This window comes from Marmota monax, unplaced genomic scaffold, assembly GCF_021218885.2.
Source record: "Marmota monax isolate L192 unplaced genomic scaffold, Marmota_monax_Labrador192_F-V1.1 WCK01_AAM20220418_F8-fsc00077, whole genome shotgun sequence".
Lineage (NCBI taxonomy): Eukaryota > Metazoa > Chordata > Mammalia > Rodentia > Sciuridae > Marmota > Marmota monax.
In genome coordinates this window covers 474,013-1,050,728 of record NW_026694610.1, presented here as the reverse complement: position 1 = coordinate 1,050,728, position 576,716 = coordinate 474,013, and the positions used below count along the sequence as shown (strand labels likewise).

Sequence of the window (576,716 nt, the reverse complement as noted above, 5' to 3'; positions counted from 1 at the left end):
CTAGAAAAGGATGAAAACCTTCTTTGTCTGATGGAATTGATCATGAGTGAGAGGAGAATATAAAACCATTGTTTTTGCTGAAACCAAAAGAAGATGTGGTGAACTTATCTGAAAAATGAGGAGAGATGGGTGGCCTGCCATAAGTGTCCATGGTAACAAGAGTCAACAGGAACATGACTGGGTTCTAGTTGAATTTAAACATGGAAAAGCTCCTATTCTGATTGCTATAGATGTGGTTAGATGTGGAAGACATGAAATTTGTCGTCAATTATGACTACCCTAACTCCTCGAAGGATTATATCCGCCCAATTGGAAGAACTGCTCACAGTAACAAAACAGGCACAGCATACACTTTCTTTATACCTAATAACATAAAGCAAATGAGCAACCTTATCTCTGTGCTTTGTGGAGCTAATCAAGCAATTAATCCCAAGTTTCTTCAGTTGGTGGAAGATAGAGGAGGTTCAGATCATTCCAGGAATAGAGGAGGCAAGAGGAATGATCATCAGGACAGATATTCTGTGAGTAAACATGGGTGGATTTAATATTTTTAGAGACAGGGAAAATGTGACAGAGGTTACTCTAGTATGCTTAAGAGAGATTTGGGGACAAACACTCAGAATGGTATTTGTAGTGTTTCAAATTATCCCAGTGGGAGCTTTGGAAGTAATTTTGTGTCTGTTGGTATACAGAACAGTTTTAGGACTGGTAATCTAACAGGACTTACCAGAATGGTTATGGTGGCCCTCAGCAATTTGGAAGTAATGCTCCAAGTATGTGCAATGGTATGAACCAATAGGCATATGTACATCCTGCTACTGCTGCTGCACATATTATTGGCTATCCAATGCCAACAAGATATTCTCAATAAGACTCTAAAGTATACATAATTGTCTGTTTTTCACAGTTGCTCTTTATATTGTTTTGTTATGGACAAAATAGTTATTTAAGAAACATGGGAAATGCAGAAATGATTGCAGTAATTATGGCACAGCTTTTCACTATTTATGTTTCTGAAACAATTTTTAGGATATATATATATATATACTATTTAGGAGATATATATATATATAATACAAGTAGTGTTTTCTCAAAAGTAACTGTATAATCATTTGAAATACAATAAATGAAGGCAATGCATGTCCTTCCAATAAAAGATATTTGCAGACTGAAAAAATAAAAAAGGAAAACCTGTGTGATGATACTAATAGATGAAGAAAACTAATTTTATGAAATTCAACATTTGTTCCTGATAAAAAGTCTCTGCAAACAAAGAATAGAACTTCCCCAAATCTAATAAAAGCATTTACAAAAAGACCTAGTGCTACTATAATGTATAACTTGATAAGGAGCTATTGAGTGTTTTTCATTTAAAGCAAAAAATATTTCATCTCTTCAACATTGTACTGGTGATGATTGAAATATTTTAAATCTTGCTCAGGGTGATGATTGCACAAGTCAAAATTCATTGAGTTGAACATGAACATTTATGAATACTCATTTATACTAAATCTGAATCAGGTATTCCTCTCATCAAAAATCAAAATAAGAAAAATTTACTAAAAAAACTTCATTGTAATATTTCTGAAAAATTGTATTGAGGTATAATTGACAAATAAAAACTGTATATGTTTAAAGTGTACAACTTGATATTTGTAACAATTTTTTTTTTTATATTTGAAGGTATCTGGCTACTACCCAATGCCTTGCCTGGATCTGATATTCTATTTCTTTTTTAATTTATTCTTTGTAGATGTAGAAGGACACAATACTTTTATTTTATTTATTTATCTTTGTGTGGTGCTGAGGATCAAACCCAGGGCTTCACACTTGCTAGGCAAACGCTCTACCTCTGAGCTACAACCCTGAATCTGGCATTCCTGAGAAAACTTGTTACTCTTAGAATCTTACAGACATTTTCACATTATCTCTGGCACTGATGTTGGTATTGCGAAGACCAAGGTTAATCTGATATTTCCTCTCATGAAATACTGGTTTTGGTTCTGTTTAGATACCTCAGAATTCTATCCTTTATCCTTGAAAATCATTGTCTTAGCAATATAAGTGGTCTCCACTAATTGTTTTTTAAACACAGTGTAATATGATCTGCAGGTTGGATTATTTTCTCATTCCAGTTAAATTTGTATTGTATCATTTACCATTTTTTATTTCATTTGTGGAATTCATTCAAGAACACTAATTATTATATAGTATCAATTTTGTTTTATCTATTAGTCTCTGATTGCCTTCGTCTCTTTATGTTTTACTTTTTTATCTTTTGAATCTGCACTCACTTTCTTATACATTGGTAAGTTTAGACTTAGGTGATTCTAGTCCATTTCTTATAGTCTTTTGAGTTTAATCACTGAATATAATTGTTTTCTTAGTTCATAACTTTCCTATTTATTCTTTTTAATCACCTTGATAATGGGCAATGGGCAATTATTGAGCTTATCCACTTATTAATTTACCTTTATGCTGTATTTTCGAAGAATTTCCATCTGATTTGCAATTGTTTTCCATGTAAATTGGTTTCTTTTTTTTTTTTTTTTGCCTTCTACTAGGTGTGTGTGTGTGTGTGTGTGTGTGTGTGTGGTTGCCAGGGTGCTAATTTTCATCTTGCACAACTGTCTTTGGGTTCGGACTTATTATTTGACCTGAGAAGTGTAGGTGTCTGTTTGTCTTCCCTGTCTTTGGGACACATTGATTTTCCTAATAAGCCATAATTTTAAAGCCTGGTTTTCATGTTCTTTCCAAATTTTTAATACCACCTGAGGGCATGGGAAAGCAGGGCAGAGACAGCCCAGCTGAGGAGGTGTGCAGGCTTTGGTAGAGCAGCAGGACTCAGCCTCCTTTCTGAAGTTTTGTAGGAGGGCTTTCTTCCCTAGTTGGGGTTTGCATTCTGGTCCTATGGGATACCCTCACACTTTGAATCTGCTTTCAGTTTCATGTTTAGTGTGAGGGGCTTCAATGCCACTGGAGGGGATGTAAGCCATTGTTCATTTCCTGAATGTTTCACCATCTTCTAGGGCTTTGTTTTGGAGAGTCAGCTTCCAGTGAGTTTCTCTCTCAGTTTTGGGATATCAGTCTGCTGTTCCTGGATTTAGTTGCTATGGCTCCTGAGGATGGAGGTAGAGTGAGTCACTTGCTATGGTGAACTGTGCCTCTCCACTGCAGAATTTTTCTGTCTTTCTTGAGCTAATGCTTTTTTTGAAGTTAATGGCATAGGCTGTGCCCTTCCCTGCTCTGGTTTCTGCTGCAGAATTTTGCGGGGGGGAGGGGGCTGTTTTTTTAGAAGTATCATTTTGTTATTTGGGGAGTATGTAAGGAAAGGGCTTCATCTTGCTGGGGCCACCTGGAAGTCCCACCTCCTCTTTCCTTTTTTAGGCTTTCGTGAAAAGTTATTTTCCTGTTCCTAATGGCTGTTTCTCACTGTTCTCATCCACTAACTAAGACATTTTCAGAATCATTTGATCCACTCTTATTTTCCCCATCTCTTCATTTCCCTTCTCCTCCCATCTGTTCTCTCAATACACCCTTTTATAACCTCTTAATTCAATCCTATGCCCCATTAGTAGAGTTCAAGCAGATATTTCCCGAAATTTCTACTTTGGGCTCTCATCTGTCTTCTATGAATGGGTCTTACTCCCTACTCTCTGCTGGATGTCCTACTGGGTGACAATCCTACCACAATCTGAAGCTTGAAATGTCAAAAGCTTCCTGTCTCCCCATCCAGGCCCAATGCTTGGAGTCTTCTATGATTCTTTCCTTTCTTCACCCCTCTATCCAATTAGTTAAGTATGGCGCACTTCTTTGTTTCCACACATTACTCTAGAATACATTTGTATTTTTCTCACTCGAACTTAGTAATAGACCCTTTCTTGGTCTCTCCCTTCTTCTTCTCAGTGCTTCACACAACTCCCAGAATATCTTTCTCTAAAACCTTCCATGGGGACTTAACCCCTTTTTCTGGTATTCAGGGGCCTCCATAATCTGAACTTGATTTATAATACAATGCTTTATAATACAGTGTTTTCCACTGAACCCCTTCAAAATGTCCTAAATTTCAACTAAAACCAATTGCCAGACAATTGCAAAGCATGCTGTGTTCTTTCCAATGATGAAAGAATATGGAATGCTGTCACCACCATCTTAATCTCTTAAAAACTTTGCCAGTTTTCCAAATCTAAACCTAATTTTACTTCCTCTATGAACCCTTCCTAATCTACTGAAGTGGTGGTCCCTACTCTGAACTCCCTTTATTCTTTATCTCTCCACATATGATCCTTTGATTATTGAGTCTTAACTTGCCCCAAGCCTGTCAATTCCTTATGGAGATGGAAAAAGGTTATGGGAAGTCATAATACTTACAAAAAGCTGTGATGTAGTAGACTTGGACTTAAGATCAGAATTCATGATCAGTTTGCCACTTTGGGAATTGAGAAGAGTCATTATTCACCCTCTCTGAGATTTACATTTGGGGGGGGGGTACCACAGATTGAACCATGTGGGGGTGTTAACCATTGAGCCACATTGACAGCCCTTTTTATATTTTTGTTTTGATACTGGGTTTTGCTAAGTTGCTTAAGGTCTTGCTAAATTGCTGAGGCTGGCTTTGAACCTGCAATCCTGCTGCCTCAATCTCCTGAGTCACTGGGATTACAGGCATCTATCACCATGCCCAGCTGTTTAAAGAGGTTGTTATAAATGTTAAATGAACATGTATGAAAGTGCTTTATAAGTGTAGATTTCTGTACACAAACACACACACATGCATATGTACATAAATAGATAGGTAAATAAAATGTCCAACAAAGTATAGCTTGTTTCTTCAAATTCCCCACAGTATCAAGCTTGATAGTTTAAACATAGCATGTCAATAAATGTTTATATGTAGCTGCAGTGATGCCTGCAGAGCACAAAGGAGATGCTAATGGGTAAGGATAAATGTGCAGGAAGTTGAGTTTGTGTGGTTATGCCAGCAATTTGCCAAGCTGGAGATGATTGTATACATAGTCTTAAGATTTCATGCATGGTGCAGAGGCCTGCCTAATAGAGGCGAACAGACTCGATGGTTTGTGCCAGTACATCTAGCCCTTGACATCTAGTCTTTCACAGAACAATAAATAATAGATGTCATATGTTAAAGTGTTTATCAGTAGCTATTCTATATACATGCACACACACACATATATACATATGCAACTTCGTATGTAAGTTTATGCTAAATGTACTTCATGTAAATATCGACTTTTATCTCCTTGAATGTTTCCTTATATGGTCTTTGTTGCCATTCATTCAATCACCATTGTTGATGTTTTCCAAACTCCCAATTTTCCAGAAGGGCTCTGTTTATAATCAAAGGTACCAAACTGGTGTATCCTCATCAAAGTTGGATAGGGAGTGACAAAACAAGTACATAAGAATGGCCATTAGTATTTCCCTTAATAGTTGAGATCATCTGGATTGAATCCTGTGTATGTTCAGATTTTCCATGCCAGCTTCTGCTTTTTCTCCTGAGCCACATGGTCAATGTTTTAAAAATATTCCAATTTTGAATTTTTTAAATCAAATTTTTGTAGAAAACTGTCCCTCTGAGAGGGGTCTTAATAAAAGCCAAATATGTATTTTGAGACTCTGCTTGTGATGTGATAGATTTAAGACCATGTTTGCAATGTGTAACTGAATATTCACATTCATTTTGCCTCTGAATTGGGCAAAAAATGCGAGTAACATTTCTTTTCCCGGGCTGAATACCTTGAACGGTGCCTCTCATGGCACTATGTGCATGGGAGATGAGGAACATTATTTCCTGAGAATTTATTCTAAGGAGAGAATGAGGCAGGACAAACGTGGTCATTGAGAAGCCTCCTCCTTTAAGTGGCTCAGTCCCTCTGTGAAATCATGTCTAAGTTCTGGGACAGAAAAGACTGGGAGTCAAAATTCTGGGAGACATGGAGCGAAGCCATATTGTGCTGCAAGGGCAACGTTTGGGAAACCTCACTACAGGGAAGCCCTGCCACCTCCAGACCCTGGCTGGCTGTGGAAGCACCCAGCAGGAGTAGCAGCAGCACCGTGTGGTGGGAGCAGCTCTAGCAGGAGCAGAGCTGTGTGGGGAAATGCTAGACGCAGCCAGCACGCACAGACTCAAGTGTGTGCATTACAGGGACAGGGCTCTGTGCACTGGAGGTGGTGCGTGGTGCTGTAACATAGTGGCCTCAGCAGGGATGGCAACAGCAGTGTCTGAGTGGTAGAAGAGAAAAAAGTGTCCAGAAATGCATATTGCTTTGAAAAGTGTCCACAATGTCTGCCACAGATGTTTGTGAAAGTTTATTTGGGGATAGGAGAGAACACCATTACTAATCTTTAAAGAAGTTCATCGAATGCTTGATGATTTTCATTTCATTTATTCTTTTTTTTTATTGTTGGCTGTTCAAAATATTACATAGTTCTTGATATATCATATTTCACAATTTGATTCAAGTGGGTTATGAGCTCCCATTTTTACCCCATATACAGATTGCAGAATCACATCAGTTACACATCCATTGATTTACATATTGCCATACTAGTGTCTGTTGTATTCTGCTGCCTTTCCTATCCTCTACTATCCCCCCTCCCCTCCCCTCCCCTCCCCTCCCCTCTTCTCTCTCTGCTCCCTCTACTGACATTCGTTTGTCCCCCTTATATTATTTTTCCCCTTCCCCTCACTTCCTCTTGTATGTACTTTTGTATAACTCTGAGGGTCTCCTTCCATTTCCATGCATTTTCCCTTCTCTCTCCCTTTCCCTCCCACCTCTCATCCCTGTTTAATGTTAATCTTCTTCTCATGCTCTTCGACCCTACTCTGTTCTTAATTACTCTCCTTATATCAAAGAAGACATTTGGCATTTGTTTTTTAGGGATTGGCTAGCTTCACTTAGCATAATCTGCTCTAATGCCATCCATTTCCCTGTAAATTCTATGATTTTGTCATTTTTTAATGCAGAGTAATACTCCATTGTGTATAAATGCCACATTTTTTTTATCCATTCATCCATTGAAGGGCATCTAGGTTGGTTCCACAGTCTAGCTATTGTGAATTGTGCTGCTATGAACATCGATGTAGCAGTGTCCCTGTAGCATGCTCTTTTTAGGTCTTTAGGGAATAGACCGAGAAGGGGAATAGCTGGGTCAAATGGTGGCTCCATTCCCAGCTTTCCAAGAAATCTCCATACTGCTTTCCAAATTGGCTGCACCAATTTGCAGTCCCACCAGCAATGTACAAGTGTACCCTTTTCCCCACATCCTCGCCAGCACTTGTTGTTGTTTGACTTCATAATGGCTGCCAATCTAACTGGAGTGAGATGGTATCTTAGGGTGGTTTTGATTTGCATTTCTCTGACTGCTAGAGATGGTGAGCATTTTTTCATGTACTTGTTGATTGATTGTATGTCCTCCTCTGAGAAGTGTCTGTTCAGGTCCTTGGCCCATTTGTTGATTGGGTTGTTTGTTCTCTTATTGTCTAATTTTTTGAGTTCTTTGTATACTCTGGATATTAGGGCTCTATCTGAAGTGTGAGGAGTAAAGATTTGTTCCCAGGATGTAGGCTCTCTATTTACCTCTCTTATTGTATCTTTTGCTGAGAAAAAACTTTTTAGTTTGAGTAAGTCCCATTTGTTGATTCTAGTTATTAACTTTTGTGCTATGGGTGTCCTATTGAGGAATTTGGAGCCCGACCCCACAGTATGTAGATCGTAGCCAACTTTTTCTTCTATCAGACGGCGTGTCTCTGATTTGATATCAAGCTCCTTGATCCATTTTGAATTCACTTTTGTGCATGGCGAGAGAAAGGGATTCAGTTTCATTTTGTTGCATATGGATTTCCAGTTTTCCCAGCACCATTTGTTGAAGATGCTATCCTTCCTCCATTGCATGCTTTTAGCCCCTTTATAAAATATAAGGTAGTTGTAGTTTTGTGGATTGGTTTCTGTGTCCTCTATTCTGTACCATTGGTCCACCCGCCTGTTTTGGTACCAGTACCATGCTGTTTTTGTTACTATTGCTCTGTAGTATAGTTTGAAGTCTGGTATCGCTATACCGCCTGATTCACACTTCCTGCTTAGCATTGTTTTTGCTATTCTGGGTCTTTTATTTTTCCATATGAATTTCATGATTGCTTTCTCTATTTCTACAAGAAATGCCGTTGGGATTTTGATTGGCATTGCATTAAACCTATAGAGAACTTTTGGTAATATCGCCATTTTGATGATGTTAGTTCTGCCTATCCATGAACAGGGTATATTTTTCCATCTTCTAAGATCTTCTTCTATTTCTCTCTTTAGGGTTCTGTAGTTTTCATTGTATAAGTCTTTCACCTCTTTTGTTAGGTTGATTCCCAAGTATTTTATTTTATTTTTTCGACAAAGCCTCTGAAATGGAAATGAGGACAACCACTCCATTCACAATATCTTCAAAAAAATAAAATACTTGGGAATCATTTATTCTTTTAAACAATGCCCTTGTTGAAAGTATGAAGTCTCCCATAAGGGCACGAGTTGCATGGATTTTTTATTCTGATTAAATGCACCACAAACTATTTATTGAATGTTTTCAAGGAATATTAATTGAAATTTAAAAAAAAAATCAAGTTCTTGACTTTGAATTTCCTAAGTAAAAATGGGTTTTTATTCAGAAAGTTACTATTAAAGACATCTTAAATAATTACAAGTTTTAAAGGAAAAAAATTCTTACTGTTGTTATCAAATTATAGGGCTGAATCTGTCCAACCAGGAGTGAGGAGAGATGGCATGGTTTATGGGGAAACAGAAGGGAAAGTGAAAACAGCAGAAAATATTATCAAGATTGAGAAATAATAAAAGAGGAGGGTTACTACTTCGAGTTCTTCAGTACAGCAACTGGACAACCTCAGTCTTCTCCAGGTGATACCACTTATCTGAGTGACCATGACCAGTGGCAGTCCCCATTCTTGGGCTCTAATATTAACCACCAACTCCTTATCACTAAGGACTAGAGGAAATCCTTGGCCAATTGCATTCTCGTTAACTGCACAGAAAACCTGACCAAGTAACATGAACAGGATGTGTGAGGGCTAGGATGATGGGACATACAGGATATTCAGGAAGACAGAGGAAGGGTGCTGTATGAGGTGGGAGTTCAGCGTGAGTCTTACAGGGTGAGTGGTGGTTAGGCAGGCAAATAGAGGTGGCAAAGGCATTCTGACTACAAGAAATAGCAAGAGAAAGGCACAAGTGCCTGGGATCTGATGGTGAATCCCAGGGTCAATAGATGCCACCGAGGCTGAAAATACATGCTGGAAGACTAACGAAGGGGAGAAAAACTATATTTGGGTTGACGGTGTAATGTGCATTAAAGTCTGGAAAGTCACCTACTTCTATTTTTGTCTCATTTTTCGTGTATCTCAAGAAGATGTATATACAATGTGTACATATAGTGATATGAATCTGTATCATGAAATTTTGTGATTATATATATTATATTTTTTTATTTTATATATATATATATATGTATATATATATATATACAATTATAGGTTATATATATATGTGTATATATATATATATACATACAATTATAGGTTTTATATATATATATATATATATATATATATAATCACTAATTTTATGACATACACTATATACCTTTATGCTTATTGCATACTTACATATATAATCACCAAATTTGTCAAATTAACTTATTTTAGGTTTGGAATAGAGCAATGAGCAGCACCCTACTTGCAAGTCAGTACTGTGTTACTTTTTTTTAATGTGTTCTTTTTAGATATACATGACAGCAGAGTGTTTTTTGATGTAAAATATATACATGGAGTATAACTTATTCTAATTAGGATCCTATTCCTCTGGTTGTACATGATGTAGAATTACCCTGGTCATGTATTCAAATATAAGAATAGGAAAGTTATGTTGATTAATGCTAGTCTTTCCTATTTGCTCCCTCCTTACTTCCCTTTGTCTAATCCAATGGACTTCTATTCTTCCCCTCCCCACCCTCCCTGTTGTGGATTAACATCCACATATCAGAGAGAACATTCAGCCTTTGTTTTTTTTGGGGGGGGGGCGGAATTGGCTTATTTTACTTAGCATAATATTCTCCAGTTCCATCCATTTACTGGCAAATCCTATAATTTTATTCTTCTTTATGGCTCAGTAATACTATTTCATTGCATATATATACCACATATTCTTTATCCATTAATCTGTTGAAGGACACCTAGGTTGGTTCCATAGCTTGGCTATTGCGAATTAAGCTGTTATACATACTGATGTGACTGTGTCACTGTAGTATACTGATTTTAAGTTCTTTGGGTATATACTGAGAAGTGGGATAACTGGGTCAAATGGTGGTTCCATTCCAACTTTTCTAAGGAATCTCCATACTGCTTGGTAGAGTAGTTGTACCAATTTGCAGCCTCACCAGCAATATATGAATGTACCTTTTTCCCCACATCCTTGCCAAAATTTATTGTTACTTGTATTCTTGCGGTGGTGTACACCTATAATCCCAGCACTCAGGAGGCTGAGACAGGAAGATCATAAGTTCAAAGCCAGCCTCAGTAACTTAGTGAGACCCTAAGCAATTTAGCAAGGCCCTGTCTAAAAATAAAAAATGAAAAAAGTGCTGGGGATGTAGCTCAGTGGTTAAGTGCCTGTGGTTTCAATTCCTGGTACCAAAAAAAAAAAAAAAAAAAAGGTAGTATTACTTTGTAATGGTTCAAGCAGTGTTTTTGCCTGCATGGGCCTCACTGTTCAAACACATACATGGATTACGTTAAGTCTCTGTTGCTTTTGTTCTTGCATGGTTTTTACTTCCTCGTGTATTCCTTCTTCTGGAGCAGCAACTACTGTTGAGGGGTCAGAAAGCCTGGTCCTCATCTATGCTCTGTCCCAATAAGTCATGGGCCTTGGAACAGTGTGTGCCTGTTTTCTCATTTCCAAAATGCGAACTTTGGAATTAATGGTCCCTGAGAACCCTTCAAAAGTGGCACAATCTGGAGTCTGGATGATGTGACCAGGACCTAGGACTTGTAGTTGTCAGGTGTGACTCTCCCCACTGTGACAATTGACATGTGGGTTGGGGCTCAGTTGATCCTCTGTTGAATGGCAATAATGACATCCAGGCAGGAGGAGCACAGCTTCCCTGCTTGCTTCATCAGGATATCATGAAGATTAAAGAGGTCTTGCATGGAAACGTTTGTTAGTAAGCAAGTACTTTGCAATATGAGGTAAGAATGGTGCTACCCCCTACTAAAATTCTGATACCAGAGGCCATGAGGCTAAGTGGCTTTCCCAAAGCCTTGCTTCTTTAGTTCCTTTGCTTCTTTGAGATGAATGGTGATGTGTTAATACATTAATATGTATGTAATATATATAACAATGTTTATATAGTAACATTCACTCTACAAACTTATTAGTAAAACACAATGTCCAACACCATTTCCAGGAGTTGACAGTGTCCTTCCTATATCAGTTGCAGTGTGGTTTAGCCAAAAAGACAAAGCAAAACTGTACTTGCTCTAGGTAGCAAAGCAGAAGAGCTTTAGTATGGTCTTTTGTGGTAAGAGCCACAGAATAAATAAGTGAATAAATAAATAACATGTCACTTTCAGAATAAGGGTCACCTATGTACCCTTGGACCACATGTGTAGGGAGAGGTGAGACTGAATCAGGAAATTAAATTAAAAAATAAATAATGGCAAACCTTGATCCCATCATCATTTCTCACCAGACCCAATAAGACTTTGAAAGGAGCCATCTGCAGAATTCATTTTGAGTCTTGGAGAAACAATATGGAACTTAAATATCTGCACATAAAAATGCTGAAGTGGACGGGTGGGTCAGGAGATGTCAGACAGCGCCGGGATCACAACCTCACCCCCCAGACCTTTCCCTACTAAATACAATTATATGTGGTCAGCCCTGATGGTGACAGTGCTATGATTGGCAGTTCCTGGAACTACCTATTTGGGGAAGCTTTTTCTTATGGAAGTGGCAAACCAAGCTTGTCAGTATTTTTCAGAATTTATTCACCTAGCAGAAGAAATTATATTATGTTTGAGTTCGACTATTAATACAAAAAACCTTCAAGTTAAAAGCTCTCTCTTTTTTTTTCAAATAAGTGAACAAGTCCCAGAGAGGTGAAGAGTCCTATCAGACCACCCCACTGACTAGGAGCCGAGTGAAAAATTGAAATGCTAGGTGCCGTTGGTCGTCAATCAGTCCTTTCTTTCTTCCTTCCTTTGGTTCTTCCTTTCTCTCTCTCTCTCTTTCATTCCCTCCCTCCCTTCCCTCTTTCCCTACTTTATTCAGCTCTTATATTATGGAAGGCACTTTATAAACCCTACAGGATATGGGCTAACAATAAAACTCCTCAAGAAGCCTCCAGTGGAGACAAGTGAATGAGTAAACCATCCAAGGCAGGTAAGATGGACTCACTCCCAGTCACCCAAATAGTCTACTGTGGAGCCTAAAAGAAAGAAGGAACCCTGGCTGGTGAGGCTTCATGGGAGAGAAGAAAAGCATTTCAGTAGAACCTAGAATGGTGGCAGAATTGTGAAGGTAAACAGGGCTGAGTGGGAACTGATCATAAGTACAGAGGTGTGAAGGCAACTCTTCTTTTCAGTTCAGCCAAAGAGTGAGCGATGAGTCTGGAGGAGTAGGGTGGGACCTTCCTTTCTTCTTGTTTGTTCTTCTTAGTTATACATGACAGTAGAGTATGTTTTCACACATGTATACAAACATGGAGTTTATCTTATTCTAATTAGGACCCCAGTCTTGTGATTGTACCTGATGTGAAGTTTCACTGGTGGTGTATTCATATATGAACATGAATTCTCATCCCCTCTCCCTTCCCTTCATTACCCTTTGTTTAACTTACTGAACTTCTATTCTCCCTACTCCCCTTTGGTGTGTTAGCTTCTGCATATCAGAAAGAACACTGGACCTTTGTTTTGGAGGAATGGGCTTATTTCATTTAGCATGATAGCCTCCAGTTCCATCCATTTACTGGCAAATTCCATAATGTCATTCTTCCTAATGCTTGAGTAATACTCCATTGTGATATGTACCACATTTTCTTTATCCATTCATTCATTGAAGGGTACCTAGTTTCGTTCCATAGCTTAGCTATTGTGAATTGAGCTAATATAAACATTGATGTAGCTGCATCAATGTAGTTTTCTGATTTTAAGTCCTTTGGGTATATATCGAGGAGTGGGATAGCTAAGTCAAATGATAGTTCTATTCCAAGTTTTCTAAGGAATCTCCATAATGCTTTGCAGAGTGGTTGCACCGATTTTCAGTCCCACCAGTAATTTATGAGTATACCTTTCACCCAACAACCTTGCCAACATTTATTGTTACTTGTGGTCTTGTTAATTGCCAATCTGACTGGAGTGAGGCGCCTTCTCAGCGTAGTTTTGATTTGCACTTCTCTAATTGCTAGAGATGTTGAACGTTTTTTCATATATCTGTTGACCATTCATATTTCTTCTTCTGAGAAGTGCCTGTTCCGTTCCTTTGCTCCTTTATTGATTAGGAATTTTCTTTCGGTTGGTGGCCAACTAGAGGTCACTGAAGACTTCTAGGAAGGGTTGACATGATTGCAGGACTAAGTGGAAAGGATGAAGTCGACATGGGAATGATCTGGGACCTTGGCAATGGGAACCTGAAAGGAAGGGAACTACTTAGGATTGTTGTGGAGACCCAATCACCAGGCCACGGCATATTGATTAGATATATTGGTAGATAAAGAACAGGTGTATTTAGGCACAAAATGATAACAAGAGAACAGCCAGACATAAAAGGAATATACTGACAAATTTTGAGTGCATTTCGAAAATGCTGCAATAAGAAACCCCCGAGAACAAGGCAGATGCCAGTATAGTGAATCACAAGCACCAATACGGACTCAGTTTTCTCTGTGAGACTTAGCATCTCTCAAAGAAAAATGGAGAATAAAGAGTCTGGGGATTTCCCAGAATCAGGAATTAGGACAGGACCATGGAAGATTCTAGAGAGCTGAGCAGGGCTCTGTTGAAATAGAGTTCAAGCTGGACAGGGATAGAAATAAAAGCTGAAGGCTGAAGAGTAAGAATGGTGAAGCAGGCAAAGGTGTGGTGGGGGAGGCTGGGCTCAGGGGGATCAGAAAGATGGCAGGTGAAGAGGCGGTGGTCTGCAGGGAGAGCCCCCGGGGTCTGGAAATCCTGGTGGCTGAAATGGTTGGAGGGATGAGAGGAACCAGGGTGGCACTGGGCTGTGTTGGCCTGCGCAAAAGCCAGAATTGTGGGTGTCGAAGAGCTGAGGCTAAGTTTAAAAGAATGACCCACAAAAATTTCATTAGAGTTTGTAAAAGACACATGTGGAGTTTATGTGTGTGTGCACATGCTGGGGAAAGAATTTCTGTATTATATTGTCTGAATTGATTGCTGCCTCCTTAGTTCTTTATGAATTGGACCAGTGTGCAGTTGACTGCTATTGTATAGAACCCAGGTGTTTATTCATGTCTTTGAAATATGCTGGATGTGATGTCTTTTTTTGTTGTTGTTAATTCTGTTCCTGGGGAAACATCTTTTGTGCTGTCTTCTGCCAATTTATATATTTTTTAAATTAATCTTTGCTATGTCTCTGAGCTTAATCTAAATACCTTACGCCTGGCCAGAAATGTCCAATGTGACATTTATTCCACTGGCTGAAACAGTGAAGGACAAGGTAGACAAGAAGGAGAGGCTTCAGGTGGTGGGGGTGAGGACGAAGGCAGGGGAAAAGATTTAAGCCATGGTGGGTGTCTTGCTCATGACTGCAGCATTTTAGAATTATATCAAACCCAGGGTTGCTTGGTTTGTATTTGGTTGTTTTCTTCTTTTCTAAACTCCCTGCCCCCAAATGATCTTATGGGTAAAGGCAGAAAGTAAAGGCAGAATTTTGTCTGGACAAGGATGTAAATTTTTAAGAGGAGAAAAAGAAAAGCAAAGACTTCTTGCTTTGCTTTGGTTCTACGTTGCTGAAGTTGGACTCACCTGCTGTTGGACTAGAAGCTATTCCAACATCCAGGGATGAGCACCTTGTCTAGGTAAACAACATGGGGAATCCTGGCGCCTCCCAATCCCTTTTGAGGTGGTTTCAGACCCTCTGCAGCCACCTCCTTCCCCCACTTCTGTAGTTTTCCTGGTAGCAGTGGTGGGTGAGAGTTCACGAAAGCCCAGGATGATTAATTAAGCCAATAACCATACTTATAATAGCAAGCTGGCCTTACTCTGCTCAATTTCTGAACTCGATCCCATTATAAATCCCCTGGGATGATTTTGTTACCTATCCTTGTGAGAAATAGAAAGTTCAGTGGTCCATTTTCAGAATGTAGAATTTAGCCTTCATTGGGATGTAAGATCCAATTGCAGCCATTTTAACCATAGCCCACCCTACTTTTAAATTTAGCTAATCACAGAGATTGTAACCTAAGCTCCTCCTGTTAGAGCTGGGCTATACTTGTAAGGAGTAAAATCAGGTGCATTTCCCCCACCCAGGTGCGCTTTCTTGCTGGATTTTCTTTGGTATCACGCGCTTATGCGGAAGTCGTTTGTCTTGCTGAGCTACTTCCAAGCACACCTTTGATTCCTTGCACATCAATGTTTATAACACCCTCCCGGGAGGTTCCCTTGTCTGGTGTCACTCAAATCCAACAGAACACAACTTGAGTGGGGCAAAACAGTGCAGAAACTTTATACTGTGGGTACAAAGAAAACAGAGAAGGGAGAACTCATACTCTAAAGACACCTGCTTCTCAATGTGGGTCAAGAGGGGCTTCTCTTATGGGGGAAGAGGCCCATGGCATGAGTCGGGCCAAGCAGGGAAAAGGAGAAGCCTATGCAGATCCTCTTCTTTTGCTCTCAGGGTCTAGTTACACAGGGCCATTTTTGTGCTTGCCTCCCAGCTGCCACCGTGGATTTTTATGGTTTGGGTCGGTTTTGCAGGCCTTCCACCCTGGTTCCTGTGGAGCAGGCGCAGCTAGGAGAGCAGTTAGGCATGGTAGAAGCCAAGGAAGAAATTCACCAGGAGCTGTTTAGGTGACAAGAGGGGAATTAGAATGACCGTAAGGTCCCACTCTCATTTCTCCAGCTTTGCCCTGGTAATGCCTGAAGGGTGAAGCTGTTGATTCTTAGCAAGTGACAGGAAAGGAGTCACTCCAGAGGGTGGTGGAAGCATGATTGCTATAGCTGCTGCCCCAGTACAGCTTTCATCAAGTGGGTGAATCACTGACTGAAAGCAAAGAAGCAAATTGATGAGAGAGAAGTGGTTCCTAATGAAGAGACCTTGGCAGGAGGAAACACTCAAAATCAGGGCCTGGAACTTCCTGTTTTAAACTCATATTCTGGCTTTCACAACTAAAGTCTTAGCTTTGCATGCAAGTAAGGAACAACAATTTTGTTGTTCTGCAATTTTTAACAGGGTGAGGTGCATGGAGGCAGAAGCTAATAAAGAGCTTCTAAAATATGCAATAGGACCGGGACTCAAACCTCATTGTTTAAATTCTTTAAAAACAATTTCCCCTTACTGAATCCAGGATTAGGTGTGTGGCAGGGGGATATTTTGTTTTCTTCTTGTGCTTCACGCTAATGAAATATCTTTCTATTTATCTTTTGTAAGACCATGTTTCATCACTTGTAAATGGGATTTACTTTGGTCAGATGAATTTGTATAAGTTAGCCAACTTTGAAAGGTGGAGAAAAAAAATTTATTTATTTATTTATTTTTTTAAAGAAAACCTGTCCTTCCTGGGCTGTACTTACACATGCACACATGCTACTTTTCTTTTACCTGGAGACCACCAAGATTGTCTAGATGGTGGGGAGCTGGTCTGGTTTTTGTTTGGATTGGGTATTTTTATTTTTAATATTTGTCTTCTGAGTCAGAAGTGGTTATCTCTTAAAAGAAAAATTTGAGGGCTTGAAAGCTGGGTGTTTGTGCTTTCCCCTCTGAAATGTTAACATTTAGGTAGCCTTCCATGTGCTTCAAAGTTAGCACCCCACTAAGATGAATTAGTGACCTGCCCCCCACCTCCTCCTTCCCCCACACTGGCGTGATTACCTCCCTGTGGCAGGCTGCAGCCCCCTCTGGCCTGACATGGGCAATTCTGTAGGAGACCTGTTGGTCAAGCTGGGTGGCATGAATGCCTGGCCAGGACAATGGTGGCTTTTCATGAAGATTTAGTAATGTGAAGAATGCAGCAGCCTGTCCTTGAGAGGAACCTGCTTCTGTTGATATGTTTATGTGGTTTCCGGAGGTGGCGGGAAGCAGAGGGCCTGGGAGGGGAGTGGGGAGTGATATGTGGATTGCCTGGAAATTTACAAGTCAGTTTGAACCTGATTTATTGAGATTTTATGGAAACTTTTTTTTTAAAGTCACTTATCCAGTTTCTTGACACATTAAGTTAAAGATTGATGAAAACGGGCTTTTCTGTTGCAAACACTGACCTTGATTACTGCAAGACCCCACTGCTGTATCCAGTATACAGCAGTTTGAGCAACTTTTTTGTAGAACTAACTTCTCTTTCTCCGTGGTCTGCTGATTTAGAAATCCTCTTGGTGTCTATTCTGTCATTCTGGATGTTTGTGGCTTATGTGGCCTATTTCAGCAATGGTATCAATGAACCAAGGCTAGTGTCTGTTACCTTCTTTATCTACCACCAGGCCCCCCCTAGTCAGGAGTGCTGTAGAGAAGAGAGTGAGTGACTCTATGCACATCTATCCTCTCTGCCTGAAGTGCAATTCAAATCAGATGACTTCTTAGGAATGACTGCAGCACTGTCTCTATACCTGCATGACTACACTTGTCTCTGCTATTCTAATACAGCACAAATGAACATGCGTGCTATTCCAGGCCACCAGCGGGGACATATTTACTGTAGGAAGCTGCAGGCACTGCCGTCTTATGGCCTATGGAGCTGGGGAGAGCTGGGTTCAAATTTCAGTTCAGTCAATCACCTTCTCTGAACCTCAGTTTTCTTACTGAGAAAAAAATGGAGATGTTTGTATCTCATGAAAGAACTGTTCTGAGCTTTAAGTGTAACAGGGGCTTCTTTAAAATTGGGGATTTAAAGGAGGATTTCATTTTTGTCTTAACTCCATTTTGTCTCTCTAACCTTTTCTCTCTTTGAATCACTTCTCTTCCTCAGTCTATCTCAAATTCTAGGAATAGTTAGCTTTCTAGGGACCCCCACCCCTGAGCCGTGACCAGAAGTGAAAAGTGTCCTTCAAGCAGTAAGGCCCCCCTGTCCCCTGCAGGATGCTGTGTAACCAGAGCTGAGATAATGATCAAATACAATACTTTTTGACCAAGAGTGCTTTCAAGGCCTGCACTTCTTGCCCCCTGCCCTAGTTCTTCAGATGTGTCAGTACTTCAAAGACAAGTCTTAGGTTCCTGGAACTTTGTTCTTCCCAGTGTGGCCACACTGAAATAAATGCTTTTTCTGCTTCACCTCCACTCATTTTCTCTGCTGTTTGGATCTTCTGGGGTGAGTGGCTGGACCTGGTCTTTTGGGATACCCATGTGTCCAGGCCTTTGGCCTAGGACTACAGTGACATAAGTAAAATAGCAAAGTGACTCTCCTAGCATAACTCTGGGCAAAAAAGTAGGTGCTAGGTAAATCTGAGACCAGCATGATTTGTAATACATTCAAGGCACAACTTTACTTTCGCTTTCCATGGTGCTTTGAACTTTTGGGGAGGAGATGGAGCTAATGAGTTTCCCTTGGCCCAGATGGAAAATCAGGCAGGCCTATGACTTTGATGTTCATTCCCAGAAAAGTAAGAATGTGAGTCTTTCTAAGTCACATAGTCTTGAATAAGAAGATAAAATACCTACACTGATAACAATAAATATTCTACACGTGATCTAGCAGCAGATCTCCCCTCCACCTTGATGTCCCCTGTGGTCCTGTGGCCATTCTGGCCTTGCTCTCTTGTTCCTCCACTCCCCAATGACTTGTTCTTTTCTCTTGCCAGGTTGGTGGAGATGGTGAGGATGGAGAAAGAGGTAGGAGGCAGCACAGTTCCTAATCAGATTCTTGGGGCCTGGCTTTTCCTCGTGAGCATGTTTTTGGGGGCTGCGTGTGGGGGTCCTCTTTCCCTCAGGTCCCTGGACCCAGATGGCGCCATCTGTGACTGGGTTTTGTGCTGCCTTCATTGGTCCAGGGCAGCAGGCCGCCCACCTTGACCTCCTTCATGTGATGCCACCTTGCTTCCTCACATCCTCCCATGGGCTCCCTTCCCCTGTGGCCCAGAGCCCACCCTCCTTGCAGGGACACATCAGGGTCTAGGAAGGAAGTCCAGGAAAGACTCTCAGAAGAACCCATCCTACCCCTTGGGAAAGTGGAAAGATGTGTCTAAAGCAGATTTCTTCAAATCTCTCCTTACAAAATTCTCTTTTCTCCTGTCTCTGATTCCTGTTTTATGCTTCAGATTCTTAGTCATTCCTCTGTATGTGTGTGTGTGTGTGTGTGTGTGTATGTGTGCATGTGAGATGGTGAGAGAATCTGTCCCATATCTACCTTGATATCCTGATATTTATCATATTGACATCTCAGTCTAAATTGAGGCAGGAAATTGACCCCTTCCCACATAAACACTTTGGTCATCATTTATCACAAGGGAAACTTTAATTGATGGCAGTGATAGAGCAATATGGGACATTAGCAATGATTAAAACTCAGTGCCCCTAGAGGTGACAAAGCACAAGTTTAGGGCAATTGAAAAGAAATTGGTATTTGATATTTCAAAATAACATCAAAGTCACAATGATGAAAAAATAGAATTTGGTTGGATTTCCTTTAATTCATTGTCTAGTTTTCTTTTTATTTTGATTTCCATGAATGCGGAGGGGGAAGCACAGCTTAGAGGATCTCAAATCTGTTCAGATGTTGAGTGCTTGAGAAGGTTCAGGAATATTTCTGGGGGAGGTTCTACTCGGACAGGGGCTTGGTTCAGGTCAACCACACCTGCTCTGCACATCAGTGCTCTGATGGCACTCCTCCCTTGTCTCCAGGCCGCTTACCCTACTGGCAACCCCAGGCCCCTGTGGGATAATTTGGCTTCAAGTCATCATCCAACAGCATGACCTTAGGCATATTACCTAACCTCTCTAAGCCTGTTTCCTCATCTCTAAATGGGAAGAGTGTCAAGTGTACCAACCACATGGTTTGTGTGAGGAAGCAGTGAGGCAGGGACGGTCAAGCTGTCCCCTCAGTGCGTGGCTCATAGGACACTAGAACCTTAGCAGACATTCAAGGGGGGGTTGAGAAGGCAGTGAGTTCTCTGGCCCTCACCGCAGGGGATTCTAACCTGTTTTTCACAACTTGCCCCAGAATGTTTCATCTATGTGAACCAGTTTGGAAGTTCTGTGTTCACCTCTTCCTCTGCTCTGGAATTTTCTTTGTTTTCCACAGTGAGTATCTGCTCTGATTTAGGTAAGGGAGACAGCTGGAGTAAGAATATGTAGGGTCAAAGTCAAGTTCCGCCATGGACTAATGGTGTGTACCTGGGGAAGTCATTCGCCTCCTTGAGCCTGTTTTCCTTGTCTCTAAACTGGGGGATATTAGGGTGCTGTGGCCTCACGGGTGCTGGGAAGATCCAGTGGGTTTATATGTACAAAGAGCATAAAGCAGGCTGGGCTTGCTGAAGTCCCCAAATGTGTTAGCCACTGTCAGGTCTCCTTATTCGGGGAGCATTTATACCCTGAGGATGTCTTACAAACTACTAACAAAAATTTGAATTCTTTTAAAAATGATCTTCATTAACTACTTAATTCTTACGTACAAACCAGAACTATGAGCAATCCAAAACTTCAGAATTGTAATAATTGTTATATTTTAAATAATTGCACGTCAAATACTAACAATTATAAAGCAATTTAAAAATCTAAAACAAGATAGAAATTCCTGTTCCAGGTAGCTCGCCGGTTCTTAGTTTGCTTTCCCCTCATTTAAACTCTTTCACCACTTCAGCATAAGTCTTCTTTCTCTGTCTTTAAATGGTAGCACCTATAGGTTCATCTTTAAAACCTTTCAATGTTACCTTTTAAGTTTAATCTTTACTAGTCCCAATTTAAAACATAATTAATTCGGTTTGTTTTTTTTAAATTTGAGGGTGAAGGAAAGTTTTTTTTTCTTAATTGTTTTGGTTATACTTTCCTACAAAAGCATCATACAGGTTACGGAAGAGATTTTCACTTTAGAGTAGAACTAAACAGGGCTTAAACAATGCAAATGATTTGCTTTGTTAGGTCTTTTTGCTGCACAAATCCATAAAATTCTAACAGGCTGTAGAACTAAGTCAAAGTCAATTTATAATTAAGTTTGATGTCTGTACTTGGAATCCACAGCCTGAATTTAAGATGCTGTTATAATTAAGAATAGTGAGCATGTTGATTTAAAACATCTTTGCATATTCCCTTCATTATTTCTTTAAGACAAATAATTACAAGTAGAATTACCAGAACAAAAGTTATGTCTTCTATGTTTATTGCATATCACCAAATTGCATTCACAAAAATCTGAACCAGTTCATGCCCTTACTAACAGCATGGAAGACACTCCTACACTCTCTATTAACACTTGTTAATATCATTTGCCAGCTTTTATAAGTTAAAATGGCATCATGTTGTCCATGCACGAGGTTGAACGTTTAAATCTATTCCTTTTCCAGTTTTCTTACCTTCTGACTTCTCTCCTCATATCCTTTGACCTTTGACCATTTTTTTGTTTTCCTTTTTTAAACAGTTTTAAAACTCTTTGTATATTTAAGATTAAATAATCTCAAACATCACAAATATTATTCTTATTTTCTTTTCTATCTTTTAATATAATCAATATCTGTTGATATATTGTTTTCTGGATATTTAGAAAGTTAGACACATTTGTAACTTAAAATTTTCCTAGCCAGGCATGGTGGTGCATGCCTGTAATCTCAGCAGCATGGGAGGCTGAGGCAGGAGGATTGTGAGTTCAAAGCCAGCCTCAGCAATTTAGCAAGGCACTAAGCAACTCAGTGAGACTCTGTACAAAAAAAATAAAGTACAAAATAGAGCAGGAAATGTGGCTCAGGGGCTAAATGCCCCTGGTATATTTTTTAAATTATTTTTTCTTTTATGATAGGCTTTATTACTAATCTTCAATTTGCTTAAGTATTTTTTAAATATGTTAAAATATGTTTTTAAAATATCAAACTCTTTGCTTTTGTTTGCTTTGTTTTTTATTTATTTACTTTGATCTTTCAAGTTGCTGAACACTTATCTCAGTATCATGTATGAATCATACATGTGGTACATAGTAGGAGCTAAAAAATGTTTGGAATTAATACATAATTCAGTTACCATTCTTTTTGAGGAATTATTTTATTAAAGTTAAATCTAGCATTTACTTATATTTGACAAATGAAGAATAAACTAAAATATTCCTGTATATGCAAAAGATCACTAACCTTGAGGAAATTGTCATGTATACAGAAGAAACTAGAAGTAGATAAGTGGATTTCATGGAGTCTTTTGTTTATGTGACCAGAGCCACCAGCCATGCAATGCTCTACCCCCTGGAACCAATGCTATGAAAAATGGGACTCTGTTGACCGGGATGGCAGATCCTGTTGTCTGTCCAATGACTATTCCCCACATTTCCCTTATTAATAAAAACTCTGAGTTTATTTAGGGCTGGATCAGCAACATGCTCAGGAAAGGTGGTCCCAGGACAAAAATCGTGAATCATCTAATCATATAATGGAATTCTTCATTAATCTTTTGCAGCAATTGGTTTAGTAGTGGGCATGGAACTCCATTCTGACTAATGGGGAGGGAAAGCCTACTGGTGGCCACGAGGGAATATTTACTGTGTGTGTGTGTGTGTGTGTGTGTCCTTCTCATCCTGCTTTTGGATATTGTCACATGAGAATGGAATACCTGGACCTTTGAGCAACCATCACTGCGATGCAAGGGAGCTCTGTGTCCAGACTAGCGAGTTGAGTTTCTGAAATAGTCCACCATCCAGGCTTATTATGTGAGAAAATTACACTCTATTTTAAAAGTCATTTTTAGTGGTTGTGGTTTTTATTTTTTTAGTTATGTTTTCCAATTCTGTTCTCAGCCTTTTGAGTCTTTGGTTTCCATGAAGTAGTGAGCTAGAGGGTTGCCATGGTGCTCTCCAGGTTGAAAACCCCACAATTCCTGTTAATTTCTAGTTACCCTTTGGAAGTCTTTCTCATCTTTATTCTAAGAGAGAAAGTCTTTAAAATCCTGAAATATAGAGAATGATAAAACCTGTAGAGTACATTTCACACACTAGATCTCTCGTAATCTTTGAAAACAGCTCTGAGAAGCAGGTATACCCATTTTGCAGATGAGGAAGTCAAGGCTCAGAGAGGCTAATGACAAGTCCAGGGTCATCCTGATCGATACGTTGAGCCAATACTTTAACTCCACTTCTCCGATTCCCTTCCTCCTGGCCCTGTGCCTCTCAGCTGCAGACACCATTATCTCTGGTTGGTTTATAGCAGCAGACAAACCTCTAACGTGATTAATTTCTCCCTGCTGTCCAGAAGATCACTGATCACTCCAAGAACAACTCCACAAACAGCCAGAGAGTTGAAAAGGAATGTTACCACCCACTAGTGGATTTTTTTTTTAAATGAACTTACAGGGTCAGGCTCTGATGTTTATATGAAAGGAGATAAAGCACACCTGTTCTTTTGGGAATATACTTTAAGGAAAGGAGAATATATGACTTATTTTGGATAGGATATTTATAACCTACTAATCTATAAACTAAATGATGGATTACTGAAAGTCAGGGGCCTGCAGGTCCTGGCAGAATGCAGTTTACACGGCGATCATGCAGTCCCAGCCCTGAGTGGAAGAGGAGAGAGAGGCTATGACAGGTGGGGACGGGCTCTGGGCTCACGGTGACCTGTTGCTGATGAGTAACTGCTGCAGAGGCTTGAGGACATCCGCCTGCCGTCTATCGCCAGCAGGAAGGTTCACCTCATTTAGGAAATCACCTTTATGGTTTATACCCTCAACATCTAGCTCAGAATCTGGCTCATAACAGGCGCCTAGTAAGTATTTTCTGCATCCTGTTGTTGATTAATGAAATTGAACTCTGAAAAGGTGAAGTTACTTGTTCAGACTAAAGTAACCAATAAATGACAGAGCCCAGACTTCTGGTCTCCTCTCATCTAAAGAACTTAACTTCAGTAAAGCTGAAAGTATGGACTCTGTTGGGAGGTCAAAAATATCGCTATACATGGGAAAATCATTTAAAATTCTGCCTCTGAATATCTGGCTTCCAATATAAATAAATCATTCATTTAAAAGAGAGGCTACATTCTTCTTGAATATGGGCAGAAAGACTGCAGTAGCTCTGGGAGCATTTAGTCATTAAAATACACCTGTCCCCTGGGGCCACCTAGAGGGCCCAAGGTAGTCTCTGGTCCACCTGAGCAATCTTTTTTCTATGGCTGGCATGGCCTTGGCCACCCTTAGAAAGATGCCTGTGGGTGACAGACATGGCTTTCTTATCAGTACTTCAGTCGCTAAACATGTGTCAAAGGCTTAAATGTGGCACTGTAGGCCATCTTAAAGGAGAAGCAGAGGAGCTTACTGGAAGCAGATTCTGAAGAGATTGTGTCAAAAGGGAAGGGAGGGGTTCTGACACTTTGACTTGGTAATGAAGGAGAGGTAGAAAAAAAGGAAAAACTAATAGCTCCTTGACAGCAAAGACTGAATAATGATCATTGTAGCACAGCAGTCAAATATTTGTTAAGTAAATGAAAATTGCAGTCACATACTTTAACTCCATATATATATATTTATATATATATAAATATACATATATATTCATATATCAGATATGCATGTATAAATCATCAATTGATAGAGCATAGTTGATCTTTCCTACTCTTTACTATCTGAGTCGCTCTCCCATTGTACTGGTTTTCATAGTAAATCAGGGCCCCCCAAATATGGATCCTGATGCAACTGGCCGTTGGTCCCCTTATTTGGCACTAATAGAGAAGATAGAATACATAAATGTCACAGATGTTTTCTTAGGACTACTGGTGAAGAAGTTTCTTAACTCTTCTATAGATACCACTTGGAGAGATTCTTTCTGGTGGAAAGAGCCATGGCTTTGTAGAAATTCAGGAGGTGAGATTTGTATCATGTGTCGTTCAATTCAATGACTGGTATACCCTGGAGCTGTGCAATATGGTGGTCCTGTCATATGAGTGAACATGAGTAAGTATGTATTCCCTAGAAACTTCTGGCAGCTATTGTAAAGTCATCAGGGAAGCCAGCTTTAGATCTCAGTATAACATGTGGACAACATGTGGACAACAGGGAGGAAATACAGGCTGGAACTGGACCTATGGTGACATTGTTGAGCAAGTGGAGCAAACCTTGCTGAACCATCCTACTTCATTGCTAGGTGGTACAGCATTTCTTCCATTGTCAAAATCTGTTTCATTCTAATTTTATATTTATTGCAACTAAAGCATTCTGAACGGATACACCCAGAGCAATGGATATCTCAGATCTGTAGCATTAGTGTCATCAGCGTAGACACCCAGGTCAGACCACTTGGATCTCGGGGACTATTTTGTCCTGAGTGTCCAATTTCACACCCTATTTATAGTCCCCAGATAATTACCAAGTGTCTATTTCAGCTTGGAATAGACATGAGAGCATCTGTACACATTTACCAATTCTCTTCAATAAACTTTTGCAAAATTTCCTTCATACAGCAGCATTTTGTCAAGTAGAAGTTCATAACATATAAATTAAAAAAGAAAAAAAACCCTAAAAGAACCTGTCCTTCAGAAACATGTCATTTCCTGACAATCAGGGGTTGTCAGGAAGGTAGGAGAAAAGAGGCCACCGGAGCCTCTTGTAACATAAGGCCCATTGTTCACTGTTGAAAGTGAAGGTCAAATACCTCAGCCAGGAGGGAGAAAGTAATTCCAAGCTGGGGCATCAGTAAAGGGGTCAAGAATAAGTTTGTCCATGAGCTGGACTTAAAGAATTCACAGAATTTCCACAGCCAGAAATGGGGATAAGGGCATCCCAGGCAACAAAGAGTAAGCACAGGTCAGGAGGCAGGACATTACAGATGTATGAACTGGAGCAGCCCATGCCGGGGTGTGGGATGGAGTAGGAGAGGATTAGGCCAGAAGGTGGGAAGGAGCCAGAGTGTGGCTGGAAGAGCTTTCCAAGGAGTTGTGCTTTTCCTAGTAATAGAATATTTTTAACACAAACACAAGTAGTAAACATAGATGCCAGGATCCAGACTGAGAAGTTCCTATGCATTAGCTACTTTAAATCTTTACAAGCACTTGATGAAATTAAGTACCATAATAATCACTCCCATTGACAGGGGAGAAAACCGAAGCACAGGGAGGCTGTCTAACAGGTCCAAGGTTGACTAACACCACTAGAAAGTGGTGGAGGTGGGCGTCAAACCCTGGGCAGACTGATTCCAAGAGATGAGCACACCAAGGTGCTCCAAATAGTTACCATGTGGTTGGTGGTGACTGACATGACTGGAGAACAAATGGAAGGTAGCTGTCTCATAGCTCAGGTGAGAAACAAGGGTCTGGTGAAGTCAGAGGCAAAAAGAATAAAGAGATGGAGCTGAGAGAGACACCAAGGAAGGAGACACCACCATGCAGGGTGATAGACCAGGATACTGGCCTGTGTGGTTTGCTCTTGAGTCTTTTTAAGAATTGAGCTTCTGAATGCATTTTGATGGCAGACACACTCTGTTTCTCCAGGATCACACCCAGACTTCCACCATTCCCCTCTCAAGCCTGACTTTCAACAGCCAATACATGTATGAACCCCATTCCATAGGATTTGGTGTTAGAGATACATGAGTCAGCCATGTCTAGCTTAGATGATGGGACAGTATGGCACAGGAAGAGGCCAAGAGGGACCAGAAAGATTTGTAGATGGCCAGTAGGATCATGGAAGTATGGCCTGAAGCTTGGGATGAAATAACAAGGAATGGTTGTAGTCATTGGGGTAGAGAAACTAGTTAAAGTCACAGGAGGGCTGGATCTGCATGCTTGAAATGGTTGAGTCTTGAGCATAGACAGGAAAGTCTTTTCTTGAATGATCTGTCATTCAGTTAGAGACGATCAGACTCAGCAGGCTTTAATCATACAGATTTAGCCCTTCACAACCCTAGAGCAGTGGTTCAGATCAGCCTGCCCTTTGAAATCACCTAGGGAGCTTTAACAATGCTGATTCCAGGCTCCCCCTCTCCCTGCACAAGAATTAAATTAGAATCACCTGGGCCTAGGTATAATTTTAAAGCTCCCAGGGTCCCAACAGGCAAGCTGACAGGTTAAACAACACCTGGAAAGTTTATCAGTGGGTCAAAAGCTTTGTGTGTGGTACAGAAAACCGAGTGGTGGTGCAGCTGTGCAGCCATTGTCTTGCCTGGGGCAAAAGGAGCCCGACTTCTGGCAAAGCCAATCTCTGGGGCTGAGTGATGTCTGAGAGGGACAACGGGAAGGAGGATGGCTCAGATCCTAAATGCTGCACGGGGCCCAGTTCAATCCTTTCTTCTAAATCCAGGATGGGCCCTAGGACTGAAGTGGGTCGGAGCTGCAGACTCCAGGCAAGGGGTCTGCTGTAAGAGGAGATGGGATGGAGATGCCAAGAAACTGCTGGAACATTCATGGTTTTTAATGAGTACATGGTGAACTTCACTCATCTTCGATATAGAAGTTAAACCAGCATCGAAGTAAAGGCAAATAAAGAGACAAATAAATAAGAATGTTCCTGGTGATGTTAATGTGAAGCCAGGTGATAATTCAGAAGTTGACAAAAATGATATAAAGAAAATAAAAATACTCCAAGTCTTGCTATGTGGATGGTGGTTGTGTTGTACTATTGTTTCGATCTCTCCATGGTTGACCTCCTGCTCTTTATAATTTTATGTAATTGTACTTTTCATTTGACACCATGTAGCCTAAGTACTTTCCCAGTCTTTGGACACTTAATTTCAAATGACTCCATAATTTTCAATTTATATGGCTGCCACATAGCTTACTCAATCACTTCCAGATCTTTGAGCACTTAAACCTTTTTTTTAAAAAAAAATATTATAAGTGGTCTTGATATTATTTGTGCCTAAATTTCATATTAATTCCTCAGGTTCGATTCCTAAGATGGAAACAGCTGGTCAAGGAGTATGAACGTTTTAAAGATATTGTTATTGTTTGGATCTCAAATGTCCCCCAAAGGCTTATGTGTGGAAGACTTGGTCACCAATGCAGCCATGTCCGGAGGCAGGGTTCTTGGGTAGTGAGTGGATCATGAGGACTCTGACCTCATCCATCTCATTCATCCATGGGTTCATAGCTGATGCCTCTTGGCGGGTGCTGGAAACATTGGGAGGTGGGGCCTACTTGGAAGAAGTAAGTAAGTAGAGAAGTGTCTTTGAAGGGTGTATCTTGTTCTTAGTCCCTTGCTCGATCTCTCTCCTTCCCTCTCTGGCTTCCTGGCTGCCATCAGGTGAGCAGCCTTCCCCTGCCTCACCTTTCTGCCATGATGTTCTGTCTCACTTCTGGCCCAGGGTGGTGGAACCAATTGACTACAGACTAAAACCACTGAAACCATGAGCCAAAATAAATCTTTCCTCCTCTAAGTTGATTTTCTTAGGTATTTTGTCACAGCAATGAAAAGCTAACAAAGACATTTTTGCAACTCCGACTAGTTATGTAAAAATGGGGATTATTGGGAGGGACGAGGATGCTGAATCTCTGTAAGTAGAAGAACATGGTACATAACCAAACATTAGGGAGGGGGAGTCCAGGCAGCCCTTCAGGCTGTCTCCCCACTGCCAGGAAGGTCACAGTCTGGGCCAGTCCACACATGAGGTTCATACACAGGGCCATCAGAGAGGCACTGCGAGCAAAGCAACCACCTCAACCTGGGTCCACACAAACATGCCTGGAAAGGGAACCCCTAGATCACAAGAGTGTGGATATTTTAACAGTTCTTGCTAGAAATGTCCAAATTTCTTGCCAGAATGTACCAATTTAGACTCCCACTGGTCTGTGTATTACATCCTTATACCTGACATTGTTTATTTTATATACATACATAAATTATAAAATTAAAAATGCATCTAATTAAATATATATTTAATTCCTCCAAAATTTGATAGGTGAAAAACTTTATCCTTCTTTGTCATTTTTAATTTCCTTATTTTTTTTTTAATACTAGGGTATCTGAACATAGTAGTGACTAGATAGTTGTATTTGCCATTCTGTGAACTGAATTTTCATTTAGATCACTCGTGGAGGCTGGCTATGTTATTATTATTTTTTCAAATATTTATTTTTGAGTTATAGGTGGACACAATATCTTTATTTTATTTTTACATGGGGCTGAGGATCGAACCCAGCACTCCATGCATGCCAGGCAAGCATGCTACCTCTGAGCCACAACCCCAGCCTGTCTTTCTTCACACTCTTAAAATTTCCTTTGGTGTGCAGAAGCTTTTTAATTTGATGGCATCCCATTTATTGATTCTTAATTTTGTATCTTAAGCTTTAACGGTCTTGTTGAGGAAGTTCGTGCCTGTATCAATATGATGGACTGTTGACCCTAGGTTTTCTTCTAACAATTGCAAGGTTTCTTGTCCAAAGTCCTATGTTTTTTATCCTTTCTAATTTATCTTTTGTGCAGGGTAGCTATGTTATTATTAATTGTGAATTATTCCAAAGCACTCTTCTCTATTCCCTCACACCAGAACTCCTTACCAGGTTCTGAAATAGCCCTATCGTTAGGCAAAAGCATTTGTTTCCTTGAATAATGCAAAAAGTTTCAGTTTCTACTCTGTGCCCCATCAGTGGGCCAAAGATTCGAATCTTGTTCCAAATGAATGTTTTTGAAAACTCCAAAGCTCCATGTAAAAACCTTAAAGTTTCCCCACTATTAAATATAATTTAAAGAACTTGGATTTGCAATGTCTTAAAGATCCCTTTGACTTGTTGTGGGAGTTAGGACCTGACTTTCCCTAGCTGCTGGCTGTTTAGTACTTGGAAAAGAAAAACACCTCCTTCATGTAGGCAAAGGAATAAACCTATCAAAAACTAGCCATCAGAGTGCACGGTCTAGGCTATTTATGGTCAGGTCAAGGAAGATATCACGATTATGGGTTTTTTAATGATCACTAAATAACTCTTGCTTTGCCAAGTGGGGTCCTCAGTTTTATGTTTTTAAAGAACAATTATTAGAAGCTAAGCAGCTTTTGGATCCTTAAACTTGAGATCATTACCTTAATCAGGATAAAAATCTGTTTTTTTTTTTAAAGTACATCATTAATGATTATTTCATTTTATCAGCAAAAGCAAAGGGAGGCATTAAGGATCAAATGAAAACAAGACCAAGAGATTCTCCCTGCAGACCCTCTTCGTCGGCTTTTTCCTCCACACTTACTGTGAAGTCACATGGCCAGATGTTTCTAATCCCTAGTGCTTATCACAAATGTCCTTTCTGCAACAGGTTTGATAAGCCCCGAAGAGGACCCAAGTGCATGGAGTCTGAAGTCTCAAAACTTCCCTGGTGATTTAGTCAGTTCTTAGAGTGCTGGTGAGCTGGTAAAAGGGCTGGCCTTGTTGGGAGCAACAGAGACCCAGGCTCGTGTCTGTCAGGTCCCAAGGGTGGATATTCCAGCTTTTCAGACTGGAGCAGGGAAGAGGAGCAGAAGGAGAGAAAGAGCTACACTTGGGACTTGTCTTCATTAGCCTGGTCCACCTGGACTGTCCTAAAGATCTGATGTGGGGTGGGTCAACTCCATGGGCATTTTAATTTGCAATATTAATAAATTTGAATACATATATTTCTTGTATTACATATAAGTAAAAAAATAAATAAATAAAGCCTTCAAGGAAAGCTTCAGTGGCTCAAGGATATCATTGAGTATGCATGTTCCTCTGTTTTTGCTCTTTGCTACCCTGTTTATGAGCTACATTTTTCTCATGGCCACAAGATGGCTGCAGGGCCCCCCAAATCATGTTCTCCACATGCCAGCTTCCCAAATGGAAAAAAGAAAGAGTGAGCAAAAGACTTTCCTTCTATGCCTGGCAACTGTCTATTGGGGGCGGGGGCAGGGGGTGGTAGAAATCTTTCCCAGAAATCCCCAACTGACTTCCTCTTAAATCTTATTCCAGAACTGGATCACCTAACTCTCACTGGACTCACAGGCAAAGTTGAATAGTCCTGCCATCGTCTCACTTATCTTCAGGGCCGAGTACATTGCTACCAGGACAAAACCGAGGCTCAGCCAGCGAGCACGCTGAAGGACTGGCTGCTAAGAGGCAACCTCCTGGGACAGTCCTGGAACTTATTGTCACACCTTCCACTGGTAAATTGCTTTTCAAAGTGACCTCACTGTGGCGTGATTTCCTGTTATACATTCAAGAGCAAACTAGGAGAGAAAACACCCCAGAAAGCCATGTGTGTGGCCTTGTGGGGGTAAGGCTAAGAAAAGGGAAGGTCTTGTGGATCAACTCAAAATAGAAACACAAATTTTCACTAAGTATCTGTTTTGTGCCTGGCAGAGTGCTGGGCCACTGTCAACCCTATGAAGGTGGGATGTGGGCTAATCTGCAAGTAGGGAGGGAATAGACCATCCTGCTATCAGGGAGAGAGCCGAAAGAATGAGAGCATTACTCAGGGCCAAGATGTGAGGTGGAGAAAATAATAACCAGGGGAGGTGGCAGAGGGCAGATGTTATTGCAAATTGAGTTCTGGCTAGGGCTTTGAGGAAAGCTGAATTTGGGGTCTTGAAGGGTTAGAGGAGCAGAGAGGAGAGAAGTAAAGTGGGAGAACACTGCAGGCCTGGGGGCAGGGCTCATGCAAAGGGTGGACCAAGAACAACTGTTGTGGAGACTGAGAGACCTGAGTGGGGTGCAGACGTGGAGAGCGCTGCCTGAATTCGTGGACATCACCATTCATCAGGCTGGATGGGTTCAGCTGGGCACGGTGGCACACGCTTGTAATCCCAGTGGCTCAGAAGGCTGAGGCAGGAGGATCCCGAGTTCAAAGCCAAATTCAGCAACTCAGGGAGACCCTGTCTCTAAATAAAATATGAAAAGGGGCTCGGGATATAGTTAAGCACCCCTGGGTTCAATCCCTGGTACACCTGCCAAAAAAGAAGTGAGCCTCAGAGCAAACTGGTGTCTGACAAAATGAATTTTGCTTTGTGAAATTTCCTGGGGAAACAATGTTGTCGTTTGGGGCAGTCTCTGATGTCCTCGGGTAGGTGCCCTGCGTTTACTGGTAGAAAACAGTTCTGGGGGCAGGGGATGTGACTCAAGTGGTAGCGCGCTCAGCAGGCATGCGCGGGGTTCTGGGTTCATCCTCAGCACCACATAAAGATAAAATAAAGATGTTGTGTCCACCAAAAACTGAAAAATAAATATTAAAAACATTCTCTCTCTCTCTCTCTCTCTCTCTCTCTCTCTCTCTAAAAAAAAAAAAAGAAAAAAAAAGAAAACAGTTCTGGTGGGGGTGGGGCCGGGCTGCCTCCTGCCCAGGACAAATGCCCACCGGTAGGTTGCTCACAACTTGCACAGATTCAGATATCCCTGCAGCTGGTCCTTACACGCGTTGCTTTCAGAGAAATAGACATCCTGCTTCATCCTTCCTGGCAGGGCGATACTCATCTTTATTGCAGATTTTCTTAACCGGTGCCTAAAAACCTTTTAACCGTCCTGCCCTGATCCCAGAGTTTCCTCCCCTAGGAGCTGCAACAACCTCACCCAGATAACATGCTCCTGTCCTGCCGACACCACCCATCGCTCCTACACATCACAACTTTCCCCGGAGCCCACTGCCCCTGTGTGCATATGAAGATCCTCAAGTATAGACCAGACCCCACAAAGTCTTCTCAGGAAAAAAGAGTTGTGACTCTGGACTAATAGGACTGGCTGCAGGGTCTGGGGGTGGGAGGGGTGACCATAGACTCATATCTGTATACACACACACATACATACACACACACACATACATACATATATATAATATTTTGCCATGTTCTTACCTGGTCCATCAACCTACAAATTTATATTTTTAAAATATATGTAAAACATAAAATATTTATGTATACATAAAACATAAAATGTTCCCTTTTGACCATGTCTAGGTGTGTAATTCAGTGACATTGGTTACACTCACACTGTTGTGCAGCCATCACTACCATTTCCAAAACTTTTTCATCACCCCAAACAGAAACACTATACTCACTGAGCAATAGCTCCCTAGTCCTTTCTGCCTCCACTCCCTGGTCCCCTTTAAACCATGTTATGTTCTATCTATCTGAATTTGCTTATTCTAGATATTTCATATAAAGAGACTCATACCTGATTTATCATCTTTTGGGGTGGCTTCTTTCACTTTCATCATGTTTCTAGAGTGCCTCCGAACTACAGCATGTTCCATAGCTTTGTTCCTCCTCATGGCCAAATAATATTCCACTGCATATACATACCACTTATTGTTTATCCATTCATCTATTGGAGGACCCTTGTGCTGCTGCTATTGTAAATAATGCTGCTGTGAACATGGGCATACAAATGTCCCTCTGAGTCCCTGTTGCCAATTATTTGGGGTATGTACATAGGATGGAATTGCTAGATCATATGGTGATTCTGTTTAACTTTTTGAGAAACCACCAGATTCTTTTCCACAGGGACTGCACCAGTTTATGTTCTCACTAGTAACATTCAAGGGTATCAATTTCCTCATATCCTAACTCTTGTTTTTCTGTTTTTGTCTTTTTTTTTTTTAATCATAGCCTTCCCAGAAGATACAAAGTAGTACCTTATGGTGTTTTTGACTTACATTTCCCTAATGACCAATAATGCTAAATATTTATTGTGTGCTTGTTGCTATTTGTACATCTTTGGAAAATATTTATTCAAATTCTTTGTCCATTTTTAAATTGTGCTATTTATCTTTTTGTTGTAGAATTACACTTTTTTTTTTTACATATTATGGATATTAAACCTTTATTAGATATACGACTTACAAACATTTTCTTCCATTCTGTTGTCTCTTATCTCTAGTTAACCCATTAAATCCCAAGTTTTCAATTGTGTGAAACAAAATAACAAATATTCTAATATTATCTCGAAGTCTCCCTGAGTGGTGTATATGTTGTTCTATTTGTATAGGTGTTCCACATCTGGGCTGATGGCACCAAATGGGTTTAATAATGTTCTTTGATGTACAAGAACTTTTACTTAAGTCCAATTTGTCTTTCTTCCTTTGTTGTTTATGTTTGGTGTCTCATTTAAGAAACCATTGCCAAATCCAGTGAAGTTCTGGTTTCTGGTTGAAGTTTTTCCCTCCATGTTTTTATAGTTTTTAGCTCTTAAACTCAGGTCTTGGATCCACTTGGGTGGGGTATGATGTGAGGGTCTGATTTCATTCCTCTGCATGTGGCTATCCAGTTTCCTAGCACCTTTGGCAAAAAGTCCATCCTTTTCCAATGGAATGGCATCAGTACCCTTGACAAAAATTAATTGACTGTGGCTGTGAGGGTTTATTTCTGGGCTGTCAGTTCCATTCCATGGGTTTATATGTCTTTCCCTGAGCCAGTACCACTCTGCTTTGATTACTGTAGCTTTGTAGTAAACTTTTAAACTGAGAATCTACAGACTCAAAATGCAAAGAGCTTCTCCGTTGGGAAGTCAGTGCTCTCTCTGCTTTTTAGGAACTGTTCCCGCAGCAAGTGCAGACCTGCCTGCCAGCCTGTGGTCTCTCTTCCTGTTCCCAGACGGGTTCTGATGGAGGTCACCATCCTAGCAGGAAAAGCCCTTAATTTCTAAGTCTTGGCAGGGCCAGGACTAAGTGAAAGCTCAAAATAAATGCTTTGAGGTCTTTCCAGAGGAGCTAGGTTCATTGGTTTGTATTCCCAGGCAGGGTCAAGGAGTGGGGAACTCAGAGCAATCCCAAGTAAAGAGCGGATGTTAAGGAGACAGCCTGAGAGTCGGCCGGTTCTAAACAGGACTCTAGACACCACTTCCGATGTCAACACAGAAATAATGAATTCAGGGAACAGATACAAAGGGATGGAGAAAAGGAGAAGAATAAAGAGACAAAAAATAGAGACAAGCCAAAGATGGGAAAGAACAGGAAATCCACTGGCACTCCCTAAGGGACACGGGCAGAGGGAAGAAACAATGTGATCAAGACCTTTGGACCAAGATCACCCTGCGGAAGATGTGAACTGTCTTCTAGATGGCAGGAGCTGGGACCCCAGGAGAGAGGGGGCCTATGACGGCACTGCCCCCCCCCGATAGACGGGAAAGGGAGAGTGGCCCTGGCTTCTCCCTCCCTCCCCTTACCCCCTTACCACTGGCTGAATCACTATGAAGTCATCTGTCCTGGGAGCCCCAGGAAATGCAGTCTCCCCATTCATTCTGTCTGCCTTCTCTTCCCACTGGTGATGGACAGTGGAACAGAGGAGATGGATTGGAACTCAGGCCAGCAATTACACACAAGAAAACCAGAACACCACTCACGCGGGAGTGCAGGACCACTGCTTTGAGATGTGCTGTTAAAAATTCAGTAATGAAGCCGGGCAGTGGTGCACACCTATGATCCAAGCAGCTTGGGAGGCTGAGGCAGGAGGGTCAAAGCCAGCCTCACCACGGTGACATGCTAAACAACTCAGTGAGACCCTGTCTTTAAATAAAATGCAAAATAGAGCTGGGGATGTGGCTCAGTGGTTGAGTGTCCCTGAGTTCAATCCCTGGACCTGCCTCCCCCCCCAAAAAAAAAAAAACCACAATAATGACCACAGAAATACACTTGTGAAGACAGGAATGAGTGAGAGGCCAACATGTTATAAAGTTATGCTGAAACTTTCTGAGAAATCGAGGCAGCACAAAGACTTCCTCTTCAAACTCTGATTCTTGCCATCAAGTAGCATCACATGTTGCTCAGAATGATAGGAATGAGTTCACTGAAGGAATAGGAAAGGGAAAAGGAGACACTCTCAAGAATAGAGTGGGTCCTCTCAGAGAAGAGAGGCACGAGGTCCTCTCCTGCACTCCAGTCTTATTGGGGGTCCCAGAGAAGTTTCCAGAGAGTCCCACCCGAGTCCACCTCTTGACTTCTGACCTACAGCAGGGTGACATCAGAGTTTCAAGTCCCCACTGTCATTGTAACTCTAGGTCACCTTGGCCCAGGCTGACTGACTCTAATTGGATTCTTAACCATACATTCTTACAGATTTTAGGGTTAGGAGGAACTATCCTCATCTCCCAGAGTTTCAGGATCTGGTCAGAAAAGTCTCCTGGGTCCCTCCCATTGACATTACTTGGGCCTGCCTTTCTCCTTAAGTGAACAGCAGTTTGCTGAGGAGTGTGGCATATTATGTCTACTTAAGCCAGGTAGGGCTGCAAGTAAATTGCTTCTTGGAAAAGAAAGTATGTGGGGGTCAGCACAGTGCGCCCATTTTATAGAATTGTTCTTTTAACCTCATGTTCCCAATCCTCATCTGTTCCTTAACATTTATGTGTTATCAGATTTGAATTCTTGAAAAGGCCCAGTGAGTCCAGTATGTCAGGTCAGTTTTAATGTCAGAGAGAAGGAGTTCTGTTGGCCTTTCTGATGGCCAGAAAGGGAAATCTGGGTTCATCTTTCTCCCCTTAGTCTGTGCTTCTAACCCCAATGCTTGCTGCTTCTCCAAAGAAAAACCACAGTCTAAAGTTCTGAGAGACAATTGAAAGAAGTCTGCTGGTCACAGCACACTTCCCAGCTGACCCCTGAGGGCCATGGGAACGTGTGAGCTTCCCCTAGCCAAAGTGCTATGGAGAAGATGGGAGGAAAGGGGTCAGGAAGGACAAGAACTGCTCCTAGGAGAACCCCCGGGTATCCCACAGGACCTGGCACCAGGCTGCAGGTGTAGAAGCTCTGGGGGGTCCTGAGGTGCCCTACATGGTGCTTGTCCCATCTGCTTGGCTTCTCCATGCCACCCCTCTGCGGTCAGTCCCCTATATAGAATTTTCCTGGATTCCCTCAAGAATCGTTAAGGGATGAGATGAGCAGATTCATCAGAGATGCTCAGGGCAAAGGGAGAAGTTCTCATCTAGTGAGGATATCAACTAGAGCCCACCGGATCCGCTACCCACGCCCAGCGCTCCACCAATCTAACTTCATTTTCTAGCACCCACTCCTGGTTCACTTGCTCTAGCTACACTGATTTTTTGGCGGTTTCTTCTACACACAAGGCATGATTCTGTCTGGGGGCTTTTGCTTTTGCCATTTCAACCACATAGAAGAATTTTAACTGATTTATCTGCTTCTTTCTCATACTTCTCTCTTTTGGATGCTGCCTCAAAAGTCACCCTATCACTGAGACCTTCCCTAATTATTCTATTTAAAATAACAAAGATCCTTCTCTATGGCAAAGTTCCCACTTCCCTGTCTTCTCCACAACTCTTACCACCTACACCAAATCTTTCAAACTCCCGCAAGTAGCAGTCACCTGGCATGGGGTGGGGAGTGGTGGAATATGTTAAAACCCAGATCCCTGGCCCCATCCCCAGCACCTGATTCCATAGGCCCTAGGAGGGGCCTAGGAATGTGCATTTGCAGAAGTTCCCGGGAAATACTTGTGTTCCAGAATCACATTTTAAGAGCCAGTAATATGTAACCATCCATATACAAATTATTTATATAAGTATACACATAGAGATCAATTTTTGTTAGCATTTAGTGACTTTTTTTTTACATTTTTAATACTTATTAAAACATGGTACTTCTACAATTATATTCTCTTTTCTTTATATATTTGCAATCACTCCCATACCTGGTAATGAGTTATATGAGCTTTTTATAAAAAATACTTTTTCATTATCCACTTTCTCCTTGTATTTACATCCTTTGTCTTATTTTCTTTCCTCTTGATACCTTATGTATGCTGCATCATTTCTTACTTTTGTAAGTTCAAGAGTAACTTCATTTTCTATCTTTCTTGGTTCACTTAACATGTATTTAAAGTTTTCTGTTGTCTTCTTGACTCTTTGGTAGAACTCCAGTGATTTTGAAATGGCACACTTTCCTTGGACAGAGATCTAGATTTTTAATAATGCTTCTGATTTTCTTCTAAAACCAAATATTAACTTATTTAGGGTTTCCAGACAGGGAATTTAAAAAAATACTATCATTTTTTGGGATTCCTAATTTTATGGCACTGTGGTCAGAGAACTTAGTCTGAATGATGTTGGTGTCTTTCAAGGTCTTAAATCTTTTCTGTAATGAAGAGCATGTCCAATCTTTGCAGTTTCATATGAGCATGAAAAAAAGATAAATTTTGTTTGTTGGGAGTGAAAGAAAAAAAATATATATAATAGCACTTATTTATCATGTTGTTCAAATTTTCTAACGTGGCTGTTGGTTGCTGTCTGGCCCACTATTTTTTTCCATTCATTTTGTTCATTTTTCATGGTACAATATTTTTAAAATATGTTTTTGTATGCAATTTGGCAGAATTTTATTGAGAATTTTTGCATCAATGTCCATCATGGATATTGGTCTGAAATTTTCTTTCCTTGATGTGTCTCTGCCTAGTTTTGATATCAGGATGATACTAGCTTCATAGAATGAGTTTGGAAGGGTTCATTCCTTTTCTATTTCATGGAATAATTTGAGGAGTACTGGTATTAATTCTTCTCTGTAGGTCTTGTAGAGCTCAGCTGTGAATCCATCTGATCTCAGGCTTTTCTTAGTTTGTAGGCTTTGATGGTGTCTTCTATTTCCTTGCTTGAAAGTGATCTGATTAAATTGACTCAGTTTGGGTTGATAATATGCATCTAGAAATTTGTCAGTGTCCTTGAGGTTTTCTATTTTACTGGAGAATAAATTTTCAAAATAGTTTCTAATTGTCTTCTGTATTTCAATAGTGGCTGCCATAATATTTCCTTTTTCATCACAAATTTTAGTAATTTGAGTTTTCTCTCTCATTCTATTCATTAGGGTGGCTAAGGTTTTGTCAATTTTATTTATTTTCCAAAGAACCAGCTTTAGGTTTTGTCAATTTTTGAATTGTTTCTTTTGTTTCAATTTCATTGATTTTTAGCCAGATTTTAATTATTTCCTGTCCTCTACTGATTTTGGTGTTGGTTTGTTCTTCTTTTTCTAGGGTTTTGAGATGTAATGTCAAGTCGTTTATTTGTTGACTTTTTATTCTTTTAATGAATGAGCTCCATGCAAAAAAAACCCAAACCTTTCCTATTAGCACTGCCTTCATAGTGTCCAGAGATTTTGATAAGTTGTATGGGAGTTTTCATTTATCTCTAAGAATTTATTTATCTCCTCCCTGATGTCGTCTGTTATCCATGTGCCATTCAATAGCATATTGTTTAGTCACCAGATGTTGCAGTAGCATCTGTTTTTAATTTTATCATTGATTTCTAATTTCATTCCATTATGGTCAGATAGACTTCAGGGTAGTATCTCTATTTGTTTGTATTTGCTAAGACTTGCTTTGTGGCATAACATATGGTCTGTTTTGGAGAAGGATCCATGTGCTGCCGAGAAGTGTATTCGCTTGTAGGTCTTGTAGAGCTCAGCTGTGAAAAATATCTTTTTTTCACATATATCTGTCTCTTAAGTACAAATTATTGGTTGTATTATTGAATTCTATAGTTTCTTTGTTTAGTTTTTGTTTGGAAGATCTATCCAGTGGTGAGAGAGGTGTATTAAAGTCACCAAGTATTATAGTGTTGTAGTCTATTTGGTTCTTGTAGTTGAGAAGGATTTGTTTGATATACATAGATGCCCTATTGTTTGGGGCATAGATATTTATGATTGTTATGTCTTGTTGATGTATGAATCCCTTAAGCAGTATGAAATGTTCTTCTTTATCCCTTTTCTCAGTTTTCCTTCTGGAGTCTTATTAGAAAGATTGACACCTCTATGTCTTTCTTCTATACCTCCTAATTCTCCTCTCCTTCTTTTCCTCTCTTCCTCAGTACTTGGTATCTACTGGGATAATTCTTCAGCCTGAAAACCCAGCTTGCAAATTCATACCTGCTGTCCCTCCACCCACCATTCACACATAGAGACTTTGTTGTTTCCTGGCCCACAGTAAGGATGAGGTAGGAACTGTGTCAAAGAATGTGGGGGAGAGAAAGTGATAAAAATTATAAATTCTCCCCCAGAGGCTGGCCTGGGCTTCAGCTGTGCCCTAGGTTGACCCCAGTGCAAGGTTATTATCTCCCTCCCCTCTTACCCACCCCTTCACCTAACTGGGTTCCAATCAAGACTGTCCCTTGAAAAATATCTGTGTTACTTAGTTGAACACACTTATGATCCATCCATCTCCCCATCTTTTCTATAGAATCTGCAGCTCTGGATTCCATGTGAGAGTCAGCTGTCTATGAATAATCATCCTGGTTTATCTGTGGGTCCCAATTCTCAGTTTTTGTAGCCATTGCTTGTCTTAATTTTGTTCTTTTCAAAACAATGCAAGGAAAAAAATATGAAAATGTTTGGGATCATTTTATTAGCAACAAATGTCTGTCGATATTAATTTATCCCATGTGTGATATATGAGTGAGACAAATGCCAAACTCTTAAATTCAACTTAAATAACAGGAATGGCAAAGAATGAACTGAAATTCTTGGCTAACAGAGTTGCCACATTTTCCCAAAAGACCTGACCTGCTGAAGTTCAGAGGTCAGAAGTAAAAAGCTTTACAGAGCAACATTGAGACCAGTACTGAATCTGGGGGAATAAATTTCTCAGGATAAATTCTCCAGGGTTTTAACAGAATGACTTCTCCATTGGGCTGCTTAGCTTAGCAAATAAAAATGGAGGACACCCAATTAAATTTGAAAAGTAGCTCTAACAGCCACAGGTTTCTAATTTGTTTTTTTAAAAACAATGGAATGCAAGGACATCTGACAAAGTGAATGCATGACATGACAAAAATCACTAAATACAGGGCTGATCCTGTCTGTCCACATCGCCTGGCAACTCCACTTCTCCACTGACTGGTGTTACTAGACTTGCACGGGCCTAAGGCTTGCTCACAGCCATTAGGAGACAGGACTTCCTTCCAGAGTGTGAACCATGACCACCAAGGGAGAGCATATTTGAAATTGTGACTGTTCAGGAAATTCCAGAACAGGTATTTGCATTGACTCTACTTAGTGGAAATACTCAGTCCTAGATGTCTACTAGCATCACTTGGAATTGCTAGGTGAAATACAGTTAGATCTAAACTTTAAGCACAACCATTTCTATGCTACGTATAGAATATGCATAGTGTTTATATGTCCAGTAAAAATTATTCATTGTTTATATGTAATTCAAATGCAACTGAGAATTCATTTCTTGCCAGCTCCTACATGGAGAGTTTTAAAAACATATCTCCACCTAGGCCACACCTAAGATAAATTAAATCAAAATATAACATCAGGATGCACTTATTGGTCCACTTCAGAATTCCTCTAGGTGATTCCAATGTGCCACCAGGGTTGAAAGTCCCTCCTTTGATGTTCAGAGCTTAGCTTCCACATCCATAGGTGTCAACTGGGATTTGTTTGAGCTCAGATTCAACACCCAAGGTGAGCCTGAGAGTTTCTAACAAGCTTACAGGTGATGTGGTCCTACAGGCCATAGCACTGTTTTGTTGTTGAAATATTTATGAGCACCTGTGGATAAGATGGTGCTAGGCAAGGTGGCAGAGAGGCCCTCGATAACTGAAAGAGTATAAGCTCCCCTTTCATCTTTAGACTGTCCACAACAGGTGTTTGGTGAATTTTTCAGACCTTTTCTTTACTATCAGTGTAGTGGAACCTCCTGAAATGAGCAAGCCCTTAGTTCAACTTGTAAGCTCCAAATGGTCCTTTTTCTGTTGTTGTTGTTATTGGGGATTGAAACCAGGGCACTTAACCACTGAGTCACATCCCCAGCATTTTAAAATATTTTATGTAGAGACAGGGTCTCGCTGAGTTGCTCAGAGCTTTGCTAAGCTGCCGAGGCTGTTTTGTTTTGTTTTAGTTGTAGATTGACACAATACCTTTATTTTTATTTGTTTATTTATTTTTTTAATGGTGGTGCTGGGGATCAAACCCAGTGCCTCACACATGCTAGGCAAGCTCTTTACCACTAAGCCACAACTCCAGCCCCACTGAGGCTGGTTTTGTACTCACAGTCCTCCTGCTTCAGCCTCCCAAGCCACCGAGACTATAGGCATCTACTGTGCCCAGTTCCAAATGGTCTCCTTTCTGAGTAAAGGATGTCCCTCAGGTGCAGAGGAAATCTAGTATTTGTGTTGATTTGGGTGTGTGTATAGTCCTTGTCCCTGAAAGCTACACTCTGGGAACAGCATCTCCTAGGAGGCAGAACTGACTGGCATGGAACAGCAGTCCCCTGTGGCAACAGCTGGCATGCATCTTCTCTCTTTGGGCCTGCAGGAGTCTTCTCTTGGCCTGACGGAAGCTGAGGTTTAATCCTAGGAAGAATCTGATCCAGAAAGTGTTTTAGACCCCTTACAGTAGCCACCATACCCCTCCAGAAAATCATGAGCAATCATGGTGCAAATATGGAAACAGATGGTGCAGGGTGGATGTAAATATAGCCATGGCAGCGGAGCCTGTGAAATAAATTAGATGGGATCTATGGCACCAGGGAGTGCACTTGAACTTTATTCAGCTACTGAGTGAAGTTCCAGAGGTCTTTTGTTCTTCTACCAGCCAGCTGCGTCTTCATGTTCATTGTGGAATATCTCTCTCTCTCTCTCTCTCACACACACACACACACTCACACACACACACACTTCCTTAATTCAAATCTTAGGGATAGTCCAAAAGCTATCACTGTTAAGATCACCAGGAGCATGTTGACTTGTTCCTCAGGGACTATTAACCCAGGTGACAATCTTGAAAGGAATTTGTAGGAGTTGGTTGATCACTAAGGCTGTCAAGTGTGGAAACTTTCAAAAATCATCCTGCCAGCTCTCAGGTGTCACCATGCACCAAAGCTACTCTCAAAATACTCTGCAGAAGTAGCACAGAGTGGGCTCCTGCTTCGCTGTGGGCAGATCAGTTGGAACAGTAATGTTGCTTCGGGAACGAGAAGGTCTGGTCCCCGTTTCGGTTTTGCCTCCTAATGACAGAGTGACTTTAGGCAAGATGCTTGAGTAGTTTGATCTCAGTTTCCTACTCTAACGATTGGACCAGTACACTCAAAAGGGCTCCTGGGGACTCACTGAGACAAGATGCATGACAGCCATTGGCACAGGGGACCACTGATCCATGTCAGTCAGTTCTGCCTCCTGGGAGATGCTGTTTCCACTACAAGGCCATGATCTTTGCCTCTCTAGTTTTTATTCCCAGACTTGCTCTGCATCAAGAATCAGCAGAAAGCAGCAAAAACTGCAGTTCAAAGAGAACTGCAAAGCCACGCGCAGCTTATGTTTATAAAGAATGGCATTTATAGCTGAGCATTTTCCAGGGTAGCATATTTCAATAACACAAAACAAATCACACAAAAATACCAGCACACACACAAACCCCTTAAAGAAAGTATTTACTATTAATTTTATGAGAAGTTGACTGAACTGTCGAAAGAATGTTGAAATGAAAAGCCACTTCTAAAACACCCTCTCATGCTTTGAAACATTTTGGTATACTGTTAGTATTATTCTTTCTAATCTGGAGGCTCTTGGCTGCCCCCGCCTGTGTGACTGAAGGAGGAAATGGTCCAGTTTGATGATCAGGAATACTACTTACTGGTTATGTTCACTGTGAACATTTGTTGATTTCAAATGAATCATCACCTGTGAATATCTAGAAATGTCCTTTACCTCTTACACCCAACGGATTGTGTTCAGTGAACTATATTATTACATAAGATGAAACAATTCTGTAGAGATCAAATTGTTTTCAGAGACTGGAATGCCCTGATTTTCATATTAGTTTATGATTGAAAACATTAATTTGACTTCTTTTTTTTTTAAATGCTACAAAGTACACACACCAAGAAGAGAATTTTATTTTCGTTTTGACCAGCATGATCAGATATAGATTATGGTGTTTTTGTAAATAATGACCAAATGCACCTTAAATATATTTTGGTCTGTGTATACACATACATAGGTATACATGACAATATAAATAACATATATGCATGTGTTAAGTACCTCATAATATGTATCGTTTCCCTCTGTGTGGAAATATGTATGTATGTGTGATTACTATTGTACAACACCAAAAACTGAGGCAATTGCAGAATATTTGATAACAAAGGGAAATACTAAGCTGAAAAAAGTTATGAAACAATATTATGGTATGTTCCCATTTTGGAAAATTTATATGAGTACACACATATGTAAAACATATGTACAAAAATTAGTATATGTAACAATGTGTAACCAGTGTCTTACATATGAGTGGCTGGATTACTGGTGATTTTGTTTTTCTGTATTTTTTTCAATAAACACATGTTGTTTTTTATAATAAGAAAGAGATCCCACAACAAATGTTATTTTTAGGAAATGAAATCTAAAGGTCCTGGTATTGGCTGGGGATGACTCAGTGGTAGAGCACTTGCTTAGCATACACAAGGCCCTGGGCTCGATTCCTAGCACCACAAAAAATAAAATAAAAATTTTAAGAATCAAAGCTCTGATTTCCTCTATGGCTGCCTCCTTGCCTGCTTGGTTTTCCCGCTGAGGCTTCATGAATTTCTTGGCTGGGCTGGCAACAGCTAAAGAGAAAACCCTTCAGCCAGATGGCAAAACTTGGAAAGTGACCCTGGCAACCTTGCTGCTTCCTTGGAGGAAAAAAGAGGCCTAACTGCCCCAGGGTTTGTCCCTGAAGCAAAGCCATCCTGAAAGCCAGGGGTTATGCCCACAGAAGGTCCTGCACTTGGCCAATGCTCTCCTGCCACCATATTGAAAGTCTACCTAGATTTTGGACAAGGATCCCTGCTTTTATTATTCACTGGGAATCGGAAATTATATAGCTAGGGTTGCCTGAAACGCCGACCTCTCAAAAGCAGCTTCAAAAAACAAAAACAAAACCAATATTATAAGAGCTTAGCTTTCTTCTGCTTCAAGTATCCCACGTGCAAAAACACCATCTAGGTTGAATTCACCTGGAACATTTTATATCCTCCATGGCGTTTCACACTCTATCTGCTCACAAAAATACCGCAAAGTGACAACCACAACAATGCTGCAGGATGGATGGCATTGACTTGGACTCAGTTTACACATCAACTTTTTATCCTTTTAAAATTATGTCTGATCTCTAGAGTGCAGGGGGAGTTTCCCGGCCAAGAGTTCCCCTAACTGGGGCTGCCATGGCATGTATAGATCCCTTCTCTCTCCAAAATGCAGACATTTCCAAGCTGCTTGGGTTTTGGCAGCCCCTGACAAAGGGTCTGCTGATTTCCAAGCTCTTGGTCCTAGGACTTGGGCCCTGAGACAAAGTTTTCTTTCTTTTTCTAAACACACCTGTAGAAAGTAACGTCAGTAAAATTCACCTGCCTTGTTGAGTTGATGCATACTTTTTTAAAAAACTAAAAATTAAATAAGTTTGCATTTCACTCTGAATGACTTAAGAAAACCAAAAATTTAAAGCAGAAGACAAGCAACAGGAACACTGTTGGCTCTTTCAACCTTTGGAAAATAAGAGACAGAGAGCCATTTGTAAACACCCTCCCTATGTCTGCTGATATTTTTGGTTTGCTAATTATGGAAACCTGTGCTTTAGATATTTTTTTTTATGGAACAAAACAAAAGCCTGCGGCATTCAACATCTTGCACTGGTTGCTTTCTGATGTTGCTCTGTTTAGCTCCAGGTGTTGGGTTCCTCGATGAGCTGAGGTCTCGTCCTCCTCCACCTGGGTTAACCTGCTGGGAGCGCTGGCCGCCCTGATTAGTCTTGGTCTCCCTGGACCCTGTCTCAGGAGCAGTTTCTCCCATTACAGTGTCATCCTACCTCAGCTGTTGAAATCTGGTCATTTCGCACCTGCTTCCATGAATTCTGAGTGCCTGCGTTCTTGATGGGCTGCTCACTTCATAAATTCTCCCCTCTCCAGTCATCAGCACTCGGTCACCACTCAAGTGCTTCTTCACGCAGCCTCCTGGGCAGCACCAGGAGGAGGCTGTTTTGAAAGCCTCCGCTTCCCTTAAGATGACCAACTATGATGTTCTTTCTGTCTGAAAATTTGCAATGACGTAATTGACAGAGGATGAAAATGAGATCCACAGCTTGACCCCTGTGTGCCAGCAGGCCGTCCAGATCCGACAAAGTATAAACTGAACTTTTCCTGCAATTAGCATAAAAATCTCACTCACCCTTTCGACCCTGTTTAGGGGTTTGCTTGGTTGTCCTTCCTTTGTGAACTCACTGCCAGAGGGTTTTTTTTCCCCTCCTTAAGGGTTTGTTTATTTTTTTAAGTTGTTGATGGATTATATATATATATATATATATATATATATATATATATATATATATATATATATATATATATATATATATAACACCCAGGGCCTCCTGTGTGCTAGGAACGCACTCTATGTTGCTCTGTTTAGCTCCAAATGTTGGGTTCCTCTGTTGCCCTGGGCTCCTCTGTTGCCCTGGCAGCATACATTCTCCTTCTGGTTCCCCGCTGAGCTGAGGTCTCTCCTCTGCCTGGGTTAACCTGCTGGGAGCGCTGGCCGCCCTGATTAGTCTTGGTCTCCCTAGAACCTGTCTCAGGAGCAGCTTCTCCCATTAAAGTGTCTCTACCACTGAGCCACAACCCCACTCCTTTAAGGGTTTTTAAATGCCTTGAATTGCTGGAAACACCACAAGGCCAGGAGCTTCTGGGCACTTCTAGCCTTTGGGGACCAGCTCACACCAGGAAATACTTTGAGTTTGATCAGGGAACCTGATCTCTTGAGGGTCCTGGACAGACAGCTTTGGTACCTGAACCCTCACTAGAGTTCAGAGGACAATGCCCCTTTTTTCTTTGTGTCTTGCTGAAAAGTAATCTGCCCTCAGGTCTGATTCAAACAAATTCCTAGCCACTCAGAGAAGCGCTGGCCATCTCTGTGGTCTCTGGTAACTGATGATTGACGTGCATCTATCGGTGGGTGTCTGTTTATCTGTGTGTTCAGGCTGCACTGAGTGTCTGAGAGTCTTGCAAATAATCACTCCCTGGATTTACACCATTACCCTACCCGGGAATTCAGAAGGTAAACAGTAACACACCCTGGACTTCTACTGATTCACAGACCCAACCATCAAGAGCTTGGGGACTCCTTCCGTGCCTCAGAGATCTTTTGTCAGCTTCTTCCACAAAGAACCCACTACCTGTGAGGAGTATGCCCGGCTTGGTAAAAACTCAGTCCAGAGTGCCTCTTCCCCAGGACAGCCCTAAAGCACCATGGAGCAGTCTCCCCAGGCCTGGCTATGCTCACCCCTTGCACTGTGGCCTCACCTGCCAATGCCTAGAGTATCCATACATTCTTGGATTCACAGTCATTGCCAGGGGATCTTCATTTGTTCAATCTAGGCTCCCTCTGGCTTCTGACTCATGTCTCTGTTATTCAAGGTCCTGCATCTGCCCTTTAAGGACTCAACCTTCTGAACTTCAATCCCTATGGTGGGATTTTAAGCTCAGAGTCACCTCACTGGCTCATCTTTTTTTGTTTTTTTTTAGTTGTAGTTGGACAAATACCCTTATTTTATTTATGTATTTTTATGTGGTGCTGAGGATCAAATCCAGTGTTTCACAACTTGCTAGGCGAGTACTCTACTGCTGAGCCACAACCCTACCCCTCACTGGCTCACTTTGGAGGACCACTTTGGGAATTCTGAATCCATCCTTGGCTATTGCTCTTGGGACAGGATTTTGGTCCCTTATGCGGGATTCAGAGAAAGAAGATTAATTCCTTCTCCAGTATGAGAAAGAACTACTCTCTTCTTATTACTGCTGCTGCCAATGGTCACTACTTAGGAGATGATGTCCTCCTGCTAACAGCTGCCCAGTTATCTTCTGCCCCCACTGTGGCCATTCCCATAGGATACTCTATAAGGAAGAGCTACCTAATGACCACGATGGCTCCATTGGTGGGAATGTTGACATGTCCCTACTGGGGAACTGAACATAAATCCCTGAGAGGCACTTGGGTCTATGAGTCTTGGAACTCCAGAGAGGAGACCAAGAAGATATTTAAATGGTTAAAGCCTGACTACATGAATGAAATTAAATATTATCACAGCATGCAAAGATGAGATTAGTTTTTCCAGACTTTTTATGTTTGGGTGGTCTGGCTAGGATATGTACAACAGCCACTTTGGAAGCCCCAAAGAGAGGCCATCAAGGAGGTGGACAGTCATCTTCCAGATACACTGAAATAAGTGGAAGAGTCAACTGGGGGAGAAGTGCCATTTCTATTAACTTACCATGGACAATGTGGCCAATGACAAGTGTTGGTAAAGATGTGGAGAAACTGGAACCCTCACATATCACTGGTGGAAATATGAGATGGTGTTGGTTCTGTCTCCAAAATGATAGTCCCAGAGTTATCATACAACCTAGCAATGTACTCCTAGCTACCCGCCAAGTAAAGTTAAAAAGAAAATACTCACCAAAGTCTTAGATGTGAAGGTTCACAGGGTCATATTCATAATAGCTCCAAAGTAGAAATGACCCAAATGGCCTCCAACAGATGAATGAATTAAAAAAATATGGTACACTCATACCACATTATACCATATTATTTAGAAATGAAAGGAATGAAGTACTGATACCTTCTACTACCTGGATGAACCTTGAGAGCATTATGCTAATTAAAGAAGTCAGTTACAAAAGACCTTAAGTTGTATGATCCATTTATATGAAAAGGAAAATCTATGGACAGGGAAATATTAGGGTTGAGGTCAGTGTAGATGCAGAAGAATTGTTAATGATTGGGAGGTTTCTTTTGGGACTGATGAAAATGTTCTAACCTTAGATAACAGTGACGGCTGCATAATTTTGAATAAACTAAAAACCATTCGATTTTACTTGTGTGTGTGGGGGGGGGAGGGGGGCGATGCCAGAGACTGAACTCAGGGGCACTCCACCACTGAACCACATTCACAGACCTATTTTGTATTTTACTTAAAGACAGAGTCTCACTGAGCTGCTTAGTGCCTTGTTTTTGCTGAGGCTAGCTTTGAACTCACTATCCTCTTGCTTCAGCCTTCTAAGCAACTGGGATTACAGGCATGCGCCACTGTGCCTGGCCAATTTTACATTTAAAATGGGTAAATTTTATGATATGTAAATTGTATCTCAATAAAGCATTTAAAAAAAATCCCAATGTAAATCCATGATTAAACATCCACATAAGGGGGCACCTAAGTTGCAAGTGTGGGTTTGCAAGTGTGGAGCTGGGTCCAAGGTTATAGCTTAATGGGGGTCAGAGATTTGTCCAAGTAATCAAATTCACAGCAGGTCCAAGAGAGTAAGCTGTCTGGTGAGAGTCTTCCTGAACTGAGAGGCTTCATGTCCCTGAGCACTTGGACCCAGTGTTCCTGTGCATAACTGCAGCCTCAGCACACACCCCAGGGCAGATTTCAGCAGTCCCCAGTGGAGCTTGGAGTGTTTTGCCTTTGGCACAGGGAAGGAGCTATGATCCAAAGTGGATCTTTGTGAAAACTACGTTTCTTGTATAAAAACCTTTCCATTTTGAAAAATCGTTCCAGGTCCACCTGCATTTGTATCTTTATTTGGGTCACTTGGGGTCACTTGGCTGGAAAATGGACAGAAATTTTCAACATGACCATTTTACAGCTTGAAAGATAAACTTTTTTTTTTTTGTCTTGCTTCAAATATTCTACTTGTTGCTAAGATTCTGTCAGAGAAGTTTGAACTTCGCCTTTAGGATTGTTTATACTGTCTTCTATAACTCACTCTGGATATTGTCATAACCCTAGACATGGAACTTCTAATTCAGCAACTTCAAACTCAACGGAGGTGTAGCAACTTATTTCCATTCCATATCATGACACTCCCATACTCCTCACCAAAGAATCTGGAATAAGGATCTGAGATCTTAGCCACAACCTTATCACTTACTGAGAAAACAGTCAATTAATTTAGCATAATTAATTTACAACGAAATCTCAGTACTGGATGGGATGTCAGGGAACTCATGATTTAATATCCTCACTCTACAGATCAGACCAGGTTTCTTTGGGAAGTTGTGACCTAGTTACAAAGCTCGTTATTTTAGGCCTCAATTTCTACGTTTGCTCATCTCTAAAATGGGATGGATAATCTATTATTATTATTATTATTATTATTATTATTTCACTTGTAGAATTTTTGTAAGATTGAAGTAACAACATCTTTGTAGATGTGTTTTTTTAAAAAAACTTTACATTTGCTAGATAAATAGTACCTTTAATAAACACATGCAGACTCAAATTAATTTTATTCTGACAAGGTTGTTGTCTCAGAGACCCTAAAGAGGGTCATGTTGCTAGAGAGGGCACATATTGCCCCTGTGTACAAAACATTGTCTGACAAGGACAGAGAGTTAAATTAGTTTCCTTGGAAGGAGAGAGGAAACACATATGATGTGTGGACACATATCTTTTAAATATTAATCAACTCTGTAATTTTTCACTGAGATTAGTTTATAAGAATTGGAGCATCGAGCAAAGGTTTGATGTGATTTCCTAAATAAGAAGAAGGCTTGGAGGGAAACTGCATTGATTTGGTCAGGGTCAGAGCTACCTTGAATCAATCACAGGAAAGGGTTTCAGACAAGGCAGAGAGTTGGTTCCAGAAAATGCTACTAGAAAACTGGAAACAGATGCAAATTGTTGATTTGAATATGGGAAGATGAGGCAATTCAGATGTTGTTGGTTTTGATTCTAATCAAGGATTGTATGAGTTATGGTAGCAATGACAGATTTCCAAGCCAATATTGTTATCTAAATGTGTCAAAGGCACCATAACTGTGTGGGGTGATGTGTCTTAGGAGGGAAATCAGGCTGGAAATCTGTGGAAATAGATAAACTCCAAAGTAGAGTATATGTATTAAATTGATCGTGACTGCAGAGGAATGCACTCCTCTTATTACATCCCTAAAAAGAAAAATCAGGTGCTCTGCCATGATCATCACCAAGACCATTTTGCCTTAGAGGATCAATCAGGTCTCAGAATGAATTGCAACTTTGCCTCCAGCTTTACAGATAAATGCATTTATTCTGGTTTGTTTCTGAAAAACTGAGTAGGTTCAGGACTGGAATATTATCTTTAGAATCACATTTGAAAATGTCATATTTGAAAAGCTCACATGTTAAAGTGCTTTCTGTTTGGTACAAATGAAGAAAAATCTTAGCGTTGTCTGCCCGATCCTTGGTTTCCATCTCTGAGAATGTCTTCTCCCCAACCATAGGAGCAGGCTCTTCTGGCATATCTCGACTCTGTAACTCTCTCTCCCTCATTGTCAAAGCGGATTGGATCACTGGTGGGTACCCAACCCAGAATGAACCAATCAAATCTTTTTCCAGAATTCTCAGATGCTGGCCATATCCTGCTGAAATTTTGAGCCAGACCAAGATGCAAATTAGACCTTTGGCCATCATATGCAAGATAAAGCAGAACAGGCTGGTGTTCAGAAAGGAACAAAAGAGAATGATGTCGATCAGAAGACAAACACAGAAACAAGAAGCCACATGGCCTCAGAAAGATGGAGAAATACTGGATTTAGCTTTATAGCATCTGGTCTAATATGAGGCCCAGATACACTTTCTGTCCTGAGATGCACACATGTGCTTAAGCTAGTTTCAGTGAGTTTGTTATTTTTTTTTTAATTTTTTATTGTTGGTTGTTCAAAACATTACAAATTTCTTGACATATCATATTCCACACTTTGATTCAAGTGGGTTATGAACTCCCACCTTCACCCCATACACAGATTGCAGAATCACATCAGTTACACATCCATTGATTTACATATTGCCATACTAGTGGAGTTTGTTATTTTTTAATGTAACAAATCTTAACCAAAATCTCAGGGACATTTGCAGATGAGAAAAGATTGGATGGTTCTCTTTCATTACCTTCTTGACCTTAAAATAGTTTTTCTTGAGTATTTCATCTTAGGAAACTTGAAGGTAAAACACATTTACTTTTATATCATTTTAAAACCATTCACATTATTATGTGCAAATGCCACTGTAGCCAAGGAAGGCATGATACTTAAATTTCAGCATTGTAGCTGCTCACTAAATAGTTGCTGAGTGAATGAATGTTTCTTTGAGAGTTGTTTACCAAACATTGTTCAAGTATTGAGCTAAGTACATAGTAAGCCTACATTTCCCAAATTAATAATTAATGTTCTTGGAAGATTGTTGTGCCTTTCATCAAAGCATAAATGAAGCATTTTTATGGATTTGCTAAAACACATGGCTTACATACGCCATGTAGTTATATCTGCATTATTTCCATATAAATGATTTATGGCCTCATAATAGCAATTAGGAGAGGAAAAATGGTGTTAGGGCTTTGAAGACATAGTTTATACAAAGAACCAGTGGTTGAATTTTTACATGCACAAAATTTAGTGTAAAATCTACTTATTTCCATGACTGAGATACTAAATGTGAAGTAAAATTTCTGTTCCTTTATTTTTCTAGTCAGACCTAGAGTCAAATCTTCTTCAGTGTCTGGGGCGAGGAATTCACTGCTTCTCTAAATTGCATGACATTGTTTTCAGAATTACCTTGAAATTGTTTTGAACATACTAGTAAGAATGATCTAGTCTGCTCAGGAGGAGAAAATCTCTGTCTACCAAATATTTTACATTAGCAAGGACTCCACCTTAGGTCAATTTATAGGGCTGTGGTTTATGAATCTCTACTGACTGAAGGAAAATCACAAAGACAATTTATTTTGCTTTTTCTCTAACATGCAGTTTCAAATTCTTATTTGGTCCTGCAAATCCCTAAGGAAATAGGTCTGTATTTTAGAGCTAGTCATGGCACCGAAGGTGTGTATGGAAAAATGTGGAGAATCTCTCTGTATCAGGAACTGTTTCAGTTACAAGTAACCTCCCAAACTGTGGCTTATAAATACTAGGGGTAAATGGTACAGGTCCCCTAGTTCTTTCCTCCTTTTAGGGCCACCAAGAAAATTATTTTCACTCCTTCTGGGCCACACTCTGTCTGCAGGGGGTACTGGAAAATGTGTTGGATTTTCTGCTGGTCACACTGCACTTCCCCACCAAGTTAAGGTTGGTGAGAAGGTGGAGCAGGTGCCCAGCAGGTCGGCCCTACTGTCACCCCCAATGGAAAGGAAGGAGCAATGTCCTCATACCTCTTGTGGATGTCTCACCCTGAACATACCTGAAACTTGCTTGCTTAAATTTATTTATACTTCCAGCCAATTTGCCTTTTGAGGGGACAGTCAACAATGTTAGTAATAAACTTGAAAGTAGTTATTTATAATGTAAGATGAGGAAGAACACAGTTCCCTGAGAGCAACAAGGGGATGGGTAATACTTGGAGAGCCTCCCTCCCTACCTGCTCCTCTGTCCTTCACACACAAACCAGTCATGCACAGCAAACGTCCGCCAAGCACTCTCTGTGCACCTGGAATTGTATGTGCACGTGTGTGCATGCACTCATATGATAGTCTCTGTATGTTATGATGTTTTGACATCTTAAAATTTCTTTTGTCTGGGGAGAGACTGCTGGCCTCCAGATTAGTGGATTCTTAGAGACAACACAGGGCTCCAGGGCAGGGAGCATGCCTCTGAGATGTGAACTACTCGATCCAGAGCCAGGTCTTCTCTCTGGCTCCAGCAACCAGGAAGCAATATCCACTTGCTTTAATCATCCCAGAGCCACGCGCCAGACAATGAGGGACCACCCCTATGCCTCACAGCCTGCTGGAATTTTTCAAATTAGCCAAGCCAAAATTGTTCACCCTGCCTTACCCGTCTTCCTTGGGAAGCCCCAGTGAAGGCTCCTGTCCTCTGCCTTCTGACAATCCTCTTGTCTTTGCACATGGCCCTGCGTGGCCTGCTGTCTCTAGGACCTGTGAGGATAGTAGACTTGTTTCCCCAAGCCTCTTCTGAGTCTCCTCCTCTGGCTGTACAGGACTTACCATCACATGAAAGACGCACAACAAGCAGACTCTGTCCTGGGTCCCTTGACACTCCCATTACTCAACTTTCCTAGTTTCAGTTCTTCTCAAATTCTCAGTGTATGATAATTTGTGGTTGAACTGAAGCAGGAATTTAAATCCTACATATGCAGGAATGAATTATTTTGCAGTGTTTCTTAAGGTTTTTTTTCATTGGCCACCTGCATCAAATCACTTGGGGTTTTTGTTAAAAAATGCAAATTCCTAGTTTCAACCACATTTTTGAAGTCAGAATCTCTGAAGGACAGCTGTGAACATCTGCCAGAGTAATGCATGCTCAAGAAGAGCAGTGTTTTCCCTCCCTGCTGTGTCCCTTCTGCATGTCAGAATGCCTGCCATGAAGTTAGCACTCAACAGATAATTGTTGGATATGTCTAAATGTACAGCCATTCCTCTGTTTTGGGCATGGTTCTAATGGCTTTCTATGCATTAACTCTGCTTAGTAATCCTTTGAGCTAGGCACTGTTGTAATTCCCATGCATAGATAAGAAGTCTGAGTCAAAGAAATTTAAAGACTTGCCTGTTGCGTTTTAATCTGTTTTTCATTGGTATAACAAACTACCAGAGATTGGGTAACTTATAAAGTAAACAGGTTTATTCAGCTAACAATTGTAGTAGTGGAAGAGTTCAAACATCATCATTCTAGTATCCTAATGACGGTACCCCTGGCCGCATTCACATGGCAGAGAAGTGGAAAGGGAACCAGCCATGTGCAGAAGGGAGAACGAGAACACATGGTGAGACAGAAAGCAAAAGAGAGGTAGCAGGCTCACTGTTTTTATAACAACCTGCTCCATTAGGAACTAACCCACTCCTACCAGACCTGAGCTACTTCCATGAGACAGCATTCATCCATTCGTGAGGGTGGGGACCTCCTCTTAAAAGGTCTACCATGTCAACACCACCCCCCTGGGGACCAAGTTTCCAGCATAGGCACCTTTCTTTTGTGGAACAAACCATCTCCAAACTACAGCACAAACTCTCACAGTTTGTGAGTGACAGAGTTGCAGATTGAACCTAAGCAGACTGAATAAAACTGGGGATCAACACTGAACCTGGAAATAGAAGTAAAAAGAGAAAAAGGTACTAAAACACCTAGGGATTTGTGACAGCCTTGGGATGCATCTCTCAAGACTATCGGGAGACAATTATGATACGCTGAGTAAAGGAGGAGGCTACACCTACAGGGTAATCACAAAGCCATGTGGCGTGTGCCAGGAGAGGGGTTGGCGCAGTGTGTGCTGAGAGCTTGTGGGAAGCCGGAGGGAGGCTTGGGTAGGAGGCTTGGCAGAAGCCATGGAAGAGTTGAGGCTGTAAGTTGGCAAGAGCCTGATCCTGAGGATGGAGTCATTTGCCTTGAGCATGCACATCGAGTAGCAGGGCCTATCCAGAGCAGAGTTGGGTTTCTCGGAGCTTCTGGAGGGAATGGAACTGAATCAGAAGCTGGATGAGTTCAGCAGCATGTATTCACCTGTCTCCAGCCATCCTCATGAGCATTTGTGACACAGAGCCAACGGTTACTGAGCATCCCCGTAGTATGTGCCTGGGACAGCACTGTCCTAGTCCTCACAATCCTAGGAGGATGTCATTCTCCATTTTACAAACCTGGGAAAAACAAAAGAACAACTGAATCTGCCGTTTGCAGGAAGAAACTAGAGAGTTCACAGTACAGTACAGAACCTTCAAAATAGCAGAAAGGAAATATCTAGAAAAAGCTATTCCTAAAGAAAAAATAAACGGTGTACTAAATTTAATGCAGCTGTCACTTTCAACAGGATCTTTCTCTTTCTCTTTAGTGTGCCCCTTTGTCAGGGCCCATCTTCTGAGTGTCAGTATTACGAGTATTTCATGATTTGGTCACTTCTGAGCACCGTCCAAAGCTCAGTATTTCATATGTGAATGGGATGACTTTCCCTTAAGTGCCTTTTGTCATGGATGAAGTGTCAGATGGGGGAATCGAGTCTGCCTGAGTTCGAGTGTGATGTCACAGGGGCAGATGCTTGTGTGTGCGTGTGGATCTATCTCTCGTCAGCACACAAAGAGGTGCTGGGTATTGGTACATGAAGGAAATGTGGGTAAACTACTCCCTGTTCCGATTTCCCCACCTCTGATGCCAAACTTTTATTTTTCTTGGATTTAGTAAACATTGTGGACAAAATCAAGCACACCTTTTTTTGAAAGTAGAAAATGACTTTATTATTAACAAAATCTCTTGAAATTCATTCAATACAAAAAAAAAGAAAGAAATAACTACATCACAAAATATAGTTAACTTTAAAAGGATTCCAGCAAAACATGAACTGGTCTCAGCTCCATAAGTGATTAGGATAAGAAAATTTTAAGCAAACTGATAACTTAAGACGGCTTTGAACTCACACTCCTCCTGCCTCAGTTTCCTAAGTCCCTAGGATTAAAGGTGTGCACCACCACGCCCAGCCACAAACCAATAATTTAGAAAATTTATTCAACTGATCAATGTTGATGACGTTAATTGATTTCTGGAGAAATGGGCCTAGGATTCGGTTTATGTAAATCATTTAGAATTAGGCTGTATAGCTTAAAACAAAACCCACAAATGACAGTGGCTTAGGGCTTAAGATAGGGGTTTATTCTTCTCTTTTGGAAAAGAAGTAGGAGGTAGGTGATCGGGGGCTATTGTGGATACACATAAGATCCTCAGTCTTCACGGCTCCTTCTGCCCTTCTTCTTGATCCTCTTGGGGCTGCCTTCCACCTGCTAGATTACCCCCATGGGCCAAGATGGCGGCTGGCACTCCAGCTGTGACTTCTGGGTTTTAAACACAATGTAGGAAGAAGAAGAAAGAAGGGGGAAAGACCGAAAAAGGCATGTAATAGCTATCTGTCCTTCTTTGAGAATTTTTCCTTGAAGTGTCATTTGAAAAAATGTCACTGATATCTCACAAGCCACACCTACCTGCAAAAGAGGCTGAGAAATGCCGTCTTTCAGCTGGGCACATTGCTTCCTGGAATGAGTTTGAGTTTGGTAAGAAAGAGATAATGAATGGGTAGACAGACTCAGCTGCATTTCTGATTTGCTTCTGGGCATCAGGGAACACATTTTAAGTGAGAAAACACAATGCTGTTCTTTGGATTCTTACAAAAATGTAGTTTCCAGGTCAGTGGCCTGAGAAGGGCACCTGGACAACCCAGCAGGCAGCCATCCGTCTAAAACCACAGCAACCTTTTCCACGTGGTGCACGTTCGCATCCCAGATATCTGGGATCTACTATGGCTCTGAAAATAGGTAAGCACCCCCCCAGGAGTCCCCAACTCTGTGGCACACACTGACTTCACACAGCTGGGACACACTGAATGATTCTTAGTAATTCATTGGGATTTGCTTGCCTCCTTCCAAAGTCTTTGGGTTGTACCTGCTCCACTCACTCAGTCCCCTCTCTCTTCATTTTCTCTACAGCTAGAAACTTCCATCTAGAATCAGATTCCATTCTGATATTTGCTCCCAAATCACCAAAGGCTCATAGTTCCCTGAACACACTCCAGACCAAGCCCCAGCTTGTTCTCTGAGTCGAAAGAGATTTTTTAGTGTACCCAGAATTATGCTGAATGTACTTACTATTAAAACAGAATGAAAAGGCCGATTCTTGACAAGGTGGCTGGAGAGGAGAAGGCTGCAACGCGGGGAAGAGAAGACGCCCATGGTTCTAGGAGCCCCCGGGGCGGCTGTGGAGAGGGACAGGAGTGAAGACTGGCTGAGGAACCTGGGCGCCCTCTCAGTCAGAAATCCCAAGGCAGGGATAGGGCACTGCCCTTCCTCATGGTCCCTTCATGACCCCTGGGTCCCCGGACCAGAGGCTGCCTCCATGCAGAAACCTCGGCTGAGGCAAGGTGGACCATGACAGCAGGCCTTGACCCTGGGGCTGGGAGGTTGGTGGTGAGTGGCCAACACAGTGGTGGGAACAGAAGGCAATCCCACTATTTCTCGGGGTGACGGAGAGGAGTGCTGTGCATAGAAACAGAAAAAGAACATGAGCCCCACGGGGGAGTTTAATTTTTCCTGTAAAAAGTAAAAAGATACAGGTGGAATGAATTTGAATAACAGTTTATTTAACCCTATGAGGCCAAAATAGTATTGTGTCAACATGTAATCAAATAAAAGTATTAAGGAGTTAACTTTGCAATTTTTTTTTCCAGTACAAAATCTTCAATATCTGCTGGGTAATTTGTACTTACAGCTGATTGTGGTTCAGGCTAGCCACATTCCAAGTGTCCAATGCCATGTGTGGCTAGTGGCTGTACTAATCAGCACAGTTCTAGGAAGACCCTTTGCTTTAATATATCAAAGCTGCTTTCAACTCTCATTCCCAAGCCCCTCTCTGATCTCTCCCTTTCTTTCTACTTTCTCCAGTCTTGCAACTCATGTTTTAATACTCTGCCCTTTCTCTCTCCTTTCTTTGCATATAGCAATGACTTTCTCATTAGAAATGAGAAGAGTCAGGACCAAAAAGAAAGGGAGAAAAAAAGAGTTTAATTTTGTGGTCAACTGGAAGGGATAGAAGGGCTCATGCTATGCAGTCATAGCCCAAACCATATGAAATCAGGCTCCAGAAGGAAAGACGATTTCTAAGTGGATTGTGTAAGCAAAGCAAGTCATTACATTTATTTCATTCATAATAAAAAAATGCGAATTTTTCTGATTTAATTACTCCCTGCCCATGTGTGTCAGATTTTCTTACAGTAACCATCCTGGATTTCTTTTAGTAGCAAAGAATCTAGTTCAGGCTCAATCTTTATGCATCAGAGCTCAAACAGGGGACACAGGAGGCCTTCTCAGAGGCTCTGCTCCTGTCTGCCACCTGAAGCCACTACAACTCATAGCCCTGCTTCTTATAAAACAGGAATGAGGGAATAGTTTCTCTCCCCTCTTCTTCCTCCCTCCTCTTTGATGTTTAATAACCCCTGGGAATCAGGTAAGGAGGCAGTTGACTCAAAACTCTGAGCTGTGGGTTTTGGGAACTGAGTGCTGCTCTTCAGTCTTGAACATTTGAGAATCCCAGCTTGGGCTCTGAGAGATGTTGTGTTTTCTCTGAATTTCCTTATTTCTCTCTGGTTTGATAATGCTATTATACTGTTAATTCCATCAAAGGTCATTTTTGGTCCATGCTGGGCTCTCTTCTTGATGATCCCAACTTCTTCCTCTTATTAGAATGTATGATGTGTATAAAGAGCATTTTTACACTCTGGATAGGGGGCTTTAGGGACAGGCTGCTAATCCATTAGGCTAGAATGAGTCAAGTCCATTGTCCAGCTTCTGAAATAGAAATTGTTTGTTTAATGTTTTGCCTGTTCACCTCTGCATTTTGACATGATTTTGGTTAGGCTGTCCTTTCCTACCATGTGCTAGTTCAACACTGAAACACTTCAGTCTTTAGCTTTTGCTCACTGGCTAGGCTAAGCCAAAGCTTTTGTTGTTTTCTGTCTAGCTTATCTACCACCCACTTTATCTGACCTTATAAACATGTTTAAATAGATTTCCCGGATAATGACCATTTTAGCTAGCAACTTCCCGTTCTGATATTATAGCAGGCACAGTGCAAATTAGAGGGCAGAGCAAAAGCACTAAGAATCATGAGACCCTGGATAAATATAGTAGAACTGCTCAGCCGGGGTAGGACAAGGCTGGGTTCTAGTCCCAGTTTACCCACTGACTCAGGGAGTGACTGGGGAACGCAGAATAAAACAATCATCGGTTTCATCCACTGCTGACTCAGTCATGTTGATCTGGGTAAATGGGGGCCAAAGAATGAGTCTGCTGTCACAGAGACACCTCATTTCCACCCGGGTGTTTCACTGTTCCCTGGGCTTGTGCTGAGTTCACTCGGAGGAGAACAAAGATGCCCTTTATGCACTATTATAGGCAAAGCTGTGCTCATGGGGGCAATGAGAAGAATGTCTTAAGGGTTAGTGGATGGGCAAATAGGAAGTGTTGCTTAATATTAAAGATTGTCTTTGCAAGTGTTGTCTTGTTTCAATATGTTTCACTGCTCTGGACATCACTAATATCTCAGTCCACAAATGATATGAACATGCAGCAAGAGCCCGGGTTCCTGCTCAGCACCTCGTACAGCATTCTGCACAGTTAGGTGTTCAGTGAATGTTGAAAGAGTGAGTGGGCAAACGGAGAGCAGAAGCAGGTGGAGTTACCTTGTAAACATCTCACTTACCTTCTTTGACAGCAGCTGTTTATTTGTGGACTTGATTTTCCAAGTGTCAGAAATGCCAAATCTTCCTCAAGTCTTCTTTCTTTTCCTGACATTTAGAGTAAGGGTTGATTTAAAAATTATGTTCAGTTACTCTGTGGGCATTTGATGAGTCTTTTAATTTAGCTACTTGAAGGAGATTTTTGTGCCCTGGAGGGAAAACATTTTGGATAGGCTTTCACTAATCTTTATTAAATAAGCTGATCCTAACCCTTCCTCATTACACAGAAATGTATCTCCATGTTTTTTCAGAACGCCCAAAGAAATAAAAAAGTAAATTCTGTACTGCCGTTCACCTGCTTGATGAACAGGTAGACTGATTTTTTTTTTCAAAATGCAGAAAATAAACTTGTGTATTAGAAGGATAAAAAACATTTGCAAAACAAATTACAAAAAAGGTAAATAAATCCATATTTTTCCCTTTGAGAGAGAAGCAACAACTTCAAACGGGTGAATGGTATTATTATTGATTAGTTAATAAACCATCACCTTATATTATATAGTTAATGTACTTTTTTGACAAATGCATTTATGTCCTCATAAAAACGATCTGAGGCAAGTGCCACAGGTGCACCATTCTCTTTGGGCAGAGGCAGTAACAGCTTTGCAGATCAGCCTTCTCCTCTAAGGTCACACAGTTTGAAACTGAACTGAAACTGGAAACCAAGAATGCTGGATCAGAGTTCAATGTTCTTCTCCCTGAAAAGGAAGGCAAGTTGAATGCCCAGAATGTACATGGAAGAAAAGCAACCCGTAGTGAGGCATTTGAGGTAGGGTCTGCTTGAAAGCCAAATGGCCTTCACAGTTTTCCCCTTGATTGACTAAGAAGTTGTAAAAATCCACCTATGTTAAAAAGTAAATATTGAAGGACTTTTAAACAAAAAGTAATCTTTCCGCATATTTTCTCTCCCTGGGTGGAGCCTAAGTCAACTTCAAGGTTGGACATGTGGGATAGATAACATGAGTGGGATTCACGTTGACTGAGCACAGTGAGGAATCAAGGGTGGGTGGGAGCAGTGCTTCTGTGTGGCTTCTTGGATTCCAGCCCTCCATAAAGAATGAGAACACAGCTGATAGAGCTTTTGGAGTTGAAGGGACTTTAAAGACCATCTGGTGTAGCTCCTTCAGCTGGAGCACAAAGGTATGAGATGCCTGCTGATGGCCTCATGGAGGCAGGAGCAGTCCTGATAAGAACATTAGACTTTTGTTCCAGTGTTCTTCCCTCGGCACCACCTCCTGCCTGCCTGGTGAATGTATATGTGTGTGAACACACATATACACATTTATATCTATATCCGTTTCTGTGTCTATATCTATATCCCTGTCTACCTTCAAATGGGCTGGTCATTTAATAAAATTTAGTAACATGAAAGTCACCAAAATTCAACAAGAAGGGGTACATCTCTTTCAGAGTCTATTGTCAGTGAAACATATTTTGGGTTGGCACCTGGTCAATAATTATCATAAGCAGCTTTGACAAACTCATCCAATGGTTAAGTGTTCATTAACCCCCTATGGTGGGTTGTAAGACAGTTTGCTGAATGTTGGAGGAAGGGCTGGAAGGCGGGAAGATGTGGGAGGCAAAATCCCTGCCTTCAAGGATCTTGCAGTCTATTTGGAAATTGAGATGTATGCAAAAATGAGTAATATGGGGCAGACTTGGGGCCCCTGTTATATAACAGGGGTTCAAGGCACAGTGCTACCACCTCAAAGTATCTTGCAGCAGGAGAGGCGGGCAGAGGTGGGGTGTTGATGTATTCAAAGAACTGTTAAAGCTAAAGCATGTGGAAAAGACTGACTTTGGTGGATCAGAGCTGCAGGGAAAGAAGCAAAATCAAAAGGCAATACTTCTAATGTTTTCAAGATTTCTTAAAATATTTCCATCAGACCCATTTTCCAGCATAGACGGTACATGGCACTCTGCATGAATTGCTGCATAGACCTTGGTGAAAATGAAAGTTTCTGAGACAAGCATTGATAGTTGCAGAACAACCTTTGTCCAGAGGACACAGCATCTGCCCAGGAGTGTAGTGCACACTGCTGTGCTTAGCTCTCCTCTGATGCAAGTTACCATTTTGGTTGCCCTTGCCCTTGCTTCTGTGTGATTTCCCTTCTAGGTTCATACTTGAGACTCTCTCAAAAGAAAGTCAGTGCCCTCTTTACCTGAAAACCTGAAGACCAGAAGCATCTTAGGGTTTATTTCTCTCTGCGCAGTCCTTAACCAATGACTGACAAAGGAGACCGAAAGCCCAGACCCTCTGCCTCAATTTCAGATAAACTGAGAGATGTGATTCTTGCTCCAGAGTTCCCCTGTGGGATCAGGCTTCATTAAATACTCTTTGTGAAATTTCTCTTAAATCACTCTCCTGCTTGAGTCTTCTTCTCTATCCATAATCCATCATCTTTCCTTCCTTTTGAAACAAATCTGCATTTCATAGTCAGCATCTGAATAAACTGCCCTGAGGTAAGCACTGATCTTCCAATATTGATCGGCTAATTTGAGCTAAAGTCTGTAGAAGAAAGACAGAGTGAAAGGGCGACGGTGCAGCTAAGGCAGAAAGGAGTCACTTCCGATTTCACAGCACAGAAGACTCTAGCCGGTGTCCTTTCTTCCTCCAGTTCCCAGGAGAAAACAACAGAAGTCAGGAGGTGGTAAACTCTGATAACTGTCCCCTGAAGAGAAAATAACAAGCCCTCCCCTCCATCCTCAGCATCCCCAATACAATCTGTGTTCCTAATATGCAATTAGGAGCAGATGATGACCAAAAGCACAATCATAATCACAGCCCTGTGTCAGTGCTCTGTACCCACACATCCTCTTGCTCACCCCAGCAATGTACCAGAAGGCGGCTTGCCAGAAAGGACACCAGCTGTGGGGGCCGCACAGTTCCAGGAGCCAGCCCATCAAGAAGGCATTTATGACTTCTTAGGGCGTGGGGGTGAAGTGGAACAAAAGTAGTGTCTGTTTGCTTGCGTCAGGGAAGCAGGATTGGAGAAATTGCAACTGACCAGCCAATGCCAGTTGGTGAAGCCCAGATTTTTGAAGACTAACTGGCTGCTCAACAGGAAGGATATCTGAGGAATGAACCCCATCACCGTGACGCTCTCCCTCTCTAAGCTTGATATTTTTTTCAGGAGTGCACTCATGTGATGATTACTGTATTGTGCATCTGTTGTCACTAACGATGTGCAGACTCTCCAGAGTTCAAGTGCTTTATAATTTTCCAAAATGAATACCAAGAGCATTTCTGGGAAGAGGAAGTGAACGACTGTGACATATGAACCAAATCAGATGATTCATCGGAAACTGATCAGCTGAATCTCTACCTCCATGACAGCCTTCTAATCCCAAGAATTAATCATTGTCACATTGTCTAGTAACTTGCACTATACCTGCATGATAAGGTAAGTGAATTTACATGTCATGCCTTTTGGCTTATTGAGGAGAAATTCAATCTCAGTAATGATTATTCTTGTTAATTAGTGAGGACTGAATGTTTTGTGCAAAAAAAAAAAAATTCTATTGGAAAGAATGTAGCCCTAAAAGATGTATCAAATACTTTGATAACATTAAGAAACATTATGTTTAGCACTGCCCTCCCCCACCATTCCAGGAGAAAGCACATTAAAATAAACAAGGTTATTTTGATATAGTTTGTGATCTTCTTCAATTCCTCAAGGATGACTAAGGAATTATTACAAAATCACAGCTGAAGGAGCCTCGCCAATTCACAGTTAAATGAATGAGTGAAAAAAATGTGATGTCATTGATCCACCCACTTATTCATCATCTTCTCACCTCTCTTTTTAGAAGTGCTTCTAATGTGTTACTTATAAGATTCTTGTAAAGCAAAGATGAAATTCAGTTTAATCTTTTTCTTATCAAAAACACCAAACTAGGAAAGTCTAAATTTATGAGGTTTGACAATTTTATGGTGTTGACATCTACAGGACAGGCAATCGGGACTCCATAGGATCCATGGGACATCTATGGGTTGTCCAAACAAAGAAAAAACTGCCTTTCCTGTGTTTCTTTTAATCTGCAAGAAAACCGTCTCAGAATCCCCTCAGCATGTAAACCGGCTGAGAAAAATGGAATGATAGTAGTTACTTGAGATTAGCTTGGATTTGCTCCCAGAGTCATGTAAAGGATGGGGTGAGGACCCAAACAAAAAGAAAAATGAGCAATGACCAAGGAACCAACAGTGTCTGCTTCCACTACCTCTCCAGGAGTCCAGTGTCTTCTGCAGTGGCAAGATATGTTTGGGGGATGAGCTATTAAAAAAAAAAGAAAGAAAATAAAGATGGCCAGTGCTTATAATCAAAGATACAAAGGGCATTAATATATGATCAATGGATGAACATTCTTACCTTCCTCAAATTTTTCCACTTATGAATCTCTAGAAAAGTTCAACCTTGTTCCTTTGGCTTGTTTTATCCAGAATAAAAGTATCTATCCAAGAGCATGTATAATTTTAGAATGATATAACACAGTAAGTAAACATTTTGGCAACTCTTTTTTTAATTAAGCCCAAGAGCAAAGCGCTGTGCTAGGTGTTGTGGAAGATGCATGAATTCAACAAAAGTGGCCCTTTATATTGACAGTCTATTAATGAGAGGGAGCTATAAGCACCAAATCCATACTAGAAAGTGATGCTATAGATATCTGGTTGGCTACTGGAGTCCAGAGGTAGGAACTATAAATTCTGATTGAGAAAGAAAGGAGAATAGTGGAAACAGTGGTATTAGAGTGGGCCTTTACCTGGAGCAAAATGATGGCACTCTATGGTTGATAAGACAAGGGACAACTCCCAGAGGCACATGATGCCAGGATAAGGAGTTTGTCACATATTACAGATTCAGAGGATCCTTCAAGGGTATTGGAAGGAGGAAGTGACCCTCCTCTAGAGCTGTTATTAAGAAAATTGTTTCAGTTTTGATGGGGAGTGAAACTGCATGGAGGAAGGTGATAAGATACTGTGGCAGTGGCAATGAGAGTCATGTATCTATTATTTAAAAGAACTTAGCAAATCCATCAGCATTTGTACATTTTGCTATTTTTCAATGGTGAAGAAAAGATGAAATATTTCAGAACAAGTAACATAGAGAACTTCAAGCTCACACAAGTCACTTCATGAATTGTCTTGGACATCAAAGAGACACTGTAAAGATATCAGGTCCTCTAGGGAGTTTGTGGTGGGTGCAGAGGTTGGGGTGAAGTCCAACAGCTGTTTTGACCAGGCCCAGCCTTTGGCCCAAGGCTTCTCCCAAGCACTGCCAGGTTTTGTCATCCACGGGGACTGCGTTCCCAACCACTGTTTGTGGTCCCTGGCATTCCCTGAATTGGCAGCAACCTGTGCCCAAAAATGCCCTCTGTTCTTCATTTTCCAAATGACTCAGAATATCATTATTCGTGTTGCCTGAGTTGGTTTATGAAATCCTAATGTAATAGATGAGACCAAGTTTCCTTGGGGAGTTTTATTTTTTCTAGGTAGTTTTCCATTATGGCAGCTACAATTACATGTGCATTTCTGCCAACAATACTTAGTTATTTATTTTGTACTTCAGAGATTCTTGGCAGCAGGTCCAGAGTTCTGGAATTCACTCTCCCAGCTATTTTGACTATGTTTGAGTAGAAGTTCTGGGAGAATATGCCAGACTATGCTATCCATGATGGGTTCTCCTTGAGGAGTGGGAAGTAGAGATATTGCAAAGGCCAAGGGCTGCTGTTGCTGCAGAAATGGTGGTGAGCCAGCTGATTCAACCCGCCTGCTAGGCAGACTCACCTTTATTAGTCTATCAATCTATCATCTATCTATCTATCTATCATCTATCAGCTAGCATTTCATAATTTTAGGGCAAGTTTCCATCACGAAGCTATTAGCAAACATGTTTATTCAGTAATACAAAGAGTCCAAAGAAACACAGTCACTAAAGTATGAAAGTTGAGAAAAGTACAAAATAGAGGGAAAAACAGCTTATTCAGAAAACTTTAACCTTTAACTTAGCCACTCTTGTGTTGATACATCCTGTGTTAGATATTGCACCTACTGGTGATTTTGTGTCTACAGATAAGTGCTAACATAAAGGTCAAGGAGGAACATAATGTAGTTCTGAAAACTTAGGGGTATATTCAGAGGTTCCTTTGGCTTATGGAACTTCCCTCTCAAGAAGAGTTGACAGTGCAGTATATTCAGAAAAGTGTTGGTGGGGGGGACATATTACCATCTAGATGGGTGTATTCATCTCCTATAGTGGCTGTTAAAAATTATCACAAATTTAGTGGCTTAAAACAGAACAAATTTGTTATCCTAAAGTTATAGAGGTCAGAAATCTTGATTTAGTGGTTGCAGATCATGTTGTTGGCAGCTTTGTTCCTTCTCAGGAGTGCTGGTGGAGGATCTGTTTCCTTGCCCTCTTAGTTTTGGTATTCTCCTGTATTTCTGGGCTCATGGTCCCCTTTGACATCTCAAGTCTGCAGTGGCCAGCCAGGTTGTTCTTACACTGCATCACTCCATCACGATCTCTTCTTTCTCTCTTGTACACTAAGAGGACCCTTGTGATCACATCTGGCCAGGATAACTTCCCCTTCTCAAGGTCTTCAGCTTAATGACACCTGTTAAGTCCCCTTCGCCATGAAAGATAACATTCTCAGGTTCTTTTTTGTGCACTTTTTTGTGGGGTGGGGAGGTATTCTGTTTACCATAGTGGGTTTCTAAATGTCCCAATAATCATCTTTTATATTTGATCTCAGACAACGCAGTCTGGCTGTCATCTCCATCCTGTCTTCTCTCTGAAGTTTGCAACTGAAAGACTGGTTTGTTCCATTTGTGGGAATGACTTAGATGGTGAAAATGAGTTAGAAGATGGAAATGAGTATGAAAAATAGAATAGATGGAATAATGAAAAGTTGGAGATAACTATGAAAAATGAAAAAGTTAACTTGGTCCAGAATCAAAAAGTATTTATTTCTTAATTCATCAGTCAAGGGATTTTTTGTTTGTTTTTCTAGTGCTGGGGATTAAACTCAGGGCCTCACACATTAGGTAACACTCTGCCACTGAGCTGCATTCCCCAGCTCGTTAATCAAGAGATATTCATCCAATATAGTCTATGCTAAATTTTGTGGGCAAAAAAAATAGAAGAAAACATGAGCCTTACTCTAAGGAGCTTCAAATCTTGAAGGCAAAGCACATAGACAAATAACTGAAGTTGTATAGTCAACCATCATTTGCTTGATGAAATAGACTTTCTTGTGCCCTGCAGATCGCTGTTTCACTCGCACTCCAGAGCATGTCTTGGCATCTTTTCTGGGCTTTCTTGGTGGGCTTTCTTTGTGGGGTGGGGAGGTATGCTGTTTACCATAGTGAGTTTCTAAATGTTACATTCTTGGTGTGGCCTGGACCCATGGCCATGTCCCAGAAGCAATGAATAAGTTGATTTGGCTAAAGCTGAGGGAGCATATCTCCCAGAAAGTGAGTTGGGGAGGGGCCCAAATGTTTGTTGGAATCAGGAGGAGCTGGCATATTAATGACCCACCCGGGAGTCTCTTCTCCCATCTGTGTTGTCCCTTCCAGGGTGGGTGATCTGGTCAGTACTAACGCTTACAGCTAAGTTTCACGGTGACATTTCATCGCTACCATCTAACAATAACCAGGTTATCTAACAAAAACCCAGCTTTTTTCAGCTTGGGTAAAACAGGGAGAGGCCTTGGCCCCATGGGTCATTTTGATGACAATTCCTTGGACATGTTAACATTTGGGAATGCTTCAGCTTCAGCTTCATCATCTTGGAGAAACATTTCCATTCTCCCAGTGTCATCGATTATGTTCTTATTACCCTTTGATGTCATAAATAGTTGCTTGTCATCAATGCTTCAAGAACGTCCTTCAAGTAGGCCTAAGAAAACAGGATGTGTGTAAACCTCAAAGCAATAAAATAGCCCAAACATGGAAATTTTTCTAAGATACAGATAAAGTGGCCCATGAGCAGCAGATTTTGGGAGTGGGTAGGAGGGTTCTTCTTCCCCTGCTGCCACTCTGTATTCCTAAGCATGCCTCTCTCTCCTCATTCATTGATGATTTAAGATGAAAATGTTGGTATATATCTCATTGTTCCAGTTCAAACGCTAATGCACAACTATGTCTTAAATTTTCCTTCCAGAATTACAAATATGTATGCTAAAATAAAAGGAAATGGATAGAAAAAAATAATAGATGCATTCTAAAAGAAGTTACTTGAGAATATTTACAAAATAGAAAAATTCCTTGCAAGTTAAAATAAAAAGAAACAATTAGAGAAGAAAAGCATAAATGAATTCTAGAACGGGTTCTTTGAAAATGTCTGCAAGATGGAAAAATGAAAAAAAAAAGATAAAGAAAAATAAAATTCTTTGCAAGTCTGGTTGAATTTAAAAGATGATGCCAAAAGATTAGGAATGAGGGGTTGGGCAGCAGCACAGTGGTAGAGTGCTTGCCTCTGACACTGGGTTTGATCTCCAGAACCATAAAAAAAAATAAATTAATAAAAGAGAGTGGGGGAAATGGTTAAGGATGAGAATAGAGGCGTATACAGTGTCAACAAAATTAAAGTCATTATAAGGTAACTGCCCTTGGTAATAAAGTTGAAAACTCAAAGTAAATAAAACACTGGTTTTGTTTATAATAAGGACAAGTGAGATATTATTAGACCAATCATGAATTATAGACAAAAATACAATTCCTTGAAGGCCCTGGAAAGGCAGATTCTGGAGGCAGATTCTGAATTGACCCTTAGAAGAAAGGAACAGCACGGGGCAAGCTCCCTTCCTCCCATCTCAATCCCAGAACAGGATTCATATATCTATATCATAGAGGGTTTCAAAAACTATGAAAGAAACCCTCAAGTATATTGGCTTACTGAACCAGAGAATTCAGAATAGCCATAGCCACAAAAATTAAGGAGATCTTTGGAGAAAGCCAGAAGGGAAGGGCTCCAAATTCTGTATATAAACTCTGCTCAAACCTCTGGCTGAACCCGAAACTATACATACATAGAGCAGATTCTGGGAGTCTCAACTAAGGGAAAGACTGGAACTGAGATTTGAGATCCAACCCAAGAGATAGAGTCTTTCATTGGAATCCAACCAAATTAAAGGCCTGCTAAAATAAAAACACTTGCAGTCATTGGGGGTATATAACAAAATGCAAAATGTCTACAACTTATCATTACAGTGTTCAAGACACACAAAATTACTGAACATAAAAAGAGACAAGAAAATATGACCCATTCTTGAGAGAAAGAGGGATCCTAATATTCTCAGATATTAGAATTAGCAGACAAAGATTTAAAGTGGTGACCATAAATGTGTTCAGTGATGTAAAGGAAAATATATTCAAAATTAATGAAAAGATAGGACATCCCAGAAAAGAATTAAAAACAACTTAAAAATGGAAAATTTAAAAATTTGAAAAAACAACTTAATGAATGAGATTCAGAGTCAAATGGTAATGACAGAGAAGAAAACCAGTAAGTTTAAAAGATACAGCAATAGGATTCATACAATCTGAAGAATTAAAAGAAAAATAATCAAAAAGAAAAATGATTCTCAAGAACTTATTTGGCAATTATCAAATGGTTTGTGTGGATTTGGAGTTTCACAAAGGGAGCAGTGAGAGAATGGGCATCTCAAAAGAAAAAAAAATTAGAAGAAACAGTGTCTGAAGTGTTTCCAAACTTACCAAAAGTGAAAAAGTCTGTCTTAAACTCAATTAACTTCATGTAGGCTAAATACAAAGAAAACTGTGCCTAGGCACACTGAATGTCTGAAAACTAAAGGTGAAGAGAAAATCTCAACACTACTCCCGGTAAAATGACACATTGCATACAAAGGGATAATTTTTCAGATGATTTCTGTCCTTTCTCCAGAGATTATGGAGATAAGAAGACAAAAGAATGGTAACTTATCAAGCCAAAACTCTGTTTGCAGGGAGAGTATACTTTGAGAATGAAGGTAAAACAAGAATGTTTTTTAAATTTTTTTAAAGAGGTTTTTTTAAAAAAATATTTTTTAGTTGTTGGTGGACCTTTATTTTATTTATTTGTATGTGGTGCTGAGAATTGAACCCAGTGCCTCACGCATGCTAGGCAAGTGCTCTACCACTGAGCCACAACCCCAGCCCCCCAAAATGTCTTGAGACTAGAAGTAAACTAAGGTAACTTGTCACAGCAGATCTGTTCTTCAGGAACAAACTAGTTTGTTAGGCTGAAAGGAAATTATACAGGAAGTGAACTTGGGTCTTCAGGAATTAATGAGAAACATAAGAAATTGTAAATATCTTGGAAAATATATTTTTTGGTCCTAATTTCTGTAAAAGACAAAACTATTTAAAGCAAGCATTACAAATTTGTACTGTGTCCTTTAGAACGAACATATAGGTGCAATAGATACAATGACTATAGTATAAAGTACAGAGTGGGGGAAAACTCACTTAGATAGTTGCAACATACAGTATTAACTCCATGACGACTGTGAAATATTTATTATATGTACCTTAAAACATACAGCAGCCACTTAAGCACTATGATAACGCAAAGAGGCATAGCTTAAAAGCCCATAGTTAAATTGGAATACAATTCTAGAAAGATGTAAAGTATCCAAAATAACCCAGGATCAGATCCAACATTTGTAGAGAAGGTTTAGTATGAGGACATTAAGGAAGTGATTAAAATTCTCTACTAAAATGTTTTTAGGACTAAATGGTGTCACAGTGGATTTCTAACAAGCCTATAAAAAAGGAGACAATTCCAATGTTATTTACATTCTTTGAGATCTCAGCAAGAGAAGGAAATCTCCTCATGTGTTTTCTAAGGCCAGCACAACTTCCACTCAGCTGATTTCGGGGTCTGGCCACCCCTCTGGGAGCTGATCTATGGTGGGCCTCTCGTGTAGGCCATTTCTTCCTTGCTACTTTGAGGATTTGCGCACTCACCTCACCTCATTATAGTATTCCCATAAACATTTGCATTCCAAATACAGAAATCACATTTGATACCTCATTGTTGAAAAGGCTTTGACGTCTAGAGGAGCGGATGGCCTTGTTTGACAGGAGGGGAAGGAGGAAAGAAAGGAGAGGGTAGGGGAGAAAATAATAAGCACCGATCACCTACTATGTGCTTGCAGATTCACCCAGTATTCGTTACCTCCCCTGGGAGGGGGATGATAATATTGTTGCTTTTATACATGTGGAAACTGAGATGCCTTAAATGAAATACAGGAAAAGACATTCTGCCTTCTTCCATGACGCCATACAGGTAATTAATGACAGGTGTGAGATGTGAAGCTCGAGCTTCACCCAATCTCACAGCATGTGCTTTCCCTCCCCTCCAACTGCCAGAAAGATTTTTTAAATCATTGAATTGAAACTTTTCTTTGTATTCTGTTTCTTCTAGAAACTTGAAGAAGAATGTTCTCAGTCCTAGTGTAGGCTCTGCCCATCCTTCTGACAGCTCTGTCCTTTCCTGTTAGAAATGGCATTAGAGCCACCAGCAGCTGGATTTTCTAAGAAGTGTGATTTGTTTGTCTGTAATACCCTAGAGCTCCCCCCCCCCTTATACCTTTCAGCCTCTTGTCCCTACCTTATCTCTGGCTCTCATCGAAGAGTTTAAAATCACCAATACCTTTATTTTTTTTCCAACAACAAAAGCAACAACAAATTTGTAGGTTAAATATTTTTGTGTGTGCCAAAAGCAGTGGTCAGCTTGGGGACAGCATGCAGTAGTTCTTGACCTGCTGGGGCTTATGTTTTAGTGGGACACAACAGTTTAATGCCGGCTACACAACAGGAATACTTGAAAAGTTCATCCTTAACAGTAGAATGAATCAGACATAACTTTCCTATGTTCATATATGAATATACGACCAGTGTAACTCCATATCATGTACAACCACAAGAATGGCAAGATATACTCCAGGTATATATGATATGTCAAAATACATTCTACTGTCATGTATCACTATACAGAACAAATAAAATAAATAAAATAAATAAAATCAAGGTGAATAATTGGACCAGGGGGAAAAATAAGAAAAAAAGTTTATCTTTAATGCTTAGGTTCTTCCTCATGATCCTAATTTCGGGGGCATCTGGGGTGAGGCCTGAGCATTAGTGTTGTTTTAACGTGTAACCCCCCATCCCAATAGGCAACCATACCAATTTATTGTGTTACCATCAAAGGAATTAATAAGAGGATGTTTGGAGTGGTTGTCAAAGGAATATATCCCAGGCACAGAATATCAGTAAGGCTTTGGGATAAAGAAGATACTTTGGAGCTGAGAGTTCTTCCCACTATCCATAAGTTCATGCCATGTGGCCACTGAAAGCTCTATCCATGACTATAGTCAACTTGACCCCTTTTGTATCAAATTCCCCACCCTGATGGCAATCACACAGTAGCCTTGTTACCATTCATGGAGTGCTGTTAGTACACTGTCCTATCTTGTTTTTACAGTGATCCCAGGAAGCAGGCATGATGATTTTTACTTCACAGGGGAAGAATCAGGAAGGGTAAGTAGCATGCTGAAGGCCACGTAGCCACAGCTCTGCTGTTACCCACAGCACTGCACTCCAGGGGCCAGGAGCTCAGACCGAGCAGACCTGCTGTGGAAAGGGCGGGAGGAATAACTCAGTCCTAGACTTACTCCTCCCATAGACAATGCACCTGTGCTGCAACCTAACTCAGGCCAGTTGCTCTTGCCTCTAGAATTGTGCTAGGCTAAATTAAAATAATGCCCTTCCTCCCTTCTTCTACATGAGCGCCCTTGGAACAGAGCAGCATTTCCTTTCTTCCCCATCCTTTCAGAATAGAAGTTGAGGAAGACTGTTCTTTACATCTTCCCTTGCCCCTTTTTCTTGCTCTCAGGCTGCTGGAGACACGTAGGGCTGGATGAAATTGGAGAGTGTTTGATGTGGTCTTTGTCATCACCCTCCTCTCTTGCACTCTGTCTTCCCCTTTGTGGAATCTAGAACTTTCGGCTTTGTAGTCAAAACTTTCTTGGAAAGGATAGGACAAATCCATTGCACTACAGTGTGAGCGACTGATAGGATTTCGTGTGCCACCTTTCTCAGGGACAGTCACATTTTAACAGGGGACAAAGAGTTCAATCTGGGATTCCGATAAATGTGGATTTGAATCTTAGGCTGTCTAATGGTTATGTAATGCTTGGCAAGTAACCTAACCTCTCTAAGCTTCAATTTCCTCATCTCTAAAAAGAGAATAATACTTCAGAGGGTTGTGACAAGGATTAAAAAGATTTGAGACTGTGCCTAGCATGGTGTCTGGCACGTAGTAGGCAGCTGTTAAATAAAGTTTGTACCTTTTCCTCTCACTTTGTGGCAAAATACCTGCACCAGGCAGCAGTTAAATTTCTTTGGAAATACGTTGTTTTGGAAATTTCTCAAGAGCACATGGTCTCCCACTTCCTCTACTTCATAGTCTACATAGGAATTGTAAAGGAACACATGGGATTATGTTCATGAGTGTGCACGCATGTGCACACACACACACCACTCTAGGACCTACTGTTGTGGGTGGGATACAGGCATTTCATGCAGGAAGGTCATGACTCTATTTCACATCCAGGCTTCTTGTCAGCCTGTCCTTATAAGACCCAGCCTCCTCTGAAACAGATGCAAAGGTTAATATCTACTCTCCCATGTATGAAACATTTAGATATTGCCAGCATTTGGGCAGAAAGAGCTACCTTTGGTCTTTCTTTATGCAAAGGTTGAAGTGCAGTTCCTCTGAATGAAAAACTGGAGCCTGTGTTCACAAGCTGGGTGGCTGAAATGCAAATATATTTCAGAGTTTGTGCCTTTATTCCGATGCATTAAGAAGGTGGCTGTTATTAAAGAACAATGCAAAGCCGTTAATTACCAAGCTTTCAAGAAAGCTTTGTGCACAAGTTCGACTTTTATTATCTGTCTTTGTCAGCCTTGTAAAACATCCCATTAGACTTTCCACTAAGGCAGAGAAACCAGGCTGACAATGGAAACCAAGTTATTTAATTGCAATTACCTTTGAAAGTTTGAAGTGCATTTTTTTCCCCTTTCATAATGGTTTCAGGGAAAGAAGCTTAAATTTAAGATGGAGGTTAGATAAGCTAGGGATGGAGATTTAGCCCACCGTCACATCAGAACTCTTCACCCTGCCCAGCTACAGTTGGGTGCTGATTAAACCTGGACTGGGTCGACAGGCCCAGGCTTGAAGCCACAGAGATTTGGGTTCAAAGTCCAGCCAGGCCACTTGCTAGATGACAGACCTTGGCCAGCCCTGTAATCTCTCCTTGGCAATGACCTCATTGGTACAATCAGCAGAATGACAGGACCTCAAAGGGACTCTGTGAAAGTGAACAGCAGAATTGATGTAAGCAAAAGTAGTTGGTCCAGCGCAATCAGAGTTGAGAAAAACAAAGTGGGCATCAAGGGCAGCACAAAAAAGAGCAATCACAGCAGGAAAATACCTGTGTGTGTGTGTGTGTGTGTGTGTGTGTGTGTGTGAGCCCATCTTTGAAACTCAGAATATAAAATACAAAAATTCCAATGCATCTGGATAGGCACCTCAGGGCAAGGGGTGCAAACATGGACCCCAACACCAGTATTAATAAGGGGGTCCATTTAGTCTACCTGGTGATGTTAGTTCCCATCAAACGTCAGTCACATTTACAGCAGAGGATTTGATGAGTTAATTCAAATCAAAAGGCATCCTTGCAGAGTATAAGAGGATAGCTCATTTTTAAGACTTGTTTTCTGGGATTTTTTTTTAACTAGTTTTTCCTGGCTCCTGAACACAAGCTGTCCTCATCTATTTCCTAAGATAATCCATTATAAATTATGACAGGCTCTCCAGCCTGGCGGGCGGCGCAGCCTGATGAGCTGCCCTGGTCTCACTTTTCTGTCCTGGTCATCTCCGACAAGTTCCATGCGTGACTGGTCAGGAGACAGCTAATTCGAGTCCGCACATTTTTCAGATGAGCTTTATTTTATTTTTAATTTCCCCACAAACGCACACCAGGCGCAGATTTCGTCAGTTACAGACATAGCTCTCTAATCTGTGCCGCCCTTCCGTAGCTCGAACTACCAAATGAATTAAGGTCCAGTTACATATAAAAGTGATTATGATCAGCGAAATGTCTGCCCAGAGCGTCCTCCCCAAACAGAGAGACGATTTGAGGCTCTGAAATTCCTCTCTGGCCATCTTGAGGCCATGCACTGTCCAGTAAAAATGACCCCAACAACCACCTTCTAAAACCTACACGGCCTTCAGAACTGACAGCTCAGAGCCTCAGGCCATCATCATGCAGCAGAGAAATAAATGACTTTTGATTGAGGTAACATCATTTGTTTTTTGTTTCCATCCAACAAGATTTCCTTCTAAGAGAACTGACTTCATCCTTTTGAAAGCTTCCTATTTCACCTTTGCAGCATCTGACTTTCGCTTAAAGGGTAGAAACTTCTTCCAAATTCTGACAGTGGAGGGGCAGGATTCTGCGTCTTCTTTGGGATTGGTGTTAGGCTCCCCTGGCATTTCTCAGGACGGCTCAAATCTGTGTGGACTCTATTTGCCCCTCAAAGCGGGGCAGAAGCACGAGTAGGCCCTGTGCAGAGACCCGCAAGGTTATATCAGACCAGGCAGCAAAGTGACAGAGGCCATCCCCTCTGCTGCTAAAGAGTTCATAAGCTAACTGGGGTAGTGGTGGTTGGGGGATATTCCCAAGGACACATTTGCTTGGGGCAAATTATTATCTCCATAAATTAACATGATATGAATACGACTGAGAAAATAAGAAATAACACAGCTGGAATAATATTAGGAACCACCAAAAAAAAGTATGTGATTTTGTATATTTCAGTGCCTCTCCTTGGGCTTTTGACCCCAGAAATACAAAATCTAGAATATTCTGGGCTTCTATGAAAAATGGGAAAAAGAACTAGGGAACTCAGGAAGGCGGTCTGCCTTTCCATTTGGTGTTTCTAGAACAATGATCACAAAAGCATAACCAGGCTTACCCCAAGGGGGTCCTCAAAGAAGCGCACCCCCGCCCCGGCCAGTCAGGCCACTTAATGTGGATTTTTCCCAGCTTTCTTTGCAGACCACAAGGTAGACGAGGGAAATACGTTCAAGCCCTTTGATGTGGTTCTTGGTGGGGTGGAAGCTATCTCAGAAAAGGTCCAGCAAATTCTCCTGGACCTGAACTCTCTGCAGAGCCAGCGGGGGTGGGGGGTGGGGGGTAGTAGTGGCCAGGCAATGCTTCCCCAACTGGCAGGAGCCTGCCTTACGCTTGCAACCCCACCGCCCGCCAGGCTGGGGCCCAACTGCCCTCTGGGACAAGCCAACCTTGGTCGTCACCCAACCTGAGAATCTTTTGAGCTCTTCCTGTCGCCATGCCCCACCCCGTCCCATTCCACCCTCTCCTCTTCTTTCTGCTCCCTGGCAGCCGCTCTGTTTTCAGATGTTTACCCAGAGGAGGACAGTCATGGGGAGACCTGGGGGCAGGGAGGTACCCTGAGAGTGAGATTGCTTCTGGAGGCTTCTAGGGCACACAGGATGAATGCCTCCTCGCCCTCTGTGTCCTGATGGGCTCTGTGTTAGTGTGCATCTGTGTGTGTTTTCACTGGTTGACCGTGGTCTGTGTCTCTGGCTTGCAATGTCATTGACCCCAGATCAGCCCAAGTCAAGTGCCTTTTTCAGGAACATGGGTATCATCTGCACTCTGAATGCCCCATCTCAGTGGTCCCAATTTGACTGGGACATCCGGATTTTGTAGCTTCATTTTATAACTGTTCCCCAGACCCTGATTCCATCCTTCAGAGCTCTGAGGACATGTAACTGGAAGCCACTCCAGTTACTCTCCCCCTCTGCGGTGGACCCGTGTCACCTGCCGCTCTGGCATCATCACCCAGGCATGCACTGTCACACTCCCAACCGGAATGTCAGCTTGCTGTTTGAGATTCACACCGACACTGGGTCCCCAGAGGGCTCCTCCTGGAGCCAGGGCGGCCTGCGCTTGGGAACACATAAAAGCACAGGAGTCCCCTCGCTTCTTGGCAGCACTTCAAGCGCCAGCCCAGTGGAGAGATCTTGACAGCATACTTGTAAACTCCACAGGCCCCAAGGGCTCAAACACCACGATATTTATGCTCGTGGGGTGGAGAGCCAAAACAGTTGGGTTGTTATGCACACGCAGGTCTCTGAGTGGGACCAGTTTTTCTGACACCTGTTAATTGGCATTTGAAATAACTGAGCTGGGGGGGGGGGCTTTGGAGCCTCTGCCAACCTGTACCTGAACGTTGGGGAGTCCAGCAAGGTTTTGGCCCCCCAGCTGATCACAGATTCCCTTGGAGGGAGGGATGAGCAAAGGAGTCCAGCAGTTGCCAGAAAGGATAATCAGAGAAGGAAGAAAATAGGAAGGAGGGTGAGAAGAAAAGTAAGTGTCCAGGAGAGGAGGGAAAGTAAAAAAATAGAGAGGGTGAGTATTTTTAGATTTGCTAGCACAGGGCTCTGTGCTATAGTGCCTGGTCCCTGTGTGTGAGGTACAGGAGCTGCCGGTGCAGACTGGGATATGCACTCCCTTCCTCTGGGGGCAAGAGGGCCCTCTCCTCTTTAAAGGTCAGCTGTAGGACCTCGTTCTCCAAAAAACCCTCTTGGAACACTCCAGACTGCTGAGCTAGCTCTTCCTTCTGTAACTCCTATTGCAACTGTTTAGCATTTCACTGACCTCCCTTAAAATTACCTCTCCCTACCCACAAGTTTTAACTCCTTGGAATCATATGAGAGACTTTTTCTAGTTCACAGTGCCCAGTGCAGCCTTAGACTCCAAGTAGAGTCTCCGCATCCACGGTTGATAGTTTGCAACACCAAGTTGAAATTTAGTAAAAATGGCTTCTATATTTCATTATTAACCCTCAAAACATGTCCAGAATTTCCTTAGTTGATCTGACTTATGTTGCAAAAGTCAACTTGTGTGTTAGTTGTTTGCATCTGGAAGTCCACAGAAACATTATAAATGGATGCATTCCCTCATACATTGCATATATCTTAAGCATTAATACAAGGTGGCACTATTTGAGGTGCTGGGGAGTCTGTAGGAAACAAAAATATAAAAACCCTTGTCCTCAAATATCTTATATGCTGGTCAGAGAGGCAGACAACCCATAAATCAGGGAAAATATCTCATATCCTAAATGCCAGAGGAGGGAATAAAATAGAGAGGGGCAGTAGAGTACTGGGATGGGTGGGGATTGGAGACAGGTTGACTCAAGACATTGTTTGAGGGAGCCCTGAAGGAGTGAGAAAGTAGAGGAGTTTCAGGCTCGAGGCAAGACAGGGCTTGGTGTGTTAAAACACTAGGAAGGCAGAGCTACTTGAGCCAAGAGAGCAACCAGGAGAGCAAGATACTGATTGCTCTCCTCCACGAGCACATTGGTGGTCTACTGAGCCCATGGAAGTCTGAACTGGAATCCTAATTCAACAATATCATTTACAGAATGCCTGTTAGTATGACTGTCCTTAGCCATGGTTCTGTAGAAATATCCCCCTGAGTATCATCCGGGCTGTGCTATAGACATACAGTGCCCACTCAGTACAGCACAGGGGTCCAGGCAGATAAGGCATAATGCCTAGTAGATAAAAATCTCCTTCCAAGGGACAACTTGGAACATTGGAACCATCTCCTGATTTGCAGCCTAGGGTGATTTGTTGCTGACTTTTGTTTTTTTGTCCTTGGACAAGTTGTATAACCTCCCTGATCCTTGATTTCGGGAGATAAATGAATCTGTTTTACTTTTGTTGTGAAAATTAAACAAGGTTAGTGGACAAGAAAGAGCCTTGTAAAACCCAAAAACATCTACTGATCTGAGCTGTCATGATTTTAGGTGAGTTATTCTCTTTGTCTTCTATGTCAAGGAGTTAAGGGATGAGGGCTCAGAAATAGGCATCTCCCAGGAAACCTTTCATATGTAGAAGTTGCTGATAAGTTAAGCTGTCTATCCTTTTCAGGAAGAGGTGATGGGGCTGGGCATTTTAGGACCAGTGAATAGCTCAGCTAAAAGATATAGATAGAAAATAAACAATGAAGAATAAAACTGATGACCCTAGTGGAGTGGAATCTGAAGAAAGATATACAATTTGTTTCAAAAACAATAAGCAAGAGGACAGACCCACACACATCACTACACAGGTAAAATCACATTTTCCGTTTGGATATGATTCTTTTCTCTGCCTTCCTGAATTCTTCAGAGCATATTTCCCACAGTGTTTAAGTTGCCCAAATAGCCCAGACCCCAGCCCTCCAGTTCCTCCCCAGACTGCCTATCTTCCTTCCAAAGCCCTTTAGGACAGGGGATTCTGTGCGGGAAGGAAACCTTTTAATGATAGAGAACTCACTTCCTCATTTTAAGGCAGGCTGTTCATGCTGGAGAGCCCTTGTTACTAGAGAGTTCTTCTGTATAGCCAATCTGTTTCCCTGTGATCTCCACTGCTGTCCCGGGTCACTCTCCAAGGTACTCAGAGGAACTCTAACTCAATCTTCTTCCAAGACACAACTCTTCAGGTATCTGAAGATAAGTCCCTATCCTACTCCCTAACCCCAACACATTCGGTTTAAGAATCTCCTTAGCCTTTGTGTTCTTGGTTTCACTATGCAATAACCAGGATTTATGTTGTAGTTATTTTGTGTTTTGTTGCTTTTTATTCTTTCCTGGACACGGTATGTGCAGAAGAAAAGCATCTCAGGATTCATGACCTTCTCCAGTTCTCAAAAATTTCTAGCCATTTCTTCTTTACCTATTAGTTCTCCCCTAGTCACCAAATCTTTTGCTGAAATGACTAGACATTTCAACCTACCTTCTATGCTTCCCACTGGACTTTTATCTCCATCTCTTTGAGCTGTGTTCTGAATGAATTCATCAGAATCATCTTCTAATTCACAAATTCTCTCTTTGACGGTGACCAGTGTAGTGTTCATCCAATACTGTTTCATGCAATTCTGCTTATTCACTTTAATTCCCTATTACTCCACAGGAATGGAATTCCAGTCCACTTTATCTGTAAGGCTGTCAGCCAGTGGTAAACAATGCCTTGACTGAGGTGAAGTCAGGACAAATTCCAAGTAGGAAGAACAGAAGTCATCAAAGGCCAGTGGGGAGGAGCCAGGAGAAACAGGAGGGCCATTTGTGCTTCAGCTTTGGAGGTGATTATGTTCAAAACATTCCAACAGCAGAATCAGCACCTGCCTCCTCCACCAAGTGCGGGGTACACAGGACAAATGAAGTTCCAGGCTGAGAGCAGCCCTCAGAAGGTGGTAGGTGGCTGGCTTCAGTGGATACCTAACCCCTTTCCTACAAGGGCAGGCGTATCTCTACAAATTTTCTATCCACTGCCAAAAAAATTATCTTAAATACTACTTATTTCAGCAATGAGAAAATCTTTTGGCATGTTCTATGCTGATTAACCAACTAAATCTGAGAAACTGAAGTCTTTTCTATTTCCTTCTCTATGGTGTAAAGTCCTGAATAGGTGTCTCCCAATATTCACTAACACAGAGCACAGTTACTAACACAGAGTACAGTTAACTTGCCCACACACTTACACGTACACCTCAGGCTATCCACACTGGAGGAGTTTAAGGGAAGTTACAGGCAGTACAACAAGACAGGCAGAATACCAGAGAAACCTGAATCCTTCAAATATAATCTAAGGACAGGGGTGAATTTCAGTCACTTGTTTAAAGAGAGGAACAAGCAACGCTTTTTCAGAGTTAAGTGATTCCTATTTCATGGTTTGTTTATTATGATTCCATTTTTGGCCCCAAAATGACTCAGTTCCCACTCAAATTTGCTCACTCCACCACCCACCCACTCAGTCTTCAAGAGACATTTCCCCTATTAAAAATTCCTCTTTAGGCTTGAAACTTCAGAGTTAGAATAGAAGAAATGCATAAAACCATGAGATTATATACCTACATCTGTATTTCTTTCAAATTCTAGTTTCTTTAGTGAGGTTGGATCCCTAAACTCGTTCTAACTCTCCCCATTAATTTGACAGAAAGACCCTGAGCTTCATCAGTAGGCATGTTTTGAACAAAGTATAGAGGTAGGGGATTGGGATTGAGGAAGCCAGCACACATGCAGGCCTACCATAATAACCAAGGGTGTCACTAGCATGTGTAGACATTACCCTTTCTTCCTGGTATAGCCAAACACCCTCCATTTTATCAGTTTTATTTGCCTGCTAAATGCATGAAAACCACAGGAGATGAAGGGCTCAATGCCTGGATACAAGCTTCTACTTTCACTTGCCTAGCTAAGTGTGTTTGGTGAGTCACCTGAAATCTCTCAAAACCCATTTACTAATCCATCAAATAGGGCTAGTGAGTCTACTCTGAATCACAGGGTAGTTGTTGGATCAAATGGTAGATGGAACAGATTTTGCTTTGTAAATTATAAGGATTCTAGGGGCATAAAGAGGCATTTGTATTGGCCATGCTCACACACTGGAATATTTCTTGTGAACATACCTTTTATTTCCAAGTGGACTTGAGGATTCTAGGGAGGGAAGGCTACAGGCTACATGTCTTCATGATGCCAAACACCATCCCTCACACCTGCTGGCCCTGAATGTGTGAATGAAAGAATGAGATTTTTTAAAAGGAGAAGGTGGCAAAACTTGGTTTGATGTAGTACAGTGTGCCTTGAAAAGAGACTTCAACCTCACTTATTCTATAAAAGTTATTATAAAACCTGTTATTTTCAATGTTTTGTGTTTGAATGATGAACAAGAAGTAGTCTCTGCCTTTAGGAAATCCAGTGAATAAAAGGACTAGCAGGACAATCTATATTGAATACAAAGAAGAGGTTGCCATTTCTACTCTGTGGAGAGTTGAGGGTAGAAATGAAAAGAAGGAAGAGTTTGTACAGAAGTGGATGCATGAACTGAGTCCTGAAAGCTGAGAGTGCTGTGGTCTGCATCCTCCCCAAACTCAGAGGTTGAAACCTAATCCCCAGTGTGATGGTATTAAGAGGTGGGGCTCAGGATGTGACTAGGTGATGGGGTGGAGCCCTCATGAATGAGGTCAGTGCCCTTTTTATGTAAAAGATTTGATGAGCTTGCTTGCCCGTTCCTTAGTGTGAGGATGCTCCAAGATGGCGCCATCTATGAAGAATTGTGTCCTTACCACGTATTACTGTACCTAAATCTTGGACTAGATGAAACTAGAAAAACTCTTTTCCTACTCTTCTTTTCTAAGAAAGAGGAATTTTCCCCCCAAATGCACAGTTCTGACTTTTCTCTATACTGGTGAAGATGTAGCAGTTGCCCTGAAGAGAATAGTTGGGCAAGTTCTGCTCATCCCTGTCCTCCTTCTTCCTCTTGCATCAAGAATATCTACCTCATGGAAGCTTCTGCTCCTCTGTACCCCAGGCCAAATGCCTGGGACAATGGGTAACCCTGCCTTATTTAGTGGGTCAGTTGGCAGGTACATTAGGCTGTCATACTAGGCTGTGATCTCCAGTTTTTCAACGATGAGGCTGATAGTCTACCCCTGTTTACACCCTTTGTTTTGCACTTGTGCAGAGCCCACATGCATTGGATGCCCCGCCAGGTAGAGGAAAAGCAGAACAGGGAAGGGTTTGCCCAGGATCTTGGAATCACGTGGTACAAAAGGTCTCCACTTCAGTGAGGGTGGGTAGAGAGGCTGCAACAGCACACGATGCCCACAGCCTTTGGAGGCTGAGCGTGGATCTGGTGTGGAGAAAATTAGGAGCCAGTCTCAGCGCTGTCACTTGTCACTAACCATCTGGATGATCACGAGCAAGTCACTTCAACCTTCAGGACTCATCTGCAGAGTGAATTGCATTATGAAAACTTTGAAGGGCCTTCTCAAACTATATAAATTTTTTTTAAAAGGAGGATATCCTCACAGGGGGAAGTTTTGTACTTTGGGGCAGATTAAACACTGGGGCAGATTCTGGGATTTCTTTCCTTCGAGATACGGGAAAAGCAGTTGGTTTAGCATCCAATTTACATGTACAATTTAATTCGTATATGATGGGTACTCTGTTATGACCATACATGCACTATACCTTTCATCCTCATGCCAATCTATGAAATGGACAGGATTGTCATTCCTATTTTGCAAAGAAACCAAGTTTAAATAAATAACCTGCCCAGGAGCCTACACATAAAGTGTCAGTGCCAGGCTTTGAACTTTGGCAATCTGGCACCACAGCTGCAACCTCCAGCACCTCACTGTGTCACCTCCTCTAAGGGGCAGTTCTAGGTCCTTTCTCAAGAGCCCATCACGATCCATGGAGTCTTAGGAGGGACCCAGTTTGCAGCTTCTCAGACACGTGCAAAAGGCAGGTGCTTGGCTAGTGTGAGAAACCAAACTCTTTTGGCTCTCTCTTAGCTCAGTGCCCTAGGTTTTGACATTCAGGGGTGAGAAGCATTTGTTTGGCAATTAATAATGCACTGCCTTGTGACATCTCTTGCATTGATGTCTTTATTGTTGCTCAGTTTCAATGTGCCTATGATTTTTCCCAACCCCTGATATTGATTGCATACTGACCAGGTGTCAGCCACTTTACATGTTTTATTGTTTATTTCTCTTAATACTTACAGCAATCCTTCAAGGCAGGCACTATTATTATTTCCAATTTACAGTTGAGAAAACTGAGATATAGAGTGAAAGATACTATAATAAATTTCTCATAGGACTATGACATTCGACAGCATATACTAGGTCCTCATTACATATTTGCAAATAGATTGATTGAATCAAGTTACTTTGTTTCAAAGATATCCTTGCTCAGGTCCTTCCGTAGTCTTCCATTTATTCTCCACTTTGTTCTATCCTTCCTATATTTCTTTTACAAACTGGGTCTAAAATGCTGGTTGAGGGATATATACAGAACTCCAAAAACTTAACACCAAAAAAAATAATCTAATAGATAAATGGCAAAGGAAGAGAACAGATGCTTCACAGAAAAAGAAATGTGAATGGTCAACACATATATGAAAAAGTGTTCAACATCAGCAGCAATTAGACAAATGCAAATTGAAAGTACACTGAGATTTCATCTCACTCCAGTCAGAGTGGCAATTATCAAGAATACAAGTAACAATAAATCTTGGCAAGGATGTGGGGAAAAGGTACACTCATATGTTACTGGTAGAACTGCAAATTGGCGCAACACTCTGGAAAGCAGTATGAAGATTCCTCAGACAACTTGGAATGGAACCACCATCTGACCCAGTTATTCAATTTTTTGGCTTATAACCAAAGGACTTAAAATCAGCATTCTATAGTGACATGGCCACATCAATGTTCATAGCAGCTCAATTTACAATAGCTAACCTATGGAATCAATCTAGCTGCCCTTCAATAGATGAATGGATAAAAAAAAATGTGGTACATATACACAATGGAATATTACTCAGCCATAAAGCAGAATGAGATTATGATATTTGCTAGTAAATGGATGAAACTGGAGGCTATCATGCTAAGTGAAATAAACCAATCCCCCAAATCCAAAGGCTGAATGTTCTGATATGTGGATGCTGACTCACAACAGTCCTGGGGGAGAGAGGAGTGGAGGTTCACCAGATTAGACAGAGGGGAATGGAGGAAGAAGGCGGAATGGGAAGGAGAAAGATAGTAGAATGAATCGGACATAACTTTTCTATGTTCATATATGAACACACAACCAGTGTAACTCCATATCATGTGCAACCACAAGAATGGGAAGTTATACTCCATGTATATATGTCAAAATACATTCTACTGTCGTGTATGATTAAAAAGAGCAAATAAAGTATTACTTATATTTTTTTTAAAAATGCTGGTTGACAAGCAAATCAGCCACATAAGTGTGGGTTGTTCCTATATGTTTATTTTAGAAGGCCCTGGAGGAGCCATAGGAGCTCCCCAGAATAAACCCAACTTCATGTACTTAATAATTATGCACCAATCAACTAACATATTGACAATGTGTTGGTTGACTAGTGGTCTGCTGATAAACATTTTTGCATTCTTTTATGAGGCCTGATATGCTGATGCTTGCTTTTATTGTTGTTTTTCTAATTACCTAACTTTTGACTTTTCCTGTTAGTAAGAAGCAGAAATAAGAGAGACTAAAATGATTAGAATGAGGGTTGCATGAAGAAGACATACTTTTCTGAACCAATGTATATGTATGTGTGCATGTGTGTATGTACATATACATGTATATTTTTGAGGTGGGTTGGGGAACTTAGGAAAAAAATAACTTTTCCTCTCTGCCTCTTGAAAAAAATAACTTTTCCTCTCTGCCTCTTGAACTATATCACAATTCCAAAGTCACAATTTCCATTTTTGTTTTAGGAACTGAAAAATGGGAATCTTTTTTATTTCTTTCTTTCTTTTTTTTTTTGATGGGGATGCAGCCACTTTGGACATTCCAGTCAATATTAGCATTGCACTTTGCAAACCAACACAACCTGGCTGTAGCTAGGACAACAACCTGTAATGACAACATGCCCACTGTCTCTTGTGGACAGAGTTAAACCTATTGTGTACAAACTTAGTTGTCAGTAAGAAGAGTTAAAGAAGAATTAACACAATAAGCTTCTTCTCTTTTCATGGTTGGCACTTCGTTGGTGAACACTCTGCTTCAAATTGCAGTCAGAGAAATTTCAAATTCAGCCTTGGTCATGTTTCCTTTGGCTTCACTTGTGACATGTCTCTAAATAAATATTAGCATTTTGCAACTTTGGGGAAAACCCAGGAATACAAATTTCTCCATAAATCCTAAGAAATTCTAAGCATTAGAGCATGAACCATAACTCCCTGTCCCTTTATGTGGAGGATTAGTCTGCACAGCCTCTCTTCAACGCATGCTGAGGCCCCTCTAGATTGGGTGGTGCACATGGCCATCAGAGAGAAGTAGCATCAGCTTAGTGACAACTTCTGGGGGGAAACTGAGCTTCAATCCTCTGAGGGGAGACCCACATTGTCGATGGGGCATTGCCCCAGGATGCACAGTCATGTCACCTGCACTGACTGGTATGAAGAAAATATGGATATATATACTGAATGCAAGAAGGAACAGTGACACTCATACAATCTTGTGTCACAATTGGGAGCTATGTGATAAATTCCTCAAGAGTTCTATTCACAATAGTGAGAGCTGGTGAGGCAGTCTATGATTTTCTTGAGATAAAGATCAATACAGGTCACCCAAGTTAAAGATTGAAGGCAGGCACATAATATGAAGAAGCAAATTCTCAGAGAGGGAAACACAAATGGTTACTAAACGTCTAATAAAGGGGGCTACCGTGGTGATTACCAGGGAAATGAAAGTGAAAGTTATGCCAGGTACTATTTCATGCCAACAGGTGATTAGGCATTAAACATCTAATACTAATAAGTGAAGATATGGTTACTGAATGATGGGAAATGCCCTGCTAGTGGAAGAACACATCAATTACTTGGCAGAAAAATTTGGCATCATTTAGTGAAGGTGAAGGAGTACATTCATTCTCTATGTTCCAGGTAGATTTCCACTAGAGCAAGCACACAGGGGATATGCATATAGTTATTTGGAATGAAACAAAACAATGCAAACAATCTAATGTCTATCAGCAATCCATAAATAAGTGATGACACTTAAATAAGTGATTTTATTTATTTATTTATGTTTACATACAGAGGTGAAAATGAGCAAGTGCTACATGCATCAATAAAAGTGAAGCTCATGGGCTGGGGTTGTTGCTCAGTGGTACAGCATTTGCCTAGCATGTGTGAGACCTTGCATTCGATCCTCAGCACCACATAAAAATAAGTAAGTAAATAAATAAAATAAAGGTATTGTGTCCAACTACAACTAAAATATAAAATATTTTTTAAAAAGTGAAGCTCATAAAATGTTAAAGAAAAAAATGGTACTTACAGACTACTAAATGAAAAATGATACCACTCATATACAGTTTAAGACTGGCCCAAACTGTTATACATTCCCTGTATCCAAATATAAAATAAAAAGCATAAAGAAATGTTTGGGAGTGAAACTCACCAAATCCTGGATGGCGTAAGCTGCTGGATTGTGAAACACAGTGAAGAAAGAGAAGGCAAAGGGTTATCTGTTACACCGATAACTTTTATTACTTTGGCTGGGTAAGTATTCACTATAGTCTTCTTTATCATTTCATATGTCTTATATATAACACATTTAAAAATGTACTTTTAACATATTGAAGAGTTTCAGAGATAACAAAGCCCTTAGAAATAACATTGTTCAACAATTATGCACATAATGAAAAATAACCAAAATCAGAAATGAAAGAAGAAATACGAAGGCACAGAAATACAAGGAATTATAAGAGATTACTATGAAAACGATTCACTAACAAATGCTTTACCTAGAAGAAATAGATAAGTTTCTAGTAACACACAGCCTACCAAGACTGAATCATGAAGAAATAGAAAATTTGAATAGACAGGTATTGCATAAGTTGTTTCAGCCATCAAAAACCTTCAGACTAGGAAAGGCCAGGACTAGATGGCCTCACTGGAGAATTCTAACAAATATTTAAAGAAGCACTAATGCCAACCCTTCTCAAATTCTTCAAAAAAATTTGAAGAGAAGGGAACACTTTCAAACACATTTTATGAGGTCAGCATCACTTTAATACCCAAATCAGAGATGTACACTGCAAGAAAAGTATAGAACAAAATATCTGATGAATATTGATGCAAAAATCCTCAATACAATACTAGCAAACAAAATTCACCATCACATTAGGATAGTACACCATTATCGAGTGGGTTGCAAGGATAGTTAACAAAAGAAAATAAATTTAGATTATTGTTATAGTTTGGATGTGAGGTGGCCCCCATGTGTGAGACAAGGCAAGAAGGTTTAGAGTTATGAGAAGGTTTAGGTTTGGGCTATGAGAGCCTTCATCTAATCAGTGAATTAATCCCCTGATGGGATTAACTGGTAGTAACTGAAGGTAGGTGGGTTTTGGATGGGGGAGGTAGGCACTGGGGGCCAGCCTTTGGGGTATATATTTTGTATCTGGTGAGTCTACTTTTTCTGGCTGCTTTCTGATCATCATGTGAGCTGCTTCCCTCCGCCACACTCTCCTACCATGGTGTTCTGCCTCACTTTGAGCCTGAGGACTGGAGCCAGATGCTTATGGACTCAGATCTCTGAAACTGTGAGCCCCCAAATATACTTTTCCTTCCCTGAAATTGTTCTTGTCAGGTTTTTTTAGTCACAGTAGGGAAAAAGCTGACCTAAAACAGTTATACACCACATTAATAAAACAAAGGGAAAAATCACATGATCATCCTGATTGCTGCAGAAAAGACATTCAACAAAATGTGACATCCTTTTATGATAACAACACTCAACACACCAGGAATAGAAAGAAACTGTTTCAACCTACCTAAAAAACCCACAGCTGGTCTGGGGATGTAATTCAGTGGTAAAGTGCGTGGCTAGCATGTGTGAGAGCCTGGGTTCAGTTCCTAGTACTGGGGGGAAAAAACAACTCTTAAGACAAAATCCCACAGCTAATGTCCGACTAAACTTAAAAGCTTTCCTTCCAAGACTAGGAACAAGGCAAGGGTACCCACTCATGCCACTTCTGTTCAACGTAGTTCTGAAAGTCTTAATTAGAGCTATTAGATAAGAAAATGAAATGAAAGTCATTAATTGGAAAGGGAGAAGTAACATTATCTTTGTTCATCTTATATGTAGAAAACCCTAAAGATTGTAATCACACACAATGTTTTGAACTAATAGAAAAAAAAAAAACCCAGCAAAGTTGTAGGGTGCAAAATCAATACTCAAAAACTATCTGCATTTTTATGCACTAACAATGATCAATTAAAAAGGAAAATTAAGAAAATTATCCTCCTTACACTAGCATCAAAAGGAATAAAGTGTTAGGAATAAATCTAACCAAGGAAGCAAAAGACTTGTACACTACAAAACGTTGCTGAAAGAAACTTTTAAAAGACATAAACAAATGACAAGATATCCTATGTTCATAGGTTGGAAGACTTAATATTGTCAAAATTTCCACAGTAACTGAAGCAATCTAAAGATTCAAAGCAATTTCTATCCAAATCTCAATAACATTTTGAAAAAAAAATTTGAGGGGGGGCAATCTTGAGAAAGAACAAAGCTGGAAGCCTCCCACAGTCTGATTTCAAAATATATTGCAAAGTTACCATAATCAAAACAGTATGATATGGACACAAGAATAAACATGGACCAGAATTAAAAACTCATGTATATGGTCAAATGGTCTTTAACAAGAGTTCCAATGCTACACAATAGGGAAAGAAAACCATTTTCAACAAATGGTGTTGGGAAAACTGCACTTACAGAAGAATGAAGATGGATTCATTTACACCATTTGCAAAACTCAACTCAAAATGCATTAAGAACCTAAATATAAGATCCCAAACTACAAAATTTCTAGAGGGAGACATGGGGGGGAGCTCCATAAAATTGGAATAGATAAAGCTTTCTTAGATGATATTAAAAGCAAAAATTGACCAATCACACTAGGTCAAACCTAAGAACTTTGATGCAACAAAGATAACATTTGGCAGAGTGAAAAGGCAAACTGGAATGGAAGAAACATTCACAAACTACATATTTAATAAGAGGTTAATATCCAGAATATATTAGGAACTCCTAGAATTAAATAACAATTACATCATCAATAACAAAACCCAAATAACCAAATTTAAAAATGAGCAAGAACTTGGATAAGTGTTTATCCAAAGAAGATATACAAATGACCAACTAGCATATGAAAAGATGTTCAACATCGCTAATGGTCATGGAAATGCAAGCCAAAACCACATGAGATATCACCTTACATTATTAGGATTACCACTATCAAAGCATCGGAAAATAGCAAATGTTCATAAGGATATGGAGTAGCTAGAACCCCTGTCAATGTTGGTGGGATTGCAAAAATGGTGCAACGTGAGGAGAAACAGTGGAGACTCCTTTGAAAATTAAAAATAGAACAACCATATGATCAAGCAACCCCACTTCCAGACATATAGTCAAAAGACTGAAGACACAGTCTCAAGGAGACATTTGCATACTCATATTCATCGTGGTTTTACATGTAGTACCCAAGGTGTGGAAGCGACCTCATTGTCATTGGCAGATGAAATGGATAGAAACAAATGTGTTCTACCCACACAGTGGAATATTATTCTGCCTTAAAAAAGAAGGAAATCCTTGCATCAGCTTAACATGGATGAATCTTGAGGACATTGTGTTAAGTGAAATAAGCCAATCACAACAAGGCAAATATTGCCTTATTCTAGCTATGTGAGTTATCTAATGCAATTCTAATGTAATTATCAAACTCAAAAATAGAAAGTTGAGTGGTGGTTTCCAGGGGCCAGGTGGAGGGGGGAAAAGCGGGGCTGCTGTTGAATGTGCACAGAGCATCCATTATAGATATAGAAACATGATGATGGCACTCAATTGTTCATCGTGTTAGCAATATTGTACAATTAAAAATCATCGAGAGTCCAATTATGTTATGTGTGTTGTTACTGTTGTTGTTTATAACAACTTAAACAAAAACTATGATAAAAGCAAGGGCCAGAGTGCAGCATTATGTGCTCAAGATCACAGAGCTGGTCGGTGCTGGGACTAGAGCTGGGCTGGCTAACGCTGGCCACTGGTGTTTTCCCTGCACTTTGACTCCTCCCCTTTTCCTGAGTTCTGCTGCATCTGTTACAGCATTTCAGAAATAGGAGATGGCCTGGGGAGACGACTGCTCTGGAAGAGGATTGATTTTGTTGATCAGGGCTGTGTCTACATTAAATGTTCACCTCTATCTTTGTGAAGTCAGCCCATCAAACTTCTACAGCCTTTTACATTGAGTCTGTGAGTTTATTGCCAGCAATTACACAGCAAGACTGTGCTTGGCCTTCGCTACGTTTCAGATGCAGGGCTCAAGGCCCTTCTGAGGCAGTTAAAATTCATGATTTGCTTACTGGATGAAGTGGCAGTTATACTGTAGAGAGAATAATTTGAGTCCTAAAGGTTAAAGGACTTTCCAGCATTACGGGGGAACAAGCTTTGTTGTAAGTTCAAATTATTTAAAACTTCTCCAGCCCCCGAGCCTGCTTCCCAGGACATTTCTTTGCTGCATTCATAACAGTGGAGAGTGATTAAAATGAAGAAATGTGGAAGTTTTAGTTCCAGCAGGTCCACCTTTTGCCCTTGGAAATGACCTTCTCCCTGTATCCTACTCAGCTCTTAGGGGTTTAGTGAGAAAGGTATGGAGCGATTGTCTGATTCTGTGGACATCTTTCTGCACGTTTTCATAACTTCAGGGTGACTAAGACTTTAGAAAGAGGTAGCATGGGAAACAGTTCCCAGAGGGAGTTTCAGTATGCTGAAAACGAGAAGCCCCTTTAAACACCAGTCAAGCCAAAAGGCCCCTGAGTCTAACTCAGGCCTCGCTGTGGCAGTCATATTTCCTGAGCACGTCCTAGGTTCCAGAGGACAATTGTGACTGCCTCCTCAGGCTATTTGCCCAAGACAGGGCACGGGTAGGCAGACCAGCCCCTCAGGGGCTTGGGGCTGGGCATCTGGTTAGCTGGATTCCTGCCACTCAGGTTCTCATTTAGGAATCAGAAGCAGACCAGTCATTCCACCGTCGTTCCTGACGAGTTGCTTCCCCCTCAGTGAACTTGCCTTAGCTGGCTTCCACGGTTTGCAAAGTGCCACTTTGCAAGACACTGAGAGGCAGATGATTTGTACAAGGGGCTGGGGTTGGATGCTTCTCCAGAATCCTGCCCCCTGACTGTGTGTGAGTGGCATGGAGCTCCAGCCCTGGGCCTCTGAGGGGCACTTGCTGGGCTCCCATTTGACCCAAGGGGCCTGACAGTATTTGGGAAGCTGTGCACCCTGATGGCTGTTCATTTCTTGCCCTCAGGTGTTTTGCTTCCCCTCTGGGCCTCCAGCCTGACCTCTAGGTCCTGGGTGTTAGCCCAGATTTATGACCCTGAGCTTCTTTTTATCTCTTGTGGAAGTAAACGTTTTGGTTGGGAAGTTTTTCAATTTCCTCCTGGCCTGGGCTACACCGCTCAGATTTCCAAGGGTGAGATTCGCCTTTCCTTACAGCCCTCCGCACACTGAAGTGTAATCGGGAGCTTCATTCCACCTGCAGACAGGCCTCGGCCAAATGCTCTGTTGGTGGTGGCAGTGCAAAGGCAGAAGAGACAGACTGTTTTGGCAGATGTAGACACAAGGCCAGTCCCTTGTGGGCCCAGTCCTCTGATTCCACAGAGGAAAAGACTTTTCCCAAATGTATTTGGGGTAGGGGTGCAAACTCTGGACATTGAACGGCTACTGATCACCTTTCCCCCTTGTGCCCCACACGCCAATCATGAATCCTCCCAGATCCCAATCTCCCAAGAGAGGTCCAGAAACCAATGCTCTGACCACATACCCCAGGCCATTCCACACCTCCCAAGGTTAGAACCACTGCCCAGAGACTATACCATAGATGGAGGTGGGTGAAGTGAATCTCAGCCCTCTGGTTGGCAAGGCCCCTGGAACTCCGTAGCAGAAAAGAGGAGCAACCCAGATAGTCTAACATGCCACCCCTGGGGCCTCACCCAGAACATTGCTCCCTTTTCTTTTGGGCCAAGCATTTTTCTCCAGTTGCATGTGCTCCCTCCTCCCAGCTCCCATACTCACCCTCCCAAGCAGATTTCCTGCTTAGCCTCGTCCCCAACACGGTGTCATTTGAAAGTCAGGAAAAGTAGTAAAGTCGGGGCATCCCTTTTATACCTTCGAGAATATCTTCCGTTTTGATGGGCCCTTTTATCCTGAAAGGCTTCGCCCACTTTATATCCCAGCATAACTTCACCCACCACTGAAGTACCGCCAGCCGGCTCAGGAGGGTAAGTGGCAGCTGTCGCCCTGTTTCGGGCAGGAAGCGAAGAAGAACATGATATTCAATTAAAACTGCAGGGGGAATTCAGTGAGACAGCAGGGTCTAATGGAGACGGATGGCCTGGGAGAGCAGCCGTCTGAGTTCTATTCCCATCTCTGCCGCTGGCTCGCGGGGGTGACCTTGGGTCTGTCACTAAAACTTTCTGGGCCTCCGTTTCATCTGAAAAATGGTAGTGATGATACCTGCATCCTCACAGGAATAGTTATGAGGATTAGGGAGATTAGAAAAATACACAGAGCCCTTTTGATCCCTTCAAAGTCAGCAGCAGAGGATGGATGGATGCAGAAAGCAGTCTTAGGCTGAGTCGAGGTGGCTGCCAATTACAGGATATGATTGGAGGTGTCATGAGGAGTCAGCTGGTGCTGAGAACTCTCCCCTGCGGCCTGGAGGGAGCCAGGTTAAAATACAAGTGTAGAACTGGGGGTGTAGCTCAGGGGCAGAACGCTCACTTAGCATGGGTGAGGCCCTGGGTTTGATTCCCTGGTATCTCAAACAAAAACAACAAAGTGTGCCTTTCAGGAGCAACAGCACACCACAACCTTTTCATGATTTAGTTAAAGTAGTTCACAAGTTTCCCAGGAGAAAGAGGGCACCCTGAGTGATTGAGGATCTCAACCAGGAAAATCTGGAGGCAAATTTAGATGTAGAGAACTCAAGATGAGAATGGATGTGTTTAAGGACATTGTAGGGAAAGGGTGGTATTAGTAATACTAGAGCCATGAGAAAATTATTTACACAGCCTAACAGATCCTATAACAAGTGTTAGATTGTCATGATATGACTGTCTTCGAAAGAGATAGTGTCTGATATCTGAGGCTGTCTTCTCTGCAAAACCCTGTATACATCGGTTCCTACTGATCTTTGCTCTTCATGAAACCAGTTATGTTCTGCATGTATGTTCACGGCACAAAGACGGAGCATACGCTGCTGCTGATTGCAGCTGTGCTGACCAGCATCATTTGAATTTTAGCATTAACATTATGTCAATATCAATGTTTGTTAGGTGTTAGGCATCATACTGGAGGTGTGATAGAGAGCAGCAATACAGGATTTGGAGTCCTGGAGGTTGAGTTAGAATCCCCATCTGGTATTTTGCTTTTTGACCTTGAAGACTTAAGCTTCTGGGACTCCTGTTTCATCATCTAAAAACTGGAATAATGGAATCACCTGACAGCACTTTCCAGAGGATCAAATGAAGTGGTGAGATGTGAAAAAGGCATGTTGGATATAGACAAAATGCTGTATAGAGGTGAGCTGTTGTTTCAGTCAGGATAAGCTGGGTTATGCTGCAGTAACAGGTAACACAGACATTTAAGTAATGAAGTAAATGGCTTAAAGTAATGAAGGTATGTTTCTTGCCCATGATACATATCTATCACAGGTAAGCTCAGGGAGCTCTTCACTCATGGTAAACACATAGAGATGCAGGCTGATAGAGTAACCATCTACTGCTAGATCAGAAGAAAACAAACAAACAAACAAAAAACCGTGGCAAAGTTTGCATTGGCTCTCGAAGCTTCTGCCTATATTTCGTTAGCCAAGACACACAGCTATATCAACTTCAAGTGGGCAGGGAAGTGCCATGTATCAGAAGGAGAGAGCTGGAATATTTATTCACAGCCCTTAACCAGTCCAGATACCACCTATGAGACTTTGTAAACTGTGGAACTGACCTGCAGCAGCTTGGCAGAGTTTACCCAAATCATTAGCCAGAGGTCTCTGAACCAGCTCCACAAGAGGGTCCCCACTTCCTCTTGTGGACCCCAGACTCCACACGAGCTAGACACCACACTTCTAGCACATTGATACCTTTGCTACAACCTCACAGGCTTCCTTGGCTAGTGCTGCACTGGCTGCCGACAGCTCCCCAAGCCTCTCTTACTGTGTTTTCCCTTCGTCCTTCACCCAGACTCTGAAGAGAGGTGCCCAGGTGGCAGGGTTCTAGACGACCCCCTAGGCTGCAGCTAATTGCACCATGCTTGACTGCAGATGGTTAGAACAGCCCTTCACTTGCCTGGAGCTCTTCTTGTGCCAGACATCTGCTGACCTTCCCCTGGCCCAAGCTCAGGTCTGTCATTCTGCCTTTAGGGAAGACATGGGCAAACTTAGGCCAGTTTCCTCTCCCAGCCTCGGCTGGAACCATTTTCCTGCTTTCTTGCCAGAGCACAGATGTCTCTGAAGCCCACTTCCCCATCATGTGGAGACTCCTGGAAAGACCCAGGACTCACCAAGGACTTTTCCTTCCTTCCTCTTAAGTCACATCCCTTCCTTGGATACTTTAGTTGAAGGCCTGAGAAGGAAAACAAAAGGGTTTGATTCAATACTGTTAGTAATAACTAATAACACATACAATACCATATGCTGGGCTCTGTTCTGAATGTTTTACATATATTGACTCATTTAATGTTTGCAACAAGCCTGTGAACTGGGTATTATTAACACCCCCATTGGAGAAATGTGGAAATAGGCCCAGAGAGATTAAGTAAGCTGTCTCACAGCTTAGTAAGTGGCAGACCTGGGGCTTGAACCCAGTATGTTTGACTGCAAAGGACATGCAGATATATTTTTGTCATGGCATTATCTATACGGTGGTTGGGAGAGACGGTAGAAGTTATAGATTGCAAGGGTATACTGGTTCCTTGGTACTTATTTTACAGGTCTAGCAAGACAGTGTTCCTGGTGTATCAGGAGGTCGTGCCTGCCCTCTGCTGGTGGAGAGGGAGCATCGCCACTCAAGAGTGAGCTGGGAACCCCAGCAAAGCGCTTGGGAGCAAACCAAGGAACTTGTAGCTCACGTGCAGCAAGGGCACATTGACTGTTTCTTCTCCCTGGTTTGGTGTGTTTTACATTTGTTTTTTTGGTTCTTTTTTTTTTCCTCCGGGGAAAAAAAAGAAGGGGAACAAAAAGCACACAGGCAGCTCTCCACCTCTGAGGACAAGCAGAAGAAAACCACAAATATGCAACTATCAAATAACAAGTCTATGTGTTTATTGTCACGGAAATCATTACGCAGAGCTAGATGCCCATGAACTATCATCCTAAACAGACGCCAAAACACATTTTCAGTCATTTATAACTAAGTTGGGGTAAAAATGTTTTTCTAAATTAATCAGGGTATTCTTCCACCATTGAGTGTTGCGTGCAAAAAGATTATAAAAGTTCTGCTGTTTTGCATTATCCATGTTTGAATAGAAATTTTGGTCATTCTTCTGTTTGATCTAGAGGATGAAGGTGGCTGTCTCTGCTCGGCTGTACATGGCTTGGCCTGAGAAACAGTGCTTCAAGGACCCAAGGCTCTTGGGCTTAGAGTAACCTGACAAATTTTCAGGGGACAACTGGGCTTCTTCAGAATCCCTGAGCCAAGAAGACCCTTCAGAAGTTGATCCTGCCCCTCAGATCTTTCTGGGAGGTAGAGAGAAAGGGGAAGGGAGCACTACCACAGAAATCCAAACCTGGAAGCTGTCCCTGGGGTCACCCAGCCAAAGGCCCTGTAGCAGGTGGGTGACCTGGGATTCATGGGGGTGAATTTTCAGCTGCCAGAGAATCAATATTTGCTGTTGTTGACATTGACATAGTAATAATGCTGAAATTGAAATAAGGCTGGCAAAGTCAAAATATTCAAATAATTGGGGGAGGCGGCTTCGAGGACAGAAAATTGAAGAACTTATTTTAAGTGATTAACATGGAAAATATCTGGTTTATGTTTTTCTTCTTGATTTTTTATTTGGGTGTTCAACTGGAACGATCAGTTTTATGACAGAATGAGAATTTAGATTTGTAAACTCTGAAGTGACAGCATTTCCTTTGTATTTACGATTTACTCATTTGGAACATGGTAGTGCTACTTGTAAACAAGGAGGACTTGGACCTGGGCAGATTTCACTTCTTTCAGATTTGATCCCTCAAGTCGCAAGGAGTGATGGTAGCACATCTACAGCACTTAGAGGTCTTTTCACTAAGGATGAAAAGGGAATCCAGAGGCTTTTTACAATTGATGAGCCACCTGTGAGCAGAGCAGTGAATGAAATGCCCTGCTTGGTTCAAGTTTTCCAGTACACAGGCAAATATGGAAAAGTCTGTCACTTTGGTAATGTAGCAGTCAAACAAAAATCCATGACCAAGCTAAAAACAAACAAATAAGTACTTTTGATACTTTTGTTTGTTTTTTATTTCTTTTGGAAGAGGGTACTAGGGATTGAACCCAAGGGTATTTAACCACTGAGCCACATCCTCAACCCTTTTAAAAGTATTTTATTAGAGATAGGGTCTGACTGAGTTGCTTAGTGCCTCACTAAGTTGCTGAGGCTGGCTTTGAACTCTCAATCCTCTTGTTTCAGCCTCCTGATCCACTGGGATTTATAGGTGTGCATCACCATGCCTGGCTTGTTTTTGATATTTTTGAAGCCTAATTTGAAAGTTTTAATAAACTTCATCCAATATGATGTTAAATAAATTAATACATTCCAGATCTTGTGATCATGTGTCTGACTTAAGTCAAGCTGCCATGTCAGAGAGTAACAACAGATAAAGCCACGAGCAGCAAAATGACTAATTTGGACACACTAAAGAAGGCCTCTGTGACAATTCCCCAAGGTCACTCCTACTTTTCTCTAAAGATAACTAAAGACCATGATCAGGGTAACTGGAAACTAGGGAAAGAGATTATTGTGACCCTGATTCTATGCTAACAGATTTTTTAGACATTGAAAATGTAGCTTATAGGGCCCGTGTGATGAGTGATGTTTTGTCCAAATCCACCTCAAATAATGGTTAGTGAGGTAGGTCCCAAGCACATTCTGGTTATTTCATTAGTCCCCAGGTATATAGTTAAAATTAACATTTCTGATAATCAGATCCTATCACCTGTGGAGTAAGGTAGTTCATGGTAGGAACAACCCAAAGAAGAATTTTGAAAAACTCTACCAAAGTGACAAAATACAAATACAACCCAGGATCCCTGGAAGGGGGAAGAGAAAGGCACTCATAGAGTTTAGTTACTTGAAAGATGAAGAGGTGATGATTCTTCAAGATCAAGACAATAATATTATTTATCTCATAAAGATTTTAGCATAATTAAGTGGGTTAATGCATGTGTAAAACAAATATTAATCACTTAATAAATGTTAGGCTATATTTCCATAATTATGAATAATTGTAAATAATCCCATTTAACCCTGCATAGGGGTGCACAGAAGGCAAGTGATCTTGAACAATTATTATGGGTTATTTTATGCTTGCTCAGGTAGTGATAAAACACAGGATCTGTGCAGTAGAGATTAGCAGGTATTCTAGAGTCAGAGAATGAGAAATAAATTCCCTCCAGTTCAAGGGCTCTCCACCTCAAAATTCCCTCAAGGGTTCAACAATTTGGGGCATATCAGCACTAACTCCTCCAAAATGAAAAGCAAATCAGTACTTTCTTTACGTCTCCTACCAGGAGGCAAAATGCCAGGTGGGCCTCTAGATTTGGGAAGTGATATGAGTTGTACTTTCATTGGATTGCTCTGAATTGCTTTTCAGCTAATTTAAATTAGTGAAAAGCCCTCAAGCAAGAGCTAGCTCTCCACTTGGTCCAAACTGGACAGCAAACAGCAATACCACTCAAGCTTCTGATTGAGATCAATGTATATTGAAGTGTTTGTAGCAGTTTGACTGCCTGTGTAGAGCCTGTGGCAAACCCTAACAGGAGATCACAGCCCAGGTCCTTGGACTCTTTGAGCAAAGCTGTAATGTTTCAACAAATAACTGTTATTTTTTTAAGGCTATGAAATACCAGGTGGCCATGCAATGGGCTGCCTATCATTAACTAGCTGTTTTTTTATCTAACCAATGGTAGACAGGTGTGTGCGACATGCAAGTGGAAGGTATGGAGCCTGGTCTGAGCAGGTTCTAGAGAAACAAGGAAGTTGAGGAAGTCAGTGAATCATACCTCTGCCTTGCTGGACCACCCTTAATACACACCTCTGATGTGGTGGGGTGCTCATCAAGACAGGTTACTGAAGGAAAAACAGATCATTTCAGACCTGGTGTTCAGGTTGTGCAGGCCCTGGTCATATGTGGATGGCTGAGGCTATCAATCTCCACTTGGCATGGCCTTGGGAACAACAGAGAAGAAAAATCTTTCTGGAAGAAAAACTTAAAGCTGTACATACCCTTATTGTTCATTTTCCCCTAAAGGGCGATGGCTTGAATTACAATGATGAACCAATTCATGAGCAGCTCCTCAACAAATTCACAAAGTTAGTAATTTGTCCTGGTGATTAAGACTTGAAATGTGCAAGATTGGAAGATTGGTAATGATAAGCTGGAGATGCATCTCCTGGATTGGGTCCAGACCCTGAGAATACTTGACTCTCTCTCACGTTAACACTCACTAAAAATTCTGCCATGACGAATCCTCCTTCAGCCACCTCAGTGCTTGTTTAATGGTCTTGTGAACTTAGTATCCACAGCAGCAGGTTTGGAGTCTATGCATGTAAACCCTGAGGGGCATCTGTGTCCAGGTTGATTACACCAATCCTTAGGATGATGGGCAAGCTAGTGATTTCTCCTCGCTAGAATACATGCTTTTCTGTATTTGCATTTACTCCTCTTGATGGCTTCTAAATCCATCTTGATCCTGCCAGTATCATGATGAATGGACTCAATTAATGACTCATGATATCCCACACTGTAGTGCTTTAGACCAAAAGGAAGCCACTCCACAGTGGAAAGGCAAGCAATAACAGATGTTCCAAGGACTCTCTACTTGTGGTACACTGGAGTTCTCCCATCTGTTTTCATATAGAGGCATATATATATATATATACACACACACATCCTTTTCAGTCCACGCAAGGCTAAAAAAAGAAAAAATAGTGTGAGTGGAAGTATATGTTACTTTCAAAGAGCTTTTTTTAAAAAAATGTTTTTTTGGTTGTAGATGGACACAATACCTTTATTTTATTCATTCATTTTCATGTGGTGCTGAGGATCAGACCCAGTGCCTCACATGTGCTAGGCAAGTGCTCTACCCCTGAGCATCAACCCCAGCCCTCAAGCAGCTTTTGAGCTAGCAAATGGTTTCCATGTTGTGCTTTTCCTGTCAGGAGACCAACAATGTGTCTGAAAGAGGTTGTTCCATCTGCCTGGGTCCTGGAGAGTGAAAATACCACGTAGCAGGGGTGCAACATCCCATGGAGACTGAGTGAGGAAGGACCTTTGTTGCTGGTTACTGCAGAATTACTTAGCCTCAGCCTGTGTGCCTCGTCACCCAGAGGCAGTGTGCTCCGGAAATAATAAGATGGTTACTGTAATAATCAGGTACAACATGAGATGGTGTACTGTCCTTTAGGGAGAGAATATGCTCGAAACCAATGGCCAGTGAGTGCATTTCACCATTTTTCTCACCACGAGAGAACTGAGGAGTGGGAGTGAAGGGGTATAATGCCAGTTTTCTTTCCATCTCTGCAGCTCCAGATTAGGTTTTAGAGATTTGTTTTTTCTTTTTCTTTTTCCCCCAGGGAAGGCAACAATAGTCATATTGGATTGGAAGCCAAACATGCCACCTGGACATTTTGGGTGACACATCCACTAGGTGAATAGGCAAAAGAGGAACCGTAACTGGTTGTGGTGATTGATCTGGCCATCAGACATATAAATTTGCTGCTATACAGTGGAGGCAGATAAAATTGTGGCTGCCATTCCTGGGTCTTCCCCTTCCAGTCTCTTCAGTTTTCCTGGCTTCAGCCCTTGTTCTCCTGTCCAGAAAGACTACAGTGTTCCCATCAGTGCTTCGTGCACTCCACAACACCTAGCTCCGGCCTCCCAGGCACAGGCATGGGAACTCACCTTCACTCAGCTCCCTTCTCTCCTCTTCCCAGAGTGTCCTCCCTGCTAGATTCTACTTCTGTTCACAATCCAAGGTCTTTGGGCAGCTGCTTTTTTTCCCTTTTTAATGCCTAGAATTAACAGTTGTTTTCTATAGGAGAATCATCCAACAGAACCTTACAGGAATCAAGGTGGAATTTTAACACACCTATGCAGATTAGTTAAAAAAAAATAAGCATTAGCCAGGGATCCTGGATGTGGACATGGATAGAGTAATGTGTGAAACCTCTGTCCCTCTGGGGTGCGTTTTATTAACTAGGTGTTATGTAGGAAATTAGAGGGACAAGGAGATTAGCACAATAGTGAGAAGGAGGAAGCATGCCAATTGTGGGAAGCCAAAGAGCAGAACTATGCTCTTTGTCTTCTTTAAGCAGCAGAGGAAATGCCATCTGATTTAGGGAAACTTTTCACTGGGTATGTCTTAGGGGTCCAGGGGTTGGATTCCCACTACAGAAGACAAAGTAAGGGCTCTTTACCAAGAGGACACTGGAGTGTGCCTGTCCCAGGATCAGCTCATAAGAAGCTTCTACTTGGGACTTTGAATCTTTAAGGATGTTAGACACGAAGATGCAGATTACTCAACGTGGCAACTGCTGAGGTTGGAGTCCAGCAGCAGTGGTGACCATGACCTATTGTGTGGCACCAATGGCAGAGTATTAACTACACTGTTTCCATGGTGAGAGCTTTGTTGTATTCTCAGCTGTCTTTTATTCATTCCTGAATATTTTCTGATCCTGGTTGTTATGGTTTGAATGTGAAGTGTCCCCCAAAAACTCATGTGTGAGACAATGAAAGAAGGTTTAGAGGAGAAATGATCGGGTTATGAGAGCCTTAACCCAATCAGTGAATTTGTCCCCTGATGGGATTAACTGATAGCTGAAGGCAGGTAGGGAGTGGCTGGAGGAGGTGGGTCACTGGGGGTGTGGCTATAGAGTATATGTTTTATATCTGAGAGTGGAGTCTCTTTCTCAGCTTTCTGATCATTATGTGAGGGGCTTCCCTCTGCCATACTCTTCCGCCATGATGTACTGCCTCACCTCAAGCCTTGAGGAATGGAGCCAACTGTCTGTGAACTGAGACCTCTGAAACTGTGAGCCCTGAAATAAACTTTTCCTCCTCTAAAATTGTTCTTATCAGGTCTCTTAGTTACAGCAATGAAAAAACTGACTAAAACACTGGGTTTCCAGACCTTTCTTTTATTCTGTGAGCTACTTCATACTCTTTCCCTAAAGTTCTTCTTCAAAAAATATTGATGTAATCAGTAAATTTTCTGACATATCGCACAAAATTACACTTCCACCTCTGTGACTGTTTCTTTAAACTGAAATATTTACACACTCTATTTCCTACATTATACATATTAATTCATCCATTTAAAATAGTGATTCCTAATTTAATAAAGCATTTTCACAAACATTATGTCATTTAAACCTCATTGATGGTACAAAGTAGGAATTAATGCCTTCATTTCACACAGTACTGAAAAGCAGAGATTGAACTCCTAACCCAGACCATTTAACTCAAAATCCCAGCATTCTTCTTTACCTTTTGCTTGATCCTGGGGTTCTGGCCAGCCATAGATTGTAACTTTCTAAGTCTTTTCTCATTGCCAACTAATACATTAAACATGCAAACTTCCATGGTTTATACAAAGGTACAGAATAACACATTATCTGTGATGCCTTTTTTATATGAAATAAAGGGGAAAACAACCATTTTATTCCTCTGGCTTAGAGAATGTGGACGATCATGTTCTCAATTTCACAGTTCATTGCGTGTACATTTATTAGATTAGCACTGGTTTAGAAACGCACCATGGAACCTCCCAATAACTTGGCAGTTACTTTTTGATTGCTTTTCGGAATTGTAGGGTCTTGTTCTCCCAAGATTCTGACCAAGGTTTAGTGGCTTAAAACTGAAATGCTACAGACATAATTGAATCCAACCCAGCCAAGGCTAAAGTCATTACTTTTCTTCACCTGATTATTACTTGGTTTTTCACTGATGCCCCTTCTTGTCTCAGGGGATAATGTCAAAGAAGCAGATTCCCCTTTTCAGCTAGGAGACCAATAGCAATACTTGTGCCCTCATTTAGAGGGGTGACCCATTCTATAACTGTCCTGTGTTGTTCCCCAAACACCTGAAAATACAGCCGCAGTCAGCTCAACTTATACTTGATTAGAAAACAACAAACAAACAAACAAAACAAAAACCAACAATTGCTCCATAGCCAGATATAGAAGAGGCTATTTGAAGGATACTGTAAAGGCCCAGGTTAAGTGTCATTTCCCATATCACTTAGTTTACATTGCAATGGACGCCTAAACTCCACCAAGAGCAAGTCATTTTTTTCTTTTCATCTTGGTTTATAAATCACAGGTTCCCGAGAAATTTAACATGTTGATCTCATCTGCTTACCTGATCTTATTCAAATCACTTCTTTGATCAGTTTTGGTCCCCAAACTTTAGGCACACTTAACCACTACCTGATTTTGCTTCCCTAATGTAGGCAAAGAATTTGAATACTGCCTGGTACATAATAAGTCCTCAGTCAATGGTAGTAGTAGTTGTTTTTGTTAGACTTCTTTTGTGTGATCTGTGATCTGTCACTCTTGAAATAATTTTAAGGCTAAATGACTAACTAATAATGACCAATATTCATTGAACATGTACCGTACTAGGTACTATTCTAGATCTGTAATATGTCATTTATTCCTTGCAACCACTTACAAAGTATCTACTATTATCTGCCTCTCTTTAAAGATAAAGAAATGGAGGCAGGGTGGCCAGGTGGAGTAGCTCGGCCACTCTCCCACTGTTACAGAGCTAGATAGTGAGAAAGGCAACATTCAATGGTCAGTGCCCCAAACAGTGGAAAAATTGAAAGGAGAGGGCAGAAAAAGGGCAGAAAGAGGACTCTAGCCACCTACCTCAATAAATGCTGGACGATGGGACTGGCCTTAGAAACATCTACCTGAATTCACTGGACAAAAGGGAAAAAAGCAAAGGCCCGTGCCATTGAGCAATAGTATGGACTCTCTTTCTTCCAGGAACTTTCAGAGTAGAACACATGATATCTACCAAGTTCTGAGCATAGTACACCTAGAGCAGAAGATGGACTGGAAATAGGGTTTCTGACCTTTATGTTCCCATCAGATTTATATGGTGGATGACTCCCGTGGACATGTGCTTTGTTTGTACACAACTCCCAGCCTTGACCTTCACATCTCTCTTTTACTCCTCCACTCTGGAAAGCATATTAGAAGTTAAAAAAAAAAAAAGAAAGTGACATCTTAGAACCACACAACTTTGGAGAACATTGTTCTGACAGCTTCAATGGGCTTTCTCCAAGGGCTTCAAAGCCGCCTTCCACCCCTGACCTTCCTGTGTTCTCTGCTGGATATCTGTGGGCACAGTCGTGTCTGTGGCTCTGACTTGGGAGTTGGAACACTTCTTGAATAAGGAAAAGAGAAAAAACAGGAATGAGGAAAAAGACAGAGGGATAACTGGGCAAACCAAGGTCTTGCAAACTTGGACCCTACATGGTGGGAATAAAAATGGTCTTGTCATCTAGCCAGCTCTGCACACCAGACTAGCCCTGAAGAAGGGAGTCCAGTTCAGCCAATCGTCTGCACAGGGGCTGAGCTTGGGCTGAGCTTAGGCTGGCAACCAACAACAACGCAGTTTGGGGGCCAACATCAATTTCCATCTCTGGTGACTGGGCTAGCATTTCTCTATCCCAGCTTTTCCTCTTTTTTACTTTCTTATCCTGTCTTTCTTACTTACATCATCTTTCAACTCTATATCTACTTCCAATGCTCTTGGTAGCAGGCACAGAGGGAGCCCATATTCACCACGTTACATAATTTGCCAAGTTCCACTACAATGTAGAAAGTGGGCAGTAATTAAAACTGACTATAATGTGCTACATGAAATATAGAAGTACCTGAACTCAGCTATGTAAACAGTGAATTGTAACCGAGAAGGGCAAGATGGCAGAAAAAAGGCACTTGGCATTTGCTGCCTTCTCCACAGGATCAAACCAAAACAACGGGCATTGTAGCTACTTGTGGTGAGCGGCTGTGGGAGAGTGCTGGAGCTTAGCTGCAGAGAGACAGCAACCTGGTGAGATCCAGAGACTTGAGATAACAGAATGGCAAGAGAAACGAAGTACCTAGTACCTATCATCTGGCACCATGGTGGGATAGTCTCCCCCTGGTGGGGGTAGAGGTGAAAGAGAGCCCCAGCATGCTCTGTTAGTGAAGAAACTGTCACCTAGCAGATGTACAGCCTGCCTAGGTAAGATACCTGGGGTCTGTGTAGCAGGCTAGCTTTAGAGAAGTTCACTGCATATCCCAGTGAATTTTCAGGGTGCTGGTCCTGGGACCATCTTGAGAAGCATGCTGTTGTTTGAGTTTATGCTACTCTGGGTTCAGAAATCCATGCCTATTCTCATCTTCAGGACCTAGTGGACATTCTACTGCACTGCCTCAGCGAGTGGCCACCTCAAAAGACAATCTTGGCTCTGGGGGTGACTTTGACATAAATCTGCTACGAGTTATATATTGTGGAAAATGTAGGCTGTAATCCGGAGGGGAGTGGAGGGTGCTGCCCTCTGGAATGGACAAAGCAGGAATTTGTCCTCTGAGCTCAGGGGCATAACCTGTGGTACATAGTTTCCTACAGGTTCCAGGACTAAAGACACCAGTAGCAAGGGTGACGGATCACAGAGCTCCCACCACCCCTCTCCCAGTGCAGAACACTGTGGTTTGGGAAACCCACTGCAGCATCAGATTCTCCCCTGCCCCAGGGGTGCACAGCTTAAAATCTCAAGAGAGAATCTGTGCCTGGCACTCCCCGCATTCTGGGCTAGCTCATACAAATGTTCAACATTGCTGAGAGGATCTTCAACCAGCTTCAACTGCAAGTCACTCACTCCTGATAGATGCCTGGCCCCAGGTACCACAACTGAAAGAATGGGGGAGGGGGGTGAAAATCCCTGGCCACTGTTCTGCCCAAGAGACATACAGTGTAAAACCCAAAGAGAAGCTTTGTTTGGCATAGGTTGTGATCATCTGCCCTTGCTTTCTCCCCTGAGCACTTAAGTTGGGAGGAAAATTTTGTTTTTTAATTCAAAAATTTTAAATTTATTTTTTTTCTTTTTGATTTTTGATTTTTTTCTTTTGATTTTTAAAAATGTTTTCTTTTCTTTCTTTTTTGTTGTTGTTTTTATTTTTTTCTTTACTTTTTATTTTTCTTGAGATATTGAGGATCAAGCCCAGGTCCTCACACACATGGGGTGGATGTTGTGCCACTGAGTTTTACTCCCCATCCAATTGAGGGGAACTGTACCCAGCTCCAGCCATGATCCAGTCCCACAACTTAAAGAAAAGGGTAGACAAAAGTTCCTGGTTGCCAATCCATCCCCAGGTGGAACTGCTAGAGAGAGTCCAAGGTCCTTTTCCTGGGTAAACTGCCCACAGTAGCAGCAGAAAGAGTTGACTCAACATTAGTGCCACCGCACCTACCCAGCTCCTACATTGGTCCTACCTGTGCTCTGTGCATCAGGCTGACTTATCCCAGTGAATTCTCAGGGTACTGATGCTGGGACCATCTTGAGAAGCATGCTGTTGTTTGAATTTATGCTGCTCTGGGATTCAGAAATCCATGCATATTCTCATCTTCAGGACCTAGTGGACATTCTACTACACTGTACATTGCAGACAAGTCTGGATATGAGTGACAAAGGTGGAAAACTGAACCTACCTCACCTCTCCCTGTGAAGCGATGAACACCAGGATCTTCACAGGTGTCTAATCAGAAAATACAAACTTAAGGCTCTTTACCACAATTGGTCCAACCAATTCAAAATCTCTTTCAAGTAACACAACCAATAGCAACAGTGCCCTTGGGAACCCCCAATACTTGATAGTGGGCCACCATGTTAGAGTAAGAGTAAACCGAGAGCATGCACCCCATGTAGTCTGCTTTCCACACCATGCCTGCCTAAATCACCAGTGTCTGCTCTTGAGAGACCTGAGGAGACAGTGGGTTCTCAGACTCCAATACAGTGAGCATGGATCCAAGCCCACAATCACAACCAAAAAAGCAATGAGGAGCTAATGCTAACGTGGCCAGTTGGAAATAAACTTGATCTTACACAACAACTGATGCCCCAGACACATCACCAAGAGAAACTGCTTACCCAGAAGGTCATCCCATGATAGTTGAAGAGATATTCATCCCCAAAAATGAGCACAAATGGAAACACAAGACATACTAGAAAACAAGGCCAAGCGATACCTCCAAAGGCCCGGAACTCTCCAGTAACAGATTCCAAAGATATTGACCTGGATGAAATGCCTGATAAAAATTTAAAAAAATGACTTTTAAAAAAATATTCTCAATGAAATTCAAGATAAACACTTGAATAAATAAAGAAGACGGTTCAGGATATGAATAAGCAATTCAGCAAAGAGAAAAACATCAAACAGAAATATTGGAAATGAAAAAACTCAGTAAGTCTGAAAATTTTCAGTTGGGCTATCAGGGAATGGGGGAAGGGGGCTGAGAGAGAAGGGAATACAACAGGGGGCAGAAGGGAAGGTGGACATGACCAAGATACAATATGTACATGTACATAAGAGTCAAGGTGAAATCCATGAATTTATACAATGTATTAAAAGTTTAGTTGTTATGCATATTCTTAGTCCAAATGTGTGTGTGTGTGTGTGTGTGTGTGTGTGTGATCTGTGGACACCACATAATAGAGAAAGGCATCTACCCCACATCAGGTTATTCTCTCAATTCCAAATCCCTGGATTTTCTAACAAGAAATCTCTGTTCTTTCCCTTTCTGCCTGGGTTTCCTGTGTGCCCTTCCAGGGTTCACAACCATTCTCACCCACCCACTTCACCTTCTTTCTCTTCCTTCCTCTCCACATTTCTCCCTCTTCATAGTTCACTCTTGCTTTTCCTTATCTCATCCTTTTCTAGCTACCATATGATGGAAAGTGAAAACAACAAACCAAAACTCTAAGTAAAAGTTCATTTCTTCCCCCTCCTAACTTTTTCTCATGAAGTTAGAATATACATGAAATTTTTTCTCCTCTCATACGGTTTGCACATTTTTAGTTGGAAATGGTGACATGCCATAGCAAAGCTTTGATAAGCAGAAGCTATTAACTGAGCTCCTCAATTATCTACAAATTCTGTGGTGCTCTATTTTTAGGGGAAAGTTAAATGACAAGAAAGCAAGAATAATGAATTCTGAAAGGATACCCCTGTATAGTTAGCTGTCACCACAAAAATGCTGTACAGAAAATGACCCCAAACACAGTAGCATAGTCATTTATTTTTGCTCATACAGTTGCAGGTCAGATGAGGGGTGGCTGATCCAGGCTGAGCTCATCTAGGCTCTAAGCTACAAGTCACTTCTGGTTCTGTTTTGAGTCCCCCTCCATCCTCAGATGAGTGGGATTCTTGTAGAATATTCTCAAAGAGAGAATAAATGCACAACCCAAACCTCTAGCTGTAGCACATCTTCTATCACCCCACTGGGCAAAACAAGATACATAGCCACGCCTAAGTCAAGGGGTAGGGAAGTACACTTTTATCTCCAGTCAGAGAAAACGCAAAGGAATATGAAAAAAAGGGTGAATATGGGGAGGGATGAAAAACTGAAGCAGTCAATTTCACCTACCATGCTCCCAGTTCCTGATGATAGACCTGCAACATTTTAAGCCATGTACTACCAGCACACTCAGATAAAACCTTCACTTCCATTAACCAATGGCATAGGGCGCCCTCTGGAGGCTGAGACTGTAAAGTGCGAGGCAAAGCAAGCGTGAAGAATGGCCCATGGTAATGGGACGCCAAAGGAACACTTCTCTTCCCACCAGGGATCTCATTTCAGGGCTGACTCTGGTCTCCTTCATAACTTTGAGGTTGTCCACTTTGAGTCTCCATTCTCCACCAGCAGGATGGGCAGAGAGGAGTGACGAGAATTAACTGCATGACCTCAGGTTCCCTTCAGGTTTTGAAGGGGTTAAGATATTGTCAATAAATAAATAAATAAAAATAAGAACTTGCTTACCTTATATTCATGGTACAAGATCATGGTACCTTTTTACTTAAAAAGCCACATCTAAACCCAAACAGGTTCAGCATTTCTGAGGGGACCTACAACAGACCTACAACAGAAAACTCAGTGGGCTGTGTGTGTGTTTGTGTGTGAGTGAGTGTTTGTGTGTGTGGTGCTGGGTATTGAACCCAGGACCTTGTGCATGCGAGGGAAGCACTCTACCAACTGAGGCTCTTAACTGGCCAAACAGCCCTCTTGTGCTATCCTAATAAGTGCACCGTGAAACTTATCTCCTCTTACATTCACAATGCTTCTTCACCTCACCGTCATCAGATGATCTTAGCTTGTAACTTCATAAACAATAGAGAAATAACCAATATTTTAAAATTCCTCATTTTCCTTCCAATTCCACCAACTGACACACAATTCTATTTACTTGTTTTGTCCACAGGAGCACCCACAGTTCAGAAAATCTGGTAAACACAAGCAAGAAACAAACCTTTGTGTTAGAATCACAACTTTGAGTTAGGTACACATATCCTAGTGAAATTTCACTAGTTTGTGTTATGCACATAGCCTAGTGAAATTTGACTAGTATTCTTTTTCCTTTTAGTTTTATCAAACTAATACATACAACAAAGGCAATTTGGCAATTAAAAGAATTCACAGTCTAGATTTAAAATTAAAAGACATTGACTTCTAGATCTGACACTGGACTTGTTACCTTGGACAAATCACTTGACTTTTTTGGATCTCATTTTTAAAATTGTAATTAATAAAATATACTGTTTTTTGTCTCACTATTTTTTTTAAAAAAATATTATAACCATTAACATTGCTGTCAATTTTAGCTCTTACTATTGAACTCTCACCAGACCCCGGGGTTAAGCATCTTCTCACCACCATTTCTTGAAGTAGGTGAATTAGTCTCATTTTACAGATTTAGACCTCAAGGCCTTAAAAATCAAGATCTTCCCATGGTCACAGAGCTAACAGAAGTGGACACAAGATGTTTGCTGAGCCAGGATGTACAGAATTAAGCAAGTGTATGCAATCAGGAACAAGAGGGGGAAATGGGCTTATATTAAATCTCAAACTACACATCTTAGAAATGTAATATTTTTAAGATGAATTGATCTTAATTGGGATAACACATCAGCATCGTGCATAGTTGAGAGCTATATACTAAGTTTGATGATTTCTGGATTTACAAATATAAAAGTTCTATTGCTCTTAGCCACCAGATGGCGACCAAGGCCAGCAAGAGCCAACACATGTTGGCCAGACAGTCTGCTAAACAAGTCTTACACCTTGCTCAGACTAGGGGGCCCAGACTAGAAGAAACAAAGAAGAGAATCCACTGGGGTTCCAGCCATCTGATCACGGAGATCAAGACCAAGACCACATTTGGACACTTTTCCCATAAATTTGTCAGCATTTTTCCAAATCAAGTAAATTTGTCTTGAAAACTTTGATCAAATCTTTTTAGAAATTCTGGAGGTCCCCACACCTGCTTGTCTCCTGTCGAGATGTATTCTTGCAAATGTTGCCATTTTAATGCAATAAAGGGGATATTTGGTGTCACTATAGTTTTTGAGTTTATTGTTACATTAAAATTCCATTATAATACTCTAGTGTGGCCTACGGAACAGCAAAATCTGATGCTCATTAAGAAATGCAGGATTGCAGGACCTTCTCTTGACCTATTGGACCAGAATCTGCATTTGACATCCCTTAGGTGATTCACAGCACATCCAAATTTGAAAAGTAAAAAAGATCCAGGGTCTCCTAAGTGAACTTCCAGTAAATCAAAATGGTTTTGCAGTTCCACTTACATGAGGGACCTAACAGTCACATTCAGAGATGCAAAGAATGAAAAGGTGGGTTCCAGGGGCTGCAGGACACAGGAGCAGGGAGGCACTAATCAACGGGCATCAGGGTTCAGTCCAGCAAGGTGGAGGTGCTCTGCAGATCTGTTGTGCAACATCCTTCCTACAGTCAACAAGTAACATATGACACACTTTAAAATTTTTTTAAGTGTATACCTGTGTTAAATGTTCTTACTGTAATTATTTTTAATAAGTGTTTCTGTCTGTGTTCAGTGTCTGAGGAATTAATTTAAATCCTCCTGGAAAGCTCTGAACAGGGCGGGGATTCCCGTTTGGTTATTCTCAGGGGCAGTGAGAATGACCTGGGCTTCACCTGTCATGGCCAGAGCCAAGTGTCACCTAAAGGGGACGGGGCTACAAAAGGATGAGTACGGATCTGGAGGATAACAGAGAAAGAGGCACAGATGGGGAGAAGGAGGAGCAAGAAGGAGAAAGATAGAAGAATAAAACAAGTGAGCAAAAGAAAAAAAAGAAAGCTGAGAGGACAGAATAATTATATTATTAATAATAATTATATTACTATAATGATAATAATAATCTCATGCAGAATTAAATCCACAATCCTTACCAGGGCTCACAGCCTGCTCCCTTTGCATTCCTCCACTCCATTGTATCTCCCACCAGCCCTCACACCTGACCTCCCCTTCCACAGCCACGCTCACTCCCACCCTGCCAGCAGGCTCTGGCCACAGGGACCTTGCACTTGCACTTGCTTTGACTTGTGTTGAATGATGACTTCCAGGATATCTGCATAGCTTGCTCCATCCCTTCACAAAGTTTTCTTCTCATTATTTCCAGCCCCCTCAACTGGCTCTGCACAAAATACCTTAAGCACCCCTCCCACCCCACTCCTTAACCTGCTTCATTTTCCTTAACAGCCCTCAACACCTCTGGACATCTTATACGTCTACAATGTTTCTTTGTCTGATTTGCTGGGTCTGAATACCCACTCCAGGAGGGCAGGGACTTGGACAGTGATTGACACCTAATAATGACAATACACACTAGCAGGGTTGGATGGAGGACGCTCCGTGGGCCGGCTCTTTTAAATACATTATCCATGTTGACCTGTTTAATCCTCACTATAATCCTATCAACTGTAGAGAAAACTGAGGCACATGGAGAGGGCTTGTTCAAGGGTTCTTTGTTTTGGTTCTTCCCATATTTTTAATTAACCAGTCTTACTCCAGTAAAGGATTCTGTAGGAGCGAGGGATGTATCTCAGTGGTAGAGCAACTGGCTAGCATGGATGAGGCCCTGAGCTCCATCTCCAGAACCAGAAAATAAATAAGTGGACGTAGTAAAACAGAGATCAGCAAACTACAGCCCACTGGCCAAATCCAGTCTGCTACTGGTTTCTGTAAAGAAAGTTGTAGTGGATTACAGCTGTGCCCAGTTGCTGGTGCATTGGCTGTAGCTGCTTTTGTGTTAGAGTTGAGTAATTGTGACACAAACTACGTGGGCTCCAAAACTTTTTAAATGACTTGCTAACTGTTTTCATAGAAAACATTTCCTAACCAAAGGTAACTCAGTAAGAAAACAAAGCAAAACTCTTTGTGTTCTTCTAGTTGGATCCATGGTCCAATAAGTGGGTATGATTATGTTTTTCCTATGCACTCAGGTAAGTGGGCAGTGAAGAACTCCAATTCTGGAGTTCTTAAATATGTCTTCTTTGGCTATCACATATATGTGATCTTAAGTTATCATATATGTCTTTGCATCTGTTTCCCCTCATGATAATAATAATAGTAGTAATAATAACAATGATCATAACCCTTGCTAAATGCCAGGCTCCATTCTTGACATTCTAATATAAAATTACAAGGTTGGTACTCTGAGTTAATCTTTTAGGATGTTTATAGACACTCTGATTCTGTCCTTACACCACTTATAGGTAAGTGCAACAACAGGATTTGGTGAATGCAGATTGGAGGAAGTGATATATTTAACTTCTCACCAAACTTTAATAGTCTGTGCACAAATTTCCACATTCTCTTTATTCATCTTTTTCTCTACCATGGCAGCCAGAATTATTCCAGAAAGTGATGCTGTGTCAGCCAGGTCTTAGAGTGTAGATAATGCAAAGCAGAAGCTCTGGTTGTAACCTCATGGAGTATAAAGATTAAATATACCATTTTTAAAAAGCCACTAAGATTTAAGGGTGTTACTGAAGCATTGACAAGGCCATCTTGATTAATATGACACCCACTAAGACCCAAATTCTACAGTTTTAAGAATACAAGAAAATTATTTCTCAGGGGTAGGATCTTCTTTGTTTTTGCCATGGGAAGATATTAGTTACCTGTGATGTGGACAGAAGGTAATAGGTGACCTGTTAGGTATACTTAGAGTATAGAAAGGGGGAAGAAGAATAACAGGCTCTTCATTTATTTTTTATTATAATTATTAATACATATTAATTGTATAAATTAATGGGCATCACTGTGACATTTACCTACATGCACGTATCAGGTTGATCATGTCTACTTTCCTCCTGCCCGCTCTTTCCCTCCCCTCTCTCCTGGCTTCCCATTTCCCCACACCCTCATCCTCTTCCTCTCCCTAATACTCCTGCTACTTTCACATCATTATTTATTTATTTATTTTGTTTCCACATGTGAGAGAAAACATGCAATACTTGTCTTTCTGTGTCTGGCTTCTTTCACTTAACATGATGACTTCCAGTTCCATCCATTTTCTGCAAATGATGGCATTTAATTCTCCTTAATGGCTGAATAATACTCTATTGTGTATACACACTCTATTTTACCCATGCATCAGTTGACAGGTACCTAGGCTTATTTCATGCTTTGGATATTGTAGATGGTGTTGCAATAAACATGTCTACCCCTCCCCCCTTGGCATTACTAGGGATTGAACCTAGGGTCTTGAACATGATAGACAAATGCTCTATCACTGATTATATTCCTAGCCCTTTTTATTTTATTTACCAGGGTCCTACCAAGTTGCCTGGGCTGGCCTAGAACTTGCAGTCCTCTGGCCTCAGCTGCCAAGTAGCTGGGGGTAAGTGGCAACATGCCAAACTATTTTTAGTTTTGGATGGAATACCCATATGGTTTTCCATAGTGGCCATGCTACTTCACATTTCCACAATAGTGTATAAGTATTCCTATTTATCTAAATCCTTACCAGCATTTTTAAAAATAATAGTCATTCTCAAAAGAGTGAGATGGAATCAGTGTAGTTTTGATTTGCGTTGCCCTAATGGTTAATGATATTGAGCACTTTTTCATGTATTTAGAGGCCATTTGTATTTCTTCTTTTCAGAAGTGTCTATTCTGGTCATTTGTCCATTTTTTAATTGGCTTACTTGTTTTTTGTTGTTAAGTTTTTTGAATTCTTCATACATTCTGTGTATTAATCCTCTGTCAAATGATCAGCTTGCAAAGATTTTTCTCCCATTCTTTAGGCTGTCTCCTCATTCTACTGATTGTTTCCTTTACTGTGCCAAAGCTTTTTAATTCGATGTGTTCCCATTTGTCAATTCTTGCTTTTGTTTCCTGAGCTACTGGAGTCCTAATCAGAAATTCCTTGCCTATGCCAGCATTTTGGAATGTTTCTTTGTTTTCTTTGAGTGGTTGCAGAATCTCAGATCTTAAATTAAGTTCTTTGATCAGTTTCTTGTTATGGGGTGAGAGATAGGGGTCAAGTTTCTATCTTCTACATGGTAACATGTTTTCCTGGTACCATTTATGGAAGATGCTTTCTTTTTCAAATGTGTGTTTTTGATGTCTTTGTCAAGGATCAGTTGGCTGAAGAAGTGAGGAATTATTTTTGGGTTCTATATCCAATTCCATTGGTCCTCATATCTGTTTTATGTAGTGCCATGCTTTTTTGGCACTATAACTCTGTGGCATATTTTCAGATCAGGTATTGTGATGCCTCAAATATTGCTCTTTTTTTATCAAGACTGCTAGAATATTAGGGGTCTTTTGTGCTTCCATATGAATTTTAGGATTATTTTTTTCTACTTTGTGAAAAATATCCTTGGTAATTTGATGGTGATTTCATTGAATTTGTAGATTGCTTTGGAAAGTATGGCCATTTTAACCATATTAATACTCTCAATCCATGAACATGGTAAGTTTTTTTGTCTTTTGGTATCTTCTTCAATTTTTTTTCTATAGTGTTATGTACTTTTCATTGTACAGATCTTTCACTTATTCATCTAGGTTTATTCTCTTTTATCTTATATTTTGGGGTGCTATTGTAAATAGGATGGCTTTCCTGGTTTGTTTTTCTCAGTGAGTTCACTTTTGGTGTTTAGAAAAGCTACTGATTTTTGCATGTTGATTTTGGATCTTGCCACTTTGCTGACTTTGTTTACCAGTTGTAAGAATCTTTTGATGGAGTCTTTAGGATTTTCTAAGTACAGAATCATATCAGAAAATAAGGATAATTTGACTTTCTCCTCTGATCTCTTTTCTTTCTTTTTCTTGCTTACTTTCTCTGGCTAAAATTTGCCAAACTATATTGAATAAGAGTAGCAAGAATGGATACCCTTGTCCTGTTCTTGATCTTAGAGGAAATGCTTTGGATTTGTCATAGATAGGCTTTATTATGTTGAGGTATAATCCTTCTATACTTAATTTATTCAGGGCTTTTATTTTAAAGCAATGTTGATTTTTATCAAAGTGTTTTTTTTGCATTTATTGAGATGATCATCTGTTTTTAATCCATAATCCTATTTATATGTTATTGATTTGCATATGTTGAACTATCCTTTCATCCCTAGACTGAAACCACCTTGCTCATAGTGTATGATCTTTTTAATTTGCTCTTGAATTCAGTTTTAAATATTGTGTTGAGGATTTTTACATCAGTATTTGTCAGGAATATTGGTCTGTTGTTTTCTTTTCTCTCATCTTTTTTATCTTTTCTTTATGTTTTGTTTTGTTTTATTATTTCCTTGTCAAGTTTTGGAGGCAGGATGATACTAGATTGGTAGAATGAGTTTGGGAGGATTTTATCTCTTGCTATTTTATGGAAGAGTATCAGGAGCATTGATATGAGTTCTTCTTTAAAGTCTGGTAACATTCAGCAGTGAATTCATCTAGACCTGGACTTTTCTTTGTTGGTAGACATTTTATTTCTGCTTCAATTTCTTTGCTTGTTTGTGATTTATTTAGGTTTTTATATCCTCTTGACTCAATTTTAGAAGGTCTATGTGTCCAGAAATATGTCTATTTCTTCTAGACTTCTCAAATTATTGGCATATAGTCAGTTACTCAAAATATTCCCCAATGATCCTTTGAATTTCACTGGTTTCTGTTGTAAATTTCATTTTCCAACTACAATTTTATTTACTTGGGTCTCCTCTCTCTTTCTTTTTGTTAATTTAGCTAAGGCCTTGTAAATTTTATTTATATTTCCTACCTTTAAATATGACTTGAAATTTCTTGGATATAGCTTTTAATATTCTTTCTTTGTCTTGATTTTTGCCAGATTAACTACATGTCATGTAGAGGTTCTTTTCTGGTCATGTCTATTTGGGGTTGTAAAGGTCTCCTGTACCTGGTTGTCCATGTCTGGAAGTTGATTGGAATACCTCTTACTCACTGGGACAAGTTAGGGAAGAAAGTAGAGCTCCTCAGGTAAAGATTCTCTCTAGATCTATTTAGGCTGTGCACTCCCAAAGGAGGATAGATGCTGAGGAGGCAGAATGTCAGTGAGTTAGGGCAGAATGCAGAATTCCCCAGTGACTTTTACAGAAATTTTTGTGCTGTATTCTCCAAGAACAGAGGTAACACTGGTTCTGCAGCATGACCACCCCACCCCACCATCACCCTGTTTGCCTCCAAGGGCAGAGAGAGGGTATGGAGTCTTAAATCAAAGATCCATGGTGGGGGTATGTAGTGAGTTTATGCAATCTGCTGCCCATGATTCTGGTGTTTCCAGCCCTGGCTTCTGTGAAGGGCTTCAAGGGTGCTCTACATATAGAATTCAGCATGAGCATGATCCTGGCCATTTTACCAAGTGGTGGCCTTTTGAGTCCCTAATCTCTTAGGAGCATCTCACTTCTCATGCCCATGAAGTTCTACAGGTTATAGGCCAGATTTCCAAGGCTAATTTTCTGGGGTCCAGGCAGAGAGGTGTGGGGACTCTCAGTGTTATAGTTTAGATATGAGGTGTCCCCCAAAAACTCATGTGTGAGAGAATGAAAGAAATTTCAGAAGTGAAATAACTGAATTATGAAAGGTGAAATCTAATAAATGGATTAATCCACTGATATGAATTAACAGGGTAGTAACAGTAGACAGGTAGAGTATGGTTGGAGGAAATAGGTCCCTGGGGACTTTGTGGTTTCTATGTTGTCCCTGGTGAGCAGAACTATCTCTGCTTCTTTGTTGCCACATCCTGAGCTGCTTTCCTCTGCCACACTCTTCTGCCATGATGTTCTGTCTTGTCTTCGGCCCAGAGCTAGAGTTGGTTGACCATGGGCTGAATCTCTGAAACAGCGAGCCAAAATAAACTATTCCTCTTCTATGTTGTTCTTGTCAGGTGTTTTAACGACAATGAAAAGCTGACTAAAACATACTGGCATCTGAGTGAGTGGGAGGAGATAAGAGAATGACTTTGAATTTTTGTATAGGAGACAAAGAAGTCTCCAGGGCTAGGATGGGAAAAGAGGATTTGAAAGTGTCTGAATTCCTACTTTGTTGGAAGGAACTAAATAAGGAGGAATCCTCCTGGAAAAAATTTCAAGAGTTGGGACAATATATTTCAAAGTACCTTAAAGAATAGGACATCTGGTTAACACATCACAGGAGTTCAGAGGAATGGAAGGTCTTTCTTGTCTAGGTGATGTGATTTCCTTCCAATATGCTTTCCTTTATTTTCTTTTACTTTAAGCTTGTACACTCAGTGTTCAGACTACTGTATCAAATTGCCATATACTGAGTGGCTTAAACAATGGAAATTCATTCTCAAGTTCTGGTAACTAGAATTCCAAGGTCAAGACTAAGTTCTTGATGAAGGGCACCTTGTCTACAGATGCCCATCTTCTTGTTTCCTCACTGAGCAGACAGCAGAGAGAGAGAGGAACCAAGCTTTCTCCAGAATTTTCTCATAAGGACACTAATTCCATCCATAAGAACTCCACCTTCATGGCCTAAATACCTCTCAATGCCTCCACCTCCCAATCCCATCACAACGAAGGTTATAAATTTGAGGACACAATCATTCAGTCTATGATAATTAACAAAGACAAGTGCTATTTTTTGACAAAATTAACTCAAGCATACTGAAAAAAGAGGTGGCAACATAAATATACACTGTACATATATCATTAATTATTTTCATTGTTACAATAATGAAGATAATTACATACACACACATAATTATATTATCATTTAAAGTAAATCACTTATACTAATTATTGATAACCCTAAGAATAATGTGCATCATCCATAGCATGGAATAAAGTCATCTCTCTCCAGATGTGTGTCTAATGATAGAAGATATTTCTGGCATCCAGACCATCACAACATATGAGCTTCTTGTCCAAGAGTTTAGCATATTATCATAACATCTGTGCTTGGTATATTCAATCCCTTAGTAATTATTAACTGAATTGAAAAGCACAGTTTTGCTATCCAGCATACCTCTGGTTTGAGGCAAGGTTTTTAATACAGAAATTCATTTCCCTGACCCACTAGAATTACTTTGATGTGTCCTGGCTTAAGATTTAGAAACCTAAATGCTACCCAGGTTTCTAAGCTTAAAATCTTTGTAATATCCAGTGTATCCATTTGAAAATGTGGACTTTCAAATTAATCAGGTTTTGCCTTAGTTGTTTGAACTTACAGTACATCCAATGTCAAAGAGAAGAAGTTCTATCACATCTGAAGGCTGGTGGGATTTTTAGCCCACACTATTTTCTGTTGGGGGCAGGATTTATTTATGTCAGAAAAAAAGGAAAAAAAATGTGAAAAACATCCATATTCCATGTCTTTTCTTCCTTGTTTACTCAACGTCCTCTTTCCTCTGTTTCTATGATTCCACAACTGTGTTACTTACAGAAGCTCTGTAAAGTACTTAAATATATGGGTTAAAGGAAAGACTTCATATGAAATGAAGCCACCACACATGAAGCTGTAATACCTCAATGGGGCCACTGGAGCCCAAGGAGCATAGACTTTAATATCAAATGAAAACAAAATAAGCAAAACATTTTTCAATTCTTTAGAAAGGGATTTCCCATTGTATCCCTGAGGTAGGAAAACACATTTAGTTTCTTCTACAAGATAAATCAGAAATTCAAAAAGAAATATTATATCTGAAATATTAGTAACTTCTATATTTGGGCCTATAGACTCGACTTACTTACAGATTGGGAAAATTATATCTAGATAAGTCACTTGCGGAAGATCCTCTAGTTAGGGAAAGATCCAAGCTCAGACCCTGGTCTCATTCTCAGCCAAGTATTAGTTTCAGTTGACTGTATTGTCTTGATGTCTCTCTAGCAAGGGAGTGAGCTCATATGACTTTTCTCTTCCATTAAGATGTGCTCCATTGGGACATCAGAATTGAGGTGCCATCTTGACGTAAACCTTAGTAGACTTAAGCTACCTTCTGCTTGCTTTAAGTTGTATAAGGAGAATGGGAAAAATGAAGAACATTCTGCTGGCTGAACCTGCTTGAGGAGCAATTATGAATACATTAGGATGTTTTGAGAAGCACCGATATGAAAGCTTTGATTCATGCTCATGAGCATTTCCAAGCAAGTTTTTCATCTTCTCAGTGCTACCTCTTCAGAAACGGAAACGTTCACCAGTTGGATTCCATTTCAAGGTTAAAATTCCAACGTGATGAAGTTGAGCTGAGGATCTGAATTGATTTTATTTTATGGTGACCTAAGTTTCCTATCCATGCCAACTTTCTCCTTTTTTTTTCTTTCCTGCTGAATTAATGATGCCTTCTTGTTTCCCTAAAGCATCATATTTAACTGTTCTACTGCCACTGTCTAAACATTCTCCAATCAAACAGTCCTGCCTAGCACAATACCTCCTCTCAGAGAGCCAAAAACATAGATATGGAGCAAACAAAGTGCAACTGTGTAAAAGTTGTTTAATAGCCCGCCAATGTGCGGTCCACCAACAAAGGGGCAGCAAGGAGGGGGTGGGGTGGGGAGGAAAGCGTGGACATCCAAATAAGGAGCAACAGTTTTGCCTTTCAAGACAAAGTTAAAGGACATTTTGTTTAAACCATACTTGGGAGAAGAATGTAAAGTGTGACCTAATAATATAGGCTCAGGCATCAACACTCCTCAGGAAGAGAAAACTGTCTCATCTGGAAGAGTTAGGCAGATGGATGGCTTTTGCGATGGAGATCATTAGTTGCCAATGGGACAGCTTTCTGAGAGTCTGACATTTTGAGGTGCCCATTAGGTGGGTGTACCTTACCAATCCAGTAAGATCCAAGGAGTCTCATAGGCATGGCCAGAGAGTCTTAATGTCCTGAATTTGTTTCACATTATCAAGAGGTTAATTCTTCAGTAGTCAGGAGAAAGAAAAGACTCTTGGTTGGGGGCAGGGGAATATAGAGCTGTCTGGCAAAAATGGCCTGAAGCTGAGGAAGAGACTTTTTAACAATAAGCCATTGATGATGAAGAATTTCAGAGATGAGGCAGAGAAGATATTAATGGAAACCATGGCTGGGTTGTGAGGGAAAGCAGAATGGGATCAGATCAAGAGCCTCAATACAAATAATGTTCTGGCTTTTCATCTTTAGGCTTCTATGGAGATGTATGCTTCCGGACTCTTGCATGTGCAAATCAGCAGAATGTCATAGAAAGAAATGTGTTCCCTCTCCTATTGAGTTCTGCGAGGCACTGATGGAAGGGTGTTTTGAAGTGAAGCTGTAACCTCTCATTTGGTAAAATTCACTTATTAAAAATGACAATGACTTTGGACTGTAATATGTTGCTGAATCGTGTTTCAAGGGTGAAAGCTGAAGTCTTTGAGATTTAGCTGGTCACTCAAATTATGCTCCTACTTTGAAGGAAACTTGCATCTATATTTTTCCTTTGTTTAAGTATCTTTCCACATATTTAATGTCAAAGGGACACACACATATTCAGGACCCTTCCACTGGCTTCATATTTCTGATCCAGGACCAATTTTATAAACCAGTGTTAGTTTCATTGTGTCTCTTAGTAATTTTCAAATGTTGGACTACATAAGGACCCACCAAAAGACTATTATATTGTGGATTCTTGGGATCCATTTTCAGAGATTATTATTTAGATGTGGTGGGACCTAGGAACCTGTATTTTGGCAAATACTGTAGATGATTCTGATTCTGATACAGTTGGTCTACAGCAGTACTTTGGAAAACACTGACTTGCCTTGTCCCCTTCCCCGCCCTGTGCTCCTCTGCTCATCCTGCACTTCCTTCAGTTCTCATGGCCAGATAGGACTGTCCAGGGTCCACATTGAAGAGAAATACAGGTGCTTCAGGCTTTTTTCAAAGCCCACCCTGGCTTCAACTCTCCCATCCTTTAGTATCAGTCTTTAATTTTACCTGTTCTAAAATGTCATAGCTCAGGCAAAGTGAGAAAGAAATTTGCTTTGTTTTGTTTTAAAGCAGATCACAATACCTCTGTAATGCTTTGGTCCAACAGTATAAAATGAGACAGGAAGGATTAATGGTTCTTGAAACTGTGTGGGAGACGGAGTATCTAGAAATCTTGAAATCTTAGCGGAATGCTATAGAGTATGGAAAAATTTACTTAATTCCAGCATATGAATCAGAAATAACTTTAGTAAAAGAAGACTTGGCCATGCAATATGAAATCACTGACTACATGAGAGGCAGATTGTCTTTCTCATACTGTCATACTCATCCATGTATCCCACCTCACATATTCTTATGATGTGACTGACACTCCACTTATTAAGAGGTGCATTAACTGTTTCCTCCCCTTGAATCGGAAGAGGAACTTGTGACTTTTCTGATCCATATTCCATGATCCATATCATAGAAATGATATTTTATGATCTCTAAGACTAGGTTGTTAGAGTCTGTAAACAAGTCAGGATGGCGCCTGGCAAATGTTAGAGTCTGTAAACAAGTCTGGATGGCACCTGGCATTTTGCCAGAGGGAGTGGTTAATGTTAAAGTCTGTAAACAAGTCTGGATGGTGCCTGGCAAAATTCCAGAGGGAGTGGTTTGTGAAGTAACACCAGCGAGCCATTAAGTGTGGAGATTCCTTATTGGTTGACTGATGTATCTAGTTTATGCTAATTAGATAAGCTGTGTGGAATGTATAAATACTGCTCCTGTCCTGCAATAAATGGTTCCTACTCCTGCTGTATCAACATACACAAGTTGTTCGTCATCCCCTGGTTATTTTGCTGCAGCCCGACTGCAGCAGATGGTGGCCCGTACGGGGAGCCCCGGGACACTCGGGGGTAAGTGATGAAAAAAAAAGCTGCCCATCCGTAGATAGGACGGGAGCAAATCTGCTCGTCCCTAGGCAGATAGGGCGAGAGGAAAAATGACCATTTAGAGAAAATGGAAAAGATTGATGCAGTATGTTTGTGTCTTGTTTTGTCTTGAAATGTTGTATTGTCTTTGTGACAAAAATATGGAAGGGGTGTTAAGTAAATTACTAAGGGAAGGAGGCACCCCAATGGAACCAAGAGCAGTTAGGGCATGTGTTGATAGAAGCCCAGGAACTCTAGTCAGAAAGAAAAAGAAAGTTCAGAGGAGGAAGGATTATCAGGAAAAAAGTTGCAGCAAAAGGCTATTACTAAATATTTTTCGTTACTGGAGGGTACGTGAATTGGTGCTGCGGCTGCCATGTGCGCGAGCTGGTCATGGCTCAGCAAGGGCTTTCCAAGTGGCGGCAACTGGCTCTTCCCCGCCCCCTGCCCGGGGAGCAGGACGCCACTTCGAGAGCCCAAATCCAAACCTGTGCCCGGAAACAGTTTGAGACCAGGACTCTCCCCAGGGCCATCTGGGGCTGCCCAGGATGCTACAGCCAGCAAAAGATACCGTGTCCCTGATGTTTGGTCATTTCCAAGGCCAGTAACTATAATGGTTCTCCCACACCTGGAAGCTAATGAATAATGAGCACCATTAAGGCTTATTTCAAATGTAAAAAACCTTGAGATAATGTACTAAATTGTTCAGAAGGTTGTTTTCTTAGTGCCTGCTGGAATATACAGGATTTTCTTTAGCCATCTGGAGTTCCTGCCTTCGTCCCAGTGCCAGTGAAGACGAAGGTGGAAGAATTTCCAGTGTTGCTGAGACGAAACTTCGGATCAAGCTAGCTGCCTGCGGAACTTACCCGGACTGTGATTTAAGCTAGCTGCCTACAGGACTTACCTGGACTGTGATTTACCTGGACTGTGAGTTAATCTATTGAGACACTGCTTTACATGGACTAAGACAACAAACTATAATCTACAACAAATTGTAACTTGGTATCTTTGCTAACGGTGTCATTGCTGGTATAATTTTTCCAAGGGCTTCTTGCATGGAGCCATCAATTGGCTTGGTATTGTGACATTTTGTATCTTCCCCTTCTGCTTGTAGCAGATTATTTATGATGTTTGTGTAAAAACCACTATGGTCGTTATTTAAATTAAACAAAAGGGGGAAATGTTAGAGTCTGTAAACAAGTCAGGATGGTGCCTGGCAAATGTTAGAGTCTGTAAACAAGTCTGGATGGCACCTGGCATTTTGCCAGAGGGAGTGGTTAATGTTAAAGTCTGTAAACAAGTCTGGATGGTGCCTGGCAAAATGCCAGAGGGAGTGGTTTGTGAAGTAACGCCAGCGAGCCATTAAGTGTGGAGATTCCTTATTGGTTGACTGATGTATCTAGTTTATGCTAATTAGATAAGCTGTGTGGAATGTATAAATACTGCTCCTGTCCTGCAATAAACGGCTCCTACTCCTGCTGTATCAACGTACACAAGTTGTTCGTCACCCCCCGGTTATTTTGCTGCAGCTGGACTGCAGCACTAGGTCATAAAAAGAATAGATCTTCTACCTGTCCAACCCACCACTCCACCTTTCAGTATGCTTGAACTTGAAACTCAGTCTTCATGTTATAAGGAAGCCCAACAGCCATACCACACCACACAACCTTTCTGCTACACAGAAAACTATGCCACCTAGGTGTAATGGACAGGTTCTGAGATGAGGAATTTCTGCTCTGCCAGCATTGGGGCAATCACTTATTATTTCTACCTGTTCTGCAGAGCTTAGGAGTTTTCCACTCATGTCCATTTAGGGGTTTTCCATAAAAGACCTGGCTACAAACAAAGAATTTTGGATTTTATTATAAATGCAATGAGAAACTGTTTAAGAAGAGAAAAAACTTGCTGCTGTTCGAGTTTTAAGAAGATAGCTTTGACAGGTTCCTGAAGAATGATTCGTATAGACAAACATGGAAGCTGGGGGACCTGCAGGGATTATTTTAGGAAATAAGTCATGATGATCTGGGCACAAATAGTATCATTAGGGATAAAAATAAGTGAATAGATTTGGGATATGCTTTGGAGTGAGAATTGAGAACATTTTCTAGTGGGTTTATTGTGAATTTGCCAATGAAAAAAAGAACTTTCTTATTTTTTGACTTGAGTACCTTCTTGGGAAATAGAGTCATTTTCTGGGATGTTTAAGACAAAGGGAGGAGTAACTTTGGGCCAGGCAGATAGAGGAATCGGTAGTTATCTTCTGAGATCCTGTTAGTCATCTGAACAGATGTCCTCTTAGCCTTTACAAATCAAATCCAAAGAAGGATGCAAAAGGCTGGAGCTGAGGAGAGAAGTCAAGACTAGGCATGTAGATATGAGCATCATCTGAATATTGCTGCTGTTCATTGACAGCACCTGGGTTGCCCTTGGCTCTCGTCTCTGTAATATATTAACTGTGTGGCCTTAGTCAAGTTCCTTAGCCTCTATGATGCTCATTTGCTTATTAGTAAAGTAGGGAAATTTTGGCCCTTTTGTGAGAATTGAATCAGAGAATGTACATGAGAATTCATACTTTATAATTGAAAAAGATACATTGAATTTGCTAGGGTTTAGTATCTCTCTGTTTTGTAAGGCAGCATTTCTGAAAAAGAGAGAGAAAGAGGGAAAGAGAGGGGGGAGGGAAGAGATGGAAAGAGAACTGTTTTGAAGGCTGTAATTGTTTTGTAGTTATGGAAAACATCTGATTACTGGTTATAGTGATGAGTCAATTTCAGTTAAAATAATCACAATAAATAGCTGACAGTTTTTCCTCTCACCTCACGTCCAGTAATTTGCAATATCTGCACCACCAATACTTGTAGAACAAGCTAAGGCTGCAGATTACAATACGTGGGGGGAAAGAAAACAACAAGGATATTTTGGATAATTCAAATGCTGAGCCATCAGCCCCTTAATAACTATGAGTTGGCTTTTTCTACTTCATACAGGTAAGCAGGCTGCCCAGTCAAGTGGAAGCAGCCATCAGGTGGACATAGAGTCCTTGATTGGACACTCAGCCAGCCTCAGGCACTCACCTCTCTCTTGCAGAGCCTGAGCAGAAGCCAGAGTGTTTGATCATGGCTTCTGAAGACCTAAGCTCACCCTGTCCAGGCCTGTCTGCTCTGCCTTAGGTGTGCTGTGTGTGCTCAATGTGGATGCTTCGTCCATGTTTAAAAGCTAAGCCTGTCATGCTCTCTCATGACAGAGGGAGAAATGGGGCCACCTGTCTGCAAACATCACTTACTTGAAGCAGAATTAAGAAAACATTTCCACTGGTGTATCTGAAAAGGTGTCCATGGGATGCTTTTTAGGTTTTGCCTTTAGAAACAAGCAATTGTATAATAATTAAGTGAGATCTATTTAGGTTTGGGGGGTTTGTTCTGCCACGCTGGATTCTGAATAAGCTGATATTTGAACCCCCAAAAGAATCCATTAGAGAATGAAAAAGAAAAGGGCTCTCATCTCTGTCGCATTCTGGATGCTACTGCAACAGAATAAACAACCCTGTCAATCAATGCTTGTGGTGTAAGGCTGTGACTTCTTTTACTTTCCAGCAGAAACCACATGCCAGGGGGCTCATTAGTACAGGGCAGACGCTGATACCTTTGGAGGAGAGCGTGGCAGGGAGAATTAAGTATTTTCTGAGAAAAAAATGGAGTCAGCAGCATCACATCATGTTCAGATCCCCAGCCCTTCTCCGCGGTCTGCTAATGGAGAGAGGTGGTTTTCCCAGCCGTCCCTAGTGTCACGCTCCTCATCACGTAGGAGGTGAGGAATCAGCACTCAGTTGGGGTGAAGCCGGGAGTGGTTTTCTTAAATCGTTCGAAGTATTGGTGTGAGACTGAAGATTAAAAATTTCCCCTAAACCCAGCCCATATCCGTTGGGGGGCGGGAGTTCCTCACTGCTCTGTCCCCAGTGAATTCTTTTAATTTATGATGGATCAGATCACGGGAGAGGTGGCACCTTTAGAAATAGCAAAAATGAATGTTTAGATAGATTTGCTGGTCTGTCCTCAGGCACACATGAGTACAGGGTGGACTGCCAGGGGCTAAGAATAGGGCAGGACACAGGCCCTGGCTATTTGAAATGGAGCAGGTGTGTTTGCTAAGGAACAAAGTCTCTTGCTTTTCTGAAACCTAATGCCCAAGGCAGATGCCTGTTCTTAGGGTCTTGGCTCTGCTGTGACTACAGATGTTCCTGAGATCAGAATCACACAATGTCTATGAATTAGTTTGTGAATTAGCTTGTTAGCTTAGTGCTAAGCATTCAGAATATAAAAGAGTCAATGACCAAAGGCATGGACTTTATTGTGAGTCTTCAAAAGAGCCCATGCTCTGACCCACTCTGTCCTGTGACCCATCATCCGTTATTTCTTATAACACTATCAGGTTCTGCCAAAGTTCAGAACAAGACAGGAGAATAAAGGAAGAAATGCACACACAAGGGGACCAGGACCATCTTGAACAAGTAGTGTAAGTGAACCTTTGTCCCAGAGCCTGGGTTTTAAAAAATGATTTATGATACCAAGAAACCATTTCTTTGGTGTCTAAACGATGTAATTTAAATTCTTTTTTGTAAGCTTCATTTATATAAAACTATTCAGTTAAAATCAAAGTATTTAGAAAAGAAGCTCATTGATTACAGAGGAGTATTTTCTTTCTGAATACAATACAATAAGTACCATCTCAGGGCTGTCTTCCACTCTCTTCAATCACAAAGGCTCCAAGACAAAGACTGTAATCATTTACCAAGCCGTTTCCCTTTTCTTTCTGTACACAGTGCTATGCTGCATTTCCCAAACTCCCCTGCAGGTAGGACAATACTATGACTGAGGTCTGGTCTATGACTTGTCCTAAAACCTCTTTTGCTATTTTCCAAGTTCCCTTTGTTGTTGTTGTTGCTGGCTGGAAGTAGAGGTTCCAGGGGAAGAAGGAGGCTTTAGCCTGATGTCCTCAAACTCCATTAATAGAATTCAGGGGATCTGACACCTCAAATGGGAAAAAATTGCATCTTTAGGTTTTCTAGCAAGCTAAAATTTCCTTCAAGTATGAAAGAAAGCAACAAACCACAGTTGAATTTATGATATCTGTGATTTTGTCACCATTAAAAATAATAGGTATTTTCACGTCATGTTATTGTCATTACTGAGATCACAAAATGCTGTACGGTCATCACCACTGTGACACTGAGCTAGTTGTTATACCACCTATGGATCTTAGATCTTAAAATATTTAGGTGACTATGTTTCAATATTGTTAGCTTTGTAATAACAAGTAATTCATGGTATGCATTTAAATTTATTATTATAAGGACAGTCCTTAAACTTCACCTGACTGCCACTAAATGGATCTATAGCACAAAATGATTTGAGTCTCTGCCTGTCTGGATCCCTGAATAACTAATTGGATCATTCCTCCTGACTTCCCTCTCCTCTGGTTCCAACTCTGCCACCAATCCCCACACTTACGACATGAGTGAGAAATAAACACAGATCCAGAATGAATTGTTTCAGCATTCCCCAACAGCTCCCACAGGAAGGTAACTAGGAAGTTGACATTCATGTTGAGTTGACATTCTGAAACTCAGTCTTTTAACTCTAACTGGCAGGCATTTACCTGCTGAGTTTCCCCTTTGGTTGTCCGTGTCAGCTCTTTAATGGTTCAGCCGAATCAAAGCAACTTACTCCCCAACATCCTCAGACCTAGTACTCCTACAGCTGTATGAAAGTTCAGCCTGTGAAGGGACAGGAACAATCAAGCTGCTGTGGTTCAACAATAACATGTTCAATTGTTCATAAAACTGGCATGGAGTCGAATCTGCCTACATACACCACAGCTGTACAAAAAGACAGCTAACTAGCCCTGCCAGAGAGCACTCAAGCGATCTTTATTGTTTCCTTTCAAAATTAATATGTCCTTCAACACAGAAGCCATAAAATCGACAAAAATATACATGTATTTTAAAAACTGGTTTTAAAATTAGAAAAACATTCCAAGGTAGTCATCAAATTTAGTAATTGAATGAGTTGGGAGAGTATGATTACCAGGGAACACACATACGGTTCTTATTAAACAAGTTTAGCTGGAAATTACTTTCTTATTTCTTTTCTTTTTCTGATTTGTCTAGAAGAACATTCTCCTATGTTTTTCTTTTAATAGATTTTCTTCTAATGATGTTCTAAGCATTCACTTGCACATTATCAGAAAGCAATGAATTTATAAGCTCAATTGGGTTGATGATTATAGAAATTCAGAGCAATATCACATCTATAACATACACTTCTTTTGTATTTTCAACCTATCTTTCAGTACCTAATACAGTAATATTATTTGACTTTTAGCCTTTTACATTTTGTAAAGGCAGACAAAATACAATATTTAGCAGTATAGGTTTTCAATTCTTAAATTTCAAGGAATTTTTTAACAACCTAAAATTAACCTTGTTCTTGATGCTCCAATATCTTAAGGGTAGCTTAACGTCTACATTTTTTAAAATTTAACTTATTGTATGAATAGATAATTTAATGTGTATAATGTTGAAACAAGAGTATCACTGGATATTGTATGCATCTAATTTTCTCTCTTGCCTTCTAGAAACCCAGATTCCTTCTCTCAAAACTACTGCTGTTGCCAATTTCTTAAATATATATTCAAAATATATATTCCTTTCATGTGTATATTAATTTTCCACAAAAATATGACATTATACTATAATTATTCTTTGAAACCTTTCTCTTTTTTTAACTTACTAAACTCTTTCCTAGCAATACATAAAGAACTCCCTCCCTCTTTTTTCCCTCTCCTGTATTGTATTCTGAATTTTATGGCTGCACCATGCTCTGTTTAACCAGTTCTTGTTAATGGATATGTAGATTTTCCCAATCTCTTGCTATCACAGTGTTTCAATGAGTTATCTTTTTTTATCCATTCCTCTAATGAAGGGCATCTAGGTTGGTTCCACAGATTAGCTACTGTGAATTGTTCTGTTATAAACATTGATGTGGCTGTGTCCCTGTAGTATGCTGTTTCTAAGTTCTTTGGGTGTAGATTGAGGAGAGGGATAGCTGGGTCAAATGGTGGTTCTATTCCCAGTTTTGCAAGGATTCTCCATACTGCTTTCCAGATTTGCTGCACCAATTTGCAGTCCCCACCAGTAATGTGTCAGTGTACCTTTCCCCCCACATCCTCGCCAACACTTATAGTTGTTTGTCTTCATAATAGCTGCCATTCTGACTGGAGTGAGATGATATCTCAGAGTAGTTTTGATTTGCATTTCTCTAATTGCTAGAGATGATGAACATTTTTCCATATATTTGTTGATTGATTGTATATCACCTTCTGAGAAGTGTCTGTTCAGGTCCTTGGCCCATTTGTTGATTGGGTTGTTTTTAGCTTTTTGAGTTCTTTATATACCCTAGAATTAGTGCTCTATCTGATTGATGTGTGAGGGGTAAAGATTTGCTCCCAGGATGTAGGCTCTCTATTCACCTCACCGATTGTTTCTTTTGCTGAGAAGAAACTTTTAGTTTGATTGCATCCATTTTATTGATTCTTGGTTTTAATTCTTGTGCTATACACAATGGAATACTACTCAGCAATAAAAGAGAATAAAATCATAAATTTTCAGGTAAATGGATGGAGTTGGAGAAGATAATGCTAAGTGAAGTTAGCCAATTCGAAAAAAAATGCCAAATGTTTTTTCTTATATAAGGTGAGAAAATTTATAGTGGGGTTGGGAGGAGGAGCATGGGAGGAATAGATGAACTCTAGATAGGGCAGAGGGGTAGGAAGGGAAGAGAGGGGGCAGGGGGTTATCAATGATGGTGGGATGTGATGAACTTCATTATCTAAAGTACATGTATGAAGACACGAATTGCTGTGAACATACTTTATATACAGAGATATGAAAAAATTTACTCTATATGTGCAATAAGGATTGTAATGTATTCTGCTGTCATGTATTCAAAAAAACAAAATCAATTTAAAAATGAGTTATTTTTGCCCAATAATGAAATTTTGTACATGTAATAGTGCCTATCTATTAAATAAATACCAAGGAGCAAAAGTTAAGAGCATTTAAATCTGATATGTACCATAAGGTATTATGATTATATAATGATGTGTTTTGCATTGACCCATGTTGAATTTCTCTATTAGAAAGGAATTTCTCCAAAGAACTTGTAGTGATGCAGAGACTCAGTAACTTGCTTGACCTCTCTGATCCTAGTTAAAGGGCTACTAGAGAAAATAGACTTAAAGATGGTGACCAGAAACAAATTTGCAAGATGCAAATTTTTTTGTGAAGGGAATAGGTTTCTCAAGCCTATTTGCAATGGGTATGTGTATTTAGGGTGGGAAATGAGAAAGGAGTGAGAAAGGCTGAGAAGAGATGTATTAGTGACATTAAGAGTGTATTGGTGACATTAGTGAGGCCAACCTGGCTGAAGATGCCAGGAAATGTACAGATTAGAGGAGAGTAATACAATGGAGAAGCTCATTGTGCAATTGTGGTAAAACAGAGACTATATGATACTTAGGTTTGAATTCTGCCTCCAGCACTTTCTAAAACTGTGATCTTGGATACACTAGGATAGCAACTCTCACTTCACAAGGTTGTTTTAAGAGATAAAATGACAATGCACGTGAAAATGCCTGGTAAAGAGTATGAACTTCAAAAATGTGAGTGGAATCCAAGTGAATTTAGATCTCAACAAGTTGAGGCACAAAAGAATACAACTACTGGAAGCTCCCCAGAGCATGAACTCCACAAGATCCCAGGCTAGGTCTGCCTTGTCCTCTCTAAGTCCCCAGTGCTTAGGACTGTAACTAACAAAGAGTACATGCCCAGTGATTATTTATCAAATGCATGAAGTTCAAGTTCAGCTTTATAAAACTGGAAAAGAATAAAGAACTGCAATGAAATAGGCTGGTTAAGCCTGAAGATATGGTTTAGGGAATCATAAAAATAGTCTTAATCGTTATGAGGGAAAACCTAACCATGTAGATAGTCGATGAAAATATGTCAATTGAATAAACGTGAACTTTTCAAAGTGCTTTCAGAAGTTATTTTGTGAAGTGAATAGGCTTCTCAAGCCCTTGTGGAGGAAAAGGAAAAAGTATTTTTATTTGAAATGTATGTATTATGGTGATGTGAACTGTTGACAAATGTATCCCTTATTTTACTTTTCTGTAGTTTTAAACTATTTTTGACCCATGTTTTGATTGGCATAGATTAAAGTGTTCTAGTTCCCTGTGGTTGACCACATGGTTCTTAGGCCTGCTTTACGTGTTAATGTACCTTATGTCTCAATATGGAAATTCCTCAAGCTTTCTTGCTCAGGCATGAAGTTTTCAAAGTTAAATGAGAGAATTTGGCTTAGATGAATGAACTTTTTTGTCCTAAAAAATTGCAGAATATTGTCAGTCAGTGAACACACAAGGCAAAGGGTCAAACAAAACAAAACAAAAAACAACCAAACAGAAAAACAGGATCTCGATGTGATCAAAGCCACATGTCACTTGGAAGTTACAATAAACACCTCACATTTATGGAGTATTTGCTGAGGGCCAGGTTTTGCCTACTTGTTTCACTTAATCTTTACAATCCCTGTAAAAAGCTTGTTGGAAATTCTGCCTGGTGTCCAACAGCTGCAAAGGAGGAGAACTTTCTAAGCTTATACCATGTCCCACAGCAGCAAAGTTGCCAACAATAATGGGCTTTGTAAATGTAACTGCTGCCCCAAATCAAAGGACCATCATCCACTGAGTTGAAAGGGGCATTAATCTGGGAATGATCTTGCAGCAACAAAGACAGGCTGAGATAATGTCGTGTTTGACTCTGAAGGCCAAGGTCTGTATGACCGTAGCCTGAGTGGTTAAGGCTCCATTGAGCAGGGCTTCTTGTTTGACTTTTTCCCCTCTAGAGGATCAGTTCTCACTTCCTTCATTGGTGACACTCTGACTCCTTTCTATTTTCTGCTTCAGTTGTGAACTGGCCCAGGCAATTTGGAAGTATCCAATTTCTAGGTTCTTGTTATCAATATTGGATGTACACTAAGAGTCAGAGGTAGGTGAAAACCATAGCTCTCCAAGCCATGACCACATGATAGGTAATAGAAGCATGACGCAGAAAAATTCTGCTACCTCACATTTACTAACAAGCAGATATAAAAGCATGCAACTTGACTCCAGGTCTTTGCACTTTTATTTTATTTATTTACTTATTGGTACCAGGGATTGAACCCAGGGACACTTAACCACTGAGCCACATACCCAGCCCTATTTATTTATTTATTGGTACTGAGGATTGAACCCAGGGGTGCTTAGTCAATGAGCAATATCCCCAGCGATGGGAAGGCGGCCAGTGCCTGGTTAGAGGGTTCTTCTTCCTGCTCAGGAGGGTGTATGTCACCTAAGAAATCAAAGTCTAGAATAATTAGTGAAGAACAAAAGACAAAGTCAGAATTAGTTTTAAAGGATGGAGCACCAGATAGGTTCAGTCCACATGGGAGATGGAGATAGACAATTAGAAAATGACTCTATGGTGTATTTAAAAGGGTACATCAAAGGCAGGGATAAGGTTTGGGGGGTGGAGTCTTGCTTCCTGATGTCTTGCAGATTGATTGGCATCTTGGAAGGTCACACCCATCTCCGAGGGGCTGTGTGGCTACAGCAGGTCATCCCATTTTGGGTGCTGTGTGGTGGGACTTTTGGCAGAGCTTGAATAGGGCTCACAAAGTGTATGGACAGTCAGCCAGAGGAAGTGTCCACTGGAAGTTCCCAGACACCAGATTATCCTATTTGTTAAGCTGCGATGCCGATGTAGTCCACATACAACCCACCCACAAATGGCTCTCGACACCCAGTGCTTTCTTATGTTTTATTTGGATACAGGGTCTTGCTAAGTTGCTCAGGGCCATGAAGTTGCTTACACTAGCTTGGAACTCACAATCCTCCTGCCTCAGCCTCACAAACCACTGGGATTACACCACCACACCTGGCTCTTTGATCTTTTAGATGTGTCAATCATTCCCTGTTTGAAGGATACTCTGGGGCCAAATGCAACAATATCCTATAGGCAGTGTTCTGGTAACCTCATGGTTGCCATCAGGTTAGAATTTTTCAAAGCAGCAGCAAACTTTTTTGGAACTTTTTTATTTAGGAACCGAACCTTGGGAACCATTTTGATGTGCCAAGGAATTTATATTCTCTAATCCTGTTCATTCAAGGACAGGCTGCATTTCTACGCTATTCTGTAGAGGGGGTTGGCAAATCGTGAAACAGGCCAAACACAGCCTGTGTCTGTTTTTATAAATAAACTTTTATTGGTACCCAGCCATGCCAGTTTATTTACATACTGCCTACAGCTGTCAGTAATTGTGCATTCCCCCCAAACCAAAAAGCCTGGAGAGATTTGGGGGGAAAGTCATTTTACAAAGAAGATACAAAGTTAACTTGATCTCTAAGTTGCATGTAGACTGAAGGTGAAATTACTAGCCTAAAATGAAGAAATTGTATTACCTAAGGCTATTCAGATAAAAATAAATTTTAAAAAGCCGCTTCCCTCAATTCTTCTTGCTGAAAATGAAAAAGTTAAAGGTTTCACAATTTCTGCACCATGTAATCCGATCTTGGTGCTGTCAGTGTCTTAATAGTGTATCGATTGGCTCACACTTCAGCTATCTTTAAAGAAGCGTTATTACTCTGTTGGGCCAAACATGAAAAACTACTTTTAAAGACCTTTTTAAGGGCTTTTTGATTTTTCAAAAGCTTCTTCGGGGCTTATTGAGCTTCTCCGGCTGCTGGAATTAACTCTACAAAGCTCTTTCTCAGACAGTAAATTCATCTGAAGCTGGCAAATTGTCAATGACTCACAGGGGAAAGATAAGGAGCCCTTGAGATAAATTAATGTGGTGATTAGTTACACGTACACCTGTATTTTTAGGCTCTAAGCAAGAGCATTTTTGCTACCATAGCATTGGAAACTCATGATAGTTATCAATAGTCATTAAAAATATGTGAAGTTGACTCCAGTACTAAGGGGCAGGAAGTCAGGAGAAAAGAAGATGGACAGTAAAAGTTAAAACTTTTAGTGCATAAAGTAACATTATACCTCTTTTCAATTGTTGAAATGACTGGAAAGCTGAATAAGACAAAATCTTCATTTATAGTTTCCCGTGATTTATTCATTGTCTATATCTCCTTTATGCAATCATTACAAAAGCATCAGAATAATTTTTATTGAATGCTTAGAAAAAGATCTGTTGTTCATACATGAAAATGTTACCACTTTGGGTGACTGTGCTGTGCTTGTGTCTTTTTTCTTCTTTTCAGAATCTGTTTCATTCATTTTCTCCATTAAGTGTACATTTCTTTGGAATTGCTTTTGCTCCTTACTATGTTCTAGGAAAAGTCACTTCACCGCCCAGACCTGATTCTGCCATCTCAAAACGAAGATAACAATAGGACCTACCTCAAAAGGCTGCGGTAAGCACTATGTCAAACTGCATGGGATGACTAATACTGGACCATTTGTTTTTGGTTTTTTTTTTGCCTGTGAAAATGGCAACAATGAAATGACTCAACATAAATAAATGGATCATGAATTATTCAACATTTACTTAAAACACTAAGTAAATGTTTAGTATTGTGCCTCACAAATACTAGGCACTCAGGAAATACTAGCTATAAAGGAATTCTAAGAAAACACAAAGAGAACAAATTTAGAAATAGAGAAAACATAATGTACAATTTTTAAAAGTCAGGTTTATTGAGGTGTAATTTATGATATTGTGGAGTTCCATAGAGTTTTACAAACCTATGCAATTGGGTGACCACTGTCATGGTATAGAACAGTGCTATCACTCCCCCAGATCCACTGTGTCCCCTTGTAATTGATTCACAGAACCTGGCACCCACTAATCTTTCTTCTGTCTTTGTAATTTTGCCTTTACTATGGATCCCCAAGTATGTTCTTTTGCCTCTTCCTGGTGTGGACAGACGTCGCCCCTTCAGAGGCAGAAAGGAATCCTCATCCCTTTGACCAGCCCTGTTTCAATTACTTCAGGAAAAGCCCCTTTACACTAACTCCCCGTGACAAGTCTTTGGTCCTCCTCATTGTTTACTGAGTGAAATCTGGACTCCTTTGCTTGCCAAATAAACCCTTCTTCACCTGAGCCCATCCACATTTGAACAGTATAATTAATAAAATTCAATAATTTGATGCACATGAAACCCATACTCACCAAGTAGAGAACCTGGATCCCTTGCAAACACAGGTCACTTGTTAGCCTTAGAACACATTCCAACAAGTTCCAAAGCATCGGAGAGAGGCTGCTTCACATAAGTGGAAAGATCCACATGCTTAGAGACTCCCTGCCTTTGTTTGTATACTGACCAGATTCCTCTTACCATGGCCCACTTACTTGACCTCTCTGTGCCTCAGTTTCCTCATGTGAGACTCGAGAGCTTTGGGTGAGGAGCACTGTTGTTCCTCAGTGGCACCATAATCCCCACAGCTGCTGTGCCTTTGTGCTTGCTGTTTCTGCTTTTGGACCCATGTTTGTCTTCTCCATGCTGGTCCACCTGGAAATTCCCATCAACCATGGTGTCTCAGAATCAAACTCTGGATTTCTTTGGTAGCCCTTGGGCTCCCTCTGCCTTTTTGAAAGACAGAAAATCTATCTGGTAACTTTATTGGATGGAAGTTAATGGGATTCCCATCTTCCCACTGTGACTCTCTGAATAGGAACAGCATCTCACTCTTAACAAGTGTTACTGAGCATTAATGCATTTATTTCCATAACAATTCTGTGACCTGGGTACTATTATTTGCCCCATCTTACAGGTAAGGAGGAGATGAAGGCACAGAAGGTTGTGTAATTTGCCCAAATTCACCAAGCTACAGAATAGTTAAGATAAATTTCAAATTTAAGAATTCTAGTTTTAGTGTCCAAATTTTCATCAATATGCTGCAGTAAGAGTAGCTTGACTAAATAAAAGCTATAGACCAATGCTTCTCAATGTAATTGTGTGTATGAATCACCTGGGGACCTTGTGAAGCTGCACACTCTGATTCAATACCTGTGAGGTTCACCAAGATCCCAGTCAATGCTTCTGGTCTTGGGACCACACTTCAAGAAGCAAGGCTCCAGATGAGTGGTTCAAAGCTTTGCGGATATTTGTCTTAAGACCCTTTTACACTATTAAATATTATTGAATATGTTTATGTGATTGTGTTTGCCAAAATTTACTGTAACAAAATTAAACCTAAGAAATTAAAAAAGTATTTTAAATATTTAGCTGGGCACAGTGGTGCATACTATTAATCTCAGAACTTGGGAGGCTGAGGTAGGAGGATTGCAAGTTCAATGCCAGCCTCAGCAACTTAGTGAGCACTTGTCTCAAAATAAAAAAAATAGAAAAGGCTGGGGATGTGGCTCAGTGGTAAAATATTTCCGGATTTAATCCCCATTGCCAAACATATACATGTATATGTGCATATATATGCATATATATATATACACACATGTATATGTATAAACATGAACATATATACATATTATATGTATATAAACATATATACACATATATGTATATACATACATATATATTTATATTTTATATACATATAAACATATACATATATATATAAACATAAAATTATATAAACATACACACATATATATACACATATACACACACATTTAAACATATATACATACACATATATATTTAAAGTATTTAAATATATATATATTTAAAATATTTAACCAAACCCATTATACATTAACATTAATATGTTTTATTAAAAACTACATTTCCAAATAAAAATCAGTGATAAAATCTTCAATGTTTCACAGTTCTAAAAAAAATTAAAATATGTGGTTTAATAGAAGATAACTGCATTTTCAAATCTGCTGCTTTTTTAATAGATTTTTTAAAAAATAAATGACAGCGGAATGCATTACAATTCTTATTACATATATACAGCACAATTTTTCATATCTCTGGTTGTATATAAAGTATCTTGACACCAATTCGTGTCTTCATACATGTACTTTGGATAATGATGTCTCTCACATTCCACCATCCTTGCTAATCCCCTTCCCCCTTCCTTTTCCTCCTACCCCTCTGCCCTATCTAGAATTCATCTATTCCTCCCATGTTCCCCCTCCGTACCCCACTATGAGTCATCCTCCTTATATCAGAGAAAACATTCAGCATTTGTTTTTTTGTGATTGGCTAATTTCACTTAGCATTATCTTCTCCAACACCATCCATTTACCTGCAAATGCAATGATTTTATTCTCTTTTATTGCTGAGTAAAATTCCATTGTATATATATGCCACACTTTTTTATCCATTCATCCACTGAAGGCCATCTTGGTTGCTTCCACAATTTAGCTATTGTGAATTGTGCTGCTATAAACATTGATGTGGCTGTGTCCCTGTAGTATGCTATTTTTAAGTCCTTTGGGTATAGACCGAGGAGAGGGATAACTGTGTCAAATGATGGTTCCATTCCAAGATTTCCAAGGAATCTCCATACTGCTTTCCATATTGACTGTACCAATTTGCAGTCCCACCAGCAATGTATGAGAGTACCTTTTTCTCCACATCCTTGCCAACACTTATTGTTGTTTGTCTTCATAACAGCTGCCATTCTGACTGGAGTGATATGATATCTTAGAGTAGTTTTGATTTGCATTTCTCTAATTGCTAGAGATGATGAGCATTTTTTCATATATTTGTTGATTGATTGTATATCCTCTTCTGAGAAGTGTCTGTTCAGGTCCTTGGCCCATTTGTTGATGGGATTATTTGTTTTTTTTTTTTTTGGTGCTTAGCTTTTTGAGTTCTTTATATACTCTAGAGATTAGTGCTCTACCTGATTGATGTGTGTGGGGTAAAAATTTGCTCCCAGGATGTAGGCTGTCTGTTCACCTCACAGGTTGTTTCTTTTGCTGAGAAAAAAACTTTTTAGATTGAGTTCATCTCATTTATTGATTCTTAGTTTTAATTCTTGTACTACAGGAGTCTTATTAAGGAAGTTGGGGCCTAATCCCACATGATTAGGATTAGGGCCTACTTTTTCTTCTATTAGATGCAGAGTCTCTGGTTTAATTCCTAGGTTCTTGATCCACTTGGAGTTGTCAAATCTGCTTCTTTATTCAATCTCTTTTTGATACAACATGACCTGGAGTGTCCTTAAAACTCCATAACATACCCAAGAGAGAATTCAAGTCCCAAAAGCAGACAGCATCATTGTATTATCATAAGAAGAGTTTTAATCCTAAACACTCCTCTGAAAAGTTCTCAATGCTCCCACCAAGTATTGCCAGACTTCACTTTGAAGACCACTGCTCTAGACCACTCTAAAGAATCAATCCTACCATAACCTGAGAATTGTTACATTCCTTGTAGAATAAGGCCTTGTTGTTTTTTCCTTTTCTGACTTGCAAAATTCTGTGAGAATTCTCTTTCCGAATCCAGAATATGTTCCTTTTTCCAGTTGCAAATTATACCCTCATCTTTATTTTATGATGGTACATGATTATGGTTTCAGCATGGATTAGAATCTCTTCTGAAAACCAGTACTCTGTCTAGAGAGAATATTTGATGTAGAAGAACATCAAAAGAAAAAACATATTTTATTGATTCCCAAGATTCTAAAAATTGCTTTAGAATAAATCATCCCAATCTAATACATCAATTTCAAGTTAGCATGATTTTCCTTTACATGTATTTATTACATTTATCTTTCATGTTTTGCCCATAGTTCCATAATGTTTAAAATACAAAATGTAAAATTTTTGAAATCACTTGATATATTTAGTATCATACATCAATGTCTCTTCTTGTGTTTCTTCTTCTTCTTCTTCTTCTTCTTCTTATTATTATTATTATTATTGTAACCAAAATACCTCATAAGAACAACTTAGAGACTGAAAGATTTATTTTGTCTCATGGTTGCAGAGGATTCAGTCCATGGTCCTCAGGCTCTAAGGCAGAAGCATCATGGCAGAGGTCAAGGGGGAGAAAATGAGCTGAGTTCATGGCAGAGAAAGAGGTGTTGGGGGAAGGGAAGTAAAAGGGACCAGGGACAGATACATACAGTCTTCATGTGTCCCCATTCCCCTACTGACCTACTTCCTGCAAACATGCCCCACCTGCCTACAATTACCATCCAATAGTACAATCAGCCATCAATAGATTATTCCTGCAAATGAATTCATCCACTGATGAGGTCAGAGCCCTAACCTTTGCCTAAAAGCCTTACCTATGAACGTTGCTGTATTGGGCATCATACTTTCCATACATGAGCATTTGTGGGGAACATTCCAGATCCAAATCATAACACCTCTGTCCTTTTTTATACTTACTCTTTTGACTACATTTCCAGCATATGACAAGTAAATATCTACCACTCAGGAAACCTTTCAGTAGGCTCATTGGTTCCTTGACCTAAATTTTCCTTTGAGCTCTGAAATGTTTCTTCATTCCTGTTTGTCATGGTATCAACCTGACTCCTATATTCTATTACAGAGTTATGCCCACTGGCAAATTTTTTTTTAATCATCATGTCAGGGATAGGCAGACATTGCCTTACCAGTTAAGCCTCTAGGTTTCCTCTCTGGAAAGTATATCTCCTCAAGTTGTGATGCTCTCATTTCACAGAATCATAGACTCTCAAGATGTGGTCTTCAGAGTGGTATAGCAGGCACCACCTAGGAGTTTTTTAGAAATGCAGAATCTCAGGAGTCACCAAGACTTAGCACACTAGAAATTTCATTTTAACAAGATTCTAAAAGATGAATGTGCATATGACAGTTTGAGAAGTGGTGCTCCAAAACAGCCTCCTCCCCCGTGCAGAAATCCTGTCTGCAGCACCCTAGACCTGTCACTCCCCTTCCAGCTTTGGGATGTTATACTCACTTCAGAACAATGATTCCCAACTTTGCACATTAAAATCACATGGGGATATTTTTAAAACCCCAGTGCTAACACCTCATCCCTGACCGATTAAATCAGAATCTCTGCCAATGGAGCTCAGGTATCAGGGTTTTATGAAGTCCCCCCCCAAGTGATTCTAGTATGCAGCCAAGCTTTGAACTCCTGATGGAGAGGCATCCATTTGCATCTTAAGCTATCTACTTCTTTCCTTGCTTTGATTTCCTGTGAAAATGCAAATATGCCCTCAGAAAGGCAAAACTGTTATCTCTCATTTACACTTTGCTTGGAAATAGGTTTTTTTTATCAGCATAAATAATTTATTGCAAACTGTCTAATATCATAAACTCGTAGTCTTGACAATTCACACAGGAGTATTCTAGGATGAGGAAGCAGGAGTAGAGGGCCAAGATGAAAGTGGAGGATGGAAAGATGGCTACTAAGGGCCACAGGTCCTTTCTGCCTGGCCTGTCTTTGGTTAACTAAGCTACCTTGAGTAGTAAGGAGCTAGGATAGGACAAGGGCCAAATTCTCCTTTGTCCAGCCTGCTGCAGGTATCTGGCCCTTCCTGCTGCTTCCTCGCCTATGGGACTGTGGGGTGAAGGAGGTGTGGGGAGATAAGAAGTGCTGTCGTTGCCAGGACTGTGGGCTCTATCAGCAGAGAATGGGGTCCCCATCTAATTCTTGGCCTGATAGATGTATGAGAAATTTTCTTATGTCCTGACTTGCTGGCCTCAAAATTTGCCAGTGGTTTTCTTCAACTCTATAATCCTCTTAAAATTATTTTTAACATTACTGTTTAATAAGCTGAGACCTGGATTATTATTATTATTTTGCAAAATTTAGGTAAAAATTATTCTGTTGATACCTTTTTAGTTTTTAAAATTTCTAGTTTTATTTAGATAGTGCTGTAATAGATAGAGGTGTTGTTTGGAAATGTATTACTCATGTCAACAGTAATTCTAAATACATAGTCAAAAATTTGAGACATGAAAGAATGTTATTCTAAAAGAAAAATCAAATTACTACCCATAGTCATATTAATGTACTATTAATAATTATGTGACACAAAACAAACCCTAAGTAATAAATAAAATTGGAGGCTCCAACATTTTAGATTCCAATGAGTATCATCCACATATCACAATTTAGAAAATTTGCAGCTTACAAATTCTCCTTTATGTATATTTGTTTTGCAAACTAAATAATTTTTCAAGATAAATAAGTCTAATTAATTTAGATGCTTGAGGATAAAATCTCATCACATCTTCTCCCTCATATTCCCTGCTAGCCTAGACTTCAAATTTGGATAAACATAATAGAGTGTGGTTGAATAATGAATCTGACACATAAGATAGACTTCTAGATGCTTTAGGGATTTGGAAAGTTGTTTCTCAGTTGTTTAAATGTCTCAGTGGGTACTCTTTAGAGATAACTTGCTAGTAAAGTTTGCTCTTTAGACTAAACAAATATTGAAGGAAGAAGGGGTTGTGTTTTGGGTGCCTGACAAGAAACAACTTCAGAATATTTCTTTTTTTTAAATTTAAATTTTTTTAAGTATAGTGAGAACCTGAGTTTTACCCTCTGAACAGATAAATTTTAAGTGTATAGTACAGTATTTTTATCTATAGGGCAATGTTGTACAGCAGATTTCTAAAACTTGCATAACTAAATCTTTATATTCATTGATTAGTAACTCCCTCTTTACCCTCTCTCCAGTTGCTAGTAACCTCCATTCTATCCTCTGCTTCTCTAACTACCTCATATAAGTAGAGCCATGCAGTTTGCATTCTTATGTGACTGTTTTGTTTTTTTTTTTTTCACTTAGCAGAAGGTCATCAAAGTTCATTGAACATTGTTGCAAATTCCAAATTTTCTTCTCCTTTTCTTTTGTAAGGCTGAATAGCATTAATGAAATAATATTTTCTTTATCCATCCATCTTATCTCCTTACTATTCAAGGTAGCTTAGTTAACCAACTTTAAATACTGCCTACTGCTTACAAGCCAGGTACCTGCAGTGAGCTGACCAAAGGAGAATTCATCCCTTGTCCTATCCCAGATCCTGACTACTCAAGGTAGCTGAGTTAACCAAGGACTGGCCAGCAGCAGCAGGCTGGACTTCTGCCCTCAGTAGCCATCTTCACATCCTCTACATCCTTTATCCCTGTATCTGCTGAGGGACATGTAAACTATTTCTACCTCTTGTCTATTGTGAGATAGGGCTGCAGTAGACATGGATAGAACATGTACTTTGACTTTCCAAGAAAATGTGAGAGAAGATGGAGAACACTTTTTGAAGTATATTTTTTTCCTAAGTATAATTTTTTTCTTCCATTAATCTGATTATTTGTATTTTTATTTTAATATCAATTTTGGTACATACATTCTACTTCTTTCACTGGCTTACATTTTCATTTCATTTTGATAATGCTGATCTTTGTATTTGAATCACATTAATTGAAATTAAGGTAACAGTTTAGCTTGAGTGCTCTTTTCTTAAGAAAAGTTTCTATTTTCAAATTAAACCACTTTCCTAAAATTAAAAAGAAAGATAAAAATTTCAATCATCCACCAAATAAATCTTTCATATGAATTCAGATTTTCTAAAGAAAGGTATACCTGTGACAAGCCACCAGTTGGATGGATGATATTATTTATCTATTTGTCCTGTTGTTAAATGACAAAGTGGTTAAAATTTGAAACCATGCTCTCAAAAGTGTGAGCTAACTCTGTAGACCTTTTGGAATACATGTAACCATGTTCCTGTTCTCTACATCTTCCGTATCTATTCTTTTCTCCATTCTTAATGGGTTTTCTTGATTTTAGGGTCTCTTTGTCCTACTTTCCTTCTATATAATTCTCCGCTGCTTGGCAAAGTCCATCTGCACCCAAGCTCACCCACATGAGTGGGAACACATGGAGTGCCAAGACCTGTACTCATACATGGGGCACACATACATATATGCACACAGTTGTGACACAGTTGTGATATTGCTACGGGCTGCTTTTCACCTCAGTGTAAGTGGGTAGTTTAAGTTGTATGCACATGTGTGTTTTAAATGAAACCCAAAGAGCCTGGGGCCAGAGTGTGATTAAAGCCATTCCTCTCTATTCACCAAAACAAAACAAAACCTTTCAGGAATGCCTACTACATACAAGTCAGAGTTTCCCTCTCGGAGTCTTCTTCACAGGATTTCCCATCATCTGGACTCAGATCACTTTGTTCTATTCCTTCAGACATCAGAGCCCTAAGGCATTTCCCTGGGATAAGTTTTAGGGTCTGGACACAATTGAGGAGAATGTGCCTTGGGCTGCCATGCCCAAACATGGACATGAGAATGGCCACACTAGGAAGGATCTTATGCTCTACCAGTTTAACCCCAGAAACTGATGTCAGAGGCACAATGTGACTCATCCAAGACAGCTAATAAGTAACGAAGAAGAAAAACAGGGGCCATGAAAAGCAAGCATACTGGATAAATTAAGAGGTACTAAAACTTTAGGAAAATATGAATGAGCCAGTTGTTCCCAGCAGCAGCTAAGACGGAATAGTGTCTCACACTAGTTGTGGGTGTTTTCTGTTTTTATTTTATTTTTAATGGCTCATGCATTATTTGTACCCAAAGAAAATCTCTGTCTACCTTTAGAGAGGCATTGTTCTTTGTCCTAAGATACAATCCTTGATTTGCCATTATTTCCAGGTCACATGGAAGATCAGAATCAAAACTTTAACTCAACCTCAAGCTTATTTGCTGTCCTAGTAATAATCCACCAGTGCTTCTGGAGTTCCACTCTGTTGGAAGGGGTGGAGCGTGGAGGGTGGAACTTAGACTGTGTCTGTGATAAATGTGACAGTGCTGGAATGAAATAAAGTGATGATCAGTAGGTGCCAAGCATGTGGTATACAGAGGGCTCTGGGTTGCCCCATCCGATGGGCACAACCTTCCAAGTAGGAGTTCCCATTGTTCAGGGAAGGAAGCTGAAGGTAGTTCTCCTCCTTAATTGTTGATCATTCTTCATGTTATCAATTAATTAAAACACAAATCTAAGCCATCCTCTTGTAACTCAGGAATTTCCTGTAGAACTCCCTCGTTCTTACTTCCTCCCACCAGTACCATCATCCTGATGTGCCCCCAGCTTCTCTGACTTCAACCTTTTCCTCTGACACCTTTTATCCCCTGGACTGGGTGCAAACCACTCCTGCCCCAGTATAGCTATTTTTCACTTCCCTGACACCTTCCACTTGGTGACACTGATCCGACCATATAGTTGTCCCTTTGTATCCATGGGAGACTGGCTCCAAAACTTCCTGCAGATAGATACCAAAGCCCACATGTGTTCAACAGGGGCTTGTACACAATCTATGCACATCCTCCTGCATACTTTAAACTGTCTCTAGATTACTTATAATACCTAAGACAGTGTAAATGCTATGCAAATAGGTGTTATTCTGTATTGTTTAGAGAAGAATGACATGTAAAAGAAGTCTGTAGATGCTTGGCACAGTTGCAATTTTAAAAACTATTTTCAAAGCCAAGGATACAAAAGGCCAGCTGCACTTTCAAGTCCTTTAGTCCTTTCTTCCTTCTTATTTATCCCCTTAAGAAACACACAAATGAAGATAAAAATCAAACTCAGACTGGAAAACTGTCCTTTGATTCTTCTCAGAGTTTTTCCTCTTGGCATCAAAAAGATGCATTTATTTGCATCATTGCTGAACAACACACCAATCCTCCACTTCCTCCTCTCACCTGGTCTTCCCACCCTCCCTCCTCACACCTCCCCCTCCCCGTTTCCGCCATCTGGGTGCGCTGGATATGGCCTGCCTGGAAACTCTGAGTGTCTGCTGCCTACAGCCTTCTCAGAGGCAGGAATTGCTTTTGTCCTGTGTCCTGTGAGGCTGTGTGTGTGTGCTAAATGTTGCTTTTTTTTTTTTTTTTTTTTTTTTTGGTCAAGAGACTACTGCTTTCCAGCTTCAAAGTTTTTCTGAGAACAAACCTTTTATAAGCCTTCTTTTTATTTTTAATGAGTGACATCAGTCTGATCTGGCAAAAGCAAAGGGGTTCTTTTTGTGGAAACTGAGACTGTGAGCCCAGGACAAACTGAGACATCATTTTATCTCATATTTTCACTCTATGGAAGAGAGATCTAAGGTCTCTAGAGGCCAGTGGAATCTCCAAAGTCCCACTGACAATTAATGACAGGGCTGCGACTAGAGTGCAGATTTCTTGACCTCTACTCCATGAAGATTTCCTTGCTGCTGTGTCATTTCACAAAAAAAAAAAAGTCCTGTATTTTGAAATTGCATGCTAGCTCTGTAAACAGATGCTTTTTAGAAAGGCATGGAGTTGCATGTGGCTACTTTGGGCCTCCCTTATTGTGTTGGGTGTGGTTTGCAGTTCTCTAGAGGTCAGATTCCCTTGGAGAGTCTCTAACACCTTCAACACATGCATATTACACTCTCCTTGGGCTTCCAGGAAGATGGTTGCTCCTTGCTCTTTTTCTTGAGTGTTCAATCAGGCAGATCTCCATGGAAACATGTAATCGGTGAGGTCTGCTTTCTGTGACCTCCCCACTGGGAATGCTCACCTCAAGTTTTCTACTGTCTCCTTCTTCCAAGGTGTTTCATCTGTTTCTCTTTTCTTGGTTTCCTAGGCCCCATCGTTCTTTTGGTCCCACCGAGTATTCCACCTAGACGGCCCTCTGCTCTTTTAAAATTCATTCAAAATTTCTTATAACTCAAAGACATTCCAGTGATCAAAATTATATGCAGTGAAAAACAATGCAATACCAATTTCCTCCATTCACCCATTTATCCCAGCCCCCCGGGTCCCCTTCCCATACTCAGTTAACACCTGGATTTTACTCTGAATTTTGCTTTGGTCACTTTGTTCCATTTTAGCACATGATGTTTGAGAGTCATTATTTTAAAATAGTTGCATAGTGCTCCATTTTTTTCCTAGTTTCTCCTCTAGTGATGGATATGTATATTGCTTCCTGGGTTTTGCTATTACAAACAACCCATATCTTATATTCTGAACTTTATCTACCACAATTTCCCCTTCCCAAATCACAATTAAGCTCGTAGTACCTGAATTAGATCCTGGAGCTGCTATTCTAGGTGACAATTAAATTAGCTAATAAACTAGTTCTTGTCATTGTTTAATAGGTACAATATCGAGACCTTCTTTCCTTCCTTGTCATAAAGAATACATTCATTTTAAAAGAGACCACATGGATAAAAATTCTTAAAACATCTCTTCATCTCCTGTGCTTTTTGGGGTAGAAGGGCTATAAGCCACAGACAAGTCAAGCATTTAACCTATGGGTGTGTTTCTAATGGTACAAGTTTCACAAAAGCCAAGAGGAAATAAGTGAGACATTTGGGGACAGTTGGGCTTGTTGGGTCCTCTTAAACATAATACAGGGTATTCCAAGTGAGAAGTGTATCTCAGGTTTAGACTTGAACATCACCTTGTCTGATGCTGTCAGAGAAGAAAATACACAACAAACTCCAAACCTTCTTCCTGTGGAGATGCAGGTGTCCACACCTTCTTCTGAAGGGAGCAGCCAGTTGGAAAAGCTCTGAGCTCTCCCTCACGTCATATGCAAACATCGAGCTTGTGTCCAAATGTGGAAGGTAAACAATAAAGCCTTTAGAAAAAAGCTTGGTATCTTCCCAGTCTTGGGTTAAGTAAATACTTCTTAAACAGAACATAAAAAGTGGTAGCCATAAATGGAAAAAAATGAGTAATTGTAATACATTAAAATTAGGATTTCTGTTCATTAAAAATCATCATTAAGAGAATTAAAATACAAGACAAAGTGGGAAAAATATTTTTGATACAGGTTGAGTATCTCTTATCCAAACTGCTTGCGACCAGAAGGATTTCAAATTTCAGATTTTGAAATATATATATATATATTTTTTCAAAAAAAAATATATATATATACATACATACATACATATATATAATGAGGCATCCAGGGGATGGGACCCAAGTCCAAACACAAAATTCATTTATATTTCATGTATTTCTTATATACATAAATAAAGGTAGTTTTATACAAATAAATAAATCTATGCATTAAACAAAGTTACATGGTATGGAATTTTCCACTTGAGGCATCATGCTGTTGCACAAAAAGTTTTGGATTTTGTAGAATTGGGGATTTGGGATTCTCAGATGAGATTGCTCAACCTGTATTGATGTATAATCATAACACAAATCTTCTCTGACTGTATCCAGAATACATAAGGGGCTTCTAAATCAAAAAGAGATAGATAACCCAACAGAAAAAAAAAATGAGCCAAAGACTTTAATAGGTACTACACAAAATAGGGTACACAATAATAAACAAACAGGTAAGGTGGCACTTGACTTCATTAGTTAACCACAACACTACATTACTCAGATGCACCAGGAAGACTCAAAGGAGAAGGACAAACAACACAAGTGTTGGTGAGAGTTCTGAGTGGCCAGAGCTCTCATGTCCTGTGGTGGGAGTGTATTTTGGTGCAGTCACATTGAAAAACTACTTGACAATATCTTCCAAACCTAAACATATGTGATTCTGCTCACAGGGCATACACAATAGAAACGTATGCATCTGTTTGCCAAAGACACACACAAGAATTATCAGCAACAGACTGAATAATCATGTGTTTATAAAATGGAATATTATACAACAATTGTATATGAACAAACAACTTGCAGGAATTTCTCAAACACAATGTTGAGTAAAGCTGGATAGACATAAACAATTACATTACTTTTTGATTCCACTTATGTGAAGTTCAAAACTAGATCCGACTAATGTAGGTGTCAGAAATCAGGAAAAAGATTACCTATGTCGCTGTGAAGTGGGTTACAAAGAGGAGGACTGGAAAAGGTTTTAGGATCTGGCATTGTTCTATTTCTTGATCTGAGGGCTTATTATATGAGTTTGTTCACTTTGTGAAAATCCAATGATCACACACTTGGAATTTATTCATTTTTACACTTCATTAAAGGGTTTACATTAACTCAGAATATACAAAGAACTCAAAAAACTTAACAACACATAAAGACAAATAATCCAATCAGTAAAGGGGTTCTAAATAGAAACTCCTCCTCAGAAGAAACACAAACGGTCAATAAATATATGAAAAATAGTCAACATCTCTAGCAATCAGGGAAATGTAAATCAAAATTACACTAAGACTTCATCTCACTCCCATCAGAATGGCAACGATTAAGGATATAAACAAAGATAAATGCTGGAAGGTTATGGAGAAAAAGGCACATTTATCCATAGCTGCAGACTAGTGCAACTACTCTGGAAAGCAATATGGAGATTCCTCAAAGAAACTAGGGATGGGACCACCATATGATCCAGCTATCATACTTCTTGGTGTTTTCCCAAAATATCTAAAAAATCAGCATATTACAGCAGTACAGCCACCTCAATGTTTACAGCAGCACAATTCACAATAGCTAAATTATGGATCAACCCAGATGCCTGTCAATAGATGAATGAATTAAGAAATTGGAACACATATGTGTGTGTGTGTGAGTGTGCACACACACACCCCAGTGAAGTGCTACTCAGCCATAAAAAGATTAACATTAAACAGGGATGAGAGGTGAGAGGGAAAGGGAGAGAGAAGGGAAACTGCATGAAAATGGAAGGAGACCCTCATTGTTATACAAAATTACATATAAGAGGATGTGAGGGGAAAGGGGAAAAAAATCAAGGGAGAGAAATGAATTACAGTAGATGGGGTAGAGAGAGAATATGGGAGGGGAGTGGGGATAGTAGAGGATAGGAAAAATAGCAGAATACAACAGTCACTAGTATGGCAATATGTAAAAACGTGGATGTGTAACTGATGTGATTCTGCAATCTGTATACGGGGTAAAAATGGGAGTTCATAACCCACTTGAATCAAATGTATGAAATATGATATGTCAAGAGCTTTGTAATGTTTTGAACAACCAATAAAAAATAATGAAATAATGGCATTTGCTGGTAAATGGATGGAAATGGAGAATAACATGCTAAGTGAAATAAGTCAAACTCAGAAACTTGAAGATCAAATGTATTCTCTGATATGTGAAGCTAGAATAAAATAAAGGAACGGGGGAGGGAAGGACAGAATAACATAACGGTAAACGGAAGATCAGTAATGTAGAAGGAGATCAAGAGACAAAGGGGAGGGATGGGTAAGGGAAGGCAATGCAGAACGAACCCTTTAAAAATCATGTTATGTGTATATATAAATATACCCCAGGGAACTTCACCTTTATCCATAGGTACAAAGAATCAATCAAATATAAATAAATAGATGAGTGAAAGGAAATCTAGTAGAGAAGAGGAAAGAGAATGGGAGGGGAAGGGAGGATGGGATGGGATAGGGGGATCATGAACTGAAACGGAATTCAATGCTTGCATGAGTTTGTTGAGATGAACCCAATTACTATGTGTAACTATAAAGTGCTAATAAAAAAATATCCGTTACCAGGTACAGTGGCACACACCTGTAATGCCAGGGGCTTAGGATGCTGAAGCAGGAGGATCACGAGTTCAAAATCAGCCTCATGCAAAGCGAGGTGCTAAGCGACTCAGTGAGGCCCTGTTTCTAAATAAAATACAAAATAGGACTGGGGATGTGGCTCAGTGGTAGAAAGCCCCTGAGTTCAATCCCTGGTATGCCCCTCAAAAAGTTTACATTAAAACAGAAGGCTGGAGAAACACCTGTTTACCCAACTACACTATAATTCCCCAAGTTATTTGCAGTCAATGCTGCTAGAAATGAATACCAAAGAAAGGAGGCAGATTTTGGAACACCAGGTAATTAAACCTGGTGATTTCCAATATCATTCCTGAAAAATCCTATTATATTTAATAAGCAAGATTTAACATTAGTGAGGTTGACTGTGTACCACAGCTTGGGTGGCTTGAAGAACAGTATGGTTGGGGCTAGGGCTGGGGCTCAGTGGTATAGCACTCGCCTAGCTTATGTGAAGCACTGCGTTTGATCCTCAGCACCACATAAAAATAAATAAATACAAAATAAAGTTTATATATATATATATATATATATATATATATATATATATATATATATACAAGAACAGCATAGTTGAGTTTTGGTGAGGGCTCTCTTCCTGCTTTGCAGATGGCTGCCTTCTCCCTGTGCCCTCACATAGGAGGAGGGTGGGGAGATCCCTTTCTCTTCCTCTCCTTATAATGCCACAATTCTATTGTATTAAGATCCTAACCTCATGACCTTCATTTAACCTTAACTAACTCCTCAAATTCCCACCTCCAGTTACAATCATATTGGTAGTTGGAACTTTAACCTTCAAATTTTGGAGAGACACACAATTCAATCCATAGCAGATGGCTATGTGTTTTATAGTTATTATTGCATGGGTTCAGTGCATGTCTTTGTCTCTCAACAGATCTGCATGTTGCTTGCACACTTACTTAGGTCTGTGACGCTGTTTAAGGAACAGTTGGCTGTGCACCTCTTTTCCTCTCCCAACAAAACTGAGTTATCTCCACACAAAAGTGCATTTCAATTACACTTTTGCTGTGTCTTCTCTAATATGTTATGTCTGTTCTTAGCACAGAGCCTTGCACATGATGAGACTTATTCTCAACTGATGGTTATTTCATACTGAGGGTAGAAGAAATCTTTGCATTTTTTCCTGGCCTACTGATGTTTGTGTATTTTAATTAAAAATGATCAGGAGGTTTAAATTTTCTTAACTTTTCTTCAAAAATGCAGAACAGAGAGGAAGCATGGGGAAGATTTTGTGGTAGAATCTTAAAGGATCCTTCAAAAGCCCATACACTCAAGGTTTGGTCACCAGCCTGTGGAGCTATTGGGAAGTAGTAGAACCTGAGAAGTAGGGCCCAGAGGAAGGACACTAGTACTTGCAAGTGTGACCTTAAAGGGGCTAGGGGCACTTGGTCTCAAAACAAGGGAGCCAGTCAACTCTGAACTGAAACCTCTGAAACTGTAAGTCAAAATAAACACTTCCTCCTTTTAAGTTGTCTTCCTCAGGTATATTGTCACCTCAATGGAAAGCTAACAAACACGGTATAAATTAGTACAACCCCCTTGGGAAGAAATTTGGTCAAATTATCTAAATTGAAAAGGCATTTACCCTTGAACTGAGTAACTTCTAGTCTAGAATTGAACCCTACAGTCTTTTATAACATGTGCAAACTGTTATACACTCAAGGTCATTCACTAATGTATTGTTTATAACAATAACATTGAAAGCAACAGAAAAAATAACAAATAAATTACACATCACACAATTGAATGTTACTCAGCAGCTAGTAAGATGGAGGCAGAGCTGCCGATTTGGAAAGATCTTCAAATTAAGTAATGTGTAGAAGATACTACTGTTTGTCAAAAATATATGTATCCAATAATATATGTATATATATTCATAAATATATGTATCTAATAATTTGCTTGATGTTCACAGAGGATCTCTAGAAGGACACCCAAGAAATGATACAGTGTTTGCTTTTGAGAAAGAAAGCATAAAAGGAAACTTATTTTTCACTGTGCACCCTGCTTGATATACACTGCAAATTTTCTATGTGCATATAATCTATTCAAGAAAGTAAATTAAATCGAGAGATGATTCTTTGCTGTTATCTTTTTCTCACTCTCATTTAGGGTCTTACCAAAAATTCTGAATTAATAAGTTTGCCTTTTCTTTCTTCTAACAGCCTCCAAATCTGTCCCATGGAGCTAAGGTCAGACTCCTCTTCCATGATATTGAGCAAAGTAGTAGGTCACTCTTCTGCTGGTGACCTTATTAATTGGGTTTAGACCACAAGAGAATTTGAACAACTTTTTTTTTTAATGAAACATTCAGAGTCCCTTTGCCCTCTTTAGTTCTTCTCCTCCAAGATGTCAAGAAAAGTGTCTTCAGTCAGATTTACAAATGCCATAAACTGGTTGTCAAACTGAAAGGAGAGGGAAACTTGGGGGATGTTACTTGAATTGTAAATGAGGAGAGTAAGTTCTATCTAATATGTGCCCTAGATTTGTAACAAGCAGATTTCAAGAAGTAAGTACTGGTCTCAGTTGCCTGAGGGCCTAGAGTATTTGGAGATGATCAAAAGTAAAATTTAATAATATAGTCAAAAGTAAGCCATGGAAGAAATAAATAAGAGTATTTCTCAAATTTCCCATGGTCATCTGCCAAAGATGGAAGGGAAACATAGGACATAGAAGGCACAACATGGACACATGTCATTTTGAGGATATCAGTGAAAAAGGCTGAAACCTAAGTTTGCAAAAATTTGCATTGGACTTTTACAAGTGTTTTAAAAGGCACAGTTTAGAATGGAGTGGATTAGATGGTCCTGCTTTATAGATAATAAAGAGAAAACAAAACCAGGAATATTTTTAAACATATTTTTAGTTGTAGATGAACACAATACCTTCATTTTGTTTATTTATTTTTATGTGGTGCTGAGGATGGAACCCAGTGCCTCACATGTGCGAGGCAAGTGCTCTACCTCTGAGCCACAACCCCAGCCCCACAAAACCAGGAATTTGGTGATTTATTCCAGCCCATTCATTTTACTAAGACACACTGTAGGCGGAGCCTAGGATTAAATACCCAAGTCCCTTGCTGGGTCTGCTCACCACCTGGTATTCTTAACAGTCTCTGATTCTGGAAGCAGACCAGCTGGATTCAGTCACAGCTTTGCTGCCTGTGAGCTGGATGACTGTGGGCAAGTTACTTAAACTTTAATGCTCATCTTTCAAATGGGGTTGATACTAACAACCATACCTGGTATGGTTGTTATGGGGATTACAAATCACTTCAAGATCTGGTGCACAGAAAATGTTATACAAATGCCAACCATAATATTAATGATTATTGATACTTCCAACGTCTGCAACAAGGAGAATCATTTTAAGTGGGAAAGAACACAACCAATGTGGGAGGAGTCTGCATTGCAATATGCAAGTGCCACATGAGGTCTGATATAAGAAATTGCTTTCTCATGAAGAGAGCTGTCCGATAACTTTTGTCTGGTGGTAGGTAAGAATTCTTAGGCACAGGTGAATTCAAACAGAGGTGACATGACCTGCCAAGGATGCTGAAAGCTGATTCCTGGGTAGAGTAGAGGCAGGGTTCAGATAACCTCTAGGGGGTCTCTGATAATTCTAATGAATCCAGTGAATTTAGGATGGATTCTATGACCTTCTACACTGGCTGCCCTGGGGTCACTGCATCGTCCAGTTTCCCTGCCTAGTTTCTTCTTGGAACTGAAGAGCACAGTTTAGTCTGGACTCCCCTGCATCAATTCTATGCAAAGAGACAAACTTTGGTGTCACAGCTAAGACTTCCAAATACTCAAGTTGGAGTGGACTTTGAATTTATCTGTGGGCCGTGGCACACTGAAAAGGCTAGCAGAGAAGGAAACAAAACCTAGTGTTGCTAACAAGATTAGGCTCATTGCAAGCCTTCTAGCCATGGGATACTGAGGAGAACCTCAGTTAACAATGTCTCTTTCCTTTGTACCAACTGGCAGGTTAACAAGGGCGAGGACACCAGTAGAGCCTTGGCTATGCTGCCGGGTGGGGCGGGACCGCACCTGATCTTCTCTGCCTACAACCGCAGTCTCCCTCTGCGGGGCACTTCCTGGAGCCTTTGATCTTTCCCCAGGAACTGGCAAGGGCCGCTTTCCCCTTGTAGTTTTTTCCTCTTGGTTTATTTATTCTATCTCTTTTCTCTTCACTGATAGGAGGTCAGAATGCAAGTATGCAATAGAACTTGTGTACCCAGTCTCCCCTCTCGGGTCAGTACTGCGAAACTGCAAAAGGCGCACTTCAGTGAGTCCTGGGGGAGCAAAACTAGAGGAGGGGAAGGGGTCTTTCTCCTTCCCGGGAGCCAAGCCTGGAACCAGGATCCCGGGATCAGTGACCACGACCCCGCTCGGGTACCTAACCTCAGCCGGGCCAGCGAGTGCGCCCTTCCAGGGGCTGAGCATGCGTCTCTGTCCAGGATTACCCTGGAGTTTTATCTCCTCCCTTGGAGGGTCTCAAGTTGCCAACCCTGCTGTGAGGGCACCCTGCTCCCCTGCGCGGGGCCCTAATCTCCACCCGGCGTTTCCGTCTGAGAGGCCGGGCCCCAGCTCTCCATCTGCGCATCTTAAATCCCATTTATCTTCTTAGAGCCGAGACCTTGCTGCCCCGCCTCCTCCCCCTCTTCTCCACTTGCAAATCACCCCGCCACTCTCATTCCCTCAAGTGCCCTGGACCAGCACGATCAATCTTTGAGGTGAGAGAAGTCGCTAAACTGGGTGGAAGCGACCTAGGGGGCGCGGCCGGAGGAGGGTCCAGCCAGGGAAGGGGGAGGCGCCCCGAGTTTGGGGTCAGGACCTCGGGGCAGAGGGTCCTAGACTTGTCATTCTCTAACTCTTGCCCTTGTGGCTCCAGTGGTTGAAGTCGGCCTTCCTGCACCCCCAATCTAAGTGGCCAGAGGGGAAGGGCTGAGCTGGGGGCAGCTAGAGGGGGTGAGGGGCGGGCTGTCTGCACCCGAGGTGGGCGAGGAGCGAATGGTTTCAAGGCCTGCCCCGTCTCACTTCCACTCGATTGTAATTCCATCCCGGGGCGGGTCGACCTTCCCTCCCACTGGCGGCCAGTCTGTCCCTCCCATCGGCCTCCACCGTCCCCCTCTGCTTCCCCAAGCCCTGCTGCTCAAGCCGGCTTCACTCTCGCACGCCGACCTCCCGGCTGCTCTCCGGTTCCTTGGGCTCCCCCGTGGACTCCTCTGTGGTTCCTGGTCTCCCGCCTCCTCACCCCTGCCGAGGGATCCGCGGGTCCGCGAGCCCACGTCCCCCAGGAGACGCCCTTTTCCCTGAGCGTCTGGGACTTGGTGAAACTTTGCAGGCGCCGGCGGAGAAATGGATTCAATCCGAGGCTTCTTGCTCGGGCTCTTGCTCCTGGCTTCCAGCATCCGACCCGGCGCTCTGTCGCTTAGAGCGGCTCTCCGAAAACCAGGTAATTCACACAGTCCGCCCAGGGGCACTCTGCCCCGAGCACCCCAGTCCTGGCCCTTGGCGAGGACGCAAAGCCCGCAACGCACAGCCTTTCTGTCCCCTGTCTAGCGCCAGTTTATCGGGCTTCAGCTCTGCCCGCGGCTAAGCAGACAGGAGCCTCGCCCTCCCCCTAGCCCAGGCGGTTCCAGGGATATTTGTTTGTTTAAAGAAATGATCTATTTTCCAGATCCAGGAGAGGTGGTGGGCTCTGTATTTGACCACAGAGACCTAAGAGTTGGGGTAGCGATCATGCTGTATCAATTAGATGATTGCGACTGTGCAGAGGAGTCAAACAGCTCCTCCTGGGTCTCTAAACATCTTATTGAATTCATATTGCCTAGAGCCCAGCCATTTCCTGTTAAGTGTCTGAAGGTTTGCCTGGAGTGCCCCTGCACATCTCCGGTCCTGCCCACGCACTATGTAGGGATGCGCACTTTGCAGTTTGGATCCTCTATCGCCCTGGGGCTGTTTGTGCAGAAAGGAGCGCTCAGTGGGTTAATTTGATCCTGTTTTGAACTCCTGTCTTTGCTCTGGTGTTTCAACAAAGATGTATGCATTGTAGGCTATCACAAAGGACTGAGGAGAACTAGAAATCACAATAGCTTGCATTTCCTCAAGTTATATTGGTAAAAAGTCTTTATGTATGTTTATCTACTTCAATTTTTGCCTGTGTTGTGAGATTATTCACAGTAGAACATTCTAAACAATAAAGTTTTAAGCATTGTTTCTGAATAACGATTTTCATTCTTCTTTGCTAGGACCATATTTAGAATTCTGAAAAAAAAATCTGTTTTTTCTTAGCTTACTTCGTAAACGAGGTTGTCTTATGGGATTAATTATATCTTATGAACAATGGAAAACAATATAACTTTATTTGAATGCAGTCTGCAAAACTCAAAGAAAGTGCAGTTTATCTTCACAAATGTTTCTGTAAGAAAGAGGCAAACCAGGGAAAATTTAGCAGAGGGCAAAGAAAATAATCCTGGCAGGTTCCCGTTTGGCTGCTTAAATATTTTCACTGCACGAGGATCTATCTGAAACGATGTGACTTGCCTCCCAGCTCTGGGAGAGTCCTGTCTTTAGGGTGTATCTGTGGTGGCTTGTGCTTTGCTACCTGCCTTAGGATCATTATCATATTCTGCACCAGGCTTAAATTATGAGCTATTCCATTTCCACACGGTGCAATTCATTTTGGAGATAACAGCAACAGTCCAATGCAGTATTATATTAAATTGTTTTTCTTCCTGCATGCCCATATACACACTTCATGTATTTCAAAAAAGGCCTTCTTTCTAAATTTCCTCCATAAGAGAACCACATCACCATCAAATCTGCAGGTGTGTACACATGAAACCATCTAGTCACAATTTTTCAACAATACAAAGTTGTATTTCTAACTCTGGTGTTTACAGTGTTCTTTTAAGAATAGATTTCAGTCCATGTAACTAGAATTCTAAAATATTTTACAAAAGACTGGTGTATAAATTGCACATATGGCTCACACTATTTTTCTTCCTTTCTTTCTACCTTGTTCATTAAGGGTCTCCTTCTGATATTCATGCCACAAATATGTTGACCTCTGGTTTTACTTGAAGCATAGATGGGTTTTGCTAGTGGAAACTCTGCCTTTTGAGTATTGTTGGCATATTAAATACATCAAATTCAAGGTAGAAGGTGTGTTTAGACTAAGTTCAGCCCAGAAGAATTTTCTTATTACTTTATAATTTCATCCAGACAGTGACTTTCAGGTTGGAAAGCTGCTGAGATTAAAATGACAGCTACTTCATAAACTTCAGGGGACATTTTCCTCCTGGGCTCATTTACATCCCTTGGAAAGACTAGTTTTTGATCCGGAAAATTGGTCCAGATTAAAAACTGAATGTGCCCTGCTTGGTTGTAATGTGAACAGCAATGAGCTAATTTATAATCTTCCCCAGACACCAGTAAACCCTGCTGATACCCCTATGGGAGCATCTCTGTACCTTGATGCCTCCATAGAAATTGGTCTATGTGTTGTACGTTGGAGGTAGGTGGCCACAGTGCCAGCATTCCAGAGCAGTCCTGTTTTGTTTGGAGAGCCTGCCCTATCTTTCCAGTTTGCTAAATCTACTTTTGATAAGTGTTGCTTTGTTGGAGAAGACTTATATTCACATTAACCTGAAAATTCTCCATCCCCACCCATCTTTGGTGAGAAAAAAAGCAGATAGCAGCTTTGGGTACAAACACCCTTTCCCTCCACCCCAAGACAGTACATCTTCTGGTACTGAACATAAGCAAATAAATCTCTACAGGTGCTATGACTCACAAGAAATGGCAGTTTTGAAAGTAAGTCAAATGAAACAATGATAACTAACACTAATCAAGTGCTTGTTGCATTATTCTGAGAATGTGACATACACTGATTTCTTTAGTCGACCTCATAGCCCTGGGAGATGGGTATTATCATCCCTGCTTTACTGAAGGAAAATTGTGGCTTAGAGAGGTTAAAAACCTCACCCAAGGCCATAAGACTAGTCAGTGGTAGAATAGGAATTTAGGCTTTGGTATTCAGGGTCAGAAATTGAATTTAGAGCAGCTCTGTTCAGAGAGGTTTGTAGATTATTTTGTAGAGTGTCTTCTTCCAGGCTGCAGATGGGCACTCCCAAGGTACAGTGCCCTGGAGCCCAGGTCAAGGACATTATCTCTCTTTGTGCGTGTGTGTGTGTTGGGGGGGGAGTGACTGAGTTGCTCTTAAATAAACATTTGCACATGGAACATTGCCAGGCCTCCAAAGGCATGCAATGTGGTACTGATGTGCGGTTTTAGAAGCCACTGGCTACCAACCTGATCCTTAAGGATCAGAAGGGTAGCCCTACAGGGTGATGATCAGCAGCTTGCTTTTCTTGTTGAACTCCTGTGACTGCACACAGCTTGGTGTCATTAGGCCTACTCAGATCTCCATGCTGTAGGTAGGGTATAGATCTACTGTCTCTCCACAAGTGAGAGATCTAACAGTGCAGATCTTAGAGCTGGTCCTGCTCACAAGGCCTAGAGGGTCCACTAGAGTACCTGGGAGCCCTTGGAAAATTGGGAGGGCAGAAGGCTCTAAGTCTATACCATCACCATGATGTCTTTCCCCCAGGTCTTCATAGTGTAGAAACTCCATTTGTTGAAAAGCCATTCATTCCTTTTCAGACACAAATTCAAATCCAAGACCTGGGAGGAAGTGGATAAACCCTCATTTTGTAAGTGGGCTGAGGGGCATTTAGTGTCTTGCTTGAGTACAATCAGAAGCTGAACAGGGACTAATGCCTAAACCCCACTCTGCTGGTGGTCTCTTGTGCTTCTCCCTTACCCTGAATCCCACCAGTAAGTGCAAGGGTACTGTGGCATTTGTGGGGCAGAAGGAAGGGAAGAAGAAACTCAGACACCTGCTGGAACCAGCACACAATAAGCCATCTATATTCCCACAAGAAGATCAGAAACACTTGTCTTTATTATCATCTTTTTTGGGGGGGAGGGTTAGATTTATAGTGGTATAATTTACATCTGGTAACATTCATCCTTTTCAGGTTTACAGTTTGATGAATTCCTACAAACATACACAGTAATGAAACCACCACCATAATAAAAATATATAGAACATTTCCATCACTTGAAAATATTCCCTTGTGTTCATTTCTAGACAATTAACTCCCTCCCAGACCCTGGAAACCAGAGATCGATTTCTGTCCCTGTGGTTTTGCCTCTTCAGAATGTCATGGGTGGTATTTCCCTTGTTTAACTTGGCATAATGCTTTGAAGATGCATCAGTGTCATTGCCCATAGGTAGTTTGTTCCTTTTCTATTGTTCAGTTTAACTTTTCTCTAGCAAATGAGTCATGAACTGCTCCATGCTATTATTAATAAAGCTGCTACACACATGCAAGTCACATACTAGTCTTTGGGTGAATATTTTTCATTTCTTTTGGAAAAATAAGCAGGAGTAGCATCATACCACCAGGTGTATGTAAAACTTGATAAGAAAACATCAAACTGTTTTCCAGAGTGGCTGTATCATTTTCTATTCCTATTCATTTTCTATTTCTATTCTGAATCTTCAATAGCGCTTAGAGTAGTTGGTTTTTATTTTTTTTCAGTTTTACTTGAGCTATTTCTAATAGATGCATATTGAGATCACAGTTTTAATTTGTATTTCCTTAACAACTAATGATATTGAATACTTTTTTCACGTACGCATTTGCCATCCAAGTGTCCTTTGGTGAAATGACTGTTCCGATCAAGAAAAAATAAATAAATTTAATGTAATAAAATAAATTTAATGTAATTTTTCTTTTTGAGAAGGGATCTCCCTGTGTTACCTCAAACTTGCAATCCTCATGCCTCAGCCTCCCAAGTAGCTGGATTATGGGTGTGGACCACTGCACCTTGTCTGTGTTCAAATCTTTTGCTGACTTTTTAAAAATGTCAGATGTTTGTTTTCTTATTATTGAATTCTGAGTGTTCTTTGTATATTCTGTATGCAGCTCCTTTATCAGATACATGTTTTACAAATATCAGCTTCTAATATGTGGCTTGTCTTTCTATTTTCTTAATGTTACCTTTCAGAAAGTTTGAATTTTGATAAAGTCCAATTTACTACTTTTTAAATGGCTCATACTCTTTTTTGGGAAGCTTAAGTCAGGGTTATAAAGATGTTTCCCTGTGTTTTATTCTAGAAGTTTTTTAGGTTTTTCCATTTAGGTTCATGATTCATTTTGAGTTAATTTTTGCACAAGGTTTGAGAGGTAAGTCAAGCTTAATTTTCTTGTGGATGAATACATCAGCATTATTTGCTAAACCCTGCTTGTCACTGAGCACAGCGTCTCTGGCTTAAAAGGCTTCTGTGACTGCACACAGGTTGGTGTCATTAGGCCTGCTCAGATATCCATGCGGTAGGTAGGGTATAGATCTGCTGTCCTTCCACAAGGTTCTGACAGTGCAGTTCTTAGGGCTGGTCCCGCCCTGGCAAGTTTGAGGCTGGTGCTGGGATAGGGTTGGGATACGGTGCTGGGAGTCAGGGGTTGCAGGGTTAAAGGCCAGTGCCTCCACCTCTGTGGCTTTATTTATTTAAAAAAAACTCAAGGCATTGGTTAATTCGCTGGCACAGGGAGAGAGCTTGGAGAATGCACATGGATCCCACTTTCCTCCTGTCTGTCCAGTTTGCCTGAGGTCCCAGGGTCAGTGGGAGACTTGAAAGTTAGGGTTCAGAGTTCACAATTTCCCCCAGATAATCTGAGGGTCCACACTCATTTTTAGGAAGACACATCATTGCACCAGGTGTATGCAAAACTTGATAAGAAAGCATCAAACTGTTTTCCAGAGTGGCATTTTCTATTCCTATTCATTTTCTATTTCTATTCTGAATCTTCAATCTTTTCCATTCCACGTCCTCAGTGTTTCTCTTCCCACATAACTGTATTAATATAAGGATCTAGGGAAACTTGGAACAGACAAAGCAAGAGGCTAGAGAGGAGAGTTAGCTCATGGGCAGTAGATCTTGTTGGTTGATGAAGGAGAGCACATGCACTCGTGGGGGTTTTCTGCTGCGGCTAGTATGAAGTTGGTTTTCCCAGTGCCACCTCTGTCAACCTGGAATTTATGAGACTCGTTACTGTCTCACATATAGGTCTCATCCAAGACAAGCCCCCTTTCCAAAGAAAATCCACTGACTCTTCACTGCATTAGCCCCGCTTCCTCCAATTAGTTTCTACATCATGTCTAATCCCTATATAAAGCACCTCTCTCCGTCTTTTTTCTCTGTTTTTCTTATGATTCTCTGTGAGATGAAGGGGCAGAGAAGTCAAGATCAATGATAAATGTAGTTTCACGCTAGGCAGTACTTGTTTCTCAAGGAAAAATGATTTGGCCAGAAAGTAACTGAGGTGTTTTTTGTTGTTTGTTTGTTTTCCTTTTGGTTTCTTACACAGAGCTTTAATAACTTTAGAATTCTTCTGGGAGTAGTCATCCATCTGCTCATGGGTTACTGTAGCCCAAAGATGGTCCAGCATTCTGAGCTAGATGGATGAAACTCAGGGTTCCAAGTGTCTGAGGCTGAGATGGACGTCAGCTTTCACGTAGCTATCCTGTGATACCTTGTATTTCCCCACCTCACTCACTGGGCAAGCAGGACTGTGGCTCTTCCCAACTGACGAAATGGCAAGCTGTCTTGATTGCAGTAGAAAACCTTTGGAGCTGGTCAAGAGCCTTGCCTCTTGTCTTGCTCACCGCACGCCAAGCTGTGCCTGTTGGAAGTGCACCTGCTATTTCAGGGATAGAAAAGGGAAAAAGGGAAAGAGACGTGGCAGTTTGTAAACTCATCCCCAAACTCAGCCTTGATTCCATTAATTGTGGACCTCCCTTTTGAAGGAGAACCCAAAGTGTGGCTTCAACCTCTTGAAATGAGCTAGAAGATATTTGCTTCCTTGCAGAAGCCCTGATTTCACAAGGAGAAAAGGGGCTCAGGTGAAAAGAAACCAAATCAAATAAAATATTTGTCAGTAGAGGGCGTGCTTTCCAGAGAGGGCTTCCAACAGGTGTCGGTTCCCTGGCCAAATAATTTCTGATAGGTAAGAATTTTTAGAGTGCACCCTAGGCATCTGGCTTCTTAACAATGAGATTTTGGGTGACTTGCCAGTGGTTCAGTCTACACTTTGAGAATTTGGGCTTCACCTGTGCCTCCCCTCCCTTACACCTCCTCCCCAGGTGCTCTTTGCTGCACCTGCAGTCTCTGTTTGGTTCCTTCTCACCATACTGCAACTGCTATCAACAGCATGTTGCTTCCTGTATCTGTAATTTGATAAGACAACCCTGTGTTTAGACTCTCAGTGGGTTTTTTGGAGGCTGGATTTGGGATGTGTGGTTTTCTCAAGGTACACGAATGACATCTTGTCGGAATCAGGTTCTCCTCGCCCTCATTCCCACACGTTCATTGAGAGATGGCTCCACAAGGGGGGAAACCCACAGGAGCCTTAACAAAAAGCCTTGCCTATTTTATAAAATCAATCCCTGTCCTCCCTTTATCTCTTGCCTTTACAAAGTTTGTTCTTTCTGCCTCCAATGGCTGGTTTTCCTGGCTGAGCAGGAAAGCTCTGGTGGGAACACACGTTTTGATATTCAACAAATTTGGATTCAAGTTCTGACGCTGTTTTACATGAGTTACTTGGTGGCATTGGGCAAATTATATAAGCTCAGTAAGCCTCAGTTTCTTCATCCATAAAAATTGGTTAATGAGAGAACCTACCATATAGGCTTGCTCAGAAGACTAAGAAAGTGCACGAACCAAGGCAAAAGGATTAGAAGACTGAAGTTTGAAGGCACTATTGAAGAAACTCGGATTGTTTAATCTGGGTAAGAAAAAATTAAAAACCTTACAGGATAAATATATTTGCAGGTATCCTAAGTAACAAACACAGTCATTGATGATTACATGTACTTTTATCCTTTTCTATACATGTAATGTGTGATTGCACGTGATTTAATTTGTATTGAGTTGCAAATTTTTTTGTATAAATTAATTTACAAATCAGAAAGACTGCCTGCCTGGGTGTGTTAGTTTGGAAAATGAAGCTGCAAAGTATGTGGATTCCCCTTGAATGGTTTTCCTTTGTGAAATGGTAACCCTCAGGTTGATGGGCGATGTTTTCCTGGTAACTGTTTTGGGCAAAGTTTTACAGGATGGAGGTGGAGGCGGGAAGCTGTTCCAAAAAGAAAGTTATCCAGACTGATCTGTGATTGGGAGTCAGCAAATGTTTACGTGAAGCTAGAGAACTAGGAAGTAGTTCAGATCTTGCTCAGTGACCAGGAGGTCAGAGTAATTCATGAGCCACTACCAGTAACCTAAAAAGATAGACCAGGCTCAATCCACTTCCTGTTAATTATTCTTATATTTTCTCAGCTATAGGGAGTCCCCACTTATCCTAGATAACTCCATTAGCTTATTTTAAGAATCAAAGGAAATAAAGTTTCAAACTAGTGCTTTGAAAGAGCTCAAGTGTTACATAAGATATTACAGGTTGAAAATCTGAAACCCAGAATTGTCCAAAATCCAAAACCTTTTGAGCTTTCACATAATTCCACAAGTAGAAAATTCCATAGCTTACCTTATGTGTGAAAGTAGTTTTGTACGCAAGTTACAAAACAATAGTTCATAAAATTACTTTTAGTTTATAGTATAAAGTGTATATAAATTTCATGTTTAGATTTAGGTTCTGTTTCCAGGATATTTCAGTACATATATGCATATATTCTGAAGTCTGAAAAAATTTAAATTTGGAACTACCTAGGCATTTTGGATAAAGGATACTCAGCCTATATTATCTAACAATAATCACAGTAATTATTATTACCATAACCAACCAGACCAACCAAGGATGTACTTTCTGATGCTTTGATCTCAATTCCAAGTCTCTTCATTCTCTATTCCCCTAAAGACACTTGATGTTTCATTCTTTTTCTGACTCTGCAAATCCTGAGCAATTTAAATTTTAACACTTGTGTTTGCTGACAGGGAACCCAAAAATCCCAAATCAAATTTAATCCAATGTTAATGCTATTTATTTTTCTTGGTGCAATAGGTTTATATTAGCCATTTAACAGTTTATATTGTGCAAAAGGAGTCGTATCAGCAGGCACTTTGGTATAACATCTGGGCAGTTGGGAACATAATACTTAAATATAACCTGCGTTTAAAGCCTTCCTTGGACAGATGGCTAATTTTATTGATCTAATCTTACACTTAAGAATAGTCCCATGATCCTTTGCTTGTGATTCTTAGAGTGAGCAGAGAAATAAATAAAATGGGTGGCGGCTGTGAATTAGTTGCCTGTTATATTGTCTGTGATTTATTTTTTAAATAGTTCAATATAAACAGTAGCAGTATGAATTACTTTAATCTCTATCCTAGGGGAGCTTAGTTAATGCTTGAAGTAATCCAGGTTAGAAGACAGCACTCTACCATGAGAGTTCACATCTATTTTCTTATGTTGGTGACGGTGCCATACCACTGGTTAAATATTTGAAACTTTACCTGTGCCCTAGGTGAAAACCCACACTCCAGAACTGCTTAGTTATTATTTGAAGAACCTTATAATCCATTCTCAAAGGTGGCTACAAAAATACTTTGAATGATGTTATCAAAAACTCACAAACTATCAAAAAATTTATGCTAATTTGTTAATTAGCATAAATTTTGCTAGATATAAGGCCCATGTAAAATTAGAGTCATTTGCCTGGCCCCCTAGATGATTTGCTGATGCTGCTGTTACAATGTTACTGTATCTGCCTTAATAGATATAGGCAGGTGTTTGCATTAATCAAGATAATTAACACTATGTGATGTGATGAGAAACTCCGAAAATTTTGGTGGCTTCACACAAAATTTATTTTTCATTTATTCCAAGTCCAGTGTGTTATTTCTGGTTGACTGGCTCTTCTGGGCTGCCATCCTCTAAAGGGTGATATAAAGACCCGAGTTATTCTGTCTTTAATACCTCCATATTATAAAGACATCATCTTCAAAATGGATCCCCAGGGCTGGAGATGTAGCTCAGTGGCAGAGCACTTGCCTAGCATGTGTGAGGCACTGGATTTGATCCTTAGCACCACATAAAAATAAACAAATAAAATAAAGGCATTCTGTCTATCTACAACTATAAAAAAATGGATCTCCAAGATAAAGAGAAAGGTTTGCATAAGAGATTTTATGTACTGCATCAGACCATGGTCACATGGGCCCCAACCAAACTGTAAGGGTTCTGGAGAAGACTGTGTGCTGTGTACAAAGAAAGGAAATGAACCAGATGTGGTGGGTTGTCTCTGCTGTACTACTGTGGAGTTCCTAAAATGGCAAAGAAGAGATGTTACCAAATTTGCAAGAGAAGCTCCTATGATAGTTTTTGTGTCTTTTGCCTGTGGATGTTGGTATAGGTGGCAGAATTTGGCCTGACATTTGCTTTAATTGTAGTGTACAACCTGGCTGAAAAGCAAACTATTATCTGTATTAGTCTGCTGTTACTACAGCAAAATGCCTGAGTCTGGGTATGATAAAGAGATTGTTTTTGCTCTCAGTTTAGGTCCATGATCATAGGGCTGCACCTGGTGATGACCGTGCTAGCAGAGTCCAAGGGGCGCAGAGCATGTCATGGTCAGAGAGAAGGAGCATGTGCATGTGTGTGTGTGTGTTTCTCTCCCCCGGCCTTTTTTTTTTTTTTTGAACTGGGGATTGAACCAGAGGTCCTTTGCCACCAAGCCATGTTGTATGGCCCTTTTTGTTTTTGAGACAGGGTCTCACTAAACTGCTTACAGCTTTGCAAAGTTGCTGAGGCTGGTCCCAAACTTGCAATTCCTCCTGCCTCAACCTCCCAAGTTACTGAGATTATAGGTATGTACACTGTGCCTGGCTCTCTTCCTCTTTTTGTAAGTCTTCAATCATGGGGGCTGCACCCTGATATCCTTATCTAATCCTAATCACTTCTCTGGGCCTCATTTCTAAACACCATAGTCAGATTTAAGTTTCCACTTTCTTAATACCTCACAATGGGGATTAAATTTCAATATATGAACCCTTACTGGATAATTCAAAGCACACACAGGGCATATCAGTTACCATATATCTATTTGTTGGAGACCAGCTAATTTAATGAAAGAACCTAAAAACTAAGCAGTTAAATTGACTTAGGTTGATTTTTCAATAGGGTCCCAAAAAGGTATACGTGGCTAAGTTAATATATACTAGATGTTGCTACATGTTTTCTACATTTTACAAAAAAGTAGAACTCTTTAAAAAAGTAACACAACTACCTAGCAGATTAAATAGAGTGAATTTCTAAGGCATATCAAGTAATCCAATATTTTAGAAGCTCCTTCAATTTGTGTTCTGTAACAAAAGGACTATACACTATAGAAAATTCTATACATGGTAGAAAAATTCAATCAGTGAGAGATGCTTCTTATAATATAAGAATCATTTTTTAGACACCACAGCCTGATCTGATGAGAAATAAAGATGTTGTGGATGTATCCCAACAAAAATCATTTGGTACATTTGGTTGATCTCATTTGATTTTTGTAATTCTTGCCCCACCAGGAAGTTAGGGCATAAAGCTACCATAAGGAATAGGTTTAGGCAGCACGTGAACCTGGGTTGACAACCCCCTTGCTCTTGTTGCTTCCTGTCCACCCAGAGATGTTGCTACAGCTAATGGATAAACTCATCGCAGAGTGCCTGAGTCCCTCTGCAGTCAGGAAGGACATTGCCAATGAAACATCCTCCTCATCCAGCCTTCAACTGGAGAGGCTCCTTGTATGTCATGGGACACTCTGTGGAATGACCCAGGGCTGCTTTCAGTCGTGCTTCAGGCTGTTTGATGCACAGAGAAAGTGCTGGTTTTGCAAAAGACCTGATAACTACGGGGCTGTTTCCAAACCAGCAGCAGCTGTCGCAGCTGGGGGATATCCCCTGAATCCTCCCAGGTATCTCCTAGAGAAGAACATTTCTGGGGTCTCAGGGACCCCCCAGATGACAGAGCCTGGCTTTGAAGCCTTTCATTCCTTCACTACCCAGTCATCTTCATGGGTAGTAAATGACACTTGCTAGACCTTCAATATTTCAAGGCTTACCATTCCCATCTCAAGGCTTTCTGTTAGTTTCTCACACATTTGTTTGATATTCTGGGAGTTTCTAATTGGTGTAGTTAAATAAATAAACCACTAGGTTTCAGGAAGAAGCATTCATTTAATAGATATTTGAAAGTAATTGACAGGCTTAGTCACATCCGACATGGGGAACATGTATCCCTTCATCTTGGAGGAATCGTAAGGAGACTCCAACAGGCAACCCTAGGTTTGAATTCTAGCGTCAACATTTATTGTTGTCTGATGCCAGATGTAGTAATTCATCTCTATATTCTTGAGATTACTTTTTTGACATTTAAGGTTCATAATATCTACAACAAGGGCTTTGTGTGATTTATTTAAATACACCTACAAATATTCCTAAACATTTGGTATACAATGGGCACTCTAAAGTTAGTGCACCTTAATTAGATTGATTACAGTTTATAATTATATAGTGGTAGAGTTGGTAGTTTTTTCATATTTGATATAACTTCCAATTTTGAAGACATTGGCACAAATGTATAATTGAAATTAGGTATCTGACAAAACATGAACAAAAAAATTTCATTTCCTTAATTTTATAGTACAGATTGTTGAAGTTTATATCCCCAAATAATGACAGCAAAGTTCGTGACATTGTTGAAAGCCCTGGAGTCAGATTCAAGTTTAATAAAAATAGCCAATGTTTGTTTTGGGCTTTGTACAAAATCAAGGAAAAAAATCATCAAGCCATTGTAGTAGTAAAAACTGTACAATTCCCTACCACAAATGAGGTTATTTGTAGTTGGAATATTTTTTAAAAGTCAGCTACCTTCTTTACTACTACATTAAGAGAACAAACGTAAAAGTGGCTATTTCTGTGATGTCTGCTTTCTCCCCCATTTTGCTTTGACCATATCCTCTGCCAGAATAAATCTTTTCCAAATGCAGTTCTGATGTGGTCACTCTTGTGTATAATATCCTGGTCTGACTCCCTATAGCCTTCCAAAGTTTAAAGTCCAGCATCTGAGTCCTGTCACAAGATGGCCCCGACTATCTTTCCTGTCTTCTCCACTGAATACACAGGCTGTTTTCCTGCCAAGCTGGATTATCTGTGATTCCACAGGCCTCCTTTCCACTCTCCCAGTGCTGAATGTTATCCACATGTTGACTTGCCCCTTTGGAATATGCTTCCCTCATCCCTTCCCAAAGAAATTCAATGACCCTTCAAAGCTTGACTCAGTTGCCCTCTGGTCTGTGAGCCTTCATCCTCCTCCTAGGCAGAGGCCATCCCTCTCTTCCCCCATTCTGCTTTATGTCATGTTGTTGGTATACCTGACTTATGTCTTCTATTCTTAACTTTGTCAAGAATTGCACCCCGGCTTCTCTCCACCTGGGCATCTCCTGCAGTGCCTGATGGAGTGCCTGTCTTGCCTGTGATCAGCCCTTCACCCACAGCTGTGGAATGGAAAACAGCAGCCTCATTCTGGGCAAATATGTTTTCATCTCGTGTGATTAATTTGGTTCTGCTCCCAGCTCCCAAATTCATTTCCTTCCTTGAGGGCCATACAGAAAAGGTGTCGCTTCCACCTGCCAACATTTTTGCTCAACCTATGCAGACATTTGAAAACCCGCCTTGCAATGTGATTCAGAGAACAGAATGCCCGAGGTCAGTCAGCAGCAGTGTAGAAGTTAAGTCCCATCTACATGCTGCCAAAGACTGTTGGAATGGCAGGGTTTTAAGGAGACACTGATGGAGTTCACACTGTGAAATACATCGCCAGCCATACCCAGGGAACAGGTGGGGCTTGACATGACATGCCTCAGACCAGCTTTTTATCATGTCTTTGCAGGTTAAGAAGCAAAGGCAGTGCCACTTACTCAGACATCAAAAGACAGTGGGTGAGGAGGGAGTTAAAACAGTCCAATGCTCAATACTCCCTTTTCCCCCATCTGTCTTTAGAACCAAAGGCAAATGAGGCTTGTGTGGGACTGGTATGATTGAGAAGGTCAGGTTGCAGGAGAACTGTCTCCTGTGATGAGGTCTGACTGCAAGGTCATGAGGAAAACAGTGCCCCAGTTCTTCAACATTCTTCTTCAGTCTGATTGTGCTGACCCTGGCTTGCTTATGAAGATCAATTCTGTAATCCCTGAGAAGGAAAGCAACCAAAAGCAAGAGTGTTTGCAAAGGGTTTTTTCATTCTTTCTTTCTTTCTTTCTTTTTTTTTAAGGACCAACAAGCCTATTGAAATGAATGCCCCAGGGCAGTCCAACTGAAAGAAAACAATCAATGGATCCATTCATCAATTGACTTCTTGATCTATAGAGAAGTCCATGATGATGCACATGTGCACAAATATAGAGTTAAAATAAGTTGGGTTATAATAGCAATCAAAATGAACTATAAAAATGATCTGATGCTGAGCATTAGGAAAATGTATACTGATGTCTGAAATTTACTTTAAAATGCATCAAAAAATAAGTTCACCAACATATGGAGAGAAGGGTCGTTGTTAGATCTATGATAAATTGAGTAAAATATTAATGGTTGAACTCAGGTGGTGAATATATACACGAACACTCTAAAATTCTCCCACTTTTCTGTATGTTTCAATATTTTCATGATAAAGTGATGGAAAAGATGCACCAAGTATTAAGGAAATGAAGGATTCCACATGTTCACCCATGGAGAGTGAGGTCCCAGCATGTTGTGCTCTGCCCCACATCCTGGTGGACCTCCTCCTTTGTCCTGCTCCTCACTGTGCACTCACTCAGCCTCTGCTCTGCTGCGTGCTCCAATGTCACCACATCCCCCTTCTCCTTGGGTTCAGTCAGTGGGGAGCACCAGGAGGAGAGCAGGGGAGAGAATCCAGTGTATCTCTTCCCTGATTTCTCCCTGCTTTGCTGGTAGCTGTTTGTTTCTCTCCAACCACAGGCTCCCAACCCTCTGTGGCTCCTGAATCTGGTTGGTCCAGTAACTCCATCTTCTCCACTCTCACTTTTAACCCCAGGTGTAGTTACAGCATCTTTCTGTTGTGGTCTCTGGTCACATCAGTATCCTTAGCTCTTTATTACAGCTGTTCTTACTTCTGTAAGTAGCCTTTCAATTAAAATCTTTTTAAAATTAAGACAATTTTCTTCCTTCTAAGACCCTAATGGATACCTTTGATACTACTACTTTGTAATATATGCCGCATTTCTACTATTTTCCTCCTAGGCGTACCCATAAGGTTTTGATTTGTGTGTAGCTTGCATTCAGAGCTCTCTGAGGATCAGGTCTGATTAAGCTTAGGGAAGGCTGCTGTAAATTCATGGGGTAACTGGAAATGTAATAGAAACCTTGATATTTTGAGGATGAGCTTGTCCTCTGAGCACAGATCTGCTGGCCTATGGATAAGAGAATACTGAGACTAACTTGCTCATGATAGTGTGGTGCTCAGAAATAATTACAGAAGTATCCATAGCTCTTAATATAAATTCTATAAGTAAGTCCTAGAGATCTCTTGTACAAATTTGTGTCTATAGTCAACTAAAATGTATTTTACACTTAAAAATCTGTAAAAAGGGTAGATATTATGCTAAATGTCCTCACCATGGTAAAAAAAAATAAAAAGAATTAAAAATTTTTCCTGTTACATATATTATATTGTTTTGATTAACACATAAAGTAAGTAATAAAATAAGCATCATATCAGATGTTACCAGATAAAATTCAGGATGCCCACTTGAGCTTAAATTCAGATAAACGATAAATACTTTTGCAATGAAACTTACTGAATCAAACAAATACATTTTAGTGTGGGTATATCCAAAATATTGCTTGTGGAAAAAAGTCATTGTTCATCCAAAGTTCAAATTTAATTGGACATTCTGTGTTTCTGTTTGATAAGTCTGGTAACCTAGTAAAAGCATAATCACAGCAATGCATCATACTATTTTCTTAGCCTCGATGTCTTTTGTGCCTGAGGATAGTAGCTGGCTCTTCTGAAAAGTTGTGCAGGAAGGAGACTAAGCATGACTGAGAGAAATTTGAATCTGTATTCCATCATTTACCAGAAGGGTGAAAAGTTAGAAAACTAACCTTTCAGGTGACTGTCCACCTTCCCCCATTGAAATGGGCTTACTACATAAGACTTGCAGATTGATAACTAAAAGTGAACTTACTATGCTTGATACGCTGTAAATGTTAAAGAGAATAAAGTTGATTATTGTTCTCTTAACTTAGATAAAAATAATTTAACCAAAAGAAAAATTCTAAGGATCCAGACATCTCTGGACACATGTGGAATGAAGGGAAGACAATTCTTCATCTTTTGAGAAAGTCATTATGACCCCAAACTAACCTCTCATAACTCCAGTGGATTTGAACTAAAGAGAAAGACCACGGTAGTCTGGGGACTTTCTTCCACTGTGGTTAGGTTTAGCTGATTTTTATGTTCCTGCTATTTTAAAGACCCTGTTCTGATCTCTTGGCTATAAAATCTTGTGCCCTATATTTCATAAGATTAGTAGAGTTGAATATGTTTATTAGTCAAGCTAAAAAGAATTTATTAGGTCATCTCCATTGTCTTAGAGTGAATTCCCCAGAAACAGAACTCAGAGACAAGGATTTGAATGAGAGTAGTTTATTTGGAAGGTGCAAACAAAATGAGCAAGAGGAATGGAGGAGTGAGACAGGGAGTCAGAGAGGTTTTGTAATCAAGCCAGTTGTATGTGAGTGGTTAAGTTCAAACTCACAGGAGAAAATCTAGAACATGACTCAGTTATCCTACCTGAGGGGCAAGGGAGCTGGAGTGCTTAAACCAATCCTGTTGGTCATTGGGGTGGGGGGGGATGCTGGGAGGGTGGATCCTAATTCCCCAGTACTTCCAGCCTGCTGGACTTATTATAAACAGAGCAGGTTTCTTATCTTCAGAGAAAACTCTCAGGCAAAAAGTTGGAGATGCTGGCAGCCAGAAGTGGGCTGTCCATCTCTGATGTGGTGAAGCCTGAAAGGTTATGGCAGGCACTGGCAGTTCTGTATGCCCATGATTGACTAATTTTTATTTGGACATGCAAATTGGAATGCCATTTACCATGTTGGTAGACAAATGTTACCCCATAAGTCTCTCTTATCTGTGGTTTCACTTTCCATCGCTTTAGTTACCCATGATCAACCTCAGTCTGAAATTATTAAATGGAAAATTCTAGAAACAAACAATTCATAAGTTTTAGATTATATGCTATTCCTGTGTGATGAAATCTTGTACTGTACCACTATATCCTACCTAGGACATAAATCATCCCATTATTCAGTGTTTCCATGCTATATGTGCTACCCACCCATTAGTCACTTAGTGGCTATCTCAGGTTGTTCGTTCACCTATCTCATGTCATAGTGCTTATGTTCAAGCAACTCTTATTTCACTTAATGATGGCCACAAGGAGCAAGAGTAGTGATGATGGCAGTTTTATTAAAGCATAAAATTAAAATTATTAAAATTATTCTATCTTATTAGTTATTATTATTAATCTTTTACTATATCTAACTTATAAATTAAACTTTATCATAGATATGTAAAATTATGAAAAATCAGTATATATATATATATATATATATAGAGAGAGAGAGAGAGAGAGAGAGAGAGAGAGAGAAACTATATATATATCTAGTTTAGTATTATCTTCATTTTTAGGCATCCACTGGGAGTCCTAGAATATAATCCCTTCAGGTAAGGGGAGGCTATGTATATTGTAGGAAGAAGGCAAAAGATGTTGGGGAATTCCAAATCCTGGATCCCATTTCTCAGTCCTAAACTGCATTGGGATTTTCAGGGGAAAAATATCTATATCACATTAGAAAATACAGCCTTTTGATTGAACCACCAGTTCCCCAGTTGAACTGCTTGGGTTTTGGATCTGAGACCCACCAACAACTAAAAGCAAAAAAAAAAAAAAAAAAAAAAAAATGCATTGCATTCATTTGTGCTGAAAAGGTCAGTAGAAATTGTAGTCTTCATTGTTCATAGTTATGTCCAATAGTTTATAACTTGTTTGTAGGTCACTGATGGTTGTGATAGGGAAGAATGCATATTTACATTTAAAAGCATGTTTATGCCTTCACAAAACAATATCGATTGCTAACATTCATATAACATCTGCTGTGTGCTAGACACCGGTAGTACAGCAGAGCCCCCTGAGGCTGGCATCATAATGTTAGCACTGGAAGGCACTTTAGGGGTAACACTGTATGGTCTAGGGAAGATGCATCATTTGCCTAAGGTCATGCTGCTAGTTAGGTGGACTTTGCACTAGGACCCAAGTTGTCTGACCTCTTGTCTGACACTCTCTCTGATAGATCTATCACCTCTATGACTCCATAGTAGAGAGATTATGTGCAAATTCTATTTTCATTGATTGGTTTTACCTTCCTCTAGAACTTAGTCTTTGCTTTTACATTTAGAAACTTAAGCCCAGGTTTTCAAGACAGTGTCATGTATGGAGAAACAAATGATTGGTGAAAAGGTTGCCCCTGATCTCCAGTCACATCAGAAACACCTTCACAGTTCCTTCTTCTCAGCTCCAAACTACACGTTTGTGAGAGGCACCAGGCAGGGGGTCAGGTATAGATGGAAAACACATTTCTAAACTATCAAAATTCCCCTCTGGAATTATATTATCCACAGCATACTCTGAAGTGGAGCACCTGTGAAGGGGAAATTTGAATATGACAGTGGATTAGTTAAATACATGGTCTGCCTCTCCTTGTTGGGGATAACCTTGAGGAATTAATCCTCTATGGCAAGATTCCAGAACATTTCTGAAAAACACAGTTATAGCCATACTTCTTAGAGTATCACCTTGCATAGCATTGCTCCTTTAGAGTCAAGATTAGCAAACATGTTTTGTAAAGAACTACAGTAAATATTTTATTTAATTTATTTTTATTTGTTGGATCTCAGTCATAGCTACTCATCTCTGCCATTGTAGAGCAAAAGCAGCCATAGGTAATATGTAAATAAACATGTATGTTATGTTTTAATAAAACTTTATTTACAAAAACAAGGCAAGGGCCAAAGTTAGACCATGAGCTGTAGTTTAATGACTTCTGATTTAAAGTGCTGGAACTCTATTAGTTCTGAGCTGTCAGATAGCTGCTGTTTCCTTTTGTTTGCTCCCTCAGTAGTCTCATTGGTCAATGACATCATTAATATCCTCTTTCCTGTTGAAACCCTTGTGTTTCCTGGCAAACAGCCTGATCCAATTCCTAAACACCAATGAAGACTGGTTGTAATGATTAAATGTGTGATGAACAGTAAACCAAGTCTAGGAGAGTTAGCTTGTTGTTGTAATTGTAAATAATCCTGAGAACATAACATCACCCACTAAGCACTGCAATGACTAATACACAATGACTGACTATATCCACAATACATATAGAAAGTCTTATAGGCTTGATCCATGTCCTAGAACCCCTATTATGCTCATATCTTAAGGTAACAACAATAGCTTAGTTATAAAGAAAAACAGGAATTTATTGTTATCAAGAGTAATTATTTTCATATAATTAAAATAAAAGCTCTCTTATCCAGTCCTAGTTTCATTTGTTAGTTAATTGAGAAAGTAAGTTCCACAGATGATTTCCACGATTCTATTACATTTTATTTTCAGGTAAAAATGACAATGGGAGATGTATTTGGTAATGTTTAGGTGTAGGGCAAATTTCTCCTCCTCCTCCTCCTCCTCCTCCTCATCTTCCTCTTCTCTTCTTCTTCCCACAAGTAGGAGTTTAGGCATAAATTGCAGCCATAGTTCATGATCTAAGTGTCTTGGGCTTCTTTTAGAATTGCAGTAATTGTTTTTAGTAATCACTTTTATGGAGTTATTCTAAAGCAGTCACCTTAGTTTTTTATTGTTGTACTTTTATTGAATCTATTTACAAAAGAGAAGGTCATCTGTTTCCAACAACAATTAGGAATAATAGGGGTGACCCTGAGTTTTTACCCCATGTATCTGCAGGTGGAACTGAGGGTGAGAGCCAATGCATGGGCCATCCAGAGTGTGTACCTCAGCCATCCCAAGCCTTCTGGGCACATTGGCCATCATCAGTGCCAGTATCAGGAAATGAAGGTTATTGGTTCATTCAGAAAGCAACTAAAGGAGACTTTCTTTTGCCCACAGTGATTTCCGAAACTGTTTAGGTTTGATTTGGTTTGTTGAAAATAAATGTCCTGCCTCCTGTTCACACTCATGTTTTGCTCAGGTAATCTCTCCAGAGTAGGATGTACATAAGCTTCTGCCAAGTCCTAATGAAATTGTCAACTAATTTTGTCTGGGTAGAGTTCCAGTCGAGGAAGCCCTCTTCAGAAAGCAAGTCTCCAACCCTCCCTAAAGCCTGCATCTTCTTTAATGGAATACACATGAAAAAATTACAGTGATCAGTAAACTCAGGATTTTTTAAAAGAATTCAACATTTACATAGCTTTATTACATGACAAGTGTATTTAAAACACTTAAATATAATAACACTTTTATTCCTTTTATCATACGTTTGAATCAGATATTTTCCATGACCATCTTGAAGAGACTGAGGCATAAAGAGGTTACGAGTCACAGGGGTGGGCTTTGAACCAAGACAGGACAGGTGGTGCCCTTCCTAGCCACATCTCCTTTCTGCTTCTGCAGACCTGAAGTTGCTCTGAAGAGGGAGGGTTGAAGACATGGTCCAGATGGATACTCTGACACTCACATCTTTCACATTTTACAGTTTTCTCTAATCAGCACAAATGGTAGGTTCTCATCAAATCATTTCAGGAGGTATCAGCCTGGGGGATATAATGTGGGCTCAGCTTTCTTGACAGCCATGGAATATTTTCAGCTGAAAGTGAGGTCCTTCCAGGGCATTGGAAGTCCAGAGTGGGCATTTACCAAGCCTCCATAATCCTCAACATGTTACCCTGAAACATCAGCATACTTATGACTTAAGGATATATTCCCGGAAGAAAACAATACCATTGCCTTGAGTTTCTGAATTGGGAGTACTTTACCACAAGCAACATCTTGCATTTCACACAGATTATAAAAGTGTGAGCAGACATGTCTCCTAAATGGTGACTCTGTACTTATGAAATGATGACAACGTGTGAACCTGCTCAGACAGTCTTGTCTAATCTAAAGGGACCAAGAAGGGGTTTGAATAAGGCAAACCTGGTCAGAGCCCATTATAGAGCTCTGGTCAAGTCAGGGACTCAATGACTAGTTAAATGATATCCATCAGATTCAGACAAGATATGCCTATGAGGACAATGATAGAAATACAAGAGATTGACAGATGATGATGATGATGATGAAGATGATAATGATAGATTGTAGTTTTATAATGCTTAAGACTTTAGAAAACTCTTTCTCTTTGTTGTCACTATTGCTACTAGTATTAATAGTCCTAGGTAACAGATTTGGAGTTAGATAGGCCTATTTTACAACCTTACCTCTTAGACTTGCCATCTTGGTCATGTTCCTTGATCTTTCTGAGTCTTGATTTTCTTTTTCCATATGTAAAATGGGGGATAAATCATATACCTTTTGAAGTTTTATGAGTTAAGTCTTATAATACCTATTATGTGTCTGAATGGAACCTAGTTTGCAATCAGTTCAAAACATAAAAAAAATCAGTTCAAAAAAAAAAAAGTATACATGCAAACAAATTCAGAAATGTTAACAGGGTTGGCAGGAGGACCAGACCCTACATCTCTTGACTCTTACTTAGATCAGTGGTATTTGTGACATTATCTGGAGGCAGGCATGCTTATTCTTAATGACTGATAAGGCAAAGGTACCATTTAGTCAAAATGGACACCAAACCAATCAGAAGGAAATGAATCTGTGCTCTGAGTTGAGACATGGAAGTGGATACCATTCAGGTGCTGAATGGGGGCTATGACAAATTACTGTGATTTTGCTAATCACTTATTCATGTTTACATATTCATTTATTCATTCAACATTTGTTTATTTAGCAAGTACCATATGCTAGGTATTCTGCTAATTTCTGGGAATAAAGTGAATAAGAAATATAATAATTGCTCCAAAGTTATTAATGCTTTGGAAAATTCCAAAGATATAATGGTTCTTCTCAGAAACAGAAATTGCCTATTTTGTAATTTAACTATATTAGATTTAAATCATCTGATTACAGATTATAGAACTAATTATAAAGCTGAAAGGTACATTATGAATTGCTTTTTCAGTATAATTTCTTATTATAGATCTTTATTAATGTAGTTTAATATAAATGAAAATTCACTGAGCAGGTTAGATGGTCTGCAGATTTCACAAAACTGTTAAAGATAAAAGGGCTTAAATATGTGGTAAGGCTGTTTTATTGTATTACCCAATTTTCTTGACATCTTCTAGCACTTTCAATATAATTAGTAAAATAGCTGTAACTTTGGGGTTATAAAAGAAAGATAGTTTCAAAACTTGAAAATGGAAAAAAAAACACATCTATGGAAAAGAAAGGGTCTCTACTTTGATATTATCTATTATACATATTATTATTCTCATCTTCTGGTCAGATAGAAAGCCTTCACTTCACAATTATACTTTACCTAGAAAAACCAAATGATTTAATAACACTTTATAATATCAAATAGTATGATTGAATAGTTCACATTTAAGGTCTGAGAGTGGAGTTTTGAGTTCCTGAGGATTTTGTTCACAAGTTTAGAAAATATAGGGTTCTTACAAATTCTTGAAGATAAGTGGTATTTTTAAATTCCACAATGAAGCTCAGGAGAGCTGAAATGCTAATTTTCTCTGGTAAAACACTCTTGGGCTATAAGAAAAAAAAAATGACGTACATTTGTTTTCTTTTCCCCTTTGAAGTTACATAATTCAGTTGTCTAGACAATATTAAATTAACTAAATTGTTGAGCAACCTTCCTCTGGGTTGTGTAGAGCAGATGTGTGTTATTTCTTCAACTGGAGCAGTTGTGGGTGGGAGGAGGCACTGTTCTATAAGGCAGGGGTCCTGGGGACAGGTCCCCACATTCAAGCCCTGTAGCTGGATTTATGATCCCCACATGTGTTATGAAGGTAGCCCCAGAGAACCCCCTTGTGGCTCATCTCAGTTTCATTCCTCAATTCTTGCCCTGAGTAGGGAGGGGAAATAGGAAGTCTTCTCTTGCTGACAGGAAATAGAAGTTCTTTAAATTTACTTCTTATACCCTCATCTTCCTGACCTTCACCCTTACTGTGATTTGCCCTTTTTTTGGGGGTGGGGGTGGGGGAGGGACCATTTTCCTTCCAGTTTTTCAAGTTTGAGCCCTTGGAGTTGCTTTTACTTCTTTTTCTTTTATCTTCTACTTGTAGTTTCTTCTTCCTTGAAAACTGTTCTTTTATATCTCTCCCTTGCTTTTCAATTTCCAGGTTTACTTCAGACCCTTTGTACTTCAGGATTGCAATCGACTCCTAACTAGCTTGCTTTCCATCTTCCTTATTCTTACCTGTATATTAGTCAGGATGATCTAGCTTATGCTGCAATAACAGATAGCCACAAAATTTGAGTGAGTGGAAATAAAAGTTGCTGATAGTTTATGTTATCTGTACATTAGACTATAAAAGACTGAGCTCTGAAGCATCTTTACTCAGAGACCCAAGTTTCATAACTTAGAATTTTGTCCATTCCCAGTGTAGGGGAAAGAGAAGAACAGGAGAATATCACACCAATAAATGTATGACACAGTAACTTCTACTCACCATTGGCCAGAATTAGTCATATGGCAGAAACATGTAACCCCTCATGTGGGACCAAGTGCAGAAATTGATTTGGGGAACATTAGAGGGTTCCACCATTCCATCCTACAATGAAGGCCAGGAATCTACAAAAAATAGGGTCCCTCCAGCAAAGCTATGGTAATCTCCTCAAAGCATGCCTTTCCTTAAAATTTTTCAGCAATTACTACTCTACAGATAGTTAGATCTTTGAATTCTAGGTATTGAAGAGCCATTATTTGTGAAACACTTAATTACTATGTCAGATACCCTGCTAGGTTCTTTATACCCATTATCTTATCAATTTCTTATGATTATTTAAGATGGCATTATTTTCCCCATTTGAAAGATGAAGAAAGTGAAGATTAATTACTATCTTAGTTTGAATTTCTCCAAAATCAGATGATGCTTTTGTAGCACTCCCACTATTCTTCTTTGCATGGCAGGGCTGCATTTATAGGTCTTTCTCTGGATGAGATTGCATATGCCTTGAGGGTAAGAACCATATTACTCAGTTGCTTCAACTATTTGGTGGAATCAGGCAGAAAAATGTGACTGTAAATGTGCAAACACATAAACAAACACACATTCATTTCATTTTCAGTCATTGGTTGACTTTGTCCAGGGAAACGCTCAAGTCTGGATTTGGGGAGGAGTGGATTTTCTATTTCTCTGCTTACCATGCCACCATCAGCTTCTCTGCTCACTGACCTCTGGCATCTGTGTTGTCACTTGCAGTTTCCAGTCCTGAACAGGGACAGGAGAAGGAGCTGACTGGAGGGTGGGCAGTCTCCAGCAGGTTGTAATGGGTTCCCCTGCACCTGTCATATCTGGAAATGTAGACTATCATTATTCCCATTAGAAACACAAGAAGGAAATCCCACCTGTCTCCCTCTCCTCCAAAGTCTCTTGTTACTAGAGAATGGCTTTCAGATTTCTGCTGTGCATTGGAACTCCACAGCAAAGAACAGCAGCAGAATAGAAGGCTCTGGCTTCATCCCACTGTCTGGGTTTTGTACCTTTTGAGATTTTCTAAGTGGGAATCTCAACCCCTCCTTGTCAATATTGCTGTTCAATTTTGAAAGACTGACCAAATTTTGAAATGCTGAACTTCTGGACACACATGGTAGTTCACTATAAACAAAGATGGCTTGCCCTCCTCATTCCCAACCCCCACAAGGGCAGAAATGGATTGTATTCTTAGTCTAATCCTTTTTTAAAAAAAAAAATTATATCAAATTACTTGCCAAAACAATTTCCTGCACAGCAAACTCATAAGTTAATTATATAGTAGGTAAAAAATGCATTTTCTCTTATCTGTTTTAAATGAGTTGCCCTTTGATATCATTGACTGCCCCTTTGTTCTTATATGGCTGAGTAAGGACTTGTTTGAAGACTGGCTTTGTCACATTTCCTATGTTTGTCACCACTGCTTAAATAGAAAGTCTAGAAGGAAAACATTGAACAAATCGGCTGCCCAGTTATAGGTCTCTTGCAAGTACAGGCAAACTGAGGATTGCTTTCATCTTCCAGGTTCTAAACTCATTCCCATTTATTAACCATATATGTGTTTCCCTACCTTCTGTTGTATGCAAACTGGGCACCCACAGTCCATGAGTTGGTGATTATTTCTATGTTGAAATCACACAAAGGTCCCAGATGTACTAAAGAGATAGTAATCACATGTTCACATATGGGCAATTTAGGTACACTCTGCAAAGAGACAAGTTCATATTAAGAGATTCTTGTGTATACACGTGTAAGCAGAGTGTGATTAATCAAGGAGAACTTTCCAGAAAAATCAAATTCTGTGGCAGTGTTGGAAGAAGAAGACATAAGGTCTGAAGAGGCACATGGACATCTGTAGTTGTCACTCTAGATGAGGCAAGTCAGAGTTTCTATAGAAAACTGCAAAAACTGTTTTTTAAAAAGTCCTGCTGTATCTCTCACTATAAAATATATGACAGAGCACCGCCCTTCTGTAAAAGAGCTCTGTTGAAAATCTCCTTTGCTGTTTTGTGCATTTGTTTGGGGGTTTGGGGGTTGCAGCTTGTATTTTTGCTGTTGAACCTCTGACTCCACATGTTTTTCATTTCCACTTGGAAAAATTTGGGCTGTTCTTGACTGAGAACTTCTGATCTAATAAGCCTTTATTTTTAACCTTTTAATTCATCTGATGTTTCAAACTATGAAGACCCTTTGCCTTCTAATCCGTGCTATATTTAACTTGTCTTCATTTGTGGTGTGATGTGAGCCAGGAGACCCGGGTTTGAGCACCAGTTCCTCTGGGTTGTATGACTTCAGACAAAACCTTCAACCTTGCTGAACTTCTATTTCCATGTTTGTAAAATGAATAAAGACAACAACCATTATTACTCACCAAATTATAGTAAGGATGAAACTCAGTCATATGCATTATATGAATATTAAGTGGTCTTCAAACAACCATCAGTTCAATAATTGTGCTGGCACTGGGTGGAGAGTTCATTGCCAGGAATCCCTCCTTGAAGGTCTGCTTCCATTCCTGAAATACTTTAATCAGAAACAGTTATCCACACAGGAAACAAGTAAAAGCATATTTTTTCCTTTCAGTGGCCTTTTTTTTCTGATTCCCAAAATTGTCTACGTCTGTGATTTTTTAAGTTGTAACTGGGGGAATCATAGGTTCTGCTGGGCTTTTTCCTAGGGTCAGTGATTATAACAAAATTGCACAGAGTCAACATTACTGTTGAAAATCTTTTTTATTTTGATTTTTCATAAAGTGTAGTGTAGATGGTTTGGTGTCTACACCTGTGCCTTTCTTTTAGGGATCCAGTCACAGGAAAGACATTTATCTTAAAAAACTCAAATTACTCCTGGGGATTGATACCTGCATGGGCAATGCCTGTGGGACTTCAAGCGTGTGAAGGAGGATAGGTTCAGGATGCCCATTTCATGCCCACATCAGGGGCTCACTCATTAACTGTCCTTAATATTGGTGTTTCTTTTCCTTTTCTTTTGGAACAATTATCAGCCAACCATCACCACAGAGCAAAGCATGCTGAAACTCCTAGCTTCTAAGAACTGTCATGCGTTGTCAGGCATGTCTCAGCAGGTCCCTGGGGTCAGGCTGATGGAGGTTGGATGTTGCTGGGCAATGCTGCTTCAAGCTGCAGGTTCTCCTGGCCTTGACTCTTGGTAAAAGGCTGAGTTCAGGTCTGCTCTGCATATGTCTCTTCTGGGACCCAGGCTGAAAGGGCAGCAGCTTCTCATGACAATGACAGAGGCACATGAGGCAAGCTCAAGTGTGCTAAAATATTTCAGGCCCCTTAATGCATCACATCTGCTAAAAACTCATTGATCAAAGCAAGTAATATTGCTAAACTTAAAGACGTGAGTGGGAAGTCTATAACATATCCTGTTTACCATGAAACCAAAGCAAACAATATGGTCAAACCCAATGTAAGTGGGGCTGAAAAGTATCCTCCCCTGTTGGGGTGTGGAGATGAAATATTTTTGATCAATAATTAATGTACTTTATTGTCAAGTGCATATGGTTGAAATAACACATATGTAGAAACACGCAAGGTTCCATGTCCCTTTACAGTGGCCATACTGAAGTGACGTAGAAGGTGATGCTCGTGGGGTGAGGCTCCCCTGCAGAATATTTCTATTTTTAATAAGAAAGGCTGTAGCTTTTACAGGTTTGTCTTAGTTCTATCCACTATATTTGCTATTCCTCTCCATTCAAGAAAATATTTAGAATTTTAATGCAAATGATGTTAATGAAGTTTTAACCTAAAACCTATTTGATTTGTCTTCAAAATCAAATCATTCTTAAACTTTGATGCCTTAGGTATGATTACTCATCAACTGCTTGCAACAAAACACTGATGGCAGCTCAGCTAGATCTCCTCACCCACCAGTAACCAGTGTCTAGACAGTGGACAACAAAACAGAGCTTGTGGAATGAAGTGGTCAGGGATTTTTAAAATTCACTTTTTATCAGTTTGGGATTGGAAAGGAAAGTCTATTTATGGTAATAATCAGACAAAGGAAGAGATCTAATGAATAAATCAGTGTTTTGACATATCTGAAAAAATTTAAATGTGCCTAAAGAGTTGCTGAATAGGGGGTGACCGAACAGGACAGCCCTTGACCTATGTTAGAAGAGTCCCATTATTTCATGAATTGGAAAAAAATCAGAAAATAACTGATTAAATAATAGAATTTGACTGAATTTTTAAATTTTAAACTGGCACAGAGAGATTGCATTTTGAATTTTTCCCTTTAATCCCTTCCCCTACCCTCAAAATATATCAAGAAATAAACAAAGTCATGGTGATAATTATCAGGCAGCCCCTTAAACCTGTTTTCCCCATTTCTGGTAGAAAAATGCCTATGTAAAGCAGAATGTATTCCAAAACTAAGCAAGTCTTCTTCTTGAATTGGTGATGAGTGCTACCTACATTGTAAAGACAAGTGTCAAAGTGCACTTGGGCCACCTGGTTACACCCACCTTTCAGGCCATGGCTTTAGAAGCAATGTATAGGAAGGAAGGGAGGGAGGAAGGGAGGGAGGGAGAAGAAGGGAAGGGGAGGGAAGGAACAGTGGCCTTGGCATTGCGGCATATTGATAGAGTAGGATAGAAAGAAGAATGGTCTCCACCCCGACTCTTGGTGGAAGAAGCCTGGGCATAAATATAGAAAAAGTAGCTCTTCACTTTTTTTTTTGTCTTAACAATTTTAAATCAAGCTCAAGAGTTATTCGACAGCAGGCAAGCATTAATTTTTAAAAAATTTTGTATTGGTTCTTTTTATTTATACATGACAGTAGAATCCATTTTGACCTAATTATAAAAGTATGGAAGCCAGCATTAATTTTGATGATGATGCTTATAGAATTGACTTACTAAACATGTAGCCCAGAAAGTTGAATAATTTGGATTCTAGCAGAGACCAGTTTAACTCTGAAGTTATTCATCCAGGTTCATCTGCCTCAAAGAAATGGTCTCTTCTTTACAGAAGAATTCCAATTTAGAAATGTCAAAAGAATGAAGGAAATAGAAAAATCACCATTAACTAAATACTGAAATAAAACTTAGGCAGCAAGATTCATCAATAGTGTTTAAATATGTGGGCAAAACGTTGAGAGAAGCAGGGTAATTCATAGTACCAAAGTAGCCTCCACCCAAGGATATTTATTAATCTCAAAAAGAAATTAATAACTTTGCAGTGTAAAATGTTGGTAGATATGCCTTATCCAAATGACCAAAGTTAATGTCACTTATAATGAGACACATTTACACCATAGACCTGTTGATATGATGGACTGAGAAGAACACATCACTTCTGTGGTATTCCTGCCTGAAATGTAGAACCTCAATCTAATGAGGAAAAAAGTTACAAAGCCAAGTTGAGGTACACTACAAAATAGCACCTATACTCTTCAAAAGTATCAAAGTCATGAAAGACAGATTTAAGAACTGTTTGAGATTGGAGGAGATTAAGAAATTAAGAAACTGAATGTACTATGAGATGCTAAATTGAATCCTGAAATGGAAAAAGGACATTAGCAGCAAACTGGAAAAATTTGAAAAAACTGGAAAAATATGATATCATAAGATTTAACATTAGGAACAGCTGGGTGAAGGATACATAGGAAAGATTATTATTATTATTTAATAATATTGAGCCTGCCCTATACAGGAATTACCAGGTCTTTAAAATCACACTTCTCAGGGAAAAGTCTAGTAAAAGCTGTTCATTAGTAAGAGTGATTAGCAGTACAGGATTACACTTTTTTTTTTGTACAGGATTACACTTTTTTTGAATGAATATAAATTTCCTGAATTTTATCATTGCAGTATGGTAATGTAAGATTTAACATTAGGAACAGCTGGGTGAAGGATACATAGGAAAGATTACTATTATTATTTAATAATATTGTTGCAGCTTCTGTCAGGCAAGTTTGAGGTAGAGCTTACTATACAAATAACAACACCAGAGGTGTTCCAATAATTTCTGGACTCTGAAAGACCTTTACCAAAGATTCAGAGCTATTTCTGGGAATCCCTAGGCCCTGGGCCCTAAGTCATTTGGAGGAGAGAAATAAATAAGGAGGAGATAGTTGGCAGCTGGTGTCTGATACCCATTAATGTCCCAAGGACAATGTCACTCTGTGCACTTCAGGCAGGATCCAGTGTTATTCAACTTAAATCCACACTATATGTAGAGAATACCAGGAAGAGTGGCTTGGAGAAAACCAGGCTTCAAGGGATTATGAAGACTCACATGGAAAATATCTCCAAGCTTGACAACAGATAAGAGAGAAGCTGTTGTCTGCTTAGAGAAGGAGGAAATGATTTTTTCACAAGCTTGGACTCTGAACTTTCCTACCAGTGAGTCTCTCTTTGATGCTTTCTTGTTTTCTATCTGTGAAGCAACCAGCATTATTAAAGGCTTTGATTTTAACTGACTGTGATCCCAGCCATATCTGAGCAGTGTGGCGTAATCTGTGGAGATAACTTCCCACATACTCTTTTCCAGGTCTCTTTACCTGGGACAGATGTAAACATTGCAGCTTCTGGTTCTGTTCTGTTTTTCCTCATTGCTTCTCTGTTCCGTGTCACTCTACAAACTGCTTGCTCACTCAGTCCTAGTGAGCCCACACCTTCACAAGCTCCTAGTTTTGAACCATTCCTGGGCCATAAGTCAGTTTTAGAAGCTGCTATGCTGGGGTTTTGAGATGGTACTAAGTACTCTAATATATATTAAGGATTTTATTATATAATTCTAGTTGTGTACCTATGGATATGAAAGCTGAGATTTCCATTTAATTATCAAAACTAAATACCACAATGATTTTACCATTGACTTGGCTAAAATTATTGAATGTTTATTATATATTAAGCATTTTTGGAAGACTTTTTTCGCATATCAGCTAATCAATCCTGAACTGCCAATTTTCAAGACAATACTGGACATCTGGGCATGATGGTACATGCCTGTAATCCCAGTGGCTCAGGAGGCTGAGGCTGAGCAGGAGGATCATAAGTTCAAGACTAGCCTCCACAACTAAGCAAGACCTTAAGGAACTTATGCCACACGGATCTCTGCCATCTTGCACTTATACTCTAGAGGGAAGAGACTATAAACAACCTGAAAATAAATGCATAAGTGTGTACCTGAGTGCTATAGGAAAGTGAGAGGTATTGCCAAGTAAGGAGGCTGAGGTGTGCTAGGCAGGGACAGACAATGGTTCCCAGTTTGAATAGAGTGGTCAGGATGGTCTCCTAGAGAAAGTCAAAGACTCAAGGGGGTAAAGGAATTACCAATGAAACCAATGTCCCCGTAACAAATGCCAAGGTGGGAGTATGGCTGGCAGATTCCAGCAGCATCAAGATGGCCTGGGGGCTGGAGCTGAGTGATAAGAGGTGGGAAAGCAGAGACTCTAGGCGGCCTGAGCCATGTGAGGAGTCACTGCAGGGTTTTGAAACAGATTAACCTGGTTGGATTTTCTTTCCTAATGAATGCTCTGACTGCTGTGTTGAGAATAGAATTTAGGGGGTTAAAAATAGGAACAGAGAAACCTGTTAGAAGGTAATCACCATAATCCAGGAGAGGGAAGATGATGACTCCGCACAGGGCTGCCTCGGCCAGGTGGTGAGAGGTGCTTGAATTGGTGTTCCATATTGAAAATCAGGCTGACCCATTAGCTGGGGGATGCGAGTTAAAGAGAGGAGGGGACCAACAATGAGGCTAAGATTTTTGGCCTGAGTAACGAGAAGGAAAGACTTGATGTCAGTCCAGCTGAGGGAGGCTTTGTGTGGGTGAAGCAGGTTTGGCAGTGGCGGGGACATCAGGAGTATTTGTTGGATGCTTGGCATTTGAGAGGCTTGCTAGACATCCATGTCTCATGGAGGCAGCTGAATTTATGAGTCTGGAGTCCAGGGGAGAAACCATGGACAAAAGGAGGGCATGGGAAGCTAGGTGTGAACAAGGTGAATGAGAGAGGGAAGGCAGGTACTGAAAACACACAGAAGACACAGAGAGAAGGAGGAACTCATGGGAGATTCTTGGAGCAAGTGAGGTCAACCCAGGAGGAAACCAGGAGAATGTGGTGTCCTAGAAACCAAAGGGAGAGTGTGTATCAGGAGCAAGTGATCAACTCAAAAATACCATCACTTGGTCAAGTGAGATGAGAACAGAGAAGTGGCCATCGGAGCTTGTAGAGGAGAGGACACTCATTGGAATCTTCAAAGAAAGGCATTTCAGTGTCAGGTGACTGAGGGATCTTTCAGGGAAAATGGAAGGGGAGACGGTTTGGTTGACAGTGAGTATGGCAGCTAGGTGACTCTTTGGGGGGTGCTGGAAAGGGGAGAAGAGATGTGGGTGGTGGTCACTAGGACAGATACAGTGAGAAGAACTTTTTTTATGAGGGGAAAAATAACAGTCAGTTTAAATGATTCATGACTCAGGCAGGTCCTTTAAAAATAGCATTGTGATATCTTCCAATGCTAGAGTTAACCCAGAAAACCCAATAAAATGTTAACGCTTGGGTCATGGAGCTTGGAAGTGGGATAGGGTAAAAAAAGATGAATATGTTAGTGGGAAGGAAAAGACAGACATTTGAGAATTGATATTTGCTAAATACTGTGATTTGGGGGAACTTATTACAAGCCATCTCTAAATCCATCCAGTATCTTCTGGTAGGCAAACTCATTGTCCAGTATCTGGTACACAGTTGGTGTCAATCTCCTCTCCTTGTCAGCCCCAGAAATCCAACTCAATCATGTGTTAGAAAGAGCTTGATTTCAACTAGATTTGTGGACCTCATAACACAGACTGCATCAACAGCCAGGATTACTCTGAGATGATAGTGCTGGACCAGGCTTGGATGTAGGAGTCAGGGGACCATTCAGCTTGGCCACTCTCCTGTTGGGTGAATCTGGGTCAGCCTTGGAGTCTCTATTTTTTTTAACTGAACTATGGGAACAATAATAATGACCACTTCACAAGGCCGTTACAGGAATTTAATGAAAGAATAACTATAAACCCCAATGTTGGCATGGGGTGAGGCATCAGTAAATTAGTACCCTGCTCCTTTCTAAAATAGGAATTAACTTTACTTCCACTCCTTGAGTTCATTTTCCCCTAACAGTTCAGAAGCACCTCTTCTCTCAGACTCTTGAAGTTTGTTTCAGAGTCTATTTCTTGGAAAGATTTGTTTTTCAGGTATCTGAGACTAAAAGAAAAAAAAAAACAGGACTCAGAAAACAAGTTATTTTCTCCCTTGTACAAATAACTGTAAAAAGGACTGTATAGTTGCTTCCCCCCCCCCCCCAAGCTTCCCTCACACCTGGTAAGAGATGAAGCCTTGGTGATTTCAGCTCCAGGGTGATCTTGTGAACGGGCTGCAAGTGTCTGAGTGAGAACTGTGTGAATAATCTCTACTGCCACCACTCCAGGGCTGTCTTCATGCCCTGATGGCCCAGATTCAGCAGTGAGCTCATTCTGGATTCTTGGAAATGCATGGTTTAGCAGGTATCACCTCACGCATCTGTACAGCTGCTTGTGGGAAAGATCAAGGAGCCTTGTCATTCCTGTTTCATACAGGATGTAAGAAAGCACTCACTAGATGTGGAAGATCAGAAAATATACCCCTCATCCTTGGGAATACACTCTTTAAAGGACTTCATTAAAAACATTTCCCAACTTTTGTTTTCCCAGGTCTGCTATAGTCGTCTCATTTCTTAATCAGTGAAGAGTGATGAAGAAAAGCAGCTGAGTATTTGCCTAAGGAACACCAAAAGTATCACTGGAAATATAAGATGAAGGCAAATGTGATTCTCAGAAAACCACTCATTATACATTATAATTGGAAGATACATTTTGACAAAGATGCTTTGGGATAGAGTAGATGGGGCCAAACCCTCATGCTGAGAATTCAAGTCTTCTCTGCTCAGTTCTTTTATTTTTAGCAGACAGAATTTATCTTTCAGAGGTGTCCCTGGGATTTGACCAACCTACGAGGAAAGACCTGGTGATAACAACACCGAAAGCTCATGAAGCTGCTACAGTTCACAGCCAAGGGACCCCACTCATACACAGAGAGTTTCCAATGAGTATTTACTCCTGAGCATTTAAACATGAACACAATAGTAAGGATTCCAGGCATCTAAAGAATGCCTCTGGGCTGGGGATATAGCTTATTTGGTAGAGTGCTTGCCTCACACGTACAGGCCCTAGGTTCAATCCCCAGCACCACGAAAAATAAAAAAAAGAAAACAACAACAACAACAAATCCAGAAGTTTCTAACAAGAAAAAGAACCAATACTGTAAGACAGAAACATTCTAAAATGCATGCGTACACACACACACACACACACACACACTCTCACACACACACACACACACACTCTTACTCAGATACCTAGACAGATATTTCTACTATGGAATATGTATGTAAATTTACAGAAATCTTACTTGAATCACCACAATAAGCACTATGACGAGACACCAGTTATTAGTCTAAGTTCAACATTTGATCATTTGATGGTGACTATTCTAAAACAAGGCATTCTTCCCCTACTCCCCAAATGCCTGGATGGTTTAGGCTGAAGTCTTGGTTATTGGTGGCCTGGCCTGGCCCCTGGGTTTGTAGGGAAGCCTCCATCCCTCCCCCATATTAGCTGTTAAAAGTTAAATATCTAACATTTAGGGCCATTTTACTGAATTGCAGTTGTTGCTGTGCTAGAATTGATATTCTTTTCACTTTTATGTAATACTAATTTTATTTTGTTTATCTATATGTATTGCACTTATACTGCTGAGTGTATGATATTGATCAGACTAGTGGAAAGAGGACCTTTGTGGTTGTCTGTTACATTGGTGGTCCCCAATGAATGAGCCATGCCTCCCTCGGCATGGTTCACACATTTCTATACACCTGTCCTAGAACCCAGGAGAGCCCTGACTTGCTTTTGTTAATAGAAGACAGAAGAAGTGATGCTGAGCCAGTTTGGGGAGAAGTCCCAAAAGTTTTTGATTTTGCATTTTGGGGGAACTCCCTGAACTCCCAAATAGCACCAAGTTGTGAGAAAGACTAGTATAACTACTATAAAAGAAGCCACATGCTGGGGAATTGATAAGCCCATAGATAGTAAGAACCAAGGACCAAGACGCTCAGTTGCCACCCCCAAGTGAGCACCCAGCCAACTGCAGCTTTGACTAGTCATGGTGTAAGTGAGCCATCTTAGAAGTGGATCACCCGGCCTCAGTTGGCCAACTCAGTTGTCGCTGTGTGGAGCAGAGACACGTTGTTCTCACCAAGCCCAGCCCCAATCAAGGAATCATGAATATATAATAAGGTTATTTTAGTTTTTAAGTTTTGGGGTTGTTACTATTTTTGTTTATTTATCTGCTGTACCTGGTACCCATGGATCTTTTCTGAACTCCATTTTCTCCTGTAGCCCCCTGGTTGTGGTTGTGGTTCTTTCTGTTGCTCTTTGCAGGCAATCTTCTTGGTGGTGATCTTTTTCTTTGTGTCGTTGTCCACTGGAAAAAAAAAATGTTCTAAACTGCTTAACCTTCAGGGGGCCACATGCCTAAGAGTTGATGAATTTAGCAGGATTTTTCAACAGTATTTATTTTTTTAAAAAATTACGTATTTTTTTATTTTGCATTACTGGGGATGGAACCCAGGAGCATTCTACCTTTAAGCTACATCCCCAGCCCACTGTCCTTCTTAAAATTTTGAGACAATGTCTAGCTAAGTTGCCCAGGCTGGCCTTGAACTTGAATTTGTAATCCTCCTGCCTTAGCCTGCATAGTAGCTGGGATTACAAGCATATGCCACCATGCCTGGCTAGAATTTTCCAGTATTCTTGATCAACAGTTCTACTGACCACTGGCCTTGTTGCCCAGTCTTGTCTGAGGGCTGGGAGTGATCTCCCTTGACCTTGACTGCTGACTTGATGCTTCTCTGGTCTGCTTTGACCCTCAGTTTGCTTTCAACTTCTGAAAAGGCCTGGTTATTCCATCACCATAACTTTGTGTGGGAAGGAATAGTTTCCCAGAAAAAAAAAAAAGTGCTGTTAGAAAGATATTCCCTTAGGAATACATGGGTTTCTTCCTCTGTGTGCTTTTCCAGGAGTCCCTTTCAGAGCTTCCCACAGCTGTTAAATAAAAGACAAAAGGTTAGCCTTTGCTCTATAAAAGTGGCAGAGCCTAAAAGCTCTTGCTACCATCTTGAACTCAGCCTTCCTTACCCCTGGTCTGTTCTCCCCTTCCATCTCAGGAACGGGAGGCCTCGCCCACCAATGGGTTCATGACCCAGAACTTTACCTTCTCTCTTTTCTTTTGGTAAATCTCTGGTGTCTTCTGCTCATGAGACCCTCCACGGCTGAGGACCAGGATGTAGCAAGAGAAAGGAAGCTTGGCACCGTGGTGCAGTGGACAGAGCAACAATTTTAGAAGCAATCATCTGCGTCAGAATCCCAGCTCTGTCATTCTTTGGGTTGTGTGGCCTTGAGCAAGTCACTCACACTCTCTTGGTTTTCTTCCACCCAAACTAGAATATAGTCTTGCTTTTCATGGTTGCCAAGTACGTTGTATTAAGAACTCAGAACATAAAATGGTTGTTAAAAAATCAATAACAGTAAGAAATATGATAATGATGGCTGACTCTAAGGGTCAGAAAGTTCTTAAGTGTGTCCTTCTATCAGCTTGACCTTACGGAGATATACACAAAGAATTGGAGAATGAAGAACCAAGATATGCCCTGATTTGCCTACCACCTGTGAGGTTGCTGTGTTGGGTTGGGCAGGTTGTATACTGCATGACCCAACCGTGCAAGGGTATGCAGTGCCCCTGACTGCCTAGGAATTTGAAATGTGGTGGTAACTAGTGTGACTAATAATAATGTGACTAAGCCTGGATTAGTCACAGTGGTGTGTGAGAGCTAGCTCCTACAATATCACAAGAGCAGATTATTAAATTGTCAGGGACATTTTTTTTGTGAGCCAGATTAACCATAGCCATTATTAAAAATTAAATTATATAAACTTCCAATCAAATGCTCAAAACTTATCACTCATTGATCATTTGAATATATTTTCTGTATCATCTATGTTCTTGAGATTGCTTACCTATAATAGTTATACCATGGGTATACTGTACAATAATGTGCTACTGCACATCTCTTTCTAACTTTGTGTTCAGTGATATTACATGTGTAACTTAAAATTGATCTGACTTGGAGTATTTACACCACGGAAATTGGAAAGCACTACAAATCAGATCTTTTCATGGTAAGATAAACATTTCATTTTTTTCCAGCCCAATACATGTTGATTATATTGAAGCAAATCACTAGCACTAGTAAAGAAGAAGAATTAAGGGAGTTAGGCAGGAGGATTTTGCTCCCAATATTCCACATCTCTCTGTATTTATTCATTGTACCCCTATACTATCAAGTCCATGGCCACCAGCTGTGTGTATTTAGCAGAAATGAAAGAACCACTTAGAGCACGTAACCTAAATCCCTGACTTAAGAGCCCTAACATGAAGTGAAGGCTGCAACCCAGCTAGTGTCTCTGGGCATGAGAATGCTTATATTTCAGCCTTACACTTGGTTCCTTTGTTTACTGGCCCCTTTCACTCCCCTAGTACAACATTAAGAGGGACAGAGAATCTGCCTCAGGACAGCAAATTCAAATTCAAATTCTTTGGGAGAGAAGGTGAAGTCCATCTTGCCTATACCTCTGTATACGATAATAGCCCCACATTACACTGTGACACTAAATGCCCCTCAGGACACAACACAAGGTTGCAGTCGGAGGGACTGGGACCTTCTGTAAGGTTTCAGTCTTGCAGGCATCATTGGCCTTGACAGAGAGGGTCAAATAGACCCTCGTGGGGGATTCCAATTTGCTGATACCTTCAGAGCCTCAGTGTCTGAGCATGCCAAGCATTGGCACCAGATCATGTCGCATCCCTAGAACAGAGTCAGTGCTAATCTTTTAAAGTGATTAAACAGATTCAGATGAACTCTCACACTTGCTTTTCTGGTTTCTGGTCCTCCAAATTTTCAAATTGTGTCATCTCTCCTTCCCTCCGTTTACTTATTGCAAGCCACTGTTTTGTCCCAAGTGGTTAAGAGCCATGGGCTCTGGAGTTGACTAATCAGAGTCGAACTCCCAGCACTGTCACTTGGTCGCTCCCATTTGGTATCTTAGTTTCTTCATCTGCAAAATGAACATGATAACAACACTGCTGCCTGGGATTAGCGCGAGGATTAAATGAGTTACATATATTCACTGAGACCTGGGTGACACGTAAGGGCCAAAAGCATCCGTTCCCATTATTCTCTAGTTATTTTCCTGTGTCCCTGCCTTCTTTGTTCCTTCTCCTTCTTCTCAAGAAAGCTCTCTGTGTATTAAACTATTAAAAAGAGAAAGAAGTGGACCAACTTTTCCCTAACGCCTTAGCATGAGCATCCTGGTGTTATCATCTACTCTTCTGTCCTGAATTTGCAGACAGTTTCCAAACACACACAAGGTTGCAGCCTTAGGGACTGGGACCTTCTGTAGGATTTCAGTCCCCAGGCATTTTGTCTGAACCTGTCACTGTCGAAGGAATTTGGAAAACAAGCTCTTTCTCACAAAGGCTGTTCAAGTGTGAGAGCTTTGGAAGAACGATCATCTAATGACAGCCCCCCACCAATGATGACCGAAAGCCTTGGGATGTGGCCAGCCCTGGGGAGACTCTCCTGTGGTGGCAGAGCAAGGGCCAGCATACCCCTTCCTCAGTCTCTTCCTACCCCCTGGCCCCCTGCTACCCCTGGCGTCTCTCTCTCCCATTTGTAACCATGAGTTGGTCACATTTTGTATGTAGCAGCCATCTCTCTGCATTTTTTTTTTAAATTGAAAAAAAGTATATCTATTTGGGGAGTAAAACATGATGTGTTTGTTGAAAATGTTTATGTTGTAGAATGGCTGAATCAAACCAACTAATATCCACATTACTTCACATATTTATTTTTCAGTGGTGGTGAGAATACTTAAAACTTACTCTTTTAGCAAATTTAAGTAGACATTTTAACTTTGGTCATTCTGTTGTGCAGTAGATCTCTTGAACTTATTCCTCCTGACTGAAATGTTGTATCTTTTGGCCCAAATTTATTTACCCATCTCTCCCAACACCCGGCCCCTGGTAGCCACCCTTCTACTTTCTGCTCCTGTGAGATAAAGCGTTTTTAGATTCCACATGAGTGATATCATGTGGTATTTATTTATCTTGGTGTTCCTGGCGTGCTTTACTTAGCATAATATCCTCTGGGTTCATCTGTGTTGTTTCAAATGGCAGGATCTCCTTTTTGAAGGCTGAAGAGTTTCATATGTATAATCATTATATAAATTACATATCTATGACACTGTATATCACTACATCTGATCATATATTTCATATATATATCATTAAATATATATATATCACATTTTATTTTTTGATTCATCTATTGATGGACAAATCATATTTTGTTTTGTTTTATTTCTGTTTTTTGGCAGGAATAGCAGCAAGAATGGAAATAAAGACAATTCCAAAACATTGAAAAGCCCTTACAATCCCTCTCCTACTGAGAACTTTGTCAAATCACAAACTTAGATTTGCTAATGCTGAGAAAGGAATGCGAAAGAAAGAAAGAAAGAAAGGAAGGAAGAAAGAAAGAAAGAAAGAGAGAGAAAGAAAGAAAGAAAGAAACTGAGAAGCAGAAAGAAAGAATGAGTACAAAAGTGTATGAAAAGTCAACACACTGAACTACAGAATATATGCTCCCACACTCCCTTAACTAAGGAAAGGGGGCAACAGAGGGAGAATGAGAAAAGTACAGGAACTATGTGTACTATATACTTAACGAAGCCATTTAACCCAGTGGTTAGGAAGGGGAGAGGGCCTGAATTCTCTTAAGGCTCCATTCTAGATGGCCCAGTAACTTTGGTCACTTAACATCTCACAGCCTCATCTGCAAAATGGTAATGAGACTGGTAATTTTACTTAGGGGGTTGTTGCAATGATTCAATGCAGTAATCTGTGTAGTGTGGTCACAGTGCTGGCGTTGGGCTCAGTCTTTGTTGGTTCAAATCCTGACTCCATCACATCCTCACCAGCATGTGATTGAAAGTCCCTTGCTCTCTCAGCCTTGGTTCTTATCTGTAAACAGTAATGACAGAACCTGATGACAAGGTTAATTCATGGGATCAAGCAGAATGCATCTGGCATCCAGTACATGTTGGGTCTTATTCTTCTGCCTTTAATTGTAGGTATTTGTGACTTGATCTTGTAAAGTGCCCAGCATGACACTGGACACTCTCAGCATTTAGTTATTATCAGTTATTAAGATACTGATCTTTCCCTCATAAAAATAGCATATGCTAGTTAAAGGAAAATTTAAAAAAAATAGAAAAGAGGAAAGAAAAATTAATCACTTTAAGGCAACCAAAGTGAAATTTTGCTGATTTTCCCCTCAGGATTTTGCTTTGTGTAACTGTATTATATGTACATTCACTTCATAGGTGGCTTTGTTTATGTATGTCATAACAGAATCATTTCCATGTGTTACCTTGAACTCTGAATGAGTATCATTCCAAGTACATGTATGTTACCATGATTCACTTAAACATTCTTGCCTGAATTTATGGTGTTTTAATTTTTCAGTATTATAAATGTGTTGAGGTGAACATGCTTATGCGTAAAACTTTTTTTTTTCATATCTGAAATTATTTCTTCAGCATGTTTCATGAGAATTACAAATACTAGGGCATATGAATGTACACTTAAGAACATCCTAACATTGCACAATTACTTTCTAGGAGAGTCATACCAAGTTAAACCACTAATCAAAATGTATAAAGCACTCCTTCTTCCAGACTGGGTTTTTATCATTGTTAACAACTTGTTTCAATTTATAGGTAGGCAATGAGCCTCGGGGTTGCAATAAATTGCACTTCTTTAATTACTCATGTGTTTTGAATATTTTTATGTGCATGTGTGTTTAAATTTTATTTTCTCTGGTAACTTGTCTGTTTAAGTTCTTTGTCCGTTTTTCTCTGTGGACCATAAAAAGTTGCTGTTGATTTTGTCTGAGATCTTTATATGTGAGATGATATTAATCTTTTGTCTGTCTGTAAATATTTGTCCCCAGACAGTATTTCAACTGGTTGTTGTTTGACAAGAAGAAAAAATTTAAAAAAATGTTCATATAATTTGTTTATTTTGTGTATAATTTCTTCCATCAATGAAAACTGAAGAGTAACTATGCAGGAGGAGAAACTTTTTTGTTTTATAGCTTTACAAATGTTTATTTCTCTAATTCTTTAATCCATCTGGAGTTAAAGTTATGTTGGTGTGAAGTATGAATTAAAGCTGGAAATTGATTTTCTCTTCTAATTTGCTAACCAACTATCCTGGTGTCATCCATTGAATAATTCTTCCATTCCCCATTGATCCAAGGTGCCTTTCTTATCATAAATTAAGTTTTTATACATTCCAAGGCTATCTGTTCTGTTCTATTGATCTGCCTGTCCATTCTTATGCCAATACCATGGCGGTTTAATTATAGTTGAAGGGTATTTTAAGTCCACTATTTCAAGACAGAGCCCAGCAGACCCAGAACATTTATGTGAATGTGAGGATATGGATGATGGATACTTGCAACTGTCTAGTAGTTTTGTTCTTCTTGGGTCCTGAAGAGGTCAAAGAGTGATTGCTGTTTGTTGAAAGGAGATACGTAGGATGTAGAAGTGTGGTTAGAAGGCCTCCCAGTCATTGAGTCCCCTGGACAGGGCCCCGGTGGACATCACCATTGTTTGCCTCTGACTCGAATTTTTCTATACTATATGAATCCTCACTGCCCACCCACAGGACATACTTTTCCTTCAAAAATTGGAAGAATGCTATTGTTAATCCATAATGGTGACCTGTTGAACTCAGGTAGGACCATGTGACTACTTCTACTCTATGAAAGGTGAGTGATAGTGACTTGTGTCACTATTGGGAAGAAGCTTAAAGAATGAGTTCATGGCTTCCTATGAGTTAGGTAGAAGCTACTCCACAGTAGGCACAGGGATATCGTGTGAAAGAGAGTTGCAGCCAACTTTTGGTGATTTTGTAAAATGCACAATACATACATCCTTGTTGAAAGCCACAGTGTTGGAGAGTGGGTATTTGTTATAGTAGCACAACCTTGCCTATCCTGACTGATAGCAGAAGACAAGTCAAAATAAAAATTTAACAGTTGGTATATCATGAGCATTGACTAATCAAAATTGATAACCATCAGGACACTATGGGGGTTCATAACAATGATTTAACCTTATATTTTATTCAATTACATTCAAGTACATCTCTTTAAGTTGACTTGGCCTATCTCAAATCTCATTTAGTGGGTATTGATTTTCTAAATCAGATTTTATAGTGGCTAGTGATTCCAGTCTCTGTGGCTCCCCTCTTCTCTGCTACCTAGACATGATTTACTTGTATTGGAAAATAGAAAACTCTTCATATCTTGTTGTTTCAGTTATGCTGATTCTTTCTCGTCATTGAGAGCATAAGTCCTGATAGGCATGATCCATGTTTCTGTAACGTATTCTTACATAGGTGATAGCACCATTCTTTCCATGAATGTCAAGTGTGTTTTAAAAGTTTATGTGTGAGTTGTTCTTGATATAGTTTCTCAGTTAATCATCTAATTCCCAAAGAGGTAGATCTGACACAGATGATCTGAAACTAGAACATTAGAGGAAGTTGAAGTCTTTCCTAATAAGGACTATGGATCCTAGTGATTGATAGGTTGGTTTTTCTGAGTCCATCCAACCTAGATTTCTAGTTGTCACCCATGGGATGTGTGACTGGGAAAAGTTATTTCATCTCTTTCAGTCTCAATTTTCACATCTGTAAAATATGGTTCTTGTTAAGATAGTTGTAAAAATATGTATAAAATGCCTAAGCAGAATTTGGTCTTTAGAGTGGTTGTTTGCTATTTTTTGTTCATTTTTATTGCTAGAATTGCCTGAGGAGGCACTGTTCTTTGGTTGGTTGGTTGAATACATTTGGTCTGAACTTCACTTTCAGAACTTAGAGCAACATCAAGTTCTAGGATTTCTGACAGATGATATTTGACTTTTTTTTTTTTTGAGCCTGAGTCTTTATGTATCTTGTGTATCTAAGAGTTGTTGAGGATGAGAGTGCCTGGGAAGGGGTAGGATGGAGAGAGAGTGAGGGAGGCGTAAGAGGTTGGGAAGGGTTACATCCTCTCACCACACCATATGCTTTGCCTGGGGGATCTGTGTCCCTGAAAGGCAAGAAGTTTTAAGCTGCTTGTAATGACATATAAGCTTATGTGATTTATTAATGATTAAGCTTCATGTTCTACTAACCTAGTAACTTTGCCAGGAAGGAACTACAGGTGACGGCTTGGTCAGATGTTTCTTGTTGCCATCAGGAAAATTGCAGGGGATGAATTCTGGCCCAGCACAAAGGAAGGGGAGAAGACGCTTCCCAAGGCAAGTGTAGACCAGACACCCCCTCACCAGATGTGCTGCCAGATGCTACCAGAAGTCAGTGGCAGGAGGAAACAGGAGAGAAACCTGATCCTAAGTTGGAGAAAGAAGGAGATCTGCTTTTACTAATGAGTTAACGTGGCTGTTCAGTTACTGCAAGCAGGCACTTGGGGAAGGTATCAGCTTCCTGTTGTCAATTTTCCAGGCATAGAGTATTTCTGCTCTGGGAGGTGAGAGCCTTGCCCAATGAAAAGGACCTTCCCGAGAGAAGAGGGACTCCTGCTGTGATTATGATGACTAAAGGAAGGACCCTCATTTTTTAATTCATTCATTTTATTTTAGAGTAATTTTAGATCCATGCAAGAGTTTTGATAATAGTGTAGCATTCTCATCTATCCATCATTCAGCTTCCTCTAATATGAACTTAATTTGATAAGTGATACAGGTACTGAAACTAAGAAATTAGCATGACTTTAATACTATTAACTAAAACAAAGTTCTCATTCAACTTCTACCAGTTTTCTACTGCAGAATCCAATCCAAAGGCACCATGTTGCCTTTTGTGGCCACATCTTTCTAGTCTCATTCAACTGGTGGCAGATGCTCAGTCATTTTCTTTTCTATGCCCTTGAGTGACACTCTATAAAATAATTGATCCATATGGGTCAATTATTTTATAGAGTGTCACTCAATTTTCTCCTGACTAGTCTGGCACTGTGAATTTTTGACAGGAATAACACAGAAGTGAGAAGTGCTCTTCTCATGTCATCATATTAGAAAACACGTGATGTCAACATGCTTATCTCTGGTGATGGCAACCTTCATCAGTTGGTTAAAGTGACATCTGCCAGATTTCTCCACTATAAAGTTGCTATTTCTCCTTGTTCAAACTTGTTTTTAGAAGAGAATAACTAAATACACCCTACACTCCACTCTATTGTGGACTGTTTATCTCCTCCAAATGTATATGTTGACACCTAAAACCTAAATCCAAATTTGGTGGTATTCTAAGGTGGAGTCTTTGGGAGGTGATTAGCTCATGGGAGTGGATCCCTCATAAATTGTATTAATGTCATCATAAGGGTCTGAAGAGATCAGAGTCTCCTCTTCTACCCTATGAAGATACAGTGAGAAGGTGCCATCATGAACCAGAAATCTGGTATCACCAGATATGAGTTATCAGTGCCTTGATATTGGACATTCTATCCTCCAGAGCGATGGGAAACACAGTATTATATTTAAATTACATAGTTTATGATATTATGTTATGGAAGCCTGAATGGGCTGAAGCAGGCTCCATCTCCCTTAGAGAAGAATATCAAAGAATTTGTGGTCATGTGAAAACCACCATAGTACTTTATCAATGTTTTGGGTGAGATACTCTGAGGTTACACAAGCATCCTGTTTCAAAGCTTCCTCACCACAGGCTGGCATCCATTCATGGATTTGGCCTTCAGCAAGAAGCTCCAGTGTTCTAATGACAAATCTCTCCTCTTCTGCAATGATCTTCATTGTGGTCACAGTAACTCAAAAAGACTCCTCATCTAGTAGGGAGCTGGAATGTTGTAGAGAGGGCTGCCTTCTGTGAGAGTAGGCAGTGTTCCCTGAGGCTGTAGGAGAGAACTTGATAGTAGGTGTTTGTAAGCACATGATCCCTTGTCCTTACTAGGAGCTCCTCCATGGTCCTGGCCTTAGGTCCACGGGATGGTGAGAATCTGTATTAGGGATGCACATCACCTTGGCCCTTTCCCAGGGCCAATTCTAAACTTTCTTTGGAAAGGTGGTCCTATTCCTTTTCACAGATCCTCAACTCCCAGGGTCTCTGTTGCAAGGGATTCTCTAGACCCTCAGATTGGGAATGAACTAAACCTGAGGCCCCATCTAAGGAGGTCTCTGGCCTGGTGCATATGGCCTCCAGTCCTGACCTAGACAGGTCTGGTGGAGGAGGAAGGACCCATATTTGCACCTAATGGCCTATGACAATATGAGCACCTGGAAGAGCAAATTCAAGTTTGTGTTTAATTCAGGGACATCAGGTCAGATTGATAAAGAAGCTGGGTAAGGTCAGGACAGTAGTACAAGAAAGAGGACAGAGTTTTTCAGTCATCCATTTAATCAACCAGGTAGCAAATATTTATGGAATGCCTACTATGTTCCAGAGACTATTGCAAATACTCAGGATAAAGATGTGATGCAAAAGTCCCTCTTCTTATGAATCTTATGTTCTATGGGCTCTTGCAAGTTGCATGGAGAGTCAATCTGGAACACAAAAAGGAGAACTTAATGGTACTTCAGGTGTCTGGATTTCAGGGGATGTGAGAGCAGGATATTTGAAGGGAGAAGATGATGGTTCTAGTCTGGGATATTTGGTGTTTGGGATATTTGTGAACCTTGAGGCTGAGATGACCAATTAGGTATGTGAAACATACTTGAAAAGATTCATTTGGTAGGTGCCTGGGGATGCTATACGAATGGACGAGATCTCCTGGAAGAATGGGACTGACTACTCAGTCTGGAGCAGGCACACATCAGCACCATCTGGGGAGCTTTGTCAAGTTCCATGTAACTGTGTCCTTGACCTAGACACTGAGAAATCTTGCAATACTCTATAGTGGCAATCTCCTTAGTCCGGATCTGCTGCCACTGAGCTGTCCAGTGAGAGGGTTGTGACATATGTGGAAGCAGCACAAAGGACGGGGGGGGGGGGGGGGGTCAGTGCGTCTGGAGAAGAGGGCCAGGGTAGAATGAAAAGCCACTACAGTTTTTCATATCGGATGGTGAAAGCACCTGGCGAGGGTCTCAATAAATCAAGGTCTTGGTTTGAGCTTATCACTAATTACTGTGACCTCACATGAGACATTTAGCTTCTCTGAGTTATAATTTTCCATTATTAAGGCAGAGTTTAGAGCAAACCAGTGGCTCAGGAGCCAGGAGCAGCAGAACCTCCAGAGAATATGTAAGAAATGCAAATTTGGAATTCCATTTCTGACTTCCTCAGAACTCGGAGAGGGACCCAAAGTCTATTATTACAAGTCTTTCTTTACTACAAGTGATTCTGATTCTCCCTAAATTTTGAAAACCACTGGTTTAGATGAATTCCAATCTCCCTCCAGCTTCCACACTGTACTCTTGTTTGGATGACTCTGCGGAGGTTCATAGTCCACAATCCTTCGTCCACCTCCAGTTGTTAACTGAGTGTAAGTAAGCTGATTTTCCCTTGTAGGGTGGAGGGCAAGGCTGTATGTGTTGTCAATATGAATGTATGTATACTTATGTGTATGTGAGTTGGCTTTTTAATGCTGGGATCAAAGTACCTGACATAAATAACTTAAAGGAGAAAAAGGTTATATTGGTTCACAAGTTCGGAGGTTTCAGTCCACACTCAACAAGCTCCACTGCTTTGGGCTCAGGTGAGGCAGAACGTGATGACAGAAGGGCATGGCAGAGGAAAGCTGCCCAGCTCATGGCAGCTGGGATGCAGAGAGAGCTAGAGAGGGGGCCAGGCACAAGAACTGTCCTTCCAGCGCATAATCCCAGTGGCCCACTTCCTTCAACCAGGTTTTAACTTCCACAATTTCTGCTGCTGCCAGTCATCCATTCAACTATCAATGGATTAATTCGTTATGGATTAATCCTCTGACAAGGTCAGAGACTCTATGGTCCAATCACTTCCCTCAAACTCCACCTCTGAACATTGCTGTATTGGAGACCAAACCTTCAACATACACGTCTTAGAGGACACCTCCTATCCAAACCATAACAGTGGGTACATGCACGTGCATGTGTATGTGTGCACGTGTGTGGTAACAGGAGGTTGGTGAGTAGAGATTTCTAGCTTTCCTGCTTGCTTTCTTGGATGATGAGGTGAGAAACCAGTAGGAGTAGATGAAAGCAACAGATCATGCTGTGCAAGCTCTTCCCCGAATAGGCATATGACAGCTGTCATGGCATTAACCTTCTCCAACGTAAGTGGAGCTAGGGCAGAGCTGGGCCTAGAAGTTGGTCTTCTGCTTGTCATCCTAGTAGTTGCCCACTGTATGGTGCTACCACCCTCTCTCCCATCTCTCCACCTCTGACACCTGTGTTCCCTGGGGCTGGCTGGCTGCTGTTTAACAAGCATTGCTGCAGGATGCTCCCAGCCTGGGTTTTCCTCTGCCAGAAGTCACCAGCTGGGTAGCAGGAATCCTCTGCATGAATCCTCACAACCAGCTGAGCTCAATTTATGAAGCACCATCATGCAACACCCAGAGGTAGACTTGCCCCTAGTGCTTGTGTGTGGAGTACAAAAGCCTACATATCATTTGTATAAAAATGTAAATTTTGTAAACAAGCAAGCAAACAAACTATTATATACAACATTTTCTCTCTTTCTACCCTGATAAATATTCAATATCCTTTCATTATGACTTGAAAGACTGGGTTCAAATTTTGATTTCTCACACTCCTTGAATTAGCACTTTAAGAAACAGTATAGAGACCTGCCCCCTGAGTCCTGCACCACCCCATGCCTCACCCTGTGCTGCCTTACAGATGCTCACATGCACCACCATCTCAGCCCACATCCCAGCTCTGTCCACTCCTGCTCTGCAATGGCAGGTTGTATTCTAGAGTTACACCTTGGAATGGTGGAATTCAGAGGGAAGTGTGGTTGTGATGTGAATAGTAACTGTCTCAAAGAGAAGCCAACCAAATAAGACATTACCAACTGCTTCTCAGTGTCTGAGAATTTCTTTAATCCCAGGTTAACTACAACAAACCTTGTTCTGTCTCTGGAACCCACATTTTCACTGCTGCCTGAAAGGCACCACCTTGCAAGTGGCTTCTGTGGGTGCAGTGTTTTGGTTACATATTCACAATACTACTTTAGTAATGGTAATATTAGAGCAAGTTTCAAAAAGAGAGAAATTTTTTTTGTTTTCTTATTTAAGAATTTTCTATTTTTAGTTAGTCTAGGCACTTTCCATTGCATCAGTGAATATAACTTGGTTCATTCCATGAAAATCAAATAACTGAAAAGCTAGCAATGTATTTCTGTCCTAGACAATATTTTTATTTGCATTTTGAAGTGTTTTTATGAATTGGATTTCAAGACTAATTGAATCAGAGATAAATTTTGCTCAGGAAGTTGAAGTATTTTGTGAAATAAAATTACCATAAGAAATTGACCTAATTATTCAGAAATTTCTAATGCAAAAAAGGGCTAATACTGTTTTAAATGTCTCCAAAGAAGAAAGCTCCAGAGTATAGCTCCCTCATGGCAAAGAAACACACTTTTATTTAGTTATCTCTTCAGATGCACAGCTTTTAGCTTATAAGAACTCAGCTTCAGGGTATACTTTGTAAATGCATTATACTAGTTTTAAAGGCTCAGTTCTTCAAAACTTGTTTTCTCTTACATAATATTTTCTTGTCATTTTTAACCATTGTTGGAGAGATATGAATGCTATTTTTGTATATAACTGCTTAAATCTTATTTGTTCTAAACCTAAGTGGCCTACTACTGTTATTATTTTTTTAAATATTGAGGAGGCAGTAGTTTGTTTTAATATAATAGATAAGAGACCAGAAGACTTCAGAGTCTTAACTATTATTAAAACTTTTTTTTTTTTTTGCTTCATTTAAAGTTTTTGGAGAGTGCAGTTTGGTCTTTACTTGCCCTATGCAAAGATTTGACTTTACGCTGATGATTTAGAGATTAAAGAGATGTGCGCAAAGTCTCAGGTAGCTGGAGAAGAGTTAGAGAATTACTGTGATCCACACATCCTGATTGGGACCACACCCCACGGTCTCTATGCTGATACCAGGACATGTGTCTTAACTTGGTCTGACTATTCCTGTGGACTTTCTGTGTCCACCACCATTCCCTGTCTTGAATTTGCCTCAAACCTAGGGGTTTCACTGGCTGACTTACTCCTGCCTGTAGCCTTCCCCCTGTGTAATACCCTGGTAATCCTACAGTCTACATATAAGCAATGTGCTTGCTCAGCAAATACTGCTTCAGAGAGGCCCAGCTGGAGATCTGCCCCACTCTCAAGGACATGCCAAATAAACACACAAAGAGAACATTTCTGGACTAAAAATGCAAATGTTGCTTGGAAAGTCTTGGTTTTTTCCTTCTACAACTACACATCAATTCAGAATTCCTTAATCCCATGGCCCCAGCCTCGGCCCTGTATTCAACTGCTTTACAAGATGGGGATGGGGGAATCTCATTTACTAAAACACATTCTCCAAAAAGAAGAGAACTAAATCCCTTAGGATCTGGGGATGTGAAAGAGGTGACCCTGCATGCACAACTCTGGACAGTGCTACTCCAGGCACAGGGTTGGATGCTGAGGCTTCCAAGAAGAGGAGAGGATGGATATAGTTCGACCACTTTGACACTAAGGGTGGCTTCCAGGTTTCTGAAAGTTGTGGTGGATGATGATATCATTTACCAGGATTCCTAGAAGAGCGTGGGTTGAAAAGGAAGATGATGAAGTCAGGTCTGATAAGTTGGATTTGAAGGCTCATCTGACATCTGGGTCCACTTGGCAGTTTGGGTTTAGAGGCCTGCCCCTCAGAAGCAGGTGCTGGCTGGAAAAAGAGATTGGGGAGCCACAGCAAGGATGTAGCAGTGACTGCAAGGAAAGAGGGTGAATGGGAGTTCAGAAGGAGAGACCAGGCAGAATCGCCAAGAACACCAGCGTGAACAGGTGGGAAGAGAAAGAATGTCTCTACCTTGTTCCTTACTGTCCCTGCCTCCTTCTGTCTCCTTGATATAAGATCTTAGATCCATAAACCCAGTTTCTGCATCTGTAAGAGAGGACGTCGCTGTCCTCTATTTCATACGGCTATTAGAATCGACTGACTTGGGGCAAACATGGTAGATTGAGCAGACATGTTTGCTACTGGTCTCTTCAGTCCCCACCAAGATGCCTGTAGGCTGGGGAAGAGCTGTCAACCAGCAGAGCAAAGGGAACAGGCAGAAGGTGGCAGCAATGAACTTTTGAAAACCAAAATGCACAGGGGTCCACCACATGCAGAAACAGATTTAAAAACCAAAGAAGATTTCTAGGTCAGCAGGGAGGGAGAAACTGGAACTGGCTAATGTTTGAGAAGTGCATTAAAATTCACAAAGGCAACTCTCTTCAAAGAGTAAATGCTCAGGTGGTAAAAATACTGGTTCATTGTATGGACAAGTCACAGGATATCCATTCCTTCACTAATGGATAGTTGGATTGTTTTCAGTAAAATAAAAGTGTGAACTTACATGAGGAGAAGACCTAGAATCATCAGAATGGTTGATACCTCTGGAGAAGAGGAAGAAATGGGGTAGAGATGGAGCACGGAGTTTTAACTGTATTTAATTTAACTTTATGTCTTTTTAAAAAGATCTGAACATTTTCTTGATTTCTTTCATTACCAGACTATAGGAGAGCTATCAGTTTTGTATTCTGCTACTTTGCTGAATTTGTATATCAGCTCCAGAGCCTTTGGTGGAGTTTTTTTGGTCTTCTACATACAGGATCATGTCATTAGCAGAGATACTTTAAATGTTTTCTTCTAGCGGTTGCAAAATTTGTGGTCTAATTCCTAGGTTTTTGATCATGCTGAGTGACTTTTGTGCAGGGTGAGAGGTAGGGGTCTAGTTTCATTCTTCTACGTATGGATATCCAGTTTTCCCAGCAGCATTTGTTGAAAAGTCTATGTTTTTGGCATCTTTGTCTATCAGATGACCGTAACTGTGTGGGTTTGTCTCTGTGTCTTGTATTCTACTCCATTGGTCTTTACACCTGTTTTTGATGGCAACACCATGCCATTTTGTCACTACATCTCTGTAGTATAATTTGGGATCTGGTGCTATAATGCCCCCAGAATCCCTCTTCTTGCTCAATATTGCTTAGCTATTGTGCCATGTGAGTTTTAGGACTGTTTTTTTTTTTTTTCTAGTTCTATGTCATTGGTATTGTGATGGGAATTGTATTGAATATATTACTTTTGGCCATTTTGACAATATTAATTCTGCCTATTCAAGAACATGGGAGGCTTTCCATTTTCTAAGGTCTTCTTTAATTTTCTTCCTCAGCGTTCTGTAGTTTTTGCTGTGGAGGTCTTTCACCCCCTTATTACCTTATTACCTATTAATATCATATTATTATTATTATTAGGTTATTGCTCACTAACATTCTTTTTCCTGGGTATCCTCAGTTTGCTGAGATAGTTTATTTGTAATATCATACATCATTTTATGCAGGTACATTACTTTTGTAGTTGAGAACTAGTAGATCTGCTTCATTAATTGCAAACTGTTTTATCTTTGGAGGAAAAACACTGCAAACACAAAATAGCATGGTTTGCGCTAATCTGAGTGGTGCAAACTTCATGAAGTGTTATTTTGTGGATTTCCTATAGAAAGCACAGATGCAGTTAACCTGCTCCTGTGCAACTTTTGGTCTTTTGGATGTAAAAATATTTCTGAAAAGAAAATTTTTAAATTGTGAAAAACAATATAATAACATTCTGGAAAGCTTGTCAAGTAGAGGGACATAGGGGGGAAATCATACTTAATCTTAGTTGTCTTAATGTGGCAATTAGCCTTTTTCTCTGGTCTTCAAATGATTTTTTTCAAATGAATACATTATGTAACTGTAATAGCTGCATCATTGGCAATTGGGTATTTTTTTGTTTGTTTGTTTACCACTACACCATAATTTTGTTACAGTGTGATTTAGGCCTTATTTTCTAAGTATGCTTTTTATTTTGAAATAAATTTAGATTTATAGAAGAATTGCAAAGATTGTGGAGAGAATTCCTAAACTGCTTTCACCCAGTTTCTCCTCTAGTTAGCTTCTCACATAACCCCAGTACATTTGTCAAATCCAGACTGTTAGTGAGGGGGCTGAGCAGTAAGAGTACAACACTATCGACTAAATCAGACTACTTGGATTTTACTGGTTTCCCTGCCAATGTCCTATTTTAGCTCCAGGACCCAAGACACCATATGTGTTTAGTTAAATCACATTTTGAATGTTTGCACACCAGTCCATGCAGGTGACGTACCACCTGCATGACCTGGCTGTTGTCCTGTTTCTAAATATTTAGACTGTTCATGGTTTCCGTGTGTCATAAGTGATACTCTGAAGGACAACTTCACGGTGCAGCCTTCTCTTAAGATACTTTCTTCAGGCAAAGTAATCACGCTTCTGGGAGCCAACGGATAGAACAGATTTATGGCTCTCGATATCATTGCACATTGCCAAATTATCTTTCAAAATGCCTGAATACTCATTTGCACTGCCATAAGTGATTTTTTTTGAGAGCAGCACATTTATGTACACTTGTCAGCATTAGTTAGTTACTCTCACTTAAATATTTTGGCTTAATTTAATAGGTGAAAACAACATTTCAATTTTTAAAAATTATGTTTCTTTGATAGCTCACACATTTGAATATTTCCCCATGTGTGTTGACTTGCTATCTCTCTTCTTTTGTGAGTTGTCCTTCATATTTTATTTATTAGGGTCTGCATATGTTTTTATCAATATGTATGAGTTTTATAATCAAGATATCCCTTGGCCTGTCATTTTGCTACAATTATTTACCCCTCAATCTATTGTTTTGAATTTTCCTTCTGTAATTTTTGAAAGTGGGTAATGAAAGTTTTATGATTTAGAATCCATTACTTTTATTTTTTAACCTCTTTTAAGCTTATAAAGTTTCCTCCATAAAAAAAATAGTCCAGTTTTAAAATTCAGTTATAATTTGGTTTCCCATATTTAACAGATTCCTCTAGAATACTTTGGTATTTGCTCCAAACATCTGACCTGTCCAGCTCTCACTCACCAGCTGTGGTTAGGTCCACTTCCCCCACAGGCAGGAGGAAGCCCCCTTTTGTGTGTTCCCAGCTGATTAGGTGGCACACTCCTTCTCTGTGTTGCCCCAACTAGAAGGGCAACTTCTGGCTTTCCCCCCAGCTTGTTGGGGAAAAGTAGAGGCTGCTTTCTCTGCATGGGGCACTTTCCCATCTCCACGATGTCTGCCTCATGCCTAGTTCTGTGTCAGGTAGAGCCGGGATTGTAACAAGGACTAAGACTTTTCATTTTCCCTTGCCAATGGCTGAGAGCTGGCTAAAAACAAGACTAAAGACTTGACATCTCAAAATGCATTCTACCGTAGTGTATAACTAATTAGAACAAATAATATATATAACGTAAAATAAAATTTTTTTAAAAAGATTTGACATCTCTGCCTACATTTTGCATCCATCTCCTTTACTCCAGGTCACATTGGAGTCCAGGAACAAGGTCTGATCTGATAATCATCTTGTGATGAGTCAAACCTACCTCCCAACCCCCAGGAAACAGCAACTTTCTTATCAGGGATAAGGTCCTACCTGACCAAACCTAAGATGAGAGACCACAGATGACCTTGGTTAGTTGTGGTAGCAGCTGTGAAAAGCCTCCAGCTGTAGAAACCCTCAACCCTTGCCTTCATTCCCCAATCTGTGAAACCTCGAAGCCATTGTTAGGGTTAAAGACACAGGTCCCCTTGTCTTTCCAGTGGCTACACTGATTAAAATTCCTTTCATGCTTTTTACCTTTACCTTTCGTGTTTGGTTTTTGGGTTAAGTGGCTGGACGTGATTTGTTGGATCCCCAGAGTCAGGCCTCTGACCTAGGACTCCAGTAACAGTATGTCCTGTGTGTGTCACAAAAGTGCTCTGTATCTATCTTCCAGCTGTAGTGTTTCTCATACCCAGTTGTAATGTCCTGCTAACTTGTTTTAGCCCTACATCTCTCTTCATCTTCAGTGTGACCTCACTGACTGACCCAGTGCCTGGTACCTACCTACAGGGAGCTCAACTCGTATTTTAGGTGTATAAAGAAGAAAATAAACTAGTGAAAATACCAATGAAATGGAGTCAGATTTAACCATGTTCCAGCAGGGTTTGATTTAAATAATTTCTGGAGAACATGAAAGTAAAAGGGACAGCATTTTGGAGTTCATGTTTCATGGGACCAAGATATTGTGGATACTACGGATTGACTTGTTCGACAACCATTTAACCCTTTTTTTCTAGGTGCTATTACCGTTCTGCAAAGGCAGAAGAAATACATTTCTCAGACTTCCCTATGGTCAATATTCTGAATGTAAATTAGGTCCCACCCAGAGTCCTTCACTGGCCTGGGTGTCTAGAGACAGCTGTGGCAGCTGTGATGGCAACGGGGAGGGTGAAGTTGGGGGCTTCCTGGTTCTCGATTGCTCCTGTAGAGCAAATCCCCTCTCCCCTTAAAATAGACTCAATGGAGGCTCCTTGCTTCCTTTCCTCTAGCTTTGATGCCAACTTCCACAACTACCCTTTTGCTTACAATACTTGGAGTGTTTTTTCTGTAGAGAACTGTTGCAGGTACACAGAGCTGAAGATAACTGGTTTCCCCACCCTTGAATTGACTTAAAAAGCCTGCCTTCAGGGGCACCCAACCATCTGGTGAAACTGTTCCCAGAGCAAGGGGAGCAAGTGCTGTTCCTAGGACTATGGATATGGCTGGGCTTGCTAGTTATTTTATGCTTCTGTGAGGGACTGATAATTTATTTCCACTGTCTTTCTTCCCACTTTTCAGCCATCTTTATGGTTACATTAGCACAGAGTTCTTAACTCAATAACAAAGCTGACCAGCATTGGGTAGTTATGCAGTCAGATCGAAGCATAAAGCTACCTGGAAAAAAACCGAAGAGAAAGTTTCAGACCTTCAATGTGGAAAGGGTTCCTATAAACCAACGAGAAAAAATTAACAACCCAATTGAAAAAGTGCAAAACACATAAATAGAGGAAGAAAAGTAGGCAAATTCATATGAAAATATTCAACTTTCAAAATCAGATTTTCCAAGTTTTGTAAGACTTCCTATTTTAGAGCACTTTTAGTTTCATAGCAAAATTAAGAGGAAGGCACAGAGATTTTCCATATACTCCTACCTCCACACATGCACAGATGTCCCCATTATGAACGTCCCCCACCAGAGTGGCACTTTTGTTATAATTTAATGATGAACTTCGCTTAAAGTCAGTAGTTAGAGATTTCATATTTGGTGTTGTATACACTATGGGTGTAACAAATGAACAGGACTTGTATCCATCATTAGAGTAAAATAGTTTTATTGCCATAAAATTCCTCTGAGCTTCACTTTTTATCCTTCCTTCTCTGCAATCCCTAATCTGTTGAAACCTCTGATCTTACTGTCTTTATTGTTTTGCCTTTTCCAGAACGTCATATAGTTAGAATCACACAATATGTGGCCTTTTTCAGATTGATTTCTTTCAGTTAGTAATATGCATTTAAGTCTCCTCCATGTCTTTTCATGGCTTAATTTCTTTTAAGTGCTGAATAATAGTCCATCGTCTTCATGTACCATAGTTTATTTATCCACTCACCTATTAAAGGTGAATTTTGGTTACTAAAGGATATCTTGGTTACTTCCAAGTGTTAACATATATGAATAGAACCACAATAAATGTCCATTTTGCAGAGTTTTGTGTAAATATAAGTTTTTGACTTCTTTATGTACCAAGGAATGCCAATGCTGGATAATACAAGAATATGATTAGTTTTATAAAAAAAAAAACACACCAAATTGTCTTGCAAACTGATGGAACCATTCAACATTCCCACCAGCAGTGTTCCTGTAACTTCACCTACTTGCCAGTATTTGATGTTGTCAGTGTTCTGGATTTTGACCATTTGAATAAATACTCAGTGATATCTCATTGTTTTTATTTACATTTCCCGGATGACATTTGATTATTTGATATGCTTATTTGCCATCTGCAGATCTTCTTTGATAAGGTTTTATGGTCCAGTTTTTAATTGGGTTGTTTTCTTATTGTTGAGTTGTAAGAGTTCTTTACTGTCTTAGTTTGTTCAGTTGTTATAACAAAATACCATGAACTGGGTGGCTTACGAACAGCAGAAATTTGTCTCTTATAGTTCTGGAGTATGCAAAGTACAAGAACAAGGGACTGACAGAGTCACTATCTGGTAAAGACCTACTCCTTGGTCCATTTGCTGTGTTTTCATAGGAAAAGAGGAAGGGACACAGTGTGAGGACTCTTTTATAAGCACATTAATCCCATTCACAAGGGTTTCTCCTTATGACCTAATCCCCCTGAAGAGGCCCATCTCCCAATGATATCACAATGGGGATTGTATTCAACATAAGAATTTTGGGAGGACACAAATATGCAGCCTACAGCATTTGTGTATTTTACTAACAATTCTTTATTAGATAAGTCTTTTGTGAATATTCTTTCCAATATGTGGCTTGTCATTTTATTCTCTTGACAGTGTGTTTTGCAGAGCTGAAAATTTTAAGGGGGTTACTCACTTTATTACCTGTATTATTTATATGAGGTTTCCCCATACAATAACATAAGCTTCCAAATTAGTTCATTTTCTAGATATAAGTTTGATTATATTTTTTAAAATTCTCTAATGTATTCATTCTCTTAAATCATCAGTTGTCAATAGGTGGGGGAGGTCAGTTTTGTGCCCCAACCCAGGGTCATTTGACAATGTTGGGATATCATGGTTTTCACAGCTGTGTTGGGGAGAGACCAGGGATGCTGTCAAACACCCTTTGATGCAATCATACATACCCTACATAAACCATCCAACTGTCAATAGTGGGGCTGGGGTTGTGGCTTAGTGGTAGAGCACTTGCCTAGCACGTGTGAGGAACTGGGTTCAATCCTCAGCACCACATAAAAATAGATAAATAATAAAGTTATTTTGTCCATCTATAACTAAAAATATTTTAATTGATTTTTAAAAAATAAATGACAGTAAAATGCATTACAATTCTTATTACACATATACAGCACAATTTTTCATATCTCTGGTTGTATATAAAGTATATTCACACCAATTTGTGTCTTCATACCTGTACTTTGGATAATGATGTCCATCACATTCCACCATCATTTCTAACTCCCTGCCCTCTCCCTTCCCCTTCCACCCCTCTGTCCTATCTAGAGTTTGTCTATTCTTCCCATGCTCCCCCTCCCTACCCCACTATGAATCAGCCTCCTTATATCAGAGAAAACATTTGGCATTTTTTCGGGGGTGGGGGGAATTGGCTTACTTCACTTAGCATTTTCTTCTTCAACGCCATCCATTTACGTGCAAATGCCATGATTTTATACTCTTTTATTTCTGAGTAATATTCCATTGTGTATATATGCCACAACTTTTTTTTATCCATTCATCTACTGAAGGGCATCTAGGTTGGTTCCACAGTTTAGCTAGTTGTGAATTGTGCTGCTATAAACATTAAACTGTGTCCCTGTAGTATGCTGTTTTTAAGTCCTTTGAGTATACTTAAAAAATGTCAGTAGTGCCAAGGTTAAGAAACTGTCTTAGACACAGAAATTTTGCTTTAAGAATTTACCCCAATTGAATGACAGAACATACTTAAAAATTTATTCAATCTTTTTTTGGGACAGCAATATCAGTGGTTAGTAAAAATTGAGATATATGTATCTCATTATGTTTTCATAGGTATTTATCTTAGAAATATTTGAACATGTGTGCAAAAAGGAATATGCCAATATTCTAAATGTACATGCATGCTCTATATAAGAGAATTTGGGGACATAAGACCTTCCATGACTCTTTTCCTATGATCTTATCTTCCTTTTGGATGTCGTCTTTTCTGTGGATAGGGTAGTATAAGAACATCGCCCAGGATTCCCCCAGGAAGTCATTTCCTAGTTAGGAAACCAGAAAGGACTGATCCTTCCTCTCCAGACCCTTGGTTGAGCCAAGAGGAAGCACATGGTCTGAGTTTAGCCAATCTTATGGGACTTTAAATCTTGAACTAATGCAGAACCAGAAAGCTCACTGAAGTAGTGAAAGTTGTAGGTGTGGGGAGCAGAAGAGAGCTGTCTCTTGGTCTCACAGTTTCTAATAAGTGACAGAATTGAGCCTCTATTACTTGGTCTACCAGAGGACTTTGGGTTTGATTTATTAAAAACGTTGGTGAGACAACTGATTACTTACTCAGTAAATAATCAGAAAAATCTGAGGTATATCTGGAGACTTTTATAAAATGCATGCAATATCAAGTTAATACCACATAATATGTGGGGTTAATTGAGAAATTTCCTCTGCTTTTTTGAATCATTAAAATAAATTTGAGTAATAAAAACACTCCAGTGTAATAAAGAAAAAAACATTGGTGAGCATCCCTGGTAACAAATTTGCCCTAGTGCAATAAATAGATATATTGGATCTCTGTGAATTGCAAAGTATCCTAATTGATATGCAGGAGAATTGTTTGTTGTCATTAAAAAAAAAAAAGCACAACAACACATTAGTAAGTGGAAAATCGCAGTGCAGAACATTCGCTCATTTAAGGAATGTTCATTGAGCCCTATTGCTTACTAGTCTCTGTATACTGATTAAGGCTGACCTGGTTCCTGCCCTCATGGACATTATTTTAAATGGAAAAACATGAGAGATATATTGTTTGACAACAGCAGAATGCCAAGTTCTCTTAATTATGGCACATGCATTTCAGGGAAGCATTTATGGCCATTAAACATAATGATTTTAATGACTGTAAATTAAGTGAAATAAAATTTAAAACTATGAGCATATATGTATAAGTACATAATTACTACATTATAGTTACAACAATTCAAAGCAATAAAAAACACACAGAGAATCAAACAACTTTTTAAAATGTGGTATGTAATCCAAAGGAGACATACCAAAATGCCAATAGGACTCATCTCAGAATGATATGATCTTTTTGCATTTTCTAAATTATGACAATTTGCATGTTGCTTTAGAGTTTATAATTATAAAATGGTTTAAGACAAGTAGACAGTAAAATGTTTAAAAAAATGTAAATCTTATTTTATACTTAACCATATTTTTAAAATGTTTCATTATAATAAAATTCTAGCTATATAAGCAGACTAATGCAGAACCAGAGACAGCTCTCTCCTGCCCCCAACACCTACAACTTTCACTACTCAGGAATTTAATCTTCAGTGATTTTTTTGGTTCTTCATTAGTTCAATTATAATTATATATTATAATTATTATATATATTATATATTATAATATATAATGGGTAAATAAAAATTCATTGTCTTTCTTGAATCCATTTCAAATGCCTAGAGTCAAGTCATGTATGTCTGGTCTACAACAAACAAAATCTTGCTTTCTGGCCCTTTACTATTAGAACTTATGGAATGGACCAAGGTCAATAGTGGGGCTGATTTCTCTACCAGTGACAGGTTGGGAGGGGATAGCAAAAATTTTGTGAGGTCAACTGAGAAAGGGGTGGCACATCAGAGGGATGACTGCATTTCTGGCCTGTGGAGCCGTCTTTAAGCATGTTTTTTTTTTTTTTTTTTGTGAGTACACACTCTTAAATCTTGTGTAAATATACTGATGGTAAGATGCATTGATCTTTTAACATAATTTCTTTGTTTGGGGGCAGGCAAGGTGGGGCCTCCTCTTGACATCAAGCTGGGTGCCCTGAACTGCACAGCTTTCAGCATCCAGTGGAAAATGCCACAGCATCCTGGAAGCCCAGTCACTGGATACACTGTGAGTACATGTGGGGATTTCTGCAGTGGGCATGTTGGGGTGACTGTACATGCTCCCTATCTTTGTACCTCCTGAACAGGTTGAGTGTGCCTTATTCAAAATGCTTGGGATCAGAATTGTTTTGGATTTCTGACTTTTTCATATTTTGGAGTATTTACATATACATAATAAGATGTTATGGGGATGGGACCCAAGTCTGAATACACAATTCATTTGTTTTACATACACCTTATGCACATAGTCTGAAGGTAATATTTTTAGTGGACTTGCATTTTGACTGTGATCCATCACATGAAGTAAGATGTGAAATTATCTACTTTTGATGTCACATCAGGCACAAAAAGTTTCAGATTTTGAAGCATTTCAGATTTCAGATTTGTGGATTAAGGGTGCTCAACCTGTCTATGGCCTCCTTACTACCAGCCCTCTCATATTAATAACCGCCTCATTCTCTTCTGGTGAAACTATAAGAAATATTTCAAGGGCATTTCTAAGACCCCTGAGAATGACCTCTGCATTAATCAGGATCTATCCAGTTCTTTCTCTGTGCAGCAATGGAAAAATATAAAGCAAGTAGAAGATATGGTTTCTGCTATCCAATTGCCTAATATCATTGGGAGAATAATACAGAAACCTGAGAAATCATAGGGAGTCACTGTGGAATGTTATCAATAAGTACAAACAAATGTATGAACTGAATTAAAGATATGGTCAGGCAAAGTGGAGGAGGGAGCATAGAAGGTACCCTACAATTAGAGGCTGAAAATTGGGCAGATTTCGGTTCTCCAAAATGTTTTTGTTAAGTAGTATTATTAAAAATAAACCAAGTTTTAGAAGTCAGGGTATTTCAGATAAATATTTGGAGTTCTGAAATCTCTGAGACATCCAGACAGTTGGACACACTGATCCCATATTCCTATGGGACACCAAGCCCACTGGAGATGAAGGACCCATCTGAGATGGGATGAAAGCCCTCAAGTCTGACCAGTCCCTACAGACTCCAGTTCACCATCAGCAAGTATTCATCATGACCTTGTCCTCTGGTCTTCTTAGAGAAACATATTTCTGAACTCATGGCATATCAAATATGGGAAGATGCAAGATTACCTGATAGGGTCATGGTTTGGGGAAATAGGAGAGGAGCGGGGTCCAGCCCTCACTCCCTCTTCACAGATACGTTGTCTTCCTCCTGGCCTCTGCAGGCTTCTGAATTTGCAACCCCACCAGGTATGTCTGATGTTCATTCCCACAGAACTAGTAACTAGTGGGGTAGCCTGATGCACCTCAGAACCTGCTTCCTTTGTGAGCAATTCAAACCTTTGATCTTGGAGAAGTAGGGACTCTGTTCTTACCAGGTGTCTGTGTCTTTTCAAGGTCTTTTACTCTGAAGTCGATGCAGATAAGTCCCTGCAGGAGCGGTCACACAGTGTGCCTCTCAGCCAGGATACCCCAGTTGCTGTGAGTATGTCCATGCTGGTAGCCCCTCAGAACACCTGGGCCTTGTCATTGGGGGGAGAGTCAGAAAGATTTCTAAGTTACTACGTGAGCTGCCATCCATGTAATAATCATAATGAATGTCTGCACAGTCCTTTAGAATTTCCAAACGTCTTTGTGTACCTTGCTTCTGAGATCTGCCATCTATCTTTCTAGAAAGGCAGGCATTTGATAAAAGAATCCTGGTGCAAATGCAGGACTCAACCCCATTTTGTCATGAGAGGAAACAGTGACCTTATGGCTATTTTCCCCCCTGTTTTCTTCATAAAGTTCAATTTTGATTTTGATTTTGTTGCAATTTCAATAAAGCTTTAGAAATAAATATAACACATTTGTATCTTCCCAACTGCCTGGAGACACAATGCAGAAGAAAATGATGTAATTTGAAATGTATATTCAAATGGTCTAAGTTGTTTATTTTCCTTGTCAAGCTCAGCATCAATTGTCAGCTCTTCCTCTGTTTCTTTTGTTTCCCTTTAAGGTCCCTCTGGGTAACGTCTTGCCTTAGGCATCTTCTGGTTTCTTTTCTTTCACTCTCTTCCTTCCTTATTCTGCTACTATAACCTCTCAGCTGGAGTCTTTGAGGGGCTGTACAAGGAGTTACAGCAGTGCCCGTAACACCATTCTAATGGTGGTGGAGGCAGCAGAGGCAGTGTTTGTCTGTCCTATTTAATAAGTGCCAGCTAGGTGCAGCCCAGTTTGAAAACTATTTGTCATCTTTGATAAGTGGCTATTACTTATTTAGTGTCTGTCATCCACCAGGCTCTATCCTCTCATGCTTTACATTTGTTTTTCCATTTAATCTTCATGACTATCCTATGATCTCATCTTACTAACAGGAATGCTGAGACTCAGAGAGGTGAAACAATGTCCTCAAGTCATATATTAGTAAGAAATAGCATCTACTGTAAACCCAAGGCTGATATGTCTGAACTCCAGAACTAGCTAGTGACCCATAAAGAATGGATGCACACTTCCAGCTTGCTTGTATTTTTATGGCATGCTTTTAATCTTGATCTAGACTTTTGTTAAGCAGTCCTTGTTAGCCTCAGAAGCTGACAGCCCCAGCCTTTGTGGTCCACACTACCATAACAGGGGAGATTGGGTTGTCTAGGAAACCACAAACTTGAGGTTCCCTGTCCTCTTGACAGCTCTGGAACTTTCCACAGATCCACTGACCTCAACCAAAGGGTCAGCATTTTCCCTGGAAGTGCCCATAGCCAGCCCAGCCTTATGTCCTGTGGAGTCACAGTATCTCAGTGGAGGTATTGAGAGTGCAGGGCTAGGGATGCCATGAAGTTGGGACAGTACTTCTGAAATTGAAAGCCTGTCTATCGTATGGGATCTGGGCTGAAAATTGACATCTCTGTGAAAGAGACTGCAGGGAAGTGAGAAAATAGGGCCAGGAAGGAGACCAATACAGTGGGTTTCCAGATCTGCTTTTTCTACTTAACATGTTGCAAGTTTGGCCAAAGCCACTTAACCTGCCTAAGCTTCCACTTTCTCCCATGAAAGGAGATAATACAGACTGTTGCAAAAAACAAATAAAATCATATATGCGAAAAGTCTTTCCTAAAGTGTAAAAAGGCCTTACAGATGTTAGTTACCATTCCTGATGACATTTATGTTAAATATATTCTCTGTTATTTACATCCAGTCATTAGCATATGCTGTGAAATTCTAGCATTTATCATCTTGCTGATTTCAACAAACTGGCACAGTGGTTTCTACATGTCTAGCATGAGATAATTCATCATCCCTATTTTGGGGCAAACATTTAGTCTTATTGGAAAAACCACATTCATACCAATAATGCAATTAGAGAACAATGTAAGACATATCAATTGTCACTAACATGGCACTTACAGTCTTTTCCTTCCTAAAGAAGAAAAGATGAGTGTAGGACCAAGCAGTCCAGAGTTAACTTAGGGCTGGAAATAGAAGCAAGGAACTTTCTAGGAAAGCAGGTGCGAGGGAGGGGCATCCCAATGGGAGGGAATGGTTTGAAGCCCAGGAATGAGTGTGCGTGTGTGCATATGCCTGTGTGCATGTGTGTTTGGTTGGGGTGGGGGGAGTTGCATGTATACAGCATGGAGAGAGGAGGTGGTAACTGGATGTAGTACAGTAAGTCAGGGAGAGAGGACAGCCTGACAGCAGAGTGGCTCTGGGTTTCTGTGTGCTTTCAGATTCCCATATTACATCCAACCAGCTGGGTAACCTTTCTGGGCCCATTTCCCATCAACAAAATAGGGACTCTGATAGTATCTGTGCCACAGGTGGTAGATCTGTGGTTCCCAAGCTGTGCTTCAAGGAGCCCTGGGGCTCTGTAGCAAGCTCACAAGGTCATTGCAATATTTAAAATTTTCAAGGAAAACAGCAATGTCTGTGTGAACTACTGTACTAACAAGTTGTTTGGCTAAAACTACTTAACAAGTGGAATTGTTAGGGGCATTTCTTTTGGTCTAGAGATGCTATAAAAGTGTTATGTTAGAAACTAAGTGTGCCATGAACACAGAAGGTTCGGGAACCTCTGTACTATATCCTACCATCCTTAGAATACAGATGTTGTGTTAAAAGAGGTGATGGATGTAAATCCCTCAGCATAGTACCAGGCATAGAATAAGACTAGGTAAGTGCTTGATAAAATTCACATTGCATAGATGCGTGTTTGCTACCCTGGCTATAGCTAAAGAGAAGGGGCAGGTGCTGTGGGTTCATTTCAGTCCTGATAGTGTTTTCTCACTCTTTCCCCCACCCCCTCTCTCTCTTTGTTGTTGTTCTCCAGGTACAACCTGATCAACAGGCAATTTTTGTAAGTGTGTTTTAGGAAATCCTGCCCCAGTGCAGAATTTGGTGGGAATTTCATTAAAATGTTGAATTTTGCTGCAACCCCTCACACTGATTAAGGCAGTGGAGAGTGCGTCTCTTGGGCTAGCAGGAACTTCTGAGTGCACTAGGTATATTTTTAATCTTTTAGAGAGGAACTGCTTTTATCCTTGTGTGTGCTGCTTCACCTCACATGGCAGACTAAGGTTAAGAGAAGCATCTTTAAAGGTTGAAGTAATTTAAGCTCTGTTTCAAGCCTAGGTGAAACTGATTGAAAAAGAGAGAAAATGTTAAAACTAGTGATCCGCACCCTGGAGGCACTCTTCCTTCCCTTAACCTCTCCTTTCTTTACTCCAACAAATCCAGATTGTCTTTTCCATAAGGCAGGACCCAGCATCTAAAAATGGTTGATTTGATTTTTCCAGATTAAATGCCAAACAGGGGATTGGATTGACAAATGGTTGATCTGATTAAAATGATAAATTGAGCAAAATAACTTGGTTTTTAATGTGGAATTCTGATGCATTGTTGGATAATCTGCCTTCTAGAGGCTTCCAATTTGGTTAGTATTTCACACCCTCTGTATCTTTTGTCTTAGAAGAATAGCTTATAGATGTCATCCTGGAAAACAAAATAGTAAAACAAATCAGATCATTTCATAATATTTTAGAGTTAGAAACAGAAAAGGATGTTGAGACTGGTGGTTTCCACACTTTTTGATCATGCATACCATCAGTTAAAAAATATTTGAACATGCATCAATGTATGTATATTTATGTATTTATAAATTATACATATACCACTGTACTAATATATTATGTACATTTTTAAAACCCACAGAATTTTTTAAAGGAGGAGATAGAATAGAAATAGAAAGTTCTTCTGTTTTCTCCTGGCATCTAAGTAGATTGTCTCATTCACCCAAGGTAGAGGCACCATCCCTCTGCTCTGTTACCTGTTGGTCTTGTTGACCCAGAACAGTGATTCTGTTTGGGTCTATCCAAGGTTAGAGAGAAAAAACTTATCCAGGAATCAGAAGACATTGCATCTAGTCCCTGCTTTGTCGTTAGAGCAAGAGTGACCTTGTCCAAGGTCACTGAGCTCCTCTGAATCTCTTTTTGAGACTATAAAATGGCAGGATGGATTAGCAATGGTTCCTGACTGGAGATATTTTACAAATGTGTGTGGGGGGTGGTATGGAATATGTGTGGGCATTTTAGTGGACAAGCACCAGGGATGCTAACTTCCTGCAATTCTCAGGACAGAGGGAAATTTTTCCAGCCCTCAAATCTAACACTTCTCCTGCAGCAAAGCCCTGGAAAATGCTCTCTGATTTCCTGTAGGTACTTGAGAAAACAGAAATCCCTACAAGTCCTTCCCTCTCTGCTCTGCATAGGCTTCCTCAGAGCTGCTGGAGAAAGGACTCCAGGAAGATGTCACTTTTCTATTTCTCTGGTGTCTTCCATTGAGTGGATTCTCAACAGCCTCTAAGAAAACCTTGACTTGTAGAGTTACTGTGAAGTTGAATTCATGTTTACTATTTATCAATGAAGCTTACATAAGAAGAATTGAACAATTTTGATGTTGAACCATTTCCCCAGAGAGGATAAATGGCATTCCCATTGCCGCCCAGCAGAACCTGGATCTCCTGGCTTCTAGTTCAGTTTCTATTCACTTCCTGACTCCTCTCAGCTGTGCTCACTGGACTAGTGGGTAGGACAACCTTTGCTTCATTTATGAAGCCAAATGATCTAGGTTTTCAGCTATAGGAGAAAATAGTAGCATGTAAGTACATAACATTGAGGTCCAAACTCAGGGTAAGAGACAAGTTCAGAACCTTTCAATGTGGTTTCATCAATGTAGAGTGAAAGGTATTTGGTAAGGAATATTCACATGTTTTGGGGGATTTCTATGTGACTACCCAGATTGGGTAGTGAGGATACAAGTCTTGCAGTCCTCAAACTCATCGTAATAGTAATTTTAACAGGATATGCCTTGTGTTTCACTCCTGGGACCCTTTGGATATTATTAGGGCTCCCCTGGTGGCTTCCCTGTGCCTAAGGCTCTTTCCATCCCATTGTTTTGCCAACTCCTTGTGACCTTGTCCCCAAGGTCCCAAATGGATCACATCTACATTCTAGCCAATAAGTGATGAAAAGAGGAAAACGAACACGTGCCTCTTCCTTTTAAGGGATAATTCAGAAATTGACCTCAGCATTTGCACTTTCAAAATATTGGTCAGAATCTAGTCACATGGCAACACCTGGAAGAAAGGAACACAGGGAGTCTCCAAGTGGCCACATCCAAACCAAATATAAGAATTTCAAGTCAAGAGTAATGAATACTAGAGGATGACAAGTCATCCAGGTCAGACTGTGACTAGAGGGAAAAGACAGTTGAACTTGAACTTTGGAAAAACAGGCTAGCCTGAGAGTTAAATATACTATATCTTGACGTCGGGCTTAGGAAACAGATGAAGTTGTGGTATGTCTTAGGATGTAAAGTAGACTCACTGTTGCCCCTAAGGACAGTTTTATAAACTGTTTGGAACTGGTTTCTTCATTTGTGAATTGGGGAGTACAGGACTGACCTCTTAGGGCTCTCATTAGGATTAAAAGAGGCAATGATGTGCCAAAATCTTATGAATTTCAAAAGGCTACATAAATTTGAGCTATTACAATTATACCAATTATGAGATGAAAACTTGTTGTTATGGCAACCTGTGACAAAGGCAAGAATCCCGGGGAATTGCTCACCTGCTTCAAAGTTGCTCGAACTTCCTCCTTGGGCTCAGTGAAATGACTTGCCTCAATTGTCTTCCCCAGAAGCAAATCCACTGATTAAACAATACCTACAAGGGGTGTTGGAAAGACAAAAGAGGCAAGTTTGGTTCTGAATTTCAGAAATGTGTAGATAAACACAAAGCACGGTTATTTTGCAGCAAAGTACCCAATTTTCAAAAAAAAAAAAAAAGAAGAAGTGGGGGAATGTGCCAGGAGAAACAGTTGAATTCATCTGGTCTCTGGTCCAAGGCAATTTCTCTCACTCTATTTCTCACCATCTTGTGTAGAAATAAAGTACAAAAGACATAAACATCAGGAGTTGTTCTCAAACTTCTACAAGGCAATAAAACACTGTTTTTTTTTACTTGGAAAAAGAGCACATTCCACATCTTCTACAGTTTGATGCAAGTCTGAAGCTATAGTTGCAAGACATTCAAGGACAGAAATGTGAAGTTTTGTGGAATTGTGTGGTATTCGTCTAAAAATTCCAAAGGTTATCTTAAGTTGCAATATAACAAGGGGCTCCCCTTGGGAGGAGAGATCTTAAAGTGATGACAGTTAAATCATTTGGACCCAACTCATGGCCCCAACTCCTCTATACTCTTCACCCTTGAACCCTCATACCAATTTGCTGGCATATAAACAGGAAAAGACAGGCTGGGAACCGTTGGCTCCCGGGAGGCTCACCCAATACCTCTCACCTGGCTAAGAGCAGCATTGACTTTCCACATGATATGAACAGTTCAGGTGTTTTAAATCTATATGTGGAACAACTAAAAATATAATTTTCCTTTTTTCAGTGGTAAGATTTACATTTATTGTACATTAACTCCACATTTATAAAGTAATCATAATCTAGTCTTCAGTGTTTATGATAAGTAACATTACTTAGTGTTTCTCATCTGGTATTATCCAGTTAGACCTTGTGCCATGGAGTCAAACTGAGCAGGGTGAGAATCCCCATTCTGTAAGTTATTACACCAGTATCCTTCAGTTAATTGTGAATTTTTCAGAGCTTTATTTTTCCACTTCTGTAAATAAAAATAAGAGTGCCACCAACTTCAAAGGACTGAGGAAGATTTAAATAAGGCCATGTGTGTGAAAACACCAAGGGCAGAAAAATCACCCCTCAAAGGGTAGTTAAGGATAGCTAACAAGCTATGTTAAATTTTTGAGTTCTTTGTATGTCCTGGAGATCAATGCTCCATCTGAGGTGCAGGTGGCAAAGATTTTCTCCCGTTTTGTAGGCCCTCTCTTCATGTTCTTGATTGTTTCCTTGGCTGTGAAGAAGCTTTTTAGTTTGATCCCATTTATTGATTCTTGGTTTTATTTCTTGCACTTTAGGAAGAAGGAAATCAGTTTCTAGGCCAACGCAATGGAGATTTGGGCCTACTTTTTCTTCTAGTAGCCACAGGGGCGCTGGTCTAATGTGTAGGTCCTTGATCCACTTTGAGTTGAGTTTTGTGCAGAGTGAGAGATAGGGGTCTAATTTCATTTTATTACATAAGGGTCCAGTTTCCCCAGCACCATTTGTTGAAGAGGCTATTTTTTCTCCAATGTATGTTTATGGAGCCTTTTTCTAGTGTGAGATAACTGCATTTATGTGGATTTGTCTCGGTGTCTTCTATTCTATACCATTGGTCTTCATGTCTGCTTTAGTGGCAGTACCATGCTGTTTTTGGTACTATAGTTCTGTAGTATAATTTAATGTCTGATATTGTGATGCCTCCTGCTTCACTTTTCTCACTAAGGGTTGCTTTGGCTATTCTAGACCTCTTGTTTTTCCAAATGAATTTCATGACTGCTTTTTCTCTTTCTATGAAGAATGTAATTGGAATTTTATTGGGAATTGCATTAAATCTGTATAGCGCTTTTGGTACTATGGCTATTTTGACAATATTAATTCTGCCTATCCAAAAACATGGGATATCTTCCTATCTTCTAACATCTTCTTCAATTTCTTTCTGTAGTATTCTGAGGTTTTCAGTGTAGAGGTCTTTCACCTCTTTTGTTAGATTGATTCCCAAATGTTTTATTTTCTCGGAGGCCATTGTGAATGGGACAGTTTTTCTAATTTCTCTTTCAATTGATTCATCATGGATGTATAGGAATATGATTGATTCATGGGTGTTAATTTATATCCTGCTGCTTTGCTGAAAGCATCTATGAGTTCTAGAAGTTCTCTGGTGGCATATTTTGGGTCTTCTAACATATGTCATCAGCAAATAGGAATAGTTTGAATAAAGAGAGGATTCTAAAGCAAAAGCCCACCAGAGCATTGAGTTGGTGTGAGAGTGTGTTTTGCTGCTTGAGATGAACCTGGAGTGGCATTTGGGAGAAAATAAGAACAGGTTCTTGGATCCACCTGCTCCCTTGAGACCATTCAACTTGACATAATCCCAAGGACAGAGGTGGAGCCAGGATGCACAGATGCCAGGAATAGAGCAGGAGAGGAGCGATGAAAACAAGACTCTATGTTCAGCAAAGACCCCTTGTGCAGCTCCATGGAGAGAAGATGAGCAGGAGGGAGAGAGATGCAGATTGGAGACAGCTGCTCTCCAGGATGCTGTAGAAATGACTCAGTAGGGAGTCACGGGGCCTCTATGAGGGCCTTGAAGTGAAAATGGAAAATGAGAATGGTCTAAAAGTTGTGGTAGAGATAGACCGCAGGAAATCGTTCCTGTCTTTGGAGTTAGTTACTCCAGGGCTAAGGGCAAGGGTGTTATCTTAGCCTGCTTTATGTTGCTATAACAGAATATCACAGACTGGGTGATTTATAAAGAAAAGAAGTTCATTGGTTCATGAAACTGAAGGCTGGGAAGTCCAAGGTCATGGCCCTGACCCCTGCTCAGCATCTGGTGAGGGATTCTTGCTGCATCACAACACAGTGGAAGATGGAAGGACAAGAGAGAATGAGAGAAAGGAGGCGAAGGCACCTTTACAACAAGCCCACTTTCTCAATAGCTAATCCTCTCCCTCCATAACTAGCCCACTCTGCATGGCCATCCATTTGTGAGGGCTCTGCCCTCAAGACCGAATCACCTTCTGTTAGACCCGTCTCTCAACACTGTTGCATGGGGACGGAGCTTCCAGCGTATGCACTGTGGGGTCACATTCAAACCACAGCCGATACTGATGCTCTTGACAAGATGGGTCAGTGCTTGAAGCTGGTTTCTGGATGAGGTAATCTGTTTATATGGGACATTTTGGCTCTTGGTTTCTTTCTTTTATTTCACTTCAGTTCATTTATTCATTCATCAAAAAGCATTGCATGAGCATTTGCTGTGGGTCTAATAATACTATGCTAAGCTCTGGGATGCCAGAGGAATAAGAACTGGCCTTCTACCCTCGAGTGGGTGGGGAGAAGGTGACAAATTAACAGACAGTTACAATGTAAGGTGAGTGGTGTGAAGATTGAAGTCCACCAAGGACGCCCAGGAGGCACAGAGGAGGGGCACCTAACCAGACTGGGGCTGGGGTTAGAGATATGAGGTAATGTCTCAGCTGAATTGAGTCATGAAGGATGAGCAGGGTGAGCCAGGCAAGAGTAGGCAGAAGGACACTTCATGTAGAGGGAGCAGCAGGTTCAAAGGCCCAGAGGCAAGCGATTGAATGGCATAAATTTGAGTCCTGCCAAGTTCTTAAGTATGACTAGAATGTAGAATACAAGAAAAGGAGGTGGCATGGAAGGATGTTAGAAGGATACACAGGGGGACACAAATAGCACTATTCTAAGGGTGTTTTAAAGTCGAAAGAGTTATGATGGGATTTAAGATTTATAAATATAACTTTAGCAGAGTGTGGGGTCTAAACTGGAGTACAGGCACTTTGGTGGCAAGGAGCCACAGGGCCCATTGTCTTAATGTTGAGGATTTGGACTTGAATGGCTTATAAGAATGAAATGACATAAACATTCAAGTGATACAAAAAAATAAAAAAAGGTGGCAGCAACTGAACTGGTAACTGATTGGATGGATGGTGATTTGGGAGGATGAATGAACAAAGAGAAGGCAGTATCAAGAATTTCTCGCTTGGGTAAAGTGACATAGATGAAGCAATGTTTTGTGATACTTTTGCTAGTAGGGGGAGGAATAAGGGGGTGAGCTTTGGTTGTGTGGAACTTGAGCTGCTTGGTAGTCGTCCAGTAGAGTTGGTCAAGAGGCAATCACAAATGCTTGCCTGGAGGTCAAGAGGCAGAGCAGGAGGTGTAGACGTTAGAGGTGCCACCACAAAGGTGGTACCAGAAACTCAGGGTGTAGGAGAAGAGTTTGCCCACAAGTCTACAGAGGGGAAGAGAAGATGGTAAGGGATGAGCTCCTGGGAAAGACCAGCTCTCCAAAGGATAGCAGAGAGAGGGGAGAGAAGAATAGAAGATACTAGAAAGCAGCAACAAAAGAAGTAGGAGACCAAGGAGGAGCGGAACCATGGTTTACAAGGAAGGCCAGAGATTTCAGAAGCTAGAGCAGGCAACAGTATGGAAAGCAGCAGAAAGTCAAAAGATGATGTTGCATTGGATTTGTTAAAGAGTTGTTGTGGGGGCTTTGGTAGGAACATCTCAATAGGTTTGTGGAGGAGAGAGGCCAGATGGGAGTAAGTGGAGGAGTGACCGAGAGGTAAGGAAGTGGAGACATCTTTTGGAAGATGTCTCTGAGGGGAGAAACTAGGGGTGCATGTGTGGTAGGTAGGGATGATTATTTTTGAGATGGGAGTGATTTGAGCAAATTCGGAAAAATCAGGTAGATGCAGGAGACGTTGGAGATACGTGACAAATAGAGGGGAGGAAGCAGATAGGTCCAGAGCTCAGGAGGTGAGCTACCTCCTAGACCAGTGGTTCACAAATCTGGATGCCCATTAGACTCACCTGGAGAGCTGTAAGCAGATGCCTGGACCTTGTCCCCAGAGATTTTGATTTAAGCAGAATGTAGCAGAGTCCAGGCATCACTTTTTATTTATGTTTTCAAATCTCTATTTACATTTTCAGATCTTCTAATGATTCTAATGTGTAGTCAGGGTTTAAGAACTACTGTATTAAATTTTGACAATTATCCATTGAATGCTTTCAAAACACTTTTTATGAATTTTCTTAACTTTCTTTTGCAACAATGAATGTTTCATTACCTGCAGAAGACATTTTGAATAAATATGTTACGCCTGCTCTCAAGTGGCATACAACCTCGTAGGAGAAACAGTAACAATCTGTCATACAGGTCTCTTATCTAAAGTGCTTGGGACCAGAAGTGTTTCAGGTTTCATTCCTCCCTCCCTCCCTCCCTCCCTTCCTCCCTCCCTTCCTTCCTTCCTTCCTTCCTTCCTTCCTTCCTTCCTTCCTCCCTCCCTCCCTCCCTCCCTCCCTCCCTCCCTTCCTTCCTCCCTCCCTCCCTCCTTTCCTCCCTCCCTCCCTTCCTTCCTTCCTTCCTTCCTTCCTTCCTCCCTCCCTCCCTCCCTCCCTCCCTTCCTTCCTTCCTCCCTCCCTCCCTCCCTTCCTTCCTCCCTCCCTCCCTCCTTTCCTCCCTCCCTCCCTTCCTTCCTTCCTTCCTTCCTTCCTTCCTTCCTTCCTTTCTTCCTCCCTCCCTCCCTCCTTTCCTCCCTCCCTCCCTCCCTTCCTTCCTTCCTTCCTTCCTTCCTTCCTCCCTCCCTCCTTTCCTCCCTCCCTCCCTCCCTCCCTCCCTTCCTTCCTTCCTTCCTTCCTTCCTCCCTCCCTCCCTCCTTTCCTCCCTCCCTCCCTTCCTCCCTCCCTCCCTTCCTCCCTCCCTTCCTTCCTTCCTTCCTTCCTTTCTTCCTCCCTCCCTCCCTCCCTCCCTCCCTTCCTCCCTCCCTCCCTCCCTCCCTCCTTTCCTCCCTCCCTCCCTTCCTTCCTTCCTTCCTCCCTCCCTCCCTCCCTCCCTCCCTTCCTTCCTACCTTCCTTCCTCCCTCCCTCCCTCCCTCCCTTCCTCCCTTCCTTCCTTCCTCCCTCCCTCCCTCCCTCCCTCCCTCCTTTCCTCCCTCCCTCCCTTCCTTCCTTCCTTCCTTTCTTCCTTCCTTCTTTTTTCTTTCTTTTCTTTTGTAATGTTTGCATATACGTAGTGAAATATCTTGGGAATGGGACCCAAGTCTAAACATGAAATTTACTTATGTTCATATGTACTTTCTGATCATAGCCTGAAGGTAATTGTATGCAAATTTTAGTGCACATGTGTTTTGACTGTGACCTGTCATCTAAAGTTTGATACCATGAGAAAAATTCTAAAGTAGAATTTTTCTCATGGTATCAAAACAGTGCTCAAAAAGTCTTGGATTTTGGAATTGGTAGTTAGGAATACTCTCTCTCCTCTCTCTCTCTCTCTCTCTCTCTCTCTATATATATATATATATATATATATATATATATATATATATATACATACACACACACACACACACACGCACACACACACATATATATGTATGTATATATGTGTGTATATATATAAATTAGTGGCAGAGCATTTAATATGGTGGGATCTCCAGGCCTGGATGGTCAGGGAAGATATCAAGGGGAGGGCTTGAGTCTCAGAGTAGATGAGCCACCCAGGTGAACAGAGAGGAGCCTGGTCCCCACACACCTAAGACAATAGTCATTGTTAGCTGTTTCTTGAGTCCATTCTCCTTACCAGCTCCTGGACATACATTGTTTCATGATGACCATGTAAGATAGTTGGTTGTATGTCATATCTGTTTTACTGAGGAAGAAGATGATGCTCATGGGATTTGATTTCAAGGCCACAGCTAGTAATAAGTGGGTGAATCAGGGTTCAAGGGCAGGTTGGTTGACTCCAGGCTGGCTCTTTTTCTACTATAGTGTGCTGTTACTTCTCACTGAGGAGGCCCAGGCTCCCACCTACTCTTTAGCACTATAGGCTTGGGGACACAGGATAAGTTCACACATCCATCCATCCTTAACACTAATGTTTCTCAATGGAGGGTCCCTGGACACACAGCAGCAGCATCACCTGCTATGAGACTGAACCCTAAGCATCTGCAATCTGAAAATGAAAAGAAAGAACTGGGGGAATCCAACTCTGGGAAAGATCATTCCAGCAGCCTCTAGTCTGATCAAAGAGTTCGAATATTGACAGCAACATTTGATGATGTCAGTGAGCCCTGGTATTAGTACAGTGTATAGATTCCATAAAGGTGACCCTTCAGTCTTGGGAATGTTATGGTGTTTTCCTTTTAGCAAATTCTAAAACTAGGCCAATTCTAGACAAAGCAAAGTTCTAAGCATTTTCACAGGAACCTCAAGATGTAACCCTTATGGAAACTATAGGGTTTGCCCAAAAGGAATTCTAACCTTTGGCACCTTTCTCGTTTGATTATTGACAGGAAGAAGTGATTGGAGATTTGAAACCAGGAACCGAATATCGAGTGAGCGTAGCAGCTTACAGCCAGACTGGCAAAGGGCGGCTCAGCCCCCCTCAGCACGTTACCACGTTGTCCCAAGGTAAAGCAGGTTCAAATTCATTCATAACAGGAAAGTGGTGGGCTGCTAGTCATTCGTGCCTTCATTCAGCAAATCCAGTAGGGACCCTCTGTGTGCCAGGCACTCTGATGGGCTCTGGGAATTCAGCAGTGCCCCCAACACCAGCACAGACCTCTTAGAACTCAGTGGGGTGAGTCAAGATGCTATCTAATGAGTGTGTCCTCCCTGGCTGTGAGAAAAACACAGGGATGAGGGGAGGGATCCCTGAAAAGACGATGGCTAAATGGAGAACTGATGGGCTGATAGGAAATAAGGAGGAGAGGAAGGGGAGTGAGAGAGATTTATGTATAGGCAAAGAGAATCCAAACAATGGTCACTAAGGTGGCACTAAGGTGGATGCTGGGGTACAAAAGCAGGTTGATGGCAGTCACTGCTCATAAGGTGCTCTTGGTAGAGAGAAGAAAATGGTAAGCAGGTGGCACCCATGCTTCCCCAGCCAGAGTTACAGAAGTGCTTACGTAGGAAGGTGGGAAAACTCTTCTGGACCCAGGCAATACATGAGAGGTATGAAAAGCTGGAACCCACCATGACCTGGATGGGAGGATCACCTTTACACAAGAGGAAGGCATTTCCCAAATGCCCTTCCATTGCTTTGTATCTTCTTATCAGCAGAGGAAACACACACACACACACACCACACATGAATTGGAAAGTAATTTGCAGTAATGGTAAGCAGCATTGAGTTTTCCTGAAGATAAATATCAACTCCAACATGCAAACAGAGACAAAAGGCCACCAGGAGGTGGAAGTACATACCACACATGTCCTAGGGTCAGCAGAACCTAATATGGTCAGCTTTCTATCCAGATGTGCTGGGAAGAGAAAGGAAGACCAGCTCTCATGACTCAGACCTTATGGCTGAGCGCAGTTGTGATTTGTCAGTGTGTGTTTGTTTTGGATTTTGAGGTTGTTGTGACCAGAGGTGTTTTGGTCCTGGGAAGCACATTTTTTTTTAATGTATCCAACCTCTCTAGAGCTGATACAATCAGCCACGTGTTTGTTGTCCTGCCTAGATTCCTGCCGGCCTCCAGCGGCACCCCAGCAGCCACGTGCCCTTGTGGTTTCTGATTCGGAGGTGGCCCTATCTTGGAAACCTGGACAGAGTGAAGGACGCTCCCCTATTCAGTACTATTCCGTGGAATTCATCAGGTAAGTTTGTGTGGTATTTCTAGACCTCAGCTGTTCTGAGAGTGATGTAAGGGTACCAGGCAGGGTGGTCATCTGTAAGTCTTCACTACATGGACATTGTGAGAGCACACAGGCTTGGAAGGCCATACTTACATTCTGACTGGTGCCTATGTCCACACCGCTCTGGTGGTGGGTCATCTGGTAAACCTGTCCCCACTCACCCATCTCTTCTCTATTTCCCTCCCTCAGAGATCAGACACGGTTCTGAGCTCTGAAAACTCTCGGGGCACCATTACCAACTAGCCTGCCTGCATTTCAAGCTTGAAACTTGCCCTTCTGGTTTTGAAACATATATTTGAAGTAAATATTTGATGATGACTTTTCTCGGGGGAGGGGGAAAGCTCTTCAGAAACAAATACAATGCATGGTTTCCTCTGCACCCATATTGCCGTGGGGCAAGTTTCTTGGTTTGATTTCAGCTTTTTTTTTTCCCTATAGTCTACTTCTGCAGTGATTTTTATTCAGCTTGTTAGAGGGAAGATGAGTGATTAAAAGTTAGAATTAAAAGTTCTTTAGGTGTAAAAACATTCTCAGTGCAGCTATGTAATTGTGTGGAAGGAAGAGAGAAAGGGAGAAAGGAAGGAAGAATTAACAGTCTAGGGTCTTTCCTCTGAACTCTGGTTGCAGTTTGATTTTGAATTGAAGCAGTGGCTGATCAATGGGTCTGAAAACAACGTGTGTGGAGTTTGCATTCTTTGCATTAAAGATGATGGAGCTCACAGGAGGCCTGCTACTTTATGGATTCATAAAGAGACTGGTGCAGCAACTCATTCCTAAGGCTCTCTGAAGCTGGGAGGAAGGATCCTGCCATGATCTGATTAGCTATGCTTCCTTTTCTTGACCTCCTAGCCCATTTCTTGGTAGTGGAAAACAGACATTGTGTTTTCTTTTTTTCAGAGAAGTGCTATACCAAGTCTCTTGAATGCTTGAATATGGAGCTTGTTTCAGACAGGACTTGATGAATTTTAAGTGGCAGAAACTTGAAAGGAGAAGATGGAACAGTAATGTACTGTCTCCTCCTGACTATAAAGTCCAGTGGCAGATATAAAATCAGGGGACTCTAGAGTTGGGTCACCTCACCAGCCTGTGTCCATCTCTCTGCTTTATTGATTTGTTTTCAGGCAGGCTTTTCCAATAGGTGGCAAGAAAGCCGTCAGACACACAAAACTAGTTTAGTTCACTACTGAAAAGAAAGTGGCTATTTATCCATGCACCAGCAAAATCCTGACATTCATTCTAATCGGTCAGCCTTAGGTCCCATTCCATTCACTGTGGTCAGGATGGGAAGAATCCACAGATTGACCAAACGCTGTTTTTACTGTAAATATGGCATAAACCTAAAGTTTATTGATTGAGTATTCAAGAGGGTTGAATCCTCAAAGGAAATTGTGGTGCAGTTTCTGGAATTGGGGCAAATAACACTAGGAATTAGTAAAAGAAAGAAAGTCAGGAAGGAAGGAAAGAAAGAAAGATGCCCATTGCAAAGCCCAAACCAGGACTGTTCTTTGAGGACAATCCACAATTCTGCTTTTGATCTAATTTGGCAAGCAAAGCCAAGAATATGCCTAGAACAGGGAAGATTCTAATCTGGTTTCCAATACTAGTTAAATATGCAACATTGAAAGTTTTTCATCTATAAAACTTGGAGCAAAACCTAACATTTATAATTTAGTTACACAAGTAAATTAGACAACACCAACAGAACAAATTGTAATCCATTAAAATTTAGAAAAATGCTAAGTGTTTTAATCATAGCCTGGCAGTTCATCTGAGTAACCCCAATAAAGATGATAATTATCACTTAGTATTAATTTTGCACTCAAACATCTGTTTTAAAACTTGCTCTATGTCTGGTATATTGATACAAGGTAGAAATGGCAGTTACCTAACCTTGCTTGTACACCTGGAGAGTAGATCAAGGAGTCTTTGGCTTCAAAAACAGAAGAACTGGGAGAGAGTGTTATGATCCTCCACTCTCCAGATACATGGCCCTGGGGAAGTCACTTTCCCTCCTGAACCTCAAAGCCTCTTGGTTTGTGGTGCCCTCAGAAGAAAGGGTGAGGCAAGAATGTAGTTGCAAATAGTTAATTTGGAATCAAAAATGATAGAATGGGGAGAAAGAGACAGCAAAAGACGACAGATAAGGGCTTGTTACTAAAGTCATTGTTCCAGGTCGTGAGGCCTTCAATGGGTCTTCATTGCACTGCCGTCTCTCTGGAGAATTCCTCTCAGATTTGCCATAAAAAGACAAGCAACATTTGCCCACTGGCTTCTGTTGTTTGAGGGTTACACCAGGAGGTACAGCCTTTCCATACTTGTAGGCCATGTTGGGATGTGAATCACCGAACAGGATCCTGGGGTACAAGGAGGCGTGACATAGGCCAGCAGGTGCTTGAGGGTGGACAAGGGCTGTTGGAGGTGAGTCTGAGATCTCACAAAACTGTTCACATCCCAACTGCTGCTGAAATCAGAAATGGGGTGTGGGGAGTGATAAGGGACCCACGGGCATCAACTACGAACTCCTCTCTGCAAAACATGGGCAATAACTTCTTCCTGTCTATAGCGTGTAACGATTAGGAGGATCAAGTGAAGTCACATATGAGAAAGAGATTGGAGGCATTACAAACCTGCAAGAGTGTAAGGCGTGTGGGAGTGTTATGCATCTGTACTTAATAATTACAATTCCCTCCAACAAAAATACATTTGAACATTCAGAACTATTCCTAGCATCTGAGGGGCTCAAGGCTCAAACTCTTGTCCATATCTTTAGGTCATTCTTACAAACTGTTAATTCTTTGACATCTGTTTGCCTTAACAAAATACCTTCACAGTGTTCTGGAAGCTAACTCCAAATTTGGAATTCTTGGATTCTTCAGTGTTCCAGATGGAGAGAGCCTGGTCCTGTTTATAGCTCCTGTACTAGGAATTCTGTTTCTATTTTTTTTTTCCAGTACACATCGATTCAGTCAAGTTATTGTATCTAAGGACCTCCATTTTCTCATCTGCAATATCAGGCAAATTCAACTCTTTTGTAGTTATTACTCATAGTCTTTGTAAAGTTTTTATACTGTAGACACTCTATACCTGTTTCCTTCCTACCAAACCCTCATTTCCCTTTTACAAAAGAGAAAACTAAGACTCAATTGCTTAACTTTCTTTGCTATAGTGCAATAGCTGGTAGGGGACAGAATTAAAAGTAGAACTGAATTTTCCCGATCTCAGCCCAGTGTTCTATTTAATGAAGCCCCTGGGTGTCTTGGTGTCTGTGACCCTCCTTCAGAGACCAAAGCAGGGACTCAGCCTGCTCAGAGCCTGGCTGGAGGAGGGAGCAGGAAGCCCCTTCAATCTCTGTCTGCTGTTGTTTCTGAAAGAAGCCTTCACAGCTTGTTGCAGCATTTAATGTTGGGCTGCAAAATAAATCCATTTGTAAACATCTCAGGTATTATCCCATACAGGTAAGCGCCTGAGGATATGTGTTTGGAGAGAGCTTTCCTAGGCTCTCAATCAGAAACTGCTGTTGGTATGCGCCATGGTCTGAATGCTTGCGCTTTCAGAAGCAGGGCCTTTGTGGGTGATTAGATCACAAGGGCAGAGCCCTGAGGAATGGGATTAGTGCACTCATCCAGAGGCCTGAGAGAGCTCCCTACTATTTCCACCATGTGAGACACGGAAAAATTGCCAGCTATGATCCAGAATGCTTAGTAAACAGCTGTTGTACTACATTGTTTAGGGACTGGTGACATGGAAAAATTCCATACATGTTCAGGATAAATATTTTTTCCCAAATATTATAAATCCTCATTAGTTGAATTCATTGACTTGGAATCAACTGATATACAAGACTGACTACTATATTTTTATTTTCTTTCCTTCTTTCTTTTTTAATCAGGCTGAGGATAAAACCCAGGTCCTCATATATGCTAGACAAGTGCTCTACCACCGAGATATGCCACCACCTCTGATTGTATTTTTTTTAATACCAGTTCAAATGGACTACAAAAGCATAGAAGTCTTTTGGGAGGTCTTCAGTTATTCGTTTTTCCTGAGAAAAGTACATGTCATGTTTCATGATGAATTCCTTTGCCTGTATATCTCCTGTGTACAGAAGCACATGTAACAGATCTCTGTGTGAGTCAAAAATTCCTTGTTGCACTTAAGATGCGGGCCTTTTGCAAACCAAGTCTAGGAAATTGTAGAAACTGGTTTATCCTCAGAGGTTATCCTCTGATTTCAACATCCTAATGGGAAGTTCTACCTAAGTTTAGTCACTGGAAAATCAGGCATCAGTCTTCTCTCTGGCTTGGTGGCACTTATACATCAGTTTGCTCTTCTTACTTGCCATTCAATGGGGATAAGCAATATTAAAGGTATTGCTACAGGATATTCTAACAAAAGTTTTAAAAATACTTAACTGACTAATAAAAGATGAACCTGAGAAATAACACTAGATCGTAAGCTGGGGGTTCAGCTCTTTATGAGCTAGTTATTATGACGTTTCAGATAGACTTTATTTATGATGATCACTTGAATCATGGCCCTAGGACTAAGCAAGTTTTTGCTCCTCACCCAGCTTCTACCTCCCCCAAGACAGGACACCTCTGGTGTGAACACCCAGGAGTTATGTTCTCAGCAACTGCATCAGAGAGTATCATAGTCTCTGGCTCAGGCAGAATGAACACTTTTAAATGGCACAATCTTCACAGTCTCCCTCAAAATTGGAATGGGAATGATTCATTAGATTCCCCGTTAACTGCAAATTTTTAGTTTTTTGAATGGTAGAAAAAAGATATGAAAGGCAAATTGTAAGCAAGACTGCAGGCTGTAACATATTTTGCAATGTTTTTAAAACATTCAACTGTTTTTTTTTCAAACAGAAAAGTCATGCATTTGAAGAGAAGGAGAATATTTCTTTACTCATGTGATATTGAAAATTTCTTTGTGGGCAGCAAAGTCCCATGTTTATTAAAATAAGAACCAAGCATAAATATAGCTACCTATGCTTCAAAATATTTTGACTATAAATATCTGAGAAATCTGCCTTCTTCTGCTTAAGAATTTCCCCAGGGTAAGTGCCTTTCTCATAAGCAAAAAATATATATATACTATGGTGGCAATGAAAGCAAAGGGCCTGGAAAAATGTTCCTCGTCACTGATGCTCCAGTTAGGGTGCTGTGCCCCACATATGCTATCAATCAGGGCAATTAGAAGTGAGAAATAGTTTTCATTTGACTTAGCTACAATTTTTTTCTGTAAGTGGCACATGACTGGTTAAAAATGCTCCAGAGCTTTGCACTGTCAACTACTGGAAAGAGCAGACTAAAACTTTCAGTGACTGTTTTCAATTAAAAGTTCATTGCTAGCTTATTGGGTACATGTGAAACTTCAAAATATTTCTGTGTATGTTTTAGGAAAACAAGATAAGAAATGTTGATCTTTAAATCTCACCCCAGAAAGTTCTACTAATAAATGAGAAGGAGTAATGTTTACCCTCTTCTCCTTTTCACATCTTTCTGCCTAAATAATTGCCTTGCAATTGCCTTTCCTAAAAAGACTTGCAAACTTTACTTTCATGTAGGTCTGTTTCTTGGCTGATTGCAATGCCTACATATTGATTTCACCTGAAAATCTCAAGGTCATACAGTCTGGGTGATTATCACAAATTTATATTTTTGTCAAAAGTCATCCACCTTTCTATGCCATCATAAACTTCTTTTTTAATCTGCAAGTAACAAATTCAATTAGTTACCTCACAGGAAGCAACCCTGCAAAGGCTGTTAGTTTGGGATTCAGAATGAAACTGAAAGGATTCTGGATGTCCCTTGAATAATTTTAAGAGAGATACAATATGATCTGTCTGTGGTCAAGGTCAAAAGGTCTGAAAGGACTCTCAATGCTAACACCACTCAGGTGTACATTTGTTCAAATGTGGAATTGCAAGAGAGATTGCAACACTGAACTCCAATCCTGGCAAAGTTACTTGATTTCAATCCTCACTTTCCTTGAGTGTAAAATAAGCCTGGACTTTGTGGCATCTAAAATCCTGTGACTCTGATGATCTATCATAGTGACATAGGTGAGGCCATATAGACTGGTGCTTTGACACACATGCCCTCACCATTTTAATCTGTATGCTCTTTTAGTGGGTTATTTAACTTTTCTATGCCTCAGACAGCAAAATAGAAAAAAATAATTTACTTTTCTCATAGGGTTGCTGTGAATGCAAATGCTTACAACACTGGTTGTGTGGTAATGCACAGAGTGTTCTATCCATGCAGACCATCCCTGTTAAGGCTTTCGTGATGGATCTTTTCTGCTTTCCCTTATAGGCATGTTTGTCCCTGACTGTAGTTTTTATGCCTAGGCCCTGTGCAAGGATAGCTCTTCTAACCTCTTTCCTTAGTTAGCTTTGGTTCATCCTGTCAAGACTCCTCCATAAGCATCCCAGGAAGCCTTGCTTGATTACCTTCTTCCACTATTAGATTAGGTTGGGCATACCCACAGTATTTGCATGCACGCTCAGCACATCTGTAGTTAATTACTTGTTCAAGCTCTGTCTTCCTACTGGAACATGAGGGTAGTCTCAGACTTGTTCCCCTTTATAGAATACAGCACCTGGCACTCAGCAAATTTAACACATGTCAAATGGATTCTGGCAAACATTTGTACCCAGGCATTTGTGGGATTGCATGCAGAGAATACCAACAGCTAGCTGGAACCTTGAGTGAGCTGCTTCACCCTCTGACTTTCCTCAGCGGTAAAATACAGATGCTGACAGTGGCCACCTCAAAAAGGACATGATAATGAAAATATGTTTGCAAAGCACCTAGAAGAGTGGCTCATGGAGGATTTTTTAATGTTGGTTTTTTCTATCCTGAGTCACATGGAAATGTATTGCTGCACTGGAAACTATGGTTTTTAAGTAAATAATTGAAAAAGCATTAGTCACAAGTGGTTAAATGAATCCTTTATCACTGATGTCAGAGACCACAATAGTAACCAACATCCTCTCTCACCAACTGCAGAAATAGAAGCCAGATAATACCCAACACATACACATCTGCACATACACACCTTACCCATGGTCACTGTCATACCCAACCCCACTGAAAATTCCTTATTGTTATTGTTTTCTCATCATAAAAAGGATATCAGTGTGTGGCAAATGTTCAAATAACCTAAATATATATGACTAACTTGAAAGTTCCCACTGTGATTTTATTTCACATGGAATGCAAACTTGTTTCAGAGCTCTTCAAAAATAAGCAAACTGCCAACTTTCTTCATAGAATTTACTACAATATACAGCAATAATTAGGCAAGTGACTGCAATATATAAGAGTAACATAGCCCTGCATTGATTTTCTTGCACCCAAAAGTTAGGATTAAAAATATTTAAAGAATTATTCTCTCTCTCTCTCTCTCTCTCTCTCTCTCTCTCTCTCTCTCTCACACACACACACACACACACACACACACACACACACAATCACAATGCCAGTGATGGAACCCAGTGCTTCATGTATGCTAAGCAGGCGTACTCTGTCACTGAGCTACATCCCTAGTCCTAAAGGATTCTTTATATGCAACTAGTTAATTTGGAGAAAATGAGGGAATGTGGAAAATGTTCCTGCTTTCTTTTCAAGCAAGTGTTTAGGAAGTTATGCAGTTTAGGTATCAGTCTTCTTTCCCACCATCAACAGAATTAGAAATAAGCAAGAACAGGCTTGATTGAAAGTCAACTGAGGTTTCATGTTAACAAATGGTGCTTCATGAAGACAAGAATTTCCTTTTCTTACCTTTAGTTTCAAACCTTAAGTCTCAGAAGAGACTTCCTGACTGGTGGCTGGTCCCAGAAATTCTGGTAGCCATCAAGTTGCTTTGCCCAAATTCTCATGGAAGGGGTCTCCTGAATGCTTTTTGCAGAAGTTTGACCTACAGTTCTACAAATTGATTCTTTAAAGCTTCAATCCCTTCTACTATGAGCATTCTTAATATAATTCTTGCTCAGATTGAAGGAAGTTGACACAAATTGAATTCTTGTGCAGCAGCTTTGGGAGCCATTTATAAACTGCAAATGAAAAGTGTGCTTTCCTATTGCTCTACCTGGGACAAATTGCCAGTTGAGTTTATTATTATCCTGTTCTATCCATCTGTTTGTCATTTGGTTGGGTTAAACCAACACATAAATAAAGAAAGAGGCTGAAAGCTGAAGGTCAAATAATAGATTTTTTTTATGCGACTACTTAGTGGTTTTGTACTTCTCTGCAATTCATTTCTGTGTAGAGCAAATCCTGCATAAAACCAGTCTGTAAAATCGACAGACAATTGTAGGCTCCTAGCGTGAGAGTCTCTCTCACCCCTGTCCTGTTTGCCCTGGATAATCTATGGGATCATGTCTCTTCTCTTAAAGCAGAGTGCTTAATCTGCAGTCTGTAGATCCCCAAAGGCTCCCTGGATAGAATTCAAGGGGTTCCTGCACTTACCTGAAAAATAATTATTCTTAGTTTCAGCAACTGAAACTTAGCATTTTCTTCATGAATCAATGCCGACAACAAACCACAGTGGGATTAGCACTTCCTGTGATTTTTGTCACCATTAGAATGATAGGTCTTTTCTTCTCCCATTACAATTGCTGTGCATGTGTCAAAGTACCAGTTATGTTTATCACTACCTTGAAATTATCACAGTGATTTAAATTCATTGCTGGATTTTATTATTTAATGTGTTCATGAATAAGCATATATATGACTATATCATAATTTTTATATTTTTATAATTGTGTTCAGTATAATTAGTTTCCTTGTGATCTTATTTTTTATTTTATGCATATAAACATTTTTATTTTATGCATAGGAAAACATTCATAGACTTTATCAGACTGTCGCAGTGGCACATGAAGGTTAAGGACTGTTGTTTTAGGTCAGGAGTTGGCAAACTTTCTCTCCGAGGATGAGATAAGTAAATATTTTGTACTTGTCACCTGTATGAACTGTCTCAAATACTCTGCCATTGTAGCAGAAAGGCTTCCATAGGCAATACCTAGACAATTGTGTGTGCTTGTGTTCCAATAAAATGTGACAAACAATGGCAGCTGGCTAAAATCTGCCAACCCTTGCTATAGGGCATCACGTTATTTCTAAGACTGAGTTCTGAAGATATCTGAATTCAGTTCAACCAGCATTTATTAGAAATCTACTATGAGCATATTTTCATACAAACTTGTATGTGTTGAGTATCTTATATGTGAAAATCACATACAAGAGATTCAAGCATGAATAAGCTATAGTGAGTGCAGCAGGCAGGGCTGGGGGCAAGAGCCTGGGGGAACACATTTGATATCTGAATCTGTTTTTAATCTAAAAAAATCGTATATGACACATACAGGTGTACATATTTGAAGGCTTCTTATGGTAGCTAAGAGGGACACAACAGAGATAACCCAGCGGAGGAGAAGTGGGGAAGCATCCTAAAAGGTATCTGTTAGAGGAAGCCAAGTAAGCAATGGCTTGGAGGCAAGAAAGAAGTGTTCTTGGAAAAGCCTGGAGCTGTTTGTGGTGAGAAATGGGTAAGCAAGGGTCAGACTAAGGAAGGCATCATAAAGAGCTTGTGTGTATCCCAAAGGATATTAGGAGCTATGAAAAGTGTTGAGCAAGAAAGGAATTATAGGTATCTGTAATTTTGGAAGATCATGCAATCATCTCAGGGAACAGATAGGTGAATAAGACAAAGTCTAAATGCTTAATGAGCTCAGAGCCTAGACCAGAGGACAGAAATACAAACTGACATTAGCAGATGATATAATCAGTGTAATAGTAGAATCAGGTTCAAGGCATGGGATAGCTCACAGGACAGTCTTATTAATTCTGTTCATGAGATGATGCTTAGAAAGGAATAATATAAGATAAAATACTTAGGAGAGAATCCTAGGTCCTTCAGAAGCCATTTAATTGTAGAATAATAGGTTTGATATTGAAAGAGGCCATACATATCTGGTTGTACTATAATTAAGCTATTGGTCCACCCCTCTCAAGCCAGCAGTGTGACCTCCACTGTCACGACCCTTCTGCATGTCCTGCTATATCCCCTGGAGGACAGTTTTTTCCTTCTCCTACAAATTCCAATCTCAATAGTATTTTCCAAGTAGGATTTAACTGCTTCAAGCCCAGTTTCTTAGTGTCTGTAACATGTTTGAGCTTCACTTTTCACTCCAGCTTGAAGAACAAGGGTTCCTTAAGCTGTGGGTGATAATTCATTAAATGAAAGGTAAAGGGGATCCTGGCCAATTGTTTTTCAGAAGTGAAATAGAATGGGACTGAAAAGAAAATATCAGAGGGTATCATACAAGGTAAAACAAGAATTTGTAAAACTTGCATGTGTGTGTGTGTGTGTGTGTATGATGTTCACTGGGTCACATGTGCATTGTATGTCTTTCTGAGGATCATGCAAAAACATGGAAAAACATCGATCCATGTGGATCAAAGTCAGAGACACTGAACTAACCCTAACCTCTTGCACTGCTCAGGGCTTTCTGTAGTCCTTCATCCTCCCTGATCCCTGATGGATGGCTGACAACCCCTGCTTTTTTTTTTTCTTCCTTTTGGTGAAGGATTTATTCGAGCATGAAGAATAGAAACAGAACTCATGCAGGGGCAGAGGGGGCCCGATAGCAGGATTCCCCAGTACCAGCTTTGATGCACAGCTCATCCTCCCAAGGCAGCTGCCTTCATTGTTGACCATTCCTAACTACCATCAAAATTTTTCCCATGTATGTGCGGCCATCACCTTATCTGTAAGGAACTACTAAGTTCCTAGTCCAATATGGAAAAGCGGGTGTCCACCCCATCCTCATTTGTCACACAGTCTGTCTCCTATCTAAAGACACTACCCTGTGCTCACTATGTCTTCTCTACTCGGACACCTTGGGAACTCTTCCTCAAAAGAAGTTGGATCTACAGTAGAGAGAAGGGAACTGGAGGAGGGAGAAGGGAAGGGGAGGGGGAGGGGGAAGTACTGGGGACTGAATTAGAGAAAATTATCTGCCATGCTTTTATAATTATGCCAAAATGAACCCTAATATTATGTATAACTTAAAGGATCTGATGAAAAAGAAAAGATGGATCCAGCACATCTCCACACATCTCTAGCGTATCTGCTTAACAGAGAAAACTCCTTGTGCCAGCCCAGCAGCAGCTGGTACACAGTGAGACAGTGGCCACTTTTAAAGTTCAGATTTATGCCCCCCCCCCCACTGGAGATTTTTGCCACATCAGGTTTTCTGTGCCTTAGACCTATGGGATCGACTTTTTAAAAACTAGCATAAGATTTTATAAATATCCTACTAAACTTCATCAGGACAGACTTTACCCTTGTGTTTCTATATACCAAGAAAATTTTAAATTTTTACTCTGTGACACCTCTTATTTCAGGAAGGCATGCTTCCCAGACAACTATTCCCCAAAATTCTTCTGATTATTTTAAATACAACTGATTGTGACTCTTCTTCTGAGTTTAGACCACTAAGATTATTCTTTAATGTTCTTAAGTTTTCCATCAGTCTTCCCCTTAAAAGTGAGGGGGCAGAACTGAGCCTTCTTTACTGCCTGGAGGGCTTTTGTATTGTTTTGCTTTGTTTGTTTTTCCTATCCAGTTTCTCTTCTTAACCACTTGCATTGTTCTTGGGCAAATCCTTCCCACATTCTCATTTGCCCGTTTACCCATTGAGCCTCTCTGAGACCTGGGGATAGTCCATGCAGGCTACTAATTTAGAAACCCAGTCAAACAGTCGTCCTTACACATTTTTCAATATTTATTTAGTGCAGCAGCATCTATTATATCTAGAAAGTATAATTAGCCTTTCTCCTTTTCTCATAAGACTTTTAGTAAGGTCTCTTAAGGTGCTTTGGAATGCAATGTTGTGGGGTTTTTGGACGTGATTCCATCTTGTAAAGGACCTTGAAGAACGACCACAGGGCGTGGGAGCTTACACACAAGCTCCCATGTCTTGGGCATAAGTCTTACCTCAGAAGTCCTCATCTGATAATGTTAGGATTATCAGTGAGAGTTATTTTTTTTTTTGCTAGTTAAAATCAAAACTCACATTTAAAAAAAATGATACCTAATAACTGAACGCTCTTTTAAGATAAATTCTATGTGTGAACCTCAATTCACCACTTTCCTAATGGAAGGCTAAGGACTTTTCTTTGAATGTGAGCCCACTGCGTAGAGTGCCCCACTGATATTCTTGCACAAACCACACTTGAAAGTCTCACTTACACTTCTTCAGGTGAACCAAAAATGTAATCACTTACAAAGCTGAGTGCAAAATCCTTATGGAATCTTATGATCTTTCCCCCAATCTTTTACAATTGTGTAGCTTTTACCTAGTTTAAAGGCATTTTTTTAGTGGTTCAGCTTATCAAGCCTTTCAAAGACACTTAACATAGCTATCATTCATTTTTGTACTCACAGTTCACTGATTTATATAGTATTAAATTAAAATAACAATTGTAACAACAAAAAGGGCATAAATAGGAATGGGAATAAACACAGTTGACTTTTTTTTTGCTTTAAGACTATACCAATTTCTTTTTTATTGGTTCTTTTTAGTTATGCATAAGTAGGATTCATTCTGACACAATTGTAAGAACATAGAATCTAACTTGTTTTAATTCAGTCCCCAGTTCTTCCCCTTCCCTTCCTTCCTCCCTCCCCCTTTTCCCTCTCCTCTACTGATCTTTCTGCTATTTATTTATAGTTTTCTTTTAAAAATTAGTGTCTTATGGACATACATCATGGTGAGACTTACTGTGGTATACTCATATGTGTACGCAGGTAATTTAGGTCAGATTCATTCCACTGTCTTTCCCTGTCCCATAGCACCTCCCTTCCCTTCACCTACTCCATTGATCTTTCTTCTATTTTTTAATCCGTGCCTCCTTATTTTGGATTAGCTTCCACATATCAGAGAAAACATTAAACCTTTGATTTGGGGGGATTGGCTTATTTTACTTAGCATGATAGTCTCCAGTTCCATCCATTTACCAGCAAATGTCATAAAGTCATTCTTTTTTATGACTGAGTAATACCCTGTTGCATATATATATATATATAATTTTCTTTATCCATTTTTCTGTTGATGGGCATCTAGGTTGGTTCCATAGCTTGGCTATTGTGAATTGTGCTGCTATAAACATTGATAGCACTGTCCTATGCTGATTTTAAATCTTCTGGATATATAATAAGGAGTGGATAGCTGGGTCATGTGGTAGTTTCTTTCCTAGTTTTTTGAGGAATCTCCATACTGCTTTCCAGAGTGGTTACACTAATTCGCAGTCTAATCAACAATGTATGAGTGTACCTTTCCCCCTCCACATCCTTACCAACTCTTATTGTTACTTGTATTCTTGATAATTACCATTCTGACTAGAATGAGATGAAATCTCAATGTGGTTTTAATTTGCATTTCTCTAATTGCTAGTGATGTTGGACATTTTTTCACGTATTTGTTGATCATTTGTATTTCTTCTTTTAAGAAGTATCTTTTTAGTTGACTATTGATGAGCCAGTTGCTCAACTGGTGAGAACAAATGAGGATCATTGGTCAACTTGGGAATTTGATTAGCAGATGTTAATAAGGAAAACCTTGACCATGTGTGTATGTAAAGAAGTGCCTTGGGGCTGGGGATGTGGCTCAAACGGTAAGGTGCTTGCCTGGCATGCGCGGGGCGCTGGCTTCGATCCTCAGCATCACATAAAAATAAAATAAAGAAAACTGAAAAGTAAATATTTAAAAAAAATTCTCTCTCTCTCTCTCTCTCTCTCTCTCTCTCTCTCTCAAAAAAAAGTGCCTTACTTATTTACCTACTAATGGCTAATGTTTTTATATGCCAAACCTATCTTTCGTATGGATTAAATGGTCTCTCATATCAGCACCCGTATTATTTTCTCTCTTTGGTTATCCCACTTGATAATTTACATGTGGTTAATGCTTAATATATTTGTATCATATGCAGCTGGTATCGCTCTGGTCTCTTCTCCACCCAAGGATTCTCAACTCCTTCTCAGTTATCCAAAACCAAATACACTTTCCTCAGCATTTCAGTTCTTGAAAAATGCTGTATTGCACTGCTTCCTAGTGGTCCTTAGATGTTTTATTCCTGCACTGATCCTTAGATATATTATTTCCCAAATTGGATTATTAACTCCCTTAGCCTGGACTGTGTTTATACATTCTAGGAGCATTCCTTAGAATATAACTTCTATGATGGAAGCATGCTTGACAATCATTAATCATTTGCCAGCTGACTAGTTCAAGGCAGCCACTTGCTGAATATGATAGTTCAAAGAAAAATAATTGTTTAATAAATCTGAGATTGGCAATGGGCAAAGTAGTCAAAAACAAAACAAAACTTAAAAAAAGAAAAGAAAAGGAATGAAACAGAAAAATATTCCACCCAGTGGTTCTGTGACTTTGGGTAAATAATTTCCCTTTTGTATCCATAAGGGTAGAATGAACACTAAACTAGACCACTGGCTCTTAAAATTTGGGGAATCTTGATTATCTTTGAAAATCTGATAAAAGCTAAGGAGTCTCTCCTTAGAAAAATGAAGAAAGTGCTCACATTTAAAATCTTGCATATAATTTCTGCAAATCCTCAGACACTTGGACCAAAGGATCTGGAAGATTCCACCTAGTCCTGATAGTCAGGATGGATTCTGAGGTGGCCAGTGATAAGTGCTTCTTCCTGCCAAAATGAACCAGTGAGCGGCTTGATTAGGAATTGAGTAATTGGGCATTGAGTAGCCACTGCTGACCACACAACAGATGCTCTACCCAGTCTCCCCTGCCCAACCACCTCCAAAGGCAGGCCATTGCTCTCCTGAAGTGTGGGATGCCATATCCCACCCTACCCCACTTCTTGGACAAGTGCTTGAAATGCAAGTCCTGTTGGCAACCGTCCATCTTTACCTGGGATGGCGGCACATCTCTGTCACCTTCCTCCTTGTCTGGCCTTTTCAATGTTAGGGAAAGTGTTGCTATGGTGATTTGGTTGGAAACTTTGCAGTTAGGGTACAATGATTTTCTTGAGTCAGGGAAGATAAAATTATTGTTGAGGATGATTTAAGACAATACTTTTGCCTGGTTATCTCTTTCTCAACTTACCTCTGCCCTTTTATACCTCCAGAGACTCTAAAAACATTCAAATGGAAAACATGACAACATCCCAGGCAAAATGTTAAAGGTTTCCACTGGTATTTAATCTGCATGAGCCTCCCTCTCACTCTATAAAATGAAATTAAATGTTAATGATTTCAATCTCTTATTCATCCAACATAGATTTTTCTCTCCCTACATTAAATGAATGACAAATACAAAATAATCTTTGTGTTCTTTCTTTTGCTATCACTTTTACATGAGGATGCCATAGGTGTTTACAGGTAGCGCTGGGTAAACAACAGCATACTCTGAGGACAGATCTGAGTTATTTTCTCTGTAACTATCACAAGGAAAGCTTTGCAAAGGATAGCAGGAGAATTTTATCTAAAGAGCTCATCTTTTTGGACTCTCTTTCAGGTATCCCCTGTGGTGTTCCTCTGTGAAGTGATTTTGTTCTAATTTGAGTCTATAAATGTGTTTCCTTTGACTCACTGCGGTTTTCTCTTTGATGATAAAATTAGTTTACATGAGAAGCCCATCTTTAGGGAAAGAGTAAGGGGAAGAAGAAGTCAGCCCTCTTTCTCCAGGGGGCATGCCCTGTGCTCTGTGAAATTTACTTTTCTAAGCATGAAAATTCTTAAGAGGTCCAGCCCTGCAAACCTCTCCTCAGCTCAGTGAGCTGAGGAAGCATCTGGTGACTGGGCTTTGAGTGATTCCTACCAATGAAATACTAGGCAGACACATATTAAAGAAATCTGTGCTTCTTACCATAAGACCCAGCTATACCACTCCTGGGTGTTTATCCTAAAGAATTAAAGCCATCATGCTATAGTGACACATGCATGCCCATGTTTATAGTAGCACAGTTCATAATAGCCAAACTACGGAACCCGTGTAGGTGCCCATCAATGGAGGAAGAATAAATAAAGAAAATATGGTATATATGCACAATGGAGTTTTATTTGGCCATAAAAATGGAACTATGGCATTTGCAGGAAAATGGATGGAACTTGAGACCTTTAGGTCAAGCAAAATAAGCCCAATTCAGAAGGTCAAGGGTCATGTGTTTTCTCTCATATGCAGAAGCTAGAGAGGAAAAAGGAAAAGAAAATGGGGGTATGGATCTCATGAAAATCAAAGGGAGATCAGTAGAACGGATGAAAGGGATTAGGGAAGGAAAAGAGGAAATACTGGGGAATGATATTGGCCAAATTATATTGTTATATAACTATAATGCACCAATGAAAAATGTGGGAAGGAAAAAGGGAAATCTGGGGTTCATTCAGACATTTTTTTTTAGCATAATGAGTCTCAATTTCCTTGCCTGGTAAGTTGTTCATCAAAGACAAGGCCAACCTTTTTTTGCTTCCTGCCTTCCTCTAAATACATGTGAGCAGAGGTGTTTAGTGGTAGGACATCTTAAAGGAACATTGCCAGGGAACAAGTAGAAGGAGGGAGAGTAGCCCTTACCCACCATCACTGCAGTTTTTATCTAATGCCAAGGATCTTCTCAATCTAACTTCATCTCAGGAACCAAGCCAGCCCCACCACTTCTCAGCATATGACCTTGAGCCAGTTTCTTACCTATTCAGTGCCTTGGTTTCCTCCTCTGTATTTAAGACAACAACAGCAAATGGGTCGAGTGCTCACTCTTCGTATCTGCTGCATAGGGCAGCTGGGGGTAGTAAATGAGTATTAGAACAGTGCTCAGTACTTTGAAAGCACTTCAAAGAGATAGCTCTTATCAGCCATTGACACAAATCCTCCAGTTAGGCCATTCATTCTCACTGACCCCTTCACACACTGATCTTCCCAGCTTTTATCTTGCTGTTCTTATCACCCACAACCCTCTTCTTTCTCCCCTTCAGAAGGGACATTCATACAGAGCACAGCTGTCCAACTGAGATGCAGTATAAGTCTATATGAAAATTTATATTTTCTTATTGGGCCATTGAAAAAGATAACAAAAAACAAATGAAATTAATCTTAATAAACTATTTTAACCCATTGTGTCATTTAATCGTGTGTCCATTATGAAAAGTTATCAATGGGATATTTCACATTCTTTTTTAATTTTTTCATTAAAATCTATTATACAAACCAGCACAGTGCACATGCCTATAATCCCAGAAGCTTGGGAGGCTGAGGCAGACGGATTGCAAGTTCAAGGTCAGCCTCAGCAACTTAGTGAGGCCCTAAGCAACTTAGTGAGACCCTGTCTCAAAATAAACAAAAAAGGCCTGGGGATGTAGCTCAGTGGTAAAACACCCCCTGGGTGCAATCCCCAGTACCTAAATAAATAAAATCTATTGTACATTTTGTACTTAGCATGCATCTCAATGCAGCCTAGCCACATTTCAAGTGCTGACTGGCCACGTGGGTTAGTGGTACCATGTGACCACATCCAAGGCCAGAGTAAGCAGGCAGCTGTGTGTTACCAGCTCTGTAAGTGGGCAAGTCCCTTAGATGATGGCTGGCACAGGCTGAGTGTTTACAGTGGGATGTCAGGCACCACACTGATGGTGTGTATTTCATTTCATGTCTACCACGGTCCTCTTAGGTAGGGACCTTCATCATTCCCCACTTTATAGGAGAAATGGAGTCTTAAAGAAGTCTCAGCTGGTTAAGTAACAGAGCTGGGGTTTGAACGTGGCTCTGTTTGACTCCAGAGCATATACTCTCACCCTCTACGTGTTGCCTACCAGACAGGAGCTGAAATGGAGATCTGCCTTCTCTGTGGGACACTCACAAGGACATGTGAACGTTCCACGAGGGGACACAGATGTATAAATTGTTCAGAGTAAGAATGTCCACGAACAGATTTGTCTTGGGTTTTCCCATAGCAATTTGTGCGGTCACCCTATAAACCTCATATTTGTTTATTTGTGAACAGATTGTGAATAAATGGAATCTGCACTCTCCTGACCTCAGGGGATGGGGCTGCCAAGGGAAGGCTTGTTTATGAAACATCTGGAAAGCAGAGTCCTTGAAAATGAACTCTCCTGTGTGGGGGTCTTTTCACTGCAGTCAAGACTGTCAAGCACAAGCGGCTGGTCTCTACACAGTGCTGATTCTTGGCCCTAAATATGATGTCCTTGCTTTTATTGGCAGGAACTTCCAGTTGATGACCCATGATTTAAAATCAGGACCCCTTTCAGATAAGATATGTTAACTCATGTTTATGAGTGTCACTTCCGGAGTTCAAATGCTGTTATTTTACACACCAGCCAGCTCCCCCTCCTTATGGGATTTCTAAACAATTTCTTTCTTCTTCTTCCTTTTAATTAAAAAAAGGCCAGATTTTGACAACAATTGGACCTTAATCGAAGAGCAGATCCAGATGGACTCCATGGTCATCAAGGGCCTTGATCCAGATACCAACTACCAGTTTGCCGTGAGGGCCGTGAATCCCCATGGCCCCAGCCCACGCAGCTGGCCCAGTGACACCATCCGAACCCTTGGTGAGTACCATGGCCCTCCAGGTACCATGTGTAGCTGCACTGCTGCTAGAGTTGTCTTCGAGGACTCGCTTGCTGGGGGCTTCTTAGTGTCCTGAAGAAGGACAGCCTGGGTTGGGCTGGCCTCAGGCTTCCTCCTAGAGTTTCCAGCCCTTTGGAGATTGAAGTCACAGGCTAATTCTATGACCAGGAGGTCAGTGGGAGATTTATTTTTGCATCATCCTTAGGGAGTTTGAGGTCAGTTTTCTTTTACAACTAAAGAATAAGACAAAATGGTGTGTAGTCTTTCTGCCCCCTTCTCATCTTTTGAGAACATGAGTTCATCTTAGAACCATGGGGGAAAATCTAAAGCCCTCAGATGCTTCAGGATTAGTGTTCACCTGCAAATCAAGGTTGACCTCTCTGAATGATGTTCAGGAGTATCGCTGAAGTTATTGGAGTGATAACATGTCACCCTGGCGCCTCATCGATGGTGTAGGTTCTTATGGTACCTCTCTGGGGACCTGGAGGAAGCTTGGGCCAGTGTTTATCAAGTCAACTGAGGATCTTCTTAAAAGTCAGATTCTGTCTGTTCTGGAGTTCTTGCAGGTGATGACAAGAACCATACTCCCACCTTGCCAAGCCCAGCCCATAGGCAGTGGGGAGTCTTCGGAACTAAAATTCTGGCTGGCACTTTTTTGTTTGAAGAGCCCTGTTATTACTCCAGGTCCTCTTTACCCAAGAAAGGAACTCTTGGAAAAGAAGTCTCCCTCTCTATACTGGTAGTTGGCCTTCCATTGTCCCACACAAAACCCTGATGAGTGGCTTGGAATAAGCTCCTTCCCTGTCCTTACAAAACACCAGCACAGATGACTTCCAAGGCCAGTACTACTGGTCCTTCTGAAAACAACCCCTACCTTATAAGCTTGAACGCTAGGTGGAATTGTGTGGGTATATGATGAGGTCACACTTCCAAAACACACACGCACATTTACACTCTGTATAACTACAATCAGTTGACAATTGTTCCCTTCTTCTTCAGGATTTAGAAACTAAAACTCCCTAGACATATGCCATGGGATCAATGAAGCACCTTCTTTCTAGAAGAAATGTTGACCGCTCTGCTTCAATGGCCTGCCTTCTTAGATTTTTGCTAGATGAGATCTATTCTATCATGTTTGATTGAATTTTGTGATGTATGGCCAAAAATCAGGGTCATAGGAATTAGGGACTGACTGTATTTTGAAAACCTTAGTTTGCCTTTTCCTATTACAATTTGAATTTGCACTCTGAACTGTGCCCAACTATGTTAGTCAGCTTTTTGTTGCTGTAAACAAACTATCTGACAAGGGCAACTTAGAAGAGGAAAGGTTTCTTTTAGCTCACAAGTTTCTGAGGTTCAGTCCATGGTCAGCCAACTCCATTGGTCTGGGTCCAAAGTGAGGCAGAACATCATGGTGGAAGGGCATAGTGAAGGAAGTTCCCCAGCTCATGGCAAGAAGCGGGGGGGGGGGGGTGTTTACAGGAGATGAACTCTTCCAGGACATGCCTTCAGTGACCTACCACCTCCAGCCATGCCCCACCTACCTACTGTCACCACTCAGTCCATTAAACTAGGATGGACTGATTAGGTAACACCTCTCAAAATCCAAATGTTTCTCCTCTAAATATTCTTGCATTAATACGGAAGCTTTGGGGAGATACCTCATATCCAAACCATAACATTCTGCCCCTGGCCTCCAAAAGTGCATGTCCATCTCACAATGTAAAATGCATAGACATCATCTCCAAGAGGACCGTAGTCTTTTTTAAAATTTATTCATTTATTTATTTGGTCTAATTTGTTGTACAGGACAACAGAATGTATTTTGATTCATAGTACACAAATGGAGCACAGTTTTTAATTTCTCTGGTTTTACACAAAGTAGAATCACACCATTTGTGTCTTCATACATGTACCTAGGGTAATGATGTCCATCTCATTTCACTGTCTTTCCTACCCCCTGCCCCCTCCTTCTCCTAGCTCCCCTTTGCCCTATCCTCAGTTCCTCCATTCCTCCCATACTCCTCCTGCACCCCAATTATGAATCAGCACCCAATCATCAGGAAAAACATTCTGCTTTTGGTTTTTTTTGGGGGGAATAGGCTTACTTCACTTAGCATGATATTCTCCAATTCCATTCATTTATCTGCAAATGCCATGATTTTATTCTCTTTTAATACTGAGTAATATTCCACCACAGTTTCTTTATCCATTCATCTATTGAAGGACATCTAGGTTGGTTCCACAGTTTAGCTATTGTGAATTGTGCTGCTATAAACATTGATGTGGCTATGTCACTGTAGTATGCTGTTTTTAAGTCCTTTGGGTATAAACTGAGGAGTGGGATAGCTGTGTCAAATGGTGGTTCCATTCCAAGTTTTCCAAGGAATCTGTATACTGCTTTCCAGATTAGTTGTACCAATTTGCAGTCCCACCAGCAATGTAAGAGTGTGCCTTTTCCCTCACATCCTTGCCAACACTTTTTGATGCTTTTATTCTTAATAACTACCATTCTGATTGGACTCAGATGAAATCTTAGAGTAGTTTACATTTATATTTCTCTAATTGCTAGAGATGTTGAACATTTTTTCATATATTTGTTGATCGATTGTATATCTTCTTCTGAGAAGTGTCTGTTCAGTCCCTTAGCCTATTTATTGATTGGGTAATTTTTTTTTTTTTGGTGTTAAGTTTTTTGAGTTCTTTATGTATCCTGGAGATTAGTGCTCTCTCTGATGCGTGTGTGGTAAAAATTTGTTCCCATTCTGTAGGCTCTCTCTTCACCTCACTGATTGTTTCTTTTGCCATAAAAAGCTTCTCAGTTTGAATCCATCCCATTGATTGATTATTGATTTTATTTCTTGTGCTTTAGGAGTCTTGTTAAGAAAGTCAGGGTCTAATCCAACATGATGAAGATTTGGGCCTACTCTTTCTTCTGTTAGGTGCAGGGTCTCTGATCTAATTCCTAGGTCCTTGATCCACTTTGAGTTGAGTTTTGTGCATGGTGAGAGATAGGGGCTTAATTTCATTTTACTGCATATGGATTTCCAGTTTTCCCAGCACCGTTTGTCAAAGAGGCTATCCTTTCCCCAGTATATGCTTTTGGCACCTTGGTCTAGAATGAGATAACTGTATTTATGTTTGTCTCTGTGTCCTCTATTCTGTACTGTTGTTCTATATGTCTGTTTTGGTGCCAATACCATGCCGTTTTTGTTACTATTGCTCTGTAGTATAGTATAAGGTCTGGTATTGTGATACCACCTGCTTCATTCTTCTAAGACTTGCTTTAGCTATTCTGGGTCTCTTATTTTTCCAGATAAATTTCATGATTGCTTTTTCTATTTCTATGAGGAATGTCTTTGGGATTTTGATTGGAATTGCATTAAATCTGTGTAGTGTTTCTGGTAGTACGGTCATTTTGACAGTATTTTATCCTGCCTATCCAAGAACAAGGGAGATCTTTCCATTTTCTAAAGTTTTTTTTAATTTCTTTATTTAGTATTCTGTAGTTTTCATTGTGGAGGTATTTCGCCTCTTTTGTTAGATTGATTCCCAAGTATTTTATTTTTATTTTTGAGGCTATTGTAAATGGGGTAGTTTTCTTAATTTCTCTTTCAGAGGATGTGTCACTGATGTACAGAAATGCATTTGATTTATGGGTGTTAATTTTATATCTTGCTACTTTGCTGAATTCATTTATTAGTTGTAGAAGTTGTCCCATAGTCTTAACAGTTCCAGTGTTGCCCAAAAGTCCAAGTCCAAAGTCTCATCTGAGACTCAAGGCAAAGTCTTGGCTGTGAGTATCAAAAGCAAATTACCAACATAATAATGGCACAGAGTAAACATCCCCATTCCGAAAGGAAGTATTAGGGATATAGAAGGAAAAGATGGAACCAAAGTGAAACCAAAACCAGCTATGCAAAGGAGCACTGTAGCTCCATGTCCAGCATGCCCTCAATGACCCACCTCCTCCATCCATGCCCCACCTGTCTAGTTATTACCCACTTAGTCCATTTAAACTAGGATGGACTAATTAGGTCACAGCTCTGATAATCCCATCATATCACCTCTGAACATTCCTGAATTAACATAGAAGATTTTGGAGGACATCTGGTTTACCCTCCCACCCTCCCCATCCTTGTCATAGACAATTGAGCTCTCTGCTCTGGCTTTGTGAACTGGTCACTCTCACCTCTTTCCATCTGTCCCTCAGTATTCCCGTATCCATGGAGTTACAAAAGAAGAAGAAAGATGAGCTATACCCGCTCGTGCTAGCCTTGACCTTGCCTGTGGGTGTGGATACTGGAATCAGGGAGGGACTGGTAATAGGGGCATTCATTCCTTGTTTTTTTTTTTTTTTTTTGCTTTTTAACTGAAATGCTGTTCTGACCTTGGAGTTTCTGTTCCCCATTGCTGGATCCCATTTTTGTGGATTGATTAAGTAGAATATGATATGTGAAAGTGATTTACAAATAAGTAATGTTTTATTATAATTGGTCTCTTATGTGAAGTAAAATTTTATAATTTCAAAGAAATTGTGTGCAGGGGAGATAGACAAATGAAGCAAATTTATTGAAAACTTTCAATTGTGAAACATTCTTAAATAAATATGATTTTGCTGCTTTAAAGTACATATGGATTCAAATCAGAATAACAGGAATATAATTTATTAAATGACCTGTTTAATGAATGCATAAGAATGTGCTGGAGTTGGTATTTCCTTTGTGTTTTTTTCTTCTGATTATTTCTACTATTTTAGAAAATCCTTTATTCTGACACGTATTCATATTTATTACTTTGATGTTGATTTTAGACTATTATTTTTGCATCCAAAACATACTTTCTCCATATATGGAATTACCTAATTATCCAATAGCCTTATCTGAATTATCATAAATTTGAAGCATGGGTACTGTTGCTGCACAGGCTACCATGAACCAAGCATTGTGCTTAGCACTTTACCCCAAATCCATTTAATCCTCACAAAAACCCTGTGCTAGAGGAATAGCATCCCCTTTTTACAGATTAAAGAAAATTGAGTCTCTGGGAAGTAAAGTGTTTTGTCAAGAGTGATCATTAGAAAGGCAGGATCTGAAATTGGGTTTGGCTGACTCTACAGCTATTTCCTTAAGTGTGATTCAAGCTAAGAAGGTTATTATTCTTCCGATGCAAAGTCTCATGGGAATGGTAAAGGTCCACAGTCACATGAAAGACAGGGGCTAAGGAGGCTGCCGCAGCATGGAACACAATATCTGAGAGTGCTTTACATTTTCTTTCCTTTGCAAGACATATTATGCATATAGTAGTGTGAGAAAAATGTGCATCAACCCATCTGCATAGGCCCAGCCCTGTTAGGTTACAGTCTGCAACTCTTCTCAATGGCTGTACCCAAGACATGCCAGTTAAATATTTTGACACCATCCTAAGTGCATTCCTGAGGCCAGTATTTCTACTCGTTGGGCTTTCCCACTCTCCTACTCCCTGTCCTCCTTGCCTACGTGAATGTTGGTTGGATTCTGATGCCTACTTTTCTTCCTGAACAGCAACTTCAGAATAGGAAGTTCAGGGAGACCCAAGAAGCTGTGTGGCCAATGGGGGCCCTTAGATCCTTACAAAAGAGGGTACGGTCAGGCCCGGAATGAACAGGCGAAACATAACGCTTTCTCCTGGCTACCTGTCTACGCATGTTGACTTCCCACTGAACCTGCAGGGCCAGACTCTGTTGGCAACCTAACTGCCCAACGGGGCAGTTGGAAGGCTTAGTTGTTCTGGTGCAGATGGTTCATGAAGGTCAAGGCCCAGTGTCTTCCTTAACTCAGCCACAGTGGGGAGAAGGGTGACGTTGGTGTCAACTGGAGTGTTGAAAGGTGTGTGTGAGGCCCATGTCTTACCTCAGCTCCACAAAATCACAAGTCAAACTGGAAGAAAACCCTCAAGTCTTCAGTGTCCCGTGCGCTAGTGAGAAATAGGATCTTTTGGAAACCCTGAGTCATAACACTACCCTGTAGTGACTTCCATCCTCTTTTTGGAGACTCTCCATACAATTCAGCACCTATTTTGTTTTGAGAAAATACAAAAAAAAAGACCAAAATCATCTTCTGTCATTCCATGCCCCCATCTGCTATATGTTTTCCTACAAAAAAAGAAACACCAGCAACATGATAAAAGCCTTGGATTTTAAATTAAGCCATCAGTGTGCAGAAGTGGGGGCTTTGAAGGACATCCATCCATCCCATCCGTTGTCATTCACAGAGATCCAAGCTTATCTCAGCCAGGAAGCCTAGGGGCAGGTAGCAGAGGACATTAAATAACAGAAATGCAGAAGTGAAAATGTCACATGACTTTTTTTTTTTTTTACCCTCACAGATAAGGGGGATTTGATTAAAAACAACTTCCATGTGTGATCAATTGTAGGACTCCATAAGCTTCCCTGGGAACGGAACTCGATCCTATCACCCCAGATGGTTTAATTTCTAGGGATCATGATGAACACAGAGGAAGAATCAATGCCATGCTCACTGCAGGGGGTTGGGTACCCTCAGTGCGTCCTCAGTAGAACAGTGGAGTTCCTTGTGTTCCCAGAAGAGGCCTTAAGAGCCTCGGGGCTTTGATACAGGCTATTTCCTTGTCTTGGAACTCTCTTCTCCAGATCTTTCCGACACCATGACCGCCCCCTCCTACATATGCCTTTTTCTGAAATAAGTTGCTACTCTCACAGCTCCATTACCGGCTTCATTCTTTACATAGCACTTTCACTGCCTGGAACTATTTCATGCATTTCATTATGCACAACTCCCCTCTAGGACAAGCTCCCTCCTGGAGCTGGAGTGACTGTCTAATACTGTGTTCCCAACACCCCATACCAAGTTGTGGAGTACAGGGGTGTGTGAATGAGACGGAACAGGAGGCTGAGTAGCTGCTGCGGCCTGGGATGTTCATGGAGAAGTCGGAGGTGAAGTAGATCTAGACACCCACACAGGCTGGAAGTGGGCTTTCCATTGGCAAGGTTCATAGGCAGAGGCAAACCCCCAGAACTGCCGTGTGATAGAAGGAGAAAGTAAGTAATGTAAAAGAGGGGAGGAGGAGAGAAAGGAGGAAGGGAGGAGGCCAACCTAGTGAGTCTAAATTCAAAGCAGTGATACTGGTCTTGGAAATCATGATGGATTCTCCCAGTGTTGAAGATTAAACACTAAAGAAACATCCAGGCAAGGGTAGGAACCAAGTGTTATTTAAGAAAGAGACAGAGATGGTCTTCTCTGAGGGATAGGCAGCCTTGAACTGGGTATCCTGGGGAGGGGGTTGTCTTGTCTCTAGATCCTAGATTTCCTGTTCCCCTCCCACCCTCTTGTTCTACCCTGCACATGTGCCTGAGGACAAGGAAGGAGCAGCCCAGGTGGTAATTGCCTGTGCTGGACAGTGAGGATCTCCAAAGATGTTAGCAATGGGTTGAGTGGGGAGGTGCTATCAGGGATATTGGCAACCCATTTCCTTTCCTTTGATAATTAGCCCTCATCTTTCTGATCATTTACTGACTGAAGTGAAATTTCTGCCACAGTGGATGGCGAGGTGTTCTGGGCACCCGCACACCCCACCTTACCTTCCTGCTTCTCAGGCGGTCTACCTTCTGTCTACCTTCCTGCTCACTCAGAGTTACCCTGGAAGCTGCCTTTGGTTTTCTGGGTATATCCTGTGTCACACAAGTGTCCATGGGTGGGTCTGGCTTCTGCCCAGTTCTACTCTGAGATTTGGGCCTTTGCTTTTAATTGCCTGTCTCTCCTGAGAACAGCTTCAGGATGCTGGGGTTCCCAGGTACAGGTTGTCACACGTGTAGCCCCAGAGTAGATTTCCTGTATCTCCAGGAGCAGGTGAGGGTTTCTGCTTGGTAAAGAGCCCCTAAATTGACTGCAGCAGTGAGTGAAGAGGAAGCAGGGGGGACAGAAGGTTGTAAGGACTGGAGGGAAGCAATCAGGAAGTGCTCCAAACCCCATGATTTATCACACTCTCCACCAAAACCTCCCAGACAGCCTGCTGCCTCTTTTAGTCAGTGCCTGGGAAAAGTTCTTGCTGGTGCTAGATCATGTCCCCTCCCCCGCCAAACATCTGCACCTTTAGAGCAGCATCTGGCAGGCAGGTCTGGTGGGAAGGACCTTGCTGTGGAACTTCTGTAGGAAAGTCACTTTCTCTGATCTTAGTTTTCTCATCTCTAAATATGAGTACCGTCATGCCTGGGGTAGGTCAGGATTTCTTTGAGGAAATGCATGTAGAACAGAGGTAATGACATCTGCTTGCTCTTCAAGATGCAGGAGAACTTAATGAGTGTTTCTCCCATGCATAATGACCAAGGATGGTGTCACTGTCATGGGCGGCCACTAGCAGGTCTGTGGCTTTTTCTCCATGCCCGGAGCTCTGTTCTTGGGACTTGAAGATGTTAGCACGCCAGAATTCAGAAACATGAGTTCAAGAGCAAAACTTCACTGACCGAAATAGAGGAATAGAAAAAGCCACATGAGTTAGACCAAAGGGAATCATTAGGATGGGTTTTGGTTCTGTGTGGGGACTTTCCCTCTTCCCCTGAGGATGCCATAATTGATTCTATGAAAAAGGTCTACAAATTTAGTACCCACACAGGAAAAATGTGAATACCCAAAAAACTCATGTTAGATCTCCAAGCTTACACACCCTCTTCAGAGGGGAGGAGGCAGAGAATGTAGACAATTTAGAGAAGAGTGAATCATTTTGGAACAGAAGAATGGTTCTTTGGAAGAATAGATGATAGCCTGTGACGATCCCTCTGGCCATGGTGTCAACCTGCAGCCACCTCTCCCAGAGGAATTTAATCTTCCCTTGCTGATGAGATTCCCAGGGAGGGGCTTCATGACAGTTCTTTTGGGAGGATCAGACTTTAGGAAGATAAGGAGAGCTGCTCTGGAAGCACCCTCAGTTGGAAGTAAATGGCACACACAGGGTTGGCGGTTTCCCCAACTCTTTCAGTGCGTTGTTTAGACACCAGATACCAGATGTCAATCAAAGCACAATATGCTCTTCTAACAATGAACTGATTCTCTTATCTATTACAAGGAACTCTCATATCTCACTGAGATTCAGGCAAAAAGAAAAGAAAAATCCAACAGAGTTGCAGTATTGTGCCTTTAGTTATTGTGTGTTGGTTGGATTTTAATCTCCCAAAAGTTAATCATCTATTTGGACAGGGGTCAGTAAATTTTTCTCTAAAGGGCAAGATAGTAAATATTTTAGAGTCTTTAGGCTAACTCTGCTGTTGTAGCACGAAAATAACTGCAGAATAAATAGACTAATGTACATGACTATATTCCAACAAAACTTTGTTTATGAACACAGAAGCTTGAATTTCATATAATGTTCATGTATCACCCCCCACAAATTATTTATTTTAATTTTTTTCCTCAACCACCTAAAAATCTGAAAACTCGCATTACTCCCTATACAAGAACAGGAAGTAGGCTGCATTTAGTCTTTGGGCTGACCTCTGTACCATACTGCGGGGATTTATCCCCCACCCTGATTTTCAGTGTCTCCAGGAGATTTGGGGAGTCCCCTCTTTAGTAGCAATTTTGTCCAGCTTGGAAGGAATCAATTTGTGCATAATAATGAACTTGTTCCCTTGACAGAAATCTCTGTGATTTAATTTTTGCATGAATATTCTTAAATAAAAACCTGGAGAGCCTGCAACCCAGCTGCATTGGAACAGGTCTGTGCTGCTCTCTACAGAGAAAGAAGATAAAGAAAAGCCTGGATGAGGTTACTCTGCTGGGCTTTACTCCAGGAGCTTGGGATAACCCTATAAATTGGTGAGCTGCAAGGATTTGTAAATCTTTAGAATAAGAGGGAAAAAGGGAACAGGAGGAGGAACAAATCATTTGTTTCGTTCATTGCCTAGACAAACCTGAATTTTAAGTGTGCATTTGTGCATAAACATAACTGCAAATGTGATTTTACATTCAGGGTGTCCTCTGCAGTAATCGCTCTATTGATTTGCTAATGCCTTGATGCGTGTAAATCTGAGTAACATTCATTTGCACAACTTTATCGGCTCTGAAGGAAATGATTCACTTTGCTCTTTAAATACCTGCTACCTATTAATTGCTCTTCGGAGGCCTTTGTACATGTTACATTACCATAAAATTACATTTAATCAGCACACCTATATTTAACTCCCTAGCTAGAGAAGAGGGACTACAGCAAATGATAAAAGATAATATGCCAAATAAAGAAATTCTCCATGCTCTGGTTTCAACCTTTAGCATCATGACTGACATTTTGTGGCCACACAATGTACACACATATATTATTTATTCCATTCAATGGATTTTTGACATTAATATATTAAGGTGCTCACACACACACACACACAAACCACACAAATGAACTCAATATTTTTCCTTGTTTTCTTCTGTTTACTATTTAGTTTGGTCTCTTTCCTGTATACTCATTTCATGGCCAATCTGTTCTGTTCTTTCCTTTGAAACACTTCTTGCTATTACACAGTTATTCAGTGCGATCATTATTTCTCAGCATCTAAATTTCTGAATCCCTCAGAGTCTCCAATGAGTGAGTAGGGCCACAAATGTGATTTAGCACAAAGAGATGTATGGGCTCGCCTTAACGCGTTGTGACATTTGTGTAGGAGGGGCACAGAGTGCTAGAGGGGCAGTGGAGCTCTTCTGATTATACAACCGACTATGAAATCTATGAGTACAAATATATAAGGCAAGTCGCAACTGCAAGACAAAAGGTGACTTTTCTAATGGCTTTAAGTGTCCTCAGGCTTCTAAGCAGGAAATAGAGGCACATGCCATTGGGTGATGTTTAAGGAAGGGATTGTTTGCAAAAGTTTGGGCAGGTGTAAAGAATCCTAGAGGGAGCAATGACCAGCATCTGGACTCCAGACAGAGCTGTGGCCCTAGGATGTACCATATGAGCTTGTCCCAGGACAACATCGTGGGTAGAATTTGGGGGAATCAATACCCTGTCCTCCCTCCTCGTCTCTCCTGCTGACACTTCAATAGGCAGAACACAACTGGAAGCCAGCCGGTCAGCTCCAGGGCCCAGGGCAGAGCCAAGAGGGGCGGAGGCTGGGCCTGGGAGAGCAGAGGGAAGGAACCCACTATGACAGGAATGGTATCAGCTTCTAGAATAAAAGGATGGAGGCTATTGTATGGATCTCAAAAATACAGATATTTTTGTCTTTCATTCTTATAAATTTAGAGCACATCTCTTCTATCTTTGTGTATTTAGCATGTTTCCTTGAATGTATGCAATCAGGAGGTATCACAATAAATCCTAATGAACTTGCAGGGCTAGAAAGGAGGGCTCGCCTTGGTTTTTAAAATTTAATTATTTATTTTATTTGTTCTTTTTAGATATACATGACAGTAGAGTGCATTTTGACATATTATATACATACACGAAGTATAACTTCCCATTTTTGTGGTTGTACATGATGTGGAGTGACACTGGTCATGTATTCGTATATGAGCATAGGAAAGTTATGTCTGATTCATTCCACTGTCTTTCCTATTCCCATCCCTCTTCCCTCCCCCATTCCCTTTTGTCTAATCTAATGAACTTCTATTTTCCTACCTTATTATGGGTTAGCATCCACATATCAGAGAGAACATTTGGCCTTTATTTTTTGAGGATTGGCTTATTTCACTTAGCAAGATAGTCTCCAATTCCATCTATTTACTGGCAAATACCATAATTTCATTCTTCTTTATGGCTGAGTAATATTCCATTACGGATATATACCACATTGCTTTATCCATTCATCTGATGAAGGGCACCTAGGTTGTTCCATAGCTTAGCTATTGTGAGTTGAGCTGCTATAAAAATTGATGTGCTGTGTCACTATAGTATACTGATTTTAAGTTCTTTGGGTGTATACCAAGGAGTGGGATAACTGGGTCAAATGGTGGTTCCATTCCAAGTTTTCTGAGGCATCTCCATACTGTTTCCCTAAAAGCTTCTTCACAGCAAAGAAAACAATCAAGAACATGAAGAGAGAGTCTGCAGAATGGGAGGAAACCTTTGCCACCTGCTCTTCTTGTTTTACGCAGGAGGAAACTGAGGCCCAGAAGGACTCAGCTGCCTTCTCATGGTCACTTGCTGGCAGGTCTTGGACCATAGCCCAGTTTGGTGGTTGCCTTTCCACACTTGATTCTCAAAGTTAGAGGAATTCCTTTCTTCTTAAAAATCAGGCTCCAGGGGGTTTCAGGGAAGAGGAAGAAGACCAGTGTGGCTGCAGAAGGGGGCTGTGTGGGAGGAGGGTGGAAGGAGGTGGGGGGCTGGTGGGTGCAGTGGGGGAGGCTGATTAGGCCTTGAGGCCATTGGAAGCGCTGGGCTTGGCAGTTGCTCTCAGGGAGTTGGGGAGGGTTGGGAGGACTTAACCTTACTTAGGTTTTAATAAAATCATTCTCACTAGAAGGCAGGGGCAAAGGCAGGGAAACTAAGGAAACCATTACAATAGCCCCAAGGCCAAAGGAGGCATTTTTGTTGTCTAAAATAGAAAAAGTTTATTATGCTCCACATGCTCATTACTAAAAAAAAAAAATCACATCACATAAAAAAATTAAGAATCAAAATAAAAATTATCTAGATATTACTATAATGGACATTTTAGTATATTATGTCTTCCAATTGCTTCTCTTTCTCTCTCTCTCTTTTTTTTTTTTTTTTTGGTCCAATGATAAGGTCATATGCTTAGTACATATGCTTAGTACATATATTGTATACAACTTTAAATATAAATATAGTCCTGTATCACTAATTTTAATAATGATAGAGTGAAGTTCTACTACACTTCTTTAATTTCTCCCCAATGGACATTTATATTACCTTCCAGGTGTAGCAAAGTTGGACCTCTTGATAGTGCCCTTGTTTATCTTTTAGTTTGTCCAAGTTCACATTTGCCCTTTGAAGTAGATTGGATCAACGCATTTCTTCTCCTGTATGTTTATAGTTGGATGGATTCACATAGGCAGCCATTCAGTAAATAGGAATGACACTTGGACCCCAGGTCTTTCATCTGCTGGTTCACTAATGTAACGTTAGCCCAAGCTGCATTGAAAAATCTCTTACAAACACATAATGTTTGCATGCACCTTTTATCAAAAGAAAAAAAAATAAGATCTTCTGTAAGAATCGACATTTACGTCCAACCCCCTGTTGGATCTTTTTGGTGGTCTCAGCTTCCTTTCCCAGTGCTATAGAAAGTCAGGCTTGTCTGGGGACACTGGCCTTCTCCCCTGCCATCTATCACATTTAAAGAGGTAACTGCATCTCCACTTTGACTCAGTGAAACACTTCTCCCATCAAAGGTTTTGATCACGTGGTCATAAAGGCGTTCCCAAAGCCCACAGAACATTCTGAGATTCTCAAATTCTAGGGAAGGACCCCCAGTAGTTCCTGAGGAAGTACCGGCATCCAGCAGATGGTGGTAGTTTGCACATCATCCAGCAGATGGCGACAGCTCACAGATGTTCAGAGCAGGAAGAGCCACCAGCATCTGTCTGGAGTACGTGATTTTGAGATGAAGGCAAGATGGAGAAGCTCCATCATGTTCTAGATGGTGGACTCCTTTCGGGGTTAACTAGTCCCAGCCTAAATAGGAGAGGTCAACTAATTTTGTATTTTAGTTTTTGAAACCAAAGGAAACATTTACAAGAAAAAAAAGAAAAAAAAAGACACTTCTTCAGTGATTTGAAACCTTGGTGACATCTTATAATGAATGTTGTGTCCTAATGATACATAGAATTGACAGGATGAACTTATTTAATATAAAATTAAGGGTCTTCAAATTCAGAAAGAACTATAACAATGAAGATAAGAGACAAGAAAGCTACAAACCATTCGAGTTCAGTCAGCCCCTCTCCTTTCTTCTTTGAATATCAACAGTGGTTCAAATTGTTTTCATTTGAAAACTGTTCTGATAATACCCAAGAAAGAAAAGAATCTAGTTCTGAGCCTACAGTGTTATCTTACTTGTTGAAGCACTCATTCACACAGAGATGCGTATTTAATGCTGGTTTATACTCAGCAATTTCTGGGTACAATAGGGTGTTAGTAGTAAACAAGACAGCCAGTGTCCCCACTGTCGTGGAGCACACATGTGGGGAGATCTGCATCAGCCAGGAAGTAAATAATAAAATCAATGTGTCACATTATGTTACATATGTAATGTGATGTCTGTAATGGTAAGGGATAAGGGGAACAATGAGGGGTCAATAGGATACGGAGGATGGAGGGAGCTGCTCTTTGGTACAAGGCTATCCAGCAAGGCTTCTCTTAAAAAGTGTTGAGCCGAATCCTTCCATGTGACAGACCAGCAAGTGCAAAGGTCCTGGAGGGAGTGGGAGCAGGCTTGGTATATTTTAGAAACAGAAAGAAGGCTCATGTGGCAGGAACATAGTAAGTGGGAAGGAGAATGATGGAAAATGAGGTCAGAAAGTTAGCCAGAGGACACAGCATGCGAAACTTACAGGTCCTGGTGAGGACTTGGGATTTTGTTGTAGATTAGGGGGAAATATTTTGAAGCTGTGAACAGCCAAATGACATGAAATGGCCTCTATTTTAAATAGGACCACTGTGACAAGGCATAGAAATCAGTGACAAAGAAGGAGCTCACTTGGGAGGTGATTTTATACTGCTTCAGGGAAAACAGATATGAAAAGGTATAGAGTCCAGCCAAAATTGGAGATTTGGGGACCAGCAGGTAGCTTAAGGGCCTAGCCAAACTTGCCCTGGTTCAAGTCAGGAACTGAGATATCCCCCATGACACGACCAGCTCTGGGGTCCCAGAGTCACCACGAATGTTAGATCTGTGGCACTCTTAGGCCAACACTCTCCCTGCCTGCCGTGCCCCCTCTCTGATGCAGAACCCCGCTCTCTGCCTGCGTGGCCAGGCCGCCCCAGCTAGGGCAATGCCACGTCTCACCACCCACCTTGACGTCTCACTTATCGCCTTCTGGCTCCTCTTTAGAGCCACCTGACTCTGACTTCATGGTCCTGAGGGGAACTTTCTATATAACTTCCCTGAGATGCTTCTTTGCTGGCAAAATGCTACTTCTTTCAGCCAGAAGTACGGGATGGGATTCCTTTTCCTTTCTCCTATGTCAAAGAACACTTTCTGACACGGAACACTTGCTGGGTCCTGCTGCACACCGCAGGCCACATCAGGGACAAGCCTGCGGTCAGACTGCAGGCAGCCTGGGGGGTTGCACAGTGGTCCACAGAAAGCTGGTGATAAGCTGGAGAGAGGTTAAGAACTTTGGGGACCAGTATTCTAGATCATTCTATCGTAGTGTGTTCCCACAGAGTCTTTGGCTCATGTCTGTCACATATATGCCTTAAAGGCTGATTGAATGCCCCACATTATTTTGGGCACAATAAGAGAGCAATGTTCAGCCAGGTCTGGGGGTAGGATCCACCCCCCACCAGGGCGCACTTGGAAATGTCTAGGTGGTGTACGGGCTCAGAAGGCTGAGACAGGAGGATCGCGAGTTCAAAGCCAGCCTTAGCAATGGAGAGGTGCTAAGCAACCCAGTGAGACCCTGTCTCTAAATATAATACAAAACGGGGCTAGGGATGTGGCTCAGTGGTTGAGTGCCCCTGAGTTCAATCCTCAGTACCCCCTCCCCACAGCTGGTTATCACAGCTGGAGGGAAGGTGTTACTGGCATCTAGTACACAGGGGCAGAAGATGCTGCTGAACATGCTACACCTCGCTGGACAGGCCCCCACATCAAAGAACTGGCCAACCCAAAATGTCAACAGTGCTGAGGTGGAGAAGGTACAGAAATAACATTAGGAAACCTGCCCTCTGCTCAAAATAAAATGGCAGTCAGACTGGAAAATTAACTGACACCAGAAACAACAAACCAACCTGAAGGATTTGCCAAACGTTTTTGGATTGCAACTCACTGTAAATGTATAAAATGTCTACTGTGTCCCAGTGCACACAAACATGAAGAAGGGTTTGTGTGAATGGGCACATGTCTGGCAGAACAGTTCCTGCCATTGCCAAATGCAGAATTTCATGTTTTCACACTGTGTGGCTCCACTTTTCGAAATGGGGTTATGCTCACTGAATTATTTTTTGATTTGTTCATGTGTTTCCAGTCTGTACTTTAAATAATCCTGAATCAAGTATCTAAGGAAGTTGTAGTGTTTTTTTTTTTAATAAATCATTTATTAGCTCTGAAAGGCACAGAGTAAGGGAGTGTTAGTTACATAAGTCGCTGTAAGGATCAGCCATCTCAGCCATTGATGTCTCATATTGTTACTTTTGCTAAATGGCTTTTGAAGAGAACTGAAGCAGTGCTTGTCCCCAGGGTTCATGATGACATCCAGTGCCTAAGCACTTGTATGACTACCTGTACTAACACCGTGTGAATATAAACCAGGTGTTCTTCGGCACAGAGGAGGCACGTGGCTGGTTTTGTGGGTCAGGGAACTGGGGGACAGGTCTGCAAAGGTTTTATCATGAGACAACATTGGAGATGACCAGTAAAAGTTGAGTGGGATTTCCCCCAAAGGAATAGAAAGAGGAGGATCCAGGTAGAGGGTTTTGTGTTGAGGAGGGCGTAGAGAGCACGCAAAGGCATTGCCAGCTACCAGCACATAGAGGGGGCGCAGGGAGAAGAAGCCCAGCCTGTGCTCTGCTCTTAGGCTAAAGTGAAGCCACACCTGCAGACTGTTGCTCTCTGACTCCTCCCTGCCCAAGGGTAAAGGACACCTCTTTAGTCTGATGCTCAGTCTTCCACGATCCTGCCCCAGCCAACCCCTCTAGCTTCATTGCTCCTGATTCCACAACAGGAGCCCTCCACAGATGCTAGACCACTTGGACCAGCAGTCTCCAGAAGTCCACATGCATGTCCATCTCCTCCTCTTTTCCCATTCAGTAAGTTCCATCAAGCTGTGTTTTCTCAAGTTGCTAGTTCCAAACCACTGCAGAAACTCTTCCATCAGAAAGCAACCTGTGGTGAACCCACCACGTGATTCTGTTTATTATTCAGACAGTGAATTCTCCTCTTAGCAGTTCATGAGTTTCTCTCTGATGGAGGGTGGTTTTGTGATGCTTCACTGCTTACAAACCCTTAGCGGCAACTGTAGATCCTCCTCTCTCACAGGCTGGCCTTAATCAATATGCCAAGAGTTATTTGAAAATGAGAACAGATTACTCTTGTTTCTATTTCTTTTGAAAAGGTTTCTTGGGCACAAATTAATCTCATGACCAGAGAGAGGCCAGCTTGCTCCTGTCACAGACTACCTTTGGGATTTTCAATTTTCTGTTGGGCATGAGTGTGGATCACAGTGAGGACTTAAGCCAGGCTTCTTTCCCTCACATGAGATGGTCTCCAGTTCATGTCAATATGGACAAAGTCAGAGTGGTTTTCTTTATGGAAGGTTGTGGATGGGATGCTCCCTGGCTTAGATGCCACTCATCTGTTCCACCTGCAATGAAGATTCTTGTCCATCAGAGCCATGCCAGCTTTTAGAATGCAAGTTTACTCAATGCATTTGAATATACAGTTAGTTGTTCCTCTGGATCCATAGATCCTTCATCTGTGGATCTGAACAACCACAGATAGAAAATATTTGGAGAAAGAAACTGTATGTACTGAATGTGTTACAGATCTTTTCTTCCCATTATTCGCTAAAAGATACAGTCTAACTTCTATTTATGTAGCATTTATACTTATTATATAGCATAAGTAATATAGACACATTCAAGAGGATGTTTGTAGGTTATATGCAAACATGACACCATTCTATGTAAGGGACTCAAGCACCCATGGATATCAAAATTCAATATCTGGAACCCATCCCCACTGGATACCCAGGGATGGCTGTATTTTTAAATTGCTGATATTTAATCCATGTGCAAAATGATTTGAAGAAATTTTTATATACACACATACACATACCTTAATTAAAAAGAAGTAAGATGATAACAAGCCAAGTAGAAATAGGGGACATAAATACATCAAAACTAGAGAGAGACAGTCACATAAGCCCTGGATGTCTCTAAACTCTGAGTCTCCAATAAGCAAAGAAATCGAGCTCTTACAGAACTCTGAATGTTCTACCAAAGGATACAAACAAGTTTTTCACTGAAAATAATTTTTTCTGGATAGAATAATGAGAAGAAATTACCAAATGAACTGAAACATAAGGAATATCAAGTGTGATACCAAACAGTGAGTTTCACAGTGGTTTTATCTTAAACAAAGATATACTTTTTGCATGCCTAGATTTTACTGACCCTAGTAAAAAATTAAGGGTGTCGGTTTGAATTATCGTTGATTGATGGTGTTTCTGCAAGGGTTATTGAACTTGGCAGAAGGAAACTATTAGAAAACGGGAAGCATTGATGATTAGCATGTTCCTTGGGATTATTCAGCAAGTTCTTTTTGTATTTTTTAGAAACCACCACCTACTTCACATTGTGCTGTTGAAACCAGAAATTGTTTTCATTTAGCCCACAATTCAAAGTGATAAATCTATAGTATCTTGATTCTTTTGGGTTCAGACACTGTCTCTAAAAGGTCAGCCATCCTTCACCTTCCTCATTTGTTATACTAAGTCAAACACCATCTAGATAAACCACTTCCTGAATAATGGGTTTCAACACCAAATATTTCTTGGCTTGCTCAACTCATCTTCTATTCAGGAATCACCATCTTGAATCCTAAAGGTTTGGTTTATAGAGTAGAAATGTCAATCCTTATCTAGGTGTAGACCTCCTCATTTTTGTTAAAACAATTCCTTTCTGTCTGTAGCATTCCCCTCCCCCAGTTCAGAAAAGGTTTGATGTTCTATTTCTTTATTTTTAGGGTGTATATCTTCTAATTAATTAATTTATTTGACATATAATAACATATTTTCATGGAATAGAGGGTGATGACTTGGTATATGTACACAATTGATCAAGTCCAGATAAGCATCATTTTTTTTCTGCTAGGAATTTTTGACCTTCTCTCTTTTATATAAAATATAATACATTGATGTTAACTGTAATCATCCTACTGTGCTACTGAACCCTAGAACTTAGGTGTGTTTTTATATTTTTCATTCACATTTGTTTCCGTTATTCTGGGGATTGTCAAAGACATGACTATAATCCCTTAGTTTGGACCTGGTTCTCCATCATTTTCTCTCAGATATTTTACATCATTGACATTTTTTCTCAGTATTCTGGGAGAACTTAGAATTCATACCCGATTCATGTTTCTGAACTATGGATTATGTTCCTTATTATCTGAGGTGGGAATACTTATCTCCTAATAAAATTCAGGCTTTATTACACTGATTTCTTTGCATTAAAGTCTTTTAAGCATACTGAAAAATACCAGGAAGACCTGTGTACCGTGACCCAACTTTGCTGAATTTTAACTCTGCCGTATTTTCTTTAGTGTTACAGAAATAAAACATTACAGAGATGGGGTGGCCTCAGGGTATCTCATAGCTCCATTCACTTTCTCCTTCCTGAGAGGAGCTTGTATTTGGTATCTACCGTTGGTACAAGTATCATCCTTGTCCTAATATGCACATATTTATTGGTAAACTCTGTGGTACTGTTTTGAATGTTTTAGCCTTTGTGATAAATATTTGACATGCCACATATTCTTTGCAATTAAATTTATCCATAAACTTATTTTTTTTTACTTTTAAGTTGCATGATAAAGTTGATGCCCCTTCAGTGCTTTATAGTGTTCTACCATGTGAACCTATCACAGTTTATTAATGAGTTATCTTGACGTTGGACATTTATGATGTTTCAGATTTTTGCCATGGCCAACAATATTGCAGTGAACAGTCTTGTGTTTCCTTGTGGTTGTGTACAGAGCTTCTCTTGAGCATGTGCTCAGAACAGGAATTGCCAGGTTGTGATGATTATACACATCTTCAGCTGCGCTACCTGTCAAAAACTCATTCTGCAGAGTGTTTGCAGCAGCCTCTACCCGCACTGGCAGTGTGCTCACAGTTCCTGTTCTACATGCTTGTTAACACTCGGTGTTATCAGACTGCTAAATGTGATCAGTCAAGTGAAAATAGAATAATGCATCACTCTTGTTTTGATTTGCCTTCCCCATTTCTTTCTTTTCTTTTTTGGCACTGGGAATTGAACCCTAGGGTTCTCTATCACTGCATCTCCAGCCCTTTGAATTTTTATTTTTAGGCAGAGTCTCACTAAGTTGCCCAGGCTGGCTTCAAACTTGCAATTCTTCTGCCTCAGCCACCCAAATTGCTGGGATTACAGGTGTGCGCTATCATGCTGTGCTACCTTCCCCATTTTTAAAATTTCCTATGAGTTGACTATATAGCTTTTCCAATTTCATTGATATATACCCATATATTAATTGAATGTGTAGTATATTACTGAGATACTAATCCTGAATCAACAACCTATGTGTTGCAAACATCTTCTGCTAGTCTGTTACTTCTTTCAATTCAGTTGTAATACCCATTATTGAATAGAAGTATTTTAATTCAAAGTAGTCAAGCATCTCAATTTTTCTCCTTTATGATTTATGTTTTCTGGGTTTTGTATGATTGTAAGGTTTTGGCTTTTTTCACTACTATTTCTTTCTTTAGATCATGAGACAATATATATTTTGTTTTGTTTCTAAAGGCTTAGTTTTTTTCTTTTTATATTTAGGATCTTAATCTAGGACTTACTTTCAGGATGGAGAACCTAATTTAATATTTTTTTTCCAAATAGTTGTCTAGTTTCCCCAGCACTAATTATTGAGTCCCTTATCTTTCCCCCCATTGATTCGTAATGATATCTTTCTGGTATATTAGATCTCCATATGTTTTCGGACCTGTTTCTGGCTTCTCTAGTTTGCCAGTTTCTTTATCCTTACTTCGGTAGCACAATGTCTTAACCTCTACAGCTTGTTGAAGCCAGGATATCTGGTAGGTAATTCCAGTCTGCCTGTTCTTCCAAAATCGCCTCTTCTTTTCTTGATCTTTGACTCTTCAATTGAAACATTTTAATCAGTTTTTGAATTCCATAAAAAGTCTTGTTGGAATTTTAAAAATCAGAATTATATTGAATTTTTAAGTTAATTTTAGAGGAACTGACATCTTAATGACATAGAATCATCCAATCTATGACCAGGTTATAGCTCATTTGGAGTTTTTAAGAGCAACATAATAATTTTTTCCATAAAGATCCTTTCTTCATAGCTTTCATTAGATCTATTCCCAAGTCTGTTGTATTTAAAAGTCCAGTTAAATTTTTTAAATCATTTTTAAGGTATTGTTTAAATCTTACATATCCTTACTAGTTTTTTTTTTTTTGGTCAGCATGGCCTATCAATTACTAAGAGAGATACTTTAAAATTTCCCATAGAATCTCCTTTACCTCTCCTTTTTTTTCTTGATATTTATGTAAAGTTGTAATATTAGTTAAAGTTTGGAATCACTTATTTAGAATATTCCTGGTGATTCTTTTAATTCATTATCACTAATGATGCTTTTATTTTCTCCCTTGAGGTTGATGTTGTTCAATACTAACATAGAAACGAAGCTTTCTCTTATCTTTTGCCTGGAATGTCTTTAACATTCTTTTACTTTTGATCTTTCTGTCCTATGTTTTAGGAACTTTAGGTTTTTAGCATCACATAGCTCAAATTTTAAAAATCCAGTCTGACAAACATGGTCTCAAATGATATTTATTCCATTTACCATTATTATAAATATCAACGTGTTTAGTTTTTTTTTCTTTGATCTTATTTTGCACTATTTACTCTACCTTATCCATTTTTTTACTGGACTGGGAGGATTTTTTTAACCTGTTCTTTCCCTATTTTCTCTAGGATTTGCTATACTGTTTAGTCCTTCTTTCTTCTCTCTTGGGATGAAATTGTAAATTCTTTTATTTACTATCTATAAACTGATAACTTCCAAATTTTAACAGTTAAAAGTTACTCAACATCTGTTTCCATTCTTTCAAACACCAAAAGGAACTTACCAGCTTTAATTTGGTTCCGTTCATCTTCTCTTACTCAGAGCTTGTCACTCTTTTCTTCTACCTTGTGTTGTGGTTTGGACATCCCCAAAAGCTCCTGTGTCACTGCAGGAATGTTCAGAGGTGAGATGATTAGAGCTGTCACCAGATCAGTCTAACCTGGACTGAACGGACTGACCGGATAGTAATTGTAGACAGGCGGGTGACTGGAAGAGGTGGGTCCGCGGAGGCATGTGTGCCCTGGCGCGGTTCATTCTTCCCTGTGGGCCTTCCCTTTGTCTGTCTTCCTCCAGGTTGCCAGGAGCTAGCTGCTTTCCTCCTCTGTTCCCTTCTGCCATGATGTCCTGCCTGACTTCAGGCTCTGGGGCTGGAATTGACTGAGACGGGCTGAACATCTGAAAACAGGACCCCAAATAAACTCCCCAGCCCCCAAGGTGTTCTCGTCTGGTCTTCTGGTCACCGTGACACATTTAGACTTTTTAGAGCAGTCGTGCTTGTGTAGATCTATCCATACATTACAGTGTCCTTGCCCACGCCTCTGCGTCTTGTTCTTGCCTTCTTCTTGAAGCATATTCTTCCATAAACCTTTGAAGGTCCTTTACTAGTAAACTCTCAGGCTTTGTGATCTTGTCTTTGTTTTACTCTTGGCATTGAGAACAATCATTTAATTGAATATAGAACTTTGTTTTGGTTACTATTTTTTCTTAACAGTTGGTATCAAAGGACTGAGGGATGGGAGGGTAAAAGAGTGTCTAGTTTGAAGAGTTTGCCCATCAGAATACCTAAAGGGAACTGAACCACAGTGGGGGCCCATGTGAGGCCATCTTAAGGACCACAGGGAATCCACAGCGACACTGGTGCTCACTCAGAGCACAGCAGCCGTCCTCTTGCAGGTGCACGTGTCTCTCTCCCCACTGGATTGTGAGCCCCCCGAAGCTGAGTCTCCCCTTTCTTTATCATCACAGTCTTCCTGCTCTAGTCTCTGTTTCCCAAATGCAGGGTGTGAACTGAACCCACACTTACAGTGAGCCCACTGGAGGTCACGCGGCAGATGTCAAACTTTGTATTAATATCGCTCTCCCTCCTACATGATCCATCTGCTTTTCTACATGGTCAATCCCTTCAGCATACAAACCCTACTCACAGAAAAGTTTCCTTCCCCACAACCCACCCCCTACCATCCCATTTCGTTGCTTTTCTTCAAGCTATAATTATGGTCTATTATTTTTTGGTGTGTTAATCAGCTTGCCATTACTATGACAAATACCGGAGATAACAAACTTAAAGGAGGAAAGGTTTGTTTTGGAACATGGTTAAGAGGTTTCAGTCCATAGTTACTTGGTCACATTGCTTTGGGCCTGCAACAGTTCAATACATCATGGCAGAAGCAGAAGAAGCAGGGGAGGCTGTTTGGAAGCAACAGGGAAGGAGAAGAGAGAGAAAGTCTAGGGTCTGAGTATTCCCTTTAAGGCAATGCCCCAAGTAACATAACTCCCTCCCACTAGGCCCAACCTGTTAAGGGTTCCACCTCCTCCCAATAGCCCCAGAGGCTGGGGACCAAGCCTTTCATATATGGGCATTTGGGGGACACTTGACATTCAAACTATAACTGTTTCATTCACAGTAACCACTGTTTTTTTTTTTAACTCTTTATCCTTCCACCCACTCGAGTCTGCTTCTACCCCCACCAATCGTGTGAAGGTCACCAATAGTTTCCATTTTTTTCCAAACATAAAATCATTGCATGAACCCATCACATGCCATTAAATTTCATTTAAAAGTGTTGAAATGATAATGAACATTCTTATACCTGACTTTTCTTAGGATAAAATCCTATTAGTAGAATTACAAAATCAAATAACTCGAACACTTGATATATACTGCCAAATGATCCCAGAAGGAGGAGGGGAGATCACTTTTAAAATCATATCCTCCTGATGCTATGGGCAATTGCTTTCTGCCATTAATGATTAGTTTACAGTCACTACCAAACTCCTAGTAAAAATGACTGTGGGCTGGGGTTGTGGGTCAGTGGTAGAGCGCTTGCCTAGCATGTGTGAGGCACTGGGTTCGAGTCTCAGCACTGCATATAAATAAATAAAATAAAGGTCCATTGACTTATTAAAAAAAAAAAGACTGAGTAGATACTTAGAGTTTCTACCAGATTACAACTAGGGACCTTGAACAATTACTTTACTTTTAGAGTATGCAGAGCACCTGCAGGAAGCTTTGGCTCTTATGGAGAACATTCCTTCACTCACTTCTTTAATAGACATAATGAGTGTGTCCTGTATTCATAATGCTGGATCCCAATGTGAGACATTTAGAAATGCTTTAATTGCCTGTCAAAATTTTACACTGCCCACCCCACCTCCAGTCCTGTGATATTGCCAGAGAAAATTGAGAGTGAATTATTTTCCATTGCTCTCAAAAGTTACAAAGACTGCAAGCCTGAAATTTTCAGCACACCACAATGAAGATATAGCCATAGTCTTTTCTTCTGTGCTCACAGCCACGTTTTCCATTATGCAGTGCCTGAGTCCCTGCCATTCGGCAGGCAGCAGAGAAGCAGGTGCATCACACCTTGGTTTCTGGCCACCTGCTTAACCTTCCACAGCCATTAGAGGAGCAGGGAGCCTTGCAGAGAAAGACACTATGCTTGGTTGACTGGTTGATGTTCTTTAAAAGACAGCGCCCCACAGGGTTTATGCACCATTAGCACTTCCTCTGCATGTGCATACATACAAATAAAGAAATCCGAGGAGCTTTAAGGTGAGGGCTCTGGAAGTCATTTGGTGCCTGGAGTGCCATTCTTGGTCAATGGCCATATTACAGTTTTGCAAAGCATGTGAGCAGAAAGGAAGAGCCCTTCCTATGGTAGTACTCAGAACTGCTCTCTTCCAGCAACCCCACCTCTACCATAGAAACATACCCTTGGATTAATTAGCTTTTTTCATATTGAGAGGGAATGATTTAGGAAAATTGGTTGGAAAAAAAACAAGAACAAGGGAAACCATGAAGCTTCTTTGTGGTCTCTCTGGGCTCTGGGCTGCTGAGGCAGGTGTTGTGCAGGCCTTCCTCATGCAGAAATAGAAACCCCACCCTGTGGTCCTCAGGGGCACAGTGGGGCTCTTGTGACTTACCCACTCCACATGCACCCAGTTGCCATATTTCCAGCTGAGATAGAGAGGATCTAATTGAGTTGTTCAGTCACCATCTGTTTCAGTTAGCAATGAATTATTTCAGCTTTCATAACCACCTTCACTGCCCAAGAAAATGTAGAGGGAAGAGGAGTTCTAGCAGACTTTTACTTACATCTTAGTGACCCAAACCCTCTTGACTCCTCCCTCAACCTTGATGCAGAGGAGGCCCAGAAATCTAGTATGCACCTTCCCTGTTCTCTGCAACAGAAGCAGGCGAAGGGGTTGGTGCTGGAATATCTGCCTACCTCCCAGTATGCAGCAGAGCTTTCCATACCCAGCCTCTTTAAAATGGTCATTATGGATATGGTTGTTTTATGCTAGCACATAGATCTATTTCATCATATTTTTGGCCACAGAGCAATCCTGGCTTCACATAAAGCAGACAGCCCAAGCCAAAGCAGCTTAAGGCAAAAGGGACACTTGGAACATCAACTCCAGGAAGGGCTCTGAGTATGGATTATTTTCCAGGAAAACTCTGCAGAATGATTTCCTTAACATCCTGGAAAGGATAATTAATGGCCTTCAAGCTCTCTGTGTGGTTCCTCCCGTGGCTGGACTTTGGTTTTTAGAACCTGGATGAAGCTGCTGTCAGATTTGCAGATTATGTTTCAACTCTTCCACAAGTTCACTCTATTGCCCGTAACTTTTAAAAGTTCCTACTGTGTGCCAGGAGTGAGTGAGGTTGTAATGGTACCAGATGGACAATATTACTTTTCTTAAGGATTTTACAATCTACTGGGAAAGTCTCACTTTTGAAATCATCATGCAAATAAACAGGTAATTGCAGAGTCAATGCTATAAAGGAAAGAACAGTGAAAACATTCCAGAGGGAACTCATCCTTATCTGGAGTAAAGGGAAGAAAATATTTTGAGCAGAGATATTAAAGAATTTTTAAAAACAAAGGGACAGCATAAGATTTCCAAATATAGGGACCAGTAAATGAAAAGTTCCTGAGATAGAAGAAAATTTGATGTCTCCAAGAATTTGTAGGAAGAATGGAGCAGGGTGAGAAAGACTACACTGGTGTGAGATGAGACTAGCTGATAGATTCAGTCACACAGGGTCTTTGAGAGGACCCAGGCCACAGTTCTTATCTGTCAATATTCTATCTAACCAACCAGACCCAGTTTCTGTCCAAGATTTACTGTCTAATGGGGAACCCTTCCTCTCCAACCATTCTTTTTTTTTTTTGGTACCAGGGATTGAACTCAGGGTCACTCAGTCACAGAGCCACCTCCTTAGCCTTATTTTGTATTTAGAGACACTAAGTTGCTTAGTGCCTTGCTTTTGCTGAGGCTGGCTTTGAACTCTCGATCCTCCTGCCTCAGCCTCCTGAGCCACCTCTGGGATTACAGGCGTGTGCCACTACACCCAGCTCTCCAAGCATTCTTGATACTGGTGGGTGTTTTGGACCTTGAGGAAGCAGAGTCAGCAGGACTTTTCCTCTTTTCCCGCTTTCAGAATGCATTAAGAAATAAGAAAGCACAATTAGACAGAATTGGATGCCATCGTTATTTGTGATAAAGGCTGAGTCAGAAGACATAGTTTATCCTAAGAGCCACAGTGGGTTTGCGGGCTTATTTCTGCCCAGCCCAGACTCTGGGACAGGACACTGAGTGTGGACTTGCACAGGGGTCCCCCTACCCAGGTCACAGCTTTCCTCTGGTTGAGGAGAGGGAAGGCGAGAGGGAACAAATTTGTCCCAAATTCCTCTTCCCTCCTCTAAATCCTTTGATAGAATCACCTCCCTTGGCTCAGAACTGTGGGCCAAATGCTTCCACACAGCAGCTTGATTACTGTCTCCACTTGGATAGGGAGGGAAAGGGGTTGGACAGGAACCCAAGAGGACTTAGGGAAACTCTGTCTTCACGATGGGAACTTCGACAGAGGGAAATAAGCGTTCCCCCCTCATGATGCCAAGAGCTGCTGAGAGAAGGACCAACCCAGCACTGCTGAATGAATATGGAATCGGATAAGGATAGGTTACATTTCCAGGAGTGTTAAACACAAAGCTACAGTCCCCGAGCATGTGATTTTTCTCACTGAACCAGCCTGTTTTTTTTTTTCTCTTTTTCATCCACGTAAGTAAAATGTTTATTTTTCAAACTTTGCCTGACGTGACAGATGCCTGCAACGTGTCTAAGTCAATATCATGGATTCTAGAGCAACAGAACATGAATGCCAGAAAGGGTCTCATGGGTCATGAAATCTAATCTTGTTCCTTATTTTTACGGACAACACGAGATTCAGAGAGATTAAGTGACTTAATCAAGATCACAGACCATTTGTGTCCCTCTCCTAACCTATTTGTATTCTATGACCAGAAACATTTCCAACTATTACCAAGTTGATACATCAGAGAGACTCACAATTTCTATGAAATCTGTTCTGTCTTCATAAAATAAAAGTCATCCTTCTATCTCCTAAAAGAATCCGTTTTGTTTATCAGTTTTTCTTACAGCAGAATAACCTCTGAATTTGTTTAGCATTCAGTCTGTGGTTGACTACTCTAATTATAATAAATGTCTCCTTTTTAATGTTCTCTTTTCCTAATTAACAAAGTGCCAAGTAGAAAGAGATAAAGCTATGCACTTTAATTACAATAACCTCAGGCTACTGGGAGAATTCTTATCACTAGATTAGACTGTACCTTCTGTGCTCACTTAAAAAAAAAAACATAGCACTGGTAAAAAAAAAAACTTCCTCTAAGCTGTGGATTTGAGACCCAAGGTGGTGAGGCCATCACCCACCGCCATCAGGAAGAAAGGACAGTGAGCTCGAATTCCAGGTTTCTTCAAGTTCATGCTGTCTCTGGTCCTTTTTGTGTTCATTATCTTCTTATTAAAAACAGAAAATGACTATTAGGCTGGATTCTTATGAGACATAGGGAACTATGGATGTAAAGAGGTCTAAAATATATGGTCCTTGTTCTCACAGGGTTCCTATTAGGTTGGTAAATATAAGAGCAGTATCCTAAGCCCAAGCGTCCAGGAAGTGTAAATGCCATCCTAACATGGCATTTACATCCCAAAACATGGTTTGTTTCATCAAGCTATGGAAGCTGTTTCCAAGCTCACAATTGGGGGCATACACCCATGGGTGGGCAGCTCCATCCAGGAGAAGATGAAGGGATGGCCTACAGGTCTTGATGGCTTCATATTTTTTAAAGCCACCTTTTTCCTCAGAAGGCTGTGATGTTCTCTTTTTTAAATGTCACTTGATTTTGATCTTTCAATGACACATTTTCAACTCTGTCTCCATAGAATGCAGGCTAACTGGAAGAATGGGCAGGGTCTATGTAAGGAGATGGGAGAGGGGACTAGACGGCAGTGTGGAGAAATCATTAACCACCATGTTGGGGTAGAGAAATAGAAGATGTATTCAGGAGGCAACTGCAGACCAGTTGGACCATAATATGGCTTTCAAAGAGAAGAAAAACAAGCCAGAAACACACTTTGGAGTCAGATCCTAAGTAGCATAATATAGTCAACAGAGAAACCAAGGATAAATTTTTACCCTGTTGTTTGCTATCTGTGTGCCTTTACTGAGTTATTTAATCTTTTTCTAAGGTTATATCTCCACATTGTAAATATGGCAGTAACAATACCAATTTAAAAGGATTTTGTGAGGATTCACAGAAACAGTATATGAAAATCTTCCAGCACACTGAAAACAATCAATGTATGCTAAATTTCAAGCCAGGTCTTTTACAACCTGCACAGTGTCTTCTGTGGGCAACTGAGAGTTAAGGAGTCTGATAGACCTTGGCTCTGAGGTCGCCTGGGCCAGTTTCGAAGTCTTTGATGTAAAGCAAGTTACTTAGTCTCCCTTAGCTTTAGTTTAGTTATGTACAAGATGGGAAAAATCATATTTATCTTGAAAGATCATTGAAAAATTTAGAAATGTGCTGTTAAGTTCCGAATGTACCTGGTAAGGAGGGAAAGACAGTAGGTTTCAATTAAAAAGATGATGGAGAAAGAGGGAGCCGAAAAGAGGAGTTTTTATCATGGAGATCCTCGAATTCTTGACCAAAGACCCTAGAACCTATCTCATAGGTAGTAGGGTGTTTTCTCAGATAGCATACCAGAAGATGAAGATGAAGAGAATCTTGACACTGATGAAAACCTGTGGGAGAATGTCAGGATTGTGCACAGGGCCAAGAGAACACCCAGGAAATAGAGAGACCAACCTACTGCTGAAAAAAGCCGGTTTCTTTACGTATGTGTTAGATAATTCTTCCACTACCGAGTGGATTCTTTCCTCTGAAATCCAAGAACTCTTGAATATATGAGAGACAGAAATGGAGAACGAGGAAGAAAGAGAGAAGACAGAGACGTAGAAAATGAGAGAGACCAGGAGAAAGGTAAAAAAGATACCAAGATGAGGAGAGAGAGGAGGAAGCTCTTCTCAAGGGGTTTCTTGCTTTTTGTGTAAAGACATCTGGTGCACAGCTGTGCTGCATGCAGGTGGCTGAGACGACACACATCCAGGTATAAATCTGGCATCGAAAAACTTCAATTTTCAGCTGACAGATGGGATATTTTAAATAAAACAGGGAATTACTGGGGAGGGTATGAGAACATCATCTCCCCTGTGTTTTCCCACCTCCACCAAGATGTTCCTGAACAACAAGAACAGCTCACTCCACCCTGGCACCAAATCATCAGCTGACCATGCTTCTCCCTTTTTGTCCAGGAGACACCTGGTTAGCACCATGACCCCTAACATTCTGTCTTTTCCTTAAGTTCCTTTTTCAATCTGCTTGCTGTTTTGCTTAGAAATGTGCTATCCTGAAAGTCCCCTAAATTTTTAACTCCCAATGTAATGATATTTGGAGTTGAGGTCTCTGGGAAGTGATTTGGCTGAGGAGGAGGCCCTTGTGAATGGGATTAACCTCATTCGAGAGGCCTGGGGACTCTTGTTTTGCTCTTTTGCCATGTGAGAACTGTCCATCAGACACTGGATCTACTGGTGCCTTGATCTTGGGCTTTCCAGCCTCCAAAACTGTAAGAAGTAAATACTGGTTATATATACACCACACAGCTTAGGTGTTTTTGTTTTAGCAGCCCAAACATATTAAGACAAGGAGAGTGATTTTATTTTTATGGAATACTTCATTAAGTTCAGTTGTTTTTAATGTCATATTTCCTTTTTTATAAAATCACCATGTTTTTTCCAGTCATATCAACACTAGACCTCTCTAACAGCTAATAGGCATCAGCAACCTGCCATAGTCAATCTCTCTTGCCAAAGTTTTGACTCTCCCAGAGGCTGCTACCTGGCATGCTCAGTTCACAGCTAGGCCTCCTGCTCACCCAGACCCCAAATGGAGGGTCTCTGCTGCAGCATTGGAAAGGCCTTTACCCCTAGTGGAGAGCTGCCTAGGTGCTGCCCAACTCCAGAGCTTGGTGGATCAGTGCATTCCATGAATGACAGCTGAACAAAAACATCATCTGCCCATCCCTTGGGAGACAATGGCTTGTTCTGTCCCCTAAGAATCTCTTTGAGCCACCTTCCTGTGCTGAAAGATCCCATTGTCCTGCTAAGAGCCATGGAAGTGGTTGTCTTTCAGGATGCACACAAGGCCTCTTTTTTTTTTTGCTGGATGTGAGAGTATTTATTATAATTTCCCTTCTTTGTTTTAAAGAACTTTTAATGGAATACTTCAAATATGAAGGCATATACATATAGAAGGTGTATATAAAATACCACCAACACTTGTGCATCCGGTGCCTGTCTTAAACAGAGTACTGCACAGCACTCCCTGCAACCCCTGCCTGTCCCTCCTTGTTCACATCCCTCTTGCAATCTCCGTGGGTTAGTTCTATGATTGTCTTTGCCTTAACCTTTCTTAAGAGTTTAAATTACACACATATGTATCCCCAAATAATACATAAAGTTTTACTTGTGGTTGACTTTAGCATATATATAGCATCAAATTGGATGTGTTCTTTTGTAACTTGCTTTTTTTTTTTTTGCATGAAATCATGTAAGATTAAGCCCTGTTGGTACATTAAATGCCTATTTTTTTTTCACATCCTTTGCTATACAGTACTCCATTCCATAGATAGACTGTAATTCATCTGTCCATTCTCTGTTAGTAGACATTTGGGATGTTGTTTTTTTTTTTTTTTCTTCTAAATAGCAATTTGGGGGTAATTCTTACTATCACTTTTTTTTTTTGGTGGATTGAACCCAGAGCTTCATGCTTGCTAGGCAAGTGCTCTACCCCTGAGCCACATCCCCAGTCCTGCTGTTATAAATTCTGATGCTGTGATATTGTGTTGCACATACCTGTAGAGCAGATATGTGTAAGAATTCTGTAGGTTGTGTAAGTTGTTGTGGGATTGGTGGGTGAAAAGGTATGAACATTTTTTGACTTAATATTAACTATTTCCAAGTGTTTTGTAAAATGGTTGTACCAGTTTACACATCTAACATGAGTCCCCGTGGATCCCATTCTTGGTAATATTTTTACTTCCCAACTCACATGTTTGTCAGCTTGTCAGTACAAAATGGCTTTTTTTCTGGTATTAATCAGTGTTTCCTGAATTACTTATGAGGGAAAGCATTTTTGCATTCCTCTGTCATTGATGCCTCCTCTATCTACTGCCTTGAATTCCTTGGATCCTGATCTACATAGTCAGGATAGATAATAGTGCAAAGGTGCAGGTTGACACAAGATGTGCTGCTTCTCTTTGTGAAGGCCCTGAGGAAGCAGGAAGTGGCCGTTATGGACCTCGTTACATCACAGACATGGGTGCTGGAGAGGATGATGATGGATTTGAAGACGACCTAGATCTGGACATTTCCTTTGAGGAGGTAACAGTCCTCTCTGTTCTGCAAACCCACAGACTTTAGCTTTCTTGCTGAACAAGGCAATGTAGCCAGTGGAGCATGAACATTTTACTTCAAACTTAAATTGACCCATTTGCTTTTAACACATGTTTATTTCCTCTGACTCTGAGGCTCAAGGAGAGCATAAATTAGTAGTAGAGAAGATCCAGCCATGCTGAAGTTCTTGAGACACCGCTGCCTGCTGATCTCACAATCTGGCAAAAACCTAGTTACATTTCCCACCAATGAAATTTTATAAAATCAGATATTTTAAGGAAATAATAATTCCTTGACAAATAGTGCATCTTTGTAATAATGTAGTAAGAACAGCTCACATAATCTCAGCATTACCACTGATTTTCTGAGTAATAAAAGGTACTTAAAATCTCCATGTCAAGTTCTTCATCCATAAATTGGGGTCAGTGCTTCTGCCCCATCTACATCTCAGGGTTTGGGGAAAGTACTAATAGTGACCATACTTTCAAGAATTCAGCAACCTCCACAGTAAAGCAGTCTAATTACCATGCTCAGTCTTTATGCTGAATTTTTTTCTTCTCTGGTTTTAGGTGAAACCACTTCCTGCTACCAAAGGAGGGAATAAGAAAGTATTGGTGGAAACTTCTCTGTCTGACCCCCAGTCCATTTCCAGACCTGCCCCCACTACCTCAGCATCTTTCCCCACAACTACCGTGGCTCTCCAGCCCACTCCAGCAGAAGGGAAGGGGAAGAAGGGTGTAGCCACGATGTCGAGGCTCTTTGAGAAGTCTTGTGATGAGATCCTCTGCCCTGCTGACAGCTTTTGTGTCAATGACTACACCTGGGGGGGCTCACGATGCCATTGCAACCTGGGCAAAGGTGGCGAGAGCTGCTCAGATGGTAGGTGCTCTGGGGGGAAATGTGGCAGTGATTGGGCCCCATGGAGAGCCAGATGTGAGCACTGTGATCCAAACATGTCTCCTTCTATTTCATTTGTAGGACAGGCCCTTTGCTCCTCATATTGGTCATTAAATTAGCTGAGCAAGGCAAATTGTGAAGCAACTTCCACTGCTTCTAATCGTAGAGTCCAGCTCCTGTGTGTCAGATGGGTAGTCCTTTTGGAACAGCCACCATTAAGTCATCTCAGTAGCACCTTGGAGAGGTGGGCTCTAGAATTGGCTCATCTCTACCAAGAAGCTGCTTTGCCAGAAGAACACGGGCATGAGGGTGACAAGGACCATAGTTGGGCCAATTTACATTACAGGAATGTGTAGCTGGAAAGTGATTGGCGGTTGTCTGAAAGCCTTCCATTTCTTTTTAGGGAAGCAAATACCAATCCCCCAAATCCAATAACTTCCCAACACTTTCAAAGTTCCAAGTCCCCAAGAGTGAGAACAGTAGGTATAAAAAGCAGAGAAAGGAAGACATAAGCTAAGTTGAAGAGATCAGCAAAGGCTTCCACATGATGGTAGCCAGGCAGGGGTGTATATTGATTTTTGCTTTTGAAGAAATGAGGCAACACCATCCTTTCATGTTGTCTTTTTGCTTTTCAGATATTCTTATTCAGTATCCTCAGTTCTTTGGCCACTCCTATGTAACTTTTGAGCCTCTGAAGAACTCCTATCAGGCATTTCAGATTACTCTTGAATTTAGGGTAAGGGGCATGAGTCGTCTGCTGCATGCTTATTTGGCACCCTAGAGCATCAAAAGGGAGATGGGGAACAGGCTGGGGAAGCAGGTGGAGGCATCCAAGATCAACCTGACACAGAGCCCGTCCTCTAACCAGATATAATAGGAGCAATGGGCACATTCGGGACAGTTAAAGGCCGAAGCCAAAGTGGGGTTAAGGGGGTGGGGGTAGTGTGTTACTGAACCACCGATCAAGTCAAGCACGAAGGTTCCCAGAGAGGATGCTGGGGTCCCAGCATAGCTGTCCATAGTCATGTCTCCTCCCAGCCAGGACTTCAGAAGTAACACTGCATGCTGTATTCCCAAATCCCCCTTAAAGAGAACCCTAGTGTCTGTCTTCATTGCAATGGCTGACACTGAACCTACAGAAAACAGTACTACCACCAGCCCCTCCCACAGCACATCTGGAGAACTTGACAGAGGCTCTCTGGTCTGAATCAGCTGCAGATCAGAACTCAGTCAGTTAGTTCAGCTTAAGTGATTCTTTTTAATACCTTTGAAAAAGCAAAGAGGTTTGAAGATCTGGAACAAGCCCCCCTTGAAGTACCTGCCACAGTATCCTCATCTAAGACAACCAGCAGGCTGATCAGACTGAAATTTTTTCTCTATCCTGGTCTCCCGGTAGTAAAAACCAAATGTGCATGTCTCCCAGGAAGGAATGAAGACTAGTAAAAAGAGTAAAGAAAAAAGTAGAATGCTCTTTGGTGACAGAAACTGGTGAGCGCTAGTGATGTGCTCACATGTGTGCACATGCGCACATGTCTTCTGGAGGTTCCGCAGCTGGGTCCACAGAGCCCAGGCAAGAGCCAGTGGGGGGCGGGGGACCTTCCTCTCACCTCCCTGCCATTTCTACACACTGCTTACATCACTACCCCCTGTTTAACAATATGCACTGAGCCTGGGAGTGAATTGGAGCCCACATGCTGGGCACGTTGGAGACAGGGTATGGCGGGCGCAGGCAGAATGCTGAGCTTGCATATTCCTGAGTGCGTCCAGATGGCGCCCCCTGGAGGAGGAGGCCATCACTGCTCATGTGGCTTTTCTTTGTGTAACAACAGGCGGAGGCAGAGGACGGCTTGCTTCTCTACTGCGGGGAGAACGAATATGGAAGGGGCGACTTCATGTCCCTGGCTATCATCCGACGCTCCCTGCAGTTCAGGTAACTCTTGCCCAAATCCCTACCAGTTTATTAAAATTCTCCTTACATTATATGACAAGTTCACAGAGTAAGTAAAATATAGAGAGGATGGACTCGTGTAGAAGAGGAGTGCCGAGCGGTTTCCCCAACACCGAGCGTCAGGACTTCAGGGTGCCTTTGAAAACCTGGGGTTTGGAACCTGCCGCCCCATTCACCCAGCAGCAGACAGCTCTGGTGCACCCAGCTCTGATGCAGCAGGAAGCCGGAGGTCAACCCTTCTCTGCTGGGGCTCCAGTGGACTTGATGGGAAGAAGGCTGCGAGCTCCTTCTGGTACCCTTGGGGCTACAGGGCTGATGGCCACAGAGAGCAGAGAGGAGCCCACAGCCTCCAGAGGGTTCACAGAGGCTCAAGCCACGTCCTCTATCCCTCAGGGCTGTGGTGAACCCAGTGGGTTGCCTCCTCTGCCCTGGTCATTCCTCCCAGCACACTTTTAGAAGCCACCCCTAGTACATGGGTGGCCTTCCCAGGACAGTTTCAGGGAGGAGTGAGGGGTATACCCAGTATCTATTTGTGAGTGACCAGGGGGCTTCTGCCTTGTCATTCTCCGTGGTGCTTGGCTGAGGTCCCAAAGGCTCTGTTTCCCTGCTGCCTCACCTGCAGCACCTGACATCACCTCTCTGAGCTTGCATCTCTCCAGGACCTCAGTGGATTGAGTGAGTTTACCTGTACAGGTGCCTGGAGCAGTCCCCCCCACCCCACAACCCCATCTCCTCAGCAAGCACTTGAGATGCATCAGAGGTTATGGTCTCTTTATATTATTTCAGCATAAAAAGTAATTTTCATGTAGAAAAACTTTTAAGCATCCCAGTTGAACTAGAAAATGGACCTTCATTCTTCGCTAAGTGATTTGATTTCTGGAAGTTTTGTGGCAGCTGCCAGGATTGGGCAGTGGTTCTAACCTCATGGGGCTCTAGCACCTGGAGGTTGGGAGAGATGCACAATAGCTCTGGCAGTTCCTGGCTGGTAGCAGCTCTTAAGCTCTGCAGTGCACACTGAGTGATGCTGACATCCCCCTCTGTGAAGCCTGTGGACACCATTCTATTCCACTGAGGTCATTATGAGAAAATGGGAGGATAGGAAAAGAGGGCTGCGGACTGTACACATCCTAATAAGGACAATGTCCATCACACCTTCTCCTAGAGAAGCACTCTCGGGATCCATATGCAAGTGGCATGGTGGCTGTTTAGAAGTTAACCAGAGAGGACCAAAGTTCTGCCTCTCAGGCATAGTGATGATCAGACAGCCCTGGACCCTAGGGAGGTTGGGAAAAGAAAATAATGCAGCCACCTAAGCATGCTCCTCCTCTGCCTCACACCTGGCCCCAGAGCTGGAGGCTCCTATAGAATCCTCACCTGTATGTGGGTACAGCTGCCCACAGATGGCAGGGCTGGCCGGCTTGCCAAAATGAGTGTGAAGACTTGGATTTTTATGTTTTATTAATATCACTCTGCCTGTCATTTGAGAGATGGGGAAAGTCCACAGAGAAATGTCTGGAAGCAGAGTGGCTCACATTCTAATTCTATGCACCTCAAACCCACTTTCCACATCTGGCAGTATCTGAAAAAGAGAAGGGAGGGCTTTGGCTGCCTGTCATTTTCTGAGCTGCAGAGATGATCCAGCGAAGAAGACACTATGTCCAAAGGCTCCATGGACAGGTTAAGGAGAAATAGATGGAGCCCCCAGGGAAGAGGCATCTTGCTCATCCAGGCTCAGGTTTACACAGCTGCTGATATCTGTAGGCACAGCTCTGAACAGATCCACTCTGGAAGGAGCTGATGTCCTGGAAGGTATGTCCATAGAGTCTGGAAACACAGTGAGCTAATTGTTCAAAGAATCTTCCTTCCCTTTTCTCCTAACAGGTTTAATTGTGGAACAGGGGTCGCTATCATTGTAAGTGAGACTAAAATCAAACTGGGGGCCTGGCACACAGTGGTGCTCTACAGAGATGGGCTGAATGGGCTGCTGCAGCTGAACAATGGCACCCCCATGACAGGCCAGTCCCAGGTAAGGCTCACATCCTGCCGGCCCACTACCACTTACCCTTGTCTTCCAGAGAGGGGCTCCCTGCAGAGAGCTGAGGCAGGGTCAGTCAGCAGGATGCAAAGGGACCCACACCACGGCTTTGCCAAGCTCCTGCTCTGCTCCAGGTGAGCTTTCAGGCCACATGCACTGCAGGGAGACTTGAACAGGCATCATTGCTTCTGGGTGCAGTGTGCCCAGGAACATGTTCTGCATCCACAAGGACATCACAGGGACATGGAAGCCAAGGAAAGCCCCTGTTGGAAGAACAGTCCCTCATCAACATTAGACACAAAACTTCCTTTTGAGGCAGGAGGGTCAGAGTCCTGTGGCTTTAGAAAATAGCTGGAAAGATTCCCTTGGTTCAAGATGCAGGAATAATGAATTCAGCACCTTTGTGGAGATCATCATTGTCGGAAGTGGGGAAATAATTTAACTGTTGGGTTACTCAGCAAATCACCTAGGAATTCATATATTTGTTATGCTCTGAGTAATTTGAAGACTGTGTTTAGGGTAAAGAGCTCAGGTTAGCAACCTGCCAAGACACGGAACCTGTAATTATAAACAGGCAGGTATCTGTGTTCTCTTAGGGCAAATGGAGCAAGGAAACCATTGTGTATATGTCTAAGCTTCCTCCCCTCCTGGGCTCTTAACTACTCTGTTCTGGCAAGGTATGTTATATAAAGGGTCATGTCTTCATGATTCTAAAGGCAAAAAAAAAAAAGTCATAAATTTGGACCCAAAGTTTCTAAAGGAACAAAAATCCAAATGTAATGAATGTGAGTATAGGGACACCATTTATACCCATATTCCTGGAGAATAAAAGGGCAGGCAGGGACTGGGGCTGTGGCTCGGTGGTAGAGCACCTACCTTGCACATGTGAGGTACTGGGTTCGATCCTCAGCACCATATAAAAAATAAATAAAGATATTGTGTTAAAAAAAAAAAAGGACAGATAAATGAACCACAAAGTCACATCAATGCCAGAACAATAAGACAAACTTGATAAATGAAATTTGATAGAACTAAAAAGACTTCAAACTTGGACACAAAATACAAACAAGAAGACAGGATGTTAAAATACATGCAATGCATGTAAAAATCTCCTATAGTTTAAAGCAAGGAAATTCAGTGATGATGAAAAAAACAGAGCAGTAAAAACAAGATAAGGAAAGTATAGGCTGCATTGATAGAGGCATAGAACGTAGAAAAAAGGTGGTAACAGTCTTTTTCTGTTCTAGTGACTATATAATAGTTTCCAGTGACTGTAATGGTGACTCCAATCCTCTAAAAGGATTACATTTGTTTCTGTAATAACATTCTAAGAGAGCCACAAAAAAATAGGAGCACATTCAAGGGCCAGTCACCCACATAGGAATATGACTTAAAATCCTTTTAATGATTGATGGAAGGAGTATTTGTTTAGATATGAGAAGATGAGGGCACGTTGCTTTTCATTGCAGAATGAAAAAAAAGAGTCTTGGGGAAGGAGGTTTTATTCAGTTGACCCCTAAGCCTGAAACAGAACGGGAAATGCCTTGGGGAGACCATTTTTAACTTCACCTAATCATACAAAGATGTGAAGAGGTGATATAGACTGTCTCGGGGGATGTTTTCCTGCCCTTGGGGGGACAGGTATTCAAAAAGCAAGTTATCTAAACCTTTGATAGAGATGTACAAGGAATCCAATGACTAATGTGAGTTCAGATGATTTACGTTTTCACATTTTTTCCAGTCTCCTAAAACTACGATTTTAATAAATATAAGAATTAATTGCAAAACATCAGGTAGTTTTTTTGTGGGCACTCAGGGCAAAGTTTGCCTCTACCCTACTGGGACTTGCTGAGCAAGTCCATAAGCAGGACCACAGATGTGGAATATTTAATAAACTGTCTGGGGAGACAGCAATTCTCTTTTAAGTTTGCTTCCCTAGAAGCAAGCCTGAGATGAGGAATCCCATACAAGTGATATATTAAGAAAATGCTCCTCAGGGAGAGTGGTAAGGGAGAAGAGAAGATGAACAGGGAAGAGGAAGAAGTCAGCAAGGGCCAGATCTCAGACACAGTTCTTCAGTGTGTGGCTCCGACCTGGTCCTCCAGTGGAGCTCTGGAGTATAGACTATACCTCAGAGTTGTCTCAAACTGTCAAGGGCGGTTCTGGGGTAATGCAAACTCCAGATCATTTCCATTTCTGCAGGCAAAGCAGTCTCCAGGGACCCAAAATTAACCTCATGAGAGGTAAAGGCTTAAAGACAGCTGCCTGAGAGACATTGTGAAGGGCTCCTCCAAGGAGACACCTACCCCCTCTGATGCACTTAATGCTTTAGAAAGAGAATGAGCTGTCAGTTCACCTGCTTCCATCCTGGATCAGGGGATAAGACCCAAAGGGTGAGGATGGGATCAGGAAGAAGAGAACTCTGAAGATCTTGATAAGATAAGCCAAGAAAGTGTTTGATTCATCTAATGAAAGCACTGTGTCCAGCAGCTGGCAAACAACTTAATTAATCCTCCAACCCCACTGCAACTGCTGTCCTGCTCAGTCCCCTATTAACAGATGATTCTTATCTGTGCATTACAAAAGAGAAAAACAATGATTACATTTCTACTTGCTGGAAACAAAGTTAAAAGGATTCAGATTCGTGTGTTTATTAAGTTGTGGCCGAGTGCCTTTCCCCAGATCCTGTATTTATCCTTTCATTCAAATGAAGGAGATATTTCTTTCCTAACAAAAACAAAGAATACGGTACCTTAATTTTCTCCTACTAATGTTCAGCTCTATATTTTGTAACCTCCAAACCTGCTATCTGGATTGCGGTTCGGTCTAAGACTGGAAATTTCCCTGCCTTGCTGTAATGACATTTTAAAAAACAAGTTGCATCCATAGGCCAACTGAAAAATATCTTGCAACACAATCTGTTTGGCAATTACTCCCCTGTGGTGTTTTCTGCAGTACATAGTATAAAGGCGGTTTGGTGAGTGAAAGGGTAGGTATTGGCCCGCATATACCCAAAATTAGTATGGCCACCTTTGGGGGACAGTATAGCCCTATGACCCGTCCAAGGTACACAGTAAATTGGTGTCAGGATTGGAAAGAGAAAGGTTGTTTTTGGATGCCTGGCATGGTCCAGGGCCTGCTGGGTTGGTCTGGGCTCTGACCTCCCTTCCCTTCCTTTCTGGGCATTCCAACATCCTCCCTGCAGGAAGCACAGCCCCCTGGGAGCTCCCTGAGTTTCACATGGTAACTGTGGGTCTCATTTCTCAATAGGGCTATGTCTTAAAGACAAATGCTTGTGAAAGAGAACCCTGGGACTGTAACCTGCATCTTAACAGCCTTCTTTACCAAATTCTGCTGTGTTTTGGCTTTTGAGTTTGTTTCATGAGATCCTTCTTATTTTTCTTAAAGGGCCAGTACAGTAAAATTACCTTCCGGACACCTCTATATCTTGGTGGGGCTCCCAGCGCTTACTGGTTGGTCAGAGCAACGGGAACAAACCGAGGCTTTCAAGGCTGTGTGCAGTCGCTTTCGGTTAATGGGAAGAGAATGGATATGAGGCCTTGGCCGCTGGGGAAAGCCCTTAGTGGGGCTGATGTGGGTAAGTGACTGCCCAGTGGGTTGGGAGGGTTTGTGGGGTTACCTTTCTGGTTTGGGCCAGGAAGGTGAGCAGCCAGAAGGACTGCAGAACTTCAGGGGGGAGGACGGCGAAAGCTGGTGCCCTGTGAACATGTTGACCTTGACTCTGAGCATATGGTATCAATAGGGTGAAGCAAACTCTGGGATGTACCCTGCTGCCATCTTAACCTCTGCTTGAAATGCAGTGTGGGCGCACTGGGCAGAGCAAACGCATCAGCCTTCTCACCCCAACTTTCCCTGGTCCAGTGTAAAAGCCAACACAATCGTATAAGAAGAGATTTTCTGTGTCCTCTGTTCTACAGGAAGAAGGTCAAATTCTCATTTTTGACCACCACGCCAAACATTTTCTGTCTTGGTTCCCAAGGCTGCAGTAACACAGTGTCACAGATCGCATGGCCTAAATATCAGCAGTTCGTTTTCTCCTGTTCTGGAGGCTGGAAGTCCAAGGTCAAGGTGCAGGCAGGCTCTGCTTCTTGCGGCTCTTTGTTGAGCTCCTGGCTGGCTGGCTGCTCTCTGGAAGAGCCTCACGTGGTCTTCCTCTGTGTGTGTGCCCCTGGGTCTCTGCATCCAAATTTCCTCTTCTTCTAAGGACAATAGTCAGATTGGACCTGAGCCCCCCTCCCAAGATCTCATGTAACATTAATTACCTCCTGAAAGGCCTTATTTCCAAGTGCAGCCACATTGGGAATGAGGGTGTCAACTTATGAACTTTGAGGAAGATACAACACAGCGCCTATTGGTGACAGCCGTGAGTCTCACTCCGGCTCATCAACTCTTACTCATTCTTTCACTCAATAAATACTTATTTGAGCACATGTTTAGTGCTCGTCTCAATGCTGAGTGCTAGAGATGAAGTGATGAACGAGACAGACAGGTCCCAGCTGGGCTGTCATACAGCTGCCATGAGGAGAGACCTCATCAATCAAATAATCCCACGAATCAAAGTAAAATGACAACTGGGGAAAGTGTTACAAAAGAGAAGTGATAGTGCAATAATCGTGTGCAACAGGGAGATTTTTAAGGCCTGGGTAGAGAGAGGGTCTCTAGTGAGTGAAATGACTACATGATTTCAGGTAGCCACCAGAAGACATATTTTGAGATATTTGCAACAAATGCAATGTAACGATACCTGGGAGATCACTAAACTGGCAATGAACTTGAAGTTCATCCCCGAATTAATAGTTCAAGGAAGGGCTGGGCAGGTAGCTCAGTGATAGAGCATGTGCTTAGCATGCACAGCCCTAGACTTAATCTCCAGCAGCAAAAAATGGGGGTTAAAAGAATTTAAAATAATGGTTGAGAGAGACACTCAATTCTGGTCAGAACAATGAGGAGGTAATATTTTCCCCATCTAAGTTCACGGATGCCCTGCACCATTAGCCTCTATGCTTATTCTACTTACTCAGTCAGATCTGTCTGCTCCTACTTAAACAAGTGCCACAGTGACCCTGGACTGGGAGCCCAGGGAACCTGTCTCCTTTCTTTGACTCTGGACTCCCACAGAAGACATTCCCACTGTCTTCTTGTGCTTAAAATGGAGCCCAAGCAAACTCCTCCTCTGCTTCCTCACTTCATAGCCCCCATCCCTCACTCTTGGCACGGTTATTCTTGTCTCCAAGCTACACACCTTGAGATACTGCTGAAGTCTCCTTCCTCTTTCAGTTTCTAGAATGAATTGGTTCTTTGGAGGTATTTCCTCTGCTCTCTCCCTATTCTATCCTTGCTTACCTCCCCATGGGATTTCTTTCCTCCCCCCTCCCCCGCCCCTCATCAGTCACCTTGACCTTGCATGCTATTGCCTGCATGATCTTGCCGAAACTCTACTTTCATCAAGTAAATACCCTGGCTGGTTTTCACATGCAATAATGTCAAGTGATTTCTTCCATGTGCCTCTGAAAGGATCTGAGGACACCACTTTTCCTCTGGAAATAGGCCTCCTCTGAGAAAGAATTGCACTCCACAGAAATAGGTGATGCACAGGGACCTGTGAGAGTTTGGCTCCTTGCCACCAACACTGGTGTCTCTGTGGAGACCGAATGCTGGGTGCCATGTTCTCAGGTTTGTGGCTGAAGAGAGGCCACAGTCACTTCTACCAGAATTCCCAGTGTCCAACAGCTAGAATTCACAGAGTGCAGCCCATCCCAGCCTGGGTGGTGCTCCCTCTAAAGGACTTTAACTAAATCCTGTTAGCAGCCTCTGAAGCCAGTCTCCTCTCCTGGGTACATGCTAGGAGCACCGCCCTGCTCCCAGTGAGTCTATAAAAAGACAAAACTGGACCAATGAAAGCAGGTGGCTGATCAGGAAAGCACGTGACACTTGTCCTACTGAGATGACACAGTCAGGACACGGAGGGCCCCTTGTCTCACAGAGGGGCAGCTTCCAGCCCACACAGGTGCCATGTTGGAGACTGGGGAGGGCAAGCGCCACAGCTGAACTCCTCGGGCCCAATCACAAACGTTCCCCCTCTGCTTCAACCCGGCAGCAGGTGTTTTGCTCTACCCTGTGTAGTTCAGGTTTAACACAATCTCAAATCCATACCACTGGGCCGGGTTGTGGTCCCTGTGTCTAAAGAAAGAATTGGAGGACCAGAGAAGCAGAAGGAAAGCAGCCAGAGAGTGTCCATTTGTTTCCCTTCATCTCATAATCTTGAAAATAACAAAGGAGTCCTCTATGCAGCTCTCTGAGGTGTCCGGTAGGGAGAATGGGCCCATCTGAAGCTGACCCCTCAGCAGTCTTTGCTGGAGGGCACCTTGCTGTCCTTCATACAACTGTAACTTTGGAAATAGAAACAGGGATTCCACTCGGCACCGTGGAGCCCTCCCCTCCCCGTCCCTGTCCCAGACAGAGAAGTCCACAGCCCAGACAAGTTAATAAGCTTAGGCATGGCTGCTGAACTCCTCCAGCGCTTATCCTGCTTGTCTCAACTTTGAACCAACAAGGCAGCCGCACTTAAGCTAATTGGGGTCACACAAATTAGAATGCTTTTAACATAAACACTCTGTTGCCATCAGAGGGATTGAAATCCACTCTTGCGGGAACAACAGAGAGATGGATTAAAGCAGGAAAAATTCAGTCATTCCCATGGGTGGTCCTAAAATTGCCCAATGATTTATTATTTGATTTACTGTGTCCATCATGTCTTTAAAAGTTCCTGAGGCTCTTTAGAAAGGACAAGTCAAAATCATATGAAAAAGAAGAGAAGTTTCCACTTATGCTGCAAGCCAGTGTGCAGCCGTGCAGGGGTGCAGACCAACAGGAGTGGGGACCAGGGTATAATTTTTTTCAGGGCCATGAATGTCTGTGTGGTTGCACGGTAGTTGCATGGCTGGCCTGGTGGATTGGCTTTTTCCTTCTCTTCTGCATTCAGGGGAGTGCAGCAGTGGAATATGTGATGAGGCCTCGTGCATCAATGGTGGCACCTGCACAGCAATCAAAGCCGACTCCTACATTTGCCTCTGTCCCCTTGGGTTCAAAGGTCGACACTGTGAAGATGGTGAGAAAGAAGCAAGTTGATGGCAGTTTCTATCTGCTTGTTAATTTGCATGGATCTGATCTTTCATCAGTGCACTTTTAGCAAAGCCCCATATATTTTTATGGGATCAAGATTACTTTGTTGGGAGGGATGAAAATAAATCAGAGTGCCAGAGTTCCAAACCAACCAAAGATACATTCACTTTGAGATGCTAAGCTTGGGTGGGCTCCTCATACCTTTTAGAAAGCCTGCATTTGTGTGGTTTGTACCACACTGAATTAAAAGTATTTAAAGCATATGCTTTTTTTAAACATCTGACAGTTTCAGAGAAAAGTTTGGGAAGGCATACACAGAAATTAATGATACGATGAGACAAAAGTGCTCTTATTTTTCTTCTTTTTATGGTTCCACGGAGTTATTCCACCTTGTAATATTGTGTGTATATAAATCTGTGTCTATATATTTATGTACACACATATGTATACATGTAACACAAGCATGCAAACACAGGTGCAGAGTGGCACATGAAAATAATAACTGAAAATCTAAGACTTGGGAAAGCATACAGGCTTGAGGGTGCTTAATATATCCAGAATTCCAAAATTAAAACAAGACTAGAGCTAAGATCACTAAAGGAAGTCAGATTCCTCTGTGAGTGATTCAGGTTTGGACCTAAGATATCACACTGGGAAAGTTTTTTTTTTTTTTTTTTTAAAGCATAATCTCAAATCCATACCACTAAAAGGGTACGTGTGAGTCAGAATGTTCCAGTGCTGTGCACACCATCTCATACTTCAATAGTTATTCTTGCTCAATCACAAGTCACTGCAGGTCAGTGCTGGTGCTGTTGGTTCTGCTCCACGCAGTCACTCAGGGACCCAGGTCCCTTCTACCCAGTGGCTCTTCTTGGCTCTGTGAGAAGAGACAGCGGGAAGGATGGAGGGAAGTGTTAGGGGCCAGACCTGGGATGCCATTTGATATTTTCAACCCCATTCCACTGGTCAGAATCTAGTCACCCTACCTGTCCACCTGTAGGCAGCAGGGAAGTGCAGGACAGGTCTGTGCCCAGGAGCAAACTGACACAGCCCTGGGATTCCTAACACACAGGGATTCCTAACACGGTGCTTGTTCCTTCAGCTTTCACCTTGACCATCCCTCAGTTCAGAGAGTCTCTGAGATCCTTCGCTGCCACGCCCTGGCCCCTGGAGCCCCAGCATTACCTCTCCTTCACTGAGTTTGAGATCATGTTTCGGCCGGACGCAGGGGACGGTGTTCTCCTATACAGTTATGACACAAACAGCAAGGACTTCCTGTCCATCACGATGGCAGGCGGCCACGTGGAGTTCCGTTTTGACTGCGGCTCTGGGACTGGTGTTCTGAGGTGAGATCTGACACCATCTGCAGCCTCCCCCCACCAAAGACCAAATTGCCATCTACCAGCCTGTCCTCCTCCTGTCTTCCCTACACTGTTCTCTTTGGAAACCTCTCCTGCTTCTTAAAGATGACAGGCTTCCCTCCTGCCTGCAAGTTTCCTTTCCCAAATAACGACCCAACAAGTAACGATTCTCTGCTCCAAACTGTTAAAAATGGGCTTTTCCCCCATGGAAGGTAAACTGCCTCCATTTCCACCTGCCGTCATGCTCTGCCTTCTGCAGGAGCACGGTGAACTGTAACCAATCAGCACCTGACACAGAATGTCAAGTGGAAGGGCTCAACCAACACATGTTGACTAGTAAAAAATGTATTCACAAATATTTAACCAATAAAAATGTCCTTCATGATTTCATTTTAATTTTTAACTTTCCTCTTGAGCTATTTGTTTGGTGGTAATCAGATATTTAGCAAGTCTCTTACTTAGTGTTCTCTCTATGAAGGAACCTGACAATAAATCATCAACATAGCAAAGATCAGAAAGTTCCAGAAGGGTGTGTGATGGGTGCTTTTTAGCAGCATGGCAGTACATGGGTGCCTCTAAAGTGTTGGCTGATATTTGCAAGATTGTTCTGACTAGGCAACACTTTCCTCCTGTTATCTAATTTGTACTATTAAATTCCGTAGCAGATCGATGGTTCCTGTACAAGAGGTCAGTATCATTTTGACTCCCTTGGAGCCTGTGTTTTGCAGGTGTTGGTGTTTTTCCTACTGGTTTCTGTCTTCCTCTGCTCACTGTGTTTCTTTCATGGTAGTTTTAACCTTCAAGCCTGAGGGCCACTGATCTAATGCAGACATTCTTCTTGTTCCTACATTTGTCTGATTCTTCTCTTTTGAAACTCACTAGGGTGTACTTAATGGCACCCCGCAACAGGTTATCAGTTATTCTGTTGTTGTTGTTTTAAGGGAAATTGCTGGCTGTATTCATATTTCTAGCCTGTCCTTTTTAGAGAGTGTGTGGGTGAGATGTTACTACCATGCATTGCCCTTACTGCTGATCATTTTTCATAGCTGATGGGAAATGCTCTCTGCATTAAGTTCCAACAATTATTTGAAAAGTCGGTTTATTTTTGTCCTTGTGGCTGAATTCCCACACATCGGTGACACCTCCCACCTTGGGGAATGGACAAAACATTTTTGTATCTCTGGTTAAGCAAAAACATCCTATATTTTAGCACAACTTTGGTGGGTATTTAATTGATTCCATTTACATATGATTATGCAAAACAGCCGGAGCAATTCACTTAGAACTATATGTCAAATTTAGAAAGGAAGACACCTTGATATCACCTTGCTCTTTAAATGGCTTCTTCTAGGTAAGGAATGATGAGAAAGAGCTTGGGAAGGATAGGACTCATCGGCCTCCCCTAGACAGGCTACCCTGTCTTCCTGCCTCTCTCTGGGGGCAGCTCTAGCCATGGTCCAGAATTTCTCTCTTGCCCAACTCTGTGTCTGTTTTTGACACATTGTAATTCTAATGTTTTTTAAATGTAAGTTATTTTCCCACCTGTCAGGAAAGGTGATTGGAAAGAGAATTCTTGAGTATTAGATATTGAAAACGAGGCAAGAGTCTCCAAGAAATAAACTGCTACCTGACCCTGGTCCCCTCCTCTGCCCACTGGGACCTGACAACAGTGATCATAGCTGGTATTTCAGATGCCTCTCTGGAAGCTATTTATTTTGAAAATCATTTCGAAGACTTCCCACTTCATTAAGAAAATTCAGTGAAGGGCTGAACTGCAGGAAGTTGTAGAATTGGCCAAACCATTTTGACTTCAGGTAAAGGACAAGATGGTCAAAATCATTATGAACTTGATTCAAAAATAAAGACAATCGGAATGAGCTCTTGATGGCTTGATCAATACACTGTGTGGAGGGAGGAAGCTTATTGACAGCCACTGACCTCGGCAGGACAAGAACATGACAAGAGTGCTGTTAGTTATTATGGAAGTAGACCACTTTAAAGGAGCCTCTTGTTTCTTTATTGCATATTGATTTAACCAAGGTGATTAAATTCTAATTGCTAAGGACAAATCACAAAAGCATTTGCCTGAGCTGAAGAATCAAATGAAGGGGTGGTGACCCTTCAATAATTGTGCCCATCGGTATTCTTTGTGGTTTTCTAAAGATGATCCAGGACCAAAAAATAATTGGGAGGTTCAGTGAGGGCCAGGAACTAGAAATACAAATGCAATAATGATACTCTTTCTGCACACATCACTATAAAAAAGTAATGCATAAAACACCTCTAAATATCATTTAAGCTTCAAGCTCTTCCACCCCAATTTAGTAATTGAATTTTAAAGTAATTGTAATCCTTTTCATAACATCAGAGAACATAGAATCTATTTTCCCTTGTCTTAGTCCACTTTGTGCTGCTATAACAAAATACCTGAGACAGGGTAATTTATAAGGAACAGAGACTTATTTTTCACAGTTCTGGAGCTGGAAAATTCAAGGTCAAGGGGCTGCATGCTGGCAGGGGACTTTTACTGTGTCATCCCATGGCAAAATGTAGATGGGAAGAGAGTACACATATAAGAGAGGGTGGAAGAGGAAGGGATCTGAATCTATTCTTTCACTAGGAACCCACCCCCACCGTAACTAACTCACTCCAGTGATGTTGGTCTTAATCCACTGATGAAAGTAGAGTCCTCTTGACCTTATCGCCTCTCAACACTATTAACATTGAGACATTGAGGATAAGTTCCCAGCATATGGACTTGGGGGGACACATTCAAATCATAACATCTCCCCCAAATTTCATTATGAAAAGTTAAAATAAGTTTAAAGAGTTGTAAATATCCTTATATCTAACACCTGTAGCTTGTAATTAATGTTTTGCCACACTTGATTTATCATATCTATCCATCCATTCCATCCTTGCTTTATATGCATTTCAAAAAATATTGCAGACATCCATATACCAAGGAATCTGTTTTTGCACCATACCTATATAATTTTTCTCTTCTTCAAAGATTGTGCACAATTAGTATAATATTTTACCTTCAAGTCACCTTTCATCCAGGAAGCCAGATCTACCGTGCCCACATTTCAGTCTTTTTCAAGGAAGAAATAAAATTATAAAAGCAATTCTCCTCCCATGAAGGCATTCAATAAATAGTAGTCGGTACTGCTTTGTTAGTAAATAGACATTGTTTTCCTTTTGCTGAATGGATTGAGTTTACTAAGGTTTGTATTAGTTTTTCATAACTAGATTGATGAAAATTATCCATAATATGCTAACTCGGGCTTAGTCTCCATCCATATTAGTCAAGATTATCATCAAAACAGAACCTATAGGTTAAATATAGATACACAGAAAGAGTTTTATTTAGAAACATTCACTCACATGGTGATGGAAAGTGAAAAGTCCTATGGTTGCCATCTGTAAGCTGAAGGTTCAGAAAAACCAGCGGTGTAGTTCTGCCCAAGCCTCCAGGCCAGAGAACCAGGGAAGACCCTGGTGTAAGCCCCAGTTTGAGTCTGAAGGTCCAAGAACCAGGAGGCTAAAGGTCCATGTCTGAAGACCTAAGAACTGAGAGTGCCAATGTCCAAGGGCAGGAGAGGATGGATGTCCCAGCTTCCTTAGAGAGGAAATTCACCTTTCTTCCATTTTTTTCTTCTATTCAGGCCCACAGCAGATAGATGATGCCCATCCACATTGGTGGGCCATCTTCTTTACCTAGTCTGCCAACTCAAATGCTAATCTCTTCCCCAAATGCCCTCACAGACTCACCCCAAAATAACATCTTACCAGCTACCTGGGTATCCCTTAGCTCAGCCAAGTTGATAAATAAAGTTAACGTACATGTTCCTTCCACAGGAGTGAAGACGCCCTCACCCTGGGCCAATGGCACGAGCTTCGTGTATCTCGCACAGCGAAGAATGGCATCTTACAGGTGGATAAGCAGAAGACAGTAGAGGGAATGGCAGTGGTAAGAGCAACCCTTTCTCCCCACTGAGAGTGAAAACCAGGTTACTATTTTCTACTGAACACAGTGGAAAAGCAGCACTGTATAGTGTTTGAGCACACAGATTCCAGTGCCTGGCTGGAAATCCCAGCCCTCCTCTGGGCAATTACTTTTTTTATTCCTTAACTGTAAATGGGCATAATAATAGTACAGGCTTCATAGGTTTGCTGTATGGATACGTGAATTAATAGTTAATAAGGTGAGCCCTGAAAAAGTTGCCTTCTCTCCCCTTTACCCCCATTACTACCCTGTCCTTATGGGCAGAATCAATGGAGTAGATCAGAACACAGTCTGAGGTAGGGTCGGTGGTACAGGAAAGATTTATCTTATAAAAACAGACTGTCAAACCATAATGTTGGCATTCAAAATCTAACTTCGTTACTTACTGATGGCATAAGGTCATGTTGGTTACTTGACCTCCTAGTTTATTTGTCTCATCTCACTATTATATTCACACAGTGACCATAATGACGATGATCGTGACTACTTCATAGAGTGGGTATGAGAAATGCAAGAATTATCAATACAAAGCACAACAGGACCTGGGCAGCACTATGTAGCTTTACTTACTATTAATTATGGTGATGATTATTACTGTGTTAACGTACTATTAAGGAACTCAAGGGCAGAATATTTACTGGAGTTTGTGACTTTCCTCCATGATTTCATTTCTAGGTCATGTCCAGAGAGAAAAAAACATGACAGAGGCAATAAAGGAAATTTGCTTAAATCACTAGAATTCTTCACACACAAAAATTAGAGCCTCCCAAAAAACAGAGAGAACAGTTGGTTTCTTAACAGTCTCCATTCTGGATAAAGTAAGATTTAAGGAGGGACTGGCAAATTTTGGTATCCTGACAAGCAAATGTTTTGATAGAAAAAGAAGGAAAAAAAGACCTTTGTCGGGAAAAGAGGTATTTGGCAGAAAAGACAAAGATAGATATGCCCAGAAGCCAGCCTTAGAGACTGCAGCACTAGGGGGGCCTGAACCAAGAACCCCCTTAAGATGAGAAGAATCCCAAACTGGGTCTGCTTGAAGAGGTAGACACACCTAGAAATTGTCCCATATATAATTTGTGGAAGGAAAGTGGGAGGAAAGGAGGAGGGAAGACAGATGAAGGAAATCGAATTTTGAAAGGAGAATTGGAGTCACTTCTGGTACAATCCAGAACATTCTAGCAGTATAGACCTGACTGTCTATTGGCTTGAACATATGAATTTTAAATAAAGGGAAGGAGAAAGGAAGGATTATATCAAGCCCTTACAGTCATTTGTAAAATAGGAATGAAAGCTCAGGATGGAAGTTTTGGAAACAGTAGGGTTATGACCTCCCATTGTAAGTAAGGAGCTCTTCAGCTCATGGTATTTGCTTTTAGGATCCCAGAGACAACCCAATGGTAACATCAAAAACACCACACTTAAGAGTTGATGTCATCACCCCACGAGCGAATGAGAATTAAACCAATACCCTAGAGTCCACTCTCCCTCTTGGCTTTTTTGAACTGCCTGTGGGTGGACGGAGCGGATTGGAGCCTGTGCCCACCTGGAGCAATGTAAACACGCGGGGAGGTATGCCTATGGTGTGTGCACTTGAGGAAAGCTCCCCTGCAGCTTCTCAGCCAGGCATGGAAAGCCCAATGGCTGACCTTAGTCACCCACAAGGCCCTCTGCTCCAGCTGCAGGCAGTGGAGGGCTCCCCAAACCCCCAGTGGTGGTGAGGGTGTTTGGTCGCCACCATGCAGCAGTCAGGTCCAGGCAGGGAGCACCTGACTCAGCAGCTCTCCCTCTGGTGGGTCTGTTGGCTTCTCTCCTGGTCCTGTAGGTGTGGCAGCTGTAGCCCTGCCTCAACAGGAGGGTGACTGGGGAGGACACTGAGTTGATGTTTTAATCAGCTTTTTCACCACTGTGACTTAAAGACCCGACCAACACAATTGTAGAGGAGGCAAAGTTATATTTAAGGTTTTATAGGTCTCAATCCACAGAGAGCCAGCTCCATTCCCCAGGGCTTGAGGTAAGGCAGGACATCCGTGGAGGAGAGTATGGTGGAGGGAAGCAGCTCACATGATGATCAGGAAGCAGAAAGAGAGAGAGAAATCTCCAATTGCCAGATACAAATATATACCCCAAAGCCGCACCCCAATTCCAGCCTCCTCTAGCCACACCCTACCACTTCAGTTACCACTCAGTTAATCCCAATCAGGGGATTAATTCACTGATTGGGTTAAGACTCTTACAGCCCAATCATTTCTCCTCTGAACCTTCTTGTGTGGTCTCACACATGAGCTTTAGGGGGATACCCCACATCCAATCCATAATAGCTGCCAAAAGGAATGGATTCTTAGTCCCTGAGGCCGGTCTCCATGCAGTGGACACAATGAGAATTCCATCTTTTCAGAACAGCCTGCAGCTCTGAAACCTGGTGGGTCCTACAACCTTGCTACTTTTACCTTACTCTTATTTTAACTCTGGGGTAAGAGCAAAGACAAGGGAGAGAAACACTTGGGTTTGTGGCAACAGTTCCTGCCTGGTTCTATATTGTGTTGGGCCACGAGACTTCCTGAAAACCCTTTGGCTTCTTTGATGACCCTCCAGTTAAATAAGGACCCATGGAGTTGTCTCAAGGTTATGGATCAAAGAAAATTTAGTCTATTAATCTAATCAAGATTTCCCTGGGCTACCTGAATGGACCTAGAACCCTCCCAGAGAGAAATGAGCAACCTCCTCTATGATCTCTGTCTCCTCTTCTTCCCCCCTGACATGACCCCAAATCCATTTTTCTCCCTCTGACCAGTAACCTTCCTAAAACACACCTCTCCCCCTCCCCAACCCCACCTCTCTTCTTTTTAAAACTCATTGCCTTTTGGGTGAAGTGTAAACCCCTAACATGGCCTCTAAGGCTCTGCATGATCTGACTTGTCCTTTCCTTATATACTTCTATACCCTCCAAGTCCTGATCCTTCCAGTTTCTCCAGTCCTCTTGCCTGACCATCTTGCCTATTCCTATGTCTAGGGTTAGGTAAGAGCCATCCCTACCCCTCGGGTGCACCCACAGGAACCTAGACATCCTTTACCTGTGCTGAACCCATCTGCCCATGGGCTTGTCAGTCTTCCAACCAGTATAACCCCTGCAGCACAGGTACTGTGTCTTTCTTATTTGCTCTTGTTTGTCCAGCACTTAACATAATACCTGGGACCTAGTAGGTACCTAATAACATTTATTAAATAAATGATGGAATCATACTACTATTTGTATTTTTTTACCATAAATCAAAGGAAATAATAACTTATGTTACCTAATAACTTGTTTGTCCCCAGGATTCTCAGATCTTTATTTATTGCTGTGTGTTATAACAGTTCAACAGTTTGCTCATGGCTCCTGTTGGAATGAGCTCCGACATTAACTATTATGTACAGATTGTAACCTAGCCCAGCAAGAAACAAGGGAAGCCTTTGGGGGATTGATATTGGGAAGTTCCCTGAGAATTGAGAAAACAAAGAATCTCTCTGGCCTTTGCATTTGGTCTTGAGGAACAACCATCTGCCCTGTGCCCAGCCTCTCTTTCTCTTGTTGATCAGGGCTTCTGAGTTACCCTTATTGAGTTACCCTACAGCCACATTCTGGAATGCTGATGTGCATCCAACTCTGGGAAAAGTGCTAACTACACAGTATCTCAGCCTCCAGGATGTGCTGGACAGGGCTATGGTCAGTCACAGGCAACCCCAAAACATATCAACAGCTTAGGACAAGGGTCAGTTCTTGCTCATGTCACCAATCATAGTAATCCACTTTAGCTTTCATCTGAGACCCTGGCTGGAGGAACAGGGAGGGAGAAGAGTGTGGTGAACCAGCCTGTGACTCCAAAGACTCTCCCCAGGGATTCATTTCTCTTCTGCTCGTGTTTATTGCTAAAGCAAGCAACACGGCCCAACCTGAGCTGGGCTATTTGGAAGCAATCTTCCAACAGGGAGGTATTGCTGGAGGAGCACAGAATATGCTCGCCGTGGAATACCTAGGAGGTAGGTGATATGATTCCTGTTTTGGTGACACCGAGTCCCAGAGATGTTACGAAATTTTCCATCATCCAAGTCCATGTTCAGGAACAATGGGAAAGTCAAGCACAGATGGTTATGACAGGTCTTGAGGCCATCTCCACCATTTGGATCCCCAACAGGGAACCAAAGGCACATTTGCTGGTCTCAGCCAGCTATTCTAAAGTTCTGTTGTGATTTGCCACTCTGATCTCTTGACAGGGAGGCTTCACGCAGATTAAGTGCAACACGGACATTTTTATTGGTGGAGTCCCCAATTATGATGATGTGAAGAAGAACTCAGGCATCCTCAAACCATTCAGTGGGAGTATCCAGAAGGTACAGACTCTGCTTTCTCACTTTGACTTTACACAATAAAGAAGTTTTGAGGTTTTAAACTTTTAAAGGTTTTTTTTTAAAAAATGTTCGCAGCATAGTTTCCAAACCCACTTTCTTGTAACACTTGTTCCCAAGTCTGGTCCAGCAGACATTTCATGAATGCCACTCAGGGAAGATAAATTTTTGTAGGAAATCTACCAAAATATTATGGGACTACTAGGGGAGGCAGCTGGCATCAGGTCACCACAGATATTTCTACAATAGGGAAGGAGGTGAGGGGAAGGGATAGCAGCTCTTGGCTCAGGCTGCTCTGATCATTACTTTGCAATTTGCTCAGCCAACTCCTCAGCCAAACAAAGAATCTCTCTGGCCTTTGCCTCACCCACCCCTACATTGGAGCAGTTGTTGCTCATCAGTCATTTAACCAAGCTCTGAAGAGCATGAAGAGAGTCCTTTCCTAGAAGGTTCACTCAAAAAAATAAAGTGGAATAGAATTAGCTGGTCAAAGATATTGACTACACTCATTTCTGTCTCCTACTCCTTTTCTTTTTTTTAATTTTTTTTATTGGTTGTTCAAAACATTATAAAGCTCTTGACATATCATATTTCATACATTAGATTCAAGTTGGTTATGAACTCCCAATTTTACCCCAAATACAGATTGCAGAATCACATCGGTTACACATCCACATTTTTACATAATGCCCTATTAGTAACTGTTGTATTCTGCTACCTTTCCTATCCTCTACTATCCCCCCTTCTCCTACTCCTTTTCTTGGGGATGTTATGATTCCTCCAGTTGTGAGGGCATGCTCTGCCTGCAGTAGACACGGCAGGTTGACTCACCAGCCCAGGCCTGCCGGACCACCACACGCTTAGGAGAGGATCTGAGCAGAGCATCTCCTTTCTGGGGGTGTCAGCTCCATCCTCCTTTCCTTTAGCAATCAAGGTGCTGGGTGGGCCATTGCTGGACCTGAGATGAAGTATGAGAGAGGCTAAAATGAAAGAGGGCCAGTGAAAGAAGGTTCTATCATGTTTGCACATCCCGGCACTGAAGTGCCCCTTGGGCCTGTGTCCTTCTCATCCCAAACCTCAGTGTTGAACCTAGGGAAGGGGCCCATGACAACATTTGCTGGCTCTGATGTGCTTCCCTTTGTTGCTGAACTGTGATGTCAGTGACACCTCAGTTCAGGTCACCATCGCCCCCTGAGTGGGATTGGCCCTGTTCAATCATGCTTGATATTGACACTTAGGACACAGGCTGAGATGATAGGAAGCATTGTTCTCTCTGTCCACCCTTCCCAGGCTTGACTCTTCTTCACACTACACACACAACTGTTCCCTCCTCACTTTCTAGAAAGACTGCTCTTCCCTCCTTCTGATGGAGTCATTGGCTGTGACATATCCAACAGGGCACAGTGCCAGTTCTGACTTGTCTTGAGGACACACTGCTCAGTTCCATAGCCCTTCAAACTTGCAGCAGGCAGAGGGGAGATTGTTTCTAGCTCTTCCCTAGCTGCTTATCCCACTCGGCACTGGGGAGAAGTTTTCTCTTTCAGTGCTCTCCAGGGGTGAAGCAAGCCTCAGACACATGGATCCTTGGCCAGAAGTGCCATTGCTCACCTCTTGTAACTTCCCCAGGCAGTGAGGGCTCTCTGTCTCTGAGATCTGCAAAGCCAGCAACAACTCAAAGTAAATACACATCCTGGGTCAGGGGCGGAAAAAGTTGGGTCTACTTATTTGCTGCTACGGAAACTGGGAACCCCTCCCTCCGGTCCATCAATTTGGTTAGAGCCACATTGAAGGGAAGAAGGTGTGGAGGAACTCTGTACATACACACACAGCAGTCAGGGAGGCCCCGTTGATGGCGTTTTAGGGGACACAGTACAGGATGTTAACAAAAGCAGGTGGAAGTACACCAGGAAGTTTTCTGGGTTCCACCAGCAGCAATGGCTCCCCTGGATTCCTGCCTCCTGCACCTCAGTTTTATCTTCTCCTTACTCCACTTTGTAGCAGCATCTCTTAGCCATAGCTGCTACTTCCACAGTTATTCTTGGAAACTTTCAAAAGGCACTAGCGACTGGGTCCCACCTTCAGGGACTGGTTCAGCTGATCTGGGTGGGTCTGGGCAGTGGAAGTGCTTTAAAGCCTCCAGGAGATGTTACTTGCAGCCTGGCTGAGGACCTGGACTTTGCATTCTCAGGTGGTATTCTAGGATCAGAAAGCACACTTTCCTCTGTAGATCTTCCCAAGTACTAAACAGATCTCCTTCAGCTCCTGCATCACTTATAAGTCTCTTAAAGCAGTAACTGGGCTCTTTTGACTTTTTTTCCAAACTTCCGTATATTTAGCTTGGGTTTTCATGCCACGGGAAACTCTAGAAGACCATAAAGATGTTTTCCCAATTTCTGACTTTCTTTACATTTCTCTCCCTCAAGATCATCCTGAATGACCGAACCATCCATGTGAAGCATGACTTCACGTCTGGTGTGAATGTGGAGAATGCAGCCCACCCCTGTGTGGGGGCCCCCTGTGCCCATGGGGGCAGCTGCCGGCCCAGGAAGGATGGCTATGAGTGCGACTGCCCCTTGGGCTTCGAGGGCCTGCACTGCCAGAAAGGTACACCCAGGGTCTCAGGCATAGCTGCCTGGAGGGAGTGGAGGCCACGGACAGAATGTTGGGAATCACCATTCTTAAAAGAAGTTGGTACAATCATAGTGGTTTTTTTTTGATCAGTGGCTACAATAAGTTATCAATGGCCAATCATATATAAACTACTACAACTATGTAATAAGAATTAAATGCTGAAATACTTCTGTAACAGTAGGCAAATAGCTTCCCTAGCCACCTCTCTTGGTCCTTCTTTGAGAATCCCCTCATGGTCTCACAATCAATATAACAGGGGTTTCAGGACTAATACATCTGACCCAAACCCAGAACCTGTCCTGGTAGGGGAATGCCTATGCATTATGGTCTGGTAAATATTTTAACTAAATATTTTGACTCTATCGGTGAGTGCTGTGAAGAGAAATCTTGCCCAAATACAGAAAAAGGTGAATGCCACATTAGTTGCTAAGTATGCATGTCCTTCTGTAGAGTGCTGTTTTCCATGCTACCAAACCACTCTGTGCCTCAGTTTTCTGAATTGTAATATGGGAATGGCCATAGCAATAGTATTTACTGAGGATCATTGTGTACACTAAATGCATTTAGAGTATTTGAAAGAGTGCTTGCTAAGTTCTCAACCCGAACCAGCAATTATTATTATCACTGTAGGTAAGAAGCAGAAAATCTTCCAGCAGGTGCTGTGAGCTATTCTGTTTTCATCTTGCCCTTGTCTGATAGCTAGGCAGAGTCACGGGCCGTGAGTTCCTGCTTAAGGGAAGCAGAGGCCATGGTCCTGTGTATAGAATAGTCCTGCCCACATATGTCCATCAGGTTGGGCTGTGTGGACCCTCTTGTTCTAAATGTCAACATGGCCTCACCTGCCCAGGAACTAGTTTAAAAACAAAAAGCAAAGAGATCTGAAAGAAGGCTGTGGCCTCTAAAGGAATGCGTTCTTTCTCCCTTTCCTATTTGTTTCCAGGCTCCCTGTTTTGATCAAAACTAGTGCTTAGAGGTAAACTTTAAGTTACAGGTAGAAGCTTTGGTATATAGTAGGGTAGGAGAAGTTGTTTTGCAGCAGTCTTGGAAAAGCATGAAAGATAACAGCCTATTAGAAGACTTAGTGATATGTCTTGCATTTAAATGAGTTCTGAAATCTGCATAGTAAATCATACAATATATCTCTTGATAAAGAAGAGGAAATGATCCACTTGTGAATTATCCCAATTGCAATTCTAACAAGCAAATTGTTGCTGAACTAATAGGTTACACTTGTGGAGATTTAGTTCCAGAGTGGCCTATTCATTCAGAAAACTGGGTTTTGATTTCACACTTCAGTGTTTAAATTCCCTTACTCTCCAATCTTACTATAGGCATTCCAAGCTTGCTTCTAATACTGACAGTTAAAATATAAAGTCTAGATGTAAATGAAAACCTAGCTTTGGGAATTAAGAGATCATTTGCGATCTTGTTAGTGCTTGTTTCCTGCTGTAGAACATTGGCCATAACAGATACAAAGTGCTCACACTGGACCTGGGTTCAAGTCCAATAACAAACAGATCTCACCACAGCAATGGGATGGATCTCAGTGAGGACCTGGGCTCCTGGCAAAATTTGAGGGAGTGAACAGAGGCAGAGGACACTGGAGGGCATCCAGACCTCTTTTCCTGCAGTGTAGGCTAGAACCAAGATTAAAATCCAAACAAACCCATCTGCCATGCATTTTGTATCAATATTTCCTTCAGCTATGAAGTCAAGATACTGTATCTGGCAAAATATGGTGCAAATACTAGGAAGGCTCATATAGATGGAGGTATGGCCAGAATCCCATAATTTCCTCCCTGGTTATAATGACTTGGGAGGATTAAAGGGGCTCTGGGCCAGCCTCCCCAGGCCCCAGCAGGCACACAGCTATGGGCAGTTATCCTACAGACTGCTGAAATACTGGCATCTCTTCCCTTGTAAGGATTGGAAAGAAAGGGAAGAGAGATCCCTAGAAATAGAAGAGAACACAGTAAGGGCTGGGATATAGCTCAGTTGGTAGAGTGCTTGTCTTGCATGCACAAGACCCTGGATTCAATCCCCAGCACCACCACCAAAAAAACAAACAAACAAACAAACAAAAAACAACTACATCTTATAGAGAATTAGGTATTTGAAGTTACACTCAAATATGTGACTGAAATAAAATTCTCATCAACACTGACACTGATAGAATTTCAACTTTGTTAAGAAAAGAGGAGAACACGCTGAAAGTGTTTTCATAGCTCAAAAGACCAAGATCAGTTAGAAGCCATCTTTATTTGTTAGAATTCTGTCCTGTTCAGCAAAGTGATCCTCATACATTAAATAGCTGAAGGAGGTTTTCTGCCTGGAAATCAAATCGTGCTTTAAAAGCAACGGTCTATTCCTAGTATTCTCCTTGGAAGTTAAACCAGTTAAAAAAAAAAAACATGGAGCAAAAAGTTGTAGCAGCTCCCAGTGCCAGGCCTCACCCAGTCCCTATTGGAGGTTTCTCCATGAGGAAGGTGCTCCTTTCTTCTCAGCGAGGCTAGTCCTCTCTGGACCCATCAGAACTGTAGTGGGAGATCCGACACTTGGTCTCACGTCTGGGCAGCACAGGAGGATGGGACCAAACAAACTCAAACAAATTCCAGAGTCGGTGCAGCCCACAGACTACCATGATGATTTAGAGACCCCACTTTGTTCCTGATAGATCGGGGCAGAACAAAGAGGTGGGCATCAGCTCCTGCCCAGTTTCCTGAGAAGTTCCTCAGAAGTCTCTCTTAGTTTCTCTCCAGCATCAGCAACTACACAAAATTCAACCTTTCCCAACTCTGGAACCCACCAGGAGAGAAGGAGCCAGAGGTTCTTCAAACTCCTAGCCTTAGAGTCAGGCACCAGTAGAACCCTAGGCTTGACTTGGGAGCCCTCCCCACTTTCCATTTGGGGTAGTCTCACTTGTAGGCATCATCTTCCACCTCGAACTTCAGCTCCCTGCCCCTACCCCAATCCCTGGACCTCCTTCTCATCTCACAGAAGAGTGTCAGCAAGGCTTCCCGCCCCCCCCCCTGCCCTGCCAAACTCTACTCCCATCCTTGAAGCCTTCTTTCCTCCTTTCTCATCTCATCAAAAATTATACATCTTGGTTCCCAGTCCCTCAGAGATCTTCTAAGTAAGTTACTAATAACTTGAAACAGATTTTCACAAAGTACCTGGAAAGGAAATTAAGTTCTGAGGAATTAGTGACTGTTTTGTGCATCCACATATCTGCTCACACCCACATCCTCTCACACACATATTTTCACATGCATAAAATGGGAGCAGGGGTCTGTGGTTAAATTAGCTTGGTAATCTGGATAGAAAATCAAAGAGCTCTGTCTTCTGCAGTACTTCTCAGAGCCTCTGCTCTGTTCTGAATGTCCAGAAGGGGGATACAGGACATAGCTATTCTTCCCGGGTTTTGCCCTGCCAAAAGCATCCAGGTCACCTGGAAAGAACTTCTGAGCCCCAGTACTTCCTTTCTTCCTTTTATTACTGAGAACAGCTTCAACTCAGATGGTGCAGTATCTTGCCGGCCACTAGATGGTACTGTTTCTCTGTAGCAGGTGGGCTGCTCAGCCCACTATAGCTGCAAGAGCAGAGTTCATGAAGCCTTGGCTTCAGGCATACATTCCTCAGGAACGCACAGTCCTCAAAGTCTGATCCTGCCTGATTGATGCTGCTATATCATTCATGCAACGTTTAGGATAGTTTGTGCTACACTTACTAGTTTCACATCATGTTTCTGAGGCTGATTTTGAGCTCTTTTATTGGTCCCAGTGTATAAGAATTTATTTTCTTCATATAGTGTTTCATTAAACAATGGAAGATTTTGTGTGTTGAGACTAGATGCTGATCTTTAGTTAGCTGAAGGGCTAATAGTATAGGAAAAAAGTTTGTCTGTTTGTTTACTTTGTGGCTACAGAATCCACTTAATACAAGGACTGTCCCTTATCCAAACTGGCAGGGACTCAAAGTGTTTCCAATTTTGGATTTTTTTTTCAGATTTTAGAATATTTGCATATATATAAAAAGATACCTTGGGATGGAACCCAAGTCTAAGTGTGAAATTCATTTATGTTTCACATGCACCTTATATTCAGAGGCTGAAGGCAATTTTATGCAGTATTATTAGTGCCCTTGGATTTTGATTGTGGCCCGTCAGGTGATCTCAGATGTGGAATTTTCCGCTTGTGGTGTCATGTCAGACTTCAAAGGTTTGCAGCATTTTAGAACAGATTTTTGGATTAGAGTTGCTCAACCTAATAAGGAATTCTGTCCAAGAAGGGAGTGTGCTGCCCTATGGATTAGTAAGCTGCCCATCCTGAAAGTGTGCATCAGGTTGGCCGTGTGTCCACCAGGAATGTTGCCGAGGGTCATCCTGGATGTGGGGAAGCTAGACCAGGATACCAGCAGTGGCCTTTCCTCCTAGGGCCTGTGGGTGTATAACAGAGCCAGCTGTCCCTTCAGCTCCATATAGTATATTGGGAATTCTAAGTTCCTTAAATGGGGAATTTACTTTGTTTGAGCTGTGGGAATTTTGGCTTGGAAGCCATTACTCAATGGCGTGGGTTTTGTGTGTGTGTGTGTGTCTAAATGGCACATGCTTAAAGGAATAAATGCCAGGGCATAACAGCAACACCTTTTGACTAATACATCAGTAAGACCATAGCCACAAAGAAAAGAATGCAAAAAACAAAAAAAGTAAAGAGGTGAGATTAAAGTGTAATCATGTTTACAGTAGTCTATATAAAAACCACAAGGGGCCAGAAAGGGCTGGATGGTCACGTCTCGCTTTGACATTTTTGGATGGAATTACTGTTTCTCCATGCACACTGGTGAACCTGGTGGCACTTAATGCTGCATTCAATGGTGTCATTTCTGCAGGATGACTTTACCCGTTTTTAATCACAAAAACAAACAAACAACATCAACAACAAAAAACAGGTCTCTGGAATCTTGCAAAGGGGAACTGGAGGGGGTTAGGGTAATGTTTTCCACTAGGGGAGAAAAGAGGCTGCAGACTGGCTCATCATGCCTTTGTCACATGCAGCCTAGATCCAAATAGAGTAAAAGCCATCAGCAAGGAATAAGCTCTAGTAAGGAGTTATTTCTCTATTTCTTGGGGAAGGAACTTAGCAGAAAAATGAGGGGGGAGAGTGGACCTTTTCTTGTAGGTTTAGAAGAAAAGTAGATTGCTGGTTGAAGATGAGGGAGCCCCAGAAGTGTCAGACAGCTTGCTGTAAACTTCTTGGTATGGTGCCCCACATTCCCCATTTAAGCTGCAGTGGGGGAAGGGAAGTGGATGTGCTGGTGCCAATCATGCCCAAGAGAGAATTTCCACAGTTTCTGCTGGGGCCCGCATTCACATTCCATTCTGGACCCTTGGGAGGACTTTGTGGGGGAAGGAGCAAAGCTGGTTTCTAGCCCTCTGTGAGCAATGTGTAGTTGAGATTTTATATAATAGATGTGTGCGCTGATTCTCCCTGTTCTTTTCATGCTGACACTGGGCAGAGTGTGGGAATTACTGCCTCAATAGTAAGTACAGTAATTGCTGTGGGCCCCTGCCAGGTCAGGCTCTGGCCAGGCGGTGGCACAGTGTAGGCCAACCAACCACGTGTGAGGGGAACCTGGGTGCATGGTGTGGAGGGCGGGGGGCGGGGTCTTGGACACACCAACCAGGGTGGTGGGAATCTTCCCTGCAAGAGCGCAGACCCTGGGAACACACTTAGCTCCCAGCTGGACCTCAGCAAGCGCCTGAGTTAGCAGGCAGCTGACCCGGCTCCCACAGACGGACCCCTCCTGAGGCCCTGTGCAGAACTGATGTGTGACAAGCATGTCCTGGCCATTTCAAAGAATCCAGGGGAAGGACGACTGTTGGCCACAGGCCCACAGACACAGCCAACAACCGCAGGATGGACCCTGGCTGTATCTCTCGCCCTGGGGGTGAGCCAAACCCAGTGGGGGCTCCTTGGTTATGTTTAGTGTGAAGGACTCTCTGTCAGTCAGCCTGGATGCTGTCTCCTCCCTTCTCAGTCTCCTGGGATGAGGGGCTGCTGACCCACCAAGAGCCCCCTCCCTCCTCCTCCAGCTGCGCACACTGGAGCCCCTTCCAGGCCTCCCATCTTCTCCTCACCTTCGTCCCTGGGGCTCCCTCCCTCTTTCTCGGTTTCCCCTCCTTTCCTTGCCCAGTGGCTGCCTGTCCACCTGCGTCTCCTTTCTCTCCCAGCCTCTTCCTCCTCTTTCCTGGCATTTTCTTTTCTCCCTTTCTCGCTGTGGCTTTCTCCTCGTGTCCACGCTCCCCCCTCATTTTCCTGCTAAGTTCCTTCCCCAAGAAATTGCTTGGGTAGTTACCTCACAGGTTCTCTTTTAAAATTTTATTTCTCTTTCTTTTCTTTTTGTGTTTTCTTTCCTCTTCCTTTCTTCCTTTTCCTCCTTTCTTTCTTTTTCTTTTTTTTTTTTGAGAGAGAGAGAGAGAGAATTTTTAACATTTATTTTTTTAGTTCTCGGTGGACACAACATCTTTGTCAGTATGTGGTGCTGAGGATCGAACCCGGGCCGCACGCATGCCAGGGGAGCGCGATACCGCTTGAGCCACATCCCCAGCCCTCCTTCTTTCCCTTTATTCTTTACTTTTTTCCCCTTTATGAAGAGGTCGTGGGAACATGTCATGGTAACCTGCCAACACAGGAACTCACACCTGAAGGCCCAATGTCTGCAGGTTTCTCTTCTCCTGTTTTTTTTTTTTTCTCTCTCCCTCCCTCCTCCTTTCTTTCTCTTTCTCTCCCATCATTCCTATCTCCAAATGAGCCAAATGATCAGACCTTTCTCTCCCAGGTGTGGAGTCCTCAGGCAGTGTCTACTTTGTGTGAAATGCTTTTGTTTTATGAAGCTGTAATTGTTTTGTAAGCTGGTTAGTCTCTCATTTTGCACATTTTTTTTCTTTTTTTCCTTTTTTATTTGTTCTACTTAGTTGTACAAGACAGCAGAATGCATTTCAATTCATGGTACACAAATGGAGTCCAAGTGCAAGCACATTTTTTTAATATGAGATTTATTGCACTTTAATTTCTTTAAAATATTGTTTCTGTATCTTTCTAAAGAGGAAAAGAGATATTGCTGTTATCTCTCTTGCAGAAATCCCCTCACCTCATCCCAATTTGTGACATCAACATGGTGGCTTGTCCTGCTCCTTTGGTGTGTGTCAAGGGAGATTCCTCAGGAAAACAAAGTGATGAGAAATTAGGAGGAAAGAAATTCATTTCTAAAAGATTGTAAAGGAAGGAGAGGCCAGGAACCAGAATTAAGGGGAGCTAGCCATTCATGGTGCATTAGTGGATGATCTTGGGCAAATCCCTGATGCTTTCCGTGTCTTGTTTCCTTCTTCTGTAAGATGGGAATAATCAGCCTGCCCTTCCCCCACATTCCCTGCTTCTTCGTGAGATCAGGTTGAAGACTGCAATATCACACTTGGAATGTGATGTAAACTAAGAGTCAAAGTCTCACACTGCATTTCCCCCATCGACCTCTCAAGGTCATAGCTAAAGGGGTTTAGATAGATTCACATTAAATAAATCCTTGTGGGCCTTGTTCAGGGTTTGTTTTCTCTGCCTCGCTTGGCGATGATCTGGGGTTATCCCCAGCTGCTCCCCACATGGCCCAAGCCCTACTCTTTGGATTCCAAGAATCACTGGGAGCACTTCAAGTTTCAGCACATTGCAAGACCTTCTCAGTAGTGCTGAGACCAGTGACAGTGACTGCCAGCCTTCAGGGAGAAGAAAATGGGAAGACGCCAACTCCGACTGGTCTGCCCTAAACATGCAAGTGGGTGTGCAACCAGGAGGAAGTTGTTCAATGTGACATTTAAGGGTCTGGCTTTCTTGGTATGTTCCTGTCACGTGTATGAGTGAGAGGTCGAGAGAGAGGCATGCTACATAACTTGTTTTCTGTTCTGTCCCAGCTATCACAGAAGCCATCGAGATCCCACAGTTTATTGGCCGCAGTTACCTGACATATGACAATCAAGATATCCTCAAGAGGTAACAGGCTTTGATAGCATGAATTTCTCAATATCTTTCCCAAGATTTTTCCTTATCTTTCATGTTAGAAGATAATTCCCAAAGAAGGCCGTGGTCTCGGGGCAAAAAGACAAATAAAATAAACATGGAAACTAGAACGAAACAAACTAAACTTGAGAACATCGGTCTTCCAAACAACAGAGTTACACAATCCCAACCTTTTCTGGTCAAAGGGTCTAGAAAGAATAATGTGACCTCTCCCCTCTCCAACCCCCCCAGGGTTTCCAGTGCTTTTGGTTTGAGAAGCAGAGTGTGGCCCTGGGCTCTGTGCTGTTGTGTGGCCACATCTGAGGCTCTCTCTGTGCCCAGCTGCAGAAGGGGTCAACTGCTCCCCCAACCACACACACAGCAAAGCTCAGTTCCCACTAGGTTAGCACCTACTCTGCATCTTCATCCATAAAGGTCTGATGTCTTCTTCAGGTTCTGACTGGTTCGGTGGGGGCTTCTCTGCTCTCTTCATGTAGACGCAATGACATGGCATGAGGAGATGCCCCAGTCACTGTTGCAGCTTGTCATCTCTGATGGCAGGAGCCACGGCACTGTACTGAAGTTACTGTAGCTCTTGGATGGCAGCAGTCTGTGCTGTGGCAAGGGTCACAGCCTGCACCCAGCAAACCCTCTGTCCATCAAGCTTGTCTTTGGCACCTTCCGTTCCCTCCTTCTCTCTCTTTTCCCTCCACTGGTCCTTGGTCATGTGTAGTGTGCCATCTGCCTTACCACCCCAGCTCAATCATTCTGGAATTTTCCTTTCTCCTCAGGTTAACTGCATCTTAGCAGACAAAGGCAAATCTTTAAGCTTTGCTCTTAGGGCAGAGCTTGGTGGCTTTTCAAGGAACAAAAATAGTGAAGAGAAATTTTTCTGGGACATTGGCTGTCCTCAGGAACTCAGTGCACACCAGACAGACATTGGTTCCTTTCTCTAATCCCAGCTTGTGTATATCTGTGTTGCCTTGGCACAGGGACTTAGGTAAAATGTATTCCCAGTCAAGAGAGATCCTCTTCCTTCTTCATCGCTCTTCTTCTAAAGAAAGGTCCTTCAGTCCTCAGGAACCAGAGACAGTGTGAAAGGGGCCTACAGCGTCAGCTTCCAGTGCTTAGAGAGAGATCACCATGCAGTCAGGGAAAGTAGAGATTTGGTAAGGAGGAGACAGGGAGGCCCCAAGCCAGAGCAACTCTGATGGTGTGTGCACACGTGTGTGGAAGTTCATGTGCAGGTGTGTGAGGCTGCAGGCAGAAGTCCAGGGTCTGTCTCAGTTAGATGCTTTTTATGTCAAGTAACAGAAAACTCAGCCTACAAGGTCTTCAACATGAAAAGGATTTATTATTTCATATAACAAGGAGTTTGGACTTTGGATCCTGGGTTGATTAACTCAGAGAATCAACTGTATCATCTAAGACTCAGATCTCATCATCTGCCTGCCTTCTTATCCTCAGCATATCCCTCAGCTACCCCTAGGATGCTCATAAGATGGTTATAAAATATGGCAACAGCCAGTGGAAGTAAAAAAGATTTTCTTTCTTTATTTTCATGTGTCTCTTATTAAAGAGAAGTTTCTTTCTTAGAATCCTCCTGGAAATTTTTCTCTTATTTTGTTAGACAATAGCAAGTCACATGCCTCCTCCAAAACCAATCACTGATTAGATAAATTTGAATGTCTTGATTTGATTATATTCCAAAAGCAAGTCAGGGAGGGAAGGAACCTTGAATAAAAATTGGGGAGTAGCAGTTTCCTAGGGAACGGGCTTTGGTTGTACTGTTTCACACCTGGCCTGGTGGACCACACTCCCCCATCACCACTCTGAGGCCATACGGGAAGGCACACCTGGTCTCTTCCTGTCCAGACCAGGCTCTGGGAAGCCTAGACAAAAGTCCTTTCCACTGTTCACTATTGAAGGCACCTACAGCTTCAGACCCAAGTATGTGAGACAGACAGAGGGGTGGGTATTAAAGAAAACACTTTTCCAGTTGTGCCATGTCATATTAATAGCAATATTAAATCCTGTCTCAATATTACTCCTGTCTCAACTTTGATTCTAGGATCCCAGGCTTATTCTTACCACTTTAGTCAAAATGAGTTTCTGAGTTAGTTCTTCCAAAGTTCTGATAAAGGCACACAATCATGGGACCCAATTCCCAGCCCTGACTATAGAGCCTAGAGTCCACTCTGTCCTCATAGCTTCCTGTTCCTCTCCATAGGACTATAACAACACCCCTCCAGACCATTAGTCCATCAAGCCCCCTTCCCTGTCTCAGACCTTACCTTCATTCGATCACTGTCCAGATCTATACCCAAGAACACTCATTGCCAGAGCCAATCTTCCCACAGCTGTGACCAAAGTTCAGAGCAGGTGACTCTTGAGTCTCTTGGCAACTTTCTGTTAGGGAGAGGGTAGCAGTTTCCCAAGGGCCCTTGAGAAATAGGACAGCGAAAGGGGAACACTGAAGTGTGTACAGGGTGCAGCCTGAGACTTTCGTGTTGGCCATTATCTTGCTAATCTGTGGCTCCACGAGTGCCCCCCCCCATACCTGTGGGGGAGACACTGCTGCCTGCTGGTGTGACTCCTGGGGGATGCTCTTTCTAATTTCCTGGAAGTACATGCTAGCAATGCCAGACGGTCCTCACACCTGGCTGTTCCAGGCTGGCGGGACAAACTGGGACCACTCTGAAACACATTTGGTGGTTAATTTCATGAACTTGTTTCTGTACTTCCTTCAGGGTGTCAGGATCAAGATCAAATGCATTCATAAGGTTTAAGTCAACTGTCAAGGATGGCCTGTTAATGTGGAGGGGAGACAGCCCCATGAGACCCAACAGTGACTTCATTTCCCTGGGCCTTCGGGATGGAGCCCTGGTGTTCAGGTAATCCTTTCTCTGGCTGCCTTCAGCAGCACCTTGTGATCTTTCTCAGACTGGACGGATCATGCCTACAGCAATTCCACAGGGAGCTAAAATACAGGCTGCTGCAATTGGCTGTGGCCTAAAGCTCCAGGTTTGTTTGAGGTCTCTTATTTTTCTTTTCAGCATCCATGTTTTCAGATGGTAGACTGCAAATTATAACTTGCCAGACAGATTTGGCCCACTACACAGTTTTATTGGAATGCTTTCATACATATGCATGCATATTTCATGTGTATATGTTTGTGTGATGATGGCATATTTGAGTAGTTTCAGTAGGAAGGTATGGTAGAGCCTAAAATATTTATTATATGGCTCTCTGCAGAACAATGCTGTGACCTCTTCTAGTGTGTTACTGCTGTAGGTGCCCCACTTGCAAATTAGGAAGGAGTGAAAAGAGGATTTTGATACTGCCAAGCATAGTAGTGAGTCCTCAGCTTAACACTTAACAGCTCAGGAAGATGTGAAAATCTAAACTCCAAGAGTCCTGGCTTTAAGTTCCATGCTGCTTCCCCTTAGCTATGGGGACAATCCCTGCTTTCCAGTCTCCTGCTACAAGAAGAACAAAGCACAGATTCCTGCCGTAGTAGATGGACTCAACACTGGCATCTTTGCAAGCACTTCTTGATACGAATAAGGCAGCCCCAAGAGTTCTTACCTCTTTTTAGTGAATTTAGATTGCTCTCAGTTGTGTCAAATGGGTAGTTATGCTGTAAAGAATTACTTGGACAGTATCTCCCTACTACAATGGATGGAAGCCAAGCTTCTGTGGGACAGGATCTGCTTGTCTTGTGAAATATGAAAAAGCTGCTCTGGAGATTGTAATGACACTTCCTTACTTGAGGTTAGAAATGGCTCGTTTATACCTGTGGTTTTCCAAGTGTGGTCCCTGGGCCAGCAGCATCTGCATCAGCTGGAACTTTCTTAGAAATGCAAGTCCTCAGGCCCTATCATAGATGTACTAAGCCCAAGCACTCTAAGCCCAGGGCCCTGTAAGCCATGTTGTAACCTCCCCAGGTAATTCTGATGCCATCCAGGTGTGACAGTGTCTGCTCTCTTTAGATCCTCTGCCGGACGGACAGACATTTCTTGGGCTTTTCCTACCTGAATCACCTCCACCCAAGGTGATGAGCCCAAGTGATCGCTAAATGGTATGAAAGCAATGGAAGTGAAATAGACAAAGGAAAGAGAGCCGAACACGGAGATAATGAAGATTTAACTCTGGGGCTTTTGTCTGCCCTGTGCTGGGATTACTTAGAGCCAGAGGAGGATAACATAAATCTTTTCAATTTGAAGAAAAGGCATTTGAGAGGAATTGTCACTTGTCCAACATCTCACTTGCCCTTAAATAGCAGAGCGTGCTGAGGGGATTCCGTCCTGTGATCCTGGGGACTTTCAGTAGCCCCATGTGGCTGAAGCTGGAGTCTGGCAGGGGCAGGTAAGGAGCAGCTTGTCACTGTCTCCAGCTGCCAGCACACCACTGCCCCTCCCAGCCCACCCCTAGTTGGCCCAGAGGTCAGATAACCGAGCTCTTCACACCCGGGATCCAGGCTGGCTGCCTTGAAGCCATTTTCTTGTGGTTTTCCTGTGGTTAACCTCGTCAAGGCCTCAAGTACTTGATTGTGCCCAGAAAAGAGAACCGAAACAGTAGCTGAGCTGTGGGTGGGAAGGCCCAGTTTCCCCCCTGCACTGCCAGCCAAAGTCTATTCACCACCCACTCCAGCCCCACAGGGAAACTGGAGAAGCTCGAGGCGCCCCCCAGGTCCCACGGGCTCCCTTCCCAGCTCTGGAAAGGAAATGCCCCCCTGCCCCTCCCTCTCACCCTCCCCCTGGCCCTCTCCCCCACCCTCCCCCAGGCCTTCCAACAGCTGCTCTCCATCCTCATGGTTCTGAAGTTACCATTTCTTTCTCAGGTTGTTGAAAATGGTCCCCATGTTTTTCTTTTAATCCTGGAGACCTGATTGTATCCTCTGTAAGATACACCAGGGAGCCTGGGTTGAGGTCGCTGTCAGTGCTGGGCCCACAGCCACACCATTGCTGCCCAACTGAATCACCTTCTTCTGGACGGCTACCAGCCACCCTCCCACTCAGTACAGACCAATGGAAGTGCTGGGCTGGGTCAGAGAGCAATTATGGTGTAGGCTGGTGGCTTAAAAATGCCAGCATGCAGAGGGGCACTCAGCAGCTGGTTTCAAAGATAGATTGTGGTGCCAGCTTCCTGGGATTCTGATGAAATAGGTATGGATAGGCACTGGGTTCTCATTGGAAACAAGCACTCCAAGTGACTCCGGGTACCACAGCTTGAGAAGCAGGGTCTGAAGTGACTTTGGAATCAGACATGCCCGAAACCCATGGCTGTGTGATCTCATGCAAGTTACCTAACCTCTCTTGAGTTTCTGTCCCCTCATCTGTACATGATTAAATGGAGGATTAAATGAATTCATTCCTGTAAAGGACTTAATGTGAGGTCTAGAACAACTAGTTACTAGAGATAATGATAATTAAAAATTACTATGGTTAGTTAAGTGTTTTCTGGGCTCTGGAAGCCCCCTGCCTCAGAAAGATAACATGGGCAAGAAAGTTAGCATTGATATAATTGCTTCATTAAATTTGGTTAGTATTACCATTATAGTTATTGTTAACAATATAGCTGTCTTGGCCTTGAGGACCTTACATCAGTAGAGCCCAGAGAGTAAACTTTTTTACAGGGTGGACAAACCATTCTTGAGGTTTCAGTGTTTGAATCAGGTTCAGAGCAAACAGAAGAAGATGATGAAATTGCCTCTTAACTTTCTAGACTTTCTTCCTTCACCTAAATGCAGGTTCCTTTTGCTAATTTAGGACTCAAAGCCCTTCTGCCAGAGAACAGACAAGAGCGATGGAACTCTAAAAAAAATTACTCATAGTTTTGGTCAAGGTTGAACATAAAAAAGGAAATCAAAGGTTTTAGCTAAAATGAGTGTGGTTTTCTGTTTTATTTTTGCTTTGTTTCATTTTGCTTTGTGATTATATGTGGAACATAAAACATCCTGGGAGGGTTTACGAACGTCACTTGACTGACATTCTGAATGTCAAGCTTCCTGACATTCTTTCCCACTAATTTTGACCCTGTAACATTTTTACGCAGCAGAGAAAGGTGAGGGATCTGACATTAGCCAGGTGCCCTGTGCCACAGCTTAAAGGGACATGATTAAAAATGTCATCCCATGAAAGCATGGAGGTGGCCAAGTGGTTTCCAGATGGCCTCCCTGATGGCACCTCCTGGTGCCCACCTTGGTGCCCAGCCCTGTGGCCTTTACTACAACTTCATGTCGAGTGGATCACTCATCCTGGAAGCCACTTACAAGGCATTGGCAGAGCAATCAGACGAGCATTGGTTCATTGTTCCCCTTGGGTACCAAGGTATAACTCATGTGCAGGGCACACATGTTAGGTGTGCAGCTGAGTGAATTTTAAAATACGTAAATGCTGTTTCCCCCACCACCCAGAAGAAGATATAGAACACTTCTCCCACCCAAAAAAGATTTCCTCATCTCTCCTCCAGCCAAGGTAACCACTGTTCTTAGCCATTTATCATTGTACAAAAGGGGGAGCTATTCCAAGGTAGGTATGTGTGTCTGGGCAAGCAGGCGTTCCTTAGAGGATCTGAAATCACACAGGGTGGGGGCTTGGAAGGTCAGGCCATGGAGAGACCAATAGAGTTACCCCCATGACTGCAGTCATCTGTTGGGCTACACCTTGAGTCCCTCCCTTAAGCACATTCTGTCCTCTGCATGAACAGGAAAGCCATCCGGCTGGAGAAGGGGAAAAAGCCCACCCTGGTCCAGGTGGGACCTGATACAACTGCAAAGGTGTCTCTCACTGGCCCATAAGCACATTCCAGCCCAGCCTCCCCAGACCAGACCCTGGATTCTGAGATCTGGTTGTTCCTGATGTGTTTATAGCCTGGGATTCACTCACACATGGCCACTCCTCCAGAACCTGGACGAATTTAACTATGGGTGACGACTTTCTCCTTCCCGCTGGTTCCTCACCATGTATTGTGATCCCCATATTCAAGCACACTAAGTGCTTCAGGTGTCTGGGGTGCTAGGATTGTCTGTTTGTTCCTACTATGTGCCTTGCTGTTTTAGTCAGCTTTTTCACTGCTGTGACTGAAAGATCTGACCAGAACAATTGTAGAAGAAGAAAAGTTTATTTGAGGGCTTATGGTTTCAGAGGTCTTACTCCAGAGAAGGCTGGCTCCATTTCTTGGGGCTCCAGATGAGGCTGAGCATCATGGTGGAGTGTGTGGCAGAGGGAAACAGCTCACATCATGATGATCAAGAAGTAGAGAGAGCAGACTCCATGCTCCAGATACAAAATACATACCCCATAGCCACGCCCCCAGTTAACCACATCCTCCAGCCACATCCCACCTGCCTCCAGTTACCACTCAGTTAGTCCCATCAGAGATCAATTCACTGATGGGGTTAAGACTTTCACAGTCCAATCATTTCTCCTCTGAACTTTCTTGCATTGTCTCACACGTGAGCTTTTGGGGAACACCTCACATCCAAACCATAAGGCTATCTTACTTAACATACCTGCAATCCTTTAGGGAAGGTATTCTTACCTGCAGTTTACACATGAGGAAATTTAGTCTCAGAAAGAGGATGCAAATTGCCCAAGATCACAGACTAAAAATAAAATAGCAAGTCTGGGGATGCAGGCAGGTCATTGGAACACAGGGTCCATGCTCTGCCACCTCAGATAGAAGAGCCACATGTAGTATCCAGCTAAGTGTCTGCCAACCAGCTCCTAAATTGGCTTCAGAGTCATACATTTCTTCAGTAAGCATTTGGCCTCCACTTAATGAAATCTGAACAATCCACCCCCAGGCTGCTCTGTACAAGGAGACACAATGTGGGCAATTTCATTAGAAAACAGTGGGGGTGTCAAGGTCGGGGTGGCAGCTTTGTCCCGTGGTTGGTCAAGTCATTGTGAGGTCTATTCTTAGTTAGATGCCAACTGGCTGTGTGACTTCTTTGAGCCTCTGTTATGAAAGAATGACCTACGTGGCACTTTCTCTGGGGAAAGCCCAGAGCCCTCTGCTCTTGCACGGCTCTCAGAATGAGTGTGTGAGTGCCCTGGTTTTCTTCCCCACAGTCCTGTTTCTTGGGTGTGGGGTGAAGGAGAGACACCTCCTCTCATGAGATGAGGGACAAGCTGCCCCCGGTAGAACATGAGAAGCCTGATCACATAGGGTTTATGATATTATCAAGTGAGGACCAGGCAGTTGCCCCAATGCCCAAGGGAGAGTAGTCACCTCACTAAATATTTGTTGAATTGAATTAAATTAGAATAATTGAATGAACATTGGATTAGGAGGGATTTTTCTCTCTGGTAAACAACATGTTCACGTCTTCTGATACCTTTAGGGTATCAGGGCATCTGGGACCTGAAATAAAAAATTGGAAGGTACCAGGCGGTACCTGATATCAGAGTAAAATGGGGAATGGGGCAGATAATACACCAAGTTCAAGTTCTAGTCATTAGCTTTGCAATTTTAGGCAAATTCTCTTAATCTCTTTAGGGCACAGCTACTTGTCAATGTTCTGTTTCAAAAAAACAAAAACAAATGAAACACTTGTGTTAGTTTCCTAGGGCTGATGTAACAAATTACCACAAGTCGTGTGGCTTAAAATAATAAAAATCCCCCCCTCACCGTTCTGCAGATTAAAAATGCAATGTGTTGCCAGGGCTGGTCCTTCCTGGAGGGCCTGGAAGAACCCGTTCCCTGCCCTGAAGTTCTGAGGGTGCTGGCGATCCTTGCTGTTACTTAGCTTATAGCTGTCTGTGTTTTTCCAGTCTCTGCCTTCATCATCGCATGGAATTCTCCCCGTGTGCCTCTCTGTGTGGCCATGTCCCTTCTTCTTAAAAGGATACCAGCCATATTGGATTTATGGTCACCCTGATCCAGTGTGACCTCACCTTAACTAATTACCATCCTAACTAACTAACTAAAGACCCTGTTTTCAAATAAGGTCATATTCTTAGGATCTGAATAGAATCTAAAAGTTTGGGGGGAACACTATTCAACCTAGTATATCACATTGCAAATGATAAAAGTCCTTTTCATTATCCCTGATAGTATATGCTGAGCATATAATTATAGTGCTGATGCTTCCAACCCATGAGCTTAAAAAGAAAAAAAATCAGCCTTGATGATGTTAGGCCAAGCAAAGTAAGCCAGCCCCAAAAGACAAGCATGTCATGGTCCACTTACATGAGGTATGTAGAATAGTCAAATCCAGACAGAGAGTGGGAGGGGAGTGTCAGGGGCTGGAGGGAGGGAAGGATGGGGAGTTATTATTTAACAGGTGCAGTGTTTATTTTGTAAAATGAGAAGAGTCCTGGAGATTAGTTGTACAGAGGTGTAACATTACTCAGTTATATACTAAAAACTGGTTAAGATAGTAAATGTTGTGCTCTAGGCATTTTATCACAATTGAAAATTAAAAACAAAATTCATGGCTCCCTGAATTCATTTATGGGTGACCTGAAAATTGAATACCTTGTGTTGTGTTAAGGAAACTGCATGCTGCCTTCCCAAGAAACACTTTGCAATGAGAGTCCTCTGTGAATGGGTATGTGTCTGTGCTTCAGGGTTTTACTCTGTTCACTGTCTTGTTCTTCTCCAACACCCTTAGCTACAACCTGGGCAGTGGTGTGGCATCCATCATGGTGAACGGCTCCTTCAATGATGGCCGGTGGCACCGGGTCAAGGCTGTCAGGTGAGCACCTAGCCCCGTGAGAGGCAGAGTTCGACTGGGCCATACTGGGAGGTGGAGTCCAGTTCTCCTTTAGTCCCACTGTCCTGTTCCCCAGCCTTGCCTGGCATCCCCCAAGTCCCAGCTGTGCCCCCCCACTGACACTCACAGGCCAGAGGTCAAACCCCACTTCTGTAAGAAATGGTGACTTTCTGGAGAAAAAAAAAACTCTCCAATGATTAAACTGAGGAAGGCCTCAAAATATAGTGCAATGAGGTTCCAGGACTTCAAAGAAGGTACCCCCCCCCACATAGGTCAGAGTGGCAGAGTGGCACCATGCGGCTGGCTCTGCAGTTGTAGGACTTCCTATTGGCATTCCTACTGTTCTCTTTGTTTTACGTTTTTAGACCCTTATAATCCAATGTGGTTCACAGGGCCCCATGCATGTATTTCACTCCTCAGTAGGAGTCATTATGCCAACTTCTGATTTTCTTTAGGTGAGCCATTCTTTTGCTCTTCTTTACAGTTTTAGTTTTATTCCTTACATCTATGTTCCTAACAGTACATTTTCAGGAGCCAAATAGTGGGTCAGTACTGGTAGTGTCAGTACTGTGTGTTAGATGAAGGACCCAGAAGATGAATCCTGTCTGGGGAAGTCTATGGGTGAAGTCAAAGGTGAGGCCTGAGAAATACTGGGCTCAGCAGGGTCAATTTCCTGCTTAGCTTACGTATAGGCTGGATGGGAATAGCCTTGCTCTGACCACTGTGCCTGACTTTGATACCATAGCGGAGGTGTGAGGATACAGAATCAGAGCTGTGCTTACCTGCTGCCAAGTAGAAACCACTCGAGATAGATGTGTAGTGATGTTGATGAAACCCCAACTCTGTCTTGTTGAAAACATAAATGTTTTCCCATGATGAATACAAACAAGAGTGCATCTCAAATTTGTTCTAGAATAGAAGTCAAATATACAAAGTCAAATCTAACTCCAGAGTACTCCAAACCATGTGCCTTCTGAGTTCCTCATTTCTCTCTCTCGGTACCATCTTTATAAGGACTTGCACAGAAGCATCCAAAGGAATTTGAAATGTGTCAGTTCTTAACTCCATTTGCCCTCAATCCCTACAATTCCTTCTCTGGGGACATCAGGGACCAAAGCACCCCGCACTCAATTTCCTTGGGTAGAGATGGTTGGTAGAATACATGTTATAGAAGGATATTAAAACATGCACAATTGTTGTGGTTTGATTATGTGTATCAAGATACACAGTGGTGGGGACACCAGGTCCTTCTTTAATATCATCTGGGGAAACTGATGTTAAGTGACTTTCCTAAGACTATACAACTGCTATGGGCAGAGCCTAGATCAAGGCAGCCTACCACAACTAGGATTTTGGACTTGGAAGGGACAAGGCAGGGGAATGTTCCTCCAAATAACTTCAGATGTCAGAGTGGCAGAGTGGCACCATGCGGCTGGCTCTGCAGCTGTAAGACTTCCTATTGGCATCTTGATACCATTTCTAGTGGGTCTTAGGTTGCAGTGAGGATGGAACAAAATGAGCTGAGTCCAGGAACTGTATGGGTGGGAGGATTCAAGCAGATATCACGAGTTACGAGCACACAGCCGAGAAGAGATGGTATAACAGATCTAAGTGGGAACTGGTTCAAAGCCAAGCATATAAACCATGGCAAGAAGGGTGGGTGGACATCTTAATTCTCTGTTACAGACTCCAAAGTCAAAGATGGGAGAATCAACAGAGAGGAGATCCCTAAGAGGGGCTCTACTTGTACTCTGTCTTGCTCTGGGTAATCCTGGTCTGGCAAGCATTATTCCTAGCAGAAGAGAGAAAACTTCTCACTTAATAGACATCTTCAGTGGCCAGATACTTTACACCCTATATTTTATCTTAGTTAATATTCATAGCAGTCTAAATTCTATGGTCTTCTCTTCATGGATAAGAATTATTATACGATGATGATGTTGATAATAGCAACACATGCTTTTACCAGTCTTTGTAAAGCAAGATATGTATCAGGTACCATGCTCTGTACTTGGCATGCACGACATCTGATCCCCATAAGAGCTTTAGAAGATGAGCATGGTTATTCCCATTTCAGATGAGGATGTTGAAGCTCCATAAATTCATTTATTCATTCGTCTACTGTTACAAGCCATATACCATTCAAGACACATGAAATACAACACTGAGTAAAACTGATGTCCTTGCCCTGGTCTTGGATTCTACTGGGAGGCAACAGACAATAAGTAACATACACCATGAACAAGGACATTAGATATGATACTGGAAGGCAGGATCACTTGTTTTTCAAACATGCCACTGATTAGAAGACAATTTCTTTAGGGAAGGTCAGTGGAGTAGAAGAAGGAAACCAAGAGGGGCAGGAAAAGGGAGAAAACACAGAATAAATGTAACCAAATCACATGATGCGCATATGTAAATACACCACAGGGAATTTCACCTTTACTTATGTGCAGAAAGTACCAATCCAAAATAAATAAGTGAGCAAAAGAAGATCGGTAGAGTAGAGGAAGGAGAATAGGGGAAGGGAAAAAATGAGGGGAAGAGGGGACAGTCAGGGAACAGGGACTGAAATGGAGTGAATCAAGCTCCATGCACATATGATTTTGTCAAAATGAACGCAACCACTAGGTATAATGATAGGGCTATAATAGAAAGAGGCAGTATCTTCATTTTTAAAATAGAAGAATGAAAAAAAAAATCTTAGAATTAATGAAATATAGTGAGCAAAAAAAAATGCAATATTTTAGAATAATGAAAAATTCAAAGGCAGAGCAGACAAGGCAAGTGACTGGGGACATTGCTCATCACAGCATGAAGGTATGAGAGTCCAGAAATGCACTTCCAAAGTGGGGATCCGTGCATGGACTGTAGGGAGCAGGCAGACAGGAGAAAGCTCCCTCAATTCAGTGCCAGAAGAGTGGCTGTCAAGAAGGGGGCCTGGGCCAGTGCCCACCCCTAGTGCTGCAGAAGCCACCACTTTGGGTTTTGGCAGCCCTGGCATGTGGTAGTGATTTGATACCTTTTTATTGAAATGATTGAATTAGCTCCAAAAATAGCATTCTGTTTTGTTTTACATTCCTTTGCAGGGATGGCCAGTCAGGAAAGATTACCGTGGATGACTACGGAGCCAGAACAGGCAAATCACCTGGCATGATGAGACAACTCAACATCAACGGACCTCTGTATGTGGGTAAGTGACCTTCATGGTGGCCAAATCTAGATCAGGTCAGGGCTTTTTTTTTTTTTTTTTTTTTTTTTGCAAGTTCTCTGTTTGTTGTGCCAGGGATAGGTCAGTGAAATATCTGGAAATCAGGAAGCTGTCCTGATATTCCATTCTTCCATTTTCTGAACTTCTGACTCATGGCCTAGGGGACAGGAAGGGACTTACTCAGATGCTCTGTGCTTTGGACAGATCCACCAGGAAAACCATGCTTTTCTTGTTTATAGAACAGGAACCTGCTAAATATAGCTCTAGGAATTCTCTCTGAGGAAGTAGGATCTTTCTGGTCCACCTCAAAATAGAATGAGTAGCATATCTATAAATGGCTTATAATCCGCTAATACAGAACACAAAAAAAAGGAAAAGATATCTTTAAATATTTTCCAAGTGAACTTCATTGAAAGCATTCAATATCAGTGTATCTCTTTTGGTTTAAGATGCTATCACCTCCAATGACACAACATTTTGTCAACATTATACAACATCTCAAAATTCACTAACTACTAATTTGGTTTCCAGGTGTTCATTTGAGCCACACTGTGAGTTGTGTATTTGTACCCTTTTGCTGTGTATGAAATTGATCCAAGTGAGCCTGTTCCTTCAAGGACAATGATAAAATAGATGTGCTACACTGGACAGTCTGTCCTATCAACCAAGGGATGTCAGTGGACACTCAGGTGCACCACAGGGAAGCCCCAACTTGCACAGCTGACATACTCTTTTTTTGACATACTTTTTTTTTTTGACATACTTTTTTTCTTACTCTTTTACATACTCTTTTTTTCCTTGTGGCTTCCTGGCAGGTGGAATGAAGGAGATCGCTCTGCACACTAACAGGCAGTACATGAGAGGCCTCGTGGGCTGCATCTCTCATTTCACTCTGTCCACCGATTACCACATTTCCCTCGTGGAAGATGCTGCAGATGGGAAGAACATCAACACTTGTGGAGCCAAGTAACACCATCTGGCCTTGCCCAGGGGACAGAGCCTCTATCTTGAGAGTCCCAGGGGCCCTGAGACCCTGCCCGCTGCCACACACAGAGGCCCGGGGACCAGGTGTGTTTCCTCTCATCAAGGGGAAAGTACACCCTGATGGGAAACTGAGCACCAAGACAGGAGGCCCTGGGTGGCCTACCCTGCTGACACTCTGTGGGCCAAACCCAATGGAGCACTGTGTGTCGGAAGCAACGGACTTTGTCCTTTGAATGCGTGGAGTCTGCCAGAGATCACACATCAATGCAAATTCCAGAGCCTGTCTGCTGTAACTGAATGACTGTGTTGTGATTCATAGTGCATAGAAGAGGAGAGAGAGAGAGAGAGAGAGAGTGAGAGAGAGAGAGATTGAGAGAGTTCGCATGAGCCCACAGAGCAGTATTAAAATACTTGTCCTTCCCTGGCTCATGACACTTACTCACAGCAGAATGACTGTGTGACCTTGAACTTTGAATTTCCCACCTTGGCCCTAATCCCTTCCACTCTCTGGTGTCTGGCCCAAAGGGCTCTCACTGTTCCATGAAAATAAAGGGTGGGGAAGATTAAACATAGAATCATGGTCATAATGCGGCCCCTCTCCCCAAGTGTACCTTTAATGTGAAATCCCTACTTTTTATAATATCAATCTAAGAAAATGGGCCCCGTGATTTTGTAGCTGTACTTTTGTATGTGTCTATTTTTATAGCTGCAGACTGTCTACACGGTATACCTTAGGGTATGCTGGTAGTATACCCTAATTCTTGCACACTTTCCTAAAAATTTTCTCCCAAAGGAGACTTGGGGTCATTTGTGGTATCAATGGAGTGGAGGAGGTGACTCGGGAAGCTGACCATTCTTTTTTGGTACATGTTGGTTCTAGGGGATGAATATGAAGCTTTCCAAAATAAGCAGATTAAAAGGAATATGTGTTACCAAGGTGGGTCATTGTCATTCTGTTTCAAGAAAAGGGAATATCTTTAGTAAACTTGAATAAAGGGGATGAAGAAGACTAGAACTCATTCATTCATTCATTCATTCATTCATGGAGATGATACTGATTCACAGAGGTCACATTCACAAGTGGACACTAAGGCAGCCGGTGATTCCAAGCTGTACAGGGAGTGGGGGATGTGCCCTTAGCATGGGCCAAGCTTCTGGACAAGAACCAGAGAAACGAAGCTTCTTTGTGCACTGTCAGCTGTGTCCCTCTGCTAGCACACATGTGACTCCATGTGCAGCTGGCTCACTGGCAGATCCCCATGCAAAGTTTGCTAAGGGAAAGGTGAGATGAATGCATCCCCAAAGAGGAGGGAAATCTGATGCAAGAGCCTATAATTAGTCCCAGGCATGACCCCACTCTTGTTTGTGCAGCATTCATTCAGCAAAAAGCTTTGAGCTTTGTGCAAAAAGCACAGTTTTAGGCACATGAAAAATCCTAAAAGATGAATAGATACCCTAGAGAGGTTCACCTTGCACTTCAACCTTCTGCCTCCTGTCTTTGAGAACCTTCCAACACCAGGATCCCCACCTACCTATCCTTCGATGGGTAAATGATGACAACAGTAACAATAATGATTATCCTTTGCTATGTGTGTCACCTTGTGAGTAGGATGGGGAGATAAGGCACCTGGTGGGAAGTATGCCCTGCCACCTCCAATCACCATCACCCCAGCACTTTTTCCTTGGAGAATGCTGGGGCCAGTACTTCCCAGTATACAATGGAATTGCTTTTACAGCACATTTGCAATGGATTGACTCCAGCTGGAGGGAAAAAAAAAATCTTTAGCAAAATAGCCAGCTGAGCTGAAGTCAGAGGGTTGCCTTGCAGATGAGCTCTTGTTCCATGCAAGAGTTATCCAGAGAAAAAGGCAGTGACCCAGGGATGAAGGTGTGGGGTGTGTGTGTGGAAACTGCAGAGGACTAGGAAGCACTTTCTCTCTGGGTGGGAAGCAGCTGGAGCTGAGGGGAGGCGCTGACCTGGTTTAGGATTAAGGCAATAGGGATCCCGTAGGTGAGAGAGCATCAGAGTAGAGGGACCCAAGAAGACGGTGGGGGGCCAGGATAGGAATACAGGGTCAGAGACAGTGTATCCCAAGCTTGAAACAAGGCTTGTCCATCCTCTCTGAGGACAAATCCGGAAAATGTGGGATCAGTTTATATCAGAGGTGGCGGTGAAGAAAAAGATCTTAACCTCAAACTGAAGTTAGACCTCAGTTCTAGGGGCAAGAGAGCTGGGAAGGATTCTGCTTGGCTTGTGATGTCCCAGCTCTCTAAGTGTATCTGTTACCTTTTGCCACAGTGATGGTGCATAGTAACCACAAAACCTCCGTGGCATACAGCAGTAAGTGTTTATTGCCTACTCACCCTGAGTGAGCAGCTTGGTGGCTCTGGGTTGACTAAGCCCTTCTTCTGGTCTCAGCTGGATGCAATCCCATGTGTGGGGGTTGTTAACTTAGGGTGGCCTCCGCTGGGGTGGTAAGGTAACTTGAGTCTGTTCCATGTGTCTCTCATCCTCCTTCTGTGACAAGCGGGTTAGCATGAGTGTCCCCTTCTCCTGATGGTGAAGGAGGACCAGAGGGCCCGAGTAAAGGCCTTGGGCCTTTTACAGTAAGTGCAGCATGCCCACATGATGCTTCCGCCACATCCAATTAGTCAAAGTCTGTAGGTTCAAAAGATGGAAGAAATAGACTCCACCTCCGTGGCGATACAGTGACACCTCGCCATAGTGGGAGGACCTACTTAGTCACCTGGAAAACTGAGTGAGTTCAAAGAGGGGTGAAAAATCCAGACCATTAACAAGGCCAGTCCTCCACGACAAGCAATGCTGTTGAAATGAGTGGTATGGTAGACCTGAGGTGGCCACCCCAAGTTCAGCTCTTCTGCAGGGACCCTTGGAGCTGGGGACAGGTTTATGAAGTATTCAGTGACTGGCCAGACCAGGTTTCATAGGAGTAGCATTTGCCTCTCCCGTACCCTATCTACCTGCCTGTCTCCCTTATCCATGTGTCCTCCACCTGTTGCTGACACTTGACAGTCGATTGTTGCTCTGAGGAGGGACCAGCAGGGACTCCGGATCTCTGCTTTGGCTTTTGGGTAGCTGCTGTGGTGAGAGGCTGGTTGGAGAAGGCTGGCTGGGTTCTTGGGGAGCCTCCAGGGAGCTCCGAGTTTCATTCCATCCCTGTCCTGCAGAGGAAAGATATTGTGAGACATGGGTTCCTGAAAAACTTTTGTCTACAATCAGAATCTGAGGAAATTCCCCAGAACTTCCCTCAGGTTCTGAGCAAGGCCATAGGGGTGGACAAGGGAAGGTAGTGATCTTGCTTTTCCTATACAAATGGACTTTTGCAATCCCGTCTGTCTCCTCCAGGACCCCTGGGAGGTCTGCCTCAGGAAGCTCGGTGGGGTCTTCTGGGTCCCCACACTGCCCAGAAGCTTGTCTGGCCCTGGGCCACCTCTCTGAATGGCTGCCTTGCTCTCTGGCCCTCTTATTTGCCTTTATTTTTCTGACCCAGTCCAGTCCCAAGCTCCAGGCCTGCTCCAACACAAACAGGCCTGCTGCTTTCCACTCACTCCCTGCCTGGGCTTCACAATAACTAGCACTTTGCTTCCGACATCCTTCCACTCCTCTCCTCCGCCTCCCATTGCCTCCCCTCCCGCCTCACAGGGAGCTGTCTCCTCCCTGAGTGGGAGGAAGGATCTCGGAAATGTGCCCAGAGCTGGCAGGCTGAGTGCGTTCCACTTGGAGGAAACGCGGCATTTTTCACCTTTAACCCAGAAAAATATGGTTCTCAGAAAGCTTGTTTTTAGCACTGCAAGTTCCCAAAGGAAAAAGAATAGGGAGGAGGAGGGGTCCCTAGCCCCTCACTAGGCTCTGACAACTAGCCCCCCAACCCCAGAAGGCCATTCTTCCAGGAGGGGAATCGCCCAAGGGCAGCCTGCAGGGGCCCCAGCTAAGACTGAAATTCCTGTTCCAAGAGAAAGGCAAGGCATCAGCCTGGACAAAGCCTCAGCTGCTTCCCGTTCCTCTCTGCCTCTTCCAGCCTCTGCTCAGCCTAGGAACTCACAGCACAGTAGCTGCCTCAGGAAGGTAAAGGCCCCCTGCATGCTGGGAAAGTGCTCTACCACCGAGCCACAGTTATTTCTCAGCATGGAGATTGTGGCTTGTTCAACTGCATCATAGTCAGGTGCACACAGCACACACTGAACAAAGAAGGAAATTAAAGTGGGCCTGCCTCAGCCATCAGGAGGCCACAAAGTACCAAGTCTGTGGAAGCATCGTAGCTAGTGGGCTTCTGTGAAAGTTAACAGGCTGTCCTTAGGAAGTTCCAGCTCGCAGGTGGCCCCATTGGGGCCAGTAAAATGACTAATCCGATTCCACAGTCTGACTGGCTTCTGGGATAGGCCCTCTGAGTAATTAATTGCACCTCAACCTCACGTTCAAAGAATGTTCACATACTTGATTTTAACAGTCCTCCTTCTGTGATGGTCAAAGCAGATGGGCAGGGCCGGTTTGACTTGGGGAGAGAGAAGCTGTCCAAAAGCACTAGATGACTTGCCCATTCATCCACCATGAAGATGAAACCATGATACTGCACTAGGGAACTCTTCTCTCCTTACCCTGCCTGCCCTTCAGTCTGGTATGAGCTGCTCCAGGATGCCAGGATTATTAACTGGCATTGAGGGGGCTTCCTCAGACTAGCAGTCCTGGGCAGTCTATTCACAGGGGTGAGGGGGATCCGTGCAGAGGCCAGTTCCCAGGGGCTGCTTGCCAGTGTCTCAACATAGCTTCAATGAGAAAGACTTCTTCCCAAGGCTCCTGAGTTCAGCGAATCTAAAAGCAGATACTAGAGCTATTGGATCAGAGTGGGATTCAGGCCCCGCCAGAGGAAGTTGGGCCTGGATCGAATCCTTTCCCTTTTCTGCATTTCCTTCATCTCCACAAACAACCTCCTTAGCTCAGGGGAGTTGTAGCAAATTATTTCTGGATGGCAGTGTGCTTCCCCTGGGCCCACTCCTGCCTGGCCAAACCAGGAGCTAAAAGAGTGGGGCAGACAGTAGGGGAACGTCCCCTGCTTCGCCGTGTTTCCCTGCATGTCCTTGCTGAGACAGCTTGGTCCTAGAAAGTGTGTGGCTCCCAGGACCACTTGCCCTTTCCTGGAAAGATGTGAGAAGAACATCACGTCTTAGCATTCGAGAGGAACTCTCTGCTTTACCGTTTGTTGATCTTGTCTCTGTGCTTTGCTTAAGATCCAAACAGCGTACCAAGGTATGGAAATTTCCCGACATGTGGTGTGGCCTTCCCCCATGTCCTTGCCGTCCACCTCTAAACGGGGGCCCAACCAAAGGCTATGGCTTCCTTCAACAGCCTAGTCCTGAGGGCCTGCGGCTTTGACTTGGCCATGAGAGGACTTGGACTGGAATGTCTCTGAGCAGGAAGGCCAGGGATGGTCAAGGAATTTGCCACTTAAATTCATTAAATAACCAAACTAAGAGGCGCCAGGCCAAGGGGTGAGCTAAGGGAAGCCCGGTTAGGAAATTGGCCAAAGGAGAGTGAAGGCAGAAAAAGTGAACTATCAGATGGAGAGAGCCCTGGGGGAGCAAAAGTGCAGGGTCACTAGTCCCCGCTGGTGACCTCAGCCCCACCCACCACAGCAGCAGAGGACATTCCATGTTCTGCCTGAACTTGGGGTCAAAGGGCAGCTTAGGGAGGGAGGTATGAAGTGGGGTCACTGTCAGAGTGGAACATGGATAACACCGCTGCTTGTCCAGGCCACACTCATATGACCTCAAAGAAGAAGCAGCCTGAGTGATCGGCCATTCCAGCTTCTCAATGGGGCTGGGGTGATAAGGCCTTTTGCCCAGAACTAGGGGGTCTTATCTGCTGTGACATGACTGACTGCAGCTGGCCTGAAAAACTGGAGCCATGGTGTGTGCTTGAAGGCTTTGGGTTTGTTTGGAGGAAAATGAGTCTGCATCCTCGGGAGCGTTGCATTACCCCTCCCCAGACACTCATCCACATTCGCCTCACATTTACTGAGGACCTGTGATTCACCAAGCAACCCCTGGTCAAGAAGCTGGTGGGAATATCAAGCAGGGAGAAGGCTGTTCCTCCGATCAAGGTGTCAGGCGGAGCACCCTCTTCAAGCTCACTGGCCACTCACTCCTTTAAAACCAGGTGGAGACTTTAGCTTTAGGGGGGATCCCATCCTTTTTGTAAGAGCTCACCTGATTCAGCCAGCCAGATCCAGGATGGTCTCCCTTTTTGTTTGCTCTGAATCCACTAATAGTAACCTAATTGTGGGAGGATGTCCCACTGTACTCACAAGAGCCCACCACATCAGTGAGCAAGACTTCTGGGGCCTTCTTAGAATCCTGCCTGCCTCAACTCTTACCAGTTCTCCTTTCAGTCTCTCCCACTTCCAAGTAATACTTCACTGGCAACCAAACATTTTTCCTGAAATTCACCTTGTGTCATATTCGATCCCAACTAAAGGATGTGCTGCAGTCTGCTACTTCCCTGACTGATGAGTCAAAGACTTATAGGGTAGGGGAATTCTACACTCACAGAGCATAAAACTATTTTAAAATTCCTATTTATAGTTCCTGAAAATTTTAGTTACCTTGAGTCCAAGGACCTTTGACAATGACTAAGGACCTAAGAAGAAATATAGTTGCTGGTGGGGTGCCCAAGGGACTGCGGAAACTGAGTCAGGCAGCTGCCTTTTCCAATGGCCACTGAGCATGGACCTTGGGCAACCTTTGCTCCCAGCTCCTGTTGGTCACCTCATCTTAGAGGAAACACCAAGTATGCAAAATTCTGCTCTTTATCCAAATCTTCATTAGTTAGTTGCAAAAGACCATATTTTATGGCACAGAAAGGTTGCCTTGAGAGTTATCACAATGTGCCAAAGGGACCCAGAATGAAATTCGAGGGTGGTTCCTTCATTCTGACCACACTCTTGCCAAACACTTTTTCCCGATTTTCAAAGTTATCTACTGTTTGGTAAAAAATCTGAGCAATATGAAAAAAAAAAAAAATCCCAGAATACAGACTTAAAGTAATTCAGTTGCTTTGGAATTTTTTATGTTCATAGAACAGTGACATAAAAATAATTCATTGATAATGTAAAGATTAAAAAAAATATACTGAAGAATCAAGTTCCAAATTAGAACATACAACTATTATTCTCTTATATATATGCACAATATGCCTCTATGTAAGTGTTTGTGTACATATCACACATATATTCATACAGGAAAAGTGTCTATAAAAAGTAAAATGTGAAGAACAAACGCTAAAATCATGTAATTTTCTTTTTATCTATTTCCTTGTTTTTCTTTAAGAGTTTTTATTATTTTATCCACTCAGGATATCACTCCTTTCTTTTGGGGGACTGGACTTTCTCCAATTCTTATTAAAATAGCCTTGGAATAGGACCTCGGCCTGGCCACAGGATTGGCTAAGGATGGACACGTGACCAGCCAGGCCAGTCAGAGTCCTCACTGGGAGCTGGCACAGAGGGCTCTCTCCTAACTTTGTAAGGTCTGACTATAAGTTTAGAGAGGCCCACCATGGGCCCAGATCCTTGGGCCAAGGGAAGAGTTTTTCTATATAGAGAAGAGATATGCTTTACTTCTGGGTGGAGCAGGAGTCTACAGCAGTTGTGTTCAAGGAAAGAATCAGGGCTTACCTAACCACAAAGCTGATGTTGGAGATGTGGGGCATTCTGAAGATTGACTCCAGGAGGAACAGCTATAAAATTGAGAGAAGAGAGGCTGGGACAGAAGTGGATCACTTGGTCATGCAAGTTGTCCCCATTAAGTTGGAAGTACACAGAAAACTTGACCCTTAGAGAATGAAAGTAAATTCCAGCTGAAGAGGAGATGGGACAGGGTTGTGACTGTGAACAGTATATAAATGTGCTCCGACCTGATGTCACTCTTTGATTGCATTTTATCCCCCACTGGCTGTTGTCTGAGAGATAAAAGGATGAAGGCAAATTTCCTTCAGGAGAGAAAAGGTAACTGTCAGTACATACTTGAACACCTGCTATCAAGACACAATGGCTCAGATCTGCCCTAAGTTTCCACAGGGCTCCTTCACTCTGTTCCAAGGACAGAAGTTTAATTGAGGACTCTTCCTTCCCTGCCCCCATCTTTCCATAGTTGGAGAGTATTTCTTACAATTTTCTAATAACCAGAAAATGTTAGATCACTTATCTTTTTTCAAGACACATTAAAAAAAAATTTTAAGCACCTGACACATGGCAGATATTGTGTCAAACTCCATGAATGTTTGTGACGATGCCCTTCAATTCTAATTTCTAAATAAAGCTTCAGAATGGTGCATGGTGCTGTGGGGAGATAAGAAGGCTGCTAAAGGCCTGAGACCATGAGGGCACTGGAAAAGGCTTCTCTGAGCCAGCCATGCTCAGCTGAGACCTAAGTGAGGAATGTTGACTCCAGCCTTCAGCCCTGTGGGGACAGATGCCAGGGGTCACCTAATAGGCCTTTTGCTGTGTGCTGTGCCACTCGTTTGCAATGGAACCATAGAATCTAAGGTATGTCTAAATTGGTTTGCAGGTATTTACACCTTTATGGTGCTGATCTGAAGGTCTGTGGTGTCCCTGAGGTTTCACAGGATGGACACAAATGTCACAATCAGGTATCTGTCCAGTGGGGAGCACTGTGCACTGTCTGTAATCCCCCCAACTCTCTGGCAAAGGTAGGCACTAAGAACAGTGTTCCAGAGATGAAGGGCTGAGAAACAGGTAGAGTCCCTCCCAAGATGGCCCATGTGATGGTGAAATCAGGACCCACCTGACTTTCAGGAGCAGGAAGAATGTGATACCTGGCATCTGTTAGCAGAGGAAACCAAGAAAGCAAATTTGGATACCGAAAAACTTGGCCTCTAGGTTGTTCCTGAAGGGGACACTGTCTGCACTGTCAAATGAGTGATTTGGGACCAGGGGGCCCATCTGCTCTCCACACTACTTCCTCTGGATACATCAAGGGGTGCCAGTGCCTCTGGAGATAGGAAGAGAGAGATTGGCTCCCACAAGGGCAAGAGGAGAGAAGTGATTTTAATTTGAGCTGGAACTTGACATTCTTTCTCACCATTCAAGTATTTAGAGACATACGTATAAGAGACCCACTTGGGATTGCACTCATTTTAACATTATTTCCACTTGGCAGCATAATATTGAAATGCTTTTCTTGTCTCCATAATCAAGAGATTAATCATCCAGGGATAAAAATTAAATTTAATCCCAAATTTAATCCTAACTTACTCCCAAATCAGTTCAAGACATCTCTTGCTACCTCAAACTTCCTAGAGCTTGGAGACTAAATATTTAAAAATCAGTTTTACTCTTGTTCACTCTAGGGAAAGATGAATGGAGTAAATTAACAGGCCCTTCAAAATGAATTCTTCTGTTGCTAACATTTTAGTGTGATGCTGAATACTGCACATTTAAAAAAATTTCTATTTGTTTTTTCTTTTCTTAATAATCACATCATACTTCTCTTTTTGGCCTTCTCAACGTTCTTGGGGTTGACAGAGCTATACATTTTGGCTCAAAAATCCACCACCTGGAAAACAAGTTATACACTGAGAACTCCCCAAAGAACAGAGCACATGTATGAGTTTTTCTGGCATTTAAACACTACCACGTGTTTCACAATTAATTTATAACTTGTCTGCCATTTCTGCAGGTTAAATTCAGGCTCATTCATGTTTTAGTTGTTGGTCTTGGTAAGGCTGAGCTGCAAATGAAGAAGGACTTCATTTCTCCCTTTATGAACTTCCATTTAAGATCATTTTATATTTTAAAATTACCGAGGTTTTGCTAAATCAATTACTGTGTTTCCAAATCAGTAAGTTGAAGTGAAATTGTGACCTCTTCCCAGAATCTCTACAATTGTTTAGGCTATTTTTGGAGAAAAAAATTTAAAAAAATCATACTTTTAAGGGCCTGTATGTATGATATATTGGCTAATGCTGGGTTACCAGTATTTGGTTATTGTTATGCTAACTTCTCTGGTAAATAGAATACTGACTAAATGGTAACAGATGGAAGGTCATACCAATACCAAAGCAGTGGCTTTCAGTATTAAAAAACACAGCTGTAACTCTACATGATTACTTCAAAACCACTGTTAATTCTTATGGGACATAACACAAAAAATACAACAAAGCAAAGCTCACTTTTCCTAAGTGCTTAAAACATGAGGAAACAAACAAAAATCCCAAACCAATAATACCCAAATCTGTCAGGGTAAGATGTAAGAAAATATATTTATTTTTTCCATGACAATACTATGATAAAATTATTAAATACATGCATGTTTTAAAAACAGACATAAGTAACATCTTTAGAGTTAACAGCCAAGCGTACTAGTTTTATATTTATGGTGTCTTAGTAATAGTTCATTTATATTCTAAGTTCTTACTATAATCATGTTTTCCAAAAGATATGGAAACTAAATTCTGAAATTATATGATGATACAAAATGTCCAAATTTCCCATTCTATCAGAACATAATATCCACATTTCCACAAGGCAAGGAATACTTCAGCTGTCATCTCTGTTAAGTGGAATTGTTTTATTTCATACTAAAGAATTCCCATTCCGAGTGAATCATTCAGATATACTTCGATGTATAGTTTACTTCCTGTATACGTACATTTAAATGTTTCCTTATATGATTACACATGATTTTAGGTATAGCACATCACAATTAATCATTTGTGTTTTAAAAAAAATGTCCTAATGGTAACGTTTAAGAAATTAAAAAAGGGAACAGTTTTGGAGATGCAGTTTCTATCTTCCTTCAGCTACATTTACACACACCTGACCAAACAGAAGTTAGTAAACAGTTACTAGTATTTATAAAAAACTAAAAATATGTAACATAACACCACCTTTAAAAAAAACACTCATTCTACAAACCTTATAAAAGATAACTTGTATCTGTTCACAGTATGTGTATTTTGTAAACAGTAATTCACTATAATGCAGTTTTGAAAGTAAAAAAATTTCCTAGTGTTGTAAAGTAACTTCCTAGTGAAATAAGGATGTTGACTTATGGCCAGTTGATGGAAGAAGAAATGGTAAAACAAACATTCTTACAAGGGACATGGAGTATTTTTTAAATGACTTATTTTTACCTTTAAGCAAGCATTTAAGGTAGTGCTGTCTCCAAATTAGGATGTCTGTCTTTCTATACAGGACAATCTTTTCCAAGCAATTATGAATGGAAATGTATTTAAGAAAAAGTTATGCTCCTTTTGAAGAAAACAACAGGATACAACAAATTCCAGGAAACCACAAAATACCTACCCTCTGCAACAATGAACTTAAAAGGATTTCTTTTTGTGTGTCTTCAACTATTTAAAATGTAATTAATATTTTTCCTAAGTACTATGTTGGAAGAAAAAAATAAGTTGAAGGAACCATTGCTTATGATATGTTTAAAAATATGTGAGAAAGTAACTGGATCAAACTTGAGGAAGACATTTGAAAAAAATCTTAGGAAAACCATTATTCCGTACTCTTTTCTATGATCAACTGCAAAAATACTAATACTAATAATGTTAAACCTAACAGGTAACTTGTTTGTGATTTAAGGAAAACTGTATTTCCACCTAGAAAGTTTGTGTTCTTCTAAAATGCATCACTGGAATGCTCAGGAAAAAAAAAGTTCAGAAGTTGAAAGATATCCATTTAAACGGGAAGAACTCTAGAGAAAAGGACATTTTAAATGTATAAAGAAACACAGCAAACTTAAGTGAGCCATTCCATAAGATATACAAAGTACTTCAGACTTAAGCGTAGCATTAAAAAAAAATCTATGTTGTTAGTTTTAGTTTATTTTTAAGTTTGACTGGCTATTGTGAAAACCATCTTAGGAGACACATGTAAATGGAATAAAAATAATTTCCTTATCGATTAGACATTTGTTTTCTCATTCACATCTTTTGGTTTTTAAGGTCTTCAGGTCCAGAAACTCACAAGTAATATAGATTATTACTGCTTTGTATCAGATTAATGTTCCAGCAGTTGTTGGTTTACTTACAAATAAGTGCTTTTCGATTTACTGTTTCCATGGTTTTCAGCTAGACACTTATGCATAAAAACATTCAGAGGGTTTCCTCATAAAACATTTTTTAAAAATTATACAAATGTAGCAGAGAATTTGTCTGGCTTAGGTAAATTCTGTTCATAATTTGGACACTTATAATTCAAAATATTAACATTCCCCAATTCAGGGAGAAACAAATACTACTCATAGGTAAAAGTAAGAGAATCCTGTCATAATCTGATACCATAATTATATGCATGTGGATATATTCTAGACCAAATCACATACCTTGAAACTACCATATACAATACCCCTTGAAAATGTAAGCCAATTAATTGAATAATGTTCTTCATCACCTGTACTGGCATTAAAAATAATTAGCACGAACACAATCATGTAATGGTTAAGACAAAAGAACTTACTGGAAAGAAATAAAAATCTAACCACCCTGGCAAAACAGGAGGCTTAAATATTATTAACAGGGCTGGCATATAATCCATGAAGATATAAATAAACCAAATTCAAACCAAGAGATTGCCAATGAATTTAAGCTATGCTTTTCTAAAAGACAAGTATCCTGAAAGTTTGGCCACAAGTCATTTTCCTCTGTAAAAAAATTTTCTGCAAGATACAAAAGATCAGATATGTGTGATACTATAAAACTTTATTTTGGCAGAAAATCTTAGTTTAAAAGAAATGTTCTGAAGAAATATTTTATCAAGAAAATGAGTTCATATATTAATCATCTAAGCTCTCATGTACAGTGTTGTCTGGCCAGGACACGTGCTGAGTTGGTACAAACATGTCCCAAACTCTGTACCCTTTAAATAAAAACAAACCTTGAAGAGCTAAAATTATGAATAAGCTATCTAGTGACATGTATGCATGAGTCTTTTAAAGTTTTCAAAGTATGCTCATGCTTTTACAGTAGATTAAATCTTTGAGCCAACAGTTTTAGATTCACACAGCTTGATTCTGATATATACCACTCTAGCAGAACTCTGTTGAATTTGCAACACTCAGGGATGGGGCTCAGTCAACAAAAAGTGAGTCACTGAATTTTTTCTGTGTGCCTATTCTTGGTGGCTAATGATTCTTCCCATGTTTTACACCTGAGAGGCCCAATTTTAAAAACTGAAATTAAAAAGGCATGTTATAAAAAGCATACAAATTTTAACAGAGTCCAAAACAGGAAAACAGCAAAAATTATCTTAGTGTAAACAAACAAAAAGGTTTTATCAGAATATGTGCCTGAGCAGTAGAAAACTTTTGAGATAACACTTTTTGAATAATGACAAGTTAAAGGGTACTTTAATTTCAAAATACCCATAAAACTGATTTCCAATTCTCTTTGGAAGAAAACAAGTCTCTAGTTTCCTTCGCTAAATTCCACTTAATTATTCACTTACAGAAAGAACTGTAGCTTTAAATACGACAGTGTGAAGGCGATTAAGAAATTGCAGGACTGATTTCCGATAAGAATACAACTTGCATGAAGTTTTGAGAATGTGACTTTTTGCTACAGTTTCCGAGGGCAACAGTACTACGTGTTCTAAATGCAATCCTTCAGATCCATGAGCCGTGAAAGTAATGCTGGTGTGGAAAATGAGGCTGAGACTTCCTCCCTTAAACTTTTCAATGAATGGCTGCTTCTGTTTCCAGCTGCAGGAACAAAGCATCTCTATCACACAGCCCAGAAACACACAACTCAACTATGCAGACATTCAGGGGCCCCGATCCCAGGTCCAGGGCTGTACAGGTGCAGCAAGCTAATGACTTAGACAGCACACGTGAACTACTCCATGCAATATATCACTCATATAGTCTATCCATGTCAAAGGCCTAGTTTAGTATCCAAGAATATTTTTACATTAAATATTATTTCAAATGGCCACTCATGAAAGAAACAAGAGTTATAATGACCCCTAGAATCTCCACCTCTCACAAGGGAAGCTTGAAGTTAGCTTATAAAACAGCTGACAATGTGTCCTATATACAGTTCTAGTCCACAGATGTAATGGAACATGATTTTAGTTTAGATATTTAGAATTTTCTAACAGATGATGGGGCTTTTTCTAGGACAGAGGGCCTTCCTGCTACCTTTTTCCCCAGTTAGGAAGAGCTGGAAGAACCACATGTAGCCTTCCCCTAACTAGGTCTTAATCTGCCCCCAAAGGGAGAAGTAACTAATCTGACTGGACAGAGCATGACCACTATTAGAGCACCTTGCACACACACGCATGGTCCCAAAACTGACTGTATAGTTTTAATACATATGTGTGTGCAGATTTACCAGTGTCTCTAACACTGGATATGTGACAGTAGGTGTCTTCTTCCCAACTCCCGCCCCAGTGCTGAGGCTCCTCCCACACCAGAGTTGTGGCAAGAATGGGCAGTAACAAACTGCCAAGCTCAGAGCAAGCTACAGGCAGCCTGCCCAGGCGGTGAGCACGTTCCGTTCCTCTGCTTCTCTTTACCCTGTGGATCCCAGGGTATGGAACTCCAGAGGCGGGGAGAGGTGAACAGCACTCTGAACCTTCTTCATACAGTGAAGTCCTGGACTCAAGAGCCCTAATGATATTTGCCATCTGCCACACAAGTGAGGCGAGACAGGTCAGAAAGGATGCAGATGGAAGGCACACCTCTTCAGGACAGGTCCCATCTCCCCTGACCTTTTTGTGTTCTCAGGTTAGTGTGTTTGAGACCGACAAGCCAATCCTTAGCCAATCCTTGTCCTTGTCCTACAGAGATGGAACACAGGACTTGGCAAGTTTCAATAGGGACCCAGCACAAGTTGAGGGCAAATGGAGCAGGGTGATGACAAGCTCTGAAGGGGCTTGGAAGAGGCAGGAGTTACAGCAAGGAGCTAAAGAGGATACAAAGGAAGACGAGGAAACTCTTTAGGGATGGCTCTGGTTTGGTATATTTTTCATTATTAAAAATTTATATGAGCTATTATATAGTTTTAATACACTATGCATGTGCATAATTATATTTCATTCCACATATCAAGAAGCTCAGAATTTAATTTAATTCTAGCAGTTAAAAGAAGGATTCATAAACTGAGTACCTAAATAGATTTTGTCCCTTGTCACCCTGTGTTCTTTCTCTACAACATGGTTTTAAGAAAGATACAATAAGAGCTAAAACTAATAATGATTGTTCCATTATTTGGGTATACATTGCAGAACTTCAGATGATACAAAACAAGCCTATCTTAACTAAATCAGATGTTTCAAATCTTCAAGTACTTCCTCATTAACTATCAAATGACAAAATACATAGACAACCCAAGGGCAGGGAAAACACAACGGGGTTTTTCATTTTGCACTCTGCTTTGCTAGGAACACACTCACTCCAGAACATCCCTGATGAGGAACCAGGATGAACAGAGCACACCTGAGCTCAAGATTCGCCTCTGCAAGGTTCTCCAAGCAACCGCTGTACCTGTGCTGTAGGTACATGCACTGATTCAAATGGACTTTATGACTTCCACATGACGTAGCCCTTAACTGTTCCTGAAAGAAGCATTCTCATTTTAGTTTTAAACTTAACCACTTCAGGACTAGATCTGACAGTCTGGGCTGATAACTGCTTATGAGGGGGGGGGGGAGATCTGACAGATGAGGGGGAGGAAAACCTGCTGGGAAGCGCCAAAGAATACCACTGCCTGATGACTGGGCTCAAGGGCATGGTCTTTTCAGGGGGAACCAAAGCCAATCAGAGCTACATGGCCAGTAATGCCGCTAGATATTGCTTAGTAGTCATCTCACATAGTAAATCATTGGAATTATATGCTTATGAATAATATTTAATTTACTCATATAAAGCTGACACTGTATCACAAAATAAAATGGATTTTAAAAAACCCACTTGGATCTATAGGCCTAGAAATTTAAGTTTCAAATATTAGGGTAACCAACTGCAGTAACGGAAGCTAGCATAAAAGCTAAAAAACAATGGAAAGGTTTGAAAAACCTACCAAAGCAAGAAAACGTGATTCTGATTCAGGCTGGTCAGTGTGTCACACTTGTTTTCTAAGTTTGCACCCCTGAGACAACTGTTTGATAACCATTATACAGTAGGCACAGAAATCAGCACTCTTTATCAAACAGAACACTAAATAGCTGTTGCTACATTAAAAATTATATTAACTTTTGTAAATACTGTGGATAGAGGAGAATCATCTTAAATGTTTAAAATTCTGTGCTTGGTTGTCCTCTAAAATGGAGTAGATGTCAGGCAAATAAACATTATGTGACTACGACATTTTTCTCTCATGCCTGCAAATCTCCCTTGTAATTCCACAAGCATACATACAAGAAAACCATTAACAACAGAAAACAGGTGCTGTGGGATTTGTTCTGCGTATAGCATTTGCCTGGAAATAAATGCCTCTTGAAGGGGAAATTCTTTGGCTCAAACACCGATAGCTCTGAATCTTGAGTGTTGTGGGTTGAGGATTCCGAGTCATGTACTTTGGCTTTTGGACGGCATCAAAAGCACATGCACACTCCTAGTACAACCTGAACGTGGTGAAGTTCACTTGGCTCCAATGCTTCACAGGTCCCTCCAAGAACGCCCAGCGCTACTGAGGCAACGCAGGCAGTAAGAGCTTATTGAGATGGCAGACTGAAGTGACAGGGTGACACTGTTAATCATTTGGTTTGTTCTGAAAAAAGTTTGTAAAGGACCACCCCCCTCCATTAGATTTAGGAGAGTCTTCATCTTTAGGGGGAATCAAAAATTGTCGGGAGTTGATGGAGCATGGACTTCCAAAAGAGACGATTTCACTGTTACTGTCTGTGGATCGAGGGGAGTCTGGGGAGACTAAGTTCCACGTGTTTACATTTGCCTGAGGCCGATAGCCTGCAGTCTTATCCACCCCATCTCCTGCAGCTGTGGCCTCTGCAGCAGAGTTAATGGGGAGGCGCATTTGGGGCTTATAGCCTGCGCCCACCACAGGGTCAGTGTCTTGTTCCTCCTCTGGTTTGGCCTGAGGCTGGTACATGGACTGAACATCAATGTAAACGACTTGTGCGGTCCCTCCAGCTTCGTCCACTGCCGGGTTTGGCAGCTCCTCCTCGATGATGGGAGGACAGTAGGACACGACCACATGGTTTTCAGGTTCCACATCAGAGCTAACATCAGGACGCTCGGCTACTGGAGAAATTATTTCTGTATCTTCTATTTTAGGAACTGTTGATCGAGTCTCCAGAACCTCAACATTATTTGGAGTACAAGGATTCATTTCCAATGTTTTAAGAGCACTGCTTCCCTAGAAATAAATTTTCAAACAGTGATTAAGAACAGCTCTAAAATAAATATTAAAAAAAATTCTCTCTCTCTCTTAAAAAAAAAAGAACAGCTCTAAATGCTACTGCAATGCTTCTCCTACAAAAAGGGCATATTTATTTTTTCACATCTGCTTATAAACATTGTCTCTGATACTCTGTAGTACGCAAACAGAGCAAAGCCACTGTTTTGTCCACATTAGTATTTCCCATTGCTATTAATAGTAGTGGAAAAAAAGGGCACAGTATAAACAGTCCAAGACTAATAATTTTAGAAACACACGTTAAAAAATGCTATTTTCTCCATACTTTTTACATCTGCAGGTTACAAACTTTTCACAAAAGATGAAAGAAAGCCAATATTTCAAAGACAAATTTAAGAAAATAAAAGATTACCTCACAGACACTCTTTTGAAATTGCAATGCTTTACAATTTTCCGGGTTTGGGATATCAGGGTAGAAGGTTTCTTTAATCCTTTAAATAAAGAATAATTAAATATATTTAATAACTAAAAAGTATGAATCATATAACAAATAAGTCATAAGGCTTATTTATTTTTTGTGATGCTGGAAAATGAACCCAGGGCTTTGTATACACTAGGCAAGAGCTCTACTACTGAGCTTCATTTCCAGCTCTGTATTTTATATTTGATACAGGGTCACACTAAGTTGCTGAAGCCAGCCTCAAACTCGTGATCCTCTTGCATTAGTCCCCCAAGTAGCTGGGATTACAAGCATGTGCTGCCACACCTGGCTTGGCTTATTTTGACATTTCATATCAATATTTTAATGAAAACCTGAGATAAAAACATGTGATCATTCACTACAGTTTTCTATACCAGGTTCCAAATTGAAAAGTATAAATAATAATTTTATTCCTAGAACTATAGTATCTTATCATGAAAATGGAAAGCAAATTATTAAAATGGTGACTGTGCCATTATATTCAAAGTAAAATACAGACATTGTCCGTACAACCATAATTTTCAGACTGCAAACTGGCTTAAGCAGGATCGATCACTTGGGGAACAGGTCTGCACAGGCAGGTCTCTCCTGCTCACCACAGGACTATGCAGGCACAACTATGGTGCTGCATTACTGCTTTACCATGGTGCTTAACAATAGCAGCAGGCAGGTGAAACCATATGTCCCAAGTACGTCAACTGTCATGCCAAGAAAGAGAAAGCCTATTAGTTGTGGGTAAAAACTGAATGCAAAAAAAGAAAAAAAGAGAGAGAGAGATTTGCTCAGTGTCATATTAGATTTTTAGAATTAAAGCAATTAACAAGAACTTTATTGAAATTCCTGCAAGAAAAAGAACTATTAATGTGAGTCTGAAATGTTCTAACTTCTAACCATCCTTCTTACTTTGTTTCTTTTTTATTTTTTAGTATTACAATAACTATTTTTAAAATGTGATTTTTGGTAACAAGAATATGGCTATCAAAATTGGGCTACAGTTCTATAATTATTTTGATTTAGAAGCCAGAATTGCTACAATACATTCTCTTCTTCATCAGAACTGATAATTGTTTTAGAAAGTGAGGACTTTTCTCTACACGAATACAGCTTACAGCCATCTGCCCCACACCCAGGACAGCTCCTGCCAGTTAACCAAGTATGTGCCACTATCTCCTCTGAGCCTCTGCCCACCTCACCCCACCTAACCTCAGCTCTTGTCTCTGTCAGTTCACTCACAATTTCAGGATTCGTAGAAGCCATTCTCTTTGTCTGGAATGTTCTTTTAACCTCCCAGACTCTCCCGGGAGCAGTCTCCCTGTGGCTCCCTGTTCCCCTCCTTCCTAGTACCCACCCACACTTTGCAAGCACAAGGTCACTGGACATTTGTGGCTCACTGTCCCTTTTCCTCTTTATGGGAGAGCTCTGTAAGGACCAGTTCTGTTTTGCTCATCACTATCTCCCACTTCACATGGAAGGGGAGCCATGCCTGGTGCACAAAGGAGTGAGGGACCACGATGACCAGATTTTCTAAATAGGTTACCAGGACAAGTGAGACCTTAATCATTAAATCACATTTTATCCTGCAGATGCCTGTTGTAATACTTATGTCTGAATATATATTTGTGTACATATATGTACATATTTGTGTGTACATATATATGTACATATATATTTTTATTTATTTTAGCACAATTGCCATTACCTTAAATTATAATTAAGAATAGGGGAAAATTTATACTTTTACTCTATTAACTTTAAAACTTTTAAATAGAATGTCATGTTCTTGCCTATTAATTAAAGTCAACATTAAATCTGACTAAACAAAATATACACTACTACTAACTCATACAACTATAAAGATGTACTTATTTTGTAATACAAAACTAAATAATCAAGCCCCTAAAAAGAAAACAGAGTAAAAGCAGGTGCCATTACCATTCTCGTTTCCGATAGCAAAGGATGCTTGTTACTACACCAACAAGGACAGCCACTGCCACAGGGATGAGAATGGCAATAATCAATCCCACAGCTGAAAGAGAATGTTGCAAACAATAAAAATCACCATTTTAGTATCAAGTGTACAATAAACTTGATTAGAAGATACTTATGTTAGAATTATTTGAAAAGAAAAAAAAACTTAATGGCTCCAGGGACTCTGAAAAACTATTAAAAATATCACCTTTAAATCTTCAAAGTATTATTATAATTTTTAATTCTTTGGAACAGACCTTCTCAATCTTGACACTACTAAGATGGGGGCCAGGTATTTCTGTGGTTGGAGGGGGATGTGGTGAGGACTGTCCTGTGTACTGCAGGAAATTTTATCACACCCCTCCCACCACAAGTCTTCAATCAGAAACCTCACAGACACTAGGAGACACCTCCTCCAGGGCAAAGTCTCCCCCTGCTGAGAAGCACTGCTTTGGTGAACCACAACCTCCCCACAGCTCTTCACTTAAGAGCTGAACATGAACTTTAATCCTATTCTCAGAGGTAGAGCCTAAGCCTATGGTATATGATGTACAAACATTTTTAAAGCATATTATTTCACTTAGATATATTAAACATTACAGACAGTTAAATTTAAACAGGTTGACAATTATACAAATTCAATATGAACTCGGACTTTTAGACTTTGGATGTATCCCTAATTCATTAATTTCTTAGGTACCCATTTGGAAATAGCTTCAAATAACTGACAGGAATAAATGAGGGGTCATCCCATAACCTTTTATCCTAGTATAAAAATGCAATGAAATGTAAAATTATTTTTTAAAAAGGAGAGAAACGGATTTTTCAGACTAAAAATTGCTAGAAACACTATGAGCTGAAGGATGGAAGACATTTCAAGGTCAGTATTTGACTTACAATTTTCCTTTGTCACCACAAACATGCTCTTCTCTGGGCCCATGCCACCATCTGTATAGGCTCGCAACACCAGATGATAACTTGTTTTACCCTGAAGATCAGCAATTCTCAGTGTCTTCTGGGATATGTCAGTAATATTCTTAACCTTTATGTCGGAACGACCTGTTTTTAAAATGAAGAACATTCTAACTCATCTCTACACAATCTTTAATACATGATTATACATGCCAGTCACACCAGTCACTCTTTAAGTGAATCTGTCTGCTGGCTACCCCCAGCCAAGGATCAGGAGCCAGCTCGAGCCACATTCGAATTCCACCTCTGCTAGTCAGGACTGTATTCAAACTACTCTGAATTTGAGGGTCTTTTGACTCTGAAAACAGAACATCACGACTTGCTCACAGGACTGTGTAAAGTTTCATACACACCCTTTAGAACAATGGCTGGTGTACATCTGGCAATCAATACAAGTCACTTCCTGTCCATTACTAAGACTATGAAAACCACACAACCCAAACCCACCAGGGCTGATGCTGCCTGTGAGTCAGAGGCAGAGGCTGGACAGGGCAGGAGTGCAAATCAATAGAGACGACTTCAAACCACTTTAAAAAAAGATCCTTGTTATGGGAATTTTAAAATAAGAAACTAGGAGGAAGTATTTGAATTATTTCAAAAGAAGGGTGAATAACTATTTAAACATTCTATTTTTAAAAACAGCATCCAAAATAATGCAAGATGATAGTTTAAAAAATTAAAAAGTAAATGGCTAACAACAAAATATGGCAGTTCCCTACTGACCCCTTCCCTCACCACCTATAACCACTTCAAAATGTTTGGGTTTCTTTTACCTTCATATTTTAAAATAACCTTAGATTGCTAGCTTTTAAATTTTAGACAATATCACATCCAAAAAGACAGATGAAGATTTAGCTCTTTTCAACTACTGCTATCTCCCCAACCATTTCATTCATACAGAAACTTTGCAACATTTGGTGAATTCAATGTTGATATTATTATGATCTCACGAATATGTGTTACTGCTAAAAATAAAAAAGTGTTTGGTACAATGTTCCATTTCTGTTTTCTTACTGTTACCACTGCCTTTCTCCCCTCAATTTGTTTGATTTTCTACGTACCAATTCCTAATTCTTCCCATGTATGCCAATGAATACTCAATACAATTTTCTACGTGGTCTAACAAAATTCCAGTTTCACATCTCCCCTGCCACCTCCCTGCCTCCTGCTCTAGACTGAAAGACAGGACTTCCCTGTCCTCCTCTCCTCTGAAGCTTCCTGGGACTCCCCACTCTTCCCAATGCAATACACTCTTTTAGCAGTTTCCTGAGTGAGGTAGCATGGGGGAAGTACACACTTGCAGCATTTCATGTCTAGAAATGTCCCCAATCTACTGCCATATTGGTGGGAAGACTGGCAGAGTAGAGAACTATGATTGAAAATGATTTTCACTCAATATTTTGAGGACACCACTGTGGAATCTCATTGTATCTGTGTGTGGGAACTCTGAAGCCTTAGCCCTGGTCCCTTATAAGGAACCCAATTTTCTCTGATTGATTCTAGGACTGCATTAGGCACCTGAGGTTCACTACAATATACCTTGGCATACATCTATTCCTAGCTATCTTCCTGTGTACTTGTTATACCCTTTTACTTTTGTATAAGCACAGTCCTGCAGTTATGGGACACTTCCTTCAATCAACTTTCCATTCATCTCAGATTTGTCCTATTTGCTTCCAACACCTGGTCCTACAGGGTCAAGTGCATTGCTTCTCCATGATAGTGGCCCACTAATTTAAATTTAGATTTAGCATCCTCTGCTCATCTAAGTCATCTGCCTGTGCCCACCCCAACATTTCTGAAACCTCCTTTTGGCTGTTGTCATCTGCATTCTCTTTTTCCTTCTGGCTTTGTGACTTCTATTCTTTTATACTCTAACTCAAGTGACAACCCACCATGTCTACCTGGAAATCCAGATGCTAGAGTTTCAACTTGTTCAAGTATAAAATTTCTAAGCATTTTAGGAAAATTATATTCATCTCTGGATATTTGTAGAATCTCCTATTTAGGGTTTCCTTGTCCATGGGCCACCCTGAAGGGTCAGGAACCGCAGAAGTCAGCAACCTGGGAGGGCGCACATTACCGCAGCAGCTCTCGGAAATGACTCTGACAATGGCCAGTCAGCATCCTGGGGCAGCACTGCTGTTCTCTACTTGTCAGACAGGCTTTAAATAATTAAAAGGGTTTCCTTCTGAGGAGAGGTCCTAATGGAAGTAAAAGCTCTCAGACTGAGAAGATGATCCTCTTGTACTGTGCATCGGTAGATAAGAAACGGCTGCCTCCCAACAGAAATACAGCTCAGGAAAAAGCCAGCAATCTGTACAAACATTTTAGTACTTATAAATTTGAGAACTCTTGCTGGACACTTGCCAACTGACCAGGACTGATGGTACTTTTTAAAACTGAAAGGCTACTCACAACTCCACTCAAACCAATTTTAAGTTTCTTAGCACATTATGGCTGGGCTAAGGATGAAGCTGACCATGCTGATGGCTCCCTGTCAGATTACAGTGGGGCTCTGAAGCCTCTGGATTCCTGGATTTTTCTCTTAAGTAAGTTTCATAAGATGCTATGTTATGGATCATGCAAGGCTAATAAACTCCCTGTCCTTATGGGACTTTTAACAGACATGAGAGTAAATGACCTAAATGATTTCTAAAAGACCACACATGCCATTTTTGCATATTGAAGTCTTGACACTCTCATAGCCATAAAATGACTTCATTTTCATTTCCCTATTTTTCAGACAGTTTTGATAAACCAAAGTAGCTCTCTCTTCCCATTTCTTTTCTTTCCTTTGTGGGTAATGGCAACTTCTGATAAACACTACAGTCAAGCTAGGGATTTACTTACCTGATTCCACATTGCCCCTCTTAGACGTGTCTCTTTCTCCTTTTTCAAAGTAAAATAAATACCCTCTTAAAAAGCCTCTAAGCTCTTCCACAGGAATATCTTCCCATTTTACTAATATGGAATCTGCAGATGTATCTTCAACAGTAAAATTTGGTGCAACAATTGGAGCTGTTAAAAAAACAAACAAAGTCAGTTGCTGAAGGAAAGTTTGGCAATATGGAGTAAGACAGTAATAGTTCATGAGATTTCTGGCCTCAAAACCAGCTAAACTTGGAATTAGAACTGTGTTTTCCATTTAACCATAAACCTCCAGTGACAGTAACACAAAATTTATCTACTAGGTTTATAGGAACTAAGGTAGAACTTACAATGCAACTTCTGCACAAAACACATACCTAGGGAAACAACTTGTACAAAATCTTTAAGTGAATACTCAAATATAATTAAATTTTATTTTCCTTCTTCATTGATAGTCCTGGAATAAGTTAACAGTTAACAGTTTTTAAACTTATATAAATGGAAATAAAATATTTTTGACATCCAAGCTAACATTTAATTTTCTCTATGACAATAATAAAATTGTGAAATATAAACATTAAAAAATAAGTAACCAAATAAATAATTTTGAATTTACCATAAGAATTATTTTTCCTTTCTTGAATACCTTAATTCAATCTGTTTTTGGAATTCAATCTCATCTGAGTTGTAATTTTTCATGTTACCTGAACTCTAAAAAAAATCCTTACCCACTTAACTTACCCAATTCTTCTATGTATCCAGTTATAGAACGTAATAATTGATATCCTTGATTTCTGCACCCATACAGGAAAAAATTGTATCTTATACCAGGTCGAAACTGATCTATAGGATGAACAGATTAGTGAAGTGTCATAAATACACACATACAATTACCAGGAGTATCTATTTTAGATATAGAACATAGAACCTAAAACTCATTCCAGGATCATTTCAGTAACCCACTCTAGGTGCACATCCTTCCATAAATCCCTCCTTTCCCTACATGATGTTATTTCTGGGTTGAAGAAGACCAGTGCTCCAAGAAGCAGAATCTATGAGCTCCACTCTACCTTGAAGCTTTGGTGTTAAACAGAACCAGGCCTGTTCCTCTTTGCAACACTGTCGTTAAGTGTCCCCAGGTGAGTTTACTCCACACACATACAAGGGAGGTATCTTGATTTCAACCCTAAAATCACATTTAAAATGCTGCCTGGATCCCAATGCAATGTGCATAATGTAAGCAGCATGAAAGTGCACAAAACAAGGTCCCTGGTGGGAGAAGGTGGCAGTGGTGGGAAGACACAGAACAGGGTAACTATAATAAAGTGTGTTGCTCTGTACTGTAGATACTATGCTGTGTGACCTTAAGTGAGGTACCAAATGAGTCTAGGATCAGAAAAAGCCACTGAAGTGATGTTTGAACAGAGCCTTGAGGAGCAATTAGGGCTCATTAGGGAAGATAATGCTTGGGGAGAAATGGTAGAGTAAGAATTGCATTCAATGTTCGGGACACAATTATTCTAACATACTTAATAAATTAATTTTTTAATTATGTGCTCACAGAACACCAGTGGTCTATAGACTCAAAAGTGAGATGATCAACCTCTAAAATCATACAGCCTGACAGTGAGAACACTGAAGCCACAGAATGCACTCCCAGGACAAAAGTGACCTGCATATCACTTGCTCTCATGTGCACTGCCAGCATTCGAGGGAAAGCCAGGGGAGGGGATGGCCAGGGAGCATCACTGGTGACAAGCTACCTGCTCCATACCCCCAGGGGAAAGTACCATACTGCTCACCAGCCACTCAGGTGTGAACATGAGGAAGGGACTCCAGTTCCAAAGGATAAGGCAGGTTAAGCCTGTGGTCACCAATATTTACTGAGTGGGGGGTTAAACTGTCCCCTTTGATATCCTACGGAGGCTGGGCAGGGGGACCAACCTCCAAAGACACTGTCTGCTATTTGGGTTGTTTTCAATTTTTCATAATTACAAATACTATTGTAGAGAACATTGTTAGATACAAATGAGTTGTTCTCCAATTATTTCTTGGAATAAATTCCAAGACAAGTAATTACTAGATCACAGAGTTAGAGTCCTTTCACATCCATCCATATTGCCACAAACCACATTCCAGAAGAGCTAAACCAGTTCCCATCTGCCCACTGGTAAAAGGAAAATGCTGGCCGCACTGGCCCTGGTATTGCTTCTGAAAAATATTTTTAAGAACTTTGAGAGACACTAATTCATCTTACCAGATTCTATTATGGTCTCAGTGCTGTTTGAAGGAATCTTTTTCCAGTCCATAAGGCAGGGATCTGACCGAGATGAGTTACACCATTTAATAACATAGTCACAAGTCATATTGGGGTCATGATGCCAGGTGAGGAGAATCTTTTTTCCTATTCCAACAGCCTGCTCTACTTTGAGATCATCTTCAACAAAGAATGATATTTTACTGGCATTAAAAACAATATTGTAAAGCACACCTCATGAAAATAAACTTCAGTGTACACAAGATTACAAAACAGTGCTCACACTAGATTGCTGGCAGCTGTTGTTTATTGGGTAAACAACTGTTGAGGATTGTTTTAATATGTAAACAAAAAAGAAGGTTAACAGATCTGTTTGTTTACTTTCACCTTTCCTTTTCATTATATTTAATAATTCTCTTAAAGATAATGTAAATTGTTAAGAAAATTGTTTTCTTTTAGTGCCTTCTGTAATGTTACATAATTTTTTCTTTAGCCATTATTGCCAGAATTCCTATCTTCATCCCAGTGCCGGTGAAGACAATGTAAATTGTTAAGAAAATTGTTTTCTTTTAGTGCCTTCTGGAATGTTACATAATTTTTTCTTTAGCCATTATTGCCAGAATTCCTATCTTCATCCCAGTGCTGGTGAAGTCAAAGATAAAACCAATCTACAGTTTCTACAATAGCCATCACTGAACTGCTTGCAGAACTTGCCTGGACACATTGTGAGCTCACCTGTATGCATTGTGAACTATCTGTTGGTGCAGCGACTTGTGGTAGTGTTGGGGTATTTTTGCTGATGATGTCACCGGTGGTACAATTTTTCAAAGGAGCCCTCAATTGGCTTAATGTCATGGCATTTTGCATCCTCCTCTACTAGTGATGGTCTAAAATTTGGGGGCCAACAGAGGTAAGGCAAAGAACCTCACCCCCCCACTGGTGCAAAGGCCTATCCACAAGTATAGCTGTATGCTGGACCGGTAGTCAGTGACGGGTATGATCCAATTGCAGTGGTACCAACCTAAGACAGGAGGCTGACGCCTAGAGGTCAGTTCATCCGATGACGGGTAAGGACCATATGTTGAATTGGACTGCCTAACAGACACGGTCCCTAAGCCACATGCTTGTTGTTTAAACAGAGAGGGGGAGATGTTGAGAGCCACAGCCAAAGGGGCCCCAGCAAACTTTCAGCTGCCAGCAAACTTCCAGCTGCTGGCTGATGATTGGCTCACAGCGGCCCCAGCAACATCTAGCTGATTGGCTCCTCGGCCCCAGCAACATCTAGCTGATTGGCTCCTCTGCGGTGATGCTCATTGGGCTGTTTCCCTGCCCTTTCAGACCACGGAGCTGCTCATTGGGGGACTTTTTTGGCTCCGCCCACGTGACCCAGCCAATCGGCCTCAAGAGCAGGAGGATTGTGGGAGGTGGAGAGAAGCTTGTGGGGGAGAGAGAGGCTTGTGGAACGCAGGTGGTGGCAGTTGAGGCTCTGAGGGTTTTTCCTGAGAGGCTGTTTTGTTTGGCGTGTGTGGTTCTAAAAATAAAGTTAGTTTCTTTTGACAAGTGGCTCCTGATTGTGCCCAGCCAGACTGCGGCATTAGATAAATGTTAAGCATAAAGATTAGAAGTGCTGCTTCATTCTATTTATTTAACATCTACAGCACTAACCTGTACACAAAGATTAGCATTGCAGCTGGAAAAGGTTAAAAAGCACCAACGATTAAGCAGGGATGTATTGGGGCTGGAAGACCCAGAGTCAGAAGAAGGGGGCTGAGGGAATTCGATGGGGATGAGCACTGGAGGGGAAGTGGCATGGCCACTCAAGATGAGGAAGAGAGGCAGGAGGCTGGTAAAGGACACCAGGGGGCAGTTTAACCCCCATTCTAATCAACCTCTCTGAATGCAATGTGAGCCCCAGAGAGCAGGCCCAGCACAGTATGCAGAATGAACACATCAGAAAAAGAATGGGTGGCCAAGCCCCTCGTCCTCCTTTCCAGGAAGCTTTGATCCCAGAGCTGAGCTGAGGGGACTCTGGCTGACCAGGAGCAGGGTGGGGAGGAGGAATGTGCTGGTGTGGTGAAGATTGGAAAGGGACAGTGGCTGGGCAGTGGGCCAGCCTCCACAGCGACTGGACCCTGCTGTCCTTCCTCTAGGAGTGGGTACTAGAAAAAGGTGCTCCCACATGGGGCAGCACAGCAGAAGGGGGACAGAAAATCAGTTGGAAGAGGTTCACTGGAAAAAGAGGTGCAGTGGTAATTTAAAACCGTGTCTCAAAAAGCTGTCCAGGTAGAAGCTGAGGAGGAGTACAATAAAATTTAAAGGAAGACATTTATAATTTTTAAATTTCACTACAGTTGTTTTTTTTTTTTTTTTTTTGTCTTTTCCCAAAGCCTGTATTAAAGATCTAATTTAGACTTTAGGAAGACTTTCTTATCAACAAAATTACCAATTAAAACGAATATTCTTCTTCTGCCTTCTTCTGCCTGATAGTTTGTAAAACACCCTGGCTGACAGAATAGGCTCCTGTCATCTTGGAGAGAGATTTGAAAACAGTACTTGAATAAAAAGTTAAAATTATTTCTTAATGAGAGTACTATCCATAACCATAATTCTTAACATTATGTGATAAAGTGGAAACAGTAATAATTTTATAAGTGTACAATGCTTCAAGTCAATACTAATGACTGCTCTCAATGAATATTAGATATTAATCTGCTTGTTCCTCCATACATGATATACGATATGTCAGCAGCAAAGCATATGAGAAGACTATTGACATTACATAGGAGCAAGTAACATAAACATTTTTTACTTTATTTTCCTGTTCTTATACACCAAGTTGTCTTAAGTACTTACCATTTGGGATTTCCATACTAGCGATTTTAGAAGGTGGAGATGAACCAACTGAATTTTTTGCCACCACACTGATGATGTAGTCATTTTTATCAAGTTGTATTTCTGCTTTGTGTTGAGGATCAGGGATCTCAGAAAGGGATTGTGTTTCTTCATTTGATGAACATGATACATTATAGGAAAGTATTTTTCCATTAGCTTCATTAATGGGTAAAGGCTAAGAAAACAGAAAAATAAATTGTTAGTAAATACTTGCAAAAAGCAGCTGCAATGAGGCAAGGTCGTCAAGTCTAAAGTGGATGATGTGATCACATAACAGAGTCACATTAGAAAAGACAAAGTGGTCACGACCATGAAACAGGTTTCCAGTCCACTAAGAGCTGGCTATATCAGAAAAAGTGATACTGAAGCAAAAGCCATCCATCCCTACTCTAAGTATTACAAGCACCCAGAAATTTAAAAATTGAGTAAATACAGAACTATATTTATCTTCACAATTTCAGAAGGAAAATTTTAAAGTGTCAGAGGCACTGCTCTATACAAAACATTAAAAATTGTGGTATTATGCACTGTTTTCTCATTTTAAAGTAGTACATGTTCACTACAGAAAACTGGAAAATACATAAAAAATGCAAAGAAAAAAATCTCCTACATTCCCACCTTTTGGATACTCTTGTATTTTAATCTCTCTTCTAAGGTATTTTTCTAGGTGTAGAGTTTTATTTATTGTTATTTTTTAAATTAATGACCCCAGCATGACTTGTGATGATGTTATTAAATGGTGTAACTTATCTTAATTTCAAGTCTGCCATATGAACTGAAAAGAAGTTCCCTTAAATATGATTCTAATCATACTACACAATTTTATACTTTTTTCACATAAGCAGTCACAAGCCTCTTCACTTTTCTTGTCTATATTAATAATTACACACATTTTAATGGCTTTATATTTCATGTAGCATTTTCACCAGAATATCTGAATATTTCTTAAACAAATGGAATTTAAGTTGTTCCCACTTTTTCACAATACTAAAATAACATTTTATTGAATGTCTTTGTACCATATTTTTTTCATTTTTCATATTTCATTAATTCTTCAACATGGATTCCCAAAAGTTGACTTAAAAAAGAAATGAACTTCAAACTTCACTTCAACTGTTCAAACTGCTTCTGAAACAACTGCACAAATTTATATGGCACTGTTTGGGGTCCACTGCTCATAAAACAAAAATGTAACCCACACTTGGGACTCTATGGTTTATGGCTATAAGTTTCTGACTAAAACAAAGGAGAAATTCTTAGGTTCTTCACAGACCTCATAAAATGAGAGTCAAGAGAGCTCAGAACGGAGACAGAGGATCCTCCATACAAGGATCCTGGTGAATTAGGAGTGAATGAGGAGCCCGGGAGTCTTAGGAGCCAGGTTAGATCTCAGCAATGCTGCCAACTTAGCCAATCTTGGAAGTCTTGGTCCCTTGACAGCAAAAGTATCATATGCAAGTTACACATGGGAGCATAATAAAGCTATTTAAATTAGATATTTACCTTCCAGTAGATTATTAGGTTTTTTCCATCAGAACTCCATTCTCTCCAAGTATCTGGTCCCTTTGAAGGAACTAGGAAGAAGATTTAAAATTTAGTATTTGAAGAGGCCTTGTGTACATCAGTGGATAATATAATTGAGGTGGTGGTGCTTGCATTTCTTTGTAGGATATTTGGAAATTTCAATATAATGTAAGGCAGTTCAGTAGCATCTACTTAGAAAAAGAAACAGAAGACCTAAAATCTCAACTTCTATAAAACACAAGGCCTCGGAGATTCAAATCACCTTACGGTTGTCTGTGAGTGGTCCCTGGGTGCCTTTCTCACATCTTCCCACCTCCCCCAAATCATAAGCAGTCACAAGCCTCTTCATTAACTTACTGGCTTCTGTGGTCAAATGTTTTTTCTCATTGCTCCATTTGCTCCATTTCCAGAAAGTTTCAGCAGAACAACGAATCCGAAAGGTATATATAGTGTATGGGTTTAATTTGTCCACAGCAACCAGATAACTTGAATTTTCTACTCCTTTGATTGTGACATTCCGCTTTTTGAAAACAAATAAACAGGTACATGTATATGCCATGTGTGTATGAATGCATCTATGTACTCATATACACAGATTTTTTTGTAAGAAACCTCCTACATTTATAACCTATATTGACTCAAAAAGGCCATAACAGTTTGCAATTATAATACCAAATAGAGTTAATCTACTATAGCACTTTAATTCTTATGAAATGTCAAGTCAATGAAATTATGCTACATTGTAGCAATAAAATATTGTGGTGTCTTTTAAATGTAAATACTGGATCTAAGTTACAATGGTTAATTAAGTTGTGTTGCAGATGCAAGTTGTGATAATGAGTCAATGACTAGTGACCATGCAATCACTAGTCTGAGATGATCTTGAGGATTAAATAGTATCATTCAGAAGGTATTTGAAAGCTTCCTGGAAGCAGACATTGACTTTTATGCATCTCTGTTTCTGGGTCACTCAGGACCTCTATTATGGCACTAGCCATCCTATAAATAGTCCTGCAACAACTTACTTAAACTAAACCAGTAAAATTTAAATGAAGTAGTTCTAAACAAATTTTGGAATCTGCATGCCTCAAGAAAGCCTCTGCACTTATTACAAGGAAGATTTTCAGAATACATTTTGTCATTTTGACAGAATTTCTAGAAACCAGTGAATATTTAAGTATAACATTAGTCATTTTAAATTTTACCCAAATTAAAAGATAGAAAAGTCAACCTAAATACTTAACATGTACTGAAAAGTCATGTTTTGACTTATAATTACCAATTATGATTTGGTCCCATTGTTGCACTTTTCAATTTAAAAAAATCACTTTTATTCTTTGGTGCCAATTAGTTTATTAACCGACAGTAAAGTGTACAACAAAAACTATTGATTCACTCACAAACTCATTGAGCACCAGCTACATGGCAGGTGCTATACACTAGGGAGCATTCTGAGTAGTAAAGCTAAACTTGCCATTCTATAATACCCAGCATTATAATTGCTTTTGTAAACTAAATAGAGTATTAATATTATACTGATATGTAATGTCTTTCTTGGTTCTTAGAAAATAACTGTAATCTGAGTGCTTGCACATATCAATTTACTTACTTTTCTTTAAATACTAAGTGTTTTACCCAGAATAACCAAAAGGGATGTTTGGAGACAAATCTTACTTACCAAGTCTTGTGCTGAATTAGCTTTATTAATTTCAATTTCACATAACAGATTAATCTTTGCAAAGTTGCCTGGTAAATGCCAAAATAGTGTAACAGCTGTTGAATTAATATCCTTCACTTTGAATGAAGTAGGAGTATGGGGAGAAACTGTAAATAGAAATTTTAATACTCCCTTAAACATTTGTTTAAAGAAGTACCACTATCTCCAAATATGCAAACAAGAACCAAAGAAAACAAAAATCCAGGAGGTATCATTAGTGCTAAAGAACAATATTCTACGCGGCATTCTGTGGGATCCACAAACTTTCTTTATTTCTTTTTTGAAGAAGAAAAAAAATGTTAGCTTTTAAAAAGTGGATTTTTTGTTTTTTCTTTTTTCTCAAAAGAAGTCTTACTTGAGTTAGCCCACATATCATCTAAAAAGTTTAAGAGATCAAAGCCCAGTATGGGGACGGGGAATAGAATAAAAGTAAAAACAATCATGCAAAATCAAATCCAAATAATATGTTCCATACAATTTACAACAAAATAAATTCCTGAGGTCTAGTAACTTATTTTACCATTTCTAGAATGCACACATTTGGAAAGGAGAAATGGTAGTGTTTACATCAGCCTGATTGTGCATACTATTTTCCTTATTTTTAAAAATTTGTTCTTTTTATACATACATGACAGTAAAGCATATTCTGACATATTACACATACACAGAGTATAACTTATTCTAATCAGGATCCCATTCTTGCAGTTGTACATGATGAGGAGTTTCACTGGTCATATATTCATACATGTACACTGGAAAGTTATGTCCGATTCATTCTACTGTCTCTCCTGTTCTTTTCCCTTCCCTTCATTCCCCTCAGTCTAATCTAATGAACTTCTATTCTTCTTTCCCTTCCCACCTTACATGTGTCAGTATCCACATATCAGAAAACATTCGGCCTTTGGTTTTGGGGGATTGGCATATTTCACTTAGCATGGTAGTCTCTAGTTCCATCCATTTACTGACAAATGCCATCACTTCATTCTTCTTTAAGGCTGAGAAATATTCCATTGTGTATATACACCACATTTTCTTTATCTATTCATCTGTTGAAGAGCACCTAGGCTATTGTGAATTGAGCTGCTATAAACACTGATGTGGCAGTTTCACTATAGTATGCTGATTTTAAAACCTTTAGGTATAAACCAAGAAGTGTGCTAACTGGGTCAAAGAGTGGTTCCATTCAAAGTTTCCTGAGGAATCTCCATACTGCTTTCCAGAGTGGTTGCACCAATTTGTATTTCCACCAACAATGTATGAGTGAAACTTTGTTCCCCACATCCTCACCAACATTTATTGTTACTTGTGTTTTTGGTAATTGCCATTCTGACTGGAGTGAGATGGAATCTTGGTATAGTTTAAATTTGCGTTTATCTAATTGTTACAGATGTGGAACATTTTTTCATATATTTTTTGACCATTTGTATTTCTTTTTCTGTGAAGTGTCTGTTCAGTTCTTTTGCCCATTCATTGACCGGGTCATTTGGTTTTTATGTTTGTTTGTTTGTTTTAGTGTTCAGTTTTTGTGAGTTCTTTGTATATCCTGGAGATCAATGCTCTGTATGATTACAGATGGTAAAGATCTCCTCCCATTTTGAAGGCTCTCTTCAATTTCTTGATTGTTTGCTTTGCTATGAAGAAGCTTTTGAGTTTGATACCATCCCATTTATTGATCCTTGATTTTCCTTCTTGTGCTTTAGCAGTCTTGTTGAGGAAGTCAGTTTCTAAGCTGATATGATGGAGAGCTGGACCTACATTTTTCTTCTATTAGGCACAGGACTCTGGTCTAATGCCTAGGTCCTTGATTCACCTTGAGTTGAGTTTTGTACAGGGTGAGAGATAGGGGTTCAATTTCATTCTGCTACATATGAGTTCCAGTTTTCCCAGCACCATTTGTTGATAATACTTTTCTCCTGCTTGTTTATCTTTTGTTTAGGATAACTGTATTTATGTGGGTTTGTCTCTGTGTCTTCTATTCTGAATCTCTGGTCTACATGTCTGTTTTTGTGCCAATACCATGCTACATTGTTACTGTAGTTCTGTAATATAATTTAAGGTCAGGTATTGTGATATCTCCTAATTCCCTTTTCTCACTAAGGACTGCTTTGGCTATTCTAGAACTCTTTTGTTTTTCCAAATGAATTTCATGACTGCTTTTTCTATTTCTATGAAGAATGTTATTAGAATTTTTATAGGAGTTGTTATTAAATCTGTATAACACTTTTGGTAGTATACCCATTTTGATTATATAAATTCTGCCTAACCAAGAACATGGGAGATGGTTTCATCTTCTAAGGTCTTCTTCAATTTCTTTCTTTAGTGTTCTGTACTTTTCATTGTAGAGGTCTTTCACCTCTTTTGTTAGATTGATTCCCAAGTATTTTTTTTTAAGGCTGTTGTGAATGGAATAGTTTTACTAATTTTTCTTTCAGTGGATTCATGATTGGTGTATAGGAATGCTACTGTTTTATGGGGTGTTGATTTTGTATCCTGCTACACTGATAAATTCATTTATGAGTTCTAGAACATTTCTGGTAGTTTTTTTTTAGGTCTTCTATATATAGATTAATGTCACCAGCAAATAGGGATAGTTTGAGTTCTTCTTTTCCTATTTGAATCCTGTTTTTCCCTCCTAATTGTTCTGGTAAGGATTTCAAGGACTATGTTGAATGAAAGTGGTGAAAGAGGGCATCCCTATCTTGTTCCAGTTTTTAGAGGTCTTTGGTTTAGCATATATAGTTTTTAGAATGTTGAGGTATATTCCTACTATCCCTGTTTGTTTGCTGTTGTTTTGTTTTGTTTTTTGATGTTTTGAACATAAAGGAGTGTTGTATTTTGTCAGATGCTTTTTCTGCATCCATTGAGATAATCATATGATTCTTGTCTTTAAATCTATTGATGTGAGGAATTACATTTATTGACTTCCGTATGCTGAACCAATTTTGCATCCCTGGAATGAAACCCACTTGGTCATGGTACACTATCTTTTTAGTATGTTTTTGTATGTGGTTTGCCAGAATTTTCTTAAGAATTTTTGCATCTATGTTTATTAGGGATATTGGTCTGAAGTTTTCTTTCCTTGCTATGTCTTTGGTTTGGGTGTCAGGGTGATACTAACTTCATAGAATGAGTTTAGAAGGGTTCCCTCCTTTTCTATTTCTTGTAATAATTTGAAAAGGATTGGTGTTCATTCTTCTTTGAAGGTCTGGTAGCACTTGGCTGAGAATCCATTTGGTCGTGTGAGCTTCTCTTTTTTGGTAGGCTTTTGACAGCATCTTCAATTTCATTGCTTGAAATTATAATAAATTTCACTTCTGCATAATTTTCACTTTTTCTGCATAAATTTCACTTCTGCTGCTGACATTATTATCAACATTTTTTAATCACCAAGCACACTCAAGGTTCTTCAGCTGGTGTTGAGGATACTAAAAGTTGGTAAGGTCAGTTTCTACCTTTAAGGAATTTCTAATGTACATCATGGAAGGATGATAAACAAACAAACAAAAAAAAAAACCTGACAAGAGCAAAAATGGTAGGCCCTAGATGCATGGTACAAAAGTCAGGAGCCACAGGGATTTAAATGTACAACAGAAGGAGAAGTCTTACAAAGAAGGTAGGATGTAAGGTGAGCTTCACATGGAGCGTTTGAGTAAAACCCGCAGAAGAGATGTAGAAAACCTTTCAGGATGGGGTTTTTGCAGAAATGAAGGCACATTAAGAACCTCACACATCATGGTGATGATCACATATAGGCCAACATGAGTGGTGGGAAAGAATTATGTGGGATATAAGGTTGCAATGGCAAAAGGCAAACAAATACAAACACTACCATTCAACTCCAAAATGTAGCCTTTCAATCGTAGAAGGAATCAGGAAATAAAAGTGACAGGAAGAAATAGTGAATAAATCTGACTCATATTCGCAAATAAGGCAACAGGATCGTCCCCATCACTAGCCAGGCTATCTGATAATGCACGTGATTGAAGCCCTTTCTCCCCTGACTGTGAGTCCCTAAAAGAAGGTCTCTGTGCCCTGCTCAGCAGATTATATACCTGGCATGGAGCTAATGCACATGGAGTGACCTCAGGAATAAATGCCAACATCAATAATTTATGTCTATTTTAAGCTATCTATTCATAGGATGGTAAAAATTCAGAAACCATCACTATTGATAACAAAACTATGTGGATGAATCTCCAGGATTTAACTCTAATCCTTAGTAAAAAAAAGCCAATTTCAAAAGGTTACACTCTGTATTATTTCACTTTTATAACACTCTCAAAATGACAAAACTGAGATAAAGAACAGTCAGCTGTTGTAAAGGACAGGGATGCTAAGTGTTTGTGTGTGTACATGAAAGGTCTTTGTAGTGTCAGAGCAGTTCTGAATCTTCACTGGGATGGTGGTTACCTGAAGCTTTACAGGGATAAACTGCCACAGATTCCCCCACCCCCACACACAGATAAATAAATAACATAAAAACTGCACAAGGTGAGTAGTCTAGTTCAGTGGTCTACGTAAGAGTATTATACCAGTGTTGAATTCCTGATTTTGATATTGTACTGGTTATGTAATATGCCACCACTAGGGAAAGTCAGGGGAAAGTTTCGAAAGGTTCTAACTCATTAATTTTGCAACAACTTGTGAGTCAAAAATTATTTTAAAATAAAAGTTTTTAAAAATTGGGCAAACAACTTTTCAGAAATCAAGAACTCTTAGACAAAACTAGGTTCTATTTAAAATGTCTAATTCAAATTTATTTTTAAAGTCAATAACGTGTAAAATGAGAAATTATTAATTTTAAAGCTCTTAAAATAAAATTGTAAAATTGAGGAACTCTAAATAATTGGTAATCCCTAGAAGTATTTTTGTTAACACCAAGGCACTTAACTACTTCTTAATTATTTTTAAGACACTGGTTGATGCCATAGCTTACCTCTTTCAGTTATGTTAACTAATATTGAAGATGCCGATCGCCCCAGAGGATTGCGAGCATTCAGAGTAAAATTATATATTTCTTGATTTGGAAGCATTTGGAAGAGTAACTGATAGTTTTCATTTGTAAGTGCTTCAACTCTTTTAAATTTAACATATTTTCCTGAAAAACTATAAATTAAAAGAGATAAATATTGCAGGAAAAAAATGAATAAGCAAGTTTCTAATAATTATTCTTTACATAAAGTTTATTTTTCTAATTAAGGATATATTATACACTCAGAGAAGCTGTGTATACTATAGGAAATAATTGGCCAAATAACCCAGGAAAAAACTGATCACATCTGGGGGTCCTTCCATCTAGACTTTAAGAGACATGACATTGAACCTATATGTGGTTATGCTACAGTTTTTACAGTACATACAATTTTATATGGCATATTCAGTTTCATATCTTGCTCACAATAGGAATAAAACAGAACACTTCCCTATGTCACATCCACCAGATGACATCCTACCATTACCTTTCAAATAAAGTGTAACTGGTATTTCGAGGGCCCACCAATGCTGTCGGTCTTCCTGGATTCCAGCTACATATAATTTCTTTTAAATCATGTGTCTCACAGTTCAGATTTTGGGGACTATCAGGTGGATCTAACAGAAAGAGGAAAAAAAGTATTACATACAATTACATATATTTTTTTTGCTGAAAATGTAATGTTCTATAATATGTTAATGACATTGTGCGCACTATTTCCTTAAAAAATAAATAATTTACTATTTTCATTTTACAACTGAACAATACAGGAATCTTCATCCTGCTGTAACATGAGAAATGATGGATTAAGGTAAACCAAAAAGTGCCTCTTCATTCAGAAATTCCCAACAAAATCATCACTTTTTTCCTTAAGTCCTATTTCAGAGTTTACCAAAATTCTCAAAGAAATATGTATCCAACAAGTTAGGAAAAATTAAATTATCATCATTTATCATCTGTATATTGTGAACTGAAAAGAAGTACTAAGTACATTAAAAGTCACCCTAAGTCATGTTATAAAAATTGTTCTCCCGGTTTTGCTGGGGCAGGACTAGAAAAGGAAAAAAGGCAGTTTTGTTTGTTTTGTGAGAATGTTACAGTGATAAATGAAAATGCTATAGTCTGACATTAGGTATTACAGAAATGGATATTTCTATAATTGTGTTTAACTGGTATTTCCTATTGTCACTTTAGGTGAAAGTATTTTTAAAAAACAACTACCTATTGTAAAAATATTCTGTAAAATAATTTTATTTTTTAAAAAACCAAAATTTTAAAAGTTTTTTAGTTTATTAACCTAAATTAGAAAAATTTACATATTTTTCATAGAGATAAGAATAAAGTCCTTTGATGACATTTTAACATCAAGAGGACTAATGAGTGTTTATTGAGAGTTTAACAATTGAATACTGACATCTATTCCAAAAGTTGTTTTAAGTGTAAGGTCAAACTTTCAACAACTTAATCACACACCAAAAATCTAGAATGTATTTAAAATGATATTCTAGTATTTAGTATATATATTAAGTTGAAATACTAAAAATTCAAATAATGTAACTAAAAAGAAACAGAAGGAAAGACAGAAGGAGTAAATTTATAAAAGAATCAAATGCAGTTAGGTAAAAGTATTTTTATATACCAGCAAACATAAAATGAAAACTTAAAAACAAAGCTACTTCTAGTAACAGCAGAATACATCAAGCATATAGAAATAAATTTAGCAAAAGATATAAGATTTAATATCACTAAGATAAATCAATATAGAGATACCATGTTCATGATTTAGAAAACTCAATGTTGTAAAAATTAAAATTCTCCTTAATTAATCTATATATTCAATGTAATTCCAATAAAAATTCTAGCAGTTTTTGATTGTCTATGTGTGTTCATGGGGACTTTAACAAGATGATTATAAAATTCTTTTTAATAAATTTGGGTTAAAAGGCAATCCATAGGGGAAAGAAAATAACTAAATCTTGATCCCTAATTTACAACAAAACCTGCTCTGGTAGGTTTTGCAGGGCTACCCCAGAGGGAAATGCTACAACTGGCTCTGAGCTGGCAAATACCACACAATATTTCAACCATCAGATGTTATAAATGAAGGTTAAATTATGAACTAAAAGGGCTTATTAAGGTAAAAGATTAAAACGATGTCTGAAATAACACCAGTGGAAAGTGGAAAGAGTACATATTCTCATCTTTTTAAAGTTTCAACCTTTCATTCATACTTTTAAGTGTACAGCTCACTTTTTGTTATCTCTTATCAAGCAATTTCACTGCATTTATCAAAGGTTCTCATCCTAGACACCAAGATCATTCATTAGAAATGTTGCAAGTAATTCCTAAAGTTCCCTTGGAAAAGAAAGTAGAATTTTATAAAAATTATATCTGGATAGAACCTCAGTTTCCCTGGAATTTCAAAATGTACTACTGGGAAGATAAAAAGAGAGTAAGGCTCACCACGAATTGAAAAATGCACCTAATCTTGCTGTTCCCTTGGGACTCTACATCAGCATCCGAATGTGATTTGTCACAAAATTCATAAAAGAGTAAAAGAAATATCACTAAGCAGTCTAAAGAATCATCATAAAATCTGCTCAATCCATTTCACAACTTTATTCATGAGACCTTACATGAAACTCAAGGATTGATTATTCCAAATGCAGGAAAAAAAGGAATTGCTTCTGGAGGTGAAGCCACAGGGAGGAAGCAGAAAAATCCCTAAAGTCAAAACTAAGAATTCCGAACACACAACCCAAGCCACTTAGGTAGGATAGTCCACCACCACAACTTCTAGAAATATAGAATTTTAGATTGTAGGAGCAAGCATGTCACTAACAGTAACTCTGAATGACAGGACACAACATGGCGATCCTATCCGATGGCCACTCTGTTCTCCTCAAACATGTTATTTAAAAATTAGAGAAGCATTGAGAATGTAGCTCAGTGGTAAAGTGTTTTCCTAACAATGAATAGGGATTGGATTTAATCCCCAGCTTGCAAAAATACCAAATAAATAAAAATAAAAAGAGAAGACATGTTCTGTTATTATAAGATTTTGTGTCAAATCCTAGTTTTAAAATTTATGTACTTAAAAGGGTTAGACTTGAATTGGTGGAAAATTAACTTACATAATTCCTAAGCAATGTAGGATTAAGAACTACTATATACTGAGGACCCCTGAATCAACAAAGCTGCTAAGAAGTTAAACATTAGCAGTTAGTTATTTCACATCTTACTGCAAAATCTACATGTTAAATATAAATAGTTCTAGAGGAAACAAACTTAGAAAATGCTTTAAAACAGGCAAGAATTCTAGGGATTTTGTAAATTGTTAATATTAAAGAACAAAGAAGTAAGAGCAAAACAGAATCATCTTGTACAAAAGGAATTAAGGCCTCCCAGAGGACCAAAACAAGTTAATGGAAAGTCTCTCTTTAATACTATATACTTACATCCTGCAAAAACAACTGTTCCAAACATGTTGTCTTCTGTCGTGAAAACCACATTTGTTCCACTATTTGCAGAAGCAGAAATATTATGGATCTCAATTGCAACATTTCCTCCATCGAGACGGATAAGGGGACAGTTTTTATGACCAATCTGTGCTACTAAGACTTTCTCTTGACTGACACAACAAAATGTTATGTCTGAGCCTACAAGTATCACTTTGTCTTGGGGGAAAACCTTCGTCTGAGAATCAGGAATCCCTAGAAAAAACAAAAGGAATTCAATATTTTAGATATACTTTTTATATATAGTCTCTATATTAAAATTTTTCCCAAGATGATTTTTTAAATAGCCCACTATATGCAGAACATATTTGTTAGGTATTCTGGAATAATGCTGGCCAAAATATAAATTCTATCATGCAGGTTTGAAAGGAGCAAGACATATACAAGGATAGAATAAAACTGTGGTTTTCTTCACTTATGAAAGGATAGTGGTTGAAGACGGAAGTGGACCAAGGCCAATGTCTAAGTCACAGGTTAATGTTTAATTAAATTAAAAGTTCAGATTCATTGGGTTTATATACATACACAATAAATGCACACCCCCCTCCCAAATCACTAACTCCATTCCTTTGAAATTACTCTCTGTATTTAGGGCAGATTTCTTACTTTCCATCAGCCTGAACATGATCAAATATTCCACATCCTAAAATTATTTTTTCTTTAATTCCAGCTCTGTAGGTTAAAGCCATACCACTCCCTCAAGTAGCCAGTCTATTCTCCTTTCTCACTCTACTAGAGTCTGGCTTCTACCCCACAGTTCTAATAGATGGCTCAGTGGCCTCACTGTTCAATCCAATGGTCTCAGTCATCTTTTTCCTTCAACTTCCAGGGTATCTGGTATGCTGTCTAAAGTTTTCCTTCTCAAATTCCCTCTTCTTAGGCTCCTTAACACTGTACTTTTCTGGGCTACTGTGCTTTTCTTAATCCTCTGGCTCCTGGCCTTCCTCTGTCCCAGACGCAAGAACTCTAAAGGATGTGTCCCTGGTCCCCATTATCTTTCCCTAAATCATCTTAATTTCACATCACATATGTGTTGATGATTCCCCAACAGGCCTCCCCAGCTGCACCAACCCATCTGGATGTTGAACTTATCTTTCCAATTGCCTGTGAGGCCCTGATACCCAGATGCTTCAGTGCCTCAAGCTCAACATATTAAAAACAAATTTTTCTTTCCCAACTAATTTGTTTATACATTTTCTGTGTCAGTGAATGGTACCGTGAGCCACTCAGCTGCCCCAAACCAATTTTGCCTCTTCAGTGTTTTCACACCTTTCCCCCTTTTCTTTTCTAAACCCCAGTGTCCCAGATTACATTTTCATTGTCTTTTGTTCAACTGCCCCAATTTCTCCTTATTTACTTACTTTCCTGGCTCTGATTCATTTCTCCATATTGTCACTAGAATGGTCTACCCACAATGATTACCACCTCTCTTCAGGACTTTATTTTACTGTTAATAAAATTTCTGGCCCTGTTCTATCTTAATGACATTCAACCTATGCATGAATTTGATGTACAGATGATTTTTGGTATGCTTGCAGTTTCCCTTGTTCCCTACAATAACTAGCAGCCTGCATGGATCTGTTCTGTGGACCAAAGATTGGGAACCATTTCTTAAAAATATAGACTTTGATCTCATTTCCACCAACATACAATTTTTATTCTTCAATGCCTATGTTGGTGACTTTCAAATATTAATATTTATCTGATCACTTTAAAAGAATTTCCTAATAATTTTAAAGTAGATTCATGGAATCTATCTCAGACTTTTCCAATCTAGATCTCCTGGGATGTCAGGATTGGAAGCTCCCCAAATGAACCTCCTGAAGCCACTGGGGTTCAAAGAACTGAATTCGTAAACTAAACCTTACCCTTGAGAAATCTAATGCATTTCAAACAAATTTTCAAATACGAGCTTACAAGAGATGTTCTTCACTGGGCTCCAGTCACTCCAGTCTTTGCGACCAGAGAAAAGAGGATAGTCAATGTAGCATCTAATTCCCACATGATGAGTAGCACACTCCAAAGGCATGTCCGAGGTCCAGCTCCAGTGACGAATGACATCTTTACCACTTAGAGTTGTGTTGTATGTTACCTGGACAGAAATACAAGCAAAACTGTACTGCCAAGGACTGATATGTTCTGCTTTCCTTAGGATCAGAACAACACCATCGATTGTATATAATAACCATCTAATAAGAAAGTAAGTGGTCTTTTTGTAAAACTTTCAGTTTTCTGTAAGGCACAAAAGGAAAATATGAGTAACAATAACCATTATTGTTACTGTTATTGTTAGTGAATAATCATTATTCATTTAACTAAAGATCTACTGGAAGAATATTAGGAATTCCAGTTAAAAGTAGATTTTCCTTTGTTTTACCTCTTGAAATATTTCTAAAATAAGAGAAAACAGACTTTTTTTAAAAAAAAGTGATAGATGTACAATGACACACCCATACACAGACACACACACACAAGAAAAGAAAACGTAGTAACACCCTAAAATTTTGGAAGCTGGAAAGCAGATAGATGATGGCAACTGACTTAGAAGACCTAAGAGAGCTAAATATTAAGTCTCAAGGAGGACTACCTTTGTTCACTCTGGCAGCAGAAGAGAGATTTATGTTCTGGAAAAGTAGAACAGAATACTTCTTGACTGAGGGATCTTGGAAGACTTGAGATTGGGGAATGCCATACCAAAAATGGGACTGCTAAACTGTGCCTGCCTCATTGTCCCTATTCAGTTCCCAGGATACTGACAGCCAGATGAAGACTCACCATTTGTTTAGAAGTCTAAACAAATCTGTGTGGGTATATGAACAGATTAAGATAAAATAGCTAAAATAATAGTAGGAGTTTGCCATCAAGCTAGCTCACCCTATTACCCAATATGTCAGTGAGTCCGCTATAAGCAAAGCAAAGTTCCAAACAAAAATTTTTTTGAGCAGTTGTGGCAGCACACACCTTAATTAATCCTAGTGATTTGGGAGGCTGATGTAGGAAGACTGCAAGTTCAAGCCCAGCCTCAGCAACTTTATGAGGCCCTAAGTAACTTACCAAGATGCCTTCTCAAAAAAATAAAAAGAGCTGGATATGTGGCTCAGTGGTTAAGTGCCTCTGGGTTCAATCCCCAGGACTCTTCCCCCCAAAAATGGTGTGGTTTTTTTTGAGTCTTCACATAAATATGAGCAGCAACCAGGGTGCCTATCAAAATACAAACAATTCTAATATGAAAGTTAAAAATCAAAACAAAGAGAAATAGTAACCTGAACAAACAGTATGGGCAAAAAAAAAAATCAAATCACTTACATCCTCAGAGATAAGAAAAGATACTCTACCCATGAAATAAAAACAGAATTCACTGCGGGCAGGGAGATCAGATTCTTTGACAAAAGCCATCTCTTACAAATTAAAAATGTATTATTAGAAATTTAATAGCAGTGTTGCAAGAAAAAGTTTAGGAAAAGTTTTTTCAGAAAATGAAGCAAAAAACAGATGGAAAACAGGAAAGTAAGACAATTAAATCAGCCTGGAAGGTCCAATTTCTAAAAATGTAAGTTCCAAGGAAAAAAAAAAGGAGAAACCAAAGAAAAAGAAATCAAAGCAATAAAACAAGAAAAGCTCCCAAGTTGACAAATTAGACTAAAAGGGGCCCAAGGAGTGTAGAGCATAATTAATGAAGACGCATCCTTAAGAAGAAACAAGGGAACAATGCCTCCAAAATCTTGACAAAATTATTCAACCTATAATTCTATACCTAGAAAAGCTAACAATCACACATGAATGCAGACTAAACACATTTCAGAAATACCAATGTTTCTATCTTGTATCATTTTAAACTCTTGATAGTAATATATGAAAGTTCTAATTGTCCTGCATCTTCTCAATTATAGTAATGGACAGACTTTTTAAGCTTTTTGAAAGCTAAATTAAGAAGATAAATTATATCTGCAAGCTAGTTAGTACAGACAACAGGAAGTATCTACAACAGCAAATAGATACTAAAATATATGCTTTTACCAATATGCAGAAATAAGAGACAGACAGGAAATGAAGGAAAAAGAGGATCCATAACAAGAAAACGGTATAAAGAACAATCCAGATGATGTTGGAGACCCTTGCCTCATAGCTTTCTAACGAATGAGCTGAGAGATGCCATGTTCTGACTTCACTGCATTATGGGTATCACTTCAAACCTAGGGTTGCCTATAGGAGCTGAGGCTGCTGGAGCCCTGTGACACGTCTGGCCACCAGCCTCAGTTATACTCTGTGCTATACATCAACAGTGTCTACATGAGCCCTTAGGTGAAAAACACTGGAAATCCAGTTAGAGATGCTCAGACAGATTTATGCACAAACATAAACTGACAAAATCCCTGGCATATTTAAAAGTTTCAAGATTTACACCACCTGGAGAGAACTGAGGATTGAATTAATTAATCTAAGAAACACAACTAAAAAAAAAAAAAAGACAAGTTCTATTTTAAAAAAAAGAGACTGCAAATTGTGTTTGTATAACCATAACAAAATAAATATTATTCTAACAAAAATTACAACAGAACCATATTGGAAGAAGTTGGCAAACTGAGGGGAAGGGGATAAAAAGAGAGAGGCAGAGAAGAGACAGAATGTGAGAATGTAACTGAGGTGGAAGGTGAGAGGACTGAATTTTCATCTTCCTTGTGGCAGTTAATAAAACATTGCTCAATACTAAAATAAAAACAACAAATAAATAAAAAATAAATATCATGTTACCCGGAGAAAAATAATCAATGAATCAGTTAAAAAAGTAGAAATTTTAAAAAGTACACGTATAAATACATGAACTGGCGTGAACATACTTTATATACAAAGATACGAAAAATTGTGCTCTATGTGTGTAAAAAGAATTGTAATGCATTACACTGTCGTGTATTTTAAAAAATAAAATCAATTAAATAAAAAGTAGAAATAGTTTCTCTCCAGGAAAAGCCAAGGGGAATGTGTGGGAGGGGTGGCTGGCCGCCAGGCATCCCTCCAGCCTGCCCTGGTCCTCTGTGGCAGGCTTCCCGGCTGTGCACAGAGGCGACAGGTAGTTAAGTGCCTTCAATGAAACACTAATGCCCAGGGTTCTTGATTTTTAAACTATTACAAAATGACAACATTTGGGGTGTGGTTGTGGCTAAGTGGTAGAGAGCGCTTGCCTAGCATGTGTGAGGTGCTGTGTTCAATCCTCAGCACCACATAAATAAATAATAATAATAAATAAAATACAGGTATTGTGTCCATTTGTAATTAAAAATATTTTTTAAATGACAGCATTCATTTTGGAGCACATTATGATGCTATTTTTTTGTGGTAGCAATTCTGACTTAAATAATGATATCAGTAACACATTATTATAAATAAAAATGTCACATATCTACTATGGACCTACCTGGGCATTTTTCCTCTTTTACTTCACTATTTTAAATTAATTTGTTCTGTCCTCATATTCTGGCCTTTGCTATTATTTTCTCATGCAAACATTTCTCCCTAAATTAGGGAAATTTTGCTTCCTTATTATGGCCAACTTGTTGTGTGTCTTGTGGTAATGAGTTGCACCAATTTAGAACAGAAGAGTTCCTTCATCTATGTTTGATTTCACTCACACTTCAAAGAGCATCCTTCTTATTCAAGTATCCACATAGCAGCTGTCACACTTTTCATAACTATTCTTAATTGCCTCTTAGGTTAAGAGCCAATTAATTGTAGATCATTAAAAAAACATTCATAAACAGGATTAAAAATAGAAAAAAGCATGTTCTAAATATATAATTTCAGGTTTTGGTAAATTCAGGTTGATTTATTTTTCAACAATTATTATATGGCCAGATATGTTCAAAACATTCATCTTTATTCCATAAAGATAAAAAAACAGACTGAATTACAAGCATACTATCCTTTTGTTTATGAAAAGATAGTATATTAAAGCAGCTAGACAGGAAGGAGCAGATGAAGATACTGTTTATTGTGTTCAAGTGGAAGCATCACACTTGATCAAGGGAGTATTCTTCCCTTAATTTCCTGAACTTTTTATACTGGTAATACAAGTGATTTATGAATCATAGAATATGGTTTTTAACAAATGCTGAAATAAATCTGCTCTATTTCCTTAATAATGTAAAAAAACCAATGGTACCACCAATAAATTGATACCACCTTAAAAATGCTTTAAAAAATCATTCCGTTTCCTTAACATCATAAGAAAAAAACTATTTTTGTTTAAACTTACTAATTTTACAAGCTCCATACTCTCTTTACGTAGAATTTTAATTTCCCAGATGACATTCGAGTGATGTGGAAAAACAGAGCCCTTGTCATTCCACATGAGGTGTAACGTAGATGTTGAAAAATCAGCAGACAAACTCAAGATCTCGGGAGTGTCTGGAACTAAGGCTTTAAAAAAAGGGAAACAGAAGAGAAAACTGAATAAATAACCAATGATTTTTAATATTATACTTCTATTAATCAACAATTTTTAATTATATTCCTCCTAGATAAAAAGTAATCAAGAATTAAAAATTTGTGGAGGTCAGTGGTAGAGTGCCTGCCTTTCATGAGGGAGACTCTGGGTTCCACGCCCAGCACCATTTAAAAAAAAAAAAAACAGATAAATAGATCAAGAAATGTGGTGTATATACACAATGGAATATTTCTCAGCCTTAAAGAAGAAAGAAAGGATGGCATTTATCAGGGATGGAACTGGAGACTACCAAGCTAAGTGAAATATGCCAATCCCCAAAACCAAAGGCTGAATATTCTCTGACATGTGGATACTAACACATGTAAGGTGGAGAGGGAGAGAAGAGTTCATTAGATTAGACTAAGGGGAATGAAGGAAAGGGAGAAGATATGGGAATAGGAAAGACAGTAGATGAATTAGACATAACTTTCCTGTGTTTTTATATGAAAATATGACCAGTGTAACTCCACATCATGTACAACCACAAGAATGGGATCCTAATTAGAATAAGTTATACTCTGTGTATGTATAATATGTCAAAATACACTCTACTAACATGTATATCTAAAAGGAATAAATAAAAAAGTATATATTAAAAAAAAAGTCCTTCCTTCGTGTGGCAGTAGATAAGGCCTAAGAAGAGACAAAATATAGGGAGCTCACTTTGAGAAAGCTCTCTGCATGTTTTCTCGCTGTCTTCTCACTCATCTTCCAGGGTCAGAGTCCACCGTGTAGGGGATGCTCACAGAATTTGATGAGCCATTCCCAGTCATGGATATCACTCAATAGCAGGAAGGCTGGCACAATGACCAAGGCACTGAGATAAGCAGGCAATGGGTTACAGTGCAGAAGCGCAGGGCGTGGGTTGGCCAAATAAAAGAAAGGTTGGTGCTTTAGCAATTATATGCCACATTCTGCCAGGGTCTGAGACAAGAGTGATATGGTAGTCCATGAGGAGGCCATTGGAGAAATCTGGCTAGAGTAACAGACCTATTGGTTACAGTGACAAATATGGAAACAAAAGGAAAAAATCTGTTGGGCATTTCAAAGAAATGCTTGGATCATAGAAATGAAGATTTGCTCTAATAAGAAAAAGAAATAATCAAGATTTCACTCAAGGTTCCAAGAAAGACAAAAGGAATCAGGAACTATTGTGAAGAAACACAGAAGACCAGCTATGGCTGACAAAGTGTCCAGGAAGAAGAGGCATGGGCAGAGAACTCTGCAAACACTGGGGCTAGAAGAGTAGACTCAGAAACACAAACACACAGACATGTAACAACCAGAGCTCAACATAGGGGCTGCTGATAGACAATTATACCTTCAAGGAACCAGACACACCCACAAGGACACATAGGAGATGATCTAGAAGCAAAGGAAACCAGAAAAAATCTAGGATCACTGAGCCAAAAAGACACAGGTAGGCCAAATAAAAGTTCACACTGGAGGACCAGAGCAAAGAGCCACAAGCTCTCTGCTCAATTGCAGAAGGTAAAGAGACAGTGTGCTCAAGACCTGGGGTGTGCATCATGTGCTGAAAAGAGATAGTAGAAAGAGTAATGCATCTGGAAAATCTTCACATTTTCCTACTCTTAAGGAATGGGTAATTATGGGAACTTCTGGATCAGTGGAAAACAAGATATGAGTGTGTCCTGTGCCATGAAATGCAGGCTGTCAGATGTGAGCAGCAGAGAGTCTTAGGTTCTCTTGCACGTTTCTTCCTCAAACGACAGTAAGATGAAAGTACACTGGAAGAAACCCAGAGGTGTGTCCTTTCTTACCTCACTTTAGTCATTCCCTGTGAAGTTCAAGGGCCAATAAATAGTCACTGCAAGTGCCAAACTGCAGGAGAGTACATGGTTAGGGTAGCTCAGTGTGGTGAATATTAAATATACAAATCATTATAAATTAATCAGTTCTGGAACTTAAAAATAAGTTTACTAAATTTTGCATTACAGGGTGCTCTACACTGGATCTGTATTAAATGTGTACGGCTCTACAAGACCTACAACATGTGACTTTAAAGTCTAAACTATACAACAAAGTCAACAGTGGGGGTGCTTTGTAGGAAAAGCTTGAAGTGGGAAGGTGTCTGTGAAAAAGAAAAAGTGTGCAGGGAGAAGCAAGAAGTTTAACTTAGTGCCAGATGAGGGAAAGTTCAGGTGCCAGCATGACCAGAGAACAAGAGGCTTGCAGGAGCACACTCTTCTTCCAGAGGCTAGAGACGTCACAATGCAGTGACTTAAATAGTATGAAACATTCGATTATTATTTAGCTGAGGCAAGGCTAATCCATTAAAATGCTTCCCTCCGGGCTGGGGTTGTAGCTTAGTGGTAAAAGAGCACTTGCCTCACGTGTAAGGTACTGAGTTTGATCCTCAGCACCACATAAAAATAAATAAATAAATAAATAAAGATATTTTGTCTGTCTATAGCTTAAAAAAATTATTTAAAAAATGCTCCCCTCCCTAAAAAGTCCACATAACTTACACTTTAGTAGAGTAAGGGAGGCTTCAAAACACAAGTCATATTCAATATTTCAAGCTAAATGATAACAGCCATGATTACAAATGGAAGAATTTAAAATCCCACTATTCCTTTCCTTTTTTCATAGCAGACATGGAAGTTTCCCCTAAGCTCCCAATGAATTGTCATCTGCATTTCTGTAGAGCTAAAATAGGCATTTGATGACAATTTTAACTTGTTTTCTAGAAACTCAGAACTTTTATACAGAAAGAAATTTAATGAAAGTCTTATTTATTGTTAAAAGCTAGAACAGCTTACTTACAACCTACATGGTCTGTCTTCCTTAGAACATTAGGAGACAAGAGTCTTCCTAGATTTTTTTTTTTAGGATCCACATTTATCCTGCTCAGAGTGACCCAAATTTTCAGATTATTTTAAGAAAAGCGACACCAGAAGTCTTACAAAGTCTTTTTTATCCTTTCCCTTGGGAAATACAAAATTTATTCTATGGATATGAGTGTTCATAAAACCTTGCTTGCTTAGTAAGCAAACTTTTGAAACCATCTTTACACCTGGAGAAAACTTAATTTCTCATGCTTTCATTTAGCAGCAAATAATCTAGATCCTCTAATGACCAGCTACATGACCATTTCTAGAAAACAAGTTAAAATTGTCATCACATTCAACAGGTGCTCAAAGTTTTGCTGATGCACGGCTATTGTCTGAACTCCCCTCCAAACTCTTGAAACTTAACCCACAAGGGGAAAGGTGCTATGAGGAGGGGCCTCTGGGAAGTGAAAGTCACAAGGGCTCTGCCTTTGCCTTATAAGAAACGCCCAAGGGAGCTTGTTCACCCCTTCCCACGCCATCTATAAGGAACATGTCCTCACCAGACACCAAATCTACAAATACCTTGATCTTGAACATCCCAGAAGCCGGATCTATAAAGAAATTTCTGACGTTCACACATTATCTGGTCTAAGGTATTTTGTTACATCAGGCCAAACAGACCAAGACACGCATCTACTTCTCCAGCTTATGTTTGTCTAATTTGCTTTTAAATTTTCTTATCCCAATACCATTATTCTAACTATCATTGGGCCCATTATTATTATTATTTATTAAATTATTATTATTTATTAAAGTGCCACTAATAAATTACATGATATGTAAGAAACAATGAACTACCGATCGACTGTGTCACCTATAACCTGTCTTGATTTACTTTTTTAACCTTTTCTAATTACCACTACCACCATCAAGAGGCTTCCAAGATGAGGACTTTGGTTACTTCTGAAATAACCACAATCTGGATTATTTAAATTTTTTAAATCCTAGGGATTTTTAAAAAATCTAGAGTAGACAGGTTCCTCATACTTGACTACAAAATAATTTCAGATGGATGAAAGATTTAAATCAAACATGTCAGCAAAACCCAAAACCCCCAAATAGCAAACAATCCTACCATATTAAAAAGGAAAACTTATGGTATGAAAAACATCATATTTTTAAAATTTTTAAATCAGAAAAAAATCTGCAGCAAATACGGCAATTAACAAATAATACAGGGAGAGCTCTGTGAACTAGTGAGGAAAATGGTGACAAATGCTACGGAAAAGTTGTAACTGACAGTTCAGAAAATAATATAACTGACAAATTCTTCTTTAATTAATCACAGAATCAAAGAAACAACAGTGATATAATTTGGGGTCACTAGATTAGATTGGCAAAAATAAATGCCCTGCTAAGGATGTGGGGAAACAGGCATACTTCTAAGTTTGTGGGAATGCAAAGAAGTATAATGTTTTTGGAACAATCTGACAAAGACTATCAAGAGTCTTACAAAAGGGGCTATCTTTAATCCAGCATTCCTGATCCTAGTAAATCAGAGAAATTCACAAACATACACACACAAAAGATGTTCACTGAAACTCATGGTAGAGCACTCGCCTAATATGCGTGAGGCACTGGGTTCAATCCTCAGCACCACATAAAAATAAACAAAGATGTTGTGTTCATCACTAAAAATAATATTTTTAAAAAACATTAGTAATAACACTAATAAACCGGAAACAAAAATCAATGTTGATAACAGAGCTCTTTAAGTAATTATGCCACGTCCATCTGATGGAACACTATGCAGGCATTAACAACAACATGGGTTTACAGAAATAACTTGGAACTCTATTAAATGTCTATGTTAAGCAGACTATAAATCAATACAAACCTGTTACATGTACACGCACAGAAAATGTATTTAAGTGTTAAAAGTGTTTCTCTGGGTATTGAGGTCATGGCTGACCTACCGAAAATATTCCCAACTGTTGAAAGAAAATAATACATGATTCATCTCTCTTACCTTAAGGGATGGCTTAAGTGGCACTTTATGTGGACAACACTTCAACCAGAAAACAGGAAAGACTCTAAGTACTTGGACAGCATATTTGTTCTTATTCTTTCAAAACCTATGCTCTTTCTGACATAGATCATTCCATACATACATCCATTCCACAATACTAGACGAATCACCAAACTGTTTTCTTTCTCACTTCAACGTCAGTCAACCTTACAAGACTCATCACAGTACCATTAAAAGACTCCTTGGAATATCATGATGCTGCTCATGATGCTGCTGTTCCACCACAGCTGTCAGGACCTGCCAAACCCACTTGCCCCCATTAAGAGACAGGAATACTCAGGATTTTAAAGTCTGTTGCACAGCAAACTGTCCATCTCTCTCAGCCTGAATTTATTTTGCAAACGGGGATGTCTTTAATCCAGCATTCCTGATCCTAGTACCAATCTGCTGGTAGCATATGTCCGAGACACTGAATCAATAAGCTTGTAACAAATGCCTGCTTCCAGACAGCAGTCTTGGTATAGAAGACAAAGTCCCTATCCTCATGGACCCTATTTCCTTGTAGAGGAGACACATGATAAATACCTAATTACACAATGGAATATTAACTGAACTGAGAAAAAACACCACAAAGAAGCACAGCCTGCCCAAGGATATGCGAAGAAAGGAATGGAGTCTCCAGTGGGATGGTCTAAGATGAGTCTAGAGCAAGGTGCATTTGAGACATGCCAGGGGATGTATAGGAATCAAGAGCAAAGGAAGCCAAGGAAAAGGTACTGCACTGAGGGAAGGACCTTCAGTTCTGGGGTCTACTCTGTTGGACTAGAAGGTAAGTATGCTTCCTTCCTGATCCTAGCTGTGCTCTATAATTCTCAGCAAGGTTGCTGCACAAGTCAAAGTATTAGCCTAAGAAATGAAATTCGCAGAACCAAAAAGTGTCTGTCAATGACAAAGCACCACAGTACCAACAAAGGTCCCATTCTACTTTAAAATCAATCTTCTTTTCAAATACTTACAAACATTTTTTTCATTTAATATGAATTTGCTCATAGAACTCTGCAGATCATGTAGAGAATTTATTTTTATTTCATGATCACCAGGTGAAAGAGCTGAGATTCTAATGTTTGTTTTCTCTAATCGATAACAAGAACGGGGCCTGCAATAAAAGAAACATTTTTAATTAGATTTAATTAGTAGTTCCATTTTCAAAAAAACAGTGAAAAATACCTTATGTTCTTTGGTGTTCAAATATACTTGATTGTGCCACATTTTAATACTGAAAAATGAGGGATTGATAGCAATTTTATCAGGAAAAATAACCAGGCTGCACCAGAAAGTGCAGTGAATAAGCACAGATGACTTCTTCAAATCTCACCCTGACCTGCCTCTTGGGGCCTCACCTACTGCATGCTCTACCCTCTTAAGCACCCAGCCCTTGAGACCAGACCAGCCAGTACCACCTTCGAAGACTGAGCGCAACAGAGGTCAACGAATGAAGTAAAACTGCCCACCTCACCTGCCCACTCCTCAGGCCTGGCTTCTGGGTTGCTTTGAACAAGACTTCCTCATTGGTGCTGCCTTCAAAATGCTTTCAGTGCCCCCGATATTCCTTGGGGGTCCCCCTTCCATGACCTTCACATCCTCAGGTAACTTCCGTTGGCACAGAACCCACACAGCAGTCACTATCTGTTTACTGTGAGCTCACAGGGAGCCAGAACTGAACCTCTCAGCATGCTATTTACTGAACTATTCAGGATTTCCCTTTCCTGGACTCACAGGACTGTCATCTCTGACTCTGCAGTAAGGCTTGGCTATGTGGCTTTAATTGGCCAGAGAAGCCTGGTGAAATTCACATCTGTCATTTCTAGAAGAAAGCTTTAAAAGTTAGGCCTTGTCCCCTCTGTTCTCCCATCACCAACCTGGGGTTCTTAGAAAGAATCTCAGGGTAGACATCCCAGCCCATACCCAGTAGAAATAAAACACAGCAGAAAATAATAACTCTGTATTTTCCTGAGGAATTAAGAATTGCAAGTTGTATCTGCAACATAATTTAGCTCATTTTGATTGGTGAATTACTCCAAAGCTTAGCAGAATGCTCAACAAATACACACAAAATGGGGAAAACCTTGATTGTATTTAAATACACATTTACATCCATTTATAGGAGAACTACTCATTAGCAAAGTGAGACTAGAGAAGGCTTGTTGGAACTCCATTGGCACTGTTAACAACTCAGAATCCTGCTGGGATTGTGTGGGTACCCCACGGGCCTCATTCCAAGCACAAGAGCTCATCTACTCTAACATTACTTAAGAGGGTAATATGGTATAACAGAGCCTGCCTCCACTTCCCATGGTCCACCTCTCCCTTTTCCTCAGTAACCCATACCCAGTGTTTATTGGGATGCTGCCATTCAGCTAGGAGAGCTACTTCCTAGCCTCCTGGAGAACTCAGCCATCTGACTGGGTTCTGGCCAATGAGATGTAGGCAGAGGTACTCTGTGGGACTTGTTGTAAGTCTCTTCAAGAATTATGTGCTCCTTATTCTTGCATGCTTCTTGGAATAAGACACAGGTTGCTCCTAAAGCATCACCTTGAACCGTGAGTTCCATAAACCAGACAGCAAAGTGGCACAGCAAAGAGGGATTGAGTTTCAATGGCCACAAACAACTATGCCAGTTCTACACTGTACGCATTTTTCACAAGAGTAACTGCTAGTGTATTGAGCCACTATGACTGACATTTTCTATTAGGCACAAACTTAAACCTGTATAGCTAGACACTGGTTTGGGGTAGACTAGTAAGACTTCCCATAGCAGATCATCACACGGCAGATATGCTCCATAATTGCTATTGATTTAAGAAAAGAATCCAACTTTTGGCTAGAAGGGTTTGTTTCTATCTTTATCAACATCAGATTCAAAATTTTTAAGAAACTTCATTTAAATATCATTTAAAAATACCCAGAATGAAACTTGTATGTTCTAAAATGAAAGATGAAGAACCGGTAAGTTGTACTTATAAATTAATCTAAGTATTTCCATTACCTGTCTTCAATGCAAACTTCATAAACAGTACCATGGCCGGCTCCAAGGGGTGCTTTCCAAGAACAGTCCCACTCTTGCAAATTGTTAGTTACACACTTCAAATCACGAAGTGCCCCTGGAGAAGGAGAAAAACGACACATGTACATGGGCACACACAACACAGAACATGCTTAGTAACTCAGCTACATTGAGTTACTGTCAATTTTAAACTCAAGCAAATGGGTTTGCAGAAGGCACATGTTCTCTGTAAGGGACAACTGTGCAGACGTGGGTGGGCACAGGTTTCAGGTTTCTTTTGAAGCTTTGGTGAAAAAAAAAATGGGAACACTAAAAGACAATACAAGTGGACCAACTTCTAGACAATTTGGGGGTTAGATCAATATCAAAAATTCTACTTCCAGGAAACTATGAGAAATTGAGGAAGCAACTGAATACAGTGTAGATTCGATGCTGGGACCAAGAGATGGACTTGGGGCATTCTAGTACTCCTTGAATGTCCAAAAACCACACTGAAAAAAATAAAATAAAATCTTGGTAAAAAAAGACGTGGCTCCCAAGTCCACAGATGCAGCACCTAAACATCTGGACCCGGCTACTTCACTGGTACCAGATAGCCATCCTCTCCAGGAACCCCATAACCAATCTTCAGATGGTGGCAAAGAATGTTAATTTTAAACAGTAATGAAATCATATGAGCCTCTGAAAAATCCTTTTATGTACAGGTTTAATTAAACAACTGAAAAATAACAACTCAAGATTATAATCCTAAAAGCACCTACTCACATCTATACAATAACATTACATCATGGAATACGTGAACATTAAACGATGATAAAGATCACCCCATAGAAAAATGAAAAGAAAGGAAGAAGGTATGAGAGAGAGAGAGAGAGGAAAAGGGAAGAAAGGGGAAGGGTATGTGTGGGAGGACTATACAGTAAAAAATGGTATTCCACCCCTGACTACAGAGTTCTCTCATAAATTTTTTTCTTGTTTTTGTATGTACTTGGCATGACAGTCACTATAAAATAAATTATAAAGCTATATAAAACAAAAAACATATTAGAAGTGCTCACTTTAGAAATAAACAGTAATCATCATAATACAGTTATTTTATCAATGACCTTAGGGAAAAAGATCTCTGCTTAATTATGGGAATAATATAAAAATGAAGCTATGAGGCAGCAGGATAATAATGTTCTTCATAGAAACATGCTGGGTAATACCTATATAAACATTCTTTTTTTTTTTTGAGAAGGGTCTCACTAAGTTGCTTAGGCCCAAGGTGCTGAGGCTGGCCTTGAACATGTGATCCTCCTGCCTCAACCCCTTAAGTTACTGGGATTATAAGCATGTGCCACCAGGCCCAGCTACATCAACACTTTTAATATACTTCAACAGGATACCAATAACATATGAAATGTACTTAGATTTCATTTTATAACATTCTTTAAAAAGTAAAATTAGGGAGAGAAGACAGAGCAGAGTTGGCAGGGTGGGACCAGGAGGGGCTGACAGCAGAGGCACCCGGGATGTTCCTGGGTGCTGGGCCTGTGCCTGCCTTGATGGAGCTAGTAGGTAATCACTGCACACACTGTCAAAACTCAAAGAACTGTGTCCTAAAAGAATGAATATTATTGCATCTAAAAATCTAAGCCACTAAAAATCTAAGGGATCAACAAAGACACAAGACTGCTTCATGGCCAAAATTTAAATTAAAATGCAGTTTGTTCATTCTCTAAAAGTCTAGTTTACTTACCCTTTTTCTGGCTATTTACTTCATTCATTAGATATAAAAGAATAAATGTGGATAAGAGCCACTGGAAACTTGAAGTCATCCTCATTCTTCTATTGTCTACCACCTGGGACAGATGTCTCCAACTCAAGTAAATATCCATGGTCCATGCAATCTAGCCCTGGATTAGGAGAGGAATTTCAAAAGGTTGTTCAGGTTGTTCCGAAACACCTCACATAGTACACACAAGCACTGCAAATGGCACTGACTGCACTTTGACAGCAGAGCAGACTCAGGCTGCCCTGGCCCCAGGAAACATCAACTGGATATACAGCTGTTGCTTCAGGCACACACCATAGGGTCAACTTCCACATGATGCGCATCCTGTTCAAGATTATAACTCAGCACATGTATATCAACTCTCAACTCCAATAGTATTAAAATAGAGAAAAGCAGTTCTTAAAATTGAAGTTTTGACAATTTCAAATGATACACAGATTCACTGATTGTGTGATGCTAACCTCTATGCCTCAGTTTCCTCACTTGCAAAATGGGAATGACAACTATTTTCTAAGTTTGTTATGAGGACTGAGTAATTAAATATGTGTAGAACACTTGGAATCATGCCATTTACAAGGTCAGAGTTGTATGTTACTTTGCATATTGTGTGAGGCATAGAGAAAAGATAAAAAGCAAGGATGGTTAATAGATTTGGTGGTTAAACAACAACGGTCAGCTGGACAGTGCCATTTAAATCCACCCTGGGTGCATAAAGATCAGGGCAGTGAGATATGAGGTTGGAACATAAAGATTCAAAGATCCGTTTACAGAAATCGAAAAACTTAATCCCCCCCACACACACACACACACAAGGACAGCGAACACAGACTAGGTGCTTTCCATATGGAACATCCAGGAATTCCCCAGAGGAAAGCTGTTCCCACGCCTTTCTAGAGTGAAACCTGTCTGCTCACAAGTACTCCCAATGTACTGAAAACTTCTGTCTGACCTAATATTGCTTAATCTCATAACACAGAAAACCAAAGATGACAAAACATAGATGCAAAGTCTAAAATACTAAAAAGAAACTCAGGAAAAACAGAATAACCAAAAGGAAAATAAAAATTACTCCCAGAAGAAAGAGAGATAATGCAGAAAATAGGAAAACTTAGAAGAACAAAGAAAATCAAGCTGGGTGTAGCAGCATGCTCCCATAACCCATTAATCATGAGGTTGAAACAGGAGGACTGCAAATTTGAGGGCAGCCTGAGCAATTTATCATGATAGTACCTTGAAATTAAATAAATAACTATTCAGGATGTAGTTCAGTGATGAAACACTTATGAAGCCCTGGGTTCAATCTCCAGTACTGGGGGAAAAAGAAAAAAAAGGAGAACAAAACCTCTAAACAGTACACTCAGAGCAAACATGGCATAGCCATAAAAACAAGAAGAGCATGTGATGAAAAAGGAACAGTCAGACTTAAAAAATTACACTCAAATACATTGGCTTTTATTCAAAAAAGTTTAAATACAAGATGAAAAACATCAAACAAATGTTTTACTGAACAAATTGTCAAGAAAAAATGGTGAACATAAATAAAAATTTTGAGAATATTATTGAGAAGGGAAATGAGAAACAAAGACTTGATAAAGGAAATCAGATCTAACATCTAAATAAGTGGAACCCCATGAGAGAACTTCAAAAACATACTCCTTAGTGAAAGTAAATGAATGTTCCCCTTGTGCCTATTGTTAAGTACTGTCAAAAAGCCAGGAAATGAATCCCAAACAGTTTAAGTAATTATGACATACAAGCACACATTTTGAAAATGTCTAGTTATTTTCTGTGAATGAAAAACTTCCTAGTCAAGTCCAGTGCCACCAAGCTTACTTATTAGAATGAAAATATATTCATGGAATGTCTAAAACACCAATTTGCTGAAGTTATATAACTACACAGCTGTACAGGAATAACTTACTAAAGGAGTACAAACAACCCCTAAAACTCAAACCCTGACTAAAGTAATCATGAACTATGCTCACTGACAGGTTAAACATTATCTTGAAATGAAACAAAACCTTACTACAAATTCACAGTTATTCTGGAAAGAGATGCCTGCCCTATTGCAATGCCAGGAAGAAGTGGCATGAGGGGGCAGAGAGAGGCAGTGAGGAAGCACTCAGGACCAGGTGCTGCCAGGCTTAGACTCTAATCTTGGCTCCATTACTAATTAGCAGAATGACTGGGGGTAAATCACTTAATCCCTCGGGGCCTGAGCCTGAGGCACTGCAGCACAGAGGAAGCTCTACTCAGGATCCACATAGGAGACTTCCCAAAGTTAAGATGTAATATTCCACACTCCCGCTGGTAGGCTACAAGCTTGCAAATGGCGACTGGCTAGCCAGCAGTGACCACCCACAAGGAGCCTCCCAGGAAGTCTGGGAGCAGCATTAGGATGGGGTGCTTAGCAATAGAGGTACCAATGGCAGTGTCACCAAAATCTGCTCAACTTAGAATAGGCAGGGTAATAAAGAAGACTTCTTTTATGAGAACATTGACTTACAAAATTTTGAGCAAGTAATTGGGGGAAAATAGTATTATGCTTATGATAGATCTGGCTTACCTACCAAGGTAAACTTGCAAATGGACTTATTTGAGGGTCAGAACAATATATGAACAAAATTTTCCAATGTACTTTCAGGGAGAAAAAAAAGAAAAAGAAAAATTATGCTTGGGCTGGGGTTGTGGCTCAGTGGTAGAGTGCTCGCCTGGCATGCATTAGGCACTGGGTTCAATCCTCAGCACCACATAGAAATAAAATAAAGACACTGTGTACACCAATATCTTAAAAAAAAAAATGCTTGGGAAACAGCTTACTTCTGATAGAAACACAATCAGAATTTACTTTTACTCCCACTAATGCTTTATTCCTTAGAGAACAAATCTGTACAGAATCCTAACTTTCAAAATTAGGATAGCTTCCCTTTGACAGCGCAACAGATGTCAATGCAAATGCCTAGGGTCAAAACAGGCAGGACAGACCTCAGCCTACCTGAGTCTAAGGCAGTAACCACAGGCCTTATTCTGCCAAATCTTCTTATTTTTTACTGCAAGAAGATCGGAGACTTTCCAGAAAATGCTGAAATTCTTAAAATGTAGCAGCCAATTCATTTCTAAAGGCCAACAAAATACACCTTCAGACTGTGCCTGCCTGAGGGCCACTAGATTGCTTCCTATGAATGTGATTATTTCAAAGGATTAAAAAAATTGCCAGTAAACTCTTCTGTTTAAGAAAGTGATCACGCAGAATCCACTTATACAATTGCGACATGGGGGTTTTTGTTTCTTCACATGCAAGCCGACCTCCACCTTGGGCATCACGACAGCCCAGCAGAACCCAAGGCTGGCCCCAGGGGGAAGAGCTCCCATCCTGTCAATGCGTGACCCCTCAGCTGCGTGTCCCTCCCATGAGGGTGGTGGGTGCATCATATACCCAAACATGCTTTTCCCTTAGCTCCGAGCACTCGCGTTTCAGTACACCTGGATTTTTGGACATTTCTCCTGAGGAAAATTGAGACAAGTAAAACTAAAGCCAGAAATTATAGCCCCAGTATATTTTGTTTAGTCTATTTCTGTATTTCCGTTTCTCTCTCTCTCTCTCTCTCTCTCTCTCTCTCTCTCTCTCTCTCTCTCGTGGGGGTGGGGCACAGACAGTTCAGTGGAGGGAGAAGGAAGTCTGCCGGATTGTGTTCCCACATCCTGCTGGCACGCACCTGCCCTGGAGGAGATTAGGGTGAGGGGCCTTGGGAAGCACCTGCTCAGCCAGAGGTCTTCCATCTCCACACCTCATCCTTTTCACAGCACAGTGAGATTATGTCCTTGTCACTAATGCACAAAAGACACTGAACACAGAGCTGGAGCACCAGAAAGAGCCTCTGTCCTGCACTAAGGCAAAACAAAGCCAAGCAGGAGATGATGAGAGCTATCTGGGCTAGGGAATGACTAAAGGTAGACAGTACCCACACTGTTCTCACATTCTTCTCAGCACCCCTTGCTTTTGTTTCCTGTGAGGAAAATTTGTTTTAAAAACTCTGACCCACAACATTCTCCTAAGCCCATTTCTCTCCACAAGATCCTAAACTCCTAGGGGTACCCCCTTGAAGGTGGCTCTGCAGGAACACAACAGCTGTGTTCAGGAACTCTGATGGTCGGGATGTTCACCTGGGAACACTGGACTGAGATCAGGCTTTGTAAAGAGACTTTACTGGTTGTTTAGAAACAGGGAAGCTTGAAGGAAGTGGTGTTTCAAGATTAATGAAGAGACGTTATGAAATCAAAGAGGTATACAAATTATCAATATACATAGTCAACTGTAAAAATCTAATCCTCAAAGAGTCTACTACCTACACAGCACAACAAACCTGAAAAGGTGAAACCAAGGTACATTAGTGAGCGTCAAAATAGCTGTATAAAAGAAAATCTTAAACATTTTCAGGGAGGGAGAGTCATACAAAAGGGCTCCCAATAAGAACAGTATCAGAATAGTTCACTGAAGCAGGACTCTGGATTTGTCATGTGAGCATGGACAAACCCTCCGCTCTAAAACAGGGAGAGTGACAACTCTATCTCCAGAGCCAACTGTGACTGCCTGGAACCCTGGGTGTGTGTTCTGTAAATATTCTCGGGGCCGGGGGTCGGGCGGGGGGGGCATGTCAGGCTTCTTAGCACTGAAAGCAAAAAGGAACACATTCATAATACAAGTGAAAACTATTTTCACGCTTGAATACTATACTTGAGTTCTATTAACTGAGAAGAAAAAGCACATTACAAAGACATGCCAGATTTCAAAGATACACCTTTCATGTACCTTTTCTCTGGAAGTTTCTGGAGGACTTGATTCACCCAACTGAGGTAGAGAACAGAGAGGAAAGAAAGGAGACACACAGAGAGGAGAGAGAATGAGAATGTAGCCACGAAACTAGAGTTTGAACCTGGGAAAGAGGCTCTGCACCCAGTCAGGATCTCACTCCAGGTCACAGTAGAATGAACAGTCTTCCAAGCTGCTGGACCCTCCATGACTCCCCAACTGGCTCCTGTTTTCCCTCTGCCTAATTCTTTCTGCACCCCTTCTATACCCTTGTCCAGCCAGGAGGTATGAAGAGCTCATCATCACCTCTGAGAATCCCCAGAAGGAGGGATGCCCCTTCTGTTTCCACAATCACATCTCTTTCACAGGGTGTGCACCATCTCTGGCTCATTGGCAAAATGATCATACAAGCACATGGTATACTTTCATGGTTAGGCTGCACGGTAATCCGGGTGTTGCCAATACTCAGAACACAAGTTAGATCTGTGATTCCTAAACTGTGCATTGAGGCACCTCCAGGTGCCAAAGCAAACTAACAGGGCTATCACAAGATGTTTTTAAATTCCGGAAGGCAACAAAGCAGCATGCGTCCAATACTGTGAGAACCTTTAGCTTAAGGTAGATTCAGTTTCAACATTTGGTCATGTTATATTCTTTACAAAGATGATACACCTTTGGTAAAATGGAGAGAAGTTGTTGATTGCTCAGGAAAAAATACAAGGACCACCTAAAAATCAAAATAGAAATGAAAAAGAGGTGGTGGTGTCCAATTTGTTTCCAAAGTTTAAGAAACTATGCAGAACTCAGTAGGTTCACACATTGCCAGTAATTGAAGCTTTTAAAGAATAAAATAAAAATATTATTTTTCCATTTAAGTTGATTTGCATTACTTTTCAAATTACTACTAAAGTACTAGGTCATAAAAACATATTAAGTTGTTTAGACCTAACCGCTTCATAAAATGAGGTGTTAATAATTCTTTGGACTGGGGGCACTGAAAACTATTAATGAGGTAGCACAGCCTGTAATCCCAAGGACTCAGGAGGCTGAGGCAGGAGGATCGCAAGTTCAAAGTCAGCAACTTAGTGAGACCCTGTCTCTAAATAAAATATTAAAAAGGCTGAGGGATGTGGCTCAGTGGTTAAGCATCTCTGGGTTCATTCCCCAGTATCAAAAACAAATAAATAAATAAATATATTGATTAATTAATTAAAAACCTTGTTTGTGAACCGCTGTGGCACATGCACTGAGAATGTTTGGGAGCCTGAGGTGGAGGACAGCTCAGCTGCTGAGGGATTCACTCCACTGTATCAGACTGTAATCTGCACTCTGCAAGCAGGAGAGTAATATGGAAATTTAACTCTTGCCATGTCATGAAAATGTATCTATCACTATGGATACTACAGGATATCCATTCCTCAAAATAACTTTTTGGTCTATGATTCAAGTTGAATGTGTTTATTAATTTTTTTCTCACTATCGCTGCATTTCCTAGGAACTTTTTTCCATACACTGTCTTCCAGAATTTTTGTTTTACATGTCAGCTTTGCTAATCTTCACTGCAATAAGGACTTCTATGTTAATTAAAGAGCCTGTCCAGCATGGACCTCAGAATGTCAAAACATACTGAATACATCATCACTGTGCTCAAAATTCCTTGAAGGCTTCCCAAGGCTTTGACCTGAAGCTCCAGTTCCATGTTATTATAGTCTGGATCTGTGACATCCCTCAAAAGCTCACGTATGAGACAAAGCAAGAAAGTTAAGAGGTTAAATGAGTGAGTTATGAGCCTTAACCTTGTCAATGCATTGATCCGTTTGAATGGATTAACTGGGTGATAATTATAGACAGATAGGGGGTGGGTCTTTGGGGGGGGGGGGGGCTGCATGCCTTTGGAGTATATATTTCATACCTGGTAAGCAGAGGGAGCTCATCTATTTCTCTGCTTTCTTCTGATTACCATGTCCTGAGCTGCCTTCCTGCTCTAGACCCTTTTGCTATGATGTTTTGCCTTACCTCAGGCCCAGAGTAACAGTCAGCCATTTGTAGACTAAGCCCCCTGAAAACCTTGAGTGGCAAATAAACTTTTCAGCCAATAAAACAGTTCTTGTCAGGTCTTTTGATCATAGCAGTGAAAAAACTGATCAAAACACATGTTGTACATAAAGACCTTCAAATGGCCCCCTTAGTCTAACTCCTCCATACCACAGCACATCTCTAAACACTCCACACTCCCTTAGGTTTCAGTGCCTCCCCGCAAAGATGGTCCCCACAGACTGTCCCCTGCAGTGACTCCCACACTCCCAGTTTTTTCATAACCTTCAGGACTTGCTGGATACTCTATGACTCTTAAAAGCAGTATCTGTTTACTCATCTTTCACCTCAACCAGGCTGTAAGCATTGGCTAACAGGTAATGGCCTCACAAATATTAATACATGTCTATCCAACAAATGAAACTGTTTCTTATACTACAAGGGTGAAATACTTTATTGTTAAACAACTTGAAGAACATTCCTCCAAGAGATCTTTAATATGCAAGAAAGCAGATACATATTCAGGGGAGAATGTGAACCATCTCCAGAGGGAGAGACAGCCCTCTGGAGATGGTCCACATTCTCCCCTGAATATGTATCTTCTTTCCTAAATAAATCTGTGTCTCAAAAGAAAGAAAGAAAGCATGATAAAAGGTTACCTTCAAAAATAATCAGAAGCATCTCCATTTTTCAGGACAAGCTGAATGTTCCTTATCTAAAAATGCATGTTTCAGATTTTGGATTTTTTTGCATTCTGAAACATTTGTATGTACATAATAAAATATCTTGGGGATGAAACCTAGGTCTAAACGTGAAATTCACTTATGTTTTCATATTCACCTTACACACACAGCATGAAGATAATTCTATGCACCTGCAAATCACTGCAAGAGGTCAGGTGTGGAGTTTTCCACTTGTGGCATGCATTATGTTAACACCCAGAAGTTTCAAGTTTTTAAGCATTCTGGAGGTTTTATTAGGGATGCTCAACGTGTATTTGTTTCTCTACCCTCTCACTAACACCAAGGACTGTCTTTTTCTAAAAAAATCCCTACTAGTTATTATGAACTACATTTTATTTACTTCACATGCTTATTTGTAACTTGCTATTCCTTATTTGTAAACTGTGTATTCTCTCTTTTGCCTATTTTTCTAATTGGATGTTAACTCTTCATTACTTTTTGATAAGGAAGAAATATCATAATATGCATATTAACTATTTATCTGATAAATCCATTTTCCAGTTGCATTCCTACTTTCCTAAAAGGCTTCTGTCCACTTTTCATTAAATCAGATTTCTCGATTTTGTCCTCAGTAGTTTCTGACCAAAGGTCTTAAACTTAACTGTCACCCATGTTACATTTAAGGCTTTTAACATTTTAAGCTTTAATCCACATAAAATGAATTTCGGCATATGGTATGAGTTGGGAACTCAGCTCTCCCCTCCTCTCCCAAATGGTTAGGGTTTATCTCAACCAAATATATTAAACAATATACCCCTTTCCTCCCTGACTCCAGAAGCCATGAGGCTATCATTTCCTCCCAGCTGCTCAGTGGGACTCCCGAGCCCACTGCTCTTTTCACCCTTCATTCTCTCACTGAACAATTTTACCTACTCTCGTGGCTTTAGCCACCATTCAGACTTCAATGACTTCCAAATCTGTGCTCCTGAATTGCTTCTCCCCAGTTATCGACTAACCACTTACTGGACAAGTTCTTACTATCTACACAAATCCATTCAAGGCAGGTTCCCTTCAGGAAGGACAAAATATTCTGATGATATGTTTCTACTTGGATATTTCCAATTCTTAAAAACTCCAATACAACAGTAAACTCACTTTCCCCTCCAAAGCTGCTCTCCTGTGCCCCTAGACTTGGCTCATGGCACTGCTGTCTTTGGGTCACAAAGGCCTGGGTCATCCTTGATGCCTCTTTTCTCACCGTTTCCACCTACTAGCCAACTGCACTTTCTAAACATGCTTTGATTCTCCCCTGTTCTATTCCCATTCCCACTCCTCTGTCTTGAGTCCCAAATCATTTCTGGCATAAGTACCTCCAATTAGTCCTTGATTCATCCCACACCTCCTGCCAGAGCTGCACATATCTACCTTCCACAGGGAGCTGCTTGGCTTCACACAGTATCTGTATCTCTGACCCTTATCTTTTATCAAGCTCCAGGCCAAAAAGCAGGAGGTTGCTGGATCAATAGCTCAGATAGTTGTCCAAAATCAAACTTCCACTATATCCCTCCTCCTTCCTGGGGGCATCTCTGCCTCTTGGCTCTCAGGGTGATGATCAACGCATCTGGTTGGGTCCAGCACTCAGCCAGTGTTATTCTTTTATTTCTACCTTTATTTTATTTATTTTTATGTGGTACTGAGGCTCAAACCCAGTGCTGGGCGAGTGCCCCTAGCCAGTGCTTTTCTAAGTTCTTTAAATGTGATACTGGATTTAATTTCCATAACAGTATTATGAGGTCAGTATCACTATTCACTTTCTTTTTAAAATAATGAACTAAGGACAAAGAGGTGACCCCGCTGGGTCAGATCTCCCTGCTTCTGCCTACAAATCCCAGCTCTTAACCATAGCACCAAACTATCAAAGGCAGAACAGAAAGGCCCCTGAACTGCGCTTCAGGACCTAGTCCACCACTGATGAGGTGGCAGGTACAGGACCTCAGTCAGATAAATCACCTAACATCTCAGGTCCTGGCTCTTTAATTTCACCACTATGCCCCAAGGTCTGCTTTCCCTACTTTACATGCCATTGCCATGAAAAAATTGATGGCAGTTTTATTTTTAGGACACCTTATGTGTCACCTCAAGGAACTGGCAGCTATAGAATGATCAGAAATGTGCTCTCCCCAACCCTGTCCAAGGGTGATGTTACTGGGGGACATACCACTTGCTTTACTAAGCACTTCTAACACTCAAATCATGGCAAAGATCAGACAGTCTATGTATAGGGAACAAAATGGAAAATAACTGCTGTCTTACTGTTCTCCTTCCAACTCTAAGCATGCTTTTAATGGGGTAAGCTCTTAACTCTGCAGGTGCAAATTCAAAGATCCTCCAGAGCCAGCCAGATGAAGTGAGTGCAAGTGCAAGTGGCCACATGACAGACAGCCTGTAGCTAGTTCCCTGTCTATTTTACACCATGCAGGAACAGGGTCTGGTATAGTCATGGAACTATCGTATGCTTAAAAAAATCTAGGCTGCTGCTTTTTAAGTCTGACTACACAGATCTAGATTGAATAGGGAGACAGAGTTTCTGTCACTTGGTAGGAACCCTCTCACCTTCAGGCACGGGGGATGTTTCCAAAATTTTTCCCCTCCCATTAAGACTCCAAATGGAAGGAAGGTTTTGTTGTTTTTCTTTTTTATATGTGCAATCTCCTTATTTTTAAATGCTGGGAACCAATTCCAAAAGAAAAAAAAATTAAGCAAGCCAAACAAAACACATCTGCAGGCCAAATACAGTTCTTAAGGTGGCCAGTTAACAACCTGCCTCAAAATGTACTGGAATTAACAAAACACTCAAGATTGCTGCTTAAAATATAAATTGTTTTAAATTTATATTTCAGTGCACAGATGTTGACCAAAACATGCTTGAACATTTTAACATTATTTGGGGTCAAAATCTGAAAACTTTCTCATTCCAAAAGAATGATTTCTTTTTATTTATGGTATTATTTAATCCCAGACCTCAAAATCCTAACCATTATTTTATTTTTTTAATCTTTTATTGATTTTATTTTTTTAAATACACAACAGCAGTGGAATGCATTACAATTCTTATTACACATTTACAGCACAATTTTTCATATCTCTGTATATAAAGTATGTTCATACTAATTTATGCCTTTATACATGTACTTTTTTGCATTGTAATTATTAACACATTGACACCCAATTCCAGTCTTCATACATGTACTTTGTATAATGATGTCCATCACATTCCACCATCCTTGCTAATCCCCTGGCCTGTCCCTTTCCCTCCCACCCCTCTTCCCTATCTAGAATTAATATAATCCTCCCATGCTCTTCCTCTCTATCCACTATGAGTCAACCTCCTTATATCAGAGAAAACATTCGGCATTTGTTTTTTGGGATTGGCTAACTTCACTTAGCATTATTTTCTCCAATGCCAACCATATACCTGCAAATGCCATGATTTTGTTCTTTTTTAAAGTTGAGTAAAATTCCATTGTGTATATACGCCACATTTTTTTTTTATCCATTCATCCACTGAGGGACATCTAGGTTGGCTCCACAGTTTAGCTTTTGTGAATTGTGCTGCTATAAACATTGATGTGGTTGTGTCCCTGTAGTATGCTATTTTTCTCTCAGCAAAAGAAACAATCTGTAAGGTGAACAGAGAGCCTACATCCTGGGAACAAATCTTTTTACCCCTCACACATGAGATAGAGCACTAATCTCTAGGGTATATAAAGAACTCAAAAAGCTAAACACCGAAAAAACAAATAACCCAATCAACAAATGGGCCAAGGGCCTAAATAGACACTTCTCAGAAGAGGATATACAATAAATCAACAAATATATGAAAACATGCTCATCATCTCTAGCAACCAGAGAAATGCAAATCAAAACTACTCTAAGATATCATATCACTCCAGTCCGAATGGCAGCTATGATGAAGACAAACAACAACTGTTGGTGAGGATGTGGGGAAAAAGGTACACTCATACACTGCTGGTGGGACTGCAAATTGGTACAGCCAATATGGAAAGCAGCATGGAGATTCCTTGGAAAACTAGGAATGGAACCACCATTTGACCCAGCTATTCCTCTCCTTGGACTAACCATTATTTTAGATTATCAAAGCTTCTCAAAAAGAAGGGGGGAGGGGGAAGAGGGGGAGTAGCAGGAGCAGCAGGAAAACAACACACTTAACTTCAGACCAAGGTCGACAACTTCTGAGCACATGGCAGCACCATACCTCACCTTTGGTTCAACTGAGTTTTCCTCATAAGAATGAACAGAGAAGGAAAAACAAGAGAACCTGAAGTTATCAATATTTGGCAAAACTACCTGAGAGAGGGGCATTCTTTGAAGAGAGCAGGTTCTGCAGCCCAGAGGCCTGGGGGGCTGTAGCTCAGTGGTAGAGCGTCTGCCTCTCACATGTGAGGCACTGGGTTAGATCCTCAGAGAAAGAAAGAAAAGAAAAGAAAGAGAGAGAAAGAAAGAAAGAAAGAAAAGGGAGGGAGGGAGGGATCAATCCCAGAAGAGGACCACAGGCCAGCCCTGGTCAGCCATTTTCCTCCTCCTTTGACAAGGTACTGAACTGGGGAAGCAAGGGTCAGAAACAGACAACGTGTGTCCTGGCTGGAATGAGAGCTTCTCTAACGCCTGAAAGATGCTTATAAACAAGATGAAGCAATTCAGGTTGTATAAACAGAATGAAAGGGCTGCTCTGATCAACCTTACTCAAAGATGGTGTGAATTATGACATCAACAGGACAAAAGTGACAAGAGATAGATGTGACACAGCTCTGCTGTTCTTAACATTTTCATTAATGTCCTAGATGAAGATAAAGAAATCATATTCATCAAATCTGTGGATGAAAAGTAAATGTGCAAAACAGCAAATATGCCATATGCAATAATGAAGACCCTAACAAATTAATCCAATAAGTTAACTCAATAAAATAAATTTAGCAGAGGTAATTATAGGGTCCAAAATAAGAGGGCTGGGACAACATAAAATGATGACAATGGTAACAGAAAATGGATAAATACAGACTGGAGGAGACAGTACAGCAGGAACATGCAGGAAATAATCAAAAGAAGTTGACAAAATGGGCCAGAATTGTCACGTGGTCACCAAATAAGAAGAGAGACAACTCATTTTGTCTCCTCACTTTATCAGATTAAACAGTATCTAAAATCCTGTCTTCTAGTTGTATTAAATTGGAGAATTCATTTTTTAGTCTGAAAAAAATAATAGATAATCTAACATTAAGATGTATATGAAATACAGTCATTACTGTTGGTTCACTATGGCCCAGATCTTTATATAGCCTTGCTTTAATATAAATCTTACTCCAAGTATTCTCATCCCATCTCTCCAAGAGGACAAGCTACTCCCTATTTACACCACCACCCACACTTAGGACCACTTGAACTTTTAGTGACTTCAACATAAGGGCAATGAATCTGTGTTTGAGAGCTTTAAATACACTGAATGCTTTCTCACTATTCACATTTAATCAAAAAACTTCACAGAAAGGACAGTGAAATGAGCATGAAGGGCACTTTTGGTCATAACCACTGTCTGTGCCACTGCCTGGACTTTACTAGGGACAGAAGACAAGCTTCCAGACTCTAGCCTGGCTGGCCCTCTTACCTCAGCCTGAACTTACTGCAATGCTCCCAATTGGACTTGGGATGCCAAACGTTCCCACCGCAAAAATGTCAAATGCACACATCCAAAATCTTCCACAACTCTCCTTGACCTTCAGAAAAAGGTCCCAACTTGAATATGTCATAAGGTTCTTCACTGTTTCATGCCAGCCTAAATGCTCATCCCATCTCCTCCCACCTCCCCCAACTGTCCCTGGGTTTGAGTCTCACCTACAAGACAGGATCTGTCACCTTGAGGTCATTCCTCTACCCTTACGTCCTTCCCATTCCATTCTTCCTTGTCCCTTTCATAAATATCAACATATTGCTCTTCAAAGCTCAGTCACAGCCTTGCACAATGGGATTGACCTGTAACCTCAGCTCCCTCAGGAGGCTGAGGCAGGAGTACTGCAAATTCAAGCTCAGCCTCAGCAACTTAGCAAGACCCTGTCCCAAAAATAAAAAATAAAAAGGGCTGGGAACAAAGTTATGTGGTAGAGCATCCCTGGATTCCATCTGTACTGCTGTAAAAAAACAAAAAGCTTAGCGCATCCCTCCTGAAACAACTTGCTATAGTATCCTTGTAGTCTAATGTATATCCTTCTGCTATTAAATGCCATGCATAATCATCTTTCTCACCAAACAGAGCACAATGAAGATCTCTGCCCTTGAAAAAAAGTGTCAATGTACTTAGTACATAGAAATAAGCAAATCCCCCCCCCAAAAAAAGGTGCTAAAGCAAGATGGATACCTTCAATAGAAATAAAAATATGCGATTCACATACTAAAAAAGATCAATGGGCAATGGCCATGAAAACCATGGGAAACCCTATTTCCACTACAAACTGGAAAAGGGTAATAAGAACAAAGCTCAGGAGACTGTGGATGTCCTGAAACCCAAGCTGCATTTGTGTAAAGTGACACCACCACCTGCTCCATGGGGGGCTGATTGCTCTTCAAGAGGACTGTTGTCTTTCACTATCACACATAAGGAAACAGAGGAATTATGTGACTTGTCCATGGCTGGTAGAAGCAAAAATAGAATTTGCACCTAGGCTTGCAATTGAGACTCCAGGGTCTAAATTCTTAAGTCATTACATTATGATGTCTTACTAATCAAAAGTCTGTGACATAGTAACAACAATAATGATGATGATAACCAAGACTGCAAACGTTTAACGAGCTCCCTATGTGCTAGGTTCAGAGCCAAGAATTTCACATGCAATTTATAAGCCATTTCTAGGAAATATTTCTCAGGAGATAACAGACAAGAACACAAAGATGTTCATGAAATACAATCCTCAATATAAATGAAAAGAAATAACCTGCATGTCCATCACTTTGGGCTTGAGAAAATGATACCTCCACATGCATTCTAGCCCACATCTTCCTGTACTCTTGATAATTTCTCAAACGACCATGTTAATTTAAATAAAATCTACAGGTATGAAATTGAAGTTTATCCCAAATTCTCCCCAGACGTACATACAACTTTCTGCCAGCCTTCTCTCAGATGTACACAGAATTTCTCATGGCAAGTCTCACTTTATTTATACCCAAACATATTCTTGATTTACAGTACACTGAACCTGTTCTCCACCCTCTCCCTGAACAAGGCAGGCCCTGCCTTCCTTTCTGCATGGCCTCTCTCCTTCCCTCCCAGCCTTCCGGCCACTGCAGCCCCCTCCATTCCTCACACACCAGGCCTGGTCACCCCCTGGCCCCAGGGCATCTGTACTTGTCATTTTCACACCTGGGGCCTCCATCCCTGGCTCTCCCCATGGCAGTCCTACTTCTCATTGAGTCCGAGTGCGCACTCACTTCCTCAGAAAGGCCTCTCCCCATCACTCCAGGAAGGAGGACTGTCCCCTGCCTGCCTCCCCAGAGTCCCACAGTACCTCCCACACAGTCCTCACCCTTTGCCACAGCGTCCTTCAGGGCGCTCCTAGTGTCTGCAGGCAGCTCTGCATGTGATTCCTTGTGTGCCATCCATCCTCCCCAGCTAGCAGGTAAGCAAAGACCCCCTTCCTCAGTTGGCACCGTAGCTCCAGCAATTAGAAAACCTGCCTGGCACACAAAGAGTGTGCAGGAAACACTTGTTGAATAAGTTGAATAATGGATGTATTTATAAATGGAATATAATGAAGAATTATGTATCATACAATATGATCATCTTCGTGGTTTTAAATCATGTTATACAAACTATGTATGTAACTGAACTTATGGTTTCATATATTTGAAGGTATTTATATTACAGATAGATATACATATGCATAAAAATAATCTAAAAGAATAAAAAAAAAGTTATATGGAGTTACCTGAGTGCTGAAACTAAATTTTTAAAAATTTTTACTAATATTCTATGAACTCTCTTAATTTTTATAAAATTAGCATTTTTACCTTTATAATTTTTAAAACAACATTTCTACTTTTAAAAATATAATAAGCCAGTATGAAAACAAATAATTCACAAAGCAACAAATAACAGCTAATAAAACAAACCAATATTTTGTTTCCTCTTACTCAAATAAACGTGGAACAAAATGATACAAACTATCTATTTAATTTTATGACTCAGGAAACCAATTTTAAGGTAAAAATTTGAAACTTACTGGGATGTTATAGTTTGGATATGGTTTACTTGTGCTCCCCAAAGGTCCACTGGGAGGGGAGACTGGGTCCCCAAGGTGGTGGTACCAGTAGGTGGAACCTTTAACAATCAGGTTTGCCTACAGGAAGGTCACTGGGTCATTGGGAGCATGACCTCTAAAGGAATTGTGGGATCCCAATCTGTCTCTCCAAGCCTGTTTGGTGATAAAAGCTATTCCACATACACACATCTCCACTGTAATTTGTGAGGACCGTGTGGGAGGTACTGTGGGACTCAGGGGAGGCAGGCAGGGGACAGTCTTCCTTCCTGGAGTAATGGGGAGAGGCCTTTCTGAGGAAGTGAGTGCGCACTCGGACTCAATGAGAAGTAGGACTGCCATGGGGAGAGCCAGGGATGGAGGCCCCAGGTGTGAAAATGACAGAGAAAGAGGGAGACCTCACCAGAACTGAGCCTGTGCCAACACTATGAACCCAAACATTCAGAACTGTAAGTTAAATAAACCTCTTCTTCATAAGTAACCTGTGTCAGGTATTTCATTATACTGAAGAAAAGCTGACTAATATATTGAAAGAGGGGAGCTTTATGCCCAAAGACTTCCAAAAACTGTGGTTTTATAATTACAAATTTAAAAAGCTGAAAACAATGTAAATGATCAAATTATGGTTCATTCATAAATGGAATATTACGTACACATCAATATTACATAGACATGCTAAAGAAATTTTAGTAACCTGGGAAAACATTTCATAAAATGTTAAATGACAAAATGGAGACCAAAATTGATTTTCCAGTGTGACCTTCCTTGTCCATGAAAAAAATATGAGGGAGAATATGGGCAAGGAAATGTTATCATAGTTTAAAACTCATAATTTTGAGACCCATGCATTTAGATGTTTCACTTGAAATATGTTCTACTTGAAACATGTTTTAAAAAAACAAAGCAAAACAAAAAGTTGAATTATCTGCCTATTCCAAAACTGAACAGTTAAAATTCAAAATCTAGAAGCTCTACAAATACCTGTCCCACATCCCACATGACAGCAACCAACTATTATTGCACTGCCCTAGAGCTGTCCACTTCTCTCACCTTTCCTTACTGGGCCTTGTGTTAGTCAGCGTTCAATTTACTATGACAAATTCCTTGAGATAATCAACTTATAAAGAGAAAAGCCTTCTGGTGGCTCACAGTTTTGGAAGTTCCAGTCTCTCATCATTTTACCCCTTTATTCTGGGCAAGGTAGCAAATCATCATTGGCCCACAAAAAGGGGCAAAACCACTCACCTCATGGCCAGGAAGAGAGAGAGAGAGAGAGAGAGAGAGCGAGAGCGAGTGAGCGCGCGCGCAAGCGCATGGGCGCGCCAGATCCCACAGCCCCTTTCAAGGCACATCCTCAGTGACCTAAAGACCTCTCACTAGGCCCCTCCTCTTAAGGGTTCTACCACCTTAGTGACTAAGCCTGTCACACATGGGCCTTTGGGGGACATTCAACCTCCAAACTATGGCAGTCCCCAAACAGAGATAAGTTTCCATTTCCATTTACCATCTAGAGTGTCACTGTTATCTATCTTGTTGAAAAGTTACCAAAAAAAGTGAAATATTTTTGATGGTTTCTGTCAAAAGCATAAGACAGAAGGCAGGTCAGACCCACTTCAGCAGTTTACATGACCTCCTCTGCCCCTGTAAGCATCTGAGTTTTTCATCCCAGCAGCAAGCCCATGGCATGCATGAGAGCAGCAGTCACAGCTTTGACTATTCTTAAGTGAGCTGAAAAGTTCCAAAACAGAGTCATCTGTAATTTGACTGAGGCTGGCCTTGGGGAAAGGGTGAGCTGGCTAAGTCCTGTGCAGCCCACAGGTCCCTGTCTGCATGTCTCACAGCTGCTCTCTCACCTACTATGGCATACTCAGTGCAGCTCACTGGGAAGAAACAGTGCTTCTTCATGACAGGGACCCATCCCCCCAAAAGACAGCTAACTGCTGGTTCCAGTCGGGGGAGGGGGAGTAAATGGGCCATGGAAAGTGATGATACAGACAGAAAATGTGACATAGAATAAGAATCGAACGTTGACCTTGCTGGTGGCCCCAACCTGAGATGGGACTTAACCTTCCATGACTTTTCCACCTTCTTTTATTTGCTGGATGAGGAAATAAAGTACAAAGTGTATTTGTCACAAATGTTCCACGAGGTATCTTTCATGATTATTAAGGTTTTACTTTTTAATCATTAAACTTGTATATGTACATATTACAAATGTACAAAGTATATGACATTTACAATTGTTGCCAACTTTAAAAAATTTGCCTGAACATAGAATTGCAGAACTAATGTAGTTTTATATCTTGGCAAATGCAAACATAATTTTAATATATGCTTTACCGCCCTTGTCTCTCAGTAAGATCATGTGCTGGGATTTCTTCGTAGTCTGTGAATTCTATGCATTACAGATTTATTAGGAGGAACCCATTCTCACTAATTTAACATAAAATAATCTAAAAAACGGCATGAAGTCTTACTTGAGGTCAGGAAAGACTGTCCTTCACAGAAGATATAGTAGCAATTTTAAGACTATTAACCTAGGACATTCTCACACATGTTTAATGTAAGTCATCACTAAATCATCCGTAAATGTCAACAAGGTGAAATAATTTAGCTGTTGCTCATATGACTGGTTCAATAAGTAGGAGGCAGTGTTTGTGTTCACTGAAAAGTAACATCAGAACAAGATTTTGTTTACAATTTCAAGAGAGGAAATGAGGATTACTTGGTTGTTAACTGTTGGAACTACCATTTATTGACTGGGCCTCCTGGATCTGAACTGTACTGGTCATTTCCCATATGTCACTCAAAGGGCAGAGGCATGCCTACCCAGTGCCTGGAAAAGCAAAGACATTCAATAGTGACTGAGTAAATCACCTGTTGTTCCCATAAAAGGAAAGGAAAATCGAACCTCGACCTTCAAGCACTTACACAGGGTTATTCAAGACCACTCAGGAAGAAAATAATTTATTCAACTCACAACCAAATATATCTGCAACCCCAAAACATTTCATTTTTAAAATAAATAACAACAAAATAGTTTCAAGTAGCCTGAAGCAATGAAATATTCTGTCAGAATGCCCTAAAATGCTTTTCATGATGGTTTGATATAACTTGAAAAAAAAAATCATTCTGCTTATAAATCCTATATTACTAGGAATATAATACAGGCTTTAGTTATCATATCAAGCCAGTGAAAATAGGCAGCATTTTTCAAACACTTAACTACCCTACAGATACCAGGAGCTGGGACCATCATTCCCATGTTACAGAGAAGGAAACCGAAAAGTTGCCCAAGTTCAAACAGCAAATGGGAAATGGGATCCGATCCTAGTCCTTTTACTTCATGATGTGCTTGATCTACTGGATGTTAAGGAAAGTACAAAGAATTAACAGCCAGCTATAATTTTAACACAGAGAAATAACCTCACCAAACATTTGGCATGTAATTTTCCTGGAATTTTTCTACATCATATGTAAAAAACAACTATAAAAAGGATAGATCAACTTAACTTGCTGATTTGCAATCTGCTTTTCCAGTTTGCAAACTCTGAGTATCTTTCCACATCACTAAATACTCCCTGCATCACTATTAATGAACAAAGAGTATTCCATTACCCTTGTACACCACAATTCACTTAATGGATCTCCCTATTAGGGAGCAATTTAGTTGCTTCTAGATTATAACAAAGTTACAAAAAATCATTTTTGCAAATCAGAGAGGATTTTGTTATATGCATTTTTGTGGAGGCCACCAGCATCTGGAGGCAAGTGTTTTCCAAACTTAAAGAGCACCCCTCCAGATTTTGATATATCCCCACAAGTTAAGAATCACTGTGGGAAAGAAAAAGCTCCCATTAGAAGTTTGTTGCACACACACTATGCAGGCAAGAACCACCATGATACGCTGTTCTCTGCACACATGGTCCTCCCCACCCCCCTCCAGTTTAAATTCCTAGTGGTGGAAATGCCTGACTAAGGGACAGGGCACATTTTTGAGGCTTTTGATGAGTAACACAAAATTGCCCTCCTGGAAAGTTACAATTAAAACACCCACCAGCAGCATTTGAAAGTGACACTTTCCATATCCCCTCCAGGGTCAGCTAGATTTGTTTTTAAACAACCACATCCCTATATGGACATCAATTTTAAAAATAGTGAAACCATTGATAAAGCACATCTAAGAAAACAGCAAACAATTCAGGCAACCAGTGTTTGATTTTATAGTTTATACATTTTCAAATGGAGGACATAAATATTTAATTACAAGGCACCAGCAGACTTAACTAGAACAATCTAGTGAAATGATACTTCAAAAGGTGCCAAGCTAATAAGTGAAACCTATGTTTGCCTACCTGGCTAATATTATGCTTAAAAGTTTTGGTTTTAATAGCAACACACCCTACTTTTTTTTAACATGAAATTCTATAGTCTTTCAAATTTTACAAGCATTATCTCACAGTTAATGTGACAACCTGAAATTCTCAAAATTATTTTAGATATTCATTTATTCAACAAATATCTGGTTCCTGCTGTGTGTTGGGCACTGTCCAAATGCTGGGGAAACAGTAGTGAACCCTCAATGGTGTTGCTCTAGAGGGGCACTTAGAACCCTGCAGTTAAGATTCAGCAAACCATGGTTATGATGCCAGTCAGCAACTACTAGGTTTGGGCATATTATGATGCCTCTTGGTCTTAGTTTCTTTATCTGTGAACTTAAGAAGTCAACTAGATGTTCTGTCTTTCTCTGGCGTCTCATATTCTATACTTTCCTTGGGTTAATTTGAATGCTTAACTTTTCTATTATCTGAGTTTTGTTTTCTTCCATAAAATCAGAATAAGGCTCTCCCCAAAAAACAATTTTACATGAACAGTAAAACTCTGATGAGCCAGGCACCTTCAAGAAATAAACAGAATAAAGGTCCAGTTAGATAACTGATGCTTCCAACTTTGTTTCTTTGGAGAGGTTTCGCAAATATTCTCACCTCCTTCATTTTTTCTTTTTTTTTTTTTATAGTTGTTGATAGATATTTATTTTATTTATTTCTATGTGGTGCTGAAAATTGAACCCAGTGCCTCACACATGCCAGGCAAGAGCTTTACCACTAGCCACAGCCCCTGCCCCTCACCTCCTTCATTTTATACTGTACTATAAACACAAAGGCATAAAGCATGGCAGGTCCATGGTCTCCAAGCCTGCTGCATGCAAACATCTGGCACCCAGTCCTTATGCCTTAGTTTACAGTGGCACTTAGTTTACGGTGGCTGCCTCCAGGGGCTGTAGCACTGAAGTCCTGGTGGCCATTCTCACCCCACTCCAGCTAACTCCCACCCCCAACTTAACAAGCACACACAGAATGTCCACAAGTCACAGCCCTGTTGGCATTTCTAATATTAGAAATGGGAAGCGCTGCTTCTGTCACCACAGGTTATTTTCCACCAGACATTCCTGCTACCACCATTTCAATTGTTCTGGGATTCAGGGACTCCTTAGAGAAGCTGCTCTGGGGAGTGGTTAGAGAAAGGCATAGCAAGGGTCTCGGTATCTCAAAGCACCCATGCTTATGCATACCTTCAGGAAATGATATTGCCTCCTAGTGGCCCTTCAGGATACTGCCACTTACGATACGTTAAGAGTTCTCAAATCTAGGCACACATGTCAATTCCATGTGTGTGCTCTCTGTGTGTGCCTCATCAGCCAGAAGAATAAGTAGCAGCTAAGATTTTATCACCTCTGTGCAAAAGTACATGAAAAAAATCACCCACCAGAAGTTCTTCCTCCACTTCCCACATCAAACCATAAAACAGTAGCTAATAAAAATGAGCTTTGCTCATTTGAACAACATCAGCAGCAACACATTACTAGAAGAATGTATGTGTATCATTTTAGGCAATATAAAACAATTTTGGAACTCCTGAATCTCTACAGTTCATAAGAGGAAATATAAAAGAGTTGGTAGAAGCACTTTAACTCATGTTTCTAAGCCTCTAAATTCAACACAACAGTGCTGTGCTTCGGTTGTTTGCCTGAAGAGCTTTTACTCCAAGTGTCAGGACAAAGGACAAAGGCTACTTGGCTTAAGATTGAAGAGTTTAAAAAAAAAATCTATGCTTTACACAGAATTTTCACAGAATTGAGAGAAAAAGTTGGAAGATACGATTAGATAAAATTATCCTACCTGGAAACAACTCACTATGTGCAGCTATCAACCACGTAAAATACAAAATTAACACATTTATAGGCTCTTATTCTAAAATTAACAAATTTAAACTCCTAATATTCACAGGAGCTCACAGTAAGTCATGATATTCTTATTAGACACCTACAACAATTGCTTGGCATAAAACTCATTTCCCAGGCTTTCAATTAATATAAAGGAACATATATTTAGAACAACAAACAGAAGTTGGGAAGAGGAAATACCATAAGTTCCTGATATTTCCTAAAATAGAGCACATACACATTCCTCCTGTGAGAATAAAAGTACCTGCATAAGTATGTATGTTTTATCCACTCATTAGTCTGTCCTCTGTCCTAAAGAATTAAAGCATTCAATATGCTAAAAAGGAATCTTTAAAAATTTTACACTTAAGTAAATGGCTATTCCACAGAAATAAAAATAAAATGCTAAATTTCTCAGGAATCACTGTAATTTATTGGAAAAGTGTGTTTTAAAGGTTTCATGCTTAAATTTTATAGAACAATGGCATGCAACTGACTTAAAGCAACAATATGAGTATGTTAACAGTGAAGCAGATTTAGTAAAGTTAAGGGCCAGGGCCATCCTGGAAAATTCACATAAAAGACTCTGGAATCTAAGTACGTTGATCAACATCAGGCAAGATTATTTCTTAGATCAATTATTTATTTTTTAACAATCAGCCACAGCCCACTCTGTGAATAAGGTGGTGCCTCACACTGCAGATCTGTGCCAACCCCTCTGGAGTACCCAGCCCATGGAGCAACTCCACCATCCTCATTTCTCTTCCACTCATGTAGACATTTCTTGACCTACGCAATACATGGTGCACCCATCCCAGCACACTCCTGGAAGCTTCCCTACAGCAGTGACCCTCTGTCTCTCAAGCATGCAAGTGCCCTTGCCCTTGCTGTTCCATTTGCCTGAGCCACCCTTCTTCCAGCTTCTTCCTCCTCAACCAACTCTCAGCTTGAACCTTTCCACCCTAAAGAAGATTCTCTAGCCACTGAATCTAAGCCACCAGTCTCCACCCTGCCCCTCCACCACAGCAGCCCTATTTGATTAATTTCCCAGTACTTATCACTTTCTGACATTATCTCCTTTATTGTTCCTTTGCCTTTTGTCCATCTTCCCAACTCAGATGTGACCTCACAGTCAGGTCTGTCTGCCCCACGCACCACTATATCTTAGTCCCTATAAAGGTGCCTGGAATATTAACAGATGTCTGATAAATATTTACTTAAGAAGAACAAATATAGACAGCATAAGCACAATGACAGGAACCAAATAACAAAGGAAAAAAAACACCTTAAATGCTAAAAGACTGGGTCAGTTTTTTAAAGAAATCAGTTTTTCAAAAGATCATAGCTTATAACCCTCAAAACATAAATAAATAAATGCATAATGAGAATACTAAAGCTCATATTGACAAGTGTCAAACTTTATAACGCATTAGGCTAATTTTTAGTATTAGCATTACTTCTAGAATTCATTGTATTGAAAGCACTCTAAGAGACCTCGATTTTTATTTTAAGAACAAGAACAAAGCCAAATATTTTTAAAGCATCCTTTTCCTCAAGAGTTACTAATAGCCCACCCCAAACTATAAAGTTTGTAACCATTTTATTAACAACATTAACATATGGATATTGGTAATCAGCTACAGAAGGGTGGGATTTTTAGTGCCAAATGGCAAACTAACTCTATGAAACACAAAACTGTCCTCATCTTCTAAATTTAATCAGAACTATAAGCCTTCTCTATCTGTTCAAAAATATTTAAATTGGTAAGAATTTTTTTTTACAGTTTATTCTTAAAATTATACATTTGTTCCTTTTATTCAAAGAACTAAGCTGTTATTAGGGGAATGACCATCATGGCTCACACTTCGTAGCAAATATGCTAAAGATCCTTACAGATCACTTCGGAGGTATAAAAACAAATGGTGTGAGTTAGGGCTGTAGCTAAGTGGCAGAGCACTTGCCTAGCATATGTAAGGCACTAGGTTGGATCCTCAGCACCACATAAAAATAAAATAAAATAAAGGTATTCTGCCCATCTATAACTTTTTTTTAAAAATGGTGTACAATGGGGAAAGAGAGAGCATTTATGTCCTGGTATGTGATGTAAAGAAGCAAGTTACTACTGCCTTTGGGTCTTGGGAGTAACGGAAATCCACTTAAAAACCTCAAAAACTAATGCTTTACAATAACTTTACAGCAGAATATTAGAAACAATATACACACATATATGTCAATAAAGAAGAGGGTAAATAAATTATGGTTTATACTTAATGGCTTATTCAGCAGCTGTGAAAGAATGAGACAGCTCCCTTAGGTACTGATAGAGACTGCCATGATTTAGCACTAGGGGGAAAGGAGCTGGTGCAGAAATGAATATTCAATGTGGCCTCATTTGTACAAAGACAAAAATAAATACACATACAAGATGTTTATGAGAACATTAGGCTGTGTCTGGAAAGAAAGACCCAAGGAGCCAGTAACCCTGGTTCCTGGGAAGGACAACTGGGTGCTGTATGAGATGGTGGGAAAGAGGTATACTGTTTACTCTGTATTATTTTAAGATTATTGAATTTCTCCAATGTGCATGCATTGTCTATTTCACAAATATGATAAATTTTAATATAGCAATTTATACTATTACCAACATAGTCATCAAGGATGACCATTCAAAAGCAAAAGTTTGCAAAAATCACAAAAGTTTTGCTCCTTCAACAGCACACTGCCTATTCTCATTTCCCAGAAGAGAATACAGTCTGCACTAATTAGAGGTGCACTTGTGATCTTACCTATTACAAAGCAAATACACCTCAGTTCAATTCTTGGAGAGGAAATAGCTGCTCAGTTCACCTTGAAAACTTACATAATATTTAAATTGGTTTGTAATTACCTAATGAAGCCTCCAAATAAACAGTTTCCACCTGTCTATAAAACAGAAAGTCAGCATAAGAAACAAGTAGGAGGACATTCTCAGATTTTTAAAAGCACAGACTATACTTAGGTTTCCTTTCCTCTGCCAGGTTTAGACAAGGAACCTTCTGATATTAGTGAAATATGATTTCAGATTTGTGGCAGTATCATCACTTAAGGGGAGGGGCAAGCATCATTTGCCCCCCAAAAAAACGCTTTATTTTTCACTTGTGGGGAAGGGAAGTTTGCTTTGAATTTAATTTTGGCACCAATTTTAAATCTCCAACTGGATGATACTAATTAAGCACATTAATTTGACTCTAAGCAAATACTTTTTGGAATTAAAAGAAACTGAAGACAAATTGGAAGGCAAACTTTAAACTGGAACTTCTGTTGAAACACCTATCTTAAAATACATAAAAAGAAACTCAAAGAAGTCATTTCCATATCTACATCATTCAATAACAATACATGTTATATCAACAAATGACTGTATTAAACACACATAGAAAAGGAGCACAAAGATACCCGATTGCAAATTAAAGACCTCATATTTTTGGTAGCTGAAAGTGGGAACCAAAATCACATTATTCAAGCCCTCGACTAAGTTGACCACCCCTGATGTGCAGTTTTCTGGGGGTCTGAATTCATGATTCCAGCTTTGTGCCTTCTGACAACACATCAGAAATGACATCTTTCGTTAAGCCCAACTTGATCGTCAACACTTTAACTTTGGATTTAATGAGTACTAAGACTTCTGATATAAGCACATAAAAAAATAGGTAAGTCGAATGCACTATAAATACAGAAAGGAGAAGGAACTATTTTAACGAGGTGTCGAGGTACAGGAGCACTAAATATCATTTGGCAGATCACATCCCCAAAAGAAAAAAAAAATCAAAGCTCCTTCCCATCCCCCAGGTAACCACTGGCCTCAGAACTTACTGTCCTTGGTGGGGCAGAAGTTTGAGCCGGGGAGCCGGTCTCCACAGGGACTCGAGTGTGACCCTGGGCCCCGCAGCGCCTTCCTGCAGGTCACTCGCCCTGGACCGTTCTAGACCCCGGGACCCGAGCCGCCCGGAGTGCGGCTCTCCACCCAGCCCGGGACCGGCGCTCGCGGCGACGCGCCCACGGGACTCGGCTTCTGGCTCCGCAGCTCCCACTCCCGCGCCCCGCGCGGCGCCCCCCTGGCCCCGACACTCACCCGCCGCTCCCGCGCCGCTATCTCGCCATCCCCCGCCGTCTGCTCCGCGGCCGCCGCCCCGGGGCAACCCGGAGTCCGCAGCCGCCCGGGGGCTGGAGCTGCGAAGGAGGGGGCCGGGCACTACCCAGCGCCGCCGCCGTCTCGCCTCCCTATCTCAGAGCTGGGCTGCTCCAAGCAGCCAAGGGCGAAAGCGGCCCGCTGCCCTCTGCGAACCCTGGAGCCGCCGCAGCCAGAGCCTCCAGGAGGCAACGGTAACAGCCACCGCCACTGCCACCGCCACCGCCACGGCCGAGAGGCTTCAGCTCGGACTGCGGCGCGCGGGGGCGGCGCCTGCACGCCGCTCGGCGGGGGGCGCTGCGGCCCCGGCCCCGCCCCCGGCCCCGCCCCGCCGCCCGCGCCCCCGCCGGAAACCGCCCGCGCGCCCCCGCCACCATCCCCCGGCCGTGACGCGCGCGCCCGGTGCTGGCCCGCGAGTGCCCCCGGAGTCGGAGCAGCGCGGGCGCGCAGGGCCTCGGCGCCGAGGGTGGTGCCTTTCCAGAGGCTCAGGTCGTGAGGCCAACCTCGCAAGGTCACGGAACAGCCGGGGAGTGCAGAGCCGCAGAGCTGGTGCAAATCCTCACCAAAGGCCAGCAGAGCTGCGGCGGCCCTGCGGGAAAGACAGCAGCCCCCAAAACGCTGTCGTCATGCACTACAAACATTGTATTGAGGAAAAACCGTGGAGCCGTACTTTAGCCGCCCGTGCGCGGGTACAGTAGAGGGACTACTGCTTAGATTACAGATTTTACAAGTAACCTAAACTGCCCCCAAGGCCGAGTAGTAGCTGCTCAGGTCACCTTCTCCTTGGAGCCGGGTTCCCTTAGGCCGTGAGGGCCCGTGGGGGCACTGAGAATATCCTGGAGCCATTTAGTCGTGCCTCCAAGGCGTGGTGGGCTTATTTATTTGTGCGGAGAAGAAACGGATCTCTTAATGGGTGAGATTTTTCCTCCATGCATTGTTCCTATTTCCGCAGTTTCACTTGGCCTCGGTGTTCTTCCAGAGTAATGCACCAAATGAAATTAGCTGGAGCGCGTTTGGTGGCGCAGAATCATGGTTTGAAGATGTTTACGCTCTACGCCGGACGCGTTTAATGGTGTTCTCTTCAACACAATTAATTTTGCAAAGTTTAGAAATGTGCCAGATAGAGCCCTGGCACGCAGAGGTGCAGTGCGGACACACCTTCAGTAGGAAGCGGCTTGTTTGTTTCATCTGTGAGTTATTTGATGCAACAGCACCAAAGCCAACGTGGTTTTCAGAGGTTTTTGGATGAAATTTCAAAGCAATTTGTAAATTATAAAAATGAAGCTTATTTTCTAAAATAAATTTCCTTGTTGATAATGTAATTCTAAAATGGGCAGCAAAACACCTGAAAATACATTGATTGAAGAGTAGACTCCCTAGATGAAAATATGTTTCACAGCAAAATACGATTTCTGCAGGTGTCTCAGAGGCCAACTCTATCTATGTGCATATTTTGAACGTCTAAAGTGAAATGCTTCCTGTTATCCTTAAGACCTTGTTTGGAAAACATGCTTTCTATAATGTGTATTTGAAATCCCATTTAAGTTGTACAACATTGCTTTTTATTTACCCCTATTCTTGAGTCTTTCATGGTTTGGGAAATTTACCATTATTCATATTGGAAAACCTCATAACTTTTTTTGCCATTAAACACAGTACCTAAAGCCTGTATATAGCCCTTTTAGTAACACACAAAAATATTCTCTTTTCAAATAAAAAGAAAAAGTTTAGATTTAAGAAAGTGATGTAATACATGTTAACATACTTGTACAGATGCAAACTTAAAATATAATTTTTTTTTTTTTTTAATGGAGGAAAGGACTCAAAATGTGTCTAGGGCCCAAGAAAAGAATGATGCAGTCCCTTTTTCCTGGGGTTGGAAAATCCCTTTCCAAGGAAAAAAAGTCATCCCATGCAACAGGCCTGCATCATGATTTTTCACATTTCTCAAAATGCTGACTTCTGTGGCCTTGTTCTCTCTATATATATATTTATTATTTTAATCTTAATAATATACCTGTGAAATAGGTACTGTTTTCACATCTAGGAGCTGATGCAGGTTTTGTGAGGCTTGAAATTTGTGCCTTCTGGGTGGTCTTCTCAAAGAAAAAGAACAAATAATAGCATGCTAAACTGCTCCAGCACCACCCAACAGAAAATGACAGAGGGGAAGTCCCACTGGAGAGAAACCTCAGTCTCAGCAGTTAGTGGTTAAAATGTTCAAAAGCACACAACCATATGAATATATTACTAAAGATTTAGATAGTAGCCTAGAAAAGATGCCTGGAAACTTATGTTTTATGAGTTTCATAGAAAACCTGCCTTCAGTGTATACCCATTTTACAGGTAAGAAACATAGAAATTGGTCACAGCTTCTTAGGAACACCATACTATCCACACCAAATCGAGGAATGGTTTGAAGAGTTGTGATATATGCACTATTTCATGAGAAATAATGGATCTTGTATCTTCATAAAATAATGGATTTTATTTCCCATTAAGCAAAGGCTTTAAAATATATTTTAGTAATATTTGAATTATGACCAGACCATAAACCAGTTAGGGCATTTGATAGGATTGTGTTGTCTATCCTGTCAAGGGTAAATGTTTCTTATCTATTGAATAAAATTGCAAATTAACCAGTATAGATTCTTAGGGTAATTTCAGCTCAATTTCAAATACCATGTATTGACACCATCTGAATTCACATTGTCATAGAGCAGTTGTAAAAAAAAGTTTTAAGTAGTATTTACTATTTGCAAAATAAGTACCAGAACAAGCATTTGTTCTGTTTGATGCTTATATTGTAGAATACAAAGAGCCTGAGACAGCAGGTCTCCATAATGTTTGTCGAATAAATTAATGAAATAGAGAAAAAAATCACATAATTAGAAGTAAAAGTAAAGGTTATATAACAGGCTAGAATTGAATGGGAATGAAGCAGCAAAATGTTGAACTGTAAGTACTTGCTGGATAAGCAGAATTGGCTTCTTAGCTAATTATTTGTATCCAAGATGTGTGCTCTTCTTCCCAGATATTGGCTATTTTCCCTACTTTTCTGTTTTGTTCATTGTTTCTCCTCCTCCTCCTTTTGTAATAAGATTTATTTGAAATTTCTAAATTTAAAATAGTGTGAGACAGAAATCATAATCATACCTATAGTGAAAATTCTGGAAATAAATAAAAGGCTTTTTTTCTTTGCAAAGATCAATCACCCACAAAAGCTACAAACTTGAGGCCATAGAGATTTTGTTAATAAATTACCAACATCCTGGCCCTTCAACAGCCTTCTCATGAAGAATGATCTAATATATACAGTGCTTGTCAATCAACTGGACAAGGTTGTATTCCTGGAAGAAATTTTGGAACCAGTAAGAATCTACAAATTAAGGATAGTTATTCACTAGTGAATAGAGAAATGAGTGAAACTGTTCTTCATTTTAAGCCTGGCTGATAAATGTAAATTTAAATTGGTTTATTTTAGAGCACAGTTTTGGACAAGATTCAAAACCTTAATTAGATCACTCTAACAAAAAGACATATGAGAGCAATCAGCTAATTTTCTCTAGATTTGATATTCTTTACTCAAAGTGGTTTGGAATGAAGCTATTTAAGGGACATGAAGAAATGTGATAAACACCATGAAAGAAAGTATCTGCCCAGATTTTTGTTTAGAATATTCTCTTTCAGATAAAATGATTTCAGGGGTGTTATGTAAAATATTTTGATAACTTATTACATCTCAAGCATGGCCCCAGCAGGATCACGTTTTGTTTGCCTTTTGTTTGTTTTTACTGTGCCTTCTTCCAAAAAGAACTTAAGATGGTTTATAATAAAAGACAATTTTTTAAAAATGTTGAAAAAACTGGCTAAAACAAACAATAGTTTTTGAGACAAAACTTAGCTCCAAACTTCCTCATAGCAGTGAAATAGGGGAAATGAAGATTTTCATAAATCCCCTTGTCAAGTGGGAATTGTCAAGGAATCAGACAGTTTCTTTTAGGAGAAATTCTTTCCTGTCCTAGGCTCCAAGAGGAATTTGTCATAAAGGTCCTTAATATATGAGTCATATCCAAAAGTCTCAATTAAGAGGGACTCTATATAAAAGGTTGGGTATTATTTTGACAACAAGTGAAGTTATTTTTTTTTTCTTCTGGTGAATAGCTTTGAAATGTATTATCAAAAGTGAATAGTGAGACTCTTTTGACAGTTAATTTTGCTTTATACTAGCATTTGAAGTAAAGCAGTGGATGTAATATCAAATTTTGGTTTCCCCAGTTTCCTTCTCTAAAAAGATGTTAAAAGTGCCAACTTCGCTGTGTCAATTCTGCTATAGTTTTCTTTCTCCCTTCTTGGAAGTGTCTTTTATTGTAGACTACACCTTAAGCCTCTTCTGGAAAAATGCATGGCATATGTGTCTGACACATGGTAGACCATAAATATTATGTTGATATCTATTCCTGCTCCTAAATCTTTCCAAGCAAATGTGTGAGCCTATTTGGGAGCAGGAGTTGTAGTTTGGGTCGGATTTCGTAGTTGTCCTTAGAGGATTATCAATAGTGAATAGGCATTGCTGGTGAACCTGTAAAATATCATGTGCCATCAACCCAGTCCTCTATGACTTCACTTAATCATTTGATTTGAGGAACACTGTGCACTTTCCCCCCAACAGACAAACATTCAGTTAACTCCCTGGGTCTGGAGAACTGTCACCTTCAAGAATGATGTTCAATTTCCTTAGACTTCTGGGAGGTAAAAAGGCCTCAAGCTGTTAAAGCTAAGTCCCTGGGTCATAAGGTTAGAGATGGGGAACACCAGAAACATGGAGAAATCACCTTCCTTGGAGAGAAGAAGGAGGGAAAGCCTCAGCAAACTCCCCTTCTGGAGTGAACCTCGCCCCCTTCCCTGGCTCTGTACCTCCTGCTGTCCTCTGTTGTCTGATGGGAATCTGCATTTCAGCTGTTCCTCCCACTCACTAACCTGGTTTCCTGGCTGGCCTCCCCTACCCTGTCTTTTCTGCCTGTGTCTCCGTCTACATGTCACCTCCTAGCTGAAATCTTTCAACCCTTTTCATCCTTCCTCCTCCTTTTGACTTACCAAGCACTCTCCTCTGTCTCTGCATTTCTCTGTCTACCCTAGTGCTTTTTAATCTGTTGCCCAGAGTCATTTTAGGGTAAAGTATAGAATTAAAACAGATGCTACCTTGTTTCTTACATCCATCTAGACCCAGAATTCTGTGCTAATATTCTCCGTTGAGCTAATGGATCCCACAAACGAGCCATTTGCTCCATTCTCCGTGGTGATATTAAGCCCATTATTTAATTTATTCCTACAGCTACTGCACTCAGTGCATTGCCAGAGGCATCTTGTGCAGATGGAGCAAGAAGCCAAAAGATTAAGGGATTGAGTTGAGGTCCTGGGAGAGGTAGTGGAGTGGTTCGAAATCGGACCCAAATTCCTTAAATCCTTGAATATATTATTCTAACTAATGCACTTAATCCACAGCCTTTGATATTTTGTACAAAACCAAAAAACCCCAAACGGAAAGAGAGTGAGGTTTTCTTTCCCATTTCTGACTGCGAAGAATTTTCAGCAGTCACACATTAGCCAAAAGGCATGATTCAAGGCCTCTGAAACATTGGATAGCTGAAAATAATGAGTTACATTATTAATTTAAATAACAGTAATGTCCCCAGGGCTAGCTTTGAGTACCTAATCTGGTACACAACCTGAGTCTCCTATCGGAAAACAAAAGTGGCCATCACTATGACAGCTCTGGTAAACAGGGATATTCTGCTGTTGGTTTCCCCTCTGGAACTTAAGGTAACTGAGGACACCACTCTCAAAGGAAAAGTCTGCAGCTCAGAATTTCTTTTCTGTGACATGCAATCACAGAGCTTTATGCTTGTATCACTGATAAAGATCTTGACATGACCTAAATCAAAGTGCCATCCTATCAAAACCTGACTGCGCATAGGATCCCTCCCTACCCACCTCAGTAGGCCCAACCTGGACTACACCAATTAGTCTAACCTCACTGGATTTATTCTTAACTCCAGGAAAGAGAAACATAGTTGTTCAGGTGGCCCTCAGGTTGGAAGATTAAATATTAATTGGTTATTAACAAGAATAGTTCTGGGGCTGCGCCCTTTCTTTTTGTTTATAGAGTCTAGTCTCTCTTATTAATGAAGTTTAAGATAACAAAGCTTGGTACACACCAATCTAGTTCAAAAATCATTATAATTTGTAACAATTTAGAAGATATTGGCTAAAAGTACAGCTCAGAATACTTAGTCACTAGATAATAACAATGCACATTTATTAAGCATTTACAGCATGCCAGGTACTATATACCAACTCATCCCACACCCCCCACCATCCTGGGAGTTTAGGAGGGGTCCTCATCTCCATTTACAAAGTAGGCAGGGGTTAAGTAACTTGCCAGAGGCCATACAGCCTGCAACAACAGTGCCATTTGTACCTCCACCACCATCTGGCCCCCAGACTCTGACATTCCCAACACCTGATTGTTAGCACTGGCCACTAAACCCTCCCTTGTCATTTCTCATTCAGGAGCTTCACCAGACTCTCACCCACATGTGATTTCCTCTGTAGATGAGGCTTTGACATAGTTGGGTTTTGACTGTGCCAAGCAAAGGTCTTCCCAGCCCAAAGGACGTGCTCTGACTTATTTTCTATTAATCCTTTTTTTAATTAATTTTTATTATTAGTTGTTCAAAAAAATCCATAGTTCTTGACATATCATATTTCATATATTTGATTCAAGTGGGTTATGAACTCCCATTTTTACCCCGTATACAGATTGCAGAATCACATCGGTTCCTCTCCTTTGTCTCTGTTGGAATGAATCTAACTCTTTGTTCCTGTGTCAGATTTTCTTGCTCACCTAGGTGGATGACCTGCAGTTCCTGATGGTGTTTAAACATCTGAGTTCAGTGTTGTTTCTCTATAGGGCATGCCCTCCCCTGTCCCATTTTGGCCTCTGCATTAGACCCCATGAATTTTCACAGTTCTATTCGCTTCTGGTGGGCTTCTCCGTTTTTCACCTTAAAAGTATCTTTGTGGCTCAGCAGTAGAGTGCTTGCCTAGCATGTGTGAGGCACTGGGTTAGATCCTCAGTACCACATAAAAATAAATAGATAGATAGATAGATAGATAGATAGATAGAAAGTTATAATTTTTTTAAGTGTCTTTGTATTCCAAATCCCCAACAGCCAGGCGCATCCACAGTGACTTCTACTAGATGTAGAGATTATCCTTTTGTTTTATGCCTTATGACATCTTTATTTCACTCACACAGAGAACTTGAGTAGCAGAGGAGTTTGTTAGAATTAAACTAGAATTATTTTCAGTTATTAAGCCCTGAATATTCAAATGATTTTTGTTCATCTTCAGGGAATACATTCTTTTTTTCTGTTGAAGAACAAATCACATTAGTATTCCATGGATATAGTTTTTGGTATAGTCAATATCAGTGAGGATTATTCAATAAAAATTCCTTTTCTTTCTTTCTTAAATGTTTTTTGTAGTTATAGATGGACAGAATGCTTTTATTTTATTTGTTTATATTATGTGATGCTAAGGATCAAACCCAGTGCCTCAGTCCCATGATTCCTTTTCTTAAAGTGGTGGAAATGTAATCCTAACTTAAGACAAAAAGGGAAGGAGACACATAAAAAGGATGGACAGCCCCAAATGGCTTTCTGTGAAGGGAAGTTCAGTTCCTACATGAAGAAAGGTCCACCAAGCAGACAATGCCTTTATATGCTCCCCAATGGCATGAAATGAGTATGAGGAAGCAGAATCTAGGATAAAAATGTGCCTTTGTCAATATATATATATATATATATATATATATATATATATATATATACATTTTTTTTTTAATTTGGTGTTCAACAAACAGTGCTGACTACATATCAATGCTGAGGATATGACAGTGAGCAAGACAGACAAAGCTCCTGATCTCATAAAGGTTACATCATAAGAAGCTTAAAACATCATCCAAATATACTTATTATCCAGAGTTTCCAGGAAAAAAAAAAGTAAGAAGCTTCTTTAAAATTAATGTTTCCCATCACTTTCTTTCAGTTTTTTGTTTCTATTAGCACTAGATGAAGTTATAGACCTAAATGCTTAAACCCTAAATATTTGATTTCTCAATGACCCAAGGTTAATTAGAGCTCATAAAAATATTAGAAATTAGCATGATATTTATACTAAAAGATTTAGGGAATTTATTGTTCCTTTGATTTTTAAGCCTTTTTCAGTGGCTAAAAGTTAAAATAAAATTTTCAGACTCATCAGGTTGCTTGAAAAGTCAGTATTTTCTTCATTTTATGTATTTTTAGTTTAGTTGGGGTTTTTTGTTTGTTTGTTTTGGTACTGGGGAATGAACTCATGGCACTCTACTATTGAGAGATATCACCAACCATTTTAATTACTTCTTATTTTTTTATTTTTGAGACAGGATCTCATTAAGTTCTGAGTCTGACCTTGAACTTGTGATCTTTCTGCCTCAGCCTCCCCAGTTGCTGGGATTACAGAAGTGTGTCAGGCCATTTTAGATATTATAAAATAATCAAGGGAGTGGAGTGCTTAAAGAATCTACTGACCCCAACCACTAATTCAGCAATAGATCTGTACAATGACAGTTTGTCCTCAGTTTCCTTCTTTTTTATCTTTATACTTTATTGACTATTTTCCAAAGGCAATGGAAAATTAATCAGGCTGGGGTTGTAGCTCAGTGGTGGAGCACTTGTTGAGCATGTGAAGCACAGGATTCAATTCTCAGCACTGCATATAAATAAATAAAGATCCATTGACAACTTAAAAAATATATATTTTTTAAAAAGGGTTCACTATTAAAGAAAATTGGGTAACATGGAACCAAATGAACCAAATAGCTTTAGAACCCTGAGCACACCATAGAGCTTCAATTATAACATAATATGATGCTATAGAAGTATAGCATAACATAATATATGGGAAGCCACTTCTCAACAGTCAATATCCCTCATTTTAGTAACAATGTCTTGACTGTTCTAGAGAGCCACCTGTACCCCATTCTTAGTTGCTAAACTTTGATGGGTCTGTTTCTCCTTTCCTCTCTTTGGAAATGGTCTTATGACTGGTATTGTGCTGATGTGTATCAATTTCCCAAAGGAAAATATTCTTGATTTAGTATTTACCATTTTCTGTAGTGTAAATTCTACTGTGATTATTTTCAAGCCACTGAGGTAAAATCTTGGAATGTGGAATTGGAAAAAGAGACACATTCTGCTTCTTGTAACTTTTGGTACACCAGCACATCAGATATGACCCAAAGGAAGTAAATCAGACCATTTATCCCTCTGGGCCCATTTGTCCCTTGGTCCAAAAGAATGGTGTCCAAAAGAAGAGGCACTATCTTTCACTGAGTTTGTTAAGTGAAAGGAATTGTAACCAGTTTCTGGTGACCTACTTGCTATGTAGTCCCTTTGGAAAGATCCTGGCTAAGAATGCAGTCACCTCAGAGACAGGAAGAGCAGAGCTGAGAGATGAAGAACAAACTCTGGGATCAGAGTTTGAATACCTAGTTCTGGTCAAGGCTGAACCTCTGGATTTTCCAGTTACATGGGCCAATTAAAGCCCTTTTCACCCCTTTTTATCCTTTATTTCTTTGATTATTTATTAAGTTTTCTTTTATTAAACTTGTTTGAATTGGTTTTTGTTTCATTGTAAAAATATGATCATTCTACTCTTTTTTCCAGGAGACTAATCTTTCCTAAACAAACCTGGGAACTGCTGTTCACCTCATTCTCCCCATATAGTCTATGGGTAGTAGACACTCAAAAGAACACCCTCTTTTCTGTCTTTACCAAGAAATATGAATTGGTAACTGTCTAAAATCCCCTGTGACTGCTATAAAGGTTGTTCAAGCTCAACAGGCTCAAAATTGAAATCATATATTCTGCTGAAGACATACTCTGATGTTCCTGATTTTTATTAACTTGTGTGTTTTGTGTTTGATCAGAGATATAGAAGGGTGAAGACAGAGCTCTTGTCCTCATGAAGTTTCCATTCTAGAAGGAGAAACAGACAACACATAAACACATAGAGAAATAATAGGTCAATGTCAACCTAAAATAAGAGCTTTGGGGAAAAAAATAAGTGGTTCAAGGAATAGAGAATGATGGGGACTGCCATTCTGGATGGGAGAGTTGGTTAAGGCCTCCCTGAGGTGTTTTTAATCAGAGAGAGCTGCTCAAATGAAAGGAGAGAAGGAGCCAAGGGAATATCTGGGGGATCGACAGGCACATGGTCAGCAAGTTCTAGAATTTCAATGAGGACAGGATGACTGGAGCATAGAAAGTAAGGGGAATTGGAAGAGGTAGGGGGCTGCATTAAGTGGAATGTTGTAGGCATGATAAGAATTTTTGATTTCCTTCTGTTCGTGATGGGGTGGTGGGTTGAAACATGAACCCTTCTGGCCTATATGTGTAGAATAGATTGTAAGGATCAAGAAGAAAAGCAGGTAAGTCATTAAAGGATCTGCTACAGCTTGTCCAAGGAAGAGATGCTGTCTTAGACAACCATCCTTCTAGATACCCTGGTTAAGTATCATCTTTGATGTGTTCTTTTCCTTCACTTGCTACATTCCTGTCCAGAAGTCCACCTGTGTGTTTTTCTTCCACTGAGCATCTTATAACCATCAAAGGCAGGTTGAATTTCCCAGGATGCAGATTGTAAGCAGTTAGTATGGAAGAGATTGCTTAGAGAGTGCTCTTGAAAAAGCAGCCCATAAGAGGAAAGGAAGGAAGCAGGATTGGGCAGAGAAAAGAGCCCAACTACAATGTGGGGGCTGGAATGATCTGTCCTGAACTGTAGTGAGGAGTAGAGCCCCTCAAAACCCCAACAATGATCAATCATTGTATGCCACCCTCCCAGAAAGAAGGCGTGACTGTAGGTGAAGGGATTGACAGCTGAGGGCTCTCTGTTAACAGTGTTCTCAGTGACTATGAATAATAAGAATAATAAGAACTTGATTTCTGAAGGAGAGGTCTGGGCACCATATCACAACATCTACCACTCCACTCCTTTTCACATTTGTCATTGAAATTACCCTGGCTGAATTTCTACTTCTTCCTGTTTAGACTCCAGTCCACTATACTATCTCCAAAGTCATACTCCAAAGTAAATTCACATAGCTCCTTATTGCTTGCAGAATAACATTAGACTCCTTAGTAAGGCCTTCAGAACTTTCTCACAGCCAAATGTCATCAACCCACAGCATGTCTTACAATCTGGGCAGATGAGTTTATCTGGCATACCTTAAAATTCACACTGTTTCTTTAACTGGAAATGCTTTCCTCCTACTATATCTATTAAAATATTAGCCTTATAAGCTACTCCAAATATTATCTTCCTCTTTCCCCAGAACCACTCTATTCTAGTACTCATTTCACTTTGCTTACAGTGAGTTGCAGTTTTGATAGCTGGGTAAGAAGAGCAATCAGCCCCTTTTAATTTTATCTCCCTCAATAATCACCTTTGGCATAGCAGTCTTACAGTATGCTGGGTGCCTTACCTTGTCTCAGCTTTTGTCACTGTCTAGATGGATACTCTGAGGTGGCAGAATATAGCAGAATGGTTAAGAGGAAGGATTCTGGACCCAAGCACTTCGATTTAGATGTGGATCCAGCATTTAACGGGTCCATGACCCTGAGCAAATTGAACATGTTGTGCTTCCATGCATCCATCTTTAGAAAGATGATGATAAGAAGAAACAGTTCATATGGCTATGGTTGGGATTAAATGAAGTAGTAGAAGAGAGTTTACAACAGTTCTCTAAATGCTCCTTTGTAAGTATACGCTAAGTGTTGGCTCATGATGATGCCAAGAGATAATTAAAGGACCCGCATGTGTCACCAGTCCACATGGTGGCCCACGGTCATCAAAACTACCCCAGAGGAGAGTGCTGCTCTTGCTGAGATTCACATCCTCAATCAAGGGGCCTTTCACAGCTGCTCTGTAGGGAAATCTGTACACAGAGATCTTGTTTTCCTCTTAAGAGCATTCCTTTAATGAGTGAGGACATTCTTGCAAAATGTTCTGGAATTCTGTGCTTTCCTGTGGCTCTTTCAATCTGGATTCAGACCTGGTTTTATAATGAAGATTATGCACTTTTCCAATGTAGAAATTAAAGAGAAAGCACAAAGCATCATATTTGTAACTGAATGGACCCCATTTTAAAAGTAAAATCGACCTTAGAGATTACTTAGTTCAGGAGACAAGAAAACAAAGAGATTAAGTGATTTGCCTAATTCACACAAACTTGTCCAAATCTTAAGGGACAAAATTACTCAACAACATTGCCCAGTTTTTGCCAAAAGATGATATTTTCTTCAGTATGTAAAACTCAGACAAAAATAGAGCTAATTTGCTAAATCCCCACAGAACAAAAAAAGAAATCTTGTTTCTTTCTAAGACTTATTGTTCCATTTATATTCTAGCCTAGATTTTGCACAATACTTACTGGTCTCCTAATTACCTTTCCTTATGAGGACAAATAATTATCATAATTACTCATTCAGTTGTATATTCATTAACTTACTCAAAAGATATTTGTGAAGTATCTTTTACCAAAACTGTCCTCAACAACTTTTAAAATGAATAAACCCTAGTGTTCTGTGACAGGCCCACATCTGTGCCCTGTGTCAACTGGGTAGTCTGAGTTCAAGCCAGTTCAGACCATAGGCTTAGACAAAGAATTGGTCTTCAAAAGCTAAAATATTGTGCTGTATATGTGTGATAAGAATTGTAATGCATTCTGCTGTCATTTATTTTTTTAAAAAAATCAATTTTAAAAAGCTAAAATATTGTTGGTCACAAAGCCAGTGATCCACTTCAGAGCCAAGTTACCATATATGCAACCAATTGCCATTATGTGAGAATGGTTCTCTAAAAATAAACAAATAATATGTTCTAGTCCCCTTTTCTTTTGCTTACAGATTGAGTTCTACAAACTCCAGGACTAAATAAACATGATGCCATTACAACGACTTTTACACAGTACCATGTTATTATCACACAGTTTTAATGCAGTTTGTTTCATTGTTTTCATGAGAAATTGATAAGTCTTAGAGGAAAAACAAATTGTGGTCAAATGAATTCAGAAAATATGGGGTTAAACAAAATTAAAGAGATTTACTGAGCTTCCTTTCTTCAACCTTTAATACACTAATATATATCATGAATCTCAGAGAGAGATAAAGCATTTGGTCAAGGTCAAACTAACTTGCTTGTGGACCCTTTGGTTTGCAGGGCATTGCCCACAAGGGCTTTCAGACCCAAGGTCAAGTTCACCATCAAACAGGTATTGCTTTTTTCTAATACATTTTTTTTCCTGCTATGGTGTAAGCCCATGTTATCTTTTTATATTGTTATTGAGAAAAATGACTCACAGTCATCTGGATAAGAATCATATCTTTACTTGAAAATCATTAAAAAACCCTCAACGTCACTCTCCAGGAAGGTCTGGAAAGAATTCATATCCCTTCGCTCTGCGCTAAGAAACAAAAAAATACACACCTGGTCCATAAGACCAGCAAGATTTGGCCTCTGCTACCCTCCTAATCTCTACTCCTGTCACTCTTCTGTGGTCTAAGTCTTCATCCACATCTGGATTTGTAGGTTTGGAAACTCAGCTGTATTGGTTTACTAGAGGGAAATGGAACCCAATGGAGTCATAAAATCAACTCATAAGAGATTAATGTTTAGGCATGATGCCAATTTATTAATCTAAAAGTGGAGTAATCAAATTAACTGGATGTTTGTATTGCTTGTCTGTGGCTTCTTTTGGGAAGCTATAAATAGTCATTTGACAGCTTTTGAGCTAGAATCAGTGCCTGAGTGCAAATCCTGACTCTACTTACTAACTGGGTGATCTTAGGCCAATGGATCTGTGTTTCTCAGTGTCTATTTCCCCATCAGTAATATTGGATGATAATAATAATTTTTTAAAAAACCCCTATCTTCCTGGTTTGTTGTGATGAGATCTAATGAGAGAATATACCTGTTTCATATGGCTTAGAATAGAATTTGATGCACAATAAGCACTCAACAAATATTAGCTACTATTCCTGGAATAGAAATCTACTTAAAGAACTAACTTAATATCAGAGCCAGGAGAATCAAATAATGCTAAACAGAATTTTTTTTTTTTTTTTTTTGCAGTTGTGTTAACCTTGTAAGTCACTATGGATGCCTTCATCCATTCAATAGTTATTGACATCCAAACGGGTTTCAGATGTTACCAGATTCACTTGGTAGTCTAGTCTCTTTTCCATGATGCATGAATGTTAAAGAATGTGTGGATGAATTTTGAAATGCAAATGCACAACCTCTATTTCCGAACTTACCTGATTTTGTCGCCAGTCCCACTTCATTCTCCAGACTCTCCATACCTCCAATTAAAAATGCTTAAAAAGCAATTAAAGCCAAGGTCATTATTTAAAGGCCTGGCCTGCTGCTGCCATCTGACCCCTCCTCTTGCTCCCCTTTGCACACTGTTTCAGGCACACTCACTGTTTCTTTTCCTTACACATTCCAAGCTCCTTCTCCCCCCAGGCTTCCCTCCAGCTGTTTGTTACATCTGCCTGAATTCCTCAAACACTTCCCCCCCACTTGGCCTGGCTCCTGTCTACTTGGCCTCAGAGAAGCCTCCCAGATCCCCAGATTGATTAGACTCCTTCATTGCACTTACCATAATTGTAATCAAGTGATCAATGTTTCCTGTGCTCCTTTGCAGTCAAATCAAGGAGAACAAGGCCCTCCTTTCGAGTTCACCACCAAATCTCCAATGCTCTATACACAGGTAGGAATCCAATCCTTAGTTGTTGGAATTTCATCTGCTTAGCATTTTCTATTTTCTGTAATGGAAAGATAAGGCTTTGACCTGTAGCACTCCCTACTCACAATAGAGCAAGATTCAAAATCAGGTCTTTCTGACTCTTAACAAACACCTTTTTCTACGACACACTGCCGCATGCCATAGTTCTGTCTGTATACACCATACTTTTCCTTAGCTTCTGCCATTCTCTATAGGTATCCTCATAGCTGCAGTCTTTTCTATTCAGAGCTCTGGACTTTCTCTTTGATTCTTGAACCTGCCTATACATCTCCCTATCATATCTATCCACATTACTTCTCTACTAATTTTTTTTTTTTAGAAATTTTTTGTTTTTTCTAATTAGTTCTATATGAAAGTAGAATGCATTTTGATACATCATATATTAACAGAGTATAACTTCTCATTCTTCTGATTGTACATGATGAGGGTCACACCAGTTGTGTAGTCATATATGCACACAGAGTATTAATGTCTGACTCATTCTACTATTTTTCCTACCATCATACCCCTTCCCCTTCCTTCATTCCCCTCTACCTAATCGAAAGTACCTAGATTCTTTCTTATCCCTCCCCCCCTTTATTGTGAATTAGCATCTGCATATCAGAGAAAACATTTGGCCTTTGATTTTGGGGGGTTGGCTTATTTCTCTTAGCATGATATTCTCCAGCTCCTTTCACTTACCAGTAAATGCCATCATTTCATTCTTCTTTAAGGCTGGGTGATAAAATATTCCATTATGTGTATATACCACATTTTCTTTATCCATTCATCTGTTAAAGGACACCTAGGTTGGTTCCATAGTTTAGCTATTGTGAATTGAGCTGCTATAAACAGCTCACTTTTTATAGCAGCATCACTGCATCACTGTAGTATGTATATTTTAAGACCTTTGGATATAAACCAAGGAATGGGATAGCTGGGTCAAATGGTGGTTCCCTTCTAAGTTTTCTGAGGACTCTCCATACTGCTTTTCATAATGGTTGTGCCAATGTGCAGTCCCACCAGCAATATAGACGTCGTAATAGGAGCTACCAGGTTTAAGGCCATATATTGTTTACATTGGGATCTAGTAATATTGTACTCCCCCTTAAAGATGAGGTACTGGAAACCTTCAGGGCCACCATAAGTCTACAGGGTAAAATCTGTACTGCCTCAGATCCACATTGCTAGATGAAAAAAAACAAACAAACAACATGAAAAAAACAAGAGAACAAAGCACCCCAAACAAACCAAGGTGTTCCAATAACAGAATCCATTGACATCACAGTAGACAAAATATCAGAGGAGTTTAGAATGTACATAGTTAAACTGATCTGTGAAGTAAAGGATGGTGTAAGGAGTGAAATCAGAGAGAAACACAGAAAGTGAAAGATCACTTCAATAAAGAGGCAGAGATTCTGAAAAATAAATAAATAAAAAGCAAGCAAACAATCAAAAACCAAGCAGAAATCCTCAAAATGAAGGAATTAATAAACCAAACTGAAAATTCAATGGAAAGCATCACCAATAGATAAGACCACTGGGAAGGCAGAACCTCAGGCAATGAAGACAAAATATATAATCTTGAAAATAAAGTTGACCATGCAGAGGAGATGGCATGAAAACACAACTATTACAAGTTACTCTTCATCTTATCAAGACAACCTTGCTATTCCATACCCAGTTATACACCCAACCAACAAGAATGTATGTGCATAGTCATACCTTGGTACGCAAGAGGGATTGGTTCTAGGACCCCCTGCAGATACCAAAATCCTAGGTATTGAGGTCCCTTATATAAAACAGCAAATAATTTACATATAACATATGCACATTCTTCTATACACTTTAATTATTTCTAGATTATTTATAATATCTAATACAATGTAAATGTCATATAAATTGTTGTTATATTATTTAGGTAATAATGACCAGAAAGAAATCAGTACCTGTTCAATACAGATACAATTAAAAAACATTTCCATCAGCATTTGGTTGAATCTGTAGATATGGAAACCACGAATGGGGGTAAACCTGTGCTTCAATGAACAAAAAGTTTGAAGTCTAATTTCATCACCGAATGTGTTGGTCATGCTCTGTTTGCCCAGATGAGAACTTCCTATATAGGCAAAGGGCCTACACTGAACTAATTGTCTAATATCTAAATTGTGACAAACATAAGGAACACAAGACTACCTGCAGTGGGCTGCCAGGGATCCACCCATGACTCTGCTCAGTCCAGGAGTGCTCACCTAAGTGTGCTGTGGTTTGGGCCACAAAGCAACCGACACACATTCACACAGTACATTGGTCCAGAATGTGCTGGACTCCATGCCTCTTTTCTATCTTCTTCACTCTCAGTGGGACAGAGTGGCTCCTCCTTCCAGGTTCTGAAATCAGTCCTCTCCTTGGGAGAGAGTTAAAAAGATGGATCTGAATCACTGAGGACCCCAGGTTCAAGTCAGTCTAGCTCAGATGCTGAGATGGCAGATTTAGAAAGGAATGCTCTTAAGCCCCTTTTGTTTGGGGGGGGTGGTACTTGGGATTCAACTCAGGGGCACTGGACCACTGAGCCACCTCCCCAGTCCTATTTTGTATTTTATTTGGTTACAGGATCTGTAACACTGAGTTGCTTAGCACCTTGCCTTTGCTGAGGCTGGCTATGAATTCGTGATCCTCCTGTCTCAGCCTCCCAAGCTGCTGGGATTCCAGGGGTGGGCTACCACACTCGGCAAGCCCCTTCATTTCACCTTTCTGGACTGGTTTCATACCCATCCCTGGACTTTCACTGTGTTGGACAAGGGAGGTTCAGAGGAAGGGGAAGATTATCACAAACAATGGAAAGGGCACAGCTTTGAACTCATACACATGGGTGCGCGTCCTAATGTCTCTGTTTCCTTATCTCTGATTTGGGGATAATGCAACCAAATTTAAAGTTGTGAATAAATGAGACCCACCTGCTGATCTAAGTCATCTTCATCTCTTGTCTATTATTGCAGTAACCTGCCAACTGCACTCTCTGTACCTACCTTGCTCCCCTGTTTGTTTTCTATCATTGACACACATCTAAAACAATGCTGTTTAAAAATGTTACTTGGATGGTTTTTCTTTTCTTTTGGTTTAAAACAATCCCTCCATTTTCCTGCAAATAAGAATCAAAGTTCTCAACTACTTGTTTCTCAACCTCAGCACTGTCGACATCTGGAGCCAGCTAATCTTTGGATGAGCGGGACAGTTCTGTGCACTACAGGATGTTGAGCAGTATCCCTGGCCTCTACCCACTAGATGCCAGCAGTACCAATGGCCCAGTCCATAACAACCCACAATGTCTTTAGATTGTCTGCTGGGGAGCAAACTGAACCCTGCTGAGAACCACTGGCCCAAAAGGACTTAGATGACTCCTTTCTCAACCCCTAACCTGCTTCCTCTCTCATCTCCTATTGTACCCCTGACTCATTTGGATCCAGTCATTCTGGCTTCCTTGCTTTTCTTTGAACACACCAGGCAGGTGCCTCCTCACAACTTCTGCTCCTTCCATTTCCTCTGCCTGTGATATTCATCCTCCCAACACCCACATAGCTCCTTTCCTTACCTCCTGCAAGGATTTGCTCAAATTTCACCTTCTTAGTGAGCCCTTCCCTGGATTCCCTATTTAAAAATTTAATTTGGAACCAACGTAAGTTTTGTTTACTTTGTTTATTGTCTGGTTCCCCTGTGAAAATATAAGATCCAAGCAGGCAGGGATTTCCTTTGTTCTCTGCTCTGTCTGCAGTGCCTAGAATAGCGCCTGGCTCATAATAGGTGTTCGGAAAAGATTTGTTGAACAAATGAATGAATAAGTTCTTAGCCCAGCTCAGTGTCTCATAGGCATGTGGGAGGCAATCAGTGAGTATCAGTGCCCCTTTTCATTCCTCTGCCACTAAAGCCATTGTAACTGGGCTGCTTCAGAAGATCATCACTGTGCTTCTTCTGTCTTATTGCTCCCTTTGTAATTGCCACCTCCCAAGACTAGGGTCTCTCCCTCAACAACAGATGATGTCATGACTTGGGTTGATAGTTAGTCTTGAATCTGAGCACCTTACTGCCTGGTCATGCTCAGCTCATGTGACAGGACTGCTGACACTATCTAACTTTCCTTGTGCAGTCTGGGGTGCCATTCCTCTGTCACAGACTGTCCAGGTTCTGCGATCCCCTGCTGCTTCTCCTGACCCACCTGCACATCATCCTCATCCCTCCCCTCCTACCAGCAGCACCCCAACCTACCATCTCCCCAAAGGCAGAATCCGGTCTGGTCTCAGTCCTGACATGCTCTGCACATACCCCTGTCTCCACAACTTCCTTCTGTCAAAACCTTGGAAAAATCAGCAACGAGTTCATCTCCCTTTTCTCTGTTCAGCCTCCAAGAAACCTGAAATCCCATCAGGCATATCTTCCCCTGTAAGGCTTGCTTCATTTTCTTGCGTCCACTTGGACTGTCATGTGAGCCAGCACTGGCGCCATAGAAACCTGACGCTCTTCCATAAGCAAAGAGCTGAGAATGACAAGACTCAACAAGTCATCAGGCTTCCAGTGAAAAGGCGGCCTGCTGTCCAGGTCGGTCATCGTTTTTAATGTGTTAACGTGATACGAAACAGTTTCTTTGGCAAGTATCACAACAATATCAGCACAGACTTATCTGGATACAGTAGTTAGTTAATGGCCTATAATAAGAAAGATCAAATAACCAAGTACATACTATTTCCACCTCAGGTTTTCTTGTGTGGCTATTGCAGGGATGGGTTGAGGCCAAAATCAAGATACATTCCAAATACAAACTCGTGAAACTTAATGAAACAACCCTCTGGAAACTGAATTTTAAAATAGAAATAGATCTATAGACACAATCCCAAAGTGCTCACATAAGCAAAAATCATGCATTGAACCATGATGCATTTGTCTGAGATAAAATTGAAGATCGTTTATCAAGTTGTCAGTGGAATCAATTATTTGAACCAACACTGATGACAAAAAAAAATGATATTTAAGGTTATAAGGATTTCCTGAAAAACTCAAGGTAATCAAAAACACCAACTGAAAATTATTATAGTTTGGCTTCTGGACTTCTGGCCATGGTATCCAGTCAATGTCTCTCCTCCCTCTCTCTTCCCATTCTGACTTCTCATAGCTTTTCTACAAGCTAGAGAGGATGACAGAAGTAAGCACTCTATGTCCTTGACCTTTTTAGTTCCTGAATGCTATGAAGGATGGCAGTCATTTATCACCTTCCTATAGCCAGTAGGCAGGAGACAGGAGTAGGATCTGATTTCCTGATTATCTGGGTCATATTTTTCTACAATGGTCTTAAAATGATAAATATACTTGCTACCATATCAACCCTGCAGGGGATAAATTGTGAAAAGAGCAAAGGCAGAAACTGCTTAATCTGCCTGATCATACAAGTTGTATGTGGATGATTATGCATCATAGCTATTTCTCTGGATAGTCAGTCACCCAAATTCCCTTGCCAAAGCCATTGGCCACAACTAACTGGAGTTTAATTATCTTCCTGAATAAACTTCAGTTGTGCTCCACTTTAGATTTTGAGCCATAACAAATAAAATATCTATTGTGTTTTGAATGAAAAAAGAAGTCACGGATTTCTATCATGGCTGTATGAGCTGACATTCCCACAACAGTGTATAAGAGTTCCTCTTTCTCCATATCCTAGCCAACATTTGTTATTTTTATCTTTTTTATTATAGGCATCCTAACTGGGGTGAGATGATATCTCATTGTGGTTTTAATTTGCATTTCCCTGATGATTAGTGATGTTGAACATTTTTTTTTTCATGTGCTTGTTGGCCTGTTGTCTATCTTCTTTTGTGCAATGTTTGTTCAGATCATTTGTCCATTTTTTAATTAGGGCATATTATATACATGTATCAAATTATCACACCGTCCCTGTAAATATGTATGATTAGTGTGTGTCAATTGAAAACTAAAAACATTTTCAAAAAAGAAACAAGTTTTTTTTTTTTTTTTTAAATCTCATTTTTGGAATTTCCCAAGTGCCTGGTAAAATACCCAAGTATTTAGACCTTGGCAGAGCTCCGACGTGTCTCGGCAATGACTCCACAGTGCTTCAGTGCACTGTAGCATATGCAAGACACATCGATTCTGTGCTTAGCCATTTAATTAATGAACATTTGTGGAACACTAGTTGTGTACAAGATCCTATATCCATGCCATATACAAGCAAAAATACTAGAAAGTGAGAATAACCCCAGCAGGGGCCACAAGTCGAGGAAGTTTGTTTTGAGTAGAAGGAAAAAACAACTTTACTTATAAATTTCCTTACCTTAAAACCATTCCATGGTTATGAACAAGTGAAAATATGAGCCATAAATAGAAAGGAATAACAGAATAATAAAAAAAAGAAACCTTTTTTCTGTAAAGAGACTTGATAGGGAGCAGTTGGATTTAAAATTTTGAAAGTCAATAGAAATCCTAATGAACACGGAACTGCCTTTCTCTGCAATATTTTGAGAATTCTTCGTAGCAAATTGCTCTGATTCTGACCTTTAGTAATTGGCTTAAAGGGACAAGAACTTGCCAGCATTTTTCTCCTTAACCTTTATGCATCTGCAGAAAATCTGGCTTTCATGCAAACCAAATAATTATGTATTTAAAGCAAGGTTAATAGGTATGTAGGTTCAGAATATCTGGTGAGAAAATTTTATTAACAATCTTAAAGTAAAAAATATAGGTTCCTGGGGCTGCAATTAGACCTAACAGCAGTCTATAATATTGAATTCCTCCCTGATATTTTCCCAGAAAGGAATAAAGATCATTTTCTTGCTTCAAACATTTTGGTATAAAATTGTTTTACTCATTTTAGAGAAAATCTCCTTTGGGGAAAAAAAGTCCAGCATGTGTGTTTCTTTCTCTGTTGGATTACTGATCCAGATATGAGAAGGATTGTCAAGTCTTTAAGGAGGATATTGAATTGAATTTTCTGTTACTTTCAACCTTAGTCCTTTTTCTGCAACTATAATGAAATATCAGGACTGGGTAATTTATAAAAAATAGAATTTTATTGAGTTCTGGAGGCTGGACATCCGAGAGCATGCCAGCAGCATCTGATTGGCACCTTGGGAGGCCTCTTGCTGCAGGGTAACAGGGTAGAGGGCATCATATGGTAAGGCAGAGCAAGCACACTAGCTTGGCTCTTTCTTCCTTTTCTTCTAAAGCCACTAATACAATACCATCATGGGGATTCCATCTTCATGACCTCATCTAATCCTAATTGCCTCTGAAAGGTCCCACTTTCAAATACCATGAACATATGAATCTGGAAGTCATGTTCTCAGCACGTAAACTGTTGGGGCACATCCAACCATAGTACCTACTTATGCTAGCAATAATTCCCCAACTTCCTTCTGGGTAATCTTTCTAGTTTCTGTTGCTATAGCCTCATTTCTGTCTCCAGAGATGGGTACATCCATCCTGGTCAAACACCACATCTGTGGCCTCAGCCATTAGGTCAAGATTACTCTTGATCCAAGCCAGGCCAGTGAGACCCTGCTTGGAGATTAGCAAATTGGTGGTCACCATCTTGCTCCTCCTTGAAGAACCTGCCAACTAAAGAGGGAAGTGAAAGAAAGTAGAGGTAAGAGATAAAAAGAAACAGGTTTTTGAAGTCATATTTGACTATCTAGATCCAGCCACGAGTGAAGCTCTGATCTCAGTTCACTGATACTCTTTACTTTGCCAACCTCCCTACACCCTTGGTCATTCCCTTTCCTTTTGTCAGGACTTCCACAGATAACACTTCTCTGGTGCAGATCACTTGCCTTTACCTGTTCCCAGAATGTGCAGATAGTGTATTCCTGCCTAGTCTTCTTCCCACAAGAACCTGCACACCATTTTTGCCCTACCTACTGACCAATATCATCTCCCACACCCCTGACAACCTCCCAAAGGTAGGTTTTTGTCTCCAGTTTGTCCTATGCATTCAACTGGAAACTAAGCTTCCTTCTCTCAAAAACCATAGGCATTTTAGATTTATAACCAATACACTTTATTTTTGCTTAAGGCAGTTTGAACTAGGTTTCTGTCACTGGTAACTGAAATAGCCCTTGATCTTCATTGATTGCAGAATTCAACCTTTCTAAAGCTAATTGATTTTTTTTTTGAAAGAGCTAAGGACCACTTAGAGGCAAGCTTTTAAAATAAGATTGGCATGCAAGCATGAAAGTACCATTTTGTGCATAAAATATTTTGCACTAAAGTATAATGAATATAAACTGAAAGGTCATTAAACTGATTTTGTACACACCTCTGGTCCTCTGAAGAGAACTTTCCATGATGCCTTCTGATATTGAAATGGCACTTATTTAATGCCTGCTATATAACTATTCATGAAATGAGTGGCTTTAGAGCAAAATTCCCCAGGTTGTGGTCTTGTGGTCAATAGACCACCTGCATTGGTAATATTTCTATTGGTTGGTAATATCAGGTTTAAAATTCAGATTCCTTGGACAAACTCCAAGCCCTTTGAATAGTAGTATGTGGGAATTAGGCCTAGTAATATTCATTTTTTGACAAAATTCCAGGCAACTTCTGGGCTCATAGGAGTTTAAGCATCACTGCTTAAGTCATGTCTCATGTATTTATTTTTTCTTTTCTTTTTTTTCAGTTTGCCTTCAAGTGTTACTGTCCTGACCCAAATAAAAATTCTAAGAATATTTCATCATTTTGAAGATTGAGACAAAAGAGTGCACCTGGACAATTTGGTAAGGGTGTTATGTGTTAGCTTTGGTTAAGTTAGCTCTGATAACAAATGACTCAAAATATTGATGGCTTACAAATGTTGATTTCTGATTCATTCACTTTTCTATTATAGGATACTCCAAGACTGGATATCAAAACTCTTTCTGGGTCTTGTAGCAGAAGGTAAAATGGATAGGTGGAGAACAGCTAGCTCTTGAAGTTCTGCTCAGAAGTGACACAGGTTACCTACAGTCACCTTACATGAGCCAAAGTGGGTCAGATGACCACACCTGTGTTCAGTGGAGTAAGATAGATAATACATCTACAGAAAAGGATACTACTGGAAAATCAGCCAATATTTTGAACAGAAATATATCACAAAGAAAATCCTGTGGAGTTGGTAAAATGCTCTTGAAAATAAAGAGGAGAATGTATGGTCAGGTATGTTTAGGACCTGCTACATATAATATCAATCTCTGGAGCTTTATTTTGTAAACCAACATAATGACTGTCAGAGTCTTGCAATGGAAAACAACAACAACAACAACAAAACAAAAACAAAACAAAACAGAAAACTAAAATTGTTCAACCCAAGTTTCCAAACTTTGTTTTCATGGAAGACTTTTCAAACACCATCTCAACATACACCAACAATTTGAGCTGTCCTAACATTTTCTTCTTCTACTATACAGCATGGATGCAGGATATTCCCAGTAGAATATTCCATAATAAAATCTGTGTAAATTTTAAGCTTTTCAAATGTGAAAAAAATTCTGGTATTCTAATAGGTCTTCCAAAAAGCCTGGGGGTTCTGTGCAAATATTTTAAAATTATTCTAATTAGTAATAGTCTGTTGAAATTTAATAGTGTTAATGGAGAGCATGTAAGAAGCGAATTTAAAAAGCCAGTTCTTTCAGATTAGTGAATGTTCCAGAAAAGATTTTACCTTTAGATCCTTTTTATTACCATGTCTGGAATTAGGTAATTCCTGTAAATTAAAAGATGCACTTTTTTCCCATTTAGGGCAACCTATGATTTTAAAATTTCATAAACTATTCTGCAGTTGTAAATAAGCACAAAAACACTGAGTCTATGACGGGCACCACTGGAGAAGCTCATTTTCTGCTTTTTCTCTGCTTCCACCCAGTGTATCCTCGCCTCTCCTCTACTGGATGCTCTTGGTGTATAATGTTTATGCTACTGTGTGTCATGGGTAGCTGCAATTACCTCCTGATTCTTCCAATTTTAAGTCACTGCTAGTGACCATCTTTTCAAACACCCATCTTTTCCTCTCTGTTGCCTTTCTCTTCTCTATCACTTCCTCTCAGTCAAAATTTCCCAGTCTCCTACTCTCAGATTGACTCCTGAAATAATGGGTTTCCTCCAGTTTTTGCCCCTGACACTCTCATCTAATCATTCCTTCAATCTGCCATGGTGTATGTGTCCATTGTCTGGCTGTCTTCTCCATTTCACATTGCTCCAAAGCTTCAGGACCATGTACAGGACTATATTCTAATTGTCATTAGGTCATCTCTACTTAGTACCTCACATCTGCTTCAAAACTAATGAATCCCAAATACAACATTTCATGTTCCTCCCCAAATCTGCTCTTCTTACATTCCATGTCTCCATTAATAGTTATAACACCTATTCTGTATTTCAAGGAAAAAAAGAAAGAAAGATGAAAGAAAGAAAGAAAGAAAGAAAGAAAGAAAGAAAGAAAGAAAGAAAGAAAGAAAGAAAGAAAGAAATGGAACATTATTTCTGTCCCCCATTTCTGTGTCCCCTAAGTTCCAACTCATGCCCACATTCAGCCTGGATAACCTCAGAAATAGGAGACTTGAGACTTTCTTCTTTACCTCTACACACCATCTTTGTTCAGCTGTGACAACATTTGCTTGGGTTCTGAGAAGGTGATTTAGTGATGAAGAGAATGGATTCTAGCACACAGATTGCTTGGAAGGAGTTCTGTCTCTACCACTTCTTGTGGTGTAGCCTAACCAAGTTAGCTACTTCTCTGTGCCTCAGTTTATATAACTATTGAAGAAGGAATTATTACATTATCTACCACATGGAGTGTTGAAAGGATTATTTTGGTTAATATACACAAAATGCCTGGCATACGGTATGTGCACAATAAATGGCAATTACTAATATTACAACAAATTTTTAGCTGATTTTGCTGGTACTAGTCTCTTCCCAATCTTACTAGAATCATCCTCCAAAGAAACAAACCCTATCATGTTACTCCTTAGCTTCTGCAAGTTTTCTACCACTTAAACTCTAAAGTTTAATTTTATTAGCAGGGCATGTAAAACCTTTCAATATCTGTTCCCAAGATACATTTCTGGCTTATTTCTGGCTGCCTATCCTCCAAACATTAATTCTGTACTCTGGGCCACAATAAAGTTCTAATCTTTCTTTATACCCTCCATGCCCTTTCCTAACCCTGTGCCTTTCCATTTACTACATCTGTGTTAGTGACCTTTCCTAAAGCATGCTGCTATAACAACCATCTCCATGCCTTAATATTTTTCAATAAACTAGGCTTATTTCTTATTTGTGTTACATGTTAGCTTCAGTTTAACCTCAGATCTGTTCCAAGAATCTGCATTCTGGGACAAAGCTGGGCAGTCTCTTTCTGGAGATGGTTTTATCCCATGGTAGAGGGAAAAGAATTCAATATCGGAGCATGATGATGAATCTTAAATGTTTTGCTCATAAGCAGCATAAAACACATCTATTAACATTTTATTGAGCTAAACAAGTCACTTGACTGTCTGACCTGAGTTGGAGCTATGAAATATTAACCTATCACACAGAGATGGGACAAATAATTAACAATAATAATAATAATATAAATATAAATCCCTCATTTTCTTATATTTGAAACTTTGTGACATTTCCTTCCTTCTCTCTGTTCTTCAAAACCTCCAAAGTTCTGTTCTCACCTCATTTGCAACGCTTCCCTGACCCTCCCAGGAAGAGTTAGCTCACTTCTCTGCATTCTCAGAACTCTGGCTCCACTTCTGATAAAATGCTTATACATTCTAGTAAGAGCATCTGTTTACATATCTCTTGTGAACAAGGATCACTTCTTGATTTCTCTCTCCTTGGTTTCAAGCACCAAGAGACATTCTGTGGTTAGGCTATTTATCAGTCAACTAGAAGGCTGTTCTACACAAGCAGGTAACCAAGTAACTCCTCCATTGAGGCAGGAAAGGGGTGTCTCAGTTCAGGTTTTCATTGCTACTTATCACAACTTCTACTTGGTTTCTCTCTACCCAGAATGCCCTCCTGCCCTTCCTCAATCCATTCTCCAATGCAGAAATGCTTTGCACCAAGCATCACCTTCAATGGCCCCTCCTCCCCATCCTCCAACAGAGTTAAGTCTTGCCCCACAGTATTTTGATCTCCTGTCTGTTCAATCCCATCACTTTATGATGACAGAGAGTCCCAGACCTATCATGGCTTGACTAATGATTTTTCAACTTATGGTGGTGTAAAAGTGCTAGATATTTGTTCAGGTGTCAGTCTGCTTCCTCTTTCTTCTCCTCTCTCTCTCTCTCTCTCTCTCCCTCTCTTTTTAAGTACTGGAGATTGAACCTATAGGTGCTCTACCACTAAGCTATTTGATCTTGATTTATAGGGTCTCACTAAATTGCCCAATGACCTCAAATTTGCAGTCCTCCTGCTTCTGCCTCCTGAGCAGTTGGGGTTACAGGCATGGGCCACCATGCCCAGCTGTCTGTTTTCTCTGAGTGTAGTAAGAGGCTTTTTAGATCAGGAACTTCAGTGTGTAATTCCTCTCTATATTCAGAGCAAACTGCCTTGCACATATGTAAAGTGCTCAATTAATGCTTGTTTTACATTGAGCTGCTGTTGAGCAGAAGGCAAAAATTATGATTTGTAAATTTTGTGGTCAGTTATATAATATGCCAAAATACATTCTAATGTCATGTATATCTAAAAAGAACAAATAAAATTAAATTTAAAAAATAAATCTTAAAAAAATATGGTACAATTTAAAATGTTGTTTGATCTATTGGTCTAGCATATGCAAATATTTTCATGATACATGAAGAATGGAGTGTTTCTAGTATTAACCAATATGCTAATATTATGTGAATTTTAAGTTTCAGATATAAATTCCGTGCAAGACTATTAGAAATGAACCAGTTCTCATAAGTACTTATTAAAATATTTAGGGGAAAAAAGGTTACAAGCTACAAAAAACTCAGGGTACAAAAGCAAAAATTAATAAATGGCTTACATAAATCTAAAAGGCTTGTGCACAGCAAAGGAAAAAATTGCAAAATGAAAAGGCAATGTAGATACTGGGGAAAATATTTGCATGCTGCATGTCTGATGAGGGGTTGACATCCAAAATTTATAGAAAACTCTTAGAACTCAAGAGCAGAACAAATAACATTTAAACTATGGACAAAGGACCTGAGCAAACATTTCTCCAAAGAAGACATGAAATTGGTCATCCAGTATGTAAAAATATGCACATATCACATTAATCATCAGGGAAATGCAAATTAAAACCACTGTGAAATACAACCTAGCACCTACTAACATTGAAAAAAAAAATCAAGTGATAAAAATGTTGGCAAGGGTGTGAATAAAAGGGAACCCTATTATACTGTTGGTGGGAATGGAGCTTCATGTTGTCATGGAAAATAATATGGAGATTGCTAAAGAAAATGAAAATAGTACTACCATCTGACCCAGTGTATCTCTTTAGCTAACCTAAAGGAAATGAAATCACCATCTTGTAAAAAGATTTGCACCCCCATGTTCATTATGGCACTATTCACACTTGCCAAGATATGAAACAACCTAAGTGTCCATTGGTAGACAAATGGATAAAGAAAATGTGAAAAAAATACACACACACACACACATACACACACACACATATCAGTGATCACAAAGGGCAGAGTGGGGTGGAGAGGACAAAAATGGGGAGATGTAGATAAAAGGATACAAAATAGCAAATATGTAGGATAAACAAGTCTAGAGATCCAATAACACATGAAAATTATAGTTGATAAAATTGTAGTAAGGATTTTTTATTAAATAAGACTTGAGGTCTTGTTTCACATCCAAAAGTAACTATGAGAGATGACAGATATGCTAATTTGCTTCAATGTAACAATTTTTACTACCTATATGTATGAGATAACATCATGTTGTGAACCTAAAGTATTCTCAATAAAAGCAATTTTGTTTAAGAAAGAAAATGCCTTTAAAAGAAGTATTCTTGGCAGGATATGGAATGACTAAAGAAAAATAAGAAGTTACCATAAGTCTTTTCATTATCATTGTGGCAGAAAAGTGAAAACTTCACTCAGACTCCAAAATGCAAAAAGAAAAAGAATTTAAGTTATGTGTGCCCCTTGGAAAAACAGTTCCGTATGCAATTTAACCAGTTCTGCTAAAAGAAGCCAAGTGCAAATTGCATTCATTTCATTAGCCCAAGAAGGAGGATTTCAGTTTTGGTAACTGTACTACATGTTATATAAGAAGATCATGAGTGTCGTACAGAGAGAAAGAGGGCAAAAGAGGTTGTAATTAAAGTAAATCTTCCCAGAGCCCTGGATAGCACAAGGAACATGGCCAGAATAAGCAAGGCTACTGACTTTTGCCAGGGTCATGTTTGGAGGTTACTTTATCATAGCCCTTGCTTAAAAAACATAATTTGAGCATAGAAGGGCTCTCAACGTTCAGCAATAGTCCATGTGCTTCCCATTAGGGGCAGAAGGAGAGTGTAGCAGTGGCTTCTGCAAATGGCTGGAACCGGGATTTTCAAATTAGCAAAAGGATCTTCAGCCAACCTGGACATTGGGGAAGCCTGGATAGTTGTAATGCACAGGACACACAGTCATACAGAGTCACACAGGAACCACTGGCCCCGGTCACCCAGTCTCTCATCGTCTTCTTTTGTGTAGGAATATATCCAGCTAAGCTCAAAATGTTATATTCCTATTCAGAATAATATGGCGATTTCCAAAGTATAAGTTAAGAGCAACATATGGTCAGTATGTTCTTTTGCTAGCTAAGCTATTATGGACTTGGAAGCTACCACAAATTGCCCATCAAATCTTCTCTTATTCTTCCACTCCCTACCAAGAGAGCATGACTGATTTTCCCAACTGTCAATTCATTTCCTATCTTACCTGCAACTAGAATAGCATGCAGCAACTAAGCCAACTAAGGGTAGCATCACTGTGAGTTACTTGTCCAATATCTATTTTTCCCATTTTCCTCTCTCTAAACACTTGTCCATCTAAATATTTACTTTCTTAGTCACTGTGACCTAAGTTGATATTTGCCCAAGGCTTCTGGTAAAAACTTTTTTGTTTTCCTGTTTAGACAGACAGGATCACCTCTTTCTTTCTGCTTTCAAAGCAGAAATGATGTCTGAACTACAAACATCTGGAACATCTTGGATCATGAAGCACTGTGGAAGGCACAGTGGCACAGTAGAAAAATAGAAAAACCAAGGTCTCTCATAATATCATGACTCATAAAAAAATCCCAGCAACCATCAAGCTATGGATTTTTGTAACATATCTCCTATTTGTTAAAGTAACTGCTGTTACTTCCAGCCAGAGTTTGTTAACTTATGAGACCTGGGCAACTGAAAATAAAAGATCTCATATTTATTTAGAATATTTTAATGAAAGAAGATACAACCCTATTACACCAAGGTTTGTATAACTTGGTTTCTAATGTGAACACCCCATCTTAGAATTCCACTGCAGAGGCAGTGTTCATCTTTGATTACCCAGGTAAAAGACTCAGATATAAGCCTTTCACATGTGTTCCAAAATCATCTTTTGCAAATTGTGGGGTTTTTGAAAAAAAATAGGATATACAGTGGAGTCACTTTCCAAGTGCTAACATGTAGGTTCCTATAAGCAGAGCTCATATTTCTGTTTAAAAAGAAAGCAAAAACCTTCAAAACTAGTAGCATCTGAGTGATGGACTAGGATATGGGTGTTCATGCCTGGAGCACAGCCAGACCAGAGCCCCTGCAAACACACAATTACACGAGCTCCATCCCATCAAAGCTTTTCCTTCTGGCTCCAGTTTTAGGCTTGGCACACTGTTTTATCTCAGATAGTATTCAGAAGAATGAATATACAATGCCAGCTTGTCTTCTTTTCACTCTCCCATTTAGAAGAAGGTCCACCAAAGAGTTTAGAAATGAAACCAATTCATCACTGTAACATTTGTATTATTATAAACCATTTTCACCATTCGCTGAGATATTGACCATGGCCAAGAGTTGTGCCAAGTGCTATTCTTAGATCATCTCCATTTGTCTTTAACAGTCTATGAGGTAGATATTTGTTTCCTGTAGTGAGGCCTTCTGTCAACCATTAAGTGAGTTTTAGGAGCAGCCAGGGGCTAGACTCTGGGAACCTAGTCATGAAAAAGCAGAGGTTGCGCCCGGAGCCCAGCCCAAACTCGTCTTTTGCAGATATCTCAGATCCTGATGGAGGAAGAGACATGGCAATGCATGTGAAGACAGGGAATCTAACCTGGACAGGGATAGGAGGAAGAGCCACACTGGGGACATCTCTAAAGGACTTCTGGAGCTGAGAATATGTGAGAGATAAGACTGGTGATGTGAGCAGTGATCAGATCTTGAGATGCCCTGCTTAGGACTTAATCCTCAAGACAATGCAAAGCCATTTACAGAAGGTGGTGGCTAGGAGTGTGGGGGTGGGGTGGTGAAGAGGAAGAAGAATGATCAGATTTAAACCCTGATTTGGAGAGATTAAATACCTTTCCCTGAAGTTGCTTATATTTGGGTTTTGAAACCACTGGGCTTGACTCCCATCCTCTGCTCCTAGCCCATAAATCTCCACCATCTTCTAGTCTTAGCAATTTCATTCCAGTCAGATGCCTTATCACGACCAAATCCATCAAAGGACCATTCCAAAGCGCGGGACTTGCATCAAGTGCTTACGGTGCACCCACGTCCACGGTAGGGTGGGGTCTCCAGGGGTCTGCCCTTGAACTATGCCCTGATTTCTATTCATTTTTTAGTGGCCACTGCAGAATTGAAAATATGTATTTCTGACCCCATCTATTTATACATATGCTGAGACCCATTTTACTTTTGACCTAGAGCAACATTACATCAAAGCGAAAATTAACTGCAAGTAGGTTTGTGAGCAACGCCATTCTCCTGCTAGCAAAATCCCTGCTCTCCAAGTTAATACTGGCCACGTTAACAAGTGAGGCAGGCATCCAGCTGCAGTTGTGTCGACTGAGGTTCCAGAGTTAAACCACTAGGCCAATATCACACAGGTAGAAAGATCTAGACTGGAAGACCAGAGCTGTCCTTTGGAAAACCAAACTCCCAGGGCTACACAGCTAAGCAGGTTCTCTCTAATCAGGAGTTCTCTCTAATCAGGAGGGAAGAACACATTCCCTAAAAGGGAAACACTGCCTGCAGGATGAGAGGAGACAGTCCTATCAATCCCCATGGCTTTAAATATTTTTAACTTACAAAGATCCCCAAAAGCCAATGCTGCAGAGAAAGGACATGTTTTCAACTTAACCTAAACCCATTTTTTCTCTTTTTAAAATTGCTACATCTAGTTAATATTGCTATTAGGATATTTAATTGTGCTTAGAAAAATAAGAAATAAAACATTCACAAACTCAGAAGTTGTATTTGCTAGGGTATTGGAGTGCTTTTTAAAAAAGGCCTCAGATCCCCATGGAGTCATCAGGCCCCTCCCAGATCTGGTCCTTTCATTGCTGGGAAAGGAACGGCTCCCACTAGGATAGAGGTCTGAACTTGAGAATTGGTCTGAATGTTTCTTTGGAGTTAGGCTTGCTCTAGAAAGATTTTAAAAATGCTCTGAGCTCTTCATTCTTTGTTATCTTCTGAATCACCTATCTGCAATTAGTAATGTATTTATACATTCTACCCAGCAGAATAGAATAGATCAAATATTTCTTAGCATATTATTCTTTAATAGTGAAGGGCTCAATGATACAGACCCCTTTTTAAAAAAACTATATTCTTTGGGAAACTGCTTTCCTGAAGTGTAGAACTGAACTTTCCTCCATTTTTCTAAAAAGTTTACTATTAATCTTGTTAGATCATGTTTAAACAAGAGATAGTAATACATACATAGCATTATACTTCAAAGAGTTATGAATATTATAGTGAGTGTTCCTTTACAGTAAAAAAAAAGAATTAAATGGATCAAAGTAATTTTACTTGTTAAAAATAATTCAACTTTATAATAGTTCTCAAGTAAATGTCTTACCATTCAATTTCAACAGGCAAAGCTTCATTCCTAGAAAAGCTATAAAATTCAAATTTGGAGGTTTTAAATTTAAAAAAGGGACAGATTTTAGGAATAAGATTTGATAACCTTATTTCATTAAAGAAGAGTACATGGAAAGTACTGAAATGGAATTACACCATTAATACAATTTAATTCACAAAATTAAGAATAGAAACATCAAGGAGTCAGAAGGCAAAGAAAAAAATAGTAGGAGCTGGGGTTGTGGCTCAGTGATAGAGTGCTTGCCTAACACATGTGAGGTCCTGGGTTTGATTCTCAGTACCACATAAAAATAAATAAATAAAATAAAGGTATCATGTCCAATTAAAAAATAAATGTTTTTAAAAAAGAAAGTAAGAAAGTGTGTGTGTGTGTGTGTGCATGCACTTTCACACATGTGTGTACTCCTCTATGTTTTATCCTCAGGCAGGAAGTAGCCCCATCACTTAATAACTGCATCCCTAGCAAAAGAGAAAGCCCTTAGCTAAATCTCCTAGATCAATTTGCAAACCTGAAAAGGGTAGAGTAGTGGAGGTATTGGGTGATAAAAATCTTCACGCTTTATTGTTTAGACATTCTCTTCATTGGAACTAGGTTCTTTACATATTTATCTCATTTAATTCCCATAAGTCCAGAAGGTAGATCCCACATTTATGACTACCACCTAACTGATGATCTTCCTGAGGCCCAATTCATCAAGAAAGTTTTTAGAGGTAACTTCACAAAAGCAGGATCTAGAATTAGACTCTTGGCATTTTTTTTTTTTATTATTTCCCCTTCCTCTTTCTAGTATAGAAATATAGGCCTCAGTCATTTTCTTTTTATCAATAAATGACTTGCATACTAGATTGCATCCTCTGACTACGCTGAGTAGAGGCAAAACCTTAGAGGAGCCTGATTTGAAAGCTGGGGACAGGATGGGTTGACCATACAGCCAGAAGCCCACACAGGTACAACTGGGAGGCACTGGGAGAAAACAAAGGGACGAAAGTGGGGACGTGGGAAAATATTTAATTCAAGTCATGTTCACTCGGAACCCAGAAACCCACGTACCATTGTAAACATCACCTCTATGTCTCCTTAGACATCCCACCTCTGTCCTCTATGCCTTGCAAAACAGAAAAAGGTAAATGAGTGGTCCTGCTAAACAGAACTGTGGCCCTCCATATAGCTGATACTTCAAAGAGCAAAAGGCCTTTAAAAATCATAGCAAAAAATAATAAGAAAAAGAACTATTGTTCATGAAGTGTTTATTGTATGTCCACAACCACCATCATCATGAAATTCAGGTACAGACAGGAAAGCTGCTCATCCAACAACACAGGACCCAAACCCAGAGATTTCACCCCAATAACTGCAATGGTTTCATGTTTCATTCAAAAGATTTCTGCTCACTCCCTACAATATGCCAGGCTCTGTGATGAGAGAGGGACACAATGCTGAGCCAGAGCTGGCACAATTCCTGTCCTCAGGGGACTTACAGTCTAGCAAGAGAGACAGCAGTCAAGTGGTGAAACCAGTGTGCAACCTGAATTCTGAAGCAGTGTCTGTGCGGGGGGACCTGCCCTAGCTTCACTTCACCTTCACGATAACTCTATTCTTATCTTACACAGGCACAGCAGAGACAAGTCTTAGGCAGAAAGAGGAAAACATTTTAGGCAGTTGGCTGAGGACCCTCCCAAATAATGAATCAATTATTTCACTTCAGGTCATGTCACATTTTGGTTGCCATTAGCAAATCATTTAGCTTGGAAGCCTAAGTGGCAATTATGTGGACATTAAAAGCTCCAGAAGACTAATTTTACTTTAGCACGACTCATGCTATTTTATATGCAAAGATTTCCTACTGCTTATGTAACAGAGCCAGGCAGTTAACTGACCATTCACAAGGGCATGCACCAAGAGACGTCCAGCCAGGGAGTCTGCACTTAGCCTTTGGACTCAGAGTTATGCTTTAATTTTTCATCTGTTTTATGGAATGTAGAATTTGGCTTACCAACTGTGTTTATTTCTGTTCAAAGCACTGGAAATAAAAGGTTTGTGCAGATGTTTTAAGGACACCCTATAGACTAGTCACAAACTTTTGTGGTCAGTTTAGCACCAGAGTCAAGAGCAATGACTCACTCTAAACTGAGTGTTGTTGCTTCTTAAAATAATGTTTTGGTCTTCTCCTCAGGAAAGCTGGCGTGTTCGTCACACACACTGCTAGGCAGGGGGAGGGGGCCATGGGAGTGGGTGGAATTATGTGAAATGTTTTGTGTGACAAAATTTCGTTTCCAATTTTCCAGTTACTCTTGAAACTACATTTGAGAATTTCCATCTGGAAGACACCTTAAATTGGTAGATCTTGTCAAAGGCTTGCATTCTATGAAGGGGAATACTATCTCCGAGACATTAAATGATATAATCAATATCATGGTCTCTTGGTGGCAAAGATGTGCCTACAACCCACTGCAGCCATCTGAGAGTTACAATCCATAGCTCTTTACCTCCATTCCATGCTGAATCTTGAATTTAATCTCTTAATTTCTTTTGATGTGATTTTTTTTTCTCTTCTCCCTTTTTAGATCACTAACCATCACCTTGAAGTTAGGCCAAATAAAGCATGAGTTATATAACTCTGTTTTCTAGCAGTATAGAAAATGTTCAACTGAGGGAAAGATAAATGGTATAGAAAAGCAGCATTGAATAGCTTCATAAATCAAAGAGATTTTACAAGACATGCTTGTAAGTGTGTACAGAGCTGCATATATGCATATTTCATGGTAATAAATACAAGAGAGGTGGTGGCCGGAGCTGGAGGAATCATTTCTCCTCTATATAGGGAAAATTCAACATGAGCAACAATGGGGCAGTCTAACCTCCTTTCTTGTCTGAGTTGCCTAATCTATGGTATTTTGTTTTAGCAGCCCAAAGAGCCTTGGAGAAAAATATCTGTCAAGAAAGGACATACCAGATTAGAGGAAACAAGAGATGGGCTATACTGGAGTGATCCAGGGAAAGTTTCTGAATTGGGTTGGATCCTGGACTCAAGGCATTGACCAGCTGCTATAAAATCCTTGTGCAAATTTCTAAAAAAGTGGTGCCCCTCTGGGCAGAAGCATTCCTGTGGTTTTTGTCTGGTAAGTATCTTTTATTTTTTTCAAATAGCAAACCAAAAGGGTACCTTCCTTAAGACAATGCAGACATGGAAAGATCAGTGGTTCCAGAAGAGGGGAGAGGAGGGAGGAAGGAAGGAATAGGTGGAGCAGGGGGGTTTTTAGGGCAGTGAAAAACTATCCTGTATGATACAATAAGGATGCAAATACGTCATCATCCATTAATCAAAACCCACAGAATCTACAACAGAGTGAACCAGAGTTCATGTATTTTAAGGACTTCAGTCCTAATAATCTATCACTATTGATTCATCAGTTACAGGAAGTGTATCACCCCAGTGCTAGGTATTAATAGTTGGGGAAACTGGGGCAGGGATGGAAAGGGATGGGCAGGGATATTTTGTAAACCTAAAACTGCTCTAAGAACCAAAGTCTCTTAATTACAAAAGAAAAGGAAACCAGTTTACCTGTGAAATATTTTTAGGTACTCTGAAAGTTTCCACTTTTGCATAAACAATGATATGACAATAGAGTATGCTGATTTGGTTTCAGTTGATAATCTCACATAATGTCATGTGTTTATCAAAATATTTGACATATAAAAAATATCCCCAAACAGTGTGCCTGTCTCCAGCTGTCTATAGCACATCAGCAGACTAGTGTCTGACATTTTGGTGAACACAGTGCACATTGAATTTTTGTCCCCATTTACCTGCTTCCTCAAGTGTTTATGTGCAGTGCACAGACTGTACAACTGCACACAGTGGCCCTGCTAGGACCCATCCACTACTAGTAAGTAAGAATCATAGAGGTTATGGTGACAGAGGGCAAAGGAAGACCATCTCTGTAGGGTACCAAGAACTGACTGAAGAAGCAATCTGGCTGAGAACCTGCAAACCACATGAGAAGTACTGTTTTATAGGATGAAGAATATAGAGCAAGATCAGAGCCCTGAGAGACCCTCAGAACTGGCAGTAAAGTGAAAATGGAAAAGAAGACTAAAGGAATAGTCACAAAACCAGAAAGCAGGTAGTGAGTCCCAGCAGTACCATACCTAGAAGGCGCAGCCTGCAGCCTGTTCCTGAGTTGCTGGTGGTCTGGCCAGTGCTGTGCTGCTAGGCTGCTACCTTGGGGGAGAGACAGGTTCTGGGAGTGGGTTGGGATCTGAGTTCTCACCGGGAGGCTTTACACACACACACACACACACACACACACACACACACACACACACACACACACGGCATGGTCCAGGGGCTAGGGGAAAGAGGAGAAGGGAAACGCACCCCAGCAATGATTGGAATGCATCAGCTGTGCAAAACAAAACTCCTGGGAAAGCCAGGCTCTGCCTTGGGTTGTGGTTCAGGAACCAGTAATGGGATACAAGGCTCTGGCTTCCCGGCCAGGAGCACGAGCCCAACCCAGGTTAGGAGTTAGCAGCACGCTTCAGACTTCAGTGTGCAAGGAACTGAAAGTCTAACCTTCCAGTATCAGAGTCATCCTGAAAAGAACCACCTGCCATACTAGGTAACCTTAGCAGCCCGCTTCACAGAGTGACTGGGAAGGGAAACAGCACTGTGACACCGGCTTGTTCTCAGCCACGAAGGGAGTCTCTCCAGGATAGGACCGAAACGTAGAAAATTTCAACCTCTCCTTTTTATAGAGGCCAGTGCTTATCTAAGCTTGGTGCATGGACCACTTACATCCACATCACCCTGGATTCTGGTTAATCATGCAGACTTCCTGGGTCCTCCTGAGACCAAGCAAATCAGTATCTAGGGATGGGGGCTGGGTATCTGCCTTTTAATCAGCTTCCTAAGTGAGTCTTTTTAAATGTACACTGACATTTAAGGGCTATTGATGCAAATCAGAATATCCTAGAGGGCTTGTTAGTATATAGCTTACTGGCCCTGAGAATTTACATTTCTTCCAAGTTCCCAAGTGATGCTGTTGGACCAGGGACCACACTGTGAGAACCACTTAGTGAAGGGAATCTCTCTTTACCTGGCAATTTCTTGACAGCTCAGGAAGTGTAAAATCCCACTTCTCACTCATCCACATAATTGAACTAGCTTCTATCACCCTGTCATTCAGATGACTAACACCCGTGACCTCTTTTTCACCTTGTTAGATAACTTGTAGTTTTCAATTGACAAAACCCAAAGGGATTTCACCTGACCAGCGCTAATCTTGTATATTGTTTTGGTTCCAAATGTTTATATTGTCGTCATCCCCGTCATTTTCTCAGGATGAACAGTGATCTGTTCAACCTTATGTTACCTTGGACTGCACAAATTAAAACCAGACCCTTCCTTTGCTTGCCATAGGAGACACCCTGCAGAAAGTGCTGGGGGTGGGGAGTCAGGGGGAGAAACATGAAAATGTTCTGAAATGTAGGTGTTATTTCCTACAGGCTGTCCAGCTGAGATTCTGATAAACACTATTTTGCTTGCGCAGATAAAAAAGGAATCATTTATTGAAGGAAGGGATGGAAGTGTTTGAGGAGGCCCTTCTGCAGACACCTCATAAACAGGATAACCCCATCACCTCTATCAGTGAAAGTTTATATGCAGCCAGGCCACAGCCCAGAGGAACAATGGGCAACAAGAACAGTGGGTGGCCAGGAAAGAGCCTCAGTCCTGACAAGATTGTTCTGCCAAGAGAATGGCTGTAAACAGGATTAGTGGTAATGAGATTATCAACTCAGGACCTGAAGGCCCTTGATGGAGACTTCAGTGTTGCATAAAGCAAAGACCAGGAGGTGAGGCGCTTGCAGGGTGAGAGGATTACAAGGCAAAGACAAGGGCTTTTCCTTCCCAGCTTCCCTCTAGTCCAGGGACCAACTCTCCTGGGATAAAAAACGAGTGGCCAAAACTTGTTTGCAATTTGCAAATATTGTTTGGGGCAGAAGTAGAAAACTCAGGGGCCAAAGCACTTGAGAAGAGGCTCTCAATCAGGGGACTGTGGCAAAGTCTAGAGATAACAGGGATGGCAGGTGCTACTGGCATCTAAGGGCATAGACCAAGGATGCTGCTCAACGTTCTGTGATGCACAGGACCAACAAAGACTTATCCAGCCTCAAATGCAGAGGTAGAGAACCCCTGCAGCAGAGAGATGGAGAGCAAATCCAGTTAGGCAGAGCACTTGCCTGGCATCTGTAAGGCCCTGAGTTCCATCCTTAGCAGGAATGGGGGTACAATTTGATGGGGAGTGGTGGTATGATAGGAAAAAAATGTGCTCCTTAGAGAGTTGGTAGTTAAAGACACACACACACACACACACACACACACACACACCATACACACACTGGTCTAGTTCTAGATTAGAATCTAGATTCACTACTTTTAGCTGCATCCAGGATTCATGGGTGTGCATTTTCTAACAGGTAAATCTGTGGCAGTGACGACAGAGCTTAAGACTGGTTTCTTCTTGCCTTCAGGGTAAACTGTGAATACCTTGTACTTCGAGGCACACTTTCAATCAGTCCCCTGCCATACCCCACCCAGTCCTCTTGGTGTCAGCCACAGGGAACTGCTTATAGTCTGCTCCCAACCCTTCAAGCCCTGTCCTCTATAGGATTTCCCCTGTCCTGACACTTCTCTGGTGGCCAACTTCTTCTCCTCCTCCTCAGCTCTTCCGCCAAGTCTTCTCAACTCCCTCGGCACTGGGCTGCCTTCCTCTTCGCTGCTTCCCTGGAATAGAACCTCAACTCACTCGGACTGTGGCATTGTTCCCACTTTACTGCAGCAATTCACTTACTTGCTCCTGAGGAACTCTTGGGCAGGCATTGATGCCCAGCTCCACTCCTGGAGCATACTGGGCCCTCAATAAATATCTGTTAAATGCTCGAGAGAATTTGCACTCTCGATCTTATTTCACCCTTGGGATAGTTATGATCCTTTCTGTCTTGTAGAAAAGTTCACAGAGTTCTCAAACCAGGAATAGGTTGACCTCCTTCTGTGCTGCCTTCTGGGTCTTGGACTTCACCTAGACCTATGGCCAGATGAGAAAAAATGGGCAGGTTATATAAATTAGCTTTCCACTGCTGGGACAAAGTACCGGAGATAAATAACTTAAAAGGAGGAAAGATTGATTTTGATTCATAGATTCAAAAGTTTCAGTCCATGGTCACTTGATTCCATCCCCTTGGGCCACGGGTAAGGCAGAACGTATACCAAGGAGCAGTGGCCAAGCAGAGCTGGTGGCCTGGCAGCTGGGAATTCAAGAGAGAGAGGACAGGTGAGGGTCCTCACTTCCTTCCATTAGGGGCCACTTCCTAAATGTTCTTCCCCCTTCCAGCACCCCCACAGGCTCTGACCAAGTCCTTAGCACATGGACTTGGGGGGACACTAACTGTAACAGCCAGCTGCCCCAGGAGCTGTGCTTCCAGAAAAAAAAGAGGATTAACTTATCAATGCATCACAGAAAACCAAAGAGAAATGACAGAAAGGGTTTCATGGAGAGTCGGCCTTTCCACTCTGCTCTCTAGAAAATAAACCAAAGCCAGTGCCCAGGTCTCCAAGAAGCACGGCTTGAACACCATGGCCTCACAGTCCTAGAGCTAAGATGAGCCTCTCTGATAAAGCGGCTCCCAAGTGGACTTTTATTAAAACAGTCACCATCTCAGTTACAGAATCCGTAGGCTAGAACACTGAGATGAAGTGCTTCACCACCAGGTGGGAATGTGGGCCTGGCGAGGGAAGGACTCAGGCACATCCTCAGCACATAGGGCCTAGGTCCCAGGTGGTCTTGAAGTTGTGATGAAATCAGAGAGAAACAAAAGCATCCCAAGAAACAGGGCTGAGCACTGAAAATGCTGAATAATTCCACAACTGTCTTGTATTTTCAGTTAGGGGTGTGTGTGTGTGTGTGTGTGTGTGTGTGTGTGTGTGCGCGCGCGCGCGCACACGTGCATGTGTTTTCCCAATAGGTTTTTGATTCTTTGGTACTAGGGGCAGGTTTGGAAACTTAAAAAAAAATAAAATAAAATAAATTATTTGTCGTTCTTTCTCAGTGTCTTGGGCTTAGTAGGTGCTTAATTTTTTAATTAATGGATTAATTGTACTCCATCATCAAACTTCTGGGGGGAAAAAATCATCCTTTTGCCTTTACTGGGAGTTGTGTCATCATTGTGTGACCAGAACGTGTGTTTGGCAAGTTGTCTGTGACTTCTGTATTTGCAGGTCCACTGGGCCTGTTCCCAGGGAGCCTTCCACAATGTCTGGCTGTTCAGTTCCTTGGTTTACACATGGCTACCTTCTCTTGGTTCTTCTGCCATCTTCTCAAAGATGAATTTCAGTTTACCTTTCTGGTTCCCATTCCTCTCTTAGTCCCCCAAAAGCAGATTATTGCCCCAAATTTCTCATCATCTCTCTCCTTCCCATTTCCATACTTTGCCTTGACCATCTCTCCCAGGGTCTCAGCTGTGGCTTCTGTAAGGATAATTCCAGACCCAAGACTGAGGCCTGATCTTTCTTGATCTTCTGGGACCTGGTGCTTTGGATCTGGCAGAGGAAGCTGAGGCAGGATGGGGGCACAGGGGCAAAATCGACCTCAGAAGGGTGTTATGGACTGAATGCTTATGTTCCCCAAATTCATATGTTGGAACTCTAGCCCTCAACGTGATGGTGTTGGGAAGTGGCGTCTCCAGGAGTCTACTAGGACAAAATGAGGTCATGTGGTCATGAATGGGGTCAGTGTCCTGATGAAAGTCTTGAGAGAACTTGCTTCCTCTCTTTCCATGTGAGGACACAAGAAGAAGACTAGTGTCTAGGAACCAGGATGCAGGCCTCACCAGGACCAGTCTGCCAGGGCCTTGACCATGGACTTCCAGCCTCCAGAACTGTAAGGAGTTTAGGCTGCCCAGTGTATGCTGTTTTGTTATAGCCACCTGAGCTGACTAAGACAAGGAGCCAGCCATCCAGGTCACAGGCATGAAGGACTGGAGCCAGGATCACCACCAGGTAGGAATGTGGGCCTGGCGAGGGAAGGACTCAGGCACATCCTCAGCACATAGGGCCTAGGCCCCAGGTGGTCTTGAAGTTGTGATGAAATCAGAGAGAAATCCAGGGACAGGTAGCTGGGCCCTGGTTCTGATCACAGCATGGCTCTTACATGGGTCAGTATACTCCTGACAGATGCAGGAAGATATGTATGTGTTGATTTCCAGGCTGTATTTCTTCTATAAGACTCTATTTCCACTGCCACTGGGACTTTGTGGCTCCTTCCCTCTGGGCTCTTTTGTGATTTGGCCTCCAGGGTTTGGTGTTTAACTCACTTCTTTGCATTTCTTTCTTCACTTTGTTGAACGACCTCAACTACCCCTGTGGCTTGAGATACTGTTTCTAGGTTACAGCTCCCAAGTAGGTACCTTCAGCCTGAACTCCAGAGCTGAAGAGTACTTGATCCTGTGTGACCAAATAGCTGACAGGCCCCAAATGGAAGCCCTGATCTTCTCCATGCTGACTCTCTTCTGGGTAACGATGCCGTCATCCACCAGTAACACAAACCAGAGCCGCGGTCCTCTTTGCCTCATTTAGCTTCGTCCATTCTGCCTCAAATTGTCTGTGAATTTGTTTTCACTCTTCCTTCTCCGTCAGTTTCCTGGTTGTCCCTCATCATCTTTCTCCTGGATATTCCAGGGGTTTCCTAACCAGTCACTGATATCCAGTCTACTGTAATGGTCTTTTTAAAGGTGGAAGCTGATGATCTTACTCCAAGGGTCAATGACTTCTCCTTGCTTACTACTTGAGTATTTAAACACAATACTTGACACATGTTGTGATCAAGTTGTTTTTTTTTTGTTTGTTTGTTTGTTTTTTTGTCATTGTGACCAAAAAACCTGACAAGAACAATTAGAAGAAGATAAATTTATTTGGCTTTAGAAGCCTTAGATCATTGATTCCATTGCTCTGGGTCCCAGGTGAGCAGAACATCATGGCAGAAGGGTGTGGAGGAGGAAAGCAGCTCAGGACATGGCAATCAGGATGTGGCTCTGCTCACCAGGGACAAAATTTGTACCCAAAGGCACACCTCCAGTGACTTATCTCCTCCAGGCACATTCTACTTGCCTACAGTTACTGCCCAGTTAATCCATTTCAGTGGATTAATTCACTAATTAGGTTAAGGCCCTCATAACCCAGTCATTTCACCTGTAAACTTTCTTGCATTGTCTCACACATGAGCTTTTGGGGAACACCTCATATCTAAACCATAACAACACAAACCTCCCTGATTGGGCCTCTTTCCCCCATCTAGCAGACATTTCCCCAGCAGAACTTTGTGCTTCAATTGTGGGCTCCTCAACAGACCAGGCTTTCTCATAGTTCCAGACCTTTGAACATGTGTACCCACTACCTGGATTGCCCCTTCATACTGGTGAACAAAGGCTTCAGGACTCAGAGCCAGCAACATCTTGCCCTTGAAGTTTTCTCTGACTTTTTTGTGATTCTCTGTGCTTACCCTCTCACATCCCCTGTATGTACCTGTACTTTAGCACTAGTGGACTGAATTGCAATTCCAGGTTCAGTCTTTTTATCTTTCCCACCAAATTCTGAGGTCCTTAAGGGCAGGGACCTTGTCTCATAATTTCTCTTCCTTTGGTAGCTAGAACAGCACTTCTAAAACTGTGCTTCTTAGAATACAGTCCTATGAGTTATTGAAAGGTATCTCCCAAAAGAGAATCCATGGTTAAATGTGTTGGTCAAAAATTGCATATTCACAGCACACATGAGCTCAGAGAGGTTTTTCAGCTAAAATCTGTTTAATCTGGTTTAGCCCTTCCCTCCAAACCCCAGGCCAGGGAAAGACCCTTAAGCAGATTCCTATAACACAGTTGTAAGAGAGAGAGATAAAGATGTGCCTGAGTAAAGGAAATGTGGGAAAGCAGGGAAGGGGCTAAGCCAGGCCTAGGGGCTCTGGAAACAATCTGGAGGAGCTTTCTCCAGCATTCACAGTAGACTAATCACTGATTGCATCCCCAAAGGAAAACTCCCTGGAGTCCTAACACCCCCAGGAACTGAACTTCTGGGATTGCATGTGACTATCGCAAGGTTTGATTATGCAAATAAAGTTAAGTCTCCCAGGATGTTTTCTTCTCATCTTCATTCCTGTGGTCAGACTACACTTTGAACCAACCTGCCCCAGGGATAAATCATACCCTTCAATCCAGATGATCTCCAATCACAAGACTTCAGGCTTCCTGAGGGCAGGCACTGGTCCACTTACACAATTCTTTCATGCCCTCTAAAAGTCCTGAGCACATAATGAACACTCCACTAATGTTTATTAAATTCAGTGAACTCAAGCACAATGTAATTCTTCCTGTTTGCTTTGAGGCTGCCAAGAGACGCAAATGCAAAAGGCTAAGCTCCAGGACTTGGAGGCCCCATGGAGCTTTTTCTGCAGCTGCTGAGACTAATTCCTCATTGTTTCTACCCAGAAAAAAACTTGAATTAAGTAGTTCCTATTTAACTCTTAGACCCATGAGCAGGAGAAAGGGACAGGGCAGCATCACTGACTTGGATGACTAGCACATTCCCCCACAGAAAGCAGATAATGTTGGAGCAGATCCAGGTTAAGACAATGGATAGTAACTACAAAGTGGGTGTTATTTTTATGTTTTGCAGAGAAAAATAGGCTCAGAAGCTAACATGTCCAGTGATGTACAGCTGCAGATGAGTTAAGAAGACAGGCTTCAAATTCATACCTGTCTCACTGCCAAGCCCAATCCCTTCCCATCAAGTGACACTATCTCCCATGGGGAGTTTGTCTTCAAGGCAACCCACTGCATTCCATCACTGGTTGGGAAGTGTTTTACAAACTACCTAAATCATACAATTCATCTTATAGCCAACCTGAATGTTCAGAATTAATTAGTATCCTTATTAGAAAGATTAAATTGACACATGACTTTTTTTCCCCACATACTACATAAAGAACAAATCTATTTCCTCCTTCAACTTCTCCATTCTCACCAACCCCTTCTCCAAACTCTTAGGTAATATTTCAGGAATGACCTGTGCATGTGTAAACATCTTTTAAAAATAATATATAGACATGAGATCATACTTTTTGTTGTCTTCCTTTGATTATTTAACATTTGTCTAATCTATTCTATTCTTAGAATCACCCAGCACTTATTAGGATACTTTTGGTGAAAGACTACTGATAGCACTTCCAGCTCAGGGTCCCATCCTGTAGAGCTGGAGCCTACTGTCTGCCTGTGCTTCAGATCCTCATGTAAGAAGGGACATGAAAACACTCTTAGTATACCTAGCACTTCTGAGAGCAGGAACCTGTGGCTGGAGGAGTTATTGTTAGTAATAGTAGTAGCACTAGTAGTAGTAGTAGTAGAAGCAGTATTGGTCTTCTTTTTTTTTTTTTTTTAACCAGTTAAGCCTTCCTCTTGAAACAATGTTTTCCTAAGCTCCCTCCACCACCCATACCCTTCTCTTGCCCACACCTGTCTCTCTCTGCCCCCGCCACCTCTCCCCCCGCCCTCACACACACACACACACACACACACACACACACACACACACACACTTACTCACAGCCTTTCTGCCTTTCCTTTCAGCCAATCCTGTGGAACATCCCTGCAAATTATTACTTACAGTAGGAGGGGGACATTACTTACAGGGGAGGGGGACATTGGGTCAGCACACTACAGCCCACTCATCTTGACCACTGAATGTTTTAAGCTGGAGACCCAGGAGATAGCCTACTTCCTCCTCTCCGTTTGACAGAAAAAGCAAGAAATGCCCAGAGAAAATTAGTAAGTTTTCTAGATCTTACTGCAAGCCAGAGGTAGAACCAAGATTGTCTGAAAACAGGGAATGTCAGGTACATGGTATTATATATAGGAGGGCAGTTGACACAGTTGACAGGCATGGTAAACTTGAAATGGATTTAGGGATGATTATGATGGCACACATAATATTTTTCATCCCACCACTCAAAATATGAGATTGTACATAATTATACATCTATCTATTGAAAGGATACTTCTTTCAGAAATGATTATGCAATTATAAACATTTTTTAAAATACATAAAAATGAGCTGGGCTCGGTGGTGCATGCCTGTAATCCCAGTGGCTTGGTAGGCTGAGGCAGGAGGATTGAAGGTTTGAAGATAGGCTCAGCAACTTAGCGACAGCTTGTCTCAAAATAAAGCATCAAAAAAGCAGGGGCAGGGGAGGCTGGGAATGTGGCTCTGTGGTTAAGAGCACATGTCAATTCCCAGCACCAAAAATTAAATAAATATTAATTATATATATACATATATATATATATACATATATATATATATATATATATATATATATATATATATATATATATAGAGAGAGAGAGAGAGAGAGAGAGAGAGAATGAGATCATACTTTCATAGTGACAGAGACTTTATTACTCATATCCTCAGTTCACATATGAGGAAAAGGGGGCATAGTTTGGTGAGGCAAAGAGTCAGCTGCTCACAATAATCTCCTGGGTGTTTGCCTGGGTTTCTGTCAGCCCCACTTGGTTGAATTTCTATCCAGTATTATTACTAAAGTCTTATTGCTAAAAACATGTTTTGGGGGGTTCTTGCTTATCTCTAAACTGAATAAAATGTGGGGATTTTTTTTCTCCTTGCTTTTGCAAACTTCAGCTTCTATGACCTTAAAGGAAAAAAAAAAAGTCTATGAAAGCTGAGCTGGTCTAAAAGCGGCCTGTTTGCAACTTGATATGAGGCCTGGAACACCACCAGCTAAACCTTGGTGTAAGGTTATCTGAACACACCAACAATTTTTCCAAGTGGCAATTGGTTTATTTCCATTCAAACACTTGAACATGCTGAATGAACAGTGCATTTCCTAGACTATTGAAAGAGAGGTGGTCAAATGGTAGTTATACGAGTCAGCAGGGGACATGGGGAGCTTATGGAATTTTTCTGGCTTTGAAGCTTCAGTACCGTTCAGTATGCTTTCATTTAGCCAGGTGCACTTTTGAGTGGAAATGGGTAATGTAACATTCTCATAGTTCATAGTCTTTATTAAGATGGATGATTGATGGACCAGATAACCTTTGACATCACACTCTGCTTTAAAGTTTATGATTCTCTGTAAAAGGAAAAGTGGTGACTATGGGAGTCAACTCTGGAAAGTATTTCAGCACTGTTTTTTCAAAGAATCTTCCATACATACGTTTAAAAAATATTGTGTTATCTATCATTCTACTGAAAACTCTAACTTTTTGTTGGTGTAGAGGGGATCGGTGTCTTTCTGTAGAGTCTTATGGAAAAGCATAGAGGAGATGTTGGTCCCTTCCAAGCCTAAATGGTACAATTATGTGATTAAATTGTGGAGTCAGGACTAAGCTCATAGGCTTTTGAAATTGCTTCTCTCATCCTCGCTAACTTCCCTCTCCTCTTTTATCTAAGGAGAGGGAGTAAAACAGGTAAATATGGCTAGATTTATTTGAGTGGAAGGAAATGTAGTCTAACTTTAAAGGTCCTACCATAATACCTGTGACTAATGAAACATTAATTATAGTGTTAAATAAATCTCAAGGAGATTTCAAAGCAAAGCCTGCTCTTCTTTCCTTCCATTAATATTCCACCCTATTAAACTAGAACTTCCTTAATAGTCCAATGCAGAAAGGACATTTTAGTCCTTCAAAAGTGGCATTCAAGGACCCTTCCAGCCTCTTGAGTTTGCCTCCAGCAGCCCTAGGCAAAGTGAAGTCAATATCTTCCCTCTCTGTGAGGTTTCTGGGTGGTTCTCAGACCCCTCATCCCCTCGCCTCACTGCCTAGCTGCCTAACCTTGTCTTCATCCAGAGTCTTGTTATAACTGGCTTGGCCTTCCCTGCCACTCACTGCTGGGCCATGGTCACAATGACTTATTTATTATTATTATTATTATTATTATTATTATTATCTAAATTTTTATATTATTTTTTCCCATAGCTTTTGCCCATATTGTTTTTTTTATTGGTGTCCTATAGCTATACATACTGGCGGGAGGTTATGTATTCATACACTCACACAATATAACAATATAATTTGGTTGACATCATTCGCTAGTATTTCCCCCTTTTCTCCACCATCTGGTCCCTTTCCTCTACTCTATGAAGCTCCTTTTGATTTTCATGAGATTCCCATTAGATTCTCCCCACCTTGCCCTTTCTTTTCCTTTCTGTCTTTAAAGTTGTGCTTGCTGCCAGAGCCAACATCACTGTCTCCACCCATGTCCCACCAAAGCCCTCTTTGGCCAATTCTCACAAAAGCCATACCCTCAAAGTCACTGGCAAATTGTTACCTCTAGGACAACAGTCTCACTCAAGGGAAAGTCTCTCTTCCAGTAAAGAGGCATTTGGAAATGTCCGAAGATACTCTTTGGTTGTCATAACTTGAAGAGGTGAATGTTCTGGGCATCTAGTGGGTAGAAGGCAGGGATGGCACTAACCATCTTACAACGTGCAGGATGGCGCCCACAGCAAAGTATTTTCCAGCCCTGAATGTCAGCAGCCCAAGGTTGAAAAACCTGCTGCAGGAGATAGTGAGAACTTTATTCTCTTTCCACATCTTTGGCAGAAAGGCAAACACAAAACAGAACAAAAAACAATCCGCCCTCCAGGCCCACACCTGGAACCCTCTGTTCTCTTTCCCACTTCTTAGCTCAGGATAGGAGGAAACAAGCAGGAACTTGTAGAACCAGCTGTTCCTTCACCAGGTGGTCCTTTCCTCAGGGGACAAGGGTGGGGACAAACAGACTCCACCTGGGCAGAAGAACCACTTGTGCCAGAGGTTCCCAGCCCTAGCTGCATATCAGATTTGTGACATTTTAAATATGAATTGGCTTGGGATGGGACCTGAGTAATATTCTTTGAAAACTTCCTAGAAGGTAGCACCATGCAGCCTGAGCTAACAACCCCCTGGACTGGTTCAGTAGGGTGGGGGTGCAGGGAGAAGAGACCTCCCAAAGAACCATAGGAAATTATTCCTCCAGGACTGTTTTGGCATAAGTCATATCCAACTCTCTTTCCAATAGGAGGGTGCCTTTTAACTGTGTAGTTAGCCCGAATCATCTGGGCAAATAGAGTATTTGATGATTTTTGTCAGTTTTCTTACATCTTGAACTGCCACTTATTTGTAATGATATGGAATTTTGATATTCACCAAAATCAGGAAACGAGGGAAATTCAAAGATGAAAAGCCATTCTCATAATTAAGCACTCTGTGCTAGTTACTTATTTGTCTTAGAAGAAAAACGTCTCTTTTCTCTTTTAGAAAGATAAAATAATCCTAAATTAAAGCTTTGAGATGAGTTATAGTTTATGAAAAAAGAATAGGATCATAAACATTGTTTCTATGAAATATGACCTCTCAAGTTCTATACATTTCTACCTGTTGAAATATAATAGTCTTTCTTTCTTTCTTTCTTTCTTTCTTTCTGTTTGTTTTGTTTTTTGTTTTTTTGTACTGGACATTAAACCCAGGGCACCTTACCACTGAGCCACATCCCTAGCCTCTTTTTACTTTTGGGTTGAGACAGGACCTCAAGTTGGGATGGGGCCTTGATGGTTTTCTTTGAAAACTCCCTAGAGGACACCACCATGCAGTTGGAGCTAATAACCTTCTGGAATGGCTCAATGGGGTTGAGTTCAGGGAGAATTTGCTTAGGACCTTGCTAAGTAGCTATGGCTGGCGTGAAGCTTGTGATCCTTCTGCTTCAGCCTCCCGGCTTGCTGGGATTACTGGCGTGTGTCACCATGCCTGGTTCAAAACAATGGAATCTTTACAAGGCAAATTAATTTAGCATTAACCTTGCAAACGATACCTTTACTAATGAAACTGATGAAACAAAAATATGTTCAATGCTCAGGGCTCTGGTTAAATTCTCTGCAATGAAAGTAAATAATATATAATGTCTGTTTCTTTTCTTGTTATTTAGTCATATACTTAGATTTTGCAGAAGAATAATCACTGGACTCCTATATGATTATGGGGACATATATATAGCAAAAACTATATATGTATATATATACATATATATACACACACATATATATTGACACAGAATTTTTAATATTTAAATTACACTTACATATATAAAAAATAAATACACACATGTATATTTATATATGTACATATATACATATCTCAATTAACAAACATTTACAGAGACCAAGAGAACATCTGATTGATCCGAAAAGGGGTAAAAAGAGGAAAAAAGGACAGGCAGAATTGCTACATAATTTGGAGACCCCAGTACAAAATGGAAATGTGAGCCCTTTGTAAAAAAAAAAAAGTTAAGAATTTTAAGGCAATAACGTGAAAGGTAATATCATAAAACCACAAACAGTTCCCTTCTAAGCATGGAGTCTTATCTCCATAGGTAGCATTTTCATGAAGTCAGCATTGGGCATGTTCTATGTTCCAGACACTGTGCAAAACACACAGTCTATTTTATCTTGCTAACAACTCTGAGATAACTAGCATGAAAATTTCACAGATGAGAAAAATATCTCAAAAAGTTTAGGCTATTTGCACACAAAAAAACACACAGGTAATATTATGTTTCCGGATGCTGGAGTCGAAGAGGAAGGACAGGGAGAGAGGGAAGGGACCAAAAATTATTACCCAAGTAATAGTCAGAACCAGGAACACAGGAACTTCTATCATTAAACTCACCTAGCACAGCCAAATGTCAAAATGGTTTGATTACTGTTATTGTGAACCACAACTGAGGCAATGAATAGGAAACTGAAAACACCATTGTCCTGTATCATTTCCTTGAACGATTTAGTTCTGTGATCCTGCCTTGGGGTTGTCTTTTCAACAAAAGCAGACACATTTAGAAGCTTCCAGATTATGTTTTTGTATCTAGCTACTCTGGTTGGCACAGGGTTAAATGGCTGCTGCTTTATTTGCAATTTGTTTATATTAAAAGTGAAATGTCAAGTTCACACAGGGTGAAATAAAGTACTCTCTATAAACATGCAAACAAACGCAAGTGTTCATTGCCAGAAATTTCCAAACAAACCTAACCAGAGACGAGAAATATCTCCTCAATTCAAACTGGACAGTTCTTCGACATGGTCTGTTCAGTAGACGAAAGGAAATTCCGAAGTTCAAGACCAATTTCAATCAATAAGAATTTAATGTGGCTCCCCAGTAGATACCAAGTTGGGGGAGATTTGCCACTTATCTGGATAATGTGAGCACTGTGGACACTAAGGCTCCCCCAAATCCAGTGAGAAATTGGAATTTTCTGGCATTTTGCAAGTGTCTTCAGAGTCCCTCGAACAATGTCAGGTTTGCACTCATGGTTTTCTATTTACTTCTTTCTACAAAACATAATTCAGAATTTCTGATTAAGGTGAATTCTATTATTTTCTTGCTTACTGACATAAACACATGCTTACACATAAACTTCAAATATCTATGTGTCCTCAGCCTATCTGAAGTCTTGGTAAAGAGAGTAGCAGCTGAACCTACATGCCCCCAGATTCTGGATGACAGATGTGTGATTTTTAAAATACACGTGGATCCTGCATTATAGATCAAGACAAGGAACTAGAGTCAGGCTGCACTGTGCCTGTGCCAACTCAGTGGCCCTGGAAACTGGCAGAACAGGTTTGGTGCCTTACTTTGATTTAGGCACATGAAACTCAGAGCTCTCACTGAGAGGAGAGCTTATAGGATCTGGTTCTGGTATCTTTTCTGAGAAGAGAGGAAATGGAAACTGGCACCTTTTCTTTCACCCATTCTGCCTTATATATTTTTTAAAGTAGCTGGAAATCCTGCAAACGACATTGCTGTAGATAAGGAAAGAGCCATCATCAGTACAGAGATGGCAAATATGACAAATATTTAGTGAACATAAAGGCCTGGTCCTAAACCAGGAATTTGGGTTGTGATCACAGCCTGGTCAGAAACTACAATGTGTATTGGCCGAGTTTATGAATAAGCTACAGCTGGAATCTAATTCCTCATTATGGAGGTAGAAAAAATCCTGCATTTTTAAAGCAAGTAGCATAACATGTAAATAAAACCCATACTTATTCCAGTAAATCTTTAATCAACTTCTTAGGATATAGATATTGTTAGGTGAGTTTGCTACCTGAAATAAATCAATAGAAAAACATTCATTATATTGCTTATATAGAATGTAACTACTAATGACAGAGAACTAATAGGGGCACAGCCCTCAGAGTAGCCAACTCCCACTATAGTGAGAGTATATAGAGCCTGCAGCCAAGTGGCTGAGTTCTAATCTCAGCTCCACTAGTTTCTAATTCTACCAATCTCTCAGCATCAGTTTCTTCATCTGTAAAATGGGTTTATTAACATCATCTTCTGAAAGTGCTGCTAGTTCCACATTCAGTAGCAATGCTATATTTCTTCCTTTTTTGGGGGGGGGTACTGGGGATTGTACTCAAGGGTTCTCAACCACTGAGACACATTCCAGCCCTATTTTGTATTTTATTTAGAGATAGGGTCTCACTGATTTGCTAAGCACCTTGCTGTTGCTGAGGCTGGCTTTGAACTCCTGATCCTCCTGCCTCAGACTCCTGAGCTGCTGTGATTACAGACGTGTACCACAGCACTGGGCTTCTTTCTTCCTTTTAACTATGCAATTATTCTATGATTACTGATTCAAGGATATTTCCAGTTGGAGACACGCATTTCCCAGATTCCAACAGAGGGGCATGTGACTGAGTTCTGGCAAATGAACTATAAACAGATGTCACCAGGTGGGGCCTATTCAGAGTGAGTAAGGTTCAGCTGGCCCATGCTTTTCCTCTTCACCTTCTCCTCTGCTTGGACCCAGTAGCCAAGCAGATGCACGTGGGGTTAACGAACAGTACTCCTTGAGCAGTGGCACATATAATGGACTGTCCATCCTTCCTGGATCCCTGGTTAATGAAGAGAGAGGAACAAAAGAAGAATGCTATTACATTAAACTATATAGAGTCAAATGTAACCCTAGCAGATAGACTATCAAACAAGCTTGGCATGAAGAATTTATGATACATAGGTTTGGTACACAGCCCCACACAAAGTATTCAGTAATAGTTATTTATACTAGTTTACCAATAGGAAAGAAGTGACAATGGAAAGGGTAGCACTGTGCGTTAGTCCCATCCCTTACAGTCATGAGTCCCTGCTGAGGGGGTATATCTCTCCTCCATCTGATCACTAGGAACTAGCTGACCTGGTTGATTTTGGGCTGTTGTCCTCTTACAATGTTCCCCCTCCCATGGCCTCAGGGAAAACTGGGCACTCTGCTTCCTCAAGTGATTGCAGAACTCCTGTCATCTGACTTGCCTCCTTGCTGACCCACGGGTGATGCTACATTCAATATCGTTCCAAGACTCATGGACCCAATTCAGAATCTCATTAACATTCTTGTTTGTGTTGCTAACTATATCTCATAGGGGCTACTAATAAAACTCTTAAAGGAACCAGATGTGGTACCTAGCACATGTTCATAGCCCAGAAATTGGTTTAGGAATTAAAATTACTGACTGACATTCTCCCTATTAACTTCTGCACCCAAAGAGTCAAGAATGGCAGTGTTCTTAGGAATGGACTGATTCTTCTGACACCAGCAGTACTAACATATATGATGCATACATGCATATTTATACACACACACACACACATATATATTTACACACACACACATACACATACATGACATCATCCCCACAATCAATAACATGGAATATAACCATCACACCTCACATTTTTCTTTTGCCCTTTTGTATTTCTTCCTACTTGCCCCTTCCCATTGGCCCATAACTCCCAATCCAAGCTTCCACTTATCTGCTTTCTCTCACTAGCTTGCATTTTCTGTGATTTTAAATAAATAGAATCATTTAATATATACTCATTTTGGTCTTGTTTTTTTCAAGTAACAACATTATTTTGTGGTTATTTCATGTTTGCCCGCATTAATAGTCCATGTCTTCTTATTGCTGTGCAGTATTCCATTGTATGAACATGGCATGGTTTGTTTATCCATTTAAATGTTGAAGGACATTTGAGTTGCTTCTAACTTTGGCCTATTATAGATAACAATGCCAAGTACATTTGGGTCTGGTACTGGTACAGATGTATGGTATTCTCTTGAGTAAATACCTAGGAATAGAATGATTGTATCCTACCCTAGGTGTTCTTTTAACTCTTTAAGAAACTGCCCCACTATTTTACAAAGAAATTGTACTATTTTGCATTCTCAGGAGCACTGTATGGGAGCTCCATCCTATTTATTGTGGACTTTCTAATCTGTTCAATTGACCTATTTGTCCATCCTTACACCAATGCCACATGTTCTTGAGGATTATAGCTTTATTATAAGTCTTTAAGTTGTCAATTCTTTAATTTTGTGCTTCTCCAAAGTAATTTTTACTATAGATTTAATTTGTACTTCTTCTTCTAGTATTTCAAAAGTGGAAACTGAAATTATTGATTTAAAACCTTTTTTTCTTTTATGGCATATGTATTTTTGGGTTATAAAAATCCCCCTAACTTCTGTTTTAGCAGCATCCCTCATATTTTTGATAAGCTGATTTTACAATTTTATTCACTATATAATACTTTCTAATGCTTTCAATTTCTTCTTTGATCTATGTGTTATTTTGTTGTTTATTATATAGTTTCCAAATATTTGAGCTTTTTCCCAATGGTATTCTGTTACTAATATTTAATTTGAATTTAATTCCATTATGTTATAGAATATGCATTGTATTGAGACTTGTTTTATGGTCCACCTGTTATGTAGTCTAACTTGGGTAAAAGTTGTATATGCATTTGAAAAAAGTATATCTTATTGATAGGAAGAGTTTTCTCTGAATGTCACTTAGGTAAAATTCATTGGCAGGGTTAAGTCTTCTATTTATTCTATCAATTATTGATAGAGGAATGCTGAACTCTGGTTAATTGTGAATTTATCTGTTTCCCTTGTACTTCTATTATTTTTTGCTTTATAGTTTTCTGAGTTCTATTATTAGGCATCTAAAAATTAAGTCTGATTATCTTCCTGGTGCACTGACTCTTTTATCATCATGAAATGAACCTCCTTATAGTATTTTTTTTTTTTGCTTTCAATCTACTTTTTTGGATATTAATATTTTATTCCAATTTTTTTGATTAGTGTTAGCATAGCATGTCTTTTTCCATTATCTTGCTTTTAACTTGTTGGTGTCTTTCCATTGAATGTAGGTTTCTTAGAGTAGATTCGTGGGAAAATTCTTATAGCTGAATCTTTTTTATGCAATCCAACAAACTCTGGATTTTAATTGAGATAGTCATACCATTTATATTTATTATTATTACTGATAAGTTTGGACTTAAGTCATTAATCTCACTATTCACTTTTTATTTTTCTACCAATTCTTTGTTGTCCACTGCCCTTCTCTTGTTCTGTTTTCTTTTGGTTTGAGTATTTTTATGATTGCATTTGATCTCCTTTGAGGGCAGTTAACTAAAAGTCTTTATTTTGTTGTTTTAGTGGTTGTTTTAGGGTTAACAGTCTGTATCTTTAACTTATTACCATCCACCTGAAAGATATGGTGCCACTTCATGAACAGCCTAAGAATCTCACATTAGTCTATTTCCCTCCAGTCCTTTGTGCTATTTTTGCTAAATATTTTACTTTTGAATGCTGCAAACTCCACAGTACATTGTTAGTTTTTGTTTGTTCTAAACAGTCATTTATCTTTCAAAATGACATATATACTAAAAATTTACATATTTACACATGTGGTTGCAATTTCCAATCCTCTTCATTTCTTCATGCAGAAACATATTTCTGTCGGGTACCATTTTCCTTTTGCCTGAATGACTTCTGTTATTATTGTTTGTGGTGAAGTTCTGGTCTGCTAATGATGTATTCCTTCAACTTTCATATGTCTCAAAGTCTTTATTTCATCTGCATTTTAGAGAAATAATTTTTCTACTGACAGTTTTGTATCTTTTGGGACTTAAAGATGTTATTCCATGGTTTTCTTGGCTTACATTTTTTTTTCTAACTGCCATCCTTATCTTTATTAGTGTTTCTTTTTTTTTTTTTTTTTTTTCACTGATTGCTTTGAAGCTTTTTTCATTATCTTTGGTTTAGGGCAATTTAATGGTGACACACCTTAATCTGGTTTTCATCATTGTCTTGTGCTTCGGGTTCACTGAGTTTCTTGAATCTGAGGGTTTATAATTTTCATCAAATTTAGAAACCTTTCCATCTTCAGTATTTTTTATGAATCAGTTATTTATTGCAGTTTAATAAATTACTTCAAAATTTAGCAACCGAAAACAACACACATTAATCTGGACAAAATTTAGCCATTTAACTCTGGCTTTGGGTTATGAGACTACCTAAATCAAGGTATTATCCAGAGAGATGATTATTTCAAGGCTTGACTCAAGGAGGATTCACTTCCACACTCTCTTCTGTAGCTGCCAACAGACCTCAGAAGATCCATTCCTAAGCTCATTCACTTACTCATTGGCTGCGTCAGCTCCTTGTCAGATAGCCCTCTCTATAGGACCTCCTCACAACATGGCGTCTGGCTTCCCAGAGAAAAGGCATACAAAAGAAAGTGAGAGAGAACTGGATGGAAACCACAGTCTTTTTGTAGTATCACTTTGGAAGTTATATCCCATTACTTCTGCCATATTTTCCTTATTAGCAGTGGGTCAATAAGTTCACCCCATGCTCAAAAAGCAGGATTTAAAGAACATGAATACTAAGAGGCATGAATCAATGAGGAGGGCTAGAGGCTGTCTGTTGCTTTGAGAATCCCTGCTTTGGGGACTACAATCACACCCATTGGGCCACTGGAAGTTGTCACAGCTTAGTGCTGTAGTTCACTTATGTTTTTTAAATTTGTTTTTCTCTATGTATTTCATTTCAGATAATTTCTCTTTCTATATCTTCAAAGTCACTAATCTTTTCTCCTAAAATATATAATCAGCAAGCTATCAACCCAATCCAGTGAATTTCTCATCTCAGATATTGTACTTTCTAATTTCTGAATGTTCAGTTTGGATTTTCATTGTTATCTTCTCAATATTTTGAATTTCTGGAATAGTTGTTATAATTGTTTTAATGTCTTTGGCTATTAATTCTAATACCTGTGTCATTCTGGGTCAATTTGATTGGCTTTTCTACTCACCTTTACCTTTTTCTTGGTTCTTTTTAAAAATTAGATGCAAGACATTTTTCATTATATCTTGTTGGATGCTAAATTGTTTGTATTCTTATAAATACTCATTTTTTAAGTTTGTTCTGGGACAGAGTGGAGTTACTTGGAAATAGTTTGATCCTTTTGAGTACGGTTTTAAGGTTTGTTAGATAGGAGTAGAATAGTATTCAGTGTGCAATAATAAGGGCTGCTTGTTTCCCACCACGAGACCAGACTCATCTGCATATTCTATACAGTTCCCAGTGAATTGTGAGGATTTCCAGTCTATATCATGGAGAAAGCATTACTTTTGGCTGCATGTGATACAAGGATCCTACCACCTCTTCTCCTTTGGGGTGGTTCGGTCCCTGGCCTCTAGCAATTCTTCTCATGCCTCTACTTCTGAGTTGAACACTACACAGAAGAGTATTCTTTGGGGGTTTTTCTCCCTGTGGACCTCTCTTCTCTTTAGTCCTCCCTCCAGAGATGTCTCGCCACCGTGGTCTTCCCCATCCCCCAGCTCCATCTCCTGAACTCAGGGCTTCCTCTGGGTTGCCCTTCCTGTACCATGGCCAGTAAATTGTCTCAAAGCAGTGAGCTGGGGCAACTGTAGGACAGTTGTTTCCTCTTTCATGGAGCTCACCATTCTTTGTTGCCTGAGGTTCAGCATTTTGAACACTGTTTTTAAGGTTTGTATTAAGGGTGAAGGTGATTCTGACCCTTGTGACTCCATCTAACTGGAGCCTAAAGCCTGGTCTACAGGAAGAATCTTTGAGTGATTCTCAGCAACACTGCTGAAGTGGAATGCCAATGGTGTACTCTTTTCTTTCTTTTTAGTGGACAGACTTAAAGAAGAATTGCTAGTAGGTATAGAGATGGGTTAGAGAAAAAGGAGAAGAAGGATTTGTAGATTTGTATTTTTTTTTCTCCAAGTTTAGAAGCTAGTTTTTATAGTCCCACTCAGGTATTATTTCATCTTTCACTCTGTCATTGAATGTCTGTCATAGGCTATCCATCTGTAGCTTTGAGGTCCCATAGATGCTCAAATCTTTTGCTTAGAATCTGTAGCTAAGTTAAGGCCAGACTCTAGCATCAGTGTCAGATGATAATCTTTGTTGGCTCATGTGTATGAGGTTACATTAAGAGACTGACTCATCCCTAGTACTTAAACTAAACCATTTTGGTCCTGTTCACCAGTGGCCATTAATATCAATGGCACTTCTATATAAATCCTCCCTTCTCTCTGTGAAGATTACTGATTAGTCTGTACCAGAATCCAATTAGCTTTCCCTCTTCGCATTTAACTTTTTTAATGCAATCATGTTAATGTGAATTTTAATAGTGATTTATGGTAATTGCATTGCTTTACCTTCTTATGTAGTGAGGTACCTTCTTTCTGAGGTCAAAGTGCAGTGAGAGCTGCCTTATCCGTAATTTTCATTCTTTTCCATTTCCTATTGTAATATTTTTGTGATATTGTTAATCCTCTGCTTTTAATCATATTTAATTGCACCCCATTCTCAGGCTGACTAACTGCACTTTTAATGTCAGTCTTCACAAAGCACATGTTTCCTGGAAAGACTGTTCTTTATTAGTTAGGAAGGACAGGAAATGTTCATGTCAGCGCTCTGAGAAACAGCCTCCTAAGGCCAGAGAGAGAGAGAGAGAGAGAGGGTTCACACCAAGTTATGTAACCCAGAAACTTCATCAAATGTTTGGGGCAGGCCAGGGGGACAGTATCAGCTCAAAAACAGCTTGGGCTTTTCTAACAGGATGAAAAAGGCATGATAAGCAGATGTGATTAAATATTTTTTCTGCCCTGGAATTTGTTATGAACCCTGACATTTGTGTTACTAATACATTGCTTCCATAATCTGCACAGATAAGTACTAAATAATTACCAGAAAAATAATGTTGTAGTGTGGGAAATGGCACTGTCCCACTCTTTAGGAGCCAACAGGCATTCCCAAATGGTTACCAGACGAGTGAAGCAGTAGTAATAGTCTTGGGGAGAGGAAGCGTCTTGGAGCTCTGAGAATGTAAGGCAGTTGTTATTGTTGAGGTTGAGAGTACATGTTCTGGGTCCTGACTGCCTAGGTTCAAATCCTATGTCCACTGCTTTCTAGATGTACGACCTTGGGCAAATTACTCAATTTCTCTGTGCCTTGATCTTTGCTCCTATAAAATTGAGAAATAATAACATCTACCTCAGGATTGTTGTCATGTGACAACTCAGTTGAAATGAGTTAATTAATAGAAATACTTAATCCAGTGCCTTACATACTCTTATTAGTTGTTAGTGTTATTACTGAGATTTTTCTAAATGATAGATCTGTGCTATCCAGTATGGTGGCCTTAGGCACCTGAAGTCATTAAGCAATCCAAGTGTGGCTCATGTGACAGAATAATTGAATTTTAAGATTTATTTAATTCTAAATAATTTTAATTAAAAATAATACTTGGTTCAGTTATTGCAATAACTTCAAATATGTTTGGAACCATTTGGGAATGTGAATTAACTTTTTCAGTTGTAAATTTTATAAAATCTAAATACAGATGAAGTATTTCTCTTTTTTTCTTTCCTTCTTTCTTTTTTTGTACTGTAGATTAAACCCAGGGGCATGTAACCATTTAGCCACATCCCTGGCCCTTTTTATTTATTTTTAATTTCAAGACAGGGTCTCTCTAAGTTGCTTAGGGCCTCGCTAAGTTGCTGAGGCTGGTCTTGAACTTGCTATCCTTGAGCCTTAGCCTCCCAATTCTCAATTCTCTGGGATTAGACCAGTGCATCAGATCAAGTATTCTTTTTTTTTTTTCCCCCCTGATGGTGGTGATACTGGGGATTGAACCCAGGGCCTCGTGCATGTGAGGCAAGCACTCTACCAACTGAGCTATATCCCCAGCCCCCCAGATGGAATATTCTGATAAAAATTTAGCATCCAATTTTTGAAAATAGAGTACTAGAAAAATAGGACTACAAAAGTAACTCATTTATTTTATATTGACCAAATGTTAAAATAGTCTTAGTTTGGATATATTTGGCTAAACAAAGTATGTTAACTTATTTCCCCCTGTTTCTTTTAAATTTTTTTAATGTGGCTACTAGAAAATTTAAAACTAGATATGTGGCTCATATCATATTGGACAGCACTGGGCTAGACTATGAGGGACTTGATTTATTGTATTAAAATTTTCCCAAGGGTAATGGAAAGTAACTGGGGAAGAAACAGAATCTGATTTGCATATTGTATGTTACATATTGACATACCAGAAAATTTATGTTGGCAGCTATGTGAGAAATGGATTTGAGGGGAAATAGACCAGAGTTCGGCAGATTAAGGAGTTGCAGAAAAATCATGGTCTGATTTGTGGATGGCTGTATGCTTAAAGGATGCAGAGTCCCTCAGTAAGACAAGGTAAGGGGATTCACGTTGACTCTTGGTCGTGCGGCTTGGAGAACTCTAGATTTCTTAAGGAGGAGTCTAGAATATGAGGAGCAGAGCAAGTCAAGTGTTGCATCAGTCAGCTTTGCATCACTATTATGAAATATCTGAGACAATATACTCATGAAGAAAAGAAAAGATCACTGTTTTTGGAGGTTCAAATTCAATATTGGGAGACCCCATCTGTTTGGGACTGGTGAGGATGGCACATCATGGCAGCAGGGCACGTCAGAGTGAGTTCAATCATCATAAGCCAGGAAGGGGGGGCATGGGGAGAAGAGATGGGGGTCCTCACAATCCCATAATTCCCTTCAGGGGCATTCCCCAATGTCAAACCAAATCCCTTTAACAAAATCACCCTTCATTCATTCAACTCAGTTGATTAGATGACAGAGGATCCCACAGGAAAATATTGCTTTTAGGAAAAATTGGCTGTTTTTTCTTCCCTAGATCTGTTACTCAATTAAGAAATGCTAAATGAAGGCTAGATACAGTCTGTGTTCATTTCACAACAACAGACACATCCCAATACTGTCACCATCACCTAGTGAACACAGTTAAGAGTCCTACTCATGTTGTGTTCTGAGGGCTTCCAGAATTCAAAGGGATTATTCTTCAAATGAGGATGAAAGAGATTTCCCCTCCTTTGGACACGTTCCTCCTTCAGGAAGCAGGAAAGTTCCTCAGAAAAGACACAGGCTTTGCCTTCAGACACACCTGAGCCTAGATCCTATCTCTAAGTCCTGGCACGGGAAAGACTCACAATCAATATTTGTAGAACAGATGAAGTTTGCTTAACCCCCCTGAGCCTCAGTTTCCTGATCTGTATAATGAGGCGATTGTTTCCACTGCTAAAAGTTACACAGATGCATAATCTTGTACATAAAGCATCTGACACTGTATTGTTACTCAACAAATAGTACCATGTATGATTACATCTGGAATAAAATAAAACCAGAAGGTGAAACTACTTGTGGCTCATTTACTGTACATGGCAGGTCTTGTCTTCAGACTACTGTTTTGTGTACTTCCAGGTCACTGGGGACATGGATGGCACGAGTCTCCTAAATCTTGAGGTGATCCTAAACCCCAAACTTGAGTTGCAAATGCTCACTTTCAGCCTTCTCCTTGCTGTGTCTCTAGACAGGACTGTGTTACCACTAACAATGTGGCCTTTGTTCATTGTCTTCTTTTCCTAGTCCTCTTTCCTCTCCTTCATGTCTCTGGGGAAGAAATCTTAGAAACTCAACACTTTAAAAAGAGAGAACAGGAGGGCTCTGAGCCAGCACAAAGGCCTTGGATTCCCACATAACTGATTAACTGACCTCGGCTGTTCTTCAAATGGCAGCTGACGATTATGTATTAGCTGAAAAAAAAAAGTTACCCTTTCACCTGCCCTCCTTCTGCTTTGAGTATCTAGTGGCCCTTTCCAAGTTTGGCTGTTTATCACAGTTTAAATAAATATTTATGTATAAAGTACAAAAAGCAGGCCAATCGCTCCTGTCTTCTAAGAACAATGCAACTGTTCTCAAATATTCTGCAAGAAACGTACACACTTTTACCCACTGGGAAGCAAAGAGGACACTGAAGAACCATTAGAGACTAGGGAGGAGACTGTGTCATGACACTGGTGGCTAAGAGACGAAGAGCTTGCCCAGATGACACTCAGTGACAATGTGCCCAGAGAAACAAAGCCTTGAACTTTTCATCCATCACACCAGTCTTTGAAAAGTGGCTCCACTGTATCTTCCCATGTCTGATCCCACTGGAAGACAGGGTCCTTCCCCTAAGGGCCTTATGCATTTGCCAAGAGGGACAGAACACACCCTTAAATTAATAGAAATCACTAACTACTTCACTGCACGATATTGACTGTAAGTGGACAAGAGTTTCCAGGAAGGGGAACCAATGGGACTGGATGATGCTGAGAAGGAGAGAGACCTTAAACGACACAGTGAAGGATGAGTGGGATTTTGGTAAAAAAGGGAATGAAGGAAAGTGATAACGTGTTTGGGTGTGAGTGAACATGTATGTGAGCAACTGAGTATGTGTGTTTAGAAGGATCCAAAGGCCAGGAGGTGCTGATAATTAACACAAAGCCTATTCACTCAAGATCTTCAACCCCACATTGTGATTCCCATAATCTTCTGCTCCGTTTCCCTCTTCCCTCAAGCCTCACCTGGAATTCTCTCTTGCTGATCCTAAATTCTCTCTTTTTCTTCCATCTTCTGTCCACCACCTTTACTAATGCATGGACTTAAAACCAGTTCTCATGTCTCACATGTGGAAGTCTTAGCTTCCAAAAAAGCAGAAGATTCTCCTGTGTTCCCAGCATGAGGCTGGAGGCATGCTCAATAAACACTACCCAGTGGCTGCAAGTGAACTTGTTTCCCTCAATTGTACGTCTCTGAGAAGACCAAAGAATTCCATGACTGTAATCCTGGCATTTTAAAGAGAAGATACAGGGGACCAAAACAACCATAGAAGAGTCCTTGGGGAAGACTCAAGCTCTGAAATTGTAGGGTACATTCAATAACTAGCATTCAGAAGAGTCATTTTGTCTCTCCTCCCCTCCCTTATACCTCCTTCTTCCTCTTTCTCTCTCTCTTCTTTTTTCTCTCTCCCTCCCCCCCCCATAATTTTTCACAAATGAATTCATTCACAAAGAGAAAAGCCATCTGTGACCACTGCACCTTCACAAAGCAGAGGCCTTTGAAAACATTGGTCTGGAATGAGGCCTGTGTCCCCCCGTCCTGTCCCTAAATTACTCCCTGTAATTTGTCCAGCTTGATTCTACCCTGAGCGTCCAGGCGGTTGGTACCCACAGTCCCTTCTGGGCCATGAAAGAATGGCATCCTTCCTCTCCCCTCCTCTCGGAGGCTCTGAGTGGCTGGCCTGCTGCCTTACTGTGCCAGAAATTGGCGTGACCACCAGCAATACTGTGGTCAGCACAGGAAGAAAATCTCGGGTATTCACAGCTAAAGTATGGTTTGTGAAACACTGGCGACTGAGGGTTGGCTGGCTAATGTAGCAAGAATAGCAGCAGCAATGCACTCTTTGACTCGGCCTCTCCCCCAAACAGACCCTAAAAGAACTGTAGAAAGGAACACAATGTTTTTAGGCTGAACTTGGCCCATTCTTAGCCCTGGAGTGAGGGCCAGTGAGGACCCCACAAGGATTTCTTTCAGGGTCCTTCTGAGGGTAATGTAGGGTTTCTCGGGGCTCCTCCTGCTTCCGAGTTGCCTTTTTTAACACTAAAAAACCCCCCTAGAGCCCAGGATTTTCAAGTCCAGCTTATAAGTCCAGTTGTATCTTCCACTGGGAACAACGTGGAAGTATTCTCCTCATTACTGCAGCCTCCAGTCACATAGGCATGTCCTGGGGAGACCCTAGGGTTTGCAACATGAAGTTGAGTAAAAAGTCCATCCGTGTCAGTTAGATATTTTTCTTTCAATTGGTCCTTTTCATGGTGGAACCAAAGCAGAATATATTTGTGTCACTTGTACCTATGCCTGGCCTCTAGATAACTAAACCAATTTCTTCTATCCTAACTCACTGTCTTATTTAGACCCCAAAGATTTAAAAGACAGAAATATGACAGGTTAGAATAAGTGGGCTTGGGCCATGTATATTACAGCATTATATACAATAACTAAGATATGGAATCAGTTTAGGCGATGATCAACAAATAAATTGATACAGAAAATATGATACATACTGTCCTCCTCCTGAGTCACACTCTCCCTCCGCTTCTCCTGGAGAACTGTCTTGTAGGAATATTATTTTCCATAATCTTACACACACACACACAGAGAGAGAGAGAGAGAGAGAGAGAGAGAGAGAGAGAGATTCAGTCATAAGAAAAACAAAATCTTGTCATTGGCAGCAAAATGAATGGAACTATAGACTATCACATTAAGTGAAATAAGCCAGACACAGAAATACAAGTGTAGCATATTTTTTTTAATGTAGAAACTGAAGAAACAAAAATTAAAGATTGACCTGAAAGTAAAATAGTGATTACTAGGAACTGGAAAGGGTGCTGGTGGGGAGAGGAGGCATGAAGGTGGAAGAGTGATCAGATATGATCAATGCATTCTGTATCATCTATAGAAATATCACACTGAATCCCATTAATATGTACAATTAACATGTTTTAGTAAAAATAAATAAATGGGTGGGCCTGGGCATGAGCAAAGATGGAACACTGGAATCAGAATCATGGGCTCTATAATGCTTTACTTATTTTTATTCAGAATCAGAAAAAGTACAGGAGGCCCTCATGGTATAAGTTAAATGTGGAGCTGAAATCATCATCTGCAGGCTGGCACCCATACAGTAACTAATTTAAAACAAGTTGTGGCTGCTCTAACAAACTGAAGATAACTGGGGAGGAGGCCATTGCAGGAACACACGTTCTCTTTCTTCTTAGGACTAGGCATGCAGACTGTCTTCCAGCTAAAGAAACTAAGAGGGGGCCTTGCTTATTAAAAGGACATTCAGTGTCAATGACTGGGTTTTCCTCCCTAGAAACTGATGTTTAAAGAAAATCCTTTGGCAGGCTGATGGCAGTCTTGTTTGTACCAGAGCAATAGAAATCTTGGTTATAAATATGCAAAGCATAATGAAAAGATTACAGCTCAGTGGTTGGGGTGCAAATTGGTCTGGATTGTTTACTGCACAGGAATGTTTCTCCTCCATCTTCTTCTTCCAGTGCAATCCCACACACAGAGGAGAATCCAGGGAGACAGCTACCTTCCCATGCCCATGTCCCTGTTTCCCAGAGCTTGCTCCAATGTGGACCTGGTCCTTACAGAAGTGAGGATCCACAACTGGGCAGAAAGGGAAGGTGGAGAGAGGGCAGTGAAGGGAACGGGCTCCCTCATCCAGAAGGACTGGCCTGGCGGGGACCTGGACTTTGGTTCAGATGGATGGGTTGCTGTTGGACTAACCCTGAATTTTGGACTGCCTCAAAAGCCTCTGAGACATAATTGGAGACAGTACTGAAAACTTCCAGTGTCTATTCCTGCCTGGATGTGTGCCCATAGGACCAGGAAAATCTCTTCTAGAAGAAGGTGGTTAAATATGTGTTTAAAGTCCCAGAGTTAGAATCCTGGTTCTGTGGTAGGCCCTGGGTCCTTGGGTAAGTGGCTCAGCCTGTTTCCCTGAAACCTTTCTTTGCCCTGCTGAGATTGTTCTGAGGACTAAATGTGAGGACTAAATGAGCCAATGAACATAGAACACCATGTCAAGGAAGGAGGTGGATGTGTCTCCATTCAATTTAAACTTGTGCTTTTGGTCTTCCAATGACAGATCCAGGGGATTTCCCAGCCTCTACTGGTGAAGCAATGTGCACATGGATACTTATTTCTGGAAGAACCAGTTCTAGAAGTTAGTCTTCTAACTATGAAAGAAATAGAAAGGAGAATTATTTCTTCAGGGCGAGGATGTAGACAAAACAATTCATATGCAAAACCCCAGGGGGCAAGTACCACTCTGAAGCCAAGAGGTTCCAGGGGGGCACTACCACAGAGCAGTGCTAAAGGGCTGCTCGCAGGTGCTGTGGCCTGCACTGGGGGATGCAGACAGCCTGTGGCAACAGTGGGGAGCACGGGTAAGGAAGAGCCCAGCCTTACTCTCCTAAATCCCTCAGAAGCTGGAGAGCATCCATGTGGAGATTCCCACAAGCCAGCATTCCCTCCCAGGGTAAGTAGGAGGGTGACATGTATATCAGGCAGACAGAAGAGAAGAGATCTGGAGAAGAAAAAACAGGCATGCACACACACACACACACACACACACAAAACCCCACAAACAAACAAACAAAAAACAAAACAAAACAAACAAACAAACAAACAAAAAACTGAAGTGGTCTTAGTATAAACATCATGCCCATTCGCCAGCCAACGGTTTTCCTTCAAACCCACCACTTACAAATTCCTACACATTTCTCTCAGGCTTTCTAATAAAATATCAAATTTTCACATTTCATTTTTTGTTTGCCTTGAAGAGGCTATAAGTTCTTAAGGAATATATTGAGAAATTTACAAATAACAAATCATTAAAGTAGAGTAGTCATAACAAACAAGACACTGTATGGCAACAGTATCAAGTACTGCAACAGTGAAATGACCAAGGTCACTTTGTGCGCAAATAGCTTTACCTAATATCTTTCCATATAGCTCACCTCCCTCAGAAAAGCTGAGGTATATAAAATATACCTACCCCCAACACCTTATTCTCTGGAATGTCCCCAGCTATTAAGGAAGTGGGCCCCCTTACACCCCTCCCCCATGGCTTCCTGTTCTCCTGACATGCTTAAGTTTCTCTTTGATGCCAGAATCAAGTCCATCAGAAACTGATGTCAACATTTATCTCTTCTTTGCCTTCATCAGAATTTATTTGCCCTGTGTCCCATGACGTAGAGGCCATGTTATTCCAGGAAACTACTGAACCAATTTGTAAACAAGATTTTGGAGTTAATAATGCTTTCTGTAATACCGTTTTTTCACTCAGGCTTTTTCCTATCTTCCTACCTCAAAACTTGAAAGTATTTGTTTTACTATGTATTGAGCTAGCAATTATCTTACTCTTTTTTTTTTTCTGTTGCTATAACAAAATACCTGAAACTAGGTAAATTTAAAAAAAATGTAAGTGTGTGTGGTTCATGGTTCTGGAGGCTGGGAAGTCCAAGGGCATGGTGCCAACATTTGTGTGGTTTCTGTGGAGAGGTTTCTTGCTGCATCATAACATGGTGGAGGGCATCACATGATGAGACAGAACAATAGATCTCTCATCTTCTTCTTAGGAAGCCACTGATGTCACTTTGAGGGCTCCATCCTCATGAACTTATCTAATCTTAATTACTCTCAAAAGCCCCACCTCCAAGTATCATTGAAATATATATTTGGTGATTACATTTCTAATACATGAACTCTTTGGGAAAACATATTGAAACTATAGCCCAATTCAGGACATGGATTTTCTCGGGTCCCTTTCTTTTGTGTAGATTGAAATCCCAGCAGAAATTTTTCTTGGCTAAGTTCCCTCGAAACAGACTCTGAGGCAGAGAGTTAGGTGCAGGTTTACTGGAGCAGGCTATTGGGAGCGACACCAGTAAGAACCTGAGGAAGGCAGCATTGGCAAAGGCAGAAGCTGAGCCACAGCAGCTGCCACAGAAGCCTCAGCCGTTCCTGTGGGGAGCTCAGGAACTGGGATGGCCCTTCAGACAGCCCCTAATTGAGGCAAATGTGCTGGCCTTGCCCCCTCACTGCAGCCTGCCACTCACTGCCCACTGGCTGTCTCTGTGAGGTCATATGATCTTAGGTGAAGCATTTCTCTGTAGCCAAGGACAAGTCCCAGTGACCCATGTAGCTGACAGTCCAAGTAGCTGCTGCACAGAACATACCTCCTAAAGAAGGGACCTTGATGGAACTCCACAGCAGCCACTCATCCCTCACTGATCCTCTGGCATCTCACGGTAATTTTGCCCCATCTAATAACATCCTGCAGAGGTTCCCCTTAGTTTTGTTTCCTGTAAACCTTAGCACTGGTGGAATGAGCTATTGCTTGTGCAGATGTTGGCCTCACATTCATGGAGAGTGCTCTCAGTCCTTGCTTTCCACCACACACCCTGGGTTTCTCTCACCCTCAGCCCTAATTTTACTGGTCTAGGTAGCTATCCTGGTGGGATGACATAGACCCTCACCCCTAAGGAGTCCCAGGCCTTAGTCACCAAATCCTTTTCAGACTATACCTGCTGTACCTCTCCAGACGCCACCAAACCCAGGAACCGGAGTAGTGAAAGACATCCCAGACAAGGTCCTTCAGACAGGAAAGGGGAACCCAAGCCTGGAATATGTGTCAATCCTAGTCAAGACAGATTCTTCCTTCTTCTAGAATTAAAGAGATTCAGAGGAATTGACTTACTACCAAACAGTTGGTTAGTCTCATAGATTGATGGCGCAAAAATATTCATTTCTTGCCCTGGAAATCATTTGGAAAGCTATATCATTGTCCTCAAAGAGCTTGTATTATGAAGTTGTATCCCTTATGATTGGTGTACTCTCTTAGAGATCTAAATACTATAATGGTAGTTTTACAATTATTTTACACTTTCATTTAGGACAAGTTATCTAAGTTTATGATTGATAATCATACTCGTGATTATTAAGCCCACATTAGCCAGCATTCTAAAAGCAGGTTGCTAGACTTGACCTGAGGGCCCTGCAATGGAGAAAATACATGGTTGCTGCTCTTGAAGACATTGGTATCTTATGAGAGAAAGAGCACAAACCCATTATGAGCCCATAAGAATTTCACAGATATAGCAACCAAACGAGAAACTTCCATGGGCAGAGAGCCTTACAAAGATCTCTCTGTGGTCTCTGTCTATCAGAAGATACTTTTCTAAACCTAAAAACAAATGCAACTTAAAAATAGAAGAGCTCATCCTTCTGCGACACTCATGTCAGAGAAGGGCTGTGAGAGAGGATAGGAGGGGCCAAGGCTTACACTCATCACCTTAGTGGCCTGGAGGAGTCAACACCAGCTATAAATAGAGTGTTACTCCAAGACACCCTTTCTGCCCACCAGATCACACCACATCCCCTTGACTGAGGGATGCCCTTTTGCTCAAGGCTGTAATTCATTACCATGACTACCAGGAAGGACAGAACAAACACATGTGTACCAACAGGAGCCACATTTATTTTGAAGATAGAAAATCAATATCTTTCATTTTGTGGAGGTATGTGCAACTGGTTTAGAAAACTTGTATTCATGTCTGATAGGAAATGTCCATATGAACTGAACTTAATTTACGTTCTAGGCCTGGAATCAAAAGGAATGGGACCATTCATTTATTCACTCATTTATTCAACAATCTATTGCTCATGTAGGTACTATGTCAGGTAAAGAGAGTTCAGAGATTAACAGAATAAATAAATAGAGCGCTTACCTTAATGAGCTCAAACAGATATGTAAATAGAATTATGATACAAATTGCTAAACTCTGATAGAAATATGTACTGAGCTTTTGGAGAAAACTCTTAGATTTTGATATGTAACATGAGTAAGAAAGTGTGCAATAGCATTTTCTAAGACATGGATATCATAAAGAGTGTAATTTGTTCAGTTAATTGTCAACCATAGCCAGGGTTTCTATAGGGAGTTTGTGGGGAAGGGGTAAGAGATGAACAGACATGAGTCCAATTCAGACTGGTTTGGAAGCCCTATCTACCAGTCGAGATTTATTCTGAAGGGAGTTGAGAGCTTCTGAAGGACTTGAGGGAGAATGGAATGATTATACTAATCTTTAAAAAAAAATCTGGGAACAGCAAAGAATGGATCAGAATGGATCCCCAGGGAATTCCCATATTTATGGGATAAGCAAAGCCAAGAGGAAGACTGAGAAGGAGCAGCCAAAGAATTAGGAGAAAATCCAAGAGAGAGTGGTTTTGTGGGCTAGAAAGAGAGTTTATCAAGAAGTAGGGGAAAACAAGAGTGTCCAAGGCCACAGAGAGGTCAAGAAAGCCAAGGATGGCGGTGTGTTCACTGCACAACCAACCAGGAAGGAATTAGAGCCCTTAGCGAAGGAAAGTTCTGTGAAGTCAGAGAGACAGGTTACAGGTAAGGAGAAAAAGCAAAGAGACAGATGGTAGGTGCTACCTGTTCTAGAAGCCTGGCTCTCAGAGAATGAAGGTCCCTCATTAAAGGAAACTACGCAGTTGTGGGGCTTTGAAGTTTTCAAAAGATGGGGGAGATTTGAGGACATTCCCATGTGAGTGAAAGATACGGGAAGAATACGGGTGATTAAATGAACACACTCACACTGTTGAAGACCTGAGAAGGAATGGGATCTCTGGTATGGGCTGGAGGCTCAGCCTGAGACTGGAGGAAGCATGCCTCTTTCATTGTCTGCTGGGTGTCCAGGGGAAAGACAGTGCCGGGGTGGGGAGGGTTTTGCTGAAATTGAACCATTTTCCTTCTGGAAGTTTTTCATATTGTTTGTAAAGCAGGCAGGTGAAGTCCTTTGTGGGCAGGTAGGGGAAGGTGTTGGTGGGCCCAGACCCCTGCAGAATGAGGGAAAGGCTGTCCAGGAATCTTGGGAAAATTCTTGTAATAAGATGAGGACTCCATTCCTTAAAGTCAGAAGGAAAGAGAAAGTCTGGTCTGCTGGAATCTGTGACATTGGAAAAGGCAGATAATTTCCCAAACAGTCTTCTTCCTTATATGAATTGTCTCTGAGGTTCTGGTGGTCTTAACTTTCAATTCTGTTTATCTTCTGCTACCTTAAGTGGGGGGGGGGGAAGGAAGTAACTACACTTCAATTAACTGGCAGTGTGTCATAGCTGAGCAGAGATGGCACTTCCTCTCTGTGCCTGAAAAAACAAAGTGACTCAGCTCCTGGTGCATTAATTAGAGCCCAGTTTACCTCCATGAAAATAGAGTCTATTGTGCCATCTTTATATATTTAAACCTTTAGTGACAACGACTCTTGGAATGGAGCAAAGTGCCAGTGGGTGAGGACTTCAATAGACTAATGCACTTGTTTTCTAAACACATTAGATAGTTCAATTCAATTCATTAAGTATTTATGAAGCATCATCTATGCACCTATAACTAGCTTGTAAAATCTAGATTAAATGCTCTAGTTTGGTTTGGGGACACAACTAACTCTATGTCATCTCATACCTTCCTCATCTGTAAAAAATTTTAAGATCACAATCATGGTATAATTCTTAAAAGTTTTGATCATTCTTCTTTCCAAAATTCTTCCATAATTGAAAACACAAACAACCCCAGCCTCACTGTAGCTGACACTCTTCACTTTGACCCATGGATGAAACGAAGGGTGAGGTTTGAAGATGGTGCATGCGAATGGAGAGGAGCAGAACAAACTCAAATTGCCAGATCAACGATTTCTCAGAAACAAAATCTGCATCTCTCCTACCTGATTTTTATTTTTTGAAATGACAGAGTCCCTGGACAGGGATGACATTTTTCTTTGACATGATTATCAGCCATTCCCACTGAGAGCTCTGGGAACTGCTCCTGCCATTCCTCTGGCCACGGAGGAGCCTGGCTCCTAGCATGATGGGAAGCAGTGATGGGCACATGGTTGGTGCGATGAGCACTAATTCCCTGTATTTATAGTCAGGGGATGGCTGCTGGTGTGCTGCACCAGGTGTATATGCACCTTCAGCCCCCAGGGCAGCCACAGTGCTGACTTCTAACCAAGGGCAGGAATGAAGAACCTTTCTTTCTGTTCTGCTCTTAAGGGTAGCCTGGATTCTATTATTCAGGCCCAGATTCTTTCAGATTATTCACCATAAATGAGTAGCTTCTCTACATATCATTTATCTGTTCATTTGGGCTTACTGCCTATTTCTCTATGAAACTACAAATCCTGAGAAGAGGGGATTAGGTCTTTTTTCCTTACTACTGTTTTCCCAGCACATAGAACAGTGCCTGGTACAAATAGATGCTCAATAAGTATTTGCTGAAGTAATTAAATGAGAATTCCATAAAGGGAGCTCATGTGATTCTCTTTATAATCATGTATTTCCAGGATCTGAAGGTGGGTTGGAGCCTTGATTTCTGAGCACCTGGAAACTATGAAGTTCCCTGCTCAGATGGCGGAATGAAGATTTCTGTGCCTTTAGACACATGGACCTAAGTATAACCTTTTTTATTACACCTGCCTCTTTCAAATGAGGCTGAAAAGACCTGTGATTATTCATGACATCCTCATTGGGTGAATAGTGGGTATTTTGGATAAGCCAGTAGGGTCATAGAGTCACACTTTTGCAGGCTAAGCAATTATCTGTCTTGGCCAGTTTCCCCAGTAATAGAGACTTTAGAGTTATTTTTTTAAAAAGAGTTTGGCTGATGGAATTTATATATGTATTTCCAGAATCAAATCATGCTCCCTCTTATTAGGAAATTATAAACCTTGTTTTCAAAAAGCATGAATTGAGATTATGCTTAGAAAAAAACAGAATGAATATGTTTACTCAAATTTGATTTGCAGGATTTTTAAAAATATAAGGTCCATGAAGAGAAAAATAATTTTATATGGTGAGATGAAGTCTTTAGGGGTCTTTCTTCTTTTGCTATCAGACACAGTTTTGCATAAATTATCACAAGTGGGAAAGACCAATCCTCAGCAACTGTTGGAAACCTATTTTAACCTTAAAAAGTCCTGGATATTGACTTTCACACCTTATTTCCACATCCATTGCATGTGGTACCTTTGAACACTTATAAACACCAGCAACCATCAGCACAGAACAACATTTGTTTTTACCTGAGCTAAAGAATTCCAGGACCATTTTACTCATTTCCTTCTTACCTTATTTTACAGCCTTTTAATTTGACTTGATGGTCTCTATTGTGATTTCCCAAGGTACTTTCTAGATCCCACTGTCATTTGATACCAGAATCATGCCTAACAGGAAAGATCCGGTTGACACTATTTCTATTGTACCATAGTTGTGAAAGCTATCTCACAAAGAGAACACAGCACTTGATATTCAAGCCATGATTACAGACCAACATCTAGTCAGGAGCATTCTTTTTTTTGAGAATTTAAAATACATTGGGACCATCTGTTAAGCCTTTACATTACTGTAGTCTTTCAGAAGAAACTTCTTTTTCTTAAATAATATTTTAGTATTAAGCTACCACAAAGACCTCCAACTAGTCTTGATTTAACTTTTTAAGCTTTGCAACTGTAATATGCTTTTTTTCATAAGTGTTTTGGTGTGAAGAAAGCTGTTAGCAGACTCTCGAATGCCACAATGTTGACAATGTGGGATTTGCCTTGTACTGAGGACAAACGGTCCCCAGAAGGCACACTTGGCAAGAAGAACACAGCCCTGTTTGAGTTGTCCTTGATCGTTACTTGGAAACCTAGTTTTCAAGTCTGACCAAGGTACACAGATTCGGCAAGAGCCTGAAGGGTCCCTGATCAGCAAACCAACCCCTTCAACATTCCAATGATAGAGCGAGACAGCAGCTTCTTCCAGAAGCTGTTCAGACAAGTATTCCTAAAGATGGGACACCGTGACTACAAACACCATTTTTAGTTTTACTCAAGTCTGTGCCTCTCATCTGATCTGATTTGTTCTACAAAGCAAGCTCTATTCTTATCTCCCAGATCTCTTTCAACACAGCAATCTGAATTAAGCACTACAGAAAAGAGTGTTTAAGACCTTTTCAAATTGAAGTTCTTCTAAGCAGGTGAAGCAAGCACACCACATTTTTTTTTTCAAGCTCAAAGAAGCCAATGGAGATTGAATCTTCCATTTTTACAAAGCAGATAGGGTCCAGGAGACGTCTGGGGAGAATTGAACTATTTTAAAAGGCCAAAGGGAGTTTGCTATTAAATGATTATGCATTTTTTTTTCTTTTTTGGTAAAAGAGAATTTTTCTTCATAGTCTTGCCCCATCCCTTTTTCTTTTTTCTTTGATGATTTGTAAATCATGTTTCAAAGAGCAGTCTATCCAAAGTGAAAAATAATTATATTGTTTCTAATTCTGGAATTTATATTACAAACAATTATATATGCCAAAGGATAGGGGTGTTTCTTTCTTCTATACAAATCACCCTTAGAAGAGATTGATCTTCTTCCCTACCTGACCACCCCTTCCCAAATTCAATTCATATGGAAAATTGACCTCTTCAGATGTCAAGGTGTTATTCTGAAATCAATGCAGTAATAATAAATTTCCTAGTGTGTCTTCTCTCCCCTGTTTAGCTTTTGAGGGCAGATGTTTGAAAATTAGGCATTGCTTTATTGATCACACAAACTGAGAATGTATTTTAGTTCTTTCATTGGCCAATAACCTATAGCAAAGAGCAGGAATGACCCCCAACCTTGTCAGAAAGAGAGAGATAGAAGTCTATGGGATGTGGCTTCTCTGCAGAGTTTTAAAATGGGTCAGGAATAAATAGTCTTCATATCTGAGGGGATATCACCTTACAGATTCTCAACTCCTGATCAAAACTTCTAGCAAAAAAATTAGCAATTACAAGTAAGATCCAGCAAATGATGATGGTTCTTCATTTTATAGCCTATATTCATAGACCTGGGCAGGGAATTCTCCTTAGTGGGAAGGAACAGAGGCACAGGGGCTTCTGGGTTTGCCTAGTAGCCAAATTGTATTCTTTTCCTTTCCTTCTTTTCTTCTCTTCTGCCTTTTCTTCCTCTTTCCTTTTCTGCATTTTCTGGGAGACAAAAATATGGTGATGATAGTGAATAGCAGGGAACTACCTAAAGTCCCCAGAAACTCTCCCAGTGATGTGGCAACATGACTTGTCAAATTCTGTGGAGGTCAGATAATATCGAAATTATGGATTGGTTCCTTTTACTTTTCTCTAAGCCACTCAAAAGGCAGCGAACAGATCCCTTTGCTAGGAGATGGAATATACTTAGCAGATTGGGGGAGTCTGACAGGATTGGGTGAAGTTTTGGGGCATTTTTGCTGCCTCCTGAGCTGACATACACTAGTTTGATATTTTAAGTTTGGGTTTAGGGATCCATTATTCCAAGAAAGTAGGTGTAAGCTAATCAGTGTGTCCAGACTCCTTCCTATGGGATCATCAGGGATGAAAGCAGTTTATGCTAATGCAAGCAGAACAATTTGAGGGACTAGCTGGGAACTCTGGTCCAATGATTCCCTCTTTAGTGTAGAAGAATAATGTGGAGGGTCAGCCATCTTACAATCAAAAGAATCATGGAATAAAGCCAACTTCATAGAAAATAAAGCACAGAGACAGAAGAAATTAGAAATCAGGTCCTTTTTTTTTAAACTTTTTCTTTCTTTCTTTCTTTCTTTCTTTCTTTCTTTCTTTCTTTCTTTCTTTCTTTCTTTGGCTACTGGGAATTAAACCCAGGGCACTTAACCACTGAGCTATATCCCCAGTCCATCTTTTTTTTTAATTATTTAGAGATGGGGTCTTGCTAAGTTGCTTAGGGTCTCACTAATTTGCTGAGGCTGGATTTGAACTTGGGATTCTACTGCCTCATTCTCCCAAGCCACTGGGATAACAGGTGTGGGCTCTTCACCCAGTCCTTTTTGACTTTTATGAGTTCCTGGATTGAACTTCACTTCAGACCTGACCCATAACTAGTTTTTTGGGTTGTGTTGAACCAATAAATTCTTTTGTTGTTTAAGCTGAGTTGAGATGGCGTTTCTGCTTTATATAAAAAAAAAGATTATTAATTTGGAGTAATGAATGTTTGGTCAAGGTACAGGAAGATACACATGTAAAGAGATAAAGAGCATTGAACCTGTACACCATGATTGTAATTCTCTTTGGAAGATATGCACGACATAAGACATGCCCTTAATTTGGTCTTCTAATTAGAAAATAAAATCGGTGCATAGGAAACTATTAGAAAATAATAGACAGGTGGTCTTCAGTGGTACAAAATCTAACACCTTCAGAAAGGGGCAGATAAATGAAAGAGGATGAGGACTTCATGGGGGAAGTGGAATTAATGCAAGAACCTGTCGGAGGCAGTTGGATGAAGGAAGAAAACAGTGAAGGGAGAAACAGGAGCCAGGAGGCTTTGGACTCTAAGGGATCTTTATAGCATTGTGCTTGTCAAAGTTACAATGCCTGCTGCTTTGACTTAACACAGGATTCTGCATAGTTTCTGGTGATGCGATAATAATATGCTGAAACAGACTCTCTTTACAAAGAAAACCAATATGAGTGCCCCTCTGGTATGATTTATCTCTTTTCCATACGCAAAGTCTGGGTGAAATTCAGCTGTCTAGTTCTCTGCTCTCAGTTCTCTGCATAATTTCTGCCTCTGAGTTACAGGAAATTTCTGAAAAGCCATTTAGAGACAGATTGTAATATAATGCTCTTGAACATTCCACTCTAACAATCGATAAAGGCAGCACTCACTGCAGAAGTAATCAAACACAGGATGGAATCTAATATGCACACAGCTGATATTTTAACTAGACCCAAGAAGCTCTATGGCTCTTTGCTCAAAGCTGTGGCCTAGTTAGTTTTCCTGCCTTTGTCTTATATTTTTTATGTACTTTTGAGGCCAAGTTTTTTTGAAGTAGCATATAGTGATTTCATTCTATTTTAGTTGCTCAAGGTTGCAACAAAGGTCAGATCTACATAAAAAATAAGTGTGCTGGCAACCAGCGAAGAATACATTATTCTAGGAAGAAATAAAATGGCAATTGTGACCCTGGATCCCCTGCTCCACCCTGCTTACACTCCCCTTTTGACTTTTTGAGGAAGAAGACCAAATGCTCATGGTCAATATGTGCCAAGCAAATCAGCACTGCTTTGTTGAGAAGATAAGCTTTCCTAGTAAAAAGATATCCTGTATCACACTGAATCATTGCAGAATGGAGGAGGGGAGATAGTGCAGGAACATTAGCTTCATTCTATAGATCGAATTGGGAAAGAGAAGGAAAACGGTGTTTCTCAGTTCCTTCTTTTCTCCGTCTTGCTTATGTTCACTTTCCCTTTCTGAAATTATCCTCTGTGGATATAAGCTGTGATCATTAGATTAATACTCTGAGCTTATGCTTAAAAACCACCTTTTGGAGGATGCTTAATGCATCTTAAATAACAGTCATAAATAACAACTTCCTCTGCATAACATAGAAGGAAAAGCATTTTCTTCAGCATATTGTTTTAAACTTCAAGAAATGTGAAGAATTTATATTATAAAAAAGATGAACAGAAGCATACAGAAGAGAGATGTAGCAAGTAAACCGATTCTTCAACTATTCTATAGCTTTAGGCAGTATTCACAGGATTTGTGAGTAAAGGGACTTTAGTTCTGTCTTTAGGAGAAATTGGTGTCACTGTGACTTATTAAATGGACATTACTCTTCTCCCAACCCCACCCATGCCCATCACCACCTACACACCCAAATAATTCCACAATGGGAAGAAGACAGTGAAATCTGAGCTGGGGCTGGGGAAGCTCAAAGGGGTCTAATGATAGTCTAGGGATTTACTCCCTGGGAGTGGGTTTATGGATAAATGTGATTTGCCTCAGGCTACTGAAAGGCCAGTGTCTCATCAGAAGTACTGAGATATTAAAGGCCCAAGAGTTATCCAGATAAGCAACTCTTTATAAATCCTTGCCAGAGCTAATCAGGAATACAATTCAACAGATTACTACCCAGCAATAAGAAAAAAAAAAAAAGAAGAAGAAGAAGGAACTACTGAAACTCAATACAACATTGACAAATCTCAAAATAATTATGCTTAATGAAGCCAGACAAGAGTATACGTTGTATGATTCCATTTATATAAATTTCCGGAAAATGCATACTAATCTATGGTGACAGAAAGCAGATCAGTGGTTGTCTGGGGTAGGGAGTGAGCACTGGCAAGGGTGGGAGGGAGGGATTATAATGAGGCAGGGGAAAACTTTTTGGATTGAATCATATGTTCATTGTATTAATTGTGGTGATGGCTTCACAGGCAGAGTCAGCTGTCAAAAATGTCAAATTGTACACTTTAAATGTGTGTACTTCCTTGATGACCAACTGTACTTCAAAAAAGCTGTTTGTAAAATTCAGGTATAAAAAAAAAAAAAACATAGACAATGGAGGATAGGGGAGGTGACCAGGAGAAAAATAGACAACTAATTGGCCATTTCTCCTGGGGTCAGCCCAGATCCTGGGCTGTACACTCCCCTCTATTGTCAACTTGGTACCTTGTTCTGCTGCTTTACTTGGTACCTCTGTGCAAGAACTAAGTAGTTTAAACATAACCTTTTGGGGGCTGGGATGTAGCTCAGTGGCAAAGCATCTACCTTGCATTTGCAGAGCCCTGGGTTCATCAACCCCCAGTTCCCCCCACAAAAAAAAATATCATAACTCTTTGTACTGACCTATTTCAAAACCTAAGGTCACTCTCTTATTTGGGGCGTATCTCACCATCCAATAATATATATCTTCTTTCTTGATATTTAATGCCCTTTATTTGTTGCCAAAAGAGTTTTTGTGTGGGAGAGTTTCTAACTATTATCTTCAAATAATACATGTAACTCTGGGAATATAAATGAGTATCCAGACAACTAACTTGGTTTCTCTAGTAAATTTGTGACAGAGGTAAACAAAAACCAACAAACAAACAAAATGAATAGAAGCATACAGGAGAGAAGTAGCAAGCAAATACAATGAGGGGATCTTGATGGGATCCCTACTCAATAAATCAAGTATAAATAGTCTTTTGTGGAACAACTGGGCACATTTAGATAAGAGTGTGGAAAATGATATGAAGGAATTTAATGAGTGGGAAAAAATTTTTATATGGCGACACATGTAATATCCAGAATGCCTAGAGGTCCTTGGAAGTATGAAGTAAAATATGACTTAGGGACTTAGGGCCAGGATTTGCTTTAAAATAGTTCAGCATAGAAAAGTGAGGGAGACATGGAACAATTATGGCAGAACTTAATAGTTGTTCAGTCTGGCTGATGTCTTATGGGTTAGGTATACTATCCTTTACATTCAAATTTCTCATAATTAAAAATATTAAAACATTTTGGTAAAGTGCTTGTCACTTTTTAAAAGGGGGAATATGTGATATTGAACAGTTAAATATTTTAACATAAAAAATAAGAGGAGTAAGTGTGAGAGGTGGTGGATATATTAATCTGCTTGATTAAACCATTTCACATTGTGCACAAATAGCAAAACTTCATGTTATACACTGGAAGTATATGCCATTTTTTATTTTTCAATTCTACCTCAATAAAGCTGGGAGAAATTTGAAAATAATAGTACATGATTTTAAATTAATATTGCGTGTTTTAATTTTTAAATAAATTTAAAAAAAACAGGAGATGGGAATAAACCATAGTGATTGGCAATAAAGAAAGAAAAATAAATCATCAGCAGATTAGAAGACAGGGTGGAAAGAAGGTAGGGAGATGGTGTGTGTCTGGAGCTGCCCAGACATTGACCTTGCCTCACCAAGTAACCTTGGAGAATGTCCCTTACTGTCTCTGGGGTTAGCATCTGCCCCTCTTCTGTCCCCTCCAGGTGTGTGTGAAGATTATTTGCCTTATCTGCGGGGCAGGGATGGGTGGAGTATTTTTTTTTTTTGCAGGGGTGGAGGGGCTTCTTTTAGTGTCTCCAGGCGCTGAGATGGTGCTATCCCACACCAGCTGCTGCTGGATCAGATGACAGGCCAGCAGCCCACGTTCTGCTCCAGTCCCCGGGGAGGTTTGCTTTCCAGCCACTTCATCTCGGAAACACTGCAGTTGTCCCTGATACTTTGAAGGTGGAAATTCACCTCTGTGGGTCAGACTTTTTACTCCCTGTGGTCCTCATCCCTACTGCACCACAGACAAGAACCAGGCGACCAGAAAAAGTGGGCTGGCCCACAGAAGCATGCCCTCTGCATTTACAGGGCAAACTGTGACTTTGCTCAAGGCCCACAAATTATAGGGAAGAAAAGAGTGGAAAAATCCAGAAAAAAAAATACCACCCATAAAAAACATGGTGTAAGGGAAGAAAGATGCCTACGATTCTAGTGGCTTTCAACTGTATTTATTTAGTTCAGTCATTTATGAAACAAAACACAGAAATTCCAGGTATCCCTCCAAAACAAAAGAACAGTATGTAGGGGTTGGTTAAAACCCAAACGTTAGACACTGGCTTGTGAGGAAGGTCTTTATGGGTCAGAGTTCAGATATGAAATGCCTGTTACATGCTTATCTAACTGTCAAATTGGGAGTCAAACCCAGAGTTAGCAGTGACTGGGAAAATGTTCAGGAGATGTTTTTCCTACCTATGTCAAGGACAAATTTCCTCCACAAGAGTCCCATAAGAAAAGAGGTAAAGATAATTATTCAAATCATGGCACTGCTAAAATTTTTCTAATTGACCTGAGCCCCCCAAAGAAATTCTGATTTGGGCTATCTGGATATCACAATGTTATCAGGCGTCAACAGACTTTGCCTTCCTTGAAAGTGCTTCCAATTGTTTCAGTGGCAAGAGAGGCTTAAATCAACACTGGATATAGCAAAGAAAACAAACCACTTATAAACTTTCCCATACCTGCCAAAACTGGAAAGCTATAAATAGGGGGTAGCAAAAACACTGTTCAAAAATATTTCTCAGGGAGAAAACAGGCGGAAAAGAGTGAATAATTTTCAAAGAAGTAAAGGATTTTTTTTTTTAAAGTTAGCTCATTTTGCAACTTGGAATTTCTGTGGTCATAAGAAAAGTGAGGAAAACATTACTCAGCCATGATAATAAGATTCCTTACATCCATAAGAAAGATAAAATGTCAGCTTGGTTCAAGCAATTACATTGCATACAATATTGATAGCGTCCCATTCTTTGTTATTCCTCCTATTGCTACTGAGATGGGCAATGTTTTTTCCATGTTCCTAGATCTTTTGTGACATTAGAAGATAGGCTCTTTTCCTCTCAAGAGAGCTTCATTTTTCAAGGTCATTTAACACCTGAACCATAACATAATTTCTGCTATCAAATCACACAACTGTATCTTTAATCATGCACTTAGTTGTCTTTCAAGCATTTAACTCCATTAAGTGCTCACTATTGTCTTCTAGGAACAGAAGTCTTCACAGCTGAGCAATCTTGAGTTTGAATCCTGCCTCTGCCATCACTCACTGTGTGACCTAAAGCAAGTTCTTCAACTCTACCTGCCTTGGTTATCGTGACCTGTTCCATGTGGTTTGCCTCCCAAAACCTCATGATTAATTGGTCTGGTAACCGATGCAAACATTGAAAATAAAATAACTTGGAAAAGAAAGTCTGAGGAGATAAATTTATGTCTTAAGTGTGCAGAATCATCAGATTGCATATCGTCTCCATTTTCTCTCCTGCAAATTGAAAATTAAATGAAAAGTATATGGGAAGTACTTAACACAATCTTTGATAATGGTAAGTATTAAATACATGCTATAGTTATTCTTAATAATAATATATATTCTCTGATTAGAGTTATTGATCCTTGGTTTCCTATATTAAAAAGACTTAATTTACATATACAAGTGTTACAATTTAAATATGACTTCAAAAATTCATGTGTAAGCAGAGAAAAACCCATATAAATACAATTATCTGGTACTAGACAAAGTTACCAAAAATAAATGTTGGAGAAACGATAGGGTTTTTAACAAATGATGCTGAGAAAACTGGATATTCATATATAAAGGAATGAAGCTGGACCCCTGTCTCTCATCCTACCTAAAAGTCAACTCAAAGTGGATTAAAGATCTAGGAATTAGATCAGAAACTCTGCAACTAGAAGAAAATGTAGGCCCAACAGTCCAACATATGGTCCCAGGAACCAACTTCCTTAACAAGACCCCTAATGAACAAGAAATATAACTAAAAATCAATAAGTGGGATGCTATTAAAAATGAAAAATCTTCCACACAGCAAAGAAATTGAAGAGCAATGAAGAATGGGAGAAGATCTTTGCCACCTTCTCTTCAGATAGGGCATTAATATCCAGAATATATAAAAAACTCAAAAAACTTAACACCAGAAAATCAAGTAACTCAATTAATAAATGGGCAAAGGAACTAAACAAATAGACACTTCTTAAAAGAATAAATACAAATGGCCAACAAATATACCAAAAATTATTAAGCATCTCTAACAATTAGGGGAATGCAAATTTAAAAAAAAAACATTGAGCTTTTATCACACTCTAGTCAGAATGGTGATGATCAAGAATACAAATAATAATACATGTTGGTGAGGATATGAGGAAAGCTTGCTGGTAGGACTGCAAATTAGTGTAACCTCTCTGGAAGGCAGTATGGAGATTCCTTAAAGAACTAGGAATGGAACCACCATATGACCCAGATAGCCCCAAACTCCTCATTTTACACCGGAAAGATCTAAAATCATCATACTATAGGGACACAGCAGCATCAATGTTTATAGCAGCACAATTCCCAATAGCCAGACTAGGGAACAAACCTAGGTGCCCTTCCACAGATGAACGAATAAAGAAAATGTGGAGTATATACACAATGGACTATAACTCAGCCAGGAAAATAAGAAATTATGTCATTCGATGCTAAATGAATGGGACCAGAGACTATAATACTAAGTGAAATAAGCCAGACTCAGAAAGTCGAAGGTCAAATGTTTTCCCTGATATGCAGAAGATAGTTTAAAAATGAAGCACGGGATGGGGGATTCCATAAAAATAAAAGAAAGATCAGGGGAGTAGAAGGGGTTTGAGAGGAAGGGAGGAAAAACAGGATAGGGGAAAAACAGTGGAATGAATCTGACCTAACTTTTCAGTGTGTATATATATATATATGAATATACTACAGTGAATCTCACCATTATATGTATCCACAAGACACTAATTTTACAAAATAAATAAATAAATAAGTAAATAGAAAGATCAGTGTAGGAAAAGAAACAGGAGGAAGGAGTAGGTAAGGGTAATTAATGCTGACTTAATTGGAGCAAATTATATTCCGTGCATTTATAATTTTGTCAAAATGAACCCTAATGTTATGTATAAGTATTATGAACAAATAAAAATATTTAAAAGTTCATGTGTTAGAAACTTAATACCCAATGCAACCAAGATTTAAAAAAAAAAAAAAATGGAGCCTAATGAGAAGTGATTAGGTCATGAGGATTCTGCTCTCCTGAATGGATTAATCTCAGTATCTCAGCAATGGGTTATATATGGCTCTTGGCCATGCCCTTTCCCTTCCACCTTCTGCAATGGGATAATGAAGCAAAAAGCAGATGCCCCATACCCTTTGACTCTCCAACCTCCAGAAATACAAGAAATAATTTTTTTTTCCTTTATAAATTACCCAGTCTTGGGCATTCTGTTATTGCAGCAGAAAAAACCTAAGACAGCCTGTATGGATATAAAAGGACAATAGCTTCCATATCTAAAGGAATGAGCTATTCTTGTGATGGAGTGCTTGAGCTAAAAGTATTGGTGAAGCCATAAACTTCACCTTCCTTTCCCATAGCACAGCCTTGTAACCCCACTTCAAAATAATCCATTCCTTTAGCTAGTTTCCTTCCAAATCTAATATGAAACACTCCTTTTTGGTTTTGAATCCTATGAAGAAGAAGCCCACAGCTATAAGTATTCAGAACCCAGGATTAAATGCCAAGATGGCCCTGCCTATATATGCAAAACCAAAACCTTGCTGAGGTCACTGATGGATTTGTACAAAATGCTTCTCAAAGTTGAGAAGAAATTCAGCTGGACTAAGGGCTGACAATATCCAGCATGTGGTTGAGTTATTTCATTACTTTTGAAGATGAGTTTTAGGAGCATGTGATTGTTTAATTTATGTAAGAAATATACATTGCATGTGACCCATGTATAAGTATATGCACTAGATATGTGTGCTTTTGAATGTTATTTTTTCACCCTTTCTTGACTTAAGCTTTCTCAGTCCTAGGGAAGCGAGAATGGAAGGCTTCACTGTTACTGAAACCTGCTGCTTATTCAGAGGAGATAGAGAAGAAGGTGCATTAGTGTAAGCTAATTAGAGATCCAAGAAGCAGATGCTAAGATGGGATCCAACAGGCAAGGTTTGAATAGGGGAAGTGCCTGTGAGCAAAGGCATGTAGAGATGTCATCAGACGGCTGGGTGGGGCTGGGAGTCATCAGACTGCATTGCAAACCCTACCCCAGATTAAGGAAAGGGGCAAAGATGTGTCCAAGATGGTATTGCGCTTATCCAGACCATCAGGAAGTCCTTGAGTGAAAGTCAGCTGTCAAAAGAGACTTATGTCACCCAGGAACAGGCCTGCCTTGGCGTTCCTGCTATTTGGCCACTAGCTGGGAACAGCTTACAGAAAGTATGAACACAGCTTAAACAAGATGGATCTCAGATCCCAGCAGCTGGGCTCTGTTTTGCTCTCAACAGTTGGAGGTGTGTGAGGTTCATTCTCGTGACTTCCAGGAGAGAGGGTTGCCAAGTGTCCCAAGATCTCATCCAGAGTTTCTAGAAGCTGTGTGTGGAACTGAGTGGGGCTGTCTGTGGAGAATGGGGCTGATTCCTCCCTGAAACCTTAGAGAGTAAACAGACATACACATACAGAAACGTGTGCATGCACACTCACGCTATGGACACATTATGAGAGGCCCAAATAACCAGAAAAGCACAACAGGCACTTTTCTGCAAAACAGTGAGCATCAGGGAAAGTCCTCCAGGTTCTGTGGGCATGGGCTGGCATGAGACCTCTCTGTCACATTGACCTGTTATTCACAGCCAGCTCCTAAGCAGAGAGTTCAGTTTCCATTTTGCCTGGATAGGATGACCAGTGGTGGAATCAAAAAAGAGGGGGAGAGGAGGAAAAGGGGAGAAGGGAAGAGATATAAAGTGAGAGCAAGTCGAGAGTTTCTGTTTGACATTGTAGCCTGAGTTCTACCCTCTGTCTGAAGCAGAGGAGGAGCCAGCAAAGCTCTAGTCAGCAAAGCCAAATTCCCCAAACAAGAGGCTGCACTGGCAGCTTAGGGACAGGAACGTTCCCACAGTGTTTAAAGTAATTAAGCCAATAAAATGGCCCTGGATGGAACCTTAGTGGAGCAGCTTGTATGTTAGGTCCTTTTTGGCTTTGGGCACCCTAGAAACCTCTTCTTCCAGGAGAGGGTGCATGGCAGAGTGGAAGGACAGATATACCACGGGGCAGAGGGTGGATAAACTGAGGAGCCAGGCTGAGCTCAGGGAGAACAGCCCAGAATAGAAGTAACAACACAGGAAAAATGTCCTTCTCCAGTGGATGTTTGAGGAGGACCTTGTAATTCATTCCATAAACATTTACAGACAAGCTACTAATCTTCAAGCCAGACATTGCAAATGTGATTCACTATAAGCAAAATTAGAGATCGCTTGCATGGGGATGCATTTGAGTTGGGGAGATAGGCATTAGTAAATAATCCATGTGAGTGTCAAATGATGACCATGACAAGTGCTCTGAAGGAAGTGTCTAGGGATGCCAGGAAAAGATATCATGGGGAGATGTGGTCTATTCAGAAAAGTTCCTGGTGAGTGCCTGCTAGCTGTGAGCTCAAGTGTCAGTCTTCAGCCTGCCCAGAGAGGAAGAAAGAGTTTTGCAGACAAAGAGCTAATGCATGCACTGGTGCTTTGACGGGAGGGAGACTGGAATCCAGAGGCGGGAGGCTAAGAGAACCCAGCTTCTTGATGCAGGAAGAGGTTGGGATGCAGGAAGGGCCAGGTTAGGATTCAGGGAGCCAGTTTAGGTTTTCATATCTCTCCTAGGAGCAAGAGGAGGCTATCTCTATAAAGTAGAGAAATGGAATGACAAAATTTGCATCCTGAAAAGAAATCATTCCAGCTGCAGAGTGAAGTTGAACTGGAGGCAGATTGAACATAAAAGCAGACAAAAATAACTATGGCAAAATAGTATGGTGGCACTGACCAGGTCGAGAGTGGAGGAGATGGAGGTAAGTGGGTGAAAGATAAAATCAAAGGACAACATAGAAGTGACCTGGCAATGACTTCGAAGTGGGTTAAGATGTGGGTCCGATGCACACATCTGGCTGGGTGAGAATGCCTTCATTGGTTGCAGGAATATCAGGCTGGGGGAAAGTAGGAAAAGTTCCTTTTAACCCCCAGAAAGAAATATCAATTAGGCAGTTACATACTTGGCCCTAGTTTCTGATACACAGCGTGAGGGTGGCCGACATTGCATTCTGATACACCATCTTCAGGACAAGTTTGTGATAGGGCAGATACACTGGAGTAGAGTCAGCAGGCCCAGGCATGGTGGTGTCTGAGCTCCTGACACCCCTCCAGGGTGATTAGAGCAGCTTTCTATCCTGTGTACTTGAGTTTGGCTGCTCAAGAATTGAATAAATAAGACTTGAAAGCAACCAATTAACAAAGGGCACCCGGGAGACAGATCATGAGCCCTTAACAAAAGGAAGTTCCAAAGCCCAGTGTTTGTCTTTCATGCCCAAAGCTGGGTTACACACAGTATAACAACACTGCTGACCTCCCCAAGGCTTGGCTTCCTGGGAATCTAGAAAAGCACAGGTGTTCCTGTGCATGAGCACTGTGGTATCTTTAGCTTGGCTTGAGGCTCCTGCAGGCTGCAGTACTCCTGCTGATACTCCTGCCACCTGGAGGACAGAAGCAGAGACCCAGATTAATCCGCCTGATTGTCTTCCTATAGTGCAGGGGCACAGAGGACCCACAGGGAGGAAAACAAGGAATTTGTTTCCCCAATTTGTCCATGTCAGCCTCCACAGGTCCTATAAGGGCTCAGGAAAGTCAAGATGGGCACTGGAGGTTGTATAAGAGCCTGGGGGCAAGAGGACTCCCTTTCCTATAGAGGGTTCTGGTGTTACAATCAGAGAGGAAAGAAGGAAGGCACGGCCCATGGCCGATTTGTCTGTTTTTAGATGGTCTTAAACACTATTGGCAGGAAACCTACCCTTTCCCTAGAAGACAAGGACAGACGTAAATCCTCATGAGGAAAGGAGGAAGAATGGGGGGCTCAGTCGCTACGTCTCCTCTTTGGAGATACGTCCACTTTTATGAAACATATATTTTCATATGCTTGTGAATTTAGCAGCAAAAACCATGAGCTAATAGCCAAGACTTGCCATTTATCTGCTTTGCCTACATTTGAGTGGGTAAGTTTCATTTTGAAGAAGTTTTAGCAAACTCATTTGGCCTTCCTAATAAATCTTGCTTTCTAATATCAACTTTATCAATAATAAAGGTTATATATAATGTGTATATGCATATATTATAAATATACGTATTTATCTCCATCAGCCCAACTCCTATATCTACGTTGAACAAGGAACAGAAATGTCTCTTATTGGGCCCCCTAAAATTCCTACATATAAAGAAGACTAGAACATAGATTCTTGGGGATTTTTCTAATGGCTTAAGAGTGTGAAATATTCTCTGAGTTAGATAAGAGAATCCAGTTGCTTCATAAAATTAAGCTTAACCTTTCAACTGCTATTTCTAACCTGATCCAGTATAAAAATGTAGTAAATATTTTTTCCATTGGCAAGCATACTTACTATAGCATTTGTGCAACACAGAACAAGCTGAGGCAAACAAAGAAAGAAACCCCACTGTTTTGGTGCCCTTCTCTGTACTCACAGAGTGGCCGTGCAGGGTTGTTTTCCATTTGCCCCTCCATATCCACTTCTGTTTTTCTTTGCTCTGCCCCAGGTCCCACCAGAGTGACTTGTATGAACTCCATCACCAATGGCAGGCACTGGTTAGAGGTCAGAGGGTTGGAGAGAGAGATGTAGGCCCTCTCTGTGCTGGGCTGGGGAACCCTATTCCTCCACTGACTAGCCGAGGGCTCCTCTCCCTCATGACAGTTCTACTAGCTTCCGTCATTTCTCTTGGCAACCCTCAAGCCTAGGTGTGGCAAAGGCTCCTCACTGTCATAAGTGCCTTGGTGACACTCCATCCTTTCTGACTCTATATGTGACTCCATACTGTACAAATAGTTCCCTTTAAAATGTGTGTTGGTGACTACCTTGGATGTACTCTGCTTTTGCTAGTAGTGTTCCTGACTAAAACATATCTGAATTTTGGCTCAGAGTCTTTGCATGTTCACCCACTCCCTATGCTGGTAACCTGTGTATAGCACCTTCTAGAGAGATGCCTCTCTGGGATACTCTGTCCTTCCCATGCATACCTCCATGAATGAGCTTCGTCCTCTGGGTGGTTCCAGTCAGTCAATGGGCAGGGAGAGTATTACAGCATTATGCACATCCATGCATTAAAAATATCTGCAGCGCCACATGACTTAGAATCTTTGGTATTCTACAAAGCTCCAACCTGGTTAAATTGAGATATTATAAAAAGGTATTAATGTGATATTTTTTTTTTGTAGTGCTGGGAATTGAACCCAGGTTCTTCAACCCAGGGTCTACTTGTGAGCTACATCTCAGTCCTGGTTCCATTCTCAGACACACACACACACACACACACACACACACACATCATGCACACACACACAAAAAAACATTTAATGTGATTATATGTTTTTAGAAATTTCCCAATGTCTTTTGAATTCCATTCAACAGTAATTGAAAATAAAAAAAAAACAATTAACCCACCTATATTTGACAAACAAATTTTTATTCCCTCATCTTCCCTCATAAAAAGGGGAAGAATGACTTGGAATATGTTGAACATTTTTTTAGCAAAAAATAAAAAAAAAAAAGTTTTTATGCCTTCCTGAACTTGGCATCATATGCTGTGAAGAAAACTTAAGAGTCCTTATTTGATTCAAAACTCTTCTACATTTTTCTGTGTACAAAAATAAATACATTGTTTGGATCAGATATGGTTTTCTTCAGTTTCAGTCCGTGGGGAACTGATTTGCTTTCACAGTGCTTGTTGAGTTTCTTAGAGTTGGACAGTGAAAGCTAAAGGATGTCAGTCTTTATTGACCATTTTCCTACTGTACCCCAAGGTGGAGAAATTTGACCTTTCTGATTTTGGAAAATAAGGAATAATACACCTAGCTACCATTTATGGAGTACATATTAAAAGGCAGATGCTGTGCTAGCCATTTTACATATATAATCTCCCAATAGTCCCTCAAAAGGTTACTCTCATTCCTGTTTTACAAATGAAGAAACTGAGGCTCAGGGAAAAGATAGAGCAAGTGAGTTGTGGTCAGGATTTGGATCTTGGTTAAAAGCTGGTAAACCTTTCAACACTTCTTGCAGTCTGACATTCTGGCCTTTTTTTGTTTTGTTTTCCGGGCAAAGAAATAGCTTGAACTTTGTCACAAACTACCCATGTGATGTGGGATAATTTTTTCTACCTTGCTGAGCTTCAATGTACTCATTTTCTCTTCGAAGTGAAAAGGTTTGGCTGCAAGAAATTGAAGCCTTAAGATTATTGGATATTTGCATTTATATGTATAAAAGTATTGCCCTGTATCAGTCAGGCTTCTGAATTGACTCAAACTGTGTAGGCAGAAATAACTTTAATATGGAGATGTAGGTTCTTACTGAGGTGATGGGAGGGCTGGAGGAGCAGGTGCAGTGTTGGTCCCCAGGAATGACTCTAAGAACAGCCCTGCTAGTTAGAAGACTGGGGCATGAGGACCTCCTAGACTATAGAAGTGTGTTAAAGCAGGACAATGAAGGACTTGAGGTCCAAAAGACGCCAGGAGCAACTCCAGCTTTCTCATTTAAGAGTTGGACAATATGTATAATCCCTCTGAGTGTTCATTTCTTTGGTTGTAAAATTAGGTAACAAATGTGAAAATAGCGAGGCTGGTGCTTAGCACTAGTAGGTAGTCAATTAAATTTTGTCCTCTCCACTGCCCCAGAGGTAGATATATGTGTATTTAAGAGTGGATAGAAATATGTGCAGGATAGAACAATGGGAAATAAGAAAGTAAAAAGGGGAGGGAGTGGAATTTTCCTTAAAAAAAGGAGGCAAGTAAACAAAATTGAATTTGACAGGCAAATAGGGGTTGATAGTGTTTTTCTTTTAGATAAGGGAGTGATGTGAGAAATTTAGTGTTTTGGCAAGGTAAGTAGTGCTGCCATATTCAGGAAGTGAATTCTCACCAGGCATGATGGTGCATGCCTATAATCCCAGAGACTCGAGAGGCTAAGTCAAAGAACTACAAGTTCAAGGTTAGCCTTACAACTCAAAAAAAAAAAAAAATAAAAAGAGCTTGGGATGTGGGGAATGTAACTCAGTGGTTTAAAAAAAAGAAAAAAGACACAAATTTTCTCACAATGGTTAATAAGAGATGAGTGCCTTCATTGGCCTCTTTAAAAGAATGTTCCTTCCAATTTCATGGAAAATGCCCGTTGGGAGTGAACTGTTTGGAGGGAAATATTTAATTGAAACAATGCTTCTCACTGCTAAGCTTAGAAATAGATCATGTTCTCCTAATAGGTACAGAATGGCAGGCCTGGGACATACTCCCTTTGAGTCAGAAGCAGACTCAGAAGGACTAGCAAGCAGAGTGGTCATAGACAGACAGACCTAACTCCAACAAGACTGTGTCACTAAAAGGTACGTGCCTGGGAAGACAACCAGGAGGGACATCAAGCAGCAAGGCTCAGAACACATCCCATCCCACAACTATGTGGTAATTGCACAGAGGAGGAAAACAGCAGAGATTCTCCAATCTGCTCAGGAATTAGTTTAGGACTAAGAAATCATGCAACCCAAGTAATGTGGAAGCTATAAAATCACCAAGGATCTCAAGTGAATACAACAGCTCAAGTGACCTCAGACACAGACAAAGTACTGTAAGGCCCTCTAACATCAAAAAAATTTAGGTCTCAAATCTTTCTCACAGTGTGTCTAGCAGTTGCTAAAAGTAGATGCTCAAAGAATTTTAGGTGTATGGATCATCTACCCTCAATCCTTCATTCTATAAATAAAATAACTGAAGCCCAGAGGGTTAAGTAACTGGCCCAAGGTCATCAACTAGATAGTGGCAGAAGACAGTGGTCAAAGATAGTGGGTCAAAGGTTCTTCTCCTGGCTTTCAATTGGATGCTTTCTTTCTTGTTCCGTGTTGCCTTTGGCCTCTGTTTGTGAGGGCAATGGGTACATGCATCATAATGTTGTATAATGAGAAATGTTTCACCAACTGCTGTTTAGAGAATCAAAACCAGACCAATAGTGCTATTTTCCTGGGTTCCAATGAGGTCCTAGTGATCCAGCGGTCTCTGTGCTAACATCTTAGAAGGGAAACATCATTTCCACAAGGCACCCAGGAGGATCACACCAAGAACACTGGTTGTTCAGCAGAAAGGAGGCTGCTCAGGGTGCCCGGATTTCTTCTGAACCCTCATGGTTTCTGGAAGTATTAATCATTTCCTCTCTCTTCCTTTGGTGTCAGAACATGAGCACCAGAGAGATAAAGTAGGCGCAAGAAATGCTATTGCTAAATCTGACACGTATACAGGGTATTGAGAAAGTGAAAAGGAAGGAGAAAAGCTGAGAGGGAGGATTCAGAAGGACACAAGGGACAGAGAGTGAATAGATGCATGTGTCAAGGAAGCCATCTTTCCCTGGGCCGCACCCTCCACCAGCACTCTAAGAGCTGGGCTCTAAGTCAGGAACTCTGGAGCTGTTTTGAGTTTCTTCCATAGTTTCTAGGCATCTAATTCTTACCAGGGATTCCCATGGGAATTATTGTTCTCTTAACTCAGAGAGGGCTGTTGACAAGGACCAATCCTCTCTATTCTTCCCTGTAGGTAAAGAGTGACTCATGTAGGGCTGAGAGAGAAAGCCCTCTTCCAAGAGTTCAGACTCCCCAGAGTCTGGTGCAGCAGCTGCTCCCTGTCAGTGGCAGACTCTTGCCACGGTTCCCACTGTGGCAACAGATGCTTCGCAGAGGGTGGTGGTGTGTCCAGAAACGACTCTTAGACAGTAGAAGTTCCTCCCACGAACCATGGAGACAACTGTTAGCACTTATTTATGTCAGTATCTTTTTGAAGTCTCAGAGACTCTTAGCTCTTCTGGTAGTTTCTGTGTCATTCAGCAGGAGGAAAACCGCATGACTCTCTGGGTACCCACTTCTGGAGGCCAACTCCTGGAAAGTCTCCCTAACCCTCTGACCAGCAATTGCACTCTTCAAATATACTCCAGAGAAAAATCTCACAAGCAGACCTGATAAGGCTTCTCTATTCTTTGAAGTATTTGTTTTTCATCGGGAAAAAAAAAAGTAAAACAAAACTTGGAAACAATTTAAATGTCCGTATGTAGAAGATGAAATAAATAAATGTTGCTCTGTCCATAGATTGGAAAAAAAATACAGTAGATATCATGAATGAAACCAAACTAAATGTAGCATTCTAGGTGAATTTCATAAATAGAATCATAAAGAAGTATATATATATATATATATATATATGTATGTATATTAATATATATAAATATATAATATATAATATATGAAGAAAGATGCCACTCATGTAAAGTTTGAACATGTACAAGTTAATGCCACTTCTCGTCTATCAAGGAAGTGAGCAGAGATCTGAGGACAGTGAGAGCATGAGCTATGGAGATATTTAGGAGAAGAGGTTCAAGGTAGAGGAAAAAGGCAGGGCCTGGGGACAGGGGTGAACACATGTGGTTGTGGTTGTGTCAGAGCAAGCCGGCCAGTGTGCCCGCAGTGGACGATTTGGCAGGGGCAGAGGGTGGAGGAGAGTCTAGGACATCAGCCCAGAGATGTAACCAGCTGTCAGACCAGGAAGAGCCTCATGGCTGCCATTGGAAAGTTTCAACCAGGGAGTTAGGTGTTACTCCTCACATTAAGGCCCAGCCCTGTGCATGCTCCCTCAAGGTCTGGAGGAAGGTGGGAGGGCCTGAAAGGGCCTCTTCACAAACCCTCCTCCCCACCCTGATCCCCAATTCGAGGTCCCCTAAGCAAACAGCCCTCTTATGAAATGGAACAGCTTGCAGCTCCTGATTGTCCCTGAGAACTGGGTTTCAGTTCCCGGACATCCCTGTGGGAGCCAGAGGGCAACATCCCCTCTCCATGCTACAAACCCTGCCTTCTGCAGCACCTGATGTTTTGCCTGTGCCCAAGTGCAACCGGCGTGTGGCCTTTGTGACCTCCTGTGAATCCTTCCCCTTGCTGTGAGTACCCTTCACTGTGCTGTGACTCTCACCAATGAGGGAACAGGAGCAACACAAGACATGTGATCTGATTTATGCTTTAAATTGATGCTGGCTACTATTGAGTATGAGCTCTGAAGCGGTAAAAATGAAGAGAAGAAATCCAGGTGTGGGATTGTGGCATTGTCCAGACATGATGGTGGTTGGGATGAAGGTGGAAATGGTGGTGGAGAGAGAGGTTTGGCTGAATTTGAGATGTGTTGTGAAGGTGGAGCTGATAGTATCTGCTCAGAAGTAAAATATGGTGTGGAATAGAGAAGAGTCCACGCTTTGGGCCTGAAAACTGGCTGCCATTATTCTTGTGAGGGATCCTGAGGGACTGGTCATTTTGCAGTGATTCTCCCTGTCTCACACAAGTCATTGCACAAGTAAGAAAAAGAAAATAAAATTAAACTAAACTAAAAAAAAATTATGTTGTAAGGCTTCTGTGATCTTGATACCAAATTCAGTATAAAATGACAAAATTATCTGTAGACCAACTTCATTTGTGAACATGAAGGTGAAAATCCTAGTTGGTAACAATCATCAAGTTGAAGCTCCATACAGTAATTTGGAAGGAAGGAGAGCAAATTGCTAAGGTTTGCAGTTACAATGACCAAATGTATAAGAAACCTGAGAAGATAAGCAAATGATTAAAATTAACAAAGAAACCCAAGTTTATTGGCTATAAAAACAATAGACAAAACAACAGTGTTCCTTTAAACAAGCAATAACTGAATAGAAAATACAATACAAAATACCATTCCTAGTAGCAATGAAAACAATAAAATATATAAGCATCAAGGAAACAAAAAATACAAGATGTTTGGGGGAAAAAATTTAGAACTATTTAAGCACACACCAGAAAAACTGAACAAATGGAACCTTAGATACCATGTGAACAACTTGCTTGAATTTCATATAGAGTTCATTTTTTTATTAACCTTTAAATTAATTGTAATTAGAGTCAAAGTCCAAGTGGAATTTTTTGGACATCAAAAACTGATTCTAAAATTTATGTAGAAAAATATTCTCAAAGAGTTTAAGCAAAATTCAAAAAGAAGATATATCCAATTTTAGAACATATTATAAATTAAGAAAATCTTTTAAACAATCTTTATTGATAAAACTAACAGAGTTGAGCATGGTGGCACACGCCTGTAACCCCAGTGGCTTGGGAGGCTGAGGCAGGAGAATCTTGGGTTCAAAACCAGCCACAGCAACTTAGCGAGGCACTAAGCAACTCAGTGAGACCTTGTCTCTAAATAAAATACAAAATAGGGTTGGGGATGTGGCTCAGTAGTTGAGTGTCCCTGAGTTCAATTCCCAGTACCAACAACAACAATAACAACAACAGAAATGTCAGACTGGAAGGAGATATTGACTACAACTAAAACACACAAAAAACAAGTTTTAAAATATATGAAGGAAATTTTGTAATTCAGTTGGATCAATATTGAAAATGAAGTTCAGAGCAGGAAAATATGGGGAGAATGACTCCTCCCCATGAGATAATAAAATAATTGGAAATCCATAATTTAAAAAACCAACAAAGTTAGGAAACCCAGTAAGAAAAAAATGGACAAAGTTATAAATAGAAAAACCACAGGAAGAAAACTCAAATGACCAAAAAAATCGAAGAATGCTCTACCTTACTGGCAATCAATCAAAAGCAAAGTAAAACAAAAATGATATTTCACTTAGTACACAGAGAGTGGTGAAATTAGAAAGACAGAAATAACTAGCACTAGTGACATTATGGGCACAAAGGCACATCTAAGGATGCTCTGCCAGGTGGTTGGTGGCAGCAGGAATTTGGAGGCAACCTAAACGTCTGCTGATAAGGCAAAGGTGTGACATAGTAAGAGGAAATCCTCGGGAAACACCATGCACAGCAAACAAGATTGACACAGCAGTGTGTGTGGATCTCCGAATTTAGCATTGAGTAAAAGAAAGGAAGGAAGGAAGGAGAGATTTAAAACTCAATAGCATTTATGCAAGCAAAAAAAAAAAAACTGACAAAGATAGTATTTTTCAAGGAGATTGATGGTCCCTGACTTATGATTAATAATTCAACTTAGGATTTTTTTTCAGCTTTATTATGGTCCCAAAGTGATATATGTTTAGTGGTAACCATACGTTTTTGAATTTTTCTTTTTTCCCAGGTTAGCAATATGTGGCCTGATCCTCTTCAGATACTGAGCAGCAGAAGTGAACCACAGCTCTCAGACAACCTTGTGATCAAGGGGGGCTCCACCAGGTACTCTGTGGCCAAGCTAAAAAGTTCAATATACTTGTGACCTACGATATTCTCAACTTGCAGTTTATCTATACATATTCTGGTGGTAAGTCATTTGTACACATGTCTAAATAAACAGAAAAGATGGATTGCAAAAACAGATTAAATACCCTATGGTGAGTGCACAAAGGAGGAGGGAAGGTGAGCATGGTGGCCCACACTTGTCATCCCAGTGGCTTGGGAGGCTAAGGCAGGAGGATCACAAGTTCAAGGCCAGCCTCAGACACTTAGTGAGGCCCTAGGCAACTTAGCAGAACTCCTCCTCAAAATAAAAAATAAAAGGGGCTGGAGTTGTACCTCAGTGGTTAAGCACTTCCGAGTTCAATCCCTAATATTTAAAACAAACAAACAAACAACAACAACAAAAACTGAAACAAAGAAGGAAGAAAGCAAAGCAGAGAATAAGGGGAAAAATATAAAAATAACAAGAGGGGCTTTCTAGGGACTGTGGTTGATAATGGGTCATGAGGAGTTTTAACGTCTTAGTTCTACCCACCGGTGGACTAAGAAAGGCAATAAAAGAAAAGAAATAACAGATGTGTTGAGAAGCCCTTCTGCCTGATCTCTGTCCCTTGGTGTTCTGAAATCTTTGTCTTACTTCTTTAGAAATGAATTAACCCATTAATTCGACTCCGGTCAAAGAAAAGTTTTCTTCTCTAGTCAGTTGCACAACTACTTAAGTATTAGTTTCTTTACCTGTAAATAACAGCAGTCACCTTCCAGGTTGCATGAGTCGATTAAAATTGCTGACCTGTATTAGCGACCACATAGTGTCTGGCTCAGAGTAAGCTCAGAGCAATCAGCAACCACTGTTACATGGAAATGTAGCATGTGGGAACCTGGCAGCATCCACTATTATAAAATGCCATTATTCCAAAAGGTGAATGAATGAACACTTATTTCATGATCCATCGTATGATGACAAGAGAGATTACGTGACTTGTCCACAGATGAGATAAGAGAGAGAAGTGAAATGAGACCACAGCTCAACTTGTTCTTCATCCGGCTTTGCCCACTACCATGCATTGCCTCCTTGAGTTCAAGATGATACATACACACTCATTTTTCTGGGACTAAGACAAATTTTTACTTATGACATGTTGATATCCATGTGACTGTCCATATCTCTGGCCAATGAAACACTATGAAAGGATTAAAGTTACAGAAAATAGAAAGAGCTATTTATCCCTGGCAGCAGTCACATATTAAAGGACATATTTTTTTTTTCAAATTATGCAGATGCTTGTCCAAAATTATGAGAAAAAAGTACTTAGGAAAAGATACATATATGGTATTTGTGTGTGTATACATACACACACACACACACACACACACAGGGCATATGTGATGTTCGATTTTATGTTCAACCTGAGTAGGGGATGGATATCCAAATAGATTGCTAAACACTATCTCTGGATGTGCCTGTGAAGGTGTTTCCAGAAGAGATGAGCATTTGAATTGGTGGACTGAGTAAAACAGTTGAGCCTCTCCAGTGTGGGTGGGCACCATCCAGTTCATTGAGACCTGAATAGAACAAGAAGACAGGAAAGTTGATTTGTTCACTGCCTGACGATATGAGCTGGGCCGTCCAGCCTCTTACCCTTTGGTGCTGTGACTTCATACTTGGACTGAAATCTACTCCATTGCCTCTGTGGCTCTCAAGCCTTCAAACTTCACCACCTGAAGTGGTAGATAGCAGACTGTGGTACTTCTTAGCCTGCATGATTTTGTGGCAACACCTTATATTAAATCTATATGTTGGTTTGGGGTCTCTGCAAAACTGATTAATTCAGTCCACTAAGGTCAGTGGGCTTTGGTTAGTCCCTCAAAGACCATCATTTTGGCAAAGTAGGAGAGGAAGAGAAATTTAAAACCAGCACCTCACTTATGCCCCAGAAAAATGCCATTATTTCTTTGTCTCCAGTTTCAAATATAGAGGCCATCACGCTTCTGTCAACAGCAGGAAGCCTGCCTTGTTGATGGAATGCTGCTGGTCTCTGAAGGACAATTTTGAACACATGAGACTGTGAACAATTTTGAACACATGAGAACAGCCACCAAGCCCATATAAATTCTAGGGGCTCAGGATCAGAACATTAGGTTCAGCCACAATGTTAAATATAGTGAGTTTATATGGGGGTTAACATCAAAACAGGATAGTCTGTAAGAAACCCAAAGTAAAAAATCTTGGGAAAACCCAAAGCCAAAATCTTGGTGACGATCTGGTATGAGTAGCAGTATGATTTTCCTAAATGGATTCCTGCCCTTCTGCTTCCTTTCCTGATCACGCTCTTCTTCAACTGTTTTGTATTATTTTTCACACAGAAAATCGCAGAGCTTTTTGGTACTTGCTTTGTAATCCAGTGCATGTATTCTCTTCCTGTGAACTCTGACTTAAGCTGGAAACCAATTTTAACTCTTCCAATGGAAATGAAAACACGGAAGGATATTCAGTCTGCATAGGGTGACAGAGAAAATCGTGAACTTCATGTACACTTAACTTCCAGGCAACATTTCCCAAAAAATCACTCCTTGGAGAGAGGGAATCGTTTTATTTTTATAGCCTCTTACGGTAGGGTGTCTTCGCCACTATTTTATTGTTAATTGCAACATCCTCTTCTAGGGAGATGCATCATCTGAAACATCTTCAATCAGTGCCTGATTCTGTTCGTAAGTAGAACTGGTGTTCTTTAATAAATATTTAATTATCCTTTCACTTGGGTGAATGGCCTCACATTTTCAAGGATGGGTGTTAATGTGAACAAGTCTTTTAAAACTAATTTTTTAAAGTATTACAGTAAGTGGTTGCACACTGGGCTCAGAGAATATACAACTGCAGGAGGAATGAGAGAAAACAACTTTCTTAATGATATGCTGAGGCTTGGGATATATTGATTATGATAGAAAAAAATGTGTCTATAATCATGTGTCTTCATATGAAATATAAAAATAATACATTTATTTAAATTGATACTGATGTGTAACTTTATAAGCATATATAAAATGGTTGAAATAGATACAAAATAAATTAATTAAATAGTTGCAAGTGGTGGTTGATGAGGGAAATAGAAAATAGCAGTGTCTCGTATTTGTTCTTGCCTTATATTAGTATGTATACGGTAGATGCATAGACAATAGTTGAATCCTAGCTGAGTTTCCAGTGGGGAAGAACAAGGAAGGCATTCACAGCAAAGTCATTTTCATTCCTCGGTGATTCCAAGAAAGCCTGTTTACCTAACAGTCTTTATTTTGATTCCAGATCCTTGGTAAATGATTGTTCTTGCCTATGTATGATCATGCTCGTCTGTGAACCAAGCATTTTGCATCTTATATAAGAAAATGAGCGTTTGAAGTGTGACATGAAAAGGAGCCCCTTTGGAAGATTTTATATATTTATTCAAAGAATGCCAGTCATGGGCCAAAGCTGCCTTTATGGAGTCAGTTCACAGGACAAACGACAGAGCTAGGTTCCACACTTCATGAATAGCATTTTAATATCTTTCCTTTTCTTTCTTTCTTTTTTTTCTTTCTTCTTCTTCTTTTTTTTAACCCCAAATGGTTATACTCACACTATTTTACCAGATTGACCTCTGGATAACTTTTGGCTCTTTCCAGAAATCATTAAATCCCCTATCTTGTACTGGCTCCCATCCCCCACCCCACCCCAGAGGATAAAGACTTGGCACAGAGCAGCACTCTCAGAAAAATGCTCTGCAGGCTCTGAGGGCTATTCCACAAGAGGAGTTCCAAATGTTTAGAGGAAAACCAGCACAATAAGTATATGACCTCCCAACGAGAATGTGCTGAAGAGACAACATTCCTTTGCATTTTTGAGTTCTGGGAGATGTATTTTAAAACATCACTTTATATGCCTATGTCATGCTTAATATTTACAAGCCTTGCATTTCATACCAGGTAGCCAGTTTCAGCAAGTAAATTCATGTACTTTCTATTTAAATCAAAATAGAAACTTCTTTTTGGAGACCTCGCCTGTAAAGAGAAGTACAACTTACAAACGTGCTAGACACATTGGTAAGACTCAAAGAAATAAAATGAATATTCAAACTTGCATTTTTTAGCAAATCAGTAATACCATCGTTCCAAGTAACGATGCTGAATGTCAGAACAAGCAAGCACATGATGCCTTATGGGAGTAATGGATCATTATCTTCAGTTATTCACTAGCAGATGGTCTGAAAGCTAAAGTTCTGTGGACTTATTTGCAGGTCTGGTCAAATGTATTTTTTTTACATTTGACTTACATTTTGACTCTGCACATAGCATTAGCTCCATATGTCACATTCTGGTTTTAGTCAAGTTATTTTGTTATAAATCCATGCTTTGACACAGTCTCCCAACACACAAACTATTCCCACATTGAAAATTATGCTGTTTTAGAAGTTTGTTTTAACTCCTTCAGTCCACCAAGGTATCACTTAGGAAGTTCACCAAGACAGTAATTTTCCAAGCAGAAGTAACTGGCCCTTCAAACATTGTCAAGTAGCCAGTTTGTGAGTTGATAGGAAGAATCCAGTAAATATAGTGAATGTTAGTCTAATCTACCAATCCTGCAACCAGAACCAGTAAAGAAGTAAGTTACTTTGGGGATTTAAACAGAGAAAATGAGTCCAGGAAATTTGCTAATTTTTTGGACAGAACTTAAAAATTAGGGAATGAAGGAAAACAAATTAGACTTTAGATATTTGGATTTCAGAAGAGTATTTGATTTAGAAATAATAATTTTATGGTTAGATTAATCCCAGCTGCACTGAATATTTGGAGGCTATAATGAATGATTCTAATATGATACTGGTTAGGCTCACATTTCCTATTACTTCTGGAGAGTGCATCTCTCCAAATGCAGATATTTAGGAGAAGTCCTTTCACTGTGCAAAAAGATCAGGAAACTTTCCTCAGGAACTTTTCCTAGAGGAAAACCCTATAGAAACAAAACCGATTAACATTTGTCCACACTACTGCATTTCTTTGCATCTGCCAGATATTTTTTATATAGTCTCAAATCAGTTCCCCACTCCTGTCTGAAAACTCATGAAAACAGTATCAGTAATAATGATATTTTTGTTATAGTCCCTCAGAGTCTTCAGACAGCTGTCTTATTTTTAAATGTGTTTTTAGTTGTTGATAGACATTTATTTTACTTATTTGTTTTTATGTGGTGCTGAGGATCGAACCCAGTGCCTCACACATGCTAGGCAAGTGCTCTACCACTGAGCTACAGCCTCAGCCCTACGGCTGTCTTATTTATTCTGCTATTACAGAGATCCATATACTATGAGGACCCTACCTGGGTTTTCTGTCATAATTATACATTTCACATACACAATAAAGATTGTTTACTGATTTTTACTACAGCCTCTTTCTGAGCAATCATATCTGTGAGATCATGTATTTGGTGTGTTATATTTTTTTTCTAATACAAAATTTAGAGTTTTAAATATAATTTTAAAAGTGGAGAAAAAGTTTGGCCATATGCCACCCAAAACCATCACGTAGAATTCAAGTTGCTATGCCTACTATATTTGGGCAACACTTATAGGAGCCTTATTATAACCCTGTGGGAGAGGCCCCGTGAGATGAGTGACACATGCATTGTTAGTCTGATCTGCTAGTGAATAAACTAGAGATGAACAGAAACAAAGTCACATAACTAATAAATGGTAGATTAAAGACCATGACCCCCAAGTCTGCTCACTCTCAATTTAATGTCTTCCATTTTCTTCCCCTCTCCCAGCATCCTTGGGGATATCTACAGGTAGGCTGGTATTTACTGTCTCTTAGGACAATTGTCTGTACTGAAGGTCTAGCTTAGAGCTGTTTGGGAACCTTGAAAGGATAAAGTATTCAAGGGAGGAACTGCTGGCTAAAAAAATGTTGGTGAAAACTGTGTCTAATTGACAATAATGAGCACAGGATGGAAAAGAGTAGAGAGTTGGAAGGTGAAGGGGGAGAATAGATGTCAGCTTAGCAAAACATGTTCCTTAGAAGCTTATTTGCTTGCACTACTGGAGCTTGTAAGGCTTGTGGTACACAGTGATTTTAACAATACTTAAAGTAGATGAGCATACCCACAAAGGTGCATTACTGGACTTATCTCATGCTTCCTCATGGCCTATGAGTCTCTTCCTTGGAAAAACCTGCTTAGGATGACACACCCGAGAGGGGGCAGAATGAGACTTTGTCTTCTGGAGTGCATATTTTTTCCTTTCCATCCCACAGCTCTGCAGATGTTAGTTTAATGGTGATGAAGTACTCACATTAATTTTCAATATCTGCCTATATTTTGGTCAGATGATAAATCCAATAATGCTGTATAGCAGCAGGTGAAATCACAGGACCCAAAGCCCCGTTGAGATGGAAGCTTTGAGATGTGGTTGTAACCTTGTGGTCCCTGTTCATCTGAGATCTGGTCTAAATCTTTGATCCCTTGGGGTAACTACAGGATCTGTGTTTTATGCCAGCTTACCTTAGTGCACCTAGGGATCTATAATGAGCTGTGCTGAAAAGTCCTGAAGTTGCCTATAGTAGCCATGAAATCTCAGGACTAAATGAAGAGGGGGATCCAAGGACAGATAGCTGAAGTTCAAAATAAAGTCTTTCAAAGCTGCCATAATCTTGGCTCACAGTTTTAAAAGGGATGTGGAATGATCTTTCCATGGTCTCCAAGAAAGGAAGGCAAGGGGAAATGCAAAAGCTGTCTTTCCAGCTATTCTTCTGCTCCCTGTACTTTATACAGCTCTCCCATGCATTTTGCATTGTGTTCTGATATACTGTAGATGTCAAAAAGTACAGAAAGTAGATGGTCTAAGGAACAAGAAAGAAAATATTGTCTTAATTCATCTCGATCTTTAGTCTTTCCATAGACTATGTATGAAAAGATGTTACATATCTACATTAAAAAAAAACACCAATATTTTGAAGCAAAGAGAGCAGCAAAACCTCCTTGGCAGGGCATTGCACTTCACATAAGGGTTGGGAAATCTTGACAAATTTCTAAATAAAACCCCTTCAGTGATTCCAACTTATTGCTTAATTTTTAGTAGAAGTAAAGAGAATGCTCTGACAATGGTGAACAATCCCACACTTTGAAGGGTCAGAGAAGTGCTGATCAATTACCTGTGGAAGAAATGAAAGACAATTAGAACCTCCAGCACTCACAAAAGGCTTTGTGACAAGAAAGAACATGGCAGAACATTTTGATGTAGAGAGCTGGAAATAAACAAATTCTGCATAGACACAGGATGGGGATGGTTTGTATGGAAGGAATCCAGGGCCTGCCTCTGTCTCTTTAGACAGCGTCTCCTTAGAAAAGCCCATCTTGTAATTAGGTGCTCATTTCTTAAATTCTCAGACAATTGTGCATCTGAACTTCAGAATGTTCTTTAGTGACTATTTAACTTATTTTTTAAAACTTCTTTTCTATTTTTTTTTCTTTTTGACTTAATTTAAAATAAAAAGTCAACTGTTCCTAAGAACAGTGTTTTTAACTCAGAAACTATGTGTTCAAAAACATCACTGTCCACCTGATGAGAACCTACCTACCTTCTCTGCAAAGTACTTAGAAGAAACTGTGAGCCAATCTCCAACCTCTGCTATAAAAAGAACCCCAAATCATAACTCTGCATTAAAGAATCAATAACTAAAATGAACCCCAAATCTCTTACTATCCAGCCTATGAGGATACTCAAGAAAAATGGGTGCAAATCGGTATCAGAAACTCTTCTTGTCTCTGATTTTGCTTAAGGATTCTAAGAACCATTCTCCCTTAGTTCTCCTCTCCCTTGGGATATCACAGTGGTTCTGGAGTTCCCCCTTGGTAGTTAAGTTCTTCTGCTGTAAGCCACTTTCGCTTATCCCCACTCCACCTCCTGGTGGCTTAATTTTGTTCTGCACCTTTTTCTTCTCTTTGAAGCTGCAGTTGTTAACATTTGTATTGATATCATTCTTCCCAATTCTGTGGGTCCTTTTCTGTTCTCTCCCTTGTGGGGCCCAGGAGGGCTCCTTCAACCCAACCACAGCTGTTTCACTGAGGCAGAAATAGAAGACGGTAAATCAGAGGAGGGAGAGGTGAGAAGGCATCAAGTCTTTAAAGATCAGTGTTACAACTCTAGCTCAGTTTCTCTCAATTTTTTGTTGTGTCCATAATGGACAACTGGACTCTATTATTATTATTATTATTATTATTATTATTATTATTATTATAAACCACCATCCTCTTGGGGGATTTGGAAAAAAAAAATCCTTGAACATTTAGGACTTTCTACACAAGGCAAACTCTTAGGCTTTCCTCCTTGGGGTGCTACCCAAGAGGTCAATATATCTGTTTCCTATCTGCCCTATTTTGTCAGAATACTAGTCTAAGCATCCAGTTCTTACTTATCTTCAAATTTTCATTACTCCATTACTACTTCTCCCAGGGATCTGTAAGATTCTCGGGTAAATGGAACATTCATAAACCTACCATGGGCTGTCTGCTTCCTGGTTACCATGAGCTGAGCAACCTTCCTCTGCCTTGCCCTTCTGCCATGATGTCCTGCCCCATCTCAGGTCCAGAGCAATGAAGGAGGTTGACCATGGAACCATGAGTCCAAAATAAACTTCTCCTCCTCTAAGCCATCCTTGTCAGCTCTTTTGGCCACAGTGATGAAAAACTGACTAACACAGAACTTGATACCAAGAAGTGGGGTAATTGCTGTGATTAATCTGACCTTGTAGCTCAAAAACCTTAGGGACTGTTCATGGGAATAGTTTGGCAAAGTTTGGAGAAATGCAGAATGGGGAATTCTTAGAATGTTGTAAGGAGAGATTAACAGGTGATTCTGGTGGGAGCTTAGACCAGAATGCCTAGAGGGACACGTGCAGCGAAGACTGTGGGTCTGAGGTTTCAGAGGGGAACGAGGACTCTACTGGGAATTGGACCGGAGGCCATTCACATTGAGTTCTGACAAAGATCCTCTCTACATTTTACCCATGTCCTGAGACTGTGTGTGAGGCCAAATTTAAAGGTGATAGACTAATTAATCTGGTGAAAAAAACTTCAAGATAGCACAGCATTCAGACGTTGACATGGGTATTTCTGGCAGGTTTTAGCCAGGTTTACTGTGTTAATCAGGAACAGAAAGGAGGGGAGATTTTAAAGTTTGCTTTTTTTTTTTTTGCCAGAAATGGAATTGCAAAATTGGGGCTAAGGAAGGTGTGGCTGCTGAAGAAATTACCAGCAAGTGATTTCTTACTCTGTGATAAGCACTTTTTGCACAGAGACAATAGGTAAGATGCCTTTGAGAGAAGCTGGATTCTTGAGGAATCAGCAAGACCATGGAAGGCCAGTGGAAGCTCTTTTCAGAGACTATGTGGACACACTGCTCACACAAGGCTGCCTAGAAGTTATTTTCCCAGAATTTCACTCATCATGTTCAGCCACCCAAATACTCAATGCCACTGCAGCTGTGGTCCAAGGGGAAGCCTGCTGCTGTCGAAGGTGGCAGCAGACCTTGACATCATCCGTATGATGCTGGTTCTACAGGATTATGAGTTGGGTCATCATGGAGGCTTCCATGGAGATTTTTTTTTTTTAGTTGTTCAAAACATTACAAAGCTCATGACATATCATCTTTCATATATTTGACTCAAGTGGGTTATGAACTCCCATTTTTACCCCAAATACAAATTGCAGAATCACATCAGTTACACATTCACATTTTTACAAAATGGCATATTAGTGACTGTTGTATTCTGCTACCTTTCCTATCCCCTACTATCCCCCCTCCCCTCCCCTCCCATCTTCCCTCTCTACCTCATCTGCTGTTGTTCAATTCTCTCCCTTGTTTCCCCCCCCCTTTCCCCTCACAACCTCTTATATGTAATTTTGTGTAACATTGAGGGTCTCCTACCATTTCCCTACGATTTCACTTCTCTCTCCCTTTCTCTCCCCCCACTCGTCTCTGTTTAATGTTAATCTTTTCCTGATGCTCTTCCTCCCTGCTCTCTTTATATCAAGGAAGACATTTGGCATTTGTTTTTTAAGGATTGGCTAGCTTCGCTTAGCATAATCTGCTCTAATGCCATCCATTTCCCTGAAAATTCCATGATTTTGTCATTTTTTAGTGCTGCGCAATACTCCATTGTGTATAAATGCCACATTTTTTTTTATCCATTCATCTATTGAAGGGCATCTAGGTTGGTTCCACAGTCTAGCTATTGTGAATTGTGCTGCTATGATCATTGATGTGGCAGTATCCATATAGTACGCTCTTTTAAGATCCTCAGGGAATAGTCCGAGAAGGGCTATAGCTGGGTCAAATGGTGGATCCATTCCCAGCTTTCCCAGGAATCTCCATACTGCTTTCCAAATTGGCCTCACCAATTTGCAGTCCCACCAGCAATGTACAAGTGTACCCTTTTCCCCACATCCTCGCCAACACTTATTGTTGTTTGACTTCATAATGGCTGCCAATCTTACTGGAGTAAGATGGTATCTTAGGGTGGTTTTGATTTGCATTTCTCTGACTGCTAGAGATGGTGAGCATTTTTTCATGAACTTGTTGATTGATTGTATGTCCTCCTCTGAGAAGTGTCTGTTCAGGTCCTTGGCCCATTTGTTGATTGCGTTATTTGTTATCTTATTGTTTAATTTTTTGAGTTCTTTGTATATTCTGGACATTAGGGCTCTATCTGAAGTGTGAGGGGTAAAAAATTTGTTCCCAGGATGTAGGCTCTCTATTTACCTCTCTTATTGTTTCTTTTCCTGAGAAAAAACTTTTTAGTCTAAGTAAGTCCCATTTGTTGATTCTTGTTTTTAACTCTTGGGCTATGGGCGTCCTATTAAGGAATTTGGAGCCCGACCCCACAATATGTAGATCGGAGCCAACTTTTTCTTCTATCAGGCGCAGAGTCTCTGATTTGATATCAAGCTCCTTGATCCATTTTGAATTAACTTTTGTGCACGGCGAGAGAAAGGGGTTCAGCTTCATTTTGTTGCATATGGATTTCCAGTTTTCCCAGCACCATTTGTTGAAGATGCTATCCTTCCTCCATTGCATGCTTTTAGCCCCTTTATCAAATATAAGATAGTTGTAATTTTGTGGATTGGTCTCTGTGTCCTCTATTCTGTACCATTGGTCCACCCGCCTGTTTTGGTACCAGTTCCATACTGTTTTTGTTACTATTGCTCTGTAGTACAGTTTGAAATCTGGTATCGCTATACCTCCAGATTCACACTTCCTGCTTAGAATTGCTTTTGCTATTCTGGGTCTTTTGTTTTTCCATATGAATTTCATGATTGCTTTATCTATTTCTACAAGAAATGCCGTTGGGATTTTGATTGGCATCGCATTAAACCTGTAGAGAACTTTGGGTAATATCACCATTTTGATGATGTTAGTTCTGCCTATCCATGAACAGGGTACATTTTTCCATCTTCTAAGATCTTCTATTTCTCTCTTTAGGGTTCTGTAGTTTTCATTGTATAAGTCTTTCACCTCTTTTGTTAGGTTGATTCCCAAGTATCTTATTTTCTTTGAGGATATTTTGAATGGAGTGGTTTTCCTCATTTCCATTTCAGAAGTTTTGTTGCTGATATACAGGAATGCCTTTGATTTATGAGTGTTGATTTTATATCCTGCCACTTTTCTGAATTAATTTATTAACTCTAGCACTTTCTTTGTAGACCCTTTTGGGTCTGTTAGATATATTATCATATCATCCGCAAATATTGATAATTTAAGTTCTTCTTTTCCTATTTTTATGCCTTTAATTTCTTTTGTCTGTCTAATTGCTCTGGCTAGTATTTCAAGAACTAAATTGAATAGAAGTGGTGAGAGAGGGCATCCCTGTCTTGTTCCAGATTTTAGAGGGAATGCCTTCAGTTTTTCTCCATTTAGGATGATGCTAGCCTGAGGTTTAGCATAGATAGCTTTTACAATGTTGAGGTAAGTTCCTGTTATCCCTAGTTTTTCTAGTGTTTTGAACATAAAGTGATGCTGTACTTTGTCGAATGCTTTTACTGCATCTATCGAGATGATCATATGGTTCTTATCTTTGAGTCTATTGATGTGGTGAATAGCATTTATTGATTTCTGTATATTGAACCAAACTTGCATCCCAGGGATGAATCCTACTTGATCATGGTGCACAATTTTTTTGATATGCTTTTGTATTCGATTCGCCAGGATTTTATTGAGAATTTTTGCATCCAAGTTCATTAGAGATATTGGTCTGTAGTTTTCTTTCTTTGAAGTGTCTTTGTCTGGTTTCGGGATCAGGGTGATGTTGGCCTCATAGAATGAATTTGGAAGAGCTCCTTCTTTTTCTATTTCTTGAAATAGCTTGAAAAGTATTTGGTATTAATTCTTCTTTGAAGGTTTTGTAAAACTCCGCTGTACACCCATCCAGTCCAGGGCTTTTCTTGGTTGGTAGTCTTTTGATGGCTTCTTCAATTTCTTCCTTTGTTATTGGTCTGTTTAAATTGTGTGTGTCTTCCTGACTCAATCTGGGCAGATCGTATGACTTAAGAAATTTATCGATATCTTCACTATCTTCTATTTTATTGGAATATAGGGTTTCAAAAAACTTTCTAATTATCTTCTGTATTTCTGTATTGTCTGTTGTGATATTGCCTTTTTCATCCCATATGTTAGTAACTTGAGTTCTCTCTCTTCTTCTCTTCGTTAACATGGCTAAGGGCCTCTCGATCTTATTTATTTTTTCAAAGAACCAACTTTTAGTTTTATCAATTTTTTCAATTTTTTTTGTTTCAGTTTCGTTGATTTCTGCTCTGATTTTAATTATTTCTTGTCTTCTACTACATTTGCTGTTGTTTTGCTCTTCCTTTTCTAGGGTTTTGAGATGTAGTGTGAGTTCGTTTATTTGTTGGTTTTTTCTTTTTTTGAGGAAAGAACTCCAGGAAATGAATTTCCCTCTTAAAACTGCTTTCATTGTGTCCCATAGATTCCAGTATGTTGTGTCTGTATTGTCATTCATCTCTAAGAATTTTTTTATTTCCTCCTTTATGTCTTCTGTAACCCATTGATCATTCAGTAACATATTGTTCATTTTCCAGGTGATGCAGGATTTTTCCTTCCTTCTTTTATCATTGATTTCCAGTTTCATTCCATTATGATCAGATATGGTGCATGGTATTATCTCCACGCCTTTATATTTACTAAGAGTTGCCCTATGGCATAGTATATGGTCTATCTTTGAGTAGGATCCATGTGCTGCTGAGAAGAACGTGTATCCACTTGATGATGGTTGATATATTCTATATATGTCGGTTAAGTCTAGGTTATTGATTGTGTTATTGAGTTCTATAGTTTCTTTATTCAGCTTTTGTCTGGAGGATCTGTCCAATGGAGAGAGCGGTGTGTTGAAGTCACCCATAATTATTGTGTTGTGGTCTATTTGACTCTTGAACTTGAGGAGAGTTTATGAATGTTGCAGCACCATTGTTTGGTGCATACAAATTGATAATTGTTATGTCTTGTTGGTGGATGGTTCCTTTTAACAGTATATAGTGTCCTTCTTTATCCCTTTTGATTAACTTAGGTTTGAATTTGATTTTATTCAATACGAGTATGGCCACTCCTGCTTGCTTCCAAGGGCCATGTGAGTGGGATGATTTTTCCCAACCTTTCACTCTCAGCCTGTGTGTGTCTTTTCCTATCATATGCGTCTCCTGAAGGCAGCATATTATTGGATTTGTTTTTTTAATCCAGGTTACTAGCCTATGTCTCTTGATTGGTGAATTTAGGCCATTAACATTTAAGGTTACAATTGAAATATGGTTTGTACTTCCAGTCATGTTTATTTAATTTGGCTAGTTTTCCCTCTTTGGTTATTTTTCTCCCCGTTTACTGAGATACCTCCCACTGTTGGTTTTGGGCGCTATTTTTCAATTCCTCTTCTTGTGGTATTTTGCTCAAAATGCTTTGCAGTGCTGGTTTTCTGGCTGCGAATTCTTTTAGCTTTTGTTTATCGTGAAATATTTTAATTTCATTGTCAAATCTGAAGCTTAATGTTGCTGGATACAGTATTCTTGGTTGGAATCCATTATTTTTTCAGCGTTTGAAATACATTGTTCCAGGATCTTCTCGCTTTCAAAGTCTGTGATGAAAAATCAGTCGTTAACCTAATTGGTTTACCCCTGAATGTAATCTGCCTCCTTTCTCTCGTAGCTTTTAATATTCTCTCCTTGTTCTGTATGTTGGCTATCTTCATAATTATATGTCTTGGAGTTGGTCTATTACGGTTTTGGATGTTTGGGGTCCTGTAAGCTTCCAGGATTTGGCAATCCATTCCATCTTTCATCTCTGGGAAGTTTTCTAGAATTATTTCATTTAATAGGTTGTCCATTCCTTTGGTTTGAACCCCTGTACCTTCTTCTATCCTGATGACTCTCAAGTTTGGTTTTTTTATGACATCCCATATCTCTTGAATAGATTGCTCGTGAGATTTAAGTATCCTTTCTGTGTTGACTATATTCTTTTCAAGTTGATAAACTTTGTCTTCATTATCTGATGTTCTGACTTCTACTTGATCTAGTCTATTTGTAATATTCTCGTTTGAGTTTTTAATTTGGTTTATAGTTTCCTGCATTTCTAGGATTACTGTTTGATTTTTTAAAAAATCTCTATCTCCCGTTAAAGCTCGTTCTTTTCCATTTGAATTTGTTTGTTTAATTCGTTTTTAAAATATACTTTCATTGCTTGGACTTGCTGTCTCATGTCTTCTCTAATATTCCGTTCCATCTGAGTTAGGTTCTTTGAGTTCTTTCCCTATCCATGTTTCTGATGCTTCTAGGTCCTCCTGTAGATTTAAGTTGTCCTGCATTGTTTGTAATCCTGTTTTCCCTTGTTTTTTCATGTTGTTCACGTTACTTTCCAGCTCTGTTTGATTGCTGTGTTTCTGCTCTCTCCTGCTAAAGTGGATTCCGCTGGGAAGAAATTCCGTCGGCCGAACTCCGGTGACATCACCTCTCTGCTATGGCGGGCCCCAGGCTCCTTGCCGGGGTGTCCGAAGGGAGGGGTGGGACTGGTCTGTCTCTGGTTGGTTTCAGCTCCCAATTGTCTACTTCATGAAGGCCTGGCTATAGACCTCTTCCTAGAGTCTCTGCGCCATACCTGCTGGGCCGCACCTCGGGGTCTAGCCGCCCGGTCGCCGGCGGGTGGGCGGTCAGTCTCCAGCCGCCCGGTCACCAGCCGCCCAGTCGCGGGGGCCGTGGGCGGTCGCCGGTGGGCGGGCGGGCTGTCTCTAGCCACCCAGTCATGAGGGCCTGGCCTCTAGTTCCCTGGCTTCTCCTGCTAGCCTGGCCTTCTCCTATGTGATGCCTTTCGGCAGTTCAAACTGTACTCTGGGTCTGCAGTTTGCTGGGTGTGGAGGGTGGCTATTGGGAATTGGCACCCTATTGTTTTGATTTTTTCCGCTTGCCCCTCCCCCAGAGCCAGCAAGACAGGTTTCGTTTTCGCCGCTGATGGGAGGGGGAGTTGGAGGTCAGGTGTCTCTACCTTTCCCTGGGTCTCTATGCAGGCTCGTTCTGATAATCCCTCCCCCGGAAAGCCTGGGAGAGATTTTATGCGAATTCCCCACTGTATGGGAGATGGGCTGAGTAACACACACCTGTTTTATTGTTGCAATCTGTCGGAAACTGGCGGTGGTGACGTCAGCTCTCCAAGATGGTGGCCGCTGGCTTCCTTGGTGGACTTTCCCTTGTGGGGGATAGAACTGGACCGCTTCCTTCCCCATCTCAAACCCCGAACTCAGCCCGGAGCTCAGTGAGGGCACAGCCGCCAGGACTCCACAGAATCCTTAGCACCGTTTCTCTCTGCTTGCTGGTCGCTTCTCAGTGGTGCCCCGCAGTCTGTAGCCGTGGGGCAGGCCGCGTGGCAAGCGGCGGATCAGTCAGCCTGGATCTCTGGTTGCACAGTTGGCTCACGTTTGAGATTCAATAACCGGTCCTCGGTGATGGAAATCCTTCCTCTAGGTTTCAGTGCACCCCGATTTTGCTGTAAATTCCTGACAAGATGGCTTTTTGTCGTTCTAACTCGTTATTCACCTGCGCAGTGTCGCAGTACATGGGGTGTGATGCACTCTATTCACAGCCATCTTGGAATCCTCCGTGGAGATTTTGAAGGAAAAACTAGGTAAAGGAAAACTGGGTAAGGTGTGGCAGGGTCAGAGTCCCATGCCTCTAGCTCATGAGAGGTTGAAGCATGAAACTGTGAGAATAAAGATAAAGATGAAATGGTGAACTGGGGAATTAGGAGATGCCTGGAATGTGGAACATCTGTGGAGGAAATCTGCAGAAAGTGAGGCAAGCTGGACCAAGAAAGAGGCCATGCGGGCTGTAGCCAGCAAGGCCAAAGGGGTGGGACCATACAAGCCCTTTGGAGCTCACAACTCACCGCCACGTGGCCCAGGTGCTAGATGAGGAGCTACATGACTTGATGTTTGCCTGGCTGGGTTTTGGTCTTGCTTTGGTCCTATCCCTTTCTATGCTCCTATTTCTCCTTTTTGGAATGGGAATGTTTACTCTGGGCCATTATATATTGGACATTATATGTGATTTTTTTTTTAAAACAGGACTTACAATTAAGAGTTTGCCTTGAGTCTCAGAGATCACATTGGATTTGGACTTCTGGACAATGTTGGAACTGTTCAGATTATGGGAACTCTTGGAAATGCAATGAGTGCATTTTGCACTGTGAGATGAACATGAACTTTAGCCGGGAAGAGGAGGAATGTTATGGTTTGGATATGAGGTATCCCCTAAAAATCTCATGTGTTAGGCAATGCAGGAAAGTTCAGAAGTGATATGATTAGATCATTAGAGCTGTAGCTTCATCTGTGGGTTAATCCATTTGATTGATTAATAATTTGCATAGACTATTGGGTGGTAACCATAGGCAGGTAGGGCATTAGTAGAGAAAGTAGGTTACTGGGATGTGCTCTTGAGTTTTACATCTTATTTTTGGCTCTTTGTAGTCTCTCTCTCTCTCTCTCCCTCCCTCCCTCCCTCCTTCCCTCCTTCCTACATCTTTCGCCTGCCACTCCCTTCTGCTATGATGTTCTGACTTACCAAGGGCCCAGAGCCATGGAGTTGGCCAACAATAGACTAAATTTCTGAAAACATGATTTCAAAATAAAAATTTCCCCTTCTAAAAATACAAGAACAAAAGCCTGAAACATAAAAACAGTTTCTAGAGTAGGCGTGTGGATTAATTCCTCAGTTGAACCCATGACCTTTAAATGATAACAGAAGAAAGAGAACTACAAGTGAAAGCCACCAATTGACATATTTTACATACTGGGTGAAAGACACTATATGAAGCATGGCCAGCCACCTAACATGACTATCAGCTTCTTTTTTGATAGCAGACTCAAGTGAGGCCCTTCTGTCCACCTGTCACGTCGCTGCCAGACTAATCTTTCCAAAACATAAACCTGAATTATGTCATTTTCCCATAAAAAGTCCCAAACTCTTGAAAAGGCAGTTTTCATTCAATCTTTGGCCCCTATCTCTCCATTCTACCGCTTGCACACCTCAGGAGCCATAGGTAGTAGCACAGGTGAGGTGAGATTTTTTTGCTCACCTAGACCTGACTCAAGATATACCAACTCTGTTCAATTTCTTCCCCTTATTCACATGTCATTTCCTGCTGTTGTGCCTTTGCACATGCTTCCCCATCCTTACCGTCTACTCCTGGTCCCTTCTTCCTTTTTGCCTACCTTGATAGTACTTACTTATTTTTTTAAACTACAACTTAAAGCTATATTCTTCAGAAAGACTCTTTTGAAAACACACATAATTAAACACTTGGTGTTTCTCACGGTCTCTCCATTGCTCCTATCATGTCTCTATTTTGAGTGACTTTAGTTGCATGGTAGACTGGAAGCAATGAGCAATAGGTCTTAGGGTTTAATTTTTGTAACAGACAGTTCCTAGCTCATTATGGGTGTTCATAAAAGGCAAAAGTGAGGTCCAGCCATTTCTACCTCTAAACATCATAGTGAAGTCAAGCCTTCAACATGTCTGTTTGGACAACCTTAATTACTTAATTACTGATTATCCTGACTTCGGTCTTCTGGATAGTTCATCTCCCTACCTACTATTTTTCTCATTTAAGTCCATCACTCAACAATTCCCACATGGCCCCTTAGGATAGCAGGTGCCCATCGAAAGCTAGGATCATTGTATTATGCACATCAGTGGTGTCAAGGCAGAAAGTTGGCCTGTAAACTAAAATTCAGATTTCTCAGCAAGGCTTCCTAAATATCACAGGGTTTGATTTTCCTTCCAACCTCCACACTGCTAGATCCAGCCACTCCAGATTTTTACCTGAACCAAAATGCCCTGGGCTCTTGTGCAATTAGTGCCTTTGCTGATAGGGCACTGTGTGAAGCTTTGAATTCCTTTCTTTCTTTCACATGGCAATCCTTATTCTTCCAGATCCTTCCAAAATGTCACCTCCTCTGTGAAACCATCCTTCACTCCTTTCTGTCCCATTAGCATATTACAAACGCCAGCACTCCTCCCCTCAGTGTTCAAGTTCACCGACTACATTTCCTATGTATGCAACTATGCCTCATTTAATAGAGTGAGGGGTGGATATCACTTTATTAAATGAGTGATATCCACAAAATTAATTAATCCACAAAATCCCTAATGAAAATGGAAGATATTTACCTGATCTATCTTTATAGCATCATCTCTGCCCACTGCCCCTTCTAGCCCCAAGCATTCAGCCCAGTTCTTAACTGTCAATATCTGCAGATGTGATTTTCATTTTTCTTAGTAAAAGTGACTGTTCTATGAGAGCCCACAGTTCTGGAACCCACCATTCCCTCTGTGAATGCCAATTCCTACATTCTCTTGCTTCTCTTTTTCTCTCCATACTGGGACCTTGGTTTATTTTGCCCTTAATACCTGATTTCCTTCTACTGCCTTCCATTCTAACCCCTTTTGATGTATCTTTGCCTTAGCATGCTCAAGATTTCTTTCATCACAACCCCCGTAAGTTTCAGCCCCTACATCTGTTTTCTTTAGGAGGCCGTTCAGATCCTAGGACGTGCTCAGCTTTCATATTTTGAGCTGTTAATGCCTCTGCATTTCTGCCACCCTCCCCCACCCAAATACCTTCATCATTTCTTGATTCTTTAAACATCCTTATCCTCCATCCATTTCTGTGCTGTCTTCCCAGCACAAGTATGGAAACAGATTCCTTTTCCCGGAGTACAAATCTTTGCTTCAGATAAAGCCTTGGCTCCAGCGTTCTGGCCTCCTTCACCAGGACACAAGTGTCATTGCTGCCTTTAATCACTGGAGTTTTATTGCATCCATAAAGCAATAAGTTTCAATCCACACACTACGCAAACAGTGGCTGCAGCCAGCTATAACTTGTAAAGATAAAAGCTGATTCCAGGGCTATTTGATGAGGTGGGTTTGGACCGCAAAGGACACGTCTGTGGTTTTCTTTTCTTCTGTCATTCCTGAGGGTCCCTCTCTCACCCCGACTTTTCAATTTGCTTTTGTATTGTACTTTCTCTCTGTTTAGATCCTAGTTGGGCTTTTCTTTCTCTTTTAAACTTGATTCCATCTTGCTCTTCTCAGGCTGCACAGGTGGGGCTTGTCCAGGTTTCTTTTCTGCATGCTCACTGTCGACCTGTCAACTACCATCATGTCTGCAGAGGAATGCAGCCTGAAGGTCAAGTGTCCCAGCTCCTGCATCCACTCACACCTAGATGCTCAGCCCTTTTTCAGTCGTATAATCCTGGGCAAATCATTTAACATCTATGTGACCCAGTTTCCTCATCTTATAAAGCAGGGATAATAGGAGTAGTTAGCTCATAATAAACAGTAGTGTTAGCTGTCATTCTTACCAATTCCTTAGGTTCCAGCTAGAATTATGGAACACAGTCTTTCCCCCATATTAGAAAAGCTCTGCAAATTCTTATTCATCCCCTCTCCTGACACTTTTCAAACATGTGTGTGTCTGGGGGTTGTGAGGTTTCTGAGCCTATCCATGAACTCTGAAGCTACCCAGGATGTCTTTGAAAATTTCTGCCTGATTTAGTAAGATCCCCCGCCCCAGCCCCCCCCCCCCCACACACACACAGAGTGTGGCAGGCCACCTTAGTACCCCTAACCAGGAGAACTGGAGATGTGATGGGAAGATTCAGAACACTTGTCCCTCTGTGAGGTGTTGCCAGTCTTCCAGGGATAAACAGAGCTCTGACTTCCAGGGAATTCAGAACCACTGAAGACTTCAGAGCTGCATCTGAATAAGCCCAAAGCTGAGGCAATAAGCATCCTCAGCCATTTTTCAAAGATCGGGATACTAGGGCTTCAGTTAGAACGGGCAAAAGAACAATTCACAGCGTTGGATGACCTGAGCGTATTGACTGTGTGATTCAAGGCAAGCTGCTTCCCTCTCTGGACCTGGTTTCCTGATCTGTGACTCCAGAGGAGGGCTGGATCTATGAGGAGAATGAATTGGTTGGTCATTAAGCCTCTTACATCATCGACATTTTAAGTGATTCCACGAAGCCCTGTTTTCTCAGTCAGGACAATCACGTGCCCACAGTCATAGACATTGACACCATCCTGGATTTTACAGGACAACAAGGACTTTTAGGTATCTTCTCTAATTATCAAAGTGCATAAACTAATGTTTACATCAGCAGATATTGCCAATTCAGGAGTGGCTCCTGCACAGAGAGATAAATGTCTGCTGCTTATCTTTGCATGTTCAGTTGCAACACACTAGGCTTATGTTTTGTGGAACTTCTAAGGCATCTTCCATACCCTCCTTCCCAGAAGTGGGCCAAGCCCAACCTGGTAGCAAAATTTCTACTTACTTCAATAGTACTTACAAACAATATGCCACGCACTATTCTAAGACTATGCATGGATCTATTCATTTAATGCTTATAACTACATGAGTTGAGAAATTTTTAAGGCACAGACAGGTTAACTAGCTGCCCCAAGTCACATAGCCAGTGAGTAGCCCATATAGGAATCTGACTCTTAATTAACCCTACACTAAACTGTTCCTGGTCACCTCCAGGCACACGGTGAGTGGGAAGCAGTGAGCAATATCAGATGTGCAGTTCTGCCTCATTTCTGACAACTTTCAGTTTCCAATTCCTAAGGGCCTGTCACAGAGACAGTGACTCTCTTCCAGGTCAGCAGGTCTGGGACTTCCAAGTGGCTGTGGTATGGCAGAAGTTGCTCTTTTCTTATAGGCAAAACGCCTGAGGCACATCTCTGCTCTACATTTTATTGGCCCAGATACCCACCACCTGTGACTCCAGAGGCCCATCACCTGTAACCTTGGAGGCCTGTCTCCTCTCTAGTAGCTCATTTTACAATGAGGCTATTGCTACCTGCTCAGTAACAGAAAAATCAAAGGAGAGCAGAGATGCCAAAATACATTGGAAAATTATGAAGTGAAATGCAAATTAAGGGATTGCTGTCAGCACCTTGCCTGTTATGGGCATTTGTTACGTATTTGTTGAATTGACCTTAGACAAGAAGCAAAACAAAAATTAGTGGGCAGGGGAGCATCATAACACATGAACTTGTCTGGTGGGTACAGGTCACCCAGAAGAAACTCAAAACCATGGTTTCCTAAAGCCCTTAACACAATCTGTTCTAAACAGGCACATTTTCCTCATAGAAGATTGGAAGCTGAAGCTCTGGAACCCACATGGATATTGTGTGAAGCCAGGTGATGAGTTGGTCCAGACCACAGGCCTGGGCTCTGGGGATGGCAGAGGAGGATGTGCTCTTGTACACAGTTAGGGGGAAGGTCTGTGTCACTGCGGGCTATATCATTCCTTCAAGCTGGCCTCCAAGGTTGGTGACAAGACAAAAATAGGTGCCAGTCAGAGCCAGGTCTTAGCTAAATCTAAATAACAGACATTGGATACTTAACTTTGTTTAATCACTGAGAATGGAAACTAGAAATTAGTAGCTCCTAATTCTACCCTAAACTGAGCTCAGGCCAGTCCAGGTTGTCCCCATCGATGGCCCAGATACAGCTCTCTGGACGCGGCTTATCTCAAGCAGAGGCCTCTGGCTTTGCGGCCTTTCCATTCAATCCCTGCTTCTCTCTCCTGACGTAGGAGACTCAGCCTGTGAATGTGAGCAGTGTCCTCCCTTCAATGAAAAAAATTTAAAAAACAAAATAAACAGATCCCGCTGGTTTAGAAGAATCCCTGTGAGCTTCCAGGAACCAACTCCAGTTCATTTGCAAGCGGGAAGGTTAGCCTGTGTCAAAGAGAGAGAGGCGGCTTGTTTGCACCATCCTGGTTGTGTCCCTTCAGCAGGAGCGGGCCCACCGGCTCAGCGAGGGCTACTGAGAAACGTCTGTGGCCAATGAGGTAAAATAAATGCCACCACAGATGGACTGCAGGAAGAGAAAGTGTGGCCTTGAGGTGAGAAATACCAAGTCAGCATCGTTGAATCCCCAAATATTTTTATAGGGGTGTTGAAAGCAAAAAAAGAAAAAAGAAAGAAAAAAAATTTACCAAAACTCCCCACAGGCCCAACAAAGCCACGGTGTGTTCCCGTTTACCGCCAGCCTGCTAATCACACCCTTTGCCTCTTTTACAGTTAGGCTGTGAACTTGAGGAGTGGAAGGGGCTTCCTATAAACAAAAGCTAGCAGACATCCCTTCTCCTTCCTCCTCTGCAGAACCAGAGGGTCAAACAATGACTTAACCTTCAGTGTTAATTAACATTTGGGTTCCCTTTTGCAAACTAATAGCCAAAGAGAAATGATAAATAAACTGGTAATTGGAAATGATAAAGGGAGGCATTCAAGCCAGCTCAGGGCTACTCTTGTGTCAGACCATCCTCCTTCCAAGCCGACTCTGAGGCTGCTCCCAGCTCCCTCTGGGGCAGCAAGCCTCTGCTTTTCCTCTGTAGAATACGGTGTGGCCCTGTCTACCCAGCCCAGAACAAGGGGAATGAAGTTCTTGGAAGAGAGTGTTTGGTGGGTAAGATGGTGGAAACTCAGAATTCTAATCCAGACCCAAGCCTGGGAAGAAAACCGCAGGCTGCTCAGGACCCTTGCTTCCTCTCCTGGTCTTCCTAAGAGCAAAACTCTCACTGCATCTCCTCATGTTTATTTTATGTGCTTCCTTCTGACCTTCAAGGTTTAGCTCTGTCCCTTAGCCCTCTGCACTTTTGATGGGCCTCCATTGTTCTCAGTCATCTTTGGACTTGAAACCCTGAATGGCACAGCTCTTCTTTGAGATCACATCATAGTATCTCTGGCTACCTCTTTCGTTATTTACACCTGACCACGAGGGAAAAAAATATTTGTTTCAAAACAGTTTGCTTTCCATGTCCTCCCCCAGTGTAGGGCCACAAAGCCAGCTACCTGACGATCTCATTAACATATTTGCTGCACTGTCCAGAAGACAGTGAATTTTAAAAAGGAAAGTCTTGACTGTCTTCTCTATAAAAATGTTTGGTGTCTATATTTTCTCTCTCTCAAGGCCAAGTTTGGGTTCTGCTATATCCCTGACTTTCCCTAATCCAATCTTTTGCTAACAGCCCATCTCTTACTTTTCTGTCCATCTTTGCCTAGTTGACGCATCTTGTCTCATTGGTTCAAGCAGGTCTTAGGGTCCTAAGAGGGTTTTTCGCTGTCTGTCTAGCAACTCCATGGGAGCTAGTCATCTGGCAACTGCTTCTCTATTTATAATTCCATAAGGTACAGGATTTTGTTATGATAACTGTTTTCTTTACTTAAGCAAATTCTGTTTCCTTTAGAAGATTCTGTAGCAGGATGTTTTAGTCAGCTTTTCCTTTGCTGTGCCCAAAGGATCTGACAAGAACAAATTGAAGGAGAAAAAGTTTATTTGGGGGCTCATCGTTTCAGAGGTGTTAGTCGGTAGATGGCCAACTCAATTCCTTGGAGTCTAACATGGGAAAGCAGCTGGGATATGGCACCAAGAAGGGGAGGGAGGAAAGTGTTTCTTTCTCCATGGACAAAATATAAAAAATACCCTCAGAGACCCACCTCCTCCTGCCACACCCTACTGGCCTACAGTTACCAGCCAGTTAATCCCTACCAGTGGATTAATGCACTGATTAGATTAAGGCTCTCATAACCCAATCATTTCACTAAGCTTTCTTGCATTTTTTCTCACATGAGCTTTTGGATGACACATATCTAAACCTTAACACAGGGGTTGTAAATCTATAGCTATCAGTCATCTTTCCATCACTATGACAAGATAACCTGAGAAAATCCACTTAAAGGAGAAAAGATTTGTTTTGGCTAATGGTTTCAGAGGTTTTAGTCCATAGTCAGCTGGCTCCATTATTTCTGGGACTGCAATGAAGTAGAATATCATGGTGGAAGAGAGCAAAACAGGCCACTGTTTCTCTATTTATAATTCCATAAGGTACAGGATTTTGTTGTGATAACTGTTTTCTTCACTTACATAAATTTTGTAAGTGGTTGGGAAGCAGAAAGTGAGAGAAGAAGGCTTCAAATACAGAAGGGACAAAATACAGCCTTCAAAGACATGCCCCCAGTGACCCACCTCTTTCAACTTGGCTCCTTCTTGATAGTTTTCACCAGCTTCCTAGGGAGCACCACAGAATGGTGACCCAGCATTTAGCACATGGTCTTTGAGGGACATTTTAGATCCAAATGATAACATCAGAACATACAAGAATTACCTAGATAGTCATTAAATCACAGACTCTACCTCTTGGTACAAATATCAAAAGATCATTGTCTGGAGTTAGGCCGAGGAACCTGGATTGGAAGGTTGCACTTTGAGAAAGTGTCTCTCAACTAATTCTGTGGAGGCAGGTCTCAAGCCACTTCTAAGTCGTGCATGGTGTGAGACAGAGCAGAGCTTGGAGAAGGGAACTGCTCCAAAAAGACTCTCAGCTGGTTGGTTAAAATGAGGTAGGGTTCCCATCCAAGATGGCCTTTTTGGGCCGGCCTCTCTCCCACTGCAGGGTTAAAAATTTTCACCTGAGCTTTCAAGTATTAAATGACTTCCACAGAGTTCACCAGGAAAATCCCTCAAATTCCAAGCTAATTGACAGAGATTCCAGGGATAGTTAGCAAATACTTCCCCTTTCTCTATTGAGAAACAGAAAGAACAATAGTTTGACTCTCAGCCCACCCAGCAAATAGCAGTCCACCAGGGTTCTCTGCAACTTCTTAGCCTTTCACTACAATATGGATGAACATACAGTTTCTCCGTAATACAATTCAAAGTCTAAAAAAGAAAATGTTGTGATACTTGGAGGCAAACAACTTAGATGTTTTGAGTTAATTTGGCACAACTGAAATAATTTTTACACTTAACAAAAAAAAAATCAAAGTTCACTTTTGGCCTCCAAAGTGCTGAGATACAGCTGTTTTCAAACTCTAATAAATTTGGCATGAATGTTATTTCTCATTGTAATTTTTTAGAAGACAAAAAAATGGAATATGAACTAATGTAATAACAGATTTGAGAATCACAGAATGCTAGAATTAAAGCAATGTTAGAAGTTACCTAGTGCAGTCCCATTGAAGAAGCTAAGGTTTTGTTTTATGATCCTAACAAATGACAATAAAAACCATAGTTCCCAAAGGCTAATTTATTCCAGGAGTGAGATTTAAGCAAAACACAAACTAGTGGACATAGGACAATATGAATTTTAAATACTTTAAATGGAGCCAGATGTTCTATGGATGCAAGATATTCATAGACAATGTAATAAAGCAGAAAGATTCCATTTTGGCTCTATAGAACCTCCCGACTTTGTTCAAGTCGTAGCTGTGCTTCAGTGTCTTCATTCGCAAAGATTAGGTGATACCAGTTGTTTTAGAAGCAAGTGAAGCATGTGTGTAAAAGTACCTCAGAAACTCCCGAATTCTTTTGTCTCAGTGATAGAATATCAAGCATGGGCGTTGCACCCAGATAGTCTGCCTCGAGTTGAATCCTCAGCTTCCCTTGTTTCCAGTTCCTTTTGCCTAACTACCGAAGTCTAAATCTGTTTCTTAATCCTAGATGTTTATAGGCTTTTTATCTTCTCTGGCCCACTATACCCAAAAGAGTATCCCTTGGCCAAGGGATGTCAGTCTGGCTTCACAAGAGCAGAAGTACCATCCCACTTCTCCTGGGACTCTCTCCTAGCACCTACACAGTTTCCCAACCCATAATAGTTCTTCCGATCAAATGTACTGAAGGGAACAGAAAGGAATTGAATTCAATAAAAGTGAATTCAGCTCCCACCTTGCTTTCAAACTGTCTGCTCTACCTTAAAGGAAAGTCCAACTGAGAGGGTCTCCCCTGATGCACAGCGGAAAAGATGCTTGAATTCTACCTATTGCCAACAGAAAGTGGGAAAAGATTTTCCTTTTTAAACTGGATTCTTGCCAGGTCTACTTTCTACTTTTCCCAGTGGGAAATGGCTCTTCTCTTCCAGAAGGAAGAATATAGGATGTAGGTCTTCCAAGAGTGTGAGTGGTACCCACAGATGGGCTGGATTTTATTTTTTATTTATTTTGTTTTATTTTTGTTTCCAAACTCTCATTATGGACAAATTTATTATTATTTCTCCATGGTGGATCTGAGTTTTTCTAAGAAGCATGATGAGGAGACTCTTAGGGGGAAAAAAAGAGAGAGTAACCAGTTTCTACTGTAGAAACTATGGCTCTTGCTACATTCCTATCTGCAGGTCCTGGTTGATGTTCTCACTTAGGCATCACCATGATACAAACAGAACTCAGCCAAACCTCACCCAATATGTGAGTTACAAAAACACCCAACATGTCTGAGTTGCAGATATTACAAAAACATATAAACAGGTTTACCAACTCCCTGGCTGGACTCTGTTTACCACAGCAAGGGCCAGGTATCAGGGTGTGTTCTCTCTTTTAAGATCTCAAATCTTGGCCTGTGGGGTGAACTGCTTTAGAGCACATGGAATGTTCTATCATGTCCTGGGATGCCCTGTGGGCTGGAGGCCCTCCTGGCCTTCTTGGGGTGAAGTCCTCCTTTTGTTCTAGAGGTGTAGCCTCAACACTTTCACCTAATCTCCCACCTTCCCAACTGCAGGAGAAAGAGGACCCATTAAGAAAGGAAGGCACACTTTATTTTATCCAAGACACAATCGGGAGCTACTGGAAGAGAGGCGAATGACACCTGAAGACTGAACTATGATGTGTCATGCAAGGCCAGAGTCATAAATGCCCTCAAGCTGAAAATGAATATTTGTACAGAATTATTTTGAGTTCACAAAATACTTAGCGCAGACATGATCTCATTCGAACACCACACACTCTTGTATAAAGAGTTTCTTGCCCTCATTTTGGAGGTGAAGACACTGAGGCCTAGAGCCATTTGGTCAGATCCAGTACTCTTGGTCACCACCACCCCAGTCATCCAGCAATGACAGCAGAGTTCTACCCGGACAGGCAGCTGATCATATATGTCAGCAGGATGGTCAACAACACTGTGAAGAAAGGGCAGGGACCCTGAGCCCCTCTGTATCCATCAGGGCTGGATATTTCCTGAACCTTTTCTCACAACTCAGATTTCCTGGGATCAAATCCCAGCTCCACCACTAACCCAAGATGTGGCATTTTGGGTAAGTTTTATGCTCAATCTGTGCCTTAGTTCCCTCATGTATAAAATGAACATAATGCTACCCCTACTTTTAGTGCTATTAGGAGTCTTAAACCCTGTGCTAAGTAGGAACTCATTACATCTTACTTACCATTATCATTATAATCTCCCCTTATTTTACACATGAGGAAAGAATGCTCATAAAGATTAAGTAGGAAGGTTGCTGAGATTAGAACCTAAATTTGACCCCAAATACCTACTTTTTTTTTTCTGACTTTTTACTCCTTTACTCTGTGCACTTTTTCCTCCTACCGGATCCTTTCTCCTTGGCAGGGAAGCCCATTGCCCTCCCCAGTGTTTGTGATTCCAGGTCATCTACATTAGAAGGATCTGAGATCCATGAAAATAGAAGGGGCATCAGTAGAGTAAAGGAAAGGGACCAAGGGGAAAGAAGGAGGGAAGGGAAAGGAGAAATACTGGGGAATGATATTGGCCAAATTCTATTTTTATACTCTGTGCATAAATGAATATGTAACAATAAACTCCACCATAATGTATAACTATAATGCACCAATAAAAAATGCAAAAATAAAGAATGATCTGAATTGGACCAAATCAGAATTTCTGGAGTGGAGGCCAAGGAATCCTCACTTTCACAAGCAGCCTGAATGATTCCCTTGTACCTTGACCAGGTCAAGAACCACTGACTCAGAATGACCCATGTAATAATTGCCATTTCCCATGTCTGCCTTCCTCTTCACGAAGAAAATGCCCCAATGCCCCAAATCTATCTTGCTGCATATCCTCCACGGCAGCACATTCCCCTGTCTGCTGTTTTATGATTGGGATTGCAAGGCTGATGCCAGCTCAAAAGAGTGACCTTTATTGTTCCAATTCTCTTTGAATAGTGCTTATGGAATTCATGGTTACTTTTTCTCAACAGGCAGACTCAAATTGTAGAGGAGGGCAGGGGAGAGGGGGCAACATGCATTCCAGGCACAAGATCCACCATGCAAATATCCACCTAGAAAATCTCCAACCTTGCTAGCATCAAGTCTCCAGAAATTAGATAACACAGAGCAGAGCAGAGGAGTACAAAAGAGAAGCAACCAAATGAGTATCTGGATTAGAGTTTTGTCTGAGCTCACTTGCACAGCAGACTCCTTCCAGAGAAGAGGCTGGTATCATTTTGCATTTGCTTTCACTTAATCCAGTTTTGCAAATATTAGGCAGCCACCTCCACCTTCAATTTGTGAGTCTACCCAAACTCTGTGAACGGATGCCCCTTGGGGCTGCTAAGACTGAACCTCAGTGTGCAACCCAAGGCAAACAAGATTTCTGCTTTTCTTATCATGATTTACTTATTTTTTGCCCAAATTTCTCCTTAAATTGGACTTAATCTCTGGTTATGTAAACAAATGAAGCAATCCTAATTCCTGAGAGAGTATCAAAGATCTGTATTGACTAGGGAAAAGAGGTGAAGGGGTGCAGAAAAATGGAAGAAAAATAAGCATTAATTATTGCTTAGAAGATTTTAAACATCACACACAATTTGGCACTTTTCCTCTCCATGGTGCTCTAGCCCCATTAAAGGCAAGGAAAGCCAGGACTCTCGGCATGGAAAATTTGCTTAATTATGCTTTCTCTCTCCTAAAATAGGAAGAATTTAAAAATATTCTTCCTATGCGTGGCCACCTTTGCTCTGAATGCAAATGCAGTTGCCCTAAATAGCACACCGATTTGATGCAATCTCTTACAAACAGGATTTGATACCCCTTAATAAAAGGCAATATGCAAATGCATGTGGATAATATGCAAATCAGCAACACAATCCAGAATCCTGGGAACGTCTTTCTAATGTAGGAATGCCACTCTCAGATTTATTTTGCTTGATAGAGCTTAGAGCAAGAGAGAAGTTCAGGGACTGGGTGTCAAAGGAGAGATAGGGTAATTAAAATCAAGTCTTGATGTGCCTCTCCCATGTTTACTCCATTTTGTGTTGCTGTAACAAAATCCCTGATGATTTCAATTTATAAAGAGAAAAGTTCTTTTAGCTCATGGTTGGAGAATGAAAATCCATGATTTGGTGGCCATATTTGAAGGCCAGGTGGTATGTGACATCATGGTGGGAACATGTACAGGCAGTATGAACACTGTGTAAAGAGGGCAGTGTGTGCTCAGGGGCACAAGGCCAGAGAAGAAGCAAGACAAGAGAGAGTGGTTAGGCTTGCTTTTTTAAAGCAACCTGCTTTGAGAATGAACCTACTCCTGTGAGAACTACATAATCCCTTCCGAAGATGATCCCCATCATCATGTCTTCAAGGCCTCACCACCTCAGCACTGCTACATTAGGTGCCAACCTTCCAGCACATGATCATCTGGGGGACACACCGTACCACACCATGGCACCCTCTGCCAGCAAGCATGCCAGGACACCTGCTCTTGTTTCTATGGCACTGAATTTCAGGAGCAGGTTTGACATTACTGTTACAACATATAGTCACCCAATCATTCAAATAGTGGGTGTTCCAATTCGGGACTTGGAAATCCAGCCGCTGCAATTATAGGTACTGTCCTCTGGCCACTTAGATCTCTAATGAACACAGTCCAGGTGAATATGTCCCAGAACCCCTCCCAGAGGCTGGGGAGTCACCCAAAGCAAGAGGTCCAATCATCTTCACGTACCACCCAGTGAAGCTTTCTCATTTTATAGGTGGGAAACTGAGACCCAGTGGTCAAGTGACATGATCGTACAGTGAGTTGGTGGCTACACAGAAGTAAGAATTTGGATCCTGAAGGTCTTGGTCCCAGAAATATTTTGTTCTTTAAGAGTTTACAGAGGTTAGAGAAGACCTGAAGTGTATTATCTGAAGTCTCCTTCATCTTGAAAAGGAGACAAAAGAGGTTATGGTAAATAAGGAGGCGAGAACTGAGGCTGGGAGGGTGGCAAAGAAGTCTTAAGTTCCAGCTAGGACCAATCAACTCAGCCAACGAGCTGATGCGTGGACCTGGGAATCTGCCTGACCTGGCTGAGTCTCAGCCCTTGCCTTTAAAATGGAGGCAGTCCCGGTGCCTACTTCATGGGGTTGTGTGAGGATTAAAGGAGATAATGCGCAGATCCTGGCACAGAAGAGATGCTTAAAAAATGTTGGCTATTATTATGAGTCTAGTGCAGAGATCCAAGGATAGATGAGTGAACAGACTGCCAAGAAATCTGTCCTGAGGGTTTTGTCCTTAAGCCAAATGTCCTCCCTGCCAGCTCCCTGCTTCCGCCCAGGCCCCCTTGCTGCCCCCAGTCCTTTCCTCTATCATATCCCAAACAAAGGACAGTCATGACAATTTGGGTTTCCAGCTCCCCACCCAGATCTTTTCAGCAGAATTGCAGGGTCTTAACTAGAATTGAAGTTGGAAAAGGACATGGATCAAGGTCATTGGCAAGGAAATGGGAAGGGGAAGGGAAGGAGAGGGGGATTCTTTTATGTGTCATCACAACACTGGGTCGTGTAATAAAGCCTTCATAAATTTACATCAGCATACGTTCCTCCTTGGAAGTACACTGATAGAGAAAAGGACTCCCATCACGTTTCTCTTACTTTGCATAGGTCATTTAACCCCATATGTTACTGCAAAAGTTTGGTTTTCCACCCCTAAATCCATTATAACCCTGTCCCATAAAAGCTAGCATAAATGAAATTCTGTTCACTGACTCTCGGCTCTGGTTCTGTACAATGCTATTTATATGATGATCCTGAGTCAACAAAAAAAGATCAAATAATATTCAATATCATGTTCATGAGAAACACAGTGGATCATGTTCTAAGTCTCTGAAAATTGGCCATCCATCTTGGTGCCTATTAACCAGAACACCCTATTTTATGGCTCTATCAGAAAATAAAATTTGCTCTCTCTCAACTCCAGAGCTGCAATTTTTCCTTTGCAGTCTTCGTTTATCTCTTCGCAAAATATGTGCCCAAAAGGAAAATAGCATAAAATTTTCTCAAGACAATATTTGTTTTGCAGTATGCATCCCTGATACTGGACACCACCCAGCAGCTGGAGGCCTGAATGTTGGCCGTCTGAGGTTCTGACATTGCATTTCAAACCCCAAAGCACAGTGGATCTTCATGTTGGTTGCAGAGAAGTCATTTTCTTCATTTTTTTTTTCCTGGACACTGTAGCTGACCTTCCAGAGATGAGAACAAACAAAACGTGTTCAGTCTTTCCCAAGACTGCTGCATCAACATATATTTTCCACTTAAAGCTTTTAAGTATTTGACTTATATATTTCTGAACACCCCCAATGGACTGTAAGGGTTTGGTTTAATCCCCAAGAAACCTGACATTTAAAAAAAAAGCCCTTTTCCCAGCAATAATAATCTCATTTATGATAAATTATTCTATTCTCAGTAACTTTGAGACACACGAGAGCTTTTATGTAATAAAGAAGCCATTTCTTTCTGAATATTTTAATGCATGTTTCCATATTTTTCTCATTTTTAATGCAAGGACCATTGACAGTATTGTAAGAGAATGTCTTTTAAAAGCAAATTTACGGCAAGTGTTGCAGGAAAACGAATGGCAGCCTGCGTCACTGCACAGCTTCACTGATGAAAGGAGCAGGGCAGAGACGTTCTAATTCTCATTTATGTGCATAAAAGAGTAACATCTGCAGAGAAGGATAATGTTATTGGGTAAATTGATAAGATACGGGAGACCTGGCTTCCATTTGGGCTCTGTCCTTTGATTTGCTGTATGTACTTAATTACTGCTATGTCTCATGCCAGGTTGTGATGTGGGGGGAGGGGTGGGAGGAAGATGTCACAGAAGTCATGACAGCTAGTGGAGGAAAGAAAGTCGGGGCCTTTGCATTTACTGGAAAGAGAGGCTGTTTTGAAAGGGCAGTGTATGGAGGAACAGAACAAATGGCTTTTGCCAGAAGTGCGATGATTTTGATTTTCTAAACTTTCTTTTTAGAGATGCTCATTTGAACGGATGCCTTCTATCTGAAAAGCCACCGTGACGATGGTTCTTGACAGAGAATGTGGTAATGGGACTTGGAAGGGGGTATATTATCAAGAATCAAAATCCATATATCCTTGGTCCTGTGATTTTAAATTATACTAGGTTTGGGGGCAGAAAATCATCTTGAGAAATCTCAGATAAGTAATCCTAAAGTGTTTCCCATTTGAGAGCCTCTGTATTAATATTAGTATGAGATTTGACCTCAATCGTATGTGCTTCCAAGGGACAAGAAAATATGAACTTGACAGGAACAGAACAGCACTTACGGGATAAGGAGCCAACTCTTCATGGATGTCTTACTGATGTGCTTTTGATAACATACTCTGTGCATTCTGTAGACATTAATACTCTCCATCTGTGAGATAAAGTCCTTATCAGAGTGTCCAGCTGGCCCAAACCACACTCTGGAATAAAGCGGAAAAGGATTGATTGCAGAGACCCTGTGCAGGGATTTGGTTTGAGTTCTGGACAGATGAGCTCTTTGGGCCTTGGAGAGGTTGCCTAATCCATGCTCCATGTGGCATCTAGGTCTCTCAGCTCCCTTCCAAACATCTGAAAAGGGAGAACAAACACAGCCAGATAAGAGGGAAAGGATAAGCCAGTATGAGGAGGGTTTTGTGAAAACCAAGACTGGAAGGAAAGAGTGACACATTCATGTCCCCAACTCTACCTGCTCTGCACCACATACCACCTCCTATGCTCACTCTGAGATAATGGAGACCTCGGACAGTTCATCAAATGGAGATAAGGGAAGGAGGACTTGGAGAAAACTGAAAGGGAATCTACGTTGCACTGTGTGTAACACTGAGAACTTAAAAACTGGATGGGGCTTTGATAACTAGCAAAAGCTAATATGTGCTAACCCTTATTATACTGTGTTTTATGTTAATCAGTGAATATAACCCTGTGAAAACCCTCTATCTGTCATTATTATTACACTGTGGTTCAGATGTGAAAACCAAGTCTTGAAAAGTTTTAAAACTTTTAAAATCTCTAGCAATTAGAGAAATGAAAATCAAAAGTACTCTAAGATCCCATCTCAATGCAGTCAGAATGGCAATCATCAAGAATTAGAATGAATTAATTAGAATGAATGAATGAATGAATGAATTTCTTTTAAAATTAATTAATTAATTAATTTAAAAAGAAATATAGACAGATAAAAATGTAACTAGAAATAGATTTTATATATACATAGATAGAGATGTATGTGAGAGACAGAGGAAGACATTTTTGATGTATTTGTTTCTATAATCTTTTTTTTCTGGCATTATATAATCGGTACCTATGCATGGTTATGACTTTTGGAATATTTTTCAAAACAAGTGTTAATATAGTTAATATATACAAAATGAAAAGCCTAAATTTGTGGAACACATTTGAAGTATGCATGATAGTAATACACGGAAAAAAGAGTGTTTAAGATATTTAAATAAGAAAGCTGTAAGTGAAATGTAGGCAAAATACAATGTATAGATAACTCACAAACAAAAATATCTAATAAAAATAAAATGTTTAATTTTAATATTGGATAAACAATGAAATATATTTTATCTTCAGATTGTCAAAGACTAAAATTAAGTGTATCATTTGCTATTGTTTATAGTGCTATTGTTTATAGTGCACTATCCTATATAAGTGTCTGAATACACTGAAGAATTTTATATAAAAATTAGCAACATATTTATTATTAAACAAAAGAATACAAGTAACAATAAATGTTTGTGAGGATGTGGGGGGGAAATGTACACTCATACATTGCTGGTAGGACTGCAAATTGGTGCGACCACTATGGAAAAGCAGTATGGAGATTCTTCAGAAAAGTTGGAATGGAACCACCATTTGACCCAGTCATCCCACTCCTAGTTTTATACCCAAAGGACAGCATACTACAGTAAAGCAGCCATGTCAATGTTTATAGCAGCTCAATTCACAATAGCTAAACTATGGAACCAATCTAGGTATCCTTCAACGGGTGAATGAATAAAGAAATATATGTACACACACACACACACATATACATAAATACATACATACATACACACACAATGGAATATTACTCATAAAGAATGAAATGATGGCATTTGCTGGTAAATGGATGGAACTGGAGAATATTATGCTAAGTGAAATAAGCCAATCCCAAAGAACCAAAGGCCAAATGTTTTCTCTGATATGTGGATACTAATTCACAATAAGCAGGTGGGAAGAAGAGTGGTAATTTGGACTAAACAGAGGGTAGTGAAGGGAGGGGAAGGGTATGGGGGTAGGAATAATAGTAGAATGAGTTGAACATTATTACCCTATGTGCATATAAGATTCCGTGACCTGTGTAATTCTATATCTTGTACAACCAAACAAATGAGAAATTATACTCCATTTATGTATGATATGTCAAAATGCATTCTACAATCATGTATAACTAATTAGAACAAATTAAAAGAAAAAGACTTACTCAACTTTCACATCTTCTGGGTGATGGAGCTGGAAGCTAGAAAGTCTAGATCAACCCATGTGGACTGAGATCCATACTATGTCACAGCACAAAACTCCCCAAGGGCTCCCATCTCAGAGTTTCTAGGAAGAAGACAAGGGATTGGGCCAAACCAAATTCCTCAGAGTCATTTTTAGGACAGTCTGGGTGCTGGGACCAAAAGGAAGGCATACTAAAGCAGATAGCTGGGGATTGAAAGTCCACATTGGGGTGACTAGGCAAGAAACCCTGATACAATGTAGCCACTACATCTGTGGCCTCTGGAAGTCCACTGTCATGATTTGTGTTCCAGTTTGACCATGTCCTCACCGTGAATTCATGGGTACAGTTTCCCCAGTTATAAACTGAATTAAGATCAGGAGCTCTTTCAAAAGGTTATGAGAGTTAAATGGGAAATAAGGAAAGTATTTCGTAAGTTTTCATAGAGAGCTCAGCAGGAAATATTGGCTGTCATTACATTTGAGGAGTTTGAAGATAAAGCTCTGAAGTCTGCCTCTCCCCACCCTCATCATTGCCTGCTTCCCCCAAGGACAGTGAGTTGGCAGGTTTAGAGTCTAGGAAATGTGGAAGTACTCATGGTACTTACAAGCAAGCCAGCTTTGCCCTAAGGGAGAGAAGTGTGGAGGGGGCGGGGAGTTGGACCAGGGCCTTCTCCAGGAGATGAAAGGGTTTTGAGATATCTGAGATATCTGAGGGCATCTTCCAGTGCAAAATATTGCAAAATACTGTGCAAAATATTGGGGTAAGTGTGGCTTCCCTGAGTCCACAGTGGAGGGTGAGCCCCTTTCCAAGGAGGAGAACTTTCCCCAGGATGCCACTCTGTGGGCACAGCACCAGTGGTCTAGCATAGCCAGATGTGCCAACAAGTGAACCCAGGAGCCAACTCTCCCTGTGCCAAGTGGGCTGGAACAGAACAAAATGTAGAAGAGGCAGGATTGGAGAACCTCTGCTATTCCTAGCCAAGGGGTGGCATGGTCACTGCAGGTCACAGCAAAGAGGAACATGGGGAGCTGCCCAGGCTTCTTGAATATAAACTGCTTCTATGCTCAGTTCATCCATCCTGACTGCCCTATACTGGGAAGGGTTGTTTAGAGGCCTGAAATACTCGAGGTTGGTTTTTCTGGGTATGTATCCTAGGAAGTTTCCTCTGAAGTCCAGGCCAAGATAACCACTAGGAAGAAAATTTTATCATGGCCAGTGGATGCCAAGGACCTAAGAATGAGCACTGAGCCGTTTCACGGCCTTACAGAGGAGTCTGGTGGAGTCCATCTTGGGTTGGAACTAAGGAGGGAGGGAGTTTGGGGCCAGACTTTGAAAAGTGGTCTCTCTTTGCTTCCTGTTTCTCAATCAAAGACCTAATGATACACTCTGAGCTGAAGAAAGCAGGCCCCTGGATATTACTGGCAGGAATTAAAGCATCCCATAGAGGGAGGGATTCTGTATCACAACAGGGAGTCTTAAATTAGCCAAAGACTTGGAATGGATTCCTGATACATGAAATGTAATCAATTATGTGACTTCTCTTGTGTGTGTTGCTCCTTTCCCTTTGTTTACTTTGTATGGCCACCAGGTCAAGTGTGAAGTGGCTGATCTCACCCCTACTGCCCAGAATACATAAGCACATCTGTGGCCAGGACACAGCACTCAGATGTCCAGATGTAAGATGTGCTAAGTGAATCCAACAGCTAAACAGACACAATCTGGCAACAATCTTTTGCTATTAGAAAGTGATTCTTCTTGTTGCTATTAATTTTTCATGAAAGCTTTTGTTTTAATTTGGTTGATACATATTTGGTGATTTTAAAATTTATTTTATTTTAATTTTGGGGACTGGGGATCAAATCCAGGGGTGCTTTACCATTGATCTATATTCTCTGCCCTTTCTCATATTTTATTTGAGACAGGGTCTCACTGAGTTGCTTAGGGTCTTGCTAAGCGCCCAGGCTGGCCTCAAAGTTGTGATCCTCCTGCTTGAGCCTCCCAAGTGACTGGATTACAGGAGTACACCACCATGCCTGGCCAAAGCGACATTTTTAAAAAGGTCTATAAGAATATTAAATGTTGAAGCCAACTACAACTCTTCTATAAAGCTGGTGGAGATGTAAACAAATTATGAGCACTTTAGCAAACTGGCCATGTCTCTTCAGGTTGAACATGTGACTACCTTATGTGTCAATAGTTCTGCTCCTATAACTACATCCGGCAGAAATGCGTATACTTGTGCACCAAGAGATAGTTACAAGAATGCTCATAGCTGGCATTATTCAAAAAAAAGCCAGTACACAGGTATCTCTTTTGTACAACTTCAAAATCTTCTTGGCAACTGTTTTCATGTAAGCTTTAGCTTCTTCTTGCAAGTGCAGCCAGCAATGCTTTGCCAGGGCCCTGTACTATATGCATCTGATTTTCTGCAGTGCAGCTTCTCTGGCTTGGAATTCCCCAGGAAAACTCACATACGACCCGGAAGAACAGGAGAATTTATTCTGGTGGTATTGTCCTTGACCAGTGGGGGACAGAAGCCAATGGACAATGTATAAATGTTTCTACCTCCTGTTCTCTCCAGCAAACAGTTCTAAAATCCATTTCCTAAAGCCCCTCTGAAGGTTCTGACAGGAACCAGTTGACAGTGTGGTGGTTGCAACATATCCATTGCTTGATTTTCTTCTCTTTCCTTTTCACTCTCTCTGCTCTGCACTCCTACTCCCTGTAAACACATTCCCAAATATACTGTCAGCAGACAAACTCTTGTCTTGGGCTGATCTTTTGGAGAAACCCAAGCTAAGATGGCTCAGATTTGGAAATAACCCAGGAGGAGAATGAATAAATAAATTGTGGAATATTCATAGAAAGAAATGTTGAAATCAATAGTTCAAAATATGAATGAATCTTATAAATGTAATATTAAATCAAAGAAGTTAGATGTTGAAGAATTTATATTCTACATTCCATTTACATAAAGCTCAAAAGCAGGCAAAACTAAATTACAGTGTTAGAAGTCGTGAGAGTGGTGACCTCTGGGAAGAGGAGCGGGTAGTGCTATGTGGGGGCTTCTGAGTGTTTTGCTAATATTCTATTTTTTGAATCAGATATTGCTAAATCATGCTGACCTTGTAATAATTCCTTGAGTTGAGCATTCCAATTTGGAACAATTGTGTTTTTCTTGAATGAAACATGTTTTGAGTGAGATTAAAATAAAGTACAATGACGGACACTTTTGTGTTGCTCAACAATCATGTTCAGACTTACTTGCTGGAGACCACCATTTAAATCCTTCATCCATTAGAGAAGATGGCAACTCCAGCTCCTTCCCTAGCCAGGCAGGTAACATAACAAGTGGAGATGGCCTTGGTGGAATGTGTTTTTCTAAACAGGAAAGTTCTTCTCAGTTCCAGCTGGTAGAGTGCTAGTAAATTAATACAAGAAGAAGAAGAAGGAGGAGGAGGAGGAGGAGGAAAGGAAGGAAGGAAGGAAGGAAGGAAGGAAGGAAGGAAGGAAGGAAAGAAGCTGAGGAAGAGAGAAAGAAAAAAGGGAGGAAAGAAGAGAGGATATTAAGCAGGGAAGGAAAGAGCAACAAAATGAAGAAGAGGGCAACGAGGGAAGGCAAGAAGAAACAAAAGCCCTGACTGTGGTGTTTGCCCATACCTGCAGTGTAAATACTTCCACCATGGCTGATTTTAAGATACTAACTTTAACTGTTGACCATATTTCTGAACATTTTATAGTCCGTTCTCAGGAGCCAGTATGAGCTGGCTCCAGCACACCACTTAGTCAGGCCAATAGTTGCCATGTGTGAAAATGGTTCCAATTTGTCCCAGTTCTGGAATTTTACAAGAGAAGCCAGAAATCTGGATTTGCATGTAAAAAATACCTGACTTTTCAATTATATCAGCTAGTTCAGATTTTTCAAACAAGGCAAACTGAGGAGAAAAAAACAACAACACATCTGCAAACTAGATTTGGCTAGTAAAATGCCCATTCTTGATCTCAGGTCTACAAAATAAACTTCTTAAGGAGAGTCTCTTAGCTTCGCTGATGAAGTGTAGATTTGTGCATATGTAGAATGGAGGACTTAATGTGCACGACAATAAGATGCAATGAACTGAGTCTTACCTGGGGTTTTGGTAAAGTAAGTTCTTGTCCCAGTTTTACTATTAAATTTACTTTGCTTATCCATGCCTCAGTTTCCCCATTTGTACTGGGATGCCTTCTGAAAAAGTTCTTCTCATATGGGAGCTTCTGGAATTGCATAATGAACAACAACTTGTGTGAGGCTATTTTGGGGGACTAAACCAACTTCCCAGCACGGTAGGGAGAGTTAAGTGGCTCTGGTTCTGGTTTGAAGTTCATGGCCTTTTCTCTTTCCACTTTTCACTCCTAAGAGAGCAGCAGTGGTTCTTCCTCAAGCCATTGTTCTAATGACATCCTTTGCTGGGGAAGTTCAGGGATGACACTTCTTGGTCCTCAGATTTCTTGATTCTTGAAGGTGAGCAGGTTCACTTTCTTGAAAGTGGTACCGCAGGAAGACTTCAGCACTGGACTTGGTTAGACCTGGGTTTGAGCTGTGTGGCTCCGCCATTGTGAATGAGAAGTTCACCCTCACTTTCCTCCTGGGAGTGCCTACCTCACAGGGATTGTGACAGGAAGTACCAACTGTTTCCAGGGTTAGCATGGCCCCTGGCAGTTAGTATCAAATGAATGTTAATTACCATTATCCTCTTTGTGACTTACCAAGGTACTTATTTAGAGATGCTGGATAGCCGTCTGCCCAGATATTTGTTAAAATTCGATCTTCTATCTCCTCTGTTTGCTTTGGCCTCCTTTCCTCTGTTATTTTAGAGATTCAGCCAGAGTTAATATTTCTACAAAATCCAGACAGGTTTGGACATGAAGATTCTGATCTAATCCAAATTTGTGGGCTCAGGAATTCTCCAGAGACATGTTGCTATGTACTTTGCAGGAGAATATTCACATACCAGGAAGAAAAAGATTCAAACTTTGAATATCTGAGTAGGCAATTAGGTAGCTTAATCTGTGCTAGTAATTTATTTTAAAATAATATGCTTAAGTTCCCTAAAGATAGAGTAGATCAATAGATATCAGAGTCTGAGGCAAGTAATAAAAAAGAGTAATAGATCTGATTTTTGTTCGCTATTTTGCTCACTGTGAATATTTTCAAATTTAAAATATAACTTTAATTCTTATTTATCTTCATAGATTCATTATTCACTATCCTTTAACTTCTTTATTAGAGCAAACATGCCTCAGTTTCCCACTTAGAACCGAAGTGTTCTAAGGTATAGCCATTTAGTGTGTAATTTTTTTGATGTGTTTGATAATTTTTAATCAAATTCAAACAAGAATATGATTCCCTTCTCTTGGAGGCATGACTTTGTGGGTGGCAAAAATATGAACCAGGTATCCAAAAACCTAGTTCTAGTTTTAATCTGGGTGTACTTAATAATTTGATACATTACTACTCAGAGATTCTTTTTCTTTGATTTTAAAATAGGTATAAGCACATTTATACTTTTTATTTATGTATTTATTTTGAGCAGGGGCAAGACTTGAATATCTAAGTCCTGCCTAAAATGTTACAATAAAATATTCACTTTTAATTACTAGGTTCTCTGTTGCAAATAATAAAATTCACTACAGCAACCTCAGTTGTATTCACTGGATTGTATTGGTTATTGCACAGAATATCTGGGAGTGCTACAGAATCAGGCTTGGAGGCTGCTTAGCTAGGCCCAACCCCCTAATTACTGCTCCAGGAGAGACCCTGCAGTCTTAGCCTGGCAAAGAGGCTGCCACTGGGACCACTACAACGTCTGCCTCTGCAAATACCCATCTCTGTAACCCTCATCAGAATTCTTCTGCTTAGCACTCATTCCACAAGGCTTGGGTGCATCTGAGGAGCCTGGCCCATTCCTGTGTCCAGCTGCAAAGGGATCTGGGAAAGTGAGTTCAGTCTCCTTCCTGGGAAAGTGAAATTCATAAATTTGAAAATCTTCAAGCCTAAGAAGAATACTGGGAAAGTGCAGGGCAGTTAGATGGCAAATGTTTGCTGCAACGGGGTAGCTTTAACAGGCTCAGGCAGCATTTGTGGGTGTGCACACAAACACGAGGACGTGGGACTAAATGTACACTTGGAGAACCACCTCCCTCTTCCCTGAAATCTCACTCACACTCACAGCCTTGCTCTCCCCTCCCTCTCCTGGGATAGAGGTTGGAAGCAAAAGTGTTTGTGAGAACTCAGGCGGAGATACTCTCTCCTAGTGTCCCCATGATTCATTTAAAGCCTTAGATTCCCCCATTTCCTTACTGTAATCTGGTAATAACGTGATGGCCCTGCCCCATGGGATGCTCTCTGGACTCATTAAGTCTGAAAAGGCTTGGGAAATGCATCTGGGAAGGCCTACAGCCAGCGGTTGTCATTATCACCAACTTACAGACAGTTCCCAGGCAGCAAGACATTTCCAAAGTCTACAGTCCTGGCCCTCACCCATCTCCTCATTTCCATATTACCTTGCCTGGCAAGATTCTCTGCTAGAACACAAAAACTCCACATCAGTGTCTTGTTTATCTCTTTTTTGTGGTTTACCAGGGCCCAGGGCCCCAGCACAAGGAGGTATGCTATAAGCAAAACAGTGAATTTCCTAGAACAGTGTCCTCTTGTGAGCTGGACTAAGGTCAACACACTGAAGCTCTTCTCTTCCTTTCACTTCTGGGAGGGGTGTGCTGAGCTGAGAAGTAAGAACTTTGATTGGCATAGCAATTCAGTGTAGTTAATGTGGGCTTCACATGCTTGGTTAGGTTTGAAATTTATACATGTGTCTGTCTCATTGTGCGTGCGTGTGTGTGTGTATGCGTGCACATGTGTGATTTCTCTGCTTTTATATTTATTTATTTATTGGTACCAAGGATTGAACCCAGGGATGCTCTATCACTGAGCTATAGTTCTTGTTAAGTTGCTGAGGCTGGTCTTGAACCTGCAATTCTCCTGCCTCAGCCTCCTGGTCTCCTGGGATCATAGGCTTGTGCCTCCATGCCCAGCTTCTCTGTTTTTATATTGTGAATTGATTGACACAGGGATGAGGACCCATATCTGTCTCCAACTTCTCCAACAAAGTCTCAAAAGAAGGCTGGAAATCTGTTAATGAAGGTTTTTTTGAAATAAATTCTGTTTTTACCCACTAATCTTCCTTTGCTCTTTCTTTCCTTCCTTCCTCCACCCCTCCCTCCCTTTCTTTCCTTCTGTTCCGTCCCTCTTGTCTGTCTCCTCTTTGTCTTTCAGCGCTTCATCCAAACCCTTTTCTTCCTCTTCAGTCTCTGGGGTGTGTGATTTTTCTCTTTGACTTTTTATGCTCACTGTTTATTTTGCTGTATTTAGAATCCAAGTCACTAGAATAAATGTATCATTTCTTTCTATATAGAAGTTGACTGTATTGTAGCTTTGAATATTTTGTAAAGTAACATATGAAACCAATTTTTCTAGCAAACTTAGCAGGGTCTACAGTATACAAGTTGTACACTGCACATAAGCCCCTGCTAAATGAGTGAATGGGGACAGAAATGTAGCCCATGCATCTCTGTCAAATCCATGTGCCCTGGGTCAGAGCTGAATATGTTGAAAGAAAAGGCATACTTTTATAATTTGGTGACTAATCATAACTCAGTCCTAACAACAAATTAAGCACATACAAACAGGCACTGCATAAATTATTTACCACGCCACATTACCTCAGGTCATTTAAATGTGCATACTTTTCAAAATGCACTGCCAACAGTGCACTTTCCAAAATTCCTATTAAGCCAGTTGATGGTCTCAAATCATGCTGTGTGAATCCATCCCATTCCATTTCTTCATAAATTAGTTGGGTTTTCTACATAAACAGCATAATAAGCAGTGATTATGTTCTGGGGTGACATTGTGATTGACTATGTCATCAGTGAAAGTGTTGGAATTGCCTACTGCAAAATGGGACCAAGAAAGGCTCTTTAGAACTACAAGATCACTTTTCTGATGAGGTAAAAAGGCAGGAGTTGGAAGGAAGTAGGAAGATGGACATGATGTCTCCTGGAGGTGCTCTCAGGTTCAGCTCTCAGGCACCTGCTTCATGAAGTCTCTTGGTTTTCTTCCTTGAGTTTTCAAAGCCCTCTGTTGAGACACCTTTCCTGTGATGCTCATTGTCTTGGAATCTGCATTTTTTACACCTGACCGACCTCTCTTCCACCAAACTGCAGATGCCTTGAGCATGACCCCTGCTGCCCATCTCTCACATTGGTCACATCACCTAGCTAATGATCAGAACGTGACAAAAAGAAAGAATGACTACATTTTCCTAAGGGAGAGAAAGCTAAAGTAGAAGTGAAATGAAATATGGACTTAGGACATTTGATAAGGGTAGAAAAAACAAAAGAAGTCAGAAAGAAAGAGAAGAAATACCCACAGCATGGAAAGAGCAGGCACAGAAGGAAACTGAGTTCAGGAAGGGAAGGGAGGCAGCCATTCACAGAGAGGCACTGAAGAGACTCTGCAAAGACAGGTCCTGATACCAAGGACTTCCCTGTCAGGTGAGGGAACCGAGGCCAATTTGCAGGAGATAAATGGATGCAGGGAATGTGGCCGGCCCCGTGAGCCACGGTTTTCTCCATGTGACTATTTACCCATAGGGGTTGTTAATTGGTCAGCCAAGCCATCACTGTTTCCCAAAGTTCAATGCAGGAAACAGAAACCACTCCAGGTATTTCAAGCTGGCAGGGCCAACACGGCAGAAGTCAGGAGGCTTCCACGGAGTTTAGGTTTCGAGGCCAAATTATCTATCTGTGGCATCCAGAGAACAGGCTGGTGCTGCTATTGCAATTACCACAGCTGCTGCCTCCACTGCCTTACCCCAAGGGGCTGGAAGCCGGAGGCCAGTTCTTGCAATGCTCACACCTGCTGGAACTTGTTCACCCAACATGGCAGCCAGAGAGGACAGCCTCGCCTCATGTCTGCCTTCCAAATCTCAGACAAGGGCAGACCCATGGTCAAACCTGATTCTCACCTGAAGCTCTAGCTGCAAGGAGGCCTGCAAGGGTCACTGTCAGCTCCCCAACCTCTCCAGATAGAAAAAGGGTAAGACGGAGGTTCATAGCTCCCACCTGAGTGTGTACCATGGCTTCCAGTGGTCTGCTGAGGAGTGGGAGCCATGGCCATGTTCCTGTTCTCTCAGCAGGGGCTGTGTACACCCTGGGGGCTGCCACTAAGAATAGGCTTCCCCAGGAAGATTTCCCTGTCTCCCTCCCCTGCTGCAAAATATATTGCACACCACTTTGCAATCCCCCAGCTCTTTTCTTGAGTATACTATTTATGAAATTACCTGGAGTTTTACTGTTTAGTGTATGTTGCTCTTATCCCTCAGATTAACCATTTTCCTAAATGTAAAAAGCTTGAAATTTTAATTTTTCTAAAGTAAATAGACTTTAGAAAGTACTCTATTATTATTGCTGTCGTCCCAATTTGTTGCTTTTCTAAGTCCTAACAATAGTGTGGCTGCTCAATCTTTCCTTGAAGCATAAATGAGTGGATTCATTTATTCACTTCAATGTTCTGTTAACAGGTAGTAAGTTTTTCCAGGGCCCATTCTCCAGCTCTATTAGTCTGTTCAGACTGCTAAAACAAAATGCCATAAACTAAATGGCTTATAAACAAAAGAAGTTTATTGCTCACAGTTCTGGAGGTGTGGGATTAGGGAGATAGCTTGGTTGGGTTCTGGTGAGGGTCCTTTAGGTTGCAGTCTGCCATTTCCTCACTGTGTAGTCACATGATGGAAAGAAGGTAAGAGAGCTCTCAGGGGTCTCTTATAATACCACCAATCTCTTTCCCTCATGGGAAAGATCCGCCCTCATGGCCTTATGATTTCCCAAAGCCTACTTCCTAATAGCATCACACTGGGGATTAGGATTTCCAACATGGAGATTTGAAGGGAATACAGACATTCAGTCCACAGCACCAACACATACCTCCTCCCACCACACACACATACTCAAGGGTTTTTCCTGTTATCATTCCTTGTACCTTAGGGTGCATGGTTTGGGGAAAAGAAAAGTTAGCACCTGTTTACCAAAAAAAAAGTAGAAACATCTTTAATGAAATTAGAAGCTTAATATTCCCTGGGTAACCAAAAGGTTATCAAAACACACTGACTCCAAGGAGTGACTGAGTCTAAGTCACAGGGTAGATGTAAGGTTGGCTAATTCAGTAGAATCTGCACCCACACAACTATTGTCTTCTTCTGTGTTTGGGGATGTTGCTAAAGATTAGTGAGGGATTTATTGAGATAAATAGCTGTTCCCTTGTCCCATGTAACACCTGGATTTGGCTACTCATATTTCTCAGATTAGTTTATAACTAAGTTGCTACCAGACACTTTTATGTAAAACGATTTAACACTGAAAGCTATGTTTCACTTTCACTGACATGGACACTCTTTTCATTAACTTGGTGTGTGACTGGCTAGGACAGACTTCCACAAGGTGGGAAAGCAGAGAGACCTGGGGAGCAGGTTCGGCTTTCTGTTGGGGAGTCTTCTGTGATAATGGCCTTTGGTGCCAGGCCCTTTGCACAATAGCAACATGGGGTTTATTTCTTTACAGGGTCTTAAAGATATTTTCTTAGTGTGGTGGGGTACAATAATAGTACACTGGACACCTGAATTTGGAGGCAAAGTTCAAATAATTTGACTATTATCTCTCTAACTGGGGCATCCGATTTGCTGCTGTATTAGTTATTGCCAGGGGTGGGTACCTGCTGTGTTTGAGGGCTCTTGACATTGTATCCTGAGAACCAACAAGTATAAACCAAAAGTGAGTCTCTGGGGCAGGGGTATTGCCCTTGGGAAAGAGACAGTCTCCAAGTCAGGCAGGAAGCTCTGTGGCCACGCTGAGGGCTCTCAGCAGAGAAGTGTAGCCAGGTTCGTGGGATGTTCCAGTCAACCAGCCCACTTTCTCGACCTCTCTCCTTCCTCCTGGCAATACACCACCCCCATTTTTCTTTGGAGTATAATGCAAATGCTCAAGAGAGGTTCAGTTGGCATCTTCATTTATTCTTGTTTTTGCCTCAGCTCTGAAGGCCCTCAGGGCCTTTCTGTATTGGGCATTCATCCCCTTGACTAAAAAGGAGCACAATTCCCTGAGAGCCATGTAAGACCAATGCCAGAGACGCTAAGGCGTGCACAAGACAGAGAGAGGGCCCGTCCTCTGAGAACTCAGTCCCATGGCAACCCACCAGGATGCCCCTTCTCTGAGCTGGCTTCCTCTGGCAGAGCACATTCACTCAGCATTGCCCTGAATAATTCATCAGTTCTTGCAGAGAAACAAAAGGCAGAGTCATTTTGTCTCCTCCAGAACTGACTGTCCTACTCTTCGACCTCAGGAGATCTTCAAATTCACCACAACCATCCTTAACTTTCCAATGCACTTGGGGCAGGAAGGGGCCCCATCAACTTCCCCTTGGAGACTGGCTGTGTCCTGCTGAGCAGGTGTCTCTGGCTACTGGGTCCCCTGGGCTCTGCTTCATTCCTCTTCTCACTGGCTGGAGAAGGACAAGCAGTTTTCCAGGACTCCCACTCGTCCTTGACTTGTACCAGAAGTCAGGACAAAGTCCCATCTTAATCCTCAGGCCATACTTAACCTCCAACACAAGGGCCTTTCTCTCCTTAGCCACTGAACTTGAGCCTCTACCAGCAGGGCCCCACTGTCCTCAGCGGTTGGTAGATATTAGTAACCTCTGGCAATCAGAGGTAGAACACTCCCCAGCAATCTCACTAACAATGGTGTGTTACCAAGAGAGTTGTCTTCAATCAATTCTGCTAAAAGTACAAACCTCTAACTGTCACTTACAATCTGTTTTTTATTAAGCTTGGTTTCACCCTGCTTTGTCCTCAGGTGCTTGACAAGCATTTGCATATGAGAGCCACTGGAGGGGATAGGGAACTGGTCAGGCAAGATTGTGGAGAAAGAGACTGGGAGACACAACAGCTCTGGGGTATGGATTCCTGATTAGTAAACTTCAGATGCTCATTACCTACCCTGAGGGCTAAAGTTAAATTATGTACTCATGGAGGTTTGTGCTGAAATATTTTAAAGCAGATTATCATACAAACAGAATAACAGTCAAGTGACTAATCCCTGTACCTCTGTTTCCCCATTCTGAAACATGGCAGTAATACAGGTATCTATTTTACGGGACTATTGGGAGGATTTAATGAAATTATTAACATATAAGAAAATACCTAAATTAGAGCTAGGTGCACAGTAAGCACTCAATAAATTTGTTACCATCTTTCTCTGGACTTGCTCATTCCTAGCAACCTACAGCATTCCTCCTTAGACCTCACCTACCTTTCCATCCATTTATAGACTTTGCTGCTAAAATTCCTCAAAGACTGGACTTCACTGCATCCCTACTAAATCAACTCTACTCCCATTGTGCATGTGATACTTCATTGTCATCTTAATTTCTTGTTTAATTGCTCGAATATTTGTTAAATTCCTAACAAACATGCTGGCATCCTGGCTGGGTATTAGAAAGGGTTTCAAGAAACGTAGATGGTCTTTGATTTCCATTTCCATCTTCCAGCTTTACAGTGATGTAAAGTGATCTGCATTCTCTAGAATCCATGCTTTGAATTTTGAATTTTGTTCTTTTCCTGGGCTAGCAATATGGAGTTTTTAATGTGTGACTTTGATAAATTGAGGTTTTTTTTTTTAAAAAAAAATCATTTATTTATTTATTGTTTTTAGATATATATGACAGTAGGTGTATTTAACATATTATACATACATGGAGTATAACCTATTCCATTTTGGATCCTATTATTGTGGTTGTATATGATGTGGAGTTACGCTGGTCACGTATTCATGTATGAGCATTGAAAACCACATCAATGTTTATAGCAGCTCAATTCAAAATAGCTAAACTATAGAACCAACCTACGTGCCCTTCAACAGATGAATAGATAAAGAAAATGTGGTTTATGCACACAATGGAATATTTCTCCGTCTTAAAAAAGAATGAAATGAGCTTCGGATGGCTTCCACGCGCCGCGGCTCGCAGCACTCCCACGTGCTCCGTGGGCCGCCAGGATGCCCAAGAGGAAGGTCAGCTCCGCCGAAGGCGCGGCGAAGGAGGAGCCCAAGCGGAGGTCGGCCCGCCTGTCGGCTAAGCCTGCTCCTGCCAAGGCGGACGCCAAGCCTCGGAAGGCGGCGGGCAAGGATAAATCATCAGACAAAAAAGTTCAAAAAGGTGATGCTGGCCTCGTAGAATGAATTTGGAAGTTCTCCCTCTTTTTATTTTTGTCTTACCATTATATTTTAAAGACATAACATGAGTAATAGTGATGAATTATATCCTTGGTTACTTGAAATGTAGTAAACTCTTGCCAATTAAATATAGAGACATGTTTAATAACCAGCTATTTCCTGAAATCACAGAGATAAAAGTGGTTTAATAACTTTTGGTGTCAGAGTCAGAATTCAAACCAATTCTACCTGATGCCAAAGCCCATATTCTTTCAAGAAAAATCATACTCTCCCACTAAGGTGAGCTGATTGATAAATATGAAGCTGTTTATGAGTCTCCATGGTAAATGAGCTCTGTGCTTCCTTTTGTCACAAATGTTTTCAAAATTCCATTTTTTTCCTTCTCTGATTTGGAGATTTGTCTAACCCATTATTATAAATTTGAGTTTAGTTTGAGGATTTACTTATTGAATACCCATACAGTTTTTATTATTGTACAACTATCTTCTCTAAGTTTCATTCCTGTTCCCATATTTTTTGCTATTGTAAGTGAACAGTAAAAAAAAAAAAAAAAAAAAAAGTTCAAAAAGGGAAAAGGGGAGCAAAGGGAAAACAGGCTGAAGTGGCTAACCAGGAAACTAAAGAAGATTTACCTGCAGAAAATGGAGAAACGAAAAATGAGGAGAGTCCAGCTTCTGATGAAGCAGAAGAGAAAGAAGCCAAGTCTGATTAATCATACACCATGTCTTTTCAGTGGTCCCGTCTCCCTTCTTGTACAATCCAGAGGAATATTTTTATCAACTATTTTGTAAATGCAAGTTTTTTAGTAGCTCTAGAAACATTTTTAAAAAGGAGGGAATCCCACCTCATCCCATTTTTTAAGTGTAAATGATTTTTTTTTAGAAGTGAAATCATTTGCTGGTTGTTTATTTTTGGGTACAACCAGAAAATAGTAGGATATTGAATTATGGGAGGCTTGGACTGTCTTTGGTATCAGCTTAACATTCCATAGGTGGGGGGTTAGTTTTATATCCTACAATACAAAGCATATTAAATGGCAGTTTGGAGTCACAGTATTGCATTTAATGTCTTGAATATTTTAAATTACTTCTATTCCTGTGTTTTTTAGTAGAATTGTTTCCTAAAGAAGACCACTACTGGATCATTGCTGTCAGAATCGTATGTACTCTGTAACATCTTTGGTTGTGGAAGTCTAGTTTTCCTAATATTTTTAATGTGCTGTGAAAGATGAAAAATTTGAGTATGTTGTGTGTAACAAAGTTTTGAATTAGTGGGACCTAAGTAATAACATTCAAAGATACTGGTACTTGATATTCTATTAAGGAAAAAATGCCTCCAAATTAAAAGCTGGAAAGTCACTGGAATAACTGAAAAAGAATCACAGTATAAAGCTTTTTAGATTTCCGGTACGTGTGTTAAGAATTGTGTACAAAGTGAAATGTCTGTGTACTGATTCTCAATACAGCCAATAAAATCTCAAACACGGAAGAAAAAAAAAAAAGAATGAAATGATGGCATTTGCTGGTAAATGGATGGAACTGGAGAATATCATGCTAATTAAAATAAGCCAGTCCCCAAACCCCAAAGGCTGAATATTCTCTCTGATGTGTGGATGCTAGCCCATAACAAGGAAAAGTAGGCAGGGGAAGAAGAGAAGTTCATCAGCTTAGACGAAGGGAAATGAAAGTAAGGGAAGGAGGATGGGACTAGAAAAGACAGTAGAATGAATCGGACATACTTTTCCTATGCTCATATATGATAGATTGAGTTTTAAACCAATGACAACAACAACAAAAACAACTAACTCTGTCTAACGATTTGACCTAGAATCTGCCCTTGAGGTGGCTGCACAGACCACCACTTTGTATGCTCACTTGGAAGACCTCAGTTTTGCCCTCCAAATCCTTATGGTACTGTCGTGACCATGACTCTTGTTTCTCTGACAAGACCAAGAGCCTATGTGGGACACAGTGTGTCACCTCTTTCTATTGTCCCCCCTCCCCTGGGTGGGATGGGTGCACAGCAGATGGTTCTTTCCTCAACCTCCTGTGTGATTTTGGACAGGTCTCATTATCCCTCTAGCTCCTGGCATCCGAGAAGGAGAGGTTGGGCCATCCTGGTAGAAAGAAGGACACACATCTGTCTGGTCACTGCTCCTGTGTGAGGGGCACATCCTGTGGTGCCCTACTAATGCCACCAATGGAATGGCACATGCACCAGGGAGTGCCAAGTCTCCTTTTACATGTACCCCACTTCTATGTTCCTTCAGGGTCTGGAAGGCCCACAGGAGTGGTCCATGGACACAAAGAAGGTCATTTCCATCACAGCAGATTGGGGGCCCAGTTGGAATCCAGGAGATGAGGCAAGCTGTTCCCGACTATTCCCAGGTGGTTGCTTTTCAGCCCACACTGAGTCTACTGCAAGCCCAGCTGCCTTGCTTGGCTGCTCCAGTGTCACTTGCTCCTGTCCCAGAGTGACCTGCTCCTGGCTGAAGCCAGGGAAGCCTGACATTCCTTCGGAAGAAGCACAACACAAATAGGAACACAATGCCCCTGCAGCATTGTCTTCTGTGTTTCCATGCCCAAAGGTCCCTCCTCCCTCGAGCGAGTAGAGATGGGAGTCATGGATAACCCCTGACCTCTGAACTTGCAGTGAGGTAACAGAGGAGGGTTTCATGGCTGTATCAATCAGCAAAGGGACCTGGGCAATGTGGTGTGGCATAGTCTTCATCTGATAGTGCCTCAAGTTCTGTGTGATCTTGGGCAATTTCTCAGCTGTCTTTCTCTCTCTGGAAAGTTTATTTTGAAACCCAAGATCTGAGGCAGCAGTTCTTAACATTCTCAGCATCCTGTTATACGTTTAAAAATTATTACCAACCGCAAAGAGCTCTTATGGTATCTACTGGTTTATATTTAGAGTAGCCCCTGTTCCTTATATACACTTTGACTTTTTGTGATTTTAGTTACCTGTTGGTCCAGAAGTATCAGTTCGAAAATTCTAGAAAAATAATTCATATGTCTTAAATAGCTTTTTTATAGTATATCATTATATTTGTTCTCTTTATTATTATTATTATTGCTTATCTCTTACTCTACTATATTAATCAGCTGTCTATCACTGTTGCAAAATACCTAAGAAAAACAACTTACAAGAAGAAAGGTTTATTTTAACTCATGGTTTTAAAGGTTTCAGTCCATGGTCAGACGGTAGTTCTACTGTTTTTAGGCCTGCAGGGAGGCCATCACATCATGGTAGAAGGGTAGAATAGAAGAAAGCTGCTCACCTCATGACAGCCATGAAGGAAAATGAGTAGGAGCAAGAGAGAGGGAGAAGATTCAGTCCCTAACAGCACACCGCCAAGGACCCATTCACACCCTTCAGCTAGGACCCACCTTCTGTATTTCCCACCACCATCCAACAGTCCTTTCAGCTATGAATCCATCAATGGATCAATCCACTAATGAGGTCAGAAACCTCATGATCCAATCATTTCTCAAAAATCCCCACCTTGGAACCCTGTTGCATCAAGGACCAAGCTTTCAACACAGAATCTTCTGGGGGCCCTTCCCTCTCCAAGTCATAACATAAGCGTAATTTACAAATTAAATTTTACCGTGTCTATGTATGTATAGGAAAAAACATAATATATATGGGGTTTGGTACTATCCACAGTTTCAGGAATCCATTGAGCAGTGGCCTTGGAAAATACCCCTGAGGATAAAGGGGAAACTCATATACTGATATTTATTGTAGTAGAAATTGAAATTGAGAATCTTTGAAATACAAGAACATCCAAAGACAATTTCTATTTGTCATCTGCTGTAATTTGGATCTGGATTGTCATACAAATACTTGTGTATTAAAGCCTTGGTCCTCAGCTTGGCACTGTTGGAAGGTGATGAAAACCTTTAAGAGGTGGGCCTAGTGGGAGGTGATTGTGCCCTCAAAGATGATTGTGCAATGCCAGTCTCTCTCTTTATCTCCATCAAGAGCTCCTTCCAGGATGTATTGTGCCACCCAAAAGCAACAAGGCCAACTGACCATGAACTGAAATCTTTGAAACCATGAGCCAAAATTGATTTTCTTCTCTTTAAGTTACCTCAGGTATTTTGTTATAGAAACAAAAAGCTGACTAACAATCATCAAAGCAAAGATGTCTGGCACAGAACCTCTGGAATATTTTCAGGAGAGAGAATAATTATGAAAATTCATCTTAGTATTATTGTGGAAATACTTTTTTTAATATTTATTTTTTAGTTTTTGGCGGACACAACATCTTTGTGGATCCCTTCATTTCCATGAGTCCTATTTTTTGTTGTCGACAGGGTGCCTCAGAAGGCCTCAGATCACCCTCCTACCTGCCTCGCTCTTGCCAGGCCAGTCCCAGACTCAATAAAGTACAAACTGTTCTTGTAAAAACTGGGCACAACACAGAAAATAACTTCTGGAACAGCCAGGAAATGGACATCTGAAGGCCTGGCTTTTCCTTAGGCCATGAGAACCCAGTGTACCTTTTGCCCAAAAGAGTTTGCTGGCAAACGTCCCGTGCAAGAGGCCAGACCATGGGGAGCTACAGTAGAGGATGAAGTGGACTGAGCAGGCAGCACTAGCTGATGGCCAATGAGGTCAAGCAGAGGGGAGAGCAATCTCCACCAATGGTGGTGTGGAAGCATTTGTGCCGGGGAACCTGAGGCACGGAGAAACTGAATTCTGTGTTCAGAGTCTCCTAGGGTCCTAGACAATGAAATAGGGCAATAGGATGGTCTGCACACCCCACACATTCTAACATGAATTTCTATAACACTACATGTTTTAGTCTAAATGGCAGCTTTTCCAAGACTGTAGCATTCCAGGAGGTGTGATTAAGTGTATTATTGCCCTTTCCCTCCACCGTTAGCTCTCTTGTAGGATGAACTTCAGGGTACAATACAGAGTTAAGAATACCGTTTAGCTCACTATGACATCAGTTTGAGTGAGTTCTATGTAGAATGAAGTATTTTTACTCAGTCAGCATCCATCTACTTCATATTCTCTTGGAAAGCCAGATGATACACCCTGACATTTCCGGCCAGAGACAGCTAAGAGATTGCAAAGCCCCTACTGCAGGTGAAATTGCAGCGGGGACTGGCACCCCCTTCCCTTCCTGAGTCTCATCTTCTACTTCCTATGGCACAGAGCTACAAAATGCTTTGTTCTGGGACCTCGTACACTTATGGAAAAATTATGCATCTCCCTCACAAACTTTTAAATCAGCATATATAATTTTTACTACAAGTTGAAATAATTAAATGGGATATAGCTTCTGGAACACTGACTTACTCAGTTAAATGCATTAAAAACTACCTTTATCTATTTAAAAAGCACATAAATAAGCTATTTTTAAAAAGTACTAATAACTTTATTTGTTTATTTTCATGTGGTCCTGAGGATCAAACCCAGTGCCTCACATGTGTGAGGCAAGCGCTCTACCACTGAGCCACAACCCCAGCCCACAAGCTCTTTTTTAACAATCAGAATATTTCCATCATCTTTTGTTCTTCTCAAACTCATATTCTCCATTACTACAGAATTTTATCTTAGTATGATATCCTTTAAACTTGCTAATCTTTTATGGGTCACTATATTACAATTGTAGGCAGCAAAATATGTACTCAAGTGAAGCATTACATATTTTATTTCTCTGAATGGCATATTTATTATGAGTATTATTAATACAAAATTTTAAAAGTTAAAATTTTCTATCACCATAAGATTTTACATGTTGATAAATATTTTATATTGATGCATTAAAATTAATACCAGTACAAAACTGGGTGAAATAAAATATTACAAAAAATTTAAACAATCATTAAACAGAATGAAGGAAACTAGCTTTTTAAAAAATATTAGTTGATATATGATGGATAAATATTGCTTACTTCTAGAATAAGACAACAGTTTATGAAAATTATCAGAAAAAAAAAGCAGAGAAACTATTGGGCCAGTAACTCTGAAAAAAAAAATACAAACTAACAGGAGGCTGTACCCAAATTTTAAAATGAATATAGATTTACAATAAATAACAATCTTTTGGTAAAAGTTCAAAGAAATTTGCCCAAGAGTTTGATTAAATGTTTAAGAAAATACTCCCAGACACCTTGCTTTAATTTGAGAATATTATCTTAATCTTAACCTCTTCCTATTTGAAATCAATACGAAATACGTACTTGAGAACAGGCATCGATATTCTAGGTACCCTTTATTTGGCTGGAGGATTCACCTCTGGGAGCCTTTCCTTTTGAAAGTGCTGCCAGGGTCATTGCAAAAGGGGAGGTGGCAAACAAAGAGTAGCATGACACCTGTGTTAGTCAGCTATTCATCACTGTGGCCAAAATGCCTGATAAGAGCAACTTGGAGGAGGAAAAGTTTATTTTGGCTCACCGTTTCAGAGGTCTTGGTCCATGGTCTGCTGGCACCTAGGCAGAAACGTCATGGTAGAAAGGCATGGCAGCTCATGGCAGCCAGAGGCAAGATGTCATCACCAAGGGCACATCCCTAGTGACCTGCCTCCTATTTGCCTAAAGTTACCAACTAGTAGTCCATTTAACTTATTAATCCATTATATTGGTTAATCCACTGGTGAGGTTCCAACTGTCATCACTGCCTAAAAGCCCCACCTGTGAACCTTGATGCATTGGGGATCATGCTTGCAAAACATGAGATTTTCAGGGGATATTTTTCGACCTCATCTCCCTGCACAGATTCTTTCCAAGCATTTTTAGGCAGAGGGGCCTCCTCCATCGTCAGAGAAGAGGAACACCCAAGCACCTGGATCTCCTTTGATTACCTTGACTCAGAAATCTTGGGGTTCCTCCTTCTTCAAGCCTCAGCCTGACAACTCATGAAGTGTCAAGAACTTTGTGGAAATGGAGCCAGCTGCTCCATTTGAATGAGTAATCTGTTGAATAATTCTGTAGCTATAAAAGAATGTAGTCATTTATAATTTCATCAAGTTGTGTTTTATAACCTGCTTAATAAGGCTATTAGCTATATTACAGCATGTTATGCTTAACAAAATCTTTAATGACTTCTGTGGACTAAGCAGACAGGTATTGAGTGTGATGTCAGTATTATTATTCTCATTTTACACACAAAAAATTCACAGCCTATGGACTGGAAAGGAGATCCTGGGGCAAAGTCAAGGGCTGCTTTTGGCCACTTTTAGATTACCTGTTTGTGATGGATCAACCCAGAGCATGGTTGTTTTTTGGTTTTTGGTTTTTTCCTGCTAATGGAGTTTCTACCACTTTAAAACAGTTAAAGGGATAATTAAAGGGTTCTATACTAAATTTGTGTTGTGTTTCTTACCTGCAAATCTAAAAACTTTTTAAAAACAGAATCCTAGTCTATCTGATTCATCTTTAATCCACCAAAGTATTGACATTGTACTTTATAGGCAGGAGGGAGTTGACATATATTACACATTTGTCAATAAATGAGTAAATAATCTTGATTATTGGGTATCATTCCCCAATTTTCCAGATGCTTAACATGTTCTGAATATAAAATGTAAACCACATATAACAATTTTCAGAAATACATGATTTGATAACTCTGGGTTATTTATAAAGCAAATCTTATCAGATCTCAAGTGCTCTTCTCCTAGTGCCATACTGTTTGTTTAGCAGCTCAAGGAACACAATCTGATGGTGTAAACAAACACTTGGTGCTTTCTAGGCAAATTACATTCACTGAATTTTTAAACCATGGATTCCCAACCACAGGATATCTTGGAGTATCAGAGATTACTAAATTAAGAGAATATGGGAAGCTAGATTGGTAGGAAATGTTGACCACTGGCAAATGTAAGGCACTATGCCTTTTTTTAATAAATTTGAAATCTGCTGGGGTCAATTAAAAGTACAGCAAGATAACTAACCAGACCCATCTTGTTGTGTAGTTTAGATGAGCACTTTGTCTGGTCTGTGAGAAAGGATTACAGAAGGCATTGAGATCTGAACTGGGCCTTGAAAAACATTAGAATTTGGGAAGGAATGGGAAATCCTACTAGAAAAGGTTGGTGCTAGGCCCCCAGAAAGGTGTTCGGGATCGGTGAAGGTTCTCCTACTGTAGCACACCTGTCCCTTGTCCCTGCGTGAGTCCTGGCTCTCCTCTCACATCTGCTCACATCTCACAACTGCACCATCTTTTCCTTCTCTTTCTGGTACTAATGGAAGATGGAGATGCGCTCTCTGTGGCAGAGGCTGCTGGCCAACACGATAGCTGTTCTGTTCTTTCTTGAAAGTGTTGGCCACTGGGATATAAACAGAAGTGGTGAGAACCTTCTGTAAAATGTCTTTGAAGGAAACAGACTGATCCCACCCCCATGCACTTCTCCTGCCTGCTGACCGGAATGTGGATCTGGGATCAGAGCTGTTGGATAATAGAGCTCTGAGATTTACAAAGCCAAGGAGTCATCGGCAGCTGGGAATGCCTGGGCAGAGCTAGAACATCACCAGACTTCTTTTATGTGAGAAAGATAAAGCCACTGTTAATTATTTTATTGTTTAGATGTGTTTTTTTTTCCTCTTCTAAATCTGCAACTAATGCTTGTTTTAAACTCTAGGCCTAGAGTTGACTTCATGCAAGAAATATTAGTTGGGGTAAATTAACAAAACGAAAAGTGATTATGCTATTTAGAAATGGAATAAATGCAAATAAAATCCACGACATGCTATTTTGTCTGTCAAATTCTAAAAAAGAAAGAAAAAGTGATAAAATGCAAAGGTGAATAAGGCTTCAGGAAAACAGGTAGGCTGATGGCAGTGTTATAAATTGATACACATCCTGTAGAAAAACCAATTAACTCACTTGCCTCAAATATATTTCTATATTAATATCAATAATCTAATTCACATAAGACTATTAAATATATTATAATTAATGACCTCAAGGTAAAAAATATGTAAATATTATGATAATAGAGTTAAATAGCAGAAAATCAAAGCTGTCTATATGTAGTACTACAGAAGAATGGTAAATGATGGCATATTAAATTGATGGAGAATTGTGTAGACATTTAAAAATATATATGACAAATACTGTGAAATAACTTGCAAAGATACTTATAAAATAATGTTGATCTAAGAAAAATGCTAAAGAAACTGAATAGACATTGGAGTAGTAGCTGTCAAACTTCAGCTATTTGCTCAACCTCATCTTTAATCCTATTTGACCCAGTCACCTAGCACCCAGCCAGAACTAAGCATTCCAGATCTGTTCTTAGTCCCTTGGTAACAATCTTAAGGTGTTCCACAGCCAGACATACCCAAGCTGACAGAGGCCAGTTACCAAAAAAAAGTATACATGTGGCTTGGGAGCATGTGTTGAGCTTAAGTAAAAATAATAGAAGATCCACATTTTCAAGAGAGTCTTATTGAAAACAAGAACAAGAACAAATACTTATCAGCTTGGAGATAAAAGGTCTGATATTTTACAAATGCAAAATAGCCTTTGGGTACCCAATTTTTTTGAGTGAGAAGCAGGCTCAGAAAGCTAACATGAACTATTTCTTACTGAAAAGGAAGGCTGTCTCAGGCAACCTCGGATTGCAAAATCAAGAGAAAGTGGGTTGGGGAGCTATCCAGGGAGCAGAAGAATTATATCCTGCTCTCATAGTAGGGTAGCTGGCCATGTGCTCAGCAGAATTCCAGAACTCTCATGAAGTGTTGATTGCTGACTGTGTCTTCCTTTAATTCCCTTTTTAAATGGAAATATTTACCACTATTCTCCTGTTCCTAACTCACCACTGTTTCTTCATTGTATGCCGAGCCTATAACTTGTCTATTTAGTTCACATGTCTGAATCCAGAGAAGTCACAACCAAGAGCATGGAGGCTCATCCTCATTTGGACTTGATAAAAATGACAGGTCATGGACATTGAGCCTAATGCTATAATTGAGTGCAACTAGTGGGAGTCCTGGAGGGAAGGAGTTTATTTTCCATGTGAAAGGGCCATAAATAATTGGAATTAAAGGGAAGGCTTTGGACTATTTTTGTAGCAGTGGTCACTAGTGATTGGTGCCTCCAGGTAGACACTTCCCACACTGGCCCTGGGCTTGGCCATGTCATTGACTTTGGCCAGTGGAGCATCAGCAGATGTGACGCAAGCAGAAGCCAAAAAAACCCTTATTCATTGGGCTTGCCCTTTCTTCTGCCACAAAAAGATGAGGACGTTGGACCATGTGGAGAAAGGCCCCAATCTATCCCAGCTCTACCAGCTGAATTCTCAAAGATGCAGGTAAATCACATTACAGCTGTTTGCCCAACCAGCCCAGATTAGGAAAAACACACAAATTATCCTGTAGACTCATTTTGATGTATTTGTTAGTATCTTTAGGTGCTAACTAATATAGGGAGACTCAAAGTGCAATATATTAAGCAGATAAACGTTAAGGGAGGTAACATTGTGATGGAGAAACCTCTGGGAAGAGTAGACCCAAGTGTGTGGGCAGTTTCCCAAGAAAAATTAAAGGAGTTTACAGAGGGAGACCATACTATGGTCAATGGGGAGCCAGAAAGGAGAAAGTCCAATAGGAAAGTTGAAGATAGAAATTGAACCATAAACAGTAAATGTGGAAGTTTGTGGGATTAAGAGGTCAAGTGGTGAGATTGTGAGAAACAGAAAGTACAGTGGTCCATTTTTGGAATATGGTATTTAGTCTTAAATATAAAATTGGGATTTAAGAAAGGCAGATGGAGGGGAAATAGAGCAAAATGGAAAGTAACAAGCAGTTAACTCACAACAGCACCAAAGTCCATGTACCTGAACAACCCCTTGACAATCAGGAGATGGGGTAAATGGTCGACCTAACCTAAAGAGATAGAAATCTCTGTTAGAAAACAGTAACATAGGTAAAGAAGTAAGAGCTGCGTCATTTATCTTTTGATGTCCAAATACATTAAACTAAAGAAGACTTTCCTGCCAAGAGAACAAAGGGAGGTGGGAACAACTAAAGGTGTATTTCTTTAAGTAACACAATAGGAGACAGTAAAACCCAGGCCATCAGGAAAGATGATGTACCCCACAGTACTCAGCCAAAGAGGAACTCAGGAAGGGACCCGCATACTAGGGCATAAAAACCCTAGTATTATAACCATTGTGAGTGTGACTGGCCACCAGGCACCAGATCTTACAAGTTTGTCATTAATGTCTCACTTTGACTTTACTTTACATCTCTGAGCGCATTCTTTTGGTTTGGGTAGGTGAGTGTGTTTCTCATAGGATGAATGAATGGGTTAAGAGAAGCAATTCAGAAAAAAAGAGAAAGCCATGGGTCTTTTTATTTTTATTTTTAGTTAAGTGGTTAACAGGCAATTACTTGGTATGTAGTAGAAATATTAAATCAGAATTGATGAGGGTGTCACTCTGGAGTCTATGTTGTTCACAAGTTCCTCTGCTAATATTAATGTCTACTTTCTTTGCAGTGACCGACTCTACACAACATTAAGGGGTGTTGAAATGGATAAATTCTGTCAAATCATCAAAGTTCCTGCTATACTCTTTTCCCAAAGCAATGTGTGCTCAATCTTCTTCAATATAACCAAGGAAGATCTGTGATTCTAAACCTAGATGCATGTTAGTCATCTGGGAAATCTTAAAAGAAAAGCAATTCAAAGAAACTAGATCCAAGTCTCTGGGAGTAGGGTCTAGGCATTTTGAAAGCTCTCCAGGTTATTGAATTATGGAGTGAGGTAAGATTCTGGAAGAGATGACACAACCCCTACACCAAGAACCCATCAGGTTTCTGAGAAATAAGAAACAAATGCATAAACTCCGTGCATGTCCTCATTTTCATATATTTAGTGATTGATCTAAACTGCTATTAACCTCAAACATGGTATTAGGACTCGGTGACTAATGGCTATTTCTGAGTCAAAAATGAAATATCACTTATTTTCATGATGTAATAAAAGTCAAGAGAACATTAACTCAGACCCCATGAATCAGCGAGAATGATCGTTTGAACAGAGCCTGAAGTCATTTATCTGTGGAAATATATTTTACTTTGGTGGTCACACAGATTTCAAGATTTTTGGTAGAAAAGTTTACACTATAATAAAGGAAGAAAGGGAGGGAGGAAGGGAGGGAAAGAGGAAGGAAGGGGAAAAAAGGGAGAGAGAGAAGGTGGAAGGGGAGAGAGGAAGGAAGGAAGTTAGTTCTCATAGTTAGATTAGTAATGCGAGCCTGATGTTGGAGACAAGGAATAGTGGGGAGTTGTGACAAGTTAGATTGGGGTGGGGGAGATCTTTGTGCCAGGCAAACATTTAAAAAAAATTAAAGGCTAATTTAACCCACAGGTTGTCAGTTTATGAATCTCTAAATCATAATAGATACCATTATAATACAGAATAAACATGTGCAAAAAATTACAATAGGCCAGGAAGGGTTTTAAAGAATGGATGTCCATGGAAACATTTTGAAGGCTAAAGTTTTTGAACATCTATTAATTTAATTTTTAATTTTTAAGAAACTTTATTTTGCAATGATTTCACATACAAACTTAATACAGAAGCAGCTGAAGATTTCCTCTGTGCTCTTCAGTAAGATTCTCCAGATGTTAACATCAAATAGGACTCCATATAATGAAGAACATTGGGATACAATACTATTATCTAATCTATTGGCTTTGTTCAATAAATTCAATTCAATTCAATTGTCCTACTATATTCTTTTTTTTTTTTTTTTTTGCTTTCGGACCTAATCCAGGGTCACAATTTGCATTCGGTTGTTATGTCTCTGTAGTTTCCTTTAGTCTGTAATGTTATTTGTTTGTCATTCATGACCTTGGCATTTTCAAAGAGTTTTGGTCAGTTATTTTGTAGAAGGGCCCTCAATTTGGGTTTGTCTGATGTTTGCTCATGATTTAAATTCAGGTTATACATTTTCGGAACAAATACCACAAAGTGATGCTGTATTCTTCATAGAGCATCATAACCAAAGACATAAGATGATGATGTGGACCAATATAGTTATGGAAACTTTGATCACTAGATTAGGTTGGTGCCTTCCGTGTTTCTCTATAGTAATGTTATTGGTTTTCCTTCTTAATTAATATGTAACTTGTGGGTAAATATTGAAGAGTATGTGTTTCTCTTCATATTTTTGTCCACTAATTTTTGAATTTACTAATGAACCTTGCAAGAAACTGGGTTTTAAAAATATATTTATTAGTTGGAATTCTACTGTATTTTCATCTCTTCTGTTTATTTCATTTATTTGGTTATTTATTTATTTTGCTTATTTCATAGATTCTTATTTTACTCAGTGGATTATAATTCATTGCTAGCATTATTTGTTTTGTTGCTCAAATTGTCCTAGTTGGGACTCTTTGGAGTCCTTGAAGTACGTTCCTGTGTCCTTTTGACATATCCACATCATTTTTTTTTTTTTTGGTTTTGAATACTTTTTTATTTTTTGCCATTATGAGACATGATGCCCATCTGTATTTTCCCTATCTCAGACCTAGAACCAGTCATTTCTCCAAGGAACCCTAGCAACTTTTATTGGAAATTGGTGTTCAGAACCAAGATCTGGGAAATTCAGGTGTACATTGGTAATGGATGCCATTGCTGCTATACTCTCTGCAGACAGACCTGGGTAACACGTGAGCAGACACACATCTACATCTGTTTCCACACATGTCTATAAATTAAAACCATGAGTTCATGTTTAGACTTCTAACTATAATCCAGTATCACAGAGTTCTTTTGCTGATTTTTTGAAACCTGGCTTTCATTTACCATAACATATTAACTTATTTACTCAGTCTTACAAACACAATAAAGTGGTTTTAGACAGTCTATTCTTATGACTTCTCATCAATTATATACATTATCTATTCATATTGTATTTTCAAAAATGTTCATACCTGCACAAAGTATACCCGCTCTAGCCTCCAAAATAGACAAGCCAAGTATTGTCTACTTACTGTGCTCTTATTTAAGTCTTGTTAGAGCTCTTCATGGCTCAGCGAACATGACTAAAGCAAATTTATCAATCACCAACACATTCAACCTACAGTAGAAGAGAAAGAACTGGGTTAGCGGCAGTAAAAAGAATTCCAATTGTGAACACGCATGGTAAAAGACACACATGCACATGCATGTGCACACAGAAGTTCGTTGGACATTAATACATATAAGGCACAGTTCCCTTGGGATGGGTTCATGACTTGGGAAAGAGAACATGACTTAAACAGTCGCATTAGGGCAAATCCTAAGACTCCAACTTGAAACTACTGATATTGAGGTATTCTTTCTTTCTCTCAGAGTCATGATCTGATAACATTCTCACAGTGGAGAGGTGTCTTAATCAATCTTGCAACTGTAGGTGTTCTTCTCTGAGAGACTCTTCTTCATTCATTGACTTCTGTAGCCATATCTAGAGAAGTTTCCCTTTCCATGGGCTACATAAGGGCAGCATCCCCTTTCTTCTGAGTGTGACTTCAAAGAACCTGAAATTGTTTAGGGCTTGCCCAGGATTGATCTTTCACAAACTTAGTTATATGAATATTTGAATAATCACTATTATGGGCTAGGAACCATAGACAAACAGCCTGTATCCAGTTCTTGTATTTCAGTCTAAAAATTTCTATTGCCTAACAACAGGCATCTGTTATATTACCATTCCCTGAAGGCCTTAGTGTAATGGTAACTACTTTTGTCTTAGCCTCTGTTTCTGGAAATTTCCTTACAACAACTTGGAATATTATGATTTTTTTCCTTGCTATCATGCTCCAATCACATTGCACTAGTTTGTTTTTTCAGGTAGAAACTGTTTAGAAGAAAGTATGTGGGAGTAAACTGAGTGGTTAAGCTTGTCTTTTATCCCAATCTTACCTCTCATATTTACTTGTACAAATTTTATCTTGGAATAAAGTATTTGGTCTTTGGAGACTTCTAGAGTCTAGTCATTTTGGATTGCGGTCCATACCCAGAGAGGTTTTCCAATGCAAAGTTCTACTTTCTTTCTTTTCTACTTCTGGATGGGCCACTTCACCTTAACTTTGTTTATGGTAGGACCTAACTACTTGTAATCTCAAATCCTGGATTTTTCCTACCATTTTCCTGTTTCTTGTGGGCATATGGCCTGAGCCCCAACAAGTCACTTCCCTTCACCTAGTTACCTCTGTTCAGACAAGTCCACACTTTAAGGTTTGTAGCCTATTGTACTACAAACAATTGACTATTTGTAGGGGATGGGAAGGACAGTGGAATGAGACAGATATTATTACCCTATATACATGTATGATTACACTACTGGTGTAATTCTGTACCATGTACAGCCAGAGGAAGGAGAAGTTGTGCTCCATTGTGTCAAAATGCATTCTATTGTCATGTAAAACTAATTAGAGCAATTTAAAAAAAAATAAAAAATATGAATAATGATATATCTGAAAATAATCTATATCTGAAATTATCTTACTTTATGCCTCTCTTTGTAGAATCTGAAATTCCATGAAAACAGGAACATTATCTGTGTTATTCATTTCACTTGTGGTTCAATGCCTGATATTCAATAAATATTTGCTTAATGAATGAGTGAATGAATTCACAATGTATATCCTGAATCTCTGAAACTAAACCATCAAGGCATGAATATTTCATTTGAGATGTTTGGACTTAAAACTTTGCAGCTGACAGGTGGATAGCCAAAACCTGGTCTCAGTCTTGCTGAGTCCACATCTCATGCATTTCCAACTATTCCAAGCTGCTGTAGTGGGTTAGAGTAAGCCCTCAGAATTTTAGCACAGCTGTGTTCAGAATACATGTAATAAATACATGAAACATTCTGACAGCTAGTATCCAAATAGTAATTTAGATGATTAACAAGAGTCTAAAACTGGCATGAAATGATACTTGCTTTTCTAATCTGGAGCTATCAACATGCTCTGAGTTAAAATCACATCCTGCCTAATAGTAGGCAAAAGAATGAGGGAATAACATTAACTGATTGTTTACCAGGAGCTAGATATTTCATTCATTCACTCATATGCTTATTTACATCTTTTCATTTGTATCTATTCATTAAATACTCATTGAGTACTTTAGCTTGACAGGCATCATGCTAGAGGCTAGGTATGCAGCATTTAGCACAAGCTAGGGAGACACAGTAGTGCATCAGTTAAGATAAAGAACTATGGATTCAGAAATACCTGGGTTCAAATCCTGGGTTTGCTATTGCCTATGAGATCATCTTATTTTCTTCATTTCATGGAATTGTTCTTTATCTCACATTCTGTTGTTTTGTGAGGCCTAACTGGGAAAATCCATCATTGTAATTGCCATATCTAGTACAGTGCCTGATATACAATGGTTCCTTGATTTGATGTCACTTGTATTACCAGCGGTCTTTATCCTTAAGTTGCTTACAATAAAGCAGAGAAAGCAAATTTAAGTATTAACATGTAATTTTTCCAAAAGTGCTTTGAGATAAGTGTTATCCCTTCCATTTTACAAGCAAGGAAATTGAGAAATTAACAGTTAATTTAAGGCCTCAATTAATGAGCAAATGAGCCACAATTTAAAATCTCAGGATATCATGTCCAAGGGGCTGATGCTCTTGCCAAATGTCTGGATGAGAAATTGAAAGAAAGGGGTTCTAGTCATGATTTTAGACTCACGTAAGAGCTCCAGAGAGCTTTTTGAGAATACCAAATACCAGGATTCTGTCCTAACTTACTTAAATCAGAACTATATGGGTCTTGGGTATTTTCAAAATCTCCCAAAACAGTCTAATGCCATGGGGATTGAAAGCCACTGCTCAAGACTCTCCCTGCCTCGGCAGTCCTATCCTTCCATGGATGGCAACAATTGTCCAATGAGACCACTGCTGGTAGAAGCAGGCACATCCTAAGACTTTCCTCTCCTGGTGCCCTGCAGTCACCACTGGGTACTTGAGATGGATAGCCAGTGTAGTTTCCCTTTGCTAAAAGCCACTTGTGTGGGGTTACAAGATGCATCAGAGTCTCCCCATGGCATGCCCAGAGCTACTCGTGTGCTTATGGAGGACAGTGGTGGGAATCCAGTCTCCTCATCAATGTTCGGTTAATGGATCAACAGCATCCTTCACACATGAAGGAAGGAGCAGCTTGGGAAATGTCCCAAACAAATGCAGCTGTTCTTTGTTTCTGGAGAGGATGCCAATAACATTTTGTTCCTTGGGGTTCTCAAGAACGAAAGTGCGTGCATCACCAGAAAAACAAACAAACCCATAGGAATAATTATCATATTAACCAATATGTCATATTGACACTTATTTAAGCTCATCAAGGAATAACATATAATCTGGTCTGTACTCTCAGATTTTATGTTGAGATATTTAACAAAAGGGAGAAGAATAGTTCATCAGTCTGGGCATGCCTTCTGGGACTTTTCAATCACTCAGAGGTCAAAGTTTCTGCAGTTCCTTAAATCATTTCAGGAACTCATCCCAGAGACCAGTTAACATAAATCTATACAGCCTACTTTCTGGTAGAAATTCTGTGTGATACTTCATTGTCATCATCTCCATTCTATGGACTTGGAAACTGAGGCTTAAATCAGAACTATATGGGTCTTGGGTATATGGGTTAATTCATTTGCTCCAGGACTAGAACATAGTCTGTACTCTACCATACGTCTCTGGAATCCAAATTTTTGATTCATTTGGGTCAGGAGGAATTATGCTCCTCTGGCACAGCACAGGCTGGAAACCAACCAACCAAGTAGAAGGAGAGACATTGCAATAAAGTCACTGGTCTTGGATTCCGATGATTTGTTGCCAGTATGTTGTGACCTCAACTGCTTCACCAGCCTCTCTGGGATTCAAGAACGTGCCTAAGGCCCACTGGTAGGATGGAGACTCTGGATAGACCACCTCTTTTTGCTTGCCTCCTTCCCTCAGCCTCAAGCAGTAGCCTTTATGTCCCCAGGGCTTGGGTACAAGCCCAAGGCCCCAACAACATTCAGGTAGAGACTGAATAAGGAAAGTGTCAGCAGTGAGAGACAATTGAGAAAGAGCCACCTAATACAGGGATGGATTTGAGAATTCTCTAAACTAGTCAATGGTCATGTAATGCAAACCACATGCATAATTTTAAACATTTGATAATTTTAATAATATATTTTAATCAGCCTAACATATCCATAATATAAAAAATAGTTATAAGATAGTTCATATTTGAGGGGGTACTAAGTCTTCAAGATCTGGTGTGCACTTTATACCAAGCAGCATTATTTCAACGTGACTTGCCACATTTCAAGTGTTCAGTAGTCATATATGCTTGATTTCTTATTGGACGGCACAAATCTAGAGTATCTGGATACAATTATTAGAAGGATGTACTTAATACATGTAAATGATATGTAATATAGAAAATTTTCTGATGCCTTCTCATTCTTTGGGGTTTAATTTGCAGCAGGCTGGTTTCCAATCGGATGTGAAGAACAGAGCTTCCCTTGGCAGGCCAGTCGAGATTTTTCTGGGCACTATTACTGCCAGATGCTCTATTTTGGCTCTAGGAGCACAGGGGTGATCAAAAATGGAGCGTGGAGCTGTGAAATTCTCTGAAGGGAGATATTTAAGAAAAGGATCGCTGTCTATTTATTTGAAATTCTGAGAATGCAGTTCTAATTACAAGCTCAATGGGAATGCAGAGAAGGGTACTGAGTAAGTGGAACAGATCTAGAATTAAAAACCAACAAGTATTTGAGTTCCTTTTGAGAGCTCCACTGCTTGTATGGGTTGTGGTGATATGGAAAACAAATAAGGTAGAATTTTAAGACTGCATCAGGGGTTGTCTCAGGTTCAGCTCCCTCGAGGTTCCCCACTGAGACAAGAAATAGGGTTTACGTTGTTTATTTGGGAAGCAATTTCAGGAAATGTGAATGGGAGCGGAGAATTACCGGTAGACAAGACAATAGAGGATGCTTAAATGAATGGGTCACTGCTATGGGCAACTGGAACTCAGTCCCACAGAGGATCCTCTGAGAGCCTGTGTGGATCATGCCTCAATTGGAGGTGAGGGAGCTGGGGTAGTTATTCTCCACCTCTCATTCCTCACTAATAAAAGATCTGAAGTGTTAACTCCCAGCACTCCTGGCCTGCCCTGCACAGATAACACCATCAGAAAGACATGTAAGAGACAGGAATCCCTGGCTGCCCACGGGAATTATCCCAGGCTACTCTGGGATAGGCCAAAAAGATGTGACCTGGGTTCCTACTGTGCCTATACAGTAACAATTACAACTTTTGTAAGTCCTTATCTTAGTTAAGATCTGACACTATTTTAAGTACCAATCGAGTACTAACTCATTTAGTCCTTATGCCCAGTCTATAAGGTAGCTACCTATTACTGAAAAGGAGGAAAGTGAGGTATGGAGAAGTCATATAATTTGCTTAAGATCATGCAATCAGAAGACAGAGGAAGACTGTGTTTGATGTTCTACTTGTCAAACAGTATGGATTCTATTAAAAACTGAATCTGCCCTTCTGAGAAAGGCCTCCTGATCTGTTTTATAAATACTAAAGCTTAAATTTCAACAAAAATACTTGCCTTTCAAAATCTCAGTTTTACATTCTGGATAATCTACTCAGTTCTTAACATCAAATTCTCTGTAGGGTAAGTGGAAAGGAAAAGCTCTGTAAGACCACAAAGAGAATAGGTGGGTCATCAAAGATAGAGCGTTGCCAAAAAGAGAGAGGGTGAGTTTTATAAAAATGAAAGGAGAATTTTTCACACACACTCACACAAACACACACACACACACACACAAACAACACAATACTAAGACCTCTCTCCTTTCATTTGGCTCAGGTAAATGAAATGTTGAGTGGGTTGGACCCCATGGGGGCTCCCATAACTCCATTCACTGACTTCTGTCTGACTTGTCCCACTGGATCTCTTGTCCCCATGTTGAAAGGTATCTAGGCAGATCCCTCACCTTAATAGCCACTATCACACACATCCAGGTTTCTCATTCCCAGTTCATCCTAACCCAAAACTTCAACCTCTCCTGTATTTCGAGCTCATCTCCTACAACATTCAGACCAGACTCAGGCTCAGATATTTCCATGGGGGAAGAAGAAGGTATTGATTTTCCTCCTTTCTCCAACTCATTCTTCTGCTCCTAACTTTTCCAGAACCTGGGAGAGAAGCAAAGGGACAGAAACTCTTATTTGACAAGCACTTTTACAGCATGTCTTGGTGCCATCTACACTGCAGATCCTGGCTTTCCCTTCCATCCATCCCTTTGTGTAGGTACTTTGGAGACCTCCATGCAAGGGACAGCTCCTGGAGAAGGGTAATATTTCCTGGCTGGTCACTCACGATTCTCTCGGCTACTACATGTCAGTTTACCTACCTGTCTCTTTCTGCTGGGTTTTCTAATTCTTTTTTTAAATATATTTTTATTTTAAAAATATTTTTAGTTGTCAATGGACCTTTATTTTATGTATTTATATGTGGTGCTGAGAATTGAACTAGTGCATCACACATGCTAGGAGAGCACTCTACCACTGAGCCACAATCCCAGCCCAGGGTTTTCTAACTCTTACAGGCAAAATCAGGCAAACCTGGGTTCTGTCAAGGTATCCAGAGTCTGGCTTTTCCCAGGAGGACACCCACCCTTGCTACCTCAGGTGGAAATGCTACTTGCTTTTTTCTGTCTCTCTTAAGTAGTTCCATCAGCCTGTCCCATTTGCAGTCTCTGTGTCTGGCCAACTCTGGGGAACACTTGTAAAACTGCCCTAAGATTCTCTCTGATCCTGTGGAAGCCTAGAGTTTCTGTAGTTATGCAAATAACTCGCTGGGGATTGGTGGGCAAGATGTGGACTCATTTTTGGATCCTAACCAACACCTCCATATCCCCTCCCTTCTTCTCTCCCTTCACACACCTGATTTGAGTAGAATCAGGGGAGGAAATAGTCCATATTCAAAGAACCTCCCTCATGATTTTCTATATGCATTATCCCTTTTATCTGCTGGTGAAGATAGGAGGGGCCCATGGGTTACAAAAATGGTTCTGACCTCTTAGCAAGTCCTGCTGCTGGTCTACCATCCACTGCCCTCAACTTTGGAGCTTGGAGCTTGAGTCTAGGCTGGCACCTGTTCTATCTGATATCCTGTGACACAAGTCAGAGAGTCAGCCACCTCCCAAGCCTGGCTTAAGAGCAGCTCGGCTTAGATACCCTGAGACAAATCAAATTCCCACAAGATCTCTTCCAACATTCAATTCTAATTTTCACAAACTTAATGTGTATTTGTTTTCTTCAACCATAGGAAAATTCCTAAAAGGCTTTAAAAGTGGGAAAATGCCTTTTTTTCTTTTAAGCTTATAGAAAAAATAAACCAAGTGTAATACCGAAAAGTGATTCAAGCACCCTTTGCTCTACCAGCATGGAGTCATTTAACAACAAAGAAGTCTTCACAAGTGTGATCAGAATAAAAGCATTGGAAAACAGCACTCCTCGCCACCCCTTGTGCCGAGCCACAAGCAACTTGAAATGA

The 576,716-nt window shown here is 40.6% G+C and overlaps 3 protein-coding genes, 3 long non-coding RNA genes, 1 other non-coding gene and 1 pseudogene across 12 annotated transcripts; 3 read left to right on the top strand and 5 right to left on the bottom strand.

Moving 5' to 3' along the window:
* Nucleotides 1-871, top strand: part of LOC124077816 (probable ATP-dependent RNA helicase DDX5) — a 1,819-nt pseudogene extending 948 nt beyond the window's left edge.
* A 53,957-nt stretch (nt 872-54,828) lies between these two features.
* Nucleotides 54,829-80,607, bottom strand: LOC124077812 (uncharacterized). Of its 3 annotated transcripts, none has more exons than XR_006846729.2 (5): nt 80,375-80,607; nt 60,458-60,542; nt 57,850-58,236; nt 57,190-57,238; nt 54,829-55,860 (listed from the first exon to the last, which is right to left on the bottom strand). It is a non-coding gene; the product is annotated as an uncharacterized LOC124077812 (long non-coding RNA). The 3 variants fall into 3 exon arrangements; XR_006846728.2 differs by lacking the exon at nt 54,829-55,860 and adding an exon at nt 55,885-57,042; XR_006846730.2 differs by lacking the exon at nt 57,190-57,238.
* A 74,398-nt stretch (nt 80,608-155,005) lies between these two features.
* Nucleotides 155,006-329,176, top strand: Egflam (EGF like, fibronectin type III and laminin G domains). The gene is made up of 23 exons (XM_046422288.2): nt 155,006-155,117; nt 155,729-155,839; nt 215,266-215,375; nt 216,750-216,833; nt 229,821-229,938; nt 230,991-231,126; nt 249,617-249,783; nt 281,727-281,842; nt 282,424-282,733; nt 283,387-283,487; nt 284,581-284,681; nt 286,581-286,725; nt 290,143-290,332; nt 293,738-293,863; nt 294,980-295,223; nt 299,100-299,211; nt 303,499-303,615; nt 306,054-306,234; nt 314,222-314,300; nt 317,057-317,200; nt 323,929-324,012; nt 327,120-327,223; nt 328,057-329,176. The coding sequence occupies exons 2-23, from the start codon at nt 155,743-155,745 to the stop codon at nt 328,209-328,211; spliced, it is 3,021 nt and encodes a 1,006-aa protein (XP_046278244.1). The 5' UTR covers nt 155,006-155,117; nt 155,729-155,742; the 3' UTR covers nt 328,212-329,176.
* On the bottom strand, nt 174,426-230,877 carry LOC124077777 (uncharacterized). Of its 4 annotated transcripts, none has more exons than XR_006846718.2 (5): nt 230,734-230,877; nt 222,452-222,546; nt 216,728-216,874; nt 181,621-181,772; nt 174,426-180,070 (listed from the first exon to the last, which is right to left on the bottom strand). It is a non-coding gene; the product is annotated as an uncharacterized LOC124077777 (long non-coding RNA). The 4 variants fall into 4 exon arrangements; XR_006846717.2 differs by lacking the exons at nt 174,426-180,070; nt 181,621-181,772 and adding exons at nt 190,604-190,778; nt 191,129-191,398; XR_006846716.2 differs by lacking the exons at nt 174,426-180,070; nt 181,621-181,772 and adding an exon at nt 190,595-191,398.
* Nucleotides 329,177-338,503: 9,327 nt separating the features above from the next.
* Lifr (LIF receptor subunit alpha) lies at nt 338,504-411,393 on the bottom strand. The gene is made up of 20 exons (XM_046422243.1): nt 411,094-411,393; nt 384,870-385,026; nt 383,111-383,225; nt 381,081-381,220; nt 375,010-375,173; nt 370,677-370,851; nt 368,700-368,954; nt 365,729-365,858; nt 365,206-365,375; nt 360,231-360,376; nt 358,910-359,072; nt 358,532-358,602; nt 356,990-357,203; nt 354,137-354,316; nt 352,621-352,722; nt 351,862-352,029; nt 348,934-349,095; nt 348,001-348,094; nt 346,000-346,078; nt 338,504-345,587 (listed from the first exon to the last, which is right to left on the bottom strand). The coding sequence occupies exons 2-20, from the start codon at nt 385,006-385,008 to the stop codon at nt 344,964-344,966; spliced, it is 3,291 nt and encodes a 1,096-aa protein (XP_046278199.1). The 5' UTR covers nt 385,009-385,026; nt 411,094-411,393; the 3' UTR covers nt 338,504-344,963.
* Nucleotides 411,394-425,573: 14,180 nt separating this feature from the next.
* On the bottom strand, nt 425,574-430,424 carry LOC131423317 (uncharacterized). The gene is made up of 3 exons (XR_009224710.1): nt 430,307-430,424; nt 425,918-426,083; nt 425,574-425,633 (listed from the first exon to the last, which is right to left on the bottom strand). It is a non-coding gene; the product is annotated as an uncharacterized LOC131423317 (long non-coding RNA).
* A 40,790-nt stretch (nt 430,425-471,214) lies between these two features.
* Nucleotides 471,215-471,287, bottom strand: Trnav-cac (transfer RNA valine (anticodon CAC)). The gene has a single exon. It is a non-coding gene; the product is annotated as a tRNA-Val (tRNA).
* An 83,675-nt stretch (nt 471,288-554,962) lies between these two features.
* Nucleotides 554,963-556,238, top strand: LOC124077781 (non-histone chromosomal protein HMG-14-like). Its single transcript, XM_046422295.2, has 2 exons — nt 554,963-555,169; nt 555,756-556,238. The coding sequence occupies exons 1-2, from the start codon at nt 555,010-555,012 to the stop codon at nt 555,896-555,898; spliced, it is 303 nt and encodes a 100-aa protein (XP_046278251.1). The 5' UTR covers nt 554,963-555,009; the 3' UTR covers nt 555,899-556,238.
* Nucleotides 556,239-576,716: the final 20,478 nt, after the last annotated feature.

What these genes read in the sequence shown, in the direction of transcription:
- LOC124077781 (XM_046422295.2), top strand. Translation starts at nt 555,010, where the DNA reads ATGCCCAAGAGGAAGGTCAGCTCCGCCGAAGGCGCGGCGAAGGAGGAG. An exon ending in AGACAAAAAAGTTCAAAAAG is followed by an intron (nt 555,170 to 555,755) that starts GTGATGCTGGCC and finishes AAGTTCAAAAAG; the next exon opens with GGAAAAGGGGAGCAAAGGGA.
- Lifr (XM_046422243.1), bottom strand. Translation starts at nt 385,008, where the DNA reads ATGGATATTTACTTGAGTTGGAGACATCTGTCCCAGGTGGTAGACAAT. An exon ending in ATTAAATGAAAAAAATGTTT is followed by an intron (nt 375,174 to 381,080) that starts GTAAGTATTTGA and finishes CTTTTTTTAAAG; the next exon opens with CCTTAGTTCCAGACACTCCC. An exon ending in GAGGGGCAATGTGGAATCAG is followed by an intron (nt 349,096 to 351,861) that starts GTAAGTAAATCC and finishes TTTTAAAAACAG; the next exon opens with GTCGTTCCGACATAAAGGTT.
- Egflam (XM_046422288.2), top strand. Translation starts at nt 155,743, where the DNA reads ATGGATTCAATCCGAGGCTTCTTGCTCGGGCTCTTGCTCCTGGCTTCC. An exon ending in AGATTACTCTTGAATTTAGG is followed by an intron (nt 283,488 to 284,580) that starts GTAAGGGGCATG and finishes GTGTAACAACAG; the next exon opens with GCGGAGGCAGAGGACGGCTT. An exon ending in AATCAAGATATCCTCAAGAG is followed by an intron (nt 314,301 to 317,056) that starts GTAACAGGCTTT and finishes TACTTCCTTCAG; the next exon opens with GGTGTCAGGATCAAGATCAA.